Raw genomic sequence first — 498,091 nt, 5'->3', positions numbered from 1 at the left:
CTGTGTGTGCGTTTTGCCGCTTTTACCAAAATGCATTCTTAAATTCACATGCAGTAAAACTCGCTTGTGTTTTGGTGCAGTCTGACACACACGGAGCTGTGGGATTGGTGCTGGCCCGCAGCATACAGAGCTGTTCCAGCCCCCCCTTCTCAGAGCCGCCCCGGAAATCAGGCCCGGTCACCCCGAATCCAGGGCAGCGCTTCTCTTTCCCTGAGGGTTTTCTGTTTCAAAATTATCGCCTAAGTGGAACCACACAGAATGTCATTTTTGTGTCTGGCTCCTGTCACTTAGCTTAATGTGATTTGGATTTATCCATTTTGTCGTGTGTGTCCTTGGTTTGTTGGTTTTTGTGTGCACATACCCCAGGCTGTTTATTCTGCTGGATGACATTTGGACAATTTCTGACTTGTAGCGATTATGAATCAAGCTGCTGTACGTTTTTTAAAAAACATTTTTAAAATATTTATTTATTTAGAGACAGAGTTACAGAGACAGAGAGAGAGGTCTTCCTTCCGCTGGTTCATTCCCCAAGCGGTCCCAATGGCCGGAGCTGAGCTGATCAGAAGTCAGGAGCCAGGAGCGTCTTCCGCGTCTCCCACGAGGGTGCAGGGACCCAGGCACTGGGGCCATCTCCCACTGCTTTCCCAGGCCACAGCAGGGAGCTGGATCAGAAGAGGAGCAGCCGGGACAAGGATGGGAGTCCACATGGGATGCCAGTGTCGCAGGCGGCAGCTTTACACACTGTGCCCAGCGCTGGCTCCTGTTTTGTTATCTTTTGTAACCTTTCTGGGATCCCTTACTTTGGGTCATTTTTTATCTTTTTTTTTCTTTGTCACTCTGACTAGAGAGTAATGAATTTTTTTTATCTTTTCAGAGTAACATCTTTTGATATTAATGATTTTGTCTCTTGGTTTTCTGTTTTTAATTTCATTCAGACTTGTTTCTGTCTTTATTGTCTCCTTTCTTTTGCTGACTCTGGGTTTAATTTGCTCCTCTTTTTTCTGTTTCTGAAGGGGGAAGCTCAGGCGTTTGAAAACTAACTCTTTCTCTGATACATGCCATGTGCTACCCTCCGAGCACTGTTTTACTTGCTTCCCACAAGTTTTAAAAAGTCATGTTTTCATTTTCACTCCATTAGATTTTTTTCTAATTTCCAGGGATTATTTGGAAGTGTGTTGATTAGTTACCAAATATTTGTGGGGATTTTTAAAAAGAGCTTTCTGTTGCTGATTTCTAGTCTAACTCCGTGAACTTACTTTGCGTGATGTCAGCTACTCTGTTGTTCAGTGTGTTATGTGGCTCAGGATACGTCCGTCTTGATGAAAGCCCGCGTGTGTCTGAAAAGAGCCTGCGTTCTGCCCTCGCGGCTGACGGATCCTGGAGATGTGGGTTGTGTCGGGGAGGTTGCTGACGTTGGGCAGGGCCTCTGTGTCCGTGGTGATTTCCCGAGCGAGGAGGGTCGAAGTCTGCAAGGCCAGTTTCAGACTTCTCCATTTCTTTCGTGTCTTTGTGCATTTTGAAGCTGTTATTGGGGACGTGTACGTTTATGATGTGTACCTTCTCTCTCTCTCTGTTTTTGCTTTGAGGTTTATTTAGTTAATTGAAAGGCAGAGTCACACAGAGAGAGGGAAAGACAGAGAGAGAGGATCTTCCATCTGCTGGTTCACTCCCCAGATGTCTGCAATGGTGGGACGTGGGCCCGTCCACAGCCAGGAGCCAGAAGCCTCCTCCAGGTCTCCCTCAGGGATGCAGGGGCCCAAGGAACTGGGCCGTCCTCTGCAGCTTTCCCAGGCACATCTGCAGGGAGCTGGATCGGAAGTGGAGCAGCCGGGACTCGAGCCGGCACCCACGTGGGATGCCAGTGGCACAGGGACAGCCTATAAATCTTGGTGGTGAGCGGGCCCTTTTACCCCCCATGTATGTAGTTCTTCTCCATCTTTGATAAATGTTTGTGTTCTAAGTCCATTTTATCAGATATGAGTACAGCCGCTCTAGCCTCCTTTTTTTAACAAGACAGCTTTATTGAGGGGTAATTCAGCGTACCACAGAGTTCACTATTTAAAGTAACTCAGTGATTATCCGCAGGCTGTGGGAACAGAAGCCCATCCCGTCACCAATCGCACCCCACAGGAAGCTCTGCGCATCTCATCTGTGCTCAGCAGCACTCAGTCCCGTTCTCCCTTCTCCGCCACCTGTGAGTGTGCCTGTCCTTCATCCTCCACATATGTGAAATAATAAAGCTGTGGTCCTTGGGGCCGAATTCCTGCCGCCAGTATAATGTCTTCATGAGTCACTCCCGCTGTAGCGTGCGCCTCCCCTGGCTGCCTAACAGTCTAGCAGTGGCGTCAGTTTTCCGTCTGTTATGTGTCGGTCCCTGGCTGGTGGACGTCGGAGCTGCCAACCGCAGTGTGGCTGTTGTAAGGCCAGGGCGAGCCCTGTGTGCACGTTTTCACCTCTCCTGGGTGCGCGCCCGGGGCGGCCGTGCCGGGTCCCACGACAGCTCTGTGCGACTCGATGAGGAGCTTGTAATCAACACGTTTCATCAGGCATCCTTCCCCATCCTTCAGCATTTGACCTGTTCGATCATTACGTTTGGAGTCGGAAAAACGCTAACCAGTCAGACAGCCTTCCATTTAATCAGTGTGCTTGACTGTGTGCACCGAGTGTAGTCACTGACGGCTGACTTCTGCTTTGTCTTCCTCTGCTTCTTTTCTTTTTAAAGATGTATTTATTTATTTGAAAGTCAGAGTTACAGGGAGAGAGAAGGAGAGGCAGAGAGAGAGAGAGAGGTCTTCCATCCGCTGGTTCACTCCCCAATTGAACACAAAAGCCGGAACTGTGCCAATCCGAAGCCAGGAGTGAGAAGTTTCTTCCAGGTCTCCCACGCGGGTGCAGGGGCCCAAGCACTCAGGCCATCCTCCACTGCTTTCCCAGGCCACAGCAGAGAGCTGGATCAGAAGTAGAGCAGCCGGGACTCAAACCAGCGCCCGCATGAGATGCCGGCACTGCAGGCGGAGGCTTTACCCACCACGCCACAGTGCCGGCCTGAGTTGTTTGTTCTTGGGGTGTGGTAAGACCACTTACTCAAGCTCTCGGCAAATTGCAAGTCTAGAACCCAGCGTGGTTAACTGGTATCGCCGCGGTGTGCCCTATACCATCAGAACCTGCTGGGCCACACGCTGAGCCTTTGTGCTCGGGCTACCTGTCCCCATCTCCCTCGATGTCAGCTCCCAGTCTGACTGCTTCAGATCTGTCCTGTGAACGGGATCATGGCCGCCATTTCCTTTAGCACGGCGTCCTCCCAGCGCATCCATGTCGCCACAAACGACACGGATTTCTCTACGGAACCCGAGTCAGGCTCCATGGTCCACGGGGGCGTGGAAAATGGAATGGAAAGCTATGCCACTGTCCCCACTGTCCTGTGTGCGTTCCTCTGCTGATGGGCATGCAGGCTGCTCCCGCGTCTTGGCTGTGTGGACAGTTCTGCTGTGACCACGGGACTGTGAATAGCTCTTCTGGAACCTGAGTTCCAGTCCTTTGGGGAAACACCCAGAGGCAGCCGGGCTGGGTCATATGGTGGGTCTGTTTTTGGTTTTTTTCAGGGGCTGCACCGCTTTCATTCCTGCAGCAGTGGGCAGGGGTCCCCGCGTCCTCCCCGTCTTCGCCAGCATTTGTCAGCTTTGCTTTTCTCACCAGGCCCCCCCACAGGTCGAAGGGGAGCGCGCGGTGCGGCTTTGGTTTGCTCCTCCCTGCAGATGAGTGGTGTTGAGCACCTTTGCACGTATCCCTGGGCCGTCGCTTTCGCTGTGTGCCTTTAGGTCCACCTGACACACTTGTGACTTGGAGTGGGCCCAGGAGGTCCCACTCCCCGTCCCCCAGGGCCCCCTTTTGGGGGTGCTGGGAGAGGCGGGGTTTCAGCTCGCTGCACTGTTTTGCATTCCCTACCACCGGGGTCGCTTTGGGGCCAAGCAAGAGAAAAGGAGACAGAGGAAAACAGAGGACCCCCCCCCCCCGCCTCTGCACTCCGGGGCTCCCTTTCCTGGTTCCCGTGGTGGGACAGATGTCACTCAGAGCTTGTGTTGTCCACTCTCTTCTCCCGCTGCCCCTGTGCTGCCTTTGGGGCAGGGCCAGGAGAGTGCAAGGAAACAGGAAGCGAGGGGATTTCCCCTGCTCTCAGAACCCCGCCCCCCGCTTCCTGGTCCTCGGCCCCAGTTTCGTTTGTAGCTTGTTGGGTCCATGCCCACTGCGTGCTCTCGCAGGCCCGCTGTCCTAACGGTCACTCTTGGAACCTGCGTTTCCCTCCCCAGTCCACCTGCTGCAACTGACTCCCGAAGTGCTTCCTGTGCCGGGGGCCTGGATGTGGTCGGCAGCAGAGGCCGGGGTGGGCGTGCCCTGCGTCAGCTGGCTCCTACTCGCTCAGAATTCCAGTAAAATGGCGAGAGTCTTGCTTATTGGATTGGGAAGTATGGAAATGGCGGGGCAACACTCAGTGTCGGTAAGAGTGAGGAGTGAGGGGGCCTGCAGGCACGGTCGGCGACTGTAGAAGCCCTGCAGCCCGGGCCAAGTTTATAGAGGACGGAAATGTGTCGCTCAAGGAGCCAGCAGGTGCAGGTTCACCGGCACCCCATGAGCGGTGCCGTCTGTGTCCTCGCGTGTTGGAAGGGGAAAAGAATCTTCCTCGCTCTCTTTCCCCCTTTTATTTGAAGATTGATTTAGTTTTGTTGGAAAGGCAGAGTTACAGACAGAGAAGGAGAGACAGAGAGACCCTCCATCTGCTGGTTCACGCCCCAAGTGGCTGCGGGGGCCCGGCCGGGGCCAGGCAGAAGCCGGGAGCCGAGAGGAGCCAGGAGCTGCCTCCAGGTCTCCCGTGTGGGTGCAGGGGCCCAAGCATGCACATTAGCAGGGCGCTGGATCTGAAGCGGAGCAGCTGGGACCTGAGCTGGCGCTCACAGCAGGGGCTGGCGGCGTCCTAGGTGGTGGCCTCTCTTGCCGGGCCACAGCATCAGGCACCCCCACGCGGGTGCAGGGGCCCAAGGACGGGGGCCATCTTCCACTGCTTGCCCAGGTCACAGCCGGGAGCTGGATCGGAAGTGGAGCAGCCGGGACTCGAACCGGGACTCACGCATTCTGGAGGTGGCGCTGAGCTAAAACCAGGGTAGTCCCCCGGGGGCTCTGTCCCCGGGCCCTTTCCAGCTTCCGGAGGGCGATGGCTTGGGCAGCGGTCCCAGGGCGGTCCCCAGGGTCACCTGCCGGCAGGCGGGCAGGCGGGCAGGCGGGCTGGACCCTGCGAGGGGTGGCCGGCAGCACTGGGGAGGGCATCCGGCTGCCCTGCCGGAAGTGCGAGCGCCCGCGCGGAACCTTGGCACTTCCGGTTCCGGGCCCTCGGCACTTCCGGTTCCGGGTCGCCTGCGAGCGCTCGCGCTGCGCCGTGAGCCGGCCCTCGTCGTGGTCGTCGTGGTCGTTGTGGTCGTCGTGGTCGTCGTCGTGGTCCGGACACCGGCGCGGCGCGCACCCTCCGGCCCCCAGAATCGTGAGCAGAGCGCACCCCTCTCCCCGCGGGCCGGCCCTGACCCCTGGCCGCCTCGCCCCGCTGCGGAGGACCTCGCGGGGCCGGTGGGCTGCCCTGGGCGACCCGGGGTCCCCGGGGATCCCTGCGGGCCGCTCCGTTGTGGCGAGCGGGGTGCGACCGCAGCCTCGGGGACCAAGGTGTGGGCATCCTTGGGGGTCCTTCGCCGCCGCGGCGGGCAGGGTGTCGGGGGCACAGCGGGGAAGTTTCTGGAACGTCCGCCCGTGGTCGTGGCCACCCGAGCTGGTCTCGAAGGCTTCGCGTTGGTGTGTGCCGCGCCCTGGGGGCTGCGGAGTGAGGGGCTCCGGGCCGCGGGAGGGCCGGAGTGCGGCTGCCGCTCGCTGAGCAGAGTGGACACGGGTCAGGGGAGCGGCCGGGGCTGCCCCCAGCTGCCCGCGGGCCCTGACGGGCCAAGCCCAGGGCGCCGGCTTCCCGGGCGCGGCTTTGCGATACACCGGCGGGGTCGCGGCTCCGCTGGGGCGGCGGCCCCGAAAGGCCGTGTTTGCGGGGTTCTCCAGGATGCACGCGGTGCGAATGCGGGCCTGCCGCGTGGAACCAGACTAGCGATGGCTCCCCACACACGTGCAGTTGCTCCTGCTGGGCTATGGAACCCTGCGCCGGGGCACAGCACCCGCACTCGTCCTGTGTGCGGCGACCTGCGGGGGACACGTGTGTGTGCCGGGACGAGGCGGACCTGCGGGGGACACGTGTGTGCCGGGACGAGGTGGACCTGCGGGGGACCCGTGTGTGTGAGCCGGGACGAGGCGGACCTGCGGGGGACACGTGTGCGAGCCGGGAGGAGGCAGACCTGCGGGGGACACGTGTGTGTGACTGGGACGATAGACTCACAGGGACAGCTGCCTGTTCCCAGGACAAGGCGGACCTGCGGGGAACACGTGTGTGTGCCGGGACGAGGCGGACCTACGGGGGACACATGTGTGTCAGGGACGAAGCGGACCTGCGGGGGACACGTGTGTGCCGGGACGAGGCGGACCTGCGGGGGACACGTGTGTGCCGGGACGAGGCGGACCTGCGGGGGACACGTGTGTGAGCCGGGGATGTAGGACTCCTGCGGGGGACACGTGTGTGTGCCGGGACGAGGCGGACCTGCGGGGGACACGTGTGCGAGCCGGGGATGTAGGACTCCTGCGGGGGACACGTGTGTGTGCCGGGACGAGGCGGACCTGCGGGGGACACGTGTGCAAGCCGGGGATGTAGGACTCCTGCGGGGGACACGTGTGTGTGCCAGGGACAAGGTGGACCTGCGGGGGACACGTGTGCGAGCCGGGAGGAGGTAGACCTGCGGGGGACACGTGTGTGAGCCGGGATGAAGCAGACCTGCGGGGGACACGTGTGTGTGCCGGGACGAGGCGGACCTGCGGGGACACATGTGTGCCAGGGACAAGGTGGACCTGGGGGGACACGTGTGCGAGCCGGGAGGAGGCAGACCTGCGGGGGACACGTGTGTGAGCCGGGATGAAGCAGACCTGCGGGGGACACGTGTGTGAGCCGGGAGGAGGCGGACCTGCGGGGGACACGTGTGTGAGCCGGGAGGAGGCAGACCTGCGGGGGACACGTGTGTGAGCCGGGAGGAAGCAGACCTGCGGGGGACACGTGTGTGTGCCGGGACAAGGCGGACCTACGGGGGACACATGTGTGTCAGGGACGAGGTGGACCTGTGGGGGACACGTGTGTGAGCCGGGAGGAGGTGGACCTACGGGGGACACGTGTGTGTGACTGTGATGAGGCAGACCTGCGTGGCACACGTGTGTGTGCCGGGATGAGGCGGACCTGCGGGGGACACATGTGTGCCAGGGACGAGGTGGACCTGCGGGGGACACGTGTGTGAGCCGGGACGAGGCGGACCTGCGGGGGACACATGTGTGTGACTGGGACGATGGACTCACAGGGACACCTGCGTGTGCCCAGGATAAGGCGGACCTGCGGGGGACACGTGTGTGTGCCGGGATATCCGATGGACTCACCGGGACAATGGAAGATGATCAGAGCTGCTGTGCCTTTCGGTGCTTGCCTTGTTACGTGGACTTTCGGCAACATTTCGAGGTGGTGTTTTTCAGAAAACAAGGTTATCTTCTAGGAGAATTAGAGTAGAATCCAAAAAGGTGCTGAGGTAGTTCAGTGAGGGAAGCATCTTTCAACTAATGATACTCTTGACACTGTTGAGCATCCTTGTAGGGAAAAATAAACTCTCTTCTGTCAATTATGAAAATTGAATCAGTAGCTCTAAGGCTTGAATTTAAGGGTTAAAACTATAAAACTTTTCTAGAAAAAAGAGTCTAAATGACCCTGTATTAAGCAAACATTTCTCAAGTAGTACAAACTGTTAAAGAAATATTTATAAATTTGACATAATTTTGCTCTTCAAATGTCACTGTTTAGAAAATGAGAAGGCAAGCCATAAAAAAATTTGCAAAACATATATGTGGCAAGGACTTGTCTCTAGGACACATAAAAAACTTGCCACTCTGAAGAAAATAACCCAGTTTTCACAGTGAACACTTCTGAGCAGACATTTCGTCAAGGAAGATATACCACTGGCAAATAAGCACATGAACATATCATTGGTTGTCAGGCAGATACAAATTGAAACCACAAGTGATGCCCCCATAAGATCAATAGAATTTAAATTAAAATTTAAGACTGGAGCTGGTATTGAGGCAGAGCAGGTAAAGCCACCGCCTGCAGTGCCAGCATCCCATGTGGGTGCTGCTTCGTGTCCCCCGGCTGCTCCACTTCCGGTCCCACTTCTTACTAATAGCCTGAGGAAGCAGTGGAGATGGCCCTGCTGCCCACACAGGAGACCTGCACGAAGCTCCCTGCTCCTGGCTTCAGCTTTGCTCAGTCCTGGCCGTGTGGCCACCTGAGGAATGAACCAGTGGATGAAGATCACTCTCAGTGTTTCTCCCTCTCTGTAGCTCTGACTTCCAAATAAATAAGTAAATCTTTTAAAATAAATAAATGAAAAGACTGTCCCCAAGGGTTGATGAGAATGTGGAGCAACTGAAACTCTTGTTGATGGAATACAGCGTGATGCGGCCACTTTGGAAAATGGTTTGGCAGTTTCTTACCATGTAACCCAGCAATTACACTTACAGGTCTTTAACCTACCCTCCCCACCCCCGCCAAGTAAAAAAGAAACCAGAAAACATGTCCACATTAATTCTTACAAACTAATGTGATAGCAACTTTATTCATAATAGCCCCTGAAAACGGAAACAGCCCAGCGTCACTCAGCTGGTGACTACGTAAACCGCTCCCTGTCAGTTACACGGATCTGTTCAGCTATGCAGGAACCAACACTTTCACAGACAGCAGGAGAGAGGCCTTGTTTTAACCACCTAGTAAATTCTTTTATTTTTTTCAGTGCTACAGAGGTGTGTGAGTTCCATCACTTACTTAAAAAATGTCTTTATACACACACACACACCCTAGTCATAATTTTAACCGTCCTCTATTGAACTCCTTCGTCTGTTTTAGTTGGGATCCTGAAACATGTAACAGTAACTGAAACCGAAAATGCTGTCACTTACCTTCTAGTGCCATGACCTACATTTGGTTGAACATGGGACGGGACCCTGTATTCAGTATCAGAATCTTCTCTTTGTACCCCCAGGAATGATTACTGAGTTTACCAATGGGTGACTCTTGAAAACATGATACTGAGTTTTAAGTCAGACCTAGGAAATTGCGTATTGTAAGATTCCATGTGCGGAACCCCAGCGATGGAAAGCTGATCAAAGGTTGCTGAGAAGTGGGGTAGCGGGAGGGGTTTGATCAAAGCATCCGTGGCACTTCTGGAGTGATGGAGACCTTCTGTCGCCAGCGATCTCTGTGGTGATGCGGCTCCGCCTGTGTTAGCTCATCGAGATTTGTACTCAACACCAAAGTTTGTCGTGGATAATGTGTAGCTCGGCGGTGCTGACCCTTGGGAAGCATCGTGTGGGTCTGTAGTCAAGGACAGGTCTGTACGCTGTGGTCGCCCGGAGAGCGGCATCTCCCAGAGGGTCCTGCCGCATTTTCTCAGGCGTCCGACGCCCTTGCCACCCCACGTCTGCTCCCCCAGCACTCAGCGAGCCTCAGTCCCACCTCACTTCAGATGGTGACCCCGGCTCGGGGAGTGTCGGCTCTCCGTTGCCACGGCGGCCCGTACTTTGCAAGCTGGGTTCTCCAGTGGACGTCTTGGGTCATACTGTCGTCAGCACACACCAGTGAGTGCTGGCCTTCATCCTTTGCTGTCAAGGGACATCGGCTGCAGTTGGTGTCAGGCAGCCCTAAAGAGAGGACGCTGCCCATTATGGGGGAAAGACATTGTCATCACAGCAGGGCACGGCTGGTCACAGCTTCCAGGCCATCACCACTTACCCTCGGAAATAGCTTGGTGGCCTGAAGGTGGGATCGGCCACCTTCTCTCTGGTCACTCACGCCCGGGAACAGAGCCACCCGAGATCCAGCCTTCAGGAACCATTGTTGCTATCACGTCACTGGTGTCGTCTCAGTAAAGGTTTTTAGGATTTCTTTGCTCTTCCCCAAAAGATGCCTGTACCTGATCCCTGGGCTTCCCTGGACGTCCAGACCAGACTGCCCCTTCCTGATCCCTGCTCCACAGCGTCTCTTCCTTTCCACCGTAGCGGCCAGGCCCTCTGGCTCACGCGGAGTCGTAAGTTAAGCAAAGCAAAGCCCACCCAGTTCTCTTCTTCTCCGTCTACCGCCTGACCCCATAGGAAGCTAGGAGGCAGCCTTGGTGGGACTGAGCTCTCAGAACGAAGACCTAAGCCGGCAAGATGCCCCCTGCTGTGGTGAGAGCCAGGTTTGCGGGGACTGCTGCCAGCAGGGGTGAGGCTGACATGAACAGCCGGCTGTGCCCCAAGGAGCCCTTTTTAGTGGAGCCACCTGCTGTACCCAGCACCTAGAACCACCTAAAGAAACGCCATTAAGAAGGCTTGACGGAAGCCATCAGAGAAGGGGTACGGGTTGGGAGAATTTGTACTAAGAGCAGTAACTTCTGCCCTTTGGATGAGGGGAGATTGAAAAGAATGGTTCATACAGAAAAGAAAAATCAGTGCCCGTGGCCTGAACACCAGCTTTTCCACTTTCAGACTTCCCAAAGGCTGACTGGTCACATCAGGCACCACGAGTTGCCGTCAAGAAAATAAGCGAGGCAGGCATTGGCGCGGTGGTTAGGATGCTGCTCGGGTCGCTTGCATCCCTGTGTGAGTGCTCCAGCCCCGCTCCCTGCTGACGCACACCCTGAGATGGCTCAGTTACTTGGGTCCCTGCGATGGAGTTGCAGGCTCCGGGCTTCAGCCTGGCCCAGCCTCAGCTGCTACAGGCATTTGGGGAGTAAACCATTGGTGGAAGATCTCGCTCCGTCTCTGCCTTTCAAATAAAATAAATAAATGATTTTAAAATTTTAAAAATGGAACTTTTCCACTGAAAAGAGTTCCAAGTGAAGTGAGCCCTTTGCTGTGGAGTTTGGCTGGAGGTAAGTGGGTCGCTTGTGCCCGCCTCAGCCGGTCCTGGGCCGCGTCAGGACTTGACCTCTCGACACCACCGATGTCGGGAAGGGATCATCCTTTGTGCAGGGTGCCCTACACGTCGTGGGACGGTGAGCAGCACCCCTGGCCTCAGCCCGCGAGACAGTGGCAGTCCCCAGTTGTGAGGACTGAAAGCCCCCAGACACTGGGTCATTGTACCCACAGTGGCTCGGAGCCGGTGAGTCTGTTTCTTCCTTCAGTCTCTGCAGTGCCCCCCTCTGTTCCCTGTCTTGGGCCTGGTCTGGAGCCCACAGACCCTCCTTCAGGGGCCCGGAGGAGACAGTACCTCTTGGTGGTGGACAGCTGTGCATCCTGAGACTGTCCAGTGCGGGGTCCCCACGCAGAGCCCGAGTGCTGATTTCCCTGGGGAGTGCAAGTCCAGCAGGAAGTAGCAGTCGCCTGCCACCCGCCTGCTCTGCATGACTGAGGTTCCTAGGCACACGCTAAGGGACCTTCCAGCTCAAGGTCGCCACTCCCCAGGTGATCTGAGTGGCAAAAGCCCAAAGCAAGCACCAGAAATTCCTAGGAAGGGCCTTTCCCAACGCATCAGCGTAGACAGCTGCAGAAGAAACCTCACCCCAGACATCACTTCCCACCAGCGGGACCTGCCGCAGCAGGAAGCTGGGGAGCCCCTCGGGCTGCTCGAGTGAACCACGCCACCCAGAGCAGTCGCAGGGGACACAGCTGTCGGCAGCCACAGCATGGAAACGCGGCTTACAGCCCTCTTCCCCTGGTTTTTCCTGTTGTCTTGGGGAGAAGCACACAGCGGAGGTGGGCATACTCCTAGGTCTGGAAGGAAGTGACTCGTGAGCTTGTCAGGCAGGAGCAGACACCTGCCGTGCTGCCGTCTGCGTGCGTCTGTCTCGGGGGCACCTGTGGGCACGTGCAGAAACTCGTCCAGTGTGAAACAGGACCTTGCCTCCGCGGGGAGCTCTGCTCAGTGATCCGAGTAGGAGGATCTGGCCTCTGACTGACAGCTCGGGCAGCTGACACTCAGGCCTGCGTCATCCTGAGGCTGAGGGCGGCCGGGGGGAGTCGATCGTGTGCCTGGGCCCCACCCAGAGCGACCCGAGTGTCTGTGAGCGTCGGCGCCTCCACCCCTGCAGTGGAGCAGCCACCCTCATTCCGCTCTACGAGAGGAGGCGGCTCTTGCTGCGGAACACGACCCACGGAGAGATGCTGCCGTCTGCTTTCTCTGCGCCCATGCTCGGCAGTCAGACACAGCCAAGGAACCTCGCTGTGCATCGTGACCTTGGCCCTCAGAGACCCTTCTCACGGCTGACGACCGGACAGTGTCTCTGTGCTCTCCTTTCTTACGGCTGATGTGTGGGTTCTCTGGACAAGGCCCGAAGCGCCCCCTTGATGTGCTGCTGTTTCAGGCAGAGGGAGGGGACGTATCCTCTCTGGGACCAGGGTCCAGGGGCAGGGCTCAGCCACAACACCAGTGTGTGCCGGGAAACGAGGTTCTTCCCCAGCTCTCCAGTGCCTGGGCGGCTTACCAGGCCTAAAGCGGTCTATAGCGCCGTGTGACACTAAGAGGCCATAGGATCTGACACAGGAGGCTACCCCAGGAAGGGTTGGAGAGCCCTTGGGTTGCGTGTGGTATGTTCTTCCTCTGCTGAACAGATGCATGCCAGCGCTGAAGTGGAGATGATCCTAGAACGTCCAGGTGGTCTTGGCGTGATCACAGATGTCTTTAAAAGGGGGCGGGGAGCCAGGAAGGTCAGAGTGAAGGAAGGCGTCAGGACAACAGTGACAGAGTTGGCGAAGTTGCTGCACGGCAGGCTTTGGAGATGAGGAAGGGGCCACAGCCAAGGGCTGCGCGTGGGCTCTACGCTGGAAAGGCAAGCAGGTGGATGCAACCCCGGGGCGCCTGAGAGCAGCCAGCCCTGCCGACGCCTTGTTTAGATCAGCCAGACCCTACCAGACTTGCAGAACTCAGAGTGCGTGCGTGCTGTCTCAGGCCTTCACGTGTGTGGTGACACATGTGTCTTCTGCTCCAGTCCATCCCTTTAAAGACAGAAAGGACGGGGGAGGACAGTGGCACTGTCACAGCTGTTACCTGTTGCTGTGCTACCAGACCAAGGGAGCAGGCGGCGTCCTGGCAGAGGAGGAGAAGAGCTATCTCACTGCTGTGGAGCCGGAGCTCCCAGAGCCGCAGAAGCACCAGCTGTCTCTGGGTCAGATCGTCGCACGCCCCGCCTGCTGCTGCACGTGGCCTCTCCCTAGCCCCGTGTCTCCTCACAGTGCCCCGTCGGAGCGTTTAGGACCCAGCCGTATACTCCAGGCTAATCTCCCTCCAAGACCCTTAGTGTGGTCACGCCATAAGGTCCTTTTCTAGGGGAGGCCACTTTCACGCACGGTGGAGTGGGAGGGTGCATGCATCTGTGGAGGTGGCCCTTCTGCCCAGGCCCGGTGACTTGTGCCTGGGGACGGGTGAGAAGCCCCACGTCGTCCCTAAGAGCCAGCTTTCCAGATGAGGAAGTGCCCCACAGCACTGGGGCAGGTGCTCAGCCTCGTGCCCTGCTCTCCCCAGCCGTCTGGGTTCTGTGCGCTGGGATGGCCCGTTGGCGGGGACACCGAGGTCGTGGTGAGGGAGGCTCAGCTGGTCAGGCATGACCATTTCACTTGGTCCTCAGCACAGGGTAGCGTGAGTGCCTGCTGCAGTTGCTGTGTGGGACGGAGTGCCAGTGACGCCTGTGGACGGGCCTGAGCACCAGCATCGCAGCCCTGCTGGGCACGTTCGGCCCCGCTCCCGCAGCCGTGGGCCCGTAGGAGCCGACTCCTCATCTGGAAAACGGGGCATTTGCCCTCAGCCCCTCCAGATCAGAGAGCCCAGCACTTGCCCATGGCAGGCACCTGATCTGTTTCCTTTCCTTCGCTTCCCTGTGGCTCACCACGTGGCGATACAGGCATTGCGTGGGTCCCTAAGCCCTGGAGAAACAGCCTCACTGTTACTTCTGTGCAGCACTCCCAAGGCTGCAGACGGTGCTGAGTGAGCAGTTCCACACCCGCGGCCCGAGCGCTGTCCTGGCCTGTGCGCAGGAGGGCTTGCCGCTGGGGAAGGGGTCTTGACGGAACAGCAGGGCCGGTGGGAAGGAGGCTGGGGCCACACCCTAGCTTGGCCCGCTCTGAGATACGACAGGCTGGAGTCTGCGTCTGCACATCCCTTCCGCACTCCTGCTACCCCTCCCTTCTGGAGAAGTGGGCGGGGACATGGGGCTGTCCGTGTCCAGCTGACAAGACTCATGATGTGTGCGTACCCCCAGCCTGTGTGTGTGTGGCCCAACAGCCATACCTTGTCCTGTAGCGTGTGGGTAACCTGTAAGTTAGAGCAGGAGGAAGTGAAGGGAAATAGTGTGTTTGCATGCTGCTTCATGAGAGTACTTCAAAACTTTGTGAAAACAAAATTAGAAGTTGTTTGTTTTGGAGCAAAAGATTTTAAATCCATGCATAATTTTTAAACAGTATGCATTTACAGACCTTTTTTTTAAACTCCTTGTATTGTTTGTGCAAAAAGTATTTTCACCCTTATTTCAAACACATTTTATATGTCTTTATACATCTGTGCTGCTAACAGCATGACTAAATATACTCATTGGACTTTGAACTATTGAATGATCACTTTGCAATAGAGTAAATTTTTTAAAAAATTATTTATTTATTTGAAAGGCAGAGAGAGGTCTTCCATCCACTGATTCACTCCCAAAATGGTCACAACGGCTGGAGCTGGGCCGATCCAAAGCCAGGAGCAGGGAGCTTCTTCTGGGTCTCCCATGTGGGTGCAGGGGCCCAAGCACTTGGGCCATCTTCTGTGCTTTCCCAGGCCACAGCAGAGAGCTGGGTCGGAAGTGGAGCAGCTGGGTCTCGAACCAGCATCCATATGGGATGCTGGCACTGTAGGCAGTGGCTTTACTTGCTGCGCCACAGCGCTGGCCTTGCAGCAGAGCAATTTGAAAGTTCACTTCTGAGTCCAGTTTATTTCAGTGCTTGGTTTTTATGGCACTTGTAGCTAAAAGTGAGGCTGCGCAAACGCAGGCAGCGTTGTGCCTCTGTATCAAGATGAGAGTATGCATTGACTGATGCATTTCTGTCCCTCCTGTGTTCGTCACTGTTCTTACAAACAGTTCCTGCGTGCGTGTGTGTGTGTGGACACAGAAATGGCCCATTTGGAAGTTTTAAGCAGGAACTTGATGTTACGTCCAAATTTTTAGATGCACAGATAAGAAATATTTATGGTTTGTACATTTCATCTTTAGTCTCAGAAATCAAATTACAACAGAAAAAAATCCAAGCATTTTCAAAATCCTCTCTGTATAGTCTGAATTTTCTGCCTCAGAGACACAGCTTAGTGGCCGGCTTCGGCCCAGTGGTCAAGATACCTGCAGTCCGTGTTGGAGCGCCTGGATTCAGTTACCAGCTCTGGCTCCCGATTCCAGTGTCTTGTTCCCTGCCAGCGCAGATCCCGAGAGGCCACAGGGGATGGTTCAAGTAGCCTGGTCCCTGCCGGCCTTCGAGGGACCTGTGTTGAGTTCCTGTCTCCTGGCTGCGTCCTTGCTATGGGGATCGTCTGGGGAGTAAGCCAGCAGACAGGCTCTCTCTGCCTCCCACTTCTCATCTCTGCCTCTTTAGTAAATGTCTCAGAACAGGTTACGCGTGTTTAGTAGATCATGTATTTATGAGATAAACAATACATAGATGTTATAAAGGGAAAATATACCTTACTACACGTGACTGCTTGCCATGACCAAAAAACATTCCCAGCTTGGACCTTGTGCCTTGTCGGACATTACTGATTCAGCCTTGATTTAGCAGCTCTCCAAGGAAGGCTGCCAGTGAACATCCAAGCCATGCAAAACACTCCCGTTGTCTGCTCGGTCTCATTGTGAATCACTGTGGAGTATGACGTTGAGGTAACCCTCAGGGCGAATCGGACTTGCACGCTGCACACATCTCGGCTGCTGTCGCCGTGGCTGAGTTCCGAGCGTCCCCTCTGAGAATCTTTGTCTTGTGTGTGACCAGACAGGGATGCTCGTGTCTCTCCACTTAACAAACATTGGGAAATTTAATTTTCTTCATAGGCAAATAAAAGCACAGATGTTTTCTCCCCTGACTCCTAGCAGGTCATCTTTTGCCCATTCTGCAATGAACAGCTTCAAGTCCTCCCCTCCCCGCCTGCGCTGACCCTTCAGAGGAATTACAGGTTGGCGGCTGTAGTGTGGGAATGTTGTCTCCTAAAATGCAGGACGCCAGGGAAGGAACAGGTCCACACGTCAGCAGTGGGAGGTGCTCGATGTGGACTTTGGTGCTCTTCCGAGCTGAAATCCGGCTGTGAATGAGGAGGAGGACTGGACGATTCCCGAGCGTTGAGAAAAACGCACAGGATATTAGAGTGGCATGCTGCCGTAGGAAGGAACAGAACCAGGAGTCCTGGATTCGTGTCTGACTGCGGGGAGCTGGCCGTGTCACAGAGGTAGCTTGCTCAGAGACGCCTCCCCCGATCCCGACTCCTGCTCCTCTGTATCCCTCACCCTGGCGTTGCTGCCCCGCCCCTGCCTCTGGGTGGCCCAGGTCATGCTTTGACCACGCAGCCTCCAAGGCTAGGCCCTGCCTCCGTCCTCGTGCACACTCCGTCGCCCCTTGAAGGTGCTGGGCTGATGTCAGCCGCCTGCTGGCACCGCAGGGATCCCAGGGGAGACCAGTTGGCGATGACTTGGCCACTCCACAGAAACGTGACTTTGAATGAGAAGGGCGTTAGCTGTCCTCACCGTGACAGGACCTGAGAGAAGCTGTTTCTGAAGGCAGAGGTTTACTTCAGCCACTGTATTGGAGGTTTGTAGTCTAAGACTAGGTGGCCCCATTGGTCTGGCATCTGCTAAGGGCAGAACCAATACCAAGCACACTGCATTCAACCAGGAAGCAGGGAGGGGGGAACTCGCTCATGCCTGTGTGGTCTCCTTGCAAAACAACCGTTCAGCCATGGGGGCTTGATCCAATGTAATCACTTACCAGAGGACTCCCTGCAACACCACCATTGGATTAAGTTCCATCCTTAGTCCATTAACGTAAGACTGGGAAGCAAGCCCTCAACACGTGGGCCTTTGGGGGATGCCCAAACTGTTACCCAATCCGTACCAGATGTTCCCTAGGTTCCTAAAACTCGGCTGTGTGGGAATGAGACAGATGTTTGCTGCATTAATAAATTAAAAGGCAGTAAAGATGCCAGATCAAAAAAAGGAGCTCCCAGTATCTCCTCCCCGTGGCTCCTGCGGGTCTCATTCCGGAGACCCTGCACAGGAGGGCAGGTGCCCTCGTGGCTGCACACATGGACCCATCATCCCTGTGGAATGTGTGCAGCACCAGGGCTTAGTGAGCTCGGACATTGGCACTCAGCCTGCCTCCGCCATACCAGGCCCTGGTTCACAACCCACAGTCTCTGACCTTCCTGAGCCTCTAACCTGCTTTGCAAACTGCAGTGAGAAGCATGCAACTCACAGCTGTTGGGAAGACCAAGTGAGACGCGTGCAGGCACAGAGTGACGGTCGCCTTCTGCTCCTGCAGTACCAGGAGGGTGGAGATTATTACTCCCCGGTCACGAGGCGGCACGGGGTGGGAGGCGGCAGACGAGGCGCGAAGGTGGCTTCTGGCCTTCCTGCACGTTGAAGGACCCCCACACCCTCACAGACCGGCCCACGCCTTGCACACGCCCCGCGTGAGACTGCAGTGTGGCTGTACGTTCCTCGGGGCGCCAGCCAGCTGACCCTGGGCTCCCCGCCGTAAGCAGAAGGGCATTTTCAGAGCAGCAGCCCCAGGTCGCTGGTGCCTCCCGGTAGCTGCGGTCATTCTGTTTTTTCCAGCCTCCTCAGCTTTTTGCTTCCCCATTGTAAAATCGTCATGGAGTTGCCCTCTCACGTCAGCCTCATTTCCAGAGAGATTTAGACCCCCAAATTCTGAAAGTCTCCCCTTAAAGTTAATATTTAGTTACCTCTCATTTTTACCTTTTCTGTTTGTTCAAGGTGACCATGCGTGAGCCAGAATGCTTCCTGATAGCATTTGGCTTCCAGGCTTGGCTGCCGCTCAGAGCATGGAGTCCGGTCTCCCAGTGTCTGCGTGTTGTAAAATCAGCATAAAGAGTGTTCAGAAAAGAGCTTCCCCAGCAGCTTCCTTCCTGTAGCCATTTCACGCAGCCGTGTCACCACTGCAAGGGAAAAGAGAGGTCAGGAACATGCACTGGATTTGCTGAGGACGTTAGGTCTTGCAGAAATGTCTCCATTCCCCTTAGGAAACAATATATTCTCATCAGCCTACTCAGTTTGTGAAGGGGAAAAGAGCTCACTTCGACAAGAGTTTGAAACAAGCCAGAAGCCCTCTGCCCAGCACAGGGGCCATCCGAGCAAACCCAGGCACTCACCTCTGACTGCTCGGCCCGTTCACCAGTTCTCTTAAAACACTTGAAGTGAGGTCCCTGCTGGGCCAAACAGATTTGGGTAGATCCTCATTTGTGCTCAGTGCTGTCATTACAGTTTCTCAGGGCCAGTCCCCAGTGGTGCACGCGCACTGTGTCTGAAATGGCTTAGTTTCACAGTCACTCCTGAGCCGTCATCCAGCAAGGTTCAGATTCCAGCTGGCAGTGCTGGTCACTCACCTCTGAAGACGCTGTCTGTCGTCTGCTCGCAGAGCGGGAGGGCCCCTGTGACCCCTGCAGCGCTCCGCGGGTGTCTCTCTGGCTGCCTCTCGGGTATTTGTTGTGTCTTCAGTGTGCTTCACTTCCAGACCGCGAGTCTAACTGTGGCTTTCTCTTTACTCATCCTGCTCTTGACCTCCTGGGTTGAAAGTGTATGTCTTTGGCCCATTCTGGACACTGTCAGGGCATCCCTCCCTCATCATGGCTCCTCCTTTTCCTGTCCCCTCTCCCCCTGGAGCTCCTACAAGATGTAAGCTGGACTCCCAAGACTCTTTTAGACTCTTTTTAATTGTATTTTTTACCAAATTTTTTTATTCAATTTCCATCTGTCTCATTACTTTCTTATATTGTTAATGACCATTGGATTTCCTAATCATATAAAAGTCTGAGGAATTAATTCTTCAATGTATCTGTAATTAATTGATTTATGATTGTTGGGGATGTCTCTTGTATTGAAGTCTACCAATAGAATTAGCGCAGCCCTGGCTTTATCTAAACACTTTGACTATTGTCATATTGTGAACAGAGTAAGTTAATGGTAGCTAATAACAGCAAGTAAGTTTAGGGGGAAAATAATGTGCTCCAGTGTAATCCAAGATAGTCATGTCACAGGTAAAGAAGGCAAAGGGAGATTCCTAACCAGCATGGCAGACCCCAGATCCAAGTGTTGGAGCCCATTTGAACAGGCGTCTAGTTCTTTAATGCTGTAGAGACTGGGTAGTGAGCATCTGAGACTGGGCCATGCAGTGGCTGTGGCAGCGACCCAGCTCTGCGGAACAGCCATCACTGAGCGAGCTGTGCTTTCAGGACCGTGGCGGGCGGGATTGAACCGTGGCCCAGAGCCTTCCAAACCTGATCGAGCCTGTGTCTTACTCAGAACAGGACCGCGTTGCAAAAAATCACTGAGAACCTCTGATCACTTAGAGTGGCGGGAGCCACCCCTTCATAAAGGAGGTAGGCAGGTAGGAAGGTTAGTAACAGGAGGCACCAGCATCTTTAGTCTAAGATGATGCTTGTTCCAACTTAACTTACTAAGAGCACACAGTCTCACGCAGGAGAGAGGATGGCGAGCTAGGGGCATTTCCCTGAAGAATCAGAGCCCTCGTCCCTGCAGGTCCCTAGGAGAGCAACTGGGCCTGTGGTTCACAGATGACAGGAGAGCAGCTGGGCCCTGTGGTTCACAAATGAGAACAGGCTTAGTGAGGCCACTGCCACGCCCACCGTCACGTGCCTGGCTCACGGCAGCTGTAGCGGCACCTCACCACAGCTTACGGACTTGTTGGCAACAGCAGTGACAGTGGTGAGGACCCACGTAAGGTGGGCAGGGCTGTGCTGGTGACTAGAAAACAATGGGGAAGAGACAAGCCCTGGCCTCCGGTTTCTGTTACTCATCTGTGGTGGGATTGAAGAAGCATCACCTGACCGTCCGTCACTCACGTCTGACATCTGAGAGCACCGAAAACACTGTTTGAAAAGTTCCCAGTTCAGCCTCAGCCCCCAGTTTTCATCTCTGACTGGATGCAAATTAGCCTGTGTGGACACAGAGACAGAATGTTCCCGGCTCAGCAGCCCACAGCCTGCCCGTGTGGGAAACCCCACCTCTCCTCATCCTCCTGGAGCCCCAGCGGCCACCTGGCAGAGCAGCTGAGCTGTGAGCCCGGTGCTGCCTGATGGTGTCTCCCACTCCCACGATAACCGCTGATGGAACCCAGGGGCAGGAGGGCTCCATTTTCTACGAAATGTCCGTTTTTGCCTTTTGCCTTCCTTTTTATTGGGATATTCTTATCACAAGAGCTCTTTATATAGATTTGATGCTAAGCCTTGTGTTAAAAAATATCTTATTACGTAGCTTTTTTTTCCTTTGCTTTAAGGTTCTTTTGAGAAACAGAAGATCTTTGGTCAGGCGAATCCGTCTTTGCCACGTGGACTGTATCGTGTCAGGGAATCTTCTGAGTGGCACATTCAATGCAGCCCTGTCATGTGAGGCACAGGCGGCTTGCAGTAGCAGAGGCCGTTCTCTGTTCATGGTCCACAGGTGCCAGTCTGGGCCCAGGCTTCCACGGGGCCCGGTGTCTGCCTCAGGCGTGCTGCTCTCGTGGCAGGTGGCAGCCCGATCATACAAGCGTGTTTGCAGCTCTGGTCGCTGCTGCCCACTCCCCATTGGCCAGAGCAAGTGTCTTGGTGCAAGGTGAAGAATTGAACCTTGCCCCCAGACAGATAAAGCCTTTTCCCTGGTGTGTGACAGAAGGCCTGGGAATGCCAGGCCTGATAACAGTGTCTGCCTGGTGGCCCTGGACAGCCAAATAGTAATGGCGATTCAGAGTGGGGGCTTTGTGCCACACCAACAGTGTAGTTCAGGGTGGGGGCTGTGGGCCGTGCACTGCCAGCCGACTTGTGGAAGCTGTGAACTGAGATCGTACGTGGAGTCCTTGCACAGATTCATACATGTTAATTAGGGTAGCTTTGTAATAAGTGATAAATAAAACAATGCTACCACTCTGCCTTACTTCTCAAGAACGCCTGAAAGAAGCTAGGTGGGGCAGAGGTCAGAGCCTAGGTCCTGCCAAGGGGGTACAGGAAGTCGTCTCCCGGCTCAGGAGGACGCTAAGACGCTATCCTCAGAGCAAGGAGGATGAAGGGTGAGCGCTGCACACGTAGTCCAGGTGGATGAAGGGTGAGTGCCGCACACGCAGTGCAGGAGGATGAAGGGTGAGCGCCGCACACGCAGTGCAGGAGGATGAAGGGTGAGCGCCGCACACGCAGTGCAGGAGGATGAAGGGTGAGCGCCGCACACGCAGTCCAGGAGGATGAAGGGTGAGCGCCGCACATGGAGCTGGGGTGTGCGTGAAGAAGAGAAGGGAAGTTCTTCCAGCAGCTCTCCAGGCTCAAAAGCCGCAGCAGCTCAGCTGATGTGACGTTGGTGGCCAGAGTGAGAAATGACCCAGCGCACAGTCCAGAGAGCCCGCTCCATGGATGAGTGGACACTTAAGACAAGGATTGTACAGCAAAGGAGAGGGGACAGCTAACTGGGCAGGAAGACGTGGGTACCCATTTAGGGAAAAAATGAAACTGGACCCTGACGTCTCAGCATGTACAATGATCAGTCCTGTGTGAAGATAGCGCTAGATCTTCAGAATTAATGTAGTTGAGTCTGTAAAAATATGGAAGGGAAATTTCCTTCAGACAAAAACAAGTCATCGACCAAAAGATAAAATTCGACTCTACTGAATTTAGAATGTCTGCTTATCAAAAGATGCCATTATAGGGCCGGCGCCGCGGCTCACTAGGCTAATCCTCCACCTTGCAGCGCCAGCACACCGGGTTCTAGTCCCAGTCGGGGCGCCAGATTCTGTCCTGGTTGCCCCTCTTCCAGGCCAGCTCTCTGCTGTGGCCAGGGAGTGCAGTGGAGGATGGCCCAAGTGCTTGGGCCCTGCACCCCATGGGAGACCAGGAGAAGCACCTGGCTCCTGCCATCGGATCAGCGCGGTGCACCGGCCGCAGCGGCCATTGGAGGGTGAACCAACGGCAAAGGAAGACCTTTCTGTCCATCTCTCTCACTGTCCACTCTGCCTGTCAAAAAAAAAATCCATTATAAAGGTGACAGGGCAGTCCACAGAATGAGAGCTGTTTGTAACATGTTACTGAACAACTGGGTCTTACCCAGAATATGTAAACATGTTCTAGAAATCAATATGAAAATGGCCAACACCCTAACTGGTAAATGGCACAAAAATTGGAACACACTTTTCACAGAGGAATAGAAATTCAACCTTCAGTGAGCTACAGGCAGTGTACCCTGTGACCCACACTTCTGGATCAGGCTACACTGATAGAAATGTAAACACCAGTCAGTACACATGTGAGCAGAAATGTTTATGGCAGTATCCTTTGTAATACCCTAAAGTGAGAGGAAAAAATCCACCAAAGGTAGAATGGATGGGTAAATTTTACATATTGGTGCAAAGAAATGGTATGTAGTAGTTTAGATGAATAACTGTTATCTATATACAAGATGAGTGACTTTTCATTAAAATGCTGCACAAAAGCCGGACTCACCTAGCCTCCCCAGAGAAAAGTACTTATCGTGGGATTCTACTGATACCCACGTGGGAACAAACAAAAGGTTACTGCATGGAAACAGGGCTCAGAGAGGTGCTCGGAGCAAGGGCAGGATGAGCAGCAGCCGACCCATGAAGGCCAGGGCGGCTCCCGGGTTGCAGAGGGCGCTTGGTGGCTCTCCGTCTGCAGTACTTCCAGGGATGAGTAATGCATTTGTGTCCCATGCATTGCTCTGTAAAAGTGACACAGTAAAAGGGAAATTAAGGATCACTGAAATGGAAATACAGTCTCTGTCTTCCAAACGAACTGATTGACAATAACCTGGAGGTAGGGCTCGAGGATATAAAAATTACATAACAAAGCTGAGAGCAAATATGGGGGGAAAGGGTAGTAAACAGACAGCACAGTGCAAGTGTCCGTGACAGGAGGCCAGCGCAGTGCATGAGGGAATATCCCCTGCCCACGTGTGTTACTGCCTCTAAATAAAAACATGTGAATATGGCTCTGCGCATGTACTGGAAAAGTCCCGAGAGATTTATCAGAATGTCAAAACCATCTCCGGATGGTACAGTTGTAGGTAGTCTTTGTTTTGACTGACATTTCTGATTTTTCTGCAGTTGTGTTACTGATCTGCTTAAGTAAAAGGAAGTGGGTAGGTAAGATGAGACTGTGGTGTGGAGAAACTCGGGGCAGGGCTGAGTGAACCATCGGTGGGGGGGGAGTACTACCTCGAATGGGGGTGTGATGGAGCCAAAGCAGAGTTTGAGGAGTACTTGCTCTCCAGTGGCAGCAGCACTGGGGTGTGGTGGGGTCAAGACTACATAAGGCCGGCGCCGCGGCTCACTTGGCTAATCCTCCACCTGCAGCACCGGCACCCCGGGTTCTAGTCCTGGTTGGGGCGCCAGATTCTGTCCAGCTCTCTCTTCCAGTCCAACTCTCTGCCGTGGCCCGGGAAGGCAGTGGAGGATGGCCCAAGTGCTTGGGCCCTGCACCCGCATGGGAGACCAGGAAGAAGCACCTGGCTCCTGGCTTCGGACTGGCGCAGCACGCCGGCCATAGCGGCCATCTGGGGGGTGAACCAACAGAAAAGGAAAACCTTTCTTTGTCTCTCTCTCTCTCTCTCAGTCTAACTCTGCCTGTCAAAAAAAAAAATAAAAATAAAATAAAAGACTACATAAAGCCACTGCCTGTGATGCTGGCATCCCCTGAGTGCTGATTCAAGTCCCAGGTGCTCCACTACCAGTCCAGCTCCCTGCTAACACACCTGGGAAAGCGCAGGAGGATGATCCAAGTGCTTGGGCCCCTGCACCCATGTGGCAGACCCAGGTGAAGCTCCTGACTTTGCCCTGGCCCAGCCCCAGCTCCAGCTGTTGTAGCCATTTGGGGAGTGAACTGGTGGATTGAAGATCTCTATATCTCACTCTCTGGCTATAACTCTGACTTTCAGATAAATAAATAAATCTTTTTTTAAAAAGAGCTTAGCCAAGAGACACTGAAATACTCCTGAAGAAAGATGGGGTATGGAGAATGGGAGAGTTGGAGGGTTATGTAGGAAGGAGAAGGATCAAGTGAGCTGCTGCATGCTTTAAGAACATGGTGAGTTCCGGTGAGTGGGTGGGACCAGGAGTGGCCGGGGAGTTGGTGCCAAGTCTTGGAAACCAAAGAGAAGGTCTGTGTAAGTCAAGGTCGCCTCAAATGCTCCAGGGTGTGGAAGATGACCCTGGGGAAGTTGGCAGATTAACAGCGCATCTCTGGTTTTGCCCAGAAGGCCAGTTAGGAAGAGTGCTGGCCAGAGTACACCACTCGGTGAGGGGCGGGCAGCTTACCGACGACATCTCCTCGTGACCTCCCTGCAGTTCTGTGGGGTGGGAGCTGTTGCTGTCCCTGCTCTGCAGATGGAGGACTGTGATCCTGAGGGGTGGAGTGACCTGTCTAAGGGCAGAGCCAGTGGACGCAGTGTCCCCATGGCCAGATCGCACTCTGCACTCTGAATCACGCCAGGTTTTTTCACAGTGTGCATTTTCCATGCATGAAGCTTTTGAAAACCCCGCACATGCATGGATTTCAACATTATTGCACCAATGTAAAATTTATACTTTAATTCCATTTTGCATGAAGTTTTTAAAGTACTGTTCAGGGAGCGAGCTCACGGGTACAGCATCCTCAGCTTCACGTAACATTGGGATTCGCCCGTGATGGAGTCTGTTCCCCTCCGTGCCGTACAGCACTGCAGTGTGCGTCTCCATTCTCCCTTGATGCTCCCCAGTTGGACTGTAATGAGTGAAGCTCCTCTGCCATCTGGCACACCTTTGGTGAGGAAATGGAACGCAACTGAAAGCCCAGTCACCGCCGTGGGTAAGCTGAGCCCGCCCAGCGCTCCCACAGATCCCGTCCCACAGCTCGCGGTGGGAACCTGTGAGCCCCAACTCCCTCCCCGTGACACTGCTGCCACGCGCGCTGCATTCAGGGGGAACCTGCAGTCATTCTGCCGCCTGGGTGCCCTGCAAGCCGGGAGTCAGGCCGGTGCTGCTCCCTCGGCGTGCTGTCTGCCCTGAAGATACCTGCTGACGGGCCTTCTTTTTCCCTTCACACTGGTTTTGTGGACTGTCGGTTTCCAGGTTCACTCTGGAGTTTGATTGCCAGCTCTTGCATTTATGATAGAGTCACGTTTCTGAAAGCAGATGTGCAGGGTCTAGTCCACCCGTAAGAGGAGGGACTGGGTCCGAGGAAAGGTAAGCGTGCGCTCGCGGTTTCCCAGCCTGGTGAACCCAGAGACGATCAGACGCAGTGGGGAGCCATGTCAAGCAGGGACTCGTTTATTGCACGTGTAACAGAGCCTTTCAAAGCACAAAACTGCAGCGTCATTGGGGCAGGGCATCAGGACCAACCAATCACTTAAAAGATCATTTTATGGGATTTTTATAGGACTAGCCTTATGTCTGTACACTCGTCATCAGTTGTCGTCACTTCCCCTGATGCGCAGCCAATCAGCTTTGGCGGTAAACAACTTTGAGCTCTGCCCACCTTACTTCCTCTGGGCACCACCTTCTTTGCCCCTCTCGCAGGGCCTGCTGGAGAGGAGGCCCGGCATCATCGTTGGCAGCCTGGTCCCTCTCCGTCTGGTTCCCAATGGTCCTCTTGCTGGGGGGCTGTGGCGGCCACGTGAGCTGCTCCAGGATCCACTCCCCCTCCTTGCGCGACAGCAGTTTGCTCATGGCGGGAGCTGTGCACACACTCCAGCCCACAGTCCCACTCCTCCAGCGCCTGCAGGCTGGAGATGAAGTCCTCCTGCAGGTGCTGCAGCTGGCCCTGCGCCTCCTGGAGCCAGGCACGCTTCACGTTGTCCTCTCTTTGGCGCCACCCCGGGCACCCATTGTCTGCACCGCCTGGTCCAGGGGCCGGGGTCACTACCGCTGTACCCCCCATGGGGCCGCTGTCTGCCATGGCAACGGCTGGGGACACATGCTTGTGCACCGGCCCCTCCCTGCGCTGCCATCCGCGGGACACCCGCCGGCTGGCTCCGGGCCTGGCTCCAGTTAGTTCCTGGGCTCGGCTCCGCACGGCTCCGTTCTGCACGGTTCAGGCGGGGGAGCCCGGGGGGCAGCTGTGTGTGCAGAGCCCCCGGGCCTGGCCTGGCTGCGCATGCCCCGCACAGATGCACCCTCAACATCACCAATGCTAGCTCAGGCCTTCTCCTGGGATCCAGAATATTCTCCCTGCCCCCTCTCTTAGCTGCCCAGCTCCAGGACTCAGTCCATCTGTAACGACTGGATCTAAAGTTGTGTCCTTGTGTGTTCCCTACCCCCATCTGCCTGTAATCATCACAGTGAACAAGGTTCCCCTGGCACATCCAGCGCACCTGGGCCAGATGTGGAGGAGGTCTCCAGTCAGCTCTGATGGAATGAATCATCAACTCAGTGTTTGTGGATGAGGCTGTACCCTGCAACCTCATAGATGGAGACGGTCCCAGGAAGCCTGAACAGCTCAAAGAAGTTGATGATTCTGTCATTCTAGATAGAATGCACCAAGACATGTCATCTGACTTCCAGAGGTCTTGGGTTCCAACTAATTTTTAGGAGTTCAATTATTTATTTGAGAGGTAGAGTTACAGAAAGAGGGAGAGAGAGAGAGAAAGGTCTTCCATCACTGGTTCACTCCCCACATGGCTGTAATGGCTGGAGCTGGGATGATTGGAAGACAGGAGCTTCTTCCAGGTCTCCAGCATAGGTGCAGGAGCCCGAGCACTTGGTCATCTTCTTTTATATATATATATAAAGTCAGAGTTACACAGAGAAGGGGAGGCAGAGAGAGAGAGAAAGAGAGACAGGTCTTCCATCCACTGGTTCACTCCACAGTTGGCCGCAATTGCCAGAGCTGTGCCGATCTGAAGCCAGGAGCGAGGAGCTTCTTGCAGGTCTCCCACATAGGTGCAGGGGCCCAAGGACTTGGGTTCCAACTAATTTTTGTGTGTTTTGTTGTTGTTGTTGTTGTTGTTGTTTTGACAGGCAGAGTGGACAGTGAGAGAGAGAGGCAGAGAGAAAGGTCTTCCTTTGGCGTTGGTTCACCCTCCAATGGCCGCCGCGGCCGGCGCACCGCGCTGACCCGAAGGCAGGAGCCAGGTGCTTCTCCTGGTCTCCCATGGGGTGCAGGGCCCAAGGACTTGGGCCATCCTTCACTGCACTCCCGGGCCACAGCAGAGAGCTGGCCTGGAAGAGGGGCAACCGGGACAGATTCCGGCGCCCCGACCGGGACTAGAACCCGGTGTGCCGGCGCCGCAAGGCGGAGGATTAGCCCAGTGAGCTGCGGCGCCGGCCTGGGTTCCAACTAATTTTTAAGAAATAAAAACATTTATTAATTGGGTTAAGATGGTGGAGTGTGGAGGGGGCTTACTGCTCTAGGCTAGAAGACAGTTTATAAAAAGTGAAGAGAGTGCAGTCCCAGGGAAGAGTTAGGGAGAAAACGGCAGAGAAAACTTCACGTAAATAAGGGGGACACAGCGGACTTACATGGAGGGTGTGGACACGCACACATCAGGACCCCAGCAGGCGAGCGCCTCTGCACCAGCGTTGGAGAGTGAGGTGAGATGAGACTGCAGCAGCCCAAGCCACTGGCAGTAAAGCTGCAGGAAGAGCCTGGAGGAATCCAGCTTGGAGCTCCATGGGGGACAGTGTACCTGCCAAGCTGGAGGGAAAAAAAGGGGGCACATTTCTCTCTCCCTGATCACCCTGCAATGATGTCCTGTAACAAGCTGATTGAGAGTGAGTGTAACAGCTGTGCCAGCTCACGTCTGCACCCAGCAACCAGCCAAGCAGAGACTCCTGAGTCTGGTGGGGAGAACTGCCAGGGGGCTGGGTGCTCGAGACTGTGGGAGGCTCAAGTGCCAGGGCTGTGAACACTGAGACTGTGGGGTTTGGAAGTGTTACCAGAGAAATGCATGGTTCTTGTCTTCATGCAAGAAAGAATTCAGGTGTGAGACAGAGAGTAGTGGGAGGTAGAATAGCAAGGTTTATTAGGGCAGGGACATCCGTAAGAATGGATGGGCACCTCTCCAGACAGGACCTGGGAGAGAGTGCAGTTGCTTGGACTGGGGGTGGGGGGAAGGAGCAAAGTTACATGGTTGAGTGGAGATTACACCTGGCCGGACCAGGTGGGTGGCTCAGCAGAGAGGCAGAGGGCTGAGCGCGCAGTCCGGTTGAGGCCGGGGGGTTTTAAGGAGATGGGTCTTGCTTCTCCCACCTCTGCTCCTCTTGGAACAAAGGGCTTTTTGGATGTAAACAGAATAACTTCTGAGTTTTCCTCTGAAGGTATCAGACAAGAAGAAGGCTAGCTGGTGCCATCCTGAGTTTAGAGGAAGGGTGAGCAAGACCCATGGAGAATGGGGATTCGGAGCAGGGTGTTTGAAGTTCAGATACTGGGCTGCACCTGGGAGATTGTGGAAGATTTGTCAGGCAGAAGGGGCGGGGATCCCCACCTGGCAGGTTATCAGGTAGAAGGGGGCAGGGCAGAATGTGAATACCGGGCTGCCCCTGAAACTGTCAGCAGATGCATATGCTGGACATAGATGTCTTCTCTTTAGGCCTTTATGTCACACACACATAAGCTCATAACTGACTTCCTACCTAACAGAAGCACTGAGGCTCTGTGGAGAGGCTCAGGGTGTGGCTGGGACTTTGGGCAGTCACTATTGAAGGCTCCACACACTCAGGGCTCCCTGGTTCCCTGGTGAGGGACATTGCCAGGGCATCTGCTTACACCAAGGACTACACAGATCCTTTGTGTGGTCCTGGTGGAAGTGTGGATGAATATTAAACCTACTAGGGCTAGTGCCCAGGCACTGGTCTCCTTTGAGGAGAGGAATTGAGCTGAGTCTATGCCAGCAGTACAGAAAAACCTCACCTCTGATTAGAAGAAAAAAAGAGACTTGCCATGCTCAACCTGGGTGTCACCTTAACACTTCCTTCATGCTGGAGCACTGAACAAAGCCTGCTGGCCCCACCCACCACACACCTCTAGGTATTCCCTGAAAGCAGGCAGTCCACTAATCCACACATAGTCCAAAGATAAATGCCACCGCTAAAAAAAAAAAAAAAAAAAAAAAGAAAAAAGAAACCAATGAGTATCTTCACAAATGCTGAGTAATAAATGCACCAATTCAAGAAACAAGACTAAGGAACACAGCATGATGCCCCCAAAATAATACAACACTTCAATACTAGGTTGTGAAGATGAAGAGTTTGAAGAAAAGCCAGAAAAGGAATTTAAACAGTTGATTATAGGATTATTTAGAAGTGACCAGAAGCAAATGCACCAACTAATGAAATCTGTACATGACATGAAAGAAAATTTCTCCCACGAAATTGAGATCTTAAAGTAAAATGAAATCTTGGAAACGAAGAATTCAGTAGAACAAATAAAAGATACAATGGAAAGCCTTAAAAACAGAGTCAGTGAAGCAGAAGAAAGAATATCTGACTTAGAAGACAAATCGCAGGAAATTACACAGTCAGATAAAAAACAAGAAGAGGAAATTAGAAAACTAAAAAATGCTGTTGGGAATCTACAGCATACTATCAAATGACCCAACATAGGGGTTCTAGGAGTTCCTGAAGGTGTGGAAAGAGAAAGGAATAGAAGGTCTTTTTAGTGAAATAATAACAGAAAACTTGCCTAATTTGGAGAAAGAAAGGGACATCCAAGTACAGGAAGCACATAGAATTCCTAATAGGCATGACCAGAAAAGATATTCACCACGACACATTATAATCAAACTCTCCACTGTAAAATAAAAGATTCTAAAATGTGCAAGAGAGAGACACCAGATTACTTTAGGAGGATCTCCAATTAGACTCACAGCAGACTTCTCATCAGGAACCCTACAGGCTAGGAAAAAATGGTGAGATATATTCCAAGTGTTAAGAGAAAAAAACTGTCAACCCAGAATACTGAACCCTGCAAAGCTCTCATTTGTGAATGACAGTGAAATAAAGACCTTCCTTCCGTACCAAACAAAATTGAAAGAATTTGTCACCACCTCTCCAGCATTGTAAAGAATGCTTGAGGATGTGCTGCACACAGAAACACAGAAGCACAGTAATCATGAAAGAAAATTTCCCAGTAAAAGCACAAAGGAAATCCAAAGTAAAAAATAGGAATATTTATGGGAAAATGGCAGAGCAAAGTCATTACTTACCAAGTAGTCGCTTTGAATGTAAATGGCCTTAGTTCTCCAGTTAAAAGCACAGGCTGAGGCTGGCACAGTGGCACAGTAGATTAATCCTCCGCCTGTGGTGCCAGCATCTCATATGGGCGCTGATTCTAGTCCCAGTTGCTCCTCTTCCAATCTAGCTCTCTATCATGGCCTGGGAAAGCAGTAGAAGATGACCCAAGCATTTGGGTCCCTGCATTGTGGGAGACCCAGAAACACCTGGCTCCTGGCACAGCTTTGGCCATTGCAGTCATCTGGGGAGTGAACCAGCAGATGGAAGACCTCTCTCTCTGTCTCTCCCTCCTACTGTCTGTTCTTTACCTCTCAAATAAATAAATAAAATCTTTTTAAAAATTCCTTTATTAAAAAAAAACAGCCTTTGTATACACAGACAATGCCATGCCTGAGAAAGAACTTCTATGATCAATCAATCCCACAATAGCTAAAAAAATCAAAAACCTGGGATAAATTTAACCAAAGATATCAAAGATCTCTGTGATGAGAATTACAAAACATTAAAGAAAGAAATAGAAGAAGATACCAAAAAATGGAAAAATCTTCCATGTTCATGTATTGGAAGAATCAATATCACCAAAATGTCCATAGTTTAAAAGCAATTTGCAGAATCAATGCAATACCAATCAAAACATCAAGGACATTCATCTCAGATCTAGAAAAAATGATGCTGAAATTCATATGGAAACACAGAAGACCCCCAAATAGCTAAAGCAATCTTATACAACAAAAACAATGCTGGAGGCTTCACAATACCAGGTTTCAAGACTTATTACTGGGCTGTTATAATCAAAGCAGCCTGGTACTGGTACAAAAACAGATGGATAGACAAATGGAACAGAATAGAAATTCCAGAAATCAACCCAAGCATGCACAGCCAACGTATCTTTGACAGAGGAGCTAAACTGAACCTCTGGAGCAAGGACAGTCTCTTCAACAAGTGGCGCTGGGAACACTGGATTCTGGATGCGGAAGTATGGAGCAGGACCCCTACCTCACACCTTATATACCAAAATCTGTGACCCAATACCATCAAATTATTAGAGAACATTGGGAAGCCTGTAAGACATTGGCATAGGCGAAGACTTCTTGGAAAAGACCCCAGAGGCACAAACAGTCAAAGCCAGAATTCACAAATGGGATTACGTCAAACTGAGAAGCTTCCATACTACAAAAGAAACATTCAGGAAAGTGAAGAGGCAACCGACAGAATTGGAGAAATTACTTGCAAACTATTCAATTGATAAAGGATCAATAACCAGAATAAACAAAGAGATTGAGAAACTCAACAACAACAAAACAACCCAGAAGAAGAAATGGGCAAAGGACTTAAACAGACATTTTTCAAAAGAGGAAATAGAAATGGCCAACAACAGACACATGAAAAAATGGTCAGGATCACTAGCCATCAGGGAAATGCAAATCAAAACCACAGTGAAGTCTTACCTCACCCCAGTTAGAATGGCTTTCATACAGAAATCAACAAACAACAAATGCTGGTGAGAATGTGGGGGAAAAGATATCCTAATCCACTGTTGTTGGGATTTTAAACTGGTACAGCCACTGTGGAAGACAGTATGGAGATACCTCAGAAATCTGAATATAGACCTATCATATGACCCAGCTATCCCACCCCTGGGAATTTACCCAAGGGAAATGAAATCAGCACATGAAAGAGTTATCTGTACCTCCATGTCTATTGTAGCTCAATTCACAATAGCTAAGACATAGAGTCAACCTAAATGCCCATCAGCTGAAGGCTGGATAAAGAAATTATGGGATATGTACACTATGGAATACTTTACAGTGGTAAAAAAATGAAATCTGGTCATTTGCAACAAAATGGATGAATCTGGAAATCATCATACTTAGTGAAATAAGCCAGTCCCCAAGGGACAGATTACGCATGTTCTTCCTGACCTGTGATAACTAAGAGAGCACCTAAAAGGCAACCTGTAGAAGTGAAATGGACACTTTCAGAAGCGGTCACTCATACAGCCCTTGTCTTGACTATTGAGGAACAGTTTTTATATATATATGCTATTTGTTGAACTCTTTACTTAACAGAGTTAAACATGTGTATAAAGTCAATTGAAAATAGATTGCAGTAAAAATAAGAGAGTGAGGAGGAAGAGGGTGGGAAGAATCACTAATATTCCTAAAGAATCACATACTCCTAAAGTTGTACTTATGAAATGCATGAAGTTTATATTCCTTAAATAAAAGGTTTCTTTGAGAGGAAAAATTTATTTATTTGAAAGAGTTACAGAGAGGCAGAGGCAGAGAGAGACAGAGAGGTCCTCCATCCACTGGTTCACTCCCCAGATGGCCGCAACAACCAGAGCTGCCAGGAGCCAAGAGCTGCTTCTGGGTCTCCATGCGGGTGCAGGGGCTTAAGCATTTGGGCCATCTGCTGCTGCTTTCTCAGGCCATAGCAGAGAGCTGGATTGGAAGAGAAGCAGCCGGGACTCCAACCAGCGCCCGTATGGGATATGGGCATTGCAGGCAGCGGCTTTGCCCACTATACCACAGCACCAGCCCCCCAACCAATGTTTAACGTCTTGTGTCTGATACCTGAAGTGCATGAGGGCATCATTCACACCTGTTTGTGTATGACTCAATGTATCTTAATGACAGAAGAGTTTTGATAAATGTCTGGAAGTCAGAGAGACTGTGGGGAGCAACTGAGACTAGTCTAAATTACTGGAACTAGGACTAATTCTATGCATCTGATCTCCCACAATATGGCGCTGGGAGAGGAGCAAACAACCTCTACGCAGCCGCCTCACCAGTTTGACTGATAAGCTGCAGGAGCTGATCCTGCTCCTGATTGGAGGAGAGCAGCGTACTCAGCGTGTGGGTAGCAGAGTTGGGATTGGTGGAAGAGGACTATAAAGGAGGAGAGAGACAACATGCACCAGGAACACCTGAGCGACCCCTGAGAGAGCCGGCTGGCTGTGTGCCGCTGCTCCGCGGAAGTGGGGAAAGCAAGGGGGGCCGGCAGCTAACCCGGGACGGCGTCGTTCCTCCGCGAGTGAGGGAACGGCAGCCAACCCGGGAAGGGCCGGGCAAAGAGAACAGTGCAGGGTCCGGTGTCATTCCTCCGCGAATGGGGGAGCGACAGAGACAGGAGAGGGAGCCCGGGAGCGCCATGAAGGGACCCCACGGGAACCAAGTTCCCACTGTGCACTGCTTCTCTTGCCTCATATAAATACGGGAGTTCCAGGATGATACACTTTGTTTTTCTTGATAGCAAGTCTGAGAGCAAAGGCTTAGGAGAGAACAGAAATGAGCTGTGGGCTAGAGTGAACACTGGGATTCAGAAAATTTGCTAAAGGATCAAGTTCAACATCGTGACATGAGAACATAAGGCTTCCTTCAGGACGGAGAGCTGGTGTCCTGTGTCGGACGTGTCTGAGAGCACACGGAGTGCTTGGCTGGAGGAGGAGAGGACACCCGTGCTTCCTCGGGCCCCACGCAGTAAGCCGTGTCCACATTACACAGGCAGCTGCACCTTGACTCCTCAGACCCTGGCCACTGGCCACAGGCCTCTGTGGTCACTGAGCACTGAAGGACATGGAGGATTGATTTCAAGGGTAAACATTTTCAATGAGACGAGGTCCCCCCGGTTCAAGAGCAGGGACTTTTGGGAAGCCTCACCAAACGGTCGATGTCAAGCCTGTCAGATGAGGTCAGTAGCTAGACGTCCGCTCACTGCACAGCCCAGAGCGCCAGGGTCCCGTCCGTCTCCCCCACACCACGTGTGAGTTAAACTGCATTTGACCTCTGCAAACCCACAGACACATAAACAGTGCCAGATGAGACACAGCCCTGGGATGTCCACTCTGGAGGCAGGAGAGCTGAGAGCCCCGGAGGGGAGTGGCTGCCCTGTGTAAATGGAGCGCATTAGTCACGGGACTCCAGCCCACGTTCCTCCCAACAGCTGCCTCTTGCTGCACTATCAGAGCAAAGTGCTCTTGGCCCCAGAGACTGCAGGAGAAGGAGCGCAGCTCAGGGGTCAGAGTGCAGCTCAGGGGTCAGAGCGCAGCTCAGGGGTCAGAGTGCAGCTCAGGGGTCAGAGTAACGACACTGCGGAGCAGAGGCAGGGACCTGGGCGGGCTGGCATCTGAGGAGCGTGCTGCAGAGCGGCACTGGTGCATTTCAGACTCGGCCGTGACCTGTAGCACTAAACAGAGTGAAATGCAACATGGAGCTCGGCTGCTTCCTGAAAGATCTGGAATTAACGTATTTCTGTTGGCAAGGCCACAGTTGAAACACCATAGATGAGTCCCTGTGCTGGAGATCTGAGCAGAGAGACATGGAAGTGAATGTTGGACATGTGAGAGTAAAGAGTAATACAAATGCACACTGAGTATAGAGGGGGTGGGCGGCCTGGTGGTTAAGATGCGGCTTACGACTCAAGTGTCCGCTCTCCTTGCGGGGCTGTGGAAGCCCAGGAGCTGGGGCCCGAGGGCCACGGCAGGGTGAGTGTCCGGGGGCTCTCTCCCTGTATTTGACCCCGTGTTGGTTTGCAGGAGTGCTGTGGAAACCAAGGGAGGCGTTCTGCTCCCAGGAGATCTCGAGGAGGAGTGTCGCAGCAGCAGCAGCCGTAGCCGTTGGATCGGGCTGTAGAGGAGACGCTAGAGGGGTTCAGCCGTGAATGCTGGAGGTGGAGTTCTTGCAGAATGTGGAGGCACCAAAGCAGTTCTAGAAACAAGGGGCATTTTCTTAGGAGCTGGTGGCATGCTTGGAAAATACGTAGACCGAAAGCTGTTGAAATGCCGTATGGAGCTGCCCATTCTGCCGAAGTTCCGAAACCTTTCATCATGCAAATAATTTCCCTGCTTGTTTTATAATATAAAACCAGGAGCCGGTGCCGTGGCTTAGCAGGTCAAGCCACCACCCGCAGTGCTGGCATCCTGTATGCCCACCAGTTCGAGTCCCAGCTGCTCCACTTCTGGTCCAGCTTCTTGCTAATGTGCCTAGAAAAGCTGGGAGGGTGGCCCAGGTACTTGGGCCCCTGCACACAAGTGGGAGGCCTAAAAGAAGCTCCCGGCTCCTGGCTTGGGTCTGGCCCAGCCCCATCCATTGAGGCCATTTGGGGAGTGAACCAGTGGATGGAAGACCTCTCTCTCTAACTCTGCCTTTCAAAATAAATAAATCTTTATATACATATAACTTTATATATACATACATACACATATGCATACATATTTATATATATACATGTAAAGTTATATGTTTGTTTATAATATATATATATATATATATATATATAAAATAACTCCTGTCAAAACTGATGACATCCATTGTCTCTAAACTTTAGTTTCACTGTTCTGGTATATGTTTTAACAAGTAAAATGTATAAATGAAAACTGAATCCATGCAGCAGGGACAGCATGACCAGTGGCCCTGGCTTTCTGGGTTGGATCCCTTTGGGCCCCCCAGTAGGCCTAGTTGGGCACCAGGAGTCCTGGGAGCTCCGTGCCACACAGCGAGCCCGTGGCCAGGCGTGGGAAGGACATTAACCAAGCAGCATCGAATGCTGGCACAGCACGGTGGGGCCCAGTGTCCGCGCGTGCTGGCCTGCGTCCAGGTCGCCTTCACCACGTGCTGAAGAGGCACTGCCCTCAAACCTCGCCTGGGGCTGCTGCGAGGGGAGCTAGTAAACAGGGACAACGCAACCCAAGCGCACCCTCAAATTAGGCAGCTGGCCTCGGGAGAGAAGTTGAGGGGGCTCCGGGTGGGACAGTTTTGAATTAGGAATTTCTTTCTTTTCTTTTTTGAAAATTTATTCATTTACTTGAAAGTCAGATTACAATAAGGGAGAGGAGAGAGGTCTTCCTTCCACTGGTTCACTCCCCAAATAACCACAATGCCCAGAGCTGGGCCAAGCCAGAGCCGGGAGCCAGGAGCTTCTTCCAGGTCTCCCACATGGGGACAGGGGCCCAGGCACTTGGTCCGTCCTCTGCTGCTTTCCCACGTGCATTAGCAGGGAGCTCAATCAGAAGTGGAGCAGCCGGGACTTGAGCCAGTGCCCACAGGGGATGTTGGCACTGCAGGCCGTGGCTGTAACCTGCTACACCGCTGCAGTGCAGTGAACCCATGTGCCCAGCAAGGCCCTGACTGGCAACTACGCACGACCTCCCCTGTGTTATTTTGAAGTTGACCTCAGAGATGAGGTTATTTCTCCTGAAAATATTTCAGAGTGTGGTACGGTAAGGGCTCTTTGGAACACAAACAGAATGTATGACATCCCGCCTTATCAGGGTTTTGACTTGTCGTTACATGTCTGCTCAGTGGAGAGGGTTGTGGGTACTGGATTCTGGGGAGGTGCGTGCAAGTTCTAAAGTGTCAAACCCTGAAGAACGTTGCTCACCAGGAGGCCAGCGAGAGCAGTGGAGGGGCTCAGGGCGGTGACCCACACAAAGTAGAGTGGACCCCTGACCCTAGAGAGGGTGGCCCTTCCCTGGCACCTGGCACTTGGTTGTTGGGAGGGTTTCCTCTGCTCACAAAACCGATGAAGGGAGGGTGAGGTACACAGTAATGGGTAAAACCAAATCAGTGTGTGAACGCAGGAAGCCACTTCACACTGCTTGATGAGCGTTCCAGAGCGGATGCATCCCAGATGTCAGCGAAGTGATCATGGGGAAAACGGGGCAGCTTCCTTCTCAATTTTGGGTTGAATTGTTTCTCCCAAAAAGATACGTTGAGGCCTTAATCCCCAGTACTTGTGAATGTGCACTTATTTGGAAATGGGAACTTTGCAGTGTCACTGGGTTAAGGTGGGGTCACGCTGGGTTAGAGTCTGGGCCCTGATCCAGGGATGGGTGTCCTTATAAGGAGAGGGCGATCTGGAACGAGACGCGAGGGGAATAACACTGACCGCAGAGCCGAGCATTGGAGTGCCGCATCCTCGGCCTCGGAGCTCCAGGATGGCCGTGCTCCCTCGGCCGCTCCTCGCGTCTCCGGAGGGAGGAAGGCCCTGCCGACACCTCGGGGCGGACGTGGGCCGGGGGAGCCGTCAGAGCGGTTTCTCTGTGAAGCCCCCAGTTTGCAGTGTTCTATCAGGGCAGCCCCGAGAAGCTGCCGCGGCTGCCTTGCTGAGTAGGCTGAGTGAAACGCCTCTGCCACCCAGCGGGAGACCCAGTTTTCTCCTCACTCAGCAGTTCAGGGAAACTCACCTAAGACTTCCCCACTCGTCAGAAGCGAACCAGCCTCAGACACCGAACAGCGCGCTTCGCGCTTGGAAGACAGGCCCGGGCGCTCGTGGGCGCGGCAGCTGTGCTGCCCGTGTCCCTGCAGAGTCCTGGTTGAGGCCGGGCTCTGACTCCCGATGCAGGCCCTGCACGGCAGCAGGCGAGAGCTCAAGCAGTTGGGTCTCCGCCACCTGCCTGGGAGGCCTGGATGGAGCTCCTGGCTGTGGCCAGGCCCAGCCCTAGCCATTGTGGACATCTGGGAAGTGAGCCGGCAGGTAGGAGCAGTCTCCTGCTGTCGCAGAGGGTGCGGCACGCCCGTCAGTCAGCAGTTCCCCTTCCGGGACGTGGAGCTTCGGCCAGCCAGCCTGGCCGTCCACGTGCAGCTGTGAAGCCGGGGTTGAGGGTGAGGGGACACTTTCGGTGGCGGGCCGATGTGCTCACAGCCATCGAGGGAGCCCGTGGACACCCAGGCCGTTCAGGCGGGGAGAAATGTTTTTAAATTCTGTTTGTTCGGGATAATTGGAATTTCAGAGACAAGACTGAAAGCTTAGCTCTGCAGAGCAGACCTGCACGCCCAGGAGTATGAAAAAAAGCATAGGAGAGGCCCCTGGCTTGGAGCAGGACTGAGAGGTGGACAAGTGGATGGATCATTCCCAACCCAGCAGGCAGACCACAGCGATGGCTGTGTGAGAAGTGCTTTACTGTGTCCAGGACTTTCCACCTGACAGCTGCCAGGACCTTCCAGAAGGGAGCGTAGAGTCCAGTTTCTCCGCATGGAGGACTGGAAGTCAGTGCAGCCCCTGAAGAGGAGGCAGTGTCCCGCGGGGAGACAGAGCGGGGTGGGGAGGTGGCCTGGGAGGGAGTCCGGAGAGAAGACGGGAGCAGGGAAAATGTGCCAGCACCGGCTCGTGCCAGGGAGTCAGGGCGTTTTGTCCCGTGATCCTCCCAGTGACCGCTGGGACAGGTCTTACAGCCCTGCTTCACAGAGAGGTCAGAGCCTGGGGACCTGCCCAGGGACACACAGCACTCGGACACTCCCACCTCTGCAGAACCACACGGCCCGCCCCACACCTGTGACCTCTCCCAGCTGGGACATGGCCCTGTGCACTGGGGCAGGTGCTGGCACGCAGAGCTCCGGTCCCACTTTCCAGGCTAGCCACAGGCAGGGGAGACACCGCAGACCCATGGCCCGGCCTTCAGCTAGCTTGGCCTGCCACCAGCTCTCCTCCTCCACAGCCCTGGGAACAGAGGGCTCCATGGGGAACTGAAAGAGCCACCTGACCCAGCTGGAGTGGGGGAGCCTGGTTCATGGGGACAGGGTCAAACCGTGTTCACATTTGTGTTTTGTTCTCGGACCACATTTCCAAAGCTTGCCTTCCCTGGTCTCCGTGCACCCCTTGCGAGCCCACCGTCATCTCCCTTCTTCACCTGTCTGTCCCTGGGCCTCTCACAGAGCTCGGCCAGCAGTAAGCATTGGCTTCATCCTGGTCAGTGGCTGACTGGAGCAGGGTTCGGGGCTGTGGGCACTGAGGCGGAGACTGAGAAGAGAGACAGGGCCTTGTCCGGGAAGTGCTGGGAACTGGAGGAGTTGCCTGGACTCCCCCCCCCCCCCCAGCTCTGAGCTCTGTCAGCTGTGCCGAGTGCTGGGCACGGGCTTTGGTGGCCACCTCTGGTCCTGCCTGTGCCCCCTCCCTCAGGCCCCTAACACTTGGGACGTTTCGTGGATGTCATTCTGCTCCTGTATTCTGGGACTGTCATCACACCCGCCCTTGAACTTAGTAACTGAGCTCTGCCGGTTGCTTCCTTGTTCTTGCGGCATCTCCGTCTGCTCCATGTACATTTGCTCCTTGTCTCAGCTCAGGTGGGCTGGTCCTCCCAGTCAAGGCGTCTCTGAGTGCCTGAGAGCCCGCACAGCCAGCGTCCCTGTGTGGGCTGGGCTTCATGTGACCTCTGTTCTCTAGAGATCCACTGCCCACCTGCAGCCTGAACGGGCTCAGGCCCCTGCTCTGTGGGAAGCCACGTGCTCGCGGGCTCACGGGCTCACGGGCTGCTCTGTGCTGAGGGCGGGAGAGCCTGTCTGCCAGCACCGCGAGTGAGGACCCCGGGTCACGCTGGGAATAAACCCCTGGGTGCAGGCTGTGCTCTGTCCGTCACGGCACCCTGTCACCTGGCTGAGTCACTGCTGTGGGGCTCTGGGGCCTGAATGTGAAGCTGGGGGGGGGGGGCAGGCAAGGCGTGAACAAGAGGTCTCCTGGGGTCACCGAGCTGTAGCGTTCATGATTGTGACTTACATAACCGCTAGGGCCCACTTCCTCATCCAGAAAGGAGCGACTCCTAAGGGCCCAGAGGCCCTTCCACTGCTGGAGTCAGAACCGTCCCGGGAGAGGGTGTCGGGATGTGGCGAGTCCACTGCGGCCCGAGGGCACCCGTGACAGCCCACGTCCTGCCCGGTGCTGGGGACGCCTACTGTCTGTGCTGTCTTGGGATTTGCCCCTTTCTCCTGAAGGTGGAGCCTTTCTGATGCCCTTTTACGCAGTGTTGTTTTATTCTGAATTCTCAGAACGTCCACTCCCATTTTTCTCCGAGAAATAGTTCCAAAATCAAATACAGAGGCATTGACCTAGTCACCGTTTCACTCTGGAGTTTGGAGAGAAACTTGAAGGATCTCGGAAGCCAGTAGCCTGTTTTGAAAATAACTTTCAGTGCTTGCTTCCTACAGTTCAAAGCAGTTAAACCCGCTGTCTGTCGTGGCCTTTTACCTGATCTGTAAAGTCACATGTTTCGTGGACATTTGCTTTCATTTTTTCCTGCAAAAATTCCAAGATGAAGGTCATAGTCCCCATTTGACAGATGAGCCAGCTGAGGCTCAAGGACATAGTGACAAGTCCAGAAGCCTGGTTCACATGTCCTCTACTCCCTCCTCCCCCACCGGAAGGTCGCTTCCGTGCAACTGAGTAAGACTGAGTTGCAGGCACCTATGCCTCACAGGGCCTCCCAGGTAGACCTGCATCGCCTGCCTGGGGGACTGGAGCCTGGTAGCCCACCGCACAGCCTGCTGGTGTTGCTCTGAACCCAGCTTCCTGCCCACAGAGGGCCACCTTGTAGAGCCCAGACCTTTCGCTCCATAGGTCGCCAGTGCTCTCCTCTCTTTGGGAGCCCCTTTTGTAAGTTCAAGTTTGCAACTTACTTGGAAAGTGTGAAAGGTTCAGAGCTAGCCCACAGGTTGCCGGGATACGCCAGACCCTCCCTACAGCTGAGCAGGCCTCTGGAGGAACGAAATGATCCCGGCTGTCGACTCACTTCCTGGTTCAGCCACGCAGCCTCAGGGAGACCGTCTGTTCCGTGCCTGTGGGCTCTGTGTGATTGTGACACAGAGTTCACACACCCAGGAGTGCGTGCTGCAGCACCGCCCCGTGTCCCCTGTGTGGCAGAATTCTGGACACAGGCTTCGAGGCACACCCTCGACATGTCCCCACGGGGCCTTGGGATTGGGGCTGGGAGCCGTTGGTCCGGCACACACGTGTGCACATGGCATAAGAGGGTGAAATGCTGGCACACAGGCAGACACGTTTCCAGCCCACCAGGAACAGCGAGGACAGAGAACTGGGCCCGTCCAGAACCAGCGCCCCAGAGCCCAGTCTGCACGTCTCTGTAGCCTCAAAGCAGACTGTTCACACCACAGCAGTAGGCAGACACGAAGCAGTCGGGGCTTTGCCGGCCAGCCGGGTATTGACGTGTACCAGCACACCCCTGGTGGCCAAGCAGGTGCTGGGCTGCGTTCTGTTTGACCAGTGAGGCTGAATTCTAAGGTCCTCTCTGTCTCTGAGCCAGTGTCCTTCACGGTGCAGGAACAGGGGCTGGAAGCCCAGCGCTGCTGCCCAGACTGCCCTCAGAACAGCCCTCTGTCTCCCCAAGCTGCTCCCCAGCCCCAGGAGTCTGGGGACCAGAGGCTGCTCAGTGCCACCTGGGGCTGGTCACACAGCTGCAGGACGCGGCCCCTCACCCTGCTGGAACCAAGCGGGCTGAGCCTGCCGAGCACGCTGAGCACCGCCCGAATGCATACCTACTTTCTGTCCGTGACTCGCAAGAGCCACCTCCCAGAAAGACACGGCGCCTCTGCATCCAGAACCCCGTATCCTCTCTGGGACCAGCCAGCAGCACCTGTCTACAGAAGCAGCTCTGGAGAGCGGCCCTCAGAGTAGCTGGCAAGGGCGGTGGCACCCTGCCCAGGGCCTTGCAGGGTAGCACCTGTCCCACGTCCCACTAATCCCGCCCCAGGGTCCAGCAGACCCCAGCTCGCTGGAGGAGCAGGTCCCGGAGTGCTGATGGACACTGGAAATGCGGCCTGTCTCGGGGTCCAGCCTGGGCCTGTCAGCCTGACCTGAGTCCCTCCATGGAGATCGATAGGCGCAGGAAGCCGAGTTGTAAACAGGCCATTTCGTGGAGAGCTCTGGGCCAGACAGCCGGAGCTGCAAGAAGCAGATGTTCAACAGCCACAGCAGAGAGGTCGGGGCCGTGCACCCTGCTGGGAGCGCTTACTCCAGAGAGCCAGGAGGGCAGCCGGCGCAGGGCTTGCCACCCCCCGCCGGGGCGCTGCCTGGAGGGGCTGCTGACCAGGGCCTCTGGGGCCCTGCTAGGGTCCCGCAAGGGGAGCTGTCAGACCACAGAAACCATCGCCGTCCCTGCTGTGACCCAGTCCCCAGCATCCTCTCTCTTTTCTCTCCTTTCTTCTCCCCTCCCTCCCGCCCTGCCTTCCCGCTTCCTTCCCTCTGTGTAGCTGAGTTATAACTGATACTCAGCGTTTCCATTTTGCTGGCAAACAGACCAAGCAGGAGAACGTGAGTGGAGCCGTCCCACCACCTGCTCCGTAGGAAAACACATCCATCAGCAGAGGCAGGCATGTTCCGGACGATGCGCCGCTGAGGAACTGCAGAGACGGTCCCCAGGAAGACTGTTCCTCTCCCAGGAGGCCCGGTGAGCTTTGCACCCAGCCTCTCGGTACTAGCTTCAGCCTGGCTAAGTGCCGAGGGGCTGGGGCCGGCATTGGGGCACAGCAGGTTAAGCAATTGCCTGTGACACCGGCATCCCAAATAAGCATTGGTTCGAGTCCTGGTGCTCCATTCCCCATCCAGCTCCCTGCTAATGAGCCTGGGAAGACAACAGAAGAGGGCCCAGGTGCTTGGGACCCTGCCACCCACGTGGCTGACCTGGCTGGAGAGCAGAGTGGCTCCTTCCCTCAGGGCAGCAAGGGGCCGGGATGAGAGGGGCTACCGAGACGTGCACTTGAGCTGCGCAGTCAAGAGCACGAGCCGTTGGGCGGAGAAAAGGGAGCGAGCCGAGATCTCGCCGGTACCATGTACTGAGCAGCTGCCACTCAACTTTCCGTCTGGACCCTGGGCAGTTCACACCCCTGTGCCATAGCTGGCTCTTTCAGGAGCGAGGAACAGGGCTTTACGGCCTCTCACAGTGTCTCACGCCGAACCCACTCGACACAAAGTGGGACGTAACTTTAGGCCGAAGTCCTCTAGAAGACAGCATCGGAACAAGCGAACCAAGCCCCTGCTGCAGCTGACAGATCCCCGTCGTGGACACCCCAGGAAGCATCATTTCTGTGGTTTTCGGGACAGAATGTGTCGCCTGAGTCCGTAATGAAGAAACACTGGACACCTAAATCTCTCTGAAGTGTCCTTGACAAAACCCAAGGACAGGAGACCCCACCCGTGCCCAGCACGTGAGACAGCCCACAGCAGCGTGCCGCAGCTGCTTCAGCACACACGGCTTGGGGAAGAGGAGGCTCAAGACAGGTGACGCTCCTCTGAACCCTGACTCAGGCCAACCGCCCTTCGGAAGGCGTCCGTGAGGCGAAACCAGCATGTTGGTGGGTGTAAGATGACATGAAGGAAGCATTTTTACGCAACTTTCTGTCTTCACTTGAAAAGCAGAGAAAGCTTCCATCCACTGGTTCAGTCCCCAGATGCAGCAGGCTGGGCTTGGCCAGGCTGAAGCCGGGCACCCAGATCCCATTCCCGGTCTACACAGGGGTGGCAGGAACCCAAGCACTTGAGCCATCAGCTGCTGCTTCCCAGGACGTGCCGGACCAGGAATCTGGATCCAAAACAGCCAGGATGAAACCAGGGACTCCAGTATGGGATGCGGGTGCCAAAAGGGGTGTCTAACCACTAAGCCAAAACCTCGCCTCTGGAGGAAGTGTTGTTAAACTGGGTAGAGATGGAGTAATGGTGCTGCAGTGAGGGTTTTTCGGGGGCATCTCTCAGAGTTTGTGGAGATCCCTGGACAAAGCAGGATGAAGGCTACAGTTTGCTTACAAGCACTGGGGTCAGACAGCCTGAACGGCCATCAGCAGATGGGTACACAGACAAGCTGTGGTATAGCCGTACTGTAAAATATCGCCCAGCCTTGAAAGGGAAGCGCTGATACATGCCATGAGACAGTTCAGTGAAATAAGTCGTACGTAAAAGTATATTACGATTCCCCCGTTGTGAGGTCCCCAGCATAGAGATTCATCGAGGCGGAGAGGAGAGGAGAGGAGAGGTTAGGGCCTGCGAAAGGGCTGTGGGGAGTTGGTGTTCAGTGGGGACAGAGCTTCAGGCTGGGAAAACGAAGACTCTGCAGGTCGATGGTGGTGATGGCTCCTCAGCGACCTGAGTGCGCCCGAAGCTGCTGAGCTGCGGGTGAGAAGCGGCCACGTGTGTAAAACTGAGCCACGTGTGATTTAGCAGTGAGAGCCTCAGGGCAGAGCTGAGGGCTTGGCACAGTACTGAAGTGCTGCCTGGGGTGTCCAGGCCCTGGGTCGCAGTGTCTGCCTCAGGTCCCAGCTCCGCATCCAGCTCGTCTCCTGCTCGTGCATCCCCTGGGAGGCAGCCGGTAATGGCCCAGACGGAGCTCCTGGCTCCTGGCGTCAGCCTGGCCCAGCCCTCACTGTTGCAGGCATTAGGGAGTGCATCAGCAAGTGGTTCTCTCCCTCCCTCTCTCTCTCTTCCTCTCTCTCTGTCTCTCAAATAAATACGAAAATATTAACACACCATAGTTGGAGAGCCATGTGCTGATAATTGTGGCACTGGGCGACAGCGCATGTGTTGCTGCTTCGGTACCCAGGGCGTTTCTTTCTGTTTGAACTTTTCCACAGCCTCAACTTGGGGTACAGCAGTAACCCAGTTACATACGAAAGTAGCCCCAGCAGCAGGGCAGGCGTTTTGCCTGATGACTAAGGCAGCACTGGGGCGCCCGGATCTCAGGGCATCGTGCAGGGTTGGCGCCCGGCCTCCGCTCCCAGTTCCAGCTTCCTGCTGGTGTGCACCCTGGGAGGCAGCAAGTAGCGGGTTCCTGCCGTCCATGTGGGAAACATGGACTGAGTTCCTGGCTCCTGGCTCCTGACTCCAGCCTGGCTCAGCTTGGCTGTTGTGAATATTTAGGGAATGAACCCGTGGGTAAGATGAATGCCCCACCCCAAAGAAAAAAAGAAAAAAGAAAACCAGAGTATTATGGGAATATGCTCAGGAGATTATATTGGATAAAATCTGGCTACTCATCTGTGTCTATACTGTATACATTACATACAAAAAAAAGTGCATTAGGAAAATAAGTCTGGAAGGAAATATGCTAAAATTATAATAGCCAATATCCAAACAGTGAGATAATGGATAATTTTTTTCTTCCCGTACACTTTCTTCAACAGTTACTTGTATAGGCTTTAGAAATGAATTACAGCTGGGGCCAGTGCTGTGGTGCAGTGGGCTAAGCCTGTGCCTGTGGCACTGGCATCCCCTACGGGTGCTGGTTCAAGTCCCGGCTGCTCCTCTTCCGATCCAGCTCCCTGCTGATGGCCTGGGAAGGCAGTGGAGGATGACCCAAGAGTTCCTGGCTCCTGGCTTTGGATCAGCCCAGCTCTGGCCTTTGAAGCCATCTGGGGAGTGAACCAGCGGATAGAAGACTTTTCTCTCTGTCTCTCCCTCTCTCTATCTATAACTCTACCTCTCGAATAAATAAATAAAATCTTTAAAAAAAAAATCACAACCAAGGCATGAAAAGATGCCAGCTGGGTCAGACTTCCTGGGCGAGGCCGGCTGAGGATTCCTGGGGCAGCGCAGCTCAGAGCACAGCGCCAGGTGCTGGCCACCCCCTCTGGGACCTTCAGATTAAAGACTGGACTCTCATCGACAGGGGCACAGTGCACCTGTGGCGGAAGCGGAGTTAGGACAGGTCAGTCTGTGAGGGGCCTGGTCAGCTTCCCCAGCACTAGCCTGTACCTCTGCCTGCTTCTAGACCGTTCTGCCCCGGCCACAGGCCCAGCCTTCAACCTCCTCCTCCAATGCCCCTGCCCATGGCCTAGCCTCAGGGCTGTCCTGCAGCGTGTTGACTGTGATCACTGCTGGCTCGTTGACGGGACACAGGGCCTCAGCCCTTGTCCTTGGGAGCCAGCACTTGAGCGGGCGGCGGCGCCCACCGTGCCGCAGCAGGGCCCAGCATGGGGGTGCGCTTCCTGCCCTCTTGCCTCCTGCAGCCGGACCGGTCACTGGGCAAATGCCAGGCAGCTGCGGTGCCCATGGCTTGTGGTTGCCTTGGCCCCAATCTGGGCTCTGAGTTGCTCAACCCACCATGCTTTTCCTGTTCCCCTTTTCCCAGGCGGGCGCAGCTCCTGCAGCCCTGTGGTCCCGGCCCTGTGGGCTCACCGCACGGAAGCACGGCCCCTGCACTTGGCCCGCCAGGGCCCTTTCCACGTCTCTGATTGCTTTTTGCCTTATTGAGTTGCTAAACAGCTCATGAAGAAACCCCTTTCTCTTGCCTTTCTGCTGAGGAAGGAGCCCGCGCTGTTCCGTCTGCAGAGTGGGCCCGGGGCTGGGCCCCAGGAACGGGCTGGGAGCGCCTCTTCTCCGCCTCCCGGGGCTTACGCAGCGGTGAGCACTGGTGTCACTAGACACTTCCTGTCGACAGAGGAGGGAGCGTCTCCCGTCGCTGCCAGGTGCCCTTCGAGTGGTGCTGCCGCAAGGTGGGCGTGCAGATTTGTTTGTTTATTTGTAAGAGTTCCAGACAGAGATCATCCATGTGCTGTCTCTCTCCCCAGATGGCTGCAGTCCCATGTGGGAAGGAAGGGCCAAGCACCTGGGCCGTCTTCCTCTGCCTTTTCCAGCCCATTAGAACGGAGCTGAATCGTAAGTGGGCAGCTGGGACTCGAACCGCCTCCCGTGCAGGACGGCAGCGTTGCCGGCAGCAGCTTTACTGCTACAGCACAGCACTGGCCCCAAGATGGGGAGATTGCTGGGCACGAGGGAAGCCAGAACCTCTTGTCTGTGCGAGCCCACCCTGACTGCGCCGGGGACCCAGGCACCTGCAAGGCCACGTGGCAGGCCGCAGGCAGACGAAGCTTTAGGGGTCCTTTGGGGACGTGGAAGCTTACTCCCAAGGTCATTGTTTTGGAAGACAATGTCAAGGGGTGTAGGAAACCCCTGCTTGGGGGAGTGTTCCTTGTGAGGGAGGAGGGGTGAGACGGAGAGGAGGTCCCAGGCGATGTGTGCTTAGGCCAGCTGAGGGGCTCGTGGGGTTCACTGCATTGTTCTTTATAATTCTGTGTGTCTGAAATAGTTCAAAGCAACCGTGTAGTCCTCTTCCTAGATGCTAAGAATATTAGCCAAGTGGCTGGTGCCTTTGCATCAAAGACACTGGGCTCCACTATGTTCTGAAAAACCGTTGGGGTTCCAGTACCCAGCAGAGAATGCAGGAGCAAAAATGAGTCGTTGTTGAATCATGGACTTCCTGACAGTCGTCCCGGGACAGACTAGCCCCTGCAGACAGCCTGTGCAGGGGACAGCCACAAAGGTGCCCGTGCCTCCTCCTCCTCAGTGAGAACCCCAAAGAGGACAGCTCACCATATTAATGCTGCAATCCTGCCTCCGAGGAACCTGCTATGTTTTATAAGCTCAAGGAAAGAAAAATTGGGTTTGTTCAGGCAGCTGAGACAAACGTGGGTGTTTCTGGTCCTGAGTCCTGCCAGACCTATTCTCCGGAAATGGACAGGAATACATAGTTCACTCACAACACAAATAGCAGCCAGCCTCTCCCATTCCTGGCTGTATATTATTATTTCCAAAAAGTCGTAGTGGGGGCAGCACTGTGACATAGCGGGTAAAGCCACTGCCTGCAGTGCCGGCTTCCCACATGGATGCTGGTTCGAGTCCCGGCTGCTCCACTTCTGATCCAGCTCTCTGCTGTGGCCTGGGAAAGCAGCAGAGGATGGCCCAAGTCCTTGGGTCCCTGCACCCGCGTGGGTGACTTGGAGGAAGCTCCTGGCTTGTGGTTCCAGATCAACTCAGCTCCGGCCGTTGCATCCGTGTGGGGAGCGAACCAGCAGATGGAAGACCTCTCTGTCTCTCTGCCTCTGCCTCTCTCTAAGTCTGCCTAAATAAATAAATAAATCTTCAAAAAAAAATAAAAAAAAACCTGTAGTTTCACAGCCTGTGACGAGCACACACATCTGCAGCAGCAAACGTCTTAGCAGTGACAGGCTCTGCGTGGTTTGCGTGTGGGGGACCTGGACTTGCGACACAGGCACAGATACTCCATCCTCCCGCAGGCTCCGAGAAGTCTGGGGGGAAGACAGACACTGGTGGGCAGCTGTGTCCCTCTGATCTCAGCAGGAAAAGAGTTGCGCCTCCAACGCAGGCCTCCAAGAATTTTTTTTTTAATTTTATGTATTTGAGAGGTAGAGAGAAAGGTCTGCTGTCCACTGGTTCACTCTCCAAATGGCTGCAACAGCCGGAACTGTGCCCATCTGAAGCCAGGAGCTTCTTGCCATCTCCCACGCGGGCGCAGGGATCCAAGGACTTGAGCCATCCTCTACTGCTTTCCCAGGTCACAACAGAGAACTGGGCTGGAAGAGGAGCAGCCAGGACTAGAACCGGCACCCATATGGGATGCTGGTGCCGCAGGCGGAGAATTAACCTGTGCCACAGCGCCAGCACCTCCAATAATTCTTTAAATCATCTTTTAAAATGGATTTCACCCTGAGAGTCCTGATACCTCAGGGTCCATGAAAGAGATCCATGGTGCCTAGGACTCATGTTTTTGCGTGTTTCTGGGGAGAGGAGTCTTAACTTTGGTTGGATTACCGAAGGGGTGGTGGCTCCAAGTGTCTTAGAACATGTGTGTTAAGTCAAAACTTCCTATTACAAATGACAGCAACAAAAAAAATCCAACTCAAACCGTCTTGAGTGAAAAAAGGGAACAGGAAAGAATTATTGGCTCACGTAAGCAAAAGGCCCAGAGGGTTCCCATTCAGGTGAGTCTGGACCCAGGAACTCCAGCCGAGAGAAAGCCCAGGTCTGTCCACGTCTAGGCCGCACGGTCCGCAGTGGCTTCGTCATCAATAGTGGCCTTCCACGTGACGCCCCCCAGTGGACTGACTCTCACCGCTCGCTGTTTGACGTGCAGTGGAAACAGTTTCCCCAGTCACCAGCAGAGGTCACGGAATCCAGCGGGCCAGTGCGGATGGCATAACCACTGGGAACAGATCCTCTGACCGAGGGCTCAGCTGCACACCTGGCCCTCCTGGCGGGTGACGGGTCGCCTGCACCCACGTGCTAACACGAGAAGTCCAGCTCCCTGCCAGGGTGAGGGTGGCCCTCCCAAGACGGGTATGGGCCAGGGAGGGCACTGTAAACGTCCCGCGTATTCAGAAAAAGGCAAACTCGGCCCCTGCAGCTCTGTGTGGCCAGTCCTGCTTGAGGCTGGTGAAGCTGCAGGCAGCGCCATCTGTTGTGGTCAGATTATGTCCCCAAAAAGACACCGTGAAATTGCTGAAGTCCTAATACTTGGGAGGTGACCGTACTTGAAGTCGGGGTATCAAGTGAAGCTGAGCCCACGCTGGATTAGAGTGAGCCCTGGCTCCCAGGACAGCTGTCTTTAAAGAGAACGCAGGGGAGACCCGATAGATGGCAGGCAGACTGGGTGTGCAGGCGGAGGCAGACGCCAAGGAGCGCCAAGAACCACCCGGGGCCGGGAGAGGCGAGGAAGGACCCTCCCCTAAGCCTTCAGAGAACGTCCGGGCTCCAGAGAGCTTGCCCCTGGTCCAAGGCCGCTTCCTGTGATGAGAGCCCCCAGAGACTCAGCCACCCCCCCACCCCCACCCCCGACGCTGGCTCTGAGCACACAGTGCACCCGGGCATCCTGAAGTCGATGTGTGGTCTCTAGCTCGTCTCCCATGCGGCCCGCATTTCTGCCGCCTCCACCCTCAGCAGGATCCCAACCTGGGGTTTTCCAGAAAGGCCCCAGGGAAGTTTGAGGAAGTAGTGGTCCTCATGGCTGGGAAAGTCCTCTGGGCGGGCTCATGACTCTGCTTCCCAGGTGACCCCAGAGAGTCTGAAGAGGCGTCTTCCCCCAGACTCCCCAGTAGCTCCTGATCAAAGGGAAAGCCCCAGGTGTTCCCCTCCAGCCCGCCACGGCCACAGCGTGCACGGCGAGCCTGAGCAGCACCGGGAGGCAGCGTGGCTGCCAGCCATGAGGCCCCGGCACGAAGGCACTGCCAAAACCCCTGGCAGCCACACCTCTGAGTCACATGTGGCCAGCCCTAACCAGTGCTGGCGTCTGGACGCTGGCTGGCCTCAGCATTCAGACCACAGCCAGCCCCGCCCAAGCCGGCTCAGGGGTCCTACCTGATGCCTGTGCGAGTGACCGCAGGCTGCCGCTACTCAAGCTGACATCAGGTGGTAGCGGTGGCAGGCCAGGGCTTGAATCAACTCTACCGTCGCCTCGGCGTGCCCCGTCTGGCGCTCCCGCAGCCTCTCTGGGTGCGCCCCTGCGGAACGGCAGCTGTACAAGGATGGCGGTGAGACGCAGGTGAGACAGTGCACAGCATAGATCCTGTGGTTGTCCGACGACGTGGGACCTGTTCCGTGAGCACTGGGCGCCCAGTGTGCGGCCGCTAGGGTGCCGGCAGCTAGGCCGCGATGGGGGACTGAACACCCTTGTTTTGGAGCTCATGAAAGTCCGGTGGCGGTGGCGGTGGCGGTGGCGGTGATGAGGCTGGAGGTGAGGCAGCTGTGCTGCCGCCCTGGGCTGGAGGACCACGCGCGGAGCGGTGGGCGTGCTGCCGCCCTGGGCTGGAGGACCACGCGCGGGGCGACGGCCGTGCTGCCGCCCTGGGCTGGAGGACCACGCGCAGGCTGCTTTGACAACACAGCCCTCCTGAGCAGGAGCAGGTCTCGTATTTGAGCACTTAGTAGGTACTCAGGTGTGTGGTGCTGACCTCGCCCTCCAAGATTCCATAGTTAAGGAATGGAAAAGAAGCCGCCTCCCAAGAGTGGCTCAAGCCGTCATCGGCCCAGATGTCTTTGAAGTTGTATGTTTTATCTTTGAAAATGACTTTGGCTTTTATTTCATTCCATGGTATATCCGTGTTTGTTTTACTTATAAACAACAAGAACTTTTTTCCAAAACTGTGAGTGAAAATGTTATGCTAAGGAAACATGCCCTGTTTATGTCTGTGGCTTTTGAGCCCCTCACACACACCCCCACCCACACACCAACAGCCCCATCCCGTGACCCTCAAACACTGACACATAGGTCCAGAGGGCCACAGCCAGGATCACAACCCACTTGTTAAAACACGGTGGCAAGACCCCTCTCTCCCTGGGGTGCCCGCGCCAGGAGGGGGAAGGGCCGAGGCGGAGCCTTGGAAGGCGGGGTCTGACGCTGGCTCTGCATTCCCCAGCGAAGGAGCCAAACGCGGACTGCTTTGTCCGGATGTCAAAGTAAGTAGGCCCTGGGAAGGTCTCTGAGGACCCTGTTCCCCTTTAAAATCTGGGGGTTGCGGCGCAGGGCCTGCACCATGGAACGTGACGGCCCCCAAGGGCTGGTTCCTGTCTCACCCCACCCAGGCAGGCAGAGAGGAGCCCGCAGCAGGCACTCGGCAGCCAGAGTTGTAGGGTCTGCGCTTGCGTCCCTACGACTCCCAGCGTCAGAAGCTCTGTGGTCACCCTTGTCTCAGACAGTGAAACCGAGGCGGGCAGAAGGCCGGCCCTGACCCAGACCCGGGGCCGGCGTTCCACCCACTCAGCCCCTGCTGTCCACAGGACTCCCCGAGTTCCCACTGCCCGTCCCGTCTTCAGCTCGGCCCAAAGCGTGGCAGTGGCAGGCAGCCGTGGATGCCCTGGGACCAGCACGTGTGGAAATCAGTGTTGGGCAAATGCAAATGCCTCTCGCTTGACCCTGGCGATGAGCCACGCACGTCCGTGCTTCCCCAAACAGAAGTTGGGCATCTGCTGGAGGTCCGTGTGTGGCCCCATCGTGGGTATCTGAGCTGCTCAAGCCAGCAAAGGACACTGACCAGTTGGGGGTGCGAAGTCCGCAGCGTCCAGCGCGTCTTCCTCGGAGGTCAGCGGTGCTCGGCGTATGTGGGAAGAGTGGTGTCTTCATTAAGATACAAGGACCGGCGTCGCGGGTTCGGCCGCTGCTGGCTGAGTCCCGGCTGCCGTGCGTCCTATCCAGCGCCGTGCAAGTGTGCCTGGGAAAGCAGCAGAAGGTGGGCTCCGTATGTGGGCCCCGCCACCCACAGGGGAGACACAGATGGAGGCCCAGGCCCAGCCCTGGCCGCTGTAGCCATCTGGGGAGTGAACCAGCAGATGAAAGACCTCTCTCTCTTTTCTCTTTTCTGTCTCGCAAACAAATCTTAAAAAAACACACAGTGCATGGAACAAAGTACAGAATTCTCAGGGATCTGGGGTCGTGCATGTGCAGGGCAGGGCGGTTCAGGCCGCCGTCCCGTAATCCAGAGACCACAGCCCCCTTTCATTCTTCAGTAAATTGCGAAGGGAGAGTATGTCTTTTCTGGGGGCTCCAGGACAAGCGTGGAGCCGTGGTGCCACCTGCTGTTCCCTTGGGCTATGGCAGGTGGCTGCACGCCAGCCGCCAGGTGAAGGGGCAGTGAGTGTGTCAGGAGCGGGGTGCCCGTTGGCAGGCCCGGGGCGGGGGGGTGACCGCCCACCCTGGTGCCTCTGCGAGCGCCTGCGGGCTTGTGGCCTCGCGCTCACTGCCCTGCAGCCTGGGCCAGAAGCTCCGCGCTGGAGTGTTCACTTCCCAGCTGAGCTTGTGCTCGGCCGGCTTGGGACCCAGCGCAGTGGTTTGAGCCTGCGTTAGAATCGCCGGGGGACACTGGGAACCTCCAGGTGCGTCTCGGATCATGAATAGATGCATCTGATACCAGCAGCTTCCAGGAGCTGCCCAGGCGGCCCCGCCGTGCAGGCTGCGCTGAGAAACGGGAGTTGAGGCCTCTGTCCTAGAGGAGTTCCTGACAGGCTCCGTGTCCTTGGGAGGGAAGCCATGACTAGCCCCCGAGTCACGTGAGCAGCCAGGCCGCTCAGGCTGGGACCGTGGGGTTTCCACGGTAGGTAAGTTGCCGGTGTGCTGTAGAAGCCCTGTGTTTACCACTTTGTCAGTTTTCCCTACATGACGGCAAGTTACAAAATGAGGCTACTTCCTGCCACCGTGGTGAGCAGACCAGGTAAATGGCAACACGGAGCTACCTGGGTATGCTCCGCCTCAGGCCTGCCCAGACTTGGGACTCAGCTGCAATATGTCCAGTTTTCAGAGTAGCCGTCGGAGTGCCCACCAGGTTCTTAAAGGGGTCCCCCCTCTCCTGGGGTGAGCCAGGCCCGCAGCTCAGGGCGCTGGAGTTCACCGGGCGCCGGAGTTCACCAGGCGCCTGCACTGCACAGGTGCCTTTCTGAGGGAATGGGTTGCTGCTTTTTTTAAATTTATTTTTTATTTGACAGAGTGTACAGTGAGACAGAGAGAAAGGTCTTCCTGCCGTTGGTTCACCCCCAAATGGCCGCCACAGCTGGTGCCACGCTGATCCGAAGGCAGGAGCCAGGTGCTTCTCCTGGTCTCCCATGGGGTGCAGGGCCCAAGCACCTGGGCCATCCTCCACTGCACTCCCTGGCCACAGCAGAGAGCTGTCCTGGAAGAGGGGCAACCGGGACTAGAAGCTGGAACCTGGCACCCACGTGGGATGCCGGCACTGCAGGCGGAGGATTAACCAAGAGAGCCACTGTGCCGGCCCCGAGGGAATGGGTTTCATCACGTCTGTCCCAGGGAAGGGCTGCCTGCCATGCAGGGCCAGGCTGGCTCAGGAGGGAAGTGATCACCCAGAGCCAGGTGGGCGTCCGAGTGCAGCTGTTTCCTTGTTGACTTCTGATGTGGCTTAGGGGTGGTAGCAAGGACAAAAGGTGCGGTGCTGGAGAGATCATTAGCGATGGACCCGTCCTGGGGCTGGCGTCTGGGTTATTCAGGAAGCAGTGAGCTCCTGCTGTGTGCCAGGCACAGCACGAGGTGTGCAAGCCAAAGCAGCCACGCGGCACACACTGGGCCCTGGCGCTGTCACCGAACCTCTCTGCCTCTGTCCCTTCATCCATTCAGTGGGGATAATGGCCTTGTGGTCTGAGTGAGGAGGTAACGTATGCAAGGCAGTAAGCCAGGACCGGACACAGGGCTAGTGACCGGACACCCAACCCTGTGCCAGACCGCGCCAAAGGCCAAGTCCTGTGCTTTGGGGTGGGGTGAGCAGCGCCACAGGGCACGCACATCTGGCCCTCTAAGGCTCATTTTTCTGGCATGGCAAGCCTCACCCCTTTGTAAGTGGGCCGCTTGGCCTTCAGGTCTGTGCCAAGCCAGAGTCCAGGCAAAAAGTCCTTGGTGGGATGAAGCTTCCAGTCCACAGAGCAGCACCTGCACCAAGACGTCCCTCCAGGCAAGAGGGTTCTGCTGGAGGTCAGGAGACCCCGGCAGCTGCCTGGCAAGTAGTGGGCGTGGTCAGACCCCGGGGTGAGGTGCTACCGGAAGAGGACATGAGTGAGGGGGACGGGTGACCATGCTTAGCCCCCTTGCTCTCCAGCCAGGATGGGTTAGGTCAGCACGCCCTCTGCTGCTCAGGGCTGAGAATGCAGCCCGAGTGTCCTCAGATGCAGGTCCCAACAGTTCAGGGGTGATAAGAGACACAGGCCCACAGTCGCCTCCCGGGGAGCCCCTCTTACAGAGAGCGTCGTGTGACACTGCAGGGGGCCCACAGACCCCTGGCTTCTCCCCCACACCTGATGCCTCTGAACTGCACGGAGGTCAAAAAGGACCTCAGCACCCTAGGTCTTGCCCCACGCGGCTCCGTCCCTGTGCCAGTGCCTCTCAGCAGTGGGAGCCACGCCAGGTTCCTGGGAGAAGGCACCGTAGTGTGGATACTGGAAAAGCTCAGTCATTTCCCAAAAAACGGAAAACCGCTCCGAGACCCAGCACTTGTCCTGGGTGTGTAGCCAAGGGAAGCGGGATCACACACCCACGAAGACAGGCTCACAGCCGCCTCAGTCAGTGGACGGAGCTGAGACCACACGCGCCCCTCGGAGGGCGGCTGGCGGGGACCGCCCACAGAGCGGGCGATGGCTTGGCAGTAGAAAGGAGGGAAGTACTGCTACGTCCTGCAGCGTGGATGAACCTCACCCGGACCGTGACCCCAAGCCGGCCACGAGGACCGCGTGCTAGAGGACGCTTATGCACGCTGGAGGGGACGCCCAGGAAGTAGGAAAAGCAGGCGGGACAAGGTGAGACGCTCAGAGGAAAACAGGGAGAGAAACCCTCCTTCTGCAGCCTGCCAGACCTCCCAGAGCTGGCGCTGCACTGGCCGAGGCCGCGCCGGCCGCGCAGAAGTGCGGTGTGCGCCTCCCCGCCCAGATCAGCCAGGTGCGCAGGGCAGCTCAGAGCTGGGGCTTCCGGCTGTGTGAACGTCCACACATCAAAACAGGGTGCAGGTGCCCTACCTGTCGGGGAAGACGTTCTTACGCTTGTCCCAAAACGAGGATCCGCTGGATGCTAACAGCGCTGTGTAGACCCCTGGGCCATGCTAAGTACTCCTCAGACTGTCTCTCCTGACACTCTACAGTGAGCCTCCAGCGAGCGTGTGTAAAGGGAAGACACGGAAAGACTGGATACATACACGCGCCAAACACACACACACGCACACACGCACACACGCACGAGCAAGCCAGTGCGCACGGCACCGCAGCCCTCACTCCGTGCTTGCCCCGCCCTCTCCAGGTCTCCGCTAGGCGGCGCCCCAGCTCCCAGTTCAGCCAAGTCTTGATCCGTGGACCACCCGAGTCCCTGGTGGCCCTGCCGCTCCTTTTCCTAAGGCTGCCGTGGGCACAGTCCTACATTTTACTACTGAGCCCGCAAGAGGCACCCAGAGAACGCCTGGGCTCGAGGTAGTCTGGATGTGTGGAGTCGGTCCCCCTGGGAATCAGGGTCACTTAGACCACCCACCGTAGAGAAAGGAGCCCAGCGTCCTGGCGAGCTCACCGCCGGTCACCAGAGCCACTGTGTCTCCTGTAGAATCAATTCCCCCAGTCAAAGCCTCCCCACCAGCAGAGTGGGTGTGGCGATGGGAACCCGAATCCCTGCCAGTGAGTCGCTGTGTGTGGCAGCAGGAGCCAGCCCCACGCCCGCGCCTCGGGCCCCTGACCGAGGGACCCGGCTCTGCTGGCCTCTTGTATTGGTCAGCATTTCGGGGCTTTAACCAAATACCTCATGGAGACCCACGAGGCAGGGACACAGGGAGCAGCCTCTGTGGAGTAACCACCCTCCTTCCGGTGTAACCACCTCCTACCGCTGCCAGCTCCGCCCACCAACCCTCCCCCATCACCCTCTCCTCCCCTTCAGTCTTAAGAGTTTCTGGTTATTTTATTCATTTACGTTTCATTTGTGTCTCCTGTGAGCCCAGCAGCGTTAGACCTCACGGCCCAGGGGTGAGCCACGAAGGGCACCGGGGCGGACCCCACTCGAGGGCCTCGGGTCGAAGCCTCCCTCCTCGTTCCAGCTGGACTGGCAGTGGAGACGTTAAGGCCACAAAGGCAGGAACAGAGGCTGGCAGCCGCATCTTGGACTCTGACCCAGAAGACACCCGGCAGTCCAGCAAGGAGAGAGCAGGCTCTGGGCGCGGGGGCTGGCCCGGGCTCCCGCAGACCATGGTAAAGACCCGCATGCAGTCAGCCACGCTGAAGTGCCGCCTCACCAAGCCCAAACAGCCGCTGGTCTGACCCGCAAACCAGGACGAGGGCCTCGGCCACGCTTCCCGGCAGGGGAGACGGGGAGACAGCGTGCAGAGCGCCGTTCTGGCTGCGACCCCGCCTTCGAGGCGTTGCCTGGACATAACCAGCCCAGCCTCAAGCCCCCTCGGTTAAAGGGGGCTCCTCTGCGGGGCCCTGTGGAGTGTTGCCTGACTCCCATCGGAGGACAGGCCGGTTCAGATCTATCTTCGGCATCTTGTCCAGTGTAAGAGGGACGGGACGGGGACACACCGGGGTGACCACACAGCACTGCTCGAGTGGGCAGCCCGGGAGTCAGAGGGGCCTGGGTAGCAGGGGTCACAGCCACTCAGCACCTTCCTCTGGCTGTTCTGGGTGCCACGTCTCAGCTGGTCGGGAGGAGGGGTCCCTGGCAGGGTCGGGAGCCCACCCTCCACCCTCCACCCTCCACCCTCCCGCATCTCCCAGAGGCCCACATGCAGCCTCGCGGCGGAACACCAGGCGTTCCCCCAGGCTGCCTCGGAGGACGGGGTCGAGGGTGCAGCCGCGGGCACGCCGTACCCGGAGTCAAAGGTGCAGCCGCGGGCACACGGTACCCGGGGTCGAGGGTGCAGCCGCGGGCACACCGTTCCCGGGGTTGAGGGTGCAGCCGCAGGCACACCGTACCTGGGGTCGAGGGTGCAGCCGCGGGCACGCCGCATACCGTACCCGGGGTCGAGGGTGCAGCCGCGGCACACGGTACCCGGGGTCAAGGGTGCAGCCGTGGGCACCGTACCCGGGGACGAGGGTGCAGCCGCGGGCACACCGTACCTGGGCAGTGTAGATGTGCCTGAGTTTAGTGCAGACCTTCAGCTACCTCAAGTCCTTTCCCATTTCATTCCCCCGCTCAGCTCCGAGCCCAGTTCTAGGTGGGCTTCCCCAGGGTCACTCTCCTCCCACTCAGGCAGACAGGCAGCCCTGTGGCACGGCCATCCTGCCACTCCAAGCAGGCTCCAGGCTCGTCCTGTTCTCCAGGCAGGGGACTGGTGCGTGGTGGACCGGGACCAAGTGCCTCAGAGCCCTTGTCCTGGCCAGGGTGCAGCCCACTTCCTGCCTCCTCATCTGCCCTGCTGTGGCTCTTCAGGGTTGCCAGGGACAACCCATCCGCCAGACGCGAGTCGGGCGCTCAGCGCCTGGCTGCCCACTCTGGAGCCTGACCACTTCCAAGTGGCTCCCGGCGATCCCCATCAGACTGCCTACTGTAATGGGATTTGACTTTTAAAAACCTCTGACCAAAACCCAGAAATTTCCCATATCAAGAGGTTCCTGCTGCTGGTTCACTGCCCGATGCCCACAACAGCCCATCAGGAACCAGACTCAACGCAGGCCTCCCACGTGGGTGGCAAGACCCCAGCCACTTGAGCCCTTAGCAGCAGCCTCCCGGGGCCCGCAGGCAGGAAGCTGTAACCAGGAGCCAGTCGGGCAGCCAGCCCTGGCCTGCCACTGGGGGAGAGGAGCGTCCCAGCCAGCGGCTTAGCACACACCTAAGGCACGAGATTCACTCGGGTACAGCCAGTGTATGTTTACTTCGGACGCCTGGGAGACAGCTATTGTTTTAAATAACAGACGCTTGCATTTAGTTCTCCTCCAAGAGGACCTCGGGGACACAGGTCGTTTATTAGGACTGGCGCCGTCTGACGTGGGTTTCCTGTGCGTGCGCAGCGCTGCGAGGGCTCCGCGGCAGGAGCTCTACTTCTTCCACTCGTTCTTGTTGTAGTCCCACTTGGCGGAGAAGCCCTGGATGGGGCTCACCTTCATGTCCAGCATCCTCTTGGTCTGCATGGCCACCCACTCCTTGTCGAAGGTGTGCGGGATGGGGCCGTACACTGCGGTTCAAAGGGAATCGTGAAGCCGCCCTGCACAGTGGTCCTGAGCCCACGCCCGGGGGCCCCGAGCCCACCCATGCGGGCTTCTGTTCTAGGCACTCCCAGCTCTGACTTTCAATTATTCCTTTGTTGGTAGAAAGCTAAAAATACGTGAGCTGCAGGCAGCGTGTCTTCCACAGGCTCGTGTGCGGGCAGGGGGAGGGCCGCCTGCGACACAGGGAGGACGCTCACCCACTTAGAAGTCAGAGGCACAGCGACGCGCCTCTGCCTGCGCCCGGGGAACCCGCGAGACGCTGCGTGAGATGCAGGGCCAGGCCCGCCCAGGCCCACGCTGCGCCACGGTTCAGGAGTGAGTCCCTCTCCCTGCTGAACGAAGGCATCCTGGTGACGGGCGGGCAGGTGAAGACCTACTAGAACGTGTGCTGTGCGTGCTGTGTGCAGTACTCACGGCACGGCCACGACGGCCGCTCGCTCAGCCTCTCCGCACGTTCATCTCCCACCTCAGCTGGCCCAGTGGCCTCAGACACAAAATAACCCGACTCTGGCTCGAGGGCAGCGTGAAGGCCCCCGCGGTGCCCTGCCCGGCCCCCCGCTTCCAGGCTCCGGCCCCCTCCCTACTCACCGTAGTGCTTCTCCCAGATCAGGATGAGGGCGGTGAAGCCAATGAAGAACAGGGCCGTGCCCACGACCGTCTTCCACTCATTGGTGCCCCGGTTCATCTCGGCGAAGCTCTCGTTGAACTGAATGCGATACACTGTGACACAGGGGGGCAGCTGTTTAGGGCGGAGTGGATGCGTCCACACCTCCTCACGCTGAGAACACCCCCACGGGAGAAAACACGGGCCAGGGCTGCGCGGCGGCAGGGGAAGCCTCTGCCTGTTCTCCAGCACCCCACAGCGGCGCCGTCGGAGCCCGGCTGCTCCCCTTCCCACCCAGCTTCTTCCCAGAGCACTCGGGAACGCACCGAAGATGGCTCCGGAGCACAGAAACTGGGTCCCAGTCAGTCACCCGGAACCCAGCAGTGGCCCTCTGGGTAGCCAGTCACCATCACACACACACACACACACACACACACACCCCGCTGTCACTCCCCTCAGACACTCAGACACGCGCCCACAGTCACCGTCATACACACAGTCACCATCTCTCGCTCATTCACACACACTCACGCAGACACACACAGACACGTCCCAGTCACTGTCTCTCACACACACACACGTCCCACAGTCACCGTCTCTCTCTCTCACACACACACACACACACTCACGCAGACACGCCCGAGCACTGGGCCGCCCCGTGTGCAGTACTCACACTCGACCTTCTCGTCCCTGGTGAGGCTGCCCCAGGGGGCCTTCTCCTTCTCCTTCAGGGCCTTCTGGCTGGCAGACAGCTGCTTCACATGGGCCACGTCGGGCAGGGGGTAGTCACGCCGGTCCACGTAGCTCGGGAGAGCGTAGTCCTCGCTCTTCACAACGCTCCCTGAAACCAAGAGCCGCTGTGACCGCTCCACGGGGGAGCCACAAACAAGGACCGAGACTCGGCGGCCCCGGGCCAGCGCCGCCCGTCACCGCGCCGGTCGGCCAGGGCTCCCAGGGTGCCCCGGGCAGGAGATGCACACAGCGGGGCCTTTCTAGAAGGGATTCAAACTGAAGAACAAAACCGCGCGAAACTCTCTAAGGTTCCGAAACCAAGCAGCATGAAGACGCGGGACGGAGGTCAGCCCGGCCGGGAAGACCCCCGCCCCCCTTCCCTGTCCCAGCGCCTGGGCTCAGCCCCTGCAGCAGCGATGGCCCGTGGACCGGCTCCCGCCACCGCGAGGGAGGCCAGGCGGAGGTCAGGCTCTGGGCTTCCTTCAGGCCCGGCCAGGGCCGCGCACGCATGTGCAGAGTGAGCGGGGGCGGAGCTGCTGCGTCCTCCGGGAATCACCCGGGAACAGTCCTGAGCTGTGCTCCTCCCAGGGACGAGCACCAGGGGCCGCGGGTCACCGGGCGCGGATTCGGCCCCTAGGAAATGCTGAGCGTGGTTCGGACGTCGGGTGCCAGAGAGCAGACCACAGACTGCTGCAGTCTCTCTTAAAACACGTAAATCGTGTCTGGCTCGTGCCCGGCACGGTCCACCGCGAGGCGGAGGGGTGGAGTCTCAGACCGACTGCGTCTCGACACCAACTCTGACTTCTGCCTGTCGTTTCTTACAGTCTGATTTACAAATAAAAACACTGTCTGTCTTTGAAAGCCTCCTATTTCAGGTAGAGAACCTGCATCTGCCTTGTCTGATGGCACCCGATGCTGAGTGCCAGCTGACGCGGTCAGCGTCACAGCTGCCCTTGGAAGGAAGGACCGCGCGGGCCGGTACTGTGCTCTTTCCTTTCTTGACCATTTCTGTTGTCCCTCCTTCTATGTTTCTTCCTTTAAAGACTGTTTCTTGTTCAAGAAAAAAAAAGCCTAAAGCATAAGCCCTTCTAAGAATAGGGAGGTTGGGCTGGCGCCGCGGCTCACTGGGCTAATCCTCCACCTGCGGCGCCGGCACACCGAGTTCTAGTCCCGGTCGAGGCACCGGATTCTGTCCCGGTTGCCCCTCTTCCAGGCCAGCTCTCTGCTGTGGCCCGGGAGTGCAGTGGAGGATGGCCCAAGTGCTTGGGCCCTGCACCCCATGGGAGACCAGGAGAAGCACCTGGCTCCTGCCATAGGATCAGCGCGGTGCACCAGCCGCAGCGGCAATTGGAGGGTGAACCAACGGCAAAGGAAGACCTTTCTCTGTCTCTCTCTCTCACTGTCCACTCTGCCTGTCAAATAAAAAAAAAAAAAAAATAGGGAGGTTGGCTCCTTAGGAAGGCAGCCAGGGTCAGGGACCCGTGAGAACTCCCGTGTGCTGACCGTGGAGGAGCCGCACGGGGCGAGCGCGTCAGAGAACGCGGCACCTTCTCATGTGCCTACCCGAAGCGAAGCCAAACCAACCAAAAAGCACTGGAAATGGACTGGCAAACCCACGGAGGCAGCGAATCCTGCCGCAGCCGGCGCCCAGGCTGCAAGTGCAGGAAGCGGCTCTGCTGTCCGGGTGACCAAGGTAACTGCCTTAGAGCTCACCCACAGCCCCGCGCCCCCTCCCAGCTCAGCCCGGTCAGCCGCCACCCCACCCAGCCCCGCTGTCCGGGGTCACCCACGCCCCTGCCGCACCTGACCCTCCCCAGCCGCCGGCGGCAACCCCAGGCCAGGCTGCCCGCCCCCGCCCCCCTCCAGCTGGGCCTCCGCGCAGGGTCCGGGCCTCTGCCTTCTCCTCCGTGCCTGACGGCGCCTGCTGCAGACACACACGGAGGAGGGCACAGCCAGACCTGCGCCGTCCGCGCGGAGGGGGCACTTGCCAAGTGACGTGGCCAGGACGGAAGCGAGGTCCCTCGGGGAAGAGCCCCAGCCCAGGTCCCGCGGAGCAGCCCTCCTTGCTGGGAGGCGGGAAAGCAGGCGGGAGACAGGGGCGAGGCCGGAGCGGCCGTCCTGCCTGGACGCCGCGCCCAGACCCGGCCGCAGGCAGCATCACTTACCGTGCGCCCGCACGCACACGGAGGTGGAAATCGCCCGCCTGCCGACGAGGCTCAGCACCCTGGTGGCCAACATCCTGCAACACAAAGGACAGCACTTCCCCTGCGGCGACGGCGGACACGGGCACCCGGGCCGGCCGCGGCCGCTTCCGCCCCGGTCCGCCCCGCTCCGCCCCGGTGCCGTGCAGGCGCGCGCAGCTCCGGCTCGCGTCTCCCCGAGACTCGCCGCCTCCCCCCAGCGACACAAGCCCCGCCCGGCTCAAACACCAGCGAAGACCGATCCAGGTGACCGAAAAGGAAGCCACCGAAGCACCACGCCGCCGTGGGCCTGCCTTCTCGGGGGCCTGCCCGGCGGCAGCGGAGTGACCGGGATGACCCGGCCCTCCCTGGCCTCTGCGCCCCGGCTGCAGGACGCACTCCTCGGAGGACGGCGGCGCAGCAAGGGGTCCCGCCCCGGGGCAGCCAAACCTGCGCGTGACGTCGGGGCCGCCCTCGGCCGGGCCTCGCGCGCGGGCGCCGGGAGCCTCGCTCACCGCGGCCGGCGCGCAGCCGCCGAGCGGGCCGCGGGCGCCCAAGGTCACACCGTCCCAGCCCGCGGCGCGGCCGCCGCAGGCCAGCGGAGCAGGCCCGGGCGCTCGCGCCAGCACGGGGGCTGCGGCCCTGCAGCCCCTCGAGCCCCGAGCCCCCGCGGGGCGGCCTCAATGTCACCGGAGACGCAGGCCCACCGCCGTGTCCAGCGGGCGCCCGGCCGCCGGCGCGCAGGACCAACGGCCGCCGCTCCTAGGCCGGCACGGCCCGCTCGCGGCCCGGCGCCCGCTCCCCGCGAGCCTCACCTGCCGGTACCGCCGACCCTGCTGCCGCGACCGCCCTCTACGCCCCGGCTGCCCGCGACCGGAAGAGAGCGAGGCCGCGCCGCGAAGCACCACGGGATGCAGCGAGGCCCCGCCTCCCCGCGCTGCGCAGAGGTCGCCGGGGAGCGGAAGGGGGCATGCGCCGCGAACGTCGTAAAAACGCCGGCCGGGCTGCTTTCCGGCAGGCGCCGGGCAGGGAGCGCGAGTGGAGTCCGAGGCGGCGCCGGCGGCGGCAGCGGCGGCTTCCCGGAGGCGTGAGCCCAGGCCCGAGCCGGGCCGCCTGCGGGGCCTCGCCGGCCCGTGGCCGTGCCAGGCGGTCGCTTCCCGCTTGTCCGCGTCCCGGTGAGGCACCGCGCGGCCGGGCAGCGGGCCCAGGCCTCAGCCGCGCGGCCGCGGCCTTCGGGGCCGGCCCGGGCTCAGCATGCCCGGGGTGAAGCTGACCACCCAGGCCTACTGCAAGATGGTCCTGCACGGCGCCAAGTACCCGCACTGCGCCGTCAACGGCCTGCTGGTGGCCGAGAAGCAGAAGCCGCGCAAGGAGCACCTGCCCCTGGGCGGCGCGGGCGCCCACCACACCCTCTTCGTGGACTGCATCCCCCTGTTCCACGGCACGCTGGCCCTCGCCCCCATGCTGGAGGTGGCCCTCACCCTGGTAAGCGCGGCCCGGGGAGACACCGGGCGGGGGGCGGGGGCGGCGGCGAGGCCGGTCCGCCGCGGGAAGGCGGGCAGGAGCAGACGCTGTCCCGTGCGCCCCACGGCTCCGGCTGAGAGGGTCCGTGCGGGACAGGCGGGCTGCGACGCCCCGGGTGCTCACCCCGGAGGGGCGGCGGTCGCTGGAGACCCCCCCCCCCGCGCCGAGGGGCGGGCGGTGCGGCGAGGCCCGGCGGGGGTCCCGGCCCGAGGGCGCCGGGCACAGCCTGGGGCTGGACTGAGTCGTCGCGCGGAGTTCTTGCTGTCGCTGGGCCGGGGCCGGGGACGTAGATGGAGCTGCCACACAGCCGCGGCGCCGCGTGCGCACCTGCTCCGCCGGGCCTGCAGCCGGCCCTCGCTCTGTGCAGCCTGGGGAGCTCGGGAGAGGCTGGCAGGGGGCTGCCGGGGCCCAGAGAGGGGGCGGGCAGCGGGGGGCAGCCCTGGGGGGACGGGCAGCGGTGGGCAGCCCTGGGGGGGGCGGGCAGCGGTGGACGTCCTGGGGGGGGGACGGGCAGCGGGGGGACGCCCTGGGGGGGGGACGGGCAGCGGGGGGACGCCCGGGGGGGGACGGGCAGCGGGGGGACGCCCGGGGGGGGGGACGAGCAGCGGGGGGACGCCCGGGGGGGGGACGGGCAGCGGGGGGACGCCCGGGGAGGGGGGACGGGCAGCGGGGGGACGCCCGGGGGGGGGACGGGCAGCGGGGGGACGCCCGGGGGGGGGATGGGCAGGGGTGGGCAGCCTTGGGGGGGCCGGAGCTGGAAGGGCGGGGCGGAAGGCGGCAGCGAGGCCGGAGAGGGCAGTGGGCTGGAAGAGTAGGGAACTGGGGAGCACGGGGCATGCGGAGGGCAGGGCCAGGAGAGGGCGTGGGCAGTGTCCCACAGGGCCCGTGTGGCGAGGCCGGGGTGCTGGGCAGCTCCTCAGGGCAGCGGGAGCCACTCAGATTTGTGTCTGAGCGATGGCTCCAGCCTTCAGTCAAGAGTGTTGGGCAGGGGCCGGCACTGTGGGGCGGGGGTAAAGCTGCTGCCTGCGTCTCCAGCATCCCGTATTGGCACTGGTTCGAGTCCCAGCTGCTCCACTTCCAGACTGTTCCCTGCTGATGCACCTGGGACAGCAGCAGAGACTGGCGCCCATGGGAGACCCGGAAGAAGCTCCTGGCTGGGGTCTGGCCCGGTCCTGGCCGTTGCGGCCATCTGGGGAGTGAACCAACAGGTGGAAGATCTCCCACCCTCCCTCCCTCTCCCCTTCTCCTTCCCTTCCTCTCTCTCTCTCCCTCCCTCTGTAACTCTTTCAAGTGAATAAAATAATGTTGCCGGCGCCGTGGCTCAGTAGGCTAATCCTCCGCCTTGCGGCGCTGGCACACCGGGTTCTAGTCCCGGTTGGGGCGCCAGATTCTGTCCCGGTTGCCCCTCTTCCAGGCCAGCTCTCTGCTGTGGCCAGGGAGTGCAGTGGAGGATGGCCCAAGTGCTTGGGCCCTGCACCCCATGGGAGACCAGGAAAAGCACCTGGCTCCTGCCATCGGATCAGCGCGGTGCGCCGGCTGCGGCAGCCATTGGAGGGTGAACCAACGGCAAAGGAAGACCTTTCTCTCTGTCTCTCTCACTGTCCACTCTGCCTGTCAAAAAAATTAAAAAAAAAAATCTTTAAAAAAAAATACAGCTTTGGAGAGGGGGTACACCCAAGACCAGAGGCAGGGAGGTGGCTGACCACGCTGTGTTCCGTTGGCCTGGGGGAGGGGACGTGACCGTGACAGCTGTCTCTGGCTCATGGTGGTGCGGTTCCTTGGGGAAACAGGGAAACCGGCGGGGGGTGCCTTCGCCTGAGGTGGTCACGTGAGGAAGTCCTGGCAGTGAAGGTTGAAAGTGGACGTGGGGATGGACGGACATACGGGCCCAGACAGAGGTGGGAGCCCGTGGCTTCCCCATGACTGGAAGCCGTGAAAGCCCGTGAGCCTCGCTGGGGCCCTGCACGAGGGGAAGCCGCCCCGCCCGTGGCAGGTGTGTGGACGGAGAGTGACTGCGGGGGCCGGGGCCGCGGTAGCACCTCCATCCAGGCCTGCGCCCGGCATCACTCAGCCTTCTCGTCCCAAGTCCCTGCTCAGAGCTGGTCTCCTCCCGTACGCGGTGTGAGCCGTGCTTGAGAGAATTAACCATGCCAACGTGAGCAGTACACAGTGCGTTTGCATCACCGTACACGGGTGTTCCCCGCGGAGCAGAGCTGCCTCCAAACCCTCACTGGGGAGGACGGGGCCCGGAGGGGACCTCGGCTCAGAACGCAGGCCGCGTGCTGCCACCAGCCGGAGCCCGGGGGCGGGGGGGGGGCTGCTCTGGGTGTGCCCCTGCCGCTTCCAGACGGCAGGCTCCCAGCACCGCCCCACACAGGCCTCTGGCTGGTGCATCTCGCGTCCAGCAGTGTCCGTGTCGGGCCAAGCCGGGCTCCGTGGGTCTCCTCGGCCGTGAACTCCACTGCCCCAGTGTTGTCCTGCTCGGCTGTGGCTCCTGGCTGTGGCCTGGCCCGACTCCAGCCGTTGTGGCCGTTTGGGGAGTGAACCAATGGATGAAGGATCTGTCTCTCCCTCTCTCTGTAACTCTTTCAAATAAATCTTTAAAAAATAAGTAAAACTTTCTTTTTAAAAAAATCGCCAAAGCAGCTGAGACGGGAGAGATGCCAGTGCAGTGCCAGTGGACGACCTCTAGGGGGCTTCGCAACTCGAGCCTGTCTGAGCAGGTCGCATCCTCATTAAGCCGGTCAGGTGTTGACCTTTGGACTTAGTGGTGAGACCCTGGAGGCCGCGAGACCTCAGTGTGCAGAACCGAAGTCCACCGGGCTCTCGGCTGCAGGAGACGGCACCTCGGCCGGGCGTCTGGACCAGGCAGCTGGACCCGGCCTTGTTCTCCTGGCTGCTGGACCCGGCCTTGTTCTCCTGGCAGCTGGACCCGGGCCTTGTTCTCCTGGCTGCCTGCTCTTCAGGGAGCCCTGTGCTGGAATGGTTTTGCTAAATGGGGAAGACTGGCTTGATCTGCAGTCTGTCAGAGGCAACATGGGATTCCTGAGGAGGCTTTTCATTATAATTTTCCATTTTAAAAAATCCATGCGTCTCTGGAGGCTTTTTGGGGTTTTTTTTTAAGTACTTATGCCTATTACCTTATTTATCCTTATAACCCTATGACGTAAGTAGCAAAGGAATTATCTCTAATAGCAAAAACCCATAAAACGTTAGGAGGAAAATTAGCGTGGACCTGCTGTTTCTCTAAGCCTCTTCTGTGCTCCGGGGCGGCTCTGCTGGGAGCCCTCAGATGGCCGCCTTCCTGCCTGCAATTTCAGGCCAGGACGTCCCCTCTGTGCCCCCGCCCGGCATCTCCCACGCCCCCCGTGCCCGTGCCCTCTCCAGGGCATCCGCGTGCCCGCCTGGGAGAGGGGCACCGGCTCGGGTTCCCCTTCCGTTTTCTCCGCAAAGCTCCTGCACAGCTGTAGCTCGTGAGGCCCGTCCAGCCCGCCGGCCACGCGAGGCCTGTGAAGTCATTTGGTCAGGCTCTGCCGTGGCGACGGAAGGCCACACTTCAGTAAACCCCAGCAGTGTGGCCTCACGTGATGTTACCAATGTCCGGATGCCCCTGGCAGGAGAAAGGCCCCCGCCCGGCTCCCGGTCCCTCCACCCTGCGTGTCGCCGAAGGCAGGAAGGCCTGCAGCTTACCGCCTGGGGGTCTGGGTGCATGGCGGGTTCAGGAGCGGAGCCCCTCTGGCCAGGCCCCTGCCCTTGCCCTCTTTATGGTTGGACTTGCGGTCACCACAGATGGCAGTGGTGCCTGGAAGATGACAGTGCTTCACACGTAAACAGTAAGTGTGCTGAGAGCCTCGTGGTGCCGCCCAGCGGGACGCGTGAGGCCTCCGTGCCGTCGGCAGCTCTGTGTATGTGAGGGACCGAACAAGCCAGAGGGCACTGGAGAGAAGGCGCCAGGCTGACGCCGCAGTGGCCACGAGCTCTCCCGCGTGAGCGACGCTTGGCTCGCAGATCTGTTTTCCTTTGCTCGTCCACACAGGCAGCTGCCCGTGGGCTTCCGCCACGCGCCAGACCTGCCTGTGCAGCGCTGCTCGCTCGGCGCACTCCACGTCACCTCCTGTCAGCCTCTGTGTTCTCTCCAGCAGAGGAAACTCCTCCCCCCGTTAAAGCCTGCTCAGCTGGGAGGGCCCCACTCGCGCACCCACCTCCGGTTCCTGCTTCCTGCTGATGTGCCTTGGGAGGCAGTGTGTGGGTCCCTGCACTTGCTGGGAGGCTTGCACTGAGTTCCAGGCTCCTGGCTTCCACCTGGCCCAACCCCAGCTGTTGCGGACATTTGGGGAGCAAATGCAACAGTTAAGAAATGTCTGTCTCTCTCCACCTTTCAAGTAACATAAAATAGAACTTGCCCCCTTCCTCTGAGGCTGTCTGTTCCTCCCTTTCGCGTTCTGCCTTCCTTGGTTGGACAGACCGTGCATCCGTCCTCGTACGGTTGACTGATCGTTGTTTGAGTCACTCGGGAGTTTGTGAAGCAAGCCAGCACTTTGACCTGGCTTACTTTAAAAGCAGCCTCTTCAGGGGTCATGGCGTTATTTTTGTGACGAATTAGGGTTTTTCCATGCAGGAGTTTGCCCTCTGCAAGCGAGGCCCAGGTTGAGGTCTGTGTTGTGCCAGTCACGCTCCTTTCTGTGTCCTGAGGGCAGATGGAAGACACCGCCCCAAACCTGTGTCCCCGGTCAGAGAAGGGGCGTGGGCGCAGCTGAGAGTACTCAGTAGAGGTGCTGCCGGGGCTGGTCCGGGATGGCCGTACAAGACAGCTGCATCCTTGCGTGGTCGTGGCGCGCCTGTGGTCAGCCAGTAATGACCACCAGTCTCTACACCCTGACCCTCAGCCTCGCCTAGCAGAAGGCGTTTTCAGGCGCAGACGTTGTGGCGTGGCGGGTTAAACCACCACTGGGGACCCCCACGTCGTGGAGAGAATCCCCATGCAGTCCCTGCCTCGCGGCTCCCTGCTGGCGCACCCTAGGAGGCACCTGTCACCCAGATGGGAAGCCCACGTGGGGCTCCTGACTCCTGGCTTCAGTCTGGCCCAGCCCTGGCTCTTGCGAGCATGTGAGGACCAGCAGAAGGAAGATGTCTCTCTCTCTCTCTCTCTGCCTCTCTCTCCGTCTTTCTGACTTCCAAGTAGTTGAAAATAAAACATTTTTTGAAGGGGTAATTTGCAGATAAGTGTAAGTTATGGGTCGTAGGTGGAGAGATGACCTTGGATTCTCCGTGTTTGCCCCGTGGAATCCCCGGGCCCTTTTAAGAGGCACTTAGGGTAGGGGTCAGCAGATGGGGCCGGAAGCAAGGTCAGAGCGTTGCAGCCACAGGCCCAGGACGTGGGCAGCTCTGCAGGTACACGGATTCTTGCCGGCACCTCCGGAAGGGGCACAGCCTGTGAGCCATCCCAGACGCCTGGCCTGTCAGTTCAGAAGGTGCCTTGTCTGTAGCTGTCCCGAGGGCTGTGAGAAAATGAGGTGGCTGTAAACACCACTGCCCCGAAGCCAGGTGGAGATGTCCAGGTCGGCAGACACCTCGGCCTCTCCCGGCTTCCCTGCCCCGAGGATCAGGGCCTGGACCGAGCCCCAGACCTAGAGCCCGGCCCTGTGGCGCTGCCTGGAGGGAGTCAAGAAGCCAATGGAAGCAGCGCGGGGTTCCCAGAGCGTCTCGGCCGTGCGCAGTGGTTTGCTGCAAAGCCGCGGGGGAGGCGCCGTTGTCCTCATTTGGGGGCGTAGCCGTGCTCATCTGGGTAGACAGGCAGAAGGTCCGGTGCTTCAGGGGTCCCGGTGTTGACCCAGTGTGGTCATTTGTGAGCTCTCAGGAGGCCAGAAGTGTTGTAACCCCTGTGCGAGCCGGCGACCCTGACTGGAACTGTCTGGTGATGTCTGCTTTTAGTCAGAAAGGAGACGGCGGAGTCCGACCCTGAACGGGACAGAGCTCTAGAGGCCCTACTCTGTGACGCGCACACGGACACTCGCGCTTTCAGCCAGTTGATTCACAGCAAAACAAAAAAAAAAAAATAAAAACGCATCCGTTTGCTTCCTCTTCAGCAGACTGAGACTGGAATTTGTTGCGGCATATTAAATTCTGTTATGGGGAAACAGGATGACCTTTTGCTGTTTTTAATAATGGCGTCAGAGCTGCAGGGTGGACCTGGTGAGACAGCGGGTTTGGAAAGCGGCTCAGAAGACCCTGGAGGTCGCACCGTCCAGTGGCGGTGAAGTGTGCTTGCACGTGCCTGTACCCGATTCAAAACCTCGTCCGGAGGGGCCTCTCGCTGGGCCGGGCAAGCAGTGGTTCCCTGTGTCCAGCATGGCAGCACCCACAGGGCCCTGGGGTGCTGCCTGAGAGCACGGCCGTCTGTTTGGCCTGGCCTGGGGCTGGGGGAGGGATGTGGGATTTGCGTTTTCCTCTGAGCCCCCGGCTGGCTCTCTGGGCCTTTCTTCTGGGAGGGACGCAGGGTGAGGGCACGCTTGCCCTGACTTGTCCGGGAGGGAGTAGCCATCATTCACCTTTTCTTCCCAATTTCTGTTCTTGTTTCAGATCGATTCCTGGTGCAAAGACAATAGCTATGTGATCGCCGGCTACTATCAAGCCAATGAGCGCGTCAAGGATGCCAGGTATGCTAGCGGGTGAGCCCCTGGGCGCGGGGGTGGTCACGCACGCACGCCTGCCTGGGGGTCGCTCGTCGACCCCCTGCAGGCTCCAGATGCAGCGTGTGGGGCGCACGCCCCTCCCCGCCCTCTGTGCTCCTTTATGGAATTGGAAGGGAATCCTGGTGTGGCGAGTTCCAAACAGAGACTCTGAACATTTATGTTAACTTGGGGATTCTGTTTTGTATCTTCTTTATATCGCTTGAAGGGGATTCGTACAGTTGAGGCCTCAGGTTCTGTCCGCTCGGCTCTGCCTGCTCCCCCTCCCCAGGCTGGCTGTGATGTGGGCAGAGCGGCCGCAGGGAGCCCACCGTCTCTCGGGAGAACTGACCCGGCCTTGGGTCTGGGGCTCTCGGGTGTGACACGGTGGAGAAAATGTGGTCTCTGCTGCTGCTTTTGTTGCTCTTGTCCAGGTGGTCCCCGTCGCGGCCGTGTCTAGGGCGCGGTGGAGGGCCAGCAGGGCCCCGTGAGCCTGGCTCGTGTCTAGGGCGCGGTGGAGGGCCAGCAGGGCCCCGTGAGCCTGGCTCTTCGGCTTTTCCCGCCACCTTGCCGTTCTTACTCTGAGCCTGCAGGTGGGACTTCTTCCCTGCATCTCTTTGTTTTTGTTTTTAAGATTTATTTATTTGAAAGAGTTACACAGAGAGGAGAAGCAGAGATAGAGGGCTTCCATCTGATGGTTCACTCCCTAAATAGCCGCAACGGCTGGAGCTGCGCCAGTCAAAGCCAGGAACTCTTTCCAGGTCTCCCACGCGGGTGCAGGGGTCCAAGGACTTGGGTCATCCACTGCTTTCCCAGGACTGGAAGTGGAGCAGCCGGGACTCAAACCGGCGCCCATATGGGATGCGGCACTGCAGACGGCGGCCTTACCCGCTGCGCCACAGCGCCGGCCCCAGTGCGTGTCCTAATGACCTCGTTCCTCCGGGTAGCTCCTCTGCTGGCCATCCTGCACCCTGTGCTGGTGACTCAGCTGTCCATCTCTGAGCAGGAGAGTGCCCAGGGACCGTGTGCACCTTGGTCTTTGTTACATGAGAGGCTGGCCAGCGTGAGCTGAGCCAAGCAAACATGCTCGGCCCCGCCCTCACTTGACTGGGTGGAAGAGCCTGCACCAGGAGCTGCACCAGGGAGAACTCGCCCAGAGCCGTGACCTGAGACCCCCAGGGAAGGGAGTCCTTTGAACCGGGGTCTCGGGAGTAGGCCTGGTGGAGACCCGGAGGCCAGCGTGATCCTGGTGGGTAGACGGGTGGGGCTGTGGTGGGAGAGGGGGCAGTGGAGCTGCAGGCAAGGCAGGGCTGCCCTGAGGGCTCCCCACTGCCCAGGGAGTGGCACAGTGCTGACTTGGCAGGAGGGCTTTCCCGGACAGAGCTGTGCCCCTGAGCTGCTGTTGCAGGCGGGGCGGGGTTCTGGGCGAGAAGAAGTGCACCAGACTGCCAGGTCCACACGGGAACCCCACTCCTGAATCCATGCCCGCGGGACTCAGCTTGGTCCTCTGCCGCCTCCGCTCATTCCCGCTCAGCCTGCAGCCGGCTCAGACGCCACCTTCGTGCCCCCACCATCCTTTAGGAGGCCTTGCCCTCGCCAAGCTGCATCCCGGGGCCAGTCTGTAGAGGGGATGACGTGCAGGCTGGAGGGCGGTGAGAGGTGGCCCCCGGGCCTGCCCAGCGAAGCTCGAGTCCCCCTGCAGAGGTGACGCTGGCCTCGGGCTCTGGGGTCATCTCATCCCGAGAAGGGAGTGTCCCAGAGGCCCCCAGTCTGGAAATGGAGGAGCAGCAGTGGTGCGGACTCTTCTGTCCAGTGTCGGAGCGTCGTCTCCTGTCCCTGCCTGGTCTACTGAAAATGTGTCCCCGCTCTGGAAATACCTCCCATTAACCGTGTCTCACTGAGTAAGGGCTGTGGATTCAGGTCCCGGGTGACTTGCTGGTTAGCCTCCGGGGCCCCAGCCTGTGGGGTAGGCCACAGCGTGTGCCTGGGAGAGCAGCCTGAGGACGGGCGTGGCACCAGCCCTTCTGAGCGCCACTCAGTAGCTTAACATCTTGTGGCTGTGAGTCCACGCCAGGACGTGCCCTGGCCTGCAGCACGTCAGCAGAACACTAGGTACCAGGTGTGCGGCTTCGCGCACCTGCAGAGCCCGGCCCCGGCCGTCAGGGAGGGGGCTCGCACGGTGCTGTCCACCTGTCGCACCCGTGCTCCACCGCGTATCGGGCAGCTGGCTCGGCAGCAAAGGGGACGCCCTCCTCGACGGTCCTAACGTGGCAGTCTTGCGTCCAGAAATGAGACAGCAGCTCTTCAAATGCTGTGACAATTCATTGGCTGCAGATTCTTTAACTTGTTCAAAAAAATAAATTTTGAGTTCTTGGGTATCTGAAATGGTAGGTTTCTTTTTTTGTTTGTTTTTGGTTTTTTTGGTTGGTTGGTTTATTTTAACTGCCAGTTTTATTCTTCTGGCTACAGTTTCCAAAGGTGATTAGAAATTTACTTTTCTTTTATAGTTCTTTGTTTAGTCTGCCACCATTGCCCAGTTAAGCTGGTTGCAAAATTATTTCACGCTTACTTTTTTTTTTTTTAAGATTTTATTTATTTATTTGACAGAGTTACAGTGAGAGAGAGAGACAGAGAGAAAGATCTTCCTTTCATTGGTTCACTCCCCAAGTGGCCGCAAAGGCCGGAGCTGCGCCAATCCAAAGCCAGGAGCTTCCTCCAGGTCTCCCACACGGGTGCAGGAGCTCAAGGACCTGGGCCATCCTCTGCTGCTTTCCCAGGCCACAGCAGAGAGCTGGACTGGAAGAGGAGCAACCGGGACTAGAACCGGTGCCCATATGGGATGCCGGCGCCACAGGCAGAGGATTAACCCAGCGCACCACAGCACTGGCCTGTTTCATGCTTGCTTATTTAAAAAAAAAAAAAAACACCTTGTACTTTGTGTGAGAGAGACATAGGTGTTCATTAAAAATACACAGAAGCAAAAACAGAAGAAACAAAACTTCACGACACAAGAAACAAGCAGTTGAGGTTGTTTTGTTTTATTTTGTTTTAAGATTTGTTTGTTTATTTGAAAAACAGAGTTACAGAGGGGACGGCGCTGTGGCACGGCAGGTTAACACCCTGGCCTGAAGCGCCAGCATCCCAGATGGATGCTGATCTGAGACCTGGCTGCTCCACTTCCCATCCAGCTCTCTGCTGTGGCCTGGGAAAGCAGTGGAGGATGGCCCAAGTCCTTGAGTCCCTGCACCTTCGTGGGAGACCTGGAAGAAGCTCCTGGCTCCTGCCTCTGGATGGGCGAAGTTCTGGCTGTTGTGACCACTTGGGGAGTGAACCATCGATGGAAGACCTCTCTCTCTCTTTCTGCCTCTCCTCTCTGTAACTCTGACTTTCAAATAAATAAATAAATCTTTAAAAAAAAATAAAAACAATTACAGAGGGACAGAGGCAGAGAGAAGGTCTTCTATCCGCTGGTTCACTCCCCAAATGGCTGCAACGGCCGATCCAAAGCCAGGAACCTGGAACTTCTTCCAGGTCTCCCACGTGGGTGCAGGGGCCGAAGGACGTGGGCCATCTTCTACTGCTTTCCCAGGCCACAGCAGAGAGCTGGATTGGAAGAGGAGCAGCCAGGAACAGAACCGGCGCCCATATGGGATGCCAGCACTGCGGGCGGCAGCTTTGCCTGCTGCACAGTTAAGTTTTGATATATGTTTGTGTGAACACACACACACACACGTGTGAGCTGGTACTTCATATGCTCCTTTGTAGCCTGTTGTGTTCTTTACAACATGGAATGCATATGTGTGGAGCTTCTCAGTTGAAAGGTAAGCCTGGAATATGGATAGAAATCCCGGGGCCGGCGCTGTGGCGCAGCGGGTTGAAGCCCTGGCTGAAGCACTGGCATCCCATATGGATGCCAGTTCAAGACCCAGCTGCTCCTCTTCCAATCCAGCTCTCTGCTGTGGCCTGGGAAAGCAGAAGATGGCCCAAGCCCTTGGGCCCCTGCCCCCACGTGGGAGACGCAGAAGAAGCTCCTGGCTTCAGATCGGTGCAGCTCCAGCTATTGTGGCCATCTGGGGAGTGAATCAGCAGATGGAAGACCTCTCTCTGTAACTCGTCTTTCAAATAAATAAATCTTTAAAAAATAAAAATCCAAAGAGATGCTGGTAACAAGGAAACTGTCAAAAAAAAAAAAATGCCACCAGCTGATTAAAAGTACAGTGAAGGTCAGCGACGCATCAGAAAATGCCAAGAGGACCAATGCAGGCCCAGATGTCGGTGTCGGACGGCCAGGACTTGGAGGCCTGAAGCGGCAGGACGGGAGAACCGTGCGCGTCTCTGCTTCCAGGGCCTCCTCGCGGCCTCCCCGAGCCCCTCCCGCTCATCTGCTCTTAGCGGGTTCTTACCCAGATGTGTGACGGCGTGCCCCTGAAGGCCTGGCCGAGCCGCCGTCCTCCCGGTGTCCGGCTCCCTGTGCTGCCCCTGAAGGCCTGGCCGAGCCCGCCGTCCTCCCAGGTGTCCGGCTCCCTGTGCTGCCCCTGAAGGCCTGGCCGCGCCCGCCGTCCTCCCGGTGTCCGGCTCCCTGTGCTGCCCCTGAAGGCCTGGCCGCGCCCGCCGTCCTCCCGGTGTCCGGCTCCCTGTGCTGCCCCTGAAGGCCTGGCCGCGCCCGCCGTCCTCCCGGTGTCCTGGTCTGGCACGGCCTGCGCGCCCCGTGGTCCGTCCTCTTGCTCGTTGAGAGCGTGTGTGACTTCCTTGCTCAGAGCAGGTTGAGAGCGTGTGACTTCCTTGCTCAGAGCAGGCCCTCGTTCCCCTGCGGTAGGAACCGTTCCCGAACTGCAAGGACTTGGACACGTCGACCGTCCGCGGCTCTCGTCTCTCAGGAGTGTTTCTTGACCCCCTCGCCTGGGAAAGTCGCCGACTGGCAGGAGGGCCGTGTTAGGGATCGTGGCCTTGGACGTGTCTGGAGGCCGGGCAGCTCTGCCTGTGTTGTTAGGAGTCCCCAGAAGATGGTACACGTAGCGGACGCCAGCCGCTTGCCCTTAGCACGCGGCCCGCGGGTCTCCTCCCACCGGCCGTCATTTTAAAGGTCGATTGACTTACTTGAAAGAAAGAAAACAGAAGTCTTCCATCTGCAACAGCCGGGGCTGGGCCAGGCCGAAGTGAGGAGCCAGGAGCTTCTTCCGGGACTCACACAGGGATGCAGGGGCCCGGGGACTTGGGCCTCTTCCAGTGCTTCCCCGGGCACATGAGCAGGGCTGGGTCAGAAGTGGAGCAGCCGGGACTCCGGCAGCGCCCGGCGGGAGGCCGGCGCTGCAGGTGGAGGCTTCGCCTGCACCAGAGCGCCAGTCCCGGGCATACTCCCTTCTCGTTTAAGTTTCATTTTTCTTAACCCAGTACTGTAGACTCACAGTCAGCATTTCACCTTCAGTTCTCAGTTTTGTAAATGAAGATCGAGTAGTCAGATAAAATCATTCATTTTCATAATAAATATTTCCTGGTTACTCTTTTCGGCCGTTCACAAGGGAGGGTTGTAGTCGTATGGCATGCTTCTTTAGATGAGCCCAGAGCAGACATTGTCTCGCCGCGGCTGCTAGGATCGTGCGCCCAGAAAGCTGACGTGGGTAGCACCCTCAGCCCTCAGGCTTCAGTGCCAGCCACCTACTGATGCAGACCCGGGAGGTCGGGGCGGTGGGTCCTGCACCCGGGGGGGACACCTGGATTGAGGGCTCAGCTCCCGTGCTGGCTGCAGCCAAGGGCTGTTGCAGGCACCCGGCAGGGGAACCGTCGGACGGGAGTGCTCCCCTCTCTGTCTCTTTCTCAGACCTTACTATAGGAGGCAGAAATTTGGGCAGGCGGGCGGTGCAGCAGCCTCGATGCCACTTGGGACACCTGTGTCCCAGGCAGAGCACCTGGGTTGCAGTCCTGGCTTCGCCCCCTCCAGCTTCCTGGTCGTGTGCACCCTGGGAAGCACACCAGGTGATGATGCAGGTACTTGGGTCCCTGCCGCCCACCTGGGGTGCCTGGATTGACTAATCCAGGTACCCCATGGCATCAAGGAGAGCAGGGCCCCGCGTGGGGAGCAGGAGAGAGCCTGGCTTCCTAAGTGGGGAAGCCGCCGGGCCCGCCCGCGGTGGGAGAGGCTGAGCACGGCAGCTGGCTCTTCCAGGACCTGAGGAGAGCGTTCGGGGCACGTCAGGTAGGAGAGTCTAGAACCGTGAGGCCAGCTAAGCAGCCCGTGCCGTAGGTGATAGCCTGGGTGAGACCAGTGGCCGGGAGCAGAGGACAGGCATGCTGAAGTCAGAAGCTGGCAGAGGGCCCCACACGGTGGCTTTTAGGGGGAGGGGCCGCTGGACCCTAAGGCGGTGGTTGGCAGACTCCTGGAGGCAGTCCTCGGGGTCACGTGGACAGTAGACCGCACAGAGCGCTGAGCAAGAACCGCGGCCAAGTGAAGAAGCGGACGAGGTGCGGGTGGGAGCGACGGGAGGGCAGGGCCTGGCCACGGAGAATCAGCCGATGCCGTTCCCCTGTGAAGACAGCTGCGGCCGGGGGTGGGGGTGTCAGGGCCCCAGGGAGAAGGCCACGGCGGGTGGGCCGCCCCTGCTGAGCTGGAGAATGACTGGAGACGGCCGAGTGGCGCGGGAGCCCCTCCATAATTAGCTCTGTGACTTCCAGCAGGAAGATGTCATTTATCAAGGCTGGGTGGTGGCAGGGCCGGGCCCACAGCTGAAGGCACAGCATGGAGTTGGGGCGGGGGGGGGTGGCCCGAGGTTTCTGTGGCTTGTCGCAGCCGAGTCCTTGGCCAGCATGCAGGTGGGGAAGGCGGCCAGGAGGCTGTGATGCCTGGGCCTGCGGGGACCCTCTCCGGGGCGCAGGGCCCTGACAGCACGGTGTCCCCGCAGACTGGCACACAGGGCCTGTTGGGCCTGGCAGTCTTTCTTGGTGCCCACTTGCTGCCGTGGGCAGCGCTGAGCGGCCTTAACCAGGACCTGGGAGAACTGACCAGCTCCTCTCTGGTGGGGACCTGGAGAACTGACCGGCTCCTCTCTGGTGGGGACCTGGAGAACTGACCGGCTCCTCTCTGGTGGGGACCTGGAGAACTGACCGGCTCCTCTCTGGTGGGGACCTGGAGAACTGACCGGCTCCTCTCTGGTGGGGACCTGGAGAACTGACCAGCTCCCCTCTGGGGACCTGGAGAACTGACCGGCTCCTCTCTGGGGACCTGGAGAACTGACCGGCTCCTCTCTGGTGGGGACCTGGGAGAACTGACCGGCTCCTCTCTGGGGACCTGGAGAACTGACCGGCTCCTCTCTGGTTTGACCTGGGAGAACTGACTGGCTCCTCTCTGGTGGGACCTGGGAGAACTGACCGGCTCCTCTCTGGTGGGAACCTGGAGAACTGACCGGCTCCTCTCTTTAGTCCAAACCAGGTCGCAGAGAAGGTGGCCTCCAGGATTGCCGAAGGCTTCAGCGACACGGCTCTCATCATGGTGAGTCACTTGTTGGCGCTACTTATGGGGTGGCCGTCTCGCCCTCTGTCCTCAGGAGACCCCTGTGGCGTCTGTTGGCCCCTGGGCTGTGGTCCCAGCACAGGGATGGTCCCTGCCCAGCAGTGGTGTCCTAGGACCTTGTTAGAAATGCAGGTCTTCAGGCCCAGCCGCAGACCCCCTTAGAACTCAGCAGTCTGTTTTAGTATATGTGCTGCCGAAGCGAGCACGTCAGCAGTCTGTTTTAACACTGCTTCCAGGTGATTCTGGGACATGTGCCCCTGGGGAGGATGGGCACAGAAGGGGGCCTGGGTGGGTCGCATCGGGGCCTGTGCTTCAGTCTGGATTGGACAGGGGAGGGGAGGGAGGGGTGTGGAGAAGCAGCCAAGTGCCCGGTGTTGACCCTGCAGAAACGCTAGGCCACGCCTTCCTGGTGGGCTTTCCCCAGAAGGGGCCCCTAGACCCCGGGGGCCGCCTCGGCCCTCCCCGCACTTCCCTCTCGTGTCTGCCCTCGGCTCAGGTGGACAACACCAAGTTTACGATGGACTGCGGAGCACCCACGATCCACGTGTACGAGCACCACGAGAGCAGATGGCGCTGCCGGGACCCACACCAGTGAGTGCCGAGCCTGCCGGGCTGGGCCCGCACCGAGGAGGCGCCCGTCCACCTGGGTTTTAAGTTGGCGTGTTCTCCAGGCACCGTATCATGCCCTTGCCGGACTGCTGGGGGACCAGGGCCTGCCGGGCTGCCGCCCCCGGCCGAGGGCACTTCCCAGAATCCTCCGGTCAGCTGCCCTTGGCCTTCTCACAGTGTCTGCAGAGGGCCAGCTGTGGGTCGGCGCCCGTGTCCACCTTTGGCTCATAGCTCCCTGTCCCCAGCGCCCGTGGTCTCCTCCACCCCGTGGGCCTCCATGGTTGCTGCACGAGGCTGACTTGTCCGTGTTTGCCCGTAGCGATTACTGCGAAGACTGGCCGGAGGCGCAGAGGATTTCGGCGTCGCTGCTGGACAGCCGCTCCTACGAGACGCTCGTGGACTTCGACAACCACCTGGACGACATCCGCAACGACTGGACAAACCCCGAGATCAACAAAGCCGTCCTGCACCTGTGCTAGGCAGGGCCGTGCGCCGAGCGAGAAGAAGGCCCACTTGTCCGTGTAAATAGAGCTCTGGGTGCCAGGAGCAGCGCTGGCGGCTCTGGGAGGTGCCACGTGCCTGGGAAGAGGGCACGCGTCCCGCCGCGGCTGGAAGATTGGCACGCGTCCAGTCTGACGTCCGCGTGGACCTTCCCCAGCTGTGTGTTGCTCTAATCCTCCACATCAAAGCTCTTCCTGCCTGCCCGCGTTGTTCCTATTAAACAGTTTTAACTAACGTTTTATAATCTGGAGAGAATACTTTTTAAAGCTTATGAACTATCTTTTAAAAAAAAAAAAAAAGGCCGCATCTTATACTCCACTAAGTGTGTCTGTGAGTTTTTATCCTGGTGAAGTCGTCACACGACGTCCAGGGGGCGGGTGGGCATCTGGGTGGAGCCAGGCCCGGGTCCCAGGAGCTGTGTGCCGGGGTCGCAGCCCCGGACCGCGGTGGGAAGAGCCTTTGTCGTTAAGGTGACGACAGATGTGGGTCGCTGGTGGTGGCAGCTTCGACCGGAGCACGGTGCAGGCTTCCCTGGCAGCCGGAACCTGGCGGAGCTGCGGAGCCCAGAAAGGAGCCCCGGAGCCATGCTGCGCGTGGGCTTGGAGGCAGGTGGGTCCCCCTTCCCTGACCTGCGCGGTCTCCCACAGGGCTTGGTGTGTCGGCCAGGCGACTGCGTCCCCAGAGCAGAGCCAGAGCTCGGACTCGCCGCCCGGCCAGAGCAGTCTGTCTGTGCGGAGCCCTGGGCGAGTTCTCTGCCCGTCTCAGCTGGCGGGGAACTCGGTGCACTGCATTCTCTCATCTGTGCGGAGTTCCGAGAACCGCGCCCTCCGCCCGGCTCCCGCAGGAGGTGCCGTGCACTGCCGGGGTTTGGGTGAGAACACGCTTCCCTTGGGAAGCAGGGCGAGTTCAGGTGTGGCTCACCGTGGAGCTGCTTTTACCCACCCGGTTCTCTCCCCTTCTTCAAGCGCCTCTCAACTCCCTGCGCTGGCCTGTTCCCCGTGGGGGACACAGGGTGGGTGCTGTGCCAGTGTCCCCAGTCCTGCGCCCGCCCACCCGTAAGCGCCACCACGTTCACAGAGCGTGGCGGGCGGCCCTGTGCCCGTGGCTCAGGTGTCTCAGAAGAATCACCTCCAGCGTCCGGGGCGGAGGGGGGCACGGGTGCCCCTCAGGGCAGGGCCTGGGGAGTGGCGGAGCCCTCTGGGACCCCCGGGACCCCCGCGCTGTGCCGAGTGCCTGCGGGTGGGGGTCGCACAGAGCCGGCCTCCTCCAGTGTGGCTCTGCTGCAGCCAGCCAGAGCGACTGCTCCAGCCGGGGTTCAGGCCTCAGCTTGAAGCACTGTGCCGTGGCATGGTGCCCTCTGTGGCACGGCCGGTGCTCTGAAGAGCCGCACGCCCAGCCCACTTGCTGCCCGGGAGCTTTGCCCTGTGGCCTCGGGGGCGCCTCTCCATGCCCCTGAGAGCAGGCTTGCTTTCCCCCGTCTAGGATCCCGGAGCAAGCCTGGGACAGCCTCCTTGTGCTGCCCCTCGGGGAAGACCTAAAGGAGCAACATGAAGCCTGGAGACATCTCCGTCAGGTGTGGGAGCCAGGGGGCGTCCCGGAGCAGCGCTGGCCGCTGACAGGTGAGCAGGGCGAGCGGCTGCCCACGCGTGTGAAACGTCCTTCCATCTCATCCTGGCTTCCCGTAAGGCCTGAGGTGGGCCGACGGCAGTCACTCCGTACGCAGCGACAGGCAGCGCGCTGACCGGGAAGCGCGCCTCGGGCAGTTCGGATGACGCTAGATTGCTTTAGAGGAGGGAACACGGGAAACCCTGGGCAAAGTGACTCTCGTGTGTGTTTGAGTTGCCTTGGTGTAGAAAGTCCTTGTGTCATTAGCTTTGATTTTTTTCTTAAGATTTGTTTATTTACTTGAAGGAGTTACACAGAGAGAGGGAGAGAGGTCTTCCATCCTTGGTTCACTCCCTAGTTGGCCGCAACGGCTGGAGCTGCGCTGATCCAAAGCCAGGAGGAGCCAGGAGCTTCCTCGGGGTCTCCCCCGGGGTGCAGGGCCCAGGCACTCGGGCCACCTTCCATTGCTTTCCCAGGTCACAGCAGGGAGCTGGGTCGGAAGAGGAGCAGCCGGGTCTTGAACCCACATGGGTGCCGGCACTGCAGGTGCAGCGTTACCCGTTATGCCACGGCGCCAGCTGCTCGCTTTATTTTAATGGCTATTTTTCATCTGCTGTCGTGGGGAATTCTCGTTTCTGCACAGTGCAGTTCTCAGTTTTCCACACCGACCTGTGTTTTGCGCCTGGAAGACGTTTGATTGTCTCCAAAACCTCTCCTCCTCACGGCACATGTGTTTCACCAGCTCGCCGGCCTCCGGGCAGAGGGAAGCAAGAAAACTCGCCGTGGGTGGCCACGGGCGGCCGACTCCACACCCTGCCTTCACCATTGCAGAGCCAGGAGCTCAGTGTCAAAGTCGACTTCCGCTCCCGGCCGACCTCAGCGCGTCTTAGCGTCGGACGCAGGAGCTCGGTGGAAGCCGGTGGGAGAGGCCAGGGCTGCGCTGCCAGCCCCAGGCGTGGCCAGGGAGCACCTGAGAGCTGTGAGGCGCCTGGAGGGCCCTGTCGCTCTGGAAACGCACGCAACGTCCTGGAGCAGGAGCCGGCCCTGCCGTGCTGCGGCCTCTGGGGGGGACCGGCCCTCGCAGGCTTCTGCACAGCCGCCGTTGGAGAAGTGACCACAGCCCGAGGTCTAGCCCAGCTTTGCAGTGGCCGGGCGTCTCGGCTCTGCTGTGCCAAGGAGGCGTCTGCTTGCACTTCGCTACAGGAAACCTCTGCCTCCGGTTTGTTTTTTTAAGATTGATCCGTTTGAAAGGCAGAGTGACACAGGGAGGGAAGAGACAGGCCGCCCACGTGCTTGTTCCTGCCCCCAGCACTGGCAGTGGCCAGGGCTGGCGCCGCGTCTGGTCTCCCCCGAGGGTGGCGGGGACCCGGACACTTGGGCCGTCACCTGCTGTCTCCCAGGCGCGTTAGCAGGGAGCTGGACTGGAAGCAGAGGCGCCGGGATTCAGCTGGCGCTCGGATGCAGGACGCAGGCAGCCCGGGCAGCAGCCTGACCCGCAGTCCACAGCGCCCGTTCCTGAGTCCACGTGAAACAGTGTGCGTACTCAGCACCGGCTGACCAGACTGCGGACCCCGCCAGTCACCTGTGAGAGCTGCATCTCGGGACGCTCGGGACGCGGTACTCAGCACCCGGGGAGGGCCCAGGAGCCGCTCCGTGCGCTTCCTTGACCCCAGGAGCCTGGAATTCCGCCAGAGCCAAGAAACGGGCGGAGAGGCAGAGACGGGGACGCGCTGTCCGCTGATGTCACTCCCCAGATGGCCTGCAGGAGCTGGGTCTTGCCGAAGCCAGCCAGGAGCCGGCGCCGCGAGCTGGGTCTCGGATTGAGCTGGCAAGGGCCAGACACGTGTGCCGTCACCTGCTGCCTCCCCAGCTGTGCGTTAGCAGGGAGCTGGAATTGGACGGAACCAGGACTCCAACCTCGGAGCTCGGCGTGAGGGACCAGGCGCACCAGTGCCCACGGCTCTCTGCTCACCTGAACTGCGTCTCGCTGCTTCCTTGCCCCCCGTGTTCTTGCTACCGTCCCGAGGGCTCGCAGGCGCTCTAAACCCCTGTCAAATAGCACCGCTGTTTTGGGGCAGCGCCGCGTCTGGGAACAGGAGGACTCCATCTCCCCCTCCTCCCCAAACGCAACCGCCGACACCCAGGCCGTCGGCACTTTGATTTTCAGTGAGCACTTACCTGTTAGGGAAGCAGGACTACCCGCGAAGTTCTGTCGGGCGGGGGAGCCTGGAAGACGGGCCCTGCGGGTGCAGCGCGCGCCCCCGGGCCCCGGGCCCCTCCAGACCCTGTCCTCTGCACCCACTCGCCACTGGCAGAGCACTGGGGGCTTCTCCGAGCTGGATGCGTTTAGAAAGGATCCGGCTGCTTCCGCAGCACCTCGTCCCTGCGCGCGGGACAACTCGGGGGCGGGGGGAGTGCGCACCCTTGTCTGCCGTGAGTTCTGTGGCCGAGGACACGTCACCTCTCGCGGCCGCTGGAAACGAAGGTGACGACCCCTGCTGGCAGTGGGTCCGGTGGCACATGATAAACCAGGATCTTGGACCGTGAGGCGGGGCCCGTGAAGTTGTAGTCTCATTCGTCCAAAGCTGAAAACAGCACTGGCGGCGTGGCGCAGAGGTGTGCCTCCACCCGTGACGCTGGCGGCCCGCGAGCACCCGTGTGAGTCCAGGCCGCTCCACCTCTGAGCCAGCGCCCCGCTAGTGCGCCCGGGAAAGCAGCGGGAGACGGCCTGAGTGCTTGGGCCCCTGCACCCGGGTGGGAGACCCCGTTGGAGTTTCTGGCTTTGGCTTCCGCCTGGCCCAGCCCTGACTGTTTTGGCCATTTGGGGAGTGAACCAGTGGATGAGACTGTCTCTCTCTCTGCCCCTGCTACTCAGCCTTTCAAAAAATAATCTTAAAAAACGGGAGGCATATCAGGCTCAGGTTTCGGCCTGGCGACGAAAACCGTTTCAAACACCTTCTGCCTCCTGAGTCAGTGCTTGGGCCCAGCACCCGCTCCGCCTCCAGTTCCGGCCGCCGTGTGCCCCACACTGGGGCAGTGCCTGCTGGCTCAGTGACCAGGTCCCAGCCACCCACGGGGCAGACCTGGGCGTGGGGACTGGGCTGCGTTCCCAGCTCCTGGCTTTGGCCCGGCCCAGCCCTGGCTCTTGCAAACATTTGGGGAGTGAATCAGCCAACCAGAGCGCTCTCCATCTCACTGTTTCTCAAAAAATAGTGTTTTTTTTAAAAAAACAAAAAACAAAACAAAACAAAAAAAAAAAAAAAAACAAAGATCAGGGCTAATGCTGCGGCGCAGCAGGTTAAAGCCCCAGCCTACAGCGCCGGCATCACACATGGGTGCCAGCTCGAGTCCCGGCTGCTCCACCTCTGATCCAGCTCTCTGCTGTGGCCTGGGAAAGCAGTGGAAGGTGGCCCAGGTCCTTGGGCCCCTGCACCCACGTGGGAGACCGGGGGAAGCTCCTGGCTCCTGGCTTTGGATCAGCTCAGCTCTGGCCATTGCAGTCATCTGGGGAGTGAACCAGCAGATGGAAGACCTCTCTCTACCTCTCTCTGTAACTCTGTCCTTCAAATAAACATAAATCTTTTAAAAAAATAACCTCGCACAGCAGCAGTTTGATGGGGTTCAGGCCAGTGGAGCTCAGGTCTCCAGAGTGAGCTCCGGATTCTTCCTGTGGGAGACCTTGGACTTCTTTCTCCCTTGTAAATCTGTTGCAAACAGAATTCAGTAACAATTGAGGCAGGACGGGCGGGTGGGAAGACAGTGCCCCGAGGTGTCCTGTGCGTGAGCAGGCTTCGTCGCTGTCTGTCCACCTGTAAGACGCCAGGTCTCCGCTTCCGGAGGCGGCTTTGCGGCCAGGGCATCCTGCGGCCCTCTGCCCTCCCCGTGTGTGGCGTGGCCTCTGCTTCCCGGGGATGGAGGAGTTTCAGTTTAGCTTCTTTCAGAGAGAAGGACGCACACAGACACTGAGAGCTGTGACCACCGTGGAGTCCACTCCCCAGATGCCCACGACAGCCAAGGCCAGGCCAGGCTGAAGCTGGGGACCTGGCACTCAGTTCAGGCTGCCCCATGGGTGGCAGGGACCAGGGACCCGCGCCGTCGGCTGCCATCTCCCACGGTGCACACTGGCAGGAGGCTGGACGGGCAGAGGCGTGGCCGGGCTTCAGACCGCACTGCGCCGCGGGGCGTGGGCCTGCGGAAGCAGCGGCTTCAACCCTGGGCCAGCGCCGCCCGGGGAGGCCCCGTCCCAAGATCAGAGTCGTGCGTTCCAACACCCAGCGTCCTGCGTTCAGCCCCGTCTCCACGTGGCTGGCAGGGTTGTGCCGCTTCAGTAAAGCGTCCGCCAGCATCGCACGCGCACAGACGGGGTTCCGTGAACCACAGCAGACAGCACCGCTGATGGGCAGACAAGCGCCGGATGGGGTCTGCCGGCGCCCGGGCCCTCCGCGCGCGCGTGCCGTGTGGGAGGTGCGCGCCCCCGGGCCGCAGCCGCGTGGGCTCCGTGGGTGGCTTGGCCGCAGCCGTGTCTCCTGGTTTATCCACCTCTGTGCCGATGGCCTGTTGGGTTGCTTCCGCGGTGCGGCTGGTGCGGGTTCCCCTGCGGTGAGCGCTTTTGCCCGTTCTTTGCACGCCCACGCACACGGTCCTCCCAGGGCTACGCGCGGGAGCGGACCTGCGGGCTGTGCGTGCCCCCCTGTTAGGGTCTCTGCAGCTGGGCCCGCCGAATGCCCCCGCACACACACACAGTGCGGGGCTGCAGACCCCTGGCTCACCCGCACTCCTGTCAGGCTCTCTGAGCTGAGACTTTGGGGGGCGGGTAGCCGTCAAACAAGGGAGCTCCCAGATGGCCTCAGGAGGCTGCGGTCACCACCTTGTTTTAAACAGGACGCGTAAGTGGTGAGTAATCGTGCTGCCTTATAGTCAAGAATTCTGGGCTCAGCTTGTGACACTGGTACCCCTGCTGGCCGCTCCGCTTCCGATCCGCCTCCCTGCGGCTGCGCGGGAGAGCAGAGGGTGGTGGGACAAATCCCACGTGGGAGAGCCAGGCGGAGTCCCAGGCTCCCGCCCGCAGCCTGGCCCCGTCCCGGCCGGTGGGGCCGTCTGGGCGTGAGCCAGCAGGTAACGGTGCCAGGACTTGCAGCTGTGGTGCAGGTAGGCTGAGGTGCAGACAGCAGGGGGCTCGGTGGTCCCACCCAGGGCCCCACCTGCCGCGTGGGCGTGGCCTCTAGGCAGTTTGGGTGGAAAGGTCAGGCAGGAGAGGGGAGGCAGGCAGGGAGGGGTCCGCTGCTCCTCGCAACCCTCTTGCTGCTGCGTTCTGTGGCCGCTGCCCCTCCCCCTGAGCCAGGGTTGGAGGCCCACAGGCCTGGGAGTGGTGCAGTGGGCGGGTCGGGGTCAAGGTCACGGCTGACTCGTCCCACTGTTCTGTTGGCACCCCGGTGTCTCACCTTCCTGGACGTCCAGAACACACGGCCCCTCATGGGCACACGGGGCAGTGGGTGCCGCGGCACAGACTCCACCTACGGGCAGGTTCCAGGGAGTCCTGGCAAAGCAGCCTCCCTGGTCACAAGCATGTCCGTCTCGGCACCGACGGCCGTGGTGGGCCTTGTGAGCGCCCCCGTCCCTCCCACTGACCACGTCTGCGCCCAGCACCTGCCATGAGGCCTCCGCCCTAACGGTGCTGGAGTGACCTGGAGCGCTGGTCTGGAATAGCCCCGGCCATGCTCAGACCTGGAGATGTACGTCGGACCGGCCGCCGAGGCCACGCCGGGGCAGCTGTCTGGCGCCCTGTCTCTTCTCCAGGGAGTGACCGGGGTGGGAGACCCAGGGCGCTCGGGATAACTCGTGTCTTTATCGGCCCCGCTGCACGGAGCTGTGGGCTCCGCAGACCGTGCAGCTGAGGCTCCCTGTGGCTTGCTGGGCCAGGACAAGGAGCTGCCCAGGCACTACCTGCCGGGTCCTCTGGACGCCTTCCGCCAGGAGCCACCCCCACCCCACCCCGCCGGCCCCTGGACCTGGGAGCCCCACCCTCCCTTCCCTGCCCCGCGCCGTGGCCCCCACACCCTTTCCTCTCCCCACAGCCCGGGCTCTGCAGGGCGTGCAGGGCCCCACTTCCTCCAGCGCTGGGGCAGCCCACGGCCTGATGCCCCGCACTCAGCTCCTCGCTGCCGTCAGCCTTCCAGAGTGAGCTAACGGCAGTCCTCAGCCTGTCCGCTCGGCCCTGCCTAGGGCAGGTGGCAGCCCCCCTGCACCCGTCCCCACCCCACCCTGCGGACGGGAGGGGCCGCAGAACTGGGGGTGCACACGTGTCGGTGAGCACCGCAGAATGCCGGCAGTCAGGACGCATCTGGGGAGAGGGCCGCCCCCGCCGCGTGCAGGTGCGCTGGGTCCCCTCACGGGGCGGCTCTGTCGGGCTCCTTTCCCGTGTCCCGGCCCTGCGGTTGCATTCCTAGGTCTTGTCTTAGCACTCGGTTTGGATGTCCGGGGCGGTGGGGTGGCTGTGAGCGGGCAGAGGCCACGTGGAGCTCCAGTCCACTTAGATCCCGTCTGAGAGCTGCAGGACCCGGGAGGCGGAGCCCACCCTGCAGGAACCAGAGAAGCCAAAATCAACAGGGTGGTCGCAGGCTCCAGCTGGCCATTAAGTGTCGTGGTTCCCAGTGGCAGCGTCTGTCCTCACAGAGGGCACCAGTGCCCAGGGCAGCCAAAGTGGGGACACAGCCCAGTGCCCAGCAGCGGACGGCCTGTCCACACGTGGACTGGTGCTCAGCCACAAAAGAGTGACTCACGCTACACCATGGCGAACCTGAAAGCCATGATGCTGGGCAAAAGAAGCCAAACCGAGGCCACGTGGAGTCCACGTCTGTGCCGTGCACACACACTGGGCCGTGTGAGTCCACGTCTGTGACTTGTCCAGGGAGGGCAGGTCCACAGAGACAGGAAGTGGATGAGCAGATTCAAGGGTGACGGCGTACAGGTTTCCTGTGGGCGTGACAAGAATGTCTGGAATGAGTGGTAGTGATCAATTTTCTAGAATATTCTCCAAGTCACTGAGTTGTATGCTCAAAGTTGGGGGTTTAGGGTCTGTGTGTTTTATATGAAAATAAGTAGTGGAGCATCAGGAAGGTAATCTGGGGAGGGGAAAAGGGGCCCCCGTTTTCCCCCCTCTGCTGTGGCAGGCCTTGGCCTGGCCCACGGAGCCACACTCTGCCTTTCCCCGCTGAGGTCTGGCCTCAGCTAAGGCCGCGAGCAGAGGGGCATGTGGGGGGCTCACGGGCGTCACTGGAGCTCCACCGTCAGCGCACCCGACCACCCTGGGAATGCAGTGCCGCCACGGGCGTGGGCTGGCACCCTCAGCTCGACGAGCGGGTTCGAGGCATCTGATTGCCAGAAGTGTCCCCGTCATTTCCCGAATTTCCCACCGTGGGTCCCAGTGGCACCTCGCCCCCCAACCCCCCCCCCCGACGCCACCCCAAGCACAGACCCCAGAGCGCCCCCCTCCCCTGGGAAGTGTGCTCCCTCTCCCTCCCCGTGACCCCCTCTCCTGTGGAGGCCCCGGCTGGCCCAGCCCACTAACCCGCGGCAGACACCCGGCATCTGAAACAGGGATTAAAGCTCCGAAAGCCACGGGGCAATGGCGAGTCCTGAGCTTAAGGCTAATTTCCCTTCTCTGCAGAGGCCGGGCATTTAGTCCCGACGGGCAGAGTCCGGAGGAGCAGGGAGCGGCCACAGCCCAGATGGCCACCCCAGGAGAGCCAGCGCCTGTCCCCAGCCTGCGCCAGGTCCCGGAGACTCCAGACAGCCGCTGACCTGCTGTCCCTGGAGGTAGGAGGAGGCGGTGGGGGCCTGGCGGGGGCTCCGGGTCCGGGTGCGGAGGCCCTGGTCCTGGGTGTCTGGGGTGGCGCCCCCTCCTCTGCCCACTCCCCACCCTGCCGTGCCCTGGGCGTGCTGGCACTTCCCGGGCCTCGGTGAGTGCTGTAGATGTCCTGGCTTTAACACGTAGCGCACAGGAGCAACACGGCACGCCCGTCGTGCCGCCGGCTAGGAGATGGGTTGTGCAGCGAGCGGGCACACTGAGCGGGCAGGTCATCTCTCCCGCGGCTGGCTGGCAGGGTGCACCGGGACTCTCCGCACAGGGCTTTCTTCTGAGGGGCTGCCGGGGGCTGTGCCCCCTCCCCACCTCTGCCCCGGCAGCTGAGCTCCCTGGCTCGGGGCCCCCCGACCCCGAAGCCACCCTCCCAGTGGACTAGCCCTGGAGCTGGGAGATCCCGCTGGGGGGCAACCTCTCAGGAGCCCACTGACCGCGGGGTGCGTGGGGCACCTCCGTCTCCCGGACAGGCTCAGCCGTGCGCACCCACAGCCGGGCCTCAGCCTCCCTCTCGGGAGGATTAGCCGGGCCCTGAGCGCCGGCAGGGCCTTGGCACCTGCGGCCTTTAAAATTAACTCGGAGCCTCTGGAAAGAAAAGAACTGGAGCCGGGATGGGGCGGGGGCTGGCCAAGCTCAGATCCTGGGCCGCCGCTCAACTCACTGCTGCCCTGGGCAGCCTCGTGGCCCTGCGCCCCGTGGGGTGGGGTAAGAACCAGCGCCTGCCGGATCAGGCGGCTTCCCCATGCCTGGCGCAGTCGGCGCTCGGTCGGTGCCCGCGATGGGGCTGGCTCAAGGCCGCCGTTCCCAGACCCTGCCTGCCCTCCTGCCTCTCAGACGCGGGAGCCGAGGTCCGGGCCGTCAGGCGACTTTCCCCAGGTGGTGCATCGAGTCCCTGTCTTGTTCCTGGGAAGCGTCGGCTTCTTCTAGGAAGCGTTTCAGACAGGAAGGTGCGGGGCATAGGTTAGCACGCACCTGCACCCGTGCGCCTGCCAGTCTGAGCCTTTGGCTGTGTGTGCTTCGGCTTTCCAGAGAGGACGTGGCGGTGAGCCCCGCTCTGTCCCCCTCTCTGGTCCCCCCGTCTCTCCCCCTTCCCTGAGGCCGCGTCTGCCGATGCCACGGGCCTCCCTCCCGTCGTGGTGTGCGGGCTCTGCCGTGACGCTCGTGCCCGTGTCACGTGTAATCCTCTCCCACCCAGCATGCTCTGCTGTCCTCCCTGGTGCCGGGCACGTGCGTGTCCAGCTCTGCCGCGTGGCTGCTGTGTGGTCTGACTTGGTAGGAGTTGGTGGTAACAACATGTGCCGTGGTCCTCTGGTGCCGTTTAGTTCCGAGTTCCCGGCTTCATGCACCGTGGCGCCGTGGTGCGGGGAACACTGGTGCGCCCACCTCCTCGTGCTCCTGTGTGGGAGCTCCCACCTGTAGGTGGGGCTGCTGGGCCCCGGGGATGAGCTTCCGGGCCGTCGCCACGCTGTCCCCCAGAGCGGGTACCGGGCGGGGGGGGGGAGGGGAGCAGCCGCGGCCTCGGCTCGCCAGCCAGCACCGGCTCTCTCCGTTTTGCCCTCTGATGGGCTTGGAGTGGAGCCGCCCGTGGCTCATCTGGCAAATGCTCCCTGCACCTGCGGCCCGCCGGGCGCTGTGCCCCGAGCAGTGGCGCAGGAAGGAGGTGCTGCCGGCCCCTGCCCGCGCACCCGAGCACTGCCGGGCCCCGTCTTCCACCCTAGCTGTGTGCAGGTGTGCTCCCCCACCCGTGACACGCAGACCCCCTCGGTCCAGGGCTGGGCGCCCGTGCGTCTGTGTCCCTAGATCTGCGCTGGCCGGTAGGGCAGCCACCAGCCAGGGGCGGCTCTGGGCCCCTGCAGCCCGGCTGGCCTGCGTGGAGATGCGCTTTCCGCGGGAAATGCACCGCGGCTTCCGACGACTTGGGGCAGAGAGCGAACGTGAAGTGCCTTACAGCCTTACGTTCTATCGCCGACGCGTTCCGACGGGGTCTGGGTGACCGGGTTGAGGACAGGCGTTCTGGCTGTGAACTTCTTTCTTCCGCCTCTTTCACACGTCTGCGACATCGCAAACAGTGTGGCTCCTTCCTGTCGGGGCCCGGACCTCGCAGGTCTCGTGCCTCACAGCAGGTGCCCCAGAGGAGTTTGGTGGATGCACAGGCAGATGGATGGATGATGGACAGGTGGGCGGATGGACAGACAGGTGGGCGGATGGACAGATGGATGGGTAGGCGGATGGACAGACAGGTGGGCGGATGGACAGACGGACGGGTGGGCAGAGGGATGGATGGATGGATGGATGGACAGATGGGATGGATGGGTGGGTGGACAGATGGGATGGATGGGTGGGTGGACAGATGGGATGGATGGGTGGGTGGACAGATGGAGGGATGGATAGATGGGTGGGTGGGAGGACAGAGGAATAAATGCACAAGTGACCAGACGTTTGAGAACGGTAAACACAGTGACTCGGGGGCGTGGCTAGCCCTGCCCTGGTGTTTTGCCTGCGTAAGGAGCCTGTTTTCTTGAGGAGAGCCCAGAGGGCGTCCTCCCCCCTCCCCCCTCCCCCTCCCCCTCCCCTCACCGCTCAGGAAGTCCGAGTGGGCTGCAGGGGCCGTCCTCCCTCTGGGCAGGGCCCGTGGAGACACTCAGGCTCCCCAGGGAGACAGCATCCTAGGGTACAGCCCAGGCCCCGCTGGTGCTGCCCGCTGTGTGTTCGCCAAGGCCCGTGGGGGCCAGGACCACACTGCTGAGGGTTCCCGGCCTGCACGAGGGGCCTCAGGGAAGGGGAATGCAACGTGCCCAGGCCGGCTCGGGCAGGGCCTGCGCTCCCCGGCGTCGAGAAAGTTCACTGTGAGGCTGCTGGGTGGCGGCTTCCTGAGCAAGCTCTGGGCCCTGAGCCACTGGGACGCCCGCCGGCCTGAGCTGGGGGCCGCCCTGGGCGCAGCCACGCTCCCCTTCCCGGCTTCGCCCACTGGAATCTCCGGGGAACTCTGTCACTTGAGTCCCGGCTCCGGTGGCTGAACCCCGTTAAGCACTGCGCCAAGCACTTGGTAGTGGTTTTGGAGGGACGCGCTCCGCGGTGCACACAGCCGTGAGGCTGCACTGTGGCCCCTCCACCGCTGTCCCCGCGACCTGGCCTTTGGGCCTCGGTCTCCTTGTCACAGTTCCCCACCCTCTTTCTCTGCCGCAGGCCCCAGCAGCTCTGGCTTCTCCCGCGTCAGGCCCTACCCTCCCACAGCCCACCCGGACCACACAGAGCCGGGACAGCCCAGCCCGACCCGGGACGCGGGACACAGGGCAAGGGTGGGGGCCGACGCCTTCTTCTGCACCCCGGGGGGGCCTAGGTGCTGGGCTCCGGGCCCCTCTCCACCCGCCTGCTGCCTCCCGGTGCTGTCCAGGCACGGACAGGCGAGCTGTGTCCCGGCGGACGGGGGCCCAGCCCTCCCAGGACACGTCCTGCAGCAGATTCCCCGGGCGTCCCAGAGTTCCCCTGGCTTAGCCTCCGAGATGACTCCCTGGGCAGACAGGCGAGTCCTGTGGGACTGACAGCTGGGAGCCCCTCCCCCGCCCCACAACGCCCGTGCCCTGGGCCCACTCGTGCCCCTGGCCTGTCCCCTCGCTGTCTCCATGCCTGCGGCCTTCAGCCCAGGCCACCGTCTTGCTTTTCAGATCCCAGTCCAGAGCCCAGCAGGTTCGTCAAAGCCCCACGCACGCAGCATGAAATACCATTTGTTCTGGAACTTTCTCAGCTTTCCACGGCACACTGGCACACCTCCGAGGTCCCGCGGGCTCCTTTCCAGACCTCTGCCACTACAAGGCAAATCACACCGTCTGTTTCCAGCACACAGTGTTTTGTGCACACTCTGCCCTGGTATGTTAAGTGTGCGATAGTGTTACATCTTTATTTTTTTTTTTAAGATGTACTTATTTATTTGAAAGTCAGAGTTAGAGGGAGACACACACACACACAGAGGTCTTCCATCTGCTGGTTCACTCCCCTGGTGGCTACAGCGACCAGGGCTGGGCAGGCTGAAGCCAGGAGCCGGGAGCTGCCTGCAGGTCTCCCACGTGGGTGCAGGGGTGCAAGGACTTGGGCCATCTTCTACTGCTTTCCCAGATACAGTAGCAGGGAGCTGGATCGGAAGTGGAGCAGCCGGGACTCAAACCGGCGCCCTTACGGGAAGCCGGTGCTGCAGGTGGAGGCTTAACCCTCTGTGTCCAGCGCCGGCTGTGGTGTTGTCTTTAAAAGCAACACACAGAGACCTTCATGTCAAAGTACTTTATTTTTCAGAAATGTAATGATCCTGCGAGCCTCAGTGAGTCCGCGGTGTGGATGGCTCCGGCCGCCCGGGTCGGGCCGAGACAGGAGGCCGGCTGCGGTGAGCGCTCTGCTGCTGCCGGCGCGCCCTGCCACCGCTCTCCGCGGGCGCGTCCTAGCCAGGTCCTTGCCGTCGTGGCCACAGGTTCCACCTCGGGGAGCCCTGGTCTTCCCTCCTCGTCCGTAGGTGTGTGTCCTAAATAATAAGACCCTCGGGCCAGCCTTACCCCCGACCCTCGGGCTGCAGTGTGGACGCTGGGGTAGCAGGCCTGGGGACGTGGCCCTCACCCCGCACCCCGTGCCGAGCTCCTGGGGGACCCGGTGCCTGGGCGGCGAGCCGGCATATTTTGAAAGGAACCTGCAGTTCTGAGCGGTGGGCTCCGCAGGGGGCTGCAGTACTCAGCGAGCCGGGCTGCAGGCAGGCGCTCCGTCGCTGGGCTTCGTCGTCACAGAGCACGGGCAGGCAGATTAGGGACGTTCGCGCGGCCTCTCCTCCCTGTACCCGGCTGTCCCGTCTCGCCGGAACCTGCTGTCCGTGGCGTGAGCGTCGCTGGGGCTCCCACGTCAGCACTGCGGCTGCCCCTCGCGCGTCTGTCACGGACGGAGACGGCCCCTTCCCCCGAGCCTCGCGAACCCACCGCGCTGTTGGCAGGGTGGCCTGCGGCAGCTCCTGTGTCTCGGCCTTCACAGAAGTGCAGCCGGCTGGGACCGTGTCCTGGGGTGGGGCAGGGGACGCCGTGGGTGCTGTCATCCCGCCAACACGGTGAAGCTCTGTGTAGCACGGCCACAGGACGGTTTCCTCTCCGCGTCTTAAATAAACCTCCGGTAGCTTCCCTTTGTTTTTCTGGGTTTTCTCGTTGTTGTTTTGCTTTGCTTTGTCTTAGTTTTTGGACACACAGAGCAGAGAGGAGGCCCCGGCCCACCCTGCTCCTGCCGGAACGTTCCGGAAGGGCTCTGTGCCAGCAGGGGTTAGGTCCCCGTGTCCTCACGGCACTCTTGCACGTGGTGCCGCACCACGCCCCTCCTCACCTGGAGGTCCTTCCGCACCGGCCGGGGGGAGCTTGGCCACGCTGCCGTGCCCGCAGGCAGTCCTTGGGCTTGCCGTGGGTTGGGGAGGGGTTTCCTTTTCCAAACTGGACGTGTTTCAAGCTCCCAGAGAGCCCACCGGCCCAGGCCTCATCTGCCCCCGGCGGCACCCCGGTTTCTCTGCACCCCACGCCCAGTCCAGGCCTCATCTGCCCCCGGCGGCACCCAGGTTTCTCTGCACCCCACGCCCAGTCCAGGCCTCATCTGCCCCCGGCGGCACCCCGGTTTCTCTGCACCCCACGCCCAGTCCAGGCCTCATCTGCCCCCGGCGGCACCCCGGTTTCTCTGCACCCCACGCCCAGTCCAGGCCTCATCTGCCCCCGGCGGCACCCAGGTTTCTCTGCACCCCACGCCCAGTCCAGGCCTCATCTGCCCCCGGCGGCACCCCGGTTTCTCTGCACCCCACGCCCAGTCCAGGCCTCATCTGCCCCCGGCGGCACCCAGGTTTCTCTGCACCCCACGCCCAGTCCAGGCCTCATCTGCCCCCGGTGGTACCCAGGTTTCTCTGCACCCCACACCCAGTCCGCTCTGCTGGCAGCAGGCAGTCGGGGTTCCAGGCTGTCCCTCTTGTTGCCAGTGCCTCCCGGCTGCCCTTGTTACCAAGCTGACCCCAGCGTGGCTCCAGGCCCGTCTGGTCCCCCTGCTCGGGTGCAGCCTGCCCGGCTGACCTAAGCCAGAGTTACAGAGACAAAGAAAGACCGAAGCTATCCACTGGTTCACTTCCTGGATAGCTGTAACAGCCAGGGCTGAGCCAGGAGCTTCTTCTGGGTCTCCCACATGGATGCAGGGGCCCAAGCACCTGGGCCGTCCACTGCTCTCCCAGGCGCATTAGCAGCAGAAGTGCAGCAGCCGGAACTTGAACCAGTGCCCACATGTGATGCCGGTGCTGCATGCAACAACTTTACCAGCCGCCCCACAGCACCGGCCCCCAACGTGGCTTCTGATCCCCATGCAGCCCAGCCCACGGGGGCCTCTGGCAGCTCACGGTACCCCCCAGAGCCCAGCTTCCCCTCTGCACAGCCGCGCCTCCCCGTCACCCTCCCTCTGCTCGCCCGCCGCTTCCGCCCTTCAGCTTCCTTCCTCTTTTCCACCCCACCCCTGCAGAAGGGCAGACCACTACCTCTACGCTACGCTACGCTACGGAGCCCGCCGCCTCCCCAGGGCGCTCGCGGCCACTCCTTGGAGGTGTTGCCATGGCGACTGAGGGGCAGCAGCTCAGCGGACAGCCGGCCTGCACCGGTTCCGTAACTGCCGTAGATTTCCTTTCGCTCCGCCGGCCCCAAGCGTGCTTTGTGTCGCTGTGCGTCCGTCTCTTCTGGACACTTGGCATGAACAGTCGTCGGATGCGCGGCCTCCAGCGTCACGTCTCCGAGGCATGTCCCACGCCCTGGCACGGCCGCAGAGCGAGCCTTCCATCTGCTGCGCCGGCCCTGGAGGTGATGGTTGTAAGGAAAGGAAACGCCCCACTTTCTAAGCACCGGCCCCCGGCTTCGGCTCGCACCCACCTCCCGGGGCAGGAAGGGTGCCGAGGTGGCCACGTGCACGTCTTCTTTCCGGAACTCCGCAGACCCCTGGCCCGGGCTGAGATGGGTTTTTTGCCTCTTGGTCGCTGCGTTCTAAGAGTTCTTCCTGTGCTCTGGTCCCGCGTCTTCGAGGGGACGTTGAGGTGCGAGCGTCTCCGCCCAGGCTGTGGCTCGCCGTGTCATTTTCTTAGTGGTGCCTGTTGCGTTTTTTTTTTTTTTTTTTTTTCCAGCAAAGAGGCCAGCGATGCTCGCAGGGTCCCTCCGCGGTGGAGGACGCTGGCTGGCACAGCCTGGGCACTCCTGGGGCTCCCTCTGCTGTGCCTGCCACACCCGGGTGGCCCCTGATGCCCACCGTGGGTCACCCTCCTCCATCACGTGCCCTAAGGGGCACGGGCACCAGGGCGAGTGCTCCTGGCTAGGCCTGGCTGGGCGAGGACCCCGGCTGTGTCACCCACCGCCCTAGGCTTGCACAAGTGACGACAGCGCTCCGGGCAACGGCTGCCTGCTCTGCAAGAGGGAGATAAAAATAGCAGCGGCCGCGAGGTCCGTGCAGCCGGCCCTTGTCGCGGTGCCTGGCGCCCACACAGGTCGCCGGCCCTCGTCCGGACCTCGCAGACTCACCGTGACACGCATTTCTCCCACGGGTGTCCCCGCCCACACACACACGTCCTCGGAGTGGTCGCTGCACACCCAGCCCAGGGCTGACAACCTGACACTAGGCTGAGGACTCCCCTGAGGTTTCCGGCCGGGTGGGGGGCGAGGGATCAGGACCCCCCGGAAGGGGAAGGGGGGCCCAGTCCGCGCCGACAGCCAGGCAGCCCTGCGTGACGCCGCTCAGTGACGCTGCAGCTGCCGCGCCCGGGGGCTCGGAGCCAAGGGAGACAGTCACCGCCGCTCCCGGGGCGGGGATGCCAGGCCTTTGGGGAGCCCTGAGGAGGGGGTGCCTCAGCCTCTCCAGGGCGGGGCTGGCTCCCCAGGGCCTGCATTTCCTTTTTTTTTATTTTTTTATTTTTTGACAGGCAGAGTGGACAGTGAGAGAGAGAGAGACAGAAAGGTCTTCCTTTGCTGTTGGTTCACCCTCCAATGGCCTCCGCGGCCAGCGTGCTGTGGCCGGTACACCGTGCTGATCCAATGGCAGGAGCCCGGTGCTTCTCCTGGTCTCCCATGGGGTGCAGGGCCCAAGCACCTGGGCCATCCTCCACTGCACTCCCTGGCCACAGCAGAGAGCTGGCCTGGAAGAGGACAGAATCTGGGACAGAATCCGGGACAGAATCTGGTGCCCCGACAGGGACTAGAACCCGGTGTGCTGGCGCCACAAGGCGGAGGATTAGCCTAGTGAGCCGCGGCGCCGGCCAGGGAATTTTCAAACCCAAACGTGGAGACATCGCGAGAACCCCCGGCAGTGCCTGTGTTGCGGCCAGCCTGGCCCATCCTCCCAGCCGCTGGGCACACGCATCTGAATGCCCTCAGGGTGGGTACAGGCACACACGCCCACACCAGGGCTGCCCCAGGAAGACAGGCGCCACCAGCTCCGTAGCGCCGGGTCCTAAGCTGCGTCACCCCTCTGCGCCTGGTCTCCTCCTCTGTAGAGTGGGCCCTGGTGCCGTTCAAACCCAAAGTCAGGAGGGGAGGAGGGGAGAGGCGGGCTGGGAGGCGCCAGCGCGGGCACAGAGTGTCTGCGGCCACGGGACTCTTCAGGGAGTCCGGGGCACCCAGAGAGGCGGGTGGCGTGCCTGTCCTGGTCTCAGGAGATACCGAAACAGCTGCTAAGGCTGGCTCAGCAGTCTGCTTTGCTGTCATTTAGCAGGCGAGAGGAAGCCGTTAGCGCCAACGCTCCGTCCTGGGGCCCAGCCTCAGCCACCCACTGCTGCGTAACAAAAGATCCCAAACTCTGGGGCTCCCAACAACCACCATTTCCTTTCCGGCCCAGTTCTGTGGTGTGGCCTGGTGGTACTAGGACAACTCCTGACCCTGGCTGGGGCTCACGCGGGCTGGGCGTGCAAGCCGGCTCTGCACACGCTGGGTGGGGGGCCGGGGGCTCGGCTGCGCTGTCCTCAGAGCCAGGCCCTCCCTGTGGCCAGGGCAGCTCGGCCCCTGCAGGCCACCACGGTAACCTGCCTTCTACCGGCCACTGGTGAGCAGTGGAGATTGGCTGCTCCCACCTGCGGAGGCTGGGGAGTCGGAGACGGAGATGCCACTCGGCCAGTGCCTGCAGGGAGGGGAGGCGGGAGGCGGGTCCTCCCCGGGACCCAGCCTACTCCATTGTTGAGTCAATTTCTCCCAGTGGGGGCGGGGCGGGGCCTCCACAGCTCCTCCCAGGAGCCGTCAGGCAGCCTGGAACCTGTCCCATCCCACCGGCTGCCCAGGCTCAGGGCCAGCCCGACTCCAGTGGGGGGGGGACACACCTTCCTCCCTGTGGGGAGGTCGGGCATTAGTGGTCCTTAACCTACACCTTGCTCGGAACAGGATGTGAGATACAGTCGTGCCACAAGCAGGGAGCTAACGGCACAGGCGTGACACCCCGGGCCAAGCCCCTCCAAAGGGCCGTGGCCGGGTGCTGCTTCGGCAGTGGGAGGTCTTGCCCTCGTGCCAGCAAGTGCCGGGGCTGCTGGCATCCACACTGCCGCCCTGCGTCGGTGGCAGGGCCAGCCTGCCCCAGCTGCTGGTCACAGCGGCCGCTCGGCTGCCCTCCCACGGCTGCCCAGCAGCCCCGCTGGCTTGGCATCCTGGCTCACGGCCTCCCCGGGCAGGGCCTGGCATCTGCTTCATGGTCACCCCCTCGCCCCCTGGGGAACCCGAGGACTCGGATTCTCCACTCGCGCATGCAAACCTCCCTTCATTCTGCAGGTGGCCAGAGACACCTGCCTAGGGCCCCCCACAGGCCGCCAGGCTTGCTCAGAGCTGACAGGAGGGGCTGACCGGGGAGGGCAGGGGTAGGGACAGAGCCCATCCTGTGCTGTTCCCTGAGCCCAGACCCCACCCCGGCAGCTCTCCCTGCCGATGCTTCCTCGCTGCTGCCGCCTCCTGGTCTCCCCCACCCCAGCCCTGCGTGGCCCCCAGCTCTGCTCCATGTCTGTGTCCTTGACCCTCACAGAGGAGCGTCCAGGAGGGCCAGGTCCTCAGGGCCTGGCCGTGCTGGGCACACACAGGCAGCTCGAGAATGTCGGACCCCAGGGGCGAGCAGGGGTGGGGCAGGAACGGGGCAGGGGCGGGGCGCTCCCGGCCTTCTCCTCCTCCTTCCTCAGCAGGCACAGGGGCCCTGGGACCGAGAGGGGGCATGTGGGGCTCAGGCGGCAGTGGCCTGACAGTCCCCCCCGGGGCCCTACACCTAAGGAGCCTCACTCTCCAGCCTGCTCCCCTGAGGCACCGTGGGACCCTGACCAGAGGCAGCTGCGGGGCCAGGGGCTGCCTAGTGTCCAGGGTCTGGGGCTCAGCGCTCCCTGCTGTCCCCCCACCCCACAGCCAGCCAGGTGGGCTCTGTCTGCTGGGCTCCCACCTCCGTCACTGCAGATTTCCTATCCCCTAAACAGCCGCGCCTGGGCCCTACCTGGGAGAACCGGGCACGGCTGGGCCGAGTGTTTGCGTCACAGGTTTTGTTAACCTACCGATTCCCCCAGCAGCTCTCAGGACCGGGAGCCCCTGGGACAGCTGGCCGCATCCTGAGATGGGTTTTGGTTGTCACGATTTTGGGGGGTGGTGCCTTTGGCACCTGGAGACCAGGGTGCTGCTCCACACCCCACGGCCCACAAGGGTCCCCCACGCAGAGACGCATAAACTCCCCATGTCCAGGGCCAGCCCCATGGCGGAGGACAGACTGGGGCTCCTTCCGTGCCCGTCTCACCCCGTGCCACACCTTCCCCACCTGCTCTGGGGCACCCTGTCCCCTCCCCTGCTCTGTTAGGGGCAGGAGAGCCCAAGAGTGCAGACAGGGCCCAGGCGGAGGTGACCGGCGCCCTGGGGGAGGAGGACATAACCGCTGTCCCTCCCAGGGTTGTCACGGGCAGGCACTGGGGAGACCCTTACTCCTGTGAACAAAGGAGGCCTAGAGCCAGGCTGACCCCCACCAACCCCAAGGAGGGGGCCGCCCGGGGATGCTCTTCCCCGGGGCTTCCTCGCGACTCCGTTGCTGCCCTTGGAGGGGACGGTTTGACCCCACAGCTCCCTTGGGGACGGACGGGTGTGCAGGACCCTCTTGGCTCCTGTGGGAGCTGATGAGTCCCGCAGACTCCTGAGGGGGTGGGGCACCGGGGAGACCTCAGCGGGTTTTAATCAAACACCCACACAAGTGTCAAAGACCAGTGGCCCCCAAGGAAATCGGCGCCTGCCCCACCGCAGGGCTGGGGGGTGAACAAGGCCCACCCAGGTGGTTCCCTGTGGCCACACCCCCAGTTCGTTCCCAGAATTGGGGTGCAGGGGGGAGGGCGTAGCTAAAGGGCTGGACCCCCACCCCAGGGAAGCGGCTGGCTGACCACAGGGCCATCTGCCCCTTGCTCTGTCCCCAGGGACCACGCCAGGGGGGGAGGGCCGGAGATGGTGGAGCCGCCCCTCCCCACAGCAGGGCCCTGCATGGGGGGAGTCCGGGCGCCCCGTGTCGCCACCCCGGGCCGAGGGGCTCGCGGCGGAGAGCCGGCCAAGCCACGGCCCAAACTTTTCCCGGCTCCCCCGGGGCGGGTAGGGGCGTGCGCGCGGCTCGGGGCGGGCGGCCGGGCAGGCGGGGCGGGGCGGGCAGGCGCGGCGCCGCCCTCCAGGTGCGGGGCGGGGGCCGGAGGCGGGCGCGCGGCGGCGGCGGCGGCGGCCCGGGAGTGCCGGCCGGGCCATGACCCCCGCTGCTCTCTCTCGCAGGCTCGTCGCCGCGGCCCCCAGCGCCCGGCCGCCGGCCCCGCCACCAGCGCCCGGCCAGGCCCCGTGCGCCCCGTGCGCGGCTCGGCTGTGAGCCCACAGGAAGCGGTGAGTGCCCGGCCCCGCGCCGCCCACCCCACCCCCTTCTGGAAGACGCGCGCCGCCCTGCCCCGAGCCGCAGCAGAGCGCTGTCCACGCCCCGTGGGCTTCCGCGGCGGGAGGGCGCGGTCCCGCCAGGGCCGGGGACCCGGGGGGCGGTGCGGGGTCCCGGGGCCGGGCGTCGCCCCGCTCCTCGTGGACTTTGCCGCGGACACGCGGGCCTGGGGAGAGTTGGCCCCTGGGCGGCGGGGGTGTGTCCGCGCGCGCGCGCGCGCGAGCCTGCGCCCCCCCCCAGCCCGCACCTGGCTCCGGCGCCCGCTCAGCCTCCTCGGAGGGCGGGGCGGGAGGCCTCGGCGGGAGCCATTTCCCCTCATCGAGGATTTCAGAATGTATTATTTATGAGCCGCCGCACTTAGGGGGCCCCGGGGCTCCCAGGGCATCAAAGCCGCTTTGCAAAGGGCAACCAGCGCGGTTCCCCGCGCCGCCCCGGCTGCTGAGCTCGGCGGAACCGCGGGGCGGCCGGCGCAGGTGCGGGACCCACTGCTCCCCAGGGGCGGGCGGGGCGGGGCCGGCGCGTGCCACTTGGGCTGTGAGACCCAGGCGGACGGGAGAGGCGCCCTCTGAACCTCAGGGGGCCTGGTGGAGCACGCACCCCCATTGAACAGATGCGGAAGCTGAGGCTGGGAGGCCCGAGCCACAGCGGAAGCCCCTGCCCTGCCCTGGGCTGAGCTGCTTCCAGAAAGCGCCCCCTCCCCTGGCCGGGCCACACCCACCCGGGCTGGGAGGGGGCCAGTATTTATGGAAAGACTTAATCCCAGCCTGCCGAGGAGGCTGGCCGGCTCCTAATCCCTCTGGAAGCACCTTCCAGCCGGTGGGCACACCGGGGGAGGGGGAGTTCCCCAGGCTCAGGGCAGCTCCGGAGAGGAGTGGGAGGGGCGGGAGGTGCCCACGCGGTGTTTTCACCCCCCAGCAGGGGCAGGTGCTGCTCGGGGTCCCCAGTGAAGGGTGAGGAAGCAGTGCCCACCCCCAGCGAGAGGCGCAGGGTGGACGCAGCCCTGGCGCTGGGGCCGCTGCGTGCCCCCCCCCCCGCCCACATGGTTAGGAGGGGTAAAGGGTGGCATGAGTGGGGAGGTGGCCACCCTGTCGCCGGCCCCCAGGACCCAGGGTAGACCACTGCGCCCTTTTCGTCTCTCATTCTTAACATTGTTACTGACAGGTAGCATTCAGAAAGGGGCGGTGGGCCCAAGCTCAGGGGAGGCGGAGGTGGTGCCCCCCCCCCTCTGTCCCTGCGAGGCTGTGGCTGCAGCCAGGGCGCTCCTGCGGCGAAGCCTGAAGTTGGCGCCCAGGAAGCAGGCGGAGCCCGCAGCCTCTGTTCCCACGCGGTCCCCGTGGCTGGAGTGGCAGGAATCTAATGCTGTTGGCGAGAGTGCTCCGAGTTGCCGGGCGGCACCTGCCCCTGGGCAGAACCTGGCACTGGCTCCGCCCACCCGGGCAGGCGGGCACATTCCTGAGCTGGGTTCGCCCTGGCCTCACCTCCTCCTTGAAGGAGGTCTTTGTGCGGGAGGCAGAGGGCAGGGCTGGGAGGTGCCTCTGCAGGGACCCGGAGGAGACCTGGCTTCTGGCCGGCCTGCCCTTCGCTCTGTCCCCTCGCTGGACCTCAGGGTCAGCAAGTGCAGGGGAAGCCACGCAGCTGAATTTAACTGCAGATGAGGAGCACGTGCCACGGCGGGACTGGGCACCCCGGGCGGGTTGGCGTTTTAAGATTTATTTGAGGGGCTGGCGCTGTGGCTCACTTGGCTAATCCTCCGCCTGTGGAGCCAGCATCCCGTCTGGGCGCTGGGTTCTAGTCCTGGCTGCTCCTCTTCCAGGCCAGCTCTCTGCTGTGGCCCGGGAGTGCAGTGGAGGATGGCCCAGGTGCTTGGGCCCTGCACCCCATGGGAGACCAGGAGAAGCACCTGGCTCCTGGCTTCAGATCCGCGTAGCTCCGGCCGTAGCGGCTATTTGGGGGTGAACCAACGGAAAGAAGACCTTTCTCTCTCTCCCTCTCTCTCTCTCTCTCTCGCTAACTCTATCCGTCAAAAAAAAGAGATTTATTTGAAAGGCAGAGTTAGAGGGAGAGATCTTCCACCTGCTGGTTCACTCCCTAGATGGCCGCAAAGACTGGACCCAGGCTGCTCCAAAGCCTCTCCCGGGTCTGCTGTGTGAGTGCAGGGGCTCAAGCACCTGGGCCGTCCTCTGCTGCTTTCCCGGGCGCATTAGCAGGGAGCTGGATCGGGAGTGGAGCAGCCAGGATTTGAACTGGTGCCCACACGAGATGCTGGCATGACGCTGGTGGCTTAACCGCCGGCACCACAGGGCCGGCCCTGCACCTGTGTTTAACCCTGCAGCTCCACTCTGTCTACCACCAGCTCTGGTTTGTAGGATCCATTTGCAGGGGGGTCCCTCAACCCTGAGGCTCTCGGTGAGCCACCGTGGGCCACACACGGGGTACCTGGGGGGACTCTGCAGACACGGGGTCCCTCCGGCCCCCAGGTAGGCTCTGTGTCCTGTTGGCATGGAAACCTGTAGGGAGCGGGCTGGCGTGCACACACACACACACACACACACACCCAAGGCTGCTGCCTGTGGAACCGACCCCGCCCCTTGAGCTGCCTGTCCCTTCTGGGAGCTGAGCTGAGCCTGGTCTAGCAGAGGCCTGTGGCCCGGCCTCAGCGCAGCTCAGAGCAGGACGAACCACCGCAGGAGGAAGTGTCTTTAAAGCTGCCCGTCCCTCTCCCCAGAGGGTCCCCATTTGGTGCTGGGGAGATTCTCACCGGGTGCAGGAAGCACGCGTTGTCCTGGGAGCTGTCGTGCGAGTCATCGATGATCTGCCATTTCGGGGGGGTGGGGGGGCACAGTGTGGGAGGGGACTTTCACAGCCCTGCAGGTGTGGACAGCTAACCAGCACCCCGCCCCGGGATGCTCTCCTGCGCCCAGCCCAGCCAGGGACACCCTGTCCCGCGCCCTCTTCCTGCTTACGAAGATGAGGTGTCTGCCGGTAACACGCGCGAACACGGAGCCGCTGCACAGGCGCCGGCTCGGCCGCCCGCCCGGGCCCTCGGAAGCCGCTCGCCGTAGGAGGGGCGGGGAGAACTTCCCCTGTGGACATGGTCAGGGTCCAGGGCAGCGGTCCTTGCTGCCCTCGGGCCGCTGAGACCAGAGCCAGGTGTCTCCTGGCTGACGACACTTAAGGTCAAAGCCCCCGCCCACCGTGAGGGCTCACGGACAGAGTGGGGGTGCACGCCCCCCAGTCCGAGGGCCTTCTCTGCGGGGGCCAGCCCAGGCCCCACTGGGAGGGGCCTGGGCTCCCTGGTGCAGCAGGCCACGCCATGGCATGGGACCACACTGTGGGAGCCCTGGTGGTCCCCGGTGCCACTGCCCTGTGGGAGCCCCCAGCGGCAGAATCAGGCTGGTGACGCAGGGGCCCTGCTCTGGAGGCTGGTGGGATCACGCCGGTCCTGGGGACAGAGCGTAGCACCTCACACTGCCCGAGCCGACACAGCACCCTCCTCCTCCTCCTGGGCTGTCCCGACACCCGCCGCCTTTGTCCCCCCCCGGGGGGGGGGCAGCCTGCAGGGCGCAGGAAGCTCAGACCCCCCTGGGAGTTTTAGAAACCAGAGTTGCCGTCATGGACGGGACCGCCCTGGTGCTGTGTCTGCCTGGCCCCGGCTCAGCTCTGGTCCCCCGGGGTCACCGGGACCCAGGCCGGGGTCACTCTTGGTCCCCGTCCTCCTTCCGTCCTGTTTGTCCGTCTGTCCTCCCTCCCTCCCTCCCTGGGGTGTTCAGGTTACAAGCGAGCGAGTTTGGGACAAAGCCCATCAACCCAGACGAGCCTTCCGGGAGCCAGTGCCCTGGTCCCTAGACAGCGTCCCCGGCCAGGTCGCAGATGCTGCCGGGAGAGCAGGACCGCACCCTGCGCCGTGCCGGGGGCCGTGCGTCTGCAGGGCCACCCATTGCTGTCCTCTCCGTGAGCTGTTTCTCGGAGCGCTTGCCGACGCCGGGGAAGGTGCAGGGAGAGAAAGCGCTCGGCACGTGCCCGGTGGGGTGGGCTGCGTCCCCGGCCTCGACGCTCCCCTGCGTGCCATGCGCACCTCGATTTTCTTGCCGAGTTGTTTATTTATTTGAAAGGCACACAGACAAATCTTCCGTCTGCTGGTTCGCACCCAGATGCACGCAGCAGCCGGGCTGGGCCAGGACAAGGCCAGGAGCCCAGAACTCGGTCCGGGTCGCCCACAGGGGTGACAGGGACCCAAACACTTGAGCCATCCCTGCTGCCTCCCAGGGCCTGCATCAGCAGGGAGCTGGAATTGGCAGCGGAGCTGGGACTCGAACCCAGGCCCTCCGGTATGGGACGCAGCTCCAAGCTGCCCCTCACCTCTGTGCCGGGTCCCCACCCTTGCCGCGCTGCGTGAGTTACGAAAGTGATGGCCCTTGACCCTGACACATCAGCGCGTATTTCCTGCGAGCGAGGAGCACTGTCTCGTACCAGACACGAGTACAGCGAGTGAACTCACAATGGTCTTCCCACCGCTTGGCTTTCACGCCCACGGAGGAGGTGCCGTGAGCTCCCGGCAGCCCCGCCGGGAACCGGGTGCCGCTGCTGCCGTCTCCTGCCCGAGCCCTGGCTGGGCTGTGACCGGCAGTGCCGAGACGAGACGGACGAGGGCACGCGCTCGGATCAGGGTGCCCCGTGCAGCCTGTGTGTGCTCTGCCGTCGTCAGTCCCTCCCGGGGTCGCAGGCCCAGAGGGCAGGGGGTGGGGACCGCAGCTCGTGGCTGGGTGGATTTGTTGGTGGGCCTGATCCCAGGGCTGCGGAGCCCCTGCAGGGCAGGTGATGGGGATGGGAGACCTGGTGTGGGGCCGCTGGCGCAGAGCTGCAGGCTCCAGACTGAGGTTAGTGACCGCTCTGGGTCCTGGTTCCGCATCTGAGAAAGGCCGGGGATGAGTCGCGCCCCGTGCGGGTGTGGCGGGGGCTCTGAGGGAGCTGGGGGCAGCGCACGCTGAGGAACGGGCCAGCCAGCGCCACGGGCCGGCCGGCGCCGGGTGCTCCTTGTGCCCCACACCTTGCCAGCCTGCTGGGTCTTCACAGCCGGTTCCCGACCCGGCGGCCTTGGCGAGGACCTCGGCCTCTGGCCCCGCCCCTTCGCCTTGAGGAAGCAGCTGCCCCCGGTGGGTCTGCTCTGCACAGTAGGGTCTCCCGGGCGCAAGGCCTGGCAGTTAAAATGCCCGCTGAGGTGCCCGTGTCCCCTGTCAGTGCCTGAGTTCCATGCCGACTCCAGCTCCCTGCCAACACAGCCCCGGCCAGCAGAGGCGTTCGGGGGGTGAGCCAGAGGATGGGAGCGCTCGTTCGCTCGCTCTCTGCCTCCCAAGTAAATAAATTATTTTTTTTGAAGATTTTATATATTTGCGAGGCAGAGTTACAGGAAGAGAGAGGGAGAGACAGAGAGAAATGTCTTCCATCCACTGGTTCACTCGCCACATGGCCGCAATGCCAGGAGCTGCGCCGATCCAGAGCCAGGAGCCAGGAGCTTCTTCCCGGTCTCCCACGTGGGTGCCAGGCCCAGGCATCTTCCACTGCTTTCCCAGGCCATTAGCAGGGAAGCTGGATTGGGAGTGGAGCAGCCAGGACTTGAACCGGTGCCCATGAGGGATGCTGGCACTCCAGGCAGCGGCTTTACCTGCCATACCACAGCGCCGGCCCCAAGCCACAGAATTTTTTATAAAGCTCTTGGGCGATTCTGCCGTGCAGCCAGCTGGGCCCCGTTCTGCTCGGCTGTAGTGAGGACCCAGGTTCTGCGTGAGGCCAAGGCAGCGCCTGGGCCCCTGCACGTCTCCAGCTCCCATCTGCCGACCACGCGCACGTCAGTAGGTCCTGGCCAGAAGCCTCTGCCTCTCTCCCTCCCTCCTCCATCCCTGCTGCAAATGATCGCAGCCAGGGCGTTTCTCGGATCTCTGCCGTGCGCCTGCACCGAGCCCTCCCCTGAGACACACTCACTCTGACTCCTGGCCGTGAGTCCTGCATCCCCACCTTACAGATGAGGAAAGTGGAGTCTTGGGGGCAGGAAGCTGCCTGCGGGCAAACACCGCTGTGCTGCTCCGCCAGGACGGCGACCAGGACGGCGACCATGGTCCCCTGCACCCCCTCCCTGTCAGCTCCGACTCCCAGCTCAGACCCTCTCCCGGGCCCTCCCGCACTTGCACCGCCCCCACCCCAGCCACCGTTCAGTTCCAGGACTACGGTCCTCAGCAAAGAACCCCTGGACGCCTCATTAAAATGCCAGTTCCTCTCCAGGGCCTGGGCGGGCCCGGGAGGGGCTGGGGTCCCCTGCCATCGCCAGCCAGCCTGCAGCCCTCTGGGACGAGAGCTTGCCCCTTGGCGTGGCACCCCCGGAGCGGCAGTCTGCAGGACTGCCCACCATCCAGCCCACCCTGGGGACCGCGGCCTCATCCCCGGACCTCTGCAGTCCCTTCCTGTTCCTGGGGGGCTCTCCCCGGCCCGGCCCCCAGGCCCCTGCTTGTCTGTCTGTCCTGCCGCTGTGAACAAGTCTGTTGTGAGGCGATGGCCCATTTGGTTCTTACCCACCTGCTACTTTGGGTCCTCTGAGACCACGTGCCGAGGTGAGGTCAGGACCTCCCTGGAGCTGGAGGGGACGGTCAGGAGCGTCCTGGGCTGCTGTTTGGCAAGGGAGGGGCTCCTGGTCCCCTGCACCCCTCCCCTCCCCCGACCTGACTCCAGGTCCAGCCCGGAGGCGGCGGAAGCTCAGTGTCCATGAGGCTCTGGGAGAAGCAGGCCTGTGCAGCCTTACCCCAGTGGGGCTCCAGCCTGGGGCCGGGACGGTCCCGGGCTCACGCCCAGCCCCATGATTCTGGTGAGCGCGAGGCCTCGGCAGGTGACGCTGCCTCCCTCATCCTCGATGCCCCCGTCTGTAAAGTGGAGACGGTGACAGCACCCTCATGGTGGCTTCCTCATCGGTCACTCCGAATTCAAGGACACATCCTGTCCGTGGCAGGGACGTGGCGGGAACGCTGGCTGGAAGAGTTCTAGCGTCCCATGGACCGGGGCCTGTGCGCCCCTCATAGCGGGGTCTGTGTTCTAAACCAGGGGCAGCCACGCTGGGCTCTGCACCACCCCCACAGCCCAGCACGAGGGCCCTGCCGTCGCCAGCACCGGCCAGCCCCCTGCAGCCCCTGGAGGGAACGCCCGGGCCGTGCACTTGGCTTTGAGGTGCCTGAGCGTCACAGCCTCTGACTCTGAGCAAATGCGGCCCAGATGCAGTCGGCAGACGCCGCGACCTCTCGGCCGGCAGTTTCTCTCCGCCACTGTTTCCTGTTGTGCACCCACCAGGGCCGGGGTGGGGGCTTGGCCACGCGTGGCCAGTGCAAAACAAGTCCCGCCCGCTCGCCCGCCGCCTGAGCCTCTCCTCTCTCCGCAGGCCTGCAGAGCTGCCGACATGGGGCTGAAGCTGTCCTGCCTGACAGGTAAGGCCAGCTCCGCTCCGGCCCCGCCCCCGACTGGGGGCCGAGGGGGTGGGTGGGGGAGGGTGGGCGCAGGCCTGCCTCGCTGCCCCGTCGGTGCACAGCAAGTACTCTGTAGGTGCTTGCTTGGAGTGCTCCCCCAGGCCTGCCTTTGAGTGACAGGGTGTCCCCCAGTGTGCTCCCCCCAAGAAGATAACCCGGGCTGCGCAGAGGAGCAGCAGGAGGCCTGGGGGAGCAGCCAGGCTCACTGGGGCCTCCCGTCACCCCTGCTGGGGCGAGGACAGCGCAGGAGGGAGAACACAGACCCCCGCGGGTGCTGCAGGTGCTGGGGAGACAGTCCAGCCTCCAGCCTCAGCGCCGGACCTTCCCGTCCAGCGCCCGGATGACCCTGAGGCCCCTCAGCCCAGCGTGACCCACACAGGGCCTCTTGGTCCTCAGGGACACATGCTGCAGCCCCCGCCCCACCCCTGCTCTACCCTGAAACCTGGGAGGAGCCCCGAGAGCTCTTGGGCCAGGGGCCGCAGGCCCACCAACCCCTACCCCACCTGCGGGCTGCCTCCGTCCAGCGGCCCTGGCCTCGCTCTCACGCCTGCCAGTGCATCATCCTCCGAGCTCCCTGCCTGCTCTGTGTGGCCGTGGCCGTGGCCGGGCTGGGGCGTGGCAGCTGGGCTCCGAGCCTTGCTGCTGACCTCAGCCTCCTCCCCGGCGCCCAGCCGCCCGCTGCCCTTTCACACCATGCCCTCTGCGCTGGTCCAGGCATGCCCTCCCCCGGGGGCACTCACTGCAGAGAGCTGTCCAGGCGTGGAGCCGGGAATCAGATGGGCTGCGTTTGAGTTCTGGCGTCACCACCGCTACTGCGGCCCCTGGAATCTGCCTCCGTTGCCACACAAGCACCACGTGTGGTGCCCGGTGCTCAGCCCAGTGGCTGTAGCACCACCCGCGGCCTCACCGTTCTTGCATCAGGTGGCCGCGCACTCTGTAGCCGAGCGGCAGGCAGGCGAGGGTGGTTCTGGTTGCGAGCCGTAGTAACCGGCCCTGGCGACCGCGAGCCGGAGGCCACGGGGAAGCTGCAGAAGTGAGGGGAGGAGGGGCGGAAGGGGCCCAGCAGGCTGGGTGACCCCAGTTCCCACCACCCCCAGAACCAGCTCCAGGACAGCATCCGATTGGCCCAGTTTAGGTCTTGGGCCCGCCCCCTTGGCCAAGGAGGCGGGGCGTTTGAGAGACAGCTCCTCCTGTGGGCGGAGCGTGGTTGTTGGGAAAGTGGCAGGAGAGGAGAAAGCAGCCCAGGTCCGTCCAGGGCCTGGCCCCTCGGCCACTGCAGGCTGAGCCCGTGGGACAGTGGGGAGGCGTTTGTTGGCTGAGGCTGAGCGGTGGAGGTTGATCTCGGGCGTGGCCAGCGGTTGGCGGGCTGAGGTGGGTGCGAGCCCTGGAAGCCTCAGGCCTCCCTCCTCTGGGTGCCAGCTTCGTGCGTGGGGGTTTTCCTGTGACGACGGCAGAGCGTGCCCCCTGAGCCATTCGGTACGTGGTTCCGTGGCTGTATGTCCCCTCACACTGCCAAGCCGCCGCCACCATGTGCACCTCCAGAAAGAACCTGCCGTGGCCGCGCGTGGAGACTGTGCCCACACATGGAGACGGTGCCCACGGATGCTGACTCCACCCTCGCAGCCCCCGTGTCTCTCCTGCGTGTCCTCCGGTCCATCCACGGAGGAGCTCGGGTCACTGCCCCTCCCTTTCTGTGGCTGAGCCACGTTCTCTCTGGTGGAGAGACCCCGGGCGCCGGTCCTTCACCTGTGGCTGGGCGCTCGGGCCGTTTTGTGCTCTGCCGTCTTGGCCGGGACACGTCCCTTCTGGCCCAGCTGGGGGCTCAGCCAGGGGTGGACCTGGGAAAGACACTCTGGCCCCCCCACCGCCGGGACCGAGGGCTCACAAGGGCCTGGGCTGCTCAGGGCGGGCAGGGGGAACCTGCGGTGCTGGGGGAGGCCGGCTCGTGCGTCCCTCAGTGCTGGCTGTGTGCCGCCAGCCTCCAGCCCACCACACCCGCCCAGCCCTGGTCTCCAGAGAGATGAGGCCCGCACAGGCACAGGCGCAGACCCCTGCACTCTGCACTGGAAGCGAGCGGGGGCCGCGCCTCCCTGGGTGACACCACCTGCTTTGCCCGTGCTGCCTGTACGGCTTCACGCGGCTGCCCGCAGCGCCGTGCCCAGGCCCCTGCAGGTCCGCGCCGCTGCTCACTGTCCTTGGCCTGGAGCGCGCGGGGCTCCCCGGGGCGGCCTCATGCTGACTCTTCTCCTCCCTGGCCATAGGGCTCTGTCCCGCGCGCTGCCTTGTGGGTAATACCATATCAAACACCTCGGCATTCTGGTTTCTTAAATTGTTACTCCCTAGGGTACGTTCTGTGCATCAGAGAGACAGGGTCACAAGCTAGGCCGACGTGGCTAACTGACCGGGGACTCGGAGCCCCGCCCGCTCTCCACGGTTCACACACCCGCCTCCTGTGCGAGCCCTGAGCGGGCCTGCTTTGCAGAGGCCCCGAGAGACGGTGCCGTTTGCTTGGAGCCTCGCAGCTTTGACCCACGTGGGCGCTGGACCCGGTGGCGGCTTCCAGAGGCCTCGCTGCAGCCACCGTCACCACCCCCCCCCCGCTCCCTTCCCTTCCGAGTTCACTGGGTTCAGGACCCACCTGGCCCAGGGTGAGGTCAGTTTGAGGTCCTTAACTTAGTGACGTCTGCGAAAACCCCACTTGCAGTGAGGTCAGGCTCCCTGGAGTGAGCTCAGGAGTGACGGACGCTTGTCCTCGCGCCCAGGGCCTGGACGTCCACTGCTGCTCAGGGCACCAGGAGCTGGGGCCCAGCCAGGCCCAGGCCCCTCCCCCTCTCCTCTGCCTCCGTGAGGGTGTTCCAAGGAGTCCTCCCTGCACCACTGAGCTGGGTTCAGTCCCCGCTCTGCCTTGGCCTCCGAGCAGGGCCGGCCGGGGCGGGGGGGGGGCTCGCAGCTGCACCGGGCCCTAACATCAGAGCCCTCGCTCACTTTAATGCTCTTTTTTTCTTCTTGAAGTGTCTGCATGGCTCCAATTTCTCCTCTCCTTCTTCTTTTTAAGATTTTTTTAATTTATGCGAAAGGCGCCCTTAGAGAGAGCTTCCATCCACTGGTGGACTCCCCAGTTGGCCACAATGGCCAGGGCTGAACCAGGCCAAAGCCAAAAGCCAGGAGCTTCATCCAGGGTCTCCCGCGTGGGTGCAGGGGCCCAAGCACTTGGGCATCTTCCGCTGCTTTCCCAGGTGTATCAGCAGGAAGCCAGATCAGAAGTGGAGCAGCAGGACTTGAACCGGCGCCCACATGGGCTGCCGGCACTGCAGATGGAGGCTTTACCTGCTGAACCGTGGCGCCGGCCGCTCTGGGTACATTTGTAGCCGGGGCATCGCGGTCCCACCTCCCGCCCTGGTTCCTACTGTGGAGGAGCAGCCCCTGTGTGTGACCTCCCCTGGGCCTCGTCCTGGGCGCGGTCAGAGGCACCGTCACCTATCCTTGCGTACCTGGGGGCGACGTCCGTGTCTCCGGGCTTCCGTGTGCCCCTCTGCTCTGTGCAAGGCCCTCCCCAGCCTGCTCCTTCCCCCGCCCCCTCCATGGGGGCAGGGTGCAGCTGTCTGGGGCAGCTCCCTTGGGGACGGGGCGGGGGGCTGCTGTCTCCACCGTGTGTGAGTGCCCGGGTGCTGCCGTAATGGATGACAGATGGGGCAGGGGCCAAGGGGCCGAGACCCTGGGACCGGCAGGGCCCTGCTCCTGTGGAGTTCCCCCCCGGGGGGGCCTCCCTGCCTCTTCCAGCCCCCAGGGCTCCGGGCGCCCCTCGGCCCCACGAGGCCTCATCAGTGTCTCTCTGCGTGCAGATCTCCCCCTCCTCGCGAGAAGGCGGGTCCTGGGATTGGGAGCTCCTGTCCACGATGAGCTCATCGCGAGGTCTTTAACTAATTACAGCGGCAAAAGCCTCGCTTCCAAATAAGGTCGCGCTCTGAGCTCCTGGGCCGGCCCTCCACGAGGCACCGCCCCTCTGTGTGCGGCAGTAAAGGCCCAGCCCTGGGTGGGAGGTGCCCAGACCCCCCTCGCCTCCGTGTCCACCTCAGCTGGGGGCCGCCTCAGAGGGCCTAGGCCGGGGCAGCTGTGTCCTCGTGGTGGGGGGGTCAGTCCAAGGACACCTCCCTCGTGCCGTCACCCTCCCTGGGCACCTGGACGACCGGAGGCCGTGCGAGGTGGGGAGGCTGAGGCCCAGGGCGCTCTCGCTGGCTCAAGGCCGCATGGCCGGGCAGCAGGGCTCGGCTCGTCGGATGGAAGGCGGATGCCCTCACCCCCACAGCTCCTCCCAGCCCTGTGATGGCCCTGAGGTTCCCCAGGCCCGTGTCCCAGAACCGGCCAGACCCACCCGACCTGCTGAGTCAGGAATGGGGGGCTTCAGCGAGCACCGTGGGGAGCCCCTAGGGAGGTCGCTGTGGTGTCAGGGAGCTGAGCGACTGACGGCAGCCTCCTGCACGTGCCTAGCCTCAGTTTCCCTGTCTGTGAAGTGGGTTGGGTTCTGAGATAAGCCCTGACATCGGCACCCAGTGAACCTTTGCACCTTCCTGCCACAGAGGCCTCTGCAGGTGGTGGGGACCTGGGCAGGCTCAGGGTGACCTGAGGGGCGGCTTTGGCACCCAGCCCCCAGGATGCCGGGCCGCACTGGGAGCGCCAGGCGAGGTGTGGGGTTCCGTGCAGGACGCCAGCCCAGCTCACTCCCGCATCACCGTGGAGCCAGAGACTGGGGCCGGCTCCCTGTGGGGAGGGCCCCACGGGACAGCCTGGGCGCGTGGGGAGTGCTTCGTCAGCATTGTCTCAAGAGACCCGTCGTCTGGGGAAGCGTTCGTTTGCAGCGGACCCAAGAGAATGACGCGGTGCTCCCGCCAGCCCCCGCCCCCGCCCGATAGCAGCCCCAGCCTGGGGGCGGGGCACCTGGGGCACCTGCGTCACCCCGAGCCAGGGCACACACAGTCACTGCTGCTAGCTGGGGTCCCTGTCCACTCAGCTTCCTCGGCGTCTTCCCTGTGCGAGGCCCCGTGTAGACCCCACGCAACGCTCACGTGGGACGGCGCCTTCACTCCTGGGACCTGCCCCATTCTCGTGACCTTGGGACAGAGGGAGACACGGGCACAGCCCTGGCCAGCCAGCCTGAGAGCTGGGAGCCCTGACCGCCTGCCGAGTGCCCCAAGCCCGTCTCAGGGGCTCTGAGCCTCCCCTCCCCTCAGCCTGGCCCTTGGGTCGGGGAGTGGTGCTGGAGGCTGGCGGCGGCGACACCCGTGTTTCTGACTGGCCTTCTGAGGCCGGCTCAAGGTCACAGCAAAGGCCAGAGCCGCGCCGTTGCAGCAGCACAGTCCACAGCCAGCAGAGAGATTGATCAGGCCGCAGTCACCCCTGTTGTGTGCCGGGCCCTGGCCCAGGTCCGCGGGCTGCAGGGACGCACGGGACGGCCGTTAGCCGGCTGTGCGAGGCAGCTGGTGAACGCTGATGGCAGCTGTCCCCTGGGGCTGACTGCTGGCCGCCAGGACAGAAACCTGCTAGTGGGCAAGTGGGCGTCCCCAGGAAGCGGCCAAGCTTGAGAGAGCCGGGGTGGGGAAGAGCTGCAGCCAGTGGAGCTGCGTGGGCGCAGAGGCCCGGGCGTCGGCAGAGCCGGGCAGGCGAGGAGGAACTGAGGGGCGGTGGGGGCGGGGCTGTTGGAACCCGGCTCGGGGTGCAGCTCCGTGCTCACCGCCGCCAGCGGTTTTCGGTGGGGAGTTTCCTGTTCGACAGGAGCTCCCACCGTGGCATCCAACCCAGCTGCACCAGGAGTTGGCCAACGGGCTGCGCATTGACCGCAGTGGTTAGCACGCTGGCCGGGGCACCTGTGCCTGGGGTGGAGTCCCACCTCCACTTCCCTTCCAGCATCCTGCTGGTGCACGTCTGGGAGGCAGCAGATGGTCCCCGCCACCCGCATGGGAGACCCGGATGGAGCTCTTGGCTGCCGGCTTTCACTTGACCCAGCCCTGGCCGTTGTGGGCATTTGGCCAGTGTCTGCCTCTCAAATACAAGTAATTAATCACGTTATTTTTAGGGAGAGGTTGGGGTAGTACAAAGCACACCTGTGCCGCATACAGGAGGTTTTCCCGCGGGGGTAACCCTGGCCCACGCCCCAAAGGCTGGGCCGTGAGGGGGCGGGCGTGGGCCCCGGGCAGCGCTGGTGATAGCTGACACGCTGGCCTTGCAGATGGGGGCTGCCCGCGGCAACAAGGGGCGAGTGAGCTTGCTCGGACCCCAGTGTGCACCTCTAGTCTGGGAGCCTGGGGGGAGCCTGCCTGGAGGCTGCGGGGGCAGAGAGACCCCCAGCCCAGGTTCAGCCCCGAGGAGCAGCACTGGAGCAGATGGCGCCTGGGCTGGCCCCACCCCAGGTCCAGGGCAGAGCGCGTGGCCCTCCTGGCTCCCAGCAGGGACTTAGCCCGTCTCTCTTGTCAACGTTGCTTAAGCTAAGCCTCTGGCAACTGCTGACCTCGGGGAGGAGGGAGGGCTGGCCCGTGGCACCGCAGCGGGGAGACCGGACCTGGGTGGTCTGCATGCAGGCCCCGGCAGCTGGAGTCCAGGCGACAGCGCTGACCACCGCTTACCTCCTCCTGGTGTCCTGGGGCCCTGGGGGCAGCAGCCACACTGCCTTGTTCGTTCCTGAAGTCCTGGTCCCTGGTCAAGGCCTGGCACGCAGTGGGGACCCAGTGCATGCACAGAGAGACCTCTCTGTCTCTGGCCGGCCGCACAGCCGCCCGGTTCTAACTCCTGGGAGCCCATTGCTTCCTCCTTCCCCGGGGTTTCCCCAGGGCTGGCCCAGACAGGTGCTCCGGAAGCGTCTGTGAGGCGGACGACGGGGAGGGAGGAAGCTGGCGCTCACCGCTGGCTCCTGGGGCCTGATGCGGCCCCCGGCTCTGTGCCACTTGCGACTGAAGTGCTGACCACTTGCCACCTGGTGCCCCTGGGCCTGCAGAACTGCCGGTCCCCGCCAGGGGCCGCGTCCCGGAGCTCAGCAGACGTGGGGCCCGGCCCAGGCAGAGGGCCAAGCGTTCTGCTCATTCTTTGCTGATTTATTTTGTTTCTATTTGTTTGAAAGGCAGAGTAGCTGAGAGAGAGAGAGGGAGAGGGAGAGAGAGAGAGAGAGAGATCTCCATCCACTGGCTCACTCCCCAAGTGGCTGCAGCAGCCAAGGCTGGGCAGGCTGAAGCCAGGAGCACGGGACTCCATCAGGGTCTCCCTGGTGCGTGGCAGGGGCCCAAGTACTTGAGCCACCGCCTGCCACCCCCAGGGCGCGCACTAGCGGAGAGCTGACCGCAGGCGCGGGGCTCGGGCTGTCTGGTCGGGCCTGCGGGGTGGGCACCTTCGTCTGCGGCTCCTCCCGGGCTCACGCCAGCTGCTCATCCCTGACGCAGACTGAGGCTTTCTCCTTAATTAAAAAGAGATTTAAAACCTCACTGCGTCCCCGTGGGGCCCCGCTGTCTCCCAAAGGTAAACCGGCAGCGCTGCCCCGGCCACACTCGTGACAGCACAGGCTGCTGTGGAATTAAAAAACAAAGACTAAATGTCTCTGGAACCCTGGAGGCATTTTTGGTTTTGTTTGTTTGTTTTTTAAAGATTTATTTATTTATTTGAAAGAGTTACACAGAGAGAAGAGAGGCAGAGAGAGAGAGAGAGAGAGAGGTCTTCCGTCCGATGGTTCACTCCCCAAATGACTGCAATGGCCAGAGCTGTGCCGATCCGAAGCCGGGAGCCAGGAGCTTCCTCCAGGTCTCCCGCATGGGTGCAGGGGCCCAAGCACTTGGGCCATCTTCCACTGCCTTCCCAGGCCACAGCAGAGAGCTGGATGGGAAGTGGAGCAGCTGGGACTCGAACCAGCGCCCATGTGGGATGCCGGCACTGCAGGTGGCAGCTTTACCTGGTACGCCACAGCGCCGGCCCATTATTTATTTACGTATTTATTAAAGCCTTAAGGCTGAGTTACAGAGAGAGATCTTCCATCTGCTGGCTCACTCCCGACGTGGCCACAATGGCCAGGGCTCTGTCCAGGTCTTCTGTGGCATGAGCTCAACCCTGAGCCATCGCCCACTTCCTTCCCAGGAGCATGAGCAGGGCGCTGGATCTGGAGTGGAGCAGCCGGGACTTGAACTGGTGCCTGTATGGGATAGCAGCGGCATAGGCAGCGGCGTTACCCTCTGTGCCACAGTGCCCGCCCCTGAGAGACCACTGCTCAGCCCAGGGGCCCCTGGGTGCCTGCCCCAGGGCCTTGGCATGTGCTGGGGCTACGCTAGGGTCCTGCTGCTCCCCTGTTGTCCCCCCAGGAACACTTTCCCCGCCACCACCGTCTCCCCTAACTCCTGCCTCCCTGGGCCTGACCCCGGCCCCTGGCTGCAAGGCAGGCAGGCTCAGGGCCAAGTCCTGTGTGACCCAGGCACGGTCCCTCACTTCTGTGTCCACCCGGAAGGCCACGTTGTAATCCCGTCTGCCCCACGCGGGACCGGACGAGGCGCTGGGCGAGATGCTCACCCAGCCGCACCGATGGCCTGGCCACCCCGGGGGCTGCCCTGCTGTGTCCCACCCGACCCGAGGATGGGCCCCTTGTTTGCTGCTGGGGAGGCCCAGGTGTATCTGCCAAGATTGCTTCTGGGCTGGGCCCCGGCCACACGCAGGAGGCTGAGTGTCAGCCAGTGGCCCCCACGGTGGCTGAGCCGACGAGTAAGGGCCCCGGCTCACACCCGCAGCTTAGGCTTACCCGTGTACAAGGCCAGGCCTGGCCACTCCTGCCTGCACAGCCCACACAGCGGTCACACGGCAGCCCGCACCTGCACAGAACGAGGGCCAGTTTCACTGCTCGGCACCCGGGGGTGGGGGTGGGCACTGCCCTGTATCCACAGCTAGCAGGAGAGGGAGCAGAGACACGAGAAGCAGGTGGGTCTCAGCCAGGTGTGCCTGGCCTCCCTGCACTGTGGTCCCACCAGGTGCGTGGCAGGGCCCGGTGGGGAGAGCTGGGTTCCGGGCAGGCACTGGTGCTGTCCTCCAAAGAACCAGTAGAGGGCACCCTTCAGCCGCGATGCTTGCAGAGGGCTTGGCGTTGGTCCTGGGTTGGAGGCAGAAGCAGGGAGCAGTGCCGGGTGGGGTGTGGCGCTGGATGCGGGGTCTCGGGCCTCAGGAGAAGCAGCCGCTGGTGTGGAAACGTGCTGGGACCCCTCACCCCCGCCTTTGTGAGCTTTGGCTTCCGTGTACGCAGAAGGGCGGTGACCCTGCTGTTCTCATGGGGCGGGGCGTGGTGGGGGGTGCTGAGGACAAGCTTGGCCAGGGACACTCAGGGGGCGGTGGAGGGAGCTGGTCACCCCAGGCCAGCATTTCCCAGGCCCTGGCTGCTGTGTGTCCCACACTGGGCAGCCTTGGGTCCCATGCCAGGCCTTTTCCTGCAAGGTGGCCTCACGGCTCCATTTTTAGACAGGGAAGCTGAGGCTGGGAGAGTAAAGCCACCAGCCCTGGCCTGATGGTGCGGGTGGGAGGGGCCTGCGTGGGTGTGGCGCGTCCCAGGGGATCCCAGTGGGCAGCGGTCACACCGGGACCACGACCCTGTGCAAGGCTCACACGGGGCGCTGGCGGCAGGGCTTTGAGTCTGGTTTGCACAGGGCTCTGCCCCCATGGCCGCTGCAGCCCCCAGCCCTCGGCTGAGCCGCCGGCCCTCAGGGCTTCCCGCACCAGCCCCCATCCTGCCCCCAGGCCTGGCCCCCGGAATCCCAGCCAGGCCCTTCCCCTCAGGAAATAGGCTTTTAATAGCCCGAGGCAGGCACGCAATTAACGAGTCACAATCCGGCCTCAGCACACGGGAGGCCCCCTCCCGGCCAGAGCTGGCGTTTGCTTTCTAATCCCCAAAGTCGGCTTTATCCTGCTCAGAGCTTTTCCCTCCCCGGCCTGAGCTGGGGCCCCGCCCTCCCGCACCCCTCCTGGCGTCCCGACCGCGGTGGGCGTGGGCGTTGTCAGCACCCTCCACTCCGGGGTTGGAACCTCGGGAGGAAGCCCACCGGAGCCTCCCAGCTCGGCGGGGCCTCCCCAGGAGCGTTTACGGTGGGGAGGGGCCCCCGTGCACCCCTCGTCCTGCCAGGCCACTGCCCACCTGCAGCCTGGGCCTGGGGCTTGGGTTTTGCTTCCGGCGTTAAGGAGCCCTTAGCTCTCAGAGGCTCGGACTTGTCCCAGGTCAGGCTGCCTGTGCCCGTCCAGAGAGGACGGAGGAGGCTTGGCCACCACAGTGCTGCCAGGGCTGAACGTGGGCTGCCGGCTGTTCCCGTGAGCTGGTGTTGGGGCGGCCACGCCCACTCATCTCCGCAGGGACCGAAGCTGTGTAGCTGGTGCAGGCCACACGGAATCGGGGCCTGGGGCTGGCGCTGTGGCACCGTGGGTTAACCTGCAGCTTGGCCTCCGGCAGCCCGTGTGGGCGCTGGTTCTCGTCCCAGCTGCTCTGCTGACGATCCAGCTCCCCGTGGGTGCACCTGGAAAGCCGTGGGAAATGACACAGGTGCTTGGGCCCCTGCCACCCGTGTGGGAAACCAGGCTAGGGCCCCTGGCTTTGGCCTGGCCCAGGCCTGGCAGTCGGGGCCATCTGGGGTGAACAGATGGAAGGCTCTCCTCTCGCTCACTCTGCCTTTCAAATAAATCCTTAAAGGAGCTCTTTCCTGCCTGCCCCTCTCAGACACTTTGCTGGCTCCCACGGGCAGGACTGTGGTTACGGGAAGCGCCGGCGGCGGCCGGCGTGTGGGTGCAGACCACGGCTCTGCCCCGAGCCAGTCCCTGCGTGTGCAGGTGGCTCTCGGCCCAGTCTCTGTCTCCGCTGCTGTGAGCTGGGCTGGTAGCGCTGCCCCAGCCGGGCGGCGAGGGCCAAACGGGAAGGCGCTCACGGGGCCGGGGCCTCTTCGGGAGCTTTCTCTGCACTGTGCCGCCCTGGGCTCCGGTGAGGCGGGAGGGGTGTTCTGCCGCTGCAGAGAAAGTTCCGGAGCCACCGTCCAAGCCCCGGTCCCCAGCGAGCCACCGTCCAAGCCCGGTCCCCAGCGAGCCACTGTCCAAGCCCCAGTCCCCAGCGAGCCACCGTCCAAGCCCCGGTCCCCAGGGGCTCCAAGTCCCACCGCGGAGACTGCAGTGGAGGGCCCAGCAGGGGGCGACAGTGGCACAAGCTCCCTAGGCTGGGCTGGCGCCAGGTACCTCGCAGTTCAGGCAGCTGGGTGACCCCACCCCACGTTTGTCAAAAACAGGGCGCCGCCGAGGTGAGGGACGTGCCGGCCGCACGGCCCGCCCCACTTCTGAGCCCAGGCGTGAGTCGGGCTCCCACGCCCCCTCAAGTGTGGCCGTTGCTGAAAGGACCCCCAGAAGCCCCCGGGAGCCGGACACTGGGTTCTGGTTCACTGGAGACACGGGCTCCGCTCACCGAGGGGGAAGCCGGCGGTGCAGGTGTGGGCTTCCCGCCATCTCCCGGCGGGCGGTGCCGGCCTCCACCAGCGCTGCCTCCCGGGGCCGGGCAGGCGTCCTTAGCGCCGACCGTCACCCAGTGCGAAGCACCTGCCGCAGACTCGCGGCTCAGACAGCAGGCGTCTCCGGCCTCAGCTTCAGGGGGGCGGGATATTGGCAAGCGGCTCTGGCTCTGACTGACTCGACTGAGGCAGGGAGCGACCCAGCTGCGGGGGCTCCGTCTCCCCTGCAAGCCAGGAGCCGAGCGCCGGCGTGGCTCCCTCCGCCCCACGCGGGCCTCTCCTCGCGTGGCCCGGCCCCGAGAGGGAGCACGCAGGAGGCTGCGTGTCCTGAGCTGCGTGTGGGCCGCCGTCTCCAAGTCGTCTGGGACGCACGCGGGCCTCTTGGGGGCGTTAGGAACAGCATCCCTGGCTCGGGGTGCCTGGCCGCGGCCTCTGCCCCCCCCCCCGCCCGGCGGGGGGCTGCCGTGATCCCGCTCGGGGCTCCCTGGGGACGCAGGTGCTGCAGATTCCTGACGCTGCCCTTGAGAATGCTGAGCGCGCTCCCGGCTCTGTCCCGGGCGCTGCACTGGGCTCCCGGGCTGGCACCCTTGGCCCCTGCCGAAGGCCATTGAGTGTTTTTTTTTTAATTTATTTATTTATTTGAAAGTTAAAGTTACACAGAGAGAGAAGGAGAAGCAGAGAGAGAGAGAGAGAGGGGGGCCTTCCATCTGCTGGTTCACTCCCCACGTGGTCAGAATAGCCAGGCTTGGGCCAGACCAAAGCCAGGAGCTGGGAACTTCATCTGGGTCTCCCCTGTGGGTGCCAGGGTCCCAGGAGGTGGGCCATCTTTCACTGCTCTCCCGGGTTCATTAGCAGGGAGCTGGCTGCATTATCTGGCCCCCAGAGCTTTTTTTTTTTTTTTTTTTTTTTTTTTTTTTTTTTTTTTTTTTAAAGATTTATTCACTGTATTCTAAAGGCAGAGTTACAGAGAGAGGGAGACCCAGAGCCTGAGAAGTCTTCCATCTGCTGGTTCACTCCCCAGATGGCCTCAACAGCTGGAGCTTCCTCCAGGTCTCCCACGTGGGTGCAGGGGCCCAAGACCTGGGCCATCCTCCGCTGCTTTCCCAGGCCACAGCAGAGAGCTGGATTGGAAGTGGAGCAGCTGGGACTCAAACCAGCACCCATATGGGATGCAGGGACTGCAGGCGGAAGCTTAACCTCCTATGCCACAGTGCCCCACCCCCCCCAGCCTTGAATTCTCTGACGCGTGTGTGTCTCAGGAGGCCCGAGCAGGCGGAATTTGGTCAGCGTGGAAACGTGCGCAGTGAGGCTCGGGTTCCTTTGATCCTGGTGCCGTCCCGAGGGAAGGGAGGGGCCAGTGTGAGGGACAGCTGGGGAAGCTGTCAGGACCCGCACACACAGGCTGTGACCTGATTGGCAGGTTCTGCTGTCATCTGGACCGAGAGGGATAAGCCTGGGGCGGGGGAGGTGGGTAAGAAGACTGGTGAGCAGCCTGAGGAGGGAGGAGGCCTGCTGATTGGTTCATCACCAGGCTGGGGGCGGGCACTGGCTGCAGGTGGCCCAGGGAGAGTCCGCAAGTAGACTACAAGTACTGCTTTATTTTTCCCTTAAGATTTGTGGGTGTGTTGGGGGGGGGGTGGAGAGGGAGATCTTCCGTTCACGGTTCACTCCCCAGACGGCTGCCACAGCCACGTCTGGCCAGACTGAAGCCAGAGCCCAGGAACTCCATCCAGGTCTCCCACGTCAGGGGCAGGAGCCAAGCACTTGGGCCGGCTTCTGTGGCCCTCCCAGGCACACTAGCAGGGAGCTGGATGGGAAGTGGCGCAGCCGGGAGTCCAGCGGGCGCCCCGACATGGGATATGCCCGCATAGCACTGCACCACGACGCCGGCCCCCACCAGAGCCGCTCATGTCAGCGGGGACCTGTGCCTGGGCTTGGCCGGGTTACCAGGACCTAACACGTGGGCGAGGGAGGTGGGTGAATTCAGCCACTTAGAAGAAATGGCCAGGAGTGACACGGGTGAGACGAAGCCCGTGTCTATCCAGAAACCAAGTCTGCCCTGAGGAGCCTCTGGGCAGAGACGGCCCAGGCCCGGGCGGCTCCGCCCCCTGTGGGTCAGAGTCCGCCGGGGCTGGGTCGGAGCCGAGCTCGGGAGTCTCCCTGCGGTCAGAGCCGTGTTCCAGGCACCGTCGCTGCCGTGCCCGTCGGGCTCCTGGGCACTGAGGGTCCAGTAGGGAGTGAGACTCGCTGAGTGATGGGGCGGGGGGGGGGGCCTTCCCTGGGCCTCGGTTTCCTCGTCTCTGAGCGGGGACAGCAGTGGCCACCTGCCGCCCACCCTCAGACCCAGAGCGATGGCGAGGGGAGGGAGGCGGCCACGGCGGCAGCTCCCCGGCGCCACTCATGCCTGTCTCTCTGTCGTGTGTGTCCGTGTGTGTCCACGGCCCGGCCTCTCAGGGTTTAAAATGTGTGTCAGCAGCGCCGGCAGCAGCCACGACCAGGCCCCCGTCCTGAGTGACAAGCACCTGGACGTGCCCGACATCATCATCACGCCCCCCACCCCCACGGGCGTGCTGCTGCCCCGGGACTCGAGGCCGACAGGTGAGGCTGGGCTGGGGCCGCGGCAGGGCCGATGAATGTGTGCTGGGACCCGGCCACCCCTGGCCACGGCCCCAGCCCCAGCAGGACGCAGCCTGCAGAGCGATGGGCTGGACAAGGCCCGCTGGCAGCCGGGATGATGGATGGACGGGGCCGGCCAGGCTCCCTGATGGATGCGCTGTCTCCTGCCAACAGGACGGCGCTGCCTGCCGTTGGCGGCAGCCACTGCTGGCCGCACAGCGCGACTTGGAATCAGCCTGCGCCCAGGCTGGGGCTGGGCCCTGGGCCTGCTAGAGGGAGGGAGACGGCTCCCCGCAGCGGGAGGGAAAGAGGGAGGCCCATGCGGGCGCGTGTTGGCGCTCATCCCCGACAGATTCACTGGGCTAAGGGCGGTGGGCTGCTCCTCCCACCGAGCGCTCCCGGGGACTCTGAGGCAGGTGGGGTCTTCATCCCCATTTCCCAGGTGGATAAACTGAGGCTAAGGGAGATCCCTGCCACACAGCTGGTAGGTGGTGGAGCTGCAATTCAGGGCTGGCCTCTGTGGTCTGGGGCTTGAGCTGGGGACCCCGGAGCCCTGGTGGGAGCCACTCCCAACCCCCCCCCCACAGGCCTTGCTGGGTGCCTGCTGATACAAAGTGCGTGGCGGGCACCGCGGGCGGCAGTGCTTGGGTAGAATGTTCCGGATGAGCCGAATCTACATCCCAGCCTGCCCTCCAGAGCCAGTGATACGCCCCGTGGGCCGGGAGCCGTGGGTCGTGTTCCCCGTGGCTTCCCCCACACCTGGCACCGAGCCTCCCCGGGAGCTGGGCTGATTGTTCCAGCCAAGTAGGCTGAGTGGCGTCCACCTCTGGCTGGGCAAGGGGAAGGGCCAGGTCCAGAGACAGACAGGGACCCCCTAAGGGCACACAGCCGGGGAGGGGACGGGGGGGCAGGGCTATCCCCCCCGCAGCGCCCCCCCATCCCCCAGCTGGTGTCTGAGCTGGGGGCGGGGCCTGCTCTGCCTTCCAGCCCCTCCCCCCAGGCCTCTCGTTCTGCCCTGTGAGATGAGCTCACCGGTGCTGCCTGCTCCCCGGGCAGCGAGAGCCCAGGGCCATGACAGCTGCTCTGCGGGGTCTGTGGGGGGGGGGGGGCTTCATTGATTTGCTTATTTTTAATCGATTTTATTTCTGAGAGGCAGAGCGACGAGAGCGAGCCCCTGTCCTTTGGTTTGCCGTCAAGTGCCCGCGGCGGCTGGGGCCGGGGTCAGCCAGGGAGGGCCAGGGTCAGCCAGGGAGCTCCATCCAGGCCTCCCATGGACATCAGCTGTCACCCAGAGGGAGTGACAGTAGCAGGAAGTCGGAATCGGGGGCAGAGCAGGACTTGAACCCAGGCACCTCCCACGTGGCGGCTTCCCTGCTGTGCCGAAGGCCCCTCGGGGTTCCTTTGGGCTCAGGCGTCCCTGGGTTAGTCCAGGATCAGGGCACCTGTGTCCCTACCCTCCTGTGCTCTCCCCTCCTGCTCAGTCAGGTGGCGGAACTCCAGCCCCGCCCACTGTGCTTCCCGACAACGCAGGTGCAGGACAGAGCACTGGCCTCGGTTTGAGGCCCGGCCTTGGCTCTTACCCGCTGTGCGACCACGAACGAGAGGCACCGCCCCCAGGCCTCAGTTTACCCGTCTGTAAGGTGGGGATGACGAGAGGACACTGGCAGCGTGGCTGGCGTTCTGCAGCAGGAAAGACAGCCGGCCCCGGGGGTGCTGAGCGAGGACCCAGGTGTCCCGGGCAGCCCTGCCGGCAGGGCCCCGCCCTGCGCCTTCGGCTCATCCACAAGACTGAGGCTGGAGGTGGCATCGCCCCAGCCCTCCCCCAGCAGGGGCAGCTGCAGGAGGGGCCCAGGGCCCAGACTTCCAAACACGAGGTTGGAGAGCAGGTGCAGTGCGTGGAGGGAGCTGGCCTGGGGCTCCCCGAGAGGCCAGCGCTCCTGGGTGCCTGCCCAGGCTCCTGTGATGCCGCAGCCCCCGGGGTGGGGGTGGGCACAGGCCTGGGCAGTCTGCGGCAAAGGGCCCGGCGGGGTGGGGGCCCCGTCCCAACGCTGATCCCCTTCTGCCCTTAGTCTGGCTGGACGAGACAGGTTCAGGCCCGGATGACGGAGACATCGACCCTGAAGCTTGAGGGGAGCCAGCTGCCGGCCACCGGTTTGGCTCCTGCTCCAGGCATCCGGGGTCCCGGCTGCCTGGGACCCTGCGCTGGGCACCGCGAGGCACGGCGGGAGGCCTGGCCCCGTCCGTAGACCTCCGCTCCACGTTCCGGCTGACCCCGGCTGAAGAAGAAGAGGAGAGGGCACTGCCCGGCGGGTGAGGGCTGCCCTGGACGAGCAGGCGGGCGTGGGACCCGCCCCGAGGCCAGCAGCGACGCGGACTTCTCCGTGAGGAGCGGCGCGGGTTTTTCCGCTCTGTCTCACCAACACCGAGACGTGACCTCCAGCAAAGTGACCTCCAAATCCTCTTTTGCACTCTGAATAAAGACTCCGTTACGAAGTGGGAGTCCTGCTTCCCGGGGGCGGGGGGTGGGGGGGGGAGACGGGGATCCAGGTACAGAGGTGGCTCTCAGAGTCCTGGGCCGCGGGGGCCCTGGCCGTCTCGTGCCCCTCCGTTTTTAGACCCCCCTCCCCGTAGGCCTCGGCGTGGTCTGGGGCCCAAGGTCACTTGGAGCTCATTTGAGCCGCTGCCAGCTTGGGATCCAGAAATACACAGTTCTTGGACGTGAAGCAAGGTTGTGCTTGCCTTTTAAAAAATGTTTATTTCATCTACTGGAAAGGCCGAGCAACAGAGAGAGGGAGGGAGTACTTGGGTCTGCGGCTCACCTGCATAGGTAGCGCTAGGCCAGGCTGAAGCCGGGGTCCAGACCCTGGGGCCATCGTTTGCTGCCTCCCGGGCACATTGGCAAGAAGCTGGGTGGGAAGCAGAGCTGTGGGGACTTGAGCGGTGTGCGGATGCGCGGTGCGGGTGTTGAGGCGCCACAGCGCACTGCAGAGATCGCCCGCCCACATCCCGTGGACTGCCCGGTCCTGGCGTGCGCACCCTGTGCGTTTCCCTCCCACCGCTGTAGCCGGGTTCCCCCAGAAGAACAGCCCGAGCCCAGGAGTTGACTGGGGGATGGTCCGGGGGTGGCTTCATTGTGCCCTGGAAGGACTCACAGGCCCCAGAGGAGCCGCCGGGGCTGTGGGTAGGGTTGGTTCCAGCAGGTGCAGCCGGTGCAGGCTGGATCAGCAGGGGCAGGAGGCACCCGCAAGACCGGGGGCAAGCCTCCAGCCGTCCCCTCTCCACGCTAACTTCCGACAACGCCGGGTGACAACACGCTCGGAGCACTGCCGGCCAGGTAAGCACCCCCAGCCCCGGCGGGCCTGGGCCCTGGTCACATGATGGGAGACTGCCTGCCTGGCTGACCTTGGCCTCCAGCGCTGCAGAGGCCGAGCCCCCAGCATAAAGCAGACACTTGGTCAGGCCGTCCATCCCAACGCCCAGAGGTGACCTCCCGGGAACGGGACAGAGGCCAGACCTGCCCTTTCTGCAGGCGCCAGAGGCCACCCCCGGGGCTGAGGCCGTGGGCTCTGCCTCCACCTCCCTTCCACTGCTGGCGAGGGCGGCTTCCGGAGCCACCTCCCAGCCTGCTCCCCCACGGTGAGTGGTGCACGTGCTGAGTCGCTGGGTGGCGGTGGCCCGCGGTCAGGGCAGCTCCCTGCACGGCCCCGCCTGCCTGCTCTGCCCTCGCTCCTTGGAATTCTCATCCCTGCTGAGCCAGGCCCCGGCCAGGGATGAGGGATCCCTGTGCCGCTGGCCACAGGAACGCCTGTGCGCCGCTCCCAGAGGGGCCGCTGGGGGCAGAGGAGCCGCCAGCCGCGTGGAGCACCTCCGCGGGACCACTGCTCTGCTGCCTGCGTCACTGTGGCCTTGCTTTTCCCGTGCCTGGGTCTGCCGTCCGTGGCTCGCTCTCCGGCGCTGGCCTTCCCGAGCAGCCGTCCTGGCCCGACCCCGGCGGTGTGTCTGTAACAGCCGCTCACAGGTCGCAGCTCGAGTGAGATGGCGCCTTGCGCTGACTCGATCACTACCCCAGAGGCCCCCATCTCTAATTTTAAAGAAGTTTTTGTTGATTTGTTTTCATCTTATTTGGGAAGTAGAGACACAGAGAGAGGTCTTACGTCGCCTGGTGCTCTCCTCACAGGGCAGCACGGGGACTGGCACTGTGGCACAGCGGGCTAAGCCACCGCCTGTGGTGCTGGCTTCCCCTTGGGTGCCGGTTCTAGTCCCGGCTGCTCCACTTCCGATGCAGCTCCCTGCTAGTGCACCTGGGAAAGCAGCGGGAGACGGCCCAAGCGCTTGGGCCCCTGCAAGACCGGGAGAAGCTTCTGGCTCCTGGCTTTGGCCTGGCCGTTCCAGCCATCTAGGGAGTGAACCAGGGGATAGCAGACCCCTCTGTCTCTGCCTCTTCCTCTCTCTTTGTAACTCTGTCTTTCGAATAAATAAAATAAATACCATTTTTTTAAGAGATTGTGATTCTCCTCCCCTTCCGCGAGCTCTGCTCACCGCCCCCGTCTGTCTGCCCTGCTCCTGCAGGTCCCCCAGGTCCCACATTCAGTCGCCTGCCTGCGTCCGGCCTTGCCTCCCGTCTGCTGCAGTCTGGCGTCCGCGCCAGGCCCTGGGACCGCGTCCAGGGCCCCTGGGAGGGCTGGAGGGCCCTGCCTTCGCCTCTGCTGCCAGCTTCATCTCTGGTCCCGCTGAGTAGCCTGCAAGTGCGGCCCCCACCCCAGCAGAAGCCGGCCCTGGCCGTCCTCCCCTTTGCTCGGTCCCGGCTGCGCCTCCTGCTTGTCCTCGTACGTGTGCCCCTGGCTTTTGTCCCCGCTGCTGCATGGCACACAGCCCTGAGCACTGGGGATGCAAGACACAGCCGTCCTCTGTGCTGCTGATGACGGGGGGGGGGGGGGGTGGAAGGGGAGGGCGGGGCGCCTGTCTCTTTCACGTGACCCCAGCTGAGACGCATTGTCGGGGGCCAGGAGACACGACCCCAGCTGAGACGCATTGTCGGGGGGCCAGGAGACCCACCTGCAGGATGACGCGGCCCCAGGACACCCCCACCCACCACGCAGCTGCCTCTGCCTGGCCGGCGGGGCTGCCGAGGTCCAAGCGCGTGCGTCTCAGCAAGGCCGGGTGGGAGCTTCGTCGCCCTGCTGACCAGGCCCTGAATCCCAGGGCATCCCCTCTGCTGGGCCGAGGCCTTCCTCGATTCCACAGCAGGAGAGAAGGACGCCGAGGCCCGGTACAGGGACAGCAAGCGGGGTCGGGGTGTGGCCCCTCCCCGCCTCCTGCCCGCCCTCCTCCCGGGATGCCTTTCTGCCGTGGCCCCTGCTCTGTGGGCTGTGGTCCCACCGTGCTCTGATGCCCCTCGCGGGGGCCCTGCGGGCGGGGTCCTTGCTGTCCCCAGCTCCTGCGGCCCGGCTTGCTGCTGCCCCTCGCGGGGGCCCTGCGGGCGGGGTCCTTGCTGTCCCCAGCTCCTGCGGCCCGGCTTGCTCCTGCCCCTCGCGGTTCACACTCACTCCCGTGCCTGTCTGGGGAAGCGGCGCCTCGTCGCACGCCCGCCCCGGCACCCCGACCCCGTGTCCCTGGACCCCCCCAGGCAGTGACTTGGTCTCGCGTACCAGCTTCTCTGCAGGCGCTCACCGTGGTGATTTGAGTGTGCCCCCCCCCCCCACAAACTCAGGGCCTTGAAGAGTTTGGGGCCGGGGCCTTTGGGAGGTGATTAGCGCGGGGGGACTGTGTGGGGCACGGTGGCTTTCGTGGCTCTGGGGAAGAGGGAGAGAGGCCCCGGCCAGCACGCTTGCCGTGTCCCCACGTGAGGGCCCCCGCCATGCAGCATGCAGGTGCAGCCCGGGGCCCCGCCCGCCGCGGTGCCGTGGTCTGTGCTCCTCGGCACCCAGAAGCGTGAGCTGAGCAGCGCCGCGTTCTTCCTAAACCTGCGCCGTGAGGCTGCCCGAGCCCAGGCGGTGGGCGAAGGGAACGTCACGCCATCGCGCGCGTGCGCCGGGCACTGCCCTGTGCTTCTTGGATGTGTTTTAACCGGAAGCATGGCCGTGGCAGCCCTGGGAGACGGGCAGCGGGCCGTGTGCTTTCTGCTGTGTGGCCAACGGCTCCGCACTCAGTGGCTCGGACCCGTGAGGGCCCAGTGCTCACTCCCTGGCCATGGGCGTTGTCATGCCGGTCCCGGTGTCCTCCCCGGAAGCTCAGAGCACAGGGCCAGCCACTCAAGGGCTTCTGCCCGCGACCCGGCCCTTGTTCCCTGTGAGCTGGGGGCCCTGACCCATGGCGCGAGGGGATGGGCAGCAGCCGTGTAGGAGGAGGTGACCTTTGCCCTCACTTGCCCAAGGGGCGGGGCAGAGGTGGGATTCAAGCCCAGAGCCCAGGCGCTCACCAGCCATGTGACCCTGCCCTCCTCCGCACTAGGGACCAGGCCAGCTCCTCTGCCTCTGGCTTCTCCACCTCCAAGCCAGATCCAACCTTTACCCCAGGCCCGCCTCAGTCCCCAGGCTGGGGGGCACCCTGGTCCCCACCCCCCCACCCCACCCCCAACCCCCGGGGCTCAGAGGCCTGCTCTCTCGGCAGCTAGTCGCCCTCTTTATCCCAAGCTTTTAGTGCCCATGGCAACGGCGGTGGCCGTGCGCTGGGGATGCCGGCAGGAGGGCCCGGCTGCGGCTGCTCTGCCCTGGGAAGCTGGGCTGGGCTTGCTTCCAGGCACGGGAGAACGACTTGGTGGCCAAGGGGTCACAGGGATTCCGGGCTGTGGGCTGCTTGCGGTTGGAGGCCTCGGCCCTGCCTGGGTACTGTGAAGTCAGCAGAGGGGAGGGTGCCGAGGAGAGGCAGACAGCCCCACCCCGACCACTGCACCCTTGGGGGCGGGGGCGCTCCCCACCTGCTCAGATAAGCTCCGCCTCCCTGTGAGGAGGGGCTGGTGGAGGCTGCTAGTGCAGCCTCTTGGGAATTTTCAGATAGAATGGGGGGAGTGGGTAGCAGCCGGGGTTGGGCCAGACGCCTGGCGTGCTGTGTGTCCTTGGGAAGTCACTCGACCCCGCTGAGCCTTTTCTGCAGGGGTAAGGGGGGTACTAATCCCTCCTTCAAGGACCACTTTTTTTTTTTTAACTATTTATTTATTTATTTGAAAGGTAGAGTTACAGAGAGGCAGAGGCAGAGAGAGAGAGAGAGAGGTCTTCCATCCTCTGGTTCACTCCCCAGATGGCCACAATGGCCAGAGCTGAGCTGATCTGAAGCCAGGAGCCAGGAGCCTTTTCCAGGTCTCCCACGTGGGTGCAGGGGCCCAAGGACCTGGGCCATCTTCCACTGCTTTCCCAGGCCACCGCAGAGAGCTGGGTGGGAAGTGGAGCAGCCAGGCCAGCTCCGAGAGCCGAGGCGACGTTCTGGCCTCGCAACCTGGGACTCGTGCTGCATCCCTCCAGGAAGGGAGGCTGGGAGGGGAGTGTGAAAACAGATGGAAATGTAATTTTTTAATGACAGCAGCAGATGGCAAAAAGACACAAGAGTGTATTCACACCATGCCGGAGCCATCTGAGAGCGCGCTGGGGCTGTCGCGATGGCTCCCCTGCCAAACCCGGAGCCGGCGGGCTGCAGGCAGGAACACGCAGGCCTGCCAGGGCGGGGCGGGAGGCGCTGCCAGGCGCAGCCGAGCCACAGGTAGACGGGGGAGTGCCTGTGGCCGCCCGAGCGCGTCTGGAAGCTGCCCTGGACGGCGCTTCTGGGCCCGGCGCACACAGAGGACGAGGAGGGGCTGTGGGTGTGGGCAGATGCCGCCGCTGGTGCCCGCGGCGGCCCCCTGAGTCGGACCAGCACCACGCTCACCTGCGCTGCGGCCTGCCCTGTACTCCACCCTCCCGACTGTTCTGCTCCTCCACCTCAGGACTTCAATGCTTCCGTGCCTTCAGGGTCAAGTGTAAGGTTTTTTTTTTTTTTTTTTTTTTTTTTTTTTTTTTTTTTTTTTTTTTTTTTTAAGATTTATTTATTTATTTGAAAGAGTTACACACAGAGAGAGGTAGGTTTTCCATCCTCTGGTTCACTCCCCGAATGGCCACAATGGCCAGAGCTGTGCCGATCCGAAGCCAGGAGCCGGGAGCTTCCTCCGGGTGTCCCATGCTGGTGCAGGGGCCCAAGGACGTGGGCCATCTTCTACTGCTTTCCAGGCCACAGCAGAGAGCTGGATCGGGAGTGGAGCAGCTGGGGCTTGAACTGGTGCCCACGTGGGATGCCGGCACTGCAGGTGGCAGCTTTAAACCCCTGAGCCTCAGCGCTGGCCCCCAAGCGTAAGTTCTTGAAGACGGGGCCCCTCGACATCCGGCCCTGCTGGTCTTGGTTGCTTTGCTTCTCACTGCCGCCCTCGTGCGGTAGGCAACGGACAGCCGGACCTGGAGTGACCAGGACGCTGGTGTTTGCAGGCACAGGAGCCACGTGTCAGGGAGCCTGGCTGTCTCAGCCACTGCTGGGAACTTGGCCTGTGTCGGTGCTTGCAAGCCTTGCGACGGCTCTAGGAGACCAGATGTTCAAGTGGGGGCAACAGGTGGATCAGAGCGGCCATGGCGCCAGCTGACGGCCCTGCGGGAGGTCGGTTGTCACCGCAGAGGTGCAGGAGCACGCCCCGCCACACGGCAGGCAGCGGTGAGAGCTGCTGGCTCTATGGAGCGTGGCCGTGCGGGAAGGCCTCCTCTCCCACGACCAGGGCCTGGCCCCTGCACCGTGCCACCTGCTCGTCCCAGGAAGGCCAGGAAGGCTCACCCTCCAAGGGTGTTTCCCGTCCTGCACCTCTTCACTGCCGCAGGGCGGTGTTTCTAGCTCCCTCTGGGCTCCGAGAGGACACTGCCTCTCCCGAGAGCACAGGGGAGGGCTGTGGCTCTCAACCTTGGCTGGGGGCTTGACAAACTAGGTGCTCAGGCCCCGCCCCCAGCGGTTCGGATTCCTTTGGCCCAGGGTGAGGCCGGGGGTGCCTGGGGCAGCCTGAGCTGCCTGCTCGCTCCCTTGCTGGGCAGCTACAGCGGGAGGAGTCGGAGCTGGAGGCTGAGTGGACGCATCCTACGGGGCCACAGGTGCTTCCCAGGTGACAGGTGCAGGTGCACCGGAAGCGTCCCCTCCCCACGTGCGAGGGCCCACGCCCTTCTCACTCCATCGTAGGCGTCCACCCCTCTGTGCCCATGCCTGCCGCAATGGGCGGCACCGGGAATGCGGCCCTTGCCACGGAAGTGCCCGGTGCATACAAAGGAGTCGTGGGGCTTGACGACTCATTGTGGGGCTCATTGGCCATGTAAATTCTAATGTGACAGACAGACGCTGCAGCACGAGCACCCCGAGGGGGAGACAGGCTCACAGCTCCCGGAGCCGCTCGGTATTGCTGTCTTTCAGGAGCACACAGGGAGTTTCTGACGGCTCTTGAACATTTTTATTTTTTAAAATTTATTTTTAAAAGATTATTTATTGTGGGGCCGGTGCTGTGGACAGCAGGTTAACACCCTGGTCTGCAGCGCCAGCATCTCATATGGGCACTAGTTCAAGCCCCGGCTGCCCCTCTTCCAATTCAGCTCTCTGCTGTGGCCTGGGAAAGCAGTAGAAGATGGCCCAAGTCCTTGGGCCCCTGCACCCGCGTGGGAGACCTGGAGGAGGCTCCTGGCTCCTGGCTTCGGCCGTTGCGGCCATCTGGGGAGTAAGCCAGCGAATGGAGGACCTCTCTCTCTGTCTCTACCTCTCTCTGTAACTCTGTCTTTCAAATACATAAAATAAATCTTTTTAAAAAAGATTATTTAGGCCGGCGCCGCGGCTCACTAGGCTAATCCTCCGCCTTGCGGCGCCGGCACACCGGGTTCTAGTCCCGGTCGGGGTGCCGGATTCTGTCCCGGTTGCCCCTCTTCCAGGCCAGCTCTCTGCTGTGGCCAGGGAGTGCAGTGGAGGATGGCCCAAGTGCTTGGGCCCTGCACCCCGTGGGAGATCAGGATAAGTACCTGGCTCCTGCCATTGGATCAGCGCAGCACGCCGGCTGCAGTGGCCATTGGAGGGTGAACCAAAGGCAAAGGAAGACCTCTTTCTCTCTCTCTCTCTCTCACTGTCCACTCTGCCTGTCAAAAAAAAAAAAAAAAGATTATTTATTGAAAGGCAAAGCAACAGGAAGAAGAAGAGAGAGGTGGAGAGGGGAGGGAGGGAGGGAGACTCCTCCATGCACTGGTTCACTCCCCAAAGGCCCCATAGCCAGGTCTGGGTCAGGCTGCAGCCAGGAGCCTGGAACTCCACTCTGGTCTTCATGTGGGTGGCAGAGGCCCGAGCACTTGGGCCACTCTCTGCCGCTTTCCCAGGGTGCGAGAGCGAGGAGCTGGGTGGGAAGTGGAGCAGCCAGGGAACCGGTTTAGCCGCTGCGCCACAACGCCGCCCACGGTCACTGTCTGGGGGGGCAGCCCGGGTGCTCTGCGGATGTCCCTCGGTCAGGGTCGGCGGCTCCTTCTCGTGAGTGGGCCTGGTGATGAGCTGCTGGAGAGGACCGAAGAAGAATCCTCCGGCGTCATCAAGGGTCCCCCCATCCGCGGGCCCTGGGACGCTGACCTGGGCTCCTGCCCGAGTTACCTCTGAGTTTCTGGACTCAGCCGTAGCTCTTTTCCCTTCCTTCTGGGAGGAGGCCACTAGGCCCCGCCCATGAGGAAGGATGGCCACTAGGCCCCGCCCACGAGGAGGGATGGCCACTAGGCCCCGCCCATGAGGAGGGATGGCCACTAGGCCCCGCCCATGAGGAGGGATGGCCACTTAGGCACCACCTCTTCAAAAAAATTTTAAAGATTTATTTATCTGAAAGTCAGAGTTGCACATAGAAGGAGAGGCAGAGAGAGAGAGAGAGAGAGAGAGAGGTCAGTCTTCCATCCACTGGTTCACTCCCCAGTTGGCTGCAATGGTCTGAGCTGCGCCAATCTGAAGCCAGGAGCCAGGAGCTTCTTCTGGGTCTCCCATGTGGGTATAGGGAGGGGCCCAAGGACTTGGGCCATCTTCTACTGCTTTCCCAGGCCACAGCAGAGAGCTGGACTGGAAGAGGGGCAGCTGGGACTCAAACCTGCGCCCATACGGGATGCCGGCATTGCAGGCAGTGGCTTTACCCAACACGCCACAGCGCCGGCCTCTAAATTTTTTTTAAAAGATTTTATTTACTTATTTGAGAGGCAGAGTTATAGATGGAGAGAGAGAGAGAGACAGGTCTTCATCTACTGGTTCAGTCCCCAAATGGCCCTAACAGCTAGAGGTGGGCTGATCCGAAGCCAGGAGCTTCTTCCATGTCTCCCATGTGGGTGCAGGGGCCCCAGCACTTGGGCCATCCTCCACTGCTTTCCCAGGCCACAGCAGAGAGCTGGATCAGAAGAAGAGCAGCCAGGACTCAAACCGGCGCCCAAATGGGTGCCAGCATCGCAGGCGGAGGCTTAGCCTGCTACACCATAGCGCCAGCGCCGGCCCACCTCTTCGGGAAGGAAATCCCTGGTTCTTCACGGCTCATGGAAATGGAATGAATATAACCCTCGTCTGGGAGAGCCCTCCCCTCCCCATGCACCACCTAGAACCCTGTTGGGCATCCGTCTCCGCCCCATTCCTTCACGTGTTCAGTCATGGGCGTCATGGGCTCGGGTCATCACCCAACACTGCTGGGCCCAGAGTCCAGCTGTGGCTCCTGGGAGCTGTCCGCCCTCAGACACTGGCCCGACGCTGGGCCCCGGCTTCCGTCCGCCTGCCTCGAGGGCCTCCTCACTCCCTGATGCTGCACCACCTGTGTGCCTTGTGCGGACTCCGTGCCCGGTGCTGCGGGGCGAGGCGCTTCCCGGCCTCCTGGGTGGGCGGGGCGAGGAGACCCTGTAAGGTGCACGCACACCCCCAGAGGAGGATTTCTCTTATGGGTGCACGGACCAGGAAGTGGAGCCCCCCGGCTTGGGAACCGACAACACTCCCCCGCCAATGAGAACTCAGACAACACGGGCAGGGGCTGAGGCTTCCCCTGCCCCCACAGCACCTGGACACGGAGGAGCCACCGAGGCTGAGCCGCTCACCGGCCGTCGCCACACCATCCGTGGGGCGTCTGTCCATGCACGACCCAGGCCACGTAACTCCGGGTGAAACCCCAGCTCTGCCAATTCACCTGGCGAGCAGGGGTTGTCCAGGCCGTGGGCGCGGCCGGAGCCTACCGATGGCCTTGTTCCAGTTTTCCTGCAAGGGCAGGTTTCTGGGGTCAGAGAGGAGAGCCCTGGCCTCGCTGGGGTGGAGCAGGTAACCCAGACGCACAGCCCTGGAATGCTGCTCGGGGCCTGGGGTCAGCCTGGGCGGCTGGGGTCCACGCCCGTGCCTGCTGCTTCACCTCGCAGGAACTGGCCGCGTCGGCCTCGCTCTGGCCCTGGCCACAGTGCAGCTTTCCGTCCTCAGTGCGCATGCCCGAGCCTGGGTTCCCCAGGAGCTGAGAATGGTCCAGCGATTCGGACACAGGTGGACTTGCAAACACTGCCCATTGCCCCACGCCCGGTATAGGGGCACCTTGTCCCACGAAGGGAGCTCAGAGGGGTCGTGGCACGCGCAGTGCTGTGTATTTTGGTGGAAAAGACGCTGGACAAGGGTCCTTCGCAGAGTTCGCGGAACATGGGCCCGACCACTAAGTGAGGCGTGGCTTTCAACACGGCACCCCAAAAAACTGGGTTTTTCACGTCACTTCCGCGGGCTTCTGGCAACAGCCTTACTTGCCCGGGGGTGCAAACTCGCCCCATTCAGGGGTCTCACCGGGGGTCCTCGCCAGCGCCCAAAGGCTGAGCCCTCTCATGGGCTGAGGAATCTGTATTTTTACAGACTTGGAACCAGTGAGGACCAGTTAAGCCGCCGTCTGCTGGGCTGGGGCACGCCGCGCCCCGGGGCTCGGCCCAGTACGCGTGTCTACTTGGGGGCCCGTGAGGAACGTCTGTGTAGACGCGGCCCAACCCCGCTCCGCAGCGCTCCACGCCAGGTGCGCCAAGTGCGCCAAGTGCGCCAAGTGCGCCAAGTGCGCCGCCCGGGGAAGGGCGAGGAGCGCCGCGAGCCCCGGGGCGGGGCGGGGCGGGGCGGGGCCGGCGTGCGGGGGCGGGGCCGGCGCGGCGTCGCCGGGCTCGCCAATCCGCAGGCTCGCAGCAAGCACGGTCCCGCCTCGCTGCGGAGAGCGCCGCGCTCCGATTGGCCGCCGCGGCTGTCTTCCGCCGGGGGCGGGCCCTGAGCCGTGGCGGGAAAGCGGCGAGGGCGGCCGTGTCTGCTGCCGGACGCTGAGGGGCAGGAGGACCCCGGGGGGCCTGGGCCGGCCGCTCGCGAGACCATGGACGCGGCCGAGGTGGAGTTTCTGGCCGAGAAGGAGCTGGTGACCATCATCCCGAACTTCAGCCTGGACAAGATCTACCTCATCGGGGTAGGGGCCCTCGGGCCCGCCGGGCTGTCCGCGGCGGGGCGCGGGGCGGGGCCGGCCGCCCGAGCTCGGGGTGGGGGCGTCCGGGGGCCGGGGAGCGAGCGGCTCGGGCTGCTTCGCGGGTCCCGGGCGGGAGAGGAGGGCCTGACCGTGGGAGGGGGCGGCTCTCCGCCCTGACGGCGCGTCGCCTCGGCAGGGGGACCTGGGGCCGTTCCACCCCGGCCTGCCCGTGGACGTGCCGCTGTGGCTGGCGCTGAACCTGAAGCAGAGACAGAAGTGCCGCCTGCTGGCCCCCGCCTGGATGGACGCGGGTAAGCGGCGCCCCGCGCCGGGGGCTCGTGCGGGCGGGTGAGCCCCTCGCCGCCGGCGTGTCCGACGCCCACAGCCCGCGGGGCCCCGCAGGTGCACTTGTTGGTCTCCGAGACGAGGCCGCTGGCGGGGCCCGGCGTGGGCGGGGAGGGAGGCCCCGCTGGGAGGCCCCGAGGCCCTGGGAGCTTTGCGCGACCCCGTGTGAGAGCGGGACCCCCGGCTCTGTGGGGACACAGCGGGCTAGCGCTCGCCCAGAGGACTTCGGGCTTTGTTCGTGGCGCGATGGGAGTGTTCTAAAATGGAGGTGACGAGTGCACGGCGCTCAGATACTAAAAACATTGTTTTGTCCACTTTTTCCCGCTTGAGACTTTTTTTGACAGGTAGAGTTAGAGCCAGAGAGAGAGAGAGAGAAAGGTCTCCCTTCCGTTGGTTCACCCTCCAATGGCTGCCGCGGCCAGTGCACCGCGCTGATCTGATGGCAGGAGCCAGGTACTTATCCTGGTCTCCCATGGGGTGCAGGGCCCAAGCACTTGGGCATCCTCCACTGCCCTCCCTGGCCACAGCAGAGAGCTGGCCTGGAAGAGGGGCAACCGGGACCGAATCCGGCGCCCCGACCGGGACTAGAACCCGGTGTGCCAGCGCCGCAGGCGGAGGGTTAGCCTAGTGAGCCGCGGCGCCGGCCCCATGACTTACTTGTTTGAAAGGCACAATGACACATCTTCTGTCTGCTGGCTCACTCCCCAAATGGCTGCAACAGTCAGGCTGGGCCAGGCCGAACCTGAAGCCAAGAAGTACATCCGGGTCTCACATGGGTGGCAGGGACCCAAGTACTTGGACCGTCTTCTCCCGCCTTCCCAGGCGCATTAGCGGGGAGCTGGATCAGAAGCAGAGCGGGCGAGACTCGGACCAGCTTTGGGACATGGGATGCTGGCGCGGCACTTGGCTTAACTCGCTGTGCCACAGCTCCGGCCCCGTGCGTCGCGTTAATGGTGCCTCAGGATAGCTGCTGGTAACAGAAAATGCATCGGTGCTGGCATTGTGTAGCGAGTGGAGCAGCTGCCTGCTGGCCGGCCGCCCCGGAATGCTCGTGTGAGTCCCGGCTGCTCCGCTTCAGATTCACCTCCCTGCCGATGGCCTGAGAGGAGCGGCAGAGATGGCCCAAGTGTTGGGGCCCCTGCCACCCATGCGGGAGACCCAGAGGAAGCTCCTGGCTGTGGCCTGGCCCAGCCCTGGCCATTGTGGCCATCTGGGGGGTGAACCAGCAGATGGACAATCTCTGTCTCTCCCCCTCTTCTAGCTTTCAAATCTTTAAATAAAATGCATCAGTCACAGGTTGCGTCTGGAGCCCTGGCAGTTCTGCGCCTCTAGCGGATGTGAGTGGCTCATTACAAAAGAAGATTTTATTTGTTGTTGGAGGGGTGCGAGCAGGCCTGTAGAACTCGGGGACCCCGCGTGGGTTGGGAACTGTGTTTCGTTTCATTTGAAAGGCGGTGATTTTCCTTCTGTGGTCCATACCCCGGGTGGCTGCAGCGGACGGGGCTGGCTCAGGCCAGAGCAGAAGCCCGGAACCCAGTCCAGCTCTCCAGCCCTGGGGCAGGGACCCCGCGGCTTCACGAGCTGCTGCCGCCTCACGTCAGCGGGATCAGGGCGTGTAGCCGGGGCTCGAACCCGCGCTCTGATAGGAGCTGCAGGTGTCCCGGGCAGCAGCCTAACTGCTGAGCCACGCGCCCGTGCCCACTAAGGATTTGATGGCCCCTCTTCACTGGGAGACTCCTGCGGGTCCCCTCCTACGGGCAAGGGCTCTTAGGGGGCCAGTCTGAGCTCAGGTTATGAGGGCGGCTTGGATGTGTCCCCCCCCCCCCTTCCTGGGCTTGATTAATTGGACTTTATTAACCCCCCAGCTGCGGCTGCGTCCTGCCCGGGCTCCTGTTTAAGGTCACCCCTGGCAGTCTGGGCTCCGGCAGATGCTAGGTGATGAGGGGCGGGAGCCTGGCTCCCGGAGGCCACAGCAGAGGCACGTGGGGCGTCCGCCTGAGCTTTTCACGTGGCAGGCCCCGCGTGGCGGTTCTGCCTCCCTGGACTTGAGTGGCTCGTCTCGGCTGTTATCACTCACCCCTGCCGCACGGGGCATCAGCTCCTCACTGCGCACCGTCGCGCTGTGCGGCTGTCCCACAGGTGGGCTCTGCTGTTGGTGGGTGTTTATTTTTGACTTGATCCAAGTCTTTGTGGATATGTGTTTTTTTTGTTTTGTTTTTTTGTTTTTGTTTTGAAAGGCAGAGTGCACAGTGAGACAGAAAGGTCTTCCTTTTTTTTTTTTTTTTCCGTTGGTTTATCCCCTAATGGCTGCTGTGGCTGGCGCACCACGCTGACCCAAAGCCAGGATCCAGGTACTTCTCCTGGTCTCCCATGGGGTGCAGGGCCCAAGCACTTGGGCCATCCTCCACTGCACTCCCGGGCCACAGCAGAGAGCTGGCCTGGAAGAGGGGCAACCGGGACTAGAACCCAGCGCCCATATGGGATGCCGGCGCTGCAGGCGGAGGATTAACCAAGTGAGCCACAGCGCCGGCCCTTTTAATTTTTTAAAACATTTATTATTTATTTGAAAGGCAGTTACAGGGAGCAGGGGAGCCTCTGTCCACTGACTCAATCCTCAGGTGGCCCAGCGGCTGGGGCTACGCCAGGCCAAACAAGCCAGGAGCCAGGACCTTCATCCGAGTCTGCTGCTGGCAGGGGCCCAGGCTCGTGGGCCGTCCTCGGCTGCTTTCCTGGGCACATCAGCAGGGAGCTGGATCAGACACGGGGCAGCCGGCACAGCACTTGAGCCGGCACTCCTGGGGGATGCCGCCATTGCGGGCAGCTGCTTAACCTGCTGTTCCTGACGGATGCCGCGGCCCTACCCGGTACCTACTGCGGCCCTACCTGGTACCTGCCGCGGCGGACCTGCTGGGGAGCTGTCAGACTGCCAAGCAGCCTCCAAAGCAGTTGAGCCAGCCTGATCCTCCCAGCAGTGTCCGAGAACTCCCACTGTGTCATGTGCCGGCCAGAATGTGCTGTTACTCGTCTTTGCTTCACTGGAGAGTTTGAGCGAAGGTGTGCGTTAAGCCGGTTCTGATGTTAGAGGAGGAGAGGATCTGCGGGGCGGAGCAGGCGGGTCTGGGGGGAGGGGCGCAGGGAGTTGCCCAGCCCGGAGCGGAGTTGGCTTTGGGCTGACGGTGGAGGGGAGACGGGTTTGCTGGAAGACTGGCTGCGGCTTTGAGAGGGCCGACCACCTCGGCGGGAGACTGCGGGAGCGGCGTGTGGCTGCGGGTACTTGTCAGAGCCCCAGGAGGCAGTCGCGAGCGCTGCGCGGTGTTGAACAAGGCAGGGTGGCTTCTGCGAGTGAGCTGGTGCTCGGAGCAGGTGCTGGGCCCAGGTGTTGAGGTCGGGCGGAGGCGGTGAGCTCGGACGAAAGCTGAGTGGTGTTTGAGCGGCTGAGTGACTCCCAGGAGGACGAGGCACTTGGCTACTGCAGACGGAGACTGGCTCTGGGTCTGGCCGAGGCGGGGTGCGGCCTGGGTGGAGGAGTGGGATAATCACCCGAAGGCTGAGTGGGGGTGGGGAGGTCCGTGGGAGGGTCAGACAACTGCCCGTGTTGAAGTCAAAGGCAGGAGAGCTGGATCGGGCGTGCGGAGGCTGTCTCTCTGAGATGGGGGGTGGTGGTGTTCATTAGTGAGGGAGACAGGGATCCTTGCGGATCACGGGGGAGAGCGGCTGGAGGGGCAGGCTGTCCCCCCAGCAGGTGGGAGCGGGGCCAGGAGCAGCAGGGGAAGAGGGTGCCTGGGCCAGGGAGCTGGCCGGCCTGCAGGACAGCACCAGGGCCCTGACCGGGGGTGCTCTCCATACTCGTGTGTTCGAGTCCCAGCCTGTAGTCCACGCCCAAGCATGCGTGACAGCAGTGCTGCCGGGAGGAAGTGGACACGCAGCTTGAGGCTGCCCAGGCTCCCGTTTGGCTGGGTGACGAGTTCATAAGTGGTCTTCTTGGTCTCTATTTTTTAAAAAGATTTATTCATTTATTGATTTGAAAGGCAGGGGGAGAGAGATGTATATTGATCTTCCATTCGCTGGTTCACTCCCTAAATGCCCACAATAACCACGGCCTGGCCAGGCCGAAACCAAGAGCCTGGAACGCCATGTTGGGCTCCCCCGTGGGTGGCAGGGGCCCATGTGCTTGGGCCATCTCCTGCTTCCCAGACGCCTTCGGGAACGGCCGAGTCCAGTCAGCTTGGCCCTGTACGCCTTCGGGAACGGCCGAGTCAGTCAGCTTGGCCCTGTACGCCACAACACGGGCCCGAGACTCGTGCTCAAGAAAGGCCTCACGTCATCCAGTCAGTGATGATGTTACCCCAGGGTTGTGTGTGTGTGTTTGCTGCTTGATCTACAGGTACTGTAGGTACGTGGTAAGTTTGGGCGGTTTAGGCGTATTTTGGCTGAAGTGACGGTAAAATGTGTTAACTTGTGAATTTCAGAGAAGTTGGAGAAGCTGAGGGATCATGAACGGAAGGAAGAAACGTTTACACGCATGCCCAGCCCGTGCTACATGGAGCTCACCACGCTCCTGCTCAACCAGTGAGTAGCCCTGGCGAGCGGGCGCGGCCTCCCGCCGGACTCGGGCCCCCTCCTCCTTCCCTGCCCGCCGCGCTGAGCCAGGGCTGTGCGGTGTCCGGATGGCGATGGGGGGCATCTGTGTGCACGACTCTGCCCCGTGAGCGTCTGTCTGTCCTCTTCTTCGTGCCCCAGGATCAGCTCTGGGCCCCCCCCCCACCCCCCCCCCCCGTCTCCTGCCCCTTGACTGGGTCCCTCTGAGCGCCACCCGGCTCTGGCGGTCGCGTCCCTGACCTTGTGTGTGATCTCGTGCGGCCCTCCGCTTTTCCTCTGGGATGTGTGGATCTGCGCGTCGTCTGTCTCACAGGGAGGCCAGTGGGCTCGTGCTGGCCTCTGCCCGGAGCTGCAGGGAAGGCCCACGTGGCCGAGAACGTTCCGTAACCTCCTGTGCCGTCTGCCGGCGTCGGTGCCGCCTCCCCGCTGGCTGGCACTCACTCAGAGCGGGCTTTAAAGACGGCGCTGCCCTGTGGCTCCCACTGGCAGCCCTCGAGCTCTTCCAGGGTTTCATCTCAAGTCCTGACCTGCTCTTCAAAGCCGCGTCAGCTGGTCTGTGCTCCTCTCTCATTCCCACTGGCTCCCCCTCCCAGACGTCTGGGGCCTCCCGGCTTTGCACGCACTGTTTCTGCTGCCCAGGGCTGCACCGCGCCGGCCGCACGCGCCTCCGTTGTTGAGCGTGCCCGGTCTCCCCCGGGTTAAGTGTCTGCGTTGCCTTGCCAGTTCCGTGCGCACCCCCGTGGCTTTCGCCAGACTGTGATCTTCATTCCCCTTTTCAGATACTGTGTTTTTATCAGAAAGGCAGTGAAACAGAAAGTGACTGTCTCCGCTGCTTCCCTCACCAAATGCCTGCAACAGCTGGGGCTGGGCCAGGCCAAAGCTGGGAGTGGAACTTCCCTCTGCTGGTTCAATCCCCGAATGGCTGTGACTGCCAGGACTGGGCTAGGCCGAAGCCAGGAGCTGCTTCAGGGTCTCCCCCGTGTGTGCAGGGGCCCAAATGGGGGCCATCTTATGTTGCTTCCTCAGGCGCATAGTAGGGAGCTGGATCAGAAGAGGAGCAGCTGGGACTTGTGTGGGATGCCAGTGCTGCTGGCCGCGGCTTTAACCCACTGAGCCTGTGCCGGCCCCCAAGTGGCATCTTGGCCACTGTGCCAGATGCTCCCCTCCCACCCATGATATTTGATCCTTTTGTTCGTGGTCAAGAAGAGACGGCCTTGCCTGCACTGTGTCCCCAGTGTGGTGCCTGGTGCACGTGTTGGTGATGGGGCAGGCGAGTGTGCACAGCCCTGCTTAGGAGAGATGCTTAGAAGTGATTTATAAAAAATGATTTGCAAAATTATCAAGTTTTTTTTTTTTTAATTTGTTTAAATCTTTGAAAGATTTTGCGGGCCGGGGCAGTGCTGTAGTGGGTGAAGCTCTGCCTGCAGGGCCAGCATCCCACAGGGGCTCTGCTTCCAGTCCAGGGAGCTCTACTTGATAGCCAGCTCTCTGCTGTGGCCTGGGAAAGCAGCGGAAGATGGTCCAAGTGCTTGGGCCCCCGCACCCACGGGGGAGACTGGAGAAGCTCCTGGCTCCTGGCTTCGGATCAGCCCGGCTCTGGCCATTGGGACCATTTGGGGAGTGAACCAGTGGTTGGAGGATTGTCTCTCCTCTCTGCCTCTCCTGCCTCTCATATAGTCTTGATGAAGAAGTTACTTTTGAAAGGCAGTGATGGTGGAAGGGGGTGGTATGGTGCAGAGGTGTCCTGTCTGCTGGCTCACTCCTGCAACGGCCAGGGTTGGCCAAGCCCCGGCTAGGGACCTGGAGCTTCATCCCTGTCTCCCTGCGGGCGGCGGGGCCTGGTACTTGGGCATCAGAGCTGGACTGGAAGCAGAGCCTGCAGTCAACAGGGGATGCTGGCGTTGCGGGCGGCAGCTGAAGGCGCTGGTCAGCACTGGCCCCACTGTCAAGGTGGCACCTGACCGGGCTGGGCCAGGTCGGAGCCAGGAGCTTCATCTGGGTCTCAAGTGAGTGCAGGGCCCAAGTGTCTTGTGCTGCTTCCCAGGTGCAGAAGCTAGATTGGAAGTGGAGCAGCTGGGACTCAAACCAGCACATACACGGGATGCCAGCGTTGCAGGCAGTGGCTTAATCTGTCCTGCTATGCCAGGACATTGGCCCCTGCCACACTTCCTTTTTTTTTTTTTTTTTTTTTTTTTTTTTTGCAGGCAGAGTTAGACAGTGAGAGCGAGAAACAGAGAAAGGTCTTCCTTCCGTTGGTTCACTCCCCAAATGGCTGCTATGGCCAGCATGCTGCGCTAATCCGAAGGCAGGAGCCAGGTGCTTCTCCTGGTCTCCCATGGGGTGCAGGGCCCAAGCACTTGGGCCATCCTCCACTGCACTCCCGGGCCACAGCAGAGAGCTGGCCTGGAAGAGGGGCAACCGGGACAGAATCCAGCGCCCCGACCAGGACTAGAACCTGGTGTGCCGGCGCCGCAGGCGGAGGATTAGCCTAGTGAGCTGCGCACCGGCCCTCACACTTTTAAACACTGTTTTGCTTTAAACTTTTTTCCCCTTAATTTTAAAAGACTGTGTGGCAGGCACTGGGCGCAGTGGTCACGAAGCTGCTGGGTCACCTGTCCCATCTGAAGAACGCGAGGGTGTGCATCTCGCTCTGCTTCCACTTACTGCGCATCCTGGGAGACCGCAGGGGATCCACCAAGTGCTTGGGTCCTCGCCACCCCCACCCTGCCCCACCCCACCCCACCCCGGGAGGCCTGGATGGAGTTCTGGGCACTGAGCTCCCGCCTGGCCCAGCCCTGCCTCTTGCAGACATTTGGAGGAGTGAAATGGAAGTTGGAAGATGTCTCCTTCCAAGTAAATAATTTTTTTTTGTTAATTTGAGAGAAATCTGTCGGCTGGTTTACTCCTCAGTGCTTGGAACGGCAGGGCTGGCCAGGTTGAAGCCTGGCCTCCCATGTGGGTGACAGTTGTGACTGCTGTGCTAGTGGTCCGCCCCAGGCACTGCCAAACTGCAGACCTGTGACACGTGACGTGCTGCTGTCTGACACTGGCGTGAGGCTGCAGCCGACCCACCCGTTCCATTAACATGCGAGTCGGCAGTGTCCTGTGGGGCTGGACGGCAGGTGTGAGAGGTGGGCCAGTACAGCGCCGCAGTGAGGCGTGGGGTGGCCAGCGAGGCGTGGGGTGGCGGGGAAGGGCTCAGAGGAGGTGCCTCGGGCTCAGGCTGGAAGAGGTGGGATTGCCTGGGTGGGTTGGAGGGCAGAGGGCAGCACAGCAGGGGCGGCTTGTGCTCCGGCACCAGTGGGAGGGGCCTGGTGTGCCTGGGGAGACGGTGCTCAGTGGAGGTGAGGAGTCGGGGGGGGGGGGCGTCAGAGCTGTCCGTGGCTGTGCGGCTGCTGGGGCAGAGGGGCGGGGGCTGGGAAGGGAGTAGTTAGTAAGGGAGACCAGGCTGAACGCTTGAAGCACGCGAGTGTGGACCTAACGTTTGTTTCTAACGCTCAGTGTGTGATGTGTCCAGTTTCTGCCAAAACTTGATTTTACACTCCGTTCAGCTAAGGGGCCTAGTCTTACCTTTGGTCTGCAGCTCAGCTGACGAGGAGCAGGGCCCTTTTTTGTGTAGCCTGCTGTTCAGAGCACAAGAGTTAAATGTTTGGGTTCCTAAAATTCACTGTGTAAATGCTAGGCCGCTGACCAAGCAGGGGCGAGCTGCAGCGTGTGGAGGGCTCTAGTTGACGCAGGCGGCCTGGTGGTGCGCCGTGCTGGCTTTGCCCTCGTCTCCCAGTCTGTCCGTCCCTCCAAGTTGAAAACGCATCTCGAGAAGGAACGCTGCGGCGCCTCGCGGGCTTGGAAGTGCTGCCCAGAATTTCCCTTGCTTGGCAGTGACTTGTGACTCTTGCTCTGTGTCATCTGCCGAGCGGGGCCGTCCCTGTCTGTGAGGGCTTTCCTGAGACAAGTGCATGCTGGGGGCTGGCGCTGCGGCACAGCGGGTTCACACTGCCTGTGACGCTGGCATCCCACAGGGCTCCTGTTTGGATCCAGCTCCCTGCCGATGTACAGAAGATGGCAAAGTCCTTGGGTCCCTGCCGGGGTGGAGTGCTAGGCTCCTGGCTTCCACCTGTTCCAGCCTGGGCTGTTGCAGCCATCTGTTTTTCCTCCTCTCTGTGTCTCCCTCCAAAGTTTGCCTTTCAAATAAATACGAAGCCAGGAGCTCCTTCTGGGTCTCCTGTGTGGGTGCAGGGGCCCAAGCACTTGGGCCATCTTCCACTGCTTTCCCAGGCCACAGCAGAGAGCTGGATTGGAGGTGGAGCAGCCAGGACTCGAACTGGTGTCTTTTAAAAACAAGTGGTGAGCGCAGTGCCTGGCAGAGCTGGCGCTTGCTCCCCGCAGGGCTGCGAGCCCATGGTTTCCGGTAGAGGAGGGAGCTGTTCAGTACGGAAAGAAGCCGCGACCTCTGAGGCAGCCCTGACACACACACTCCGTGGACACACAGCACGGAAAGCAGCTGCCCTGTGCCAGGACGCGACCCGAGCTCTTGTCCAGTATCGTTTACCGAACACGCGTCCTGTGCAGCCAGCAGCCACCGGACGCGAGCTTGCTGTGGATCCCCGCTCGTTCCTTGGCAGCGAGCACAGCCGCCCCTGCTGGAGACGGCGGGACACTCGGGAGTCTGCAGCGTCTGCGGTTTTGTCTGAATCCAAGCGCCTGCTTTAAAAAGCCGTTCTGTGCAGTTCTGCTCAGGTCTCCTGAGTGCTTCCTTGTTAACTCTGTTCCTTGCTTCCTCCAGCGCCTCGGACAACATCCCGAAAGCAGATGAGATCCGGACCCTGGTCAAGGACATGTGGGACACGCGGATAGCCAAGCTCCGGGTGTCTGCCGACAGCTTTGTGAGACAGCAGGAGGCGCATGCCAAGGTAGGGACGCGGCTAGCCGCCTGGCGGGCTCTGCTGCTCGGCTTCCCTCGGCGTCCTGCCCGCCTAGACGGCGGCACCTGCTTTCCGTGGCCCACCGGCTGTGTTTCCTTGTTTTAGCTGGATAACTTGACCTTGATGGAGATCAACACCAGCGGGGCGTTCCTCACTCAGGCGCTCAACCACATGTACAAGCTCCGCACCAACCTGCAGCCTTCGGAGAGTGCGCAGTCGCAGGACTTCTAGAGGAAGGGTCTCGCGCGCGGTGCTGGGGGCTTCGGCGCCTGCGTGCTCAGCACAGGACAGAGGTACTCGCCTGTCGTCTTCCCAGCGCGTGGACAACACGCAGGGACGCGAGGAACAGCTTCCCGACACGGGTGCTGCAGCAGCAAATTAGTCATTGGTCCTCAGCACCCGGCTCCCCACAACTATTCCCAAACTGTTTCTGGAAGGTGGCTCTTCTCTTACGGAGGAGGGAACAAGGCTTCGCGTGAGTGAGTCTACTCCAGCAGAGCGCGAGGGCCTGCAGGGCACTGTCCCTGAAGTAGGTGGCCACTGCTAGACGTGGACACGGCAGGAATGGAAGCGCGGCCGAGGGCTCTCTGCTCGATCCTCGTTTCTTGGGCTGACTCTGATTTCCAAAGAGGCTGCAGGTGCAGTGGCGGGCGATGCTGGCCACTGTTTGTCATTTAAGCCCTGACGCACAATAAAAGTGAAACTAAGCCAGATCTTTGTTGGGTCTTTGTCCCGCGTGACGACCGAGCTAACGGAATGAGGCCTGTGCCGAGGACGTGACAGGCTGGCCGGCGTGCAGCAGTGGACTGGACGAAGGCGAGCACTCGCGTGTCCTGTCCGTCCGTCGGGGACTGCTGCGGTGCCGGCAGGCACGTGGAGTGACGCTTGGCGGAAGTCCTGGGCAGGGCCCTTGTGGTCAGCAGCGGCTGAGAAAGCGCTTCACCCTAGCGTTGCGGCGTGGTTTGCTCACGGGAAAGGAGAGATCCTTAGCACGCGAGGGTTCTGGGACTGCACCCAGTGCGTCGGCGCCTTCAAGAGTGCACGTGTGGCTGAGGTGGCCTGAGGAGAGGAGACTGGTGTCCGCCCCCGGGGCTCAGGTAGCTTGGGTGCGCTGCTGCAGCCCACATGGCTGCCCGGATGCAGGTGCACACCCAGGAGGGGCAGGCGGTCTCCTTGGCTGCAGGTGACGTTGAGGTTGACTTGGGTGACAGGACTTGCCCATCCTCGGAGACCCTGACTGTGCGTGACTGGGGGGTCACAGGCTCTGTGTCTCGGGTCCCACCTCTAGTGCCCTTCTCGGGACGCCTCACTGCCTGACCCTGGGCAGCTGTGTTCTGGTTTGCTTTGGGAGTAGGGGAGGAAAAAAGATGTCCCTCTTAAGCATGATTCAGGAAGATTTTATTTTTTTGGATGTCGTCAGAAATTACAGCAATATATTCATAAATACCTAATTACTACATTCAACAAATAATATTACAATACAATTAATCCAAACAAGTACACTTAGAACAGGTTTAATTCACAGCATCTGAACTGCCCCCAGTGACCGAGGCACTGCGGCCCGCCCTCCCGCCCTGTGTGGGCTCACCGCGGTGGTCGTTGGCACGGGGCACGCAGTCAAACGGCGAGTGAGCGTGGTCGCGCTCAGGTCAAGGCAGACAAGGAGCGGAGCACTGGTCTCGGGGTGGGGACAGGCAACTGAGCAGCCGCTGCTGGGAGGCTACTGGGGCGGAGCTGGCGTGCGCTAACCGTCTCCACCTGGTGGCGGGCCTGGGCGCGTTCTACACTCAGGGCCGAGGGAGCGGGGTCTGAAATTCTGCTTCACTGAGACTTGGCTGTATGTGAGGAAGAGAGCATTCAATCTTGGGGTGACTGAGCTGAGGGCACCGGCTGCCTTCTACACTCCCCTGTGAGGAGGCGAATGCCAGTGGAGTGTGATTCCTGTGAGGCCGCAGACTAAAGTGTGGCGAATCCCATCTTGGGCACTTAGCTGAAGCTATGGGTTGGGAGCATGCGCCTTGATTGTGTCGGTTTGGCTGTCGATGGGAAACAAAAGCAACTTGATTTAAAGACCTGATTAAGTGTGGAACCTGACCCATCCCTGGGAGGGGCCCCTCCTAGGCCTAACGAGCCCCCGTCAAAGGACGGATGGCAGCCGTCTCTTCCTGGACGTGAGGGACCAGAGTCTTGGGTGGATACGGACAGGGGCTGCACCCTGCGTTTCTGGACAAGGAGCTCACTGAAGCCCGACTGCAAGCAGATGCTGCTGTGTCCTCTTAGAGTGGCCTGGAGAGGAGTGGGACGGCGGCTGCTGTGACTGGGGCCACCCAGCCTTCCTCAGGATAGTGCCGCCTGACCTCGGGAATGTCCTGCCTGTCGGCTACTTGAGCACGAGAGCTAACGGTCTCGGCAGACCAGGGAAGACGGTGAGGACAGAGGAGTGTCAGGACAGGCGAGGGGCCTCCTCCCCAGGCACACCTCTCCCAGGTGCCACAACTCCAGCAAAACAAATCCAACCAAGGGGTGGGCACTCCTTGGTAAGAAAGGGGCCTTGCCTGCCTCTGCGTCCTGAGGTCTACTTTGTCCCCTTAGGTTTAACCACGGCCCTCATCAAAGCCGGTAGCCAAAGCACGCAGGAGGTGGCCGGGACGCTCAGATGGGGCTCCTACGCCTTCAGGCCGGAAACGCCTGCAGACTGAAGTGGAGAAATGCAGGGAGAGGGAGCCGCCTCACCGTCTGCAGGGGAGCAGGCCCCACACAGCCCTCCGTCCTCAGAGAGGAAGGCCTTGTTACTGCTGATAATACTGGCGGCACTTTGAGTTTGCTCGTAACGGGAAGCTTCTTGGCAGACGTACAGAGCAGGCTGCGTGGGGGCAGATAAGCAGCTCCGTGCCAGCTGCCAGCCAGCCGCTCCGCACAGCAAGGCTCAGCCACCGACTGCAGCGGGGACAAGGGTCAGCCACTCGGCCACCGCCCAGCCCGCCCCCAGCCCCGTGCCTTCGCTGTCTGGACCTCAGGGTAGGTCCCGGAGACCCGAGGGGCCTTCCTGACGTGCGTTTAACACTGCCTGCGTGAGCAGCAGCCGGGCACCAAACCCTGCCACGTGGTGACAGTCACTGTCCCGTCACAGATGTGGGGAGGGGGAGGGGCCAGCTCAGATGTCGCTTACCCTACTTCAGGTTTCACAAAGCTTTGCATCTACAGTTTCTACTCTGCACCTGCTCTCCGGCACCTCAGAGCCCTAGGCACGGCGGAGACTGCTTCCTGAGACCACCCAGGCTGCACAGGTGGATGTCACGTGCAGGACCTGCGTCCCCCCTCACTGGCTAGCGATGGGTTGTATTTGCTATGAGCTTGTCCAGGTGCTGGGGGGAGGGGACGAGGAGCCCGTGGTTCCCAGTGAGAGCGCCAGGAGCGGGGACGGCCTAGGCGCGGGGGGAAGCTCGCGCTTTCCTTCTTTGTTAAAAACACTTGAGGCTTTTAATGTCCTGACCAGCAGCAGTACAAACACTAAAAAGCATTTTTTGCCCAGAAAAACAAACAACAAACAAAACCCCCAAACAGGAAAAACAAACAAAACTTCCCCAAACCACATATTAAAAATGGCAGGCTTTTTATAACAATAATTAAAGTAATAAAAACATACAAAACTTTAATATATACACAGTACAAGGCTGAAGCACCTTTGACTTCTCTCAAAATTGACGTTTGTGTGAACACCCCCCACGCAGTCCCCGCGTGGTGGGCACGTGCGGGCCGGCCCAGCCCTGTGCACCCCGAGGAAGGGCACCTCCAGTCTGAGTGCGGGTTAGCTCTAGGCAAGCGCTTTTCCCAGCAAAGCCTTGTGGTGGTTCTGAAGACCATTTTTGCAGGAAAGCAACTCAAACGCGGAAGCCCTCGACTTACCACGCCCCCAGCCCTCCACCCCGGCACAGCAACCAAGACCCAGAGCTGTGATCCCAACCACACGCGGGGGCCACAGGGGGCCGTGTAGTGTTGGTAGGACGGGGCGGCGCCAGGGCTCGCTGACCAGGAGGTGACAGAGCTGCGGTGCGGCCGAGGGGGGTTCGCGCTGTCTCTGGAGTCCTGCTTCATGCATGGCACATTCTTTGTTTATTTTTAAGCTTCAAACCTCCCAGTGAAAAATATTAAATATTCAAGGTAATAAAATAGATAATATTTCTATACTATAGGTTCAGCCTGGCGTAAGGGAAACCGTCACCTAGGGAATCCCTTAAAGTAGCCCCTGGGCCAGTGCAGCGCGGGCAAGGCAAGGCACTTCCGTAAGTGGTCCAGTTCCGCCTGGAGCCGCTCCCTCTCCGACGCCATCTTCTGCTTCTGGGTCCTCAGCTCCTGGGGAGGGGGAGGGGGAGCCGCGGGTCAGAGCAGGCCCGCCCCCTCCCCGCAGGTGCCAAGGAGATGGAGAACACGCCAGCCCCAGCCCCTCCCTCGTGGCACCCAGGCTCTGGCCGGAGCCGGGACTCGGGAGTTGTGCTGGCGGGCGCAGGGTTCCCCGCACGCCGGCCCGGCACTCACCGCCATGCTGTGCGAGAGCTGCTCCGCGGTGAGGCTGAGGCTGTAGTGCTGGGCCTCCAGCCGCCGGCACTGTGTCTGCAGCACCTGCCGCTCCAGGTCTTGCTCTGCGGAGAGACGTGCGCGTCAGGGGCCAGGGGCCAGGCGCAGGCGGCTCCACCCCCGCCTGGCCGATGGCCACCTCTCGCCGCTTAGACCCAACCTAGGGGAAAGGCTACTGCAGACAGGTCAGGGAGGAGCTGGGAGCAGACGGAGGGCTTCTCCTCGCAGCGGCTGCCTCCGGAGGAGAGCAACTTCAGCCCTTCACGGACGGATCGGCACACTCTCATCTGCTGGGTCAGTCCCCCAACGTGGGGTGGACGGCTCCGCACCCACTCCCGAGAACGGAGCCAGGCCCGCTGGCTCAGGCGAATTCGGGGTGGAAGATGGGTGCGCCGGTTGGAGCCCACACTCCGGGAGGGAGGGCGCTTGCAGCCACGCACCGGGACCCAGAGGGCCGTCTAGGCTCCCGCTTGTGGCCTGGCCGCGAGGGGCATTTGGGAACTGAACAGCTGGGGGGACGACCACTCCCTCAAGTAGGTGAAGATATGCATTAAAAAAAAAAAAAAAACCTGACAGCGAAACAACGCACAATAAATTTAGTCATGTATTAACTTAGGGCAGGCAGACCTGACACATTAGGCGAGGACTTTGCGCTAACGGAATGCTGCCGAAATTCCGCGGCTGACCCCTGCCCCGCGACGCTGCCTGGATGCCAGCACCGTAGGAGAAATTCTAAGAACCAAGCCTGCCCTTTGGCCTCGCCTCTCCCGATTCCTTTCTAAGGCACAAGCGTATGTAAGCGAGGAGCTATCTCACGGGACTGCTGCGGCCTGGGATGCAGAGCCGAAGGTTCAAGGGCAGAAGCCAGAACAGCTGAGCCCCAACTCGCTGCAGACCGGGGGAGGAGGCGCAGGCCAGAGTGGACAGGCAGCCCGACAGTGGGGCCGGGGCCGGAGGGCAGCCCCAAGCCGCCAGGACCGCTGGCTCGCTGGTTGGGACGCGCGTGGTTAAGTTCTCCCTTCTCTGTGCAAACGAATTCCGGGCACAGGAAGGAAATCTTACAGCTTGATGGGAGAGGAGTTCTAAGCAAGACACCAGCAAGTGCAGACGATGCTACACACTGCCCACAGGGGACGGGCTGGGCAGCCCCGGAGGAAGCGGGCAGGAGCTGTTCCGTGACCAAGGTCACGTGGGGCCGTAGCTTTTCCAGGTGAGCCAGGCTCCAGGTTGAGCCGAAACACGGGATCGTGCCAGAGCAAGAACGCCCGGGGCTAACAGCTCGCCAAGGGCCGCCTGCCTCCGTCGGAACTCTCGTCCAGACCTGCCCCTGAGCAGACGCGCTGTGCGATGGGCACTCCCTGCCAGGGGCGGGTTTTTACTGCAAGGGAGACGGGCACTAAACCCTGGGCAGGCTCAGGGGAGACCGCGCCTGGCCCTCGGGGCTCGCCACATCGGCAAACGGGCTGGGCCGTGTTTAGGCCGCAGGCGCCACCCGAGGACTGCGCTCAGTGACAAAGGCTTCCGGTTGATCAAGCGAGACCGGTCACGGCCGGGAGCAGGGCCCGAGGGCGCTCCAGGCCTGTCTGTCTGCCCCGGCCCCGTGACCCCCTCTGGCCCCCGGCCGGCAGCGACCCTGCGAGATTCCGTCCTCCCCCCACACCAGCCCTCCCCAGGGCTCCACCTTCTACGTGTTCCTGGTAAGCTTCAAAGATGGCCTCGATCCCCTGCCACTTGCGCCTGGGGGCCGCGTCGTCCTCGTCGTCGTCCTCGTCTCCATCGTCGTCCTCTTCCGAGTCCCCGTCCGTCTCCTGCGCGGGGGGGCCCTTCCTCGCGGTGGGCGGCTCCTGCTGCCCGTTGTGCTGGGGCAGAGCAGCCCGGGCGGGGGGCTGCAGCTCAGGAATGTTGTAGTGGACGGAAGTGTCGACCTTGTGGTTCTGCTCCGTGCACAGCGCAGCTACGCTCGGGGCAAGGGGAGACAGCTCACGTCAGTGCCCGGGGCAGGGGCAGGTGTGGAGAGCAGGGCTCGACCCCGACGGCCTGGCCCACTAGCAACGCAGCAGCAGGGGCCGGGCCACGCTCAGCTCTGAGCTCCCAGTACCCTGGGGCTTGGAAGCTTGGCCTACGGCCCTAAGGGACCACTCCATGGTGAGGCGCACAGGCCTTGCGGTCAGGGCATGGAACGGGGGCTCCGGCCTTCTGGCAAAGCGTGGCTGGGGCCTGTCTGAACAGGCTGGCCACTGCGCAGGGGAGCGGCTTTGCTGGTGTCAACAGCCGGAGGCTAGCTCAGTGGACGCTACGGCTCAGACTGGTCCAGTAGCAAGTCTAGGCTCAGTCCCCAGGGGACATCGCTCAAGCAGCGAGGGGTAAGGCCAGCGAAAGGTGGACACAGAAGGAGACAGGAAGACTGTCCCAGAGCCACAGCAAAGGACCCGGATTTCCCACAGCTGCCGACGACCTCGGGCCCCACCCGGGGGCGAGGAGCGCCCCTACCCAGCGAGCCCTCGTCCTCAAAGTGCGCTCTGTGCAGCGCGTCCCCGACAATCGCAGTCACACACTCCTGACTTGGAGGATTCGTTCCGAATCCTTACAGAAAGCCAGGGCTGCTGAGGGACCGAGCAAGGCGGCGCGGGGCCATCCACGCGGGCCCTGAAGGACCCTGGGAAACCCAGCCTGCGAGACCAGACGCACGCAGGGCGGAGCACCTGGCCTCCCCGTGCTGGTGCACCGGACACCGGGCGCACGGGGCCGCTCCGACCCGGCCCCGAGGTGCCCTGGGGCCCCGGCGCCGTGCACGCGGCGGAGGGGGACAGCCGGGCCGGGCGCCTGGTTACCTTTATGCTTCTGCAAGGCCTTCTGGGTGGACTGCAGCACGGACTCGTGGAACTGGTGTGCAAACTCTTCTGCCACGAAGGGCTCCCAGGGCTTGCTCTTCCCGTTGATGCTGTGGGACAACGGCACAGGAATGTCCTTGGGCGCGGCACCCCGGATGGAATGGAGCATGCTCAGGCTCTTCTTGCCCCCGGGGGCCTCGCTCAGCCTGGCCTTCTCACCGCTGGCAGGAGCCGACTCTGGGGGGCGGAGCTGTTCCAGTCTCCCAGGCTCCGTGGCCCTCGGGACGTCGGGCAGGGAGGCAGCGACACCCACAGGCTTCTCGGTCTCCAGGGAGGCTGGCTGTGCGGCTGGTTCTTGGAGACAGAAAGTGAGGGAAGACGTTAGGAGCAGGGAACGGGCGCCCGGCACCTCGCAGACCCTGGGCGGCAGGGCACGCTCGGCAAAGACCCGCGACACAGCCTCGGCCCCACGACGGCGGAGCGCAGCGCCACGTCCATCCTAACGCGGTGCCCCGAGTGGGGCACCTGGGAACCAAGAGAGCAGAAGTCACTGCAGGTCGCCACAGAGGCACAGAGTCAGCAAGTTCAAGCGGACGAGACAGCGTGGAGAGCCCAGCCGGGGGCCGGGCCGGCAGCAGAGCCGAGGAGCGTCGGACGCGGGAGAAGAGAGTGAAAGCAGGTGTGGGCGAGGCCGCCGAGGCTGCGCGGGCGGAGGAGACGGCCAAGCGGCGGGCACACTGTCCTTTCGTGGGGAGCGCGGTGGCAGCTGGGCCGTCCCTGAACCATCGGCGCCACACCCACGCCGACCACCGCTGCCGGCTCTGCAGGAGCCTGGCCCGTCCCAAGGACCGCCGCGAGTGCAGAGCCACACGCTGGGCGAGGGGCACAGCTCCGGTGGGTCAGGTTCACGACGATGAGCCCGGCGGTCACCTCTGGCCCCCAGCAGCCGGGGGCACAGTCGCCGGCGGTGCCGAGCGGGGCTCCTCCTTCCCTTACCGCTCAGGGAGACGGCGGGACTGTCCCTCGGCGAGCTGCTCAGCAAGTCGGCCGCCGCCAGGGCCTTCTGCCTCACGGCGCGCAGCAGTTCCATAAGTCTCTCTCTGTCTGCGAGGAAAGCAGCCGAGGTTAGCCAGGTGGCGGCGCCACGCCGGGGGAGGACAGGTGGGCTTCCGGCCCGGCTGCGACTGGCGGGTGCGAGCGAGGCCTGCGCACCATGGAGGACAGGCCTCGCCGACGGAAGAGGCCGCGCAGCTACAGCGGCTCCGGCGCCACACGCGGGGACGACTCTGGAGGTGGCCGATGCCCGTGCTCTTCGTGGTGACTCGCGGGTGCGCTCACGGCGGCCAGAGCAGGTGAGCCCGCGTGCGGACGGCGCCCCCTGCCGACCGCCTGGACACCCGAGCCAGGCGCAGGACGCATTTCCAAACCAGACTACGCAGGCGGCCAAGGATCCGTGCCGCCCATCGGCCCGCCACTCACGCTCAAAGGGAAGCCGCGGACTCTGACCTCCGCTCCCGCCCCGAGGACGGGGCGCTCGCTATGCCCCCCATAAACACGCCAGAGACCCCGAGGGTCCCGGGGCACTCCTCGGACTTCCTTCCACAGAGGCGCCGGCCAGGGGACTGGGGGCAGACGGAGCCCCGTGCCCGGCACGTGCACCGAGCCGGCGTGTCCAGGACCCAGAGCCGGGGGAAGGGCCGCACCCACGCCGCTTCCTCATGAGGATTCCAACCTCGGGGGTCGCCCCGGTGCAGCCCGGGGGCCCCGGCTGCTCTAGAAGCATCTTTGGGGTGGCCATCTGCTCCGTGAGTAGCCCACCCTCAGCCACCCTGCCGTCAGCACACGGAGCCCAGCGAGCAGCCCAGAGACCGGGGCACCCAGGACCGGGAGGGCAGGCCTGAGACCGGAGGTGACGGGGGCACCAGCCCGGGACAGACGCCCCGCAGAGATGGCTGGCACCCGGCCATGAGCCAAGGGGGCGTCGCAGCAGGCAGCGGCAGAGCCGAGCCCAATGGCTGGGCAGCAGCCCCCGCGGGGCTCCTCAAGCCCCCCCCCCCCCGTCGGCGCGCGGCCCCGCCCCCCTCGCGGCGCCGGGCACGTGGCTACCTTTCCTCTTCTCGGCGCTGACGTGTGTGAGGTTGAAGGCGGTCAGGAACCGCTTCTTCTCCTCCAGGTTCGGGCTGCTGTTCATGTCGTCGGGGCTGTAGCGGGTGGACAGCACCGGCCTCGGCGACGGCGACCGCCGCCTGCTCCGCGCCGCCGGCGGTGACGGGCTCCTCTCCCGCAGCATCCGCCGGCGCTTCCGCCGCTTCTGCGCCACCAGCTGCTCCTTCTGCTGCTGCGTGGTCAGGCCGAACAGCTGCAGGAACTCCAACTTCTGCGGGCAGAGAGCGGGCGGCTGAGCGGCGCCGGGGGCCGCGGGGGCGGGGGGCGGGCGGCAGGGCACGCGATGCGCCGCGCTACCTCGGAGGACGTGTCCAGCTTCAGGGGCGGCTGCTCGGCCACGCAGCGGAGGTGGGCCCGCACCTCCTCCTCGTCGCTCTCGTCGTAGGAGTCGTCCAGGTCGTAGTAGTACCCTGACGGCAGAGACGGCGACATTCAGCCGGGCAGGGCGCCCGCGTGCAGGCCAGGGCTACGGGCCCCGCCGCGCGCACCCTGCCGTCGGGCCGGGCCAGGCGTGAGGCTCTGGGTGGTCCTGGGGGTGACAATGACCTCCTTCCCCTCTCCCTTCAACCCAGTGGAGGTGCGTTCACAGCACAGGCCGGGGGCCGCGTCCACGGCACCACACGGCTCGCGGCACCAGGCGCTCGCTCCCGCCTCCCACAGGGCAGGGCTGCTGGTCTAGGCTCAGCACCGACGCCAGCGCCTACGCTCCTAACACGGACCCTGAGAGACAGCGATGGCGCCCAAGATGGGGTCCCTGCAGCCCTCGTGGGAGACTGAACTCAGTCCCTGGCTCCCAGTTATCGTGGGCATCTGAGGACGACCCATGCGGAGGAGCGCTCTCTTCCTCAAAACAATGCTTTAAAATGTGTTGGGGGCGGCGCTGCGGGCTAAACCAGGTGGGCGCCAGTTCGAGTCCCGGCTGCTCCACTTCCCATCCTGCTCCCTGCTGTGGCTTGGGAAGGCAGCGGAAGAGGGCCCAAGTCCGTGGGGCCCAGCTCCCGCTGCGTGGCTGTTTGGGGCACGAGCCAGTGGATGGAGGACCACCAGCCCCTGCTCTGTAGCTGCCGGGGACCGGGGCTGTCTGTGATGCTGGCGTCCCCCAGGAGCGCCGGTTCGAGTCCCGGCTGTTCCACTTCTGGTTCTCGCCCCGCTACTGACAGGGGAAGCCGAGGGAGATGGCCGTGTGGAGACTGGGCTGGGGTTCCAGTGTCCTGGCCCCGGTGCCCCGCTGGAGAGTGGACCAGCAGATGGAGCACCTCTCTAACGCTGCCTTTCGAATCAAGAGGCGCCTGCCACGAGGCAGCACTCGCTGGTCAGGAACCCGGAGGGGCCCCTCGCAGGGACTGGGCGGCGTGCGCACGGACGGCCTCACGCCTGGGCCTGCTCGCCCTGGCCGAGGTCCCCCCCCCCGCAGGCAGAGGAAGAGAACGCTTTACCCCTGCCCAGCCCAGGGTGGGGCCAAGCCCGCCCCCATCATGGCCGCAGCATTGGCACTCGAGCGGCTGCTGTCACCTGGTGACCTTGTGCGTCTGCAGAAATGGCCGGGGCCGGGGCAGGGCGGCCCAGCAGCCTGAAACCTTGCCCCCCCGCCCTGTGCCCGCCCCGGGCAGTCCCGGGCCGCCGGGGTCCAGACCTTTCTCCTGCGCCTCTCGCCGCCGGCGCTCCTCCAGGTCCAGCTTGCTGACCAGCCGCCGGCGCTGCTGCAGGAACTCGTCGAAGATGTAGGCGGGGTCAGGGCCCCGGGGTGCCGCGTGGCGGAAGGGCGAGCCCGGCTTCAAGGGCCCGCTGAGCTCCCCGAAGGTGGCTGCCGGCGGCAGGGAGGCCCGCTGCTGGCCCAAGAGGGTCTGTGTGGACTTCTCCAGCTCGGCCAGGAAGGGCCCGGGCCCGTGGGCGAAGGCCTGCGGCTCCAAGCTGCCCGCCTCCCGCGGCGCGGGCTGGTACTTGTCCAGGGGCGCCGCCTCGCGCTTCCGGGGCTCCTCGGCCTTTTCCGGGCAGAAGACCCGCTCCACCTTCACCAGCGGCACGGCGGCCGGGCGGCTGGGCTCGAACGCGGCCGAGTGCCCGTGCAGCGGGTGGCCTTCGGCCCGCCGCGTCTCCAGGGGGTTGTCGATGAGGGCCACCGGGTTCCAGAGGGCTGTGGGCACGGCGTGGTGCTGGGGCTTGGGCGAGATCAGAGGCGGCGGCCCACCAAAGTGCTGCGGGGGGTCCCGGCTGCCCGGCTCATGGCGGTTTGGTCCCGGCCTGGGGAGAGAGCAACCGGACCCTGAGTCACGGCAGGCAGGCGGGTGCGCGCGCAGACCCCCACTTCTCCCGCAGGGCACACGGCTGGGGACGGCGGCTCCGCTCTGCCGGGACGGGGAGGCTCGGCTGAAAGCTGCCAGGAGGGTGCAGAGCCTGGGCCTGGCCCGGCAGCCCTGTCTCCCACCTGTGTTCCCGTGGGGAAGCCCAGTCCGCGCTGGAGGGCCCTGACGCCTGCCCCCTACTCCAGAGGTGGTGAGCACGGGGCCCGGTCACCTGCCTTCAGCGAGGCCAGTCTCTCTGCTGTCCCCCCAGGGTCTGCCCAGCCCAGAGCCAAACCTGCTGTGGGGAGACCCAGATGGGAGGGGGCTGTGGCGCTGCTGCCCCCCAGTGGCCTCTGCCAGAATCGCAGGGGGCGCTGAGGGCCTGCAGAGGTGGGGGGGGCACACAAGGACTTCGGCTCGGGAGCTGCCCCTCGCAGCGGCCACCTTCTCCAGGGCACGGGAGACAGGATGGCCTCGCAGAGGGCTGCCGGGGTGGTTTTCCCCAAAGCTTACGAGTCAGTGACAAACGGGGTGGCCACCAGAGCACAGAGGGTAAAGCTGCGGCCTGAGAATCTGGCATCGGCTTGCAGCGCTGGGTTCGAGTCCCGCCTACTCGATTCCCTAACTCGCTAACGCACCGAGGGCAGCGGGTCGCACTTGCTCCCGCCCGCGGCACTCAGGGCCAACTGCGGCTGTGGCCATCGCCGGTGTTTGGGGAGTCAACTAGCGGACAGAAGCTGTCACCCCGCCTTTCAGAAAATTTTAAAAAAGCGGCAAACGTGGAGGAAGGGCTTGGGCTGCGCTGCCCAGCGACCAGGCAGGGCGGAGCCCTCGCGCAAGGCCGGGGAGGCCCGCACGCTGAGCGCAGCTGCCAAGGCTCCTCATCACGCACTAGGCCTAGGCCGGGAGACGAACCGGCCGCCGCCCTCGGAGCAGCAGGAACTGGGGCCTCCGGTAAACCGCAAAGGCATAAAGCCCATCAGCAGGACAAACATCTCCCCCACCAGAGCCAGGCCCCGAGTGGCTGCGTAGCTCGGAGCACCAGGACCCCGTCGGCCCGGTACACAGAGCCCACCGGCCTGGAACGACCCCTCCCGGCCAGCCAAGGGCTGGAAGCGGCCGCGCACACGCAGAGGCCCCCCCGACACCCCCGCGGGCGTCCCGGGAGCTGCGTGCCCAGATCTTATCAGGCAACACGGACGGGAGCCAGCTGTCTCCCCGCTGCCCCGTGCGGGCGGGAGAGCTCCCTACCCGATGAGGCAGAGCCCCCGAGAGGCCTTGGGGGGCTGGGCTAATCGCCCAGCTGCCCCACTCAACAGGGGGTGGGGGGCCCTAAGCCACGGCCCCGCGGCTGGCCGCCGCCAAGCATCAGTCTGGCCTGCCTGCGTCCCTGGGTGCAGGACAGCTCCGGGAGCCCGGCCGGCTTCCCGGCACCGACCCTGGATGGCCCGAGGCTGAGGACAGCCGGCACGGCCCCCAGGGGCACCAGGGCCCAGTGGCTCAGCCCCCGCCGTAGGCTCAGGGCTCCGGGGAATCCTAATAGGGCTGCACGTGGACAAATCCTACCAGACCAAGAAAACCCGACAGGGAGGCCACCCAGGGCCGCGAGGTCGCTCTGCTTGGGGCGGGGGTCCCCAGCGCAGCGGCCGCACCCCCCCCCACAGCTGCTTGGGCCCACCTGGCGCTCTCGGGCCGATGCTCCGCCTCCATCGGCGCCGCGGGCCGGCCCAGGTCCAGGTGCTGCTCCAGCACCTGCTGCCGGAACTCGGACACCTGGGACTGCCGGTCCTCCTTCTCCTGCCGCAGCCGCCGCTGCCGGGCCAGCCACTTCTCCTCCTCGTTGGTGCGCTGGATGAGCAGGGCCGTGGCGGCGCTGCTGCCCGGCAGCGGGAAGATGCCGTGCGTGGAGATGAGGCTGGGCACGGCGTGGGGCGGGGCGGGCACCGGGTGCAGGGGGTGCTGCACGGGCTTGGGCGCCTGCAGGCCCGACTCCTTCAGCTTGTCTGCAGGGAGAGGCCGTCACAGGGCGTCAGCGCACGGGGCCAGCCCGGGCCGCCCGGCTCCCGCGCACCCGCGGGCAGAGCGGATTCCCCAACGCCGTCTGCTAAGCGCGGCCGGATCTCATCACGCCCCCCGCTACCGCTGATCACGGAGAAAACAGCTAAACCCACCCCGAGTCACGCCAGGCCGACGTCGGCCCCCTGCCCTGGGCCGCGGGGACAGCGGGGCCACACGGCCCAGCCCCCAGGGTCAGAAGGGGCCCGGTCTGCGTACCTGCTCGCGTCGGGGTCAGCTGCTCCGGGGGCCGGGGCCGCTCCTCGGCGGCGTGGCCGCGCAGCGCGTGCAGCTCGGGCCCCGGCCCCGGCGGGAAGGCGGGCTCGGGCGCCTTGGCGGCCAGCGGCTCCTTCTCACGGTTCCGCTGCTCCCGCTGCCGCTCGCGCTCCTTCTCGCGCTCCAGCTCCCGCTCGCGCTCGGCCTCGCGCTGCCGCTCCAGCTCCTTCTCACGCTCCCGCTCGGCCTCGCGCTCCCGCTCGCGCCTCAGCTCCTCGTCCAGCTGCAGCCTGGGCACAGAGCGGGCGGTGTGCAAACCCAGCTCCCGGAACAGAAACGCGCGAGCCGGGCCCGGCCCGGGGACGAGCGAGGCCCCCCTGCACCCAGTGGGCCCAGCGAGCCCGGGAGGGTCTGGGGCCCAGGGCCCGGCTCACCTCTCTGCGCTGAGGCCCGACAGCCTCTCGGCGTGCAGCGCTGCCAGGGACGAGTGCGACAGCTCCGGCGGGTACCGCACCCCCGACAGGTGCAGGTGCATGGCCGACGGATGCAGCGGGGGCAGGGAGCCGGGCGCGGGGATGGGGTAGAAGGGCGACCGCAGGGCCGACAGGCAGTAGGAGTCGTCCATCCTGCGCCGGGAGACGAGCACCCGTCAGCACCACAGCCGCAGACAACGGGAGAGCCGGCTGCCCAGCCACGGCCACCGCCAGAGGCCGCGGGCGCCGGTCGCTCAGGACCCCAGACCCTCGGCTCGGCCAGGTCAGCGTGGGACAACCCGGTCTGAGACCCTCGGCTCGGCCAGGCCGGGCCCCCCAGAGCCTCTCTAGAGCGAGGGCGTGGCCTGTGGCTTCCCGGGGGCCTCTGGCGCGTGGCGAACCGCCCCCTGCAGCTGAGGAAGGTCCTGGGGCTCCTCCCGCTCTCCCCAGGTGCAGACTGGTGCCGCTGGTGGCGGCCCCGCCTCACCTGAATGCCGGGTGCGGGAAGGGGTGCGGGGCCAGGTAGCCGGGGTGGTAGTAGGCGGCGGCCGCAGCTGGGTCCAGACTGAGGGGCGGCAGGGAGGATACCCGCAGGTCCTCGGCCGTGTGGTAGGGCCGGAAGCTTCGGAGGTAGTCCTCGGTCACGGTGCTGGGGGGCACCACGTGGTGCACGGGCCGCTGCAGGCTGTGCGGAGGGGGCAGGTGAGCAGAGCCGGTGCCGCCCTGGCAGCCAGGCCACGCCCCCTCCCGCGTCCCACTGCCCGCCCCTCGCCGGCCTCACCGGTGGCTCCCAGAACCAGGGCCAGGGCTTAAGCAGAGCTGGCCAGTGAGAGCCGGGAGGCAGGCGCGGCCAGGGCCGTTTGGAGCCTCTGCAGGGCCAGCGACCATCTGGTGCACACGGCCCTGCCGCAGCTGCCGGAGCCCGCGCCTGCGACCCAGGCCCTGAGCCCGTGGCCCCCCCACCCCCACCCCCACCCCCCAGCCCACCCGAGCGCTTACTTCAGTGGTGGGAACCGGGAGTCCTGCACCACGGAGCTGGGCGAGAGGCCGAAGGGGTAGGGGGCGCTGAGCAGGTGCGAGGGGATGGCCGGGCCCCCCGCCTTCTCCTGGGGCAGTGGCGGCTCCACGACGAGGCGCTCCCGACCGCTGCTGCTGCCCCTCGAGCCGGACTCCTGCCAGGGGCACGGTGGGGGGTCGGGGGTCAGGACCAGCAGGGCCAGGGCTCCCTCTGCACTCCGGGGAAGGCCCCGGCTTGGTCCACCCGAGAACGCGGCCTCCTCCCCGACCCCAGCGCCCAGCTCACGCAGCATGGGCGTCGCTGACGGCCAGGCCCGTTCTGCGGACCACCCTGGGGCCCAAGGGGCTGACCCCAGCAGGGACACGGCCCTCCCCGACGTGCGGGGATGGATGGCACCAAGTCCTGCCCGGCCCCGGTATTCACGGTGAGGCTCAGGGCCCATCCGCCCCGGGGGGCAGCACATGGCTCCCCCTCCTCCCGAGCAGGGGACACCCTTGGGCTGACCCTGAGCCACGGGAGCCCACGGGCTGTGGCCACGCCTGCCCCTCCGAGCCCGTGAGTGCCCTGCCTGCAGCTGCCGGGCCCAGAACCCATGACACTTCCCCGAAGACACAAGATGCCAGGAGCATGCGCCCACGGCCCTGTCTGTGTGCGCATGGAGCCGGCAGGAACGGCCACCGGACACGCAGAGGGTGCTGGGATGCCAGAGGCAGCCACCTGCCGGCCCCTGGGGTCACCTACACCCCCCGTGGGCACCAGGGGCCAGGGCGCCCCACTGAGGAGACCCACCAGACACACGGCGCTCCCGGCTGGCCGCTGGCTGGGACCGGAGGGAGACGGCGAACGCCATCTGCTCCCTCCCTGCCGGCTCCCAGCAGGGTCCTCCCAGGCCTGCTCTTCCCCAGGGGACCCCGCAGGCGCACACCCCTGTGCTAGCCTGGAGGCCAGATGCTCCCCTCCCTCTGCTGACCCCAGTGCTCGGCCCGGGGTCCCCCAGCTGCCTGCCCCGGGCCTGCGCCAAGCGCAGCAGCAGCCCCACTACACCGGGGTGCAGGGGACAGGCGGGAGCAGCAGTGACACTTTAGCGGGGGGCCGCACTGCCCACCAGGCTCACGCCCGTCTGCCCAGCAGCCCCCAGGCAGGGCTGGTGGACGCCCCCACCCAGCCTGGGCCAGCAGGCAGGAGCCGGGCCGCTGGCCCAGCAGCTCGACCGCCACCCACCCTCAGAGGGGCGGGGGGACTTCCGGCACGCCAGGCCCATCTGTGCTGCCCCTTTCCTCCCCAGCCGGGGACAAAGCCCTGCTCCAGGGCGGCTGCACCAGATGGCACCGTCCCGGCAGGCTGCTGAGCAAGAGGGCGGGAGGCCAGGGGCCCGGGCAGGGGCGCAGCCGGCCAGTGACAGGCACCTGGGAGTAGGGCAAGGGGGCGGGGATGGGGGCCGGGTGGCAGCCTCAGGCGAGGAAGGCCAGGGCCTGCAGCTGAGCGATGATGATGAGGAGGGGGAGGGGACCCGCGGTTCTCTGGGGAGGAGCGAGCCGGCTCCAGTCTCCGCCCCCTCTCTGCTCTCCTGGGACGCCCGGGGAGGGCCCCTAAGCAGCTGGGGCTGCAGCCACGGGAGCACGGCAGGCGGGTCTCGCTCCTGTCCCCCCCACCCGGGGGCACCAGTGCCTCAACCCTCACGAGACGCCGGGGACCCGGGGACCCTGTCCTCCGGGGCAGCAGCTGCACGGCCTCTGCGGGGGGGGGGGGGGGGGGGCGTGGCGGGAGCAGCTGCACAGAACAGGAAGTGACCTCCTGGGAGCCGCTCCAGAGCAGGCACAGGGCCAGGGCGGGGGGGGGGGGCAGCTGAACCCCAGAACTGCGGGGGGCCCCCATGGCCAGGGCCGACCCCCAGCCCTGCAACAATTCCTCTGTCCTGCCCCAGACCAGGGCGCCACCTCCCAAGTGCACCTGGTGGGTGGGGGGTGCAGGTGTTGGGGAGGTGACAGCTCCAGGCAGATCTGTGTCCCTGGACAGCCGGGACCCCCCTCCCCTCCAGGGGCAGACAGCTGGGGAGGGGGTCATACATCGTCCCTCCCTGGCTCCGCGCTGTAATCGGCAGTCCCGCGTGGGCCGCCCTCCGGGTACTGAGCAGAGCCCTTAAAGAGGCAGGGCCTGGGTTGGGGGAGGTCCCGGCTGCAGGCCTCCAGTGCCAGGGTGGGGGGTCGGGGGTGGAGATCCTGGCTCCAGGGCACGGCTGCCCCCAGCAGGTGCAAGGCAGGACCCTGTGGCCGGCCCGGGGGCTCCTCTGGGGACCTCAGATGCACAAACCCACCCAGCTCTTACCTGGCACCCTTCCTACTTCCAATTCCCCCTGCAAGCTGGGGGCCCCCACCGCCGGGGCCACAGGGGCATTCCCACAAGGGACCAGGGCTGATGGCCCCAGGAGGGGCCAGTACTGCTGTCCACACTGCCCGGCAGATGGACATGTGACCCCCTGGGCCGCCCGCCCACCCTGGGGGTACGGTCAGCCTCACTGCATGGCGCAGACACAGCTGAGGCAGAGGGAGGCGGGAGCGGAACCTGGAGCGGCCCCCGCCCCCACCCCCACCCCCGCTTCCCGGGCCCCGCCCCCCTCACCAGGCCCTACCCCAACCCTGCTCACCGGGCGGCTCTCGCTCCTCCACACGCCGTTGACCGTCTTGGTGGGGGCGATGGTCACAACGGGGGGCGTGCTGGGGACGCTGTGGCCCGCGGGGGGCACGATGATGGGGCCCATGGGCACGCGCTTGGGGGTGCTGGCCGGGGAGCTGTGGTTGGTGGCCGGCGAGGACACGGGGGACGGCTCGCTGCTCAGTGAAGACCCTGCAGGAGGCGGGAGGGGAGCTGAGCGGCGGCCGGCCTGGCCCCCCTCGCAGGCACACAGCAGAGTCCTGCGCCCAGCAGGTGCCCGCCTGACCCTCAATCACAAAGGCAGCCGCCACGTGGAGGGCCAGGCCGGGGCCCGCAGGGAGCTAGGGCGCGCCCAGCGCTGGGGCGGGGCTCCCGGGAAACCAGACCCTCGGCAGAAGCCCCCAGGGCACCCCGACGGTGGGACGGGGCTCCAAAGGGAGCAGCTCTGTGGGGCTACATGAGCCTCGCCCCTCGGCTCAGGCTTGCCGCTTCCTGCACTTGCTGCCCGGCCTCGGGGCTGCGGTCCCCGGGACAGTGCACAGACCGTGCGACTGTCCAGGACGGTACTCCCGCGGGCACCTGTCCTGTCCGCACTGCACCCTGCGCCGACAAAGCCCCCGCCACAGCCCTGCTAACCCTGTCCCCCGATGCTGGCACAGCCTGGCTCTGCCCCAGAGCCCGGGCGGCCTTCAGGCCCTGGGGAGCCCGAGGGCAGCTGAGCGCATCCCGGGGAAAAGCCCTGGGGGTTTGGAGGGGCGGGCGGGCGGGGGGGGGCAGCTTCAGGGACAGACCCCGGGCTTCTGCAGCGGCCCTGGGGGCGAGCCGGCTGGCGCCTGACACCGCTGCCAGCCCTGGAGCCTGAGGCGGGACCCCTCACCCCAGAAGGTCCAGGCAAAGCGGGGGGGCTGTCAGCAGCTCCGGCCTCCCTGGAGCCCAGGGCCACACACGACCAGCGTGACCGTGGGCAGCCCGCGTGGCGCCCAGGGCCCTGTCCACTTGAACATGGAGACCCGGCCACTGTCTGGGTCTTCATCGGGCCCCACACCCACTTGCAGCCATCCCCGCCCCCCCACCAGCTGGGCCGCGATGTTCCAACGGCCCAGGACAGTGAACCACGCATCGGGCCGTGTCCAGCTCACGGCTGCTGTGCGCGGTGCCAGGCCTCCCCCCTCCTCAAAGCCACTGTAGCTCGGCCTCAGGCCCGCACCTGCCACGGACCCTAGGCGTGCCCGGGGCAGCCCCGCCTAGACGCACGGCCTGGGCAGCCACACTCTGCAGCTGGGGAACGGAATTAAACGCACACGCCGAGGGCCAGTACGCCGCCAGCGGTCCTGGGGTGGACGCCCCTGCACCCCAAGCCTGCAAACAAGGGGTCCCCACAGCCCAAGGGTGGTGCAGAGCCGGGCTGCATGGCTGCGGTGCCCCCTCCCCACCGTGCCCCTCTCGGAAGCAGCCTCACGCACACACACGCACACATGGGCGCTGGGGGCGCGGCGGAGGGGCTGCGGGAGGTCTCAGCTGGGGCCAGGCGGGGCAGAGGCCATCCGACAATTAGCGGCCTAATCCCCCCGAGGCAGGAGGCCGCTTCCCCAGCAGCCGGAGCGGCAGGGATCAATACCCGACAACACACTGCCAATTAGCGGGGCGGGCGCCCGCCCCAGCCCTCCCTTCTCGCCACACGGCTGGAGCGGGAAGGGCCGTGATCACCGTAATTAACCGGCGGTATTCAGCCAGGAGCTCGTCAGCGAGACGGAGCCAGATTGGAGGCAACAAGAGGCACGCACGTTCGCGTCACCTCTGCTGCCCGACCCTGCGGCTCGGCGCCGGAGCTGGAGGCGCACACGTGTAATTAACAGCCAGCTGGGAGCGCAAGGACGGCCGCGGGCGGCAGAGGCGCGGCACCTGTCAGCCCTGGCAGCCGAGGGCAGAACACCACCAGCGCGGGCCCTGACCCAGCGCCCGGGGCCAGGCTGCGAACCCCCCCACCCCCACCCCCGGCAGAGCCTCGCCACAGGCCCCAGAGCCACAGGCCTTGGCCAGCTGACAGCACAGAGGAAGGCAGGACGGGGGTTTCACCGCCGCCAGGGCCCTGCACGGGGGAGCGGCGGCGACAGGACACCGCGCCCCAGACCCTGGCCAAGCCTTTGAGAGATGCCCATTCCTATCACCAGGGCCGCCCAGAGCCCCAGGCCCAGACACAGCTGGGGCGGTGGGAGCAGGCTTCGAGCCACCAACAGGTGCCCATCCCCGGGCCACCTGCAGGCGCCTGCCCACCTGGGGCCGCTTCCTGCTGGGTCCGTGTTATCCCCTGCTCAGTACGACAGCAGCGCCTCCACCATGAGCTGCAGGCAAGCGCCAAAGCTGAGGGCCCCCACAACTGGACTGGGGGGGGACACTGTGCTGGGGGCACCCCCTCCCCACGCACCTGCGACCCCTGCAGACTTGGGCGATGAGGACGGGGCAGGGACCCTGCAGGGGACAGCAGTGTGAAGCCCCCACTGCACGGGCACAGGGTGGGTGGGAACATGGCAGGGACAGTGGGGACGGCGGGCAAAGCTGGCGTCTGCCCCCACCTGCAGGGCCCGGGAGAACCCGCTCGGAAGAGCCGTGCAGGCAGCCATATGCCACTCGCGGCTGCGCCGACGCCCCCAGGCGGCCCCTACTCCTGGCTCCAAAGGGAAGGGGGCTCTGGGCCAGGGGCTGTCCCGTGCTCCATCTGTCCCAGGCCGCGGGGACACAGAGGACCCTCGCAGCAACAGCCACACCTTGCGCCATCAGCCCGGGGAGGGGGCTCGCCCACAGCGCTCCGCAGGGGCCCAGCCCCAGCCTCCCCTGCCCTCCCGCACCCCAGGAAGATGGGGATGGGAGAAGCCCCGCGAGCCTGCACCTGTGCCGCGAGACAGATGGGGCCCCAGACACCCGCGGAGCCGCCCCCTGCCCTGCCAGCCGCAGCCTGACGTGCGCGGGGCGCGTGCCAGGCCGGAGCTCCCCGCCCGTGTTTGCGTTGCTGTTTTCTTTGAAGGCGGCAGATTTCCGAGGCAGCGCAGAGCCCGCGCCGCGACAGACAGGCGGGCGGGCGGTGGGCGGCAGCTCGCGGCAGCGCCGACACCAGGGACCCGCCCGTCCCCGAGCCCCCCCACCTGTGCAAAGCCAGCGACAAGACGGGGCAGGCAGCCAGGATGCCGGGACCTCTGGCCATCCACAGGAGGCTGCGGCGGCCTGGCCGCTCCCACCGCGGGGGATGAGGGCAGCTCCCGCGCCCCTCCTGGGCCGGCAACAGCCGGGGCTCCGGCCGCCCATGGCAGTGGCGGAGGCCAGACGGTACGGCGATGCCTCAGCTCAAAGCAGAGCCCTGGCTGGTCACCAAGGAAGGGGTCAGGGCTGAACCCAGAACCAGCTGAGGGTCAGACCCAACCTGCAGCCAGAGGCGGCTTCCAGAACATTCCCCCAAGGTGAACGAGCACCCACTGGGCCCGCCCGCACTCCCCGACAGCCCTGAGTGGGGCGGACAGCTGGGCCGGCCCCCAGCAATGCCCTGCGGGAGGGGGCGGGGCTTTCCGCACCCGCAGGACGGGGAGGGACAGGGTGGCAGCGGCGACAGTGCTGGGGACCCCGCGATCCCCGTGCACCCTCGTGCCTGGTGCCTGTTCCCCCTGAATCACCACGCCCCTGGGTGGGCCCTGCCCAGGCCACACAGCGAGGAACACAGCTGAGCCGCCCCGGGCGGCCGAGGCCTTGAGAGTTAAGTTAACGGGGACTCTGGCTTTCAGAACAGACGGCGGCCCCGCGCCCCAGGAGAGCCGGCGGGCGGGAAGCCACACAGGGCCCAGGGGCAGCCCTGTGCGCCCCGAGGACACGGTGGACACAGGTCAGGTGGCTAAAGACACCAGGCTCCCAGGGACCCGCGGGCGTGGGGGAGGGGGGCCAGGAGGGGCAGGCCTGAGGCCTGGTTCAGTGTGGAGACGGAGGGGCGGGGCGTGGTGCCCTGAGACCCGGAGCCAGGCCGCGACCTGGGCCCCGCCCCGCACACCTCCCCGTGAGCCGCTGAGGAGGCGGACGGACGGGCCGGAGAGGTCGCCCAGCAGCAGTGTGGACTCCCTCCTCCCGCCCACGGCCACAGGGACCGCGACAGCGTCCTTGGCAGGCCACAAGCAGGACGCAACCTTCGCCGGCCGCCGTGGCACAGCCTCCTAGAGCCGGTGGGCGGGCTGCCCCCACAGGGAAGGAAGCCACACACGTCCACGCAGGAAACACCCAGACAGCAAATCCACAGAGATAGGCGCGGGGGTCACGGCCTGTCTTAGGGGTGAGAACATTCTAGAAGCAGAGCCGGCGGCGGCTGCTGGGGAGGGGGCTCAGACGGTCCTGCCTGCTAGGAGAGGCCTGAGCAGTGCAGCCGGGACCCGCGCCTCAGCTTCTCCATCTGTACAATGGACCCACTGGGTGCTGTCAGTCAACGGTGGAGGTGGAGTGTGGGGGGGAGTGGGGCCCCACTGCAGCGGCCCTGCTGGACACTCGCATGGGGGCGGGGGCCTCGGGCGCCCACGGTTCTCTTCCCCGAGGCGAGGACCCAGGCCTGCTTGGACACGCGTGGCAGCGTGAGGCTGCTCGGGGCCTAGGCGCTGCTGTGTCCCGGATCTCCAGCCCTGCAGACCTCAGCCTCCGCGAGTAAGGGGACAACCCCGGGGTGGGCCTCCCCGACCCTTGGCCACCGAGTCCGCACACTGGGCAGGAGTCACGGGCAGGCTCCGGGCCCCGTGGCCACCGCCACTGGAGTCCAGCAGCGCACTCTGTCCCTGGCCCGCGAGGCCTGGTGCCCAAGCCGGACGCCGGGCTGCCTGGGTCAGCGCAGGAAGACAGAGGCCAGGCAGGCCCCAGCCCCGCTGCCCTCCAGGCCCCAGCACCGCAGACCTCGGCGGGTGGGACCCGGCCCATCCCGAGACCCCGCGCCGCCGCCTCCCTGGGTGGCCAGGACACGCGCTCCCCTGTGCCGACTGATCTGAGAGCCGGTGCCAGCGCCGTCTCTCCCCGCTTCCGGAACAGCAGAGGAGACACAGAGCGCCGCCCCCACCGGCCCCCATGCCTTTGCCTCTCACAGGCGGGGCTCCCAGCTCAGCTCCCACACAGGCACCTGCTCCCGGCCCCGGAGCCCAGGGTGCTGGCGCGGCTGCGTGTGCTCAGATGTGACCTGGGGCTCTGGCTGTGGCGGGAAGGGCAAGCAGAGACCTGCAGGGCGTGTGGGCGGCCCTGTCTGTGCCCGTGGCCACAAGGGCCCAGCATCTCTCCTCCCAGGCCAGCAAATCCCAGCACACATCAACACCAGGCCCGCTCCTCTCCACCTGTCACCCACCCCAGCCACCAGGCGGAACAAAGGACCTGGCAAGAGGAGAGACCGAGAGACCCAGAGACCCCCAGCCCACGGGGTCAGGGCCAGCAGCCATCGGCTGAGCCGCAGGCCCGAGGGTACGAACGCCGTCCTCGGCCGTGAGCCCCGTACAGTTCCCGCAGGGCCGGGCCCTGGAGCAGCTCCCCCACAGGGGAGAGGCCTGGCCACGACCCACGTGGGCCCGAGCTGCAGCCCAGCAGGTCCGACCCAGCCACCCACGCACGGGGGTCCCGGCAGGCGCCCTGAAGCTCGGGCGCAAAAGGGCGGTCGGAGAGGGCCGCACCCGTCTGCAGCCACCCCGCACAGACCCCGGGCCACCTGTCCTGCGGCCGAGCACGTGTGCAGACACGGGGTTGTCTGCCTGGCTGCTGGGGACAGGCGCACACACTCAGCCTCAGGCCGCTCCGGGCCTCTCTCTCTCTCACTGTCCACTCTGCCTGCCAGCAGCCCCGGGCTCCCCACGACCGGACGGCCCTCGCCACAGCTCCCGTAGCCGAGGGAGGGCAGAGCGGTAGAAAGCCAAGCAGAGAAGCGAAGCAGGGGGGTGTGTGTGTGGGGGTGGAGCCCAGACACGGGGAGGCCTGCGGCTTCCATGGTCGCCGTGGCTCCGCCCCGCGGGGCCGCGCAGGGCCGCGCGCGCCTCTTACCTCTGGGCTCCTCGGCCTGCTTGGCGAGCTTGCGCAGCGCGGCGGCAAAGCTGGAGGATGGCGCGGCCTGGGCCGGCAGCGCACTGCTGGCGGCGGGGCTGCCACTGGGCACCAGGGCGCCATTGAGCGGCGAGGGCGTGAGGGGGCTGACGGTGGCGGTGGTCCTGGTCGCGGTGGAAAGCATCCCTAGCGAAGGGGACTTGGGCTCATGGCTCATGCCTGCAACAGGAAAAGAAGAACCGAGTCACCGAGAGCAGGAGCGCCCAGCACCAGAGCGGGGGCCGCATGCGGGGGGTGGGGGGGGCGACAGAGCGGAGGCAGCGCTGCAGACAGAGCGGCCGGCCCGGGGGCCCCGGCGCACGGCGCGGCGTCAGCCCGACCCCAGCACGATCCGGGGAAGCCAGAGACGCGAGGGTCAGAGTCTGGGGGACTGCAGGCCCGGGCGAGGCAACACCAGGCCGGCCCAGGGACCCCGGCGCACGGCGCGGCGTCGGCCCAACCCCAGCACGATCCGGGGAAGCCAGCGACGCGAGGGTCAGAGTCTGGGGGACCGCAGGCCCGGGCGAGGCAACACCAGAATGGGGATCCGCACCCCTGCAGCAGCTGGCACGGCCGCACCGCTGCCGTCCACACATCACAGAAAAGAAAACCAAGGCTCCCACGTGACCACGGCCACGCACAGCTGCGTCCAAGGGGCACCCATCAGGGCCAAGGGGCTGCAGGGCTGGGGGGGGGGGTGAACAGAGCTGGGGCTGGGGCCAGGAGAAGACAGGGAACCCAGAGGGGACCAGCAGAGGCTGCGAGCCCCGGGCGTGCACCGCACACGCAGTCAGGTTGGGCTGGGAGCTGGCAGAGTCAAGGGGGGAAGGCGGGAACACGCGGGTTCTGGGGGGAGGGGCTGTACCGAGGCACAAGACCCCACAAGAGCCGCCCTCCCGGCGGGCAAGCTGGCCTGCAGCTGCTGAGGGTCACACGGCGCTGGGCAGGGGGCTGGCCTCGCGTGTCCACCTTGGCTGTCTCTAAAGCACAGAGGTGTGGCAGGGCCAGGACCCACACAGCTCACACTGCCTGCGGGCCGCGGCACCCGCTGCCGTGAGGCTGTGCAAGACGCGGAGGGTGGCTCCGGGCAGGGGCAGCCCAGTGCAGCGCGCACGACCCCGCCAGGGCGCCGGCTCTGCGGCCTCGTCAGGAAGCTGGGCACGAAGCACAGTCCACCAGGGCTCCAGCGGACCACGCCTGCAGGGCAGGGCTCACGGTGGCCCCAGGGCCCAGGCTGGGTGGGCGCCCCAGCTGGCCGTGGTCAGTGAGGGCTCACTCACAGGCCGTGGGGACACAGAAAGTGCGACCGCACACAGGTGACCCCAAGACCCCCAGCCACACCGGGCCGCGGGGGGCTTCTGGGGGGCCTGCATGGAAACACGGAGCCGCCCAGGTCGGAGCCTGGGCCTCACGGACCGACCCCGACCACAGTGAACGGGTTCCTGGGGCTCAGCCGGGCAGCCCGGACAAGCAGGAGGGCAAGGAGGGGCCTGATGCAGCAAGAACCCCCTCCCGGCCGTCTCCGCAGGCCCCAGAGATCAGGCAGGTGGACAGGTGGACACAAGATGGACCCCCCACCTCCCATGCCCACACCCCTGGGAGGCCCGTGGAGCATGGGTTTGGAAACCGAGGCCAGGAGGTGAGAAGGCGGCCCCAAGGTCACCCGAGCCCTGCTCCCCGGGCCTACAGCTGCTCAGGACCCCCCACCCCCACCCCAGTGGCCGCCTGTGGGACCGCATGGAAAGGCGCCGGTCCACACGCGTATACGCTCTCAAACACACATCTGCACACGAAGCCCGTCACTCATCCCGAGACCCCTGGCTGGAACACGCGCCAGAAGGCGGCTCACGCAGGACGCGGGATGCAGGACCCCCGTCCCGAGGCAGCAGCCTGGGTAGGGGCCGGCTCGTCATGCCACGTGTGCGTTCGTCAAGGCCACGGCTTCAACCCTGTTGTGACGGGGGCCCTCGGCGTGACGGGCCCACACCAGCCACGCCGCACCTCTGCCAGCTCCCCTTCCCCACAGCCCTGGGCCCGCCCACTGGCCTTATGGACTTTCCAACGGTTCCAAAGACAGAGAGCAGAGCGCTCCCACTGCCGTGCACCCCCGACGTCCTCCCTCGCCAGGGTGGGCAGGGCTGAGGCTGGGAGCCGACACCCAGCCTACCTGAGCCACGGCCCAGGCGCGTTAGCAGGGGGCTGGAACAAAACACCGCCGCTCCTAACCGTTACGCTGCAGTCACCCCTGGGTGCTACCGTGGGGAAGGGCAGGCTCGGCACAAAGCCCCCGGCGCACTCGGCAGCCGGTGTCACCCTTCTGTGACCCGGGCCGTCCGACTGCCCACGGTGGGCCTGGCTGCACCACACCGGCACCTGCGGGTGAGCAGGCCCCTGAGGACTGGGGTGCCCCCCGCCGGAGCCCAAACCCGGCCCCTCCCCCCAGCAGCCCGGAGGCCTCAAGGTCATCACCCCTCCTGCCGGCACCCCCACCCTAGGTCCGGCCCTCGGGGTCCCCGGGGACCCCCGCCCGGCGTCCCCGCCGCGGTGTCAGCCGTGGCTCCAGGACTGCACTGCTGATGTCAGGCCGCTGGAAATAGAAGCCCAGCGTGCGGCTTCATTAAGGCAGGCTAAAATTAGCACTCTCCTCCCAAGCCCGCATCCGAGGGCAGGGGAGAGGGCCCGGGCGCAGGCCGGCCAGCTGGGTCGGCTTGGTCCCCTGCAGCACCCACCCACACAGGGGCTCTCCGGCTGCTGCTGGGGCAGGTGCCCGTGTCCGCGGAGGCCCCGGGGTGGCGGAGTGCAGGGGGGCGCCTCCCCCCGCCCTCATTAGAGAGGTATTTATTAACTTCTGCGCTCCTGGCCATTGACGGAATTCTTGTCTACATTATCAGCTCATGTAAATTCATTATCCCAACAGCTGGGAAGAGCTCCCGGCATGAAGGCCTATGATGGATGGGGGGGGCTCCCCTGACATGTGCAGCTCAGCAGGAGACCGAGCAGGGGGTCTCGCTGGCCCAGATCTGCCCAGGGCTTCCCCGCCTCATTTACATCCCTCCCAGCCCCTGGCAGTGCGCAGCCCCCAGACCCTCCCAGGGCTGGCAGAGCCGGGAGGCAGAGGGCAGAGGAGAGGCTGGCACAGGGCCACAGGGCAGAGGGCAGCGAGGCCCCGCCCACCACGCACCGGTTCCCCCAGACTCTGCCTGGACTTCCCGCGGGCGCACAACGCTTTGGAAAACCAGGGAAACCGCCGGGAGGCAGGGAAGGGCCCGCTCACAGGGACACCCGCTGCCCCCAGCAGCAGGATTTTCACGCAGGGGCAGGCCCCAGTACTCCATTAAATACGGCATCCGCTCCCACCCCTCCCGCACTAGCCGGCAGCCGCCGCCTCCCAGCCTCCTGCTGGTCCCATAATTACTGCTTCCTTTCATCCCAGCTCTTCCCGTCCGGCCCTCAGGCCCCTCCCTCCTCGCTCTGTAATTACAAGCTAATAGCTGAGATGAATTTTCTGCTGGGTCCCGGTTCAAGCACCAATCCGCTCCCCCCGCCCCCCCACCCTGGGGTAATTACACCCCGAGCGCCGGGGCCCAGCAGGGCTCCCCGCTCAGGCCCACGGCACAACCTGGACCTGGGTTCTCTAATCACCGCTCCTGGTAATTTTTCATTACCGCAGAAAGAGATGTTTGTGAACAAATACAGGACGCCCCCTGGCTCGGGCCCCCGAGGGCGAGCCCCTGCGCCCCCACAAGGCCGGGTCACCCCGCCCGCAGCTCTGCGGCAGCGGCGCGGCACCACGTGATCCCCGGAGCCTGAGCGGCTTCATAATAAATTCATTATTATATTTGCCTTTGGCGTGTTCCGAGCTCACTCGCGTGAAGCAATCGGCCCTGGGGGCGGGGCGGGCAGGGGGCCAGGAGACCACAGGGAGGGGTCTTTGTCCACCGCGGGGTGGCCTGCTTGTTCAGCTAAGAACACCCCCACCCCCTAGGCTGCCCAAGCGCGCACACTCCAGGGCCGGCGCGGCTGATGAGCAGGGCTGGGCCAGGCCAGTGCTCGCCGCCGGGCGGGGGAGGCCTTAGCAGATGGCTCAGCTGCTGACCCGGAACCAGAGGGCCAGAGGAAAAACATGAGGCAGGCGGGCAGGGGTGGCCCAGGCCCCACAGCCGCCCGTGCTGGAGGGCAGTGAGGCGGCGGGGCGGGGGGGGGGGGGCCCACGCAGCCCCAGGGAAGCTGGAGGCTGCGCACCAGGACCCTGCTGGGCACGCACGGCCAGGCGTCTCCCCGGCATGTGTCGGGGCTCCCCCAGCAAGCCACGGTGAACCCCACATTCAGACCAGGCAGCACGGGACCCTGGCAGCCACAGTTCCACAGTGCAAGGGAGTGCCGGAGAGCTGGGGACACCGGTCTCCCCCCAGCTGGCAACTGCACACTGCAGGCAGCACCCAGGCCCTGGACAGCCGGGACGCAGCCCTGACGTGGGGCAGCACGGGGTCCGGGGGAAACCAAGCCTGGCCAGCAGACTGAGGCACAGGCTGGAGGTCCCAAGAGGCAGAGCGGAGGGGCGGGGCACCAGAGGTTCCCACACAGTGCACCTGCTGCACAGAGCGGATGCTGGGGCCGGCGTCTGGGGCCAGCCGGCAGGGGTCTCCCAGGCCCACAGCCCGAGTCCTGGAAGTCGGCACAGAAGGTAGTGACACCTGGTGCTGGTGGGAGCCAGGGGCTCGGCCAGGCCACAGGAGGCTGCAAGTGCCGCCCTGGAGGGGGACCGGGCCCGGAAGATGGCAAAGGGCTGAGGCCACTTAAGGTCTGGGCCCAGCGGCCAGCCAGGCGGCCCTCAGACAGGCCAGGGTCCTTCCCAGCCCTCACTCCTCAAGGCCAGACCCTCACTCCCAGTGTAGTGTGGGTAACCAGAGGCTGGGAGGGGGGCTGGTCACCGGCTACAGAGCTGGAACGGGAACCCGGCTTTCCTGACCAGGGTTCTAGCAATTTCTTTCGCGTGGGAAAAGGCAGCCGTGGGGGCCTGGGGGGACACGACCACGGACTGGGGTCACCTGTCCCGAGGAGACACCTGACGCAGCCAGGGCCGGCCGGAGGAGCTGGCAGGGTGTGTGGAGCCTGGCCCCGTCCCCGGGGGGAGGGAGACAGCCTAGCACGTGGCCCGTGGAAGCTCGCGGCTGAGCAGCAGGGGGCTACGCGCGGGAGCTGGGGGGTCGGCTGCCTCCAGGCCGCCCACCCGGCCACTACCGCTCAGCGCCCCAGACGGCAGGCAAGGCAGTCCACGCGCGCCTTTCACACGTCGGCCCAAGGTCCACACGCACCGCTCCGGCGGGAAGCGACACAGGGGTGGTCAAAGGGGTCGTTTCAGGCGCGCGCCTGGCCCAGCACTCGGGACGGGGACGCCAGCGCCCCACTCGCAGCGCCCCTGCCTCTGCAGGCCGGCTCCGGTGGCCGAGTCCCTGCCACCCCCGTGGGAGACCCGGATCGAGTCCCCTACAGGGGCCACTGAGGGCCTCCGGGCAGTGAGTGGACAACAGGCCCCACCGTCCTGGCGTACCAGGGAGACCTCTGCGTGAATTCCGGCTGCTCCACTTCTGATCCAGCTCCCTGCTGTGGCCTGGGAAAGCAGCCGAAGGCGGCCGCGGTGCTGGGACCCCGCCACCCTCGTGGGAGACCCTGCAGTCACCCGGGAGGCTTTCTGCTCACGCCTATGCAGTGCCACAGTCCCCACCCCTCCCTAGTGTCTCGGGCCGGCCAGCGACCTCAGCACCAGGTCTCCCAGCTCCTCAGAGCCTGGACTCTGTGCAACCCAGGACCCGCAACACGTCCACTCCACCCGGGACTCCACGGGGAGGGGGCGGGTCCCTCCCCCAAGGAGGGCCAGCGCCGTGGCAGGTGTCCGCCGAGCCTCACTTTCATCGCGTTCATTCCAGCCACGACTTGCCCTCAATTACCAAGCCGTATCGGCTTCTGCAGAGACCCATTCTCACAGGGTTCAAAGTGGCAGGCGGCTTCCCAGGCTCCCACAGCCCACGGTTAAACCCTGGGGCAGCACGGGGGGCGGTGTCAGAGGGGAGGCGTCCACCGGCCTGGGGAACCCTGAGCGCTGACAGCTCCCCTGCAGGACCCGCCTGGGCCCAGGAAACTGGCCGTCGGAGTGTCCCCAGAACACGCCCCGATCCAGTGGGGCTCCAGCACCAGGGCACACTCACTATCCTCAGAGCCCCACGTGCCATGCCCAGACACAGTTAAACACCCCACGCGACGGGAGGGGGAGAGCTGCCCCCACTCAGACCAGGGCGAATCGGCCAGCTCCCGGCACGTGCCCAGCTCCCCCGCCCCATCATTCCGTGAGCCAAGTCCTCGTCCCCTGAGCCCGGGACACACACACTGCGAAGCCCAAGGACAGCCCAGCAGAGGAGCGCCTCTCTCACCCACTTCCTGCCCCGAGGCTGAGTGCCCGGTCCCGACCCAGGGCGGCACAAACTCCAGTGAGCCCGACACGGCCGAGGGGCAGCCTGGTGGGACCTGGGCACCCACACTCGGCCCTGTACCAGTGCATCGCGGGCTCGGGCGCCAGCCACCACGCCCTGGCACCCAGCCGAGCGCGGGCCGGCCAGGAGGCCGCTAGCTGCCTGGAGACAGCGCAACCCAGGACGTGCCGCCCGGGGGCTTCTGGACACCCCAGGGCCCCACATCCCATGTGAGGAGCCGGGGGTCTCCCAGAGCTTTCCCGAGAGCCCCAGGGCTGCCCACAGGCACCGACTCGCCCCACGCCGCCAGGCTGTCACACGCGTGCCAGGCCCTGGGTCGCCACCTCCCCGACACCACACGAGAGCTCGGCTCTGTCCCCAGTGCTGGACCGGTGTCAGCCACCCAGGGGGTCTGCATGCAAGACCACCACACGCAAGGAGGGCGGCCTTGGGGGAAGGGGCGCAGCCTGCACCGGGACTCCACAGAGCCCAGGCCTTCCCCGGCCCAGGGAGCCCCAAGGACCCCTCCCCGCCCCCAGATCAGGACCCTCTCCCCGGCTGGCCGCTAACCCGCGTGGCACAGGAGGCCCCTCGGAGATGAGGCCGGGCGGGCCCCAGGCAGGCGCCCCCCCCCACCCTGCAGCCCCAGCCTGACACAGATTTTCCTCCGGGACGGCTTAACCCGGCCAGCGTCGACGCGGCCCTGACCACCGGAAGCTCCGGTCGGTACCTGCCAGTGCAGGGAGGCCAGGGCTGGGGGAGGGGCGGCTGCTCCCCAAAGCCCCTCCACCTCCCAGAGGGCAACAGCAGGGGTCTGAGCAGCTGGGGGGTGGGGCTGCAGCCCCTCCCCCACTCCGCAGGGGGGGAGAGTGGGGGGGCAGAGCCTTGTAAATCAGGATGGGGAATCCCAGGGAATCCTGTGCCAGGTGCACCAGGGCTGCGGGCCAGCACGGCGGGGGCCCAGGAGTGCAGCGCCCCCCAGGGGAGCTGCCTGGGGGCACTGGGCGCGTCCCCGCTCCAGGGCTTCTCTGCCCTCCCACCACATCGGTCACTGGCCCACTCAGGAGCTGAGGCCCGCGTCCTGACCGCACCCCCATCTGCAGACGGGGAGCACCTGGAGCCCGCCCCGCCAGTCCCAAAGCCACCGCAGCTGGAGGAACCTGGAGGAACCGGTTCCAGACCCAGCAGTGCACCTGAAGGCTGGAGGCTGGGGGGGGGGAGGTGCCCAGGCCCCAGGGGAGGGGTGGGCCTAAGGCTCCCCAGATTTCTGAGTGCAGAGACCCCCAAAGCGGTCCCCGCATCGCCCGCCCCTCTGCCCAGAAACGCCCAAGCCTGCCTGGGGCCCACAAGGCCTGGAGTGCATCTCTGGTCCTCCTTTCTCACCGCAGCCACCCCAGCTCGCCACCCGCCAGCCCGCCTTATCTGTGGGCCCAGGCCGCGGGCGGGGGCACTGCTGCGTGGTTCCGGGTCCAGCCGCAGGCTTGGGGAGCCGCGGGAGCAGGATTAAGCGGCCCCCGAGTGCGCACTTGGCAGGCACGTAAAAGGCCGCTTCTGGCCGCGCTCCTGTTTGATCTGTCTCTACACCTCCCGGCAGTGAGCGCGCGGCTGGATTCAGAGCGGGCGTTCGATAAATTCTCATTGACAGGAACACTCGCAACCGTCGCCCCCTCCGGGCCGTGGCCTCGGCCAGCGCCGGGAAGTGGAGCTGGCGGCTGGGAGGCCTCTGCCACACGCAGCGAGGCCACCGTGATCTGAGACCCCACGGGGGGAGAATGACAGGAAGCTGGCTGGCGCGTGGCTGAGTGCAGGTTAGAGCGGCACTGGCACACAGGACAGGCCTCGCGCACCCCTGCGGTTTGGAGCCCGCCGCCGCTGCCACACACAAGTAATTAACACGCTTCCCGGGGAGGAGTCCCACCCGACCCCACCAGGCCCCGGACTTCGAGTAACCCAGACTGGGAATTCCACGGCTCCAGACGGTGCCAGGAAAAACCGGCCTCGCTAGCTGTGTGCACGAACCCCTGGGGTTCCTGGGGGCAAGGAGGCGGTCACTGCCAGCTCCTGCTCACCTGGCTTCCTCCAGGACACCTGCCTGTGAGGGGCCCAGCCTCCCTCTCATCTCAGGCCAGGGGACGCCGGACTGCACCTGCCTGGCGGGAGGGAGCCAGGGACCCCGCAGTCCTGAGGTGCAGGACCCAGGGCCGCCACAGAGTGGCGCTGTGCAGGCCCGCTCTGCGGGCTGACCAGATGCTGGGCAGCTCAGCTTCCTGTCCACACACGCTCTGGGAGCTGTGGCCTCCAACTTCCCCAGCGCCGGGGAAGTTCCTCACAGCAGCGGGGACGCGGCCACTGGAGGCCGCGCCGTGTCCCCACGCACCGCAGCCGGTGCCATCTCAGGGCTGCCATCCTTTGGAGAGCTGGGAACGCGCCCTGGGCCTGGAGCCCAGAGCTTGTGGCTTCGCGGCTGTGGCCTGGGAAGGCCCCAGCACCAGCCATTCTAAAACACCAAGTTAGGGGAGCTACAAACCCCTCCCCGCCGACAGCCCCAGCCTCAGAGCGGCCGGCCAGGCCTCCCGGGGCTGGGCTGCAGCGGTGCAAGTGCGGCCGGCTCCAGCTTCCCCCCTTCCGCTCCTGGGTTCCGCATCCGACCAGCCGCCAGACAGCAGGGCAGAACCGAGCCCCACGCAGCGGCCACAGGGCCCCGGGGTCAGGCGGCCTGGCGCGGAGCAGGCCTCCGGCGGCTGCACTTGGCCGCGGGATGACGCACGGCTGCCAGCCGGAGCCTGCGCCCCGGGCCGCTCACCTGTGGCTGGGGCTGAGTCAGGGGCAGCCTGGGCCTCGGGTCGGGGCGCAGGCAGGGGGCGCCGAGGACAGCGCGGGGGGCGCATGCCGCCCCCCACCGAGCCCCCCGCCCGCGGGAAGTCAGCCTGGGAGATGCTCCCCGCCCGGGGGCTGCGCCTTTGTTCCAGCGCCTTCCACAAAAGGACCCCTGCTCGCATTCGGTGGTCTCGGCTTTTTGTTTCCTGACCCCGGCCTGTGTGGGCCCCTCCGCGGGTCAGGCAGGGCCCAGGACCCCGCAGACGGCCCTCGCAGGCCCAGCCCAGGTGGGAGGACTGGACCCCTCCCCCAAACTCGGAACCCCAGCGCCAGCCAGCCGAGCCTCCCCACCGCCGCCACGGGCCGGGGGCGCACGGCCAGCGCCTGCCGCGCCCCCCTCCTCGCTCCGCGGCACTCTGCGGGGCCGGCCCCCACCGCCCCCACCCCCGGCGCTGGGGGTGCGGGCGGGGCAGGGCGAACCCGGCTCCGGCCCCGCCCCCGCCGAGGGAATTTAATTAGCCCGCTGGAGAGGCGGGCGGGCGGCGAGGTGTCTCTGGAGCTGCAATATAATTGAATCGGCTCCACTCGGTCGGGCCACTCAGCGCCCGTCAGCGCGGCCGGCCCCGAGGGCTGGGGGCGGGGAGGCGCATCCAGGCGGAGCAGGAAGGGCCGCGCGGCCGGGGGGCGGCGGATGTGCAGGCGCCCTGCCACCTCCCGGGCCGGGGCAGCCATCTTCGGGGGGGGGGAGCCTCGGGGCGCCCTCCTCTGGGAGGCAGGGCGCGGGGGTCAGAGACCCGGGAGGCGGAGGGGGAGGGGAGCCAGACAAAAAAAAAAAAACAACACACCCGGACCGCGGGGCCCCGCCGCCGCCAGCACCTGCCGCGGGGACGCACAGCCGCCCCCGCGCTCCCCCCGCCCCGCCGCAAAGTTTTCGTCCCAGCTCCCCGGCGCCCCCGGAGGCGCCCCCGCTCTGCCCCTCCAGCCGGCGCGCTCTCGGCCCGCCCGGGCGGCGAGCGGCGCGCAGGGGGAGGGGCGGCCGCCCGCCGCCAGCCCGCCCTCCCGGCCCTTATCGCGGCTCGCACTCGGGGGAAGTTGCCCGCGAGCCGTTGGCGGCCCCCCCCGCGGGCCCCGCGCCCCGGGCCGAGGCCCCCCGCCCCCGCGGCGCGCTCACCTTTCATGCCCGGGCCCCGCAGCGCCGCCTCGCCCGACGCATGCTGGAGCCGCCGTCGCCCAGTGTTTGTCTAAACTGCTTATCTCACCCGGGGCTGCTCGGCGGCGGCCGCCCGGGCCCGCGGGGAGGTGGAGCTTCCGGGGCCCCGGCCAAGAAACACCTGCTGCTGTCGCCGCGGACACACCCAGGCGCAGCGCCGCCCACTCCCGGCCCCGGCTCGCCCGCGGCGCCCTGACCTCGGCCGGCGGGAGGTGTCGGGTTTCAGCCGCAAACACGCACGCACGCGCGCGCACCGACGGCGCCGGGGACACCGCGGGCGCACGGCCGCCCCTCCCCCGCCGCGGCCGGCCGGCCGGCCAGGTGAGCCGAGGACAGGCCGGGGCGGCGGCGGGGGGTGGGGGGTCGCGGAGACCCTGGAGGGCGGCGGCGGCGGCCCCCGGACTCACGAGGCGCGCGCCGCGCGAGCAGGGCCCCTCCAGGTCCCGTCGCCGCTGCCCCAGCGCCTGGCACCCGGCAGCCCCGGGGGCGGGGGCACAGAACAGGGCTCCCGACCCGCGTCACCCCCAAGGCCGCCTCGGCCCCCGAGTTCTAGAAAGCCCCCTCCCGCCTCCCTCCTAAGTAACTTTTGGGGAGGCCACGGCGCGCGCAGGCGTGGTGTCGGGAGCTGGCGAGTCCGCCGCGGCGCCACTCCGCCAGGGGGGTCATTAAGTAGCTGGGGCTGCGGTCAGCGGCGAGGCCGCCCGCCTCCAGAAGCGGGCACGACCCACTGGGCCACCGGCCCCGGCGCGGCGCCTCCCACCGCCAGCGCCCCCTCCGCACCCCGCCTCACCCAGGCACTCGGCGGGGATGACTCAGGCGGCGTCCGAAATTCCTGGGCACCCACAGGCGGCACCGACGGGGACTGCGGGCCCCAGGCGCCCGCCCCGGCTCGCCCCGCCCCCACCCGCGCCGCTCCAGGAAGCGCGAGGTCAAAGGGCGCGCCCCCGGCCCCCTCCCCCGCCCCGTGCCGGCGACCCCCTCTCTAACCCCGCGCCTTACTACTTCGGAGAGCCGGTGGCAAAGAGCGCACCCCTCCTCCCGCGCCGGGCTGCGGGTTTCAACTTTCGGCCCCCGCGGCCAGCCCCGAGCCTGCCCGGGACCTGCGGGCGCGCACGCGGCCGTCCCCGCCTCCCCCGCCCCGCGCCAGCCCGGGCTGCGGCGGGAGCGCGCGCTGGGCGCCGGCCACCCCCCGTCCATCTGTTCCCGGTGACGCGGGCGGGCCTGAGCCCGCGGACGCCCCCGGGCCGCGCGTGCGCGCGCGCGCGCCCGCCCGGCGCTCGCTGGGGGCCCCGGCGGTGGGCGCACGAGGCTCCCGGCCGCCCGCAAACGGAAAGGGAAACGCGCCGGCCGGGCCGGGCCGTTAGCGGCTCCTACCTGCGGGCACGGGGCGGCCTCGTCTCCTGACCCGCCGCGCCGCCTCCGCGGGCCCGGGCCAGGCCGGACGCTCAGCCGGCGCAGCGCTCGGCGGCCTCGGAACCCCGCACCCCGCACCGGCCACGCGGGAGGGCGGGCAGCGCCGCCTCCACCCCCGCCGGGAGTCACGAGCTGGGGGAGGGGGGAGAGGAGCCAGGAAGGTGTCGGGAGAGAAAGAAACTGGCCTGGAGCTGTAAAAAGAAAATGAAAAACCTTCGGGGCAAGCCCAACCCCTTTCCCACCTGGATTACAGGCTGCAGGGGGAGGGGAGTAACATGCAAATGAGCTCCTCGCACCTGGCCGGGACCTGTCTCCCAGCCAGGTTTCCCAGGTAAGGCCACTCGGCCCCGCCTGCGGTTAGCTGCCCAGCCGAGATGTCACAGTCTGCCTTCGCTTCTGGGGGAGGCCCCCGGGCGAGGGGGGCCAGAGCGGTCCACTGCTGCACCTGCCTGAGCAGGTTGGGGCCCCAGATGGGCTGGCCACTGGGCGCAGCACCTGGCTGACAGGGAGAGCCGGCCTGGCCGATCCCTCCCGCAGACACATCTGGCCCCGCTGGATCGCAAGACGCGTGTCCCAGCCCCCTGGGCGTTCAGGGTCACCTGCGCACAGGTGAACCGCCAGCCCCAAATGCCCACACCTGGAGTCTTCCTGGCCAGTCGGCGGGGAGGTGCAGGACACGCCGGCCACCACCAGGGGGCAGCGGCGAGCCGGCTACGTGTGCCAGGGCCACCAGGCGGGCAGGCGGGGAGATGGATGACACGGGCTGTCCCTGCGCCCGCCCCAGGACATCTGTCATCTCGGAGGGTCACGGGTGGGCACTGCTCTCCTGCAGCCGGCCTGCCCCGAGCTAACGAGGGCTGTCGCTCGAGTCCGGGGCCCGGAGGCAGGCCCTCCCCCCACCCCAGGCAGTGACAGGGGAGGGGGTCACCACCGCTGCAAGGTGCCGGGCGGGGCCAGGGCTGCAGGGGCTCCCCCAGGCCAGGAGGCGGCCCTGGGCGGCCTCTGGGCCCCGGAGGGGACGCTCTGCACTGCTCCCGCACCCCCCGCACCGCCCCTGCCCTTCCCCAGCCCAGCAGCCTGCAGCCCCCCCTCCACGTGCCCTGGGGACCTGCACCACCCAGGGATGGAAAAGCCCCCTCTGGCCTGCGCTGAGCTCGGCACAGAAGGGCCCTGAGAGGATCTGCCGGAACCAGCTGCTTCTGACTGAGACAGGTGGGCGTTTAGTCACTCAACAAACACAGCATGCCTCGGGCTCTGTTTCACAAGCGAAGCGCCTTCCCAGAAACAAAACTGAAAATCCCACACCCTCCCTCCCTGCGCGCCGAGCAAGGGCAGGGGACAGTCACCCAGGGCGGCGGCGGCCGCGGCGGCACCACGTCACCAGCACAGGAAGGTGCCTCCCAGGGCCCTCGGGCACGACGGGCTGTGTCACCTTCGCCTGCAGCCCTGGGCTTGAGGGTGGGCAGGGGGACGCTCCCCTGCGCCGGCCCTGAGCCCTAGGGACGCTCCCCTGCATCCCAGACCCCTGTGCCCCACCCCGGCAGGGAGCCAGGGACCTCCCCCTGCGCAGGACACACCAGCCTGCGCTTGTCTTCCGGTCCCTGCCACCGTCACCCCGGTTCCGACCGCACACCTGTCCCCGTCCTGGGGGCCTCCGTGGGGCCTCTTCTGGGGGTCACAGCTGTGGGCGGGGGCACACTGGCTCTCATCTGACAGCACCCATTCCCCAGAGCTGGGCACCCGGTGTCCACCCACCCCACAGCCGCCACCCACAGGGCACTAAATCCAGGGAGATAAGGGCTGGGGGGGCAGACCGGGGCTGCCCAGCCCCTCCCGCCACGCCTTCCACGGAGGTCACAGCGCGCCCTCCTCCACCCCTGCTCTCCTGCCTCGCCATCACTGGCACAGAAAATCCAGCCCACTCTTCAAAGCCCAAATACATCTTATCTCTCCCAAGAAGGCTTCTCCCTTCCCCTCCGCGGTGGAATTCGTGTCTCCAGGCGCCACGTCCCACCCGCAGAGAGCAGCACACGGAGGGGGGAGGGGCGGGGTGCCACCTCCCAGGGCCCGCCCCTCGCGGAGCCCAGGTCCCCCCGCGGGGGCCCAGGGACGGGCGCCCAGGCAAGCTGCGTGTTAGGCCTCGACCCCCAGGCAAGCAGCCCGGTCTGCCCGCCTGCCCCTCCCGGGCAGGGGCTCAGGGCTCGGCAGCCGACCGCGGCCAAGGTCAGCTCCAGGGCCCCCGCTGGCCCCGGGCCGCCCCGGCACTTCCTGCCCTCGGCACCACTCACGCCCCGCGCACAGCTGCACTCCTAACAATCAGTTAACAGCTGTTTTGCATAGATTTTCAATTCTAATTGCCTCGCTTTGTGAGCGCCGAGGAGCCCCGGTGAAAGGGGCCGCCGCCGCCGTGCGGCTGGGAGGCGGGCGGGAGGGGCTGCAGGGGAGGCGGGAGCGGCGGCTGCCGGCTTTTATTTCTCTAAATAAGAAAAGAACACCCCTGCCGCCGAGCGCCCCAGCTCCTGCCTCCCCTCCCGGGAGCCGGGAGAACGGAACGGGCCCCCTTTGGGAGGGGTGGGTGCCCGCTCCCCGCCCCCACCAGCTCTCCGGTACCCAGATATGGGAAGCTAATTGGACAATAAAGCCGCGCGGAGGAAGGCGCTCTCTGGAGACAGCTGGCATCTATAAAAGAGAAATATTTGCATTTAAAACCTTTAAACTTTATATGGCTGGGCCAGGCCGAGGCAGGGGAGGGGGGGGAGGGCGCCGGGACCCTGGAGGGCAGCAGTGACTCCTGGCAGACCCACGAGGCCCCAGGACGGGTGACAGCCTGAGTGGCCTTGAGTTAGTCACGTCAGACCCCCCGGGGCTCTGCGGCCCTGCCAGGTCACCCAGCACCCTCAGGGCGAGGGCGGGGGTGGGGTGGGGGCGGCTGAGCCCGCCCCCGCCCCCCAGCGGAGGTCGCAAGCTTCCCATCACGGCCTGGTGCTTCCCTGGGGGAGAAGGCCCTTGGCCGAGGGCCACCCTGAGCAAGAGGACTTCTCGGGTGCAGGCGGGGTGCGCCCCCGCGCGTCCCGCATCCAGAGCCCCGTGGCGCGTGGCCCGGCCTGCAGCGGAGGCTCGGGGGGTCTGGCCCGCTCTCCAGGGGCCCCGAGCAGCCGCCCTGTGCCGCCTGCGGTGGCGGTGCCAGGACTCCATTTCCGCAGGGCCTGGCTCTCGTTTTTCGTATTTGAGGGAAAGCTGGCCAGAGTTCCCTGTCTACACTGGTGAGGCAGAGCCGGGAGAAGGCTCCTGGGAGGGCGAGGCCCACTTCAGCTCCGCACTCCGGGCCCGGCGACCTGCCGGGATCGCCACAGCCAGCCGGGCGCCGTCTGCCAGAGCAGGAGCGGAGGGGGAGGGGCCGGGGCCGGCAGCCAGAGCACCTGCGAGAGGTCAGGAGCCCTGGACAGCCCAGGACAGGGCCTGCCCGTCCACCTCGCAGCTTCTGTTCCCAGCAGGAAGACGCGCTAGGCCCTGCAGCGCAGGGTGGCCAGCGACCGCCTAAAACCCGTCCTCGGCCAGTCTTGCCCTTCCTGTGGACATACCCCCTCCAGACCCGTCACCAAGCCCACAGCGGGTCCCCCCTCCCGCCTGGACCTCCCGCAGCCCGGGCTCAAAAGCAAATTTAAAACGGCTTTGGAGAGCACCCGCGGCACCTGCCGGCCCAGCGCGGCCCAGGCCCCAGGCTCTCACCGCTGACCACTGACCTGCAAGCAACACAGCGCCCGTCCCCGTTGTCCCGGACCGGACAAGATGACAGAGTGGGGGAGCAGGGGCCTCTAACGACACCACCAGACACCACCACCGGCGCTCCGTCGGATTCCAGGAATTGGGTGCAAGCAGGAAGCGCCTCTCACGCCAGAGCCCCTGGGCAGGGCAGGGTCACCCAGGCTGCCAGAAGCACCCCAGCCCTCAGAGCCCAGCCCCCCCGGCTCCGCCCCCCAGGACTGGTCACCTCCAGAGCGGCGGCGGCGGCGGCCAAGGCTCTGCCGTCAGAACCTCCTTCTCGCAGCCAGGGCCGTGGCCTCCCCCGCGGGCGCTGGTTCCAGTCCCGCCTGCTCCACTTGCACTCCAGCTCCCTGCCAACGCGCCAGGGCGAGCAGCGGAAGACGGCCCAAGTGCTTGGGCCTCTAGACCCATGTGGGAGACTGGAAAGAAGCTCCTGGCTTTGGCCTGGCCCAGCCCTGGCTGTTGCGGCCATTTGGGGGGTGAACCAGTGGATGCAAGGCCTCCCACCCCGTAACTTTGCCTTTCAGATAAAAAGAACCCAACCGGCTCACACGTCCATCAAGCAAAGCAAAAGCCAGACCCCGGGGTGCGGTGCTGCCCCGCCAGATGCTACCCCGTGGCTGCTGACACGGCCACCGCGGGCAGAGAGGGAGGCGTGGCCCAACGGCCCGTGTGTTCTCGCGTGGACAGAAGCACCTACGTGGAAAGGCGTCCTGGGACGCAGTCCGTCCGCACGGCCGACCGCCATTCAGCCGCGAGCAGGAAGCAGACACAGACACCTGCCACAACCCGCCCGCGTCCCTGGGGCCGGGGCTCCTCCGGGGGCTGGGGGTGTGGGACCAGGGCCGTGCCCGCGGTCTCGCAGCATCGGAATGCACTGACTGCCGCTCGCGGCGTGGGCCCCGCCGTGCAAGGAGCAGTCTGACCCCCAGTCCCCAGACCCCCGCAGACACCCTGCACGGGCGGGGGCTGCCTCCCGGAGACCCGCTCTCCTGCCGTGTCTGGGGCAGACCACAACCGTTCTGCTCAAGCGGATTTTGTTTCCAGAGCATTCCTTCCCCTGCTCGGCCCCCACATGGATGCTCGGCGCCCGCCCCGGGCCGGAGGTCTCGGCGCCCCCTCCCAGCTCCTGTCCCCCCCCCCCCCCCGACGCTGCCGCAGGCCGTTCCCACCTCCACGCGCGTTCGCTCCAGGGGAAGCGGGCACTGAGCAGCTGGAAGTCGTGACCCCGGGATGCACACACCTGTCTCCACCGGGCTCCCAGGCAGTTCCTGGCACCTGCTCACCCAGCTGGAAAGCGCCCAGCCGTGACCCGAGGCAGGCTCGGGGGCAGACGAGGCCGCCAGACCTGACCACCGACGCAGGGGGGCCCCGGAATCCCGCTCCTCAGCTCACAGGGGACCCAGGAATCTGGGGGCTTCCTCTGTGAAGGTGCAGTGGGCACCCGGATGGCCCCAGGGGCTCCCCCCCACGGGACCCCTGCCCAGCTGGCCACAGGCCCAGGAGAGGGGGTGCTGTTCTGGGACCGAGCACCCCACAAACGCTAAGGGATTCGGGGAGTCTCACACTTACTTCTGGGCACAGCCCCTCCTCCCTGCCTGTCTGGCTGCGCACCCCCACCTGCCCCGCGTCTCAAAGGACCAGCACTCACGCAGGCCTACTGTGTGCCTGGCGTCCCGCCGTGGCCGGGCCACTGTGGCTGGGGCAGGTGCTCCCCTCACTCGTTCTGACGAGTGCCGCCTGTCACCGGGACACCCCCCCCACACACACACGAGCCTGGGGGACCCTGCCTCGGCCCCCCCCCCCCCCACCGCCAGCCGACGCTGGGACCAGGCTCCAGGCCCGCACCCGTCTCCCGTCTCCACGGGCTAGTCCAGCGCAGGGAGCCGTCCGCCCTGGCTGCCGCCTTCACACGAACTGAAGTCATCCGAAAGGAAAGTTTGATTTGAGTCACTTCTGAGTTCCTGGGTCAGGGTGTCAGTGGCTGCCCCGGCTGGAGGCCAGCGTGGACGCTGTGCCCCCTTCCCGCCCCCAGCACCCTCCCCCCAGCTGGCACCTGTCTGACGTCACCCCCAAAGCCCTCGCCTCTGCCCTCACCCAGCTCCGCAGACCCTGGGCCCATCGCTCTGCCCTCGCCCCCACTCAATCACAAGTAAGGCACAGGCTGGGGGGGGGCGGCCCCTGCTCCGTCCACCTCAGGTTCCTTGACAATAAAAGCACCTCCTTCCCTTGGCTCAAGCCCCTCCCACGCCTCCTATGCTCACTCCTACCCCTTCCTCCTGCCCTGATGTCAAACCCCACCTCCTCCAGGCAGCCTTCCCCGATGCCCCCAGGGGTGCAGCCCTCAGGTACACGTCTGCTGGGCTGATCCACGTGGAATTAGACACCCCAGGGAGGACAGCCGCCCCTCCACCCTCCCGCCACCAAAACAAACCCAGCCGGCGAGATGATGCCGGTCCTCCTGGAAGGCGGGCCAGGGTCCCCCGTGTGCAGGGCCTCGCCGGCCTCCCCCGCAGCCGCAAAGGCTGGGCTTTGGTGCTTTAAAAACACTTCCAGATGACCTCGAAAACCAGATGCGCACACCCCCAAGACGGCCCTCTCCCTGGCCCTTCCGCTCTGTGACCCTGGGGGACCTCAGCCGAGGGCTCCCGTTCCCACCGCCACCCAGCGTGGCACCTGTGGAACCCTGGACGCCCCAGCAGCCAGAGGGGCCCCTGGGCCGGCCTGGCGCTGGCGGGAGGGATGCTGTCTTCAGAGAGGCTGCACAGGAAAACGGGGTCTCAGAGCCTGGCCCAGCTGTCTCCCAGGTGACAGGGACAGCGTGGAGCTGAGGGGTGGGGGCTGAGCTGCGGTTCCCACCCCCTCGGCCTTCTCTCGGAAATTCTCTAGGTCAGAGACCTGGGCGCTTTCTGCTCATCTTCCCACGGCTGCGGGTCCCCAAACCTCAGGGTGACCAGGACAGCCTGGACGAAACGCACAGGGTCACAGGTCACTGCCCAGCCCACAGCCAGCGCTGGAATGACAGGTCCAGGAGAGCCCAGGAATCCCGGGTCCCCAGGGCCCCGCCCCCAGCCTGGCGTGCAGAGCCGGCTTCGGATTCGCCGTTCCTCCAGGCAGTGGTCGGCGGCACGAAGGGGTCCCCACTGGACGCAGACGGGATTCACTGAACAACCGCTGAGGACACTGGGAGAAGTGAGCGGGACTGGCCCACGACGCCCTAAGTCATGACGTCCACGAAACATAACTCAGGGGGACAGCTAGGGAAGGGGCCCAGAGGACGCCCCGTGACCTGCAGCTGGGCCCCGGTCGGCATCCACGGGCTTTGTCACGGGGTCCTGGGCCAGGGTCCCTGCCGTGGCAAACCAGGAGCAAGTGCGTGCTCGGGGGCCAGCCGCCCGAGGAGCGGGGGTCCCACAGGGATCAGCGGCCTGGCTCACCCTCCCGTGGAGCCCAGGCACCTTCTCGTAAACGCTCGAAACTCCTGAGAGCAAAGGGGGCCTTGAGCAGTGTCTGTGGTCTGTGGTCTGGAGGCACAGAAGGCCCGGAGCACAGCACAGGGCTGGCAGAGAGAAACTGCTGGGCCGACACACCGGGCCTCCCCTTCAGAGATGAGGAGACCCTTGGTGTGGGGGAGGGGGAGGGGGAGGGGGAGGAGGGAGGGGAGGGGAGAAGAGGGAGAGGAAGGGGGAGGAAGAAGAGGAGGAGGGGGGAGGGGGAGGAGAGGGAAGAAGGGGAGGGGGAGGAGAGGGAAGAAGAGGAGGGGGGAGGAGAGGGAAGAAGAGGGGGAGGAGAAGGAGGAAGACAAGGAGGAGGGAGAGGAGGAGGAGGGAAAGAGAGGGAGGAGGGGGAGGGAGGAGAAGGAAGGGAGGAGGGGGAGGAAAAAGAGGAGGAGGGGGAGTAGAGGGAGCAAGAAGGGGGGAGGAGAGGGAGGGAGACGAGGAGGAGGGGGAGAGGAGGAGGGGGAGGGGAAGGAGGGGGAGGAGGAGGGGAGGAAGTGTAGGAGGAGATGGAGGGGAGGAGGAGAGGGAGGAGGGGAGGAGATGGAGGGGGAGGGGAAGGAGTGTAGGAGGAGATGGAGGGGGAGGGAAGGAGTGTAGGAGGAGATGGAGGGGGAGGGAAGGAGTGTAGGAGGAGATGGAGGGGGAGGAGGAGAGGGAGGAGATGGAGGGGGAGGAGGAGAGGGAGGAGATGGAGGGGGAGGGGAGGAGGGGGGAGGAGGAGAGGGAGGAGGAGATGGAAGGGGAGGAGGAGAGGGAGGAGGAGGAGGGAGTGTAGGAGGAGATGGAAAGGGAGGAGGAGAGGGAGGGGGAGGAGGGAGTGTAGGAGGAAATGGAGGGGGAGGAGGAGAGGGAAGGGGAGGGGAGGGAGTGTAGGAGGAGATGGAGGGGGAGGGGGGAGTGTAGGAGGAAATGGAGGGGGAGGGGAAGGAGTGTAGTAGGAGATGGAGGGGGAGGAGGAGAGGGAGGAGGAGATGGAGGGGGAGGAGGAGAGGGGGAGGAGAGGGAGGAGGGAGTGTAGGAGATGGAGGGGAGGAGGGGAGGGCTCCGTGCACAGGGTGTGCAGCAGAGGGGCCGCCCACTCGCATTCCCCGAGGGATGTATTCCACACTTTGGGGGGAGGTGTCCCAGCCAGGAGGCTGCCACCGTGGCCACCTCCTCTCCAGCCTCCCAAGACACAGCAGGGCACCCTCCCCGAGCCCCCTCGGGTCTCCAGGGCCAAGGGGGTTGGCGTCTGGACCCGGCCACACGGCAGCCCAGGCAGAAGAGAACGCCAACCTAGCTCCTGGCCGCTGCCCTGCGAGCCGGGAGAATCCAGACGGGTCCAGCCTCGGCCTGTGTCACTCGGGACCTGCGGAGTCTGTCAGGGCAGCAGAGACCAATCTTCCATCCGCTGCTTCACTCCCCAAATGGCCGTAACAGCTGCAGCTGGGCCAGGCCCAAGCCAGGAGCCAGGAGCTGCATCCGGGTCTCCCCGTGGGTGCAGGGGCCCAAGCACTTGGGCCGCCCTCCACTGCTTTCCCAGGTGCGTTAGCGGGGAGCTGGACCGGAAGCAGAGCAGCCGGGACTCCACCGGGCGGTGCCTGCACTGCAAGTGGGCTTCACCCCCCGGGCCAACCCCGGCCCTGAGAAGGCCGCTCTTCCTCTGAGCTGTCCACTACACGCGTCACAGCCACACGTGGCCGCGAAGCACTTGAAATGTGGCCAGTGTGACCAAGGAACTCGATTTTCACTGAGCTTTAGTGAATATACAACTTTACATTCAGGATTGCATTTAAATAGCCACCCACACCTAGTGGCTATCGTGTTGGACAGGACGTTGGAATCGAAAAATAATCACGGGCCGGCGCCATGGCCTAGCAGGTTAATCCTCCGCCTGCAGTGCCGGCGTCCCATGTGGGCGCCGGTTCAAGTCCCGGCTGCTTCTCTTCCAATCCAGCTGTCTGCTGTGGCCTGGGAAGGCAGTGGAAGATGGCCAAGTGCTTGGGCCCCTGCACCCACGTGGGAGACCCAGGGGAAGCTCCTGGCTTCGAATCAGCACGGTTCTGGCCATTGTGGCCATTTGGGGAGTGAACCAGCGGAGGGAAGACCTCTCTCTCTGTGCCTCTCTCTGTAACTCCACCTCTCAAATAAATAAAATCTTAAAAAAAAAATCAAATTCCTAGGACAAGGCTTGCAAACTCCTGAGTGGCGTACATGGACTTTGGGGAAATCGGCTCTGGGGGACAATGCAGAACGCGGGGCAGCCGTGAGTCCAGACCCGGGCCCCCAGGGAGCCTTGTCCGGGATGGGGCCTGCAGCTGAAGCCGGTCGGGTCCCCTCTTGTCCCTTTGGGGAGCCTGTCGTCGTGGTGGCAGAAGAGCAAACCCGGCCCTCCCTGGGAAGAGGGCGCAGCCAGGGCTGGTCTGGACACTGGGCAGTCCCAGGCAGGGGTGAATGGACACCGGGGCGGGTGGAGGGGGGAGGGCGAGGGAGGAGAGAGGGTGGACGCCCGGGTGGACGGCTGGGCAGACAGACAGGAGGATGCACAGACTTGTGAGTAGACGGACAGGCAGGTAAGCAGACGGGTGCGCGGGTGAAGGAACAGATGGGTGGGTGGGTGGGTGGAGGAGGCGGCTGGGTGCGTGGAAGAAGCGGGACGGAGGGCGGAACGGGTGAGCGGGTACGGAGAACAGAGACGACGGACGGGTGCGCGGCCAAACACAGAAACTGACACCCAGGCCCAGCCACGGAGGACGTGTCCAGAGCCCTCCCCATGGGCACCGCGGGTTCTCAGAGAGGGAGACACCCGGGCAGCTGGGCCTGCCCCGGGGTCGCAGCCCCCGGCCCCGGCTCTAAGTCTCAGTCGAGGGCCCTCAGGCTGCCGGGTCCCAGAGACAGGACCCTTCACGGTGTGCCCGGGTGTGACGCCGGGCCACGGGGACGTCATCCCGGGAGGGGCCGGGGAGCCATGGCGGGGTCTCGCTGCCCTGCTGACGCCTTCCTGGGTCCTTCTCAGAGCGCGGGACCTCAGGGGCCCTCCCTGGCCTTCACGCACCCATCACGCTGCTCCCACGGCGGGTCCACCGGGCGGGGACAATGACGCCTCCCACTGCACAGAGGCAGCAGCAGGCTCCCAGAGGCCCCGAACCTTGCCCAGACCCCTCGGCGAGGGGCCGACCCAGTGGGACCGAGGTGTCTGCGAACAAAGACTAATCTGAAGTGCTCCGGGGGCCAGGCGACAGGCACTGGGGAGGACAGCAGCGTGAGAGGCGCTGGTGGCCCCAGGAAGGCCCCAGCCCCGCGACCCGGCCGGCCCAGGACCCAAGGCTCCCCCTGGAGAGCCCGGGGCTCACAGATGGGGCCTGTGGCGTGCAAGATAAAGGCGCCTCCAGCGAAGAGCAGATGGAGGAGCTGGCCGCGTCCCCCCCGGCCCACCTGCCCCCGCCGGCCCCCGGGGACGGACCCAGGCCCTCCACAGCCGGCCTCCCGCCCCAGCCTGTGCAGGCCCCCGACAAGCCCCAGGCAGACCGGCCCGGGCAGCCCCTGCCGTCCGCGCCCGCGCCCCCCGCCCCTTCTGCAGCGAAGTCGAATTTGCCAGTGCGATGCCTGGGCCGAGCGGAGCGATGAATGGCAGGCGTGGGGCGCGCCTGCTCGGAGAGACCCCAGCCACTGGGCAGTGTTCCAGGCTCTGCTTCCGAGCCCCTCTGCCCGGCCCCCCGCGCCCCCTAAGAGGGAAGCAGCAGCTCCGTCATCGGAACCGCATTGTTCCGGCCAGAAGAGAAACCCGGGCCAGCAGATGGCAGGTGTAGCAGAAGCAGCTTGCTGTGGCCAAACCAATTATTTATCTAATTATGATTTACCACTTAACCACATGATCTTTCTGCAGAGTTGTGGGCAATTAAAACCAGGGTGACTGTGTGGATTATGCAAATGGGCTGGAGCCCAGCGAATAAAATTGGAGATTAGACATTCACAGAGGCGGGCGCAGGCACATGGCAGTGCGGTGGGGGGGGAGGGGGGTGCGGGGGGAGCCGGGCCTGGGGGAGGGGAGGCTGAGGGGCCGCGCTGGGGAGGGCCAGGGGGTCAGGAGGGATGTGGAAGCAGGAAGCAGAGTGAGAAGGGGGGGAGGGAGTGGAGGGAGAGGGGATGGGGTGGTGGGAATCGCACCCCCCACCCTGGGCCTCCAGGATGCCCTGAGCAGGACAGCTGGCCCCTGGGAGAGAGGGGCAATCCAGGCGGCTGCCTGGTGGAGGCTGCTGGGAAAGCAGGTGTCACCCACCTGGGAGAAGAGGCAGCCCCGGGGCGGCTCAGGGGCTGGACACGGAGCTCTGTCCTCCCTGCGGCCGGGGCGGCCAGCACCACAACCGCAGGAGCTGGCCTGGCTGGGAGGGGAGGGGAGGCGGGGGCGGGAGCCAGTGGCTGCTTCCCCAGGGTCTCACTGCAGTGAATTCTTGCATCCGCTCCCGCCACACCGCTGAGACACAGGCCCCAGCACCCACTGCGGCGGAACTCGCCAGGGTGGCCGGGTCTGCCTCCGGGGTTTGTGCAGAGTCCCCCAGCCCGGCACACACCCTGCTGGACAGAGAGGCAGCTCGCTGGTCGTCCAGGCGCCCACTCGGAGCAGTGGTCCCGGCCGTGGCCCCAGGTGCCCTGGCTGTGCCCGCCGACTGGGCACAGCCAGGCTCAGGTGCTCGGCGAGGTCACACAGCTGGACCGGCCGCCCATCCCTTCATTCATTCCCCAGCTGTCTGGGGAGGCCGAGATGCCAGGCGCCGGGCGGGAAGTTAAACATAGAAACCAGCGCGAGAGCGGGTCTCGACCCCCCCACTGCCTTCTGCTGTGCGTCTATTTCGGGATTTGCTGTGTCTAGGTCGGGGAGGGGGCTGCGGTCAGGAGGGTCCCCCCGTGCCACCCTCAGAAGTGCCAGGCGAAACTCGCCCAGACTCGCGCCCAGGTCCCTGAGAGCTGGAAGGGGGTCGGACCGGGGAATCCAGGCAGCAGCGCCGCCCCAACATGGGCCGTCCTGGAGGCCACGGCCACAGGTGCTCCTGGACCTCACAGTGCCGCGAACCATAGCTCCCAGGGCTCAGCCGCGCCAGCCACAGCGCAGACTCAGCCCCACGTGGGCCAGCGGCTGCTGATGTGGGCATCACAGATCTGGACTACTCCACTGCCGGGCAACGTTCAAGGGGACGGCGCTGGCTGGCCAGGCAAGCACCAGGACAGGGCTTGTGCCTGCTTTGCTGGCACGACGGCAGAGCCTGGCTGCTCCTGTGCCACGGGGGGTGGGGGGCAGGGGGAGCCGCCCGGCTGACTTGGGGGCCGCCCGGCTGACTTGGGGGAGCCGCCTGGTTGACTTGGGGGAGCCGCCCGGCTGACTTGGGGGAGCCGCCCGGTTGACTTGTGGGGGCCGCCTGGCTGACTTGGGGGGGCCGCCGGTTGACTTGTGGGGGCCGCCCGGCTGACTTGGGGGAGCCGCCCGGTTGACTTGTGGGGGCCGCCCGGCTGACTTGGGGGAGCCGCCCGGCTGACTTGTGGGGGCCACCCGGCTGACTTGGGGGAGGCTGCCCAGCTGACTTGGGAGGGCTGCCCAGCTGACTTGGGGGCCTCCCGGCTGACTTGTGGGGGCTGCCCGGCTGACTTGGGGGAGCCGCCCGGTTGACTTGTGGGGGCTGCCCGGATGACTTGGGGGAGCCGCCCGGCTGACTTGTGGGGGCCGCCCGGATGACTTGGGGGGGCCGCCCGGCTGACTTGGGGGAGCCGCCCGGTTGACTTGGGGGGGCCGCCCGGCTGACTTGGGGGAGCCGCCCGGCTGACTTGTGGGGGCCGCCCGGCTGACTTGGGGGAGGCTGCCCGGCTGACTTGGGAGGGCTGCCCAGCTGACTTGGGGGCCTCCCGGCTGACTTGTGGGGGCTGCCCGGCTGACTTGGGGGAGCCGCCCGGTTGACTTGGGGGGGCCGCCCGGCTGACTTGGGGGAGCCGCCCGGCTGACTTGTGGGGGCCGCCCGGCTGACTTGGGGGAGGCTTCCCAGCTGACTTGGGGGGCTGCCCGGCTGACTTGGGGGAGGCTGCTCAGCTGACTTGGGGGCCTCCCGGCTGACTTGGGGGGAGCCACCCTGCCTACCCAGGCCAGCTCCACACCCATAGGGGGCACAGCCCAGCCAGAAGGCCTGTCCCTGCGCAGCCCCTGCCCTCCGCAAGGTGGCCCCCTCAGCGCCCCTGACACAGCACAGCTACAAGGAGCCCCTTCCCACCCTGCCCCCAGCCCTCTGGGAGCCAGGGACAACAGATCACTCCTCGCCACCACAGGCAGCCGCGTCTGGGCCCTGCCCTCCAGCGGGGAGGGGGCGCAGGGAGACAGTTAAATCCCACCCACTCCAGAAGCCCCCAACACACCCAGCCCCCTCAGGACACTCGGCCTCCCTCACACTCACACACACATCATCACACGCCCGGTGTCACTCACAATCTCACACTGTCTCAGATTACCCACGCACCCCCACACTGTCACACCCACACTCAGTCTAACACATACCCACGCACACCCACACGTCACACCCACACTCAGTCTAACACACACTCACACACACCCACACGTCACACCCATACTGACTCACAGTCTAACACACACTCACAGACACCCACGCTCACACAGCCCCACACATGTCCTCACGTACACCCAGTCACACTCAGACACGCACTCACATCCTCAGTCACACACGTACAGATTCAAACCTAGTTACTCACACACATTGTCACCCTCTCACAGACTCACACACACATACACACACACACACTGTCACGGACACACACAGCCACGCAGTCTCACATACACTGGCACACACAGTCACACGCATAGACACACACTGACAGTCACACACACACACACACCACATACCCTGTCACAGTCACAACCACACACCTAGTCACAGCCACGCATGCACTCACACACGCGCACACACGCAGAGGCCCACGCAGTCCCACGTTCAGTCTCACCCACGCGCACTCACACGCACACGCACTGCCACACCATTCACAAGTGCTCGTCCCCCAGAGCCTGGGAGCCCACACACCAGCCTTGGGCCTCCGCTCCTGGCCTGCGCATCCACAGAGGCCGGGCCCTGCCCCCCGCGGCCCGGCTCACGGACCACGGCCCCGTCCACAGCACGCCGCTGCCCCTCCCAGAGCCGCACACGCACGCTGCCAGGAGACGCCCCCAGCCCTGCCCCAGCAGGCATCCATCGGGGCACGACACAGGGGAGCCTCCGGGCACACAGGGCAGCGTGCTCCCCACCCCCTACCTCCCGAGGCGCCAAGCGGCAGGTGTGGGGCAGGCAGAGGCCCCGCGCAGAGTAGGACACACAGGAGCATCCCCGCGACACTTCCTGTCCCTGCAAAGGTCACGGTCGGGGCCTGGCAACCCCGAGAGACGGACGGGGTCCCGGTCCTGCTCACCCTCAACAACGGAGGGCGGCCGTGCCGTCCGTCGCCAATGAAAGCTTTAACTGACCAGACGTGGGGTCACAGGTGCCCATGGGGCACCGCCCGCCTCCACCCCTGCCGGGCACACAGTGCTGGCCATCCAGGGAGCACCTGCGGGGGCTGCCTAAGGCCAAAGGCACCCGGCTTGCGGGGCTGGGGCCGGACATCAGAGGTGGGCTGCTGCCCTGGAGAGGCCAGGGACGACCTGCAGGGGGCGCCTTCCTGGGCCAGGCCTGTCTGTCCTGCTGGCGGGGACCAGCACGACGCAGGACCTGAAGCCGGCGACAACGCTGCCTCCTGCCCAGCGATGGACAGAGGTGCACCTGCTCCAGCACCGGCCAGGCGACCCGGCCACAGGAGCGCTTCAACCACAGCCGGCCGAGGCTGCAGCAGGGCTGTGGGCCCAGAGGAGGGCCAGGGAGGCCTGGCGGGGGGGCCAGCCGTGCACTGTCCTGTACTGCAGCATTTCAGCCAGCGCACTCCCAGTCGCAGCCCTGCCAGGACCCGCGGCAGCCAACTGGGCTCTGAACAGACCCTCCTGCGCCTCTGCTCAGGGACGGGTGACACCCAAGGGGGCTGCACCCGGGCTGGGGCCCCAACAGGCACGCCGCCTCCTGCACACTCTCTCCAGAGCCGACCACCGGGAGCCCCGCGTGCCCACGGCTGCCACCGGGCCGATCCTGCCACAACGTATTTTATGAACATGCAGATGGCACGGCCGGGACCAGGGGGAAGGTCTTACTTGGGATAAGAAATTAACACTAGCAAATAGCAAATTGACTGCCTGTATTTTCATTTTCCTAATACCAGCGCCATCTGCTAGCGAACGCGGCTGCACGCCGTTTCTCCTCCTCTCTCCCGCATCTTCCGCTGCCAGGCCCCTGCCGACGCCGCGGCGGTGGCGGCCGAGCCCTGTGAGCAGGGGTCCGGGCTGTGGCCGGCATCCCCGAGGCGGGGGCCTCCCTGGTTTGCCTTCTGCAAGGCCATGGGAGATGGACGTGCCCGGAACACGCGGGCACACGCACACGAGCCCGTGCCTGAGGCGCGTGGGGAGCCGAGGGAGGCAGGGGGCCTGAACCAGCGACCCTCGGAACTGAGTGGCAAAGAAAACCAGCTGCCGACCCGGGTCCTGCTCGCCGCCGGCTGAAGTCAGCGAACGTGCATAGGCCGGCAGGCTAAGCTGCCGCAGGCGACGCCACGTGCCGCATCGCAGCGCCTGGTTCAAGTCCTCGCTGCTCCGCGTCTGACCCAGCTCCCTGCTAGGCCCCCGGGAAGGCAGCAGGAGACGGCTCAAGTGCCTGGGCCCCTGCCGGGACGGGGGATCCCTGGATGGAGTTCCTGGCTGCTGACTTCGGCCTGGCCCAGTCCTGCCCGCTAGCAGAATCTGGGGAGTGAACCAGTGAACGGACGCACACCCTCTCTCTGTCACTCTGCCTTTCAAATAAACAGTCGGCTACTCCGCACTCAGCACTGAACTCGCCTGGCACGGAGGAGGGCAGCACAGGCCTGGGCTCCCTGCGAATGGGGAGGGGGGCCCTCGGCGCCCAGCTGGCCCCGAAGGTCGAGAGAGGCGACGTGGCCCACATGTGACACCAGGGAGCAGGGCGTAGGAAGCCGGGCCCGCGACAGCCGGAGCACTAGGTGAGGAGCAGCCCGGAGTGGCCCGGCTCCAGGGGGCCCCGGGAGGGCAAACCCCAGGAGCGTGGGGTGACGCTCAGAGCTGAGGCCGTGGGGACAGGAGAGGGCCTGGGGGTCTCCACCTGTGGAACCCGGAGTCCAGGCCCACGGCAGCTTCTTGTGGCATAACAGGAAGGACCCCTCGGTGCCAGACGGACTGCGTCCCCGCCAAGTCCCAACCCCAGCTCCGGCACGCGGCCTCTGCGGGCGGATTCTTCCAGACGCCGGGGACAGGGCCTGTGGCCCGCAGGCCAGCGCCCTGCGAGGGGACCGCACCCAGACTGCCCCGCACGGGGGCAGTGAGACAGGGAGCCGGCCCCGCCCGCACCTTCCTCTCACCTCCAGCGAGGTGTGGGACGGGTCTCAGACGGCGCCCGAGCCCTGGTTTCTCCTGCCGGCCTCCGAGACGACGCCCGTCAGTGACGGCGATGGCACACTGCCCCCCCCCCCGCCAGGGTGCCCGCTCTCCTGGGGCTGCCACCCAAGGAGAGAGAACTGAGGCTCAGAGAGATGACACGATTCACCCGGGGTGACCCCGATGGTGCATGGCACGGGGAAGCAGACCCGGTGCGCTGGGCTCCGGAGCCATGCTCCTCACGGTGGCCTGGGGTGCCGCCCTAGGCTTCGCGAGGCACCCCCAGATCCGGGACGGGGCTCAGGCACACGGGGAGAGTGCTTCCGGGAGCCCGGACACCGGACAGCAACAGCGAGGCCCAGCTGGGCAGAGGCAGCGCCAGGACACACGCGCTCAGGTGCACAGAAGCTCCGGGGCCGGGGGCGGGGCCGGGCAGGCCCTGGCACTCTCTGCCACCACCTCGCAGCGCCAGCCCCGCGCCCTGGACTCCACCCCGGGCACCCTGGTAACGCCCCCTCAGCTGCCACACAGGGGTACCCAAGAAAGGGCAGAGCGGTCAGAACAGGCCTCTGGTCGCCGCGGTCCCTGGGGACCAGCAGGGAGAACCCAGGCACCCGCAGGCTGCCCACGACCAGCAGAGCCGCGGTGGCTCCCCGAGGCCGGGGCTGGTCGCCGCTCCGCTTCCAATCCAGCTCTCTGCTGTGGCCTGGGACAGAGCAGAAGGCGGCCCAAGTCCCTGGGCCCCTGCACTTGTGTGGGAGACCTGGAAGAAGCTCCTGGCTCCTGGCTTTGGGTCGGTGCAGCTCTGGCCATTGCGGCCATCTGGGGAGGTAGCCAGCGGCTGGAAGACCTCTCTATCTCTACCTCTCTCTGTAACTCTGTCTTTCAAATAAAATAAATCTTAAAAAAAAAAGAAAAGGCCCCCGCAACTCTTCCTGCCATCCCTTCCTGCGGGGACCCCAGGCCTCAGCCCCCCCGGCCGTCCACGCACGGATACCCGGACCACGTGGGCCCCGCCGTTTATCTCCATGGAGGGTGAGGATGGGACCAGTGGGGGCGGGGGGCTCCTGGCACCTTCCAGTCAGGCCCCCAGAGAGCGTTTGGCTCTGGAGGACACGGCTGGAATCGGAAGAATTTTATGGCCGGGCCCAGAGATGGCTTTAAATATTAAAAAGGCATAAAACGGAGGGGGACAGAGAAGCGGTGCCGAGTCCCGGCCTCAGACGGCGGTGCCAAACCCGCTGCCCGGGGAGAATGGGGGGGGGGGCCAGGGAGAGAGGGAGGCCGCGGCTCTGCAGGCGCCCCCCCCGCCCCCCCGCAGCCCCGCGATCTCCCAACCTTCCCCGAGACAGGTAATACATTCATTATTGATGGATCAGTACCCGGAGAGTGAATTACCGAAACAAACACGGCATAATTAGGGCATCAGAGGCAGCGTGCGGGGAAGGCGGGAGCCGGGCTTGGCGACGGCTCTCATCTTTGCAGGTGCTGGTGCGGAGGCAGCCAGTGTCCCAGCCTGCTAACCATATGCACATCCCGGCTAGCCAGTCCTCAGCTGGGAGGCCCGCTGGGGACTCCCTCCCCCCAGAAAGCCGGCGTCCCGGGAACCCACAGAGGCTGTGCCCACGCAGGCACCCAGGGCCCGCGCGCAGGGCCGGCCGCTCACCCCCGGCCTGCACACGGAGGGCCAGGGGCAGGGCCGGGTGCGGGTGTGCAGCTGGCGCTGGCCCGGCCCCTCAGGGTTGCCTGCCGAGCAGGAGAGCGATCAGGCTGCCTCCAGCTCCGTAATTAGGGCCAATTGAAGGAGACAAAGAAATCCAGGGAGATCACAGTGGGAAGTGTTAGCGACGAACGCTGGCTTTGGAACAGCGTTTTGTACTCACTGGACCAGCGCTGCCTGCACATGAAAGCCCCCGCCTCCTCTCTGCAGCTCCCCTCCCCTGGAGCAGAGGCCGCCCGAGGCAGCCTGGCTCTGGTGGCACGAGGAGGGGGCGGGGCCGGCACTGCGCTCTCCTTCCCCGCTGCGTTTCGGGGTGCGGGGGAGACAAAAGGCGGGCACGAGCATCCCAACTGGGGGCACTCGGGCGGTGGCTGCCTCGCCGGCTTGCTGGGGGCGCGTGTGCACGTGCGACCGCGGCTGATGCGTGTTGCCGGGTCCTGGCAGCAGAGCGCCCGGTTGGCTCTCAACTGGACTCGCTAGAAAGTTCAGGACAAGACCAGGGCCCGGAGCACAGACCTGGAAGCTGTCAGCCGGGAGCACAGAACAAGGGGAGGCTGGGCTGCGGGCAGGGCGGCAGGGCCACACAGCGTGGGCCCTCTGGAGGGGGCGCAGGCCGAGGGTGGCCGTGCGTCCCGAGCTGCCCGTCACCTACAATGCTGGAGGGAGACCCCCCCCCCCACCGCAAGAACCCCGTCTCAGGGCCCGGGTGCACCCCATGGGGAGGAACTGTCGGCTCCAGGGAGCCTCCTCGGCTGGCATCCTCGGGGCTGTGCCAGCCTGCTCACGCACGCCCCTCGTGCGGCTCCTCGCTCCTCGTGCCCACGGTAATCCTCCAACTTTACAGCAAATTATTAAAACTCACTTATATTTAATCTGCCTTCTGGAATTAATTGAATTTTTACGCTCAGCAAATGCCACAGTTTGCGCTGCCTCCCGATCGCTGGCTCGGAACAGCTAAATGACAAGGTGGCTGCCCGACCGCGGCTGTGCAGACGGCGCCCGGGGTGGGAAGGCGTGGAGGGGCGAGGGGGGCTGCGCAGGGCGGCCGCGCCCACCCCCACACCCCGAACCCCAGCGAGCAGAGGGTCACCCACCCGCGCTGGGGGGCCGCGGCTCAGGCTGCAGAGGGAAGAGGCACCCAGGAGGCCAAGGATCCTCCAGGCGAGGCCTGGCGCCAAGCCAGCCTCGGCCCCCCCCAGTGACAGGGCTCGGGCCAGTCCCTACAGAGGCCAAGGTAGCCCTGCCCCACGCGGCACCCACAGGAGGCCCTGGAACCCGGCCAGCTGGCGCGGCAGAGGCGCCCCGAGACGAGGGCCCCACGGTCACCCCGGATCCTGGCTCGGAGCTTCGAGCACGAGGACTCCAGCCCTGCACGGGTGGGGCGCGTCTCACCCACCGCAGGCACCCCCACTTCTGCTTCCTAAGCCTGAGGATGACCACCCACAGGGAGGGGAGTAGACAGGGATGCGACCCCCAACCCTTCCCTACAGCTCCAGGGAGCCGGATCCCAGCCCGATGCACACCAGAGTGAGGGCGCCAAGGCCAGGCCAGCCTGCCGTGCCGTGTGGGGACCACGGTGCGTGACCACGCCTCTTTCATGTGCGCACTGACCTTCCCTGTGGAGACGAGCCCGTAAGGCCGGGCTGTCCATGCTGCTGCCCCACGGCACAGCAGGAGGGGGTCCAAGAACTCCCCCAAATCCTGACAGGCACAGCCCCAGGGAGGTTCCGTGGGGCTCCACGGTCCCTGTCCGTCAAGATTCGGGGGGGGGCTCTGTCCCCGGGGAGGCCTCCCCAGCCCCGGGCGCCCCAGGCGTGCCCACTCCTCACCACCAGGCACGCGGAGCACTCTGGGACCCCAGCAGCCAGCCATCAACGTGTCTCCCCTGTCCCTGTCCCAATGCCGCCACCCGGCTCGGGAAGGGTTGCCCAGGCCGGGGCACCCAGGCAGGCCCCGCTGCCCCGTCGCCGCCCGGCGGAGAAGAGAGAGCGCCCAGGGCCCAGCCCGGCCCAGCCCTGGCCCCGCCTTCCTCCAGCTGGCACAGGAGGTGCAGAACCCAGGCGGTGCCAGGCCCGGTTTCTGGGCACGGAACTTGGCAGAGCCGAGCGCTCAGACCCATCCCAGCTCAGCCACCCTCAGGCCTGCCCGGGGGGAATGGAGGGCACACAGCCACTCGGGGGTACCAGGGATGCCCCGGACAGGCACCCCCGCCGCAGCCAGGCCTGGGGCCCCCGCGGCTGGGAGTGCAGAGGGGCCCGAGGGCCAGGCCGCTGTCCTTCCAGGTTCAGACGCTGCCGGCAGACCACCCTGGGGGGCTCCCGCAGCCCCTCGCTAGGGCCTCCTCTGCTTCCTCCTGGGGTCCCCCCACCGCCGGGAGCGTCTCTACAGCTCACAGCCACCCGTCCTCGGCACCTGACAGCCCAGCAGCACCCACGGGGTGAGCACCCACTGGGCCAGCTCCTCTGCACCTGCTGCTCCCCTCACTGGCCTCTGTTTCCCCAGGAGCACCCCCACTCCACAGCCCGCCCTGGGCCTGGGACTTCTGTCGGCTTCCTCCATGCCAGGCTCCCCCGTGCCCAGCATTCGACGGGAAGGGCGCCCCGTCCACGGACTTTCCAAGCCGGGCCCAGAGGCTCCCCGGGGCCAGCTGGGGCCCAAGACCTGCCGCCCGCACCAAGGAGGAACTTGCAAGAGGGACCCTGGGCCACAGGCTGGGCCGGAATCGGCCAGGCTTAGGTCTGGGTTAAAGCCCCCAGCCTGCTGCCCCTGAGGGGCAGCCCGGTCCGTCTGCCCTATCGTCCCAGCCCTCGGGCCAGGCTCGGGCAGACACAAGCTGCCCAGCAACAGGGCAGGCGGATTACCATACATTAAGACGTAATTACTCTGCGGAAATTTACAATACAAAGCGCCCTCCCTCCCCAAATTGGCTCCAGGGATACAATGCACTGCTGTGTCTCTGCCTACCCCAGAGCAGGCCCCAGCCAGAACGTCTCAAGAGGCAGGTGGGGCCGCCTCTCCACAGACCCAGGTCCAGACCCCAGGCAGAGGCCCCGCCCCAGGGGAGGGCCCTCTCCGCCCCAAGCCCCGCCTACTGGGCTCCTCCTCTCCCACCCAGCTGGCCTCAGGCAGGCAGAACCCGAAATCCCAGGCCAGGGACCAGCGGAAGTTTGGCAACCGACACCTGTGTGTGCCTGGCACCGTGAAGCCCTAGGGAAGCTCCCAGTTCAGGCAGGGGACAAACTAAAGCTGAGAAGGGAGAAACATGGAGCCCAGCAGGACAGGCCAGAGTGACCAAGGCCCACGGAGGTCACCTGGCCTCCCAGAAAGGGCACTGGACAGACCTGGTGAAGCCGGAGCGGCAGGAGCAAAGGCCCTGGGGTAGCACCAGGCCGGCCCAGCAAGGGGCCAGAGTGCGGACAGAAACTAAGGGCGGTCTTTATTCTAAGGAGAGCTGGGGGCTGCACAGGCTTCTGAGTGGAGGGGACGGGCAGACTGGGGTCCGACTCCCACTGCTTCCCTGCCTGGAAGCCTCAGCAACGCAAAAGCAGCCGCGCCGGCGGGCAGGCGGGGGGAGCGCTAGGCCTCAGTGGGCTCCCCTGTGGGATGGGCACAGCGCTAGCACGGAGGTCGGCCTTTGGCGTCATCCCCGCAGCGCTGGCGACAGCCCCGGGGTGGACACCTCTGGGGCTTATTTATCCCTGCGGCCACAAAGCCCAGGGACAGTCACTCCTGCTGGCCGACTGCGCTGGGCGCCAGCCAGAGCGGAGGCCAGGCGGGAGGGGCGGTCTTATCTCAGGCATCCCAGCGGCTTCCGCCCTGCCCCGGCTCCCGAGAACAAAGGCCAAAGGCCAGGCCTCAGCACCAGGTGGCTGACGGCAAAGAAAGACAGGCTCGGGGAGGGGAGGGCCCGGCCCGGCCGGCACAGGCAGCCAGGGGCAGAGGGCAAACCAGGGGCCGCCCCACGGGGCTGCTGGCCAGCCTGGAGGCGGGGTGGGGAAGGGACAGTGACCTGGAATCCAGAAGACACTTGGTCCCCAAGTCACAGGCAGAGACTGGCGGCTCCCTGCCGCGGTGGGAGCATACAGCAGGCGCTCAATAATCCTTGGCTCTCGCCAGCCCAAGGCAGAGGACACTGTGCGGCTGTTTCAAATCCACCCTCAGGTTGGACAGAGGCCCCCGCGGCTGCCCTGCCAGGTGCACAGCTGCACACAGCAGCACCTCGGGTGCCCGCCCGGTGCCCGCCTCCCCTTCCCCAAGCGCTCAGCGCCCCGCTTCCTGGGACCCCAACGTCCCCCCCACCCTGCAAACCTCAGGGGGGAGGCCTCTGCACCCCCTCCAGGGCGCCAGCTTCCTGTCTGACAGTCGAGGACCTGGACGGGGCCGGCGCTGTGGTGCAGCGGGTCAAGCCACGCCTGCAGCGCTGGCATCCTGCACGGACGCGGGTTCAAGTCCCAGCTGCTCCACTTCCCATCGCGCTCCCTGCCGATGCACCTGGGACAGCAGTGGAGGGTGGTCCAAGCGCGTGGGCCCCTGCACCCACGTGGGAGACCCAGAAGGAGTTCCTAGCTCCTGGCTTTGGCCTGGCCCAGTCCTGCTGTTGTGGCCATTTGGGGAGTGAACCAGGGGATGGGAGATCTCTCTCTCCACCTTTCCAACAAGTAAATATATCTTCAAAGGGGAGGAGGGCCGATAAAGGCCCCCCCGCAGGCCGAGCCATCAGGAGGGACCTGGGTGATCCGGAAATCAGGTGGCGGTGACACCTCGGGAGGGGGCTTCTCCCGGGCCCCGCTGCCCCTTGGGTTCTGCACCGGCCACACACCTGCTGTCAAGGCGTTGGAAAAACTCAACACATCAGGGGCTTAGTGACCCTTCAAAAAGTGCCAGTGACACACACTGCAGGGGCCAGCGACCTGCAGCGGGCGGGCTCAGCCCCGGCTTCTGACACCGGCATCGCCGACGGCGGCGACGGCTCCAGTCCCGGCGGCTCAGCTTCCCATCTGCCCCTCGCCAACGCGACTGCGACGGCCGTGGAGCGCGGCCCACGAGCCTCGGCCCCTGCCGCTCACGTGGGAGACCTGGAGGGAGCGCCTGGCTCCGGGCTCCGGCCCGATCAGCCCTGGCTGTTGCGGCCATTTGAGGAGTGAGCCAGCAGACGGAGGACGCTCTGTTTCTCTCTCTCTCTCTCTCTCTCTCTCTCTGTAACTCTGCCTTTTGAACAAACAGTTAACTCCTAAAGAAAACACTACCACCACCACCTACAGCCTAGCCCTGCTCTCAGAAGGCCTTAGTTTCTTTCTTCCTTTTTTTAAAATTTATTTATTTACTTGAAAGGTTAGAGAGAGAGAGAGAGAGAGAGAGGTCTTCTATCCACTGGTTCACTTCCCAGTTGGCCGCGATGGCCAGGGCTGCAGCCATCCGAAGCCAGGAGCCAGGAGCTTCGTCCAGGTCTCCCCCGAGGGGGCAGGGCCCAAGGACTTGGGCCATCTTCCACTGCTTTCCCAGGCCACAGCAGAGAGCTGGATCGGAAGCAGAGCACCCGGACTCCAACCGGCGCCCACGTGGGATGCCGGCACTGCAGGCGGTGGCTTTACCCGCTGCGCCACAGCACCGGCCCCAGAAGGCCTTAGTGTCTGGGGTTACTGACCACCAGGGCTGGGGCAGGGGAGGGACAGACAGCGGGGCTGCCCTGGCCACCAGACCACCCAGAACTCAGCTCCTGCCGCTCCCCCGCCCCCAGCACTGGGTGAACCAGCGGGGAGTGAGGGTGAGTGGGGTCCCCAGGAGAGGGAAGGGGCGGGCGGGGCTCCCGCTGGCTTTCACAGGGCAAGCCCCTCCCACTCAGCGTCATTCCAAGGCCCTTACAAAAGCATCCACGGCTTCTCCCGCGATCCCGTAAAACCCATTTATTTTCAAATTCCGGTTCCATGTGCCTCTGCCTCGGGAATGCGGGGACTCAGAGCATTTGGTAACATTGTGTATTAAGGACGCACCATAAAAATAAATTGCATTGTAAAAGTGGCCTCTTAACAGGCAGCCCGCGCTCCGGGGTTAAATGTCTGATTTCATACTGTTACCCACGGAGAGATCAGACGCCTCGAGCGGGCCTGCTCCCTCGGGACCGTGGCTGGGCCCCGGGAGGACACGCCTCTTCCAGGTCACGTCCCCCACCGCCGCCACGGCCGCACGCCGGCATCTTCAGGCTCCCGGAGGCAGCTGTCAGACACACTAAAAACAGGAAGGGGGGAAGAAAAAACAAAACCAGCACAACCGAGGCAACGCACCGAACGCCAAAATAGAACGAAAATCCCAACAGCTCAAACAAATATAACCATAAAAAGCCGGGCTCCTGGAAAAGCGATCTCTACAATTAAGCAGTTTTCTGCCTTATACTGATAATCACCTAATTATACTATTAATGACAGTTCAACCTGCTTGGAAATAAAAGGACATTCTTCCGGAACAGGGCGCCAGCTGTTAGCTGCAGATGTCACACATCTTTAAAGCATTATTATTAAGGGGGAGACAAAAACTCTATCAAGCCAGCACACCCACATCCCCCCCTCCACGGGACCCAGAAGTCGTCATCAGCCGTGAGCTTCTGCAAAAATAAAATAATAAAACCTAAAAACCCACGGAGGAGTGGGGGCGGCGGCCCCTCCCGGCCGGAGCCGCACGGGGCCGGCCGCATGCGCTCCAGCGACGTCGGTAATTCCTTCCAACGCAATAATCCCCGGAACCGGGATGCTTATGCCGGAGAATGGATCTCCCGCGCCCGGCCCACGGCTCCCCCGGCACGCACAGATCGTCAAGCGCCCGGTCGGGAGGCAGGAGCCCGCAGGCCGCCCGAGGTGGCCGCGGCCCGCCCGCCCCGGGCCCCGCAGACATGTGCTCGGCTGACTCCCTGCCAGGATTTCTTCAAACCGTGTGCGCCTCTGACATTCCCGAGCGCCAAGGTGTAATAAATACCCAACTCTGTCTTCTGACAATAGGCAGCCACATTTAATTAACTGGAGCGGAGAGCGCCGGGGAGAGGGGCTCCGGGCGCCAGCCACGGAGCCACGGAGCCACGGAGCCGGGATTAACCTTTCCAGAGATCCGCGGGCAGGGCGGGGGGGGGGCGGGCCCAGCCTGCTAAATCCAGAGAGGGGTGCTGGGGTCAAGGCCCCTACCGTCCCTCCGCCCGGCTGAGGGAGGGACAGCAGGCCCTGACAGCCGCCGCCACGCTGCCCGTAGCTGGACCAGAAGAGGAGACCCGAGAGAAAGCCAGCAAGGCCGAGCAAGGCCAGGTGGGCGACCCCGGGAGCCCCTCGGGGAAGACTGCGGCCTCCTGACCCGCGGCCTTGCCCGGAGCGCGGGCATCACGCCTCGGGTTTTCAGGGGCCAGCAGAGGCTCGGTCCCGGGCAGCAGTGGCCTGCAGGCGGCTGGAGTCGGCAGCACCCCCTCGGGCCTCCAACTTGCCGTGCGACCGCGGGTTTCCCAGGCGGGCTTGCCTGTGGCGCCAGGTAAGGGCCTTCTGGGGACCGCTCCGCGGGTCACTCACCCAGCTCACCGCGTCCAGGCCGCCCTCAGCAGCTTCCTTTCTCCCCCACGAGAGCACAGGGCCAAGCCCGCTCCGCACCCGCTGGACACCCTCCAAGACACTCAGGCTCGGGGGCTGCCTGTCGGCGGCAGACGGAGGCCCGCGCCCACCAGCCCGGGCTCTCCTAGGCCGGTCCCCCGGAGCCAGAACCGATGTCCGCCGCCGGCCCCACCGAGCAGATGGCGCCCACCCAGGCCCACCCCACGGGAGGTGGCAGCCGCCCCCACCCTCCCAGCCCGGGTCTGTTTCTGTGGAGTTCAGCTCTGCCGAAACTTCGCTCAGGTTCCCCAGAGACACCTGGACGGCGGGCACTCACTCACGAGGACTCCGATCCCAGCAGCCCGGGCCAGGGGCCCGCTGGCCTCCCCCGGAGCTGACCCCGGGTAGCCACTGACAGCAGCCAGGAAGGCCATCGTAGGCACCGCAGGGTTTCCAAATACAACACAGCACTTGACACAGGAGACCCATCTCACAGCTGGGCAAACGGAGGCCCTCGAAGAGTCCGGCAGCTCCCCCCAGGGCCAGACCCCACAGAACCACAGGCCCGGCGTCACTCACAGCCAGGGAGAGGCCCGGACAGGGGTGACAGTGGGCGCACTGGGAACACTCAGGTCTTGGCCAGCACAGGGTCCCTGCCGCTCCGGCTGCGGCCTCCCGCCAGCGTCCCACGCGGTTCAGCGCAGGGCAGAGGCGGCAGGGCACAGGCTCCGCTGAGCCGGGGCACCAGACCAAGTCACTCGCCCTCCCTGCCCCTGTCTCCTCCTCGGTGCACGGGGCTGCTGGTGACACAGAGGCCACGACACACGGGCCACCAGGGAGACAGCAGGTGCACGGCTGCGGCGGCACGGAACCAACAAGGTCACGAGCGACTCCCGGGCACCGGGCACAGCACAGACAGGGCCTCGGCCCGCCACAAAGCCCCGAGGACCCCCGGGGGCCCCCCGCTCGCTTGGATCTGCCCCAGGGCCACGCTCTGAGCAGGGGACGGCCCCACGTACTGCCCCCCCCCCCCAGCAGGGCGAGAGACGCGGCCGCTGCCCAGGCCCGAATCCAAGCCGGAACCACCCTTCCTTCACGAAACTGCCGCTCGCCGGCTCCTGCCCACTTCCCCATTTCATGGGCGGGCACCGCCACCGTCCAGACTTCAAAGAGGCCCCTGGCAGTCAGCTCCGCCCAGGGCCACCCACTCGACGCTGCCTCACCCTGGGGCTCCTGCTGGCTGGGGCAGGGCTCTGAGCCCTCTGCTCCAGCCCGTGGGCCCCTCCCCCAGCGCCCAAGTGCTCCCCGGGCCTTTGCAGCCCTGGGGTCCGTGCGATGGAATGTCCTATGGCGGGGGCAATGCCCCCCCGTACCGGGCGACGAGGTCACCACCAGCCCCAGGGGGCCACCGGGACCCGGCAGCTGGAGCTCTGACAGCTGCTTTTTAACTTCGAGTCCTGGCGGTCCCACCTGGCCAGGCTGAGCAGGTCCAGCCCCTGGTTCCGCCCGTGTGGCCCGCGGGCCTGAGAGGCAGGCACAGCCCCAGGCCCCCTCGAGGCCCCTCCCCGCTGTCAACAGATGTGCTCGGGAGCCTGACACAAGGAGACGAACCCTCCAGACTCCCCAGAATCCTCTCTGAACACCACCTCCTGCAGGAAGTCCTCCTGGATCACTCTAGCCAAACGGGATCTTCCAATCTCCGAGTGTCTGGAGTCACCTGCATTCCTCTAGCCTCCAGAGCCTGGCCGGGCCCGTCCCCTCCTCTGGGGAAGGCAGGACCTGGGACTTCCTTTGGGCCCTCCCCCCAGCCCCTCCCAGGCCTGGCACCCAGCAGGTGCAGCCTCTGCCCAAAGCAGGGGAGCGGCGCTGGTGGCTGGTGGCGCTGGTGGCTGGTGGCGGGCTGCTTGCCCTCCGACCCCGCGGCAGGCTCGCCCCACCGGTCTGACCCGCTGCCGCGAGCGCCGGGAGGTGACAGGGCCCTGAGTCAAAGGCATCAGGATGAGGATGAAAGCCTGGCGGGGGAGCGCGGCCTCAAGGAGCCACAGCAAACCTCACACGCTCCGCACGGCCCTCTGCAGGGGCCACAGGGCAGGCTCGGGCTCCCAAGCTAGCCAGCAGGCCCCCTGCGGGATCCCGGAGGCCCTGAGAGCCGGGCGGGGGTGCAGTGGGCTGGGGCAGGCCGCAAAGAGCAAGGTTGACCCAACGCAGCTGGTTCCTCTCTCTAGCACTGACCCACCGGCTCTGGGCCCCGAGGCATCTCCCTGACACCAAGACCCTGGAAAGCCGGGGCTGACCAGTCACAAGGCCACAGGAAATTCCCCTCCCCAGAACCGGCCCCTGTGCCCAGGAGTCAGGCAGGCGACCTCGACCCCCTCCTGGCCTCGCCACCAGCCCCCGGGGCTGCTTCTCCCAAGAGCTGTCGCCAGGAGAGCCCGGTCGGGCCTGGGAAGCCAGGGCCGCAGCTGAGATCTTGGCTCCCACCCCGGAAGGCGCCAGAAGCCTTGCCTCTCGTCCTCCCCCGCAAGGCTGGGGGTGGGGGGGGGGATCGAAACCCCTGCCTGCTCTCCCCGGGCTCGGGCAGGAAGTGGTCTCCGCGTCACACGGAGGCCCCCGGGGGCTGCAGTACAAGCGGCCGTCCAGGCTGCGGGCAGGTGCAGCGCCTCCGCAGGGACCAGCTGAGAGCCGACAGCCCGACGCGGCTCGGCACGAGGTGCCAAGTGCTGAGGCAGCCCCAGGTCCCGAGGCACGGAAAACACACGCCGAGACCAGACTGCAGCCGTCAGCAAGGCCCCTGTGCACAGGCACCGAGCCAGGAGCCTGGGCACCACGCGCGCACTGGCAACCCGCAAACCCCTTGTTCTCAAAGCAACCTCAAGAAGCCCCATCCTGGGGCCGGCACCATGGTGCAAGGGGTAAAGCCGCCGCCTGCAAAGCCAACATCCCACGTGGGCGCTGGTTCAAATCCCAGCTGCTCCACTTCCGATCCAGCTCCCTGCTAACGTGCCTGGGAAAGCAGCAGAGGACGGCCCAAGTGCTTGGGCCCTGCACCCACGTGGGAGACCCGGATGAAGCTCCAGACTCCAGGCTTCTGCCTGGCCCAGCTCCAGCTATTGCAGCCAGTTAGGGAATGAGCCAGCAGATAAAAGATCCCTCTCTCTCCCTCTCTCTCTCTCTAGCTCCCTCTCTCCCCTTCTCTCTGTAAATAAATGAGTGAATCTTTAAACAAAAACCAATATTCTGTACTTTTTTTTAAATATTTTATTTATTTGAAAGATAGAGTTACAGAAAGAGGTAGAGCCAGAGAGAGAGAGAGAGAGAGAGAGAGAGAGAGGTCCTCCATCCTCTGGTTCACTCCCCAGATGACTGCAATGGCAGGAGCTAAGTTGATCCGAAGCCAGGAGCCAGGAGCTTCTTCCAGGTCTCCCACGTGGGTGCAGGGGCCCAAGGACGTGGGCCATCTTCCACTGCTTTCCCAGGCCACAGCAGAGAGCTGGATCAGAAGTGGAGCAGCTGGGACTCAAACCGGCGCCCCGCTGCAGGCTGGGGCTTTAACCTGCTTGTGCCAGAGCGCCGGCCCCTCCCGTGTGTTCTCCTGGAGTCATCTGAGTCATCAGGTTTAAGGACAGGGTGGCACCGGGGCAATGGCAGAGCCAGGATCTGGGCCCTGGCCGCCACGTCCGGCTCCCTTGTAAGCACAGGCAGGCTGCGCCTGCTGCTTGTGCACCGGGGAGCCCGGCGCGAGCCCGGCGAGCTCTCCAGGCAGCGGCGAGGGCCTGGCCGAAGCCCTGGAGAGGAAGTGGAGGCCAGAGGCGGCCCTGCCGGGGGGGGGGGGGGGGGGGCGAGGGCCCTAGGACACGGCGCCTGGGAGGCACCACAACCACACCCCAGAGCCAAGGCGTGCCTGTCGGAGGTCCCCCCACCGCACTGACCCGGTGCTGGGGGCAGGGCAGCGTCGTCACCGGCTCCGCCGACTGCCTGGAGAGCCCGGCCCAGGCCTGGCGGCAACCACGCAACTGCAATGGGCATTAGACGCCCCACCCAGGGCCCAAGAAACCAGGCGTGGGATGGGGGAGGGGTTCCCAGAGGCTCCGCCCGCCGGGAGCTGGCCCGTAACTGGGTCACAAGCCCTGCCGGCCGCTGCAGCAGAGCCGGGGCTGGGGCTGCCGGTGAATACGTTCGAGCCGATCCGGTTCCACACCTTCATTTCTGGTCCACATCAATAATTGACCCCGGAGTCTCATAAAAACCAGACACAGCTCATTAGCGGCTCTACAAAGGGCACGCCCACCTGCCCACCGCCCGGCCAGGGCTGCCTGCGCACTGCTGCTTACAGCCCAGAACGGGGCACTCGGGGCCCCACCCCCAGGAGGCCCACCTGCAGGGGCCCGGGGAAGCTCGGAGCAAGGACTCTTCCCCCTCCTCCAGGGCAGGCAGCCCCCGCCCAGAAACAGAATTCACAGAGTCCGGGGTGGGGGAGCCGCACGCACCCCCACCCGCCCTCTCCTACCCCACACGCCGTCCAGCGGGGCCCCAGCGCTGCATCAGGGATGGGCCTCTCCCTTGGAGCCCACAGAGCGTGGCACCGGCAGGACCTCACACGGCCTCCCTGGCAAGCAGACTCCTGCCTCTGGAGCGGAGGCAGCCAGGTGGGGAAGGAGCCGCCCACGCAGGGGCCACAAGGAAGCGTCCACTTCTGCCCCCACTCCAGGGGGAAGGGTCCTGCTGCGGCAGACCCGCCCACCAGCCCCCAGCCCGGGGTCTCCAGTGCCGCACGCTTGTGCTCCAAGAAAGATGGGTTCAAATCTGCCGGTGACCGCGGCCCCCCCCAAAGCACAAGGCAGGGGCCCCGCCCTGCAGGTCACGGCCGAGGACTCGCAGGCGGGGTGGCCCAGCCAGGGGAGTTCCGTGCAGCCCCCGGCGTCATCACCTCCCTCCTCCGAGAACCACCACGGGCACCAGCGAAGGTTGACACGGTTACCAAGACAACAGAAGCTGGGCCCGGCCAGGAGGTCTCGGGGCTAATCCTAAACGAATTACAGGCCACAAGGGACAGCGCTGCGGAGCAGCAGGGCCAGCTCAGGGCGCCCGAGCCGGGGATGAGGAGCCGGGGCCAGGGGGCTCGGGGGCCCGGGGGGGGCTCTGCGGGGGGGGGAGCCCCAATAAATCAGTTTCCAGGAACTGCTCCACTGAGCACGGCGTGGCCAACGACACCTGCACAAGGGCACTTAGGGTCTGGGGTCTCCTGACACGAGGGCCGTGGGGAGGCCCAGGACGCCTTCCTGGGTGGAAGCCAGTTCTTTCCCTGTTTGAAACCTGCCTCCCGCGACAGTGAGTGACAGCCCCGGCGGCCACACGCGTGCCTCCCCGGGAACAGCGCGGCCAGGGCCGGGAAGGACCCTCCTCTCGGGCAGCAGGAGCCCACAGCTGGGAACTATTACTTATTTTTATTGATTTATTTGAGAGCCAGAGCTCCCACCTACCAGTTCACTCCCCAAACGTCGCCAACAGCTGGAGCTGGGCTGGGCCACAGCCAGAAGACCCTGTGGTGGCAGAAGCCCCATCACCGGGCCGTCCCTGCGCCTCCCAGGCTCCGCGTCGGCGGGAACCTGGGGTCAGAGGTCAGAGGCAGGTACTGAACCAAGTCCTCTGGCGTGGGGCCCGGGTGTCCTAACCACTAGGCTAAACACCCACTCCCCTGTCCCCACCCCGCAGCTGGGGGCTATGAACGCACAGCGCACTGCGGCTAACGGTCCTACAGCTTGGGCCCTCTTCCCTGAGACTCCTGGAGAGCCCACGTGCAGCCGAGTGCAGGTGCTGTGTGGACCCACTTAACAGATGAGCACACCGAGGCCCAGAGCCACACAGCCGCCAGGAACAGAGGCAGGCGGGACCCGGCGCTCAGGTGGCACTGCCTGGAGCCAATGGGGCCGCCAGCAGGCCCCGCAAGGGGGCGCCAAGAACCCAGGCCCCTCCTTCCCGGCCGACATGGCGTCCCCTCCCACTGCTCCTCACACCCTATCCTGGGCTTCAAGCTAAGTGCGATTCACCACCCCCGCCCACTGTCCACGCCCGGGGTGAGGGGTGGGGGTGTCTCGGCCTGGCGCCTCCCGCTCGGGCAGGCACCACGATGCCCTGGAGGCTTGGGGGGCACAGCTTCTCCCCACCGCTAACCACGCTGGCTCCACGCAGAACCACCCTGTGGTGACACCTGCCCCTCCCGGCCTCCACCCTGGGGCCCTCTCACCTGGGGCCACGCAGGCGCCTGCACCACGGTCCCCCACTGCCTGCGCGTCCATGATCTACCGAGGCACTGGCTGGCGACCCCCAGCCCAGGAGCCCCGCCCTGCACCCCCGGCGCACGCCCCTTCTTCTCCAGACTCCCCTCCTGGACTGCAGAGGGCTCAGCCTTGGGGGCTGCTCGGCTGCACCCCATGGCCTCCTCGTCGTCAGCTCGGGGTGAGCAGGAGGCGTAACCCGGCTGCTCAAAAGTCTCGGGTTGGGACGGCGCTGTGGCGCGGGTTTAGACACCCCCGAACCGCCAGCACCCCCTACCCGATCCGGCTCCCCGCTAACACGCTGGGGAAAGCAGCGGATGACGGCCTAAGTGTCTGGGCGTCTGCCACCCACGCGGGAGACCCAGACGGGGTTCTGGTTCTGGGCCTCAGCCCGGCCCGGCCACGGCCATTGCAGCCACTAGGGGACTGAACCAGCCGATCGACGATCCCTCCCTGTCACCCTGCCTGTCAAATAAAATAAAATAATTCTTCAAAAACAGAAAAAGAGAGGCCAGTGCTGTTGGCACAGCGAGTTAAGCCGCCACCTGCAGTGCCGGCATCCCATATGGGCGCCAGTTCCAGTCCCAGCTGCTCCACTTCCGAGCCAGCTCCCTGCTTAATGCGCTTGGGAAAGCAGCAGAAGGCGGCCCCTGCACCCGCGTGGGACACCCGGGAGAAGCTCCTGGCTCCTGGCTCCAGTTAGGCCCAGCTCCGGCCAAACCAGAGGACAGGAGAGCTCTCTCTCTCTCTTCCCCCTCCCTCTCTCTCTCTTCCCCCCCTCCCCCTCTCCCTGTCACTCTGCCAAAATAATTTTTCGAAAGAAAATCTAAGTTCCGCCCCCCTCCCAGAATCAAGGTCATGAGCCCCTGGTGTCCCTCCGAAACACGGCTCTGCCCCCAACTCCATCCTCGCCCCTCCACCACCTCTCTCCTGCCACCCTGCCTGGGAGGTTCCCGGGAGCCCGGCAGAGCGCCCAGCGGGAACCGTGCCGCCCCTGCCCGTCCCCGGCCCGGCCCCACCCTGCTCTGAAGCCCCACTCTGGCTCCCAGGGTCCGGCACCCGCAGGTCAGCCTGTCCACACTGGGTGCGACTCGGCGGTGACGGAATCTGCTCCACAGGCCCCTTCCTGGTCCCTGGGTCCAGACTCTCAGCCGCTAGAGGGGTCCTGCTGCCCGGACCCCCCCGGGGAGTGGCCTCGCAGCCCCCGCAAGGGTGCACAGGCTCAGAGCCCTGCCACCAGAGGGTCCGGCCAGTGCCCCCTCGGAAGGGTGTCTGGGCACCAGCACCTGGGACCCCAGCCCCCACCACGAGGGCGGCAGCTCTCAGCAAGGACTCGGGCCTCCCCTCTGCTCCTCCCTCCACCCAGCCTTGCCCCTGCGCTGCACACACCCAGGGCCTGCACAGCCTGCCAGGAGGCTCCCACGGAGCCACCTCGGCTCGTCTCAGTCCTGGGGTGACCTCAGGAGACGATGCAGACCCCCCAGGGCTCTCACCAGGAGGGTATGAAGCCCAGTGCCCCTGCGGCCGCCTGGAGGGACGCTGGGGAGGCACAGACCCGTGTCCCCAGAGCACAGAACTAGGTCAAGGGCACGTGCTTTATGTGAAAGGCAAATGCAAACAAGACACAGGATCAGGGCCACTCCAAGCCCGGGCACAGGGCCTGCATGCGCCCGGCCGGCGCCCCACCAAACCCGGGCACGGGAAGGCTTGGCTGCCCGACCTCCAAGGGCCCTTCCAGGTCCAGTGTTCCGTGACTTCTTGACCCTGGAGGCCATCAAGCGAGTGGCCGAACGCCCACTGGGCGGCGGTCCAGGCCTGGTCACAGGGCACTTCCTGCCTCACTGCACGCGGGGGCAGGAGGAAGCCGGCCGGCCCTGACCCTGCGAGGTTTCCGGCAGGGGCCGGCCTCCAGGACTGGGTGGGATGAGGCCTGGGCGTGGCTAACTCAAAGCCAGCCAGCCCCTGTCAGCCCCTGCCAGCACCCAGCACAGCGGGCACCGCACGGGGCCCAGGGCAGCTACCCACCCCGGCGGGGGAGGGGCGGCACTGGCGGGGAGCGCAGGAAAAACACACTTTCCCCTAAAGACTTGTAAAAAAACATTCCCACTGATTTTTTTCCCTTTTACCCCCAGCCTTCACAGGTTCAAATACGCCACACTTAGTAATTTTACGAGCAAACCAGGCTATACATCACACAGTTTTATGTTCCTAAATTAACAAAAGGACTTTAAATCTATATGGAGCTCTTAAAAAGGAAAGACCACCACATCTACAGTTATTCCCACAGCCCCGATTCCCCTTCCCTGCTCAGGCACACCCCCAGGGCTCCAGAATTTCTGCTGACTGCGGTGTGGGGACCACCAAGGAGAGACTGCTGGGCTCAGCAGCCCTGAGAGGGGACCCCTCTGCCCCTGCAGAGGCCACCGAGGGGCCGGGGGTGGGGAGCCCGAGGAAGGGAGAGGCAGCCTCCACGCAGCTCCCAGCCCAAGGGGCCGGCTGCACGACGCCAGGGTAGACCAGATGACCGGCCCGCATGTGCCAGTGGCAAGGGGGACGCACAGGCTGCTCCCTTTACACAGGTGCTCGCCCCGCGGCAGAGGGCCGGTGGCACACAGCACGGAGCACACATCTAGACCCTTACCCCGCGGGCCGGCTCTGGCTGGCCAGCCCAGTTCCAACCCTCCCCATCGGCAGGGCCGGACCCCAGGTGTCACACGACCATTTGCCCGCAGAGCCCGAAGAGGCTGCCAGAGTCCAGCAGATACGCAGCCAGGGGCTGGCCAGCGGGGCTGTGTCAGATTCCCACCCAGGGCGCGAGAACTCGCTGTGTAAGCCAGGAAAAAAGCCTTAATGCGAACCAAACTGAGCAGGGGGTGGGACCCACGGCAGGGCCCCTCCAAGAAGGGCTGGGCCGCCGGGACAAAGGGGCCCCCGGCTTTCCCAGGCCAGATGGAGGTGAGGCAGCCCTCGGCAGCTCTCAGGGGTCCCGGGGATTAATTAGCGCGAGATGGGAGCCCGAGCGCCGTCCCCACTGAGCTTCTGAGCTGTAAATAAGCAGCGTTCTCAGCCCCGGCTCAGACAGCAGCGCTCCCTCTCATCTCACACAGCTCCCGCCGGGAGCAGAACCTGGGTGGCAGGCATGTGACCCGAGAGCCTCCCCCGCAGCCAGGGCTGGGCACGGGCTCTGTCACAGCTGGCGCCTGCGGCCCCCCTGCCAGCTGGGAGCAGGCGGCTGCAGGTCAGGGCCCTGTCCCGGCCTCACCTTGCCAGGCCTCCCCCAGGCCAGGTGGGCCAGGCAGAGCCCCGCCCCCGCCTCCCACTGGGACTGGGGGGGGGGCTCTGCACAGGCCACCTGGGCCCAGATCTCCCTCCCCGGTGCCCCATCTCCTGCTCGTCCATCTGAGGCTGTTCAGAGAGGGGCCAGGCCGGGTCTGACAAGCTGTTGACAGCTCCCAGGGCCTGTGGGGGCAGCTGTGCAGGGACAAGCTCCAGGGGCGGCCACTGGCAGCCGCCACGGCCACCTCTACACTCCAGTCTCCTCGCTGGAGGGCCTGGTGGTCCTTCCTGGAAGTGGACAGGGAGTCCTAAGGGGAGGCTGGGGTCAGCAGGAGTTCAGTGTGGGCCCAGGGTGGGGTCCACTGACGGCCGAGTCCTTCCCTCCGCAAATGCCAGAAACAAGATAAGGGGCCAGGAGGGCGCCACGGCCAGCACCGAGGCCCTCCCCCCACCCCAGCGCTCAGCAAATATTTATTAAGCAAGGACGCCAGAGCCAGACCGCCCAGGGTCAGTGCCCGGCCGCCCTCTCCCTGCGCCTGTGACCTCAGCCTCCGGGGACCGTCCGTCCAAGAGCTGTCAGGTGAGCTGCAGAACTCAGGTCGAGGCCGGAGAGCGGCCGTACCTCTTCTTTCTCAAAGGGCTACCTTCTGAATGGTGCCCGCCCACGTGCAGCTCCAAGCCTGGGGGAGCGCAGCAGGGGAGTAACGGGCGCAGGTGCACCCACAGAGTCTGGGAAGGGGGCCCCCAGCTCCCCATCGCCCCAGGAGCAGGGCGGTGCCCCCAGTCCTCCCACCCCAGTCCCCCCCTCTCTCCGCAGCGCCCAGTCTGCACCCCTCCCCCGGGCAGTGAAGGAGCACCAAGGGGAAGGACACCACTCGCCCACCGCCCACCACGAAGCCCCGCTCATTGTTACAATTGTTATTTATTTATCTGAGAGGGAGACAGGGAGGAGACACACAGAGCTGATTCACTCCTCAGGTCTCTGCAGCGACCAGGGCTGGGCCAGAGTGGAGAGCCAGGCACTCAACCCTGGTCTCCCACACGGGTGGCAGGAACCCAAGTCCCTGGGCCATCACCTCTGCGCCGCACAGCCTGTTCCTGCAGGAAGCTGGCATCGGGGCCAGGGTCAGGCATGAACCCAGGCGCTGTGACACGGGGCACGGGCACGGCTTTCACCACGAGGCCACATCAGTCCACTTCAGCACCAACAGCGAGTGTAACAAAACCACTATAGCTCCCACCTGTTACGCATGAACACCGTCCCGCTGCCCAGGGGACTTACACATTTAATCCCTGGGACCAGAGGTGGGCCCCCAGTCCCTGGAAGAGGCCAGGCAGTGAGCGGGCATCTTAGGCTTGGCCAGCCCACCCGGCCTCCATGACAGCTGCCAGAGACAACACAGGACAATGGGTGTGCGTGGCTGCGTACCAATAAAACTTTATTCACAAAGGGCCAAGGCCTGCCCTAGCCTCGCCAGGGAGACGGGAGCACAGAAGCCTTTCACATATGGGGAAACTGAGGCTTTACCAAGCGCTCCAGCCTCCTGTCCAAAGCAGAACTCCTGAGCCCGCGCCTCGCACCGGCCAAACAGGAAGAGCTGGTGCCTGGTGCCAGCCTCCCTCTGAGCTGCCCCCAGGCCCCCAGGCGGATGGCCCTGGACCCTGGCCCACGAGACGGGATCCGGCTTCGCCAACAGGCCCAGACCTGGAGGCTGGGGGGAGCTGGCCGTGCTGTCCGCCTCCCTCCACAGGGTGCCTTTCACCCGGCACCTGCGGCCCCTGGTGTGGGTCCCGCGTGGCAGACAGCAGCCAACCACACATCCGCGTCTCCGTCCCCCCACTTCCAAACTGAGCAAGCCACAGGCCCCTCTGGGCCTCACCGAGCTCCCGGGTGACACGGGAAGGAGCCAGCAACTGTCTCCCTGGCCCCCGCTCAGGGAGCAGTGGCACCTGCGCCCGAGGACCCGGCTGACACCAGTTTAACACCCTGCAAGGACACGCCACAGCGACGGCGGGGTGGGGGCAAACCGCCACTGCTGGGCCAGGGTCAGCACAGGCAGTCTGCTCCCCCCCCCCCCCCCCGCTGTCCTAGCCTGAGCCGCCGCCTCCCTCTGAGGCTCCCGCGTCAACAGAACTGGGTCACCTGACGAACACAGCTGTGCCAGCAGCCGCCCAACGGCAGGTGAGGTGCGGTGCGCCCTACCAGCACCTGTGCCCCAAGACGCTCCTAGCCCTCGCTCTCCCAGGCGGGCGCAGGGCTGGGGCAGGGGCCGTGGGGACCCAGAGGAGACCCAGCGAGTGGAGGTCCTGAGTGACAGGCTCAGGTACCGCTCTCCCCCCACCCGGCGGAGGGGGAACCCCACAGTTCCGGGAGCCCCAGGACTCGGCCCTGGTGGAACCCAGCCCTCGTGTACGCTGGGGAGTCCCGGTTCTGATCTGGATCGGACCTGCGAGGGGACGCCCAGACCAAGGGACAGACAGCCAAGTTTCACGTTGCCGACCCGTGTTTTGGGTGGACAGAGACACAGAGAGCAAGAATGAAAAGGAACTCTCGCAAATACGCTGATTTCTAGCAAAACGGTGGAGACCCCCACCACTGACCACTGACTGACCTGGTGGCTTCTGGGGGATGGCTGGGCACGGATCAGCCAGTTGCGGTTCAGTGCGGATTTCAGAAACGCCCAGTGTCGGGAGGTCCCTCTGGCCCCTCCGTTCCGGCTCTGAGAACTCGGGGGCACATCTGCCCGCCATCAGGAAGCCCCCTCCCAGGGACCAGACAAGCCCAACCCCCACACCTGGCCGGCCGCACCTTTCCCAGGCCGACGACACCGCCCAGGGCAGACCCAGGGCCGTCGCCTTCCCGCCCCCCACGGCACCCCGGTGTCGCCCCAGCCCGAGGACCCCAACTTCAGCAGCAACCGCGCGTCACAGCCCAAGGCAGGCAAACTCAGAGCAAGGCAGCCAAGATAAAAACACACCGCATTCCCAGAACAAGCGGCCACACGCAGAGCAGCCTGCCCGAGCGGCGCTCACGTGGCCCACCTGGGGCGGGCCCGCAGTCACGGCCCGACCCCGGGGGGCACGGCGGAGGAGGGGGCAGGGCGCGCGGGGGCGGCCCGGGGCTCGCCGCCAGCTCGCGGGCCCCTCCCCGCGGCTCCCCGGCTCGCCAGCCTCCCCGGGGCCGCCCGCGGGGCCGCGACCTGCGCACAGGGTGACCTCCGGAGGGGCTCGCCCAGCCTGCGGCCGCCCCCTGCCCCGCGCCCCGGGCCGCCGGCGCGCCTCGCCCCGAAACAGAAAGTTGTAGGCAGCCCGCCGTCAGCGCGCACGGAGGTTAGGGCAACAGGAAACCACGCCGCCCGCCCCCCGAGCGTCCCCGGCCCCCTCCGCCGACCTCGGCAGAACAAAACCTTCCAGGGAATCCCGGGCAGGGAGGGGCGCGGGGGCCGGCCGCAGGGACCAGAGCCGGGGGGGGGGGGTGCGGGCCGCCGGGCGCTGCGGCGGCCTGCGGGAAAGTAACTTCGCACCCGGCGCGTAATCCACCCCGCCGGGCGTAAGCGCCGCCGCGAGGAGCCGGCTCCGGGCAGACAAAAGGAGCGAGACGCGCAGACCCCGGCGGCGGCGGCGGCGCGGCGGGGGCGGCGGGCCGGGTGGGCGCTCCCCGCCGCTCGCCGCGGGCCCGAGCGCGGCGGGAGCAGCCGGGGCCGCGCGGACCCCCCCCCACGCCGCCCCGACCCCCCGGGCTGGGGGTAAAGGGGGGGGGCCGGCACGCCGGCGCCGCGCGGGACCCGGGGAGGCGCGCAGCTCGCTTACCTGGTAAGTAATACAGAGGCGGCTTCAACCCAAACATGGTTCAGGCTAGAATTCCATAGTGACCAGAGAGGGACGAAGGAGGAAAAATAAAAATAAATATAGGCAAGCCGAGGCGTGAAACAGAAATCGCCGTCCGAGCCACGGCGCTCCAAATGTCCAAAACAATAAAATCGAGGCAGAAGAGCGATCCCTCGCGCGCCGGAAAAAATAAAATCAAGTCTTCCTGCCCCCCCGCCCCGCGGCGACCCGAGGGCTCAGCCTCCGGCCAGCGCGCGCGGGCAGCTGCGGCCGCCTCGGCCCGGCAGGTCCGCAGTGAGGGCACGGACGACCACGACGGGCCGGAGCCGCCGCGGCCGCCGGTGTCTCCGCCGCGTGCGTCTTTTCTCCCTTTTGGACTTGAGATGCAAATAAAGCGGGCGGGGGAGCGGGCGGGAGAGCGCGGCGGGGCGAGCGGGAGCCGGGGGCGGCGAGGGCGGCGAGACCGCGGGCGGCGGGCTCAGGGGCGCCTCGCCGGGGAAGCTCGCGGGCGCGGGCGGGGAGGGGGCGCGGCGGCCCCCGGGGCGCGCGAGCGGCGGCCCGTGCTCCGCGCGGCCATCCGAACGTCAAGGGCGAGGGTCAAGAGACCTGTTCCCCACGGGGCTTCCCGTGCCGAGCCCGGGGGAGGAGGGAGGGGGCGAGGGGTATCTCCGGTTGCCAAGGAGAAACCGGCTTTGTTTTCGTTTCCCCTTAGCTACTGGGAGCGGAGGGGCGGGGTGGGGGAGGAGGAGGGGGCGAGCGGGAGGGGGCGCGGGGAAAATTAATACCCAAACAGCCGCCAAGTAGGAGGGGGCGCGGCCCCCTCGGCAGCGCCGGAGCCCGCGGCCGGAGGCGGCGGGGCGCGGGGCGCCGGCTCCCCTCCCCCTCGCCGCCCCAGGCCCCCCGGTTCTCGTCCGACCGCCGACTCGGAGGGAGCGGGCGCGGGCGGAGGGCGCAGCGCTCGCGGGCCAGGCGTGCGCGCGCGGCGGCGGCGGCGGCGGCGGGCCCCTCGATCAATTTTCATGCAAGAATCATTATCGGTAAATTGGAAAGCTGGCTGCCTGACAGCGGATTTGTCTCCCCTAATGAAAGCGAAAGGGCAGCGGCGCGGCGGCGGCGGCTCCTTCCGTCTCCACGCGGCGGCTTCCCGGGGCTCCGCGCTCCGCAGGGCGGCGGTGACAGTTTCACTTGCGAGCTCCCCCTGCGCGCGGCCGCTCGGGGCCCGGGAGGGCGCTGCGCCGGCCGCGGGGCGCTCCCCTCGCCCCCGGAGCCCGGGGGCCGCGGGCAAACAGTGGGCGGCCGCGGGCGCCGCCGGCTCCCCCTCCGGCTGCCCAACTCCGCGCTCTGGCTGCCGGCCCGGCCGCCCTCCCCACCCACGTCTGACAGCTGCGGGAGCCGGGGGCTCGCCCTCCGCCCGGCCGGGGGTGTGGGGGGCGGGGAGGCTCCCCAGGCCGTCCCCCCCCCGCGCCGGGGGCCGCCTCCGGTGGCTCCCGCGCGGGGCCGCGGAGACGCACGCGCCGGCCGCCCCGGGCCAGCGGTTCGCTTCCGCCTTGGCCTCTCCCCGCTCACCCCACCCGCTGAAAATCCCTGTTGCAAGTGTAACCGAGTGCTTGCTACCGTCTCGCACACTGCCCGCGCCGCGGCGGCGTTAGCAGCTCCGGGGAGGCGTGCTCGCAGGCACACGGCCCCAGTGCGCGCGGCTGCTGCGGCTCTGCGAGACAGGCCCCCGCGCGGGGCGCACGAGCGCCCGGCTCCCCACGCCGCCTCTCCTTCGCACCCTCTCTGGCAGGCCCCACGTGATAATTCCCCAAATCGAAGGGGAAAAAACCCTGCCGCCAAACCACATCCTGTGCGCGCATTGTCCAGCCCAGCGATTTTAAAGAGACAGGACCCATTTCCCCACGCGCGCTCCTAAAAGCGCGCTACAGAGCTGCCTCTTGGTGCAGCCCCGGTGTTTTCCAGCCCTTCCGCCTCCACAGGTGCCCCCTGGGTGGCACAACGCGGTGACGCTAAAGGGGTCACCTCTGGCCCCGGACACAATCGTGGGATGCGGGAAGAGGCCTGCGCCCGCAGGGACGCACGGCGGGGCGCCGCGGTCCCGCCAGGCTCGGGTTCCTGGCCACGCTCGCCGGCCCCCGCGTCAACCGGGGGACCCCAGCGGCTGCCCCGGGGTCCCTGCTGCAAGCGGCGACTTCAAGAGGCGGCTGAACTCGGGGGAGGGGTGGTGTCACACCCTCCAGGAAAGCCGTGGAGGGCGAGCTGGTGGAGGTGCGCGCGCGCCGGGGTGTGTGTGTGGGGGTGCCCCCCGCCCGCCCCAGCCCACCCCGCCAGGAGCATCTGAAATGCGCGGGGCGGGGCGAGGGAGGTGGCACTCCGCCCCGCCGCCGCCTACCGCCTGCTGGGTGCTGCGCGCAGGCGGCTGCCTTCTGGGGCCCGGCCGCCGGGGGTGCGAGAGGCAGCCTTTAATCCCTCCCCGCCCCTGCGGCGCCCCTCCCCGCGGGCGGCCGAGGGCGCGCGCGGGCGCCCGGGACGGCGCCGGGGCTGCCCACCCGGAGGACGCCCGCCGCCCGCGCGCGCGCCCGCAGCTGGCCGCTCCGCCCCGCTCTGACCCCGGAGGTCGCGCCCGGCCCTCGGCGGCGGCGGCCCTTTGTTTCCGGGGCTGCGGGGGCGGCGCTCCTCGCGCCTCCCCCTGCGCCCGCTGCTCGCCGCGCTGCGAGGGAGGCGGTCGCCCGGCCCCCGCCCCCGCCGGGCTGCGGCCGGCGCGCGGCACGGGCTGCGCCCCCGTAGGAGTGGGGGGCCCCGCGCGGCAGCAGACGGCCGAGGGAGCTGCCGCCCGCCCCCCCTCGCCCCTCACCCCCGTGGAAAGTCTCTGACCATACTTGAGGAGGGGGGGTTGAAAACTATTTTTAAAAGACCCTAAACTATCAGTTTCTGTTGTCATCCTTTTATTGGTTTTTAATTCTCCGGGATTACACGAACAACAGTAGTAATTAATACTAAACCTTCCTCTACTGTATATGCTAATGGCAGGAGCCATAAAAATTAATTTGCAAACATGTCATTACACAATAGCTGTACAGGCAATAAACCTGTAATTATGGGCCAATCACAGGCAGGGTACGCAGGCAGGGCCTCCCCCAATCTGCCAGGGGGGCCCCTCCCCCTGCTAAAGTGGGGAAGCCCTGGCCGGAGGGAGCCTGCCCCTTCTGGGAGCCACCTGGCTCCAAGCTGGGGGCGCGCGGGAGACGGGCCTCCAGCCAGCAAGACCACCTGGTCACCCCCTGGGGTCCCCAGTGAAACTGAAGTGGAGGGTGCAGAGGCCAGGCTGAGACCCCGACAGGGCCCGGCCCGGCCCCCACGCTGCGAGGGGGGACAGCTGCTGCTTATCAGCGTTTCCCTATCGAGACAAACAACTCTCCCCAGCCAGGATCTGATGCCTGCAACGAATTATCTCAGAATGCACAGGCCAAGCCCTAATTGCTTTTAGCCACACCCTGGGGAAGGAGGCATAGCCACACCCTCCCTGGGTCTCCAGCCTCCAGTGGGCGATGCCACTTCCTGGTGACGGGGGACAGGAAGGCCCCTACACCACAGCTGCTCACCCGATGCCAAAGCAGCCCCCACCCTGCCAGCTCCCCAGCTGGCCTGTGACTGAATGGCCCGGTTGTCTGCCATAATGTGGCTGAGCGGGCAGCAGGGTGGACCTTTCCCGCCGCCCTGCCGGCTCGGCTGCGGCTTGGAAGCCATCACTACGGCCATTCATTCCTGGAGCAGCCACCCCTCCTTTTGGGCTGCCGAGGGCCTGGACGCCGGAGGGGGGCTCAGCGAGCCTAGAGCACAGGCCACACCTGGACCAGCCCCCAGCCAGGTGCTCACCGGGGAAGTGAGGGATCCCGTCCCCTCCACACTCTCTCTCCCAGGGAGCCACCGGTGGCAGCCTCACCCTCAGTGGCAGCCTCACCCTCGCGCTCTGCTCACCTCTGGGAGAGGCCGATGGCCAGGCTGGACCACCCAGAAGGCTTCCAAAAGGTTTGGGGACCCCCCCCCCCACCAGGCACACTGGCCCTCACCTCCCAGAGTCCCAGCCCAGCTTGGAGCCAACCCAACCCAGGTCAGGGAAGGGTGGACGGCCAGAGGCCAGGGTCTGGGTCAAGTGCAAAGGCAAGAAAAGCAACCAACAGCGCCCGTCTCCCAGGAGAGGAAAGCTATGGGCCCGGCTGCTTCCCAGAGGTGGCTCAGGCCCCTCCCACCCCCACTTCAGAAGGGAGGGGCCCCCAGTCTAGCCAGAAGAGATACGGATGGACTCCCGGCACAGGCTGAGCCACGGAGGCCGCGGCCCGGGTCTAGGTGCACTGGGTGGGTTCCTGGGTGGCCAGCTGCACCCACCAGGGCCAGGCCACAGCCTCGCCCTCTGGGAGGGTCCCAGGAAAGGGAGCTACGGGGTGGCCGGGTGGCCCTGAGACCCGCGCTGCCCAGGCCACGTCCGGTCCCTGCTTCGGTAACAGCGCCGAGACTCCCCGAGCGCCCAGCCTGCACCAGCTGCTTGCTAAGCACTCTTCACCCGAATGCTGAAGGTCACCGTGTGGACTTCCGGTTTTTCAGATGGGGCACAGAGAGGGTGAGCACCTTGCCCCAGGACACACAGCAGAGCTGAGGTCGGAACCCACACTCGGGACTGTGAGGCAGCCGTGGCAGTGGCTCGGGCACCCCGGGGGGAGTCGCCGCCCACCGCCAGCCCTGGAGCAGCCTGTGTCAGCAGTGGGCCGTGGAGCAGATCGGCCTGCATTCCAAGGGCATGAGCCCGTGCGCTGTGCAGGTGCCGGCAGGGCTCCCTGTAATGGCGATAATGACGCTAATGGCAGCCCCACGGGCGGCCCGGATCCAGCCTACGTGCCTTATCTGCAGCTGGCCCCCACCCCCCAGGGCCAGACACCACGATGACCATCGCCCCTTGGGACCACGGGAGGATGTTGAGCCCAGAGAGGTGAGGTCACTTGCCCGAGGGCACACAGGGAGCAGACACACCCAGTTCCTGCCTCCCTCGGGCTCCACCGGTGACCAGGCCTTCCCAAGGGCGTCCCAAGCCTGCCCGTGAGTCCGCCGGGGTCGGAAGAGAAAGGGGCCCTCTGCCGCCACAGCCCACTGGAGCCTGCGGGCCCAGGCCGCGACCCCCGGTGCTGGCTTCACTCTTGCTTTCCTGTACCCTTGGAGCTCCAGGGCGCACCCCACAGTGTGTGTGTGTGTGTGTGTGTGTGTGTGTGTGTGTGCCGCCCCAGTCAGGGGGTCTTACCGGGCGCCCAGGGAAGCGGCTGCGTGGCGGTGTGCCCCTGAGCCCGGCCACACTCGCAGGGAGAGCCCACGGGCGGGTCAGCGCCCCAGGGCTGCGGGGTGGTCCCCCTGCCCGCACCCCCCACCTGGATGCCAGGCTCCGGGCTTCCAGCACCGCGACAGAAGACATCCCGGAGGCTTTGCCGTCGTTCGTTCCAACGGCCACCGGAAACTCAGCCCCGTGGCTGCTGTCGCCGGGAGCTGGCCTCCCTCCTGCTGTCCGGCCAGGCCTGCACCCCTGGGCCAGCGGGTCAGGCCAGGCTGCAGGTCCGGAACAGGGGCCTGGGCTCCCCGGTGGGGGCTGGGGGTGGCTGCCGTCCCCCAGGAAGCTCAAGTCGGGACGCCCCGGCATGGGGACTGTCCGGCCACCTGCCACCCCAGCGGGCTCCCTGGGACACACAGTTGCCTGCTGCAGCTGGGGGAGAAATCTAAGCCCAGCAGGTCCCCGGGTGACGCCAGCCAGCCTTCCTAGGGCTCACCCCGGCGGGTCGAGGTCTGCGGCCTCACCGTCCCACAGGCCACACGAGGCCATGAGGACACGGCGCCCGAGCAGCTGTGCGCAGCCGAGCGACCGCCTGCAGGCTGGCCCAGGAAGCCTGGCGCACCTGTGCGTGACAACATCTGCTCCCGAGACGACCCTGCTAAAGACAGCAACGCCTCCATCACCCCAGACCCCCACCCCGCCCCCAGGTCACACGGCACAGAGGAGACACAGCGTCCCCCGTGTCACTCTTGCCATCGGCTTGTCACCTTGCTGTCACTCTGACGCGCGCCAGCAGTCCCCGGCACTGCTCGGGAGGCCTTCACGACTCATCCGGTGCCATCCACAACCCAAGCCTCATATCCCTGCTTCTCGGGGAGCTCGCTGAGCCAGGCAGGCGAGGCCCAGGCCGCACAGCCAGGCAGAGGAAAAGCTCCCGTCGGAACCCGGCCCAGTCTGATTTACTTCTTTACTTTGAAAATCAGAGTTACACAGAGAGAGACAGAGAGCTTCCATCCGCTGGTTCACTCCCCAGATGACCACAAAGGCCGGAGCTGCGCTGATCTGAAGCCAGGAGCTTCCTCTGGGTCTCCCACGGGGTGCAGGGCCCAAGCACTTGGGCACCCTCCGCTGCTCTCCCAGGCCATCAGCAGGGACCTGGATCGGCAGCGGAGCAGCCGGGACTCCAGCCGGCTCCCATATGGGATGCTGGCATGGCAGGCGGTGGCTTTTAAAACTGCTCCCCGCGGGGCCTCTCTGGCCGAGAGGCCTCCCCGCAGAAACCTTTTTAAATCAAAAGCAAAACAAACAGAAACCAGGAAGGACAAGAACTCTGCGCGCTGTCTACACCCGGGAGCAGTCTGTGCCAGGTCAGCACTGCGGGCCGTGGATCCTGGTGGTGCCGCCAGACAGGCAGGGAGAGCAAAGCGCTTCCTTCCCGCAGGCCACAGCGGCCACACTGGGGACAGCCCAGCCACACGGCTCACCCCTGCCCGTCCTCCCTCAAACGCTCTGGACGAAAGCGCCACTCAGGAAGACCCCGGTCTCAGGCTGCTGTCACAGCTCTGTCCCCACACAGCCAACACAGGCCTGGCGGCGAGGTCTCCAGGGAGAGGGGACGCGTGGGACGGAGCACCAGCTCCTGCAGCCCTGGGCCAAATGCCAGGCTTGTTTTTCCCCACTAGGGACCGGGGCGGGGGGTTTGTTCGAGGGGAGAGGCAGTGCTGAACAGCCCTCCCCACCGTCCCCGCTGGGGACACACGCATGGCCTCCCCGGCCCACCTGCTGCAGGCCTCTGAGGCCTCTGTAGACCCTGGCTGGCAGGATGTGGCTTCCTGCTGCTGGGCGCTGGGCCCGTGTCCCCCTCCCAGGCCACCTCTGCCCCCCGGGGCCTCCTGGCCTGCTCTCTCTGGCTGCCCTTGGCCCTCCAGGGTTTCAGTCCAGTATGGATAGTGAGTCCCTGTTGGGGCCTGGGATGGTGTTTTCTGTAAGACGGCTCCTTGTCCTGCTGTCCCGAAACACAGCTGGGCACAGGGTCGCTCCAGCCCGACAGCGTGGGCCTCGGGGCTGTGTCAGCCTTCCCTGCGGAGCCTCGGAGGTGCTGACGGGACACCCCAGTCACAGTGACCACATCCTCCCCAGGGTGGCACAGCGCGGGATCACCCCGCTGCCGCTGAGAACCCACGGCCCCAAGGGGAGGAGCAGCTTGGGCCACAGGAAAACAGGATCGGAGGGACCAGGTGCCTCTGCCCCCACGACCCCCGCCCCAGAGAGAAGACAGCGTGGGGGTAGGGGCGACCCTGGTCCTGGGGCCTCTCCCTTCTCTTCCCAAGCCTGGAGGAGAAGTCTGCCACCAGGCATTTATCCAGCACAATTCAGCCCCACCCGTGTGATCTGAGGCTCAAGCCGTGGGCCTGGCGAAGGCTCCAGCCACTGGAACGTAGGACATACAGCATAGGCCACTCAAGGGCTGTGGCACAGAGTCTGTGGCAAAACGGAATTGAAAGCTAAGTTCGTTTTGGTATAAAAAAATTGAAATTCATGCAGTTTTTTCTTAATTCACATTTTCTATGAGTATTTTGAAGATCCTTTATATGCATGGATTTAAACTTTTTTTAACAGTAAAATAACATTTTTAAAAATGTTTGTGGGGGCCAGCACCGCGGCTCACTAGGCTAATCCTCTGCCTTGCGGCGCCGGCACACCAGGTTCTAGTCCTGGTTGGGGCGCCAGAATCTGTCCCGGTTGCCCCTCTTCCAATCCAGCTCTTTGCTGTGGCCCGGGAGTGCAGTGGAGGATGGCCCAAGTGCTTGGGCCCTGTACCCCATGGGAGACCAGGAGAAGCACCTGGCTCCTGGCTTCAGATCAGCTCAGTGCACCGGCTGCAGTGCGCCGGCCGTGGCGGCCAATGGAGGGTGAACCAACGGTAAAAGGAAGACCTTTGTCTCTTTCCCTCTGTCCACTCTGCCTGTCAAAAAATACGTACATACATACATACATACATACATCAACAAATAAATAAATAAATAAAATGTTTGTGGGGCTGGTGCTGTGCTACAGTGGGTTAAAACCATGCCTACAGCACTGGCATCCCATACAGATGTCAGTTTGAGTCCCAGCTGCTCCACTCCCCATGCAGCTCCCTGCTAATGGCCTGGGAAGCAGCAGAAATGGCCCAAGTCCTTGGGCCCCTGCACCCGCGTGGGAGACCCAGAAGAAGCTCCTGGCTCCTGGCTTTGGCCTGGCCCAGCCCCAGTCGTTGTGGCCATCTGGGGCGTGAACCAGCAGATGGAAGACCTCTGTCTCTTCTTCTCTTTCAAATAAATAAATAAATCTTGTTTTATTCATCAGTATTTATTTGAAAGGCAGAGAGATCTTCCATGTGCTGGCTCATATCTCCAAACGCCCACACAGCTGGGACTGGGCCAGGCCGGAGCGCGGAGCCAGGAGCTCCCTCCAGGTCTCCCACGCGGGTGGCAGGGGTCCAAGCCGCCATCTGCTGCTTCCCAGGCACAGCAGCGGGAAGCTGGATCGGAAGTGGAGGGCCTGCCCCAGGCCTCCAGTTCGGGACATCAGGCCCCAGCAAGATTCGCCCGCCGTGTCACAGCTCCTGCCACAGAAAACTCACCTGGAACTCATTTTTCTAAGAACTTTTGGAAGCAGCCTTGTGTTTGGGAAAGAGCGCAGGGCAGCCTGCTGCCTGCTTGGGCTGAGAGTGGTGGTTTCAGTTCCACCAATCAACTTCCGGGCGCCCTGTACGCTCACAGCTGCTCCAGGGAGGGGAAGCCCCGGCCAGGGCTGTCGGGAGCATCATGGGGCTCAGAGAGACCGTGATAAAGAGGTGTGGACGGCAGGTCACCCACAAGCCCGGTGCCCGGCGGCCAGGTCCTCTGGGCTGCAGAGCGCGTGGCCAAAGCCAGCCTGTGCTGGGCTGAGCCGGCACCGGGCCCGGCGTTCCCCGGGGGCAGTCTCAGCGCTGACCATGTGTCCCGAGACCGCCTCTCCTGCTGCCCACAGGGGTGCAGAGCCCCAGGACCCCTGTGCCTCGCCCTTCACCGGGGGTGGCCAGCACTGGGCAGGAGGCCGGCCACCCGTTTGTCTGTGGGCAGCGGGCGGCACCCAGAGCTGCCCCATCCCGGGGGCCGCGTGGCGCTGGCCTGGCCTGGCCTAGCGGATCCCAGAGGCCTTCCCTCTCGGCAAGCCCGTGATTAATCAAACTCAGACGCACCATCTGCTCGCTCTGACATTTAAGAAACAGAACGGGTTTCCAAAGAGAAAGCTGCCCTGAGCAGCCTGCCTCTCCCTCGCCCGCAGCTCCACACCCTCCCTCCTCCAGGAAAAACCCCGGCGGCTCCCCCTGCCCCCACGGAGGTCACCGGCAGAGGGCAGAGGCCCGCCCCTGGAGCTCTGCCGCAGGGGGCCCCGTGGGCCCTCACTTGCCCGGCATCGGCGTCCCCTCGTGTCGCTGGGAAAGGGAGCCGGCAGGTAGGAGCCAGGCCCAGGCCACAGCAGTGAGAGCAGCGCAGCGGGGAACACGCGTGGCAGAGGCGGCGTGCGGACCGACTCGGGCCAGCCGGGCAGGGCCCCCGGCCCCGCAGCTGTGCCTGCACGGGGCCCCGCACAGCCCAAGCTGGCCTGGCTTCTGACACAGCCACTGAGGGAAGGGGACTCGGACCCAGGCCCCCGGCCGTGGCTGGCCCTCTCGTGTCCACGGCATGGCCTGCAGCGTGGTGGGAGATACAAGCTGGGCCAGGACAGAGCTCCCCACCGGCTTAACCCCGCACTCGGCTCTGACCGTGCGTGAGAGCTGAGCCGGCGTGGCCCCGGTGGCAGCTGCGTGCCAGCCACGGGTCTGGGTGAGCCTCCTCCACAGCTTCCTCTAACGCCCAGGTCTGCCTCCGCACCTCCTGGCACGGCGAGGCCTGGCGAGGCCTGGCTCGGGGACTGGCACCCCAGGCTGGGTCACACTCAGCAGACCCCCACACAGCCCCCTCCTTGCCGCAGGAGACCCCCACGGGCACCCCGGCGGTCAGCTCGCACTGTCCCAGCCTCGGCCTCTCGGGGCCCTTTCTCTACGCTGCTCTCCGCCGGTGCTGCACGTGTGTGCCTGTTCCCGCCCGAACGTCGCACGCCACGTCCGCACCTGCCCCTCCCCTGTCAAGCACGACCTTGCACTCCCCTCGTGCGCTCTGGCTTCTGCCCCACCCTGCTGGGAGACCTGGTGTGGAGGGTTCTCACAGTGGCCAATCAGCCCCCAAGGCCGGGTACCACACACCCCAGGTCCGAGAAGTACCAGGGAGCCGGGGTGAGCGTTTGGCGGAGCACGAAGCCCCTGCTTGGGACCCCCCACCCCACACAGGGGGCGTAGGTTCAAGTCCCAGCCTTGCCCTCCATGCCAGCCTCCTGCTAACGAAGACCCTGGGAGGCAGCAGGGATGCCCCCGACACGGGAGACCTGGCTCGAGTTCCTGACTCTGCCTTCGGCCTGGCCCAGCCCAGCCATCGAGGGCATCTGGGGAGAGAACCAGCAGAGGGGCGATCTCTGTCTGCCTTTCAAATTGTTGAAATAAACATATTCCAGGGGCCGGCGGTGTGGCGTAGTGAGTAAAGCCACCACATTCCACATGGGCGCTGGTTCCAGTCCCGGCTGCTCCACTTCCAAACCAGCTCCCTGCTAATGGCCTGGGAAAGCAGCAGAGGATGGCCCAAGCGCTTGGGCCCTGCTCCCACGTGGGAGACCAGGAAGAAGCTCCAGGCTTCGGCCTGGCCCAGCCCTGGCCATTGCAGCCATTTTGGGGACTGAACGAGTGGATGGAAGACCTCTCTCCCTGCTTCTCTCTGTAACCCTGCATTTCAAATAAATAAATATATTTTTAAAAACTAACATTTGTAAGAGCCACCAAGACTATAGGCCTCACTAGAGCAGAGGGATCAGGGGCCCAGGAAGCCCTGGAGCTGACTCAGCACAGAGGCCACACCTGGGGGGGGGGGTCCTGACCTTCTGTTTATGCGACCTTGAGGTCCAGGGGGCCAGGAGCAGAGCCTTGGGCACTCCCCTCCTAGATAAGCTGATCCCATGGAGCGGCTCAGGGGGCTGGGGGTGGGCGACAGCCCTCGGGTGCAAGCACGCCTGGGGTTGGGTCTCCAGGGCCACCCAGGGAGCGTCATGCCCTCAACTGGGTGCCCGTGGTTTTAAAGCAGTCGTGAGGCCGGGCAGCAGCCAGTAAGAGGCACGCTCAGTCTCTCGGAAGCAATGACCAGCACACAGTCGAAAATCACCAGGCATGGGAGGGAGCCACACTTCTGGGCCCAGAATCCGCAGTGTCAGCCAGCGGAGGCCGGGCTGCAGGGACCCCGAGGCTGGGGCTCTTGGAGCTGACACAGCAGCCCTGCTGACAACAGCGTGACGGGGTCTGCGGAGAAGTGGCCTCACGCCTCGCCAGGCGGGGCCCCCAGCGGGCAAGCGTGCCTCTCCCCATCACGTCCCCCACAGCAGTGCCCACAGGTAGGTGTCATTTAACGGATGCTCTGGACCGGGCCCCTCACCGAGGCCACGCATGGGGCAGCGTCTGGTCCCGGCAGGCCCAGCAAATCCCTCCAGGCAGCGAGCAGAGCTGATCACCCCCGGCTGCCCACGAACGAACAATCAAAACCCGGCACACAGCGGCCTCCGCGTGGAGGACGGCGACCCGGAGGCAGCCGGCTGCTGCCAAGAGCTGAGTCCTTCAGGCCAAAGCAAGCGCCGCCCGCCGCGCTAATTCCCAGTTATCCGTTCTCATTACAACGCGGCCTTGGCGCGCAGAGCCTGTCCCGGGATTCCTCCTGCAGGGGCAGTTTCGGTGTCTGCAATTAGCCGAACAGGCATCTTTTGTCCCTGCCACGGCCCTCAATGGCAGGTGTAATTGGGTCCCCTCACTCCTGAAATGGGCGGTGGGACGCCCACCCTGAGTGCACCCACAATGAAGCGGCGCAGTGGCAAGCAAGTGCAGGCGCACGCGCACGCGGCGGCGACAAGGAGCGGGTGCTGTGGCCGAGAGACCCAGCCAGCTCACTGCTGTCACCCGCTCTGTCCAGCTGGGAATAATGAGGGAAGACAAACACGCCACCTCGGCCAGGTCCACACACGAACAAACGGCCACTAACGGAAGTGGGCGAGGCTGCGAGAAGGAGACAGGCGGCCCCGGGGGGCGAGCACCGTGCCAGCCGCCGGCCACGCCAGCCGAGGCTGCTGGCAGGGATGGGGGAGACGGGGAGCTAGAGAGGGACTCACGGCCGGGGAGAGCCCCGAGACCCCCAGGGCCAGAGGGAGGGTCAGTCTGTGAGGCCGGAGGCGCCAGTGCCCTGTGCAGAGTGGCGGGATGGGACGGAGCCGGCTTCCTTTGTCCTTCCCAGGAGCTGGCCCGTCAGCCTGACGGACGAATTCCTCCCTGGAAGCGGCCGCACCTGCTCCCCCACCCCCACCCCCACCCCTGGGCCTCGGCAGGTGGTGAGGGCCAAAATCAAACCACCTGCCCGCGGCCGAGGCCGGCTCCCTTGAGACACCTCCGGAGGAGACCCGGGCCCTTGTCGGCGCCCCAGCTTTGCAAAAGGCCGGCGGCGAGGCCGGGGACCGGGCCGGTGTGCGCCCGGAGGTGACCGGCTGCCGCTGGGGACCGTGGGTAATTTCTGTGCCCCCCCCCCCACTCCCTGCTCGCCGACGCATTGTTTCTGAACAATAAAGCGAGCCGATTACCGTGGCTGCAATCAGGCAAGCAGAAAGCTTCCCTCTCCCCCAAGTCGAGCCACCGAAAGCCATTTGCCTTTTGCAGAGCTCAGCAGTCCTGGCTGAATGCAAAGGGCAAAGGCAATATTCAGATCATTAAAAACCCATCGCTAGCCGTGCCAGCCGCGCGGCCACAGGTGGCTCCAGGGTGGACCGGCCGCAGGTCAGGACGGCCAGCCAGCCTGCCGTCCTGCCCCCTCCGCCCTGGCCTGGCTCTCCCGGTCCCAGCCAGGGTTGCAGAGACGAGGGGCAGGAGGCCAGCTGGGTGGCCGCTGGCAAGTCCTGCCCCAGGGGGAACAGGCGTCAAGGCCGCGACTCCAGCTCCCTGGCTCCTGTGAGGTGGCCCCGGCTGGCCACCACGCCCACGGGTCTCCAGCTTCTTCCTGCCCCAGGGCCTTTGCCCGGGCTGTGCGTGCTGCCCGGAACCCACTTTCCTGGCTACCCACACGCTCCTCCCCGCCCTCCATTCAGCTCCCTTCTCCCACCTGCCTTGCCAAGGGCTGCCCTGACCACATGCCCAGCACGCTCAGGAACAGATCCCTGACGAATCTGTCATCTTGTTTGCTCCCAGGGTCAGTGGCACCACAGGTGGCAGCTGGCCCAGCGACTGGCAGGAGGGACAGAGAGCTGCCCAGGGCATGGCCTGGGAAGGAGAGCTGGGCACAGCCCACACTGGGAATGTGGCCCCTGTGACCCCTGTGGTTCTGGAAGCTTCCAGGGACTGGACAGGTCCTCCCACGGCAGGGTACCCGCACTGTGGGGCAGGAGCTCGGAGGGCCGCCAGGCTGAGCCCTCGCCCCCACGCGGGCCCCGGGCAGGCCTGGGCAGCCGGCAGGACCCCACGCCACTCTGGCTGGGCAGCCCGAGCGCTCACTTCGCCTTGCCCTCGCGCTCGGAGCCCCTGAGCTCCCGGGAGCGCAGCCTCTCGGCTCTCCCCCCGCCCCCAGCAGATGCCTGTGAACATCAAAATCAACACGGGCTCCTCTTCACCGCGGCTGTCCTCCATCATCTGTTGTCATGGGGACGGGGGGGGGCACCGCGCTGCCCAGACAGCCAGCAGCCCCCGATTCAGCCTCCCCGCCCCCAGCACCGCCCCGGCTGCTAACGAGCCCCACACAGGCAGCCTGAATCCCGCCTCCCCTTCCTGAGCAGGCTGCCGGGCCAGGGCACAGCTGCCCTCTGCTTGTCCCTGCCCTCCGGGGGGCTGGGCCTGCTGGCTGCGTGGGCGCTCGGTCAGACCCGGCTCAGACCCAGGGTGCCCGCTGGTCAGTGCGGACCGCGGCCCTGGCCCTGTGCCGAGCCGGTCCCTTCCTTGGGGGCCCCAAGGCATCCCCAGACCCCTGAGGAGTTGTGTGTCTGTAAGGGGAGGGGCTCCTCAGAGCCAGCCAACAGGGGCACAGGCCGGCGCCCCCGGGGCGGGCAGAAGCCGGAAGCCACGTGCCCTGTGTCCCAAACCACCCGGCGCTCACGGCCTCTGCTTCCTTGCAGCCTGGAGTGCAGAGGAAGGCGCTGCGGTCAGGACTGCGTGGGCCCCTGAGGCTCCGGCACCTGTGACCCATGTCCCCCGCGAGGCCAAGTGACAGGCAGACCCCGCGCACCCCTCCCCCTCCTCCCCAGAACAGGGCCTCGCGGCTGCATGATCCCTTCTCGCCCTGTGCAGGTGGCAAGGGCGGCAAGTGGGGGCCGAACGCCCCTGAGCGCCGGCCACTTCCCCATGGGACAGCCAGGGAGCCCCCACCGACAGCCCGAAACTTCCTGGCCTATAGCCCGCCCGCCGGGAGCTTTGCTGCTGACCTGGCCAAACCCTGCTCCTCCTTGGGCACTGCCCCTCAGAGCTCAAGTCCTGTGGGGTCTCCTTCTGGGGTGCCTGGTCCAGTCTGCGTCACTGTTGTCCCCTCTTGGAGCCGCCGTCCCAGTGGCTCAGCCTTTGAAGCCAAAGCCCAGGCTGGGAGCCTGGCATACAGCAGGTGCTCAATAATTGCTGGCCTGGGATACAGCAGGTGCCCCAAGAATGCTGGGGGGCAGAGGTGGGGCTGTGCAGGCCCTGCAGGCCCTTGTCGGCCTGGTGACGGCAACTTTATCTACAGGCTCCGGGGACTGGGGCGGGGGTGGGTGGGGGCTGATTCTTTGGTCTCTGCGCCCGCCCGGCCCAGGTGTTGTCCTGCCACAGGCAGCTGCCATCGGCACAGACGGGGCCCACCCACTTCTCCTTCCTCTTCTTTTTAAAAGACGTGCGTTCCTTTTCATCTACTTGAAAGGCAGAGAGAAAAGAGAGAGAGCGGTCGTCCACAGGTCCACTCCACTGCCCACACCTGCCAGGGCGGGGCCAGGCCAAGGCCAGAAGCCTGGAATCCATGCAGGTCCCCCATGAGGGCGGCAGGGTCCCCCCAGGCACACGAGCGGGGGGCTGCGCGGGGAGCCGAGGAGCCGAGACTGGAGCCAGCGCCCACACGGGGGCTGAACCCGCCGCTCTCAGCGCCCACAGCCTTCCTCTTATCAGCAAGCGGCCGAGCGAGGCCCACGCGGCCTGGCTGGCTTCCCCTTCTGCCCCGGGAGCCCTGACAAGCAGGCCGACCTTTGTCCTCCACGGCCCGAGAAGCTCCCCAGGCCCAGCGCCGGGCCCAGCAGAGACGGAAGTGGAGAGGCCCTGCTCCCAGCGTGTTCGGGACTCACGCCCCCGTGGACCCTGTCGTGGCCCAGTGGCCAGAGGCAGAGGCGCTGGGGCCGGCCTGGCAGTGGGGGCCTCCTGGGGCCTCCTGCGGCTCTGAACTCACCGGGGGCAACCCTGTCCACGCGAGTCGGCCAGAGGCACGCAGGGCAAGCCTCGCTCACTGCCCGCACCCTCACGCCGGCACCGGCTCTCACTGGCGTGCGGATCCCGGGGGAGGCCTGGGCGGGGGCTGCTGGGAGGGCCGTGGCTGCGGGCCTGAGCATCCGGCACGGAGACACGAGACACGTACACGTGCCCTAAGGCCACGGGCCCCTAACTCCGCTCTCCTGACGCAGCGCCACCGGAGACAGCCCGAGTGTCTGTGCCGCAGCCAGAGAGGGACACGTGGGCTGGATCCACGCAGGGGAACGGCTGCCCAAACAGGTGCGTGAGGCTCACACACGTGACACTGAGCCAAGAGCCAGACGGGGCCAGCACCTGCGCCTCCCTGGGGCAGGCTCACGGCAGGCCCCGCCGACACCGGCACGCTGTGCTCATGGCTGCACTGCGCAGCCGCCGCCAAGGCTACAGGGCTGAGCCCACGCAGCATGGACAGACAAGGCAGGGTCGTGCTGATGGGCGTCCCGACCACAGGCTGCGGCGACGGACACCGGGAGCCTCGAGGACCCGACGCCCATGGAAGCCAAATGCAGGGGGACAGAGCACAGAGCGGGACGCCCGGGCTGCAGGCGAGGGTTTAAAGGGTGAAGCACAGAGCAGACTGAGGTGCATGGGCGGAACACTCCTGAAATGCACACTTAAAGTGCCTAAGACGTGACCTTCTGGGAGGGCCGGCACTGTGGCACGGTGGGCTAAGCCTCCCCGCGCCACGTTGGCATCCCGTGCGGGTGCTGGTTCGAGTGCCAGCTGCCTCACTTCCAGGGCAGGTCTCTGCTACAGCCTGGAAAGCAGAAGACAAAGGCCCAAGTCCTTGGGGGTCCCCTGCACCCACGTGGGAGACCTGGAAGAAGCTCCTGGCTCCTGGTCAGCCCAGCTCTGGCCGCTGAGGCCATTTGGGGAGTGAACCAGCGGATGGAAGACGTTTCTCTCTGTCTCTTCCTCTCATTGTCTGTAACTCTGCCTCTCAAATAAACAGAATCTTTACAAAATTATTTATGGGGCTGGCACTGTGGAGTAGCAGGTGCAGCCACCACCCATGGCGCCGGCATCCCGTTTGGGGTTTGGCTGATCCACTTCTGATCCAGCTCCCTGCGAATGCACCTGGAAAGCAGTGGAGGATGGCTCGAGTGCTTGGGCTCCTGCACCCACATGGGAGGCCCGGAAGAAGCTCCTGGTTCCTGGCTTCAGATCAGCCCAGCTGCAGCCATTGGGGCCACTTGGAGAGTGAACCAGCAGAGGGAGGGTCTCTCTCTCTCTCTAACTCTGCCTTTCAAATAAATAAATCAATACATCTTTTAAAAATTGTTTATTTACTTGAAATGCAGGAGACACAGAGAGAGAACAATCTCTCATCCCCTGGGCCACTCCCCAAAACCCGCAATGGCCAGGGCTGGGCCAGGGCTGGGCCAGGCCAAAGCCAGGAGCCGAGACTGCAATCCTGGTGGCCATGTGGGTGGCAGGGACCCAGGTACTTGGGCTGTCCCTGCTGCTTCCCAGAGCACGCATGAGCAGGAAGCTGGGACTTGAACCCAGGCCCTCAATACAGGACGTGGGTGTCCCAAGTGCACAGCGTCACGAACCCAAAGCCACAGGCACAGGCCCCGTAGGCAGGTGAGACTGGTCCCGTGGCCACCGGCCCCTCGCCCGCCGCACGTGCACAAGAACAGACATCACCTCCAGTCACACACATGGGCAGGCACCCCAGGGCTCTCTGCTTCCGATCCAGCTCCCTGCTCACACGCCTGGGAAAGCAGCAGAAGATGGCCCTCGGGCCCCTGCCAGCTACGTGGGAGACCTGGAAGAAGCTCCTGACCGCGGCCATCTGGGGAGTGAGCCAGCAGGTGGAACCTCCCTCCCCCTCCCCTCCCCCCTCCCCCTCATAAACAAAGAAACCTTTTTAAAAACACACACACACCAGCCAGAAGGCTGACACCGAGCCCCTCAGTGCCCCTGCTCCCGGGCCTCAGCCTCCGCCCACCACCCCCACTGGGCTCTGGTGGGGGACCGACGAGCGTCTCGGCAGCCCGAGTCCTGGAGCATGGCGGCTGGTCGGCTCTGTGCCTGTCTGCGAGTCGTCCTTTTCCCTCCCTGGCCCACTGCCTCAGGACCCAGGGCCGTCGGGTCCACCCCGGGGGAGAATGAGGGAGCCTCCGCACCCCGCTCCCTCGGCGGAGTAAACACAGCAGCACGCAGGAGTCCAGGGCTGGGGGGGGGGGCGGGCGGGGGCCATGGTTCCCAGATGATTCTGCTTACGATGCCACCAGGGTGCGGGGTTCCAGCCCCCTGCCCTGGGCCCCAAATGGGTCTTGCAGCCCAGGCTGGCTGGGGCTGCCCGGGGCTGCCCGCGTGGACGGCCGCGGCCCTGGAGCAGGCTCCTCCCCGGAAGCCCCAGCCTTGCACACTGGCTGCTCCCTCCCCACAGGGCCTGTGGGTCCATCTGTGCTCACCGCCCACACCGCAGGGGCCTGTGCCAAGGTCACAGCTGGCACCGCCCCCAGATGAGCAGCGGGCAGTGGCTGTCACCCCCGCCCCTCTGTGGCCCAGAGGCTGTCTGGGGTCACTTTTGCCAGAGCAGCCCCCACCGGAGGAGGGGCCTGGGGGCCTGGAGGTGTGCTGGCCCCCATCCCTGGGGGTTCCCTGGGCTCGACAGAAGCTCAAGGCCACCCCCTGGAGCTGCTCTCCCCCGGGACCCCTTCTGGAGTTCCTGCACTGTGGTCCTGCCTCGGGCCTGGATCCCCACAGCCAGGGACAAACGGTTGGCCAGCGGCGGTGGTCAGGCCAGAGGCAGAGATGGCCACTGCGTCCCCAGCGGGGAACCCAGGGTGATGCCCCCAGCAGGGACCGGGACTGAGTACACCCGGTGGGGGGCACCACCGGGCGAGGTGGGGACCGGGACCGCCCGCACGGCTCCGCCAGGGGGGATCCGAGGGGCCCTGCTGGTGCCTGCCTCTCACTGGGCTGTAATTGTTTCCTCGTATTCGATCCATTAACGGAAGCACGGATCCCTGGCTGGCTGCGCGCGAGGCTTCAGGTAGCAATTTTCCATTTGTGCCTGAGATTGTAACGAAGACGCCTGTCCCCTGGGCCCGCGGCGTGGGCTGTAATCCTTTCAGAGCCGGTCGCGGGCGCATCACCTGAGCCGGGGCTCCACTGGGATTTCTCGGAGGGCTTGATTTCTCCGGGGAAGAGGTCCAGCGACGGCGGTGCTCGCGGCGCCCCCCGGCCCCCCGCCCCCGCGCGCTGGCTCCCTGTCGCCCAGGCTGCGGAGAGATGATTCCTTCCGACACCCCCAAAGTGTCCCGACCCAAGGCGGGGAGCGGAGTTCAGCCCTGATAAGGCCGCTGGCCGCCCTCGCTCCCTCTGCCTCCGGCTAACATAATTCCCTTCTGATCTTACCCAGGGCGTCCAGGCAGGCTAGGAGGCAAACGGGATAATCCATTTTAGAGAGACTGATCAATATCGTTAGGAGCCTTTTAAATGGTTCCGCGGGCTTCGAGGAGCCAGGGCAGATGGCTGAGCTGGAAACGGGGGGGCCGGGGTGACAGGAGGGCAGGCACTGCCCCAGGGATTTCCAGACAGTCCTCCCACTTCCGACCAGGGTTCAAGGGACGGTTCCAACAGGGCAGGGAGGCGGGGCACGTGCGGGCAGGCGGGGCACTGCACGGGAGGCCTGACGAGGTGGACTAGCAGGCTCAGGTCCGGCTGAGATGTCCCTCGGCTCACCAGGGCCTGCCACCCAGATGGGGGTGCCCGGGACAGCTCGTGCCGTCGGCTCTGGGTTCCCAGGGACCAGGAAGAGAGCCTCTGTGGTAGACCCTCTGCTCCAGGGCCTGCTGGGCGGGTTCTGCAAGCCCACTCTGCTCACCCACTGCCCCCGGCTGCCCCCAGGCAGGGACGCCCCCAGCTAGAGCTGCAGACCAGGAGCTGGCAGGGACAGGCTGGCGCAGCAAAGGGGCCTGGAGGCTCCCACGCAGGCTGCAGCTGCGAGCCCAAGCCGGAGAAATCAGTGACACCCCCCCCCCCCAGAAAGAGAATCTCCTGGTTTTCAAACATAGCAAAAAATCAATCAATCAATCAATCAATCAAGGGACCATGCAGGGGCCAGGCGAGGGCAGCTGCAGGCCAAATCCCAGCTTCCCGGGGGCCCACCAGCACCAGGAAGGGCTCTGCTCCCCCCCCCCCGGCCTCCAAGCCCCACTGGCCACTTGGTCCCAGCTCTGCCGAGGCCCCCACAGCCAGCTTTCTCTCTGGGCCTGCCATCCTGGTCTGCTAGTGCTCCTGAGTGCACGCAAGCCCCGCCCTGTCCCACCCCAGAGCCCCGCCCACCTCCCCTCCCCTCATCACGCTGGAGCCCCGCCCTGAACCACTCCAGAGCCCCGCCCACCTCCCCTCCCCACCCCATCACACAGGAGCCCCGCCCCACCCCACACCAGAGCCCCACCCTGTCCCACTCCAGAGCCCCGCCCACCTCCCCTCCCCTCATCACGCTGGAGCCCCGCCCCTTCTCAGTCCCCCCTCCACACCAGAGCCTCACCCCGTCTGACTCCACCACATCACAGCAGCTTCCCTTGCTGGCTCCACACAGGAGCCCCGCCCCACCTCACCCCAGAGCCCCGCCCACCTCACCTCCCCACCCCATCACCCAGGAGCCCCGCCCCACCCCACACCAGAACCCTGCCCCATCTCACCACCCCACCCCATCACACAGGAGTCCCGCCCTGCCCCACACCAGAGCCCCGCCCACCTCCCCTCCCCTCATCACGCTGGAGCCCCACCCTGAACCACTCCGGAGCCCCGTCCACCTCCCCTCCCCACCCCATCACACAGGAGCCCTGCCCCGCCCCACACCAGAGCCCCACCCTGTCCCACACCAGAACCCCGCCCACCTCACCTCCCTCTATCACACAGGAGCCCCGCCCTGTCCCACACCAGAACCCCGCCCCATCTCACCTCCCTCCATCACACAGGAGTCCCGCCCTGTCCCACACCAGAGCCCCACCCTGTCCCACACCAGAACCCCGCCCTGTCCCACACCAGAGCCCCGCCCACCTCACCTCCCTCTGTCACACAGGAGCCCCACCCTGTCCCACACCAGAACCCCGCCCACCTCACCTCCGTCACCCAGGAGCCCCACCCTGTCCCACACTGGAGCCCCGCCCTGTCCCACACCAGAACTCCGCCCCATCTCACCTCCCTCCATCACACAGGAGCCCCACCCTGTCCCACACCAGAGCCCCGCCCTGTCCCACACCAGAGCCCCGCCCCATCCCCTCCCACTCCAGAGCCCCACCCTGTCTCACACCGGAGCCCCGCCCTGTCCCACACCAGAGCCCCGCCCCATGCCCCCAACAGCTCCACTGCCCCCAGTGCCCTACAGCCCACTCTCGTGCAGCTCTGAGAAGGAGGCGCTGGTGCCCAGAGCCCTCCACGGCTCCCACCTCACTGAGCAGAAGCCAGGTCACCACAGTGGTCTCGGGGTCCGGGCGTCGCCCACGCCACCCTCCGTCCCCGGCGGGGCTCCACCACGCCTCGGGCTTCACTCCTCTCCCCGCTGTCTGCGCCGCCTCCTACGCCGGATGCCTGCACAGCCACCAAGAGCTCGGTCAACAGCCACGCTGGCACACAGCGCATGCTGGGACTCCGCCCTGGGAAAGGGACCGCTGTCCCCGCACTCTTCTCTGGGCTCTGCTGGACGCCGGCCCGGGGCCCCCCCGCAGGCACAGCGGCCCCGCCCCCGCCCAGGTCTGCACCATCACCTGTGCTGCACGGCGCCTCTCCCCATCAACCGGACTCTGCCTGCCAGTCGTCCGGCTCCTCCTAGACTACTGCTCGGGGGGCAGGGGGGCTGTCCATTGGGCTCAGCCAGTGCAGCCAGGCCCTGACAGCTGGAGGCCGCCCCGAGGCCACAGCCCCCGCCACCCCGCTGCATCCCTGGTGGTCCCTCGGAATGAGCTGCCCACAGAGCGCTCGGCCACTGACGACGCCCTTCTCTCTCTCCCTGTCCCCACTGCTGTGTGAACTCCTATTCAGCCTTTAAAACCCAGCAAGGACACTGGCGCTGTGGCATAGCGGGTGAAGCCACCACCTGCAAGAGCCAGCATCCCATATGGGTGCTGGTTCGAGTCCCAGCTGCTCCACTTCCGATCCAGCTCTCTGCTGTGTCCTGGGAAAGCAGCGGAAGATGCCCAAGTCCCTGGGCCCCTGCACCCATGTGGGAGAACTGGAAGAAGCTCCTGGCTCCTGGCTTCAGATCAGCCCAGCTCTGGCTGTTGCAGCCATTTGGGGAGTGAACCATCGGACGGAAGACCGCTCTCTCCGTCTCTCTCTATCTCTTTCAGATAAAATAAATACATCTTGAAAACAAAAACCCCACCCAGTCCTCTAGGGAACATTCTCTGCCTCAGCCCCCACTTCCAACCTCAGCCAACCCCTCCCCCTCCCTGGTCCATCCTGGTCTCGTCCACGTGTCAGGAGCGCGGGCAGATGGAACTCCCCACCCCCACCCCATCCCAGAGCAGGCCACTGGTCCTGGAAGACCCCCACTGCCCCAGGGCAGCTGGGGTTTGCCTCCTGGACGGTTTGCACAACCCCCCACAGTGAACGCCAGTCCCTGCGGGTCCGAGGCCTGGCCTCAGCCCCACCCCCAGCCCCGCTGGCCCTCAGCGCCAGCCGCTGTCTGCTGCCCAGGCCGGCCGTGTCCCCGGAGCTGGCGGAGCTGCCAGCGAGGCCTCCTTCCATTGAGGCCTCTCTGCTCCTGCCCCACGGGGCGGCAGCCAACTCCTCGTCCATCACACGTGGCGGGGCAGGCGACCCCTCGGGGCTGCCGGGCACAGAGTGTGCAAGGTGACAGGGGCCGAGGCAGCCGGCGGCTCCTCCTGTGCGGGCTGCCATCACAGCACCACTTCCGGGAGACAGGGAGGCCAGGCGCAGGTCAGGGCCGCATCTGGAGGGGCCCGACCTGCCCGGGGACGGCAGAGGGGAGGTGGGAGGGCCCCCGGCCCGGCTCGGCCCCGCAGATGGCATTCTCTGTTTTGGCACGTTGGCTGCGAACTTAATTTAACGTCCATGCTGCCACTACTTAATTAAATAGATGAACTCTACATTTACAAGTCTTAATTCATCCTGAACAAAGCTGGCCATGTTTGGTCCTTTATACACCAGCAGCTCCCTGGAACAAATGGTGGCCTTTGCGAGCTCACGGCGGGGACAGGTTAAAAGCTAATTATCGGCTCTGGTTGCCCGTGAGAGCTCAGACGTCTTTATCCATCATCAGGAGCCAGCACGGGGCAGCCCAGCGCGCACCCGAGTCCTGCAGGCACAGCGGCCGGCCCTCGCTCACTGCCCCTTCCTCCCGCCCACCTCGAACCCTGGCCCAGCAGATTCTCTCCTGGGGGATCCCGTAGGCCACCCAGCCCCAGCCGGCCCTCCTCGAGCCCCACCAGGATCAGCTGAGCGGTGCTGAGCGGTCGGGCGGGGGTGGGGGCGCATGCGCTGTGCTGCTGCAGCCCCCAGGGCCGAGGGCAGGGGCGCAGTGGGACGAGCCAGGCCAAGGGGAATAGCAAGGCCCTGTCTCATGCCGCTGTGGGGGGGGGTGGCTGAGCTGACCACTGGGGAGTCTCCAAGCCCTGGCACACAGCAGGTGCTCGGTAGATGCAGCCCTATTTGCATCCATGCACTCTGCACTGGCCGCCGGCACAGAGGGTCCTGCTGGGGACCTGGACGCCAGGACACGGGGTGCCTGTGGCTGGGAGGGGGCCGCCATCTGGGCTCATCTGCAAGCTGTGCACGGTGGCACCTGGGGGACAGAGGGGAGTCATATGTCCTGGGAGCCTGGCTGGAGACCTCCTGCCCCCAGCAGCGCTGACCACGCAGTGTCCCGGAGGGCGGATACGACGCTGGGGGCCTACACCTCCCGCTCCACCTGGGTCTCTGCCCGGCGTGAGACACCGGCGGTAGCCAGAGCTCCACCAGGCACCCACTTACAAGCAGGGACTCGAGCACTGACCGCTGGCAGCACACCTGTGTCCTGCTGCCCACACCGGACGGAGGCCTGGAGCAGAGTTAGGCGGCTCATGGGCGCCACACAGCCCACAACTTCGCAAAAAGCTCTGGACCCAGACATAGGGCAGAGTGCAAGGCCCGCCCCCAGGAAGACACCCCAGGTGTGTGGCTCTGCAGTCTGGGCTCGTCGGGGTCACCAGCCGATGCCAGGCACACGAGCAGTGCCCCCGGCCCCCTTCACCACAGGGAAGCCTGGTGGCCCACACCCTCCCCCTCCCCAGGCCCTGGGATCTGTGGGCTGCTCTCCTGCAAGGCCACCCTGCCCCGCAGCCAAGCCGGTCCCCACTGTCCCTGCCCAGCCTCCGCGGCCTCTGCCAGTGAGGGCCGGGGCTGGAGAGGAAGCTGATCCCAGCCAAGAGCCATCTGTGCTCCCTGGGCGGCCGCCCACTGTCCTGGCCGGGCGGGGGAGGCGGGGACACAGGAGCTGCTGTGGTCACGGGTCCTCCATGGCTCACTGGAGCCACCCAGCTGCCCAGAGCCCAGCCCGGCTCAGGCAGGCACTGGCGGCCGTGGGGCTGGTGATGAAACCCCGAGGCTGGTTGCGCCAGGTCCCCCCGGGAGGCAGCTGTTTGCTCAGCAAAGGGGCCGCAGGTGTGGGCCTGGGGGCTCTGAATCCTGCTGCGGGGTTCACCCAGGGGAGCCCAGAAACACAGGGATGCAGCAGGAGCCATGCGGAGCAGCCCAGGGTGTGCACCCGGCACACACAGGATGCTGGAAGCCCACCAGGTCCGAGTGCAGGCCTGGCCCCGGCCCCCCGGCCCGGGCGTGCGAGCAGCTTGGGCTCCCGGCCGAGGCCTCCAGGCCTGCTGGCCAGGGAACAGCCGGGTCTCAAGAGCAGGTGCCCGGCAGCCTCTGCAGCCCTCGGCCCGCCTCAGCCCCGCCTCTCCTCCCTCCTGGGGCACACGAGGCTGCAGGCGGGCAGCAGGGCGCCGTGGCAGCCACCACACCACCGCGGCCACGGGAGCACCATGCATCTTCCTGGCCGTGCTTTGCAAGGAGCCCCGTTTCTGGACGAGCCAACAGAGGCCCAGAAAGGGCGAATTTCTCTCCTGAAGCCACACAGCCAGCACGAGGCTAAGCCGCGACAGGAACCTGGCTGTGTCTGGTCCCCAGGGGGGACTCGAGCCATGCCCCTCCCCCATCTCCTCTGCTGATGACCAGAGGGCAGGACCCTGCCCACCCACCCACCTCCTTGTAGGCTGTGGCCAGCATGGGGTCAGAGAGCTGGGGGCCGGGTTTGGAACCCTCACCCCCTAAGAACTGAACCAGGGTGCACTGGGGGACGGTGGGGGTTCTGGCTGGAAGCAGTGGGCCTGGGCCCTCAGCCTGGGAGTCTGCCACGCTCCCTGACCCCAGGCTGGTGGCGCTTCCGCCCCCTCCACAGCCCCGGGCCCCAGCAGCTACCCCTGAGGCTGTGGAGTCACAGCTGGGCACACTGGGGCAGGCGCCTCCCCCACCCCCTGGGGAGCCCGCCTGGGGTGACACTGGACACAGCTCAGGCGGCCTGGATGAGGGGCCCAGGACTCCCCCGGAGATGCATCAGCTACGGCCCCTGGGCGCTCCAGGGTCCCCCAACCCTGCCTCCTCCCAGGCCCCGCCCTGGCTTCTCAGCCAGTCCCCAGAGATTCCCGCTGCGCCGGCGCCGACCCCTCCCACCTGAGCTGTTTCATCCGTCCACAGCTACTGGCCCAGCACTGCCCAGGCGTGTGGAGGGCGGGGACGGGGTTTAACAACAGCACAGTGGGGCAAGCTCGGCCGGAGGGCTGGGACGCGTACACGCAACACACAGCACACAACACACAGTCACAGCCACACAGCACACAACACACAGTCACAGCCACACAGACAAGCCACACACAGCACAGTCACACAGTCCAGACACAACACACACAGTCACATACAACACAGTCACAGCCACATACCTAAGCAACACACAGCCACACACAACAGCCGCACGCAGCCACAGTCTGATATACAACCCCAACACGCAGTCACAACAGCCACATGATCACCACAGTCACACAACAGCAGGAGCCACAGTCAACACGCAGCCTCACACACAAGCACCAGTCACACAACGCACTCACACACAGACACGGGACGCAGTTACAACACTCACAGCCACACAACACAGCCACACAGCCACACAACAGGGACACAACAAAGTCTCACACACGATTGCAACAGCCACACAATGTACTCACACACAGACATGGAACGCAGTTACAACACTCACAGCCACACAACACACTCATACACAGCCACACACACAATCACAACACAGTCACACACACGGACACGCACACACCACATGGGCCCCGCCCCCTCTCAGGACGCAGGGCAGCCTCCGGGGGTCCGCGCCTGCCTCTGGCTCCACATGGCGGCTCTGGCCCTCTGCGGAGGGCAGGGGGTCTCCTCTCACCTCTGCAGCAGGGGCGGGGGCTGCTCCCGGAGCCGCACCTGCCAGGCACGAGCGGAGCCGAGGGAGGCCAGGCCTGAGGCCTCCGGGCTGCGGGGTGGGGCGCAGACCCAGGCCACGCCCTCTTCACCTAGCCACCTCCGCTGGCCGCTGTGAGCCTGGGGCCTGGGGGCTCCTGGGGCCCCTCAGAGCACATGGGGCGCCCGCCCCACCCACAGGGAAGGGCCAGGAAGCGGCCTCGCCCCCCACCCTGGGCCAGCTCCCACCATCAGCTGCCCGACACGTTCCGCAACACCCACTGCATGCTGGGAGCCCTGGTGTGCGGATTCGCGATGGACGCCTCGGGGATGAAGCTGCGGGGTTTGTCGGAAGCCACCTGGGTCCACAGGGGTCCGTGGGCCCCCGATAACTGCACGTCACGAGGGGAACCCAGGGACCCCGCCCCGAGCGGACAGAGGCCCCTGCCTGCCCCTTCACAGCCACAGTGACTACGATGCGGACGCGGTCCCCAGGGCGCCCGGAAGCCACCCGGCCCCAGCCCTGCCCCAGAGCAGCCGCGTCCCCGCAAGTCACAGCAAGGCCAGCTGCACCACGCCTGCTTCCGGCAGGCTGGACGGGGCAGAGCAGGGCAGGGAGCTGACCATGGCCCCGCCGCGTGACCTCGGCCCAGTCACTTCCCCTCTCCGTGACCTGGACTAGACGGGATGGTGGCAGTACCACGGCCACGGGCACAGTCCCAGCCACGTGGCTGTGTCGTCACCGCCTGCGGCTCCCCCCCCGACTTGTCCCCGGCGAGCATCCCCATCACACAGACTCCGGGACCCTCGCACCCCGAGGAAACCACCCATCGGCCACACCCAGGGGCCCCCAGCTGTGGGGCACCGTGGGGGAGGGGGCGGCCGGAGACACAGGTGCCCAGGTGGCCGGGGACAGCCAGCTCTGTGGAGCTGAGATAACCCGGCGCCAGCCGGCGCCTGTCAGGCCAGGAGCCCACCCCGCCGCCCGCTCGGGATGGCAGAGCGCGGCTCAGGAGCGGACAGCGCGGCCCCTGTGAGCACAGATAAACCCGGGGGCAGGATCAGAGCTGAGGGCAGCGGGGGGCCTTTCAGGGCTGTCCCCGTTCACCCGGGAGCCCGGCCTTATCTGCTCCCATTATGTGAGGCCAGGAGCAGACACTCGCTCCGCCCGCACAAGACATTAATATGTAAATGTCACTCTCCGAAGGCCAGAAATGAAATGGGACGACCGAGCGCGTGGTGCCGCGATAAAGCCGGGACAAGAAAGGGCTGCAGGCTGGAGCCGCGGGGCGGTGCGGGAGAGGGCGCGAGGTGGAGGGGGGTCCGCGAGCAGGCGAGTGGCCCTGGCGCGAGGTCCGGGCAGGTGCAAGGTTCCAGGCTGTCTTCCCCGGGGTCCCCAGACAAAAACTAAGTGTGCAGGCGAGCAGCGGGTGTGGCTGCACCGGGCCATCTCCAACAGCCTTGCCAGAGCCTGCGTTCACCTGGTCCCATTTCTCAGAGGTAGACGCCAGCCCAGCAACGGCACGTGGGGGCGGCCAGCCCCAGGAAGTGTCCCCGAGGCTCCCCGAGGGCAGACAGAGCCGGGGTCCCCTGTGCCGACGGATCCCAGGTCACAGCCCTCATCTCCCCAGCCAGGGATGAACCCACTGCCCACCCGGAAGGCAGGACAGACACCCCCGCCCCGCACTGCTAGGGGCAGGGCCGTGGATCCCACGCCGGCTCCTCACACCCAGGTGGGGAAACTGGGGGCGGGACCTGGAGAGCAGCTGTTCGCGCCCCTCATTACAGAGCGGGGCGAACCGGGTCCCAGAGAACATGGAAAAGCCGCCAAAGCATCTGTCACCCAGGCACCATGCTCCCCTGTTCCGCCATCGCCCCGCCGAGCTCCTGGGACCACGGGCATTGTCATCCAGCCTCAGGCGGGACAGCGGCCGGCCCGGCCCACGGTCGCAGGCGCTGGAGCCAGAACAGAGCCCAGCTGCAGGCCCCTTCCTCAGGGGTCAGCGCCGCGGCCCGTGTGGAACGGGATGACCTGTCCCCAGGCAGGGACACAAACCTAGCCCTGTGGACGGCCAGCAGACATCCGGGTGGGAGGAGGGGCGATGCCCACAGGGCTGTGCCCCTGGCCCCTGGCCCCAGGCCTCCTCTGCCACCTCTGCCTCCCCCTCTCGTCCCTGCACCTGTCCCCTGCCTGCCCTGAGCGGGAGGCTGTCCCTGCAGCTCCTCTGAGCCCACACAGACGCACACATGTGCCCGCACCAGCACCGCTCCCATGTACGCCTCTCCACGCTCACACACAGATACACATGTACACAAGTACACTCACACTCCTCCACACACATCAACCCAGGCAGAAACGTGTGCGCGCACACACATGCACGCACGCGCACACGCAGGCAGAGCCACGCCCGCCCTCCCACCCCCGGCCCCTGCTAAGCCTCTGACGCAAGAGCCCCGGCCTCCCACTGCCAGGATCCCCGCAGGGCCCAGCAGACCCAGGCAGGAGGCGTCCACCTTCCCAGGCCAAGGGGCGGGAGGCAGGGAGAGGAGCCGCGGAGGGTGGGGGCGGGGGGGCTCTGGGCCTTGCACTGAGCCCCGGGCAGCCCGGGGTGCTCTGGGCGGGCTCCCTCCCGGGGTGCTAACAGACTACTGCTGGCAGCAGGGCCCTTCCCGGGAACCAGGGCGGGTGCTGTGCACGGAGCGTGGGTGGTGTGCGAGAAACGGCCCAGCCGCCTCCCAGGGCCCTGCCAAGCCTTTGGTGATTGCTGCTCCCGGCAGGGCCCGGCCAGGGGCTGCCAACTCGAGCCTGCCACCCCCAGGCCTGGCCGGCTTCCCCGCCACAGCTCCCAGCATGCTCCAGGAGGGCGGGGGGGGGGGGACAGAGAAGGGGGACCTAGAGGGCAGTGGGGTCTCCCAGGAGGGGCTGTGGGGAACTGATGACCCCTGACCCGTGCACCTAGTGGCAATCCCCCCTTCTCCAACCACGGCCATCCAGGGCTCTGGGCAGCGCTGGCCACACTCTGGAAGCACCTGGGGAACTTGGGGGACACGCCCAGGGGTGTCCACACACAGGGGTCCTCAACACGGGGGTCCCGTGCAGCAGTAGCAGCAGCCGGGAGCAGAAATGCAGATTTGCTGGCCGGATCCAGCCGACCCGGCTCGGCCAGGTTTCCGTGCTGCAGCAGCGGCAGGCGGGTGTGGCCCCCAGGCTCCCCCAGCAGCTGTCCAGGGCGGGAGGAGTGAGTCACGGGGGAAGGGTGGCCTCGGGGAGTAGGTGCGCCCCGTCCTGGCAGCCGGGGAGCAGACACCCAGGAAGCCTGGGAGGGCGGCGGAGAGGAGCCGCAGGGGGAACTGAGCGGCCGCTCTGGGCGGGGCCCGTGACGAGGACGGTGCTGGGACCGCAGCAGCTGCGGGTGGCCCAGGTGCCAGAGGCTGGCTCGGCAACTTCGGGACCAGGCTCTGCTCACACGCACAGGGCGGTCGGGGCACAGGGGGGTAAGGCAGTGGCCCAGGGGCCTCAGTGGCCAAGCTGCTGAGCTGGGAGGGCAGGGGGCGAGGGAGGCGGGCGGCAGCGTGCACGCTCTGGGCGGCCACCCCCGCGACACAGAACGGAAGAGGCGGGACACACAGGGCCCGGGAGTCAGGGCGAGGTGCGGAGTCCACACTGGGCCAGGCCCGGGCCGTGGGAAGGAGTGCTGGGGGCGCTGGGGCCCGCGGAGGCCAGCGCCGGGTGGAGAACATGGCGTGGCCTGCCCCACACCTGCCGGCTGGGGACCAGCCAGCGGGGCGCTGGGGTCCCCTGCCTCGACCCCCACGCAGCTCCGCAGCTTGATTGGCGTCCGCCTCGGCCAATGGGGTGCTCGCCAGCCGCCCCTCCCGCCCCGGTGACGGCAGCGCTTTGATATCGGAGTGGACGCTAATGCGTGCGGTGCGAGGGCCCCTTAATTTATTACGTGCCTGTAATTGATGTTTATATAAAGTAGCTCTTACAGCTACTCAAAGGCAGAGATGAAAAGCAATCAATCACCCGTTCGCCTCAAAAGAGAGGGAAGAGAACACCACACACATCAAACGGGGTGGGGGGCCGGCCCGCACACCGTCCTGGGGTCCACCCCGCAGACGAGGCTGGCGTCCGCCCGGGCCGGCCTCGGCCGCGGAAGCCAGCGGTGCTGAATCGGGGTCCCGGCTGGAGAGTCCAGGCCTCGGTGCTGAGCACGCCTGCGGCCCAGCACCTGCGGGGTCTCCAGGGCCAGGCCGCGGTTCCCCGGATGGGGCTCGACCCCCACGCTCTGGTGCAGCCCTCTCCCTCTCCACCCAGCACAGGGCCGTGCACCCCACGGCCTGGGAGGACCCCGTCCCACCTCTCAGCCGCCAGTCCCAGAAGCTCAAACGACGGACATGACAGCATCCACGGCTCTGCAGGCCGCAGCGACACGGCATCACGGGCTGACATCCCCGCACAGTTCCGGGCGGGGGGTCCTTCCTGCCTCTCCCGGCCCCCGGGGGGCCCCGACATCCTCCAGCCTCTGCCTTCGGTGGTCTCACTCCCCTCTCGGCGTCTCCCTTCTCAGGGCATCTGACTAGACCGCTGGCCCAGCTGGATAATCTCACCTCGAAATCTCTCATTGCGTCCACTAAAACCCCTTTTCCAAACAGGATCACAGCACAGGTTCCAAGAACTGGGCGGTGGGCATCACTCAGGGTGTGTGTGTGTGTGCGGGGGTCATGTGCGGCCGAGCACACGGGGCCTCAGAGAACCAGACCCGCCTCTTCAGTTCTGCGTCCGGTATTCACGGGCTGCGGGCCACTGTTCTGGGCACCAGGGGCTCAGCAGAGCAAAGCAGCAGGGCCAGCCCTCACGCGCAGAAAGCAAGCTAAGGGACAGCACCAGGCCAGGGGGGGAAGCTGAGGTTCGTCCCGAGCTTCCCGGGGCACCTAACTCCCGAACGCAGGCCTGTAGGAGCCAAGAGCGTGTGTGCGTGTGCACAGACTGGGGCAGAGCGTCCCGGGAGCCCGGAGGGCCGGTGCAAGGGCCCCAACGCTGGGCTGTGTCCGGTGCAGGCGGGGACAGCAAGGAGGCCCAGGCAGCTGGAACAGAGCAAGGGGGCACGGGAGGCCTGCAGGGGTGTGGGGCTTTGCACTTCCAGCAGTGACTCTCCCGTCCACAGGGTGGGAACCGAGGCCACAGCCACGCGTGCCCACGCCTGGGTTCCGCCCCCCAGCCACGCCTGGCTGCCCTCCTCTCTCCCAGCAGGGGCTCGGAAGCAGCCCCCGGGGCCCTGCAGAGACCGAGGGTCCAGCTCGGGTGCCAGCTGAGGGCACAAAGCAGCCGTGGCGTGTGTGTCCCAGCGCTGGCCGCACACAACAGGCGTGTGCACACGCCCACGCCCGCCCGCGCGGGGCTCTGGTCTGGCCTGCGGGAGCTGTGGCGGCTGCTGGAGCCACAGCTCCATTAAGAATTTATCAGCCGGGGGGGGGGGCGTCTTTAGCTCTGGGCCTCCCACAGTGGGGTCCTCGCAGCAGCAAAACTTTGCTTCTGGGAATAAAATGGAAATTCGGCGTGTGGGGCAGAGCGCCGCGAGCCCCCTCATGAGGGGAGGGCGGGGCCGCTGGGGAGGCGCTGAAGATGGCGGCGGCCGGGGGCTCGCCCGCCCCCTGGGCCCCACCTGCTCCGCGCTGCCCGGCCTAATAAACCCTCTCTCTTCAGAGTCACATTCGATGCGGTCCCAACAGGGAGCCATACGTCACCAAATCCAGCAAAAATTTGTGCTAAATTGAATCAATCCATCTTGGAAATGGTTCTTGTCAGCTTCTGTCAGAGGAGCCGCCTGCAGGGGACCGGGATCAGGGGGGCAGTCGCGCAGGGGGGCTGCTGGGGGAGGGGGCGGGGCTCTCCTCCCAACACCTCCAAGGCCGCGGGCAGCCTGCAGTGGGAGTGTGGAGCGGTCTCAGACACACACATGCACACACACGCATGTGCACACACGGACACATAGGCACACACGCGCGCACACACATGCACACACGTGCATACACAGACACACGAGCACACACATGTGCAGACACATAAGCACACACATGCACGCTCACACACATGCACACACACGGACACATAGGCACGCGCGCGCACACACATGCACACACGTGCATACACAGACACACGAGCACACACATGTGCAGACGAACACATAAGCACACACATGCAGGCACACACACGTGCGCACACACGGACACACGAGCACACACATGGACACACGAGCACACACATGGACACACATGCCTGTACACATACATATATGCACACACACACATACATACATGCACACGCACATTTATCCTCGAAAGCACGCTGCTGGTGGGGGACGGGCTGGAGCTGAGTGCCCCCTCCCCGCCCAGTGTCAGCTGAGTGCCGCCTCCCACACGGGCCAGCAGGCCCCACACTGACTCGCACGGCCAGGACTCTCTCCCTGGGATGCAGCCTTCCCTCACTAAAGTTCAGTGTGGTTGTACAACCATTAGACACCCACTGCATACCAGGGAAGCTGAGGGCGGGCAGGCAGGGCGGGCCGGGCTGCAGGACTCAGCCCTGCGAGGAGCAGCCGGGCGGGGAGGGGTCCCGGGCTGCGTGGCCGCGCGGCCCCTTCCAGCTCAGGGGCTGGCCTGCAGTGTGTGAGGCACGCCCGCCGCACAGCTCCAGCCGTGGTGTGGGTGCCAGCCCCTCCCTGCAGCTCTGGGGGCCCCGGGCAAAGCCTCAGGGCTGCCTCCCCGCAGGGCCTCCCCACGACCAGGGCTCTCACCTGGTCCTCTCTCCCCACGTCTGGCTCTCGGCGTTGTGCACGGCACGGGTAAAACTGCTCCAGCCACCCTAGCTGCCACGTGTGCCACCCAAATCGTGGCTCCGTCCCGTGGGCGGGCCACGGGGCCCAGCACGCGGACGGCCTGCACGGTGCACACCGCAGCCTTTGTACCAGGCCCTCCCCAGGCAAGCCGTCTCCAGCTCTTCCCTAGTGAGCCCAGCCCACGCCCTCCACCCCGGCAGGTCCTGCCACTCCCGCCGTGCTCGTGTCCAGCGACTCCAGTCCTTCCTGGCCACAATGGAGTGTCCCAGCCGTCCCCACGGCAGCCAGGGGCAGTGCTCCCACAGGAGCCGGCGGTCAGCTCCCACGGAACCAGCCCGCAGTCAGCCACGGTGCTGCCAGCCCAGCCGCCCAGGAGCCTGCCGGGCCCACACGTGGGCCTTGCGGACCAAGACCCTGCCATGCACGGCGGCACGTCCCAGAGCAGCTGACACAGGCAGGGCACAGAGACCAACGGACCGTGGACCTGAACTTCGGGTGCAAGGGCAGTGACAGAGAGCACCGCTGGGCCCTGCCAAGTCCACTCCGCCGACGACCGGGAGCAGCCGGACACCAACACCTCCCGCCCCCGGGACCTGCTCCGTGGGGCCGTGTTTCCGGGTAAGTGTTACTGGGCGTCCCTGCAGCAGTCGCTGGCCCTATCCTCATGCCTGCCCGCAGCAGGTCAAGGGGACAGCTGGACACCCAGGCCGGGGCCCAACCCCGCCTGACCCCTGCAGGGGCCGGTGGCCTCTCCCCAGCCCGGCCCCGCTCCCCTCCTGCACGCGGCGCGGCCGTGGGGCACGAGGTCCTCCTGGGCAGCTCGCCTGGGGCCTCGGCTCCCCTGGAGAATCACGGATGAGCCCCGGCTGCTCCTCCGGAGGGGGGGGGGGGCGACCACCAGGGACCAGGGCTCCAGTGGGCTTGGCACACAGGGACCGGTTAGGCGGCGAGTCCAGCTATGAACACAGGAGGTGGTGGCCGCAGGCTGCTCCCTGGTGACGCCCACACCTCAATGACGGCTGAAGACGGGAGAGAGGGCACCTGTTCAGCCGGCTCCCATCTGACGTCCCAGCCCCCCCGACCAGAGCGCATGAACGCATTTACCTGGAGACTGGGTGGGCCTCCGTCCAATCAGACAGGGGTCCCTGGGGGGAGGGAGCAGGACAGACACCCACAGGGGGACAGTGCAGAGAAGGCCCAGGGACCCCAGCCCTGTGAGAAGCCAGACCCCCATGACGGCGGCAGCGCCTGTGGACGAGCGGGGTGGGGCCGGGCGTGGCGTCACCCTCTCCCTCACCAGGCTCTGAGGTTCTGGGGAGCAGGGGCTTCCTCCCTGGGGGGTCACCTCCCCAGGCGGTGAGGACTGAATGACTAAACGGATCCAGGACGGCGCTGGCACCCAGCTAAGACACGTTAGCTTTCTTCCAGGACTTAGCCACATGGGCTTGTGTGGTGCCGCGGGTTAAGCCGCTGCTTGAAATGCCGGCATCCCATATGGGCACCAGATGGAGTCCCGGCTGCTCCACTTCCAGTCTGGCTCCTTGCTGACGCACCTGGGAAAGCAGAGGAAGACGGCTCAAGTGCTAGGGCCCCTGCACCCACGTGGGAGACCCGGATGAAGCTCCTGGCTCCTGGCTTCAGCCCGGCCCAGTCCTAGCTGTTGCAGCCCTCCGGGGAGTGAACCAGCGGTGAAAGACCTCTGTAACTCCGCCTTTCAAGTTAAATTAAAAAAACTATTGAAACAAAACAAAAAATTCAGCTCCTGGCTCATGCTGGCCTCCTGGCAAATGCAGGGGGCCAGGGACAGCCGTAGGATGGCACGGACACTGGACACGTCCCCGCCTGGCAGTTAGGCCTGTGGACAGCGCTGGCCTACAACATGCGGCGGACCCACTCATGACAGCTGTGCCTGGGGTCCCTTGGGTCCCCTGGGGTCATGGCCCCTGGACCCTGGCTGGAGGAGCCGTGGCAAGGACCCTCCCGGCACCCCAGGCACACCTGGGCCACGGAGAGCTGTCACGGGACGCAGGTGTCTTGGCGGAGGGCGGGGGCTCCGGGGAAGGCCAGATGTGGGCGGGATTCCCAGCTTCCCGCGTGGTCAGGGCTGAAAGTAGCCCGGGCAACCCCAGGGGGCGACAGAAAGACCCCAAGCGGCACAAACGTCCACCCCCGTCCACCACGCCTGCTCTGGGCGCCCAGGCCTGCAGCACCACTGCCCCGGGCGTCTGTCCAGGTGGACCTGGGCGGCCCAGAGAGCAGAGCCCAAGCAGACACCTGACGAGCCAGGACACGGCTCGGGCAATGAGGGAGCGCCCTGGCCCGCGTGAGAGTCGGCGGCGCCAGGCCCACGCGTGTGCATGTGTGTGTGTGCAGACACGTGTGCACACGTATGTGTCTGTGCACACACACACGCTGCTAGCGAGCCCGGCAGCTGGCGACCGAGGAATTTTCTGCGCAGCCACGCGGGGGCCGTGTCTCCCTCTAACCTGTGTCTTCCGTGGGCTCTTCCTCGACCTGGCCACAGGTCCACGGACCGGGCCCTCACAGAGGTGCGGGCCACGCTCCCTGCACGCCTCCTGGTCCAGGACACGAGCGATCCCCTGGCTGTTTGGGCCAATCCGAGGCAAAGCTTCCTGTGACCGCCCAGCCCCAGGTACCCCGACGGATAAATTCACCCAACGCTCGTCTAAACGACTCTCGCTGCCTCCTGGCCAACGCAAGCCCAGGCGCCCGAGGAAGCCCCGGCCCCGCCAGCTTCACACGCTAACCGCACCTTCTCCGGAAACGCCCGCAGCCGGCGGGTGACCCAGGGCAGCACCCGCACCGCCCGTGCTGAGCGGTGGCCCCGGGAGTCACCAGCCCTTTCCAGATACGGGCTGCGCGATTCGGGGGGGGGGGGCAGGAGGGACACACCCCCCTAATGGGTGAGGGCGGGGCCGCTCCCCCCCTCCCCCCGTGCACAACACCCTGGATCCGCTGCATCCTCCCCCCACTCACACACCTGTCACAAAGTACAACAGTGCACACACACACACACACACGCGCGGAGCGGGGAGGGGGCCTCTGGCCTCCGGCTTAGGATGTCTGAGTCGCCCGCGGGACTGCCCAGGTGCGAGGCCTCACTCCGGCTGCCGACCCCAGCTTCCCACCCGTGCAGACCCTGGGAGGCGGCGGCGCGGCGGCTCCAGAGGTTGGGTCCCTGCCACCCTCCCGGGAGACCTGGACGGCATTCCCAGCTCCAGCGTCAGCCCCGCCCAGGCATCGGGGGTGAACAAGCAGGTGGGTGCCCACTCGGTCCCTGTCTCTTCGGCTCCCACATAAATTCTTGAAAGAACCCGAGTACACTGCTATAGAAGTTATCTGAAGCACACGAATCCATTGCTTCCGGAATCTTCTATCGTTCACTACCGGAAATGGAAGCCGCGGGTTAAGGGGCTGCTGCCGTCCACGTGCTGGGAGCAGCTGTGCACACCGCCGCCTGCCCGTCCTCACGTGCTCGCTCCCGCGGCCCCCAGGACAGGCCCACGACGCACGCCCACCGACCTTCAAGCCCTGGGTGCTCACGCGGGGCCCACCCAGGTCCTCTGGGTCCCGGCCAGTGTGAGAGGCCAGCCTGGGGGGCGTGTGCCGGCGACCCCCGCCCAGGGCCCCCGCCCCCGCCCCCCACCCCGCGGCAGGCGGGCAGTCGGCCGTGCACCGTCCATCTTCCACGCCGCCGCCGGTCCTAATTAAGCCCAGTGAGTCCCCACCTGGCTGCTTTCTGGCTCTGGCAGAACGTGCTGTTTACCTGTAGCTAACAGGTTCCCAGGTAATGATAGTCTTGTATCAAGTGACGGCCGTCTGGCTTCTGACAGTTTTAAAGACCAGTCTCGGGGACACCAGGGTTTCTAATTACAGGGTCTGTCATCGGCGGGGCTCGGCTCCACGCCACCTCCTTCTCCCGCGGGTGACACTTCTGTCCAGATAGGAAATTTCAGCTCAGCCCCGACAGTTAAGGTTAAAAATACTGCTCGGTGCGAGGCGAGGGATCATAATTTGGGTCGCTGCCGTGTTTAATTAATTGGGCCGCGGCAATCAGCACTCGGCGGGCCGTAATTACAGGCAGGGCGAGAGGCCCCGCGCCCCCGCGCCGTGTTTTACAGCTGTAATTCCGCGGAGGCTCTGACCTGGCGCAGAGCAAGGGGCCCGGGTCCTCCCGGCTACAAGGCGCTTCATTAGGCGGCTGTGGCGTGTGAGGAGGGGGACGAGCCGGCCCCTGCATGGCGGCAGGTGCAGGAGGGGCCTCGGCTGGCTGCGCTCTCACGAGCCGGGCGCTGCCTCCCCCTGGGGTCCTCCTCGCAGGGACCGACGCAAACATGGGGACCCACGGGGAACCCTGGCTCCCGACGCCTCAGGGCTGCTGGGTCAGGGCCTCCTCCTCTCTCCGGCGAGCTCTGCCAGGCCCCCGTGCTGGCCGTCCCCTGCCCCAGTGCCAGCCCTGTCCTCGCCCCGTGTTCCGGTACCAGCTGCACAGGCTGGTGGCTGGGACAGCCTCCCCCGTCTCCCGTGAGGGCGCAGGCCTGCTGTCTCGGAGCAGGTGCCCTCCACTGCCCCAAGCCTGCTCCTGGGCACCGGGGCCACTGCCTGTCTCCGTCCCAGGCTGACCTGCCTCAGGCCTCGTGCACAAGTCAGGCTGGACACACCCCTACCCCCACCCGGCTCTGTGAAGGCTGAGAGCTAAGGACAGCCCGGTTCCGTGCACTAGGCCCGCTCCACGGGGCGAGGTTGGCCTCACTGCTGACCCCCTGGCATCCCCCTCCCCACCTCTGCTCACGGCCCGGAGAGGTCAGCTTTCACCAGACGCCCCTCCACGGGCACCGGGTGCGGGGTGAACAGGGGAGGGGGAGTCGGGAGGGGACGGGCTGACCTCCCTGGGCAGCTGCCAGCAGGGCCTCAGAACCAGAGGCTGGGCCTCGGTGCTCGCCCGCACCTGCCCTCAGTGCCCTGAGCTTGGCCCACCGGCACAGGCTGCCTTTCCCCGGGCTCCTGCCAAGCCAGCACGCCCCCGCCCACAGTCCCCGTGGGGCTTCCCCTCCGGACTTTCCTGCCAGAGGAGCCCCGTGGGCGCCACCTCCCGCTGAGCGGCCAGCACGTCCCTCCTGGCTCAAGGATGATTGGACACCGGCTGTGAAGGTCCGCTCGGGTCACCCTGCAGGCTGGACTCCGCCCCCCATCCCCACCCCCACTGCCTCCCCAGGTCCAGCGGCCTCGGGTGAGGCGCTTCCAGGACCTGACGGAAATTCAGCAACAGTAAAATCCCTGTCTGAAGGGCATGCGACCTCCAAGGGTTTGCGGAGGGGCAGGGGAGGGTGGTGCAGGGCAGCCGGCTCCCCGTGGTCCTCGGGCGGAGCCCTCATTTGCACACGGGGGCTGTGTGGACGGCACCCTGGAGCCCACACGAGGAGCGAGTCCTTTGCAACAAGAACAGACGCGACTCGGGCGCACAGAAGGAGGTGGCCGAGACCGGGGCGGCACCGGCACGTCACCGGACACGAGGGCTGGCGGCCACCCCAGGAGCCGGCAGAGGCAGGAAGGAGCCACCCTGGAGCTTCCGGGGGCGACCAGGACTTCAGCTCCCAGAACCTGGAGTCAACAGATTTGTGCCAAGTCCTCCAGTTGGGCACCTGGTTCTCGGCCACAGGACACGGCACAGGGGCCGTGGAGGAGGAGAGGCGGGGCCGGCGGAGCCCCGGTGGGGGTGGGCCCGCCGACCGGGGTGCACTGCCCAGTGCGGCCCAATGCAGCGCCGCCACGCCAGGACCCTCGGTGTGCGGTTCCCATGGCGCTTGGGGACTGGGGTGGGGGACGAGAGCGCCTGTTTATTAGGTGTGGAAGGCTGGGCTGTGTGCATCCCAGCGGAGGGCTGCTTTGGAAGCGTGGAGTGATTTATTTCAGCCAATTACTGGTGCACTTCCCCTTCCCCGGGACCACACATAATTGATTGAAACCTATTGAAAACAAATTAACCAGCACCAGGATGCAAAGATCTGTTTATCACTTCTCTGGAGGTTTGCAGGGAATCCACGTGAACTCGGAACACATTCCCGCTTGCGTTTCCTTCCCAGAACAGGAGGAGAAAAAAGCACAAAGCGTCGCCAGACGGAGCAGGTCCCCCGTGCACCTGGCGCCCCGAGCCTCGGGCTCCTGCGGCGTCTGGCATTTCCATCCTGAGCCACCCGCCACCCCCGTGCACCCCGTGCCAGCGCCGGCGCCCGTGCCGGGGTGTTAGGTGATCCCGGGCTTTCGCTTCAGAAGCAAGAACCTTCCTACTGTCCGTCCGTCACGACTTCCGTGGGACACATTCCCCGGTGTGGGAATTCTGGGGCGCGGGCGTGGGAACGGCCCCACAGCTCCCGCGGCTTCCTGCCCGGTTGCTTTTCCCAAAGCGTCTTCCAGGGCGCAGGAGTCTGCCTGTCTAATCACAGCTGTGCCCGCACAGACGCTGTCACCGACACTCGCGGCTGGCCGAGCGGGTGTAAAACAGCACCACAGGGCGCCTCTAAGTTGTACTTCAAAAAATATTTTCCATTACAGTAAAATACAAACAAAATCTACCATGGTAGTAACTCTGTCCGGTTCCGCGGTACCGAGGCCATCGTGTTGAATTGCATTTTTATTTATTTATTTTTTCAAGATTTATTTATTTGAAAAGCAGCATTATGTAGAGAGGAGAGAGAGAGAGAGAGAGAGAGAGACAGAGAGAGAGAGAGACTTCCATCTGCTGGTTCACTCCCCAGATGGCCGCAACAGCCAGGGCTGGGCCAGGAGCCAGGAGCTTCTTCCCAGTACTCCCGGTGTGCAGGGCCCAAGCACCTGGGCCATCCTCCACCACCTTCCCAGGCCTGGAGCAGGGACGCGATGGGAAGTGGAGCAGCCGGGTCTCGAATGGGCACGCGTACAGGACACCAGCGTTGCAGGAGGCGGCTTATCCTGCAGTGCCACAGCACTGGCACTGGATTCATCTTCAAAGAGGGCTGTCCACCGCACCGCCGACAGCCCCGGTTGGCTGTGACGGCTGTCCACCGCACCGCCGACAGCCCTGCTTGGCTGTGACGGCTGTCCACCACACCGCCGACAGCCCCGGTTGGCTGTGATGGCTGTCCACCGCACCGCCGACAGCCCTGGTTGGCTGTGATGGCTGTCCACCACACCGCCGACAGCTCCGGTTGGCTGTGAGTTCACACATCCCGCCCTCGCGTGCCCACCCTGCCTGCCCAGGCCTCGCTGCCGGGGTCACACACGGCACGCGCCCATCCTGCCCACACACAGCAGCGTCCTGCCCTGCTCGGCGTCCTCCAGGCTCTGACCCCGGCCTCAATCCTGCTAGGAAACACCTTCCCCACAGAGGCGCCGCCGCTCCTCGGCTCGCCTCCTCCCACCCAGGCACGCACGGAGGCACAGCAGTGTGCACGCACGGCTCGGTGTGTGCACACGCACACGTGTGCAACTGTGTGTCCCGTGAGGGCTGCAAGCCACGTGTCCACATGGATCCAGGCACCTGTGTGAGCCCATGTGCACACATGCATCTACATGGGTGGGATAACATGTATCCAGGTGAGCGCATGTGTGTGTGTATCTATGGGTGTGTGTGTGCACAACTGGGAGCCTGTGCTCGGGTGTCCACGTGTGCACCTGTGTGTGCATCTGTGCGTGTGGGCGTCCATGTGTGCACCTGTGCATAGGTGTCCACGTGTGCACCTGTGTGTGCACCTGTGCACAGGTGTCCATGTGAGCACCTGCGTGTGTGGGCATCCATGTGTGCACCTGTGTGTGTGCACCTCTGCTATGGGCGCCCATTCGTGTGCGCACAGGCACCTGCACTCGTGCATCTGAGTGTGTAGGTGGGTGTACACCTGTGCATGTAGGCACCTGTGCACTGCATGCCTGCGTGTGTGTGCAAGTGTGCACATCTGTGCACGTGTTGGGGGTGGGGAGCACCTGCTGCCTGTGGAGCTAGTGGGGTGCAGGCTGGGGGCACTGTACCCGCCCGGCAGCTCTTCCGACCTTCACCAGCCAATGCAGCCACTTCCTCTGGCCCCCACACCGTAGCGCGTTCACTCCTCAGCCACGCACAGCCACAGCACCAAGGCACGGAGTTCCAGAGCCTGGTCACCTGGCTGCGCGTGCCCCAGCTGCGAGACTTCGGGCAAGAGTGACCTGGCTCCCTAGGCCTCAGTTTGCCCGTCTGTTAAAGGGGGATGGCGAGAGTACCACCCTCACAGGGGGGTCCCGAGACCGGCACTGCCGTCACGCACCTACACACGCCACGGGCCGAGGAAGCCGGCTCCAGGCCAGGGCTGGAAAGCGGGGGCGGGTGCTCCCCCAGGGGTCCCTGCTCCCCAAGGCTGAGCCTTGCGCTGCCCAGTGGCTGTGCCCCCAGCAGCTATCCCCGGGACTGAATGGGACCGCGCTGGGTGGCGCGGCCTGGGAGTGCAGGTGCCCGCGAGGGTGCGGTCAGGAGGAAACCGCGGCACCACTCAGGGAACCAGGACCCGCACCAGGACTCAGGGAACCAGGACCCGCGCAGGGGCTCAGGGAACCAGGACCCGCGCCAGGACTCAGGGAACCAGGACCCGCACCAGGACTCAGGGAACCAGGGCCCGCGCCAGGACTCAGGGAACCAGGACCCGCACCAGGACTCAGGGAACCAGGACCCCGCGCCAGGGCTGGGGCCGCAGAACTCACGCCTGTGATCTCATTTATTCCAAGCATCCTGCTGGACAGGGGCAGCCGCCGCGCGGGTGACGGCGGCGAGGCCAGGCCCAGGCCTCTCACTCGGGGTCACGTTCCGGGGGGTTCCGCCTCTCTGGGGGGAACACGCCAGGGGGCGAGGGGAGCCTTTATCTCCCGCTGGCCACAGCCCCCGCGCCTGGTGTCAGCTTTGCTGCAGCTGGAAGGGTCACACAAAAGGGACAGGCTTGTGCCAGCAGAGTGACAGCCGAGGGCTGACCGGTGACAGCCGGGGCTGCGCCTCCCACTCCGCTCACAGCCACACACCCGCTGCCGCCCTCCCCGCACGCGGAGCTGCTCTCTGCCCCGGCAGCAGGCTCCCCGCCCCCACTATCACGGAACCAGCGCTGCGGGGCCCACCTGCTGCACCTGCCACCTCCCCCGCCCCGCCACGCCCTCCTCCCACTGCCAGTTCTGTGGAAGCTTCCACGCCGCCCTCAGCGCTCTGCTCTGTGCGCAGCCTATCCTTGTCCTCACGCTGGCGCAGACACCATCACTCAGGCGGCATAAACCTGTTGTAACCGTCCGCAGCCAGCCCGCGCCGGTGGCCCATCACTCATCCGCGGGCTGGCGGAGGCCCCGGGTGGCAGGAGATGGATGGTTCGGGGAATCACCGCTGGCTGCAAGTGCGGACCTTCCACCCCGGGGGGCGGGGTCAAGTCGCTGGCGCTGGCGGCTGGCCCCAGGGAAATGAAGCGGGAGACCCCTATTCCAGGCCGCGCCCCCCACCTCCCACCACAGGCCTCTGGCCGCATCCTTGGCAGGGACCCAGCTCTGGGCCCCGGTGAGCCCGCCAGCAGGTGCCGGCCGACCGTGGCTTTTGACAAATGAGAAGCCTGAGCCCCGCGCCGGCCCATGAGTCACCGGGGACTCCGGCTCCGGGGCCTTTCTGCCAGACGGCCGGCCCTCCCCTCCTCCGGCCTCCAAGCCGCCTGGACTTGGCCGAACCTGGAGCACAGGGATTCCAGCCCCCCGCCCCGCCCATGGCTTCCCCTCGTCAGCCTCCGTGAGCCAGCGCCAGCCGCTTATCAGCTGCTTCAGAGAGAAGCACCCAGAAGCCCCGAGTCTGAGCCGCACGCTGAGGCTCCCGCGGCCGGGACGGACCCACAGGGCCTGGACCCCCTCCCCAGTGCTCTTCTCCCCGCAGCACCCCAACTTAGGAATCACGGTGTGCAGGGTCCCCCAGTGGCTCAGCAGGTGCAGCGACCCCCCCAGCCTCCAGGCAGGAGGCTTCTCCCTCCCTCAATCTCCCCCAAAGTCCACACCACCAAGGGCCAGGGAGAGCCCAGCAGGTCACAGCAGCTGGAAGGGGCCGGCCTGGCCCGGACACTTCCCGGTCAGCCCGAGCAGGGCTCTGGCCCCTCGCTCAGCACAGGGTGGGGCAGGCCCGGGCCCTCCCCTGGCTGGGTGGGAGGAAACGCACACTCCCGGGCTCGGATCCCCCATCACTGCATTGCGGGGCGGGGGGGCGCCGCTGAGCCTGCAGCCACAGTCGGCAGCTGTGCCTGGGTGAGCGGAATGGTGCTCCCGGAGCTCACGGCCACGTCCACCTCACCGTGTGGCCTTGCCTGGAAGCGGGCTCTTTGCAGATGGGATGAGCTCAGGACACGGGAGTGAGGTGGGCCCTGAGGCCAAGTGGGCTGGCCCCCCACGAGGGCACGGGAACACTGCACTGGGGACCCGCATTCTGCATGGCAGTGCCTGGTTCAAGTCCTATCTCCCCTCCAAGTCCAAGTCCAGCCTCCGGCCGACGGGCACCCTGGGAGCAGCGACCAAGCATGTGGTCCCTTCCACCAGAGGGGAGACTCAGCTTGAATTGTGGCTCCTGGCTTCAGCCTGGCCGAGCTCCGGCTGTTGTGGACACTGAGGGAATGAAGCAGCGGTCGGCAGGAGGACCCCCCTCTGTCTCTCAGTCTCTCCGCCTTCCAAGGAAATAAGGCTCACTTAAAAAAAAAAAAGATTTATTTTGTTTATTTGCAAGGCAGAGTGACAGAGAGACACAGGGAGAAAGAGATCTTCCACCCGCTGGTTCAGTCCCCAAACGGTTCCAACAGCCGGGGCTGGGCCAGACCGAAACCAGGAGCCAGGAGCTCCATCCGGGTCTCCCAGGTGGGTGGCAGGGCCCAAGCACTTGCGCCATCTTCTGTTGCCCTCTCAGGTGCATGAGCAGGGAGCTGGATGGGAAGTGGAGCAGCCGGGACTCGAACCAGTGCTCTATATGGGATGTTGGCGCCACAGTTCGCAGGCACCCAGCGAATTCCCACAGGATGCACACGCAATGTGAGCCAGCACCGGGCAGGCAACCCCTGGGAGTCCGAGCGTCGTGACCCCAGGCAGCCGGCTTCTCCGGGAGCGAGGACCCGAGTGTGCAACTTCCGGAAGTTCGGTGCAAGGAACTACCTGGACAGTCTCAGCCAGGCGGCCACGTCTGTCTCCAGACCTCAGCTCCTCATCTATCAAATGGGTACAAAAATCCCTGCCTTGGGGCCAGCGCTGTGGCGCAGTGGGTTAACGCCCTGGCCTGCAGCGCCGGCATCCCATGTGGGCGCTGGTTCGAGTCCCAGCTGCTCCTCTTCCAATCCAGCTCTCTGCTATAGCCTGGGAAAGCAGTAGGAGATGGCCCAAGTCCTTGGGCCCCTGCACCTGCATGGGAGACCCGGAAGAAGCTCCTGGCTCCTCACTGGCGCAGCTCTGGCTGTTGCGGCCAACTGGGGAGTGAACCAGCAGATGGACGACCTCTCTCTCTGTCTCTACCTCTCTCTGTAACTCTGTCTTTCAAATAAATAAAATAAAACTTTAAAAAAAAATCCTGCCTTGGGGCCGGCGCTGTGGCATCACGGGTTAAGCATTGCCTGGGGCCCTGGCATCCCCTATGGGCGCTGGTTCAAGTCCCGGCCACTCCACTTCTGACCCAGCTCCCTGCTTACGTGCCTGGGAAAGCAGAGGAGGACGGCCCAAGCACTCAGGCCCCCACACCCACGGGAGAGACTGGAATGAAGCTCCCGGCTCCTGGCTTCGGCCTGGCCCAGCCCCAGCCCCAGCGGTCATGGCCATTTGGGGAGTGACCCAGCAGATGGAAGGTGTCTGTCTCTCCCTCCCTCTAACTCTGCCTTTCAAAGAAATACACTAAATCTAAACAAACAACCCCACACGTCCCTGCTTCGCAGCGCTGTGTGCCTACGCCGTGAGCTGGCCCGGGAGGCGCTTGCTGATGTCACCGCTGAGGAATTTCCCATGAACACAAGGGGCTTGCAACCCTGGCGGGAGGGGAGACTGGTGGGGGTCAGCCGTAGCCCCCAAGCGCGGGATCCCGAGAGCCGCCCGGGCTGACCTGGTGGCTCCCGGCCAGCAGCAGGCCTTGGCGTCAGGCTGAGGTTTATTTATAGATCAAACACACCTGCCCTGGAGTCCCCACACCCAGCCAGAAAGCCGGTTCCGACAGCAGGAAAAGCCAGTCCAGCCGAGGCTGCGGGCCAGCCTGTCTGGCACCACCGCCTCCCCCGGCGGGTGTGGCCACCCCGGGGGCAGCAGAGCTAGCTCTGCAGGCCCGGCTGCCCACGCCCACATTCGCCGGCGGTGCCAGGGTGCCCAGAGCAGCCCCAGGCCCCCTGGGAGGGACGAGGGCAGGGTGGGAGCAGCAGGCTCTGTCCCCGCGAGCCAACCACGCGCCATCTACCAGGCTGGCGGTCATTGTCCAAGGACAGGACCGTGTCAGGCCGCCGCTGTGGCCCCGCACAGGGCGCCGCCCCTCCTGGAGGGAGGAGCCAGGACTCGGCCGTCGGCCGCTTCAGGTCCTGCCCTCTGCGGGCCCTGACCTGGCCCGTGCCCTCGCTCGCTGGGCCTCCTTGCCGTGGCCACCCACAGGGGACGTCTCCTGCAGGGCCTCTGCCCAGGCACCTGCCCCGCCCGCCGGCTCTGGGCTCGCTCCGGCCTGCTCCGGGCTCCTCGGTGGCTGCCGCATCGCTGAGCCCTCTCCCGGCCCCGCACCGAGCAGCACCCGCGCCACCCCCACCCCCGTGCTCCTGTTACACACAGGGGTCACTCCCGCCTCTGAGGGCGGCCACGGCCCTGGCTCTGCTCCCGGGCTGGCGGGTGCTCGGCCAACATGAGGGACAAGGACAGACGGATCCCACACCGCCCCGTGTGGCCCCAGGCGTGTGCTGGGCGGCCTCTGGTGATGGCCACCGCTGGCGTGAATGTGTCCCCCGGGCAACTCCCGGGCTGCAGCAGGGGAGCCCGGGCTGGTGTGGGCAGCACGGGCTGTGGCAGAGACAGTGGTGCACAGGCTGCCCCGGGGCAGAGGGCCTCGGGGTGCCCCGGCGGCCACAGGGGGAGGGAGGCGCCCGCGGCAGCCCCTGGCTGTGCCCCCTCCCCACCGACTTGGCCGGCATTAATTTGACCATACATACACACTAATCAGCTGTGACCGTGGCACCCAGCTCAATCCAAATTGATTTACTGAGCCTGGAAATGGATACAAATGTGATTAAAGGCTTTTTATTTTACATAGGTTCTCTATAAAATGATTTAAATCAATGCCCGCCAGGCCCCGCGCTATTACTGCGCCCAACCTCCTCTCCGATTGATGGATTCGCCACTCCCTCCCAGGCGCAGCACTCGCCTGCCCCCACCGGGGTCCTGGGCGCCCGCCTCCCTCAGGGCGCTGTCGGGAAGGCTGGGGGGGGGGCTGCTGGGTGAGGGGCGGGGCGGCAGCCAGGCTGCTGTCGCCTTGGCGATGACCTCCTGCCCTGGAGGCCCAGCTGCCCAGGCCACATTCCTGACCCAGGCCTCCAGGGAGCGGCGGTTCTGCCCCTTTCACAGATGTGGAAACTGAGGCCGGGGCAGAGCCAGGTGGCATCTCCGCTTCGGCTGCAGCCTGGCCTGCCCCATGCGGATGCCCGGCGGCTGCATGGATGTGCAGCACCGTCTTCTGGGAAAACACAGGTGCTCCTGGAACCCTCGACCCCGGGAGGGCTCGGGACAGGGCTGGGGCGCCATGACGGGGGCTGGCGGGGCAGCCAGCACAGCGGGGACAGGCCTCAGCCACGCACCCTTCTCTCTGCTAGAACGGAAGCTTCTTCCCGCCCAGTCCTGGGGGCCAGACTCGGAGGTGAGGACTCCGGGGGAGCGGCCTGCCCGACGCTTCCGGCTCCTGGTGGCGGCAGGGGGTCCTGGCTTGCCGCGGCCTTGCGCCCCTCTCTGCCCCGCCCCCACGGCTCTCCCTGTGCGGAGACAGCTGCATGGAACCGAGGGCCCACCCGAGCCAGCGCGCCCTTACACAGACCCCACTGACAAGCAACGGCGCGTGCACGTGCGGGCTCAGAGCCACACCCCCGGGGCGGGGAAGGATCTGTCCTCTCCCAGGGGGGCTCGAGGTCGCTCCGCAGTGCAGCAACGCGCCTGGCCTCCCTGCACCCTGGGCCACGGCTCGTGTCACCTCCCGCTTCTGCAGCCCGTCCCAGGGCTGCGGAGCTGGACAGTGCCAGAGCCATGGGTCACCTGGTTCCCGCAGGCCTGCGAGGCCCCCCGAGGAGTGGGGGCAGCGCCAGGACCTCCAAGCAGGGGCCGGCGGGGGCAGGACACGCGGCTCGGCTTTCACGCCAGAGCTGTGCGCAGGTGCGCTGGCCGCTCGCGGCAGGCGGAGGCTTGAACTGGAAGCTGAGAGCTCCCCGCCAACGCAGGCCCCAGCAGGCAGCAGTGACGGCTCCAGACCTCGGGTTCCTGCCACCCGCGTGCGAGGCCTGGGTTGAGCTCCCCGCTGCCCCAGCCCAGTCCCTGCCCCGGGCTCAGGGGAGTGAAGCGATGGACCGGAACACGCTGTCTGTTCGTCTGTCTCACTCTCAGACACGAGGCAGGTGGGGAGGAGGCGGGGCCCAGGCTCGGCAGCCTGCACCTCCTCTGGCTGCAGGGGCCGGGGAGGGGTCTCCAGGGCACGGCTGGCAGTGCAGCTGCCACCCGCCCCCCACTGCTGCGCCACTGATGTGCAGAGAGCCACGGAGTGACAGGTGACGGGGACAGGCCCTGAAGCTGCCAAGTGGTGGCGGTGCCGGGTCACCCCGCCTTAAAGCCCTTCCTGAGGCCTTGGGGGACGGAGCCAACAGAGGTTCAGAGGGCGACTCAGCTGCCCGCGGCCACACGGCCCCCGCCCAGGCTCCCGCCTGCCCTGCCCGTCCTGCCCGCGGCCACACGGCCCCTGCCTGTGCACCTGCTCGCTCTGCCCGTGGTCACACGGCCCCTGCCTGGGCTCCTGCCCGTCCTGCCCGTCCTGCCCACGGCCACACGGCCCCTGCCTGGGCTCCTGCTCGCTCTGCCCGTGGTCACACGGCCCCTGCCTGTGCTCCCGCCCGCCCTGCCCGCACCTGAGCAGTTTCTGCTGAGGTCACCATGGCCCTGAAGGCCCGCCTTCCACTACCTCTCCCTGGCAGGGGCACAACCATGGCCCCACGCGCCAGGCTCCCTGGGGGTCTGGGCTGGACGGCCAGCTCTGCCGCGTCCAGTGCGTGGCCTGGGCGAGCCGGCAAGGCTCTCTCTGCCTCATTTTCCATCCGCAACACAGAAGTGAGACCGCCAGGAACACTGGGGTCACCGGGAGACGTGCGTGGGCTCCCATCTCCTGCCTGATACCGTGGCCCGGGCCAGCGGTCACCCAGTCAGCCCACCTGGGCACAAACACTGCACGTGGGCACTCTGACGCCTCGGGGCCACTCCGTGCTGGCCAATCCTCTGCCGCGCAGGGACGCTGGGTGCCGAGAACACGTCCCTCTCCACATCCGCGTGACCGAGCCGCCCATGGAGACAGACAGGAAAGCCCCGGAGGTGCGGCGTCCCTCCCCCGGGCGAGCAGGAGGCGCCCGCCAAGGCCCTGCTGCAGCCACGGGCGTCCAGTGCAGGAGCACCTGGGGGGGGGTGTGCTGCTCTGCCTGCCTTTTCTCCCCTTCTAGGTGCACAGGGACCCCCACGGGGCTGGGGCAGCCCCGGAACGAGCGCTTCCGGAGCGGCCGCAGGCACGGCAGAACCCACCGGCAGCTCAGCGGCCGCTGGGTGGACCCCAGGTCCTCGGGCCGCTCGCCGTGGAGACAAACCCGAGTCTGCTGTTGCCATGTCCAGGTGGGCCCAGGCCAGGCCCAAAGCCAGCACGCGAGAACGCGCTGGGCAATTCGGACTTAGCCTGATCACGCACCGAGTGCCTGGCCCGGCCAGGACCCCAGGGCGTAGGGAGCAGGGAGCCATCGGTGGGCCAGAGAGCGAGGCCGCACAAGCCAAGGACGGCTCCTGGACCAGGACAGGTGCCCACCCGACCTGCTGCAGGGAGTGGCTGGGGGAGCCAGGCTGCTGGCGCGGGGGGGTGCAGAGCAGGGTACAGACAGGCATGCAGGGCGCCACCAGGGCCCCACAGAGGGGTCCACGCAGGGACAGGAGGGGCAGCCACGGGGAGCCACAGGAGGCGCTCTCAGGGGCAAGGCCACACCCGCTTGGAACTGAAATTCCAGACGGGAGACATGCCATCCTTCCGAACTGAGCCGCTGGCGTGGCTTCCTGCCGGGGCAGCAGGTGCAACCTGCTTTCAAAGCCCACAGCGGGTGGGCCGCGCTCCAAGGCGAGCCTGACGGTGCACCACGCAGAGGCGAACAGGGCCCCCCAGGCCCTCACCAGAGTGCGCGAGGAACGCGTGTGCAGGTGGATGTGTGCGGACGAGAGAAAGCAGGACCAGCCGAGTATGGTGCATGCGTGTGAGAGACGGAGGACAGGGAGGGCGGGAGCACCAGGGCTGTGATGTGGGGGCACCGGGTATAGGGTGACCCCAGCATGTGGGGTGCAGCTGGGGGGCTGGCCCGACTGCTCTGAGCGGCCCTCACGTACCCATCTGTGAAATGGGACGGGCCTGGGAGCAGGCGCTGTGCTGGGGTGAGGCTGTGCCCAGGCCCTGCTGGGCTCCTGGGGAGGGGGGTGTAGTGGGGAGGGGCGCAGGCCGGGGAGGGGCGGGGGGGCCCACTTACAGGAACGATTAGGGGCACCCACGCACGGCAGCCGCCCGGGCGCCCTCCCCGCGAGTGCCGAGCCGGCCCGGCGGGCTGTGCGCGGCCGTGATGCCGGGAGGCTGGGGCGTTAATGGCGCGAGCAGGCTCATTAGCCGGGATCCATCTGTCCTTAATGCGGCCTGCAGGCTGAGGGAGGCCCTCCCGGGGACACGCGGCCGCCTCCTCTCCCTCCACGCTGGGGGAGAGACGGGGTGAGCGAAGGCTGGGGGCAGGGGGCGGGGCGGGGACAGACTCTCCCGCCCCCTGCAGCGGCGCTGGCCGCTGTGGCCGCTGTGTGGCTGTGGGCCGGCTGCAGCCCCTCTCTGGACGGCGCACAGATGCCCCCGGGGGCACGGCCGAGGCCCTGAGGGCCGTCTCTGGGCTCTGGCCGCTGCTCCGCTTGTCTGGGGGGCTGTGACGGCCGTGAATGCTGCCCGGAACCTTCCAGATGGTTCCTGAGAACCATAAATCCTGCCTCGCTTTGTCTGCGGTGGCAGAAGTGGCCTTGCCACGCCATCTGGCCAGGGGGCTCGGCGAGGGGAGGTCAAAGATGTGGCCGGGGCAGGAGACGCGAGGCGCGGGCAGCGGCGGGCGCCTGGACCTGGGGCACAGGCGAGGTGCCTCCCCCCCCCCCCCCGCAGGGAGGGAGCAGTGGCCAGAGACAACAGGGAGGGGCGAGCTGGCTCCACCCTCCCCAGCAGGGGAGCCAGCTCGCTGTGTGATGCGGGACGCTGTCTGGACTCCCCACGCCTGATCCCCGTCTGTGAGCACGAGGGAGGGAGGCAGCAGCCCCTCCCCAGGGAACATGGCCTCCCAGGGCCTGGCCGAGTCGCCTGCCTGCTTTCCTGCAGGGGCGGGGCTTCGGTCTGGAGCAGCTGTGGGGTCCTCCAGGGTCCTGGCCCCAGGGCAGGGCCTCTCCAGTCAGTGGGCAGGGAGACAGTGGCGGGGGGGGGGGGGCAGGACCTGGGCTCTGCCGCAGGGGACGTCAAATCAGCCATGGGACCACCGCTGTGGCGTGGCAGGTTGGGCCGCTGCCTGCAATGCCAGCTTCTCCTAGCGTCGCCGGTTCAAGTCCCGGCTGCTCCACTTCCGATCCCGCTCCCTGCTAACGAGCCCAGAAAAGCAGCGGAAGACCGACCAAACGCTTGGACCCCTGCACCCGCGTGGGAGACCCCGACGGAGCTCCTGGCTCCTGGTTTTTGCCTGGCCCAGCCCTGGCTGTTGTGGCCATCTTGGGAATGAACAAGCGGATGGAAGACCTGCCTCTGTTTATAGCTCTTTTAGATAAATAAATAAATCTTAGAAAAAAAAAAATCCGAGTGAGAGACACCCGGCCACAGAGGCCCCCGCAGCTCCGCCCTCAAACTCCCTGCCTCAGTTTCCCCATCTAGAAAGCGGAGAACCACGGTCCTGCCCCTGGGGTCTGCCGAGGGGGCCGCATGCCCCCCACGAGCTGTGACGGGGGGTGTCGACCGCACAGAGCCGCGCCCACGGGCGCAGAGGGGCCGGGAGGCTGCGGACGTGACGCCGTGTCGCCGACGGCTGCTGTCTCTCCAGGCCTCTTCAATTATTCAGCCAATAATCACACCCTTATTTAAAGTCTAGCCGTGCACTCGCGGCCGCCCGGCAGCACGGAGCCTGCTGGTCCAGTTACGCGGGGACGGCTCCCTCTGCAAAGCCAATTAATTAAGCAAACACTTCTGCCAGCAGGCTCTCAGGTGTGCGGCCGGCCGGTCTCAGCCCACCGGCTCCTCGCCGACACCTGATCTCCCAGGGCCTGCCTGGCGGGGTGGGGGCGGCGCGGGGGCCTGGGGGAGAGCGGGCCCCTGTCCAGTGCCCAGAGGGGCCCCGGGAGGCTGGACGGGCGCCTGGGACTCTCACGTCCAGCTCCTTACCAGCCCACGTACAGGTGAGGAGCCGGAGACCGAGGCGGGGTGAGGGACCCGACACAGAGAGGGGCCCCGCCCCCACAGAGCCTGGCGTGAGCACGCGTCCCACCCGCGGACGCACCGTGGCTTCACCTCTGCTGCCCGCGCCTGACAAGGGGGCGGGGGATGGGAAGATGGCTGAACGGATCAGGCGCCCCAGGGCTGCAAGGGGCACAGCGGGGGGCCTGGTCCCCCGACTCCAGCAGCAGCCTCGGGAGAAGGCGGGCTGGCTGAGGGTGTGGCCGCAGCCCGGCTCCTGGCGGGGTGACGCTGGCCCGCCAGGAAGCTCCCTGGGCCTGGGTTTTGTCCTGAAACGCACTCCCCAGGGCCATCTCGCTGCGCCGCGTCTCTCCAAGTGCCCCCCACGGCGTGCGGCTTGCAGCGTGAGTGGCATCCGGGCAGGAGTCCCCGACCCCAGCTCTGAGAACTCGCACACGGAGCACTGCCGGCACCCAGGGGTCTCTGGAGCAAACCCCGGCGTGTGCCTGGGAGAGAAGGCGCCAGTAACCCATCCACAAAGGACTCCCCTCCTGACGCTTCTGGAAAACTCCTACACATCCCTCAGAACCCTTCACAAGCATCTCGCACACCCCCAGCCAGAGTTCCTGAGCCTTTCCCATCACAAAGCCCCCGGCGGGCCAAGTTCACCTTCAGAAAGGGTGGTGTCATTTATCTCCTTACAGACTGGGGAAAAATCCCCCAAAAAACCAAGGCCCAGCGTCGCGGGGCAGCACACAAGGCCGCAGGACCGGCGGGTGACGGAGCCTGCTGGGTCAGAACCTGGGGAAGCCTGGCTCCGCGATGGGACACACGGGGCAGACGGGAGGCTTTGGCTGCCACAGGCAGAGCCGGCAGCAGCCACTACACTGGTGGGCGGCGAGCGGCAACGCCGAGCAGAGGCAGGAGGCCGCAGGGCCCAGAAGCGGGGCAGGGCGGGTTCAAACGCAAGCGGAGACCCGCGCGCAGGCAGCACACGCCGTCCCGGGGCGCCGGCACACAGCGCTCCCTGGGGTCCCGCCAGCCGCTGAGCACGGCACCCCGCTGCTTCCGGGGGGGGGCTCGGGCCCCCCGACACTGCCAGCCACTCCCTGGCCCTCATCCTTGCCTGCCCCCACCGCCCCTGTGGGAAAACGACACCCTCGGTGGACCGTCCCTGCTGTCCCCCGGGAGGCAACCAGACACCAGGCAGAGGCACGGGTGCGCCGGGCCGCCTGGCCTGCGCCGGGGCCCAGGGACGGCGAGCGGGGCCCCGCGGGCCTCCCAGGACGGAGGACAGCTGCCCCGGCAGCAGCTGCCACCACAGGGAGCCGTGGAACACGACGAGGGGTCGGGCACGGGTGGCGGTGACCTGTGCCGGGCTCTTGCTCAGACACAGGCCCCCGAGGGACTAAGGGTCTCCCGGTGAGAGGGAGTCTGGCCTCGCCCTGGGGAGGGGAACGGATGCCCCTCCTGCCCCACACAAACACCTGTGGCTTAGGCAAGTGCCGGTACGACCACCTCGGCTCGACCCCGGCAGGCTTGGCCTGCCCGAGCCTCAGCTTGCTCACCTGTAAAATGGGACCTGCACCAGCCCGCACCCGAACAGGAGGAGGTGAGAGTTCCCTGGTCTGAACCAAATGCCCAGATGGCAGCGCAGGCAGCCCCTCGCTGCAACCTGGGAGCCCATGGCCTCCCTGGGCGGCAGGGCCTCTGCCCTGCAAACCAGACCTGCGGAGCCGGGGAGGAAGGCGATTCCCGTGCCGCGAAAGCACAGGCTCGGCCCTGGGCCTCAGCCTCCCAGCCTGCACGGAGCGAGGACGGGCTACACAGAGCGAGGGTGGGCTACACAGAGTGAGGGTGGGCTACACAGAGCGAGGGTGGGCTACACAGAGCGAGGACAGGCTACCCGGGGAGCGAGGACGGGCTACACAGAGTGAGGGTGGGCTACACAGAGCGAGGGTGGGCTACACAGAGCGAGGACGGGCTACACGGGAGCGAGGACGGGCTACCCAGGGAGCGAGGGAGGGCTGCATGGGGAGCGAGGGCGGGCTACACGGGGAGCGAGGGCGGGCTACATGGGGAGCCAGGGCAGGCTACCCAGGGAGCGAGGGAGGGCTGCATGGGGAGCGAGGGCAGGCTACACGGGGAGCCAGGGCATGATACACAGGGAGTGAGGGCGGGCTGCATGGGGAGTGAGGGCGGGCTACACAGGGAGTGAGGGCGGGCTACACGGGGAGCCAGGGCACACTACATGGGGAGTGAGGGTGGGCTACACGGGGAGCGAGGGCGGGCTACACGGGTAGCCAGGGCACGCTACACGGGGAGCCAGGGCATGATACACGGGGAGTGAGGGCATGCTACACGGGGAGTGAGGGCGGGCTACCCGGGGTTGAGGGCGGGCTACCCGGGGAGTGAGGGTGGGCTACACAGGGAGCAAGGGCATGCTACCCGGGGTTGAGGGCGGGCTACACGGGGAGTGAGGGCGGGCTACCCGGGGTTGAGGGCGGGCTACACGGGGAGCCAGGGCAGCCCACCCAGCCCGGGGCAGCTGAGGCTTCCGTGAAAGGGCCCAGGCCGGCACCTGACACGCGGAGACAAGGGGGCGACGTCCACCACGTGCAGCAGCCCCCAGTGCCGACACGGAGCCGACCGAGCGAGTGCGAAAGCTCACACTCAGAGAACTGAAGACACGCATACACGCCAACACGCGTGCCCGAGAAGCAGCGAGGCCCGACCCGCGCCTCGGCGTGCCAGGCTGGAGGAAGCCGACGCGAGGACCTCACCGTGGGAGGCTGCGGGCACCAGGAGACCCTGAGACGCAGCAGTCGGCGCCACGTGACTGCAGGAGCCACGGCAGCGAGGGCAGGGGAGCGCCTAGTGCTGGCTAAACGCCAGGGACTCGAGTCTTGGCCAGAGCCCTCGGCCCCTCTCCTGCACCTGCCGTGGCCATAGGAAGGCGTGGGGGGGGGGCGGCAGGTCCCAGGCAGGCAGCGCCCGGCGAGGGTCCCTCCGGGTCTCAGTCTGGGCTGGGGAACCAGGAAGCTCTCAGGGGTCCTTCCTGGCCACTTCCTGTCCCCGTTTCTGGGTGCTGGGGGCCGGCAGCAGAGCCAGCAGAGCCCACCCAGGCCTCGACCCACAGGGGAGCCGCACGGACAGCAAGAACCACACTACAGCTGGGCCAGCCAGCAACAGCAGGCCAGGCCGTGGGAGCAGCGTGTGCAAGGGCTGTGGGGCGGTCAGGGGCGGCTGGCCCCAGGGGACACGAGGCAAGGGTGGCACCAGCCCACGTCACACAGGGTTTGGAGCACAGAGAGCCAGCTTGGTCTGGCCGTCCCAGGCCGTCCCAGGCTGTCCCATGCCGTCCCAGGCTGTCCCAGGCCCACCAGGCGCACGGCAGGGGTGGGGCACACAGAGATCTTGCCATCCCCACCCTTCAACGGTCCAACAAGGCCTCGAAGAGCACGCAGTGTCAGCCACCCCCACCCCCAAGCTAACCCCAAACTCCTCTCCGCCCAGCCGCACCCAGCCCAGCCCAGGTCTCAGGGACAAATGCTGCCCAGGCGCCCGCCGGCTCCTTCCCCTCCCCGCACCTACAAGGCCCTACAGGGGCCCCGCGGACAGAACAGAGCAGGCTACGGACGCACTCGGCCTGGGCCGGTCTTGCTAAGCGCAGTCACTCCTGGGCAACAGTGTGCTCCCAGGCAGAGGGCTGACCCCACTGGGACTGGCCAACCTGGACGGACAGAACCGCTCTGCCCCACCCCTGCCGGCTGGTCCAGGGCACCTGCTGGCCTGCAAAGGAGACTGGACGTGGCCACGGTTCCCGGCCTCGGCCCACCCCAGCCTGCAGGTCGCCACGGCCGGGCGATGAGCAGCTCTGTCAGCAAGCCCTGGGCCCCCCGCTCCTGCTCCCGCTCCCTGGAGAGCCCACGCTCGAGCACCAGGCTTGCCCGCCCGCCGCAGCTGCCGGGAGATCTGGGTGTCGGGGAGGCGCGATGGGGACCCTGGGGAGGGGGAAGTGGGAGCAGAGACAAGGAGGAGGAGACAGAGACGTCGGGACTCTGTCAGGGGCCGTGAAGCAGAGGGGTCAGCGGCTGGAGTGGGGCCGACCACTCCTCGGTACGTGGCTGCAAGCCACAATTTATCCCCCGGCCACATCAGGGGCAGCGTGGGGCACACGGGGGCACCCTGAGGGACAGGCGGGAGCCTCCGGAGAACAGAGCCCCGGCCATACACCCGGCAGCGCCACGCTGCCGGCACACTGGGCAGCTCAGCGCCCGGGATGGGCGTGACGGGCAGCACGCGCTATGGCAGCCGGCACAGCCCGGGACGCTCCCCCTGGCACTGCGCTCGGGTTCAACTGTGGGAAGTGCTGCAGAGAGAGAGAGAGACAGAGAGAGGAGACACATGACGCTGCCTGCTCCCAGGACAGCAGCTGCCAGGCAGGGGAAGAAGCCGGGGGAGCAGGCAGGACGATCCCTCGACCCAGAGTCTGAACCCGCACCCACCCCACCCGGGCGGGCAGGCGCCGGCGCTAGTCTCCCCCGAGCCCAGTCTCCCTGCTCCGTCCTCCACAGGGCGGCCGAGGGCCCCGTCCCCACTGCTCAGCGCCCCCAGGCACCCCCACCTCCCTCCCCAGAAGGCCCAGTCCTGGCGACCTCAGGGCACCCCCTCCCAGGGCCCCCTGCCTTGTCCTGAGCACAATTAAGACTTTCTCGGGGCCGTGCAGAGGGTGGTGCCTGTGTGTCCTACAGCTGACAAAACCAATGGCCACCAACAGTGGGCTTCAGACCTGGAGGCCTACAGACCGAAACCACAGTGTGGCAGGGCCATGCTCCCTCTGGACCAGCCCTCCTGCCTCTCCAGAGACCCTTCTACTGATGGCTGCATCGCCCAGCGCAGCCCCTTCTACTGATGGCTGCATCACCCAACATGACCCCTTCTACTGATGGCTGCATCACCCAATGTGACCCCTTCTACTGATGGCTGCATCACCCAGCACGGCCCCTTCTACCGACGGCTGCATCACCCAGCACAACCCCTTCTACTGATGGCTGCATCACCCAGCGCGCCCCCTTCTACTGACGGCTGCATCACTCCCATGCCTGGCCATGCTCACCCGGCACGACCTCATGCTGACCGATGGTGTCTGCAGACCTCTGCCCACTCACAGGCGCCGAAGGCTGGCATGCAGAGTTGGTCCCCTGAGCACCTCAGCTCTCGGGGAACCCCAGTCCCGGTGCCAAAGGTGCAGCCGGGCCCACGCTAGGTGGAGGGAGCACCCACACAAGTGTCCCCCTCACTCGCAGAAGCGCCCAGTATGGGCTCAGGGCTCAGGGCTCAGGGCTGTGAAATGGGTTTGGGGAGTGGGCGACAGAGGGGCTCTGCCAGCACCCACTTAGCCCACAGCCACCTGCCCCCCCGGCCCCATGCGGTCACTCTCGGTGCTGCCCTGAGTTTTCCCAGAACCTCGGGGGACCCTGAGTGGAGACAGAGTCTCAGCACAGGTGTCAGGGGACTGGTGCAGGGCGGCTCCCAACCCCGGGCCGCCGTCGTCCTAGGAAGGGGGGCTGGGGGCCGGGGCTGTGGCGCAGCGGGTTGAGCCGCCGCGTGTGACACCGGCATCCACTTGGAGCACCAGCTGAGGTTCTGGCTGCTCCACTTCCGGTCCGGCTCCCTGCGAATGCACCCAGGGAGGCAGCGGACGACGGTCCAAGTGCTCGGGCCCCTGCAGCCACGTGGGAGACCTGGACAGGGTTCCAGGCTCCTGGCCACAGCTTGGCCCCGCCCCAGCTTGCGTGGCTGGAAGATCTCTCTGTCTCTCTGTTGCTCTTTTAAATAAATAAAATTAATGGTTTTTTTTTTTTTAAGGGAATTTGAGAGAGAGAATTGCATGCGTGCAAAGACAGGGCACCGAGAGCAGCCCTGCGCTCCAGCGCCGAGACCGCAGCCAGGGACTCCGCAGCCCCAGGATGAGCCGAGGCACTGGCACTGGGTGGGCGGAGGCCAGGGGAGCTGCCCAGCCCAGGGGAGGCAGACTCCAGCTGTGACCCCAGCAGAGTGGCAGGGCCCTGCTGCGTTGTCGCCCACTGGAAGACGTCTCCCCTCACCCCCAGCCTGTGCCTCACCCCGGCACACCCCCCGGAGCGCATGTGCCGTGGGTAACTTAGGGCCTGGCACCCAGGAAGTCACAGCTGTGCTGCCATGGCCAGTGCACACGGAGGCTGCCCGAGCCTGGTGCTTGCATAGCTTCCCACGGCCACTGCCCAAACGTGGCCCTGGGCACCGGCAGAACCCTGCAGCCAGCAGCAGCGGGCCGGACACTGCTCCCCCAGAAATGCCGAGAGCCCAGTCTCTCGGCTCAGGACGGCTGGGGCTGGGGCGCTGCCCAGCAGGGGTCTACGAGCCCAGGGGGCCTGGCGGGAGAGCCGGGGCGGGCAGGGGAGGGCTGAGCCGTGGGCCACTGTGGCCAGCCCCCCACCCCGGAGGGCCCCAGGATCACCCACGAGGGAATGCCTAGCTGGGCTCCCGCAGCCGCCGCCTCCCTGCCGGCACCGAGCTGCCGCGGGCCGTGTCTGCCAGATGGCAGCGCGCTGCGTGTCAGGAGATAATCACCATTAAAAATTCCCTCGCTCTGATTTTATCGTCTTATTTTTTTAGTTCCCTTTGGGCGCTCGGCTTCCTCCTAGAGAAGCCACCAACGGCCACGGGGACACTGCCTGCACCGTCCCCAGAGAGCAGCCCCCAGGGGTCACCAGGCGTCCTCACTCTGCTCCCTGGGCTCTGCCAGCCCCCACCCCGGGTGTGCACACGACCCTCCCAGCTCCCCTAAGACACGGCATGGGCTGTGCCAGCTGTGGGGCGAGCCGGGCACCCACCAGGGGCTCCAAGGAAGTCCAGAGGCAAGCAGGGGACGGCAGCACCGGGCGACCGTGGGCCACGTGGGCCACAGCGGCCGGGGAGAGAGCCCTGGACCCCCACTCAGGTCCCGCCCGGCCAGCGGTCCGCAGGGTTCCCCCGACGGCAGCTTGGGTGTGCTCAAAGTGGGGGCTCTGGGGTCCACGAGGAACACTCTAGAAGTTCACTTCATTCCTTTGAACAGTAGAGACCGAGCCCTCCCGTCTGCTGGCTCACCTCCCAGATGCCCGCAACAGCCAGGGCTGGGCCAGGCCAGAGCCCAGAGCCAGGAGTTCCGCCCGGGTCTCCCGGAAGGGTAGCAGGGACCTGGGTCCCTCCACACCCGCAGGAAGTCGGACCCAGGAGCCGGAGCTGGGAGGTGAACCCAGGCCCTCTGCCGTGGGACTCCCGGGGCATCAGCCCTTCTGTCTCCTACAAGGCAATCTGTCGCTGGATGGGGGCCGACCCAGTTAATCCAGGATGATTTTATCTCGAGACCCTTAACGGACTGGAGCCACACAGATCCCATTTCCAGCGAGGTCACCCTCTGTGGCTCCCGGGGGGGCACGCGTGTGGGGCAGCACAGATGGCCCACGTGGGCCGTGCTACGCCGTTTTCTGTCCAGAGAGGGCGCTGCAGGGCACCTGTGCGCAGGAGGCCAGTCCCTTGGCCGGCTGCCGCTCTCCAGGCTCTCCGAGGGGGGACCAGCCCACGTGCGGCCGGGGACGTGCAGGCCCCAGGACGGACAAGCTAGCCCAGGGTTCCAGATTCTGCCTCCTGCCCCTCCCCCACCCCGTGGCCCAAGGATCCCAGAACACCGACACATCGGAGACCCCACGGGTGAGCGCAGAGGCAGGTGATGGGCAGAGACGGAGTCGCGGCACAGCCGACAGCAGGACCCCAGCCCCAGAGCCTCCCCCACGCCGGGTCCCCGCATCCCCTCTGCCCCGTGAGCATCAGCGGGAAAGCGACTCTGGGCTCCCAGCCGCTGCGCGTGCCCAGACTGCTCGGGAGAATTAACCACACGACCTCACCTGGAGGAGGCCGGCGGCGGCGGCGCCGATACCTCCCCCTCCCCTGGGGCCCAGAGCAGAAGTGACAGCAAGTGACCACCGAAGCTAGGTCAGCGAAGGCCAGACCCTCTCGCTGGGGGAGACACCGGCTGTGCGCCCCTGGCTGTCCAGCAGGGCCGCCCTGGCCGTGGGAGCGGGGAGTCCTCCGGACAACCCAGCCCCAACCGCACGAGACCCCAGGCGAGAGCTGCCGGCTGCCCCCCAGATGCCGAGGCAAGCGAAACGCCAGCGCTTTGTTTATGAACTCACTTCCCTTCTACCTGGAAGGCAGAGACAGAGAGGAACACGCCCCCGCCCAGGCTCCCGTCCCGGGCAACGAGACAGGTGCCGCCCCGGCCTTCCCCTCACAGGGGCGGAAGTGGAGGGACAGAGCGGTCAGGTGCTGCGGCGGGCACAGCCAGGCTGCCCGACTCCAGGCCAGGGCTCCGCGTGGCCGGGCGGGGTGAGCGCAGACACTCGGCACCGGCACGGGCCCCACGCTCTCCCGCAGCCGCGGCCAGCGGCCCAGGAGCCTGGCCACTCCACCACCCCGCAGGCCCACGTCTGCAGGCCGGTCCTTCCTGTGGGACGGCTTGCCCACGACTCTCGGTTCTACTGGCAAACCTGAAGCGACCTGCTTTATTTATCGGCAGACAGAAGCTCAAACGATGCCACGGTCAGCGCCAACCAGCAGCGGGCGGTGTGGCCCACGCCCACCCTCGCCGAGCCCCAGCCCAGGCCCACCCACCCCTGGGACAGCAGCGTGAGCCCTGAGGCCCCGTGGCGGCCACAGGACCCCAGGGGACGCAGCCCGGCAGGCCCCCTGCCCTGGCAGCCACGGCATGGCCGGCAGGCTGCAGGGGTGCCCGGGAGCACCCTGCTCTGGGAATGGGCACACAGCCAAGGGGCCCCTCCCCCAGCCTGGCCGCGCGCAGCCGGGTTACCGCGGCCTCGCCCACAGAGCCCCTGCGCACATCCCCACAGGGGCTGCAGCGGCCTCCTGGTGCTGGTCCCCCCCCCCCCCCCGGGGGGCACGTGCGGGCCACGGCAGGCATCCCAGGCCTCCCTCGGCAGCTGCTCCAGCGCTCACTGACCGGGCAGCGAACGGAACAAAACGCTCCTTGGTCTGCCCAGACCGATGCCTGGGCGCTGCTCACCCAGCAACGTCTCCGGGCTCCCGGGGGGCTCTGAGGAGACCCACAGGCTTCCTCCTCTAGAAACTGCAGTCGGACGGCAGACAAAACAGGTGCAAAGGCACGGAGGGCAAGGAGGACACGGCCACAAGGACAGGCAGAGGCAGGGGAGATGACTCATGGCTAGGCGGAACCTGGAAGGCTTCTCGGAGGAGGCGGCATGCCTGAGTTATGGGGAGATCAGAGAGAGAAGCAGGAAGGGCATCGCGGTCGAAGAAAACCAGCAGCAGCCGGCGCTTACTGATCTGACCGCGTCCAGCCCTTATCATCCAGCGCTCACTCCACAGAGGCGGCACACACTCGCCCCACGTCACACAGCACCGAGGCGGCAGAACCAGGCCAGCAGCTCGGCGTCTCCAACCCCACCCCCACTGAGGCCAGCCGCACAGCTGGGGGAGGGGCAGGGCGGAGCAGGCCACGGAGAATGGACTTGTCCCCCACACGAGGGGCTGCTACAGACGGTGGCAGGGTGACCGTCGTTCTGGAGAGGGGGTGTGCGGGGTGACAGCTGGCTGCGTGGGGAATCGTCTCCAGGGTGGGCCTTTCCCCTCCCTTCTTACCTCCAGCTGTGTGACCCTGAGTGGGGGGGAGTAGGGGGGTCCTCAGGGGCACGGAGCCCCCGCCTCCCCCGATGGGGCCCAAGCACGGGTCAGGGTGGCGCTGGCATGGAGGGAACCCCCACCCCAGCCATACCCAGAGGGGTCCCACGCAGTCCCCAGCCTGAGCCGGCCCCCTCCCCCGGCCCCCAGCTGAGTGCTGGAGACAAAGTGGGGCCCTCCTGCTCCACAGGGTCAGCCCGCATCCCGACAGCATAGCTGGGGTGCCCGACGGACGGCGGCACAAAGCGGGGGCTCTGCCAACACCCCGGGCAACCTACAGGAGCCCCTCCATCCCCGTCCACCCTGGGGAAACGGAGGCTCGGCCCCCCGCTGGAGGAGGGCGGCCACGGTCAGACTCCTGCCGGCGCGCTCAGCTCCACCGGGGGCGCCCAGGCCTCCCCAGCTCCAAGCTGCCCCAGCCGGCCCCCGGGGCGCCGTAACCGCCCAAGCCAGCGGCCGCCGGATGGGGATTTGTCTTAAGCTCTTTCTGCGGTTGAACTGTAACCATCAACTGTTCACCTCCCTCCAGGAACAACGGCCCTCCTCCCCCACCCCCAGCGTTTTCAAAAAGCAAAAAGCTTGGGAGGCTGATCACAGGCAGAGAGCCACACCGGGAGGCGTGAGGCCACCAGGGAGGGGGCGGGGCCACGCACGCCCCTCTCCCCGCCCACCTGGAGGTCAGCAGGTGAATCACCTACAGCCCAGGGGTCCAGCCTCCCGTGGGGCCGGGGCAGGGCTCTGTCTTGGGGCCATCGGCTCCACCACCCTCTGCCGCTGCAACTGCCCCGTGGGACCTGGGTATCTGAGCTGGCCTCTCGCCCTGCTCTGCTCAGGCCACGTCCACACCCTCACCCTCATCCCCCCCACCCCCGCCCTGCACCCACCCCCGCAGAGGCACAGAGCACCCCGGGGGCCAGGACACCAGCCACGGCTGCCAGGAGGCCCCGCGGGCCCAGGCAGGTGCTGAGGAAGCTGGGAGGGGTAAGTTGTGGAGTGGGGGAGGCCACGTCCCCGCCAGGTCCTGCCAGCCTCCCCCGCCCCCCGCAAGTAAGGGGCACAGAGACGCCCCTCCCCCGTTCTTTGCCTCCTGCCCCACAGCTGAGTCCCCTGGTCTGCCCAGTGCCAGGGGGTCCTGCTGGGGCTCACGCCCCCTCCCCAGGTTGCACAGGAGCTGCGGGGCCGGGGCGAGGCCACCTCCCCTCACAAGGGACTTTTCCACTGAGCACGGCCCGCCGGGACTGCAGGTCTGGGCCGCCCCCTGCTCCCCGCGGCGGCGGGGCGGGCACTTACTGAGGGTCTGCAGCAGGGACGACCCGGTCTTGGCGCTGAGCATACTGCGCGGCGCGGGGGCTCCCGGGGGCGCCAGCGGGGGCTCCCGGGAGTCGACGTCCCCGGAGCGGGGGGGGGGGGGCCTCTGGGGTCACGCAGCAGCAGCCAGGGCGCCTCCCGCGGGCTCCCCGCCCCCGCACGCCCCGCCCCCGCACTGGATGGCAGGCCTGTCAGGACTGCGGCGCTGTTCGTGACCTCTCCCCCACCGCTGCTAATTAAGGCTGCGCCGTGACAGTTCAAGTGCGGAGCATCAAGTTTGCAGAACCAAAGCCTCTAATTGGGCCGCCTTTCATTTCTCCGTCCCGCGGGCTGCGGCTCCCCGCGCCGGCTCCGCGCTTGGCTTTTGTTATTCCTCCCCAGGAAGGGGGGGAGGGAAAGGCTTGGGCCGGGGGCTTCCCCTGCCCTGGCGGAGCCAGCCCACCTGACATCTCTCTGGGGTGTCTGGGCGCCCCGCTTTAGGGCCGGGAAGGAGCTGAGCAGCCTGCGGCGGGCGACGGCGGGGGTCCCCGCGCCCCCTCTCCTGGAGCTGGGCCGGGCCCTGGGGGCGGGGGCGCAGCGGGCTCTCCGCCCGCTCCAGCGCGGGAGAGGTGTGCTCAGCCTTCCGCCCCAGCTCCCAGGAGGGGGGCTGCGGGCCTCTCCTTTCCAGATAAGTGCCGGCCAGCCTCTCGCCGCCTACTAAATCACGCCGCGCTGAGAGCCACCGGCTGGGAAGACGGAGGGAGGGGCAGGGCTGCTGGCGCTGCCGCAGGATGACGGCTGGGATACAGGCCCAGGGGCGGCGGGGGGGCAGCAAGGGGGCCGGGGGGGGCAGCAAGGGGCCCAAGGGGGCTGCGGGGGGGAGGGGAGCAAAGGGGGCGGTGGGGGGGAGAGCAAGGGGGCTGCAGGGGCAGAGGGAGCAAGGGGCCCAAGGGGGCTGCAGGGGCAGGAGGGGGAAGCAAGGGGCCCAAGGGGGCTGCGGGGGGGGGCAAGGGGGCTGCAGGGGGGAGGGGAGCAAAGGGGGCGGTGGGGGAAGAGCAAGGGGCCCAAGGAGGCTGCGGGGTTGGGGGAGCAAAAGGGGCGGTGGGGGGATGAGAGAAAGGGGTCCAAGGGGGCGGGGGGGGGAGAGCAAGGGGCCCAAGGGGGCTGCAGGGGTGGGAGGGGGAAGCAAGGGGCCCAAGGGGGTGGGGGGAGAGCAAGGGGCCTAAGGGGGCTGCGGGGCTGGGGGAGCAAAAGGGGCGGCGGTGGGGGGAGAGCAAGGGGTCCAAGGGGGTGGGGAGAGCAAGGGGCCCATCTTTGGATGGAAGGGGGAGGCGCCGGGAGCCCCAGCTCAGAACAGTGGAGCTTCAGGCTGCAAGGGGACCTCGTGTGCCCAGGCCAGAGACCCCCAGGTGATTCTGGTTACTGGGCGGGGGGCTTTAGCCTGCGATCCCTAGGGGGAGTCACTGGAGAAACAGCCGGACGGGGGTCTCAGACCTCACAGCGCACTGGAACCACCTGGGGCCGAGAAACCTGCACGCCCTGCTGGGCTGCACCCAGACCAGGGACATCCGGAGGCCCAGGGCGTGGCTGGCAGCCCCAACTGGGGGTGGGGCTGGCCCCAACGTGCAGCCAGGGTGGGGGCCATGATTCAAACCAGGCTGCTTGTTCGGAAGGGGGTGGTTCTGTCCCCTGGGGAGTATCTGGCAGCTGCTGGCTGTGACCTCTGGGGAGCAGGGTGCCGCTGGCGGTGCATGGGCACTGCCGACCTCCCCGAGGACAGCTGGGGGCGCGCCCGGGGCAAGGCCGTTCAGAGACATCCTCCCCCTGCGCTCAGCTCCGTCCCAAGCAGGCGGCCACTAAGGGTGTGGGGTGGCAGGGGCCCGGGGTCTTCTCCTCCCCGAGGCTGGAGATACAGGACGCGCACCCCACCGGGCCAAGCCCCTGGCTGCAGGTCGTCAGAGCCACGTGCCGCCAGGCAGCCCCCTACACGTCCCTGACTCTGCTCGGCTCCTAACACCTGTGCCCAGCCGCAGCCTTTGTAAGTGCGGACCGAGACCGCCCGTGGCTGCCCGGCCTTGGCTTCTCACCAGGCGTCTCTCTGGGGCAGCCCCCAGGCCTCGGTCATCCAAGCTCCTGCTCCTCTCTGCCTCTGAGGCCCGGAGCTGGACCTGCACGCAGCGCCCGGGTGTCCAACTCCTAACGCGCCAGCGTCCCTCCCACAGGGGCAAGGCGTGGCTGCCGCCTGTGCTGGACCCAGCAGTATCAGGCGGACCCCACCCCCGCCGGTGGCATCAGAATCTAACAGGCTCTGAGTGGCTCCCCTGGGCACCCAGGGCTGAGAACGCGGAGGGTGGGGTGTGTTGGGGGGACACAAGGTGTCGCCCAGGGCAGCCTCAGTGGCTACAGAGGATCCTCCAAGGCCGAGGGGCACGGGACAGGAGGGCCGCCGAGTGCAGCTGGCCTGTCCCCCAGGTCGGTGTGTCCAAGGTCACAGAGTGACCTTGGGTAAAGGCACCACGCAGGGCAGGATCTCGCGGGGGCGTGGGGTCGGCTGCCTGCCCGGACCTCACAGAACGCTGAGCCTACGAGCAGCCCGGAGCGCGGCCGCAGATCCAGCCAGGCCACCACCTCGCTCTGCACCCCAGGCGGGCGGCCGCAGCTCCGTCTGCAAGAGCGGGCGTGGAGGCTGCGCGGCTCTGCACACAGAGGTGCCCAGGACCACAGAGAGAAGCCCGCCGGGGAGGGGAATTAGGTCTTAACAAGGACTCGCCCCAAGCGCCGTCAATGTGCGTTGGTATTCTCAGCCACACAATGGTTAAGGCACCCTGACACACGTCCCACTGAGCACGTGGGCAGCAGGGGCAGGGCGGTGACAGGAGGACCCTGGGCTCCCCGGGCTCAGAGGGCAGCTGGGTGGTCTGTGCTCTAAGGCCCCGGCGAGCCCACCAGGTGGTGGTGACGGGAGCCAACAGGAGCCCCGGGAGCAGGGCCGCCAAGCACAGTTGTTCAAAGCGTTCACTGCACAAGCACCTTTAGGCAACGGCATCGCGAGCCTCGTTCTACCCCCCAGTCAGCCCCTGGGTGCAGGCGCATCGGCCCGGAGGGGGACGCCTCCTTTCCACTGGCACAGAGGCTCTCCTGAGGGTGGGAGAGGCCCCTGCTCCTCCCTCCAACACCCGAGGGCGGGTGTGCGGGGGGGGGGGGCAGGCTGAGCACGCCCAGGCTGAGGGCCGTGAGCAGAACCCCCGAGCCTGGGCCCTTGCACGCCTACAGACCAGGAAGTGCCTTCGTGCCAAGCCGCTGGCACTTGGGTCGGGCAGGGATGACCAGCGCGTCCCCAGGGGCCTGTCGGGGACCCCACTTGGGAGAGGGCTGTTTGCAGGTGAGGGGCCCTGCCCCGGGGCCTGTCCCCTGGGCAGTGTGCAGCTTGGCCACCTCCTTGCCAGGGCTGCATCAGCGCGGGCTTCCCTGGGGCCTGCCACACAGCGCCAGCCTCCCGGCCCCCCCTCCCGGCCCCCTCCCGGCCCGAGCCACTGCTCCCACTGGGCAGGGCTCCGCCGGGTCCAGCTCTACACCGGCCCCCTGCGCGCTCAGCAGGGGTCTCTACAGCTGGTCCAGCGTGGGCTGGTGCTGCGCGGCAGAGTGTGGACACTGCCTCGCTCCCGAGTCGCGGCCAGAGGGTGGCGGGCTGGGCCGCCGCCCGGGGCCCGGCTTCCTTGAGTTGTCCCCAAGGCCGAGGCTGAGGCGGGCAGTGAGCCGGCAGGGTCTGCTCCGAGCAAATGGCCGCCCCGCTGTGCCCGTCACTGCTGTGGTGGGGAAGCCGGCTGCGGGCTCAGGGGGGCCCCCAGGCCCCGAGCTGCCCCCGCCCAGCCAGGCCGAGGCCAGACGCCCGCCCGAGTGGTGGGGCAGCATCACCCGAGTCCCACGCTGGGAGTGCCGGGGCGGGGCCGGCCTGCAGCCCAGGGGGTGGGGGCACTGCGGGCCCTCGTCCTCAGCCACCCAAGGACAGCAGGTCCATGTCCACTCCCAGGTCAGGCAGCCCCCCTCCGATCCCCCAGCTCCAGCCTGTGGCTGCCAACTTCCTGGGATTCATGGCCAGGTCCCGGCTGTGGCCCAGGCCCCGGGCGAGGCCTCCGGGGCCCTGCTTCCCTGCCTCCCTGCCCCTCCCCCGTCTTCCTGACCCTGTGGTCCTGACCTTTCCCAGACAAGCCCGGCGGGGGCTCTGCACGCCCTCCTCGCCCACCTTCCTCTGGCCTTGTGCCATGGTCCCAGCAGCCTCTGGGGCAAGCCTGGGCTTTTCTGTCGGGATCAGTAAGAAGCGGGGGGGGGGGGGGGGGACAGGAGTGGGAGGCACCTGCCAACTCCCTCCTCCAAGGCTCAGGGGTCCCTGGGCCTGTCCAGCACCCCCTCCCCGGCCCCGACAGTCTTGCAGCTCTTCCCAGGGGCTGCATCCTGGAGAGAGTGGGGAGCCCGGCACCCCCGACCGCCGGTGGCCACCTCCCTTCCTGCCTCCTGCCCTGCCCCGCTGGCAGGATTCCCAGGCGCCCCACACAAGCTGAGCACTCAGCACCAGGCCCCTGCGTGCCTGTCCCAGGAAGGTGACGCAGCGGGGAGGCACTGACAGCTGCCTGGAGCCCCCAGCCCCCGACGACCACCGAGAGCCCCCAGGATGGTTTCCCCTCCTCTGCACCCATCAGCTCTGCCCCTGCCAAACCCCAGAACCTTCCTTGTTTGCTTCCTGCTTCACAGTGCTCACCCCTGCCCCTGTGCAGATGGGGGCCCCGAGTGTCCTGTGACTCCTCCGTCCAAGGTCACCCAGAATCCACATGCCGAGTCGGGGACCGTGCCCGGCGCTGGGCACCCCTAGAGGTCATGAAGTCAAAACACAGAGGCAAGGGGCTGGCGCTGTGGCATAGTGGGTAAACCACTGCCTGCAGCGTCGCCATCCCATGTGGGTGCCAGTTCATGTCCCGGCTGCTCCACTTCTGATCCAGCTCTCTGCTGTGGCCTGGGAAAGCAGCAGAAGATGGCCCAAGTGCTTGGGCCCCTGCACCCACGTGGGAGACCTGGAGAAGGCTGCTGGCTCCCGGCTTTGGATCGGTGCAGCTCCGGCCACTGTGGCCAACTGGGAACCAGCGGATGGAAGACACCTCTCTCTCCAATAAATTAAAAAACAAAACAAAACCCAGAGGCGAGGGAGTGGTATGGCTCACCAAAACACACATGCAGAGAAGGTTTCTGGACAAGACCTGGGACACTGCAGGGGGGAGAGGGAGGCCCCGAGGCAGGGGTCCCGACCCACCCAGCACGAACCTAACGGAGTGCCTGGCAGGAAGACAAGTGTTTGTTCACAGAACCCACGGGGAGCGCAGACGCCAGCCCGCAGCCCCGCCCACCAGATGTCCCTCTCTGGCTGGGCCCCTCCCTCCGAGATTCCACGCGTCCTGGATCTCCCCCAGCCCGGAGGTGGAGGAAGGGGGCTCCACCCGGTCAGCCCAGACTTCCAGAAGAATCCGCACGCTGTACACCAGGGGCCCAGTCCGCAGTCAGGACCCCGGGGTGCAGAGGCCCGGAGGCAGCACGCTTCAGAGTCTGCCCCAGGTGGTTCCTGGGGGACACACAGGCTGGATCCGGGCTCGGCACCTGGTGTTAATTATCCCCCTCCATGCCCCCACTCGGGAAAGTCGGGCAAATAAATAACCAACCCTGCTGGCAGCGCCATCAAATCAGAGACGCGCAGAGCCGGGGCAGCGCGACTCTCAACACATAATCGGCTTAATTGCAGGGCCGCGGCGCGGGCCAGGGCAGCACACGGCTCCCGCACTGCCATTCGTTTTATTAAAATCCAATTACTCGCACCGGCCACGGGTCTCTCTGGCAGGGACAAGGATGCGTCTCCAGCCTCCGTCTAAACTGACACCACGCGGGGTCTCAGCGGGGCCGCTCCTTGCTTACCACACACGGGCGGGGGCTCTCCAGGGATAAGAAGGGACAGGACAGGCAGGGCGGGGCTGTCCGGCCGCTGCTGCCGGAGGGGCCAGGGGCATCACAGTGGGCGCGTGCACCTGTCCGCCATCCCAGCGAAGGCAAAGCTATGGGAGGGGGGAGGCGTTGTGGCACAGCCAGGTACATGGGGCTTGGGATGCTGCACCCCATGTTGGAGCGTGGCTTCCGGTCCTGGCTGCCCCACTTCCAATCCAGCTCCCTGCTAACGCACCCGGGCAAGCCGCGGGAGACGGCCCGTGCCTGGGTCCCTGCACTGCCCACGAGACCAGGATCCAGGCTTCAACCCGGCTCAGCCTTGGCTGTTGCAGCCATTTGGGGAGTGAACCAGCAGACGGAGGATCTCTGTCTCTCCCTCCCCCTGTATCTTCCATTTCTGTCACTCTGCCTCTTAAATAAAGGTTGCAAGCCGTGGGGACAGAAGACATCCATAATGGCAGAGGCCGCCGTTTTCGGGGGTCAGGTGGTGGTGGTGGTAGCTCAGCGAGGCGGCCCTGCAGGTGCATCCAGGCCAGCCAGCTCTGCCAGCGACAGCGCCAGGGCCCACGACGGAGCTGGCAGGTTCCAGCAACGGGCTGGAGGCCAGAGGTCACTGGGGCTGCGACCCAGGCCCTCCCTTGGTGGCCAAGAAGGGGCTGGGGCTGCTCCTTTCTGTATTTCACTCCCCCTCCCCCAGAGGACACGGTACCACTGCCCTCAGCATGGCGGGCGCCTCCTGGTGGGTCCTCACGTCGAGCCCTTGCGTCCTCCAGGGCGCGGGAGCACAGAAGCCACCCAGCCCCGCCTCCAGCGCCGTCCACGCTCACAGAATGCTCTTAGCTCAAAGGTGAGGACTGCTCCCAGAGGGGGCGGAGCCACCGCCTGCCCGCCTGCCGTCAACCTCACTTGGCAAGCAGCCCCCGCCCCGCCCCCCCAGGTCCATCTGGGCTCCTGGGGTGACCTGTGGCAGAGGCGGCACAGCAGGGCCATGACCACAACCCCTTGGGGGGCCAGGCGGCTCCTCCTCGCCCGCCCCTGCGCCTGCTCGGGCCAGCTGCAGGCCACCGGCCTGGGGACGCCCAGAGGTTTTCCCAGCCAGCCTCTGGCTTTGTTTTTCTCGACCCTTCCAGGCCGGGAGCCACCGGGAAAGTCGGTTAGGCTGGGAACAGCTGCCTGGCGCCTCCTGAATGCCTCAGATGTGGTGCGCGGTGGGAGCCCCGAGCCAACACGCCGGGCGAGGTGAATGAGGCCGCGCCGAGAGTCACGGAGAGCAATTAAAACGAGAGGAAAAACAGGCTGCCGCTCTCCCGGGGCACCCTGGCCAGCTGCTCCCGGCTCCCACCGCGCCGGCCCGGGGCCGCCCCGCCCGCACCGGCCACCTGCCTTCCACAGAGTCAATATTGACGCCTGCCCGAGCCTCCCGCTTCGGAGCGTGAGGGCTGGGGGAGGGGCGGGGGGGGGGCGACGGGCACCGAACGAGGCAAACAGCTCCCGGATTTTCGACTCAATTGCTGCGTGGAGAGATGAGAAATTGCCTTTCTGACCCAAAACCGGAGTTCACAGCTGCACTTCATTACAGACTTCTCCGGGCGGCCCTGGGAGAGGCTGTGCGCGGGGAGGGCTCACCTGTTAGCGGCAGCTGCTGCTCGCCCGAGCACGTTGGTGGTTTCCTGCCCGGGGCTGCGGGCAGGGGGCAGGGGACGGGGGGGCACAGGGCGGGCTGCCAGCCTCGCTCCCGAGCCCCCCTCCGTAACTCAGCGGAGGGAGGGCGGGCAGCCACAGGTCTCGCTCTCTTCAGAAGGGACCGGAAGCGAGGGGCACATCGTCCCCCTCCCCCGTCTCTCTGGGTCTCCCGTGTGCTGCCCGGGGCTAACGCGGGCATGGGTCAGGTGCTCGGGGCGGCTCAGGGCGGCCCGGGGCGGCTCGGGGCGCACGGCAAGTGCTCACAAGGGCTCGCCCCCAGCCCTGCTTCTGAGACTCGGCCGTGCAGTGTCGACGGCTTCTGGAGAGCTCCCAGTCCCACTCACGGGGCCCCTGCCACAGCCTCGGAGCACAACCACCCGAGCGTCTGGAGCCAGGCTGCACCCCAGCACCTTCCAAGGCTCACCAGGCGGTCGGAAGGCGCGGCGAGGCCGGCCGGTCCCTGGTGTCTGCCCGGCCGCTGCCGGAGGACACGGTGGGCATGGGAGTGCACGTTGCGTGGGCGTCAGGAAGCTGTGCGACCCCAAGCAGGTCCCTGGCGCCCTCTGGGCATGGGCTGGGCAGCGGACCACACGGCCCCAAAGCTGGACCTGGGGAGGCACCCAGGACCCAGCCCCGAGGCCGCCTCAGTTCTCCGTCTGGTTCTGGAGAAACCTGCTGCCGCTCAGGCCCCGCCCTGCATTCTGCGCTGTGGCGGAGCAGGTAAAGCCGCCGCCTGCGAGGCCGCATCCCACACGGACGCTGGTTCGAGTCCCGGCTGCTCCACTTCGGATCCCGCTCCCTGCTGATGGCCTGGGAGAGCAGCAGAACGTGGCCCAAGTGCTTGGGCCCCTGCAGCCATGCAGTCTGAGACCTGGATGAAGCCCCTGGCTTTGGCCTGGCTCAGCCCTGGCCAGTGTGGCCATTTGGGGAGTGAACCAGCAGATAGAAGATCTGTCTCTCCTCTGTAACTCTGACGTCCAAATTAACAAACACATCTAAAAAAAACAACCAACTCTGAGCCTTGTGAATCCCCGGCTACCTCACCTGGGAAATGGGCGGCAGGACCACGGGAGGGGCCACGGGAGGAGCCACGGGCAGACGGGCACGGCCGAGTCCTCCGCCCCACAGCACAGCCACGTGCCGTGCCAAGCCACTCCCCGCGTGGTTCCTGGGCTCTGAGAGGGGCTGTGGCTCGGGCCCAGCCATGAGAGGCCAGTTCTGGGCACACGGCCACCTGCCAGTGTGGGAAGAGCACCCAGAAGAAGGCTGCGGGAGGGGGCACAGGGAGGCGGGGCGGGGTGGAAGCTCCTGCCTGGGCAGGGGGAGAGACGCTCCGACGGGCACAGCTGGAAGCAGGAGGGGCTGGCACGGGGCGGGGCCTGGAGAGCACAGACTCCAGGAGGGTCAGCCATGCCACGCGGAACCCCGACGGCCACGCGGCCCCGTCCAGTTTCTGGGCTGAGCTCCAGGCCCTCAGGCTGGGCGCACGGGAGGCCTGACCTCTGCACAGGGCTGTCCACGGGGCCACCCAAGGAGCCACCTTCCGCCTCCTTCCCTTCGCTGTATCCGGTCGCCGCCCTGTCACCCCCTGTAACCCCAGCCCTCGGTGACTCCTGCCAAGGGGGGAGGGGCGGCGATGCCAGGGCTGCGCCCAGAACTCACGACCTTCTCAACAGAGCTTCGGTGCCCCACAGATGGGGAGACTGAGGCACGGTGCATCTCAGACACGGCCCAAGGCCTCCCAGCCAGCGCCCAGAACTGCCAGTCCTACCCAGCGAGCAGAGGAATCAAGTCCAGCCCCTCCCAGCCTGGACCCCAACCAGCCCCCCCACCCGGGATGCCAGGGCCGGAAGCACTGGCAGCACCCAGCAGGTGGGGATGGGGTGCTCACGCCGTGCGCGCCGGGCCCCTTTCCAAGTGCCACACACGGTCGCTGCCCACGGGCCCTCCGAGCCTCTTAGGGAAACGCCGCTGTTTGCCCATGTCAGCAACGGGCCAGGAGGTCAGCAGAGCACGTGTCAACACTGGGATTCGAACCCAGGGTCCTGACCCGAGGGAGCCCGCAGCAGACGCCCCCGGAGGCAGCGGGGTGAGGGGCTGGCAGGAGCGGGCTGCTCCGGCGGGGGATGGGGCCGCCCCTCCCCCGGCAGAGGCCGAGCTGCTGGCGCGCGCCCCGCGAGGCCAGGCCTTGCAAGGGAAGCAGAAATCTGTCGTTAACACGGAGCCAAACCCAAAGTGGCTGCTCCCCGAATTGCAATCCAATAAAAGTGCGACTTGTCTATTTATCATCCTCGGGGCTTTTCATCACAGTGCAGATGGCTGCTCCCTTCCGCAGGCCCGGCAGCCCGCTGCCAGCCGCCCGCCACGCCGAGCTGAGCTCAACAGAATCTGGGCCTGCACCTGCGCGGAGCCTGGGGACCGGCTGCCCCTCGCCGGGAGAGGCGGCCATCAGCCTCCCGCACGCGCCCCCTCCGCCCAGGGCTCGGGAGTCTTGGGGGAACAGCGGGGCGGGCAGCTCCGTGCCTGCCCCTCCCCTTGCCCGCGCTGGTGGCAGCGTCCAGCCTTCAAGGGCCTCACGTGGCTGCTGCCCCTGGGAAGGCCCTGGGCCACGCGGCTGGGAACAAGGGGGCCTCTGTGGCGCCGCTGGAAGTGAGGCTGGGGAGATGGAGTGGGAGGCGTGCTCCTCACGCAGCCGCGGCTCCCCGCCTGTGAGTGCGTGCGGCGGGGGGATCCCGGGGAATTAAAGCTGCGTGCGCGAGCAGGTGCAAGCGCCGTGGCAACCTCGCCAGCAGGGAGGCGGGCACAGACGGGCCCCAGGGGATCCCCGAGCCCCAGCCTCGGCTCCCACACCTGGAACACCCACGGCCAGGCTGGGGGGTTAGAGGCAGCTGGCCAGGTGCTGGTTCCAGGCCCTCCCCACCGGCCACTGGAGGCGGCTTTCCTGCCCGCCCAGAGCCCCAGCTGTAGCGTGTGCGTGCGCACATGTGTGTGTATGTGTGTACACGCGTGTGCGCATGTGCGGAGGAGCCGAGGATTCGCCCCCCACCCCGCCTGCAGACATCTGGGACACCAGAGACCAGGCACTGCCAAGTGGCAGGCCGTGACCTCTGCCCTCTGGCCTGCAGCCCAGGAAACGGAACTGCAGAAAGTGCCCCCTCCCCTGTGCCCCGGCGGCTCTGGGCCCCGGCTCAGGCTCAGCAGCTGGGAGACCCGCAGCCTCTGTTCTGCCCCAGCCGGCGGGCGCTCGGCGGGCGCTGCGGGTCACCCTGGGCGGAGCCCCTCACGGCCCCACCCCTGCCACCGAGAGCCCCTTCACCACTGGCGCCACCTGGACAGCCGCTGACTGCGCTTTGCCCCGAGGGGGAGCTGGGGACCAGGCGAGCGTCCCTCCTGCCCCCGTCCCGGCCAAGCCCACCGCGCTCCGTGTGCCCAAGCCGGTTCCTCTCAGGGCGCCCGTGACTCACCAGGCTCCCCGGAGGTGCCACGGTGCCACGTCTGCAGAACGCAGCCAGCAGCTGTGGCCCGCGTTTCCCTGCAGGTCTTACTTCTTGTAACAATACTCGTGTTCTCGCTCATAACAGCATCAGCTAACGCTTTACAAATGTCGTGGGGGCAGCGCTGGACCTACGCACTCCCCCCGTGCCTCCCTGCGTGCCCTCAGTGACCAGGAGGAAGGTGGTTACCAGCACAGAGAGGCCAAGAACCTGCCTGAGGTCACACAGCTGCGGCCAGGACTCCACCCGCCTCCCTGGCGCACGCCCTGCCGGACCGGAGTCTGGGCCGCTAGGCAGCTTCTGCTCTGTGCTGGCGGCGTGGCAGGGGCCCGTCAGGCCATTCGTCACCTGGGAGTGCTCGGTGGCCAACCTGCTGGGGACCACGCTCGCACCGGGATACCTGCGGCTGGCCCTGGACACAGAAGGACCTCAACGGGGAGGCAGGTGAGGTGCCGTCAGGATTCCGAGTGGGCACGGTGGCCCCTGGGACGCCCCGACAGGCCCGGGAGTCGGCACAGGGCTGCTCCTGGCCCTCCTCAGTTCATGTGCCCCTCAGTGGCACGATGGACATGGGCAGTGTATCGGATACCGCCCTGAAAGTGACAAGGCCCTGCCCCTGTGGAGTCCAGTCCGGAGCTGGCCCGCTCGGTCTGGGCGCTGCTGCCATTCGGGGCTGGGTCCTTCCCGGGGGAGAGGGGTGGGTGCATCGAGAGATGCGGAGGAGGAGAGAGTGGCCTGCGGGATGACGAGGAGGGGCCTGCACGCCAGGAAGGGGCCCGGAGCTTCCAGCACACCTGCGCATCAGCTGTGGGAGGCAGGACGAGGGTGGCCCGTCGGCTGGCGTGCGGGAGCAGAGAGGGGTGCAGGTGGGACCGGGGGCAGCGACACGGGGTGTGGAGTCCCACCCAGCGGGCAGTGGCGCAGGACAGGGAGGGGCCACGGCCGGCTGGCTGGCAGCCCTGCCCCCTGCGTGTCCACCTGTGCCTCTGGCAGACACGGTTAGGGAAGGATCCCCAGAGGAGAGCAAGTCGGATCACCAGCTGACATCCCGGCAAGAAGAGAAGCCACCGAGATGCAGGGAGACGGCCACGGGGACGCAGCACCACCCACAATCACGAGACCCAGGGATCCCCCGAAGGCGTCACTGACTTTGGCCTTCTGTGTCAGGTCACGAGCCCGTGGGAGGCCGCCCGTGCGTGGCACTGTGCCACGGCAGCCGTGGGATGTCCACGTGGGAGGGAGCCTGCAGGGCAGCCACTGCCGCCGCAGGGGACCCAGAGCTGTGAGGGTCCCTCGGGGCCCCTGGCACACTGGACTCTCAGAGCGTCACATCACGCCTGTCCTGGCCAGAGAATCCCAGAGGGCCCTGTGACCGAGCCGGGGCCTGGCACCCCAGCCTCAGTTCACCTGTGCGGCTGGGCCCGATCTCCTGTTTCCCAACATAGGAGCACCCCAAGCCGCCTGAGCCCCCATCACACCCCCTTCGTTCACTCGGAAGGGTGTGTCAACCGCCAACCAAGCACCCAGCACCCTCAGAGGTGCTGGAAGGCCGCAGGCAGGCGCCAAAGCTCCTGCAGGTGCGGAGGCCGAGACAGGAGTGCGGCGGCACGGGGCAGCCCCAGAGCCGGCGGCGGCGGCGGCGGCGGCGGCATGGGAGGAGGCCGCGGAGCAGCTGCCCTCGGGGTGGCCTGTGGCGCTGTCTGTGGGAGCTGAGCCAAGGCCCCAACAGGGACAGAGTGAATGCTGCAGACACCGGTGGGCGAGAACCTGGCTGCCCCCAACAGCCCGTGCAAAGGCCCTGAGGCAGGAACAAAGCCTGTGTGTTTGGGAATCCGCCAGGCAGGCAGCGTGGCTGTATCCCCTGACCCACGAGGGAAGCAGGGAGCTGAACCCCGAGGGGGCGCCTGGGGCCGAGCACACGGCCCTTCTGTCCGCGGGAAGAGCGGGGAAGTTACTCCCAGCACCGGGGAGCTGCTGTGATCCGGGTGCTGTGAGCTCAGTAGGGGAGTGGAATGGGCTTTCCAGGGCTCCTCTGGCTGCCGCGAGGAGAGCGCGCGGCAGTGGGAATGGGGGCAGGGCCGCGGCAGTGGGAATGGGGGCGGGCCCTCTTCTGTCACAACTAGAAAACTCCTCCACGTGCCTCAGGGCCCAGCCCAGACACCGTGTGTGACAACAGCCCTTCCCCGGCAACTCCCACCCGGGGGTGACCCTGCCCGGGACCCACGGGCCACGTCAGCAGACGGCTTCAGTTGTCATAACGAGGGCAGGAGGGGTGACAGCGGCACGCCGGGCGCACAGGGCAGCCCCACCACAAGGAGCGGCCGGCTGCCCCCGGCCCCGGCGTCAGCCAGGCCCCCGCATCGCTGCCTGGCTCCTCAGCGTGGCTCACCTGCGTTCTGGCTAAGAGCCCACGCGGGCCGGGCCAGCTCCCGAGCAGGCGGGTGAGGTGGGGCGGGCTGACTCACCTGCTCCCCTGGCGCGGAACCGGCCTGCCCGGCTTCCCTGTGGCCCGCGGTTTCGGGACCTCCTTGAAAGCTGGGGACATCTCGCCCTGAGTGTGTCCACTGCAGGCCCTCGCTGCGCCCCGTGGCCGGTCCCCGGGCTGCCCACACCGGGAGGCCACAGCAGGGACCTGCGACCCCAGGCAGGGAGAGCAGGCTGGCCCCTGGCCACACTGCCGCTGACCTTGGCCTCCTGCTGGCTGTGGCGTGAGAGGGACGTCGGGGTCTGGGCTGCTGCCCGCCTCCGGCCCCAGCACGCACATCCGACACACGTGCAGCACGTGGGGCCCACGAGGGCTTCTCCCAGGCCGCGAGTGCCGGGAACAGCGCATCTCGCGGGGCGGGCGGAAAGAGCGCTGTACAGGAGCCCTGAGGTCTCACGCCCCGGCTGCGGTCAGCGTGAGCGAAGCTGGGCCTGCGCTGATTTCACAGGAGACTCCCAGACCCCAGCAGAGCGGAGAGGGACCTGCCCTGGCCCCCACCTCGGACCCAGTGGTCTAGGGCGTGGCCCCGGGGCGGCCATCAGGGAAGCCCTCGCTCAGGGCTGACACTGGGCAGAGCGAGACAGACACAGGTGCCGGTCACGTCAGCCCAGCTGGGACGGAGAGCGGGAGAGCAGGAGCCGGAGCAGGGCCGGCGCCCTGTGGATCTCACCGCCAGCGGGCAGTGGGCGCTGGGCAGGGAGGAGGGGAGGCTGGCCCTCGGAGGTGCCCCTGTGAGTGCGTGTGTGTGTGTGCACTGTGGGAGTCCGCACACCTGTGTCCAACCGTGTGCAAATGCACACACGTGTTTGCATGTGTTGCAGAGTTCTCTGCACACATGTGTGCTATCCCTGTTTCTGTGCATACGTGTGAATCTGTGCATTCATGCGTGTGCGTGTGTGCATGTGTGTGTGTGTGCACCGCCAAGCCTGGACTGGAGGGCTTGGGAGAAGCCCGCCCCCCACCGACAGAGGCCGGGAATTACAAGCGTCTCGGGGTGGGGGGTGAGAGCCAGGGAGAGCGGCCGTGTGCCCCAGCCAGCGAGCGTGTCTGAACAAAGTCCACGGCTCGCTCTCTGCGCCCCCCGCCATCTGTCTCGCCCCTCCCCCTCGGGGGAGCGGGCCAGATGGCAGGAACCCAGGCCACACCTTACCGCACGGAGGCCCCTGGGCTGCCCGCCCCGCCCCCAGCCTCCCCAGCTACCTGGGTCACAGGGCAGCCCCCGCCCCATTCCCGGCTGCGCTGACCCCTGCCCCGGGGCCCCACCTCCGGCGGCCTTTCACCTCAGCCGCATAAATCAACCTCAGGTCAGCTCCGGGGGAGGGGGCCAGCCGGGCGTCCCCCGGGGTCCGCAGACAGAGTGGCTGCTGAGTGACCCCTGACAGCCTGGCCCGGGGCCTCTGGGGGCGAGAGGGGGTGTGGAGAGGCGCCCGCGCTCCCCTGGGCGGAGCCTGGGGCCGGGGCCAGGGCGCCCGGGTGGCGCAGGCACAGCAGGCTGGGGCGCGGGCTGAGCCCCGGGGCTCATCGCCGACGCAGTGCGCCGTGCGGGAGCTGCGTGGACGCTGCCAGAGGAGCCCCGGCCCTGCGTTCTCTCACCGGGGAAACCCACGCCGTCACGGCTGCTTGGGAACGCGGGGAGCTCCCGGCATCGCACGGCAGAGGCCACGGCGGCCACGGTGGGGGCGGGAGGCCCATTTCCCAGAGCACGTGACTCTGGCCTCAGTTTCCCCACCCGTAACAGAGGAATAGCAGCCGGGGGTCCCCACGGGGAGACAGCAGAGGCACGGCCCTCCCACCACAGGGGCCACGCCCACTGTGCACCCATGACGGGGAGCACGGACCCCCACGTTGGCCTGAGATCCCCAGTGTCAAGTGCAGGAATCTGTGCGCTCCCTCCTCATCCTCTCATTCCACAGACTTTACTGCTCCCTGCTAGGAGCCCCATGGGTCCTCCCAGTCTGACGGGGGAGGCAGAGGAAAAGCCACAGGAGCCCTGACACCCTGCCCTGGCCCGTGTGGGGCAGGCGGGACCGGCGGTAAGAGCAGTGGTAACGTACGGGGTGCCGGCACGCTCCGTGCACACGTGTAACTGGGCGTGCTCTGTGGACACACGTGTAAGTAGCCATGCTCTGTGCACACGTCTCACTGGCTCATTCATGCACGGCCCTGGGATGTGAGGCAGCACCATGACCAGGGCACAGCTCAGAGAGGTTCAGCCGCTTGCCCGAGACCACACAGCTGAAGGGAGGAGGGGGGCTGAACACAGCCGCAGGACCCCGGGCAGGGGTGTCCCTCCTGGCTCCCGCCCACAGGACCTGGAAGTACAAGCGGGGACGCCGAGGCCCGACGGGCGAGGGCAGGGCTGGAGTGACAGGCGGTGCACGCAGCAGGCCTCGGCTGCCCACCCCAGGCTGTGCCAACGTGCGCTCCCTCCTCCGCGGCTGCAGGTGTGGCTCCCCATCCCCGATCTCCCCTCCCAGGCACCATGCGGCTGCCTCCCGGCCCGGCAGGAGGCCCCGGCACTGGACAACACAGGCTTCCCAGAAATAAAATGAGAGGGGAGCAAGGCTCACAGGAGGCGAGGCGGTGGTCGGCGGTGCCCCACTTCCTCCCCGCGAAGGGGCCTCCTGCCTCCCACCACCCACCGCCCCAGCCTGCTCCAGGAGCCAGGGAAAATCAGATGGCGTAGAGCGGGGGGGGGGGGGGGCCAGGACAGGCGGCCGCCGCCTCCCCCCGCCCCGCAGTGGGAAATTTCCTGGGTGAGATGACCACGTGCGAGCAGCCTCTGCACCCCCCGCCCCCGCCCGCCCCTGCCATCTGCTCCGAGGCCAAAAGTCACCAGGGGAGGGGGCGGGGGCGGGGGCTGCCCGGCCGTTAACCCCCCCCCCCCCCCCGTCTCCACTGCTGTAAGCAGATGTCTCCTGTGAGCTCGGGGCTGGCCTGCCGCGGAGGGACGGGGGACCAGGCCGGGTCCGCACTCTGGCCGCAGCCGGGGGGCCCAGCAGGGCCCGCGCCAGGCAGCTGTGCCGCCCCCTCGGTGGAGCTGGCACCCATGGGCCCTCCAGGGTTTGGGGTGGGGCGGGGGCACCAGGGAGGCCACTTCCTGGCCCAGGTCTCCAGCTTAACCCTCCTCCCTGTGACCTCAGCTGCCCCAGGCGGGGGGGGGGGGGGCGTACCTGCTCCCAGGGGAGGGCAAAGGCAGAGAGGCCTCGGGCGGGAGCCGGACTGGGCGAGGGCTCAGCCAGCGTGGGCTGTGCGGCCTCCCGAGGTGGGGACCGGTTCAGCCTCCTCCCAGGGCCAGCGGAAGGCACCCGGCAACCTGACTCCCAACCATCCCAGAAGGCTGCAGAGCTTGGGGCTGGGGGTGAGGGGAGGGGCGCCGAAAGCTTAAAGAAGCTTCCAGAAGTCGTCCAGCACTGTTCTGATCCTGGAAGCGCAGGCCGCCGGCCACGGTGAGGACCCCGAGCCCCAGACCATGCAGGCTCCCCGGTGCAGCCGCTGGGGGCCGGGCACACACGGCCAGCTCCGCGGGCTGACAGGCAGGCCCCAGTGGCTCAGGGGAACAGGACCCGGAGCGGCGAGGAGGGCCCATGGGTGCAGAGCCCCTGTCCACTCCCAGCCTGGCCTCCCCGTCACAGGGCTGGGTGGGACTGTGTGGGCAGAACCCTCAGTGTGGCCCCCGTACTGGGCGGCCCCTCCGTCCCCCCTGCCCTCTCAGATCCGCCCAGCTCGCCCAGATTTGCCCCTAAGCCCTCTGAACCCCAGCCAAGAAGGGGTGAGGGGCCCTGCGCCTGGTCGTGCCCAGTACACAGGTTCCAGGCGGTGCCACACAGCGGGGGTGGGGGAGGGGCTGGCCCGTGGGGATCTGAGCCGGGCAGGGGAGGGGAGGGGAGACCCTCAGAGGCTGTTCTGCGGGGGCGGTCCCCTGTGGCAGCTCCTCTGGGAGTCTGTGGGCCTGCTGGGGGGCCGTGCTGGAGCTGGACAGGGGCTGGGCGGGGAGCTGGTCACACACAGTGGGACCCCCGGGCAAGCAAGGCTGCATAGCCCCTTACTCAGCGCTGTGAGAGCAGCAAGATGGCCCCCGCAGGGCACTGAGCCAAGCTCAGCCCCTCGCGCCCTACGAGACGGCCACGTGGCAGGTGCTGTGGGGCAGGGGAGGGAGGCCGCGCCCAGGGCAGGCAGCCGGCCGGGATGGGCCAGACCTTTCGTGCTGCCCAGGACACATGCTAACCGGAGCCCCGGTGCACGGGGCAGGCCCGCCACTTTGTCAGCGCACCGTGGAGGGAAGGAGAGGTGCTCCCCTCCAGGCCGAGAGCCTGCCCACGGCGCACCAGGCGGAGGTCACGGGCCCTCGTCCCCACCAGGGCGGCAGCACGGTCACCCCCTGGGTGCTGGGCTGCGGCCGCTGGGACCAGCGCCGAGTGCTCTTGGGGCACTGTGGCACTTCACGGGGTGAGCCCGAGCTCCAGGCAGCAGCAGGTCCCCGCTGGGAGTCTCGGTGAGGGAGGGGCCACGGGCCTTCGACCCTGGGGGGTGGGATCCTGCCGAGACGCACTCCCTGCTCACGGGGGAAGGTGGAGGCGACCGGTCCTCCCCACACAGAGCTGGGGGTCCTCCCCTCACCAGCATCCACCCTGCGGCCGTCTCTTCCGGTGCCGGGCCCCAGCACGGTCCGTCCACCCAGCCAGCTGCTGTGTCCCTTCAACCGGTACCATCACCCAACACTCCTAGCGCTTCCTTTAGTCTGCCCTGCCACCCGTCCACCTATGCATCCTCCGTCACCCCCCGTCCACCCGTGCGTCCTCCGTCACCCCCCCGCCACCCGTCCACCCATGCGTCCTCCATCACACCCCGCCACCCGTGCATCCTCTGTCACCCCCCCGTCCACCCGTGCGTCCTCCGTCACCCCCCGCCACCCGTCCACCCGTGCGTCCTCCGTCACCCCCCCCACCCGTCCACCCGTGCATCCTCCGTCACCCCCCGCCACCCATCCACCCGTGCGTCCTCCGTCACCCCCCCACCCGTCCACCCGTGCGTCCTCCGTCACCCCCCCCACCCGTCCACCCGTGCGTCCTCCGTCACCCCCCCCACCCGTCCACCCGTGCGTCCTCCGTCACCCCCCGCCACCCGTCCACCCGTGCGTCCTCCGTCACCCCCCCACCCGTCCACCCGTGCGTCCTCCGTCACCCCCCCGCCACCCGTCCACCCGTGCGTCCTCCGTCACCCCCCCGTCCACCCGTGCATCCTCCATCACCCCCCCGCCACCCGTTCACCCGTGCGTCCTCCGTCACCCCCCCCGTCCACCCGTGCGTCCTCCGTCACCCCCCCGCCACCCGTCCACCCGTGCGTCCTCCGTCACTCCCCCCCCACCCGTCCACCCGTGCATGCTCTGTCACCCCCCAGTCACTTGTTTATCCACCGATGCAACCGACCCCTCCCACGTCATTCTCTCATTTCTTCAACCCCTGGGGGGTTTATCACCACCTGGGTCCCCGAGCAGGTCTGAGAAAGCACAAAAATGGGGACCTCCCTCCCCAGTGTGACAGCCGGAGGTGCCTGGGCACCAGGCTCAGACTGGGTCAGCCGCCTTGGTGAAGCCTGGACAGGCCCAGGTTCAAATCCCAGCTGCCTCGCCAACTCCCCCCCCCAGCTCCCTGCGGCCTGGCTGGTCCCCACCCGGGGGTCCTCATCCAAGACCTGGGGGCATTTCAGGGCTGTTGGACAAATTGCAGGGCATGCCTGTAACACATGTGACACCCAGCTGTCCCCCAGCTAGCACAGGGCATGTCTATGACACACGTGATGCCTGGCTTCCCCTGGCAAGTGCAAGACACACCTATAACACATGTGATGCCCAACTGTCCCCCGGCAAGTACCAGACACGCCTATGACACACATGACGCCAAGCTATCCCCCAGCAAATACAGTGCACGCCTATGACACACGTGACGACGCCCAGCTGTCCCTCCGCAAGTACAGGGCATGTCTATGACACACGTGACACCCAGATGTCCCCCGGCAGTGCCTACTAGCGTTAGGAATGGGGAAAGAGGAGAGCAGCTGGGGACTGTGGACACAGAGGGACACGGGCGACATTGTGTGGGGAATGGCTGCGAGTGGCACCTGCCCCGACGCAGGCCCCGGGCAACCCCGGCAGCAGGGGTGCGCGGGGCTGGAGAGCGCTGTGAGCGGCTCTAGGCTGGGGGTGTGTGACGCAGCCCAGCACGCGGGCAGGTGCCGGAGCTGGGGCTGAACAGCCTCCACCTGCCGCCACGCTGCCGGACGCCCTGCCCAGCGCGGGGCTCGCTTCAAAGGACTTGACTTCTGGTGTCAAGTGTGACCTTGGGCCTCTCGGAGTCACCCAGTGGCGGGCACGGCTGTGTCCAGGCCCTCAGCGCCCTGCAGCCGGGCCCGCCGTGCCGGCCAGGGCGGAGTGTTCCGGAAGTGCTGCGGTCCATTCTGCACGCTTCGACCCTAAATGTCGGACACTGCCAGGCTTTGCTGACAGCCTACCGGTGGGCGACCCCCGTATTCTGATGAGAAATCAGCTGGTGGCTTACGGGGGAGGGGCGAGGGGAGCGTGGAGCGGAGCACCTGCCCAGGCCCCCCCCTCCCCGGCCGCACGCACGCGCCGCCCCTCCCACAGCCCCACCACTCACTCATCCTGATGGGCATTCCTCCGGGGCTCTCGGCTGCTCTCTAATTGCAATTAATCACTCACCGGAGCAGATGTCAGCAACAGTGGGGCCGGCCGGCTGGGGCTTGCTCGAGCTGTCAGGAGGAGGGGGCGCGGGCGGCGGGGGGCCGGGGGCGCAGCAGAGGGCGCCAGGCTGTCCCGCTCCTGCCCAGGTGGGCCGCGGCGGGAGGAGGGAGGTCCCAGGGTCACGTGCGCGAGGGCAGGGAGGGCAGAGGCCTCCGGGTCGGACTCCGGGGTGGGACTCCGGGGTCGGCTCACGTCGGGATCAGGGCCAGGGCGGCTGGCAGGCTCGGGGCTGCGCGCCCCCGCCCCGCGGTCGGCTCACAATCAGATTTCCGCGTTAGCCGCCGACGGTTAAAAATCACATGTGACAGAAAGGCCCGGACTTCTGGCTCCCCTTGCAAATGCAAAGCTGTCCCCCACGCGTCACGCAGCGCCCTGGGAGGGGACAGCCCCCATGCAGGGCCTGGCCACTGGACGCCCACCCTCAGAGGACGCTGGCACCCGCCCTCCTCATGGAGCCACCCAGTCAGGGGCGTCGTTCATGGGGGCCTGGAACCCTTGGGAGCCTCTGACAGTCCCCAGGCCCAGGGCCGTCTGCGGCAGGGACTGGGGGTGGGGTGGGGGCTCCAGGCGGCAGCGGTGCCCCCCACAGGTAGCTGTGAATGCAGGTTCTCAGGCTGAGCCCCAGCCCTGCTGAGTCAGACCCCAGGGGGGCCCCGGGGGCGCTGCCTCAGGCCCTGGGTGGGGTGCAGGCGCCCGCTGTGCACCTGCGGGACCATCTGTCCCACCGCACACTGAGCTCCAGGGCCTCAGCCGCCGAGCGGGGGGCCTGGGGCAGCGCGCCCGGCTCCTTCCCTCGCCCGTGACGCCGGAGGCACCGCGCAGCGACGCCGGCCGCCCCGGCTCCCCCTCCTGCGGGCATCTGACAGCTCCACACTGCTGGGGCCGGGGCCCGTGCTCTCTCCCCACGCCGGTTCCTGCGTCTCTCAGACCGGCTCCGTGCTCCACGGGGTGGAGGCGACGGCTGAGCTGGCGCCAGGGGCGCCGCATTCCGTGACGATCCTGCTCAGCGCAGAGCCGCGCACGCTGAGCCCCCGGCCAGGCCCCGGGACAGGGACAGGAAGTGGCAGGCGAATGAATGACACCCAGGAATGAATGAACGATGAGGCCCGGTCGTGCTCTCTTGTTGTCGCTGCCGAAGTGCTGTGTGCCGGGCCCTGCGGCAGCCCGGGAGCAGGCTCTGGTAGAACCGGCCCCCGGAGCTGTCGGTCTGGCAGGCAGACAGCAAGCACACACCCCCGTGGGCTCCCACCTGCCATCTAGCGCTCTGGAGACAAACAGAGCCTGGGAAGCGGAGAGGGCTGGGAGGGAGGGAGGCCTCACGGAGGCCGTGCCGGGAGGTGAGGGTGGGTGCGGGTGGGAGGGAGGGAGGCCTCACGGAGGCCGTGCCGGGAGGCGAGGGTGGGTGCAGGTGGGAAGGACTGCAGGCTCAGCCAGCAGCAGGTGCAAGCGTCCTGGGGCAGGTCTGAGGAGCAGGGAGGGGCCCGTGTGGCTGGAGCGGAGCAAGCAGGCAGGTCTCGGGAGGACACAAGGACGGGAGACAAGAGGGCCCCGGCCTCGGGACCCAGAGAAGCAGGAGCCGCGGGCGGGCTCTGAGCACGGAGGGGCGTGGCGGCACCTCAGGGGCAGATCTGCAGCGGGCTCTGCTGCTGTCGGAATCCCAGGGGGGCAACCAAGGGGCCCCTGGTCCCCGTGTGCTCAGCACAGGAGGGAGGCGGCCGGGCAGCACTCAGGCCTTCCAAGGGAAACGCTGCCCCTGGAGCCTTGGAAGGGCTCCCTGTGCTCCGGGTGTGCGGCGTGCCTTGGTCACGCACCGACACACGTGTGCTGTGCCATGTGCAGGCCACACGCGAGCGTCTGGCACCGTGGGATGTCCCAGACAGGTGTGTGTCTCCCCCAGTGTGGTTCTGCACGAACCCTGCTGTGCCTGTGACGAGCAGGCACCTGCTCAGGTGCCCACGGGTGCCTGCTACTCGGTGTCTACGCAGCATGTGGGGCGTGCGGGCGGGGGCTCAGAGCCGCGGCTGCACCGCGCGTGTGCACCTGCTGTGCCTGCGTGTGTACGTGCAAGTGTTGGAAGCTGAGCCGTTCGCGGGTTGCTGGGCAGAAGGAATCTCCTAAAACATGACTACGCACTCCAGTGACAGAACAGTGGCACAGCTCCCCGGCCGTGAGGAGGTGACGAGGTGACGAGGTCAGCTTCCTCACTCTGTCAGCCCCGGGCGCCGACGCCTTTGTGTACCGGGAGCAGAGTTCATTTGCCCGAGAGCGCTCGGCCCTCCCGCGGGACTCCTGCTACAGAACCAGGAGTGGGGAGCGAATTTGAGCAGGGCCAACAGCAGCAGGCACCTGTGGGGGCTGGGTGGCCCTCCTGGGGCAGGCGCTCGCTGGGGATCGGCCCTCGGGCTGGCCCGCAGCCCGCCTCCCCGCCCCCTGCAGAGACCACAGAGGGCCCAGGATGCCTTGCAGGAGCGTAAGGCCCTCGCAGCGCTGGCTCCAAGCACTGCACGGGGCACCCACCGACGCCTCGGCACCCTGGGAGGTCAGATGAGGCTGGGGCTGCTCTTACCCCCATCTCATGGATGAGCAAAGAGAGACACGGCGAAGTCCGACCAGTGAGCCCGAGTCACAGAGCCGGAAAACGGCAGAGGTGAGACTTGAACTCCGGTCTGTGCCACAGGACGCCCGACGCTCTGCCTTCCTCCACGGCCGCCCTGGGCAGGTGTGCTCGCCCGCAAAGCCCCCGCCTGGTGCACTAACGGGGGTCCGTCCCTTGCCCTCCCTGCAGCCCGGAAGGTGGTTGGGCACGGAGCTGGGCCGGGCAAGAGCCCCACGGCCGAGCCCCCGACACACTCGTTCCGGGGTCAGCCCCTGCCGGGGGACGGGCAGCAGCCGGCCACACCGGCTGCACCTGTCTGAGCGGAAGCTCACACCGCCCATCAGAGACTTGGGGTGGGGAGAGGACGTCTCACGGAGAGGTCCACGATGAATGACGGCAGTGAGGGTGCGCCGGGTCCGAGAGCACACGGCTACAATCCGCCCCGACCTTCTCAGGCGGTCGTGTGACTGCGGAGTGAAACCGCGGTAACTTTCGCCAGTGCCACCTGCAGCGCCCGGGAACTCCGCTCCACACCTGAAGGCGCCCGCCAGCACTGTGGCGCGCCCTCTCCCGGGCCCCAGGACTCACCTGTGCAGTGAGCAAAGAATCCCGGCTCCAGCCTAGGGGCACAGAGGCCCTGAGTCCCCTGGGGGCCCTCGCAGCGTGGGACCCACCCCCACCCCTTGTCGGTTCCCCGAGAGGGATGGCGAGCTCCGCGGCCCAAGGGCTCGCCTCTGCTCGCTGGCGTGGCCGAGGTGTGAGAGACTCCCCCTGCGGGGTGCTGGCACACGGGCAGGGAGGAGATGGGGGGTGGGGTCTCCTGGCTCCACCTCCCAGACAAGCAAACTGAGGTTTCCAGGGCACTCGACGGTAAAAGTAGCAGCCGGGACTCAAACCGCGGTCTAGGGGGCACCGCGCGGTGCGGGCTCCGTTCTACCCTCCCCAGGCTGTCATTAGCTCGTGGCCCTGGAAAAGGAGGCACGAGGGGCCTGGACCGCCAGATGTGGGCTAAAGCCGGGACGCTTCTAGCAAACGCCCGTGACCACAGACGCTCGGGGCCAGGGGCCGCTCTGCTCTGCATTCATTCATCCCTCAGTCCATCCACCCACCCATGGACCCACCCACCCATCACCCACCCATCACCCACCCATCATCCACACATCCATCCATCACCCATCATCCACCCATCACCCACCCATCATCCACCCATCACCCACCCATCACCCACCCATCATCCACCCATCCACCCATCATCCACACATCCACCCGTCCACCCATCATCCACCCATCATTCACCTGTCCATCGTCCATCATCCACCCACCCACCCATCATCCACCCACCCACCCACCCACCCATCACCCACCCATCATCCACCCATCATCCACACATCCACCCATCATCCACACATCCACCCATCCATCATCCACCCATCCATCATCCACCCATCCACCCATCCACCCACCCGTCCATCCACCCACCCACCCATCCACCCATCTATCCACCCACCCATCCACCCACCCGTCCATCCACCCACCCATCCACCCGTCCACCCATCATCCACCCATCATCTACCATCCATCCATCATCCACCCATCATCCACCATCCATCCATTCACTCATCCACCACCCATCATCCACCCACCCACCCATCACCCACCCATCATCCACACATCCACCCATCCACCCACCCATCATCCACCCATCATCCACTCACCTCTCCATGGATCATCCATCACCCATCATCCATCATCCCCCCACCCATCCATCACCACCCATCATGCACCCACCCCTTTATCCACGTCCTGTTCCTCGGGAGCTGTGGTTGAGTGGACGCTGGGGCAGGACCGTCTGAACTCTGAATCCCGGCCCTGCCGTGGCCAGGAGCCCACACCTCTGCTTGCCGCTTCTCGCTCTGGCGCGAGGACGCCCACACCCCTGCTCGCCCATCCCTTGCTGGGGGTTCCCGGCCAGAGAAAATCACAGAGAAACACAAAGACAACTCGGAGGAGAAATCCTGGGATCCAGGGACCGTCTGCCCAGGCTGCGCATTTCCCATGACCTCCTAAGGGCGGCTCGCGGCAGCCTCGGTCTCCTCGTCTGTAAACCGGAACGAACCGGCCGCATCTCCGTGCTAACGAAGCGGTCAGCGCGGGAGCGTCCGGCCTGCTCTGGGGCCCGGCGGCGGCCCCTGCACAGCCTCTGCTGGGGCCTGCAGCAGGCAGCCCATCCCACCCCATCCCTGTCCGCACGGGGGACACGGCTCCCTACGCTTCGTCCCACGAGCCCCGTGTGCTGAGTCCTGGTCACCCCACGCTGGTGCCCCAGCCCAGCAACACCGGCCCTCCAGGCCCAGGTCCCAGGGGCACGGGGTCCCCCTCTGCCAAGTTCCGGCGGGTGCGGTGGTGCCAGGGAGGAGCCGCCTGCTGCCGCCTGCTGGGGCCCCCCGTGGCCGTGCCGGCCCCTCCCGCCCCTGCTCAGCCAGTGCCCTGCATGGCCTTCTCTGCTGATACCTGTGTGCGCTCTTGCTTCTGGCTGGCAGGACACAGCAGGCAGCTGTTCGACAGCCGTGACAACGTGGGAGCAGCCAGGGACGCGGGAGGCTGCCCCCCCCACCCCCCGGCCCAGAAGCCCACCGAGGCAGGGCCGCCGGAGCCCAGGCAAGCAGCCCGGGGTGGGGGCGGGTCCCCAGCCAGCGCAGCCTCCGGGCCGGTGCCCCCTCTGCAGGGCCTGCCCGCTCCAGCTGCCTGGCACGCCGGCACCCGAGGAGGCCTGACACATGTTACCGCGCCGCGCCTGCAAACGCGTGCTCCATATGCATGGCTTCGTGGGGGCCCGATGCCTCCGCTGAGTGACAGCTGCGCGGGCCGCGCTGCAAACACGGGCTCATGGCCTCGCCGTGCCACGTGGCGGAGGTGACGGGGGGGCGGTGCGCGCCGAGCATCTGGTGACTCGGGGCGCGAGGAGCCCGCATGCCTGTCAGGGCTGGGTGCAGACACATTAGCGATTCCGGGGCCGGCTGGAGCAGGTGTTCCCACGCAGCCTGTTTGTAATAATTACTTTCAGATCGTTTTCAAGTATCGGAACAGCAGCCTGGAGGCTGAGGTCGGGAAGCGGCGCAGGCCGGGGGCGCCGGGGGCTGCACCGCACGGCTTGGGGAGGAAGCTCACGTGCTGCTCGGACCCTCTGGCCAGTCCGGACTGCCTGCCCTACCCCCCCAACATACCGCTGTCCTGTGGGCCAGGCCCCAGCAAGCCAGTGCTGCGTGGAGGAGGCGGCCTGTGTCTGCCCAGTGTCCTGTGCCAGGGCTGACGACGCAGCGGCCGGCTGAGCCCCCAGAGAACAAATGAATAAAAGAACTCGCTTGTCCTCATCCGGGGCACAGGAGCTGCCGTCCTGGCTCCTCGGAGGGGCCCCAGAGCACCCACGGGACCCGGAAGCCCCACGGGCACCTGCTGGGCGCAGAGCTGGGCCCGCATCACCAGTGCCCCAGGCAGGGGCTCCGCCCAGACAGGGTGGGAGTGACCCCGGCGCAGCCGCACACCGTGGTGCCCAGGGGTCAAGGCTGACTCCTGGCCTGGGCTGTGGGCCCTGCCTCCAGGGTTGGGCAGGAGACAGGTGCCCGGGGGACAGCCCCCAGCGGAGGGCCGGACCGGCCACAGGTCAGTGTGCTTGGCTGAGGACGGTGCCCTGCGCCTGCCCACCACAGCCTGCTCTCCGCTCCCTGTCCCCAGCCCCTGCACGATGCGGGCCAGGGCGCAGTGTCAGTGTCCAGCAGCGCTCCCAGAGCTGAGCCCGCGGCCGCCTCCTGGAATCACCCGCTGGGCAGCTGCCCCAGACCGATGCAGGCCAACGGCGCAGGCGGGGCCCTGGCCGGGCACCTCCGGAAGTGCCATGGGATCTGGCACAGCACAACCAGCCCACAGGGCTGTGCGGGCAGCCGGGGCAGTGCCTGGGGCAGGACAGTCAAGGCCCTGGGCCACCCAGCTGGGGCCTGGCCTGTGGGACGAAGGGGCCTGGCCTTGCCACTCCGGGAGCCTCCGCGTGCAGGTTCGGGGACGGCTCAGCCCCCGCCATGCGAGGAAGGAGCTTCTGGAGACTTTAGCCCAGGGTGGGGGGCAAAGCGGACTCGCTGCCCGGAGAGGACCCCTCCGCTCCTCCCCTCCGCAGGATCTGCCAGGTGGCACCTGGGGCAAGCTGCACCTGAATGCCCCCTCTGTGGGCCAGAGCTGGGAGCCGCGGTGCTTACGGCTGCTGTCTAAAAGCCAGCAAGTTCAATATTAGCTCTGGGGCTTGTACAATCTGCTGCCAAGACAAAGTAGCCAGGCAGGTGAGCGAGCGGGAGCCCGCCCCACCCTCTGGAGCCCAGGCCGCCAGGCTGGTTAATGGGCCGCCAGAGGGCCCTGCAGCCCTGCCCCCAGCCGGGCCTTCCGGAGCTACCGAGAGCAACCCCGGGGGCGGCGTGCTAACCACCAGGCCCCTGCCCGTCGACTGCACACACCCCGAGTCCTGAGTGCGAACTCCCCCCACCCCACAACCCACCCCTCCAGGCAACCTCATCCCCCTCCCGATCCCGGAATGCAGGCCCCAAAGCACCCAAGTCTACCCGGCCCCAGGGCCTTTGTACCTGCCACCAGCCGCCTGGAACCCTCTCCCTCCACCTCTCATCTCCTGTAGCCCCGGGCACCTCCGCCCCGCCTCCGGCAATGCCCCCAGCCTCTCCCACCCACCAGCCTCCCAGGGAGGAACCAGCATCCCCCAGGAGTGGCTCCAGGGGGGCGCCCGCCCGGCCCTCCCCGCAGAGCCTCTTACTGTCGGTCTCGTGGGGCCCTCGCCCGCCGCACATCCTGACAGCGCTCCGGGCGGGAGTCATCTTTTATTCATGTCTGCAATGTTGGTGGATCGCGTCTGCGGCAAAGTCACTTAACCCATTAGAAGGGGCTGCTGCTGCCACAGCCGGGGCGGGCGGGGACGCTGCCCGGCTCCCAGCACTCAGGGACCACCCGGGGAAGGCCCCTGCCCGTGCCCGGGAAGCCTCGTGGGGGCGCTGTGGCACTGGACGGGAGCGGGCGGCGCTCCCAGCACAGGGCCGGCCCAGGAAGCCTTCCAAGACGGGAACCTTTGGCTCTTTTAGGCCTTGGGATGGCCCCCGGAGGCCATTCTCAGACAAAAGGCTGAGCCTGAGGACCCGCCCCTGTGCCTGGGTGACGCACAGAGGTGACAGTGACACAACAGGGCCACTCTGAGCCCGGAGGAAGCCGGGACGGGCGCCTGCGGCCCACGCCAGCTCCTCGCTCCAGCTCCTGCGGACGCAGCCCCTGGGGCGCAGTGATGGCTCGGGTACCAACGGGATCCGGGCCGGAGTTCCTGGCTCCCCCACCCCGTCCCAGTCCTGGACGCTGAGGGCGTCTGGGGACTGAGATGGCAAACAAGCCAGGACAGAAGGCCATGTATAAAAGTTTAGCACCATACATTGTGCTGACACACCCCAGTGGGCCAGGCCCCAGCCCCAGACGGAAGCCACTTCGGAGAGCCTGAGTCCAGGAACCCCGCCCTCCCCCCCGGGCGGCTCAGGCAGCAGCCAGGCGGCTGTTTGTTGAATGACTAAGCGATGAGCTGGCCTGGAGCTGCGGTGTGGGACCTGGCCGTGCAGCTGAAGGCAGTGGGGCTGGGGGGCACCTCCTGGGGCCGGGGGCTCCCCCGGCCTGGCCCTCGGCCTGGGCCTGACTGCAGGAGCGGCTGCCCCGGGCAGAACTGGGCCTCGCTGGCGCTATACCCGCCCTGCCCCTGCCGCCTGGCGTGTACCAAGCTGTCCGCAGGTGGGCTGTGTGTGGGCAACACACGGCGTCCTGCGACCCCCGATGGTCACGGGAGGTGACATCATCACTCCCAGCTGGGAGAGGCCCGGGGGCCACACAGCGCCACACCACAGTAGGACTGCACAGTGGAGAACACACAGTGGGTGCACAGCTCACACACACACACACACACACACACACACGCACACACGCACACACACAGTGGCGCCCTCTTGTGGAGGCCTGTGACACTGCCACACCCGTCTGGCCCCTCTGGGGGTCCCAGTGCGGGGACTGAGCCCTGCACTGTTCCTGTGTTCCCCGTGGGGGCAGCTGCTGGCTGTCACGCCCACCCAGTGCACATGGGTGCGGGCACGCACTCCCGTGGGAGCTGCTGGGAGTGGTCGTGTGGGCCGCGGGTGCGCTCAGGGTGACATCCCCACCCGTGCCCTCTGGGAAAGATGAGGTGCAAAATCTTGACCTCCCTGACGGCTGCTTGCGTCCTGCGCCTGCCGCCGTCACAAGCCACAGCTGGGGGCCAGGGCTGCGACATCGAGGGGGGGCGGGGCTGTGCTCGGGGTGGGGGGGCCGGGGAGGGTCCGTCCTGCCTCTGCCAGCTCCTGGCATTGCCAGGGCCCCGTGACGGCCTTGGCCCCCACTCCTCTTCACCAGGCCTTCCGTGCGCCCCTGCGGCGCCTCCTCGTCCTGGAGGGAGCCCGGTCCTCGGCTCCCGGCCCTCTGTGCTCCGGGGTCTGCAGGGACATGCACTCTGGGACAAGCGTCCACCGGCACACCTCCATCGCCAGCACTGGCCCGGGCCCCGGGCTCTGCACCAGGAGGCTGCACCTGCACCCCACCACCCCCAGGAAGCCCTCCTGGACTCCAGCGGACTCAGCCACGCCCCGGGGCCAAAGGCAACGCACAGGCTGGTGGCTCCCGCTTCTCAGACCCAGACCCTCACTCTCAGGGGTCCCCGCAGCCCGTCAGGGTGCCTGGGGCCCGGACCTGGGGCCGTCACGCGCGCCCAGGTGCCTCCCCAGTCTCCCAGCCTCACTGCCATCTGTGCCGGAGGACACCCACGCTCAGCGCCCCAGACGCAAACCCGCCCCTGCCAACTGGAGCGGCGCTCGGTGCCTCCGCGGCCAGGATGGGGCGCGCGCTCCCTCCTCCCGCCCCCAAACCTGCTCCTCCTGGCAACGCCAACCTCCCAGTTGCTCAAGTCAAAAACTTGGAGCCGCTCAGCTCCCACTCCGCCCGCCAGCAGATCCTGACAGCTCCGTGCCGGCTCCCGGTCCCACCCTCCCTGCCGGCCGCCGCCCGGGCCAAGAAGCCATCACACTCTGCCTGATGGCGGCGCAGGCCTCCTCCCGGCGTGCCCCTCCCCGGTGCTCCCTCAACACACAGCAGTGGGGGTCTGGGCCCAGGAGCCTGGAGGGGATGACGGCAGAGGGGGGGCTCCTATCCTAGTGGTCCTGGGTGGTGTCTGTCCCAGCATCCCCCGGTCAGCAGTGATGTTCGTCTCTGTGCTGGGAGGCTGAGGCCGGCCCTCGTCACCCTGTTCCCGAGCAGCCTGGGCTGGAGCAGTCAAAGAGGTCTTCCTGGAGGAGGTGGGACTTTGTGCTAAGTGCCTTTCTGGATGCGCAAACAGGAAGGAGATGGCAAAGAACAGAGCGCTGGAGCAATGGCGGCGTGGTTGGCTGGGGGCAGGGGGAGGAGGGCCCTGGGGCCAGGCTTGGGACAGCCCCGCCCTGTGACTCTACATCACCTGCTCTTGTCCAGCTTCCCGTCTGGGCCCCCGCTGGCCCCATGACTCATGGCAGCCCCTGGACCAGCGGCCAGCAGGGAGCCCACCAGGAACGCACAATGTCCGGCAGAATCGGCACAGCCTGGCCCTCAGGGCCGCAACCGAGGCCCCGGGGGTGGCTGGGACCCAGAGCCCCGTCCGCTCCACACCAGGGAGCGTCCCCCAGAGGTGCGGCCGCTGGAGCAGCCTGGGGTGCCCACGAGGGAGCCCGGCTGACACTCAGCGCATCACCGGGGCCCGGAGGCCTCGGCAAAGCAGGCCCCGCGGCTGCGAGCAGACACCCACGTGGCGGCCCCTCCACGCCACGCGAAACCCCAGGCTCCTCCGTCCACGCAGGAGCCAGGACACAGAGGCCAAGGCGTCGGGGTCACAGGGGTCGCAAATGGCGAGAGGGTGACCCAGCGCCCGTGCGGGGCCCCGGAAGGCTGCCCGGCGCACAGCCTCCTCCCCGGGCGTCTGTGCGAGGTCTCCGGGATTCCCGGGAACCCGGAAGCGGCGGAGCTGCAGGAAGAGCCCGGCGCACCCTGCCGGCCGCCCCGCCGGCGCCCTCCGCGCGAGCCGCGGGCGGGGGGTGCGACCCCCCTGGAACCCCGGCTGCCGCCGGCGCAGAATTACAGATTCAACCTTGAGGGACGGGGCAGCCCCTCCCAGCCCCGGCTCCGAGCGGTTCATATTTAATAACGCAATTTATATTCCACTCTCAACATAAACTATTGTAAAGGCGCTCTAATGTAAAAATACATCTGGCTTGTCAATAGTTTATCTTCCGGATCTGCATCCAAGTCCCTGGGCCCCCCTGACTTATGGCTGCACCGCCGTCTGATGAATAAAAAGGTGCAAATTACGGGCCTGGCTTTAATGCTCATCATAAAATTAGACGATAGTTGCAAAAGCTGCATTCTCCTGCCCACAGGGCCGCGATGGCAGCCATAAATAAAGCGTATTTAATGTATCCCAGGGCTGTGCAAACCCAGGAAACAGTGTGCTACTGCTCGGCCTTCGATGGGCCGCCGCAAGCTCAATGAAGTGATAACGGATCTATCATGTGAATTTATGTTAACTGTCTCCCCGCGAAGCCGTGGCCTCAGCACTGCAAATAGCCTGCAATCCCTCCAGCGGGCCCGCCTGCCAATAAAACTGTCGCGGCCAGCCTCGCGGCGCACCTCCAGGACAGGGGGACAAGCCCCTGAGTCCGGGCGGCCGCCCAGGCCGCGCCTCCCCCGCCCCCTCCCGGCTCCGTGTGGACCTGCGGGCTGGCGGGGCACCTGCCAATTACGGGGTCGGCAGAGGCCACCCCCGCCCCCAGCACCCAGAGAGCCCCGGGACCGGGCGGCCATAGGGTCAATCATTCGTTCATTCATTGCCTGGGCTGCACCAGGCGCCTCCTCCGCTCCAGGCCCCGCGGAGGCTTAGTGGCCGTCGGCCACTCGGGTCCCCGTTCCCCTCTGGGAGCCCTCGCTCCTGGGCGCTGCAGCCGGGAGGGGCGGTGAATGGTTCTGTGCCCGGGCCCAGGTCGTTCTCCCAGGCCCGAGCCGGATACAGCAGGACAGGCCGGGGGTGGGTGGTGTGTGCGGCCCTGTTGGGGACCCAACTGCCCCAGTCACCTGCCACGGATGTGCCCCCGTGACTCCGCCTCCCACACAGGCCGTCACAGCCTCCCTGGAGTGCTCGGTGGGCTCTGTGTAACCAGGCCCATGGCAGCCCGGTGGAGCAGTGGGCTGCGTGCGTAACAGGCATCAAAGTGAACACGCGTGTTCTGGGTGCCCATCAGCTGTGTGAAAGGCGTGAGCAATGTTCACGCCTGGACACGGAGCAGGGCCACCACCCCGGGAACGCCGGCCACGTCCACCACCCCGGGAGCGCTGGCCACGTCCACCACCCCAGGAACGACGGCCACGCCCACCACCCCTGGAACGACGGCCACGCCCACCACCCCGGGAGCACTGGCCGCGTCCGCCTCCCTCTCCAGGCAGCCCCTCCCTCCAAGGCCCAGGGACGCCCCGCCCTGCTCCTGAATCAGCTCCTGAAGTCAGTCATCTCCCACCTCCCCTCCACAAACGCCTCCTTCCCACACCCCAGCCCCCACCGGGTGCCCCTGGGGAGCACGGGGTCCCCCAGCCTCTGGCTTCACCCCAGGGCAGGTGCAGACACACAGGCTTCAGGGTGCGGAAGCACGAGCCCAGAGCCAGCGCGGGGGATCCCCAGCACCACGGAACCTTCCAGAAGCCAGGGCATCCATGCACAGAATCCTGACTTCCTAAATACAGCCCGAAGGCCCAGCTCTGTACCCTGCGCCGGGCCAGCTGTGCAGACATGCGGTCGGCACAGCCACTCGGGGCCTGGGGTGGCTGCGTGATGGCCCCATGCTACTCCTTGGCACACGAATGGGACACGGCGCACAGAGGGAACGTGGAGCCACTGCCCCGTGGCCGGGGACAGCCCACGTCTACTGTGCCAGGACTGCCACGGGTCCGTGGTCCCTGGCATAGCAGCCCCAGAAAGCAGAAGTTCCCACGGGCTCCGCGCCCGGAAGCCGGGTGTCTGTGGTCGCCGCTTTGCCAACTGACTTCTGTGTCCTGAGGGGACTGTGATGGGATGGTCGGTGCACACAGGATTTGCAGCCCAGCTCACTGGGGGTCCCTCCGCCCCTGCCACGGGTTCTCCCTGCTTCTGGGCCCCCAGGTTGTGCCCCCTCCCCTCGCTCCTGGCGCCTGCTGCCACCCTGCCCCAGGTCAGCAGCCAGCCCGAGTCCCTGGGGCGCGGCTGTGGGGACAGATGGGTCCCTGCGAGGACAGCCCCGGCTCTTCCTGCGGCGACCGGGCTGGACTCACAGCACCGTCACCCACACCACGAACTTCTCTGCCCCTCTGCTCCGGGACACGCAGCTCGGCCACGGTGCTCGGGCCCTGGGTCCCCCCTCCCCCACCAGGGGCCTGCCCTGCGGGTAACTCCCACAGACGGGACGGGGTCCCGCTGTGCTGGTCAACCGGCGCTGACACCTCCTGCTTCCGGGCCTGCTTTTCAACCCACGCTGCCATGCCGAGAGTTGCCACGGAACGGGGCCACGTGGCAAGGGAGCCACGTGGCCTCCAGCTGACATCCGGCGAGGAACCCAGCTCACAGCCCACGAGCCACAGAATCCTTCCAACAGCCACGTGTGTGTGGAAGCGGCTCCCGCCCCCCGAGCCTTCAGATGACCTGCTTACACCCAGGTGATGGCCTCCCGGGCAAGCCCCAGCCCGTCCACGAGCAGAGAGGGAGACGAGAAGAGCGTGGAGCCACACGGCACCGGGCGCCCGCGGATGCCCACGCTTGGCGAGGCTGCGGCGCCACCGCCTCACCTGCACTCCCGCCCCACCCTCCACCTGTGCGGCTCAGCCGGCCCTCGCTTGCTCCAACCACGGCCCTCCCTGCCCTCGCATGCGTCAGGGGGCCTGGGGCCTCAGCAGCCCCCCCAGGCTCTCCCTCGGCCCCATCCTGGCCCTGGCTCCTCTCCTGAGCCTCCGGCAGCTCTGGCTTCCGTCTGGGGAAGCCGTGCCCCGTGCCCTGGCTGCCCTGGCTGCACTGTGTCCACCGCCACCAGGCAGGCAGCTTCTACCCGGCGGCGAGGACCGCTCCGATCTGCTCAACGCTGAGCCCTGCAGAGCACAAGGACGCGCCCGGAGCTGGGCTTACCGACGGGTGCAGGACGCCCGCCCCGCTGGTCCAAAGCAGCCCCCAGTGGGGCCACCATTCAGGCCCCGAGGCCCCCAAACCACAGCACGTGGCGAGGACAGGAAACACTCCAAGAGTAAAGACTCCACAGGACACGGGCAGAGCCCAGGGGAGCAGCGCCACGTGTAAACAGTGGGTGCTCAATGAGCGCTCACCAGCGTTCAACATGCTCACGTGCCCTCTGGCTCCCTGCCCCCGGCCCCTGCCGGCACGGCCACGGTCTCTGAACCAGAAGCCCCGTTCAGTCAGCAGGTGGATGGCCCCCATCCCCGGAGCCTGGCCTTGGGGGAGCGCCCCCGAGAAGCACCTGTGGCTCTCCCCAGGGTGAGCAAACCTGACAAAGGCCCCCAAGCTCCCGGCCCCGGCGGGGGCAGCCACGTCTCCAGCTCCCTGCGCCCCCTGCCCCACCCCCATCGGGTCCATCCGGAGCAGCCCCAGGCAACAGTGGTGCTGAGCCCTCCCGGCCACCTCGGCTCCATTTCATTGAATAACGGCGAGCCTTGTTATTTACCGGCGGGTTGGGAGGGTATCAGGCGGAACACCGTGAGGTCGGGGTGCCCACCAAGGCACAGCGGCCATCTCGCTGGCAGCCACACCCCCGGCACCCCCGGCACCCCCGGCTCTGGATTCGGGTTGGGACACGGGCTGTTGGGGGAGCTTGGGGATCTCTACCGCCACAAGGGTGCAGGCCTGGCTCTGTCCCCCTCACTTGGATCAAACCGGGCCCCCGCCCAGCTGCCCCTCCTGCAGAAGGTGGCCGCCTGGTCAGAGCCAGGTCTCTGCCGGGCCCCTCCCAGGCGTGCGCCCACCCATGCACACACAGACGCACAAGCACACACTCACAACGCAGAGACACAGCCACGCACAACCACACGTACACACACAGACGCACAACCACACACACAACGCAGACACACAGCCACGTGCAACCACACACTCACAACACAGATGCACACAGAGACACAGATGCACAACCACACACACACACACACACGGAGACACAGCCATGCACAACCACACTCACAATGCAGAGACACAGCCACGCACAACCACACGCACACACACAGATGCACAACCACACACACAATGCAGACACACAGCCACGTGCAACCACACACTCAAAACACAGAGGCACACGGAAACACACAGATGCACAACCACACACACATAGAAAGACACACGGAGACACAGCCATGCACAACCACACTCACAACGCAGATGCACACAGAGACACAGAGACGCACAACCACACACAACACAGAGGCACACAGCCATGCGCAACCACACACAACACAGAGGCACATAGACGCACATAGATGCACAACCACACACACACACAGACACACGGAGACACAGCCATGCACAACCACACACACAACACAGACACTCGGAGTCACAGCCACGCACAACCACATACACAACACAGAGGCACACGGAGACGCAGCCACACAACCACACACACACACAGAGGCACACAGAGACAGCCACACGCAACCACACACACACACAGAGGCACACGGAGACACAGCCACGCGCAACCACACACACCCTGCTCTCCCCAGCTTTGATCTCAAAACTGCAGGGCCTGGGCGGGGAACTCCACGGGCTCTCAATGCTCAAGGAGCTTAAGCTGTGGGCGTGCGGCTCGGGGTGGCCGCGACACCGCCTGCGGGCGCCACCTGCACCTGCCCGGGTGGGGTGAGTGGGTGCAGGCCACCGGGGACGGGAGGAGGGCGGCGCCCACAGCACTGACCCCTGCAGGCTGCTCCGGCAGTGGGCGTGGCTTTTCCTTCACTCGTCCCAGCTCACGCGTGCGTTGTCACGGGCGGCGGCTCCCCGAGCGGCAGGGGCTGACAGCAGTGAGACCCTGGGGGGCGCTCCCAATAGCGCCACACGCGTCCCACGTGCACGCCCACACATGCACACAACACAGGTGCTACGCATATCACACGTGGGTGCACACACACATTCACACACACGCACCTACACGCAAGCTCTCGTGTACGTGATGTACAGCACCATACACATGTACCCTCACACGGTGCAGTTACTTGCCACACCACGCGTGTCTATATGCACATGCGCATACCACACGCGTGCGCACTGTACAATCAACACATGTCCACACAGGCATGCACACACATACCACACACGTGTCCACATCCACCACACGTCTGTACACTGTACGGCACACGTGTCCACACAGGCATGCACACACATTCTCTGAGCCGGGCCCACGAGCAGACAGAACCAGGAGTCGGGCTGTGAGGGTGCGTCTGCCCCCACAGCCCAGGGGCAGGGGCTGGAATCGGCCCCGGGGGGCGAGCCCATCCCCCACTTTACAGTGGGGGAGACGGTCTGGGCTGGGTGGTGACGTCCCGGGCGGGGCAGACGGGTCCGGCTGGGTGGCGACGGCCCGGATAGGGGAGATGGGTCTGGGCTGGGTGGTGACGGCCCGGGTGCACGCGAACCTGCACTCGTGGCGCTGGCCGCTGCGGCAGCCTCCGGTTGGCTCTCACGGCGTCCCCTGGCGGACCCTCACCGCGGCAGTGGGGCAGCCCACAGACTCTTCTTCTACAGCCGGGGACCCGACACAGCCCGGCTGACTCGGAGCCTGCAGGGCCACCCCCTCTGCCCGCCTGGGAAGGCGCCGGCCTCTCACTGCTGTGGAGTGTCAGCGACCCCCTCATTCTCCTCCAGCCCGGCTCCTCCCCCTACAGACACAGGCAGGCTGGCGCTGCCCAGGGCTCCCGGGAGTCGCATGCGTCCCCTCTGCCCCGAGACCCTGCCTGGATCGGCACTGCTGTGTGGGGTGCAGAGGGCCCACGCCACCTCCTGGGCCGAACCTTGCAGACCGGGCTCCAGCGCACTCTGGAATGCCAAGGTGCACCTGCCCGTGGACTCACCGGGGCAGGGCAGGGACCCAGTGCAAGCTGAGACCACCCGAGGCCTGGGGCAGCCCCGCCCCCTCCGAGACTCTGACTTGTTCCCGTGGAGGGGCCTGGGGCAGCCCTTTGCTTCCAGAAAGCACTAGCTCCTCCCATGGGGCTCGAGGGGGCGGAGCCAGGGGAGGAGCCTGGGGGGTGCCTGACCCAAGGCAGCCCTGGAGGGCAGAGGGAAGAGGGCAACCCTCGCCAGCTCAGCCCAGGCCCCGGACGCCGGAGCGGGGGCCAGGTGTGTCCTTGACGGAGCAGATGGCCGCTCTCGCCAGGTGGCTGCCACGCGCTCCGGGAGGCCCAGGCTGACTCAGACGCCCGGGGCTCCCTGCCCGGAAGGTGACTTTGGAACCTCGTGAGTCCAGACAGGACTCTTCTGGAAGCTACGCGTCCCAGCCCCCCCAGCCCCAGGAGACTCATGCGCCAGGGGCCAGGGACGAGGGAAGGGGACGCCGGCGCCAGCCCCGGCTGTGCGGCCCGGGGCCCGTGCTCTGCCTCTCCGAGCCCCTGTTCCAATGGCGAAGGGCACGGGGAGCTGCGCACGGAGCTCGGAGGAGGCACCTGAACCCTCGGCCGGCGTCTGGGAGCCCTGTCGTCCCCCGCCGCAGACCACTGGGGAAAAGGAGTAGGGTGAGGGCGTGGCCTGGGGCCACCCTCGTCCCCTCACCCAGGGCAACAGCCACCCGGCGTCTGCCTCCCCTGCTCTGTCTCTCACCTCCCCAGGCCTTGTGGAGGGACAGGCTCCCTGGAGAGGGCACCCCCATCCCCCACACCGCCAGGAATTGGGGACGCTCCCAGCCCGAGCCCGCGGTCCAGATGTGGCCTCCCTGATGCTGGTTCAGGCTCCTGCTGGGGCCCCTTCCGCCTGGGGGGGCCCCCGTCCACCACCTGACCCCGCCCTGCTGGGAGGGCTTGGGGGAGGCCCGCACGGCCACATGGAGCCCAGCCCCTGCCCAGTCGGAGGGAGGAGGGCCGCTGGGCCTGGGCCAAGGTCTTCCTCCGCCGGCCGCTGCCAGCAGCCGGGTACGGAAGGCGGGGTGGGGAGGCCCCCCATCCCGCATCCAGCCGGAAGCGGGTGCTGGGGGCCGGGAAGAGTCAGCGCGAGGTGTTTTGTGCCCGGGCCGGGCACGTCCGCTCCGCTGTGGCACTCAGGCCGGGGCCTGCCTATGCCGGGCCTGTGGCCGCACACTTCCTGTCTCCTAAAACAGGCCGGGCCGCCCACGCCCGAGCTCCCCCCTGCGGGGCTGGCACGGGGAGGCCTGGAGCTCTCCCCGACACCGCAGACTTGGGCTGGGGGCAGAGCCGGGGGCGGGGCCTGCACCACCCCCACCCCGCTTGCAGCCCAGTGGGTTTCCAACGTGAGCCGTGAGCCGGCAGGGGAACCTCGCCAGCCCCAAGAGGGTCCAGGGTGAAGGGGTGGAGGCCTGGGGCAAGCCCTCCGGGCGGGGCCGAGGTCTCAGGTCCAGGCTGGGTGTGACCCGCAGCAGGGCTCTCCTGATGCGCCTCGTGCAGGTCTGGCCTCTGCAGCTCTCACTCCAGATCTATTCTGGGCACGCTCTGTTCCAGGCCGGCTGGGAACGGGGCCGAGGCCTGGGGCGGGCGGGCGGGCGGCCAGGAGGAAGCAGGCCCAGGGCGAGCTGGGGGCTGCTCTGGGCAGGCCCCGGGGAGCGGGGGCCGGGGCGCACCGAGGGTGAGTCAACACTGCAAAGGGCTTTTTTCTCGGGAGTCCTGGTGAGAGGGGAGACCCGGCGGCCGTGGTGAGGGCTGGGCACAGCGCCCGGCCAAAGCCAGAGCCGCGAAGCTGGGCGCGCGCCATGGGGCCGAGCCTCGGGCCAGGCCAGGCCGGAGGCTCCGAGCAGGCCCATGCATTCCTGCTCCACCGAGGGCTGCCTGGCCCACTCCACCCTCAGTCTGCCTGTCCGAGAAGTGGGCGAACTCTGGGTCCCTCCCCCCTGCAAGAGCCTGGCCTGGGGCTGGCCCACGCGGGCTGTGACCACCGGGCACTGCCGTCGCCACGGCCCCGCACCCTGGAGGCTGAGGCTGGGAACTTTCAGGGCCTGGTGCAGACCTCAACGTCCATCCCACCCCAGCGCAGACCGGGCTCGGGGCCGTGTGCCAACCCTCAGCCTGGCGACAGATCCTCACTCCTCCTCTCCCACCTGCCCCCTTCCAGGGTGCCGAGCCTCTGCCACCTCACCTTTGACCCCGCTGTGCTCAGAACGCCAGAGTCTTCCCTCTGCTGGGCTAATTCCCACCTGGCTTCCTCCAGGATGACCTCAGGTACCACCTCCTCCTGGGAGCCTTCCCAGGATGCCTCCAGCCGGCCCCCATGCGGCCTCAAAGGCACTTTGTGGGGGACCGTCCACCCGGCGTTGGCCTGGGCATCTCCGAGCCTAGAAACAGATGCCCTGGGGGAGGGGGGTCCAGGACTGCACCTGGCTCCCAGTGAGGCCTGGAGGCTCAAGGTGACTCGGCAGGCAGAGGAGAGCGAGGACTCAGCCGATCACTCTGCAATGGCCATGGGGAGGGGAGAGGCGGGGAGGGGCAGATCCCCCAGCAGACCCTGCCTCCGCCGGGGCCCACCCACGCCTCCGCTCCCGAAGTGGAGCTCCCAGCCCAGCTGTGGGGGCGGCAGGAGCAGGCCGCCGGCCCAGGACCGGGACTCTGCCTGCACGCCCAGCAGACCAGAGCGGCCGCCGAGGCAGGCAGGTATTAAACTTTAATGAGCGCTAATGGCTCTGCCCTACTTTGCGAGCGCCCGGCCCGCATTTATGAACATTTAATTTCTCGGGCCGTGACCTCCCCCAGCCCGCTCCTGCGGCCCTGGCTGCCGCCCACCCTCCCACCCCTCCCCTGGCAGCCTAAATAGCCACCCTCTGGGGGCAGACAGCCCTGGAGCCAGCAGCCCACGAGGACAGTGCGGGCGCCACCTCAACCCTGCTTTTCCAAACAGACCCCAGGCCCCTGGGGGGATAGCACTCACCCCTGCCCGCCCAGGAGTGGCCCCTGTGGGGTCCCAAGCCCTGGTGGCAGCCAGGCCCCTGCTGCCCCCTGGTGGCGAGCAGGTGCACCTACGGCAGGGGGAGCCACAGCCGCCAGGCTCCAGGCTGTAGGAGGAGGGGTCCAGAACCCCCAAAAGATCACAGCCGGGAACGGGCTGCCGCCTCGCGGGTGCAGCTTCCCCGCCCCCTTTGCAGACGGCACAGAGGCCCGCAGACTGCTCTGGGAGCTCCTAGACCTGCCGCACTCGGGGACAGGTGGCTCTCGGGGCCTCAGGAGCCGCTCCTGGAGATGAGGTTAACGAAACACCTGCTGGCTGCCTCGGCGGCCCTCCGGCTCCGAGACGGCATGGACGGAGGCGGCACTGGCCGCGCATGTACCGTGTGCCAGAACCGGCCCGGGCAGCGCGGTGATGGCGTCAGGCGGGGTAACCGGGAAGCAGAGATGTCAGCTGCTCAGGGCTGGGCCCAGAAGTGGGTGCCGCTGGCTTTCCCTCCTCCTGGCTCAGCTTGGAGCCACGCGTTCCCCTTACAATGTCCAGAGGGAGCTGCAGCGTTCAGCTGGGCTAGGAACACTGACCAGCCCGGGGCAGACCCTCTCTGACCTCCTCCCTCTGATTGGCCCCTGGTGCTTGTCAGAGGGAAGCGGCTGAGCCCAAAGAGGCAGGCATAGGTGAGCAGGGTCGTCTAGTGTCCCCAGCCCAGCCAGCTGACCGCCTGGATTCCAACCCCTTCCATGATCTGCTGGCCTCAGATCCTACCTGTGACAGGGACACAGGGTGCCCAGCGAGGCGGCCATGTGAGACGCACGTCGGGACAGAAGCCGGTAACTCAGGGCCGCACGATTCACCGTTTAAAAGACACAGTCCAGAGGCTCCCGCGTGCTCACCACGCTCAACATGAAGACGCACTCGTCCTTCCAAAACCACGCCTGTCCCCTCCGCAGCGTCTGCTGCCCCAGCCCAGCTCGTGAGATGCGGCAGGCGACGCCCCGCACCGCACGGGGCACACGCACCCTGAGCACGCGCGGGTTCACCGGTGCCGCTCTGGGCTGGGCGCGGTGCCTGGCCACGGGCTGCCTTCCGTCGGGCCCCTCCGGAGACGAGGACCGGGTGTGAGGGGACCCTGGGACGTGAGGGGGGCGGGAATGAGACGAGGAAGGGAACCCCCAGGAGCCACTTGATGGGGACGCGACAGAAGCATCCCCAGGGGGACTGGGGCGTGCGACTGCCGGGGCCTCTCTCAGGGGTGGGAGCTGCTCTGGGCGATGCCGACCTCCCGTACCCAGCGGCAGCCCGAGGGGCACAGCCGGGCAACGGAGTCGACGCTGGCGGGGCCAGCAGCAATGGCCACAGTGACGGCGGACAGGTGTGATGTGTGGCCAGCGCCCCTGCCCCCACTGCTGTCCACCTGGAGGCTGGGGGCCCCACCCTATCCGCAAAGCGGTTTCATAGACGTGACCGGGTTACGGTGAGCTGACCCTGGAACAGCATGGCAGGGGAGCGGGATGCACCGACCACAGGGATGACGGACACGACGGAGGCGGGGGCTGGAGCGTGCGGGCCAGCCAGGGAGTGCCTGGAGCCCCCAGAAGCTGCGAGAGGCCGGGGAGGGGGGACCGCCGGGTGCACTTGCTGGACGCACAGCCCTGCTGAGCCCTGGATGCCCGACTCCTGGCCTGCAAGCGGAGAGACGGGGATTCTGTGATGGTCATCTGACGGCCGCCCCAGGAACCAGGACGGCACATCCCTTCGCCTCTCCGTGCCTCAGCCTTCTCGGCGGATGTAGGGGACACGGCGGGCTGCGGGCCCACGGCATCCCGCCCCGGAGGCGGCCGAGCCAGGCGGCTGGCGCCTTGTCCCATCAAGCCCGGGCGCCAGCGCAGCCGCCATCAATCCCCGCGGTGCCCGGCCCCGCGCCTGGCCGGCCCCTGGGCTTGTCACCCTGCCAGCAGCCCGCCCCTCCCGAGCGCAGACACAGACACTCGTGGTCCCACGACCTTTGCTCCAGCAGATGGCCCGGCTGTCAGAGGAGCGGCCGGGCAGATGCGGTACAGGCGGAGGCGGGGCAGGCGCGGCTCAGAGGCCGCTGCCGTCAAACTCACCCAGCCTGGACAGCGCCGGCACAGTAAACCCAGGGGTAAAACACGAGCAGAAATAAAGCCAGACGCCTTCATACCCGGAAGTGTCTCCCCCGCAGGCCTCGGGGTCACAGCGTGACCCCACCTGGCTCTCGGAGTCGGGGCTCAGAGGGGACCCTGCCCTGTCTCCTGCCAGGCGCCTCCCCTGGGTCCCAGGAGCGCCCGCTGTCAGCCGGGTCCTACGGACGCAGCCCGGCGCGGGGCCGCACAGTGCCCTGAGCGCAGGCCCCGAGCACGCGGCCCGGCCTCCTCCTCTCTGTCCTTCCTCCAGCGTCCGGGCGCCTCGGCAGCTCCCCCGTAAGACACAGCACAGGGCCAGACGCCCCAGCCACGCCGAGCCCACACCGGGGCACCGCGCGGGCCTCAGTCACGAGGGGTGGCACCAGCAGCTCCTGGGGGCCCTGAGGGCTGCAGGGTCGGCCCAGCAAGGATGCGCTTCCCCCCACTCAGGGCCATGAGGTGCTGGTGGATGAGGGAGACAAGCAGAGCTGCGCCCGGGGAGCTATGGGGTCCCGGGACCCCCACGACTACACGCGAAGCAGCCCCAAGAGCCAGGGCCGCCCCCGACCCAGCACCTCCTAAGCAGCCAGGAAGCCTCCCAGGACACCAGGTGAGGCCGTGACCGGTTTTGGTCATCTCCACGGCGCAGGGGCCACAACACGCCCGTGACCTGTCCCGGGGGACCCCCACACTGTAGTTCAGCCATCTTCCCTGACCAAGCTCTGATGGGGAGTGACAGCAGGTGCCAGGCCCCCCAGCAGGGCTCCAGGAGACAGGGAGCCACCTGGGTGAGGGGTGAGGGCAGGCTGGGCTCAGACCCCGCCTTGGGGCACCCCGCAGGCCGTGACGGACGAACGAAGGGGATTCTGAGAAGTTCAGCAGGTCCTGGGGCTGTATCCAGGTGTGGGGAGCACCCACCTCAGGCCCAGTTCTCCTGTGCACACCAGCAGGGCCGCCGAGAGGGGCCGTGGTGCCCAGGGACAGCCCAGGCGTGAGTCACGCTCCAATGGCCAAGGCCTCGGGCAGTGCACATGGACGCTGGGAGCCCGGGGGGCCCTGGATCCTGGGGGAAGGAGCCATGCTACAGCCACCACCACCCCCAGGCCTCCTGCCCAGGCCGGGAGGCAGAGCTGCACAAAGAGACTCCAGGAAACCTCGCTCTGGCCCCTCCTCCCCACCCCATTCCAGGGGGAATCTGTCCACGAGAGCCCCGGGAGAACATTCTAGAAGCAGGGCCCTGGACGGCGGCACGAGGTGGAAGAGCTGTGTCCAGCACCCGGGGTGCAGGGTGAGCCCTTTCTGGCCGCCCCCCCCCCCACCCAGGGTTTCGTAAATTCCATGCCGAGTGCTCAGTTACCACCTCGCAGGTCAGGAAACTGAGGCACGGAGAGAGAGGGCAGCCGACACGCTGGGGCAAGAACCATGCCCAGAGCCCTGGGGACAAGGAGGACGGCACTGACTCTGGCCCCACCTGCACGGCGCAGGGAGCCCCGTCCCGAGCCCGTCACTGTGCAACTCGTCATCACGGGGCTCCGGGCATCAAGGCCTTGTACTGCTGCTCTCTCAGTTCACATACGGGGAAACTGAGGCACGAGGGGGCCAGGGCCTCACCCGTCTGCACAGCGAGCCGGACGGCGGGGCTGGAAGCTGACGCAGGTGGGACCTGGCTGTTTCCTCTGCAGAGCCGGCTGCTGATCTGGGGGCAGGAGGGCTGCGTGGGGGATGCTGGGGGCCTGGCTCAGCTCTGCCGGGCCACACGGCGGGGCCCGCACAGAGCAAGGCCGAGCAGGGAGGGGTCAACCCTAACCTGTCACACAGAGGCCCTGAGCACTCCACCACGCCCCAGCCAGGATCCACAGGGACCCCTGGAAGTGGGGTTTCTCCCCCACGGGGCCGAGCCAGCCCCCAAAGCATCCCGCAGCCCGCTCCACCCCTCACCCAAGTTCAGGGCCGCGGCAGGCCCCATGTGAGCCGGAGCCATCCTGGCCTGGGTCACCAGCGGTCACTCGTAACGGCCCTGCTGCCCGGCCGGCCTTGTCTCCCTCCACGGCGAGTGATCTATGACCCCATTACCGCGAGGCCGCCGCGCCGCTCCAGGATGGATTGCCGGCTGCCTCGCCAGCGCGGGAGGCGCAAACACGTGCAGGTGAAAAATGAACTTCATCAGACTCCCCGGCCCCCATTACCATCCGTCAGCGGCCCGGCGACCCCGGGGGACGGCCCCTCCTCCGGCGCGGGCTCGCAGCCTGGCCTGTGCCGCGCTCCCCAGGGACCCCGGAAGGAGCCCTCTGCCGGGGCCGGCCCTGACGCTGCGCGGCCGTGCGTGTGCCCAGGCATCTGCCCGCGCTGGACAGCGCCTCCGACTGTGGGCATCGCGCCTGCCCAGGCAACAGTCTGTGCCGTGCTGCTGGCCTGGGGTGGGGCATGGATCTGCAGCGCCCGGAGGCTCGGGGGCCGAGGAGCGCAGGGCAGGTGCGCGCGGCACCCCCGGTGGCCAGGTCTCCACCCGCCCTGGCCTGCAGGACTCGGCCGAGCAAGGCCCACCCAAGAGCCTGCTTGTGCCCTCCTTCAGGATGGCCTGGGCTGCCAGCCACACAGGGCTCGCCTTGACCAAGAGGGGAAAGTGCAGCCCAGGGGGTGGGGACAGTACAGGGAGGGAGAGGAACTGGGCGCACAGGAGCCGCCAGGGGCCCCCTGTGACAGCGGCGGTGCTGGCTCTATTCTCTGGGTGCAAACGGACGCTCAGAGACACAGAGAACGGGGTGAGGTCACACAGCACAGAGCCCAGTGTGTCGCAGAGTGAGGAGGGGGCTGCTCTCCAAGCAGGACACAGCCCAGCCCTCAGGACAAGGCCACCTGCATCCCCAGACCCTTCAGGAGCTCCGTGGGGCACCCAGCCGCACCTCTCACCCTTGCACGTGTGTGTACATGAGCGCGTGTGTGAGCAGGTGTGTGTACCCGCAGAGCCCCGCACGTGTGTGTACATGAGCGCCGTGTGTGAGCAGGTGTGTGTACCCGCAGAGCCCCGCACGTGTGTGTACATGAGCGCGTGTGTGAGCAGGTGTGTGTACCCGCAGAGCCCCGCACGTGTGTGTACATGAGCGCCGTGTGTGAGCAGGTGTGTGTACCCACGGAGCCCCGCACGTGTGTGTACATGAGCGCGTGTGTGAGCAGGTGTGTGTACCCGCGGAGCCCCGCACAGGTGTGTACATGAGCGCCATGTGTGAGCAGGTGTGTACCCGCGGAGCCCTGCACGTGTGTGTACATGAGTTCTGTGTGTGAGCAGGTGTGTGTACCCGCGGAGCCCTGCACGTGTGTGTACATGAGCGCATGTGTGACCAGGTGTGTGTACCCGCGGAGCCCCGCATGTGTGTGTACATGAGCGCGTGTGTGAGCAGGTGTGTGTACCCGCGGAGCCCCGCACGTGTGTGTACATGAGCGCCGTGTGTGAGCAGGTGTGTGTACCCACGGAGCCCCGCACGTGTGTGTACATGAGCGCCGTGTGTGAGCAGGTGTGTGTACCCGCGGAGCCCCGCACGTGTGTGTACATGAGCGCGTGTGTGAGCAGGTGTGTACCCGCGGAGCCCCGCACGTGTGTGTACATGAGCGCGTGTGTGAGCAGGTGTGTGTACCCACGGAGCCCCGCACGTGTGTGTACATGAGCGCCGTGTGTGAGCAGGTGTGTACCCGCGGAGCCCCGCACGTGTGTGTACATGAGCGCGTGTGTGAGCAGGTGTGTGTACCCGCGGAGCCCCGCACAGGTGTGTACATGAGCACCATGTGTGAGCAGGTGTGTACCCGCGGAGCCCTGCATGTGTGTGTACATGAGTTCTGTGTGTGAGCAGGTGTGTACCCGCGGAGCCCTGCACGTGTGTGCAGAAGCACGGGGTGTGATCACGTGTGTGTACTCATATACTTCATGTGTGTGCACATACGAGCACCGTGAGAAGCCTGGCTTGCTTGCAATCTGCAGCCACTCCCGGCTCTGCTGTCCCCTCGCACCCTGCGTCCGGGCGTGGGGGTCCCCGGGCTGCAGGGCACCCCCAGCTTTCCAGGCCTCTCTCCCTGCTCAACAGAAAGGAAGAGGCCTGGCCGCCTCCCCGCAGCCTGAGTCCTGGGCCCTGCGGCTGGACGGAGCGTCCCCGGCTCTGCCTCACCCCCGTCCGCCGGCACGGACGACTCACAGCAGGTTCAGGGCCCAGCGAGCAAGATCCTGTCCCCGGGGGTGGCGGGACCCTCGCAGGCAGGGCAGATAAGACGCCGCAGGCAGCCTGGGCCGCATGTGGCTGGCAGATAACCACATCTCCCGGGGCAGCCACCCGGCCGGGCCCTGGCTGCATGGACGCACTGTGCGCCGGCCGGCCAACCGTGAGCGAGCAGACGGATGGGACGCCGGGCTGGCTGTGTGCCCGTGCCTCTTGTGTTCACTCCCGGCTTTGGACCGGCCTCCCTCGGGCCTCGGGAGCAGGCCTTGGCGAAGCCAGGCGGCCGTGCCCACGGCCTGGCCCAGCCCAGCGAGGTGTCCCAGGCCGGGGCCAGGCAGAGGGACCCTGACACGGACAGGAGCCCCTCCAGCTCACTCTGACCAGACAGGCGCGCCTCGGGCTAACCCACAGCCTGCTGAGTGAGCGGGAGCGGGCACGGGGAGGCCCCCAGGCCCAGTGGGCGTTCTGGGCCCCAGACTCACAGAGGCGGTCACCTCCCCAAAGGCCGGCTTGAGCTGCCAGCCCTGGCTTCCTCATCTGTGACGTGGGGCTACCCGGATCTGCCTCCCGGGGCATCCTGTGAGCCGGCAGACTGCACTGGCGCCCGGCCAGACCCGAAAGCGGGTGTTCACAGACGGCCTGCCGCCCACTGCCGCCGCCGCACCGCGGTACCGAGGGCCGGGGGAGGAACCCAGGAGCCACGGCTACGTTATTCGGCGCCACCGCGAAGGAGCCCCCAAAACCAGGTCTCGAGCACGGGAGGCCAAAGAGCACGGCCCCCGCGGCCCCTGCCCACGCGCTGTCCCCCACACGCGCCTCCACGGACGGACAGGAAGCAGGTGAGGCCGCCAGCAGGTGCGGGTGTCCTCCCGCGCGGACAGACGCCTGGAGACGCAGCTGCCTGCTCCCTGCGGTTAATCGCCAGCTCCTGTCTCACCTCCATTGCGGGGACGTTCCCAGGCAACCGGGAGCCCCGCCCCCAGCCGGCAGGAGCGGGAGGAAGCAGGGGGAGGTGTCTGCCTGCCCCTCGAGGCTGGACGGCGCCACAGAGAGCGGCAGCCCCACCCGCAGCGTGGATCCACTGGGGCTGACGGGGTCTGGGGGCCACGCCAAACACAGCTCACTCCCCTGCTGAGGTCAGGGTGTCGCCGCTGCCCCTGACACGGAGCTCAGAGCCCCGAGTGTCGACCACGGCGGAGGCCGTGGCCACGGGGTCAGTCCCGGAGTGCGGTGGCCCGGAGGAGGTCCTGCCACTCCCCCACCTCTCCCTCACTTGAACAAAGGGGAGAGCAGGGGGGGCTTCAGCGTTCCCACCACACCACGCCAGCGAGACCCCGGCCCCTGCTGTGCGTCCAACCCTGGGGGCGAAGGGCCCCGTGTGCCCAGCAGGACCCCTCCCCTGTGTGGCCTCCAGCTGCCACTCAGGCCCATGGTGACACCGCAGAGGGAACCTCCTGCCCAGTCCCCGGTCCTGCACCTGCCTTGGCCTCCGATTTGGCGAACAAGCTCCCTTTCCGCCATGCACGGCAGCACCGGGGCCCCGGGGGACGCCCAGCACGGCCGGGTTCACGGCCGGGCCCCAGATGCTGCACAGGATCTGTTAGGGGCCCTGGGCCACCGCAGCAGGGGGGCCACGGCGACCCATCCCGCACCTCCCGGGCAGTCTAGGGGTCAGCCAGCCAAGGGAACACGTGCCAGGGGATGGGACTCCAGGCCCCTGGTCCTGCTCAGGGCACCAGCCGGCAGGGAGGGCCCTGGAGGGCCAGGGCAGCAGGACGTCCGCCCCCGGGCCTTGGGCCGCTCCTGGAGGCCCGAGCAGGCTCCCACGGTGATGGGGCGGGAACCAGCGTTTCTCCGGCCGTGGGCCCGTAGAGCCTGCTCACATCTTGGGAGCGAGGGGGCAGGGGTGACGGCAGTCCGAGGAGAGAAGCAAACAGGCCCTGACCTCAGGCCACGGCGCCCTGCCACAGCTCTGGGCACCCGGCGTGCACCGGCCCGCACAGGTAGAGACGCCGACTGCTGTACTGCCGCCAGCATGGACCCCAGAGGGGGCAGGGCCTACCACCTGCTCCGTGGGTGACTGGAACTTCTCCCCAGGCAGTGGGGGTCTGGGAGTCCCGGAGCAGCACTAAGGGGGGGGGGGGCAGGGGCGAGGGCTGCAGGGGGTGTGGCCGCCTGCCATCCCCACTGCCTGCCCGGGACAATCGGGGATCCCAGGGCGCGCCGGAGGCTGCAGGCCGTCAGGTTCACCTGGGCCTCAGCCTCTGGGTCGCTAAGACGGGCCAGCAGCTGCGCCGGGGAGGAGTCCGGACGAAGCGCGTGCGGCCGGCTGCCGGTGCAGAACGCCGGGCGGCACGGCTGTGCTGCTGACCGCCGGGGAGCCTGCTCTGAGGGGCGGTCACCAGTCTGCCCGCACGCTGGGCCCTGGAACACCATCCCTGGCTGGCGGAGAAGCCGCGGCCCCTGCCCTGGGCTGGCAGGGGCCGCGGGGAGGGCACAGCTCTGCACCGGGCAGGGCCGGACACGCGGTCTGAAGCCGGGGCCTCCCTAACCCACTGCTGTGCCTGAGCAAGCCTCGTCCGAGCAGGGCGGACACGCTCGCCCCACGGGCCTCGGCCGCCCTCCCAGCTCCCTGGCCCTGGCCCTGGCCCGGGGTCGGTCACGAGGAGTGAGCTGCCGTCCCCAGGGCAAGCCACCAACTGCACACGTCTCCCACCCGCTGGGGTGCAGATGGCCGGGCTGATAAGCCCCTTCCTGAGCCAGCGCTGGTGCAGGGGGCTGAGATAAGGCCCAGCCGCCGCCCACGGAGCAGCCGCCGGGGGCTGTGGCTTCCCTGTGCCGAGGAAGCGGAGGCCGGGACGGGCAAGGGGCCCTTGGCCCCCGCCTGCCGCTCCACGTGTGGGCACTCGGGCCGGCTGCAAGGCGATCCCACACCCGGCCACCATCCATGAACCCAGGGCCCACCCAGGCCAAGCCAGGCGCCGGCCGCCCCTCCAGGACAAGAAAGGTGACCCCAGCCCCCTGCCTGCCGGGCCCCCGCTACCGTGGAGAGGGGAGCTGGCAGCAGCCTGGCGGGCGTGGGCGGGAGCGGCCGCTGTCCGTCACCTCCTCCCCCCAGGCCGCACAGGACGCTACTTCTGCTTTTCAGAGGACAGAGAGGCTCACAGCGGTGCGGCAGCCCCCCAAGGGCACAGGGCCGGCCTCTCTGTCCCGGGGCTCCAAGGAAGCCAGGATTTTGGGGTGAGAAGGGGCAGGGACGAGGCAGCCCCAGGTCTGGCACCAGCACCCCCTACAGGTCACCCAGAGACGCGCGCCGTCTGCCCAGCTCACTGGCTGGGGACGCCCTGTCACCCACACCAGGACAACACCGACATCCCAGGCCCGTGGGCCTGGGGGACCAGGATTCCAGCTGCGGCTGGCAGCACAGACGAGAGGGAGGTGGGGGTGGGACAGCCCAGGGCTGTGCACACAGGAGCAGCCAGACCCCCGCAGCCCTGGGACCCCCCCCCAGCAGACACCTTATCCCCTTGCTGTCCCATCTCCCCCCTCGCAGCCCCCACACGTCCCCAGCTGGCCCTGGCCTCCTGCCCTCTGCCTGGCAGGACCCCCACTCCCAGGCTGGGGGTGGCCCTGCGGCTTGGCAGGGCCCGGCGCTGCCGGGGAAGGCGCAGACACGGCCCCCTCCTCTCCCGTCTGGGCTGGCCTCCAGCTCCTGCCGCCGTGGTGACAGCCCGCCTCCCACGGTTCCCAGATCAGAGCCAGGGCTCTGTTCCTGGGTCCTGGACGGGACCACACGCCCGGTGGGCGGCGGGCAGGGAGCAGCACAGCCCCCAGCCAGCCGCAGGCCCTGGCTGTGCCCAGCTGCCATCAGGGTGCCGTGAGGCGGGCAGCCCTGCCAGCCCAACCGCCAACCTCGGCCGCCGTCCAGCCCTGGCAGCGGGGGCGGCCCGAGGATGGGGGCGGGGGCGCAGGGTTCTGAGCGACAGGGTGGCCTGCCCAGCAGACCAGAGCCGCAGGGCTGGCCTGTGCTGGGGACCGCTCCCACGCTCCGCTCCTGAGGGAGGGCACCCTGGGCGTCCAGGAGGAGGTGCCCCGACCCAAGGAGAGGTCCAGGGGCTGGGGGAGACTCCCGGGGGAGTTCCATCCTCAGGACTGCCAGGCTGGTCCTGGCCCCCAAAGGGCCCACACTTTCCACTAGGACTCAGCTTCCTGGCATGCAGTAGGCGCTTACTAGCTGTTTTCCTCTGGGTGGAGGGAGAAGGGATCCTGTGCTCAGTGCCCGTTCCACGCCGGCCCAGGGTGACACAGGCAGGGCAAGGCGCTCGGGCACAAGGAGAGGGCCCTGCCGGGTGCCCCTGGGGACAGGGAAAACCGCAGGGCGGAGGACGGCACAGAGCCAGGGTGGGGTCCCGGGGGCGGCAGAGGGGAGCGGGCAGCTGGAGGGTGCCCAGAACGGGGTTTGGCTCTCTGCTATCCTACAGGGGCACTGCCGAGGTAGGCAGACGACGGAACCCTCCCAGGGCACACCGCTCCAGGGGGAGGACCTGCCAGCACCTGTGTCTCCTCGCCTCCGAGACCAAGGGCTGCCTCCTCCCTGAAGCCCTCCTGAGTTGTGCTCTCCACCGATCTGCCCCTTGCTACAGCCCCTCCGGCCATACCAGGGAGCAGCCGAGCTGCAGCTGGAGGTGCGGACCACAGCTTAGCTGCACGACGGCACAGGCACCCCAGGGTGGGCCCCCAGCCTGCTTCTTGGAGCACACCGGTCACAGTGTCTGCTGTGCAGTGCAGCCCCTCTCCCAGGCCAGGGTGGGCAGCAGGGACAGCGGCTGGGGCAGCCCAGGTGCCAGGTGCCTGGTGCTCCACTGCGCCACCTTCTGAGCAAACAGGAAACTGCACCCAACAAGCTCCACACCCAGGGCCGCCCCGGGCAGGGGCTGCAGGTCAGCTCTTCGGGGGGTTCCAGTGGGCGCCATCCTCGCCCGGCGATGGCCCAGAGGGCACCACCATTAGGGCTGACCCTGCACACTCGTCTCAGGCCCTCGGGGGTGTGGCCAGCAAAGGGCTGACTCATTAAGCCACTCCTCCCAGGGCCCCGCCCAGGGCCCCTCCCAGCTGGCCTGCTCCTCAGTCAGGAGCCCTGCCCCCAGCCCTGCAGCTCATGGCACCGCAGCTCTGCCCAGATGCCAAAAGCGCCCCCCGCCCCAACCCGGGAAGACGCCACCTGATTCCCACCCCGCAGGTGTGAGACGGGAGAGCACCCCTGGGACCAGCTGGGGCGACGGCTGGAAGGGGAGGCGGGCGCGGGAGGGAGGTGAGCAGAGGCCGCGAGCCGTGGACGCCCCCGAAACTGGGAGAGCAGGAAACCGATTCTCCCCAGGGACCCCCAGAAGGAGCCAGCCTGCTGCCGTGTGGGGCTGAGACCCACGTGGGGCTCCCAGCCCAGGGCACCCTCCGTCCTCAGCCACTCAGTGCCCGTGATCGGTCACGGCAGCCACGGGCGTGCTTGGCCAGACACCCCACCCCCACCCCCGCACACGTGGGCACCTGCACACGAACAGAGCTCAATCACTCAGGGTGACCTTGAAGTGCCCTTGACCCTGATGTGACCTCCAAGAGCCCCCGGGGACAAGCAGGGCAGCCTCACGGGCTCCGGGGCCGGGCTCAGCGGACCCGGCTGGAAACAGGTGTCTGCGCCCCTCGTGGAATCCCTGGGAATTCTCCCGGCACAGAGAGGGCTGCCCAGCTGAGCCAGACATCAACCCCATCCCGGGCCCCAGAGAGAGAGAAGGTTCTGGAAGGGAGGAACATCCCAGGAAACCGGGGGAGACGCACACGGCCCGCGCTTGCCAGACCGCGTCCCCGCCCGTCTCACCCGCCCGCCCCAGCCGCGACATAAGCGCTTCCATTTGTTCAACAGAAGTCTGCTGACACCTGCCACCTGGGCGTGCCAGGTGCCGGGGAGGAGGCAGCCAGGAGGCCGGGGCCTGCCTTCACGGAGAGAAGTGCGCCCCAGGGCCTTGGCACAGGCTCCTCCCACGGCCTGGGGCTACCAGGGCAGAGCGGCCCCCTCCCCGCCCTGCAGACACAGACTGCATGAGTGACCGTGACTGCCGAGGCCCGACGAGGACCCTGACCCCAGGGGACGGGCAGGTGGGCCGCAGAGAGGGGTCTGCGCCCTGTCCCGGGGCTGCAGTCCTGGGGTCCCCCACCGACCCCCGCTGCCACGCAAAGCCCCAGGCCCCCTTCCAGCAACTGCGCCCGGACAACGCCCACCCCCGCCCCGGGCCCTTTGTGCGCCGTCCCAGCTGCCCCGTGGAATGCCCTTTCCTACCCCGGCTGAGCGGCGCGGGATCAGAGCAGCAGTCCGGGGGGTGTCTGCGCCCTGCCCGGCTGGGGCACCGCTCTCGGCCGCCTGCCCTGCCCCACCCGCCAGCCCGCACCCGGCCTATAAGAAGCTCCCCCATGGACAGCACTGAGCGCAGAGAGCCGGACAGCCGGGCCCCGGGGAAGCTGGGGACGTGCGGCGGGGACCAAGGCTGCGGCAGGAGCCCCGCACAGGAGCAGAAGCGGCAGGGCCGGGGGCCAGAGCGGCTGCAGCCTTCGCAGCCTCCACCCCCCGCCCCGTGCCCTCCACCCCCGCCCCGCGGCCTCCGGAGCAGCTGCCGCTGGGCACTGCCCAGCACCCCAGCCGCACGGCCACGCTTGCCAAGGCTCCTGAGCCAGGGACCCCGGGGCAGGCCCCACCGTCCCGGCGCCGGAGGCCGAGTCCCGGCTGCTGGGAGTCTCCGGCCCAACAAAGGAGACATGAAGGCCGCCGGGCCAGGACCGCCGGTCACCAGCTGCCCTCGCGGCTCCCCCGGCCCCGTGCTGGGGCAGCATCTGCCACGCCCTGGGGGCTCTGGAGGGTAAGTGCCAGGGCTCCACCCCACGGCTGCCAGGGCTCCTGGCCCAACCCGTGCGGCGGCTCCAGGCGCGGGACGGGCCTCTGAGGAGCCCCAGGCCCCCGAGCCAGGAAACAGCTCATGGCTGTGGGGGTGGGGTGGGATGGGGCGCAGGCTCGGACCCCGGGGCGCGCGGCCAAATGCCCATCTGGACACAGACACCCGCGTTCCCTGGTGTGCACTCAGACTGGTGCTGGCGCTGCCCAGGGCACACGGACAAGAGACCCCGTGGGCAGGACCAGCAGGGGGCAGAGACCGGACACGGCCCTCCCAAAGCCTCTGACACGGTCAGCTGGGGCCAGACGCTGGCCGGAAGGGTGGGGGAGGGGGCGGGCAGCCCACCCCCCGGGACCGGGCAGCTGCCCTGGGCCTGCTTCCCCGTCTTCTACAGGTTGCTTACTTGAAGAGCATCAGAGAGAGAGCAAGCTCCCACCCACTGGCTCCCACCCACTGGCTGCAACGGGAGGGCTGGGCCAGGCCAAAGCCAGGAGCCGGGAGCTTCTTCCGGGCCTCCCACGCGGGTGCAGGGGCCCCAGGATGTGGGCCATCCTCCACTGCTCTCCCAAGTGCATTCACATGGAGCTGGGTGAGAGGCGGAGCAGCCAGGACTCGAACCCACACCCACATGGATGCCGGGGTCCCGGGCAGCGGCACAACCGCTCCCTCACACCGCGGGCCCCTGGGCCTGGTTTGACGCCACCCGCTCCCATCAGAGGGGCCGCCGCCCCACGGAGATGACACCTGTAACCACAGCGCAAGCTGTTTCTCGGCTCAGAAAGGACACCCGTGTGGCCCCGGCAGCCGGCAGGAAGCTCACTTGCAGAGCCCACAAGCGCGTAACATTGCCTGGAGTTGTGCAGTATGCAACCTGTGCAACCTTCCAAGCGGTCGTCCCGTGTCACCGTCGCCAGGCTGCGGGCAGCGGCTGAGCCCTGGGCAGGTTCTGAGCCTTGAGAGCCTCTGAGGCTGGGAAGTAGCAGAGCCTGGGGCCGGAGACTCGGATCCCAGCCACACGCGTCCCACGGCCCACCGTGCTGCCTCCTCCCCCTGTGCAGGGGGCCACACACGTGCAGGACACTGGGGACGAGCAGAGCCCTGCAGGGTGCCATGGGGAGGGGGAGCAGCACTGCGGGGGCAAACAGCTCAGCCCCCTGGGGTGCGCCCGGAGGAGGGAGAGACAGGCGGCGTGTGCGTGTGCACGTGTCTGGCATGAGAGAAGGGCCCAGTGCCCGTGTGCATCTGGGGGTGTCTGTGTATAGGACTCGTGCCTGTTTCTGCGCCCACGTGTGCCCATGTGCACAGCCGTGTGAACTGCGTGTGCGTCCCTCTGTGACCCCGCGTGAGGGTGTGCCTACGGGGTCTGTGCTGTGTGTGCTCCGTGCGGGAGACCTGCACCTGCGTGTGCTGTGTGTGCACCCCGTCTCCGTCTCCGTGCCGACCTGTCCGCCGGCGCCCGCCCCGCCTCCCGGCTGGCAGGGCACAGCTGGGCCCGCGGCGGCCGGCGGATGAGAGGCAGCAGGTGTATCAGAAGCCATTAGTCACTGCCACACTCCGAGCAGCAGCGGCCACCGGGCGGGGCCCTCTGCGGGACGCGCTCCTGGCGTCTCCGGCTGGGAAGCTGCCCCCAGGCGGAGGGGAGCAGCTGGCAGGCGTGGGCCTCGTGCCCCTGCCTGCCCCACCCGGCCCCTGCACGCCGCCAGCCCAGCCCGAGCCCGGCTCCGCCCCGCCTCAATAGTGCACGTCCCCGGAGCTGCTGCACCCCGTGGCGCCCCGGAGCCTCAGGGAGACGCCCCATACACACCGACACCGGGACCTTCGGAAGGAGGGGCTGGTGCCTGGACCACGGAGGAGACGGGTCCTCCACAGCCATGGGGGGCACGGGCAGGGGCTTGGAGTGCCTCCAGACAGGGCCCCTCCCTGGGAGGTCACTCTGCTTTCAAGGTCAGAGGTCAGAGCAGCAACTCGGTGAGTGTGGCTGCAGCGGCGTCCAGAGCCCAGGGCCGTGTGGCCGGAAGCGGGTGCTGCGCCTCTCCGAGCCGGCTGGTGCACGGCACACACTGGGGCCCGCGGCCCTCCAGGCGCCCGCCGGCATCAGCTCACCTGCTCCCTCACCACAGCCGGCGACATCAGGCCCGTGCGTTCCTGCGTGCACTGTGGAGGGCAGTGGGCCTGGGGCGCCACCCTGGGGAGGGGGATGGTCCCTCAAGCGGGGTCAGCTCATGCCTCGGCCTCCCTCCCTGACGGCCTTGCCAGGACGCCGGCACCACGCTCTCAGACCACAGCTGCGACCAGAACCAAACTCCGTCCCGACCCGGCGCCAGTTCCCTTACAGCCCCGGCAAAGGCGTCCGCGCGGCCGCTCGGTGGAGCAAGGGCCCCCAGGTCAGAGTCCCGGCCAGACCACGCCTTGCTCGGTGCTGGACCGCTCAGCCAGGCTCTGAGGAAGCGGGCGAGGCAGCCAGGCGGGCCACCACCTCCCGGGAGCCCTGCCCTGACCACAGCCCTCGGCCTCAGGTCCAGGCCAAAGCGACCTGGGACTCAGGGAACCCGGCCAGGCCACCTCGTGCCCTACCAGCCGTCCTGTCCCAAATGCTTGTTTTCTGAGCCGCCTTCATGGTGGCCAGCAGGGCGTGGGGGCCGGGCTGGGGGTCTCGGGTCCTCTTACGAGACAGCAGGGGGAGGCAGGACACCCCCAGAGGCTCCGAGGGCCGCCCTGGCCAGAGCTCCGTCTGCAAGGTCCCGCTGACAGCCCCAGGGCCTGTCTGAGGCAGGAAGGGGCTGGGGTCCCCGGCGGCCACGTGACACAGACATGCAGCCCAGGAGTGCGAGCCGGCCCTGCTCACAGCTCCTGGCCCGGGTCCCACAGGCCCAGCCGCAAGGCCTCGGGAGCCCCCAGGGGGGTCCACCACGTCTCCTGGGGTGGTGGGAGTGGGTGTGAGACAACAAGGTACCAGACAGCACTGCCCCCTGCCCAGCCTGAGAGAAACCCGCACGTGAGCCCCGGCCACAGCTCGCCCACGTCCTCGCACGCCGGAAACCACCCACCCTGGACCCAGCCAGCCAAGACGTCGGCTCCAGAAACCAACAAACGCGTGGCGAACATCAAAGAAACCCGGCAGAGGCTGGCACGCGCACCACGACGCCCAGGCAGCAAAACCAGCCGCGGGAAACCACGGGAGCCACATCCCACACCCAGGCGGGCGCCCCGGCCGCAGGCTCGGCCGGCGCAGCGAGAACTCGGGGTGGAGCCGCGTGGCCCCTGCCCAGCACCCAGAAACACAAAGAGCAGGCGTCTCCGTACCTGTGCCCGGGGGGTCCCCTCCGTCCCCGTGCTGGCCGCTCTGCTGGCCCCGGGCTGGCCTCTGCTCCTGTGCGGTCCGGGGGCCTTTGGACAGGTTCTCGGCGGGCCCGCCCGGCCGAGGCTCGGGCTCCCGGGCAGGGGGGTGGGCGGCCGTGGACGCTTCCAGAGATGCAGACGCGACCTGCGAAGACAGGAGGTGGACACGGTGAGCTCAGCCCACAGCCACGCGGCGCCTCCCTCCCCCTCCACGCCTGGCCTCCGCGCTCAGGGACGCGGTGGGCTCGCGGCACAGCGGGCCCCGGAAGCTGGCGCCGGCCCCCGGCCCCACCGCAGGCCGCGCTCCCCGGGCCCTCCTGGCGGCGGGCCAGCCCTGGACGATACCCAGGGGATTTAAGAGGGAGCGCGGGGCTGAGCCTGCAGGTCTGGCCAAGCCCCGTCCCCTGGGGCGCCGTGGCAAAGCTGATCCCGTGCTCCTCGCCAGAGAGCCCTGGGCCTGGCGCCCCGGCATCTCGGCTACACGTCAGGAGCTCTGGGGCCCCGGAGCCAGGCTGGGGCGCTCTGTTCTGTGAAGGGTCACGCGGGACTCGTCACGTCACACCTGGGCGCACAAAACCATCAGCTCAAAAATCAGCCAGCTACAGTCACCAAGTCTTTTTTAAAAGATTGATTTAGTTACTTGAAAGGCAGAGTTGGAGAGAGAGAGACAGAGAGAAAGAGAGAGAGAGCGCGAGAGGTCTTCCATCTGCTGGTTCACTCCCGAACAGCCGCAATGGCCGGAGCTGGGCCGATCCGAAGCCAGGAGCCAGGAGCCAGGAGCGGCTGCAGGGGCCCAAGCACCTGGGCCATCCCCGCTGCTTTCCCAGGCCACAGCAGGGAGCTGGATGGGAAGCGGAGCAGCCGGGCCTGTGAGGGCCTTGGCAGGGCCACACCGAACACCGTCGCAGGCTTTATACTGCCCCCGGAAGGCCGTTCCCCAGCCCTGCCCTGGGGCAGACGGGGAGCCCCGAGGCCTCGGCGCTGCGGCCCCGGGCACGTGTGTGCCCTCAGCTCGCTCAACCTGGGGAACTGAGGCCGAGAGCGGCACGGCGGGAGCCGGGGGTTACAACGCAGGCTCAGCCCCCAGCAGGGGGCGGGGGCTTCCGCAGAGACCTGGACAGGAGGCCAGGGCCCGCCGCTGGCCACGGCAGCAGGAGGGGCCCCTGAACATCTGAGGGGCGAGCAGGGCCCAGTCCCGAGGGCCGGGCACCCCACTCTTGGCAATCGGCTGGTGCAAAGCAGCGCCAGGCTGAGCCCTTGTGCCGCGGGCTTGGCGCCGGGAAACCCGAGCCCCGGTGACGCGGACGGCGCAGGAGGCCTCGGACGCTCGCCGGCCTCGGGGGGGGGGGGGTGTACAATTCCCCGTGTGTCCCAGGAACACTTTAATTTATGGGATGCACGTGGTGCCACGGCCCAGACCACAGCCCTGTAGGTCCCGCGGGCAGCTTAGGCTGCGGCCAGCGGCGGGTGGCGCCCAGGGTGGGCTGCTCCGCTGGCTGGAACCGCCCACAGACGTGGCTCCCACCCTGCGGGGACTCGGCAACTTGGCAGCCTCACGCTCCGTCTGCCAGGATGCCAAGGAGTGCCGGGGCAGGCTGCCGGGCCAGGGCTCGTCCGGCCAGCCCGGGGTGGGGGTGGGGTCAGGCTGCCATGGAGGCTGACAGGGTGAGACCGGCAGTGTCCATGCGCAAGGCGGCCCCAGCCTTGACCCCTGACCCCTCCCGCTGCTCCTTCAGGCTCAGGGTCCTGCTGGGGGAGGGGCCCACAGCCACCGGGGAAGGGCACGGGGGTCCCGCAGGCGTGGCGGGCCCAGCAGGGAGCAGGGCAGGAAGGAGCCTGTGTTGTTGTTGTTGTTGTTTAGACCTATTTGAAAGGCAGAGTGATACAGGGAGAGGCAGAGACGTGGCCGCAAGAGCCCGGGCTGGGCCAGGCTAACGCCAGGAGCCGGAGCTCCGCCCTGGCCTCCCACGTGGGTGGCGGGTGCCACCTTCCGCTGCTTTCCCAGGCCACAGCAGGGAGCTGGATCGGAAGCGGAGCAGCTGGGCCAGAAAATGCACTCTGATATGGGATGCCAGCGTCAACTTGGCGGCATCCAGGCATGGTCTCACGCCTTACAAGAACCAGCACGGTTAACCCCCGACAGCCGGCCGGCTGAGAAGGTCGCGGGGCACCAGGCCAGGGACGGCGTGAGCGTGCACGGGAATCCGCCGCTCAGAGATCTGCGCTCTGCTGCCAGGCAACCGGGGACAGAGCTCCGACGTGCCGATCAGTGCCAGCAAGAGCATCATGGGGGACAGTTCCACGGGGGACAGTGCCACGGGGGGACAGTGCCACGGGGGAGTGCCACAGGGGGACAGTGCCACGGGGGAGTGCCACGGGGGGACAGTGCCACGGGGGGTCAGACAGGAGAACGTGCAAGGGCTGCAGAAATCCAGGCAGGCTTCCTGGAGGAGGCAGAATTTGAACTGGGCTACTAAGAGGAGAAGGACTTAGGGGGCGGAGACAGGAAGCACAACATTCCTGGTGGGGGCAGGGAGGCAGTCTGGGAGCCGCGGCAGAGGCAGGACACACACAGGCTGGGCGCCGCCACGGTGCACCAGGCCTGCCCAGCGGGCCGCCCTCCTCAAGCCAGGACGAGACACTGCCACGTGTGTGCCCGCGGGACCAGGAGGGAAACCGTGACAAGGACACGGCGCGGGGCAGAGCATGGGAGGCGGCAGCCTGCCAGGGCCAGCAGGTGTCGCGCTGGAGGACTGGAGCCCATGGGGCAGGGTCTCTCGCCAGCGGCCTCTGACCACAGTGTTAGGGACAGCCCACAGCAGCCCGGGCGCCACAGACGGGGACAGCAAGGAGCCGTGCGGCGGCCCATCCCTGCAGTGGGACGCACAGTTCGCCCAGGCCCTCGCGTGCCCTCGCGTGCGCGCAGTCCCGAGAGCCGCAAGCCCACGTCCGGGACACCTCCCCTGCAGCTGGCCACCGCAGCCTCCAGCCCTCGGGGCCCGACAGGCTCTTGGCTGGGAGAGCCCCTGGGCAAGGATGTGGCACAGCCGGCACCTTGATATCCTAGGACGGGGGGACGGGGGATGGGGGATGGGGGCCACCCAGCACAGCCCTGGGACAGCGAGGGTGCTGCCGGCAGCCAACCCAGGCCGAAAGCACTCCTGGGCACGGCACCGGGAGCGGCCGGGGGCAGGTGCAGGCGCCCCTGCGGTCCAGCCTCTCCCCTTCTTTGTCGGGAGGGCCCGGGTCTCAACCCTGCTCACGTCAGCGGCTGTCCAGCTGCTGGGGAGCCTGGGCCACGCCCAGGGCAGGCGCGGCTGCCTGTGCTGGTGGCCACGTGGGCGTAGCCCAGCCCTGCCCCCTCGAATCCACGGCGACTCTGGGGCTGACAGCAGGGCCGGGAGCCAGCGGGTTCATGGCGCCTTCCTCTGCCAGCCACGGCTGCCCGTACGCAAGAGACGCCGCACCCGGGCCTCTGGAAACCACCGCGTCTGACAGCAAGGGGTGGGCGCACACCGGGCCCCGAGAGGGGGAGCGGCCAGGGCGGCCCCACTTCCCAGAGCCCCTAGGGGCCAAGGGGGCGCCCCAGCTCCTCCCCAGGAGGCCTTGAGGTCTGGCTCCAGCAAGCTCCAGATTCCTGCAGAAAACCAAGGCGGGGTGGGGTGGGGCAGACGCTGTCCCCGCCCAGGCGCAGACACACGGTCTCCCGCGCATGCTCTGTGTGCAGTCTCCTCCCGCTCATTCGGTTACTCCCTGCGCTCCCTGGGTGCAGGGACCCCGGGGCAGGGGTCGCTCCAGTACTACCGTGTCACAGCTCCGCCACGTAACGCACGCCGCTTGCACAGCTGTGTAACCGACATCCTCATCTCCCCAAATCCCGGCGACCCGTGCCCTCGGCGTCACTCCCGCCTCTCCGCGGATCTGCCTGCCCGGGGCGTGGCACAGCCGCGCCACGCGGTCTCTGGCGGCTTCCGCCCAGGGCATCATCTTCACCAGGCCCTCGGTGTCTCTGAGCACAAGGACGCCGCAGCCGGAGCACCTGCGGCGGGCACGGTCCCTGGCGGGGACACGGGGGCCTGGCCGCTCTGAGTCGCTGGGCGGTCTCAGCAGAGTGGCCTTGGCCCCTCAGCACCCCCTACCCCACCCCCGGCACCCCCCCCACTCCCGTCTGCAGGGTGGGAGGATCTCACCCGCTCAGCATGTGCTCAAAACCAGTGGCTCAGCTGGCGGCCTGGGTGCCACCAACCAGAGGGCTGTGTGCCGCGGAAGGCATCCCGGCCTCGCCCACGGCTGGTGCCGGGTGGGGGACTCGGGGCAAGGCCTCCTCCTGGGCCCCTGCCAGTGCCGGCCCAGGGCCACCCAGGGTCCCTGAAGTCACACCGACCAGCTGTGGCTGGACACGACAACTGCCGTGCTCCCGCGTCCGGTGTTCCCGACCCCCAGTCAGCCCGAGGCGCCTCCCGGCTGTGGGCCAGGCTCACCCCGAGCACAGCACACGTGGGCTTGAGCCCCGCACGGGCAGACAGAAGCACGAGTGGCCAGGCCCGTCCAGCCGCTCTGACCCTCAGTTTGTGGTCCTGGGAAATGGGCTAGTGACGCCCACCCGAGGTTTACTGAGCCAGGCACCTGACATCCGCAGCCGGGTTCATCGCCCCAACCACCCCACCTGGCACGGCAGAGCCAAGTCGGCCGCCCAGGGCCAGCCAGCGCCCCCAGAGCTGAGAATCCAGGCCAGCGCCTGGCACACGGCAGGCACTCACTCAACGCTGCCAGGGCCCGACTCGCGCTCAGGTGCCGCAGCCGCACGGGGACCGGCCGTGTCCTCGCGCCCGGGCTGGCGAGGGCTCCAGAGTTAGCTCAGCTGCAGGGCCGGGGAAGAGAGACCAGGAGCCCACTGGTGGGAGAGAGCCAGCGGCCAGCAGGCACTGACCACAGCACCACCCGCCCCCCGGACAAGCCAGGCCCAGCAGACGCAGCAAAGCTCCCCGGCCAGCCAGCGAGGGTGGCGGGCAGGCTGGGGACACACAGGGCCCAGGGCCCGAGCCGACTGCTGGGGAGGAGGGCAGAGCGGAGGGACACGCAGAGGCCAGCCCTGCCCTGGGACCTGGTCCACGGAGGCTGCCCCAGAGCCCACCCTCAAGGACACCGTGCCCGCTGACCAGTGGCTCTCAGGCCCGGGACCACTGCAGTGCGGGGGCGGTGACCAGGCGGAGGCGGGGTGGGGGAGGGGCGGCCTGCGGCAGAGCCCCCCCCCCCCCGTCGGCAGAGAACTAAAGGGTTATTAAATGCACGGGGCTACCGCGCGTAATTGGAAAGTTATTAGATATGGAACACACACAGCACCCAGCAAATGAGTAATCAGGGAGTAATTAGGCATCGGCTCACGGCACCGCACAGAGGCTGCGGCTGCCACATCTGCGCGGCAATTAGGGGCCCTCCGGCTGCTGCCCTCCTGGTGGGGGCGGGGGCCCGGGCTCGGGCCGGGAGCTGCACCTGGGAGGCTCCTGCAGGCTCCCGCGGCCCCGGGGGACACAGGGCCCAGGTCTCCAAAGACGGGTTCGTCGCCGGCTACCAGGGCGGCCAGGTGATGCGAGCCGCGGCCCCCGCGTGAGGCCTCCCACCGGAGCTGGGCGAGGGCTGTGCCAGGCAGGCCTGGCGTGCAGCACGACCAGCCCATTTCACGGATGGGAACCTGGGCAGAGGTCACCCAGCCTGACTTCCCTTCCAGCGCCCACAGGCAGCCCCCCCCCCCCCCGGGAGGCAGAGAAGACGGAGCCTTCGAGAACCAGCAGGTGCTGGCCCTGGGCCTACAGCGGCTGCAGCACCTCGGAGAGGTGCCCCGGGCTCACCTTTGAGGGCATCAGCCTGTGCGAGCCCTCAGCTGCCCCGGGAGGCAGCACGAGGACGGTGACAAAGGCACAGAACGCCGGACTCGCTCGCCGCGTCGGGCCGCACGGCGTCGGAGGGCAGGTGGGGCAGGGAGGTCTTGTGAGGAGACTCAGGAGACGCACCTGGGCGGCGCAGTCAAAGGGAGGCGGGCGGGGGGGCCGCGGGAGCCGGCTGGGGCAGGCAGGGCCGCTTCTGCCCTCCTGCGGCTGGAGGGAATGTTCTAGAAGGCTTGACCTTGGCCCCTTCCCTGGGGGAAGCCTCTGAGGCAGCTCACGCTGGCCTACAAGGCTGGGGTGGGGTAGGGGCTTTGCCCAGTTCCTCATGTTACTGGGGGTTCCAGCCCAGGCCCAGGGTGAGGGGCAGAGGCCTGGAGACGCGGAGCCACAGACCGGGGCAGCAGCCCAGAGCGTGCTGGACGGATCCCGCATGGGGCTGCAGCCCTGCGCTCACCCCCCCTGCCCTGGGAAAGGTCTCCTGCCCACCTCCAGGCACAAAGCCCGCCAGCTGCAGCCTCAGGCCACGCCCAGGCCCAGCAATCTCCCGGCAACACCACGGTCCTCCTGCCAGACCTCCGTGACAGCCACGGAACACCGGGCCGGGGGCGGGGGCCGCCAGCCTGGGGTCTCTGCACAGCCCTCCCGCTCCCACACCACTGGCCCACCATTCACCAACAGCGGCCCCCCCGCCACGAACCCAACATCAGCAGCCTTCCATCACCCCCCAATACGCCCCTCCATCCATCCATCTGCCCCCCACCCGCCCCTCCATCCATCCATCTGCCCCCCACCCGCCCCTCCATCCATCCATCTGCCCCCCACCCGCCCCTCCATCCATCCATCTGCCCCCCACCCGCCCAGCCACCTGTCCATGCACCCCTTCATCCGTCCATGCCCCGTCCAATGCTTATTGAGTACCTACTATGTGCCGGGCACTGTGTCTGGGGTACCGCAGCAAACAGAATGGTTAAGACTCCCTGCCCAGGGGCTGGCGCTGTGGCCCAGCAGGCTGAGCTGCGATGCCGGCCTCCCTTAGGGGTGCTGGTTCCAGGCCCGGCTGCTCCACTTCCAATCCAGCTCCCTGCTAACGGCCTGGGAGAGCAGCACGTGGCCCAAGTGCCACTCAAGCGGGAGACCGGGAGTGGACCGCAGACTTCTGGTCCCAGCCTGGCCCAGCCCCGGCCGTGGCCGCCATCTGGGGATGAACCAGCCGACAGAGGTCTCTCTCTCTCTCTGCCCCTCTCTCGGTAACCCTGCTTTTCGAATACTCAAATGAATATCTTTAACACCAAAATCAAGCAAACAATCCCTGCCCTAAAGACGCGGCCGAGGGGATGGACCCGCATGCAGGGGCTCAGGGGACCGGGGGGCACCACCCAGACCCACAGCGCGAGGACGGGGGCGGGCCCCCGCGGAGGGCGCCAGCACAGGGCCAGCGGGGGCAGGCGGCTGCCCGCAGAGGGGGCGGCGAGCAGGGCCCGCGGCAGGCCCGCACCTGCAAAGCTCCCGCCTGGGTCCCCTCCTCCCACCGCGGATCTCACAGAACTTCCACCTCCGCTGCCTCCTCTGTTTGCTTTTGCAACCACCCAGAACTGGGGAAGCCATTCTTAGCTCCTGGACGACACAGAGCAAACCAGGGCCGGGCTGGGCGCCAGGCTGTGGCCTGCTGACCCCCGTTCCAGGAGCGCCCGGAGGCCTGGGTGCTGGCGGTCCGGGGGCAGGGCCCCGACAGCTGCTCCCTCGCCTGGTGCCGCGGCTGCAGGGGGCCTCACACCTCCAAGAACACTTCACCCAGAGCTGCCCGGCACACCCCGAGGGGCCGCGGGGGGCCGGTGCCCCCTCCAAGGCGGCACGGCCCTCGACACCCGTCTGTCCCCTGGACGCGCCCTGCGGCCCTCCCCGCCAGGTGCCAGGCTCCGGCACCACCTGCCTCCTGGACACCTGTGCTGGTCACGGCTCTGAAGGGACAGCTCTGTGCCCCGGAAGTAAGGCCCCTGGCCGCCCTGGGAGCTCGGCCGGCGGGCAGCAGCGGCCCCCGGAGGGACTCGGGCTCAGTCCTGGATTCTGGGTGCCAAGTGGCCCGAGGGGAGCTGCCTGCGAGCCCCAGGCCCACCCTCAAATGCCCTCTGCCCCTCCCCAGCCAGGGACCCTCCTTCCCCCGCCCCTGCCCCAGCTGCCCTGCCCAAGCGAGCTGCACACGGTCCCAGCGCGGCCCCAGTCGTGTGACACAGGTTCAGGGGTCCCGGCCTGCCTCCCACACGTGCGCGCCCGCCTGCAAGCCCGACTCACGTCCCCGACGCCGCGGATGCAGGGGCCACACCTGACTTACGGAGCAGCGCGTACAGGCCCGGGACCTGCGTCTTGGCACGGAGCGGCGGTGCAGAGGCCCTGAGGCAGGCGGATGGGGGGGCCTGGCCCCATCTGGGAGGGGCAAGGAGCCCTCCTGGGGGGAGGGGCCAGAAGGAAGCTGCCCTCTGTCAGAGACAGGGCCCTGGTGCCACTGGGACAAAGAAGGCCCTGACCTTGGCTTTTGCCCTTGTGAAAAACTTAACTTGTGCTTGTTTATTCCCAGGGAGGGGGAGAGAGACCTGCCATGCACTGACTCACTACCCAAACGCACAAGAAACCAAGCGTGGGCCAGGCCACAGCCAGGAGCCAGGAGCTCCATCCAGGCCTCCCTCGTGGGTGCAGGGACCCAGGTGTCAGCAGTCCCTGCTGCCTCCCGAGAAGCTGGCGTGGGAGACAGTGGGGGGCGGAGCCAGCAGCCTCACGCCAGGCCGCACACCTGCACCTGTTCGTGCACTCACGTGTGGTGTGGCACAACACGGATCCACGCTGCGGCCCCACAGCTGACAGCTCTCAGACCCCAGCCCCGTCACGGGGGACAGCGCTGATGGCCGGCCTCGCGCTCCGGGGGGCAAGGGGGTGTGTCCTGACTTGCCTGGGGGCTCCCAGCTGTGCAGGCGTGTGCAGCCCCCCCAGACCCTCTGCAGGACCCCCCCCCCCGGCTGTCCCCTTGCTGGGATCTCTCGCGTCAAGCATCCCCCCCCCCACCGGCTCACTTCCTGCCTGCAGAGCGGTACTGGGGTAGAACTCGCCAGTCTGGAGGCTGAACCACTGATCTGGGGTTCACAGGATTGACAGGAGCCCCCAGCCCTGCCCCCTCACGCCCGCACCCCCTCACGCCCGCACCCCCTCTACCACCACCTCCTCCTTTGGTCCCCTGCTTAGCGACCTGGTGAGCGCCGCACAGCAGACGGGGAGATGCGCCCTGAATTTCGGGGAGACACAGCTCTGAGCGCACCGCCCCGGGGGAGGGAGCGGAGAGGGGCCGTGGCCGAGGATGGGGCCCGCCCTGCTGCGGGGTGTGCGGGGGTCGGCGCGGGGGCCGTGGCAGCAGCTCGGCTCCTGGGGGCGCTGAGTTTACTGCTCAGTGGTCCCGGCCAAGGAAGGCGCCCGCAGTCCGTAGCAGGGCCTCACCGCAGGGGAATCCCTCAGGGTGACCAAAGAACACTCGCAGCCTTAGAGACGCACGCGAGCCGAGATGCGCGGGCAACGCCGGGCAGGGCCTCCGCACAGCCTCCTGGCGCAGCCGCGGCTCCGGTCGGGGGAGGCGGCAGCTGACGGGCCTGGGGCCGGCTGGGCCCTGCACGTCGCAGCCCCCTGCCCGCCTGCCCACGCCTGCAGGACGCGGCCACCTGTCCTGGGCACTGAGCAGGCCCACTGGCCAAGGCGGGCGGGGAGCTCCAGGCCTTGTTGGGGACCCAACTGCCAGCTGCCCCCTGAGGGCCGGCTTCCTGCGGCGTGATGACCACTTGAAATTCACACATTAAAAACATGAATGACACTGCTGACGTGCCTGGGGAGGCAGCCAGCGACGGCCCAAGTGCCTGGGTCTCTGCCACCCACGTGGGAGACCCGGATGGAGCTCCTGGCTTCGGCCCGTTGGGGCCATTTGGGGAGTGAACCCGTAAAGTGGGGGTGTGCGCTCTCTCCCTCGCTCTGCCTTGCAAATACATCAATGTAAATTATATTTAAATCAATGTAAATTATATTTTAAAAGCACGATTGACAGCAGCCCCAGGAATCACCCGCTCGTTCTCGTTCGCAGCCGCTTGTCCGTGCAGAACCAGATGACGGCAAGGAGGCGCTCACCGACACGGGACGGCACCTCTCCGTCTCTGTCCTGCTATCTACAAACGTACTGCCCGCGCAGTTAACTCCCTGCTGGCAGCGGCCCGTGAGGCTGACACCACCCCTGGTGTGGCCCCGGGAGAGCCAGGGGCGGGGCAAATGGGATCGGGGCCGCTCTGGGCCACCCTGCCCACTGCCTCGCCGGCCAGCACCCAGAGAAGCTGCCCGTGTCCGTCCGTGTCCTGGGACCAGGGCCACGTGGGACAGCGTCAGGGGAGGCCTCGGCACCTGCACGAGGCCCGCGGTCGCCCCCGTCCTGGTGCAGCTCTAACCACTGCCGCTGAGAGCCCGGCCGGCGCGTCCCAGGGCCTCGGTCAGAGCTCAAAGCTGCACCGGGCTGGGCAGGGCACAGGCAAAGCTGCGAATGAACTGGCAAGTTGTGGCCGAGAGCCAGCTCGCCCCTAGGACGCGGCGGTGACCAGGCCGTGGGCTGCAGTGTGATGGACAGCAGCCCAGGGGCAAAGGACGGAGGCCTTGGGGCCGGTGTCGTGGGGCAGCCGTGAAGCCCCGAGATGCCGGCATCCCACATGAGCACGGGGTCGGGTCCCGGCGGCTCCACTTCCGATCCGGCTCCCTGCCACCGCGCCCGGGAAGGCAGCAGAGGATGGCTCGAGGCACCCGGCTGGAGCTCCAGGCTCCTGGCTTCAGCCCGGCCCCAGCCTTTGTGGTCATCTGGGGAGTGACCCAGCAGATCAAAGATTTCTCTCTCTCTCTCTCTCTCTCTCTCTCTCTCTCTCTCTCTGTGACTCTACATTTCAAGTAAAATAAATCATCTTGTGTGTCTCACGGCACAAAGGCGCCATTCAGGAAGCGAAGGGCTGAAGGCAAAGAAGACAAAGGGAAGATCCTGCAGAATCAGTCGCTCGCTCTCTCACCCAGGGACAGAATCTAATAACGGACGGAACCCTGGACCCACAGCAACTTTCCCTCCCTCCTGAGATCTGTGGGGAGTCTCTGGCTGGGGCGAGGCGGGGCTGGGAGGAGAGGGCCAGTGGGGAGGAGAGGGCCAGGGGGGAGGAGAGGGCCGGGGAGCAGCGAGAGGGCCGGGGAGCAGCGAGAGGGCGGAAGCTTCCAGAAGGCTGCAGCTCGCAGCCTGGGGGCGCTGCCGGGCCGTCGCTGGGGCGGCTGCTGCTTCCTGTCTCAGGGACGCCCCCTCTCCCCCAGCTGAGAGCCAAGCCCCGGGGTGGGCGGCCCCGTGACCATGACCGCTCCCATGGGCTGGGCTACGCGGAGCTGCGCTTCCTACGGCAGGCGTCACCGAAGGGAGGACCGCGGCTCCCACCGCCCAAGCTCACCCGGCGTCACGCCAGCTCCTCCACCCCGTGACACGGCTACAGCTGCCGGGGCCCAGCCTGCCCACCTGCAAACGGCCTCGGTGAGAGTAGGGCCTCACAGGGGCCCGGCGCTCAGGGCCCCCTGCTCGACCGGGCTGCTGGCGGCGCTCCTGAGAGGGAGCCCTGGAGACGACCACTCACCATCCTTAACTGGACTGCCAGGTGTGTGCTGTCACTCACCCACTCACAGAGGCGGCAGCTGGGGCTCAGAGAGGGTGAGGCAGCTGCCCCAAGTTACCCAGCGCCTGCTCCGCACCCAGAACCGCCGTGCTCGGCCTGCACTGCTAAGCTCCAGGCAAAACCCTCAGAACAGCCCAGACACGGGGCCGTGCTGTGGTGCAGCGGGTTAAACAGCTGCCTGTTAACCCCGGCGTCCCATATGGGTGCCGGTTCAAGTCCCGGCTGCTCCACTTCCTGTCCAGCCCCTGCTAATGTGCCTGGGAAAGCAGTAGAAGATGGCTCAGGTCCTTGGGCCCCTGCACCCACATGGGAGACCTGGAAGGAGCTCCAGGCTCTGCAGCTGGGTTCCGGCCATCGCGGCACTCTGGAGAGTGAACCGGCAGGTAGACGATCTCTCTGTCTCTTTCTCTCTCGCTCTGTAACTCTGCCTTTCAAATAAATCAGTCTTAAACGAGGAGGGAGCTCAGGGTGTCCCCGTGGTCTGGGGGAAGGAAGGGGCACAGATGGGGCTGGGGGCAGCGGCACAGGCGGGGACAGGGCCTGTCCCCCTGCACGCCCCGCGTCCAGACCCCAGTCCTCATTAGCATCCATGGCTGTGGAGAAGGAAGCCCGGGGAGGTGCGGGCAGGGCTGGGCCTGTGCCAGCAGCCGCGGGTCTGCGCATTCTGGCGTCCGCAGGCGAGGCAGCGCTCGGGGGCTCGGGGACGCTGGGGACCCCCAGATCTCAGTGGTGGGGGGACCTGAGTGTCACCCAGCCCACGACGTGTCCGGCATGCAGCTGGTCCTCTATGAACAGAGGGAACAGAGCGGGAACACGGCCCGCCCCGTGTGCAGCAGGAGCCCCGCTGGGGAAGCCCCGCCCCAGCCCTGAGCTAAGGGACCCCTGTACGCGGAGACTGAGGGGCCACCCGCGACCCCTCAGCCTGGCCCTGCTGCAGGTCCGGCCTCCCAAGGGGCAGCACAGACGTGAGCCCCTTCTGCGCTCTGTCCCCCCGATGCTGGGGACACACCCCACACACATCCGCGTGTCTACACAAGCGGCGTGACCGTGCGTGCAGGCACACGTGCTGTGCGCACACGCCTGCATACATGTGCGTGTCTGGATGAGCACGTGCACGTGTGTCCATGTGTGCCCTGCGGCACGCGTGTGTCCTGAGGGTGCCTACGCCTGTGTGCGTGTGCACCTGCCCACTCCGTGTGCTTGCGTGTGGGGCTCTGCCATGCCCTTTGCTGAGGCCTGGGGCACCCTGCACCCTACCCACCCCCCACCCCGAGCTCTGGGTGCCCGCCTGCGTCTCCCAGCCCCGTCTTCAACGTCTCAGGCTCACGCCGCGGGCTCCTCGCCAACCTCCTGGCCCGGAGCCAGGCTTCACAAATGTTTGCTGAATGAACAAGCAAAGGGAGGGACAAAGACTCAAAGGCACCACGGCCCGGCCGCAGATACCGTGAGGGCGGCGCAGGTCGCAGGGGCCACCCGGCGGCCGCTGCCAGACCCGCCCCGGGGACCCCGGTGCCCTAGAACTCACCAAGGCCTGCGCGCCCAGCCCAGGGGCTTGCAGGAGAGCCCCCGGCCTGTGGCCAGGGCAGGGGCAGCCCCCACGCCACATTCGACCCCTGGGCCCACAGCGAGGCCCGGGCAGCCCCTCGACCAGGACACGGGAGTCTCACCCGGATCTGTCCGCGAGCGGCCCCAGCCTACCAGCCAGCACGCTGGGGCTCGTGAGACCCCTGGACGCGAGGTCTCAGGACATCCAGGCTGGGCTCCAGGGCTGCCCGGCTGCAGGGGGCCTCGGGCGCGGTGCCTGCTGTGTTGGACCTCAGCATTCCCAACCCTAAAACAGACACGGCTGCCCTCTCGCCGCGCCCCTCCTCTGTCTGGTGGAGGTTTAGGCTGTCAGGACAGGGTACTGCCCCCCCCCACACACACACCAAGGGCTGTGCCCGCACCTCCCAGTCCACCCTCGGGATGAGCTCTGTGCCTTCAAAGCCAGGCAGGACTCAGAGGCAGAGACGGGGAGCAGAGCAGGGGCTGAGGGATACGGGGGCACCTGGTGATGGAGACGCGGCTGGGTCAGGGTCTCCAGAGGCCCAAGAGCAAGTGGGGGGGCCTGCAGAGACGGCGCTGCCAGAGGGGGCCTCTGGCTGTCACCACTGGGGGCGCTACCGGCATCCAGAGGGGAGGAGGCCGTAGGCTAAGTCACCCTGGTGACCGAGAGCCGGCCGGGGGCCTGCTGTGTGACCCTGGGTGAGCGGCGTCCCCTCTCCGGGCCTCTGCTGCGTCGTGGTTAAGAGCGAGGCCGTTCGGCTTTCTTCTGCACGGGTGCTCAGGCGTGAGCAAGCACTGCGGGACCCTCAGGCGGGGAGGGGGCGGCGTCGCACGTCGGGGTGCACGGCCCCCCACCCCGGGGGCAGCACGGGCAGGGCCCCAGCAGAGGCAGAGCGGGGCTGCTGTGCCTCCCACCTGCCTGCCTGAGTCCCGTTCGGTGCCTGGCCGACGTGGCCCAGGCGTGGGGCCCTGCGCCGTCCTCGGCTCCCCGGGGTGGGAGCCCAACAAGGCGTCCCCGTGAGGCCCGGGGCCCAGCAGGGCAGCTGAGACCTCAGAAGCAGCCACAGGGGTCCTGTGCCTCCTCCAGGCTCCGCTGTGAGGCAGGAAGCGCCCCGGGACCAGAGACCACACCCCTTTCATGCAGGGGTCCCAGGGCCAGGGGAGCTGCAAAGGGGAACATCGCCCTGGCTTCCAGATGACAGCCGCAGCTCACAGAGGTCACGGGGCCCCGCCCGAGGTCACGGGGCCCCGCCCGAGGTCCCGCCGCCCACAGCTGCAGCTGCAGGAAACACAGAGTCCTGGGTTGGCGGGGTGGGGGGGGGAGGCTGGTCCCAGGCCCCAGGCTTGAACATGGCCGCCGACACCTGCCAAGGACAGCAGCAGCGCTCCGAGGGGAGCTGCGGAACCCGGGGCCCAGGCAGATGCTATTTAAAAACTGACGGATGAAATATTTTAAACAGACAGAAAATACTGCAGCAAGCACCCAGCTGCCCGCCTCCAGCCCACCTGCAGTGGCAGAGAGGCCAGGACTGGCAGGCCGCCCTCATGTGACCCGTGCCAGCGCCTGCTACCGCCCGGGACCGCCGCAAACAGTGGCAACGCGTGGTCTCACTGGGCGAGGAGACCCCGGCCCCTTCCCCGCCCACTCCAGCCTCGGATCCACATCTGACTTCAGAGCCAGTCTCCAGGGGTGGCCTCCCGGGAGCCCTCCCCCCCACCCCGAGCCCTGCACAGTGCCCATGGCCGTGGGAGGGCCATGCCCAGCCTCTGGCTCGGCTGGCCCAGCAGGCCCTCCAGCGGCGTGGCCGAGCAAGCCCCATTATGTCGCCAGAAGGGGCACGGATGCCGCAGAGCGCCCGGGGCTCTGGGTGAAGCAGCTGGGGGAGGGGTCTCTCCCGCCTCCGGGAGCCCCTGGCTGTGCCCACGCTGCCAGCGCCGGCGAGAAGGCTGCTCCAGCCCCGGCTCCCCCAGGCCAGCCCCCTCCTCCACAGCAGTCCCCGGGTTGCTGTTTTAATGAGTTCCTTGCCCTCTAATTAGCAGGTGCGGCTTTGAAAGGAAGCGCCTGGTGTTTACCTTGCGCGCAGCCTTTAATAACCGAACCCACGGAGTCGGCGCGCTGGCTCCCGCCTAATCCCCGCCTCGGAGAGCGCCTGGGCCGCTGCCAACCTGCCCCTGCCCTCTCCAGGCACCCAGAACTCGTTACCCAGCCGCCTCCGCCCTGCCAGCACTCCCTGGCAGCCCGGCCGGGGGCCCCTGGGTGTGGGCCACCCCCACGCAGCCCCAGGCTACAAGTGCAAGGGCACCGCGGCCGGAGGATTCCGGGCACAGCCCTTGGGGCGGGGGGAGGGGGCAGCCCCGAGTCGCAGGTGGGGAAACTGCGGGGCAGGGAAGCCCAGGACGCGGCCGGATCCTGAACACGGGCACCGGCACCCACCCGGAGCCCAGCAGGGGTGGGGTGGCCTGAGGCTCTGGGCCCAGGAGCCCTCGGGGCTGCAGGCCCCGCCCTTGTCACCCCCGCAAGCTGGCCAGAGGGGTGGGGCCTCCCGTCTGGGGAGGCATCGGCCTCCACGGCCTGGCAGAGGAGGCAGGATCCGGCGGGAGGGGGTGGCCTCCTCCATCCCTACCCCCCCCCACGTTGACTGCAGGAAGCCTGGGGCGGCGCTGGCCCCCCAGGACGGACATCAGCCTCAAGGGGCTCAGAGGCAGAGCCTGCAGGAGGGCCCGGGCCACGGCCTCTGCAATCCCCTCCCCCACCCTACCCCGCCAGACCCCGCAGAGCCCACAAAGCCATGCATGCTGGGGAGGAACATTCTAGAACATGCTTTTCTGCTTTGAAATAAACGGCTCGCAGAGGCCCCTCCCACCCCATTTGTGCAGCCGCTGAGTGGCGGGATCGGCGGGCGCTCGGAGGCCCAGAAGGGTTTGGGCGGAGAGAAAGGGCCTCTCTCCGCCCCGCTGGGCCTTTCTCCGGGGCCGCGGGCTCCTCCAGCAGCCCGCAGGCTCCCGCCCCTCCAGGCGGGCACACCGGGCCCTCCCTCCGGGGCTGGGAGTCCCGTCTGGAGGACAGGAAACAGCGCCCAGGACTGTGCTGCCCCACGTCCTGCCCTGGCCTGGCAGGACCCCAGTCACTGGCTCAGGGGGCGCGCACAGCGAAGCAGTGGTCGAGCGCCGACTGTATGCAGTGCTACGTGGTCCAAGTGACGAGGAGGCTGGAGGTCTTGGGCCCGGCCTGGGCTGGGCGTGACCACACCCACTGGATTCACGTGTGGCCTGGGATCTGTGCCAGGCAACTGGGGGTGGGGCCACCCTGCTGAGACAACGCAGCCCCTCCCCCCGGAATCTGTATCCAAACAGCTCTGTGCGTCCAGCTGCGTCTGCGCCCTACAGGCACCTGTCCAGGCTGACTCGAGGCCGCGGGACCAACACGGACAAAACACGTGCCACATATGTTTTCTGAAAGTGTCCACACGGTTCATGGAGAGCCCAGTCCACAGTCTTCCAGATCCTTCTAGAAGCTTCCAGAACCTGGCCAGCAGCAGGGCTCTAAGTCTGCCTCGGCTACCGCAGTCTGCTGGAAGCGCGCGGCGGGCACCGTGCGACTCTGGAGCCAGGTCATGCATGGGATACAGCTTCGGCTCGGCTCCTCCTGCGACGCTGGCCCTGGGACCCAGCGCCACGCTGTGGGGGGAAGCCTGGCTCCACCTTGCCCACAGAGAGAGCCCAGGCCCAGGCCCAGCGTGGGGGGAGCAGCGTGCACCGGGGCTGTGGGTGCTCCAGCCGCAGGGGGGCTGCTGGCACCCTCCCCTCCCCAAACGGCGGGTGTGCGGCTGTTGCTTTATGCCGCGAAGTCTGGGTTTGTCACACGGTGATAAGTGACAGGCAGGGGCCGGGTCCCGAGCACCCAGCAAACCTCAGACCCCACAGGGACTGCCGACAGCGGCTCCAGCCCAGAAGTGAGCCAAAACAGGGAGCAAGGACCTGCGTGCCCAGTGCTGTTAGAAGCAGCAAACCCAATGCTTCCTAACGCCAATCACGCCCATTCTGCAGATGAGACCACTGAGGCACAGGGACGTGAAAGACCTGCTTCCGTCACACAGCACCAGAGTGGAGGTGGAAGAAGTGGGGTGCAAACCAGGCTGGTGGCTCAACCCCGGCCCCACTGCCCATCCCCAGGGCCCACAGGGCTGAGTCCTGAACAAGCCAGGTCTCCCACGTGGCTGCAGGGCCCAGGTTCTTGGGCCATCCTCTGCTGCCTTCCCAAGCGCGTGAGCAGGGAGCTGGATTGGAAGTGGAGCAGCCAGGACTCAAACCTGCTCCAGCCGGGCCCGGCCGCCACTGCTGCAGGCACCCGGAGAGTGGACCCGGGCTCGGGAGCTCTGTCTCTCTGCTTCTCAAAAAAGAAAAAAAAAATCCTTTCTCCTATCACAAGGCTTGGCTTTAGGCTGGGAAACCATGACCGTGACGCTGCGACAGGAACGGAAATCCGGAGCAGTCCAGCCCAGGCCACGCCCCCCGCCGGAAGCCGAGGCGTAACTTAGGTGTTGCCAAACGCACCGTCGTGAAGAACAAGACAGAGCGGTTTCCCACGAGGCCGCCAGCACCCCGGGACCACGAGCCCCTGCCCCCTGGGGAGTCGCTCCCCGCCCCCAGCCCAGGGACCCCGGGCGGTCTCCACTCGGGCTCTGTTCTGAATCACGCCTCTCTGAACACCTGTGCTCCCGGGCACACAGCCAGGACGGCACGCAGGGCACGAGGTCACTCTGGCCACGACCTTCCCACGGCAGCTGCAGCAGCGCCTCAGGGCTCCGGCTCCCACACGCCGGTATCCACACTCGGCTGCATCCACACTCGCCACGTCCACACTCACCCGCGTCCACGCTCACCCGTGTCCACACACACCGCTGACTTTGGGCCTCACTGCCTGGGGGCCGCAGCCGCACCTCGCATGCTCAGGCTCCCGCGTGTGATGGGCCTGGACGGGGGACAGAAGCGGCCAGGGCAAGCGCTCCTGGACTCAGGACAGACGTGGGGTCACAGCCTCCCTGGACGCAGAAGCTGTGTGGCCCTCGCCAGACGCCGGCCTCCCAGAGCCAGCCACACCGGACCCCGCTAGCCCCAGCTCAGCCTGGCAGCCGCAGGGTGTGAGCCGGTCCCGGGCCAGGGCTCCCCTAGCCCAGAGCCCCCACCTTGCTGTGCACCTTGCGACACAGGCTTCCCCGGGGTCATCACCTGCCTCCCAGAATCCTCTGCCCCTCCAGAAATGCCGCTCCTTATTCCAGAACTGGGCTCCCCTCGGAGGCCTCCACGGGCTCACTCACGACCTCTCACCCTTGGCCTTTCCGAAGCGGACAGGGGCTCCCACGCCACCATCCCAGGGCCCCGCACCAGCCACGAGAAGGTTCTGGAAACGCGGAGCCTCGCACTGAGCACCGTCTCCCGGACCGCATCCTCCTCGCACAAAAGCCGCCTTGTCGGGCCCCAGGCCCGGCCTTCCCCAGGCCTGTCTCTGCCGCGAGCCACAAACGCTCAGAAGCAACTAACAGTGCCGCCCGGCATGGCTCGGCCGGCCCTCTCGGTGGCGACCAAGGAGGAACGAGCATTGACCGGTGTCCCGCGGGATCCCTCCACCGTGACCCCGAGGCCCCCCAGCCTCGGTTTCCTCCAGCGGAATGGAGGGGTCGGCCAGCGACCGAGGGTGCTGCGAACGCACCCCAGGGCGCCCCAAGCCGCACCGAAGCCGGCAGCCCCCACCCCGCAGCACACGGAGCCCGGTCCCCGCCGGTGAGGATTCCGATTTATTTTTCTTTGCAACGCGGTTTGGAAGTGCAAACAGTGCGGCTGGTTGCAGCCTTCCCAGAAGTCTCAGGTGCTCCCCGGCCACTCTGGGTGGGCCGCTCCCCCTCCCCAGCCCGCCAGGCGCGACCAGACCCAGACGGGGCCGCCAGGACTGCCGAGGACGCCTTGTTTCCTGGAGCGTGTGCCACGTGACACTGAGCTGGCCTCTGGCACAGGGTGAGGTTGGACTTGGGAGCCCACACTCTGCTCCGGGAGGCCCCCAGGTCCCCCCAGCCAGCCCTGTGACCTGCAGGTCGCCATGTGCAGAGCCCGGGGCTCCTTCCCCCGTGCGCCCAATGCCAGCCCGGGCAGCGGTCACTCTGCACGGCCCCCCCAGGAGGGGCCTCACGGGCGGACACGGGCCTGGCGGCCAGAGCCGGCTTCTGGGTCTGGCTGCACCTCGGCCGGCTCAGGGGCCCCGGGCGCGTGCCTGCCCCATCTGGGAGATGGAGCCATCAGTCGCGACCAGAGGAGGCCCAGCTGGCTGCGCCCCGAAACTAAACGAGCACGCAGAGGACGGAGGACAGCGCAGCGCTGACTCCGTGGCTTCCCAGCCCCTTCCTCCCCGCGCCCTCCGGGGCCCCTCTGCTGGACACAGGAATCACCTCAGGGACCCTGGGCACTTCGGCCTGCACGCTTGGGCCACACGGGCGCCGACTCAGGCCACGGACGGAGCTGAGCACGACCGCGGCCAGGAGCTGACCTGAAAGCTGGGGACATGCTAGAGTCCAGGTCTCCACCCTCCCAGCTGCCACAGGGGCGGGGCTGAGCCATGGAGGGTCAGCGGCAGAGGAAGCTCGGGACAGGTAAAGGCGCCAAGAGTGATGGGGGGGCGGGTAAAGGCACTGCTTGTTACCCCGGCATCCCATACGGGCGCCGGTTCGAGTCCCAGCTGCTCCACTTCTGATCCACCGCCCTACTAATGTGCCTGGGACAGCAGCGGAGGACGACCCAAGTGTTTGGGCCCCTGCACTCATGTGGGAGACCCGGAGTAAGATCCTGGCTCTGGCTTGCCCCGGCCCGGGCTGTTGGGGCCATCTGGGGAGTGAACCAGTGGACGGAAGACCTCTCTCCCTGCCTCTCCCTTTAACTCTTTCAAATACGTAAAATGAATCTTTAAAAACCAAAAAAAGAGTGACGGGGCTGTTCTAAGAGGGGCAGGAGGAAGACTCCTACAGGAAGTGCACAGGGAGGCCTGAGGATGTCCCAGGTGGTAAAGCTGCGTGTGCAGAGGTCCTGGGGCAGAAGCGTGCTTGGTGCTGTGGAGGAACAGAGAGACTGCCAAGGTGGAGGCAGACCCAGAAGCCGGCTCTGGCCGCCAGGCCCGTGTCCGCCCGTGAGGCCCCTCCTGGGGGGCCGTGCCGAGTGACCGCTGCCCGGGCTGGTGTTGGGCGCATGGGGGAAGGAGCCCCGGGCTCTGCACACGGCGACCTGCAGGTCACAGGGCTGGGTGGGTAGACCTGGGAGCCTCCCGGAGCAGAGTGTGGGCTCCCAACACGAGCCCGGCTCAGTGTCTCGTGGCACACGTCCCAGGAAACAAGGCGTGCTCGGCTCCGTCGGGGCAGCCCGTGGGTGGGGGGAAGGGCGAGGGCGAAGCCGGCCAGGGGCCAAGTCACAGGTCGGCGGGCTGAGCGCTCCCAGAACCTCCGTCTTTCTGGGCGGAACTGGCGGAGATGAGGCGTTCTGAGGAGAGCGGGCCGCAAATCCGATGGCGGAGGCCTCCGGGAGGAGACAAGGCCCAGAGACGGGGAGAGGCCGGGCGGAGCCGGGCACCGAGATGGAGCCACACGGCCGCCAGCCAAGGGCGGCCAGCAGGGCCCTGCCGCCCGGGATCTGGGACTCTGGGTGGCAGTATCTCCCCCGGGGCCCTTCCTGCCCCTCAGCGCCTGTCCCCGCCCCTGCCCCTGCCCCCGGAGGCGCCGGGCCCCAAGTTCCCACCTTGAAGCCCCAGCCGGATGCCCCCAACACTCAGCCATCACCTGGCCAAGAGCCGGCGGCTCTTAAAGGAACGCACGGAAGTGAGCCGGGGGCGGCGTCAGCTTCACTCGCCACGTGGTGCCTGGGGGAGGCCCCTGCTGCTCAGAAAGCATTTATACAGCACCTTCTGTTTGCCAGGCTTTGCCACACACAGCCCCTTGATTCCGCCCTGCGGGGGGCGTGAGGCTCGCGGTGAGAGCCACGAGGGCCCCAGACGATGACCGGGACGGCAGGTGCGCTGAGGCCCTGGGAACTCTGGGCCCCGCGTGGAGCCTCAGCTTGCGCATCTGTGAAATGGTCGCACTAGCGTCTGCCCAGGAGCCCACACCATGCCGGAGAGGCTCCGACGCCATGGGCATGAGCGTCCCTGGCGACCACAGCTGCACAGCAGGCTGACGGCCGGGGGGCTCAGCCGCGGGCCCACAGCAGCCGAGGCCTGGAGCCAGCTCTCCCCGCCCCACTGCCCCATCCAGGATGCCCCACCCGTCAGGGTGCTGTGGGTGCGTGAGGTCGGGAGTTCTCTGGCCCCCAGCAGGGAACAGCCAGGGTCGGCCACCAGCAGGGGCAGAGCCAACGGCTGGGCAGCCCAAGAATTGCAGTGGCCCCCGCGCCCCGTGTCCTGGCACGGCTTTGGGGTCCTCCGGGGAGCCTGGGGGTGAGCAGCGCAGGGCTGTGGGGGGCTTGGCCCTGCCGTGCCCCGAGGGACGCCCCTCGCCCACGCCGCCGCTGCTGTACTCTTCACGGCGCTCGCCCAATTCCCACGGGTGGGGACCCCGTCACCCCCATTTTACACAGAGAACTGAGGGACCCACAAGGCAGCCGCCGCCAGACCCCAGAGCACAGGCCCTGCCAGGAGGGGCCCTGGCCTTTGCCAACCCCATGGTCCCCGTGCCAGGGCAGGGCGTGCCGTGGGGCCTGGCGTGGGCGCCCGTCTCGGGCCTCCTGGCCTCGGCTCCGTCAGCCCTGCCTGCCCAGAGGCCGATCCGGGGCAGGGGCATCAGACCCCGGCAGGAGCTCCCCCACCTGGCTCGCCAGCCCCTCCCCCCACACCCAGGCCGGCTCAGGCCCAGCATTGCCCAGGAGCCCCTGCCCGGGAAGGGCACTCGGAATCCTTCACCGGGACAATGGCCTGTGTCTCAGTGGGGGCGTGGGGGTGAGTCACTACGGCCCACAGAGCCAAGGGGCCAGGCTGCGGGGGCTCGGCCTCCCGCCAGCCGTAGACACCTGCTGCCCGTGGCCGGGGCCCCCAGCTCCATCCCCGAGCGCCCCGGCAGGAGAGCCGTCTTGATTACCGTTGAGCCAAGCGGCAGCTCATCCAATATTCAGACCCCGAGCCCCGCCTCACGGCCCGCTGGGCTGCAGCCAGGGCGGACAGGGTTACCTGAGCCCGCGTGCGGCTCCAACAGCTCCCTCCGCGGGGCTGCGCCTGAGACACCAGGAGCTGGCCACGCCGCGGCGGACGGTGCCCAGCCAAGTTCACTGTTGCATCTGTGACACGGTGGGCGCCGAGACGTCTGCTGAGGACGCTCTTGTCCCTGAGGATGGCCTGGCCCAGGCTGGCCTGGGCACCGCCCGCCCGCTGCCCCCTGCTGGCCATCGGGCCACAAGCAGCCTCCCGGCCCATGTAAGCCCACCACGGGGCGGCTCCCTGGCTCCCAGCCCCGCAGGCTGACGGCCCCCAGAAGTGTCCCGCGTGGGAAGGACCACGCTGAGCGAGGCGCACCTGCGTGAGCGCCACGTGGCTTCCACTGTGGCTACCGGGACGTTGTCCATTTCCTGGGTGGCCGGCCCAGGACTCTGCCTGGCCATGCAGCTCAGGATGCAAACTGGTCTGGAATGCCCCTTCGCCCCCCGAAAACTCAGAGGCCGGCCGCGGGGCCTCTGCCGTCCAGTGGGCTGGGCCATTTGGTGGCTCTCAGCAGCCCTGGGTGGGGGCGGGCACGGGCACCAGGCCACGGCGGAGGCTGCCTCTTTGGCCTGCGCCTGCCGGGGCCGCTGCACCTGCTTCTGCCAGACAGCAGCCCCCAGGGACCACCAGGCACCGCCCGCCGCCCTCCCCACAGGCCTTGCCCGCGCGCGCCCCTTCCCTGCGTGGCTCTGCTGCGTCCTGGGGCCGGTGCCGCGAGATTCCTGCACTGGCCCTGACGCGAAGCCCAGCGCCGGTGTCCCCGGGCCCTGCGGCCGCCCCAGAGGCTCTGCTGCATCAGCAAACACAGGGACCGCGCCGCTCTGCAACCTGAGCTGGGCACGCGGAGGCGGCCGGGCACACAGAGGCGGCCGGGCCCCAGGCACGGCTCTGGCTCCCAACAGACGCCCTGGGAGACACGCGGGGAGCAGAGGCCGCCCGTGGTCCTGCCCTCAGGGGACCCAGTCTGGGCGGACAGGAGGAGACGCACGGGGAGACCCGCACGGCAGGGAAGCCGGCGGCCAAGGGCTTGGACGTGGTTCTGCGGCCGGCGCCAGGCGGGGGCGCACACGGAGCGCTCCGGAAGGCAGTGTTTCAGAAAGGGGACTGAGGGGCCCGTGTATGTTCACAGCCACACGTGTGTACGTGAACATGCGTGCATACTGCATGTGAACACATGAGGACACACACCTGGCGTATGTGTGACGTGTGAGCGTGTGTGTGTTGTGTATATGCGCGCATACACACGTGTCTCACACACACGGCTGGGACCAGTGCAGTATCCCATCACACCCGGGCCTCCTGCTCACACACCTCTCCGACCCCACAAGGGCGCAGTGAGTCCAAGGCCCGGGTGGGCCCTGCCAGGTCAGCCCAGGGGCAGGGGGGCAGCGGCCAGGCCTCAGCTGCCCTGAGCGTCCTCCCTGCAGCCGTCCTGAGTCTCCGACCTGGAATCCTCGCGCCCCCCCCCCCCACAGCCCGCGGGCTCTCTGGCTGTCCCCGGGCGCCCGCAGGGCGGGAAAACGTCTTGGCAAAGGGCAAGGAGGGACCTGCTCGGCCCGGCTTCCTCACACGGCCGTGAAAGGGGCCCGTTGTCCCCAGGCAGGAAGGCCGCACTGGCCTGGCCTGGGCCCAGGCCATCCTGGGGCTGCCACCAGGGTGGTCCCTGGGCTGGGGCAAACCCGGAACCACACGGGGTGAGGGGCAAGCCGGCGTCTTGTAGCCCTGACGCGGAGACACACACGGCGTCCCCTGCAGTGGGGCGGGACAAGCGCACGGGGACCACGCTCTGAGCTGAGCGCACGGGTGCCCCACGCGCCCCCAGGCCGTGAGTGCCGGAGCCCGGTCGGCAGAGCAGGCCCCTCGGGCCAGGGCCCACGGGAAGACGGGCTCGGCCAGGAAGGGCACAGCTGGGGCCGGAACCCAGAGCCCGCACACGGCTTCGTGAAGCCCCGGCGTGGCCTTGGGAACAGCTGACCCCCAGGTCCCAGGAGCTGCTGTCCCCTCCTGAGACAGCCCCCCGGGAGGCCCCTGCGGGCTGGAGACGGAGGGAGCGGCTCAGCCTGGCGCAGCCGGGGACGAGGGGCTGACCACACACCCGGTGCCACCCTCAGCGCCTCTGGGCGCCTTACAGGGCTCCTCTCCTCTGCAGGCCCCAATGTCCCCCAGAGACCTTCACGGCAAACCCGCAGCCTGGGCTAACGCGGACGCGCGGGAGGGGGCCTCGGCCGCCCCTCGTCCGTGGCCGCTGTCACCGGGGGCCAGGCCCTCCCTCCTGTTCCCTGCTGTTCTGGGGCACAGCGCTCCCCGCCCATGCGCACCCTCTGGGAAGCTGTGCCACTTCGTCTGCAGTCACCAACTCACGGGGGGCAGGCAGGAGCAGGGCCCCGGACTACACAGAGCCTGAGCCACGCAGACACAGGTCCAAGGAGGCCGGGCCAGCGGACAGTCTGATCTGATCGGGGGCCTGGGGCCCAGCCCGGGCACGCCGAGCTCGCCCGGCCATCCCAGCCCGGCCGCTCCACGTGAGCCTGTCCCACCGCAAGCACTGGGGCCTCTGGTGTCCTCGGGAGCTGGGGGTGGTGCAGGGCCCTGGCCGCAGCCTCTACTCTGCCGCAGGAACCCGGGGAGGCGGGCGATCTCCACGCTCACTTTCCACACAGCGAACGGGTCTGGTGTGGCGGTGTAGGCGTGGGTGGCAGGTCCTCGGCACCTGGCGTGGGAGGTGGCGGCACTGCGGACGCTGGGCAGGTGGGATAGGGCTCCCGGAGCCAGGACCCCTGGGAAACAGGGAGCAGGAGGCCCCCGTGCCACAAGACCCAGTACTGGGGCAGAAGACCCCCCAGTGCATGGGCGGGGGCACGAGGAGCTGCCAGAGGCCGAGGGGTCGGTGAGGACGGATCCCGCAGGCAGCACTACCGCAGAGCCGCAGGGTGGGGCCGGGTCGCCGGAGGACACACCCTCCCCTGCCCCTGCCCCGTCTGTGCTCAGCTGGAGGGATTCGGGTCTCAGCTCCGAGCCGGGGGTGGGGCAGCCACAGAGGGAACACAGTGGGTGAGCCTGGGCCCTGCCCGCGCGGTCCCCAGGGCTGTCAGGTGCACCGCCCGCCCGCCCGCAATAATCGGCCCTGACAGAGCCGCGCCCGCTGCGCCCGCACAAGGGAGGCGGCGGGCTATATTTAGCCTCAGATTGCTCCTGCCTGGCTGCGGGCAGCAGCGCCAAGGTGCGGGGACGGGGGAGGGGAGGCAGCCGGGCCAGGTGGCCTGGGCAGGAGGGGAGGGAACAGCGGTCCTGAGCACACCTGCCCCTCCAGGGGGCCCGGCCGGGCCTGGCAGGGCAGAGGGCCCTGCACAGGGACAGCGGGCAGGGGAGCAGGACCAGGGCCGGGAGGAAGGCAGGACGTGAGTGACACGGCCAGAAGTGGCTGCCTCGGCTGTGCCCCCGGCTTCTGCACCTCGGCACCGAGCTTCAAGACCACCGCGCCCCAGATGTGGGGAGCGAGGCCCCGGCCGAGGCTGCTGCTCGGGGGCGGGACAAGGCGGTGCCAGGTGGGGCGCGGGGGTGGGGCAGGAGCAGCTGCCGGGGCAGCTGGCAGGAGGCCAGGCCCCGCGGTGCCCGGCCCAGCAGGCGGGTCAGGGGTGAGGCGGCGCTAAGTGGCTTATGCCGGCGCGGAGGCCGAGTGACAGGCGGCTGCATTAGCAAAGACGCGCTCTGTTCCCGGGCAGGTCGTGTGGAAAGCGCGGCCGCGACCCCTGTCACTTCTCCTTCTTTATTTTCCTGTAAGAAGAGATGCCGGTGCCTGCGCCGGGTGGGGGAGGGGTGCCCGTCTCGCCGCCAGCTGTAACCACATCAGCTGCCGCGGGCACAATGGACGCCCCTCGCCCTGGGTCCCCAGGCCCAGGCCGGCAGCCGGCAGCCACGGCTCGCGCCACGGCCCAGCGATGCTCCCGGTGCCAGCGCGTGACAGCCGCTGAACACGGACCATTAGCCCCACAGCATCTGCAGGGGGCAGGGCCTGGCACCGAGCTCACCGCTCCCGGCCAGACCCCAGGAGGGCCGCGGGGGTGGGGGGCGCAGCGTCTGCCCGGCCCGCTAACCTCAGGCGTTTCCCCGACCCGACTTCAACGAGACACCTTCTTAAACAGCCATGGCTCAGCCCGCACGGCCACACGCCCTGAGCCGAGGAGTCCCAGGTGGCCCCCAGGCAGCCGGCAGACGACCACCGCGACGGCCTCTGCCCCTACCGCTCTGCTTCAGACGCCGGGAGAAGTGTTTGTGACAGCACGCGTAGGGGCAGGCACTGCGAGCAGCGGGTTAAGCCAGCTTCTGCAGCTCAGGCATCCCACGCGGACGCCAGTTCAAGCCCCGGCCGCTCCACTTCCAATCCGGCTCCCTGCTAATGCGCCTGGGAAGGCAGCAGAAGACGGCCCAAGTGCCCTGCGCCTGCGTGGGAGACCTGGAAGAAGCTCCTGGCTTCGGCCTGGCCCAGTCCCGGCCGTTGCACCTCTGCCTTTCAAATAAATAAAATAAATCTTTAAAAATCAAACCACCAATGCTCGCTATCCCTTCTGGAAACTTCCAAGCCCGAAGCCAGGCTTCCCTTCCTTCCGCAGGAACCCCACGCCCCGCCCGGGCCTCGGAGCACCCGTCTGCCTCCCGGGCTGATTCTGCCGGTGACAAACTGGAAGTGACAGCCCAGTCCAGACCTGCGGTTCCCTCCAACACGCTACTGCACTCGGGGTGGGCTAGGGAGCTGCTCCCAGAACCACCAGATGTTTAAACCAGAGAGGTCACAGCTGACAACCCAGGGAGACCCACGGCCACGGCCACGGCCACGGCCTGCGGCTTCTTGACCCTCTGGAGTCACCTGCCTCTGTCTGGAAACCGCAGAAGGCCGCAGGCCAGGAGGTGAGTGACAGCTGAGCCTCCACCCAGCCCCCTCTGCTGGTGCCGCCCCCCTCTCCTCCCTGCCTGCACCTGCTGTTCCCGTGCCCAGGGCTGCTCCCCGCCACACTGGGAGTTTGGGCTGAGCGTGGACACGGAGCTGGATGTCCCCAAGCCAGGGCCTGGGTGCCAGCGTCTAACCCGAGGGCCTGGGCCGCCCCTCCCCGCAGGAACTGGCCCCGGCCACCTGGGTCGCCAAAGGGGACAGCGCCCAGCCAGCCGTCGCCCCCAGCTCCACGGCTCCTTCTGCTGGGCCTCCACGTGGCTTCCCAGGGCCGGCGGGGAGGATGCCCCCGCAGCTTCCACGGGAACAGACGCACTGGCTGGGACCCAGCCCGTGCACAGCCCGTGCACAGCCCGTGCACAGCCCGTGCACAGCCCGTGCACAGCGGGGAGGTTACCAGGGCCGGGCACCAACAGCCCCTGCAGCCCTCCCATGGCGAGCGGCTGCCAGCTCCCTGTGGCCCGGAGCTGGGGGGACCGGGAGCGAGCGCGGGAGGCCTCTTCAGGACCTGGAGGCCTCTGAGTCGGGGTGGGGGTGTCTGTCTCTCCAGTGGCAGGTCCTCACAGATCACACAGCGGCCTCAGCTCGCTCCAGGTTCCCCGGCCATGGGAGAAGGCGGACTTGGCACGCGCCTCCCCACAGGCCAGGCTGGTCCCAAGGGGGAACAGAAGAAGTGGGTCCCCCCACCCCGGGTTGGAGACAGCCATGCAGCAGGGGCCCATACGGAGCCAGGGCACGGGCGTCTCTCTCAGGTGTACAGCGCCTGGCGGCCGCTGTGACCCCACCTTCTCCGGAGCACGCTGGGACGTCACAGCCCAGCGGGTGGACACTAGGCCCGGTGCCTGCGGGACAGAGGGGGGCCGGGTGGTTCTGCTCCCGGGGCTCCCCGGCCTCACCTGGCCCACAGGTGCCCGGTCACCTGCAGTGTCCCCAGCCCACCCCGTGTGCACAGTCCAACAGCACAGGGCCAGGAAGACAAGAGCCCGGTCTAGAGGGCGCTGGGTGGCACCAAGAGGCGGAGTGATGACCCCGCCTCCTCCCGGGACCCCTCTGCCCGACGCCCACAGCACCCGAGCTCCCCAGCTCCTCGGCCAGGCAGGGCCACCCCAGGAGCCCCGGAGCCCTGGCGCCGTCTCCACGCCCGGAAGCTTCTCCTGCCCCGGGACCACTCTGCCCCTGCCCTCCTCTGGGTCCCTTCTCTGCCTGGATCCGGGAGGCAGCCGTGGCCCCGAGGGCCCCACGCGGGAAGAGCAACCACGAGTGTGCTGGTGCGGCACCCACTGCCGCCCGCGCTCCACACCACGCTTCTCTGCCCTCCCCTCCCCCACCCCACGAGTCCCGCTGCCACCCACATTCTGAGCATGGGGAAACGGGGGGCCAGGCCGGCACCAGTCTTCCCCAGCCTCCCAGGCCTGCTCCGAGGCCTATTCTGTGACTTGGTCCTCGGCTTGCGAGCCTGTGGCCTAGGGCAGAAGCTGTGACTCAGTTTCCCCATCTGTAGAATGGGAGGACAGCGGGACAACCCACCCAGGGTCGGGGTGGGGGTCCAAGGACTGAGTCCAGGGGGAAGGCCTGGCACCAGGCAAGCATCCGCTCCCAGCTGAGGCCGCGCCAGCTGGTTCAGAGGACGGGACCCTCAGCGCCCCCTGGTGGCAGGCAGGGCTTCCTGCAGGAGGCACGCATGGCCCCTCATTCCCCTGAGGGACAGGCAGAAGATGAATGACAGCAGCCACCATCTGGTGACCCAGGTGGGCAGCGACGTCGGGGTGGGGTGGGGGGGGGACTGAAGGCTGCATCCAAACCCAAAGATGGACCCCAGAGTGACCGCCAGGGGCAGGGCAAGGGCCCCGTGGCAAACCTCCCGTCACTCGGCCGTCGGCCCTGCACCACGTGGGAACTGCCACAGCAGCCGGCACGGCCACCCCACCTGCAACCCCAAACCTGCCAAGGCCGAGGCCAGGAGCCCCTGGTTCTTAGGCCGAGGGGAGGAGCCCCTGGTTCTTAGGCCGAGGGGAGGAGCCCCCATCCACACAGTCACCAGGGCTGCCCGTGAGGATGCAGAGCCCTGGGCCCGGGGCTGTGACCCCCAGTGGAGCAGAACACGACCCTCAGTGGACACGGGGAGGGGTGCACCTGCTGGTCCCGCCCACTGACGCTCACTCAGTAACCCGGGGGCGGGCGGGGGGACCGGAGCCTCCCCAGGGTCCCTGCTCAGCAGGAGGCCGAATGTGCCAGATTCCAAGGTGGCCCTCGGCAGGTGGAGCGACCGCGGCCGATCTCAGCACGGCTGAGTCATCCCCGACTCAATTAATGATGATTAATTGGGGCTCCCGAAAGCCGAGCGCCAGCAGATTGGAGCGTGCGCTCGAGCTCCCTCTCTCTCCTTTATTTCCTCTCTTCCTTCCTGGGCTGTGTCTCCTCCCCCAGGTCACATTCGCGGACGGGAAATTGGAAGCGGGCGATTTGGAGGCCTGGCAGGAGGGAGATCCCACACCGGGGCGGCTGCCCTGTCCTGCCAGGGCCCAGCGTCAAGGGCACGGCTGCAGGAACAGCACTGCGCCCCGGCCGTGGGCGGAGGGGCTGTGTTCCCGGTGCACTTCAGGAGAAGGGCCCTCTGGAATCCACGCAGGCCCCTGTGTCCTGCTGCCGAGGGCCCGGCCATGCGCCCGGGCAGCCAGGGCCCCGCCGCCTCGGGCACGGATAACCCTGGAGACTGCAGCGCCAGGGTTTTCAGAGGCACTGGCTCCGATCCATCCGCGCTCTGCTGGGCCCAGCAGCTCGGGGAGGGAGCAGGGCACAGAGCCGGGGGCTGGCCGTGGCTGTCCCTGCGGTGAGGCTGTGCCGGCACCGAGGCTTTGCTGGGACCTCACGGGAGGGCCGTGGCCCTGCAAGCAGAACACGAGGACCCAGCCCACCGTCCAGAGGCCACGCGCGGCCGCCTGACTTGGAGTGAGCTGCCTGGATGGACCTGGACCTGGACCTGAGTGGCCTCCTCCTCAGCCCCACTGGACCCCAAAAGACTGGGACGCAGCCGGGCCAGGGGGTTCAAGGCACAGGTGTGAGCGCATACCATGTGGCGGGTCTGGGCCATGGGGCTCAGTGCTGGAACCCTCAGGCTCGTCCACGGCATGAGTGGGGCTGGACTCTCAACCACAGGGCTGCTGGGAGAGGGAGGGAGAGGTGCACGGCTGACAATGCATGGCCACTACAGGTGACCGGATAAACAGCGTGCAGGCTGCCTGCGCGGCGTACGGGTACAACTCGGCTAAAAGGGCCTTCACACGGCACGTCGTGGACACGTCATCACCCAGAGGACGAGTATTTCATAACTGCACGGACGTAGAACGTGCAGAACAGGGCCGCGGCTGTGGTGCAGCCGGAGAAGCCACCCCTTGTGATGACAAATGGCTGCTTCCAGCCCCGGCTGCTCCACTTCCGATCCAGCTCCCTGCTCATGCGCCTGGGAAAGCAGAAGACGGCCCACGTGCTTGGGGCGGCCTTGTGGCTCCGAGAGGCCCCAGCCACGCACAGAGAGCGCCCTGCTGTCCCTGTGGCCTGGTCCAGGCTGCGGGACAAATGCATACAGGAGGCCGGGGGCTGAGAAGGCAGCCGGGGCCGGCACGTGGGGAGCCTGCCCTCCGCACTGCCCGAGAGGACCCCGGGGACTCACCCCACCACAGGACAGGGCAGCAGTGACCGCCAGGCCATCACGGAAGCTGGTGGGGGAGCCGAGCGCCGTCTGTCCACCTGCTAGGACACGGTCAGAGGGGGGAGGGGAAGCCCAGGCATGAAGCCGCAAGCACGAACCCCCAGAGCCTGCGGCTGCCTGGAGGAAGCCACACGCCGGGGGCAGGCTCACACGCCTCCGCGGCACCCAAGCTGCAGACACAGGAAGTGGCCCGGTGCTCGCTGGGGGGCGGGCTTGAGGGAGCCTGGGGGCCTCCTGGGGTGACTGGCAGTTCTGAGTCCCGGCTGCGCGCGCTGAAACTCCCTGAGCAGGACACTCGACACGGGCAGGACTGACGGCGCCGTACCCGCCAGCAACACCCGCCCGAGCACAACCGACAGAGCCCAGCCCTTCAGAGGGGAGGGCCACCTCGAGTGACCCCAGGTTTTCAGAGAACGCGGAACCCAGAGAGGGCGAGATCGGCCCAGAGCAGCACGGTGCCCCGAGGATGCAGCGGGCCGTGGCCGACGGCGCTGTTTCTGGGCCCGGAGGGTCAAGGGCAGGGCCGATTCTTTCCGGCTGATCCCATGGCCTAAGCCAGCAGCCCCAGCCGGCTCCGAGGGAGGCAGGAGGGAAAGAAAGGGCCTTTTGTGGTCAGCGGCCGGGCAGGGCTGACCGGGAGCCAACCGGCCCCACAGAGAGGCCTGCGAGGGAGCCTCCTGCAGCCCGACCTCTGCCCCCACCCTCCGCAGGGTGGACGCAGCACAGGGAAGGGGTCAGGGGCCCAGCTGGGCTCGGTCAGCAGCTGGGGCTGTGGGGCGGGGGAAGGGCTGGCTGGGGCCACACACGGTGCTCGGCCCCTGACCCCGAGCCCCGACACCAGGGCAGCCCGGGGCGGCCGGACGCAGGCGGGGGCCGAGCCCTCTCCAAGGGGGGCAGTCGGTCTCCTGGCAGCGAGGAACGGACAGAGCACTGCTGGATTAGCTCGGACGGCAAAGCACGGCCCGACGGCCGAGGAGGAGGGGCAGGGGCCCCCTGACCTCACTCTCCGAGCGTTGGGCCGGGCTGGACGGCTCCCAGGGGCCTCGGCCGTCGCCTGCTCGCTTGGCCAGGAGGCCTGCTGGGGACCCTGCTCTGCTGGGGGACCCTGGGAGATTGACATCTCCACCCGTACCTCAGTTTCCCCATCTGTAACACAGGGTAACGGCACCATACGATCGCCCGGGAGTCCCTTCTGTCCTCTTTCATCAGTCAGGGGCTCTGTCAAAGGCCACCTCTTCCCAGAAGCCTTCTTGGGCTGGCTCCCACACAGCTGCCCTGGCCATCCAGACTCTGGGAGCCCCGGGAAGGCCACCAGTGAAAGTCAGAGCCGACAGTCGCCCGCCATAGCCCACCTGGGGGGCTGGCTGGGACGCAATGCTGCCTTCCAGAACCTTCTAAGGCTGGACCACCGCTCACGCACGCACAGCCCCCAGCCCCAGCTTCTCCTTAAAAACGCAGGGTCCTGGGTTCCAGGAATCCGAGTGTGGCTGGAAGTGGGTGGGGGCAGGGGCCATGCTCAAAGCCTTCCAGAACTTTCTTTCTGAGCCAGGGGACCAGACTGGAAGCCCCCACCCCCACCAGCCAGGAAGATGGGGCCAGGGCCACCTCCCCAGGCCCTTGGCTGACCCTTCACCGGCCGGGGTGGGGTCCCTGCCCCCGTCCCTCCCCTAAACACTTCCCGCCTCCGTTCGGCCTCTTCACTTCATGTTCAGCTCCCTGCCCGATGGTTACAGGGGGTCCACGTGGTGCCTCTGTGTGCAGAAAACACATGGGGAGCCCACGGAACTCGGCCGCCAGCGCACGGGGGAGGCGGGCAGCAGGACCGGCAGTCCCGGTCCAGACCAGCGGCTCCGGGGCGCTCCGCACAGAGCCCAACGGGGCAAGGCTTCCCTGGAGCAGGTCGGAAATGCAGAGCTGACCAGGGCGGGCACTGCAGGGGCGGGGAGGGGCTCCTGAGAACCTCTGGGGCCGCGTGGAGGGGCTGGGTCCCTGGGCAGGGGCTGGCTCCGCCCACGTGAGCTGTGCCACTCACACAGCGAGGGCGGGACGGCTGGCCATGTAGGCTCAGCTTGGTCAGAAAGCACTAATCAACCTTGAGGTTGGGGGGGGGGCGGACCACGTTCTCCCCAACTTCCTCCTCCCAGAGGCCCCGGCTGCACTCACAGCCAATGCAGCTGCCGGGGCGGGGGAGGGGCTGGGCTGCAGAGGGAGGCAGGATTGCGGCCTGCAGGTGCTGAGAGCCGAGTCCTCCCACCCCCAGCGCCCACTGCCCCAAGCACGCAGCAGGACCCAGCTCCAACGCCACCTCCCCCAGGAAGCCAGCACATCAGCTTTGCTCCCCCATCTCAGAGCAGCCCTGGGTCCTGGGAGACCACTCGGCCCGCACGCCAGGCCACGCACAGGGGCTGCCGGCTCCCCCACCTCCTTGCCAGGCAACTCTGGCTGGGAGGCTGGCGGCAGCTGCACAGGCTCTGTACCAGTCATCAGCTCTGTCGTGCCGCGCCCCTCGGCAGGGGCCCCGGGCCCTGGGTCTCTGCCCAGCGCCCCCGCCGGCTGTGCCCTCCCCTGAGCTCCTCCCAGCCTGGCTGCTGGAGGCCCAGGCCCTGAGCTACTTTTCAGACGTCACAAGAGAGGGCTTAGAAGTGCTCATTTTCCAATGATCTCCATTCCTTCCTTGTGTGGACACTTATTAAGTACCAACTGTATGCGGACATCCTTGTAGGCACTGGCACGGACCAACCCGAGGCTCGCCTGGGTTCCGCGGGGCTGGGTGGGGTGGATGCTGTCCGGGTGCTGGACAGCACAGGAGTGGCCTCCGGGCGGCAGAGCAGACGGCCCCCTGGGGGCTGGGAGGAAGATGTAGGGAAAGGAGGGAGCAGGCACCGTCCAGGGGACAGCAGGTGTGAAGGCCCTGGGGCAGTGACCGGGCAGCCAGACCAGCGGGGGTGGAACGAGTGAAGAGTGGGGGTCAGGAGTGGGGACAGCAGGCCCCGGCGCCCTGCAGCTGCTGGGCCCCCCCAGCCAGGAGTGGGAGGTGCGGGAGGGGCAGGCAGCGAGCCCCCCCCCCCGTTTGCTCGGGCCCCCCAAGGCAGCTGTGAGGCCACCGTGGGAGGCCGGGCCTCTGGGTCCCGCCAAGTGTCACCCGTCTTGCACAATTTCCGGGAGCCAAATCTGACAGAGCCATCTGTCTCCACCAGAGCCCGCGCCCGGCTCCAGCTGGTCCCTCGCACGAGCCAGGGTTCTCAGTGACGCCACGCAACGCTCAGCGCCACCGACACACGCGGAGCCCAGAGGCGGCGGGGAGCGAGAGCGTGGGCCGGGGGCGGGCTCCTCCCGCACGGAAGCGGCCTCCGCTGTTCCCCGACCCCCCCTCCCCGCAAGCCCCAGGCCACAGGGTCGGGAAAAACCCATGGAGCGTGTTCACTTTCTTCCCTTAACCCACAGAGAGGGAGAAAACCCCGCCCCTCCGGCGCTAGCCCGGGCTGGCCTGACTCCCCGAGTGACAGCAGAACAGATGTTCCAATGGCCTCCGCCCCTCGCATCTTCCCGCAAAAAATAAAAGAAATCCCAACCCAGTTGGTGCTGCTGGGCAATCGGGCTAATAGACATGTAAACCATGGTGCCAAATAATTGCTGGCAAGCCCGAGACACCTTGTGACAACGACTATGGCTCCGACGTGCCGGCCTCCGTACATTACAGCAGCCCCAACCTTAGGGGCCGGGCGCAGGACCAGAATGCACTGCTGGGCCGGGGGTCTCCTGATGGGGGCGCACACAGCCCCCACCTTTCAGACAGACAGGTGCACGGCAGCAGGGAGTTTAGGGGACAGGGTGCACCTGCCGGGCGCACAGCCAGGACACCCCCGAGGACTTCCTGGAGCCCAGCTGCCGCACACGCCCTCCGGTATATGTCCCTGGCCCCAATGAGTCACTTGGCACAGCTACCAGGCACCCACGCCAACACGAGGCCGACCAGAGCGGCCATGTCTTGCTCCGAGCCGGCTTGGAGCTGGCCAGCCCCTCGCGGGCACTTGCTGCTCACGGCGAGCTCTGCTGACGCCCTCCCAGCACGGGAGGCCAGGGGCTGGGAGCACAGCACCCCGGCTTTCCATGATGTGGACAGCAGCCTGTCACGGTCCAGGACCCACCCAGCCGCGCCCTGACAGCCTAGAACCTGCACAGCCTTAGAGCCCAGTCCCCTCCTAATGGGTGGAGCCACGGGACACTCAGGCTGCTGGGCCAAAGACACAGGCACAGGGAGTCCCAGGCACGCCCCAGGGAGGCATGGCGAGGTGTACCCTCTGCCGCTGGGTCCGGGGTGAGGCCTAAGACTCTGCATTTCGTCCAAGCTGGGCGGTGCATGGACCACACCTGCAGAGCAGGGGCCTGGGCCAAATCCCCTCCCACCTGGGGCCAGCTGAGACCAAAACGGAGCTTGGACACCACGGGCCCTCGCCCCGCGCCACCCAGCCCAGCGCTCCAGCCGGAATGATCACGGCACAGCCGGCCACCCCTCACCGGCGGCAGGCGATCAGCACGCAGTGAGCAGGGCCCAGCCGCCCCCACGCCGCCGGACACGGCACCTGCACGGCGTGCCCGAGAACCATCATCCCAGCAAATCCCTTAATTGGCAGACACGAAAACCCAGGGCTTTGTGCTGTGAGAACAGAGTCCCGGGGCCGGGGAGGGGGCGCCGCCCAGAGCTCAGGTGGCCGGGGCGGGCAGTGCGGCTCAGCAGCCCTGCGTGAGGCCCGCCCAGCAGATGCGAGCTCCGCTCCCGCGCCAGCCCCCGCCGGGAGACCCCTCGCTGCCCTCGGCCTGCTCTGCCCTCTGCCGCCTCCGCGCTGTCTGATCCCGGCTGCTGTGTCCTTTGTCCCCGCGCCGCACGCTGCGATTACACGCCGGGAGCCAGCCAGCAGTGACAACTGAAGCGCGATCTGACCACAGGGCAGACGCCGGGTTCCCGGCCTCCCGACCCGCGGGGTCTTCCCCGGGGCTAGGGCATCCGGAGAGCTGAGTGCCGGCCCCGCGGCTGGCGGTAGCCGGAGCCCCGGCCTGGGCGGGCACTCAAGTGGTGGGGGGAGCCCAGCACCCACAGGGGCCCACAGGCACCCGCAGCAGGCCCCATGGCAGGGCAGGCAAGAGTGTGGGCCGGTGCGCTGGGGGGGGGGGGTTAAGCTGTGACTTGTGACACGGGCATCCCACACCGGGGCACCGGTTCGCGCCCACAGCTACTTTGCTCCCAATCCAGCTCCCTGCTCAGGCACGGGGAGGCAGCAGGTGAGGCCCAAGTGCCTGCGCCCCTGCCACCGTCGTAGGAGACCAGAGTAGAGTTCCCAGGTCCCGGCTGTGGCCTGGCCTGGATGATCCCTCCCTCCTTCCCTCTCTCTTTCTCTCTCTCTCTCTCTGCCTTTCAAATCAATACAAAGAGCGTGGGCTCTGAGGCCAGATCATCTGGGCTTGAATCCCACACCCACCATGTCCTGGCTGCGAGGGCTTAGCAAAGCGACCTAACCTCCCTTGGTCTCAGTTTCCGCATCTATGAAATGGGGACAACAATGACCTCTAACCCCTAGGGCCTGTCCGAGGACGCAATGACCTAATGCGTTCATGAAGACTGAGAACAGGACCCGGATGTCCACACCTGGGGGCTAAGCCCACTCTCCCTCCACACTCAGGCCCGGGGAGGCTGCACAAGGCCAGGGAGACGGCTGAGGCCCCACGCGGGCCCAGTCCCGCTCATGGCGGCAGCAGGGGCCGCGCCCTGGCGCCCGCTCCACCCATCAGGTGCCTCGTGTACTGCAGCAGGCCAACCTCACCTTTATCAGCCCCGAAGTGGGGGCCGCGGGGGCCACGCGGAGTTCAGGGCACAACAGGGCTGGCACCCGCACCCCGCGGGGCCCTGGCCATGCTCACTGGTTGGAGCGGAGGCAGGTGCTGGGGGCCAGGTGGGAGTGGCCGATCCGATATGGCAGAAGGCGTGGTTCAGGATTGCCCAAGCCGGGCAGCCACAGTATCACATCATCCACCCCCCTCCCTTGAATGCCGGCAGAGGTCACTCAGGGAAATACCTGGAATGGGCGCTCTGCCCCAGTCAGCCTGCGGATGTGACCACAGCCCGCTCAGTCTGCGGCGACATCCAGGGACAGCCCCCGCCGGGCCCCCCGGAGTCCCCACTCCGTGAACCCGTCAGAAGATAACACGGGGAGCGCCTGAAAGTATCGCAGTGGCCCGGAGGGTGCTTCAGGACTGAGAACCCTGGGGGACACAGACCCCCGCCCCCCACCATCTACCACCCTCTGCCCTCTGCCTGCCGGGCAGCCGCAGGTACAACCAGGAGACGTCACGTTCTCTATCATTGGCAGTTATTAAAAAACAGAGGGTAAAACCACACCACAGAAAAGTTGGGCTCAAGAAAACAGAACCAGGGCCGGCGCTGTGGTGTAGCAGGTAAAGCCACCGCCTGCAGTGCCGCCATCCCATATGGGCGCTGGTTCAAGTCCCGGCTGCTCCTCTTCCGATCCAGCTCTCTGCTATGGCCCGAGTGCTTGGGTCCCTGCACCCGTGTAGGAGACCGGGAAGAAGCTCCTGGCTTCAGATCAGCCCAGCTCCAGCCATTGCAGCCATCTGGGGAGTGAACCGGCGGATGTAAGACTTCTCTCTCTCTGTAATTCTGACTTTCAAATACATAAATAAATCATGAAAAAAAGAAACAGAAAGAAGCAGCCCTAGGAATTCGTGCTCAGAAGCAAGGCAGGGTCCTCCTTCCCTCCCTCCCTCCCTCCCCCCAGCGTTTATTTATCTCAGAGAGTTAGAGAGAGAGAGAGAGGAGGGGTCTTCCGCCCATTGGTTCACTCCCCAGATGGCCACAACGGCTGGGGCTGGGTCAGGCCGAAGCCAGGAGCTTCTTCCGGGTCTCCCACATGGGTGCAGGGGCCCAAGGACTTGGGCCATCTTCCACTGCTTTCCCAGGCCACAGCAGGGAGCTGGATGGGAAGTGGAGCAGCCGGGACTTGAACCAGTGCCCATATGGGATGCCGGCACTGCAGGCGGCAGCTTAACCCGCTACGCCACAGCGCCGGCCCGAGTGATAATTTCTTAAGAGGTCTGCAGTATTAAGCACAAACTCTTCTTTTTCAGAAATCCTCGTGGAAAACAAGCGCACACACACATACATACAGACATACAAACACATACACACAGAGATACACATACATACAAACACAGACACACAGATACATAGACACATACAGATACACACAGACACAGACACACACACACATACACAGACACACATACATAGACACAAACACACACACAGACACAGACACAGATACACACAGAGAGACACACACACGCACACAGATACACACACAGACACACGCACACGCACACATCACCTGGTACGCACGGCTGGCAGCGCCCCGCCCTGGGTGTGGGTGCAGGGCTGGGGGACGGCCGAGGTCCCTGCCAGCAAGGGCCCCGGGCTCAGCGGCAGGGAGCAAGGGTCTCGTGCCCGGCCCTGCGAAGAGCGGGGTCAGAGGCCAGAGCCCACCCACCCCCCACCCAGGTGGGCGGGGCCGCATCCTGGGGATTCTCCAGGTGCGGCCAGAGGAGGCGCCTGCCGTGGGCAGGAGGGGCTTGGGAATGAGCCCCTGGCTGGCCGGGTGACCCCAGAGCCCCAGGCCCCAGTGCACACCTGAGCAGCAGGTGGGGGCAGTGCAGGGACAGACTTGGAAGGGGCGTCCACCCCTCACCCGTGGGGACACAGCTCTGGGGCGAGGCCGAGGCTGGGGAGCGGTCTGCTCTCACCAGCCTCCCAGGAGCTGCCACACAGCAGGTCCTCAGAGCCCAGCCAGGACCCCATCCCGACCCACTGCGCGCCGGCTCTGAGCCCTGGACCCCATCCTGACCCACTGCGCGCCGACTCTGAGCCCTGGACCCCATCCTGACCTATTGCGTGCCGGCTCTGAGCCCCCAGATGCCATCCTCACTCACTGTGCACCAGCTCTCAGCCTGGGACCCCGTCCTGACTCACTGTGCGCCAGCTCTGAGCCCCGGGCCCCGTCCTGACCCACTGCGTGCCGGCTCTGAGCCCCAGACCCCGTCCTGACCCACTGCGCACTGGCTCTGAGCCCCAGACCCCATCCTGACCCACTGTGCGCTGGCTCTGAAACCCCGGATGCCGTTCTGAGCCTTCTGCCTCAGTTTCCCCCTTGAGTGGTGCCAGTCCCTGCCCCAGGGATTAAGCGAGGAAGTTCACAGGAGACGCTCCACAGTGCATCAGCCCCCAGGAGGGCCCCCAGCGGCCTGTGTGACCTCACACGCCCACGACCTCCCAGGCGTCAGCTTCCCCGTCGGCAGAGTGGGGTGAGGGCCCACAGAGGACCCAGGACGGTGAGGCCCGCTTCTCGGCTTGGCTGTGCACCAGCACGAGGCCGGCACACACCTGTCGGCTCCCTGCTCCCCTCCTGCCAGCCCGGGCATCCCGAACCCACGGCCTGGGAGGCGCCCCCCCATGCCTTGGCCCACAGCCACGCTGCCTGAGGCCACGCCTCCCACCTGCACAATAACCGGGGCAGAGCGCCTGGCGAGCTGCAGCCGGGGCTGCTGGGCCACCTGCCCCTCCCAGCCAGGCCCCTTCCCTTCCCAGGCTGAGGGCGCCACCTGCTGGGCGTGTGGGGCTTGGCCTGCTCCACTTCCCTGGATGGGAGGCCAAGGTGGGAGCAGCCTCCATGCCTCCGTGCAGGCCCTGGGTCCCTGCAGCTTGACGGGCTCCCCACTCCCAGGGCAGACCTCCAGGATCTTGACCCCACAGCCCTGAGAGGCTGCGGGGGCACACGCGCTGGGTGCCTGCTGCCCCTGGCCACCTCTCCTTCACTGATGGATGGCCCTGGCTGGCTGGCCTGGCACGCAGCCGCCTGGCCTCCCCCGCACCGTGGGGCTGAGTGTACTGAGGACAGGACTGGACTCTTGCCCCGGGCAGGCGGGGGCCCCCCAGGCCAGGTCAGCCTCCACCGCCTGGCCACCCACCCATGTCAGGCTCCACAGCCTGGGAGACCGGCAAGCAATGCCAGGGGCACTCCCACGGCTGCCCGAGGAGAAGCCGCGGAAGGAGCAGGAGGCCGGGGTGGGGGAGGGCCAGACCCCAGCAACTAGACACAGGCCTGATGGGAGCACCGAGACCGAGCTGCCCACCTTGTGTGGGAGAGGCTGGACGCCAGCTCGGCTGCTGGGGCCCGCCGCAGAGGGCTCGGGGCACCTGCACGACCTGGTCGCGCTGCTGAGACAGCGCACACAGGCAGGCGGTCCCACGGCCACGTGAGAAGGGCGTCCGGAGGGCCACCCTCACTGGTCCTAGCTAAAAACTCCTTTTCCCTTCCACCCACTCCTTTAAAACTCTAACCAAAACGCACATGAGAACCTGAACCATTCGGCCACTTTAACTGCCCGGTCCTGCAGTGACCGGTGCACTTGCAACATTTCGTATCTCCCCGTGTAGTTCCAGAACCTTCCAGCAGCCCACACCACCGGCGGTCGCTTCCTGTTCCTCTCTGCCCCCGGGGCCGGGCGGCCACTATCCGCTTCCTGTCTCTGTGACTTCTCTACCCAGGGCACTTCCTGTAAACCGAATCCATGTCTTTGCCCGACACGGTGCCTTCCGGGTCCCCCACGCTGTGGCGTGGGTCGGGGCTCGCTGCTCTGAGTGGCGGGACGGCAGTCTCCCACCGCACGACGGCCACGTTTTGTGCGCCCGTCGCCGGCCACAGGCAGGCGCCTGAGCCCTTCCTACCCTTTCGGCCGCCAGGAGCCATGATGTCACCCATGTCCCCGGGGCAAGTTCTTGCCGTCAGCACGGTAGACGCCCGTCCGATGGGGCCTTCCCGCCTCCTGTCACACGTGACAGCTACCCACACCTCGGAGACACCGCGACCCTGCGGCCAGCACCACCCCCACCCTGCGCCTGAGCAAACGCAGGGACACCTGGGCCAGGATGGGCCTGCCACTCCTCCCCTCCTCCTCCTGGCCCTAAGCCGAGCACTGGCGCTGCCAGCAGTGCCACCTGTGCCTGGCCCAGCCCCCGGGGAGGCCCGCCCGAGACCTCCACACGGGCTGCGCTGCCTGTGCCCACCGGCAACACCGGGAGGGGCGGGGGCGCGCCCCGTGCCTCTGAGTGGTGACACAGGAAGATGTCGCCAGAACCGCACAGCTTTCCAGGAAAACACCAACTGGCAGCTTCACCCACGGAGGAGGCAGGCGGAGAAGCTGAGCCGGGGAAGAGGGAGAGAGCCGAGGACCGACTCCCAGGGCTGCGGGCGGCGGGCGGCGGGCGGCGGGGCCCACACGGCTGCGGGCTGGAGGGACGGCTCCCACCCGGGGCCGGGCCCAAGCGCCCGGTGTGCACGCACAGCCTGGGGGCACAGGGGAAGTCCCGGCTCCCTGGGGCTGGCGGTGGCCACGTTGGGGGACTGAGCACGTGGAGGGGGGTCAGGACAAGCCCTGACCACTGCGCACCTGTGCCTGGGCTGCAGGGAGGACGCCCTGCGGGCCACGCTCCTGAGGGGCAGGGACGGGACGCAGCCTCACGAGAGGGAAGAGGTGGGCCGTGGGCTGGGAGGGCTCCCACAGGTGGTGACTGGCCCAGGGCCCAGCTCCCCACTGCCCCTGTCCTCCAGCCCGGGGCCTCTGACAGCTTCCCCTAGAATCAGGTCATCTCGGCCCCCTGCGCCCCGTTCCTGGCGACGGAGAAGCCAGCGCAGCCCCAGCACAGCCCCAGCACCTCGCCCCTGCGGGCAGCGCTGTCGTCCTGGCCCGGGACTCCGCCCTGTGCGCCCAGCACAGCGTGCCAGTGGGCAGGACATGCATGGGACCGGTCACCCCGGCAGGCCCTGTGACCGCTTGGAGCCCAGGCTCCCTCCGCAGCATCAGCTCCCGCTCCGGAGCCCCCGGGTGGGAAGCCGCCTGCCGGGTGCGGAGACACCCTCGCCACGCAGGGCCTGGATCGCCTCCCCCGAGGCCCCAGGAGCCCAGCTGCTCCTCCCACAGCCGCTGCCAGGGCCTCACCGCCCCGCACACCCCGCCCAGCTGCAGCGGCAGATGGGGACCAGGGGCCCTGTGCACGCCGCGGCTCGGGCAGCAACAGCGGGAGCACGGGAAGGGGGCTACAGGGACAGGAAGTCCCCCTGGCGGTCTGGGGGAGCTCCAGGGCCCTCCCGAGGGGCGAGCTCACGCCGGCTCCTCCACCCAGAGAGCAGGGGGCACTCCCAGGCCCCAGGGGCCCCTAGGAGCAGAGCTCCGTCATGGGGCAGGGTCTGGAGGCTTCCAGCAGAGGGGCCGGTACCACGCCGGCCGGCGGCGCTAACACAGGCCCGGGCAGCTCCGTGCCGCCCGGTGCCGCCAGGCCTGCCCTCCCCGCTCTCCTCGCCTCTGCCTGCTCCGGGATGGATGGGCTGTCACGGCGGCCAGACAAGCACATTTACAAACTGCTCCTTGCAGAGCGGATGGCAAGACCTCAGAGAGACAGCTCCCACCCCGGAAACACGCAGGGCGCCACGCTCTCCCTCGGCGGGAGCCAGGCCCCTCCCCCTCCCCCACCACGCTGGATGGAGCCGGAACAAAGCAGCCAGCCGGGGAGCTTTGATTTCATAAACTCGGCCCCCACTGGGCTGTCTTAATTGTTTCCAGATTCTGATCTCAAAAGAAGATGCAGATGGAGAAATTCACCTCTGGCTACCGTGGGGCCCGCTAGCTGGCTGGGGCGAGTGGCCAGGGCGGCCGCGCCCTTAGGCACGGGGAGCAACCGCTGGACGTCAGGCGGCCGGAGAGAGGATGCTCTCCACCTCGGCGGTGCCCCGCGCCCGGGAACCACGCAGGCCTGCAGGCAGCAGCCCAGGACCTGCTCAGAGATGGCGGCTCAGGGCCCCCGCCCAGGCCCCCCGCCCAGGCCCTGGGTGCAGTGAAAGACCGTGCAGGCGGTCGGCAGAGACTTGGGTTCGCGTCCCAGCGCCAGCGGCTGTGTGGCTGCCGACAAGTTTCCCCAAGCCTCAGTCTTCCAGCCTGCAGAAGGGGTCGGTAATGCAAATTCCAAATGCCCTCAGAGGGGTCCACACGCGTGTGGTTCCGTGGCTAAGACACTGGCATCGTGGGGCCGGCGCTGCGGTGTAGTGGGTGACGCCACAGCCTGCAGTGCCGGCCGGCATCCCATACGGGCACCGGCTCGTATCCCACTGCTCCACTTCCGATCCAGCTCCCTGCTGTGGCCTGGGAAAGCAGCGGAAGATGGTCCTAGTGCTGGGGCCCCTGCACCCACGCGGGAGACCAAGAGGCTCCAGGCTCCCGGCCTGGCACAGCCCCAGCCGTTGTGGGAGTGAACCAGCAGACGGAAGATCTCTCTCTCCTCTCTGTATCTCTGCCTTTCAGACAATTATAACTAAAAGAAGACGCCGGCCTCCCCCCTGGCGTGCTTGGGTTTGAATTCCAGGCCCGCTCCTGAGCCCCCACCGAGCAGACCTGGGAGGCAGTGGGCACGGCTCAAGCAGCTGGGTCCCTGCCGTCCATGTGGGAGACGGTGCAGCCCCTGGCCCCCCGCTCCAGCCCTGACGCAGAGCGGCTGCTGCGGGCATTTGGGGGAGTGAACCTGAACCTGGACGGGAGCCCGTCTGTCTCTCTACTCTCAAGTGAAACAAGAATTCAAGGGCCCAGGGAACGCAGCTGCCTGCAGCGCCGGCCGGCTGACGACCCGGGTGCGCGGGTAAGGCAGGGGTTCTGCCTCCACAGTGCAGCTCCCCACGGGCCCGAGACCACGCGGACCTGCTGTCCAGCACCAGGGTGCGAGGACGTGCCGGTGCACCTCCCTTCTAGGACACTGGGACCCCCCCCCACACACACACGGCGGAGTCTGCACGGGGCCCAGGGGGGCTCCAGGGAGTCAGAGTGTCGGTCCTGCCCAGCATCCCGGGCAAAGACGCCACCTGAGGGGGTGGGAGACTCCCAACAGGGCCCGCGCTCCCTCCAGGAGCCACAGGACATGCGCACACACTCACATGCCTGCACACATGCGCTCACACTCCACACACACACACTCACCCACACTCGCGCAGGCACGCACTCACGATCCCACGTGAACACACACACGCCCCTCACATGCTCCCACACGCTCCTACACACATGTGCACACTCACGCAGGTTCCCACAAGCACGCGCTCATGCTCCCCACACACGCAGACACATGCACACTCCCGTGTGCTCCCACATACCCACACGCTCTGACACGCACAATCTCACGCACGCTCCCGCATGCCTGCTCGCACACAGGCTCCCTCACCCCTGCCCCTGCACACGTGTCCCCTCATGCACGCTCCCGCACACACGCTCCCGCACACGCTAACGGGAGCAGCTGACAGCCTGCCACGGTCTGCATGTTACAAGTCAATTACGCCGCCTGCGAGCCCACCTCGGTGCTGCGGGGGAGGTCATCTCGCCAGCTCGGAGGAGGAGGAGGGACACGGGGGCTCCCCAGGGAAGGGCCCGCAGCCCCCGGGGACTGCCAGCCGTCAATCAAAGGAGTAAATTGGAGGCGCACGGTTGGGGGGGCTCGTTTATTTTTATCCGTCCACATTAAACAGCACGGTGAGAAAAGGATGAGGATGTGTGGAGCCGTGCGGCCTCAGGCAAGCTGCTGACCGCCCGCCCCTCCTGCCCTCCTGGGCACCGAAATCAGCAAGTGCAGAAAGCCCCACCCCAGTGCCCTGGCAGCGCTGAGCGCAAAGGGAGCCTGGGGACCCCAGTGTCCGCCCGGAGCCGGGTAGCTGTGGGGTCTGGGGACCCCAGTGTCCGCCCGGAGCCGGGTAGCTGTGGGGTGCTCACCCAAGAGGCACGCTCCTCGGGATGAGGACTCACCCACTGCCCGGAGCCGGGCTGTCTGTGCCCACGGGACCGCCGCCTAGGCCCAGGGGGCTCCTGGGAAAGCCGCCCCAGTCTGCACAGCGGCAGGGCCTGGCCAGCCTTGGGGGCTGTGCTCCCACCTCCATGGGCAGACGTGGAGGGCCCTATGCAGTGGACAGCCCAGAATAGGCGCCCAGACTTACCACGCCCTCCCCCGGAATAGCCACAGTGAACCACGGGGGGCAGGGGGCAGGGCGGGACGGGGGGGGTGAGGGGAGGGGAGGGGAGGCAAGGAGGTGGCCTGTGGGCCAAGTGCAGGAGGTCACAGGACGCTCGGGGCACACGGGAGCCTTGGCCAGTGTTCCTCCTCCCTGTCACTGTTGGGAGGGGGCAGCAGCAGCGCCCAGGGCCAGGGCCACAGCTAAGGCCTTGGGGGCTCCTGCCTGGCTGCTCTGTGCTGGGCACCAGAGGGTCACGAAGATGCCCCACGGCCCCGTCCTGGGAAGCCCCCAGGCCGCAGGGGCGGCAGTGCGGGGCGGGGGTGCTGAGCGAGCCCCCTGCTGACCGGCCACGACCAGCCTGAGAGCCAGGGAGCCCGAGGCGTGACCCGAGCTTGGCACGGGCTCCTGGTCTAAGCTCCGAGGGCACTTCTGTGAGCCCCACGTCGCAGACAAGAAGCCGAGGCCCAGAGAGCCCGCGGCAGCGCTGCCGTCTGACCCAGGGTGAGCGGCCGCGCTCTGCGGCGCGGAGTGCACGGGTGAGGACAGCGGGGGCCGCCTGCAGGGGCTCTGGAGCATGGACAGGAGTTTGTGCAGCGAAGGACGCAACTCAGGGGTCAGAGCCGGCATGGAGGCGCTGGAGGGCGGGAAGGGCGGGCGTGGCCGGAAGAAGGGCAGGGAATGCCTGGCACACAGCAGGCGCTCAGCAAGTGCTGGGTGAAGGGGGGGGGGGGACAGGGAGATGCGAGGGGGAGGGGCAGGTAGACTCTGCTTTTGTCGACCTCACACGCACACACACGCGTGTGCACAAAGCCCCTCCCACCACCCCCGGCTCCCACTCCGGGGGAGGGGCAGGCCCCCTCACCACCAGGTACCCTCGGAGGCAGCCCAGGGGATGCTGGGAAGAGAAGCGGATGGGGGTGGGGCCGCCGGCTGCTCTGCTTCTGAATTTTACGCTGGGAAGGGAAGGTGGCCTGCGGGCTGCCACCCCTCCCCGCACCCCTGCTTCCTGGGAAACCTGGCTGTCTGGGAGGGGCGCGCGGGCGTCCCGGGGGAGGCCCGGGCAGCACCGCTGCTGCGCCCGTCACCTTCAGCCCTGACCTCATTTCCCACGGAGGCCTCGCAATTTCTTCCAATTTTCCACATAATTAGCCGAGCGGGAGACGGGCCGGCTGCAGCCAGCTGCTCAGGAGCCCAAGGGCAGAGCCCCCCCCACCCGCGGCTCCTTTCTGGGCCTGGGGGAGGGGGACACAGCCGGGGGGGGGGGCAGGCTCCCCACCGGCCTCCTGGGCCTGCGGAACACAGGGTCACAGCTGGGATCAGAGGCGGCCAGCGCCCGCGAGCGTCCCGGCCTCTGCCTAGCTGCCTCCTGCCTCCTGGCCCCTCCGGGAGGCCCCACACCGCCCCGCCCAGCTGCGCGCCAGCTGCACCGCTCACCATGTGACCGTCGGCGACTGGACCCACCAGCCTCCATCTGGCCACCTGGGGGGTGGGCGAGGCCAGGGAGGCGCCTGGACGGCGGGGAGGCGGAGACGCAGCTGGTGCTAACGGCCGAGGGCGCCCTCGTCCCGCAGGTGCCCCTGGGCTGGACACAGCCACCCTTCCACTCAGTGGGAGGCCATGGAGGGTTCCGGAATGGCTGCTGAGCCAAGCAGGGAGCAGTGGGCCGAGGCCTCGCACAGGGGCCCTGGCGAGAGCAGACTCACTCCCTGGGCCTCGGTTTCTCCACTGAGCCGTGAGCAGGGCCGCCCCACCTTCCCCTCGCTCCTGGCCACAGCGGGTGACGGACGGGTGCCTGGACCCACCCAGGCACGCGTCACCCAGGCTGCTGCAAGGCCCAGGGTGCTTCAGGCCCCTCCTCCCGGGGGCTGGCATCGCCACTCCTGCCAGTCGGTCGCCCGCCCCCAGGACACGCCGGGGCTGGGGAGCAGGCGCTGGGCGCTCCCTGCGTGAACCTGGCTGCTTGGCACGAGGGAGCGGGGTGCTGCCGGGACACTCGGCTTCCTGGGCATTTGGCACAGCGGCCTGGCCAGGACAGTCCTACAGCCATCAGCACCACACACACACACACACACAGGTACACACATGTACCACACACACCCACACACATGTACCACACACATACAGGTACACACATGCACCACACACACAGGTACACACGTGCACCACACACCCACATACATGTACACACACCCACCACACACAGCTACACACACGTGCACCACACACCCACACACAGGTACACACGTGCACCACACACCCACATGTACACACGTGCACCACACACCCACACACAGGTACACACGTGCACCACACACACATGTACACACGTGCACCACACACCCACATACAGGTACACACGTGCACCACACACACATGTACACACGTGCACCACACACCCACATACAGGTACACACGTGCACCACACACCCACATACAGGTACACACACCCACCACACACACCCACACACAGGTACACACATGCACCACACACCCACATACAGGCACACACGTGCACCACACACATGTACACACGTGCACCACAACCCACATACAGGTACACACGTGCACCACACACCCACACACAGGTACACACACACATGACCACACACACCCACACACAGGTACACACATGCACCACACCCACATACAGGTGCGCACACACACCACACACCCGTACACACATGTACCACACACATGTACACACATGTACCACAATACAGGCACACACATGGGCACACATGCACACACGTGTGCACACACGTGTGCACACACGCTCACACGGGTCACCAGGTGCTGCTGACCCATTTTTCGGAGGAGAGAGCTGAGGCACCAGGAGGCCAAGCCAGCGGCTGCACGTCCCACGACACAGCCATGCAGGAGCCTGAGTAAGGCCCCGGGTGTGTGAGCGGGGGCTCTGCCTCCCCCACGTCCCCTCCAGGGTGCTGCACACGCACACACACGCACACACACACACGGGCACCTGGGACGTGGGGCCACTCTGACTGCACTGTGCACAGCGCTGTCCCGCCAACAGCAGGAGAGACCGGAGCCCCGGGAAAGCACCAGAGACCCGCGCCCCTGCCCCCCCCACCAGCACGTGGGCCTCAAAGCTGCAGCCCCCCCCCCCGCCGACCCTGGCATCCCTGCGCCTGCTCCCTGCGCCTGCGGGTCCTCGGGGAGCTGGGGGGGGGGGAGGAGGCATTGCTCTGAGTTCCACGCGGTCAGAAAGAAGAGGGAGGGGAGGCCAAGTGAACCAAAGAGGACCCCGGAGACCTCGCGAGCTCCCGGGGCGGAGGGGGGAGCCAGCTCAGCGCCCCGTGTCGGGGGAGGGGAGCTCTGGGAGGCTGGCGGACGCGCAGCCGCCTGGCGCCGCTGACCGCCGAGCAGCCTCCTGGGCACCTGGTGAGTGGGAGGTTCTCACGGAGCACCCACAGCGGGCAGAAGAAATCCAACTCTGCACCCCGTTGAGCCCGCTCGGGCCTGGCCAGGGGGATCGCGGTGAAGCCAGGCCGGGCACAGGACCCGCTGGGACGTGGCCCCGGGCCTCCTGGGCTCTGCCGGCAGGTGTGAAGTCAGCGTGCCGTGCCTGTGACGGGCCGAGAAAGGGACGGCCTCTGCTCACTCTCCCGGCTGAAGGAGGACGCAGGGTTACTGGAAAGGCAGAGTGACCGGGGCTGGGGGGGGGGGGGCGGGGAGAGAATCCCCCTCCCGCTGGTTCACTCCCCAGGTGGCCACAACGGCTGCAGCCGGGTCAGGCCCCAGCCAGGAGCCAGGAACTCTGTGCAGGTCCCCCATGTGGGTGCACGCGGGCCGCCACCGCTGCTCTCCCAGCCGCGACAGCAGGGCGCCGCTGGGTGCTGCGCTCACGTGGGGGCGGGCGCCGCCGGGGCTCACCCGGCTGTGACCGACGCCGGCCCCGGTATCAGTCTCGCCACAAGCCTGCCAGTGCCAGGACGACGGTGACGGCGGCCCCGGGGACGCCTTTTCTGGTGGGCTATTTGGAACAGCACCCCCTCCCTCCCAGGCCCGTTGCCTCCGCTCTCCCAGCTGCCCCGGGAATCTGCCCCACTTAAGGCGCCTGCCCTGCTCAGCTGGTGCTGGAGTGATGAGTGCAGGCGCCCGGACCCCTGCCTGGGTCCTCTCAGCTCCCCTTGCAATGCAGGGCGCGCCCGACGGAGCTCGCTACTCTCACACCCAATGCGCAGATGAACAAACTGAGGCTGGGAGAATGAGCCTGGCCCAGGGTCACCAGGGAAAACCCAGAGCCCACCGCTTGTTGGCTAATTCCGACTCCAGGGATCAGACGCTACGGTCTGGACCCTCTGCCCGCCAGCGCGCCGGCCCCGGGGGACGCAGCCCCAGGCATGGCCCTGGGACGAGGGAGGCAGCAGCCGGGCCGGGCTGGCTCCGAAGTCTCGGCACGCGGCCCCAGGGCCTGCCGCCGCGGCTGCGCGAGCCCCCTGTGCAGACACACCGCTAATTAGCTGTCAGGAGCCAGGCACCGCGCGCCCGGCCCCCTCCCTGCCAATCGCGCCGGATCGCCCTCTGCCACCGCGTGTCACCACATGATAAAAGGAAATATGTTCAAAGCGGAGCCACTAACAAGAGACAGGGAGGCTTGGAGAGGCAGAAGCAGGCTGCCTGACACTCGCCCAGGGAAGGGGGATAAATTAAAACCATTAAAAAAATAATTTGTCAGCGTCAGGTTTCAGAAGGGAGCGCTTCCCCAGAGCGGGTGGGGAGACGCCCGCCAAGTGCGGAAGGGGCTGCGCCGGGCCCCTCGCGGCCTGCGTGGCCCTGGACAAGCGGCTCCGCCTGCCGGGCCTCAGTCTGCCCCTCTGTGGAGTGGGTACGACACGGGGGCGTCCATCCAGACAAGCTCCCAGCTCACGGAGAACAGCGCAGACGTCTGCACATCGGAGCTCGGGCACTGGGCAGAGTCCCAAGGTCCCGGGGGCCACAGGGGACAGCGGCTCCTCCCGGTGACCTGGGAGCCCAGTCCAGGAACCCGACAGCCCGGATGGGAGTGTGTGGCCCAGGCAAAGCCCCGCCCTGCTGGCGCTGGGACCCCTCCCCCAGACAGCGGGTCCCTCCCCTGGCACTCCCATGGGAGCTGCCCAGGGGTCAGACCAGCGGGGCCGCTCCGCGGAGGGGCGTGCCCTCTGCGACCCCTACTCCAAAGGGCAGGGAGAAGCCACCCGTGCTGGAACCAGGCCTGGACTGCGCTCCGCCCACTGCCCACTGCCCACTGCCCACTGCACAGACAGGAACACTGAGGCCCCCGGTCCCACACAGGAGAGGCGCTGCAGGACTGGCTCCCGCTCGAGAATTAACGCCCCCCCCAGCCCGTGAGCCCCGAGTGGTGGCCCAGCCGCAGGGGCGGCCGAGCTCCTCCAGGAGGGGCTGAGAGGGGTCTCCCAGGGAAGGGCGCCTGGCCCCAGGGCCGCCCCGCCCTCCCGGGGGAGCTCAGAGCACCTCCCAGGGACCCGTCAGGGCACAGCCGGCCTCACCCCCCGACCGTGTCCCCCCACACCCACTGCCGCGGGGCCGGGGGGGGCCACAGATGTTTCCAGAACCCAAGCGCAGGCTCGAAGCTGGCACTGGGGCCGCACGCCGCGCGCCGCCTCCGCACCACACACAGTGCACGCCTGGGGGGGGGAGGGGGCCAGCAGGGGCACAGGCGCCCCCTGGAGGGCGCGCGGGTCAGCCGTTGCCGTGGTAACCACTCGGGGAGGACCTCACAGGCGTCAAGGTCACAGCGCGGCCGAGACCAGGGGACAGCAGGACAGGCAGCGCAAGGGCTGCCCCCCATCGCGTCCAGCCAGGGAAGTGCTCCTCTGAGGGGCCCCGCCCACCCGCGGCCGGACGCCAGCGCCCCCTCCAGGTCCTTTCCCCCTCAGCGCTGACCAGGATGAGTTCCAACCCTGGGGAGGGAGGGGTCGCATGGCCCCCAGGCTGCCCAGGGGCCCCTGCGGAGCCCTCCCCGCCGGGCTGTGGCTGCTCCAGGTGCTCCTCCTCCAACACACAGCAGGAAAGAGTGGAGGGGGCACACGGCGAGGGCGGGGCAGAGCTGGAGGGGGCACACGGTGGGGGTGGGACACACGGCAGGGGTGGGGCAGAGCTGGAGGGGGCACACGGTGGGGGTGGGACACACGGCGGGGGTGGGGCAGAGCTGGAGGGGGCACACGGCGGATATGGGGCGGGCAGCGGGGGTGGGGCACACGGCGGAGGTGGGGCACAGGGCGGGGGTGGGGTACAAGGCGGGGGTGGGGCGGGCAGCGGGGGTGGGGCACATGGCAGGGGTGGGGCGGGCAGTGGGGGTGGGGCGGGCGGCGGGGGTGGGGCATGCTCCTGGCTCCGAGCCCCGCCCTCCCTTGAGCACAATCTAGGCCTGTTTAGGCTCCGGGACCCCAAGAGGCCCGTGGGAACCTCATCCGCCCCCGGGGCCTCCGGGAAGTGGCTCTGGCCCCACAGAGGAGGGGAACGGAGCCCCTGGAGGCTGAAAGGTTGCCATGGCAACCAAGCAAGGCGGGCAGCGGAAGGAGGGCCGAGAGGCCGGGTGGGCTGCACGGCCCGGCAGCGCCCCCCTCGGAGACCGGACATGTCCCTCTCAGAGGATGGGTGGTGACCCTGCTGGGGTGGGCCGGGTAGGCCGGACGACTGGGAAGCCGGCCAAGGGCCAAGCTGGCACAGACGCCATGGCGGGAGGCGGCAGGGGCTCCTCTAGGAGCCTGGACCCGAGGCCAGGGTGCCTCCCTCCCCCCGCCCCGACCCCCGAGTGTGGGCTCTGGCCAGGCTGCAGGGCCCAGCAGGCGCTCTGGCTCCTGCGGTCCACGAGGGCTGCCCGGGGCGGACTCAGGGCTGTGTGGCTCCCAGGCCAGCACTGGGACCAGAGAGGCGGCGCCCAGGCCCGGCCACACCCCTGCGGGGCTCCTCCCTGTCCCAGCCTGCCTGTGGGGTGCTGTGGGCCGCCCAGCCTGCCTGTGGGGTGCTGCCCTAAGACTGCTACAAAGCAATCCACAAATACCCTTCCCCGGGCCACCAGCTCCGGGGAAGGTCCGTGTGAGGTGGCAGGGAGGTCGCGGGCAACACAACCCGCGTGCGTCCCTCCAGCCCCCCCCACCCCGCTCCGTGCCCCCCACCGGAGCGCAAGGCGTGCTGGGATATTCTAGACCGGGGCATCCGACGCAGCAGCCCCCCGTGAGGGCCGAGCCCTCGAGACGTGGCGGGGCAAATGAGGAACTGAACTTATCCCACTTCGCATAGGCTTTGAAATGCTCATTTTTAACCTGTTTAAGAAAGGAGAGAAAACGGCACCTTCCAGCTGCTTCACTCCCCAGATGCCCACAACACCCGGGCTCCACCCAGGCCTCCGTGCGTGCGGGCGGCTGGGCCGCTGCCCGGCTCTGCGGCACAGACGGAGGCCTGGGTCTCGGCGGTCAGTGCTGAGGCTGCAGGGCAGGCAAGCGGGAAGCGAGACCCCAGCGCTGTGTTGGGGACAGCCAGCGGATCCAAGCTGGGGGCGGGGGCAGGGCCCCAGGCGGGAGCAGAGCGGGGCGAGACCCAGGGGCCGGGCGGGCGCCGGGTCAGACAGGCAGGGGGAGCATCAGGAAGAAGCACACGTGGCAGCACCCGTCATTCCCGATCCGCACACAGGCAGTGACCGCTGTCCCACTGAATGACCTAGGGCAGGCGAGGGACCAGGGCGTGCCTGGCTCACAGAGGGCACCCGCCATGCTGGCCATTCCGCGACGGCCACGTGTTTCGGGGGGTCTTTTCCTTCTAAAGCCCCCACCCTTCACCCCCAGTGCTGAGTGTCTGGTAAGGGAAGAGCCCGCCACTCTGCCCCCTGGACACCTCCTCTGTCCCGTGTCCCTGCCCCAGAAGGAAGTCCTTCCGGGCCCAGGACACGAGCAGGAGGGCCGTGTGAGGCTCCCATCTCACAGATGCGGAAGCTGAGGCACAGAGGTCACGGGACTCGCCCAAGGTCACGCCGGGAGGACTAAGAAGTGGACACTGTGTCACAATGGGGAAACTGAGGCAGTAGCCACGTGGCTGAGCTGGGCCTCTGGGCTCCTGGCCCCCCAGGCCGTGTGGGCCGGGGAGAAGCCTTGGCGGGCCGAGAAGGCAGTGGGGAGGGGCTGACAGCAGGCCGGGCTCCTGCCACTCGCTCCCTTCCCTGCTCTCACAGCCCCGCCACGGGGGAGCCGGAAGCTGGCAGCAGCCGCCGTCGCCACCGCCTCCCCTGCCGGCCCATCTGCCGCAGTCTGCAGGCCCTGCCGAGGCCGCCGCCGCCACGGGGAGGGGCCGTGCCCCCGCCCCTTCTCCCAGGCCTGGGGTCACCAGGGGACACAGGGCAGAGTCCACGGTGTGGTGTGGCGGGCAGTGCGGGCAGAGGGCACGGCCACTGCGCAGGACCTGGGCGCCTCCTGTGTAACCTGTGCGTGGCAGGCTCTGTACCCCCGCCAGTGGGCCCCTCCCGTGCCGTGCCCACCGGCCGGATCCCGCCTCTCAGCCTCCCAGCCTCGGCACCCAGCCTGGCCCCACCTCCTGGCCTCTGCACACGCTGGCCCCTCCACCGGGAGCCCCCAAGCCCAGCCACCTTCCCCACCGGCCTGGCTCCACTCCCCTCCAATCTCGTGGGGTGGAGGCCGCAGTGCACGTCCCACTTGGCTCCCACGGCCCGAGGACCAGCGGGACTGGCATCACCCAAGCCTGGGGACCCCACGCAGGGGGGCGGGGGTGAAGGGACTCCAGGCAGAGACCACCGAAGACACAGCCCGGGCAGCCCTGACGCCGCAGGCCCCCCATAGCTCCTGGGATTCAGCAGGGGACAGGGACACCTCGCGGGCACCCCAGGAGGCCCCCAGGGGAGGGCGGGGCTGAGGGGTGAGGCAGCTCCTCCAGGCGCCTCCCGCTCCTGTGGGCAGCTTGTTCCCAGCATATGCCCGCCATATGCTGCGGCGACAGGCACCCAAGGCAGCCCGCAAGCAGCCAGCTGTGGGGGCGGGGGCTGCCGCCTGGAGCCCGCCCCAACGGCTCCCACCTCCTGCAGTGACGGCCAGGTGGCCCTGGAGGCCACACCGCAGTGACCACACGGAGGCCTGGGGCGGGGGGGGGGGCGTGTGCCCCCCGCAGCCCCCGGGCGTCTGTGACGGGGGAAGGGAGGAGTGGCGCCCCGCGCGTGCTGTCATGTGCGAGGCCTGCGCATCCCGGCTGTGTGGTCCTGAAACCAGCAAGTGCTCCCGTTTCCCAAAGTGGGCTCCCGGAGCCCCGGTGTCTGCGGACTGGCTGGGGGTCGGCGGCCCCGGGAGCCGAGGGCAGGCGAGGGGGGCCTGGGTTAGCCCCGGGAGCCAGCGAGTGTCAGAGCCGACGTCCACTGAGCACGTGGACACCCGGGGTGAGATTCTGGAGCAGGGAACCCCATGTGGGGGACAGGCCCCGCCCGCAGTGCCACCAGGTTCTCCCAAAGACCCGGGCCGGGGCAGCTGCACGGAGACTCCAGGCCACGGCCGGCACGGCGTCCGCCAGGCCCCGGCGCCATGCACGTGTGGCGCTGAACCCCAGCGCAGGGGTAACGCCTGAGAAGTCAGAGCCCCGGCTTCGAACCCTGCTGCTGCCACTCAGCCTGGCCAGACCCCACCCCACCCCGCTGTGCCTGTGTTCCCGTCTCTAAGATCAGCCTCTGCCTGCGCACGAGCGGCCAGCCCAGGGGGCTCTGACAGCAGGGCTGACGGCTCTGGGCTCACATCCCCCGGAGCCAAGGGGGCCCCGCATGGCCTGACGGGCACCTCCGTGGGCAGGCGGGTGCCCGTGACCTTCCCAGGGTCATTGCTGCTCTTCCCCGGCCCCAGCTGGCTTCCAGTGCCGGCTGCACCCATCCCCCCAGCGATGACCTTGGGTCTTGTGGCCTGCTGAGAAGCAGGTCTGCCTCCTGCTGACGCAGCTGCCGGGGGCCAGGTCCCCGGGGAAGCTCGCTCGGCCCTGGGGCAGCGCGAGACATTGCCGCACACGCGCTCGGCAGCCCGGCGCCACCGCCGGCCCCGCGAGTCCACCGGGGGGCGCCCAAGGGCGGAGACACAAAACCTGCACACGCGTGCTCACAGCCGGAGGACATGGCCAGCGCCCAGCAGCGGAGGAACGGACGAGCGCGGACGGCGCCACCCTGGAGGAGGCACGGAGCCGACACACGGCTCAGCGCGGTGAGCCTGAGCTCCCGGTTCTGAGGGGCCGGGGCCACCGTGAAAGCCACACGGTGCACGACTCTGCCTATGGGAGAGGCCGGCCCAGGCAGGCAGACAGGAAGCAGATCTGGCTGCCCGGGGCTGGGGGCGTCGGGAGACGGGGGTGTCAGGAATGTTCTAGAATTAGTGGTGGCTGCACAGCGTGGAACATTCTGGAAGCCACTGAACTCTACACTCCAAATGGGTGGCTTTGCATGACGTGTGTTATTTCACAACCACGCTGACTCAGACCTGCACTGGAAACAGCACTTACGAAACCCCGTTTCTCAAAGGCTGGGCTCTGTTCGAATTGTAACAATCAACAGGAGTGAGCACACACTGTTTTATGGTCAGAGGCATCGTAAAAGTGCTCACAGGGGCTCTGCCTGCAGATGGAGAGGCGGGGCCAGGGAGGGACGCCCCACCCCGCTGTTCCCCTCTGACCCAGCCTTTGGGAAGCCGGGAGCACCCACCAGGGGGCGCCAACACGAACCAGGTGCCACGTGGGTGGCCACCCCGCCTCCCCAGAAAGGGACCCCCAGGGGAGGGGAGAGCCCCTTGTGAAATCCAGGGCCCGGCCACTGGGTGTCCCTGCCATGGGTGGGGGCTGAAGGGACTCCTGCAGGTGCACCCAGAAAAGAGAACTGGCTCCAGGCGGGAGGGGGGGGACGGAGCAAGGGGTGGGGGCGGGCCTCAGCGAGCCCTCAGGGCCCATTCCGGCTGCACACGTGAGGGAGCCAAGGCTGCTGGGTGCGCGGCTGCTGCCATGGGACACCGGCTACCCACCAGGCCCCGAGGCACGGCTCGGCCCCCAGCCCCGGGTGGCAGAGAGCTGCAAGGGGCAGGCCCCTTCCCCCATGCGCGCTGGTGGAGAGCTGGGCCGAGGGCACCCCGGAGAGGGTCCCCAGCCTGGCGCCCCCAACACCACTCGGGACGGCCGCCCTCTCGCTGAGGCGCGAGTGAGGGCAGAGGCAGCCCCCTGCCTCCGTGTCCCAGTCTGAGACGACACGCGCTCACGGTGGGGAGGCCGCCTGCACAAGGCCCCAGCCCGGGTCAGGCAGCGCTCGGTGCACGGGGCTGGTGTGATCCCCGTGCGACCCCCGTTCTGGAGAGGCTTCCCCAGTGCCCCCCAGGGGCTGGGCGCTGGGTCACCACAGCAGGTCCTGCTGCCCGGCCACTGGGCACGGTGGCGCTGGCACAGGGCCGGCTGCTGCTCTGGGTTAAAGATCCCTCGTGCCAGGACGGGCGGGCCTGCTCTGGCAGGTTCCCAGCCGGCTGAGCCACAGGGGGCCTCTGCACTCAGCTCGTAAAGGGTCTGTGGCAGAAGGAATTCAGGCACGGCTGGATCCAGACGCTGCACCGCGTCAGCTGGGAGCTGCCTCCCGTCTGCGCCCGTCTCTCCCCTGCCCTGCCTACTTCTTGACCTCACTCCTGGGGCAGAGCAGGGGGCTCCTGCCACACAGTGCGCCCTGGGCCCCAGGCGTCGGCCTGAGTTGAGCACTCATGGGAAGGGGCCTCCCCAGGGCCCCGGCAAGCCACTCCCTGTACCCGCTCGGCCCGGGGGGTGCTGCCAGCCCCAAATGGAGGCGGCGGCTTGCGGTAACTAAAGCCCTTTGGAGCGGGGCGGCGCCAGCCAGCGCCGGGGCTCCCTGCCTGGTCCCAGCCAGGAGAAGGCTCCCCAAGGACTAATGCTGGTGTGTAAATATTAGACGCTCCGTCTCCTTCGAGACCAATTACACAGATCATGGCGGCTCCCCCAGGACCTGCCTTCCACTTACCGCACCATCATTAACAGCCTATTAGGTACCAGCTGCTCGGAGCGGGAGGCGGGGGATGACAGCAGAACGGAGCCAGGGGGAGAGGGAGACGAGAGCAGCAGAGACAGCCAGGGTGACAGAGACGGGTGGGCGGGGAGGAGCCACGGCAGGCAGCCCTCCTGAAGCCGGTCACCCCCAGCAGCACTGGGTGCTGGGGCCCCGGGGACCAGGGCTTCCCACAGCAAAGCGAGGGCCGCGGCCTGTGGAGGCGGCCTACGGGCACACACCGCACCCGGGGCGAGCCTGGCAGGCCGCCGGGTGCACAGCGGCCGCAGCACTGCTCGGGAGGCGGGGAGGGGATGGGTTAGGCACCGGCTCCCTGGGGTCCTGGTGTCCCCTGACTCCTGGAAGGGCGCCAGGGACAAGGGTGACGGCCCTGTGTACAGACAAGGACCTGCTGCCTGAGCCACCAGCTGGGCTCAAGGCTCGTGACTTACAAGGTCATGCCCAAGTCCAGGGCACGTCCAGGAGACTGCGCTGGCGGCTCAGGGGTGCGGCACAGCCGGGGCGCAGGAGCGGAGGGGGTGGGAACAGAGGGGCGGAGAGAAGGCCCTCCCCCCGCCCCTCGCCCCAGCCAGCCCCTCCCGGGCTCTCCAGGACCACCCTGCTCCCCAGCTACAGCGACCCTGGCCCCGTGCCCAGGGGTGGCTTCACCCTCCATCCCTCTGCCTGTCTACTCCCTGCCCGCGGGGAGTGAGCGGCGGACAGCGTGCAGGGCTGGGGCCACTTGATGGGGCGGTCACGCAGCGCCCTGGGGACGGCGTGGGGGAGCAGCAGCACGCAGCCCTGCGAGGACTGGGAACAGAGTGTGCGAAAGCCCAGAGCCGGGAACCAGCTCTGCCCACCCGGGAAGAGGAAAGCCAGCCAGCACACGTGGGTGCAGGGGGCTTCCAGATGAGGTCAGAAAGCAGGGAGGGGGCAGTTCACATCCGGGGCACCCCCTCAACCCCTGGGACTCGGATTTGGAATTTTATTCTATGAGCTTGGGGAAGCTGCCTTGCAGACATCAGCGGGGGCGGCCAAATCCGCCCCTCCCTTGGGCCGCGGGGTCGGGGAGGAACCAGCCGTGACTCAGAGCGCTGCCGACCTGCGAACTCCCATGAAGCCCTGCGCCCTCGGGAGCCCCAGGGGAAGCTGGCACCCAGCTCTGCTCCCCAGAGGATGCCCCGAGCTCAGCACTTCCGGTGCAGGCCCCTGGCTGCCGCCAGCCCCTCCCCAGGACCTCGTAGGGTGGCTGTGGGATGGAGCTGGCCGGGAGCCCCTGCCAGGATTCCAGGACTCCAGGCCCCCGGCTCTGCGCTGCGTTCCGTGTCTCCTCCTCCGCGGCTGGGAATAATTAGGTGACCAGGGACATAAATCATGGCGTGCTCCTGTGCGTCTGCTAATCACATCGGCGGACGGGTGGGGTGCATGCATGTGTGCGGGGCCCTGCTGCCGGGGCATCCCCAGCGGGGCTCTGCACGGCACCCCATCCACCAGGTTCCTGGGGACAGCACGGGTGCTGGTGTGCATGGTCCCAGGCCCACACTGACTCTCACTCCCACAGACACACCCCGCAGACCCCTAAACACCGCCCCCAAATCCCTACACAGCCCTGACACCGTGGCACCCAGGCACGCAGGACCCCCAGGGACAAAGTGCAAGTTTGGGTTCTGGCGCCACCTAGAGGCCCCGTCCTGGAAGTGCCGGAGCACCCAGGATGGGGCAGCTCCCCAGGTCGCGTTGGCTTCCTGTGGCTGCCACAACCGGTGATGCACACGCGTGCCCGAGGACACGGAGCTCAGGCACCTGTCACGGGAGCAGCGGCCTCTGCTCTCCTTACCCACACCCCCCGGGCTGCGAGACAATGGTCCATGGAAAGTGCACTTACTTAAGGGGGTGTTCACGAAGGAGGGGGGCGGGGGGCCGGGTGAGCGTGGGCTCAGCAAAGACCTCGCAGCCACAGCTGCCTTCCGTGCCTGTCCTTTGGGAGTCGGCTCACCGGCACTGCCGGACACTGAACCCACAGAGGCGGCCTCCATGTGGGCTCCTCGCTGGGACACTGTCCCCGCTCTCTCGTTTCCCCAGGCTGGCTTCCCGGCGGGACAGCAGGATCTGGGGAGGTGAGACCACTTCTCCCAGGGCTGCCTACCCGGTGGCCTCGTGACTCAGTTTACCCTTTCGTCCCCGCTGCTGCTGTTTGCTCTCTCCAGGCCGCACAGCCTCAGGGCCCAGCATGGTGGACGGCCCCTCAGGCCTGCACTGCTTCAGGGCGCAGCAGCCGCCCAGGGTCTGCGGGCTGGTGACGGCCCAGTGCCACCCCGAGGCAGAACCTGACCAGGGAGAGCCCTGGCCGCCGGCCTCCATGCCAGGATGCCCCCGGCGTCCGTCTCCAGACCAGAAGCTGCTGGAATCAGCAGCCACACGCCTGCCTCTCACACAGCCAGCAAGAGAAAACGCGACACAGAACGCAGGCCCTCGCCCACGGAGGCCTCTCCACGCACCGTGCTGGCCTGCGTCTTCCACGTCCCCCGTGCACGTGGCCGCACACTCGCTGTCTCAGCACGAAGCAGAGGGGCCGGCGTCATGGCACCATGGGTTACGGGGCTGCCCGAGACACCGGGGTCCCACATCAGCTCCACTTTCAGCCCAGCTCCCTGCTGATGTGTCTGGGAAGGCAGCAGAAGATGGCCCGGGTTCCTGGGCCCCTGCAGCCACGGGGGAGACCCGGATGCAGCTCCTGGCTCCGCCTCGGCCCAGCCCCGGCTGTTGCGGCCATCTGGGGAGTGACCCAGCAGGTGGACGCTCTCCCGATCTCTCCCTCTCTGTCACTCCACCTTTCAAATAAGTAAAATCTTAACCGGACACACACGCCTGTTCTCGGCTTTGCCGCGTGACCACCCTGCGAGCCTGTTCCACGCCGGCTGTGGCTGCCACGTGGAGGGCGGGGCCCGGTGCCCGTGGTTCACTTGCAGAGCTGCTTCCTGCGGGGGCACACACGGCTCCTCCCCCTGCCGTGTGCCCCAGCTGCAGTCAGCACCCGTGTGCTCCCACCGTCCCCAACTCAGGATGCGGGGCACACGGGCCCAGCACGAGACCACGGTCCCTGCAGAAGCAGCTGGCTCGGCCCACACCTGGGCTTCACCGGGGAACCTGGTTCTGGGCTCGGGGTCGGGGGCTGCAAGGGGATCGACCCGTGCCATCCCAGCCCAAGTCTGTGGTCGCCGTGGGGGTCCCGGTTGGCTGAGCACCACGGGCGCCCGGGACACTGGACAAGCTCGCTCAGGCCCAGCCCGCCTGACCCCCGTCAGTCCCAGGGGCGGGCACGTCCCACTGCTCCCGCCCGGCAGCCCCCCGCCCTCTGTGAGCCTCGGGGCTCCGGCCCCTCCTGGTCCTAGTGTAACGCACGGCAACAGAGCTGGGAGCCTGCCACCTCCAGGAAGCCCCCCGGCCATCCCAGGGGGGTGTGGGGCGTACTCCTGAATCCAGGCGGCGGGGATGCACCGTAGCAGGCTCAGCCCAGGCGGGGGCCGTCCACGGGAGGCGCAGATGCCTCTGACTCACGGCACCCACCCGTGTGCCTGGACAAAGCCCTGCTCACAGAGCTGGGTTCAGGCTGCCGGCACGGCCACGGCCCGGGAGGCTCCCACCTCTGCACACTGCTCAGAGTCCAAAGCTCCCGCCCGGAGGCACAGGTGGGGTCGCGTCAGGGGCGCCTGCCCAGTGCCAGACACCATGCCGGGTGCCCCCACAACCCCACCTGGAGGGCGGAAGCCATCCGTGCTGTCTCACAGAGGCAGAGGCTCAGAGGGGAGGCCACGGGCCCAGGGCACGCAGCTGCGGGGCAGCAGGGCAGGTTCAAGCCCGGCTAAGCCTCCAGCAGGGGCCGTGCCTCGAAGCCTGTGACAGGTGCAGCCCCCCCCCCCCCCCGCAGGTCAAGCTCCTGCAGGGGACCTGCACCCGGCTGGGGGTCCAGTGAACTCCAGCTCCCTGCTGACTCGCACGCTGGGAGGCAGCTGGGGGCGGCTCGAGCGTCCGCCCCGCCGCCCACGTGGGAGACGCGGATGGAGTTCTCAGCTCCCGGCTGCACCTGGCCCAGCCCCAGCTGCTGCAGGCTTTGGGGAGTGAACAGCAGGGGGCGCTCTCATCAGCCCTGCCCCCACCCTCACCCCCACCCCCACCGCTTGAGTGAATAACACAAATCCTACGTAGAAGTGCAGGAGCCGGGCGTCCCTGGTGGGCACACTGAAGGGCACCAGGACCTTGGCGTCCGGGGGGCAGCTCGCGGCAGGGGCAGCTCCTGCGCGCGCGTGGGGGGGGGGCATTTGTGAAGGGAGCTGGGGGTTGGGGCAGCTTGGTGAGACATGCAAATGCCGTGTGTGTGCCTCCCTGAGTTCCATGACCCGTGCTGGGACAACACCCCCCAGCCAGGGTGCCCCGGCCAGCCCTGCACCTGAGTCTGCTTCCGGCAGCCTCGCGAGAGAAGGCGGCGCCCACGCCCACGTCCCCGCTTCAGCGATGAGCAAGGTGGGCTCGGACCCCTGACCACGCCCCTGCCGGCCCAAAGCCCTGGCTCCAGGATCTGTGACGTTCAGGAGCACGTGGTGGGGTTTTGGGATCCAGGACGGGTGCAGGAGGCTGAACCACAACCAACAGCCCGAGTCCTGTCTGTACGCCCGCGGCGCCCGAGGCGGGGTGGTGGGGCCTGCGCTTCCCACACCTCAGCCAGGGCGACCAGGCAGGTGCTCGGCCCTGGAGGCGTGGCTGCCCCTGCAGACCCCAGCCGGAGGAAGGGCAGTCGGGGGCGGCCTGTGTGGGGACGCAGCACCCCTCGCCAGCCGCTCCAGCCTCACCTCCAAAGCTTCCCAGGCAGGGGCTGGGCACCCTGCCCACCCCGCCTCCCAGAGTGGGGCGCAGTGCCCACTGCCCCGAAGCCACGGTGCCTGCATGAGCCCAACCCAGCCCTGGCACCCTCCCCGCTAAGGCCACTGCCTTCTCCAGGAGAGGGGGAGGCAGAGCACTGCGCGTAGTAGGTACACACTGCATCCTCTGGGCGGGGAGCACTGCACATAGTAGGTGCTCCGTGCAGCTGGGGGTAGCACTGCACATAGTAGGTGCCTACTGCCTTTGGGGGGAGCAGAGTACTGCACATAGTAGGTGCTCACAGCCTCCTCTGGGTAGTACTGCGCAGAGTAGCTACCCACTGCCTGGAAGGGCGGAGCACTGCACACAGTAGGTGCCCACTGAGCTTCCTGGAGGAATGAGAGTGAAAGCAAAACACGAGAAGGGGGTGGCCCCAGAGGACGGGGTGGGGGAGCTCAGCCCCTACCCCCCACCCCGCCCAGGCCTGGGCCACCAGGGAGAGCCCGCAGCCGGCGGCCTGGAGCCTTCCCCTGCCCCGGCTCTGACCCAAATCCTGCCTGGCTCCTGTGAGGGGGAGGGAGAGGGAGCAGAGCCAGCAGCCCCTGGGGGGGGGGGCTGGGCGGGCCAAGGCAAGGGGGAGGCTCTCACGCATGCTCTGGATTCCACCCCCAGGGCGGGAGCCAGGGGCTGACGACACGCGGCCTCCTCGCGTCCATCCCCGGCCATCCCCCGCGGGCCGTGAGCCGTGCAAGGGCGCAGCGATGTCTCCGGAACACCACCCCTTGGATGGCTGCCTCGGTGGGAGGAAAACAAACACTCCAGGGTGGGAGGAAGCGGGAGCAGATGCCGGCGGGAGACGGTGTCTGGGGGAGGTCAGAGCAGGCTGGCGGGCGCCCCCGCCCCCCGCGCCCCGCGGCACCAGGCCAGGTCGGGCCAGAGCTCTTCCGGCCAGGCCTGGCAGGAAGCCTGGCCAGAGAAAGTGTCCCGGGCAGGACGCCACCTCCCGGGGGTCCTCCTGCACAGACCCACCCCGCTCATCTTGGGTGACCAGGTGGCCCGGCCAGGACTCCGGCCTCAGCCCCTCCCGTCCACCCTCTGCTCTGCTGCCGCGGGACCAACCTCTGCCACGGTTCCCACAGAACCCTGCGTTCATCACTCAGTCAGTCACTCGGCTAGTGTTTACGGAGCCCCTGGGTGGGTGGGTCCCGGACGCAGGGCAGGGGCTGGAGCAGGGGGCAAGGCCCCGCCCCCAGCCAGCCTCTGAAGCCTTAACCCCTAGCGAAGCACCCCCCCAGGATCCCACCCCCAAACTGGCCTCCAGGCCCGATAGCAGCCCCCCAGCGGGTACCACGCTCCCTCCAAGCTGCACAGCTGCCCCACCCCCTCCCTGCCAGCCACACAGCTGACTGCCTCTGCCCAGGACCCACACTCCTCCCTAAGGCCTCTCGGTCGCCTTCTGTGAGCTGCCCACGGCCCTCTCCCGCACCCACCCCAGGCCTGTGCACACGCCCTCTCCCGCGCCCACCCCAGACCTGTGCACACGCCCTCTCCCGCACCCACCCCAGGCCTGCGCCCACGCCCTCTCCCGCACCCACCCCAGGCCTGCGCCCACGCCCTCTCCCGCACCCACCCCAGGCCTGAGCCCACGCCCTCTCCCGCACCCACCCCAGGCCTGCGCCCACGCCCTCTCCCGCGCCCACCCCAGGCCTGCGCCCACGCCCTCTCCCGCGCCCACCCCAGGCCTGCGCCCACCCCAGGCCTGCACCCACACCCTCTCCCGCGCCCACCCCAGGCCTGCGCACACGGCTCTCCGCTGCCTTTTCCTGGGTGCGGCCTCCCCGTGGGCAGCCCTTCCTGTCTGCCCCGGGGGTCTTTGCTTCCATCTTGGGCAGACGAGGACCCCTCCCTGGCTGCAAGCCCTCAGCCACTTGTCGCATCTCATCAGCCCTCACTCATAACGGGAACAGGATGTACGGACGCCTCCTCCGACCCCTTTACAGAGGAGCACAGGAGGCGGGGGGGAGGTCGCGCCAAGGCCACACGGCCAGGAATCGTGGGGCTCAGGGGCGCCCAGCACAGTGGGGACAACAGCACGGGGCTCGCCGTCCACGGCCCACCGCCAGCGGCTCCGAGCACAGCGGCCGTGGTGCTGGAGCCCCGCGGGCTCCCAGACGCAGGGCTCGAAGCCAGCGACTGCCGCACAGCTGCCCAGGGCCCAGGGCCAGCGCGCGCCCCCTGCAGGCCTCTGTCTGCCCCGCTGCATGGCAGGGCCTGAGCAGCTGGTCCCAGCCTCCAGGAGGTGGCCCAGCCCAGGGCCTGCCCAGCAGCGACACCCACAGCCAGAGGAGGGAGGAGCCAGGAAGTGAGCGGAGGGGGGGCGGCGCCCCAGCCTCAGGCCAGGCGCCGGAGGGGGCGCCGGCTGCCCCCAGAAACGCGCTCCAGATGCGCCGGCACTGCCAGCATTCCTGGAAGGTAACGCCAGGCCACACGGGCGGGGCCCAGCCCACTGCCAGATGTGCGTCCCCGCAGCTGCCCCGGCTCTAATAAGGTCAGCTCCTGGCTCCAGCCAGCCGCGCACACCGGCCGGCGCCTCCGCCTGCCTGGCACCCACGCGCTTCCTGGGGCGAGGGGGGCCCCTCTGCTGAGGGGGAGGGGCCAGAACCCCGCCAGGCGGGGAGGGGCGGGTGTGGGGCTGGGGCCGAGCTGCCGTTTTATTGGATGTTTCCCTCCGGCGACTGCCAGGCAGGCTCTGGCTCAGGCCAAGATGCGGGGAGGGGGCCCCCACTTGCCCCTGCCCAGGAACCCCCGGAGCCATGCAGAGACGGGCGGCCACCTCTGTGGGGGCTGTGGGGGTGCGAGGAGCCCGCTGGGGGGTCGTGGCTCGGATTCCACTTCCCCGCCCTTCATGCAGGTCCCCCGTGGGGCCGTGCACCGCCCCCCCTCCCCTGGGGTAAGGTGGCCGCGGCAGTGCCTTTGTTTCTGCCACGTTTGCGGAGCCAGATGCAGTGTGGCCCAGTGCAGCCCCAGCCGGGCCCGACGTGCGGGCAGCAGTCCAGGGCCAGGGGGCTGGGGGCCAGGCAGCAGAGCCTTGGTGTTCCCGTCTGTGGCGTGGGAGTGTGCGGACACGGCTCCCAGGACGCGGCACCAGATCTGCAGCAGGGCTCACCGCGCAGCCCACAGGCGGCCCAGGGAACCACAGGGCACACGGAAACAAAAAGCCCACGGGACCACGCAGCCACGGAAACACGTGGCACACAGAAATCACACGGCCCACACAGCCTCACAGCACACAGAACCACACAGCCCACGGGACCACGTGGCACTCAGGGACCTCATCCCACGGGAACTACGTGGCACACAGAACCACAAGGCCCATGAGACCACGCAGTCCCCCTGCAGGGCGCAGGAGAGCTGTGACGGACACTCGGCAGCCCGCTGGGGACGACCACAGGCTGGCTCCCTCACCCCTGCTGGGGACGACCGCAGGCTGGCTCCCTCACCCCTGCTGGGGACAACCTGCAGGCTGGCTCCCTCACCCCCGCTGGGGACGACCGCAGGCTGGCTCCCTCACCCCCGCTGGGGACGACCGCAGGCTGGCTCCCTCACCCCCGCTGGGGACGACCGCAGGCTGGCTCCCTCACCCCCGCTGGGGACGACCGCAGGCTGGCTCCCTCACCCCCGCTGGGGACGACCGCAGGCTGGCTCCCTCACCCCCGCTGGGGACGACCCGCAGGCTGGCTCCCTCACCCCTGCTGGGGACGACCCGCAGGCTGGCTCCCTCACCCCTGCTGGGGATGATCACAGGCTGGCTCCCTCACCCCTGCTGGGGACGACCCCCAGGCTGGCTCCCTCACCCCTGCTGGGGACGACCCACAGGCTGGCTCCCTCACCCCTGCTGGGGATGATCACAGGCTGGCTCCCTCACCCCTGCTGGGGACGACCTGCAGGCTGGCTCCCTCACCCCTGCTGGGGATGATCACAGGCTGGCTCCCTCACCCCTGCTGGGGACGACCGCAGGCTGGCTCCCTCACCCCTGCTGGGGACGACCCGCAGCCTGGCTCCCTCACCCCTGCTGGGGATGACCTGCAAGCTGGCTCCCTCACCCCTGCTGGGGACGACCGCAGGCTGGCTCCCTCACCCCTGCTGGGGATGATCACAGGCTGGCTCCCTCACCCCTCCTCAGAACCCGAGACCCCAAGGGGGCCGAGGATAGAGTTATCCCCTGCGGACGGAGACGCGGAGACGCTGTGGCTGAGAAGAGACAGGCTTACCGGCCCAACCCGGGCAGGCAGCCCCGCGAGGTGAGCGAGGCAGGGGCGCAGGCCCGCGGGGGACACAGGGGGGAAAGGCCACACCCCCAGGCCTCTGCCAGGGCTCCCTCGTGGCGCCGGAGGGGTCCTTGAAGAGTGGCCAACGGCCACCAGAACCCCAGGCCCACGACGCTTGTTACAATGCAGAGCCCAAGCCCTGGGCTGGCCCCACAGCACCAGCACGCCTGAGGAAGAGCCCTGGAATCGCATTTATCACCAGCCGCCGGAGCTGCCTCCGGCCACTCTGGGCTGAGAGCCGCCTCGCACACTGCTGCCCATGGGGGCAGGTGGGGGTGGGAGGCAAGGGCAGGAGAGGCAGGGGACACGCAGGGCGGGCTGGACCCAAAGGCCCTCCCCTCCCTGGGCCCAGCCAAGCCCCGCCCCAGCCCAGGGCCACCCGGGCCGGGAACGGCCGGGAACGCAGCCTCACCTGAGGTGGGCAGGCAGCCAAGCTCAGAACCTGCCAGAGGAGCCTGCCCGACACCATCAATCTTCCCAGAGGCCCCGTCTGGCTGCTCCCACTGCTTCACACATCACGTGCACGCACCCACACACACACACGTGTGTGCACAAAGGGTGCGCACCCCACCACATGCCTGCACATGTGCACACACGCATGAGCACACATGTAAGCTTGTCTGCCCAGCATCCTGCACACTCACAGCACGCGTGCACACGCATGCACACACACATCGCACACGGGAGCACGACGCAAACGCAGGTGTGCACACGCAGCTGTCAGAGCAGTCCCCGCGCACGTCCCGGGGGGGGACCACCTGTGCAGCCCCCGCCTGAGGCCCCCAGCTCCCCACCCCTGCTGCATCCGGGGCCTGCCCATGGGAAGCTCTGGCCGATGCGTGGAGTGATTTGATTAATAAGGAAGGAGGGACTAAAGCAATGACTGACAGATACACCTGGTCTCTGCAGGCACAGGGGGTGCCGGGGGCAGAGGAGCCAGAACCGTGGGGGCCGTGCGTGCAACCGATGGGAACGAGGCCCGCTGGGGATCCCTGCCACTGCCGTCGGTGAGCCTGGCCACGCACGGGGGCCCCGGTGGTCCCGGCGTACACTGCGCACACTCCCTGGGCCCCCCCTCAGTCTCAGAGAACCCAGACGGGTGGAAGGAAGCTGTTCTGCGCTGAGTCGTCCGCAGCCCTAGGGGGAGGGGCGCCTGAGCCGAGACCGCCCCGGCCTCGGGGCCTCGGGGCCTCCATCCACCCAACCATCCGAGGACAGAGCCGCAGGCCAGAGCCTGGGAAGGGACAACTCTGGGCAGGGGCTGCCTCCTCCACCACGGCTCACACAGGAGCTGGGCGACCTGGCCAGCAGCGTCTGCCCACACTGCTCCCAGACAGGACACCGCCCCCACTGCTGCTGCTCCTCTGTCTCTCTGGACACCCAGGGCCCACGGCCAGGAGCCGCTGTCTACCAACCTTAACCCGAGGTCATGAGAGCCTGGGCACACCTGGCCTAAGCCGAGTGTTCGTCTTGCATGGGAAGGTGGCGTTCCAGGGACAGCAGGTGACCCACGGGCGCCCATCACTGTGGGGACCCACAGACGGCCATCACTCTGGGGACCCACGAGCATCCATCACTCTGGGGACCCACGGGCGCCCATCACTCTGTGGACCCACAGATGCCCGTCACTCTGTGGACCCACGGACAGCCATCACTCTGGGGACCCACGGGCGTCCGTCACTCTGCTGGAACCAGTGGTCTTTCCAGAACACGCCACACTTCTCGGTGTCCCCTGAGGTCCAGGTCGCAGCACCCAAGGAAGACGGCATGAAAACGCTTGGTCCCTGGTCGCCTGACAAGGCCCCGACAGGGTGGCCGAAGGCCAAGGCTGCGGTGGTGGTCTGCCCGGCTGCGGGGAAGTGATTCCCTGAGGCCTGGAGGCCCTCACTCCGGAGAGGGGGCAGGGCAAGCGCTGACGTTCACCGCGGTCAGAGACGGCCGCCAGCTGCCAACACCAGTCACCCGGGGCCGAGCCGCGATGCCTGTCCGCTTGCTTCCGGGAGGTTGTCCGCATCGCCCAGGCTTCCCAGGGGAGCAGGCATCAGTGTCTGTGCCGGCGGAAGCAGCAGGAGCAGTGGCGGTGGCACCAGGCTCCGGGCGCAGGCCCGTTTCGGGAGGCACTGCACCGCTCACGCAGGAGGCACTGCACCCGGCGCTCGTGTGTGCAGGCTGGCCTGCAGAGCCCCTCAGGAAGGTGGAGAGGGGCTGCATCCAACCAGCCGCCCCTCGTCCCGCCCAGCACCCAACTGCTAGTCTACATCGAGCACCCGCTGACACTTCCACCCGTCTGCTTCAGCTGACCACCTCTTCCACCCCCACTCAACCGTCCACCAAACCACCCAGCCACCATTTCACCCGTCGGCACTCTCTCCTTACCTGTTCACCCTCATCACCCACCAATCACCCATCTACTCGCCTGTCCCTCCCTCCATCCACCCAACCATCCATCCACCCACGCACGCAATACCTGCCCACTGATTCTCCCAGCCAGACAGCCTCCCGCCCACCCATCACTCATCTGTCATCTCTCCACCTATCCGTCCGTCCGTCCATCCGTCCGTGCATCTGTCCATCCATCCATCCGTCCATCACGTCCCAAACTCTCCACTCCTCTCCACACTCTACTGTAGTAAAGAATTCTTCTGGAAAGGAATCTACCTGCTACCTGTCCCTCCCTGGCCCCGTGGAGATGGCTGTCAATCAACCTGGGTCTCTTCCCCACTGTAGGCGGGGGCGGTGCCCCAGGCTAGGCCAATCAGAATCTGCCCTGAGACATCTGCTGGGGCCCTCTCTCCAATCCTTGCGATCGCTGAGTGTCAGCCTACAACTGCTGGTGGCCACCTTGGCCAGCAGACGAGGAGGACCTGCCGGAGGACGCGTGTCCCCCCCCCCCGCCCCGGAGAAGGCAGGGCTGAGGAAGGAGGGAGGCACAGCCTGCATCTGCGACGGCCGCAACGGCCCCGTGACCTCCTGCTGTGGAAATGCAAACTCCCCTTCCGCTGGAGCAAGTCTCAGCTGGTTTGTGCCACTCATAAACAGAAAGGGACAAGCTGCTTCAGAACCTTCTAGAAGGTTCCGGAACCTTCTAGACCTGAGCTAGGCAGGGACACACAACAGATAAACAAGGCTTGGGCTCGCCTTGCAGGGGCTGGCACCTCTGAAACACTGACAGAGAGGATAAAAGCCAGGCAGCCCGGTTCTCGGTGCCGTCGGGGGCTGAGCTAGGCCAGGCGAGCCCCAGTCGCTAAGGCTGTTTTACTGTCTACAAGGGAGGTGGCACCAGCCACTGTGCAGGGCTGCCACGAGGGTCAGTGACCAGCAGGCCCTCAGAACTGCCCACCCAGCAGCCGTTCCTACCTAGCCTGCCCCGGGCAGTCTGAGCTGGCCACACCCTCACGTCCCCGGAGTCCCTGAGGTTACAGGTGGGCGTGTGCCCCAGCAATGGACAGCTGGGCCTCTGTTGGTGACAACTAACTGTCCAGGAGACAGTTCCTGCACCACAGGGAGACGGCCAAGAGAGCCCTCATCCCTTCCCAGCCTGCTTCTGGGTGCCGCGGTGGCAGGATGATGGCGGGACTGGCGGCAGCTACCTTGCAACTGGGAGCAAGAACAAGGACCAAGAACACACTCACGCTGGGGCTTGCTCTGACCTAAGGGTAAGTTGGTTCTCTGCACGCCTGGGCTGCAGACCGCGCCTCTCACTCTCAGACCCCTGCAGCCAGGACGCAGGCTCACGGAGCAGCTGGGAGCGCGGGAGCCATCTCGGCGCGGTTCTAACCTCCGCTCCACCACTAGCTGGCTGTGTGGCGCCAGGCAAGTTCCTTCACCTCTCTGTGTCAACAGCCTGGGGGAAGGCTTAGGAGTGGTAACTCACTGGCACACAGGAAAACACGGAGCACAGGGCCTGGCTCACAGACGGAGAGCACAGGGGTGTGAGGGAGGAGGCAGGGCAGGCGGGGCCGGGCAAGGCCGCAGGAGCTGCACCGGAGCCGGGAGCCTGCTCCCAGCCTTGGCACCGCGCGGCTGCGCTGACTCGCTCTGCGCGCGCCCTGCCAAGCCCGGGGCCGCTGGCTCCAGCCTGCCGCGGACTGCAGTGACAGCCGTCCCATGACGCAGCCGCCCCGCCCCCCGCCGGCAGCCAGCCTGGCCGCGCACCAGGGGGGCGGGGGAGACCCCGGCTCCACAGGCCGCACTCCCAACTCCCGGCCAAGTCGGTTCCACCCTGGGCCTCCCCACCCCGGCCCCCGGAGCCCAGGAGCTCAGCACTGAGTGGAAAACAGTTGCTGGGCTGCACGGCTGCCGGGCTGGGGGCCGCTTAACTCCTGTGGGGGCTCTCCTCCGCGGGGGAGGGGGGCCAAGGGAGCCGAGCGTCCTTGCAAAGGGGTAACCTGATGCACCCTGCTCTTCTCCGGGAGGACTCTTCCGGCTAACTGGTCCCCCGGGCCCAAGTCAGCAGGCTGTATCCTCCCCAGAGCTCAGGGCGCAGGACGCCTCTGCCCGCCCGCTGCCCCCAGCCCCGCGCACACGGCCTCACATGCCTGGGAGACCGCTGCTGGGACGCCCACCGCGGCCAGGTCACACTGCCCGTGCAGGGGCGTGGCTGGCCTGGAGGCCTGGGGTCAGCCCTGGCGCTCCACCCGCCCCGGCTCCTTGCAGTCCGCAGGGCACAGGCCCTGACGAGGCCGCCCGGCCAATGCGCTGCTTGCGTCCTCTCAAGCTCCTCGCCCACAGCCTGACTGGGCTGGGGACGCCCGATGCCCGGACCTCAGGGTGAGAGCCCATGGCCTGATTCACTGCTGCACCCCCGTGCCAGCACAGACCGGCACAGGCCGGCACAGGCTGACGCAGACCGGCACGGGCCGGCACAGAACAGCCCAGACTGGCACAGGCCAACACTGGCCAGCACAGACTAGCACAGACCAGCACAGGCCGACACTGGCCGGCACAGACTAGCACAGACCAGCATAGGCCAGCACAGGCCAGCACAGACCAGCATAGGCCAGCACAGGCCAGCACAGGCCAGCACAGACCACCACAGACCAGCACAGGCCACCACAGACCAGCACAGGCCAGCACAGGCCGGCACAGAACAGCAGAGACCAGCACACGCCAGCACAGACTGGCACAGGCCAGCAGAGACCAGCACAGGTCAGCAGAGGCCAGCGTGCAGGAAGTGCCAAGTGAATGGGTGAACAGTGAATCTGTCAGCCTCTGCCTCCCAGGGCTCAGCGCCGAGCCAGAAGCCAGCCCCTTCCTCCACCTGCGTCACCCCCCAAGGCCCCTGTGGGCCGACCCAGCTACACCCGACGCCGGCCCCGACCTCCGAGCCCTCCCCTCACCACCCCAGCCCCCACCTCAACGCCCCGACTGCCCCAGCCAGCCGCGCTGCGCACGCCCTTCAGCCCCGCCTGGGCACTGCCCGCTGCCTGGATCAGGTTTGCCACCGCACCTCCCCCCCCGGCCAACTCCTGTGCATCCCTCAAGAGCCTGGGCCCCATGCCCACTGTGCCCTGTGAGCGGAGCTGAGCACACCCCTCCTGGCACCTCCACCCCACGGTCGCTCTGCGAGGTCCACCAGGAGGGGCTATGCACTGGCCCTCCGTGAGCACAGGGCTGCACACGGCGGGCGCTCGCCAAGCTGTGGCCGGCGGTGACGCGCACCCCTCCCCAGCCAGACCCGAGCGTTCGCAGGGCAGGGCCTGTGGGGGTCACTGTGGGGCCCTCAGTGCAAAGTCCTCTGCTGGCGGCGCTGGACGGGGATGGCACCCAGGGGTGGGGGTGTGGGCAGACGGACGTACAGAAAGAGCCGAGGAAGGCATGGGAACAGGTGCAAGGCAGGAAGGAGGGGTGGGGAGCTCAGCCTGGTGGGCAGGCAGGGAGCCCGCCGCGCCCTCCCCGACCAGCAGGCGAGGAGGCGCGGCCACACAGGCTGTGTGCACAGCCGGCAGGGAGCTGCCTGGGCAGGGATGTCCAGCGCCCGCCCAGCCCGCAGGGCAGACCGCAGCCTGGCCACAGACCCCACGCCAGGGCCTCCCAGGCCGGCTGAGCCGCTCCCCACCAAACCTCAGGGATGAGAAACACCGGCTGTTTGCGGTGGCGAAGGGGGTGTCCAGAAGCACCGGGGGCAGCGACTCCGCCAGGCCATCAGAGGGGTCCCGGTCACGTGTGCAGGGGACACACGTGTGCACCTATGGGGGGACTGCACGGCACGCATGCCCTGTGCCCCACTGGCAGCCGGCAGCAGGGGCTGAGGTTATGTCAACCAGGCCACGTCTCCCTGGGGGCCCCCACGGGGTCCTCCGGCCCCCCACAGTCTGCTCCGTGCGCCCCATCTCCAGCCCCGGGCACCCCCCCGCCCTCCCTCCTCAGGGCCTCTGTTCTCTGGGGAAAGCCCCCCGGGAGCCCTGAGCAGGGGCCTGACCACGGCGTCTGCGAGGCCCCCGAGCCACGCAGAGCGTCCTGGGAGGGGCGGCCCCTCCACAGCCGCATCGCCATCAAACACCCGCGCGGAATGAACGAACAACCGAGCGACCTGGGCAGCGCCAGGGCCCAGCGTCCAGGAAGCCGGGGAGCCGGGCTCCGCCCGCCGGGGCTCCGCCATGAGCCCGACTGCAGCAGACCACATTAATTTGTAGAGCCGCGAGCTAAACCGAGAATAAAAAGGCTTCTTCAGCTGCCAACCAGACCGGGATTTGCTGTAATGAGCTTGGCTCCAGGAGTCCGCGCTGCGTCCTTCACCTCCCGGCCCTGCGCCCCCTCCCGGCCCTCGGCCTCTGCTCGTCCACAGGCGCCCGGCCCGGCCCCTCCGCGGGCGAGCGGGCAGCGCTGCCGGGACCGCTCGGGGAGGAAGGGGCCAAGGCAGGTGCTGGGAATGGGCACAGAGCTTCCTGCCTGGGCAGGGAGAACGTTCTGGAACAGGGGTGATGGGGACGCCACTCAAGGGTCCACCCCCAAGCGGTCACTTGTGTCCCGTGTTCTTGGCCACTTGGCCATGAGGGACGTGGCGCCCGCCACAGGGCAGCATCGGATTCACAGGCCCAGAGGCGGGAGGGGTGCGGAGGGTGGGTGGGTGGGGGTCTTCTGCCTCTCCATGAGGTCAGAGGTCAGAGCTCATGTGCTGTGCACCCACTACTGTGGGAACAGCTTCCCAGGGAACACACCTCGCCCGAGACGAAACCAGAAACCAAGAAAAGCCACTCGGTAAGAGCGCGGGCAGAGGGCGCGGTGAGGAAGCCGCAGACACGCCTGGGCTCCTGGCTGGCTGTCCCCTCTGCTCGCGGAGTTACGACAGGCACAGGCCGGCGCGATTCCTGTTCCGGGGCCCACAGTGCGCTCCAGGGCGGCCTGCGTGGACTATCGGCAGCATCCTGAGACCTCCCACCCGGAGGGCCGGGGCCGGCGCTGGGCCCCCAGAGTGGCTGGCGCACTGGTGTCCTGCACGGATCGGCCCCCACTCGGGGCCACGGCCTGTCCCTGCCAGCTCAGACAAGGCTGCAGGGAGAGGGTGAGACCGGCGCCCCAGGCGCTGGGCCCGCGGGGTCCTGGCTGCCGAGAGCCAGGCTGTGGAGACCTCTGCTGCCCGCCTGAGGCCGGCCAGCTGGTCGTGGGTGACCCCACGGGACGGGAGCCGGCAGGGGCGGCTGAGTCAGCTCCCAGCTCAGCCAGAGCCGGCCTGTCCAGCCAGGCTCCAAGCGCCTGACACGGGGTCTGGCCTGCAGCCCAGGCAGGGCCTGTGTGCCTCCCCCACCCTCGCCACGGTGCCAGGGTGGCCAGGCCACGCCCCCCCGGGCTCCCCCGCCCCCAGACCGGGCGTGACTTGCACAGCAGCTGCTGTCTCACACGCTCCTCCTGTTTTCATGCTGGTCCTCCCGGGCAGCGTGGGGGGTGCCTGCACCACTAACGGGACCACTCTTCCCTCTGGGGGTGGGGTGGGGATGGGCTTGCCTGTGCACAAGCCCTGTATGTGTGTAAGAGTAGTGCACGTGAGCATGTGTGCAAGGGGGAGTGAGACACATGGCGCGTGCATGGACAAGCGTGTGCACACGTGTGTGGATAAGGATGTGTGCTTATGTTTACACAGATGATGTATGTGGACATGCATGTGCGCTGGTGTGTGTGACACATATGTGGACAAGTGTGTGGACATGTGATGTGTGCATGGACAAGCATGTGCATCTGCGTGCGTGTGACGTGTATGTGGACAAGTGTGTGCCTGTGTGCATACATGTGGTGTGTGCGTGGACAAGCGTGCACATCCATGTGTGAGCGTGAGCACGTCAGCGTGTGGACAGTGCCCACAGCCCTCAGCTGGCTCCCCAGCAGGGCGTGGGGTGCAGTGGGGCTGCTCGGCAGAGCCCAGGCCCCCGGGCCAGCACGGGGACAGCTGCAGACGGCGACCTTGTGACCCAGAGGCCACTGGCCCGGTCTCCCTGCCTCCGGGGGCCAAGCCCCTGACCTGGAGGTCCGGCCAGCTCCAGGGTTTTACAGCTGGGGCCTGGTTTTCCCAGCCACGGTGTCTCTGAGAGGGGACGGCCAGGGACGCTGCACGGCCACAAAGCCTTGGCTGTTCTCCCGTGTGCCTGCCGGGCTGGGGCGGGCGCGGGCGGAGGTAGCGGAAGCAGGGGGCAGGGGCACAGTGTGGGGAGGGCTCCTGAGACGGTGCAAGACGGGGAGGAAGTGGTGGGAGAGGACAGCAGTGAGCCAGAGAGAGAGAGAGAGAGAACGAGGCAGCAAGACAGAATGAGAGAGAGACCCAGAAAGAGACAGAGACACACAGAGGGGGAGAGAGAGAACCGGGCAGTGCCAGAGTGAGAAAGACACAGAAACAGAGCCGCAGAGGGAGAGACCCCCACGCACACGGCGGACAGAGACTGAGACAGACAGAGCCAGGGCAGCAGTGAGAAAGGCGGGTGGGGTGGGGGGCTGGAAGGTGAGGCCGGAGCCCAGGGCGGCGTGACCGAGTCCCCGAGCCCGAGGGCAGGGAGCCGGCGAGGGCCGCGGGAGGCCCCGTGTGTGGCGGGGTGAAGCCAGACGGGAGGGAAGAGGTGGTTTGATGACCAAAGTCATTGAAAATTTTCTGGCGCGGCAGCCCCGGGCTCCTGGCCGCGGGCCCGGCTCTGAGCTGAACTTAAACAAACCCCTGTCGCAGCCATCTGCTTGGGTTTAAAATAAATCAAACAGTCTGCGAGCCGGGGGCGATGGTGTTTCCATCTGCGCCGCGCCGCTCGCCGGCCTGGAGCCACGCTGGCCTCTCCCAGCCAAGGCTGCTGGCAACGTGGGCTTGGTAATTCCTCCAGGAGCGGGGAGGCCGGGCCCGCCCCCCAGCGCTCGCTGAAACCCAGCGCTATTTTTACAGCCACCCACGGCGGGCGGAGGCGGGGGGGGGGTCTGACAGCCCCCGGCATGGAGGGCTGCGGGTGCAGGCTGGGATTCCCCATCCCCTGCGTCCTGAGAGAGGGGGCCGGGGGAGGGGCTGAGGCTGGGGACTTGGTGCCCCGGCCAGGACGAGCCTCTGACATGATGCAAGTACCCACGGGCCCCCAGCCTGGGCAGCTGAGGCTGACCCGGGCACAGGGCGGCCACCAGGGCCCCCCTGCAGTAGCTGGAAGTGGCAGCTGGCCCCCTCCCCCCGGGCTGTGGGAACCCTGGGAAGTGCCGCCCACCTGTCCCAAAGAGACCGCCATCCCCTCGAGGGCCAGGAGGCCGGCACAGCCTGCCCCCCCCCCCCCCCGCCGCCAGCGCACAAACAGAGTAGCACGGTTCTGGGCCTTTGGTGAACGTGTCTGTGAAATGGGCAGAGGCAGGCAGGACAGAGACCCAGGAGGGGCCGCCCCAGATGCAATCGGGAAAATTCAGGAGGCAAAGAAAGGGCCCTGGGGGACAGGTCAGGTGCATGGATGGGGGTGTGACGGGCACGCGGAGCTACGAGCGGGGGTTGCTGGGGGACACAGGGCAGCCCTGCCGGCGGCACAGACTCCAGGACGGCCACACGAGGGGCCAGCGCTCCTGGGCCCGGTCATCCCACGCAGGGGTTCTGACCCCAGACCCCAAATCTACTTTCCAGCACCCCCAAGGATCACCCTGGACAGACCGAAGACTCCCAACAGGACACAGTACCCACACGGACGCGCAGCACACACAGGGCGGGCCCTGACCTGCGCGCGGCCATTCGTTTGGGGCAAGACACAGACACCAGGCACTGAGGTTGCAGGAGAAATAAAGACGACACAGAGGGTCATGCGGGGCAGGGGCCGGCCCCGGGGGGTGGAGCCACCCTGCCCTGCCCCACCCCCACCTGCCCCGCCCCACCCCAGGGGGGCCAGAGCGGGGCTGAGCTCCCTCACCCGACCTCCGTGCACCTGCACTTATCCTTGTCCTCCACTCAGTTTGAAAAGTGAGGCCGAGGCGGCTGCCACCTGCGACACGGGCATCCCACATGGGCACCGGTTGCTCTACTTCCGGTCCAGCTCCCTGCTGTGGCCTGGGAAGGCAGTGGAGGATGGCCCAGGTGCTTGGGCCCTGCAACCACATGGGAGACTGGGAGGAAGCTTCTGCCTGGCCCAGTGCTGGCCACTGTAGTCATCGGGGAGCGAACCAACAGATGGTTTCTCCCTCTCTCTTCCAAAAATAAAATAATAAAGTGTTTAACAAAACAGAAGAAGAAAAGGAGGCCGAGAGGTGGACCGTGACTGACGGGGCCGCCCCCGCAGCAAGGGCGGAGCTGAGTGCACACCCAGGGGAGGTCCCCCACGCCCAGGCCGAGTCTCACCCGCAAGCTGGGCACACGCGTTGACCTGCACCCCAGGACCACGCCCGGCTCAGCGTACACTGGATTCCAGCTCAGTCTCGGGAGGTGCGGGTGTGCTCTGTGAGTTACAGATGACGTCACAGGGAGCCACACGGAGCCACATGGCGCCACATGGAGCCAGGGTTCCAGACGTACAGGATCCCGACAGCAGAGACCCCGCAGGAAACGACCCCCGCACAATGAGAACACAGAGAACCACAGTGCTCACGGAGGGCTTCTGGGAGGAGGTGGCAGGTGAGACAGACAGGGGAGGATGCCTTGGGCAGACGCTGCTCGTGCCCCGTGGCGGGTGGAGGGCAGAGGGCAGAGGGGGGAGGGTAGAGGGCAGAGGGCAGAGGGCCACAGGCACAGGGCAGAAGGCAGAGGGCGCAAGGCGGCAGGCAGAGGGTGGAGGGCACAGGACGGCGGACGGAGGGCAGTGGGTGGAGGGCAGAGGGCACAGGGCACAGGGCGGCAGGCAGAGGGCAGCAGGCAGTGGGCAGAGGGCGCAGGGCAGAGGGCGCAGGGCAGCAGGCAGAGGTCGGGGGGCGCAGGGCAGCAGGCAGAGGTCGGGGGGCCCAGGGCAGCAGGCAGCGGGCGGCAGGCAGTGGGCAGAAGGCGCAGGGCAGAGGGCGCAGGGCAGCAGGCAGAGGTCGGGGGGCCCAGGGCAGCAGGCAGAGGTCGGGGGGCCCAGGGCAGCAGGCAGAGGTCAGGGGGCCCAGGGCAGCAGGCAGAGGTCGGGGGGCCCAGGGCAGCAGGCAGCGGGCGGCAGGCAGAGGGCGGGGGGCCCAGGACAGCGGGCAGCGGGCAGCGGGCGGCAGGCAGAGGGCGGCCGGCTGGAGCCCGAGGCAGGAACAGGTGCGCCTGCTGCCAGCTCCCCTGGGCACCCGCCCTCATCTCACAGGCGAGAATCGGACCCCAGAGGTTAAGCCACCTGCCCATGCCACACAGCGGCCCCAGCACTGGGACCTGGGCACCGCCGCTGGCTCCAGGGCCCACCCACTCACACAGCGGCTCGTCCCCACGGCCTCCTCTCGGGGCTGGGTGCATGGACGCCCCTCGGCAGCTCCCACCTTAGACAAGGCTCCTTACCACGCCCACCTTCCCTGTGAGCAAACAGCACCCAGAGGCTGCCACGGCACCAAAGGGACACCACCACACGCAACACACACGACATGCAAACACACACAACACGCAAACACGACACACATCATGCAAACCCACGACACACACGAACATGCACAACACGCAAACCCACGACACACACACCACGCACACACCACACACCGTATGCACACACGGGCAGCCCCAGCCAAGCTCACGGGTCCAGCCCCGACGCCTCCCCCCACATGTGGGCTGTGTGGCTGCACACGTCACATTCACTGTTTGCCTGGGGACCCCCCCCCCATGAAACTGGGAGAACGGAGCAGCTGACAGAGGAGCAGCCGAGGCCGCCCACCTCGGCCTTCGGGTGCCCCGGGGCTGGGGCCGTCTCGCAGGACTGCCAGCCTGGACGGCGCTCTCAGGCCCCGAGGCGTCTGGGTCAGCTGGACCACGCTTCTGCAGCAGCCGCTGGAGTGGACCCCAGCTGGCTCCCAGGGTGCAGTGCGGCTGAGCGCTCTGCTAGGTCCTGCCTTGCCACCCACCCTCCCAGCTGTCACCCCGGGTGCAGCCTGTGAGAGGTGCCAGGTCACCGGGCCACTTCGCCATGCCATCTCCATACAGGGAAACTGAGGCGGGGGGGGGGGCTGCAGCAGCTACCAAGGCTATCCCAGGGTTCAGTGGCCATCCGGGACCCGCCCCTCCAGGCCACCTTGTCAATCCTCACACCTCTCCCGACCCTGACAGCCCCCAGGCCCACACCTGCCATGGGCCGCCCAGCCCGGCGCCCCGACACGCCCCAGGGAGGTGGGGGGAATGGAGGCAGAGCGCTGGGAAGGGGTCTCTCCTGGGGATGGGCCCACCGGAGACAGCGGGGGCCCAGCACACCGCGCCGAGCAGGTCAACAGCTGCGCTCAGACGCCATGTCTGCACAGCTGCGCACGGCGGGAAGACAGCCCAGCCGAGCCGCTCGGCCCGGCGCCTCCTCCGCGGCCGCAGGGAGGGTCACACGAGTTAATCCGGGGCCCCGGCTGTGCTCAGCCGGACGCGCTCCACGCTTCCCGACCACCTGCGGGACCAGCTGACGCTGGCTGCCCACCAGCACGGCTCCCGGCCACACCTGCACAGGCAGGGACACTGTCCCACGGCCCAGGGGCCCGGCAAGATCTCCCAGTGCCGGCGTCCAGGGGCTGGCCAGGCAGGGCAGGGGGCAGGGGTCTGGTCCAGACCCAAAGTCCAAGCTGAAGCCACGGGACTGCGGCCACAGCGCCCCCGACCTGTGCTGCCCTGAGGGCTCCGAGTGACTGCCGGCCCGAGTGACCACCCAGGCTCTGAACACCCAGCTCCCTCACCGTGGGGCCCTCACCGTGAGCCCTCAGAGCTCACACCTGGGGCTGGGGGGGCGTGGGAGGGACGGAGCCAGCCCTGCTTCCAGTCGCCCTGCCCACCTGGCCTCCCGCAGGCCCCCTGCACCCCGAGACCCCACACATGCGGGGCCCGCAGGGACGAAGCTCTGCCGAGACACGCGTGTGGGAGTGTGAGCGGCCGTGGGCTGTGGAGCCACGGGGGGCCTCCAAGGCGTGTGCACTTGAGCGTCCCAGGGCCCGGGGAAGGTGACCCCACCTCCGGCGGCTGGGGACAGTCAGAGTCCCCCCCACTGCCTGAGGGTTGCAAGGATTCCACGTTCCTGGGGCTTGGAGGTCCTGGGCTTGGGGTCCTGCTCCTCTCTAGGCCCCGGGGGTGCCCGTGTCGCTGGCTGCACGCTGCCGGGTCCCCACACGTCCTCCTGGCAGTGCATCTGTGTCCTCAAACCCTCCGTCTCCTCAGGACACGACCCGCACCCTAACCCAGGGTGACCCCGTGGTAACCTGACGACACCCACGCGACCTGGCTTCGGGGGGACTTTCCCCGGGCCAACAGAAGCCGCCACGCAGAGACGCAACCCAATCCCTGCATGAAGTCAATCTCTCCTGTCACCAAGCGCTCAAACAGCAGAGCCTATTATGGGATATCACGTACCCAGAGGGCGGCGCCCGTGCCAGCTCCCAGCCCGGCGAGAGCTGCCCAAGATGGCCCTTCCGAGCGTCCCTCCCTCACCAGCAGCCAGAGAGGACCTGGGTGCGGTGGACGGGGCCGTGGTTCCCACAGGACAGAGCCGGCCCAGCTGCCGACGGCCTGGCTTCTCTGCCTGCCGCCCCGAGCCGCAGCCCTGCACCCACTGCCGGGCTGGAGCCCAGGAGGCGACTTCACGGTCACACGGGCTCCCGGGAACCCAGCCCCGCCACTTCCGGAAGTGCCCCTGCAGGGGAGGGGAGGAGGGGGTTCAGAGGGCTCAGAATAGCAGGAAGCCCCCCATGGGAGGGCTGCCCAGAGGCCGCCGCCTGCAGCCGCGCCTCCTCTGGTCACCCGGCAAGCAGGGGACATCCTCAGAGACATCTGTGGGACACTGGGGCACACTGCCACGGCCACGGCGTGCACCGGACAGCCACCTGCTTCCTTGGTCCAGGGCGGCGCCCAGCAGCCCGGGGCAGCTCCTGCTCTGGGTCTCAGGAGCCGGGTGGCTTCAATGCCCGACACCCACCTCGCAGGTACCCGGAGCCGAGCAGGCTCCCCGGCCACCCCCTCCATCCTCACACCGTCCCTCCACCGCTGGTTGCTCCAGGCCAGAGCGAGCCGGCTCCCCGAGTGACCAGGGCTCCCAGGAGGGGCTGCCCAGACCTGACAGCCCAGAGGCCCCGCGACGCACAGGGACAGGGACAGGGCGGCAGCGCAGCTCCTCACGGCCCCAGGCCACGGCGAGGGACGGGGACCCCCGCCTGTCAGTAACCCTCGCTTGGCAGGGATCTCCCTGAGAGCGACAGCGGCACAGGGACGCCAGGGTCCTCCTGGGCTGTCTGGGGTGGGAAGGGCAGGGCCAGGCTCCCCCCCCCCCCCGCCCCGGGGAGGAGGCGGAGCCCTCACCCAACACCGGGCGGGAGATTCGGCCACACCATCTGCATACAGGAAGTGCTCAATCAATGCCCCCTGCAGCCTGAGCCAGCAAACCCTGCCTCAGTCCCGCCCCTACCAGGGCCAGGGGGCACAGCCCCTCCCCGGGCAGAGGAGCCCCTTCACAGTGAAGGCAGCGAGGCCCAGAGACAACTCCCGCCCCCTGCCCTGAGGCAGCACAGCCAGACCAGGGGCAGATGACAAGCTCCAGTGACAAGTGTCTCCCTCCCACGAACGCTAAGACAACATGGCGCCAACATTCAAGGGGGTTTCAACAGGGGGCACCCACTCCGTCCAAAACCCAGCCACGTCCACTTCCCAAGTCCCCGGCCCCTGCACCTCCCCCCGCAGGGACGTGGGCTCAGCACATGCCAACATGGGCTATGCGACACCCGCCCCGGGGACACACGGCTGGGCTCCAGCACCCTGACCGCGGGACACGTGCAGTCCCCCCGCTCTTACTAACGGCAGTGCCTTCACTCCCACAAACACCTCCTTGGGGTTCGTTTCCAGAAGTGGGGTCACGGGGTCAAGGGTGCGGCGCTCCCAAGCCCTCGGCACGGGTGCACGGAGGAGACAGATCTCGGCCGCCCCCCGTGACACGGAGGGGCACAATTCCTGCAACTTCTCCAGCACCGTCATTTTGGGGGATTTTCGCAGTTTTCATGTCAATCTCTCTTCACGCATCTACTGCGGTGTCCTCTCCCGGGATCACCTGTCCAAACCCACACAGCACCAGCCCCAGACAGCGTCAGCTTAGACGCCACGGGGCCACCTCTGGGCCTGGCACCTGCTCAGGGGGAGGGGCAGGTCCCCTCAGCCTCTGCTGCCTCGGCCACCAGGGCCGGCGCAGCGCTACCGATCCCGTGGTGTGGTCCAGCCCGAGGGCCTCAGACACAGGGCAGCAGGACACGGGCCAAGCGGCTGATGGGCCAGGCACGGAGCAGCAGGTGCCGCCGAGGCCCCTCTGGGCAGGCTGCGCTGCTCCAGGTGGAGGTGGCGCCCTGACTCCCAGCCCAGGCCGCTCCACGTGGCACAGGGACTGTGGCCTGGGCACCTGCTGCCCCTCAACTTCCTCGGCCCAAGGGGGCCCAGCGGGAAGCCCTCCTGTGAGGCCACCCAGCCTGCGTGGCGCTGCAGGGACAGACACCGGGCGGCCCCACCCTGAGAGCAGCCCCACGCAGCCTGGCCCGCGGCGGCTCCGGGCGGGCTCCCTAACACAGCGCTGGCCTCACGCGGTCAGAGGTGGGGGCCGCGCCTCCCCCCACCGGGCAGACCCCAAAGCAGGGGTCGGGGCAGGGCGCGTGGTGGCCCCAAGGCCTCCGTGAGTGGGGAGGGGCTCTGCATCGGTTCCGCGCCCCACTGCCGGCGCCTCCCTCCCCGCCGCACTGCCGGCTCCAACGGCACCTGTCCTGTTTGTGCCACCGCCACCGGGCCGGCAGCATGGCTGAGTGGCCGAGCAGACGGGGTCCCCGCCTGGCCTCTGGAAGCCTGGCCTACAGGGCAGGGGGCAGTGTCCTCGGGAGGGCAGGGGGCACCGGCTGCAGCTCACTCTCACAGAGAAAGGGGAGGCGGCAGACACGGACACACACCCTCGGCGCGGAGCCCAGTGCAGCCTGCCAGGAGCCGGAGGTGGGGCCCTCAGAGCTAACATGTCACACAGGTCAGCCCGTACAGCCCGTAACATGTCACCAGGGGTCAGCCTGCACTCGGCACACGGGTCAGCCTGCACATGGCACACGGCTCAGCCTGCACACGGCACATGGCTCAGCCTGCACACGGGCTCAGCCCATACAGCCTGCGTGTCACCACCGGTCAGCCTGTGCACGGCACACAGGTCAGCCTGCACACGGCACACGGCTCAGCCTGCACACGGCACACGGCTCAGCCTGCACAGGGCACACGGCTCAGCCTGCACACGGCACACGGCTCAGCCTGTGGTCCATGCTCAGGGCAGCAGAGACCCGCAGCATCTCCCTGCACTGCCGAGCCTCTCGCCCACTCTGGCTGGGGATTTGCACTTTTCCTGGGATAACAATGGGCGGGCTGGGCGGGGGCCTGTGGACAGGGGCGAGGGCAAGAACCTGGGGTGGCGGGGGCCAGTGCCTCCATTCTGGGGGCCTGGAAGCTGCCTCTTTGTCAAGGAGGCACTGCAGATGGAGCGGCTGCGGCCGGGGAGGAGCTGGGATGCCAAGCGGGCAGGGGCGGGGCAGGGGCAGGGCAGGGTGGGGTGGGGCAGGGGCAGAGGCAGGGGGAGGGCAGGGGCGGGGCTGGGTCAGGGCGACGGCAGGGCTGGGTCAGGGCGACGGCAGGGCAGGGGCAGGGCAGGAGCAGGGCAGGCCCCAGGCAGGGGCAGGGCGGGGTGGGGCAGGGGCAGGGGGAGGGCAGGGGCAGGGCAGGAGCAGGGCAGGCCCCAGGAAGGGGCAGGGCGGGGTGGGGCAGGGGCAGGGGCAGAGGCAGAGGCAGGGAGAAGGCAGGGGCGGGGCAGGCCCCAGGCAGGGGCAGGGGGAGGGCAGGGGCGGGGCAGGGGCAGGGGCGGGGCAGGGGCAGGCACCCATTTTCTGTGGCCCCGCCCAGGCCTTTCATGGCACCGCAGCCCCTCCTGGCGCCTCCAGCAGGAAGTGCAAGGCCACCCAAGAAGCTTCCCGTGCCAACCCCGGCCAGGAGTCAACGCTGCCCCCGCCTCTGGCCAGCCCCTGCCGGCTCAGGTCAGGCTAGGGATGTGCCGCTGCACCTGCCGCCTCCTCCAGAAACTCAGAAGAGGCAACGGGAGCCAGAGCTGCCCCAGCGGAAGCCCCCGCGAAATCACAGCCTGCTCCTTCCACACACAGCCCTGCCCCAGGCCCTTTGCACGCACCATCCCCAGCACCTGGATGCTAGAAGCTCCCTCTACTTCCTGGTTCACTCCCCCTGGCCGGTCTGCGGCCGCCTCCTGCAGGAAGCCCTAGGCAGGCTTGTCACCGACATCGTTGTCCCCCCAGCCAGACCGGCGGCCCCGCGAGGCACGGCGACCTCTGGTGTTGCTCATGTGTCCATGTGCTCAGGCCCACGATCGCCCTCAGTGAGGACCCATGAATGAAGGAACCCACGGATGAATGAATGATGTGGAAGACCGGGGAAGGTCACTCGGTGGTCCATCTAACTGCCTCCCCCTGCGTCGGCGAGGCCATCACGGCCGGCCCCGTGCCGCACAACTGAGGGTCCAAATGGACATGTGTCCACCAATGAGGGGGCCCTGCCACCTCTGCCGCCCACCACAGAACACCCGAGACCCCTGGCTGGGGAAGGGACAGCCGCGACGAGTACTGGGGGGGCCGTGACGGCCACACCTGCCTCAGCTGTGCAGTCTCGGGCTGGTGGGCTACACTCTCTGGGCTTTGGCTTCCCCGACCGTGAAACAGAGACGTGGTGACGGCCCTTGCCTGAGGATGGACGAGCTGACACACACGCACCTGCCCAAAGGAACGAGAGTGGGCGTGTTTCAGGCGAGCCCTTCCAGAACATTCTCGGGGGGTTAAGGGCTGCCCACCAAAGTGCCCTGGCCAGGGCTTCCACTCCCGACACCGGGGCTGCAGGCCCCAGCGGGAGCTGTCCCAGGACCCCGGCACACCGCGCCTCTGGCTGCCTGCGCGTGGGGAGCAGGCAGCAGCCGGCAGGGCAGTGCTGCGGGGCGACTCGGGTCCACTCCTGCAGCTCAGCCTCAGCTCTGGGGATGAAAGGCCACCGTTCGAACTCGGAAGAGCGATGAGAGGCTGGCTCAGGCCACCAGGACGGCCGCAGCCAGCGCCAGAAGACGAGAAAAGCTGGCAACGCCACGGAGGACCGAACTCGCCTGCAACCGCCGGCTCCCGGGGCGGGCACTGGGCCTGGGGGTGCACAGCCAAGTCCCAGGACCCCATCCCCTGTGGGGGCGCCAGCTCCCGATCCCAGCTTCTGTGCACACCCCGGGAGGCGGCCGGTGATGGGTGACGTGCTCGGGTCCCTGCCTCCCACCTGGGACACCTGGAATGAGCGCCCGGCTGCCGGCTTCAGTCTAGTCCAGGTCCAGCGGCTGCAGGCATTCGGGGAGCGAACCAGTGCATGGGAGCTTTGTCTGTCTGTCTCTCTCTCTCTCTCTCTCTTTCTCTCTCAAACAGCTTCACATAGGACTGGCCCAGCACCCAGCAGTTCCATCCCTTGGGAACCAAACCCCTGTGAGAGCTGGAAACACATCGGACACACGATGCTCACAGCCGTGCCCAGCACATGGGCACGTGGGCAGACACCACGTGGTCCATCCGACGCTGTGTGGCCACCCCCGCCATGGTGAGGACTGAGGCACAGGGACGCCCTGCCCAGGTGGCCGACACACAGGCCCAGGGGACACGGAGGCCGCCTGCTGCCTCAATGCACTCGGGGGGTGTCCGGGGTGGGGGAGGCAGGGCTGGAGGAGCAGCTGTCCCCGGGCAGGCTCCCCACCAGGGTGAGGGGGGTGGCCGCCCTGGGTACGCTGGAGCTACACGTCGGGCACGTGGGACGGATGAAGCACGTGGTCCAGCAATCTCGCTGCGGCCTCACTTGTGTCATCTGTGAAATGGTGGTGGCGCCCTCAGAGCCGCCACTCTCCCTCCTCCCTGCTCAGAGTCCCTCGAGGCAGAGCCACGTGACCTGTGCCACGGGAGCACACAGGTGGCCCTGGCTCCCGCGTGGGCTCCTGGCACCTCCGCCCATCCCCAGCGCCTGCCCCATGCACACCATTTACCAAGAATACTCCTCACCACGGGCGGTGTTTGCTCCTGGACACACCTGCGGCTGCCGACCCCGCCCCGGCCCAGCCGCCGCACGCAGGACATGGCAGGAGAAGGCCGGGCCCAGCAGGGCCGGGGGCGGGGCGTCCCAAGCAGACACCAAGGGGTGGGGGCTGGGTGCAGCCCGGGCCTGGCCAGAGCTCAGAGCCAGGGCAGTGGGCATCTCGGGAAGAAGCTGCAGCCAGCACCAGCCGGGCACAGCCCGCCCAGGGACGCACAGACACTGTGCCGGGAGGACAGGGCTGGCTGGCCTTCCCCTGAGCTGGGCCAGGGCCAGGAGGCCTGGGAACCGTCGCCACGCAGTGGAGGGACCTGACCCCTGCGCCCACCTCCCGGGCCAGGGACACAGTGACTGGACTCCGCAGGGGGTGCCCAGCAGGCACACAGGGCAACTGATGTGACTTCCGTCAGCCCCGATGGCAGCTGCCCGGTGCTGTCACGGACAAGGTCAATCGTCCCCCCACCCCGCCGGCCCCGGCCTCTCACCCTCAGGACCTCCCTCCTCTGTGGGGCTCTCCCAGCCCTCCAGGGACAGGAGGCCACCTGTGGATCTGTCGAGAGGGCCAAAGGGCACCCGTGACTGCTGGTGGCCCCAAGCCCATGACAGGGTCCTGCTCCGGAGCCCCCATGCTCCCCGGGGCCGGCTGGGAGGCGCTGGCCAATGGCCCCCACCCCACTCCGACAGCCAGGCAGCAGCTGTCCAGGGCTCTGGAAGCCGGGCCCCCGGTGCCAATGCCACAGGCAGACAGAGAAGCGCCAGCACAGGGCCACAGGTGCCCGTGCCTGGGCTCAGAGGAGCTGGCCAGGAAGCCCCCGGCAAGCCCTGAACACTGGGGCCCTTCCTCCCAAAAGGCACTGGGGTCTGAGCAGGAGGGGTCCTGGGGCAGGGACGGCCCTGGCGGCCCAGTTCCAGCTCCTGCACACCCAGATCTCGGAGCTGACAAGAGCCTGTGGCCCGGCCGGGGGCCCAGATGGGGCCTCCTGAGCTCGGACGACCCCTGAGCGCACGGCCGGTGGCACCCCACACCGCCCACCGGGGCTGCAGTGAGCAGGGTTTTCCTGTTCATCGACCCACTCACAGAACACTAAAAACCCACTATCCTGCCCGCCGACGGGAACCGAAGTCCTTCGGAAAGCTCACGGCGAACGGGCACAGCTGTCACTCCATCTGTCCACGACTCCTGCAGCCCTGGCACAGCCGGGCCCCCCCCCCCCCCGCAGCTCTCCCTTCCTCCGGTCCCGCTGGGAATCCTCAAAGGCTCAGACAACCGAAAAGCAACCTGACACGACAAATCATCCGGCCACCCAACTGCCCGCGGCCACAAGACCACCTTTTTTTTTTTTTTTTTTTTTAAGATTTATATATTTGAAAGTCAGAGTTATACAGAGAGGAACGGCCAGAGAGAGAGAGGTCTTCTAGCCCCTGGTTCACTCCCCAAATGGTCCCAACAGCCTATGCTAAGCCAGGCTGAAGCCAGGAGCCAGGAGCTCCATCCGGGTCTCCCACGTGAGTGCAGGGCCCCAGGCACCTGGGCCGCCCTCCACTGCTTTCCCAGGTGCAATAGCGGGAGCGCTAGTGGAAGTGGAGTTTCTCCCACTACCCCACAGCGCCAGCCCCCAAGACCAACGTTGATCTCAGATGCAGGAAAACCGCAGGTGAGACCCCGGGGTGCTGCCCACGGGCCCCAGGCCCAGGTTCACTCCCTGATGCCAGAGAGGGGACTGTGGGTCCACACAACAAAAACCAAACTGGCCTCACCCAGCTCCACTGAGACACGCACCTGCCCAGGGCTTGGCCTGAGCGGCACCCACAGGCCAGGTTCACAGACAGAACAGCACCCCTTTCAAATGGCCGCGGAGTGGGTGTTAGCCTGCAGGCGGCCGTGTCGGTCCCACGCTGGAGCTCCCCGGCTGTTCCTGCTTTCAGCTCCTGCCTCCAGCTCCCTGCTCAGGTATGTGGGTCCCTGCCACCCCCGTGGGAGACCTGGATGGAGTCCCCAGCTCCTGGCTTCGGCCCCATCTAGTCCCAGCCGTTGCAGGCATTTGGGGATGGGAGCCCTTGGTCTACCTCTTGAGTAAAAAGATACAAACTTTGGGGCCGGCGCTGTGGCATAGAGGATAAAGCCACCTCCTGCAGTGCCAGAATCCCACATGGGCACCAGTTCGAGTCCCAGCTGCTACATTTCTGACCATCTCTCTGCTATGGCCTGAGAAAGCAGTAGAAGATGGCCCAGGTCCTTGGGCCCCTGCACCGATGTGGGAGACCGGAAGAAGCTCCTGGCTCCTGGCTTTGGATGGGCTCAGCTCCGGCTGAGCATCTGGGGAATGAACTAGCAGATGGAAGACCTCTCTCTACCTCCCTCTCTCTCTCTGCCTCTCTGCCTCTCTGTAGCTCTGCCTTTCAAATAAATAAATCAATCTTTTTAAAAAATAGCTTTCATGAGGACCAGACTCTCCATTAAGCAGGCAAGCTGTGAGCGACGCGCCAGCCCGAGGTGTCTCCGGGCAAGACCGAGAGGATCGGAGCCCTGCGGCTCGGGCTTCGGGAGCGACACTGTCACTCAACGCCTGGCCTGCAGGCCCCTCCCGGCACATCACCCAGGCGCACCTGCAGATAGCCACCCAGGGCAGAGGGGGCGGAGGGGCCGGGCTGATCCCGGCTGTGCCCCCTGGAGGAAGACGCACTGGCCGCAGGGGTGTGGGGACACCGAGGGCTCCTATTTGCAGAGGTGGCTGCCCCACGGAACTCAGGGCCCTCCAGAAAGACCAAATCGGCCCACAAGGACAAGCGCTGCGCAGGAGAAAAGTGAGACCCACGTGTACCCGAAGCTGGGGTGGGGGGAGACAGACAAGGAGCGAGGCAGCAGGTGAGGCGGGGGCAGGGCCGTCCTGACAACACAGACAAGGTGAAAGGCAGGCGGCCGCCCTTGGCTGCTTTTATTCAGGTCAGAAGGAGAAGGGGGCGGCTCGCGCTGTGGCCCGGGGGTGGAGTCACCACTTCAGGCGCTGGCATCCTCCCCAGCGCCGGGTCCAGTCCTGGCTGCTCCACCTCCAATCCGGCTCCCCGCTGATGCGCCTGGGGAAGCAGCAGAAGACGCCCCAAGTGCTTGGGCCCCTGCACCGACGTGGGAGACCCGGATCCTCAGCTCCCAAACTCCGATGCTAGAGCGGGTGAGGGGCAGAGGCGCAGGCTGGGAGTCCGCAGGAGCGCGGCCGCGGACAGGAGGGAACGCACACACGCAGGGAGCCGGGCGGAGGGGCGAACGTCACTCTGCACCACTCGGGCCAGATGCAGCCGCGTTTTCATCCCCAGCTAAATCCTGTCCCTCCCTCGAGCCCGCTGGCCTAAGGCCCCGAGTGCCCATGCCCTCGGAGCGCTGCTGGCGGACAGGAGGGACCCCACTCCCAGCCCGCGTTCTGCCGAGCCAGGGGAGGTCTGCCAAGAAGGGGAGGCGAGGGAGGGGCCGGGGCAGGGTCCTCTGCAGGAAAATCGGGGGCACCCAGAGCCGGGTGGGGCTCTCCCAGGAAGATACAGCACCCTGAAGGCATCGGGGCACCCCTGCGGGAGCGCCCAGCCCCGTGCAGGCCTCACTGCAGCCTCCGGCCAGCACAGACCCAGGCCACCTCCTTCCCGCCCGGCCCCCGTCACCTGCAAGCTGCCCGCTCACTTCTTCCTGGCTCAGTTCCCGGCTCCACAGCCCCAGCCTGGGCGCCGCTGCTGGCGAGAAAACGCTTGTGGAGGGCACGCGGCCCCCGCTCACCCACCTCCCCCCTCTGCACACCCAGAGGCACGTGTCCCTGAGGGCTGGGCCGCAGCCACCAGCTCAGGGGCCCTGAGGGAAGGATGCGCCCGTCGGAGGTGCCCAGGGCAGGAAGTGGGGAGGAGACGAGGGGGCGGCATGGGGCAAGCCACTCCCAAGGCCAAGGGGAGGCACACCACACAGCCCCCCAGCCGCACCGCCCTGCCACCACGCCAACTGCGAGGCCCAGGGCCGCCCCTCCCTTCCGGGCCCCGGGTGTCCAGCTGTCATGGGAGGGTGGGGGCCACCCCCAGAGCCTTAGAATCTTCCCCAGGCCAGTGGATCCGTGGCTGGCTCCAAGGTGACCTGATGGGGATACTGGGACCAGTGCCTGGATCCTGGGGAGAAGGCGGCCAGCTGCCGCGGGCTCAAGGGTTCCCGGGGGGCCCTGACGGCCCACGGCCACAGCTCCCGGTGGCCTGCTCACAAGGGCACTCAGGAGCTGGCCAGCTGTGGGTCTTACTCCATAGAGCATGATGAAGGTTTGGAATCTGGACGCTGGAAGGGCTGGGGAGTCACAGCCCTCCCCATCCCACGTCGACCCCCACACAGCTCTCGTGCCTAAGGCCCCACACCACCGGTCCATCTGCCCAGCCTCCCCGCCAGGCCCTGGGTCCACGGGGTGCGGTCAGTTCTCCCCGTGCCTGGCGCATTGAAAGTGCTCAAGAACCGGCGATCGGTGAGTGACCCGTGCCCAGTTCTCAGCAGGAAACACACGAGTGCCCGGCCCAAGGTCACCAAGTGGCTGCCGCATCCTGTCCTGGGGCCTCAGCCGCCCATATAGCGCCCGCCCCCCAGGCAGCTGGACACAGCCACCCCCGCTCCGTGACCTCGGGGGAACCAGTGCCAGGATGACCTGCAGATGAGTTTCGCTGATCTCAATCCAGGACCCACGGAGCTGCCCACCGAGGCACTGTGAATCCCGCAGGCATCCCGGGTGTGAACACGAGGTCGTGCACGTGCCACGGGGGAGCCACGAGGCAGGGCGTGGCTCGGGGGAAGCAGGGCTGCCTGGGAGGAGCTCTGCACCCCCCTGAGCCGCGGGAAGGGCAGCAGGTCCACGGCGCGCTGGACCTGGCACGGCTCTACCCCTCACAGGGAAAGACACACACACTGGAGTCGGCCTTCCCCTGTGCAGGCAGGGCCAACACAGCCGCCCAGGTGCTGCTGACAACGCCATGGACAGCAACCAACGCGAGGTGCACACAGTGCAACGCCCCAAGCCAGCACAGCATGGCTGCTGTGCCACCCAGGGCGGTGGCTGGGCCTCGGGGGAGCAGGAGGCTGAGAGGCTGCCCCGGCCCCCGAGCTGGCCGCCAACCCTGCCCGGGACGGCCACGCAGTGCCCACCCTCTCCCAGTCCTGCTTCGTCCGCTGCTGTCACCCGGGCCCCAGCCCTGCTCCAAACACACAAGGGCTTCTGTGTGCACAGAGTTCAGCTCCTTGATTTCTTAGTCTTATATTAAAAGTCATAAATCACCCAAGATCCCGCAGCCTGAGGCTCGCCTCGCCCGTGCGTGTTGCTCCCTCGCCATCCTCACGCGTGCAGAGACACGTGGGCCGTGAGGCGGCGGCGGCGGCAGGGGCGCGGCTCCCCCTTCCCAGGAGCCTGTGTGTTTCCTGCACTGCCCAGCACCGGGTCACTTAAGGCACTGATAAGTCGCGGTGCAGAAGATCCTGCGATCACTCTTTAATGCAGTTTCCCAAACACACTGGCACGTGCAGAGAAATCAGCCTGGCCCTGAGTCGCTGTGCTTCCTGGCACCCCCTCGGGGGCAGGCCAAGCATGCAAGGTCACCTCCGGCTCAGACCCTTCCAGAACGTTCCATCTCCCTGCGCCCCGCTCTCCTTCCTGAGACTTTGCAGTCAACAGCGTCCTCTGTCCACGTGACCCCCATAAAGAGGCTCACCGAGGCCCCTGCCACATTCCGAGCCACAGCAAACAGGCCCAAACCGGCTCTGACTACCGGGGGCCACGTGGCAAAACAAGTAACTGCTCTGAGCCTTGGTTTTCTCGTCTGTGGAATGGAGCACCCAGCGTCCCAGGACTGGCCTTTTTGTGAGGATTCATTTATTTGAGCGGCAGAATTAGACGGGGTGGGGGAGGGGGCCTCCACCCGCTGGTTCACTCCCACAATGGCCACAATGGCTGGACGTAGGCCGATCCAAAGCCAGGAGCTTCCTCTGGGTCTCCCACGTGGGTGCAGGGGCCCAAGTCCACTGCTCTCCCAGGTGCATTAGCAGGGCGCTGGATCGGAAGAGCAGCAGGTGGGACTGGAATGAGCACTCACATGGGATGCTGGCACTGCAGGCAGAGGCTCGACCTCCCACGCACGGCACCAGCCCCGGGACTAGCGCTGCCAGACTCCAGCTGTCCAGGGTCTGGGCTCGCAGCTGCAGTAGAGACCACCAGGGCATGCAGCCAGAGGCTCGGGGAAGGGACTCAGAGTAACGGGGCTTCTCCTGCAGCGGTCACTGGCGTGCGGCCGGAGCCCAGCTCTGCTGCCTGCTGGCTGTGTGGTCCTGGCTGAGCCCCAGGCTCCCTGACCGCCTCTTCCTCTTTGTAGAATGCAGTAGGCAACGCAGAGAAGTGCGCATGCGCACACACACACACACAGACACGTGAGCACTTACAACTGGATGATGTCAACTCAACACCTGGTCACAGCGACCCTGGCCGTGACGCTGTGTCACCTCTCTGGCCCCTTGCTGCAGGCCAGCGAGGCAGCCGGGCCCCCCATCTGATGAGCTGAGTCACCAGGGGGAGACAGCAGAGGCGCAGGTGAGGGTCAGAGTCAAAGGCGGCACTGCCGAGCCACCCTATCTACAAACCGGAAGCCGCCGGCTGTCACCACGCAGGGCTACCAGGTAACCGGCTGCTACAGAGGATGCGGGCGGCAGGGGAGCCGGCACTCGGCTCGGACTCGCTCTAGCACGACTCCCGCGGCACGTGCTGCCCGCATGGGGGGAGGGGGTCACAGCACAGAGGTGCACCCACAGCCCAAGAACACACAGCCAGCAAGGGTGGGATTCGCACCAAGGACCCTGCCCATAGCCCCCAGCCGCAGCCCCCTGATGTTCTCGGCGACAAGACAGCAGCACACGGCACAGGCAGCATGTGTGCGCGTGCACGGGAGTGCCGGGGGCTCCAGAAGGACTGCAGGCTCTGGGGGTGCGAGGACGGAGACTTTTCAGGGCCGCCTGCATCCCTGCTGTGCCAGCCTTCCCCGCGTCACGGAGCCGACCTCAGGAAGCCACACAGCAGTGCCCCCTCCACCTCCTGCCAGGTCCCCCACACCGGGAGCTTCACTCAGAGCCGAGGTCCCTCCAGGCTGCCCGCCGGCCCCGCCCCCCGAGGCCAGCTGCCATGACATCAGAGCCACGAGGCGTGCACGGACAGCCTGGGAGACACCAGCTGTTGTCAGAAACAGCTCTGTGCCCCCCGCCCAGCCCGGCTTGTATGTCCACCATCCACACGGCAAAGCCACGCTCACAATGGCCCCACAGGGCACGGGGCACAGCATCCCCTCACCTCGGCCAAAGGAAGGCACTGAGGAGGGTCCTGGGACTGTCAGCCAAGGTTATGGACAGAAGTATACCTTGTAGCAGGCGCACTGAAAGCCACAAATACTCTAAATAGCAGATACACTGAGAAACAAAGACAATGTAGCATTACTAAGTATGCAGGTTCCAAGTAACTCAGCCAACAACCCATGACAGTCTTCAGTTCTAAAACAACAGCTTTCTTCTCTGCGTTAGAATATCTATTAGCATCTTTCACACCTAGCAAAAAAAAGCCCCTTCAGGCCAAAGGATGCACCACCCTGCCCTCCCCAGGGCGCAAGACAAGGGCAGGAGAGAAATCACTCACTCAGCAGCTCGACTCAGACTCTCAGCTTCACAGAGTGTCCTTAAGCTCTGGAAACTCAGATGAGGCCTGGTGTTCTACAGACATTTCCTTTTTTTCTTTAAAGAGGTATTGTATTTATTTGAAAGGCAACATTACAGAAAGAGAGGGAGAGACAGAGAGAGAGAGAGAGAGAGAGGTCTTCCATCTGCTGGTTCACTCCCCACATGGTTGCAAAAGCCAAGCCAGGAGTCAGGGGCTTCTTCCAGGCCTCCCACGCAGCTGCAGGGCCAAGTACTTGGGCCATCCTCCACTGCTTTTCCAGGCCACAGCAGAGAGCTGGACTGGAAGTGCTACAGCTCAAACTCAAACCGGCACCCACATGGGATACTGGCACTGCAGCCAGCGGCTTTACCCGCTCACCACAGCGCCAGCCCCTACACACAATTCTTCTAGACTTGCAAAGATACAGCAAGGAAAGTTACAGGTGCACAGGGAATTACATGAATTTCAGCAGGGCTGGTCTGAGAACTTTAAGGAGGTGTAACCTCTACCATTTAAGCCTTTTGAAGAATCAGTAAAGTTGGTAAACCTCCAGTTAGACTGACCAAGAAGGCAGAAGGCTGGCATTGTGGTGCAGTGGGTTGTCACTGCCTGTGCTCCCGTATCGGAGCGCCGGTTCAAGTCCTGGTTGCTCTGCTTCCGAATCAGTTCCCTGCTAAGGCAGTGGAGGATGGCCCAAGCGCTTGGGTCCCTGACACCCACATGGGAGACCTGGAAGAAGCTCCTGGCTTCCACCTGGCCAGCTCCAGCTGTTGTACTCATCTGGGGAGTGAACCAGCAGCTGGCTCACCCTGTCACTCTGCCTTTAAATAAATAAATCTATAAATCTTTTTTTAAAAAAGCAAAGACTATCACAACGAAGCAGGGACATCAGCACAGAACCTACAGACGCTGGAAGGGTAACACGGGATACCTTGAACAAGTCATACAAAGTGACTGACACGGACAAAACAGCGTGAAACTGACCACAGAAGAAACAGACCTCCCAGGAGAATGCGCCCTCAGTGCACCAGGACAGCGGCCAAGCTTCCCTTCCGCTCAAGGAAGCAATGCAGCAAGGGCCACCGGGCAGGGCAGGTGGCAACTGTGGACAAAGCCGGTTTGCTCTGGCAGCAACGGCTCCCAGAACCACGCAGACTGCTCGCCCTTTGCACTGCTTTCCCCCAGTCCCCGTCTTCTCCGAGGCTCTGATCTTGCAACTGTGGATCTGCCCGTGGTGACACTCTTTGAAAACAGCCACTCCCGTGCGCACGGTGCACAGAAGAAAGGCCAGGGGACAAAACCCCAGCGTAGCTCCTTCGTCTCCCTCGCTGCAGAGACTCAACACGACGACGTCAGGGGACGAAGCGGAAAAGCAAGTGCTGCTGGCTGTCCCACGGGAAGCAGCTGCACGCAGACGAGTGCTCGGGACAGTGTGGGGGGTGCATGGACACGAGCTGGGGCAGGACGGGTGGAGGAGCACGTGTGGCCCGGTACTGTGACGCCGCATCCCCCGTCAGAGCTCCGGGAGCCCTGAGGACCCCCGGCTGTGAGCATGAGCTCCCAGAAGCACTCCCAGACCAGGGGACCCAGCGAGGGGAAGACTCCGTTCCTGCCGCGGGGGGAGGGGCGGGGCTCCTGATATGAGAGGCCAGGAAGGATTCACCCGAAAAGCTCGGAGCTGGAGTCAGGGGCTGACACAGGCCCAACGAGCGAGCGCCTGCAGGCGTCTGGGGCTCCCGGGGGCCGGGGTCCTTTGCCCAGAGCAGGTGGGGACCCAGCTCTGGCTGTCCAACAATCACAGCACTGCAAAGCCTAGGAAGGGGGCTTCTCTGAGACCCTTGGCCCCAAAGCGGCTGTGTGCATGCAAACATGCCTATGTGTGAGGGTGCCGGGGTGCGTGAGGGGACGTGGGGTGCGGGAGTAACCAGCCCCACCCAAGGAGGATGCCACCCCCAGCAGCCCCTGCACGCCGGCCACCCTGGCCCGCCTTCCTCAAGACCTGCACTGAGCCGGCTGCACCCCTGGAGAAAGGCGTGCGGGGGTCCCCGTTCCCCCGAGTGACAGGTAAGCAGCCAGCGCGGGCCTGGCTTCTCGGGTTAGCAGGAAGCTCCCCAGCAAGTGGAATCCAGAAACGACACCCAGAGGGAGGCGGCAACACCAGAGCCTGTGTCCACCCCGGACACACCCACGAAACGGAAGGAGCATGGGGTTCTGGGAGGGACACGGGGTGGGGGGGGCAGGGCAGCAGCGGCGCCCTCTGCCGGGAGGCCGGGCAGCTCCCAGCGAGGCAGATGGAGGCGGTAAGTCGGGCGGTCACTCTGCACACACGTCGGAGACCTGGGAAGACATTCCCGGCTCCCGGGAGCAACAGGCAAGGCTGGCTCCTTTCTCAGAGCGGCGCCCCCTGCAGCCGGAGCCCAGACACACAGTCAGACTGATGGGGTGCCCAGGGCCCGTGCCGCCGCGGTGCGCGCCCCCGTTCACGGCGACCCTGGGACGCACAATGGCACAACAGAAGGAACAGCGCAGGCCTGGAGAGGCTGCTGTGAGGGTCGACTGCCGCCAAGGACCGCAGAGTTCAGAGCGGTGACGCCAGAGCCCACAGCAGCGCGCCAGGGATGCGCTCGGGTGGTCCGAGCCCCACGGCCTCCTGCGGCCTCCCGCGGCTGCCAGCGTGGACCCCGGGAGCCCCCGCCGGCCTCCACCTGCTGCCACCAGGACCCCTCCCAAGCCTCTTAATCCCCGTCTGCAGAGGTCTGCACTGGAAGCTGCAGCCGAGGTTTATGGGTCTGGCAAGGCTCGTAAAACACCGGGCTCAGGGGCGCCGGGCCCGGCCGCCCTCGCCGGCCCAGTGCCGGCCTGGAAGCTGCTGTGAGCCCACCTGCACCCCGGCTCCCCTGAGTGCCACTTAACCCCGGGCGGGCACCACTCCCGGCCCTGCCCTCTACCAGGAGGGCCCCCCGCAGGCTTCGAGGCCGGGCGAGCCTGTGCGGAAAGTGGACGGGATTCCACCTGCCCACAGGGCCACGCTCGCCGCCCCGCCCCGGCTGCAGGAGGAGGGGACGGCCCGGGGGAGGCTGGTGGCAGAGTGGGGCCCAGACGGGACCCAGGGGCTCAAGGACAACGCGTGGCAGCATGAAGACGGCGCAGAAAGGGCCAGGGGCCCGCGCCCCACACGTGGCCCATCCCCCACACATGCTCCAAGCTTTCCAAGGCCGACACCACAGAGCACCTGAGAGATTCCTACACTCCCAAGATACCCGGAGAACACGGTCAGGGGGAATAAACTGGACGCCACATCCCCGCTGTGCGCGCGAGAATAAACCAGGCAGCTTCGCACGCGCATCCCCACACGTCCGTTCTGGAAGGGACACCTTTCCCGCAGTCACCACTTCTTACACCCATCGGGCTCCTCCTCCAGGGAGCCCTCCGCACCTGCCTTCAGGCTGAAGCCCTCTCCCCACCAAACCACACGCACCACGTTCTAACCGTCCACTGGGCTGCCCTCCCCACACAGCAACCCCGGAAGGAGCGTCATAAACAGTGGCTTGAGCTGTGTGACGTCAGGCAGGTGGCGTCCCCTCTCTGAGCCTGGTCATCTCTTCCGTCAAATAAGGAAAGCTGTCTCGCTGCACTGCTGGAGGCGCCCACGCGGTGATGGGGCAGCACCTGCCCAGTGAGCACCACACACGCCATCTGCTGCTGTCACCGACACCTCGCTGTGTCGTCACCGGAACCCAGGGGGCTGGTGAGGGGTGACGGAACCCCGTCCCCGTCACCGGCTGTGCCTGACCAACGACCCCAGTGAGGGGCAGCACATCGCAGCCTCCCCTGTTCACGGTCCGTGGCTGCTCAGGTGGACGCGGCCCCCAGGTGCACCTGGCAATAAGGAAGGAGGCTGTGCCAACCCCGAAGGACAGCCGGCCGGGCAACGAGCTCCAAACAGGGCCCCGCCCCGCACAGAGAACAAAGGCAAGCGGGGGGCGGGGGCAATCCCGGGGCACCGAGCCCCCCCACCCCCGCCAACAGGTGCAAGACGGCGCGACGCTGAGCGCCCGACAGCTGTGCAGGAGCCAAGGGTTCAGCCAGGCCCCGCACCTGCTCCCACTTCACAACGCGGGAAACGACGGCCCAGACAGGTGCGGCGTCTCCCCGAGGCCCCCGGGGGTGCTGGGGCCAGGATCGGGGCTCGGGGAGCCCAGGGCTGCAGCTGGAGCGAGTCAGAACCCAGCACCACGGCCGCCCCGCGCAGTTCTCCACGCGAGGGGTCTTTAAAAAAATCCACGGAGGGCAGGTGTTCGGCCCGGAGGCTGAAACACCGGACCAGACGCCGGCAACCCCCATGGGAGCACCCGGCCTGCACCGCGGCTCTGGCTCCACTTCCTGCCAGTGTAGACCCTGGGAGGGCAGCAGCCATGTCACTGCTCAGGCACTTGGCCCCTGCCACCCACACAGAGGGCCAGGAGGGAGACCCGGCTACAGCCTGACCAGGCCCGGCCGGTGCGGGCGTGGGGGGAGAGAACCAGCTGACGGGAGAGCTCGGCGCCTCTCACGTAAGTGAAGAAACAAATAACAACGGGCAAAAAGCTCCCGGGAAATACTCATCATGGAAAATCACGGATGGATTTCAGTTCTTTTTTGGCAACAAAATAACTGCATCTTTGAGCCCCCAGGTCCCCTGCAGAGCGTCCGTCCGTCATCCCAGGGTGCGGGCACTGCTGCCGCCAGCACACCGCGGCCAGGTTGTGCCCGGGCACCTGCTGGGGCAGGGCGGGGAACGCGGAGGGGCCGCCGCACAGCGGTGCTATTTCCTGGTGTCTACGCCAGCGAAAGGAACCCTCAGGCCACACGGCGGGCGGGGAAGGGCGGACACAGCTGCGGGCCGTGGCCTCGCTCCCTGCGGAGTCGGCTGCAGGTTCCGCCAGGCTGCTGTAACCGCGATTCTGTCACCGGGTACTTGGAGAATCCCTCGCTCCGCCTTACCCGCGGCACGTGTTCAGAGCAGATGTCATCTGTACGGAGCGGAGCTGTCGCGGCTTTCACGCGCCTGCTGGGGCTCTAGCTTCGGACCCCCCCCCACCAGTGCAGGGGGCGGCTGCGCTCCCGGGGGACCCTGCACAGCCACAGGAAAGGCGGCAGCAGGGGCCACCCCCCCAGCACAGGCAAGAACCTCCAGAACTCAAGGCCGCGTGCAAGAAGCAGACACGAGACGCCGCACACTCACGTGTGACCACAGACACGCGTGTCCAGCACAGCGAGCAGATCTGGGGCCGCGGGGATCAGCACGGGGAGTGACTGCTCATGGGACCCACCGTGCTCTGGGGGGCGATGGGAAGGTTCTAGAACCAGACAGTGGCGATGGTTGCACACGCCTACAGGCGGACCAAAACCACGGGGTGGCCGCTCCGCCCACAGGCCCGGAGTCCTCCCCACCCCACGTCTGCCTCAGCCCGTCACCCGCACCTGTCTGATCTGTTCTCTGCTGGTCCCGGGGCCACAGCAGTGGCCGGCACACAGGACCCTCAGTAAGGACACCAAAAACCGGCCTCCAGGACAAGCCCCAGACTCCCAGGCTGTGCCCACCATGTCCTCCGTCCACACCTCCCACCCCTGCCTGAATATTCCGGAAGCTTTAAAGTCCCAGCCCCCAGAAGCCTCTGAGGTTCCGATCTGACAGTGGAGGCAGCGGCCATGTCCACACTGCTGGAGTGGGCAGCAGGTGACGGCCTGAGTGCCAGGGTCCCTGCCGCCCACACGGGAGACCCAGGTGGCGTTTAAGGCTCCTGGCTCCGCCTGACCCAGCCCTGCTTGTTGGAGGGCACCCAAGGCGTGAGCCAGGGGGTGGAAGATGTCTCTGTCTCTGTCTCGCTCTCTCTCTCTCCCTTTCAAATAAACGAAAATGTCTCAGAAAAAGCCAAATGTGCCTCCTGGGGCTGCAACACCCCCTGGGAAGCCAGCCCCACCAGGAGCACGTGGCTACCTCCTCTGCAGGGCCACCTCCCCCAGGGAGCCCTCCCTGAACACGCCCAGTACCCCCTTCCCATCCCAGCCCCTCAACCCTCCCATGGCCCCCGCACTTCCTGACTGCCCCCCACCAGGCCGGCGAGCTCCCACAGCACGGCCTGGGACGGGGGGCAGAGCCGGCCGATTCGTCTCAGAACGTACACGCGTGTATCAGCTCGGGTCACCGCAAAGGCCCCGGCAGGAGGGGAGCGAAGTCCACACACGCCGCCCCCGTCGGGTCCCCCGAGACTGGTCATCTCTGCGGGCAGAATCTCACGGGGCCCCAGCACCAAACACTGCGTTTAAAAGGAAACCACGGTGCCTTCCCCCAGGTCAGACGCAGCCCCAGCAGCTTCCTCAACACAGCGCCCCCCGCCGGCCAGACGTCACCTGGAGCCACCTGGGACCCCCAGGCCTCTCGTTTTGCCAAACGGGGACACGGAGCCAGGGTCCCACAGTGCATAGGGCTGCCTCCACAGCCACCCCCAGCCACACAGAAAACGAAAGGCCAGGTGCGTCTCCCCCTCTGCCGCTCCCACGAAGATGCGACCTGCGGTGCACGGGGACCAGAGCTCGGGACGCGGGCTCCCCACCCCCAGCCGAGGAAACGCAGCTGGAAACCGTTCAAAGGCACCAAGGGAGAGCGAACCTCCCAGGGTGAGGGCCCCGGGTCTAGGCAGAGGAGGGGCCAGGGAGCGTTGCTGACCGCCTCCCCCTCCCCTCCTGGCTTCCACCATCTCCGGGGCCTCCAGGTTGAGGCCAGGGTGACCTCCTGGGCAGTCCCCCGCCCCCGCGAGCAGGGAAAGTCCAGGCCTCCCCCACCCCTGGGGGAGGCGCTCATCCCATCACTGCCCAACTGCCGCCAGGGACAGCAGACCGGCAGCCTCCTCCAGCACCTTCCAGAAGCTTCTCCCCCCCCACCTCATCCAACTGGTCCTGACCAGGTGACCCGAGAGCCTGGGCCCGGGGAGGGGCAGCCGGGGCCTCCCTGAAGAGCAGGGAGCCGGCAGGGCACAGAAAGCCGGGGAGCAGACGCGCACGTGGGCCGCGACAGGGAGCGACGACAGATGCACTCCACGGCCCCAAGAGGCTGCAACACCTGCTCCTCACCAGGAGGCCGGGCCGGGCCGGGGGTCGGCCAGGGCGCCCCCACGGCGAGGCGGGGTGCATTTAGGTAAACGGCTGCACGCCCCGTTAACCAGAACCCTCCCTGGACAGAGCCTGCAAGAGAGGAGGCTGGGGCAGGCCACTGGCAGGCAAGGAGGCAGAGGGCCCGGCTGAAGCCCCAGCCCCGGGGCAGTGCTGGGGGAGCAGGGCAGGGGGCTCCACCCAGCAGCAGGGCTGAGAACCTGCAGTGGGGCATGGAGACCAGTGGGGGGCTCTGGGCCTCTGCCCCCCCGCCGCGCTCTGCTTCTCTCTGTGGGGGGTGCACACACGGACATGAAGAGCCACGCCCCCGCCCGAGGCACTGCCCCTTCCCAGCTAGAGCCCCAGAGGGGACGGAGAGAGGCTGAGTGGCCCCGGGCAAGTTCCTCAACCTCTCTGGACATTTCTCACCGCCAGGACGGGCGAGAGGCAGCTCCCGGGCGGCTGTGTGCCTGCTGCAGGTGGGAGCACAGGCCCGTGCCGAGTCCCCAGCCACGCGGCTTCCGGCGACCCCTGCCCGTGCCCCACCAGCAAAAGTGACAGGAAACTGCACAGACCCCTGCCCCTGACCGTGGCGTCCGGAGCACGCTCCCCGTGTGGACCCCTCCCCTTCACGGCCAGCTCCCCACGCCCCCCGCACTGGTCCCAAGCTGACCCAGTGCTGCTGGGAAGGGTCCTCCTGCCCCCATCCCCCAGGCCACTGCAGACGGCGCTCTGCCACGGCTCGCTCAGGGGCTCCACAGCCGCGCGGTGGACGAACGGGCAGGGGCAGGGTCTACGTTTCTGAAGTCCCGCCAGCTGTCAATCCAAGGATCTCAGCCCCCCCCCCCCCCGCAACAGGCACCTGCTGCCCTGAGTGCCCAGAGCACCCTGGTCCCAGCGCCTTGCCGCCCCGCCCCCTTCCTTGCTCCAGCCCCGCCTCCTCCAGGCAAATCCCAGGGAGCAGGGCTCGGGCTTCGAGTTCAAATCCCGCCAGGGCCACCGAGCAGCTACGCGGTGCTCACCAAGCTCGCCCACAGCGCTGGTCTCAGCGTCCTCCTCCAACAGACGGGGCTGTGGAGGGTCACGGGTCCACAGGGCGGACGCAGTGACCTCTTTAGAAACAGCGGCGAAGCTGGGGTGACACCACCCTCCCCAATCCCGAGCCGGCCCCTTCAGGGCAGGCATGGGCCTGCTCCACGGCCACCTGTCTCGCTTCCTCCAGTTCCCACCGGTCGAGGCCGGCGGCCAGCACCTCATCAACTGCTGGAGCTGCGGCAAGCCAACGGGACAGGGGCCACCCCGGTCTGCACGCCACACCGCCTCCAGGCTGGCCTCCAACACGGGGCCTGACCACCCCAGAGGCACCCAGGCTGCAGACCAGAAGCCTCCTAGAGGGAAGAATCTGCCTCCATGCACGCCCACGAGGGGCCCACCTGGGAGCGTTTAAACGTCCCAGCTCGCCGAGCCGTGCCTGGAGGCGGTAAACATCTGCACTTCACAGCCAAGGCCACCGCCGCCTGCCAGGAGCCTTGTGGCCGGGGCACACACGTGACAGCCACCGGGAGGGCGCACACGCGTGCAAGGAAGCTTGCTACGGACGGAAGAGCGACGTCCCCACCCCCCCACGCCCCTCAGCCAGCGGCTCCCTCTCGGGGCCTTTGATTAAAAGCCCCCCTAACTGTCTCTGGAGAAAACGGGGGTCTCAGGCCCCAGTGGCACCCCACTGCCCCAGGCCCCCCAAAGGCAGAGTCTGCAAAGCCAGACAGACCCCAGATGACCTGGGCCCCAGCTGGCTCTGCTGGGCGGGCAGCCGCAAGGCCAGAGGCCTTATCCACGGGGAGCCCAGGCCGCGGGCTCCCCTCCCCGCCCCACACCCCACACCCCTGCATCTGCAGTCTGTTCCCATCTGCTGTTCAGCAAGGGAGAGTCTCAGAGGAAAAGCGCGAACTCGGCTGGAACTCGGAACAGCTCGGCCGCGGGAGCCGCGGCCCGGAGTCTCCTCCACCTCCGGCGACCTGCCGGCGTCACCAAGCGGAGGACGGACGGGCCCCGGGCTTCCTCCGTTTGATGGGTTCCCCTGCAAACACGCCCAGGCCCAGGCCTTCCACGGCACCCTGTCCTGCCCTAAGAGCGCTGCTCTGACCTCCTGCCCCAAGCCTTCAAGGTCAACCAGACTCACGTGCCCCCAAGCAGCCGGCGCCTGGAGCGGGCCGCCCAGAACTAGCGACTTCGCCTTCGCCCTCTGGGGAACAGAGAACAAGGGCGCTGCTTGCCCCGCGCCGGTTTCTGGACGCCACGAGCGCTTACCTTCTTCACGGGTTCCGCCGGGGAGCTCCAGCCCACGGAGGCCTGGCGGGCAAGGCCCTGGCCAGCACACACCAGGGTCCCGCACTCCACGCAGGCGCCGATGGTCAGCTGCCGCCCGTCGTCCACCAGGAGGCTGCGGCTGGCGCGCAGGGCGTAGAGGAACAGGGGCAGCCGGGCCACGCGCACGGACTTGAGCCCCAGGCACCGCTTCTTCTCTCGCTGGCAGAAGAAGCAGACGAACGTCCTCACCTGGTACTGCCGGGACCAGGCACTGGCGGCGTGGTGCGGGCCGCGGGCCTCATGCTGCAGCCACTGGCCCAGCAGGTCGTGGTGGCACAGCACGCAGGTGGTCACCAGGCCGGTGGAGTCCGCGGGCCGGGCGCGCGGGGCGGGCGGGTAGACGGTGAGGAAGGGGAAGAAGGGCTCCCTCTCGCCCAGGCGGCTGGCAGGGTTCACGTTCAGCTGGAACTCCTTGCCGGGGCCCAGCTCTGCCCCGCATATGTAGCAGACGGCCGCCGGGCCGGCGGTGGCGGCGGGCAGCTCCGGGAGGGCGGCGTCGGAGGCCGAGAAGGCCTGGTGGTACCTGCCCAGGAAGCCCTGCACCGAGGTGATGAGCTCCTCGTCCTGCGAGGCCCGGTACAGGGCCCACACGTCCTCCAGGACGCTGAAGCACTTGGGGCAGCTCCGCACCTCGCAGCGCTTGTTGGGGGCCCGCGCGTTGGGCGGGCACGGCAGCAGGCTGAGGAAGGGGAAGTGCATGGTGCTCCTGGCGCTGCCGTTGACCGTCCGGCAGGGCACGGCCCGGGCGTCCTGGGTGCAGTCCTCCCCACACAGGTAGCAGGCCTCGCCCAGAGCCCCCGTGGCGGCGGCAGCGGCGGCAGCAGGCAGGGCCTCTTCCCTGGGCAACCTCCGGCCCTTGGAGGCCATGGCCGGGCCGTGGCTGTTGAGGGGCACCACGTAGAGCCGCTGCAGGACGGGCACGTTGGCCAGCTCGAAGCTGTGCCACTGCTGCATGAGCGAGGAGAAGCAGCAGAGGCACACGAGGGTGCTGCCGCCGGGGCTGATGGGCTGGGCCCCGGGGGGCGGGCTGTGCAGCCACAGGGAGGGGAAGAAGGGGGCCTGCGCCAGCTTCTCCTGCTTCTGCACGTGGATCCGGTGCTGGGAGGCCGGGGACAGCGCCGCCCCGCAGATGTAGCAGCACGGGCCCTCCGGCGCCGCCGCCTGGCTCTCCGCCGGGGCCCGGGGCGCAGCGCCACCTCCCATCTCCTTCTCTCCGGGGCTGCAGGGGCCCCGCAGAGCCGGCTCCTTGTGGTCCTCTTCCTCGCTGGTGATGTTGACCTCGCTGTCCTCGGAGGTGCAGTAGCCCCCGAGGGGGTCTCCCAGCGGCCTGCAGCCCCGGGGCTTGGCGGCCCGGGCCAAGGGTGCGCTTTTCACGCCCTCTGCAGGGGCTGCCACCCCGCCAGGAAGGGCCTTCCAGGGCTCGTGAATGCCCCGCAGGACGCTGGCCCGGGGCTCAGGGACCCAGGGCCGCCCGAGCCCCTTCCGCCCGCGCCTCGCGCCGGTCTTGGGCTCCCTGTCCGCGTGGAGCCTCGAGGGGACCCCTTCGTCCTCCTCCTCCTCCTCCTCCTCCGTGTCCCCCGGCGCCAGGGCCTCCGCGCCCTGTCCCGGCGGGTGTCCCGGCGCCGGCCTCCACTCCTGGCAGCGGCCCACGCGAGGCCCCGGCGCCCCATCCGGGGGCGGGCTGGCGGCGTCGCGCGCAGCCGGGTCCGGCTCGGACAGGGGCTCCGCGTCCGACAGCTCCGACAGCTCCGAGTCCCGGGCGTCCTCGGCGGGCGCGCGCTGCCCGGGGCCCGCGCCGTCCTCGTCGTCGTCGCCCGCGGCGCTCCCCAGCGCGTAGGCGACATTCCACTCGCGCGGGGCCCCGGCGCCCCCGCGGCGCCCGCCCGCGCCCGCGTCGCACTGGTGGGGCCGCTTGAGCCAGTACATGCGCTTGTCCACGGGCGTGCGGGCGCGCTCGAAGGCCGCCCACTGCTCGCCCAAGAAGCAGCGGCACACGGCGCACACCAGCACGCAGCCGTCGGCCGGGCACAGCTCGCGCGCGCCGGGCGCCGGCTCCTGCTGCTGCAGGAACGGGAAAAAGGGCTGCGCCGGGGCCCCCGCGCCCGCCGCCGGCTGCTTCACCTGCAGCTTCAGCTCCTTGCCGCGTCCGATGCCGCCGCCGCAGATGAAGCAGGACAGCGGCGCGCCGCCGCCCGCCGCCCGCTCGCCCACGGCTGCCATGAGCCGCTGCTTGCGGGAGACCGGCGCCGGCCGCCCGCTCATGGCCGCGCGCGCCCCGGGCCGCCCTCAGCGCCCGCCCGCGCCGCCGCCGCCGCCGCCGCCGCGCCCGAGCCGGACCATGTGGGCGCCGGGCGCGCGCCGCAAAGTTTGGCGGCGGGCGGGCGGGCGGCGCGGGCGCGGGCGCCCCCCGGGCCTGCCGAGCCCTCGGCGCTGGCCTTGGCCTTGGCCTTGGCGGCGTTGGCGGCGGCGCGGGCCGAGGCGGCGCCGCGGCGAGCGCGGCCGGGACGCGGCGTTGGCGGCGGCGTTGGCGGCGGCGGCGGCGCGGGCCCCGGGCGGCTGGAGCGGCGGCCGCATGTGCGAGCTACGGCGCCTGCCAAGCGCTGGGTCATTTAATTGGGGAGGAGGGGGCGGGGCGCGGGCGGCGCGCGGCGGGGGCGGGGGCGGGGGCGGCGGCGGGGGCGGGGGCGGAGGCGCAGGGGCGGGGATCCCCCTCGCGCGCCCGCCCGCCCCGCCGCGGCCCGGGCTGCGCACAATGGCTCTGGCCGCTCTCCTCTGCGTCCGGCCCCGAGGAGGGCCCCCTCCTCTCTCGCACTCTTTCGCTCGCTCGCTCGCCCTCCTCGGGGACCCCGAAGCCCAGGAGCGGCTGGGGCTGAGCTTTCTAAGGGTCAGGCAGGAGGAGGTAAGGAGGCCGCGCGCCTTCGCTCGGGGTGGTCCGGCCCCCGCCTAGCTGCCCGCGCTGCCCCATTCGCGGCGAAGAGAGGGGAGCCGCCTCCGCGCGCCCGGGAGTGACCGCAGCGCCCTGGTGACAGAGGCCTCGGCCGCCCGCCACTCCCCCGGCGCTGGCCGCGGAGGCGCCGAGGGCGGCCAGGCACTGGCTGAGGGCTCCTGCGTGTGAAACTCCCTGTTCACAGACTCGGGGGGCCGGGCAGAGCCCTGTCCTGGGCACCTTTTATACAGTGGCCTCCTCGGGCGCGCGGCGCTAACGCAGTCCCATTTCGCAGAGGGCAAAGAGGAGGCAGAGGCCCTGTGTACTCAGTGGGTTTCGTCACTTGCAGGCCCCGGCCTAGGGCAGCATCTGCGGCTGCCGGGGACTGTCCACGCGGGGACACGGCCAGCACCCCTCGGCCTCCACGTCGGGCCTCCCCGGACCTCAGCTCCGAGAGCTCACAGCTGCCCTGACCCTCGGCCAGCTGCCGCCCGCGGCGGCCTGGGGACAGAGGTGCTGGGCGGGCCCCTCCACGCGCTGGGTGCTGACGTGTAAATAAAACCGGGTTTCCTCTTGGCGCGCAGGAGGGCCGAGCCTTATAAATAAGTGGGAGGGGAGGAAGGGCCGCCCCGTGGGATCCCTGGCGGGTGGCCAGGGCTCCCAGTCCAGGGGCCGCCAGGAAAAGCATCCCGGCTGGAGGTGGGGGACTTGGGGCCCGCCCAGCCCCAGAAACGCTGTGTCAGCAAAACCGCCCAGGAGGTGGGGGGGTGGGGCTCCGTCACACCCGGTGAGGGGCGAGGGTCTGCCGAGAGGAGCTTCCCCAGGCAGAGGCCTGCCCACACAGGCCGAGAGGCTGCTGGCAAGCCCGGGGGGCTCCGTGGGGGACTTCTCTCCCGGCTCTCGGCGAAGCCCACTAGGCTCACGCTTCTGGCCTGGCCCCCTGGAGCACCTCCCTGTCGGCCAGTGTCTCGGCTCAAGAGCCCGACCGATGGGTGCTCCTGCGTCTCCTGTCCCCTGGCCACCCCTCCCACACCTGCTCACTGCAGATCTGTCCCTGGCTAGCCCTGGACCCAGCAAGCCTCGCTCTCCTGCTCTGGACAACGGGCTCTGTGCGAGGGAATGGAGCGAGGCAGAGAGAGCAGTGCCTGGGCCCGGGGTCTGGTGCGTGGTGGGTCACTGCATGTGAGGCGCCTGGAGGTTTCTGAGGGGTTTCTGAGGGCCCAGCACTGTGGCGTAGCAGGTAAAGCTGCCGTCTGCAGTGCCAGCGTCCCATGTGGACACCAGTTCAAGTCCCGGTTGCTCCACTTCCTATCCTCTCCTTGCTAATGCGCCTGCACCCGCATGGGAGAACCGGAAGAAGCTCCTGGCTCCTGGCTTCGACCTGGCCCAGCCCTGGCCATTGCTGCCATTTGGGAAGTGAGCCAGCAGATGGAAGACCTCTCCCTCTCTCTCTCTCCCTCTCTCCCTCTCTCCCTCTCTTTCTCTCTCTGCCTCTGCCTCTCTGTAACTCTGCCTTTCAAATACATAAATCTTAGAAAAGTTTGTGGCGGGCTGGCGCCGTGACTCACTAGGCTAATCCTCCACCTGCGGCGCTGGCACCCCGGGTTCTAGTCCCGGTCGGGGCGCCGGTTCTGTCCCGGTTGCTCCTCCTCCAGTCCAGCTCTCTGCTGTGGCCCAGGAGGGCAGTGGAGGATGGCCCAGGTGCTTGGGTCCCTGACCCGCATCGGAGACCGGGAAGAAGCACCTGGCTCCTGGCTTTGGATCAGCGCAGCACTGGTCGTGGTGGTCATCTGGGGAAGGAAGACCTTTCTCTCTGTCTCTCTCTCTCTCTCTCACTGTCTAACTCTGCCTGTCAAAAAAAAAAAGTTTGTGCCGGGCAGGCACTGTGGTGCAGTGGGCCAAGCCACTGTTTGGGACACCTGTGTCCCACACCAGAGCACCTGGCAGCGACTCCTGCCCCTGCTTCTGGTCCAGCTCCCTGCTAACGCACACCTGAGCAGGCAGCAGAAGATGGCTCAAGCGTTTGGGTCCCTGCCACCCACGTGGCAGGCCAAGCACGAGTTCTGGGCTCCTGGTTGCAGCCCAGCCCTGGCCGACTCGGGCATCTGGGGAGTGAAACAGCAGGAGGAAGATGTCTTGCTCTTTGTCTCTCCCTCTCTGTCACTTCGTCTCCCGAATAGATAATAAGCCTAATAATAAGCCTTTTTTGAAAAATGTCTGTGGAAGGAAACACAGTTAAAAAGTAGTTCTGGTGGCGCTGGCACTGTGGCACAATGGGCTGAAGCCTCCGCCCGCGGTGCTGGCGTTCCATGTGGGTGCCGGTTCTAGTCCTGGCTGCTTCCGTTCCAATCCAGCTCTGCTGTGGCCTGGGAAAGCAGGGGAAGATGACCCAAGTGCATGGGCCCCTGCCCCCGCGTGGGAGACTCAGAAGAATCTCCTGGCTCCTGGCTTCAGATCGGCGCAGCTCTGGTTCAGATCTGGCTGCTGCAGCCATATGGGGAATAAACCAGCAGATGGAAGACCTCTCTGACTCTACCTCTCAAAATAAACAAATAAAATATTTTTAAAAAAACTAGGTTTAGTTCAGTGGGAAAAACTGAAATCCATGCTTAGCTTTTTTCATTAAAAATTCCTTTGTATTCTGTAAAAACTGCATGGGTCCAAACTTTGTTATGTATGCATTCCTGCGTGCGTGCGTGTGTGTGTTCCATGGGTGTGCACGCATGTCTGCGTGTGTGCACAGTTGCCTGTGTGTGCGTGCATGTTTGCACAGGCGTGCATGCATCTGTGTGTGCATGTTTTCATGGGTGCACATGCGTGTGCACATGCATGTGTGTGTGCATAGAGGCAGAGGGAGTGGGCAGTGTCCGGCTGGATGTTTTGCTTTCTCTCAGAGACTAACGCTCAGGAACGTTCCGGGCAGGGCTGAGAGGAGGCAGGTGGGTGATGATGGCCGTCATCCGTGGGTGGAGGCGATGGGCCCTTTATTGCCTGTGTGGCCCGGGCCTGCATCTTCACCTGAGGCTGTTTCCCCACTGTAGCAGAAGGGCAACGAGACAGCATGGCCTGCGGCGCTGGGTGAGGACGGATGGACACTCCAGGCCAAGGCCACCGCCTGGACGCAGAGGTCATGGTGGCATCGTGCACGCCCTGGGAAGCCAGCCCCACGCCGGGCCCTGTGCCTGCCAGGTGGCGACTTTACAGCAGACCGGTCGGGTGGGCTCTGCTTTGTGCCCAGTGTGCAGGTGGGAAGACTGAGGCACAGAGCAGCAGTGCCTGTGTGCCGCCCAGCCTTTGCTCAGCTTCACTTCGCCCCGAGTCCTGAGACGCCAGCTTGCAGGCAAAGAGCAGCCTGGAGACTCCTCACCGTCCCCCTACATCGGGAGCCCCCGTCTGGACACGAAACAGGCAGGTTTGCGCCAGCTGAGAGGAGACCCAGAGCTGTTCATCTCGGCTTCGTAGGCCCAGCAGGCTGGACGCACCTGTCTCTGATGGGGAACATGAGGGTGGCTGGAGGCTCAGACCTGTGCCAGGAGCGACCGGCGCACGGCCTCGCTGTCCCCAGCCCAGCCACACTCTGGCTACAACTGGCCCTTCTTCCAGGCTCCTCTGTCACAGAGTCCCAGGGCTTGAAAATCATCCACAGATTCCTGGGGATCGAGAGGCCAGCCCCGTGCCCCAGGAGGCCAGCAGCGTGGCCCATCTGGGCACATCTGGCATGTGCAGCTGCCTGTCCAGTCATCTGACCGCGAGTCCTGTGTGTCTGCCCCTCCCCGTGGGCACAGCCTGAGCCCCGCGCGGCCCCAGCTTCCCCAGGCCCAGGATGGGGTCAGGGCGCCATCAGTGCTGGAACCAGGGACGCCGGCTCCACCCCGTGCCTTCCCAGCTCCAGCCTTCATTCCCCCCAGGCCCGACAGGAGCCAGCCCTTCTTCCCGCCCTGTGACAAACTTCCCCTCCCGCGGCTGCCTCCGCCCCCTGAGCGCGCGTGCGCCCTTGGCGCCCCTCCCAGGACCCCGGTGCCTCCCAGAGGCAGGCAGCCGGGGCTAAGTGTTTGGCCTCTGGCTCACGGGGGCCCAGAAAAACAAAATGCATCATCAACTGCCCTATTTTTCCTTTCTCTCTCTTTCAGCCAAAGAATGAACCGGAGAGCTTCAAACATGGCAGGCCACTGGCCACAATGTATCCTGGCTCAGAGGGAAGGAATGTAGCCATTCACAAAAGAAAAAAATAAAAGTTGGCAGTGAGAAGGCGGAACCATTTCACCCCTTAGCTTGGTGACACAGGACGTGGGGCGGCACGGGGTGGGACGCTCCAGCTCCATTTTAAAGGTGGGCAAACGGAGACCCCCAAAAGCAGGAACTGGGGGAGGCTGGCAGCTCCCTGCGTCGCGCACACCTGCATGGCGGTGACCTGCTAAACACAAGCATTCCGCACGTGTACCTGCGTCAGAGAGGGGGCGGGGCAACCACTTTCCACCTCGGGTGGGGGGTCTCCTCAGCAGACATTTTGTGGGCTGCCAGTGCCTTGCTGAGAGCCGCAGCTCAGGAAGGAATCCACGGCTTGCAGGCACGGCGCAGGGTCCGCGTGCTGCAGGTTCTCGGAGCGCCTCGCTCCTCCCAGCCTGGAAAAGGCGCTAGGGAGGAGCAAGCCTGGCCTCCCCACGCCCTGTCCAAATCTCGCGTGGACTGCAGGGCCTCATGACCCTCTGAAGGCTGCCCGGCTGCCGGCCAGGGGTGTCTCCCCGGCAGGGAGGGTGCGGTGTGGGGGAGAGGGGACCAAGACCAGCCTCCTGCTGCCTCCGGGGGCCTGGCATCCAGCAGGGACAACACCGGCTGGTGGGCACCCCCGAGCGGTGACGGCGACCGTGTGGGACCTGGACGATAAGCACCGTGGTCGCAGTTTCACCGATGGGGACACGGAAACCACAGGGCTGGGAAAATCAGAGCCGAAATGCAACTGGGCCGCGCCTTGCTGTGTGCTGAGCGCCCGGCCGGGCTCCAGGGCCAGCTTCCCCGGGGCCTTCACAATAAAGCTGTCCTTGTCTCTCGCTGGGGCCTTCCAGGGAGGCCGATGGCCAGGGCTAGCTGGACGCCCTGGAGGCCGGCCTGGGGCTCTGTCAGCGCCTGCCGCCATCAGCCCAGCCCGGGCTCTCGGGCCCTGGAGCTGTGGCGACACGGGCTGTGGCTCACGGGCTGGCGGGCAGGTCAGCAGTGCCGGATCCGCTGGGCCGCTGAGGTCAGTCCCCGGCCTTTTATGTACATGTCTGCCGGGTCGTGGGAGGGGACGCTGGGTGGCCCCGAAGCACGTGTCTGATGCTAACCGGGCGTGCTGTTCTGGGAAGCCTTGTAATCCAGGGTCACTTCCACGCAGAAGCCCGGGCCTCGGCCTGGGCTACAGCCAGCGGCACTGCCGCGCACGGAGCACCCAGAAGCCCCCTGCACCCCCGCCTCCGCCCCACAGCCGTGCCCCCCGCGCTCTAATTCCCCTGCGCTGGGAACTTCTCAGCCGCTTTACCCAGGCGGGGCCGTGGCCGCGGGATTGCAACCGTCAGGGTGCGGCCATCGCCCCACCAAGAGAGCCCGTGCCCTTTGCCCTCTCCCGCCGCCCCTCCCCAGCCCGCGACCACTCATCCGCTTTGTGTGCGTCTGCATTTTCCCACCCTGAACGGCCCACGGGAATGAGGTGGCCCCACGCGTGTCTGGCCCCTCGCACGCGCCGCCGTCACTTTTCCGAGGCTGAGCCGTGCTCCGGGGGCCAGCTCTGTGCTCTCTGGAGCCGGAAGCGTAGCCGCACCCCCGCCCCGGGCCTCCTTCTTGCTGTGAGTCTGTGGGGTTCCTGTAGTCCGTGGACACAGGTGTCCTGGCGTTTGAGCCCCTGCATCGCGGGTGGGTGTGGGACATGTGCCCGTGGGGTCCGCGCGTATCCGCGGGATGTGTCCCCAGGAGGAGCGCCGCCAGCCGCGGGCAGGGACCCAGACTCAGTGACACTGAGCACCCGTGTCCGCCCGTGGCGCCTGGGACGGTTCCCAGGGTTCCCGAGTTCCCAGGCCCAGCCCTCCTCTGCCTCGCTGAGCTCCCGCCCACCACCAAGCCCCAGAACCCCCCCTGCTCCCCCCACGCCCCTGCCGCTCTCCCGAGGGGGCAGCCAAGGGCCTGCAGGGGCGAAGGCCTCTGTGGCCGGCACTGTCGCCGGGCTGGGCACACACATGTGGTTTCTCTGCCCTGGTTCTGAAACTGTGTTCCTTTCACAGGCCAGAAATACTTGGGCATGGCTCACTCTAAAAGGGGAAACACATTTTTAAATTCCAATCTGCCCGGGCCTGAGAATGATTTAGAACATTCCAGCTGTCGGAAGACAGCAGGCCTCAGAAACCGTGACTTACGGTCCCTGCTCCCACCCCGCTGAGGGCCTGGCTCCACCCCTCGGGGGCCTGGCTTACATGCCAGGCAGGGGCCAAGCGGGCGGCCGGTGCAAGGCCTCCTGGCTACAGCGATGCCAGCCCCCTGGCTGGCCAAAGTGCTCCTGTTCTGCACGCACTGGCCGTGTCGTCTAATCCCGCAGCGCCCAGCGAGGTGGGGGTGCCCAGGGGTCATGGCTGCTTTCCGGGGGACGGGGCTGAGGTCCTGAGCCAGGGTCACACAGCTTTCCAGAGTCCAGCCTGGCCCTGAGACCCCAGAACCCACGCACTGACGATTGGGCTACTCTGCCTGCAGACAGCGAAACCCAGGCAGAAAGTCAGGCCTGCCGCTGGTCTCCGTGGCTGTGCGGGGGCAGGACCCAGCCACGCTCCTGCATCCTGGCCGGTGTGGGGCAGGTGGACCACAGGCAGCCACCAGGCGAGGGAGGGGGCCGCACGAGGCCGTGGACGAGCCAGCTCCTGCCTGCATCAGTGTGTCGGGCGCTCACCTCCCGAAGACCCCCTGTGCAGGGAGGCGCTGGGGGGGAGGGGCTCTGCACCTGCTCAGTCTCCCTAACCGACCAGGGGTGCCCAGCGCCCCACGGCCTCCAGTAGAATTCGGTTTTTCTGAATTCCAGCCCCAAGTGCCTTTCCCCCTCCGGGGAATGCCGATTTGTCATTCATCTTCCTGGGGACCCTGAGTTAACTCCCGTGAGGACCGAGCACGGCGTGCGGGTCCCCGGCTCACCCTAGCACAGAATCGGGGAGGGACGGGGGGGGGGTGTCCCGGCCGGCTAGACCGACGTGTCTTCCAGAAAGACTGCTACTGGGTGGCCCCAGCCCCTGCAGAGACATCACTGTTCATCAGACCTGAAGCTGAGCTGCGACAGGTGCCCCAGGGGCTGCCACGCCCACCCGGGCAGTGGGCACAGGGTGCCGGGTGGGCTGAGGGGGGCCTCGCCTGTGGACACGCCAGGCGGCCAGCGCACAAGGGGAACAGGGTCACGGGAGCCGCGTCTGCTTGTAAGAAGCGCTCCAGGCTGAAGGGTGGGGGCAGCGGAGGCTGGGGCTGGGCTGCACTTGGCTGCCTTGGCCGCCCAGCTGCTGCCCCGGGGGCCTGTCCAGCTGCTGCCTGCCCAGAGCCAGCACCGTCTTCCCGGAAGCACAAACCTGGCCTGGGTCTCCTCTTACTCAAAACCCTCCATGGGTCTCAGTGCTCTCAGGTTCGAGGTCAGGCTGCCTGACCACTGGCCCCTCCCGGTGCCTCCCCAAGGGCACCACAGGGCCTTTGCACGTGCCGTTGGCATCGCCGGGACACTGCTTCCCTCCCCTCTCTGTCTAGCTCACTCATGCCAGGGTCAGGCATTCCTCAGCCTGCTGCTCTGCAGGACGACCCTGCATGCCTCCTCTCCCAGCAGCCCTTGGGGCAGCCGGGGCGGTGGCAAGGGGGAGGGGTGGGTGGAGGGGAGGCAGTGGAGGCAGAGGGCAGGAGGAGGAAGAAGCCAGGGTGCTGCTTTCTGCTCGGGAGGTATCTCTGCAAGTGGCCCCTCCATGGTCCAGCGGCGGCTCCGGGAACTCTGTCTTCTCCCTGCGTCCCCGGGGCGCTGGGGCAGCCTCCCGCAGCTCTGTGCACCTGGTCTGCTCCACCAGCCACGGCCTCGCTCGCAGCGTCAGCACCGCGGCTGCAGCCGGCGCTCCTGTCCGCCGCCGCGCTGGACCCGACTGGCCCACGCCTTCCCCTGGCCAGCACCTGAGTGCTCCCTGCTTCTGCCTGCGCTTCCCGCACTCACAGCAGCCGCCCGCCCTGGAGCCGCCAAGCCCGTGTCCAGCGGGAGGGGGGCCTGGGGCTGAGGTGGAGGAGCTCCGGCGCACAGGGCCCCAGAATCGCAGAAGCCCAGGCCTGCAGCCCCCCGGGGGTCTCGGGGGGGGGGGCCCGGAATGGCACCCAGGGGCTCTGAAAGGCGCCGACCCTGGACACCTGCAACTCCCCCAGGCGAGAGCCGGAAGGGCCAGAGAGCTCACCTGTCACTCCCTGAGCCTGGAGGCCTCCGCGGGGAGTGGGGGTGGGGGCACCCTGTGCGGTCACCAACCCGGCGGGGGCCAGGAAACACCACTGGAGGGGCCTACAAGTGTCAGCCCAGCCATGACACCCCCCCCACCCCAGCCACGACACCCACTCCCACCACCCTGGCCCCAGCCACGACACCCACTCCCCCCCCGGCCCCAGCCACGACTCCCACCCCCCCACCCCGGCCATGACACCCACTCCCCCCACCCCCCGGCCCCAGCCATGACTCCCACTCCCCCCCCAGCCCCAGCCACGACTCCCACTCCCCCCCGGCCCCAGCCGTGACTCCCACTCCCCCCACCCCAGCCCCAGCCATGACTCCCACTCCCCCCCGGCCCCAGCCGTGACTCCCACTCCCCCTCCGGCCCCAGCCACGACTCCCACTCCCCCTCTGGCCCCAGCCACAACACCCACTGCCCCCACCCCAGCCCCAGCCACGACTCCCACTCCCACCCCGGCCCCAGCCACGACACCCACTGCCCCCACCCCAGCCCCAGCCACGACTCCCACTCCCACCCCGGCCCCAGCCACGACACCCACTGCCCCCACCCCAGCCCCAGCCGTGACTCCCACTCCCCCCACCCCAGCCCCAGCCATGACTCCCACTCCCCCCCCGGCCCCAGCCACGACTCCCACTCCCCCCCCCGGCCCCAGCCACAACACCCACTCCCCCCACCCCAGCCCCAGCCACGACTCCCACTCCCCCTCGGCCCCAGCCGTGACTCCCACTCCCCCTCCGGCCCCAGCCACGACTCCCACTCCCACTCCAGCCCCAGCCACGACTCCCACTCCCCCTCCGGCCCCAGCCACGACACCCACTGCCCCCACCCCAGCCCCAGCCACGACTCCCACTCCCACCCCGGCCCCAGCCACGACACCCACTGCCCCCACCCCAGCCCCAGCCACGACTCCCACTCCCACCCCGGCCCCAGCCACGACACCCACTGCCCCCAGCCCCAGCCGTGACTCCCACTCTCCCCACCCCAGCCCCAGTCACGATTCCCACTCCCCCCCCCGGCCCCAGCCACGACTCCCACTCCCCCCCCCCGGCCCCAGCCACAACACCCACTCCCCCCACCCCGGCCCCTGAGCTCGGGGGCCGCGAGCACGGGCGCAGGCACGGATTTCCGAGGCCAAACCCAGGAGCGCTCGGGCCAGCGGAGAGAGGGAGCTGTGGTGGCTCTGCACGTGCAGGGCAGGCTTCTGCGGCCAGACCAGCTACACAAAAATGTGGGCTTGCTGAGCTTTGGGGATCTGGGCATTGCTGGGAAGGGGCTGGGCCCTGGATACCGGTACAAGCAACCAAACGGTGCTATAAAATAATCAGGGCCAGCGTGTGGTACAGCGGGTTAAGCCACACCTGGGCCCCGGCACCCCACACCAGAGTGCCAGGTGCGTCCCGGCTCCTCCACGCTGCCCACCCAGCTCCCTGCTCATGCTCCCGGGAGGCAGCAAATGGCAGCTGAAGGGCTCGGCCCTGCGCTCGGGGAGACCCAGGGGGAGCTCCCCGACTTCAGCCCGGCCCAGCTCTGCCAACTGCAGGCAGTGGGGAGTGACGGGCAGACGGAGGCTCTCCCTCTGCCACTGTGCCTTTCTAACAAATACACCTTTAAAAATAAAAGTGACAGCCAGGTGGCCATCGCAGAAGGAAGCTAGCCCTGCACCGCTCAGTGGAATGAGGGTTAAACCAACTCCCCACACGGAGATGCGGCTGGAGGACCGACCGTGGGTCCAGCTGACGGCGGTGTCTCCCTTCCAGGGCTTTCTACCGCGAACCACGAGCGCGAGGCGCTTTGGGAAGTTCACGGCAAGGGAGGAAACAGTGCACTCGGGAGCAGTGGAAGCCACGCCCCTTTCCCAATGGCTCCATTTGCCCGTGACTCTTCCTGACGGCCGCTCACACGCACCGCTCCAAGCTTATCTATCAATTCCCGTTTTTCACAAACGTCGTGGCGCATCCTCGATATACTGCTCATCTGATTTTTTACAATGCAAGTTTAAAAACCTTTAGCGGCGCGGGGACCGGGTGAGCACCTCCTGGGGGGCGGAGGCGGCACTGGGCTGCGAGGCCTCTCAGAGCCCCCTCCCCAGTGCCAGCCCGGGGCTTCTGCCTCTCTGCATTCCCCCCCCCACACACACACACACAGAAGAGGCTGCCCCCGGCAGGCCTTGGCTCCGCCCCGCGTCGGGCGGGGGCTCCCTGTGGATGACTTGGGGGTCCCCGCAGGGAGCAGGGGGAGTTGGGGAGGAGGCAGGCAGGGAGGCCGAGGAGCGAGGGCTGTGGCTTCTCAGCCGCCTGCAACAGGTGGCCGGCCATCTGCTCCGCTCCCCGCCCGAGCCACGTGGCCCGCCCTCCGCGCGGCCTGAGTTCATGCAGCCAGAAAAAGAACTTGCAGAGAGCGAGTGGGCGGAGGACAGAGTGCAGGGCACTTGTCCCCGGGGAAGGAGGCTAGAGTGACAGGGGACCTTGGAGAGTCCCTCTGCTCAGGCCCTGACCCGGGGCCTGGGGCGTGGTGTGCGCAGCTCTTGGGAGCCGGATGCGCCTGCGCTTGACCAGAGGGGAGAAGGGGCTGGCCCAAGCCCGGGCAGCATGGTGCTCACGGACCCCCGCTGCTCTCCCCTGGCTCCCCGGATGCCCAGCCCGGCCCCCCGCCCGCCCCCCGGGGCTGTCTGGAGCTCTCTGATTCGTGGCTTGTGAGTGTAATGACAACAGTGCCCCTCCCCGGGCGCCCAGCTGGACACCGCGCTGTCTTTTGTTCTGGCCCCACAGCTGTCCTGTGCTGTCCATCTAGGCGACCGGTATGCCCAGGGCAAGCCTGGGCTCGGACCCAGGTCAGCCTGATCCCCAGCTGGCCGCCCCCACACCCATCGCCCCCTTCCTGCTGAGGGGAACATGTCGGGGCCTGTCTCTTGTGGCAGGGCCCAGCTGTCACCCTGCCAGCTGCCAGGACCCTGGTATGGGACACCTGGTGCTGGCCTGGCCGAGATCGGGGGGTCACATGCCAAGGGCAGCTGTGGGCTGGGCAGAGCCCTGGTTCCAGCACGTTCTGTCCCGTACCCTAGCAGGCCCTCTCCTCCAGGCAGCCAGCCCTGCCTGCTGTCTGCCCACAGAACTGGGCCTCCTCCCCCACAGCTACCATGTTCCCACGTGGAGGGTCCGGGCCCGCAACCTCCCGCCGCTGGAGTCGTCACACAAGCGGGACACACGGCAGCTCGGCAGCTCATGCAGAATTGTCCGAGGCTCGGCGGAAGAACTGGAACGTTCTATGGAGAACTACCGAGAAACCTGGGGCCCCTCTGGCACTCCCATCAGGCAGCCATGTTCCCTGCTCATGTGGCCCAGTGCATCTGGGCCACCAAGGCTTCCTGGGTCTCGTCCTCCTGGGCTGCCCAGCACGGATGGGGCCCTAGCTTCCATGTGGAGAGGGTGGCCTTGAACTTGGAGACCAGGGGAGCAGGCTGCAGCCCCAGCTGGCCGACGCTGGGCTCCCGGTGGACCGGCCATCCTGGGCTCTGACTCCGGGTCCTGCAGTGGCCCCACCTCCAGCGCTGTGGGGGTCCCGGGCCACTCGCCCGACTGCAGCCAGGGAGGGGAGGTGGGGGTGCTGTGGCCTTGATGACAGCCATGGGGGGACTGCCAGGTCTTAGCCAGGGCCGGGACCACTGGGAGGGGGTGGGAGGCTGGAGCCTTCTCCCCTTCTCAGCCCAGGGACCCGGAAGATGGCGTTCATCCTGCAGGCCGATGGTGAGCCGGTGCCTGGGGCCCGGAAGGCCCCTGAGCGCCGTGTCGGGAGACAGCACCGCGGCCACTCCCCCCATCACGGGGGACCCCTCTGTGTATTCGCCTCGCTGCTGGGGAGGGGTCAGTGCGACTGAGCTGCCAGGAGCGTGCGTGCAGTCCTGGTGCTGCGTGCACGCTGAAGGCGGCGACGGCTGGGCCCCAGGGCAGGTGCCGACCCTGCGACCTGCAGCCTGGCTGAGCCTCAGGTCCCCTGTCTAAGGCAGAGACGAGGGAGCGCGAGTAGCCTGGACGTCCAGAGAAGACAGGACAAGAGAACCCGGACGTCCGTCCACAGAGGCCGAGAGCAAAACGCGCTCGGGGAACGGCGGGGCGGATGGCCGGGCCGAAGATGCTGTCCCTCAGACGCAGTCTGGCAAGGGACAGCAGCCAGACAGAGGGCACGCGTCGTCCGGTTCCATCAGAACCCCAGAACAGGCGGCCGACCAGGACAGGACGCAGGGCGGCGCTTGCTAATAGCTGGCAGAGGGGAGACGGGGTGCCACTGCCGGGGTGCAGGGCCCCCGAAGACGTCCCGAGATCCAAGGGGCAGAGGGGGTGCAGCCCAGGGGTTTCGGCCCTGGGAGAAGCTGGCTTGGGTAGCCGACTCGGCCTCTGGCTCCCGCCGCCAGGCTCCTGCGGGGCTCACCCTGGGAGGCGGCAGGTGAGGGTGAAGGGCTGGTTCCCCGCCGCCCACGTGAGTCCCAGGCTCCTGACCTCAGCCCCAGCTGTTGCAGCCATGTGGGGGAGGGAGCCAGGAGACGGGCTCTTCCCTCTCTCTCTCCTCTCTCTCTCCCCTCTCTCTCTCTCCTCTCTCTCTCTCTCCTCTCTCTCTCCCCTCTCTCTCTCCCCTCTCTCTCTCCCCTCTCTCTCCTCTCTCTCTCCTCTCTCTCTCCCCTCTCTCTCCTCTCTCCCCCCTCCTCCCTCCCTCCTCTCTCTCCTCCTCTCTCTCTCTCCCCTCTCTCTCCCCTCTCTCTCCTCTCTCCCCCCTCCTCCCTCCTCCCTCCCTCCTCTCTCTCCTCCTCTCTCTCTCTCTCCCCTCTCTCTCCCCTCTCTCTTCTCTCTCTCTCCTCTCTCTCTCCCTTCTCTCTCCTCTCTCTCTCTACCGTCTCTCTCCTCTCTCTCTTCTCTCCCCTCTCTCTCTCCCCTCTCTCTTCCCCCCTCTCTCTCTCCTCTCTCTCTCCCCTCTCTCTCCCCCCCTCTCCTCTCTTCTCTCTCTCTCTCCTCTCTCTCTCTCTTTCTCCCCTCTCCCCCTCCCCTCTCCTCTCTCTCTCTCTCTCTCTCTCTCTCCCTCTGCCTTTCAGATGAATAACTGGCCTCACACAGAGCCGGTGCTCCTACAACCTTGTGAATGAACAAGATGGGCCTGAACTGTGTCTTTTCCGTGGTTAAAGTGCTCGGTTTTGTGGAAAAGGAGGGTGGTCCCATGCAATGGCGTCTTAGGGTGCCCGGACAGCACGCACGGGCGCTGTGACGGGTGAACGAGAGACGCTCGGGAGCGCTGATGGCGGTGCCACACACCCCAGCCCAGCTCATTCCCGGCGCGTGGCTCCAGGACGGCCGCTAACCCTGAGCGCTCGGCTTGGTGCCCGCCGCGTCCTCCCTCGGGGCAGCGAGTGCACTTGGAGCACAGCCATCTTCATGCCATGACCTCCCAGAATCTGCAAACGCCCCCCAGATGGGAGCCCTCAGAAGGCACTCCCGTTGGCCTCTGCCTGTTCCCGAAAGAGGACCCGCCCAGGGCCAGCCAGCAGCCCAGGCTGGCGACCCCAGGGCCCCTGAGCCGCAGGGCCAGGTGAGCGGGCACTGGGTCCCTGCCTCCTTGGTGCAGTGCCTGGCCCAGGTCCTCCGCCCCCCTCCCAGGCCAGATTCGAGCAGCTCCGAGGGCAGAGTGTGAGCTGTGTCCCTCTGCGCCTGCCCTGGACGACAGCCTGGGCTCCAGACCGGAGACAGGATGTGGCCTGCCCGGGGTCCTTCACGGAGGCCGGAAGCCGGCCCACGGGGACCAGGCCAGCAGGGACTCCCAGGGGCTTTGAGTCACAGGGCAACGGGAGGGAAGGAGCACACAGCAAGGAAACTCCCGGGCTGGCCGCGGTGCCTGTCCTGACGCCCAGACTGAGCCCCGAGCCCTTGTCCTCGGTGGCCATGCGGCCTCGCGACCCCTCCCCAGACCTCATGCCACTTCCTGCCTGCATCCAGGACGTCCCCCTTTCCCAACTCCCAACCCACCCCCAAAATGCTCTCCCAGAAAACTCAGCACAGCACGGCCACGGCCACCTTCTGCACCCCTGCGTCACTGACGTCACTCCCCGCTCAGCCCTCCTGTGGCTCCCCACTGCTCCCAGAGACCCAGAGAGCCAGGGACCTGGAGCCAGGGCGCCCAGCTCTGCCGCTTACAAGTGGCTGGGCCTCGACTGCTCCGTCTGTGAAATGGGCAGCCCTGGCACTTCCGCATCTGATTCTGGCACAGAAGATGGATGGAAGGTGAGAGGTGTCCAGCCCAGGGCCCGCTGGTCTTGGTGAGCATGAGAACGACTAAGGAGCCAGCGTAGCCCAGGTCTCGTGTCCCATGGCGCCGCATCCCGGGTTCACTCTCTGGCCCAGTCTTCCACCACCACGGCGTCACCACCCAGCCGCCCGCTCCTCCACAGCACCCCAAGTACAGTAGAGCAGGCTCCGCACGCCAGCAGCGCCCCCCAGCCCGGCCCTCTCACACGGCAGCAGCCGGTGCCCCCAGGCTGGCGCCAGCCTCCTCCGAACAGGAGCCTCTCCCGGGAGCAGGCTGCAGGCGGGTGCTGGCCCGCGGAGGCCACGCCCCAGAGGAAGGGCCCTCTGTCTAGACAACAGGGCCTCGGCACTCCTCTGCCCGCCCGCTCTGGCCAGCGGTTCCACCCCCACTCCCGTCTGACGCTGCGGCGGCCCCAGGTGCTCGTTCATTGAGCACCTACTGTGTGCTGGGTGCAGGGCTCTGCTCTCTCTGGGCCAGGTGGCCTTGGGAGGGGTCATTTTACCCATGTCCCCTGGCCCAGTTGGGGACGCCGAGGTTAAGTGTCCCCATAGACTTAGCACGCTCTGTCCCGGGCATGGCACTGTGCATCTCCGAAGGTCACCCCACGGATGCCCCCAGGCCCTCCCAAGTCACGGCCTCTGGTGCCCCCTCCTCTTAGCTGTGGGGCAGGGAGCCCAGAGAGGCAGAGAGACCCTCCCCAGGCACCCAGCAGCCCTGAGGCCAAGCAGCTGCCCTGGGTCCGCTCCCTGGGGACGACCACATGTCGCTTGTCAGCTCCCTCCAGACCCCATAGGCAGCAGCAGCTCGGTCCTCCACTCTCGCTGACCTTAGAGCCCTGACCTCCCAGCCCAGAAATGCTGACCTTGACACCGGCCCTGCGGTCAGCCCCAAGGTGCCCGGTGCTGACCCCGGAGTCCGTGGAGGAGCAGTCAGCTCAGCACAGGGGCCCCGCGGGAGTCTTCTCCCCAAAGACCGACTGATTTCTGTGAAGGAGAGGCAGACAGAGAGAGAGGTCTTCCACCCGCCGGTCCACGCCCCAGACGGCTGGGCCAGGCTGGAGCCAGGAGGCAGGAGCATCACCCAGGTCTCCCCTGTGGGTGCAGGGGCCCCAGCGCTAGGATCGTCCTCCACTGCCTTCCCAGGCGCATTAGCAGGGAGCTGGAGCAGAAGCGGCGCTCCAATACAGTGCCAGAGTCACAAGCCGTGGCCTGCCCGGCCGGGCCACAACGCCCCCCCCAAGCCAGGAGAAGGGAGGTCGTGCCGGGTCTTTGGAAGGGCAGGTGGGGGTGGGGTCGGAGCCAGGGAGAGGGGGCTTGGGAGATGCTAGGAGGCTGGGCCTGGAGGAGGGGAAGGGGCCCGGGCCGAGGCACACAGGTGGCCTCTGCGAGCAGAATAAGCAAGGGACACTGGCCCTCGAGCCCCCGCAGGAGCCGGCCCTGCCCACACCTGATGCAGCTAGCAGGACACGAGCCCGGCTTCTGACAGCAGAGCCGTGAGAGAACCGAGGCTTTGTGCCCCGAGCCCGGGCTCGCTGTGAACGCAGACAGCGCCCTGACTCCTCCTGCCGCACAGCGCCCGGGCTGCCCGGCCCGCGCCCCCTCAGCCCCGGCCCCCCTGCCGCACAGCGCCCGGGCGGCCTGGCCTGCGCCCCCGAGCCCCGACTCCGAGGCCTGAAGGAGACCTGGCTCCCAGTGCTCTCTCCCATCCCTTCCCTGGGGCTGCGGGAGCCCCCAGCACCCCTGCACCCCTGCACGCCTCACCTCGAACCCGCTGGACACTGCCGCAGGGCAGGCAGCCGGCCCCCAGCCCCGTGCGGGGCTCAGAGCAGCACTCGGCCTTCCTGCTGTGGACACTCAGCCCCACGCTCCCGGCCACCCCCACTGACCCCTCCGTTCCAGGCTTTCCCACAACCTGCAGCGCTGGGGCTGCCTGGGACCCCCCTGCTCCGGCAAGCCTGGCTGTGTCCTATCTGCTGGGCCTGGAGCGGTGCAGACTGCACCGCCGCCTCCTCGGAGAGGCCCTCCCAGATTGCTCACCGGAGGTCTCCCACAGCACTCTCACAAATGGAAACCATTTCATTATTGCCCCTTTTTCCCCTAGAATTTCTGGAGAGCAGCCCTGTGCCTGCACCGTTCCCAGGGTGGGAGGGGAGGCCCCCGATGAGAGTCACCCCAGGGTGGGAGGGGAGGGCCCAGATGAGAGCCGCCCCAGGGTGGGAGGGGAGGGCCCAGATGAGAGCCGCCCCAGGGTGGGAGGGGAGCCCCAGATGAGAGTCGTCCCAGACAGGCAAAGGCAGCTGTCACATGACGGTGTCCCAGCTCCCAGCCCAGCCCTGCCACCTGCCAGTGGTGACACGGCCAAACCATAACGGTGCCATGGCAAGGCTGCCCAGGGAGAAGGGAGAAGCCGGCGCGTGGCCCGCACTGCCCACAGCACGTCCCTTCCCCTTGGCCACCCCTCGATCCACGGCCACGGCTGTGGGCACTGTGTTAACAGCTTCCCAGGTGACAGAAAGCAGAGCCCACGGCGTCCATCTCCTGCCTCCAGGCGAGAGGAGCCGCACAGCCGTGAGCTGGCGCCATAGCTGGGGGCTCCTCACCACAGAGGCCTGCGGGGGCGGTGCCACTGGGGGCGCGGAGAGGCCAGCAGGGCTCAGAGCACCTGTGGCCGTGAGACCCCGTGCTGCTGCCCCGATGGAGCCCCGGGCTGGCCGCTCGACGCACAGAGCAGCAAGAAGACTTGGAGGATTCCTCCTCCTGCCCCCCACCCCAGGGAGAAATCCGCCCCTCAGACGAGGCCCACGGGGAACGTCGGGGTCCACTCGTGGTCCTGGTCACAAGTGTGGGGATGGGAAGTTCTACGCGGCCTTGGCGGGGTCTGGAGGTCGCCGCCTTGGGCGGGGCAGGCCGTGCCCCAGAACAAGGGGCCAGGGCCTCTCTCCAGGAGGTGCGGGGTGGGGGCCGGGTGGGGGCTGAGGCCCCGCTCCTCGCCCCTCCCCAGTGGCTCCCTGCCCCCGACAGCCTTGCCTGAGCCCCTGTGCTAGGCACTGGGTGGACACTGTTCGTGTAAATAAAATTCCGTTCTGGCCTGCACACGTCCCTGCCTCAGCCAAACCCCGGGTTGTGGCCGGGAGTGACAAGATCTGGCCGGCTCGGGAGAGGGTGGGGACAGCGGGTGGCGGGGCCCTCTCCCAGCTGGCCGCCAGCCCTGGCCGATTCTCGCGGCCAGGGGTCATGCCCCAGCCTGGGGGCCAGAGGGGGCTCCTGATGGGGAGGGGACACAGGCAGCCCGGGTAGGAGGAGGCTGGCTGTGAACAGCAAGGGGGGCGCAGGGGCGGGAGGCTGCGGGTGCAGGGTGGGGGTGGGGTGGTGCCCACGGCTCAGGAAGCGCCCAGCTTAGCAACAGCCACCGCAGAGGACGCTGGGGACAACTCACACCAGAGGCCAGGGACGGGGCTCTGCGGCCCCGCGGCCCCTCCAGGACCCCGCCCCAGGGCCCCGCTGTGGTCTCCCGGGCCTGGCGTGGTCGGCGGCAGGGGCTCCGTGGGGACAGTCTTCCTGAAGTGCCGTGGCCAGGGCCGCTGCAGGAAACCTTGGAGGCCAGAGCTACAATGCACGGCTTCCGGCCGCCGGCGGTACCAGCACAGGAAAGAGGTGCCGGTGGCCCTGGCGCTCCCAGAGCGACTTGGCGGGGTGACCCCAGGGGTGCTGTGAGTCTGGAGCGGGGCAGAGAACGGCCGCCCTGGGGCGGGACGACGCTCCCCCAACTCCCAACTCCACCCTGCTCACACACCGCCTGCGGCCCCCGAGGTCTAAGGGATCGGGTCTGGATGTGGCATTCAAGGCCCCGGCCTCGCCAGCCCCCCACCGTGGGGGCTCTCCCCTCCAGCCCTGACGCCAGCCGCGGGCCCGGAAGACCCCGTCTCTCTGTCGGGCGCTGTCTGGGGCTCGTTCCGGCCTCTCCAGCGGAGACGTGGACAGCTCCTGGGACTCCCGTGGGTCGCCAGCACTCGCAGGCGCCGGCCCAGGGCAGCCCTGCATGGCTTGTGCTCAAGGCACACGCCTGGGCCTGGGCTCTGCTCCACAGTTCCTGGCCCCGGGCCTCGGGGCCCCCTCAGCAAAGTCAGAGACCCCCTCCCTGCCCCCAGAAGCTGAGGATATGACGTTGCCCTGGGCGGAGTAATGGCCCCCAGGGCGCCCACGCTGCAGTGCCCGGAACCCGTGGACGGGGCCTCACGCGGCAACAGGGCCTTCGCAGCCTGACCAACGCCAGGGCCGGGGTCTGGCCTAGCGGCTGACACGGGCGAGGATGCCGGCATCCCACCGCCAAGCACCTGCGATCAGACCCCGGCTCCGGTTCCGGACCCCGGCCCTGGGGGCAGTGGTGACGGCTCGGATGGTGGGGTTCCTGCCACATGCGTGGGAGACCTGGGTTGAGTTCCCAGCTCCTGGCTCCAGCCCCAGCCCAGCCCTGGCCACTCTGGGCGTTCGGACGTGAGCCAGCCGCTGGCAGCTCTGTCTGTCTGTCTGTCTGTTTCTGCTGCCCAAATAAATGGAAAAAAATAAAAACGGAACAAACAAAACTACCTAGAAAAACGGCCGCTCACGCGTGAAAAGCCACTCCACGCTTTAGGGAATAAGCCGTTAGGGACACGCAAAGCGAACCCGCACAGCAACGCTGCTTCGCACCTGCTAGGGGGTGGGGGCGCGGAGGAGGAGCCTCCCGCACTGCTGGGAGGGGTCGGGGTGTCAAGCCAGCAGCGCCCCGAGGCCGTGCACCTGCAGCCAGGCTCACTCGAGCAGCAGCGCCCCCAGTGGCCACACGGCGTTCAGAGAGCAGCGCCGGCCACTGCCGGGGGACGGGCAGGCAACGCCAGCTGTGCCCACACCCTGCACGCCACTCAGCATGGGCAGAACGGAGCGGCGACCACCCTGCCGCAGGCGCCAGGAGCTGACCGCACTCACACAAATCGTCCCTGGCAGGGGCCGGTGCCGAAGCATAACAGGTTAAGCCGCCGTCTACACTGCCGGCATCCAGTGCCGATGCGCGTTTGTGCCCAGCTGCTCCACGTCCTGGGAAAGCAGCAGAAGGTGGCTTGGGTGCTGGGAGACGCTCCGGGCTCCTGGCTCCAGCCCGGCCCAGCACCGGCACTGCCGCCATCTGGGGAGTGAACCAGCAGATGGAAGGTCTCGTTCTTTCTCTCTCTCTGTAACTCTGCCTTTCAGATAAATAACTCTACACAAACCAACAAACAAAAAACCCAAAATGTCCCGGGCAGGCTGGTCCACAGAGACGGGGAGTGGGGGTGGGAGCGGAGTGCGACGTGGGGCGTGGCGAGCAGGGCTTGTTTCGGGGTGCAGTGGGCTCCACCCCGCCGGGAAGGCATCACACACGCTGTCCGGGGCGACTCCAGGCCTCGGGCACGCGGCAGCAGCAGGCTTTGTCGCCGGCCGCGGTCCCGCGCCGCTGCCACCCCACCCCCCCACCCCCGCCAGCACACGTTTCATTCATCGGTGGCACCACAGGGCCCCCGAGCCTGCACAGAGACGTGCTGGTAGCAGGCCGTGCACAGCTGTCGCCCCACCAGGATCAGCCTGACCCAAGTCACGCCTCCCGGCGACGGCCCAGGCTAAGGGCTCGTCACCCTGACTGGGGCCTGAAGGCACAACTGGGCACAGCCGTGAGGGCCACCTGAGCTCCACGGCTCCTAGCGGGTGGTCACGGAGTCCCTGGGGCCTGACCCTCCCCGCAGTAAGACACGGCTGAGAAACGTCCAGGTGCCACTGTCGCCATCAACAAGCACCGCTCATGCCCAGGGCTGGGCCCCTGTGACCCCAGAGCAGACAGGGGCCTGCAGGGGCTCCCGGTCCAGCAGGGAGAGCCGCGGGCAATGTGGTGTTAGCACGGAGGCCGTGGGAGGCGAGGGGGCCGGGACTGCCCCTGCTTTGTCTGCCCTGCACCGCACGGCCCACCCTGGACGCCTGCACGGTGCAGAGGGGGGCACGGACCCGAAGTCGAAGCACCGCCGTCCTCGCGGCTTTAGCACCAGTGTGTGTCCTGTGCTGAGCCCTCCGTTCAGGACCCTGTTGGTGTCAGACGTGGGGCCGGGGACACTGCCCACCAGGAGGGTGCCAGCCCCAGATGTCCACTGCTGAACTTCGGAAGCCGCGATTTTTTTTTTTTTTAAGATTTATTATTTGTTTTGAAAGTCAGAGTTAGAGAGATACAGGGAGAGAAACAGAGAAGGAGAGAGAGATCTTGCACCTGCTGGTTCATTCTCCAGATGGCTGCAGCGGCCAGGGCTGGGCCAGGAGGAAGGGGCTTCCTCCAGGTCTCCCACAAGTGTGCAGGGGCCCAAGCACTTGGGCCATCTTCCACCACTTTCCCAGCCATCAGCAGGGAGCTGGATTGGAAGTGAAACAGCCGGGACTCGAACCGGCGCCCATAAGGGATGCTGGCACTGCAGGCAGGCAGGGGTTTTACCCGCTGTGCCACAGCGCCGGCCCCTAGCTAGGTTTGCAAGCTTCAGGTCACCCATGGATGACCTGGGAACCATGCGAAAGCGAAGACTGCCAGGGCCGCGGGCTCTCCAAGACCAACAAGCGAGGAGCAGCGAAAGGAGACGGGACGAGGAGGGAGGTGGAGAGGAGCAGGAGGGGGAGACGGGGGGAGAGGCGCAGAGGAAGCCTGCGAGGGTCTGCGTGTTAAACACGCGCAGGACACGGAGCCTTCAGGCCATGGGATGACCTGGATCCCATGAACACCCCAGCAGGAGGGGCGCCGGGGCCGGCAGCCCTCGGGGTACACCTCCGCAGCCATGGGCAGCAGCCGTAGCCAAGGCTCTCCCGGGAGGAGCCCAGCGCTCCGGGATGCTGTGAGCCTCCCACGGCCGCCCAGCGTCTCGTCCCGGAACCTGCGCCTCCCCTCCTGGCGTGTCCTCTGCCCAGCCCCGGCCTGTGTGACCAAGAGGCCACCTCGGCCGGCCCAAAGCCAGGCAGCCGGCCACAAGGTTTCCAGCCGGACAGCAGGAAGAGACCTGGGACTGGGACACACGTCGCTGCCACCCCAGCGTCTGCCACACCGCACCACCCTCCAGGGCGGGGCTCGGGCGGCTCTGCGGGTTGCCCTGGAAGGGAGCTGCCCACCTAGAACCCCGCCATCAGTGCCACCTCACCCACAGCCACCGTCTCCCGACCTGAGGCTCAACCCCGCGCCCGGCCTCGCCCCCTCACCTGCACCCGGTGCGTCTGTCCCTGGCCTCTGCCCCTCTGCACAGGACACTCCCGCTGCAGGAACCCTGCTGCCCCCCCCCCCCCCGCCTCTTACTCATCCGTGTTTCCAGCTTTCAGGTCTCCTCATCCAGGAAGCCCTCCCGGCTGCTCAGGACTGAATCGGGCTGGAGCTGGGTCTGTATTTCTCGTGTTCTGCTCCGTGTAGGGGAGGGGTCTCCAGCCCTTATCCTTTTTAAAGCTTTATCTAATTTATCTGAAAGGCAGAGTGACAGAGAGGGAGAGACAGAGAGAATCTTCCCTCCGCCGGTTCACTCCCCAGAGGGCTGCGACATCTGGCTAGGCCAGGCTGAAGCCAGGAGCCAGGAGCTTCATCCCTGTCTCCCACGTGGGGGCAGGGCCCAGGCGCCTGGGCTGTCCTCTGCCGCTTTCCCAGGCCACAGCAGGGAGCTGGACCACTGGGTGGGGGAGTGCCCACTGTCCCCCACGCCCCTACCCCAGGACCTGCCTGGACCAGCCCTGGAGCAGCCGAATCGGTGTTTGTATGGGACACAAGCGTCTCAGGCAGGGGCTTAACCAACTGCGCCACAACGCGGCCCCCGAGCCCTCCTTCTGCACCCCGGAGCCACCGCCTCTACCTCTGCCTCCCACAGGCTCTGCCGCCTGGCCCAGCGACCCTGCCGGGACCCCGTCAGGCTACAGCGCGCCCTCGCTCAGGTCACTGAGCCACTTCCCCATCACGGTTAGAAAAAGCTGAGATCCTCGCCACAGCCCACGGGGCCCGGGCCCTCCCACCAGCGCTCCCTCCGCCCCCCCCCCTCTGTCCTGCTCTGAGGGCTTCTCTTCATGTCCCAGAACAACCAAGCACTCCCTGCCTCAGGACATTTGCATGTGCCTCTCCGGCTGCCCGGAACATTCTTCCTGCTCCTCACAGAACCAAATCCCCTCTTCCTGCCCGGTCAAGGGGCCCCTCCCAGAAGCAGGCCGACCTTGGACTCCCGAGCCCCGCACCAGCTGGTCTTTACCAACCGGCTAGCGTATGTTCCCAACGCCCCAGTAAGTGAAGCGCCCAGACACCTGGCTCGGGCCGCGGGCCTCAGCAGGACTCTGGTACTTAGGAGGAAAATGACTCCTTGAAGCGGGGACACGGGGCGGCTGCCCGGGGCTCTGAGACCAGCCCGCTGCAGGGGAGGGGCTGGAGCAGGTGGCTCTTGGAGGGAGCCCGACCGATGGAGGGCCCAGCAAGCAAGGGGCCGCCCCCCCAGCCGGCTGGGCCAGGAACGCGGCTGAGACCACCAGCCTGGCTCCCTGCTCTCCCGGGGCCAGGAGCAAGCGGCTGGGACCCCGAGCAGCAGTCGGAGGCTGTGGGGTGGGGCTGGTGGGGGAGGGGAGGGGCGGGGCACAGCAGCCCCAGGCCCCCTCCACCGGCTCCTCTTCTGAAGCAGACAGGGGGCTTGTGTGCAAAAGGGGCACCCCCCACCCACCCAGTGGTCCAGGCAGGTCCTGAGGGAGGGGTGGGGGGGGACAGTGGGCACTCCCCCACCCAGTGCCCAGGCAGGTCCTGGGGGAGGGGTGTGGGGGGCAGTGGGCACTCCCCCACCCAGTGGTCCAGGCAGGTCCTGGGGGAGGGGTGTGGGGGACAGTGGGCACCCCCACCCACCCAGTGGTCCAGGCAGGTCCTGAGGGAGGGGTGTGGGGGACAGTGGGCACCCCCCCACCCAGTGGTCCAGGCAGGTCCTGAGGGAGGGGTGTGGGGGACAGTGGGCACCCCCCCACCCAGTGGTCCAGGCAGGTCCTGGGGGAGGGGTGGGGGGGGACAGTGGGCACTCCCCCACCCAGTGGTCCAAGCAGGTCCTGGGGGAGGGGTGTGGGGGACAGTGGCATTCCCCACCCAGTGCCCAGGCAGGTCCTGGGGGAGGGGTGTGGGGGACAGTGGGCACCCCCCCACCCAGTGGTCCAGGCAGGTCCTGGGGGAGGGGTGGGGGGGGACAGTGGGCACTCCCCCACCCAGTGGTCCAAGCAGGTCCTGGGGGAGGGGTGTGGGGGACAGTGGCATTCCCCACCCAGTGGTCCAGGCAGGTCCTGGGGGAGGGGTGTGGGGGACAGTGGGCACCCCCCCACCCAGTGGTCCAGGCAGGTCCTGGGGGAGGGGTGGGGGGGGACAGTGGGCACTCCCCCACCCAGTGGTCCAAGCAGGTCCTGGGGGAGGGGTGTGGGGGACAGTGGCATTCCCCACCCAGTGCCCAGGCAGGTCCTGGGGGAGGGGTGTGGGGGACAGTGGGCACTCCCCCACCCAGTGGTCCAGGCAGGTCCTGGGGGAGGGGTGTGGGGGGCAGTGGGCACTTCCCCTCCCCCACCCAGTGCCCAGGCAGGTCCTGGGGGAGGGGTGTGGGGGGCAGTGGGCACTTCCCCTCCCCCACCCAGTGCCCAGGCAGGTCCTGGGGGAGGGACGTGGGGGTCAGAGGAAGGAGGGATGGAGAGAGCTGGGAGACTGAAAGGGAACAGGAGAGGGAGAGACACAGAGGGAGGGGGAGGGGAGGGAGGGTGTGAGGAAGGAAGGGAGGGGAGAATGAGGCGCTCCTGGGCCCCTCCTCAGGGACGCCCCCACCCCCAGGGCGGCGGACCTGGCACGGGCTCCCTGGGGGCCCCACCCACGCCCAGGCCCCGCCTCCCTCCCGGACAAGGCTGCTCACAGGAGGGCCCGGTGGCCGCCGGCCAGAGCGGCTGTCACGTGGGGGCTGGCGCTTCCCAGGCGGCCCCCACCGGCCTGGCGCGGAGTCAGCTCTGGGCCCGCGGGCTCAGCCGAGCGTTCCCAGATGTGCGCGCCGGGTCAGGAATGGCGCCCAGGCTCCTGGCGGCCGCGGGAACTCGTGGCGGGGGGGACCCCAGCGGCCTGCGAGGCAGATGTCGGCAACGTGTGCGCCGCCAGCCGGGAGCCACAGCACAGGGGTCACCGCACCCGCTTCTCCTGCAGGCGTGGCAGAAGGGGTGGGGGTCCCGGTGCCACAGGAGGCCCCAGCCCAGCCCAGGCGGCTCCCACACGGAGGATTTGCCCTAAGTGCCATGGCCGAGGCCCCCACCCCGCTCCCTGCCTCTGGAACTGCACCCCGGACCTGGGGCCTCCCAGACTGCCCCTGGGGTTCTGGGGGCAGGTGCCAATCACTACCCTGCTCTTGCCCCTTGGCAGGAAGGGAAACACGTGACCTACTTCCAGCCAATCACAGCCTCCCATCTCCAGCCGCTGCGATTGGTGCAGAAGTGGGCGTGTGACCATCCCAGGCCAATCGAAGCCCTTCCCTGAGATTCTTTTCCACCTGCGTTTCTGAGCTTGCGCAGGACAAGCCTGGAAGGTCGCGCAGGCTCCCTGAGACTGCTGGACAGACCGGGAGTCAGGGCGCAGCGCGGGGCTGACCTGGCGAGCTCTCGGTGGCCAGGGCCGAGGGGCTCCGAGCAACCCCGCCTCCTGAGCCAAGAGGGGCGCAGAGGAGCCGCGCTGGGCGACCTCATGACCTTGAGCATTTGAGCACCGTGAAATTGGAGCAGCTGGGCGGGGAGCAGCAGTGTGGGGAGGGCTGCCCTGTGGGGCCTGTGGGGAGAGGCCAGTGAGACCAACCAGGGCAGGTCAGGCTGGCAAAGCAGCTGAGGACGCCGTGGCCAAGAGGCCATGGGCAGGGGTTACACAAGGGCACGCCCGGCTGGCCAGCCTGGGACAGGAAGCGGGGCCACGCCCAGGCCAGGCCCTGCAGGAAATGGAGGATTCCTTCCCTCCCCCTCCCCCTGACCTCTTGGGGTGGCCTGGATCCTCTCCCTTGTCTCCTTGTGCCTGTAAGCACCAAGAAGCACTTCCACTGCGTCCGGGAGCTCGGGGGCCCTGGCGGGCCCTGCCGCTCCCTCACCGCGCCACTGCTGGGGGACAGGCACCCCCTGGCCCCAGGGACCCCAAGGAGCTGCCCTCTCTACTGTCCTGAGTTTGCTGACAAACGCCATGCGGCCTGAGGCTGCACCCGGGTTCCTCCCACCTTCTCCGACAGCCGAGCCCAGAGCAGACCCCGGCCCTGAAGGCACAGGGGTGAGGTGCGCCCGGGTCTGCCCTGGACGCCCCAGGAAGGACCCAACCGCTCCAGCCTCCACCAAGAGCCGCTGCCCAGGCAAAGTCCGCCCCGGCTGTCCGGCCCATCGGGCGCCTCACTGGATGGTTCTGCAGCCGGGAGTCGCGGGGAAGGGCCGTCCTCTCTGAGCCCAGCCCGGCGCCCACACCTCCACGTGCGCCAGGGGCTCCCAAGTGGCAGTGCAGAGTGACCGCAGCCCCCTCCCCCCGAGGCCTGGGAGTTTGCAGCTTCTCCAGCAAGGCAGTGTGGTGCAATGGTTAGAGACCCTGTTTGGAGGCAGGCACACCCTTGCTGCAGCCTTGCCTCTCCCTGGGGGGCACGTAGTCATGTGACCTTGCCAGCCCACTGAACGTCTGGGATCCTCGGTTTTCCCATCTGTGAAGTGGGGATAATGGCCGTGGCCAGCAGGCCGGCTGAGCGGAGGCTGGGGGAATGGGGAGCAATGGCGGAGGCCCCGCCCGCTGGCTGCCAGTGTCCCCAGGGCAGCAGCCCTGGCAGGCGGAGAGGGAGAATGGCAGAAGACGGAGCAGCCAGGCCAGCAGGGTGGGGGCCGGAAAGAGGGGGGCGGCCACAGGAAAGGTGTGGCCGGAACCCCGGAGCCAGCAGCTGGGAGGAAGGAGTCGCCAGGTGGGGCCCGCCCTGCCAGGCGGGGCCGGCGGGCAGGGGGCCAGGGCGCTCGGAGACCCTGGGATGTCCTTCGGACGGAGCGCCAAGCATTGTCCCCGCCACAGGAGGCCCGGTGGCGGCTCCCACGGGGCTCATTGTGTGCGGGGCCTGTGGGAACTGCTGGCCGCTCCCCGGGGCCCTACACCAGCAGGCTCAGTGCTGGCGAGGGGAGGGGGCGGCCTCACCCTGCGCACACTGCGCTCACGCTCATGGGTGCCCCGAGAGCCCAGCCCCCCCCACCCCAGGGAGACGCTGACCCCAACCGCACACGACCTCCACCCCGGGAGCTCCGTGGGGATGGGCCAGCGGGCAGTCACAGGCTGAGTGAGCCGGCTGGGGCCCGAAATAAACCCAGGCTCCCGTGGGAGCAGGGCAGAGCCGGGAAGCCTCCCCGAGGGGGTGAGAGGGGGAAGCCAGGCAGCAGGCGTCGCCAGGCTGCGGCGGCAGAGCCATGGCAGTCCTGGCCGCGGGAGCCGCCGAGCAGAGGCCCTGAGCTCGGGCACCCGGAGGCCTGGGAGCAGGAGAGCAGGAGGCAGGCGGGGGCCGCTCAGCTGCAAGGCAGGGGCAGGGGCTGAGGAACCACCTGGGCCACTCGGCTGACAGCCGTGGGGTCAGAAGTCCAATGGGCTGGCGCCGTGGTGCAGCAGGGGGCAGGGTTCAAGTCCAGGCTGCTCCACTTCCCCGCCAGCTCTCAACTGACGGCCTGGGAAAGCAGCGGAAATGGACCAGGTGTTTGGGACCCAGCACCCACGTGGGAGACCTGGGTGAAGCCACAGGTTCTGGACAAGAGGGTCACTGCTGGGCCTGGCAGCACAAGGCACACGAGGGCACGAGTCTGGGCTGTGCGGGTGAACTGTGGGCTCCTGTGAGTCCAAAGAGAAGGGGTGAGCATGGCCACAGCGGGCTGGGTCTCCAGGCCACGCCCCCTCCTGCCTCCGCTCCACACGGGGGACCCAGGACAAGCCCGGGGAGTCTGTGCTCGGGGGAGTGGCCCTGCCTGGGAAGGGGAGGGGCATGCAGCCCGGAATCTGGGCGCCCGACCTGCGCCCCCTCCTGTCGAGAACCAGGTGAGACCGTGGGCGAGGCACCAGGTGCCCAGAACACACAGCAGGGACACAACCAACACTCGCAGGCGCTCCGGGCAGTGCCCAGTGCCCTCTGACAAGCAGCAGCCCCACGAGGGCCCCCAAATCCCGTGCTGGGGGTCTCCACCCAAAGCCGGCCCCACCCCTCCATCTGCAGGCACGCACAGAAACGCGACCTCTGCCGTCTCTCCCCCACCCCGCGGTGTGTTGTGGAAAACCCCGATCTGGGGCTCCCGGCAAGTTCACCAAGTGGGAGCCGCAGCCCCTCCCCCTCCATGCTCTTCGTCAGGTCAGCAGCGGTTAGAGGCTGGGTGAGGCCTGTCAGGGGCCGGCCCGGCCACGGATGGCACAGGTGGCACCCAGCTACTCCTCAGGGTTACTGTGTGCAGGGTGCAGGTCGCACACTGCACAAGGGGACGCTGCCCACACCGTGGACAGCTGCTTTCTCTGGAAGACGTTTTGTATTTTTGCAGCTTTGCTGACTTGGAAGTCGGCCGTCGGGGAGGTCGGGTTTCCGTCCGCTGGCAGCCAAGGGATGCGACTGTCTCAGCGATCCCCGACGGCTGCTGGGAACCTCGGGTTCCGTCACTCTGTGCTTAGCTGACAGTGACCGTGTGTCTCGGTGCCGCCGTCGGGACACGAATGGCACAGGTTAGACAGCAGGTGGCCTTTGACGGTGCCCGGCTCTGGCTGGGGCCGCCCGTGAGGCCCTGGGCAGCAGAAACACGCAGCTGAGATCCGCGTGCCCTCTGCGCATGGCTCTCCTGGGGGCAGTCCTAGCGCCCCCACCCCCTGGGGGGCAGTCCTAGCGCCCCCACCCTCCCTAGGGCAGTCCTAGTGCCCCCACCCCCTGGGGGGCAATCCTAGTGCCCCCACCCCTCTGGAGGGCAGTCCAAGTGCCCCCACCCTCCAGGGACAGTCCTAGTGCCCCCACCCCCCGGGGGGCAGTCCTAGCGCCCCCATCCCCCCCCCCCCGGGGCAGTCCTAGCGCCCCACCCCCATTCCAGGACCAGCGCCAGGCAGGGCCCTGTCCTCCCGGGAGTCGCAGCCCTTGGCCCTGAGCATCTCCAAATTTGGTGCTGCCGAGTCTCGCCCCAGCTTCCTGCCCCCGCCCCCCCATCCTGCCCGCCGAGGGGCTGCCGCTAGGGGGTGGGGGCCCTCCTGGAGCCCCCGAAGAGGAAATCCTCGTCCCCTCTTAGCGCTGGAAGCTGCAGAGGGTTTGTTTTGGAAGGTCTTGGCTTCCACGTCTTTGCAGAATGTTCTGGCCTCCTCGCCCCAGGCCCTGCCCTCTGGGCTGGCCACTCCTCAGCCAGAGGCTCGCTTGGGCCTCCCCTCCCCTCCCCTCCCCTCCCCTTCTCCCCCCTCCCCTCCCTCCTCCTGTGCTGGTTGCCAGCAAAACACAATATGCCAGGGAGCCCGGAAGACAGGCAGGCAGCTCCCCAGCCCCCTCAGGGGCGCCTGCCCCCCCCGCAGAGGCGCCCAGGGTGTGTGTGTGTGTGTGTGTGTGTGAGCTGCTGGGCCCGGCCTGGGCCTGCAGAACGAGTGCTCCTGATCCCTCTCGCCCCCAGCCCCCCAGCCCGGGAATAATTCAACATTCATCCCCTCGGAGAGCGAGAAGTGAGATTTCAGCGCGCGGAGCGCGGAGCATGGGCCCCGGGCCGGGCGCTGGAGTCGAATTCCAGGGGAAGACCAGAACCTGCAGGAGAAACACCGCCCCCTCTCTGCCGCCCAGCTGCCTTGGTCCGCACGGCGGGCTCCAGCGCCAGTCAGGGCCGTCTGTGCTGACGTCGGGTTGGGTGAAGCCTCTCCCTCCCTCCCCTCGCGTGTTCACAACACTGACAGATGCTGGGGGCGGGGAGAGAGCCAGGGCAGGCCGGGGGCCCACGTGGGCGCACACAGCAGGGCCCGCGTTGTTGTGAGCTGCAGCCCGAGTTCACGGGGACCCGTCTGCGCCCCGACGGCGAGACGGCGAGAAAGAGCCGTGACGGTGCCCCTACCGAGCACCCGTGCACGGGCGGGCTGCAGAGAGCGCGCGCGGTGACCCACGCGGCAAACCCGAGGCGCCCACCGGGGGTGCAGGCGGGGCCCTGAGGCTGCAGCAGCCAGAGTTTCCTCCAGGAGCCGAGGCAAGGCGGCCCTGCTGCTTGGAACGCCGGCTCCAGGCAGGAGCCAAGTCGGGGAGGTGAGTGGGAGGGGCCACAGCCCCCCAAACCTGGCTCAGCCGTCAAAGCGATTGGCAAGTGGGGGCCCCCACCGCGCTCCTCCACAGAGGCGGGCGGAGCCGCGGGCACGGCCTGGTGCACCGGGAACCCTCACTCAGCCTGCACGCGCTCGGCACCTGCTGCCGTGTGCACAGGGCCAGGGCAGGCCCGGGAAGGACCTCGGGGTACACTAGGGGAGCCCCCCAGCCCCGTGCACGCACGGCTTGTGCCGTTCTCCCAGGCGCTTGTATTTCAGCACGCAGAGCTGTCCACGTGGTGGGGAGGGGCCACCGTCCGCGAAGCCCCCGGCACGATGCGGGCGCAGAGTCGGAGTCGGGATCACCGGCACGGTCAGCAGCCGTGGCGGCGCCGGGAGAGCTCCTGGTAGCACTGGCCTGACTGTCTAGGTCAGTGGGAGCCACGACGAGCCACAGAGCGAGGTCACGTATGGCCGAATCCTGCTGTGGACAGAATTAGAAGTGAGGTGCGCGGGGGGCGGGCGTCTGGCTTAGCGGCTCAGCTGGCGGCTGGGGCGGCCACGCCTGGGCTCCGCTCCCTGCTCCGGCTCCAGACTCCTGCTGACGCCCACTCCGGGCGGCTGGGACGGCTCAGGCCCTTAGGTCCCTGCCGCCCACAGGGGAGACGCGGGGAGACTTCTCGGCTCCTGCCTCAGCGGCTCGGCGTCCTCCACCTGCCCCGCTGCTCGGAGCCGGCGGCTCCCGGCCCGGAAGCCGGCGCAGCAGATGCCGCGTGGGCCTGGGTGTGGGTGGGGCCGCGGTTTCCTGGCCCCGCCACATTTTCCACCCCACTTTGATCCTTGCTGCAGGCTCAGGCTCCCAGCCCTGGTGCTTTTGTGAATGGAATGTAATCTGAGAGGGGCAGCCCAGGCCTCCCAGATGGAGACGCTGCCCCCACCCCGGCCGGGACAGGCAAGCCAGGCGGCCCCGCGGCTCCCCGGCGGCCGGGCAAGACGGACGGGGCCAGGTGCGGAAGGTCAAGGCGGCGGCCGAGCCCCAGCAGGCGACACCCGGCCTCGGCCCGCACCCCGGCGCCTCTGTCCTGTCTCCTGGGCTCTGAGCTGACCACCCAGGAGCCGGGCATCCTGCAGTCTCCGCCCCCGGCACTGAGACCCCTCCGCGACGCTCATTCGGAAGCCGACGCTGTGCGCCCAGCGTGGAGCCCCCGCCCTCACGGCCTGGTGGGGAAAGCAGCGGCCCGCGTGTCCGACACTGGACCCCTGCAGCGGCTCGAGGACAAATCAGAGCTGCCCATCTCACAGACAGGAACAGCCAAGGCCCGGGAGCTGAGGCAGCACACACGGGACACAGCACCCAGGAGCCCCCACGGGGAAGTCTGCGCAGCCCGGCCGCGGGGGAGGGGCGCCTGCTTCCTGCCGCAGCACCCCCTCGCAGTCCTGAAAGTGACAGGAATCAGGGGACCCCGCCCCCTCCCCAGTGGAGGACACGCAGGCCCAGCGCACGTTGCAGGCTCCCCCTCCCCAGTGGAGGACACGCCGGCCCAGCGCACATCCCAGGCTCCGCAGGGCGTCTGCGCGGCACGGGCTGCCCTGTGGCACCTGGCAGTGCCCTCCCCGTTCCCGGCCTGTGAACAGCGCCCAGCGCAGCAGAGAGGGTCGGGACGGGGCCGCTGGAGGGCAGAGGGGCTGGCTCCGCAGGGAGACCCCCGGAATGGCAGCCCGGGCCGCAGACTCAGCCCTCGGCAAGAGCTCCAGGAAGGGGCCCGGGAGGCGAGGAGGCCTGGGACCAGCGCAGGCGGCCCCCCGCACCCTCGGGGCTGGGCTCCGGGTCCCCAGCAGAGCCCGGATCTGGGCTGCTGAATCCTGGAGCCCCCCTACCCAGCGTGGATCCTGGCCCCCCGGTCACGCTGCCGGATCAGCGACAAGAGAAACGTCGTCAGCACGCGCTCGGCACAGGCGTGGTTTCTTTCTCAGACACTTCCATCCGTGGCGGAACCCTCGGAGCGCGATTCTGCTCGCTGGCCCCAGGCTTCGGGGCAGAGGGGCGCTGACCAGCGGAAAGCCCCCTCTATCCTGCCCTCCTCCCTGCTGTTTCAATTAATTGACCACGTCACAAAACGTACAGCTAAAACCCTGTAGAACTTACCTGAGAGTCGGAGACACAGCGGGGAGACGGAGTTCCCACCAATGCCTGCAGCGGCCGCAGCTGGGGAACCGACACCCACTGCTGTTCTCCCACGGGGACCCCAGGCTCTGGAGCCGGAGCCAGGAATCGAACCCAGGAGCGCAGCGCGGGCACGGCACCGTAGCCGGCGGCGTGACTAGAACCCGGTGTGCCAGCGCCGCGAGGCGGAGGATTAGCCTAGTGAGCCGCGGCGCCGGCCATGAATTTGCCTATTTTTTTTAAAGACTTACTTATTTTTGGGGCCGGCGCTGTGGCGCAGTGGGTTAAAGCCCTGGCCTGCAGTGCGGGCATCCCATATGGGCACCGGTTCTAGTCCCGGCTCCTCCACTTCTGATCCAGCTCTCTGCTGTGGCCTGGGAGAGCAGTAGAAGATGGCCCAGGTCCTTGGGCCCCTGCACCCAACTGGGAGACCTGGAAGAAGCTCCTGGCTCCTGGCTCCTGGCTCCGGATTGGCGCATCTCCGGCTGTTGCGGCCATCTGGGGAGTGAACCAGCAGATGGAAGTCCTCTCTGTCTCTACCTCTCTCTCTCTGTAACTCTGTATTTCAAATAAATAAAATAAATCTTTAAAAAAAAAACTTATTTGAAAGAGTTGCAGAGAGAGGTAGAGGTGGTGGAGGGGCTTCCATCCACTGGTTCACTCCCCACATGTCCACGACGGCTGGAGCAGAGCTGATCCGGAGCCAGGAGCCAGGAGCTTCCAGGTCTCCCAGTGGGTGCAGGGGCCCAAGGACCTGGGCCATCCTCCACTGCTTCCCCAGGTGTATTAGCAGGGAGCTGGACCGGGACTCAATCCGGCACCCATATGGGATACCACGCCACAGGCTGGGGCTTTAACCCACTGTGCACAGTGCAGCCTCCAAATTTGCCTATTCTTAAAAAAAAAAAAAAGATTTATTTATTTATTTGCTTCCTTGAAAAGCAGTGACGCGGAGAGAGGTCACTCCCCTGCTGCTCACGCCCTGGCCGCGGTCGGGCTGGAGGCTGGGCCAGGAAGTCCGTCCAGGCCTCCCCCGTGGGAGGAAGGGACGGGGCAGTGAGCATCCTCTGCTGGAGCAGGAGTGGAGGAGCCGGGACTCGAACCTGTGCTCCAGTATGGCTGCACCACAGCGCCCGCCCGGGCCTTGCCTGCGGTCGCCAGGCCGCGTGGTTACCAGGCCACGTGACTGCACTCACAGGAGCCACGGGTCCTTGTGGACCGCTTCTTCCGCCAGCACGTCCTCCAGGATTGCGCACGCTGGGGCAGCACCTGCCTCCTGTTCACAGCTGAGTAGTACTCCACCGCGTGGTGAATCTCACCATGCTGACAGCTGACAGCGTGAGGCACGCCCATCTCCCCGCTGCCCACTCGGCCGCAGCACCTCACAGAGCCCCCGGCCCCCACGGGGCCCTGGTTTTCCATGGCCACACCAGCCTGGCGCCAGTGGCCGTGCCCACTCCGGATCTCCACAGAGCCTTGCCCGTTCAGGAGTGGGCGCAGCCTTGTTGAGCCTGGGGTCCCTGCTGGCCCGGCCTGACTCGGGGGAGGGGTGGGCACCAGTCTCTCCGGCCGTGCCCTGCCCTGGGCTGGCCCCGGTGCTCAGCACAGGCCCGGGCCCCCCAGGACAGAGCCTCTGCCTGACTCCGACCCCAGGGAAGCCACAGAGGCCCAGCACGGCTGTGAGCCCCTGGCAGTGGGGTCGGCCGCGGCCCACTGTGGCCCCTTCCTCCTGGCTCCACGTAGTGAGGCTGCTTAAAAAACAAATAAATAAGGCCGGCACCACAGCTCAATAGGCTAATCTTCCGCCTGCGGCGCCGGCACACCGGGTTCTAGTCCTGGTCAGGGCACCGGATTCTGTCCCGGTTGCCCCTCTTCCAGGCCAGCTCTCTGCTGTGGCCAGGGAGTGCAGTGGAGGATGGCCCAAATCCTTGGGCCCTGCACCCCATGGGAGACCAGGAGAAGCACCTGGCTCCTGCCTTCGGATCAGCATGGTGCGCTGGCCAGAGCGAACCAGCCGTAGCAGCCATTGGGGGGTGAACCAACAGAAAAAGGAAGACCTTTCCCTCTCTCTCTCTCTCTCTCTCTCTCTCTCTCTAAATAAGTCTGCCTGTCAAAAAAAAAAAAAAAAAAAAAGGCAAATAAATGGGGGCCGGCATTGTGGCGTGGCAGGTCTAACTGCGACCGGCAATGCTGGGCTGGCACGGGTTCGAGTCCCAGCTGCTCCATTTCTGAACCAGCTCCCTGCTGATGCCCCCGGGAAGGCCGCGGAAGCCGGTCCTAGTCCTTGGGCCCCTGTGCCCGCGTGAGAGACCCGAAAAGGCTCCTGGCTCCTGCCTGGCCCGGTCTGGCCGCTGCAGCATCTGGGGAGTGAGAGCACGGATAGAAGTCTGTCTCTGTGACGCTCTCAAATAAATAAAATACATCTTTTTTTTAAACTGAGGTGTTTAATGCCTGAGGCCGTTCAGTTTAATATTTATAAAAAATAAAGAAATAAAAGCAAAGGCGTGCTGACCGCGCCAGATGAGCGGCTGGGGTCGGGGGCCAGCAGGGAGACGCCGCGTGGCAGCCCGGGCTCTGCGGGCACCGGCACCTCTCCAGCCGCTGGGCCTTTACCCCCCGCCCCGCCTGCCCCCAGGAGGGTCCCTTCCCAGCCCCAGGGCACCCTCCCCTGCAGCCCCCCTTACAGAGACGGCACCGCCCGCTTGGCCTTTCTCGCTCGGGCCACCAGGGGTCTCCGTGTGGCCACCTGGCTTCCTCCCGGGTTTTTCTGCACATGCTGCGTGCTGGGCGTGTTTCCCGGGGCCGGCTGAGGGCGGGTGGTCCCATGACCTCCCCCCTTCCTGGGCTTGCAGGCATGGGGTCTCCAGAGAAGCCGCCAGGCTTGGGTTACAGGTGCAGCTGCGCCGAAGGGGATTCCTGGTGCATGGCCCGTCTGGCCATGAAGTTCCACCTCAGCCGCAGTGGGGCCCAGGGCACGTGGTCTGGGGGTGCCCCCCAGGCAGGGCCTCGTGGCCTCGCGCCAGCACAGCTCTCGGGGCTCTGGGCTCTCTCTGGACCCCAGAGTCGTGTCCTGGGCCTGCTCTGGTGAGATCCCCCAAGCTGCAGACGTAGGCCGGCACACTTCCCCTCCCCCAGCGGAGGCCGGCACGGGACGGGGCGTGGGCAGGGCCGATCCCTCCGGCAGCAGGGGGCGGGCCCCCGCCTGGCCAGATCCTCAGCTCCCTTGGCCGGTGGCCCTGTGGCCGCAGCTCTGCCCCCCTCCCTGGGTGTGTCTCCGCTTCCTCTTCTTATTAGGACAGCAGTCCCTGGAGCCGGCTCCCGTGTGACTCAGCTCGGCTAATCACAGCTGCCCGTGACCTTGTTTCCAAATACGGTCACAGTCCAAGGTCCTGCGTGGACACGCAGTGTTGGGGGCACCGCTCGACCCAGCAGGGAAGGGGACTGAGAAGGTGAGGGGCACGGACCGCCCCATGACAGCCGGCGCCTGACCCCGTGCGGCACCACGGCGGCCTGTGGGTATGCAGGGAGCCACCTCCTGGGAGGGGGCACAGCGCCCACCCCAAAGACTGGGTTCTGTGTACGCACTGGGCAGGACATCAGGAAACACACAGTGTGTGCAAAGGGAGAGGTGGCCAGAGGTCACCGGAGAACCTCGGTGCACAGCATGACGGCCGTGGGGTGAGGGCCAAGCCCACCCCACCCCACAGACCTAGTTTCCCAGCCCCGTTACTCTCAGGATCCCGCTTTATGGCGGGAGAAGACAGAGCCCAGAGAGGTCAGGCGACCCGGCAAAGGTTGCACAGCAGAGCTGGGGTCCGGGCTTGGAACCTGTGTTCAGCTGACCCCAGGCTCCTCGCTTTTATACACACTTACGAAAGCATCTCCTCTGTGAAAGCCCCCAACCCCGCCCAGAGGCAGCGGCGGAGGCCCGAGGCCAGTCACGGCTGACCTCTCGCACGTATGGTGCAGCCCGCGGTCAGACGCACAGCCAATCAGTGAGCGCCCCTGCGTGTGCCTGCGTCGTCTGGTTTTGCTCTTTCTTTTCTTGCGTGCCCCCGACCACGTGCCAGGCTGCAGGACCCCTCCCCCACGCACACCCGGGCGTGCACCTGCCAAGGGCCAGGGTCTCCGCTGCTCGGGGTTGGCAGGGAGCAGTGGGTGAAGGGAGGAGCTGAGCGGCCCCAGCAGCCCTGGGACGCCCACAGCGGCCCCTCCCCCGCCCTGAGCCCACCCCCCCCTCCACACACACACACGGCGGGCGACGGGCTCAGCACCCCTGTCTGGTAGGGAGACAGAAATCCGCCTGTGTGTGCCAAGGGGGCCCGGCCTGGAAGCCGCCCGGGGTTTCACGCTACAAAGTCCCGCCCTCTCCCAGAGCCTTCCCAGTGGTCTCTGCCTTCCCCCACCCAGGGAGGGCTCCCAGGAGAGCCCTCCTGCCCCGCTCCTGGGCTACCCTGGCGGATGGCACTGGGGAGTGACCTCCCGGCAGGATTCTGACCTGCCGCCCACCCGGCAAGTCCTTTGTCCGGGAGAGGGTGGGGGAAGGAGACGCGGCGGGACCCCACTTGGACGCCCGGGCTGAAGGCAGACGGCTCCCGCCCCGCGGACCGCCCACCTGCCCGTCAGCTGTGTGTTCTTGGTCTAGCTTGGCTGACGGCTCACTGCATTCTGTCTCACTCCTGAACTCTTTTTCTTTTTAATCTATTTATTTATTGAAAGGCTGAATTACACAAGAGAAGGGAAGACAGAGAGAGAGAGAATCTTCAACCGCTGATTCACTCCTCGGAGGCGGCAATGGTCAGGGCCGGCCAGGAGCCAGGCGCTCCATCCGGGTCTCCCACACCGTGCAGGGCCGGAGCGCCTGTGCCGTCCTCCGCGGCTTTCCCAGGCGCATGAGCTGGGAGCCGGACCGGAAGCAGAGCAGCCGTCTCTGCTACACACGGCCCTTCCCACAACGCACCTGAGCCTCACTCCATCACGCCCGAGCTGCCTGCGTGACCACGCGCACGCTGACTCCCTCCCAGGGACCGCCCCCCATGGACGCCCCCCGCTGCCCCGCCACACGCTCAATCAGGAGGCGGCCTGACCCTGGGTGGGCTCGCGGCCGGACGGCGCTGGGCATAAAACCTCGTCCCGGGGCGGGGGGACAGAATCCCGCGTGGAGGCGCTGTGCCTTCTCCCCACATTCCAGGGAGCCCCAGCCTGTGCCCCACGAGAACGCGCACCTGCACAGGGTGAGGAGGGCTCTCCGGGACCCCTGCCTGGGCGGCCTGGAGCCCCTGAGCCGGCCGAGGCTGGGCAGCCTCCCTGTCCAGGGAGGCTGGCGCTGGGAGGCATTGCCTGGGCGACTTCCTGCAGCTCCGCCCACACCTGGCTGTCACCTGGCAACCAGGTGGCCGCGTCCCCTGAGCCCAGCCCTGCCAGGCTTCTCCTGGGCCCGGGACCCCTGGGGCCCTGTCCTCGCTCCCGTGACCAGGCCAGCCGCCGCCACCCGTCACAATGAACCCCGTGCTCTCCAGGTGAGTGCCTGCGCCAGCGTGGCTGGGGCGGAGGGAGGTGGGGTGGGGTTCCGGGGCCTGGTGCAGCCAAGACCGTGAAGGTTGCGGGGGGCTGCTGGGGTGGGGCAGGGGGGAGCAGACTCTCTCCCAACTCCAGCCCCCCACCCCAAGGCCCAGGGAGAGCAGCTCAGGTCCAGAGGGGCGTTACCCGCTGCAGCCCGACACTTGGGTTGGAGCCTCTGGCCCCGTGGCCTCCACCTGGCTAACCCCCTTCCCACCTCAGCGGCCGGCCCCATGGCCCCGCCCCACCCGTGCCCGGTGGTCGCAGCCCCTGCTCACTGGGAGGCGAGCTCACTGCAGGGGCCCGGAGCCCCCAGTGTGCATCTTAAGCAGCCGCCAGCCTCGCTCCCGCGGGTTCAGGCTCACAAGCCGGGGGTGGGGGTGGGGCCTGGAGTTTGCACCTGGCTGGCCGTGGGGGTCATGGGGTCCGAGGACTCAGCTGAAGGGGCAGTGGCACATCCTGCTGAGACGTGAGGCCGGCACTCAGGCCCAGGGCGCGGCTACCGCAAGTGCCACCCCAGTCAGGGTTCGGCAGGAGGAAGACAAAGCTGCGCCGCAGGTTCCGGCCTCGGGGGGGTGAGGGGGGCTGCTCAGGGGTCTTGGGTCAGACAGAGAGAGGCAGGGACAGCGACAAAGGCCGCGGAGGCGGCGGAGCCCCAGCGTCAGGGCTGGTAGCAAGCGGGACCCGGTCTGACCGGGAAGTAGACGGCGACGCGGGGCGTTTGCCCAAGCCCAGGGCACGAGCAGCCTCCGCGCACGGGGACCGTGGTCAGCAGCCGTGACTGGGGAGCGGAGGGAGCATCAGCTGTCCCCCCCCCCCCGCCACACGAGACGGGAGGTCGGGGATGGTGTGGGGGAAACACCACCCTCCCCCGCCACGCATGTCAGAGAGCCCTGCAGGGCAGAGGGAGAGCGTGTGACCCGGTGGGCAGGCACACGGAGCGGCTCCACCGGCGACACAAAAGGCCCTTCAATGGATTCCAAGGACAAAGGCCAGGTGTGCAGCCACGCCCACGTGTGGCTCCTGCCCGCCATTCCCCACGTACCTGGCGCTGTCCCCAGGGACCAGGCGCAAGCTGCAGTGGCCCCTGTGTGCCCACCCCCATCAGGGGCGTCACCGCCCAGCGCGGCCCCACCTCCCCAGGGACAGCCAGGTCCGCGTGATGGAAGCCATGGTGGCCAACGCCGACAAGTACCTGGGACAGCTCTGCTCGCTGCTGGCCGCCTACACGCGCAAGACAGCGCGGCTGCGCGACAAAGCCGACCAGCTGGTCAAGTGGCTCATTGGCTTCGCCAACACCGAGAGCCCCGAGCTGCGGGCCACCCTGAGGGACTTCGCCGAGGACCTGGCCAAAATACAGGATTACCGGCAGGCCCAGGTGAGCAGTGGCCATGCCAGCGGGACACCCCGAAGGGTCCCCTGCGGTCACGCCACCTATAGGACGACAGTTGTGGTGGTCGGGCAGGGGGCGGGTGGGGCAAAGGGACTCAGGAGACCCCTGGCAGGAGGCGCGTCCCCGGGCCCACCCACCAGGGCCCAGAGAGGGCACAGAGATCCTGGGGACGGCTGGGTGTCGGGGGGAATTGTTAGAAGGCTCCTGGCACGCGCGCCACCCTCTGTGAACTCCAGAGAACGGGACGGTCCGGGCACCGGGGAGGCATCAAGTCAGGTGGCCGCAGGGCGACACAGCTGCCGCTCCGCTGGCCACGCAGACCTGGGCAGCTCCCTGCCCACCCGGCATCCTCCTGTCCCAGAGCCAAGGCCGGGAGTCAGCCCGCAGACGGAACGCCAAGGCCCACCAGCAGAGGGCGCTGCCTCCCTGGACCTCGCCACCCCAGAGGTGGCTCCTGGTTTTTAAAAAGGCTAGCTTCTTCTCCAGGGACAAAGGACCCCGACGTGGTCGTCTGCAGGGAGGGAGGGGGTGGTCGCCAGGAGAGCACTCGGGTGGGGGGACCCCAGCCCCTGCAGCAGGGGCAGCCGGCAGGATTTTCAGGGGACCCTGTTCTCAAGGTCCTGGGACACACTGGCTACTCTTGGGTGCCCCACGGTGGCCACACCTGACGGCTCACCAGAAATGCAGATTCCTGGGCCACAGCGCCCCCTGCACCTTCCCAGCTTCACGCCTCGGTGAAGGCAGAGAACGGCCTTGGCGCTGGGGGTGGGGTGGAAGTCCAGTCTGCCCAGCGCTCGCTCCCAGCCCCAGCCTGTTCCCACCAGGAGGCTCAGTTTTCCCAGCATGCACGGCGGGCAGCAGAGGGCAGGGTGAGGGCTGGCCCGTGGAGGGGCTCGGCACGCACTCCGCCCTTCCTCCCTCCCTGGAGACGACCCTCACGGTGCTCGGTGCCAGGCGGGAGACCCCGAGGGGGTACAGGGGTGCTCTTGCTTCACAGGTGAGAGCAAGCCTCCGCCAGGTTCGGCGCTGCACCCCGGTGCTGGGAGGCGGGGCAGCCCCCGTGCCCCGGCTGCGTGCTCGCAACCCTGCAGGCGGAGGGAAGGCGCGCTCTGCTCCCCTGCCCCTCCTCGGGCCTGACTCGCGCGGCAGCTGTGGGGCGCAGGCGGGCATGCCCGGCTGACTGCCCGCCCCATGCATGCCCCCAGGTGGAGAGGCTGGAAGCCAAGGTTGTCAACCCCCTGAAGCTCTACGGGGCGCAGATCAAGCAGAGCCGGGTGAGCGCGGGGCACCGGGGGCCGGGTCTCTCGGGGGGGGGGATCCTCGGGAACCAGCTCTGTTCTCTTCTTTAGGCGGAGATCAAGAAATTCAAACATGCCCGAAATCATGAGATCAAACAACTGGAAAAGCTGGAGAAACTGAGGCAGAAGTCACCCTCGGATCTGCAGAAGATTGTATCCCTCCCTGAGCCGGGCCTGGGGCTGGGGGCTGGGGGCCGCTTGGCACAGGTGCCCCAGGTCTGCTGGGGCTGCCCCCGCGGGGCCACCCGGGCGTAACCCGGTTCCTTAACAGCGCCTCTCCCAGTCCCAGGTGAGTGCCACAGGTCCGGGGCCGGTAAGGAAGGCCCCCCCCCCCAAGCAGCCAGGTGACTCCCCCAGGGCCGAAGCAGGTGTGCCCGGGCCCCCGGCTCGGCGTGGGAGAGGCGGGAAGGCCATGGTCGGGGTCAGGAGACCTGGGCTCCGCCCCCTGGGCCACACCACCCGGCAGCTCAGCCCTCACGGCTCACAGCCCACGTTCCCAGGTGGGCACCCTAGCCACAGCCCTGCTGTCGGGACACGGAGGTACAGGGGTGCAGCACCCTCTCCTGCCTTGCCGAGTGGGGCGGTGTCGGCAAGCTGGGGGCAGGGCAGGGCTGGCGAGGACCAGCACGGCTGCCGTACCGGGGTGCAGGGCGCACCTGGGAAGGGCCTGCCTTGGCGCTTCTCCCCAGGGCAGTCCCGGGCGTTGGGGGCTGCCTGGAGGCTTCGCGAGTGCACCCTGGACCCCTGCTGCCATGCGGCCGCCACCCGAGCCTGCCCCCCCCGCCCCGCCCAGGGCTCCACGAGGGCTCGGCAGGGTGGCGACCCCTCTGGGGAGGAGCCCACTTCCCTGCCCCTCCCAGGGGCTGCCCACTGGGCTCAGCTCGCGCCCCGGCCTCCACCCCAGAGCCAGCGGCGGTGCCCGTCTGTCGTCACGGCCCCACCCCCGACGCCCTGCTCCTGCTGGTGAAGCCCCTGGCCCGTTTCCCGGGCACCAGGGGCCCCTCCCGGCTCCAGCTGCATGCAGCAGGGCACACAGCTGACTGAGGTCGGAGGTGGCCAGCACCCGGCCTCGACACGGCCCTCATGGGGGGACGACAAGGGAGCGCCAGACCCCCACAATTCACAGCGCAACAGTGCCGGGGTGGGGGTCGCCGCCCCGAGCCGCGTGGTGTGCAGCCTGACCTGAGCTCCTGCCTGGGACCCCCGGAGCGTCCACGCGGACTGGTGTGGAGCGCACGTCTAGGCCTCTGCCGGGGTGTCCTGGACGCCAGCTCGCTCGCCTGCCTCAGCCCAGCACTCACGCCCAGGTCCCCACTTTGAGGAGGGCCTGAGGCTGGCACAGGTCACGCAGACAACGCCACAGCCGCCCGAGGGCAGGCCCTGCGCTCAGCTCCCGCACCGTCCGAGTCGCACTCCCGGAGTCCCCCTGCCCCACGTGTGGCACCGGACGTGGACCAGAGGAAGGGGCGACCCTGTGGGCACCAATGAGTCCCCGCAGCCACGCAGCAGAGCCGGTGTCCTGACCGCCCTGGTCTGCGGCCAGGGCTGAGCGAGCTGGCAAGCAGGTCTGTCCAGTCCAGTGCCTGCCCCCACAGCCACACGCAAGGGAGCCGCCCTGGGCGTCCGCCTTGTGAGGCAGGAGAGGTGTCCCGAGCGCAGGACACGGGGTCTCGGGCCTTCTAGAATGGCGGCAAAGGGCCGGAACCCTGGCCGTGACGTGGCCTCCCCGTGTCCCCGGGCCAGGCCGAGAGCAGCCTGCAGAGAGCCTCGGGGGACGCCAGCCGCACCACGCAGCAGCTGCAGGAGGCGGTGGACGGCTTCCAGGGGCAGAAGCTGCGGGACCTCCAGGTCAGGGCACTGGGCCTGCGCCGGGAAGCCCTGGCTGGCCTGGGGGCTGGGTTTCTGTGTGCGCCTGCGTTGTGTGTGTGTGTGAGCCGTGCCTCGTGGCTCCCGGGACAGTTAATCCTGGCCGCTCAGAGCAGCTGTCCCGACACAGCTGGCTCCCCTGGAAGCCAGCAGTCAGCAGCCCCGGGCACAGCTCCCGAGCGGGACGCCTCGGCAGGCTGCCCCCCCCGGCCCCCACCCCGCAGGGTGGCCGTCACTTCCCCCTTGCCCTCTCCTGAACAGCAGGCACGGAGCCAGGGACTCCCCCTCCCCCCGCATCACGGACCCCCGGGCCCAGAGCCCCAGCTCTCACGGGGACGCTTCAGGGAATTGGGGTCTCGCGAGACAAGCCCATCACAGGGACCCCCACCCCCACTCGCAATCCGGCCCTCGGCCATTTTCCATGTTGTCACGCACGGCCAGGAGGGCCGTTCCCAAGACAAAGGCCCAAGCCCCTCCCCGGGCTCCGGGAGCCCCAGCCCGGCCCTCCAGCCTTGTCCTGGCCTGCCACTCCAGGCTCAAGCGCACCAGGCCCGGCTCAGCTCAGAGCTCTCTGCCGGGAAGTGCTTCCGGCTGCCCCACCCCCACTCTCTGCCCCCACCGCATGTGCACGTGCGCCTTCGCACGCGACGGGTGGAGCGGCCGCACCTGGGGGAACCCGCAGGCCGTTACTAAGTGCCTGACGTGTGCACCCCGCGCAAAACGCACAGCTCTGGCCTCCGGGTGCGGGGCTGGGGCCGTCAGGAGCGCCCGGTTTAATTAGGTGCGGGAAACGCGGGGTTGGGCTAACGAGCGAAGCAGCCACAGCGCCCCAGGAAGCCCTCCGGCTCCTACAGGACGAAGCGCGGATGAGGGAATGAGGGCCAGTGCACTGCCTACGCAGGAGCACGTGACCGCGACGGTGCCCTGCGTCCCACGAACGTCCCGGGGCAGGGCCGCGGGCTCTTCCCTGCTCCAGCGCGGGCCTCGGAGTCTGGTGCCGCCGGGGCGCCCGGGAGTCTGACGGCGGAGGCCTGTGACCAGGGTTTCTCTTCGCCCCACTGTGCAGAGGAGGAAACTGGGGCTCAGAGGCAGGCATCTCCCCCACGGGCAGCAGGCGGCCCAGCGCTGCCTCCAGCACGGCCGGGGAGGTGGTGGGCCTGGGCCCCAGCACCACTCACTTTCCCTGCTGGGAAGCGGCCTCGGAGGGAGTCCAGACTACAGGCTCCACCCCACACGGGCTGACGCGAAGCCGGATGCTCCCGGCCCGGGACGCCCCCCGCCCCTGCCCACAGTAGGGCCCCAGTGGGGCTCTGGGGACCCAGCTCAGCCTGGTTGTCTGGTCGCCGGCACACTCATCCCGTCTTGCTGAGCCGGCCCGGGTCCGGCTGGGGCCTCCACCCTCATGGGGGTGGCACCTGCCCGGCTTGGGCGCCCTCACCGGTGGACACCTGTGCTCGAGTGAGCAGGGCCCAGGGGACAGCGGCCGGGAGCTGCCACCTCTGGGCAGGCAGAGGGTCGGAGCACGAGGGCACCTGAGCCCAGGCCCTGCGATTCCACCCCGGATTCCACCCCGGCAGCAAAGGCACAGCCAGCTCCCAGGATAGGCACACGCACGGGGGGTCTCCGTGGCTGCGCTGCCCTGTCAGCAGAGGCCAGAGAACCATCGCGGGTCCCAGGGCTGGGGAGAGGCCACGCACAGAGACACCGCCAGACGGAAACAGGCAGGCAGGCCCGGGGCCGACTCCTGACTGAAGAACCGAGCCCCAGAGCTGAGCGGGGAGGGCGGGCGGAGTCCACGGAAACGTGTGGCAGTCAGCTCCAGGGGCGGCAGGGCGCGGTCCTGGCTTCGGAGCCCGCCGATGCGTTGCCCGGTTCAGACAAGTCCAGGTGCAACCCCCAGCCGCGGCGCTGACGGCTCTGGGCTCCCCTCCCCGTAGAGGATGCTCCTGGACTTCGTGACGGTGGAGATGGTGTTCCACGCCAAGGCGGTGGAGGTGTACTCGGGCGCCGTGCACACCCTGCAGAGCTACGACGTGCAGCGAGACCTGGAGGTGGGTGGCGTCCGGCTCTGGGCGTGACCGCCGTTGGTGGCACTGCAGTTCCTCCAGCTCCGGGAATCCCTTCCCGCCTCTGCCTCTGGCCACGGGGACAATTTCCGCCCGCTCAGACACTGGAACCCGGCAGGTCCGGGGCTGTTAACCACCGCCCTGCCCCCTGTGTTTCCCCACCGCCAGTCCTGACCCCGGGGTAGGCGGGGCTCAGCCGGGCGGTTCTCATGGCCACCTCAGGCCTTTCACGCGGCCGTCGCCGCTCGGCAGCTGGGCTTCCTCGCCCAGTGTGGCAGGGACAGCCATGGTATGGCTACAGGACAGGGTCAGGACCTGCAGGTCCCAGTGCGTGGTGACAATGAGGGACCCTCGGGTCCACAGTCCAGGACTTGAGGGTGGGGACCACAGAGCATTCAATGGAGCAGAGAGCACTTCTGAGCGCAAGGCCCTGGGTGACCGCTCGCGCCACACTCACCCGAGCCCACCTCGCCGGGTGCTGGGGGTCCTCGTGGCGTGCCTCGTGCTGGTTCTACCAGTGAGGGTCCCGAGACACGGGCCCTGCCGCCCAGGGTGAGCCGGTGCGGCTCCTGCCACCTTCTGAGCGCTGGCCATGGTGGCTGAGACAGCCCGCAGCCGGGAAGGGGGCGCCCCTCCAGCTCCGCACCTCAGGAGGGGACGTGGGGACCGGCCAGGCTCCCGCCACACCCCCAAGGACGGCCGGGCGCTCCTCCGGCTCTGGGTGACTGCGGACAGGACTCGGGGGCTCAGTTTCCCCACCTGTAAAATGGGACGGGTGTGGAAGCGGACACGCAGTGCCTGAGAATCTTCCAGAAGGGGCCTGGGTTCTGCTGCTGCCGGCGCCCCACGTCTTCTGGTGCCACCACCCCGCCCCGTGTCTTCCAGCTGGACCCGCCCACTCTCCTCTCCTCTGCAGGATTTCAGAGCCAAGATGTGGGCAGCACACGGGCACTCCGACGGCCGGCCACTCCCCGGCACTGCCCCCTCTCCGTCTCTGCCATGGTCCCGGGCCAGCCAGGTGAGCCGAGGGCCCCGTGAGACAGGCTGTGACCAGGTGCAGCGGCCAGGGCGAGGGCTGCTGGCGACCCCGAGGCTGCCCAGGAGCGCGCAGGGCCGGTGAGCGCAGACCACGGGTCCCGAGCGCCCCCTGGAGGCGACCGGAGGCGTCTCCACTTCCGAGACGGAGGCCCAGGCCCAGGCCCAGGCCCAGGCGCTGTCTGGCGTCCCAGCCCATGGCCCGGTGGGCTTCAGGGTCTGGAAGTTCTCAGGCACGGGCAGGGCCGCAGGGCCGCAGCCTGGCCCTTCCTCTGCAGGGAGCCCGGAGCCCAGCCCCGTGGGGCACAGCCTGGGGGCGCGGGGTGGGACTTTCAGGTCAGACCCACGGCTCCTCGCTGCGGGACCCTGGCAAAGGCCCCGGGCCTCCCTGTGCCCTGCCCGGACGTGCGTGACTCTCGTTCCACAGAGGCCTCAGGACAGCACTCGGAGCGAGAGGGAGGAGGCAGCGGCCGGCGAGGCGGACTCGGCGGAGGACAGCCCCGAGGAGGGCCGCGGCTAGAAGAGGGTCCCTCGGCTGTCCATCGGGAGACTGGGCCCAGGCCCCGAGGGCGCGCCGACGCCCCTGCCCTCCCAGGGGGCTCTGGGGGGATTCAATAAACGCCACGACGCACCTCTGCTTCCTGCTGCTGGCCCAGGGCCCCCGGGGGCTGACCCCGGGCGGGGTGGGGCGGGGGGGCCAGTGCTGCCCACCACCAGGTCCGGCGTGTGCCGGATCCTGGCGGCCGGAAGAGACCAGGGTGTGGGCAGGCCAGGCCTCTGTGCGCTCTGGCTGTCCTCGGGGTGCCGAGCCGCTCATGGAAGGAGTCCCGTCCCGTGGGGTTAGGATCCGCCGGCGTGAGCGCCTCCCACCTTGTGTAAAGGCCCCGTCACCAAGCACCCTTGGGGACCTGACAGGACCACCATGCTGGGGGGGACCTGGGGGCCAGGCCACGCCCTGGGAGTCCCCAATGGCAGCCGAGCCGTGGGCATGGGGGGCCGTGTGCAGCCTGGGCCGCCACCACCTAGGGCCCCGTGCCTGGGGGCGACTCTGTCCTCTCTGTGCCTGGAGCAGCGTCGTGGGCCAAGGCCCTGGGCCGGACCCCACACTGTGCAAGCGTGGGGCGTCTGTCCCGAATGCCACACGCGTGCCACGCGTTAGCAGGCTGGAGTGGGGACGGCGAGGGACCTGGTGCCCCGCACAGGGGAAGGGGTGACGGCCCTGCCCCAGCTGCCAGGGCGGGGCTGTGGGCGCAGCAGGGGTCCCTGCCCGCCCCCCAAGTCCCCGCCGGGGACCCCGCAGGCCGGGGGACTCAGCCCCTACTTGGGGGCCCTGGCTTTCCCCTCGGGACCGGGAAACGAGCCGCCGCCTCGGGCTCCCTGTGGGGCCGGCATCTTCGTCGCGACTCTCTTTACCCAAGATGCCTCCTTCCAGGCTGGACGGCCCTCCCAGAGCATCCTGGGTAACAGGTAAGATACAAAGTATCATGGGGCCAGTCTGAGGCCCGGCTGCTCCACTTCCCATCCAGCTCTCTGCTGTGGCCTGGGGAAGCAGTGGAGGATGGCCCGAGTGCTTGGGCCCCTGCACCTGCGTGGGAGACCCGGAGGAAGCTCCTGGCTCCTGGCTTCGGATCAGCGCAGCTCCAACTGGGGAGTGAACCAGCAGATGGAAGATCTCTCTCTCTCTCCCTCTCTCTGTAACTCTGCCTTTCAAATAAATAAATAAATCTTTTAAAAATAGAGAGGAACGCCCAGTCAGTCCTATTCCATTCCACACATGGTAACGCCATGCACTTTGTCTGTTGTGTGTCTGTGTCACTGCACACACGTGTGCACACCTGCACACACAAGCCCACCATGAGGAACTGTGGAAAATGGAATTGAAACAAATTTATTAAAAAAAAAATACTGGAACTCATGGGTGTGGAGGGTCTTTGTGATGTCTGTGAAATGTGCCTACTTTGAGAAAACTGAGTGGATTTCAAAAAGTTTTTGAACCAAACTAAACTTGGGTTTTAATCCCATTCTCTGGGAGCATCTTGAAGCCCCTCCCTCCACTGACAAGCGGGGACTCTGACACCCGGCACACAGTAGGTGCTCTTAAACCAGAGCTGCCTGAGTCCAGCTGCCCTGAGCACAGGTGGGACAGTGGCCGAGAGCCGGCCGTGTCGCTGTTTTCTCGGGAAGTTGCAACAAAACCTGACAGTGCCTCCCCTGGGCCCGGGCTGGGGCGGGGGGCGGGGGTCAGTCCTGGAGTCTGCCCCAGACCCAGCCCAGGCTGGGGTCCATCCTGGAGCCGCTGTCCCTGTCCCCTGGAGGGCCCTAGAGCGCCGCTGGCCCTGCTGCGGGCAGACGGACTCAGCACCACCACCAGGGCAAAGCCGGGCCCAGCGCACAAGAACTCCTGAAGGCCCCCTCTGCCCCTCCCCCACACAGCGGCCTCTCTTACTGGGCTGGCCACGTGCGTCCTTGGGCCAGGGCTCGGAGCCTCCCGGCCGCCCCGGCTGAGAGGCAGCCCAGGGTGGGGTGGGTCGCCCCCGCAGGCCCCCCAGCGGGCAAGCAGAACGTGAGAAGACCCCTCCCACGGCCTCATGCCTCCGAGAGACCCACAGGCCTGGCCTAGGCGGGCCAGCAGCTGTCGGAGCCCAGGGGACTGAGACGTTCTAGATTCTGTGCAAGGTCCTCCTCGTGGGTGCGCGCTTTTTCCTGAAAGGTGTTGGGTTTGTCTCCCCCTTGTGGCCAGCCGAGGTGTGACATACTTCTTCCCCGGAGTTCAGCACTGCTCTCAGGCCTTAGAACACTGAGCCGCGCCATTGTGACACTGACACGCGAACTGCTGGTGGCGCTGCACTCCACTGGGCGGCTACCACAGAGCACTCCTGACGGTGGCGAGCTGAGCTGCCAGTCGCCCCCGGCCCCCGGGCCAAGGAGAACGCACTAAGGAGAGCAGGGTGGGGCCTCTGACAGTCCCAGCTTTGGGGTGGGGGGGGCACGCGTGCCGGCTCAGCCCACAGCATTTCCCAGCGGAAGTCGGCTTCGGTGACCTGGGGGGCCCTTCCCCACCCCTGACCTAAGCCTTGCAGTTCTGCACCAGGAAACAGACCTGGAGGCCACCTAGCTGGTGCCTCACCTCCCGCCAACGGCGTGCCTGCGGTGCGCCCCGCGCAGGGGAAGGGGCACAGCCCCCAGCTGCAGGGATTTGCGGAGAAAAATCCCTGCTCTGGTCAAGGGCAGCTCACAGGAGCTCCGAACCCAGCAGGCTCCGGGACTGACTTTGCTTTGAGTCCGGAGCCCGTGGGGTGAGCCTGGATCTGAGTTCTCCCCAAACTGCAGGGCACAGAAGGGGGTGAGGGGGGAACCCAGGCCCATCTCTCCCCGCCCCCGGCCGCCACTTCCCAAGACCCTGCCCCCGAGAGCATCGTCCCACCCCCTCCCGTGGACACGCCAGTCACCAGACGCAGCTAGGGTCAGGGCCCCCTGAGCTCGCCTGCCTCTCACTGGCAGACTGGCCAGCCGGGGAACACGGTGAGAGCGTCACCCCAGGCCAGCCCAGGACGCGGATCTGGTCAACCAGGAACGAATGGGGCTGGTCCCCGTGGGGGCGCCGTTCCTGTGGGTCTCTGTTGAGACTGTGACACCTGGGCCCAGGGGTGCACGGGGACCCAGGTGCAGAATGAAGGCTGGGTAGAGCCAGCTGTGGAGGAGGGGCCCGGCCGTGGGCACCCCGGCTGCACGCCCATGATGGGGACGCGACCCCAGCGGGGACAGGCTGGGTGGGCGACCTGTGAGGCTGGCCTCTGACGCCCCGCACTGCAGAGTGGACCAGGAGCACTTCGGGCAACGCCGTGCCCGGTTCCTGCAGAAATCGAGAGCTGTTCTGGGGAGTCGCGTCCGCGAGGCTCAGGACAAGGAACACGTGACGATGGGAACCTGGGTGAGGTGGCTGAGCTGGAGAGAACCGCGTCAGCGGAACAGAATGGCTCAGCGCGCGCGAGGCTGGGAGAGCGCCCGGAGCCACCAGCAGCAGCTTCACCGTGCGGTCCAAGAGGGTGAGGAGACACCACTCAGACCTCTGCCGGCTGGGCCCCCGGGGCGCACCTTCCCCTCGCCCCTCCCTGAGGGCAGGGCGGGGCCGCTGCCTCCCCCTGCACGAGTGCCCTCCCTTCTCCCCTCTGAGCCCAGGGACCCCTTCTTCAGGCTCTTTCCCAGACTCCTCGTTGTTCCTGGCAAGCACCCTGCGCGCCCCGCCATCTTGAGTTTTAGGGAATTAGATAATAAAGCTGGTCCAGCCACACGGGCCCTCCCTAATTAAGCCAACGAGTTTGCACGGCCCAGGAAGCTCTGGGCTGCCGGTTACGGCCCTCGCCCCGGGTTAAGGTGACAGACGGAAACCTCTTACAAACTCCTGTGTGTGTGAACTCTGTGTCTGCCCACTAGGAGCTGGGTCAGCAGGTGCTGCCAGGTGGCCTGTGTTTGACAGCCATGGGAAGTGCTCTCCAAGGCGTGAATGGACTCTGGCCTGGCCGGCCTCGGGGAGGGGACTACCGCAGGGACCACTCGGTTCAACCACAGAAGGGGCAGAGGTGGGGTGGGGGTGGCTCCCAGCCCTGCACGGGGCCGCAGCTGGAATACGGAACCGGGTGAACAGAGCTCAGAGCCTGCACCCTCCTCTCGTTCACTTTTGCTAATTTCAAACCTCCACAACCCACTTTTTTTTTTCTTTTAGCAACAAGAAAATGAAAGCCGACTCCATTTCATCGTGGACGTAACTTACGGTGTCAGAGCTCGGCCCTCCCACCGTGGTCTCACACCGCGGCTGCCATCTGAGTACTGACACGGCCGCTCCTACACACCCATCAGCATTAGTGGGCCAGGCTAAGAGACACAGAAAGGCGGCGCATCTTAGCACCTAAGAAAATGCTGTGTCCTCGCCGGGACCCACGCGCCCCGCTGGTCAGACACAGAGAGCCCGGAGCAGCTGCTGGCTTTGGGCACCCGCCTGCCGGGACTGCAGACGCCCTTGCTGGAACGCCCTGGCACTGGCTGCACCCGAGTTCCTGGAAGGATGGCCAGGGCTCTCCTACACCGAGCATCGCTGTATGTGCCCAGGTGTGGCAGTCCCCCAGGCCGGGCCCTGGAAGGAGGAGGCAGCACCCAGGAGAACCCTCAGTGGGCACCCCTGCCTCCCCCGGGACACACACGCCCAGCTGAAATGTCCACCAGTACAGCAGGAGCTGGCGGGGCAGCCCCCCCCCGCCCCCCGCACCCCCCCGCCCCGATCCCGGGGGGGTGAGGCCTGCAGACACACCGTGTCCAAATTCCTCCTGAGACGGCTCTTTGAAGAGGCCTGTGGCGGCGTGTGTGTGTGTGTGTGTGTGTGTGTGCATTTCTGAAGTTAATGTGCTGGGAAAAGCCAGACACAAAGCCCGGAGCCTGGAGGGCACCTCAGAACCCAGTTCTTTGCCTCCAGAAATCAGAACTTCTGCCCAAGAATCCTGAGCGCCGTGTAGGAGGGCGCAGCCTGCGGGTCCTGGTCTCAGTGCGTCCATGTCACGCTGACAGCAAACGACACACTGGTCCCAGGTCCAGAAGGGCCAGGAGTGCTGCACGCTGAGGCCCGGGGGCACCGGAGCAGGGAGGGGCCTGCGCGCCATTCATTTCTCTAAGATGGACCCCACAGAGACGTGTGCTACTTAGGGCCTGATGATGGGGGGGGGGGTGCCCCAGCTTGCACAACCTGCCCTA

General features: G+C 66.2%; 6 protein-coding genes and 2 long non-coding RNA genes across 20 annotated transcripts; 6 read left to right on the top strand and 2 right to left on the bottom strand.

Moving 5' to 3' along the window:
- Positions 1 to 58,397: 58,397 nt before the first annotated feature.
- Positions 58,398 to 63,154, bottom strand: COX4I1 (cytochrome c oxidase subunit 4I1). 2 transcript variants are annotated; one of them, NM_001361489.1, is given in 5 exon segments: positions 58,398 to 58,721; positions 59,344 to 59,475; positions 60,033 to 60,200; positions 62,257 to 62,330; positions 63,087 to 63,154. In NM_001361489.1, coding segments are annotated over 4 exon segments (510 nt in total). In that variant the 5' UTR covers position 62,330; positions 63,087 to 63,154; the 3' UTR covers positions 58,398 to 58,584.
- Positions 63,155 to 63,230: 76 nt separating this feature from the next.
- On the top strand, positions 63,231 to 79,395 carry EMC8 (ER membrane protein complex subunit 8). Its single transcript, XM_051829273.2, has 5 exons — positions 63,231 to 63,756; positions 70,375 to 70,451; positions 77,877 to 77,946; positions 78,464 to 78,558; positions 78,896 to 79,395. Exons 1-5 carry the CDS (start codon positions 63,526 to 63,528, stop codon positions 79,053 to 79,055), a joined length of 633 nt encoding a protein of 210 aa, XP_051685233.1. The 5' UTR covers positions 63,231 to 63,525; the 3' UTR covers positions 79,056 to 79,395.
- C18H16orf74 (chromosome 18 C16orf74 homolog) lies at positions 79,348 to 124,550 on the top strand. Its single transcript, XM_051829275.2, has 8 exons — positions 79,348 to 79,399; positions 79,548 to 79,686; positions 80,560 to 80,696; positions 88,349 to 88,497; positions 100,306 to 100,410; positions 107,874 to 107,919; positions 121,896 to 122,039; positions 124,127 to 124,550. The coding sequence occupies exons 1-8, from the start codon at positions 79,348 to 79,350 to the stop codon at positions 124,183 to 124,185; spliced, it is 831 nt and encodes a 276-aa protein (XP_051685235.2). The 3' UTR covers positions 124,186 to 124,550.
- A 10,732-nt stretch (positions 124,551 to 135,282) lies between these two features.
- Positions 135,283 to 146,066, top strand: GINS2 (GINS complex subunit 2). Its single transcript, XM_070062820.1, has 5 exons — positions 135,283 to 135,492; positions 135,686 to 135,800; positions 140,304 to 140,403; positions 145,217 to 145,343; positions 145,461 to 146,066. Exons 1-5 carry the CDS (start codon positions 135,403 to 135,405, stop codon positions 145,584 to 145,586), a joined length of 558 nt encoding a protein of 185 aa, XP_069918921.1. The 5' UTR covers positions 135,283 to 135,402; the 3' UTR covers positions 145,587 to 146,066.
- Positions 146,067 to 146,736: 670 nt separating this feature from the next.
- Positions 146,737 to 446,281, bottom strand: GSE1 (Gse1 coiled-coil protein). Of its 12 annotated transcripts, XR_011384131.1 has the most exons (18): positions 443,963 to 446,281; positions 340,808 to 340,988; positions 169,657 to 169,875; positions 163,616 to 163,815; positions 160,953 to 161,125; positions 160,441 to 160,638; positions 159,915 to 160,106; positions 159,484 to 159,770; positions 158,888 to 159,212; positions 156,561 to 157,168; positions 155,225 to 155,337; positions 154,868 to 155,138; positions 153,758 to 153,865; positions 152,981 to 153,115; positions 152,762 to 152,871; positions 151,612 to 151,884; positions 149,892 to 149,995; positions 146,737 to 149,708 (listed from the first exon to the last, which is right to left on the bottom strand). XR_011384131.1 is itself a non-coding variant. In XM_070062814.1 (17 exons), exons 1-17 carry the CDS (start codon positions 446,240 to 446,242, stop codon positions 149,574 to 149,576), a joined length of 6,021 nt encoding a protein of 2,006 aa, XP_069918915.1. In that variant the 5' UTR covers positions 446,243 to 446,278; the 3' UTR covers positions 146,737 to 149,573. The 12 variants fall into 12 exon arrangements, 11 of the variants coding, with proteins under 11 accessions (XP_069918915.1, XP_069918916.1, XP_069918917.1 ...); XM_070062814.1 differs by having other exon boundaries at positions 152,762 to 153,115; positions 443,963 to 446,278; XM_070062815.1 differs by lacking the exon at positions 153,758 to 153,865 and having other exon boundaries at positions 152,762 to 153,115.
- On the top strand, positions 405,199 to 413,837 carry LOC103346687 (uncharacterized). The gene is made up of 3 exons (XR_007916907.2): positions 405,199 to 405,390; positions 407,026 to 407,143; positions 408,080 to 413,837. It is a non-coding gene; the product is annotated as an uncharacterized lncRNA (long non-coding RNA).
- A 462-nt stretch (positions 446,282 to 446,743) lies between the features above and the next one.
- LOC138846371 (uncharacterized) lies at positions 446,744 to 447,524 on the top strand. Its single transcript, XR_011383853.1, has 2 exons — positions 446,744 to 446,921; positions 447,298 to 447,524. It is a non-coding gene; the product is annotated as an uncharacterized lncRNA (long non-coding RNA).
- A 36,821-nt stretch (positions 447,525 to 484,345) lies between these two features.
- On the top strand, positions 484,346 to 492,980 carry CIBAR2 (CBY1 interacting BAR domain containing 2). Its single transcript, XM_051847361.2, has 9 exons — positions 484,346 to 484,651; positions 485,835 to 486,069; positions 487,290 to 487,358; positions 487,434 to 487,535; positions 487,666 to 487,671; positions 489,126 to 489,230; positions 491,186 to 491,299; positions 492,231 to 492,332; positions 492,777 to 492,980. Exons 1-9 carry the CDS (start codon positions 484,632 to 484,634, stop codon positions 492,867 to 492,869), a joined length of 846 nt encoding a protein of 281 aa, XP_051703321.2. The 5' UTR covers positions 484,346 to 484,631; the 3' UTR covers positions 492,870 to 492,980.
- The last annotated feature ends 5,111 nt before the right edge of the window (positions 492,981 to 498,091 follow it).

The sequence above is a fragment of the Oryctolagus cuniculus genome, chromosome 18 (genome assembly GCF_964237555.1).
Source record: "Oryctolagus cuniculus chromosome 18, mOryCun1.1, whole genome shotgun sequence".
Taxonomy (NCBI): Eukaryota; Metazoa; Chordata; class Mammalia; order Lagomorpha; family Leporidae; genus Oryctolagus; species Oryctolagus cuniculus.
Note: the sequence above shows the minus strand (reverse complement) of the source record. Positions and strands in the feature narration are given on the sequence as shown.

Coding starts and splice junctions, on each gene's coding strand:
- EMC8 (XM_051829273.2), top strand. CDS start 63,526: ATGCCCGGGGTGAAGCTGACCACCCAGGCCTACTGCAAGATGGTCCTG. Junction 70,452..77,876: donor GAGCGCGTCAAGGATGCCAG/GTATGCTAGCGG, acceptor TCCTCTCTTTAG/TCCAAACCAGGTCGCAGAGA. Junction 77,947..78,463: donor GCGACACGGCTCTCATCATG/GTGAGTCACTTG, acceptor CCCTCGGCTCAG/GTGGACAACACCAAGTTTAC.
- C18H16orf74 (XM_051829275.2), top strand. CDS start 79,348: ATGAACTATCTTTTAAAAAAAAAAAAAAAGGCCGCATCTTATACTCCA. Junction 79,400..79,547: donor CGCATCTTATACTCCACTAA/GTGTGTCTGTGA, acceptor TTTGTCGTTAAG/GTGACGACAGATGTGGGTCG. Junction 107,920..121,895: donor GAAGCTGTCCTGCCTGACAG/GTAAGGCCAGCT, acceptor CCGGCCTCTCAG/GGTTTAAAATGTGTGTCAGC.
- GINS2 (XM_070062820.1), top strand. CDS start 135,403: ATGGACGCGGCCGAGGTGGAGTTTCTGGCCGAGAAGGAGCTGGTGACC. Junction 135,493..135,685: donor ACAAGATCTACCTCATCGGG/GTAGGGGCCCTC, acceptor TCGCCTCGGCAG/GGGGACCTGGGGCCGTTCCA. Junction 140,404..145,216: donor ACCACGCTCCTGCTCAACCA/GTGAGTAGCCCT, acceptor TGCTTCCTCCAG/CGCCTCGGACAACATCCCGA.
- GSE1 (XM_070062814.1), bottom strand. CDS start 446,242: ATGGCAGCCGTGGGCGAGCGGGCGGCGGGCGGCGGCGCGCCGCTGTCC. Junction 161,126..163,615: donor GGAGGAGCGAGAGCCGCCCG/GTGAGCAGGGTT, acceptor TGCCCCTGGCAG/GAGTCCGGCTCGAGGGGCAG. Junction 157,169..158,887: donor CATCGGCCCGAGAGCGCCAG/GTGGGCCCAAGC, acceptor CTCTCTCCCCAG/GCCGGGACCAAACCGCCATG.
- CIBAR2 (XM_051847361.2), top strand. CDS start 484,632: ATGAACCCCGTGCTCTCCAG. Junction 487,359..487,433: donor CGCAGATCAAGCAGAGCCGG/GTGAGCGCGGGG, acceptor TCTCTTCTTTAG/GCGGAGATCAAGAAATTCAA. Junction 491,300..492,230: donor ACGTGCAGCGAGACCTGGAG/GTGGGTGGCGTC, acceptor TCTCCTCTGCAG/GATTTCAGAGCCAAGATGTG.